This window comes from Plectrocnemia conspersa, unplaced genomic scaffold (genome assembly GCF_051122295.1).
Source record: "Plectrocnemia conspersa isolate PC_06_02 unplaced genomic scaffold, ASM5112229v1 ptg000001l, whole genome shotgun sequence".
Lineage (NCBI taxonomy): Eukaryota > Metazoa > Arthropoda > Insecta > Trichoptera > Polycentropodidae > Plectrocnemia > Plectrocnemia conspersa.
In genome coordinates this window covers 1464652-1945964 of record NW_028277165.1, presented here as the reverse complement: position 1 = coordinate 1945964, position 481313 = coordinate 1464652, and the positions used below count along the sequence as shown (strand labels likewise).

At 31.3% G+C, this 481313-nt stretch overlaps 53 protein-coding genes, 3 long non-coding RNA genes and 1 pseudogene across 125 annotated transcripts; 35 read left to right on the top strand and 22 right to left on the bottom strand.

Annotated features, from left to right (window-relative positions):
* Nucleotides 1-2013: 2013 nt before the first annotated feature.
* On the bottom strand, nucleotides 2014-20956 carry LOC148238385 (scavenger receptor class B member 1-like). Of its 2 annotated transcripts, none has more exons than XM_088184336.1 (12): nucleotides 20767-20956; nucleotides 16716-17112; nucleotides 8350-8441; nucleotides 8114-8277; nucleotides 7900-8041; nucleotides 7619-7825; nucleotides 7240-7367; nucleotides 4383-4503; nucleotides 4168-4318; nucleotides 3942-4092; nucleotides 3770-3866; nucleotides 2014-3696 (listed from the first exon to the last, which is right to left on the bottom strand). In XM_088184336.1, exons 2-12 carry the CDS (start codon nucleotides 17089-17091, stop codon nucleotides 3499-3501), a joined length of 1827 nt encoding a protein of 608 aa, XP_088040462.1. In that variant the 5' UTR covers nucleotides 17092-17112; nucleotides 20767-20956; the 3' UTR covers nucleotides 2014-3498. The 2 variants fall into 2 exon arrangements, with proteins under 2 accessions (XP_088040462.1, XP_088040469.1); XM_088184343.1 differs by lacking the exon at nucleotides 20767-20956 and adding an exon at nucleotides 20475-20614.
* A 4290-nt stretch (nucleotides 20957-25246) lies between these two features.
* LOC148238384 (uncharacterized) lies at nucleotides 25247-27911 on the top strand. Of its 3 annotated transcripts, none has more exons than XM_088184377.1 (5): nucleotides 25247-25309; nucleotides 25732-25796; nucleotides 25861-25936; nucleotides 25998-26080; nucleotides 26158-27911. In XM_088184377.1, exons 1-5 carry the CDS (start codon nucleotides 25291-25293, stop codon nucleotides 27547-27549), a joined length of 1635 nt encoding a protein of 544 aa, XP_088040503.1. In that variant the 5' UTR covers nucleotides 25247-25290; the 3' UTR covers nucleotides 27550-27911. The 3 variants fall into 3 exon arrangements, with proteins under 3 accessions (XP_088040503.1, XP_088040520.1, XP_088040511.1); XM_088184394.1 differs by having other exon boundaries at nucleotides 25249-25309; nucleotides 25861-25925; XM_088184385.1 differs by lacking the exon at nucleotides 25247-25309 and having other exon boundaries at nucleotides 25742-25796; nucleotides 25861-25925.
* Nucleotides 27912-29525: 1614 nt separating this feature from the next.
* LOC148238383 (uncharacterized) lies at nucleotides 29526-33087 on the top strand. Of its 2 annotated transcripts, none has more exons than XM_088184358.1 (5): nucleotides 29526-29591; nucleotides 30858-30922; nucleotides 30994-31060; nucleotides 31122-31186; nucleotides 31264-33087. In XM_088184358.1, exons 1-5 carry the CDS (start codon nucleotides 29573-29575, stop codon nucleotides 32800-32802), a joined length of 1755 nt encoding a protein of 584 aa, XP_088040484.1. In that variant the 5' UTR covers nucleotides 29526-29572; the 3' UTR covers nucleotides 32803-33087. The 2 variants fall into 2 exon arrangements, with proteins under 2 accessions (XP_088040484.1, XP_088040493.1); XM_088184367.1 differs by lacking the exon at nucleotides 29526-29591 and adding an exon at nucleotides 30625-30750.
* Nucleotides 33088-35047: 1960 nt separating this feature from the next.
* LOC148238382 (uncharacterized) lies at nucleotides 35048-38024 on the top strand. 2 transcript variants are annotated; one of them, XM_088184631.1, is made up of 5 exons: nucleotides 35048-35186; nucleotides 36120-36184; nucleotides 36251-36326; nucleotides 36388-36467; nucleotides 36545-38024. In XM_088184631.1, exons 2-5 carry the CDS (start codon nucleotides 36164-36166, stop codon nucleotides 37868-37870), a joined length of 1503 nt encoding a protein of 500 aa, XP_088040757.1. In that variant the 5' UTR covers nucleotides 35048-35186; nucleotides 36120-36163; the 3' UTR covers nucleotides 37871-38024. The 2 variants fall into 2 exon arrangements, with proteins under 2 accessions (XP_088040757.1, XP_088040751.1); XM_088184625.1 differs by lacking the exon at nucleotides 35048-35186 and adding an exon at nucleotides 35507-35628.
* A 912-nt stretch (nucleotides 38025-38936) lies between these two features.
* On the top strand, nucleotides 38937-43882 carry LOC148238381 (uncharacterized). Its single transcript, XM_088184261.1, has 5 exons — nucleotides 38937-38988; nucleotides 40927-40991; nucleotides 41060-41135; nucleotides 41197-41279; nucleotides 41357-43882. The coding sequence occupies exons 1-5, from the start codon at nucleotides 38970-38972 to the stop codon at nucleotides 43214-43216; spliced, it is 2103 nt and encodes a 700-aa protein (XP_088040387.1). The 5' UTR covers nucleotides 38937-38969; the 3' UTR covers nucleotides 43217-43882.
* Nucleotides 43883-43977: 95 nt separating this feature from the next.
* LOC148238380 (uncharacterized) lies at nucleotides 43978-44749 on the top strand (annotated as a pseudogene).
* A 1935-nt stretch (nucleotides 44750-46684) lies between these two features.
* Nucleotides 46685-49917, top strand: LOC148238379 (uncharacterized). Of its 5 annotated transcripts, XM_088184678.1 has the most exons (6): nucleotides 46685-46773; nucleotides 47096-47163; nucleotides 47405-47471; nucleotides 47533-47609; nucleotides 47684-47843; nucleotides 49441-49917. In XM_088184678.1, the coding sequence occupies exons 1-6, from the start codon at nucleotides 46755-46757 to the stop codon at nucleotides 49827-49829; spliced, it is 780 nt and encodes a 259-aa protein (XP_088040804.1). In that variant the 5' UTR covers nucleotides 46685-46754; the 3' UTR covers nucleotides 49830-49917. The 5 variants fall into 5 exon arrangements, with proteins under 5 accessions (XP_088040804.1, XP_088040770.1, XP_088040787.1 ...); XM_088184644.1 differs by having other exon boundaries at nucleotides 47684-49917; XM_088184661.1 differs by lacking the exon at nucleotides 46685-46773 and adding an exon at nucleotides 46852-46977 and having other exon boundaries at nucleotides 47062-47163; nucleotides 47684-49917.
* A 2163-nt stretch (nucleotides 49918-52080) lies between these two features.
* On the top strand, nucleotides 52081-59850 carry LOC148238378 (uncharacterized). 5 transcript variants are annotated; one of them, XM_088184296.1, is made up of 8 exons: nucleotides 52081-52217; nucleotides 52424-52488; nucleotides 52555-52630; nucleotides 52692-52774; nucleotides 57955-58008; nucleotides 58078-58153; nucleotides 58215-58297; nucleotides 58371-59850. In XM_088184296.1, the coding sequence occupies exons 1-5, from the start codon at nucleotides 52199-52201 to the stop codon at nucleotides 57964-57966; spliced, it is 255 nt and encodes an 84-aa protein (XP_088040422.1). In that variant the 5' UTR covers nucleotides 52081-52198; the 3' UTR covers nucleotides 57967-58008; nucleotides 58078-58153; nucleotides 58215-58297; nucleotides 58371-59850. The 5 variants fall into 5 exon arrangements, with proteins under 5 accessions (XP_088040422.1, XP_088040414.1, XP_088040392.1 ...); XM_088184288.1 differs by having other exon boundaries at nucleotides 57955-58019; XM_088184266.1 differs by lacking the exons at nucleotides 57955-58008; nucleotides 58078-58153; nucleotides 58215-58297; nucleotides 58371-59850 and adding an exon at nucleotides 54433-56538.
* Nucleotides 59851-60503: 653 nt separating this feature from the next.
* LOC148238377 (uncharacterized) lies at nucleotides 60504-64829 on the top strand. 3 transcript variants are annotated; one of them, XM_088184785.1, is made up of 6 exons: nucleotides 60504-62100; nucleotides 62162-62494; nucleotides 63311-63375; nucleotides 63442-63508; nucleotides 63571-63653; nucleotides 63721-64829. In XM_088184785.1, the coding sequence occupies exons 2-6, from the start codon at nucleotides 62413-62415 to the stop codon at nucleotides 64606-64608; spliced, it is 1185 nt and encodes a 394-aa protein (XP_088040911.1). In that variant the 5' UTR covers nucleotides 60504-62100; nucleotides 62162-62412; the 3' UTR covers nucleotides 64609-64829. The 3 variants fall into 3 exon arrangements, with proteins under 3 accessions (XP_088040911.1, XP_088040918.1, XP_088040915.1); XM_088184792.1 differs by lacking the exon at nucleotides 62162-62494 and having other exon boundaries at nucleotides 60504-61531; XM_088184789.1 differs by lacking the exons at nucleotides 60504-62100; nucleotides 62162-62494 and adding an exon at nucleotides 63082-63161.
* Nucleotides 64830-66515: 1686 nt separating this feature from the next.
* On the top strand, nucleotides 66516-68435 carry LOC148238376 (uncharacterized). Its single transcript, XM_088184840.1, has 7 exons — nucleotides 66516-66565; nucleotides 66914-66978; nucleotides 67037-67112; nucleotides 67171-67265; nucleotides 67339-68039; nucleotides 68122-68174; nucleotides 68241-68435. Exons 2-5 carry the CDS (start codon nucleotides 66928-66930, stop codon nucleotides 68035-68037), a joined length of 921 nt encoding a protein of 306 aa, XP_088040966.1. The 5' UTR covers nucleotides 66516-66565; nucleotides 66914-66927; the 3' UTR covers nucleotides 68038-68039; nucleotides 68122-68174; nucleotides 68241-68435.
* Nucleotides 68436-70839: 2404 nt separating this feature from the next.
* LOC148238375 (uncharacterized) lies at nucleotides 70840-73458 on the top strand. 3 transcript variants are annotated; one of them, XM_088184314.1, is made up of 5 exons: nucleotides 70840-70905; nucleotides 71101-71165; nucleotides 71230-71305; nucleotides 71368-71444; nucleotides 71515-73458. In XM_088184314.1, the coding sequence occupies exons 1-5, from the start codon at nucleotides 70887-70889 to the stop codon at nucleotides 73156-73158; spliced, it is 1881 nt and encodes a 626-aa protein (XP_088040440.1). In that variant the 5' UTR covers nucleotides 70840-70886; the 3' UTR covers nucleotides 73159-73458. The 3 variants fall into 3 exon arrangements, with proteins under 3 accessions (XP_088040440.1, XP_088040430.1, XP_088040451.1); XM_088184304.1 differs by having other exon boundaries at nucleotides 71368-71450; XM_088184325.1 differs by lacking the exon at nucleotides 70840-70905 and adding an exon at nucleotides 70972-71026 and having other exon boundaries at nucleotides 71368-71450.
* A 1593-nt stretch (nucleotides 73459-75051) lies between these two features.
* On the bottom strand, nucleotides 75052-77002 carry LOC148238374 (short-chain specific acyl-CoA dehydrogenase, mitochondrial-like). Its single transcript, XM_088184745.1, has 7 exons — nucleotides 76277-77002; nucleotides 76048-76209; nucleotides 75916-75982; nucleotides 75711-75850; nucleotides 75556-75647; nucleotides 75261-75475; nucleotides 75052-75196 (listed from the first exon to the last, which is right to left on the bottom strand). The coding sequence occupies exons 1-7, from the start codon at nucleotides 76731-76733 to the stop codon at nucleotides 75088-75090; spliced, it is 1242 nt and encodes a 413-aa protein (XP_088040871.1). The 5' UTR covers nucleotides 76734-77002; the 3' UTR covers nucleotides 75052-75087.
* Nucleotides 77003-79349: 2347 nt separating this feature from the next.
* Nucleotides 79350-85516, top strand: LOC148238373 (uncharacterized). The gene is made up of 9 exons (XM_088184251.1): nucleotides 79350-79682; nucleotides 79751-79900; nucleotides 79969-80652; nucleotides 80723-80875; nucleotides 80936-81147; nucleotides 81218-81331; nucleotides 84284-84487; nucleotides 84554-84770; nucleotides 85024-85516. Exons 1-9 carry the CDS (start codon nucleotides 79569-79571, stop codon nucleotides 85375-85377), a joined length of 2202 nt encoding a protein of 733 aa, XP_088040377.1. The 5' UTR covers nucleotides 79350-79568; the 3' UTR covers nucleotides 85378-85516.
* Nucleotides 85517-87734: 2218 nt separating this feature from the next.
* On the top strand, nucleotides 87735-93761 carry LOC148238372 (beta-1,3-glucan-binding protein 1-like). The gene is made up of 8 exons (XM_088184713.1): nucleotides 87735-87908; nucleotides 89449-89688; nucleotides 89767-90014; nucleotides 90759-90895; nucleotides 90970-91136; nucleotides 92985-93209; nucleotides 93284-93426; nucleotides 93493-93761. The coding sequence occupies exons 1-8, from the start codon at nucleotides 87779-87781 to the stop codon at nucleotides 93679-93681; spliced, it is 1479 nt and encodes a 492-aa protein (XP_088040839.1). The 5' UTR covers nucleotides 87735-87778; the 3' UTR covers nucleotides 93682-93761.
* A 3721-nt stretch (nucleotides 93762-97482) lies between these two features.
* On the top strand, nucleotides 97483-106368 carry LOC148238371 (beta-1,3-glucan-binding protein 1-like). Its single transcript, XM_088184702.1, has 8 exons — nucleotides 97483-97660; nucleotides 101375-101614; nucleotides 101694-101941; nucleotides 103685-103821; nucleotides 103896-104062; nucleotides 105589-105813; nucleotides 105888-106030; nucleotides 106097-106368. The coding sequence occupies exons 1-8, from the start codon at nucleotides 97531-97533 to the stop codon at nucleotides 106283-106285; spliced, it is 1479 nt and encodes a 492-aa protein (XP_088040828.1). The 5' UTR covers nucleotides 97483-97530; the 3' UTR covers nucleotides 106286-106368.
* Nucleotides 106369-109026: 2658 nt separating this feature from the next.
* Nucleotides 109027-112911, top strand: LOC148238369 (beta-1,3-glucan-binding protein 1-like). Its single transcript, XM_088184691.1, has 9 exons — nucleotides 109027-109223; nucleotides 109339-109584; nucleotides 109781-109824; nucleotides 110552-110758; nucleotides 110821-110957; nucleotides 111016-111182; nucleotides 111252-111476; nucleotides 111548-111690; nucleotides 112596-112911. The coding sequence occupies exons 1-9, from the start codon at nucleotides 109067-109069 to the stop codon at nucleotides 112782-112784; spliced, it is 1515 nt and encodes a 504-aa protein (XP_088040817.1). The 5' UTR covers nucleotides 109027-109066; the 3' UTR covers nucleotides 112785-112911.
* On the bottom strand, nucleotides 111708-112440 carry LOC148238370 (uncharacterized). The gene is made up of 2 exons (XM_088194813.1): nucleotides 112435-112440; nucleotides 111708-112139 (listed from the first exon to the last, which is right to left on the bottom strand). The coding sequence occupies exons 1-2, from the start codon at nucleotides 112438-112440 to the stop codon at nucleotides 111852-111854; spliced, it is 294 nt and encodes a 97-aa protein (XP_088050939.1). The 3' UTR covers nucleotides 111708-111851.
* Nucleotides 112912-116874: 3963 nt separating the features above from the next.
* Nucleotides 116875-123599, bottom strand: LOC148238368 (igLON family member 5-like). 2 transcript variants are annotated; one of them, XM_088184731.1, is made up of 11 exons: nucleotides 123548-123599; nucleotides 122074-122168; nucleotides 119997-120086; nucleotides 119798-119925; nucleotides 119532-119726; nucleotides 119110-119248; nucleotides 118953-119050; nucleotides 118181-118302; nucleotides 117935-118115; nucleotides 117701-117871; nucleotides 116875-117067 (listed from the first exon to the last, which is right to left on the bottom strand). In XM_088184731.1, the coding sequence occupies exons 2-11, from the start codon at nucleotides 122147-122149 to the stop codon at nucleotides 116903-116905; spliced, it is 1365 nt and encodes a 454-aa protein (XP_088040857.1). In that variant the 5' UTR covers nucleotides 122150-122168; nucleotides 123548-123599; the 3' UTR covers nucleotides 116875-116902. The 2 variants fall into 2 exon arrangements, with proteins under 2 accessions (XP_088040857.1, XP_088040852.1); XM_088184726.1 differs by lacking the exon at nucleotides 123548-123599 and adding an exon at nucleotides 122470-122898.
* A 1645-nt stretch (nucleotides 123600-125244) lies between these two features.
* LOC148238367 (uncharacterized) lies at nucleotides 125245-128507 on the bottom strand. Of its 2 annotated transcripts, none has more exons than XM_088184759.1 (5): nucleotides 128438-128507; nucleotides 127368-127432; nucleotides 127227-127302; nucleotides 127083-127165; nucleotides 125245-127004 (listed from the first exon to the last, which is right to left on the bottom strand). In XM_088184759.1, exons 1-5 carry the CDS (start codon nucleotides 128457-128459, stop codon nucleotides 126042-126044), a joined length of 1209 nt encoding a protein of 402 aa, XP_088040885.1. In that variant the 5' UTR covers nucleotides 128460-128507; the 3' UTR covers nucleotides 125245-126041. The 2 variants fall into 2 exon arrangements, with proteins under 2 accessions (XP_088040885.1, XP_088040893.1); XM_088184767.1 differs by lacking the exon at nucleotides 128438-128507 and adding an exon at nucleotides 127596-127695.
* A 1579-nt stretch (nucleotides 128508-130086) lies between these two features.
* On the top strand, nucleotides 130087-131882 carry LOC148238366 (uncharacterized). Of its 2 annotated transcripts, none has more exons than XM_088184808.1 (5): nucleotides 130087-130150; nucleotides 130250-130311; nucleotides 130377-130443; nucleotides 130505-130566; nucleotides 130638-131882. In XM_088184808.1, exons 1-5 carry the CDS (start codon nucleotides 130132-130134, stop codon nucleotides 131490-131492), a joined length of 1065 nt encoding a protein of 354 aa, XP_088040934.1. In that variant the 5' UTR covers nucleotides 130087-130131; the 3' UTR covers nucleotides 131493-131882. The 2 variants fall into 2 exon arrangements, with proteins under 2 accessions (XP_088040934.1, XP_088040925.1); XM_088184799.1 differs by having other exon boundaries at nucleotides 130247-130311.
* Nucleotides 131883-133516: 1634 nt separating this feature from the next.
* LOC148238365 (uncharacterized) lies at nucleotides 133517-135801 on the top strand. The gene is made up of 5 exons (XM_088184829.1): nucleotides 133517-134006; nucleotides 134194-134246; nucleotides 134314-134389; nucleotides 134463-134545; nucleotides 134625-135801. The coding sequence occupies exons 1-5, from the start codon at nucleotides 133988-133990 to the stop codon at nucleotides 135360-135362; spliced, it is 969 nt and encodes a 322-aa protein (XP_088040955.1). The 5' UTR covers nucleotides 133517-133987; the 3' UTR covers nucleotides 135363-135801.
* Nucleotides 135802-136754: 953 nt separating this feature from the next.
* Nucleotides 136755-138981, top strand: LOC148238364 (uncharacterized). Its single transcript, XM_088184816.1, has 5 exons — nucleotides 136755-136885; nucleotides 137074-137138; nucleotides 137199-137244; nucleotides 137311-137393; nucleotides 137465-138981. The coding sequence occupies exons 1-5, from the start codon at nucleotides 136867-136869 to the stop codon at nucleotides 138221-138223; spliced, it is 972 nt and encodes a 323-aa protein (XP_088040942.1). The 5' UTR covers nucleotides 136755-136866; the 3' UTR covers nucleotides 138224-138981.
* Nucleotides 138982-140576: 1595 nt separating this feature from the next.
* On the bottom strand, nucleotides 140577-146380 carry LOC148238363 (uncharacterized). The gene is made up of 5 exons (XM_088184226.1): nucleotides 146334-146380; nucleotides 143887-143951; nucleotides 143746-143821; nucleotides 143602-143684; nucleotides 140577-143527 (listed from the first exon to the last, which is right to left on the bottom strand). The coding sequence occupies exons 1-5, from the start codon at nucleotides 146350-146352 to the stop codon at nucleotides 141122-141124; spliced, it is 2649 nt and encodes an 882-aa protein (XP_088040352.1). The 5' UTR covers nucleotides 146353-146380; the 3' UTR covers nucleotides 140577-141121.
* A 2120-nt stretch (nucleotides 146381-148500) lies between these two features.
* LOC148238362 (uncharacterized) lies at nucleotides 148501-152069 on the bottom strand. 5 transcript variants are annotated; one of them, XM_088184475.1, is made up of 6 exons: nucleotides 152007-152069; nucleotides 151151-151215; nucleotides 151021-151087; nucleotides 150877-150959; nucleotides 150773-150800; nucleotides 148501-150690 (listed from the first exon to the last, which is right to left on the bottom strand). In XM_088184475.1, the coding sequence occupies exons 1-6, from the start codon at nucleotides 152023-152025 to the stop codon at nucleotides 150617-150619; spliced, it is 336 nt and encodes a 111-aa protein (XP_088040601.1). In that variant the 5' UTR covers nucleotides 152026-152069; the 3' UTR covers nucleotides 148501-150616. The 5 variants fall into 5 exon arrangements, with proteins under 5 accessions (XP_088040601.1, XP_088040590.1, XP_088040571.1 ...); XM_088184464.1 differs by having other exon boundaries at nucleotides 151021-151215; XM_088184445.1 differs by having other exon boundaries at nucleotides 148501-150800.
* A 2168-nt stretch (nucleotides 152070-154237) lies between these two features.
* On the bottom strand, nucleotides 154238-160114 carry Lac (septate junction protein lachesin). Of its 2 annotated transcripts, XM_088190330.1 has the most exons (10): nucleotides 159966-160114; nucleotides 157478-157596; nucleotides 157290-157406; nucleotides 157069-157225; nucleotides 156828-156927; nucleotides 156599-156755; nucleotides 156421-156527; nucleotides 156205-156344; nucleotides 155725-155863; nucleotides 154238-154406 (listed from the first exon to the last, which is right to left on the bottom strand). In XM_088190330.1, exons 1-10 carry the CDS (start codon nucleotides 160015-160017, stop codon nucleotides 154385-154387), a joined length of 1110 nt encoding a protein of 369 aa, XP_088046456.1. In that variant the 5' UTR covers nucleotides 160018-160114; the 3' UTR covers nucleotides 154238-154384. The 2 variants fall into 2 exon arrangements, with proteins under 2 accessions (XP_088046456.1, XP_088046447.1); XM_088190321.1 differs by lacking the exon at nucleotides 159966-160114 and having other exon boundaries at nucleotides 157478-157684.
* A 1498-nt stretch (nucleotides 160115-161612) lies between these two features.
* Nucleotides 161613-168198, top strand: LOC148238360 (uncharacterized). 3 transcript variants are annotated; one of them, XM_088198147.1, is made up of 5 exons: nucleotides 161613-161656; nucleotides 161885-161949; nucleotides 162016-162091; nucleotides 162161-162243; nucleotides 166751-168198. In XM_088198147.1, exons 1-5 carry the CDS (start codon nucleotides 161638-161640, stop codon nucleotides 167651-167653), a joined length of 1146 nt encoding a protein of 381 aa, XP_088054273.1. In that variant the 5' UTR covers nucleotides 161613-161637; the 3' UTR covers nucleotides 167654-168198. The 3 variants fall into 3 exon arrangements, with proteins under 3 accessions (XP_088054273.1, XP_088054283.1, XP_088054291.1); XM_088198157.1 differs by lacking the exon at nucleotides 166751-168198 and adding an exon at nucleotides 165427-166149; XM_088198165.1 differs by lacking the exon at nucleotides 166751-168198 and adding an exon at nucleotides 163845-164171.
* LOC148238359 (uncharacterized) lies at nucleotides 166490-169580 on the bottom strand. The gene is made up of 2 exons (XR_015811463.1): nucleotides 168362-169580; nucleotides 166490-168290 (listed from the first exon to the last, which is right to left on the bottom strand). It is a non-coding gene; the product is annotated as an uncharacterized LOC148238359 (long non-coding RNA).
* Nucleotides 169581-171259: 1679 nt separating this feature from the next.
* Nucleotides 171260-173971, top strand: LOC148238358 (uncharacterized). Its single transcript, XM_088198226.1, has 5 exons — nucleotides 171260-171341; nucleotides 171527-171588; nucleotides 171655-171730; nucleotides 171789-171871; nucleotides 172868-173971. The coding sequence occupies exons 1-5, from the start codon at nucleotides 171260-171262 to the stop codon at nucleotides 173606-173608; spliced, it is 1044 nt and encodes a 347-aa protein (XP_088054352.1). The 3' UTR covers nucleotides 173609-173971.
* Nucleotides 173972-175962: 1991 nt separating this feature from the next.
* LOC148238357 (uncharacterized) lies at nucleotides 175963-177505 on the top strand. Its single transcript, XM_088198179.1, has 5 exons — nucleotides 175963-176025; nucleotides 176187-176251; nucleotides 176313-176379; nucleotides 176442-176524; nucleotides 176596-177505. Exons 1-5 carry the CDS (start codon nucleotides 176007-176009, stop codon nucleotides 177484-177486), a joined length of 1125 nt encoding a protein of 374 aa, XP_088054305.1. The 5' UTR covers nucleotides 175963-176006; the 3' UTR covers nucleotides 177487-177505.
* A 2434-nt stretch (nucleotides 177506-179939) lies between these two features.
* LOC148238356 (uncharacterized) lies at nucleotides 179940-182526 on the top strand. 4 transcript variants are annotated; one of them, XM_088198024.1, is made up of 5 exons: nucleotides 179940-180002; nucleotides 180358-180416; nucleotides 180484-180550; nucleotides 180612-180694; nucleotides 180763-182526. In XM_088198024.1, exons 1-5 carry the CDS (start codon nucleotides 179984-179986, stop codon nucleotides 182350-182352), a joined length of 1818 nt encoding a protein of 605 aa, XP_088054150.1. In that variant the 5' UTR covers nucleotides 179940-179983; the 3' UTR covers nucleotides 182353-182526. The 4 variants fall into 4 exon arrangements, with proteins under 4 accessions (XP_088054150.1, XP_088054173.1, XP_088054157.1 ...); XM_088198031.1 differs by lacking the exon at nucleotides 179940-180002 and adding an exon at nucleotides 180137-180259 and having other exon boundaries at nucleotides 180343-180416; XM_088198039.1 differs by lacking the exon at nucleotides 179940-180002 and adding an exon at nucleotides 180164-180259.
* Nucleotides 182527-184313: 1787 nt separating this feature from the next.
* LOC148238355 (uncharacterized) lies at nucleotides 184314-188529 on the bottom strand. Its single transcript, XM_088198240.1, has 8 exons — nucleotides 188340-188529; nucleotides 188160-188284; nucleotides 187921-188087; nucleotides 187499-187600; nucleotides 185205-185300; nucleotides 184964-185135; nucleotides 184798-184905; nucleotides 184314-184740 (listed from the first exon to the last, which is right to left on the bottom strand). The coding sequence occupies exons 1-8, from the start codon at nucleotides 188481-188483 to the stop codon at nucleotides 184626-184628; spliced, it is 1029 nt and encodes a 342-aa protein (XP_088054366.1). The 5' UTR covers nucleotides 188484-188529; the 3' UTR covers nucleotides 184314-184625.
* Nucleotides 188530-188665: 136 nt separating this feature from the next.
* On the top strand, nucleotides 188666-191226 carry LOC148238354 (uncharacterized). The gene is made up of 5 exons (XM_088198060.1): nucleotides 188666-188839; nucleotides 189039-189103; nucleotides 189177-189252; nucleotides 189312-189394; nucleotides 189471-191226. The coding sequence occupies exons 1-5, from the start codon at nucleotides 188821-188823 to the stop codon at nucleotides 190659-190661; spliced, it is 1434 nt and encodes a 477-aa protein (XP_088054186.1). The 5' UTR covers nucleotides 188666-188820; the 3' UTR covers nucleotides 190662-191226.
* A 1386-nt stretch (nucleotides 191227-192612) lies between these two features.
* Nucleotides 192613-197890, top strand: LOC148238352 (uncharacterized). The gene is made up of 5 exons (XM_088198094.1): nucleotides 192613-192655; nucleotides 196126-196190; nucleotides 196254-196329; nucleotides 196391-196458; nucleotides 196536-197890. The coding sequence occupies exons 1-5, from the start codon at nucleotides 192637-192639 to the stop codon at nucleotides 197610-197612; spliced, it is 1305 nt and encodes a 434-aa protein (XP_088054220.1). The 5' UTR covers nucleotides 192613-192636; the 3' UTR covers nucleotides 197613-197890.
* LOC148238353 (uncharacterized) lies at nucleotides 193136-194555 on the top strand. Its single transcript, XR_015811462.1, has 4 exons — nucleotides 193136-193267; nucleotides 193333-193770; nucleotides 193849-193958; nucleotides 194033-194555. It is a non-coding gene; the product is annotated as an uncharacterized LOC148238353 (long non-coding RNA).
* A 1156-nt stretch (nucleotides 197891-199046) lies between the features above and the next one.
* On the top strand, nucleotides 199047-201221 carry LOC148238351 (uncharacterized). 2 transcript variants are annotated; one of them, XM_088198082.1, is made up of 5 exons: nucleotides 199047-199205; nucleotides 199664-199728; nucleotides 199795-199870; nucleotides 199932-200014; nucleotides 200087-201221. In XM_088198082.1, the coding sequence occupies exons 1-5, from the start codon at nucleotides 199187-199189 to the stop codon at nucleotides 201167-201169; spliced, it is 1326 nt and encodes a 441-aa protein (XP_088054208.1). In that variant the 5' UTR covers nucleotides 199047-199186; the 3' UTR covers nucleotides 201170-201221. The 2 variants fall into 2 exon arrangements, with proteins under 2 accessions (XP_088054208.1, XP_088054199.1); XM_088198073.1 differs by lacking the exon at nucleotides 199047-199205 and adding an exon at nucleotides 199279-199444.
* Nucleotides 201222-203098: 1877 nt separating this feature from the next.
* LOC148238350 (uncharacterized) lies at nucleotides 203099-207200 on the top strand. The gene is made up of 5 exons (XM_088198011.1): nucleotides 203099-203161; nucleotides 204315-204379; nucleotides 204437-204512; nucleotides 204574-204656; nucleotides 204734-207200. The coding sequence occupies exons 1-5, from the start codon at nucleotides 203143-203145 to the stop codon at nucleotides 207044-207046; spliced, it is 2556 nt and encodes an 851-aa protein (XP_088054137.1). The 5' UTR covers nucleotides 203099-203142; the 3' UTR covers nucleotides 207047-207200.
* On the top strand, nucleotides 207177-210238 carry LOC148238349 (uncharacterized). 4 transcript variants are annotated; one of them, XM_088198114.1, is made up of 6 exons: nucleotides 207177-207317; nucleotides 207501-207648; nucleotides 208348-208415; nucleotides 208480-208555; nucleotides 208617-208699; nucleotides 208778-210238. In XM_088198114.1, exons 3-6 carry the CDS (start codon nucleotides 208395-208397, stop codon nucleotides 209678-209680), a joined length of 1083 nt encoding a protein of 360 aa, XP_088054240.1. In that variant the 5' UTR covers nucleotides 207177-207317; nucleotides 207501-207648; nucleotides 208348-208394; the 3' UTR covers nucleotides 209681-210238. The 4 variants fall into 4 exon arrangements, with proteins under 4 accessions (XP_088054240.1, XP_088054258.1, XP_088054232.1 ...); XM_088198132.1 differs by lacking the exon at nucleotides 207177-207317 and having other exon boundaries at nucleotides 207615-207648; nucleotides 208464-208555; XM_088198106.1 differs by lacking the exons at nucleotides 207177-207317; nucleotides 207501-207648 and adding an exon at nucleotides 207985-208149.
* A 996-nt stretch (nucleotides 210239-211234) lies between these two features.
* Nucleotides 211235-214103, top strand: LOC148238348 (uncharacterized). Of its 2 annotated transcripts, none has more exons than XM_088198203.1 (5): nucleotides 211235-212202; nucleotides 212286-212332; nucleotides 212408-212467; nucleotides 212533-212615; nucleotides 212693-214103. In XM_088198203.1, exons 3-5 carry the CDS (start codon nucleotides 212455-212457, stop codon nucleotides 213569-213571), a joined length of 975 nt encoding a protein of 324 aa, XP_088054329.1. In that variant the 5' UTR covers nucleotides 211235-212202; nucleotides 212286-212332; nucleotides 212408-212454; the 3' UTR covers nucleotides 213572-214103. The 2 variants fall into 2 exon arrangements, with proteins under 2 accessions (XP_088054329.1, XP_088054320.1); XM_088198194.1 differs by having other exon boundaries at nucleotides 212052-212202; nucleotides 212395-212467.
* Nucleotides 214104-214389: 286 nt separating this feature from the next.
* LOC148238347 (uncharacterized) lies at nucleotides 214390-217012 on the bottom strand. Its single transcript, XM_088198215.1, has 9 exons — nucleotides 216529-217012; nucleotides 216320-216464; nucleotides 216125-216249; nucleotides 215817-215983; nucleotides 215389-215490; nucleotides 215231-215326; nucleotides 214986-215157; nucleotides 214818-214925; nucleotides 214390-214751 (listed from the first exon to the last, which is right to left on the bottom strand). Exons 2-9 carry the CDS (start codon nucleotides 216461-216463, stop codon nucleotides 214637-214639), a joined length of 1029 nt encoding a protein of 342 aa, XP_088054341.1. The 5' UTR covers nucleotide 216464; nucleotides 216529-217012; the 3' UTR covers nucleotides 214390-214636.
* Nucleotides 217013-217964: 952 nt separating this feature from the next.
* LOC148238346 (U6 snRNA-associated Sm-like protein LSm2) lies at nucleotides 217965-218409 on the bottom strand. Its single transcript, XM_088198254.1, has one exon. It carries the CDS (start codon nucleotides 218327-218329, stop codon nucleotides 218033-218035), a length of 297 nt encoding a protein of 98 aa, XP_088054380.1. The 5' UTR covers nucleotides 218330-218409; the 3' UTR covers nucleotides 217965-218032.
* A 2778-nt stretch (nucleotides 218410-221187) lies between these two features.
* LOC148238345 (wee1-like protein kinase) lies at nucleotides 221188-225674 on the top strand. The gene is made up of 8 exons (XM_088197839.1): nucleotides 221188-221409; nucleotides 221477-221715; nucleotides 222880-223013; nucleotides 223087-223304; nucleotides 223368-223517; nucleotides 223585-224023; nucleotides 224094-224260; nucleotides 224400-225674. The coding sequence occupies exons 1-8, from the start codon at nucleotides 221210-221212 to the stop codon at nucleotides 224626-224628; spliced, it is 1776 nt and encodes a 591-aa protein (XP_088053965.1). The 5' UTR covers nucleotides 221188-221209; the 3' UTR covers nucleotides 224629-225674.
* Nucleotides 225675-226749: 1075 nt separating this feature from the next.
* On the bottom strand, nucleotides 226750-231403 carry LOC148238344 (inactive peptidyl-prolyl cis-trans isomerase FKBP6-like). Of its 3 annotated transcripts, none has more exons than XM_088197889.1 (5): nucleotides 231195-231403; nucleotides 231046-231122; nucleotides 228935-229245; nucleotides 228630-228844; nucleotides 226750-228544 (listed from the first exon to the last, which is right to left on the bottom strand). In XM_088197889.1, exons 1-5 carry the CDS (start codon nucleotides 231251-231253, stop codon nucleotides 227785-227787), a joined length of 1422 nt encoding a protein of 473 aa, XP_088054015.1. In that variant the 5' UTR covers nucleotides 231254-231403; the 3' UTR covers nucleotides 226750-227784. The 3 variants fall into 3 exon arrangements, with proteins under 3 accessions (XP_088054015.1, XP_088054023.1, XP_088054034.1); XM_088197897.1 differs by having other exon boundaries at nucleotides 228935-230939; nucleotides 231195-231400; XM_088197908.1 differs by lacking the exons at nucleotides 231046-231122; nucleotides 231195-231403 and adding an exon at nucleotides 229337-229420.
* A 3137-nt stretch (nucleotides 231404-234540) lies between these two features.
* Nucleotides 234541-343263, bottom strand: cnc (NFE2 like bZIP transcription factor cap-n-collar). Of its 17 annotated transcripts, none has more exons than XM_088197736.1 (20): nucleotides 343094-343263; nucleotides 334831-334915; nucleotides 288341-288409; nucleotides 288110-288277; nucleotides 287980-288037; nucleotides 260500-260594; nucleotides 257493-257723; nucleotides 241947-242116; nucleotides 241569-241669; nucleotides 241347-241495; nucleotides 241187-241286; nucleotides 239837-239968; nucleotides 237587-237795; nucleotides 237380-237512; nucleotides 237138-237290; nucleotides 236985-237071; nucleotides 236781-236932; nucleotides 236285-236458; nucleotides 236082-236214; nucleotides 234541-236010 (listed from the first exon to the last, which is right to left on the bottom strand). In XM_088197736.1, the coding sequence occupies exons 2-20, from the start codon at nucleotides 334909-334911 to the stop codon at nucleotides 235925-235927; spliced, it is 2481 nt and encodes an 826-aa protein (XP_088053862.1). In that variant the 5' UTR covers nucleotides 334912-334915; nucleotides 343094-343263; the 3' UTR covers nucleotides 234541-235924. The 17 variants fall into 17 exon arrangements, with proteins under 17 accessions (XP_088053862.1, XP_088053880.1, XP_088053890.1 ...); XM_088197754.1 differs by having other exon boundaries at nucleotides 236781-236911; XM_088197764.1 differs by having other exon boundaries at nucleotides 237138-237266.
* LOC148238343 (uncharacterized) lies at nucleotides 276470-281868 on the bottom strand. 2 transcript variants are annotated; one of them, XR_015811421.1, is made up of 2 exons: nucleotides 281140-281868; nucleotides 276470-278950 (listed from the first exon to the last, which is right to left on the bottom strand). It is a non-coding gene; the product is annotated as an uncharacterized LOC148238343 (long non-coding RNA). The 2 variants fall into 2 exon arrangements; XR_015811418.1 differs by having other exon boundaries at nucleotides 279115-281398.
* A 5651-nt stretch (nucleotides 343264-348914) lies between the features above and the next one.
* On the bottom strand, nucleotides 348915-363480 carry LOC148238341 (uncharacterized). 5 transcript variants are annotated; one of them, XM_088197594.1, is made up of 22 exons: nucleotides 363330-363480; nucleotides 358932-359013; nucleotides 358349-358641; nucleotides 358155-358279; nucleotides 357545-357655; nucleotides 357361-357482; nucleotides 357220-357300; nucleotides 356773-357160; nucleotides 356579-356714; nucleotides 356422-356505; nucleotides 356262-356359; nucleotides 356063-356188; nucleotides 355501-355996; nucleotides 355331-355423; nucleotides 354995-355270; nucleotides 354658-354934; nucleotides 354507-354582; nucleotides 353330-353787; nucleotides 353156-353260; nucleotides 352988-353097; nucleotides 352665-352922; nucleotides 348915-352028 (listed from the first exon to the last, which is right to left on the bottom strand). In XM_088197594.1, the coding sequence occupies exons 2-22, from the start codon at nucleotides 358951-358953 to the stop codon at nucleotides 350511-350513; spliced, it is 5253 nt and encodes a 1750-aa protein (XP_088053720.1). In that variant the 5' UTR covers nucleotides 358954-359013; nucleotides 363330-363480; the 3' UTR covers nucleotides 348915-350510. The 5 variants fall into 5 exon arrangements, with proteins under 5 accessions (XP_088053720.1, XP_088053692.1, XP_088053711.1 ...); XM_088197566.1 differs by having other exon boundaries at nucleotides 352665-352928; nucleotides 363330-363464; XM_088197585.1 differs by having other exon boundaries at nucleotides 352665-352928; nucleotides 354664-354934; nucleotides 363330-363464.
* A 1224-nt stretch (nucleotides 363481-364704) lies between these two features.
* Nucleotides 364705-375291, top strand: LOC148238340 (uncharacterized). Of its 2 annotated transcripts, none has more exons than XM_088197930.1 (11): nucleotides 364705-364937; nucleotides 365008-365151; nucleotides 368559-368618; nucleotides 368694-368743; nucleotides 368810-368906; nucleotides 368978-369296; nucleotides 369368-369568; nucleotides 369632-369763; nucleotides 369840-369955; nucleotides 372599-372734; nucleotides 372802-375291. In XM_088197930.1, the coding sequence occupies exons 1-11, from the start codon at nucleotides 364916-364918 to the stop codon at nucleotides 372926-372928; spliced, it is 1404 nt and encodes a 467-aa protein (XP_088054056.1). In that variant the 5' UTR covers nucleotides 364705-364915; the 3' UTR covers nucleotides 372929-375291. The 2 variants fall into 2 exon arrangements, with proteins under 2 accessions (XP_088054056.1, XP_088054048.1); XM_088197922.1 differs by having other exon boundaries at nucleotides 364705-364946.
* A 2344-nt stretch (nucleotides 375292-377635) lies between these two features.
* Nucleotides 377636-383193, top strand: Coq8 (ubiquinone biosynthesis protein COQ8, mitochondrial). 2 transcript variants are annotated; one of them, XM_088197820.1, is made up of 3 exons: nucleotides 377636-377724; nucleotides 377817-377877; nucleotides 381006-383193. In XM_088197820.1, exon 3 carries the CDS (start codon nucleotides 381013-381015, stop codon nucleotides 383032-383034), a length of 2022 nt encoding a protein of 673 aa, XP_088053946.1. In that variant the 5' UTR covers nucleotides 377636-377724; nucleotides 377817-377877; nucleotides 381006-381012; the 3' UTR covers nucleotides 383035-383193. The 2 variants fall into 2 exon arrangements, with proteins under 2 accessions (XP_088053946.1, XP_088053952.1); XM_088197826.1 differs by lacking the exon at nucleotides 377636-377724 and having other exon boundaries at nucleotides 377735-377877; nucleotides 381009-383193.
* A 3337-nt stretch (nucleotides 383194-386530) lies between these two features.
* Nucleotides 386531-400825, bottom strand: LOC148238338 (uncharacterized). Of its 5 annotated transcripts, XM_088197627.1 has the most exons (14): nucleotides 400431-400825; nucleotides 398612-398755; nucleotides 395022-395223; nucleotides 394768-394907; nucleotides 394470-394702; nucleotides 393389-394393; nucleotides 388900-390358; nucleotides 388704-388830; nucleotides 388586-388642; nucleotides 388354-388519; nucleotides 387925-388072; nucleotides 387781-387856; nucleotides 387587-387714; nucleotides 386531-387496 (listed from the first exon to the last, which is right to left on the bottom strand). In XM_088197627.1, exons 4-14 carry the CDS (start codon nucleotides 394876-394878, stop codon nucleotides 387359-387361), a joined length of 3648 nt encoding a protein of 1215 aa, XP_088053753.1. In that variant the 5' UTR covers nucleotides 394879-394907; nucleotides 395022-395223; nucleotides 398612-398755; nucleotides 400431-400825; the 3' UTR covers nucleotides 386531-387358. The 5 variants fall into 5 exon arrangements, with proteins under 5 accessions (XP_088053753.1, XP_088053771.1, XP_088053743.1 ...); XM_088197645.1 differs by lacking the exons at nucleotides 395022-395223; nucleotides 398612-398755 and having other exon boundaries at nucleotides 400423-400825; XM_088197617.1 differs by lacking the exons at nucleotides 395022-395223; nucleotides 398612-398755.
* LOC148238337 (uncharacterized) lies at nucleotides 398650-407523 on the top strand. The gene is made up of 11 exons (XM_088197851.1): nucleotides 398650-398796; nucleotides 400450-400524; nucleotides 404054-404152; nucleotides 404214-404306; nucleotides 404372-404605; nucleotides 405996-406204; nucleotides 406271-406396; nucleotides 406465-406574; nucleotides 406642-406770; nucleotides 406842-406998; nucleotides 407067-407523. Exons 1-11 carry the CDS (start codon nucleotides 398650-398652, stop codon nucleotides 407419-407421), a joined length of 1734 nt encoding a protein of 577 aa, XP_088053977.1. The 3' UTR covers nucleotides 407422-407523.
* A 60-nt stretch (nucleotides 407524-407583) lies between these two features.
* On the top strand, nucleotides 407584-408238 carry LOC148238336 (small integral membrane protein 12). Of its 2 annotated transcripts, none has more exons than XM_088197985.1 (3): nucleotides 407584-407659; nucleotides 407807-407936; nucleotides 408010-408238. In XM_088197985.1, exons 2-3 carry the CDS (start codon nucleotides 407807-407809, stop codon nucleotides 408156-408158), a joined length of 279 nt encoding a protein of 92 aa, XP_088054111.1. In that variant the 5' UTR covers nucleotides 407584-407659; the 3' UTR covers nucleotides 408159-408238. The 2 variants fall into 2 exon arrangements, with proteins under 2 accessions (XP_088054111.1, XP_088054119.1); XM_088197993.1 differs by having other exon boundaries at nucleotides 407602-407720.
* Nucleotides 408239-410294: 2056 nt separating this feature from the next.
* On the bottom strand, nucleotides 410295-415906 carry gammaCOP (coat protein (coatomer) gamma). Its single transcript, XM_088197810.1, has 4 exons — nucleotides 415553-415906; nucleotides 413379-413654; nucleotides 413116-413308; nucleotides 410295-413005 (listed from the first exon to the last, which is right to left on the bottom strand). Exons 1-4 carry the CDS (start codon nucleotides 415853-415855, stop codon nucleotides 411093-411095), a joined length of 2685 nt encoding a protein of 894 aa, XP_088053936.1. The 5' UTR covers nucleotides 415856-415906; the 3' UTR covers nucleotides 410295-411092.
* Nucleotides 415907-416979: 1073 nt separating this feature from the next.
* LOC148238334 (uncharacterized) lies at nucleotides 416980-418998 on the top strand. 3 transcript variants are annotated; one of them, XM_088197972.1, is made up of 9 exons: nucleotides 416980-417015; nucleotides 417075-417221; nucleotides 417287-417422; nucleotides 417488-417538; nucleotides 417607-417651; nucleotides 417712-418084; nucleotides 418198-418280; nucleotides 418488-418576; nucleotides 418640-418998. In XM_088197972.1, exons 2-9 carry the CDS (start codon nucleotides 417093-417095, stop codon nucleotides 418937-418939), a joined length of 1206 nt encoding a protein of 401 aa, XP_088054098.1. In that variant the 5' UTR covers nucleotides 416980-417015; nucleotides 417075-417092; the 3' UTR covers nucleotides 418940-418998. The 3 variants fall into 3 exon arrangements, with proteins under 3 accessions (XP_088054098.1, XP_088054090.1, XP_088054080.1); XM_088197964.1 differs by having other exon boundaries at nucleotides 416998-417221; XM_088197954.1 differs by having other exon boundaries at nucleotides 416998-417221; nucleotides 417482-417538.
* Nucleotides 418586-423683, bottom strand: LOC148238333 (toll-like receptor 7). Its single transcript, XM_088197877.1, has 9 exons — nucleotides 423573-423683; nucleotides 423135-423255; nucleotides 422957-423070; nucleotides 420584-420801; nucleotides 420325-420522; nucleotides 420064-420263; nucleotides 419609-419998; nucleotides 419412-419545; nucleotides 418586-419166 (listed from the first exon to the last, which is right to left on the bottom strand). Exons 2-9 carry the CDS (start codon nucleotides 423244-423246, stop codon nucleotides 419027-419029), a joined length of 1506 nt encoding a protein of 501 aa, XP_088054003.1. The 5' UTR covers nucleotides 423247-423255; nucleotides 423573-423683; the 3' UTR covers nucleotides 418586-419026.
* A 2096-nt stretch (nucleotides 423684-425779) lies between these two features.
* On the bottom strand, nucleotides 425780-455141 carry LOC148238332 (uncharacterized). 3 transcript variants are annotated; one of them, XM_088197545.1, is made up of 25 exons: nucleotides 455005-455141; nucleotides 441361-442706; nucleotides 441177-441295; nucleotides 440980-441106; nucleotides 440735-440904; nucleotides 439279-440674; nucleotides 435660-435964; nucleotides 435452-435585; nucleotides 434828-435381; nucleotides 434475-434713; nucleotides 434235-434405; nucleotides 433978-434175; nucleotides 433831-433901; nucleotides 433589-433770; nucleotides 433178-433525; nucleotides 433011-433109; nucleotides 432841-432949; nucleotides 432686-432760; nucleotides 432440-432623; nucleotides 431281-431973; nucleotides 431029-431215; nucleotides 430874-430961; nucleotides 429375-429494; nucleotides 428934-429010; nucleotides 425780-427342 (listed from the first exon to the last, which is right to left on the bottom strand). In XM_088197545.1, exons 2-25 carry the CDS (start codon nucleotides 442334-442336, stop codon nucleotides 427227-427229), a joined length of 6738 nt encoding a protein of 2245 aa, XP_088053671.1. In that variant the 5' UTR covers nucleotides 442337-442706; nucleotides 455005-455141; the 3' UTR covers nucleotides 425780-427226. The 3 variants fall into 3 exon arrangements, with proteins under 3 accessions (XP_088053671.1, XP_088053662.1, XP_088053679.1); XM_088197536.1 differs by having other exon boundaries at nucleotides 440735-441106; XM_088197553.1 differs by lacking the exon at nucleotides 429375-429494.
* Nucleotides 455142-457484: 2343 nt separating this feature from the next.
* On the top strand, nucleotides 457485-460209 carry LOC148238331 (uncharacterized). Its single transcript, XM_088197862.1, has 3 exons — nucleotides 457485-457606; nucleotides 457847-458078; nucleotides 458482-460209. Exons 1-3 carry the CDS (start codon nucleotides 457592-457594, stop codon nucleotides 459930-459932), a joined length of 1698 nt encoding a protein of 565 aa, XP_088053988.1. The 5' UTR covers nucleotides 457485-457591; the 3' UTR covers nucleotides 459933-460209.
* Nucleotides 460196-472254, bottom strand: LOC148238330 (uncharacterized). Its single transcript, XM_088197943.1, has 11 exons — nucleotides 471757-472254; nucleotides 471322-471400; nucleotides 464712-464848; nucleotides 464487-464641; nucleotides 464278-464410; nucleotides 464024-464206; nucleotides 463848-463953; nucleotides 463633-463776; nucleotides 461494-461585; nucleotides 461276-461431; nucleotides 460196-461186 (listed from the first exon to the last, which is right to left on the bottom strand). The coding sequence occupies exons 3-11, from the start codon at nucleotides 464820-464822 to the stop codon at nucleotides 460866-460868; spliced, it is 1401 nt and encodes a 466-aa protein (XP_088054069.1). The 5' UTR covers nucleotides 464823-464848; nucleotides 471322-471400; nucleotides 471757-472254; the 3' UTR covers nucleotides 460196-460865.
* Nucleotides 472255-474129: 1875 nt separating this feature from the next.
* edl (ETS-domain lacking) lies at nucleotides 474130-477374 on the bottom strand. The gene is made up of 3 exons (XM_088198696.1): nucleotides 477255-477374; nucleotides 474647-474855; nucleotides 474130-474561 (listed from the first exon to the last, which is right to left on the bottom strand). Exons 2-3 carry the CDS (start codon nucleotides 474792-474794, stop codon nucleotides 474347-474349), a joined length of 363 nt encoding a protein of 120 aa, XP_088054822.1. The 5' UTR covers nucleotides 474795-474855; nucleotides 477255-477374; the 3' UTR covers nucleotides 474130-474346.
* Nucleotides 477375-481313: the final 3939 nt, after the last annotated feature.

Below are 481313 nucleotides of genomic sequence, written 5' to 3'. Positions count from 1 at the left end.
ACATGTGTATGTAAAACTCGGATGTTCTCACTCACCTCTTATGGTCGAGCATAGGTCCTTATCCACCGGTCCGTTGGCAATCAGTAGCTTAAACATCCTGTAGGCTTCACATAGTCGGCTGTGCGATAATGTAGTGCTCCACCTCTGTTCTCGACCCAAGCTAACATGATCGATGACCATGATATCCCGGTATCATTATCTATGCTGAAAACAGAAACATACAATAGATAGACTGATCAAATTTTTGCCTGTGAAAAATATCTTTTATTTTCGGGATCCTTACTAAGTTTGCCTCATAATACGCAATTTAGCCTTTTAAATTCACAAAAACGTTTCATTAGTTAAAAACTAAGTTCTACCTCAATGAAAACTAAACTATTACTGTCGAATTTGGGTCGAATTCCTGGTCTTTTGTGAACTAAAACACCTTAGATTAATATAACTCACTAAATTTTCCATCAAAGTCAACAGCTCTTTATCTCGTTCTAAGAAACGGTTTGATTTTACAATTAAAAAAATTACACTTTGTAAAGTTGACAGTTTAATTTATTGTCGTTTTATTAGCACTATTCTATAATTTTCTAAAGTGGATCTAACCTCAAAACATACAGCAGCAACTTAAAAATGAATAAAGGCGACTAATTACATTTTTGCTTGTGTAACGAATGGAAGATATTTTTTCAGTAACTAATCAGTTTTTTATTTTTATTGTTTTACTAATTTTATATTTGTTTGTCGAAGGATACAAAGTTGAATCCATTAAATTAACAATTTATTTTAATGGGAAAAAATAAGCTTCTACCTCAGATAAGATTCAATTTTCACTGCCGAACGTGACTAAAATCTCTCGCAACTATGGCATCTGACGGATGGAAGGGGTTTCTCAGAACCATCTGTACCTCGTTTCGAGAAACAGTATGGCGTTACAAATGGTTGCCACATTGAATATTGAGCCAAATTAAACTTATAGCCATCGATAAATATTATGTTTTAAAACAAATTTTTACTTCAAAATAATATATGTACAACGTCATAAAAATATATATCAATCAAATTTGTGTTATTTTAATTTATTATTCCTTAAATATATTTCTTCTATAATTTGAGCTTAAAGTGCAAAAAAATTTGAGGTCTTGTTTTAAAATGGTTTTTAATGCAAATCATTTCTATTTTATTTCCTATTTATTATATAAATTACACCAAATCATAAATCACTAAACATAAGTTAATATTTTTTATATAGAGTAAACTAATTTATTATTGAAATTATTGTATATTCATGTACGTACATCTTTACGCAACTTTCTACGGAAGAAAAACAGCGGAAGATACAAAAGGAAATGGTTTTTTAATAGGAAGCTGTAAATGCTTCATTGAAATTATTAATAGAAATACTAACTACAATTTAAATCTTTCGTATTAAAGATAAGCACCTTTTTATTTTCTTTGTTAATTATTTTCAATTGAAGGACATTTTTTCTAACTACTGAGCAAAGTTTTGTGTGAATTGGCAAAAAATCTTTATAACTTGTTTATACAATAGTGAATAGATGGTAATAAAAATCGCACATATTAGCTAATCATTTTCCTTCTCACGACGCAAGGTCAATTTTTAAGACATATATTAAATGTAGCATCGTAATAATGAATTTATTTTATTATCTCTTCTGAGATAGTTCATGTAAAGAATGTTTTTGATCAAGAAATTAGATTACTTTTGCATTTCTATTGATCTCGTTCGTCAACCCTGAGCTATGTCTCGGTGCGATTGCAATTGCTTTTTTTGCAAGTCTTACATATTTCTGCATTTATGAGCAAGTGGAGGAAGTAAACTTGCGTTTAACACCACATGAATCACCATCTCAAGCGCACGCTGAGCGAAAATACCAGAATCAGGCCATGAAACAACAAATTTTTGTATGCTACTATCAAAGCAACATGACAATGATGCATGTGATATTGTAATAATACAATACAGAGACATAATGGAGATTATTGTAAAAAAAAACAACCTTGATTTTACTAAAATATAATGTCATATTCATAAACGAAAATCGTGTACATTAAAAACAATATTTATAATTCATGTACAATCAAATTACACAACGGTCTGTGTTGAGACATGATAAAATTACCGTTATTGCAATTTCGTTACTAAATTTGCCACTATTACAAACTTTCACATTACCTTTCTATGCGTTAAAAATAATTAATGGCAAAAGCTATAAGTGTACCATCGATATTTACATTTATTTTATTACCTTACACATCTATCTACAAAAGCAGTCTTATCAAATTAAATATTTTCTTACTTATCATAAAATTGCCAATCTTATTTTATATTATACAGATTGAGCACTCACAGGAATGGTTACATCACAAATTAGGTATAGGTGACGTAAGTGCGTCTGGGTTTGAATAAAATAACTTTTTTACATTACATAATGATTGATCTGTTTAAATAAAAGGCAATTATAAATTACAAAATATAATTTTATACGCATAATAACGTAAAGAGATCCTAATAAAAAATAACCATTTAGATCAATCATTTTTGGTTAAGCTAAACTAATAACTTCATGAAAAAAAATATCACGCCATTAAATTTTGCCCAAAAATAATTTTAAGATTAAAATATTCACAGAATGGTAGAAAATTCCTAAAAATATAAATTAGTTTGAAAATTATAAAATCCAAAATATGGCGGCTTAAATATAATCGCTTTTCGCTTCTTTGTGGCAATTATTTATAACAAAAAAATAAATCCACATTTTCATCTTTGCACTGAGAATAAAGTAAAAAACACATTTTTCTAAATAAAATGTTTTTCGGATTTATACACTTTTCCCAAATATTATATATGTATATATATATATATACTATTAATAGAAATTACGTAAACATTATTCTAAATTACAAATGCCAAATTAACTAATATTAGTTAATCCTTAAAGTGCTGATTGATTAAAATAATAATATATTTTAAAATATCTAATCCAAAATTTTCAACTACACCTATAAACTACATATAGTTTATCTAACTAGTATTTTATAATGAAATGGAATGTTACAATAGCGTCATATAACATTAAACTTCAATCAGAATATCAAAAATTTGTTTCTGTCCAATACGATCATGACCCACTAAAAATAAACCTCAAAATATGGAGTGGCCTAAAAATATGGTTCAATGTAGAATTGAGGATTTAAGCATTATCAGTTTTGACAAATGTTTATTTGGGACATTCTATGTGTATATGTATATATTATAAAGCTAAGTATAGATTCTTAAAATTATCATAAAAATAAACCTAAATTATTAAAATAAAATAAATGCTAATGTCAAAGTTAATTAATAAACATTTGAGATATACATACCACTGTCAATTTGAGATTTTTTTCATATATAAAAATAGGATCAGATCTTATGACTGTGTATACGTATCACTTTGTCAATCATGACAATAATTACGGGTAGTGTCTATTATAGAACAAATCTTATCTTTGCATAAATGTTTCAGTAGCTTTCTTTTGGCATTTCATAGTACATATTACACGTAAAGCTATAATCAAGAAGATGAAACTGACGATGAACGTCACGATGAAAACTGCCATCAAAAACAGCTGAATTTGGTGAGTGCTGAACGTCCCATGATATATCATCGTCTTCAACTGAGCTGGAAGATCATCCAATGTCTAAAAATAATAAAAATATATTATTAACAAATAAATTATTCAATAATGTGAATAAAAAATAAATTATGCTCACAATTTCGAGCCACGCAACAGGTAGATACAGATCATCCGTTAAATATTTAAAATCGGTAATCATCTCAGCTCGACGAATCTGAATATTGATTTGTGTCCTGATATTGAATAAAGATTGATATTATACTCAATATATAAATATGATTTTAAGGATACTATTACAATATACATACTTGCTACTAGTCGCAATTAGAAAACCCAAGTCCGGATGAATATCAATATACGACTTGTGTTTTTCAGCTTCAGGATGAAGTCCATCCATAGTATTCAACAGTTCTGGATCACCGAGATAGAAATGTGGAAAAGAAGCAAACACTGGAGCTCCTTTAATAATAAAAAAAATCCTCTATTATTCATATTATAAATAAAATACACATATATATTCAATTCATTACATACCAAAAGCGCAAGGACTGGAATTGAAAATTCCTTTCGGTGGACAATTTCCTGTGTCCATGTGACAATAGCACTGATTTTCAGGATTTGAGATTGGATCATCAAATACATTTGGTATTGGCTTGTAACGTAATGCAGGAATTCCGTTCAATATCTACAATTAAGTAAATAGTTAATAAGCTATTTAAATGTATTATATATAGTATTAATTATTATACCTGAACTTTCTTCTCAAATACGAATGGATATCTTCTACATAGCTCTCTATTGAATATGTATAACGTTTCATTACTCTGTACCATTGAAACTGGAAACATTGATCCATCGGAAGCGTCGACTCTTCAACAATATACAAAAAAATATATATTTTCATATAATATAAGATTAACGCAGTTAAAACGCTTATGAAGTTATGTTATAATTAGTTTTAAAGTTGGCTATTATTTATGGCAGCCAATATGTAATATGTTACAAGATAAGGAGTGACTAATCGATGGAAACTTCGACGAGTCATCTAAATTTCCAAACGTAGAGAACGCGCATTACAAAGAGGATATACAGTGGCGCTCATCCACCAATATCCACCTTCAGGGCTTTACTCTCCACAGAAGGTCACACAGAAAGCGACATCTGTACCGCGGAGACTAGGTCCTCCATCCTTCAGAGGATCGACGAACCTAGAGCGCGCCTCATCAGAGAGCCTGCGCCCCTCGTTTATAATGCAACTAATAAATGTTTTTTAATTTAAAAATAAAATAGAATTGCGTCTTTTTTGCCATACCACACGCACCAAACCTTCCTCGGCGACGACTAAAATTGTCTCTGCCTAACTGTGGCTCAAAAGGTAGGGGGAAGGGGTTTTTCATTTGACGTTACATATGGTAAAATCTTAATATAAAAAAGGAATTAATAAATATAAATAAAATAATTTTTAAAAAATATATATAATCTATTTGTGTCATGCTCATTACAAATGTTGTTACGACTATATATTAAACTAGAAATATAGATATTTAAAGGATAGTTAGATATAAGAAAATGAGTACGGCCAGGGGAATAATGTATGGAGGTATGAATTTGTATAATGATAGTTCTAGGACAACCTGCAGAAATAAAAATGTTTCTTCAACGAAATAAAGAAGCAACTTCGTGCATAAAAAAATTTTTTTTTATATATTCTGTTTATGTTTTATATGCATGATTTTAATAAATTTGTCTAGTGTATTAATAATTAGTTCAATAAATTTATAAAATAAATAAATAATGGCCAAAACCAAGCGGTAAATTCTCGCCCGGTTGTCTTTATTCTACCGACTATCACAATATATGGACGCAGTTGTGAGCCTACGTATACATAATGATACCTAGAAGTGAAACTTTCTTAGTTGTATTATTTATGGTTCTTCGAGCCCCAATAAAAATCATTTACACGATAAGGTCGCACGCGTAAGATCGATAGCCCCTGACTTCTCCCCAAGATAAGTTAAACAAATATATATGTATATAAATTAAAAATCAAAGATTATATCAGTGCTACTGTTTCCAATAGTTGACTAGTTTTTTTTAATATTTTATTTATCAGATTGACATAATACTGCTCTTACAAAATATATATTAAATATTCTTTTATACACAAGTCCTTGTCTGTTGTAGAAGAATCGACGAGTCAAAATATTATGCGTTATATGATGATGGATCATATAAAATGGTCATAGCAATGCCCATTATCACGCCATTGCTCAACAAAGCAGGCCTTTGTCAATAGAGGCGTAAAGAAAAACTTATAACCACCGAAACACAAGGATCCCACATTATTGCACATAATGTCATATAAAACAAAGGCATTCTACAAACAAACCCCCAAAAAAACCGCTATATTTAGAACGCCTAAGAACAATATAAAAAATGCCACTGACAGACTTCTGTATTGTGATCGTCGAAACAATATGTGTGGTCCCGCTTATTGAATAGTTATTGCTATTTATTATCCTGTGTGTGACTATCAGGAAAACCGCAAAATTTTAATTTATAAAAAATCACTTGGGTGACATACTCATACTTCATTTGAAAAGGTGAACATTATAAGCGGTGCTCGACGATACGGTCATTTGTATGAATAAGTTATTTTTCCATTTGTCAAAGCTTTTGTGAGGAAACATATAAAAAGCTTAACCTTTGCTCACTTGTTTAGATCATGAGAGATAAACAAGAGATCATACACTAGACACACTTTTTTAGCCAAAAATCAAACATTTCAAGATGCATCAATTTTTTGGATGAGCATGCATGCAACGTCGCACCTAATTTACATCTGTATAATGATAAAAATAATAGGTTATGCAATAAAAATATATTTAACAAATATCTAACTGACTATTGATGATTGATGCCCACTGAGCCATTATAGCTGTTATAGCATTTGGTACAGGGATGTACCAAAAATGGTGCATTTCTAATTAAACGAAATAAACCTGCATGTAATTGGTCAAAACTGCTGAATATTTTAGACACATGCGTCAGTAACTTGGCACCTAAACCGTAAAAATGTAATGTTAGTATTCTGTCATAGATACAATTATCTGAAAAGTATTGCTTAAGCTTTCTTTATTTTAGTTAAATTATTTACAAAAAATATAGAGCTCCATAATATATATAAATAGTTGGCATAAATCAAAGCTATTTATATACTTTTAATGCTTTGAAAAGAACAACCATATTTGTGCAATATATTGCTAGCCATTTACTACCTAAATCAAAGTTGTGTCGTTTTTCTTCAGTAGCTGATACAATAATATTTTTAATAATTTATCATGAAGAAGCATACATCTAAATCGAATGTTATTATATGTATAATAATATACATACATAGATGTATTAGCAATATAAAATTATTTTAATAATATTTACATATGTAGACATCTATGAATAACACTTTAAAACAATAAATTAATAAATTTAGCAAATTTTTAAACCATTTTCAATATTTATACTTTCGGACTACAGATCTATGTATTATTTATATTATTTTTATCAACAATTTTAGTAAGAGTAATAAGTAAACATCCTAAAACTAACCTATTACATTCAGCTGTGCCCCAATGTGAAAGATGACTCACACCGTTGTACTTCTCAATTAATCCAATTTTATTCAGGTCATATTCACCAGTATTCACCGTTACTCTATCCTTTGAAGTATCATTTTTCTATAAAAAAATATAAATGCATTATTACTAATACAAATTAAATAACAATAATTATCCAAGTAGAACTTAAATAATTCAATATATGAAATCACTTTCATATTTTAGTATTATGTAATCTCAACTTCTGAATTTAGAGCTGTATTAAAAATAAATTTACTACCATGATAAGATAATAACACACATTAAAAACAATAATCTAAAGACAGCTTGTTCGTTTATTCTAAGGCTATAAATTATGACTCAACACTAACCGATATGAGTAATCCAAACTGATCGTATGAAAACTGTCCGCTGATCTTCAAAAATGGTTTGACGATGCTAATAATTTTATCATCATATCCCCACAAAAATCTGTCCACTGGCAGCGTTTTAAAAGGACTCCGGTCCACAGCTTTGAGGAGCGCCCATCCGCCTATTTGAGCAAAATGATAGCTATCTCTCATCTTTGCCATCGCAAGCTGGCAATATAAATCAAAAACATTAGTATTTTATATATGTATGTGATAAAGAAGTATATGGATAAGCTTATTACTATCAACGGTATATTTGGAACGACAACTTTGTCGTATTGATTGCCAATAGATAGCTCTGGAACAAATTGATATGACTTTTTCTCTTGGAACGTCACTGTGCCGTTAGAATGAAACACTTCATTCACTCGATAGATGCTCTCTCTATAATATAATAAATATATCCATCACAAATGCGTAAGCAACATATTTTTTATATAATATAAATAGCGTTACCTGTAAACGTATGGACCAACGTCTTTAACGTGAAACTTTATTGATTCGTTTGCAATCACTTCGTCAATATTAGTGTAATTGAATATATAAACTTTCATCAACGGATGCACAGGTGGATTCTTCCATAGGTCAAAAGATGATGAAGTGTTCTTGATAACGAGATTCTGAAATTATCAACATAAATTGATTATTATATTATTATTATGATAAATGGATAAAATTATATTTATGCATACCGTCAGTATTGTGTTGTTGAAAAGGTCAGTAAAAAATATAATTATGATTCCTATGAAACTTAAAATTGATAATACAGCCAAAAGAGTGAACACTGTAAAAAAAATGCAAAGCAATTAATTATATTATAATTTAGAAATAAACAACAACTTTCACTTTTTAAGTAATGAAGCTAAGAATATATATATATTTACATACATATAATATATTACACTAATTAATTGCGATATAATTACATAATATTATATAATATTAATCAATGCCAAAGTTATGTGTATCTAAATAAATTCCATTTACAGAGTTCTGGATTCTAATGATTCTTTTTAATTTTCACAATTATTATATTTTTAATTAATTTTATAGATCATAGATGTCACTAAAAACGTAAAATATTTTAAATTATGCTTTAACTGAACAATATTTTTGCCACAAAGATAAAAGCCTCGATTTATACATAAAAAGAATTTGCCTATTTTAATTATTTTTCGTTTTTATAATATAATTTAATTCTCTAATCTATTGATAAAAATTGTTTTTCTTTGATAATATTAAATAAATATTTGCCGAATACCGCGCTATAATTAGTAGATAGAATTCTATAAAATGATTTCATGGAATTTGTTTTTCCGATTATATTATACTAGTTTTATTGCTACGTGTGACGTGAAGTAGTCACTATTAAGGTTTTCAATACCAATATTAATAATTAAGCACACCTATAAATATGAGGGCAATGGTTTAAGATCAGATAAAACCTTAATTTATAATTATGAAATTCAGGCAACTGTTAATATTTCTATTAATAGAGAAAATATTGGATAAAAACCTGTTTGGTATTTGACTATTATTTTTGTATCTACCTTAATTTCCTTTGCATATATTCAATGAAAATAGAATGCATTGCTTTGCAATTATTAATTTAATAATGTATTTGATAAATATTGAAACGTTTGCAAGATTTGGTTAAAATTCAACCACTGAATAATGTTTAGTTGTTTTATAAATTAAATAGTGGTGACGATAACAACGAATAATATGTTACTGAATTATTATTTGAAAGTTAAATAAATTCTAATGGACTTATTTACATTGTTAAAAATGAGCAATATGTAAGCCAGTTGTACATTAATTTGCATTCAAGGTCTGAATTCTCAATATGCGCGAAAATATATTTGCAGTGTCTTTTATAAATGTATCATATACATCGCATCTATTGTCTGTTTAACTGTAATGAATTATAGGTAAACAGCTGCGCAAAACAGTTTTATATTGAGGAATAGTATTTAATCACCCGTTGATACACTTTGTTGTGTTGTTTTAAAGATAAATAAAATTGAATAATGGCTTAACAAATCATAATACTCACAATACTACAAATTAGCTATCAGTAAAACTATTTGTACATATATTTAACTTCAATATGTAAATTCTCAAAGTATGCGCGCAATGAGATCTGAGAGGTGTCTTTGAAAAATCTGGCAATACACTTAATATTTTGTATATTTAGGTGAAATACATTATAAGTAAACAGCTGCGCGAAGCGAATCTGGATCTAACCAAACACTAATATGCAATGTATTGTGTAAAAACTAAATAGCAAACGCGATATCTAAAAGTTGAATAAATCCTATGGGTTGTATTCGCTACAAATTAGCATTAATTTTATTGAAAAAAACATTAGATAGTTGTTTGCATTATGTAAAAAAAAATTATGCAACTTTATGAATTAGAATACAGATATTTTGAGGTTGTTGTACCAAAAAAATATTTACTTCACTTATTATTTATTTGCTAAAAAAATAACAGAGATTTTAATTGAATACCATATTTTATAATAAAAATATTTTATGTTTTATTTATATTATATTTTTAATTTTTAAATTGTATTTTTACGTAATTGTGTAATGTTACGTATTTTTAGTGTTTTAAATATATTTTTTAATTTAATTATTTAAAGTATATTTTAATTTGTACTTTTTAAAAAAAATATAACCATATAATATATTTTATACATCTGGGATATAATTGGTTTTAAGGACACAATAACTAGTTTTACTTATAATGACATTAAACGTGTTTTAACAAAAGATCATGTTAATATCTCAGCTAACGAGCATTAACCAGTCCATGCGCCATTTTGTTTCAAATAGCAGCTATTCAAAATATAAAAGAATCCCTAATTCATAAAAAAAATTAGAAAAATAGTAAAGGTATAAAAAAATTCTAGAAATTAAAAAAATAAAAAAAACAGGAAAAAATATGTATGTACAAAAAGTTTTTGAATACTATCGTAGTATTAAAAATATTTTAAAAAAAGATCATGTAAATATCTTCAATACGCCATTTTGCTTCGAATACCAGCTATTCAAACAATTAAAAAATCGTAAATTCTTAAATCAAAATTTAGAAAATGGTAAAGGAGCAAAAATGTAAAAATTTATAGAAATTAAAATTTAAAAAAAAAAATTTAATTTCGTAAAAAATCCTAGAGCAAAAAGTTAAGAAGTCAAAAATGTTCAGTAATAAAAAACACAGTTTAAAAATCTACCTTATTCGGTACTTGTTAATTAACAAGGCGCAAAGCTCAAACACCAACAGTTGCTACCCACACTGCGTGGCCCGTGACACTCGTTGCGGCTTAAAATTTGACAGTTGCGAAACGTTAATTTGCCTTTCAAACCCAAACTTAACCTAAACAAATAGAATGGTATAATCGCTCATGTGTTTAGGTTAGGTTTGGGTTTAAACAGCTTTCTATTCTATAAATTATTAATTATTAAAATATATAATGTTGCGCAGAAAAAACCTTTACTCGAAAAAAAATATAAATCAAAATATTTTTCAATAAAAATAGACAAAGGTCTCAAAAGTCCACTTTTGGTCTAAAGCAGAAAATTAGTTGGTCGATATTTTCAGTTTATTGTTTCTTTCTAATAAGTGAATGTAATTAAAAAATGACTTTTATATTTACACATAAAACATATAAAAACTTTTTTTAATTATAAAGTAATTTATGGTGTAACTAAAAAATGTTATTATAACTGAAATTAAAATATATGATAAAATTGTGTAAAAAATGTTATTTATACCACATAATTAATATGGAAAAGTATTTTTTTATATTGATATAGTTAATTAACCAAAAATTATTTCAAGAAAACAGGCCCTTGAACACATAAAATACGCTAAAACACAATCAATGACTTGTAATCGATCATATTGAACCTACAGGTAATCGATAGTGTTGTAGCGTCAGTAAGGTGTGACAAAATATGTTTTATTATCAGTCATATTTTTGAACGGATGTGTAACCTATGCTATATATTATTTATTTAAACTGAAAACCTATTTTTGATTAATACAAAATGTTACGTTTTAATGTTATATGTTGCAAACCTTTTGGTGTTTTTTTTTTATTATTAATATTTAGTTAAGTTGCAAACCTATTTTAAAACGTAATGAAATGAACATGTTAAGTAGTTTCTTATAGATTAAATCATTTTGATTATCATCGAAAATCCTAAATATACGTCCATGTAGTGAGCAAATTTACGCAGTAACGCGGTAACAGTAAAAAATGCACTCGTTTGATCAACCCCATATCTCTCGGACACTATATTGTAAATCTCACAGCTAAAAAATGTTTTTAATGTCTAATTTCAACCATTAAATTTTTAATTTGAAAAAAATTAGAATGAAGCAAAAATAATATTTAAAACCCAAAAAGTTAAGGGTCCGGTATTCGCACCCTTGCTAGCTTCGGTACCTCACGACAGTAAGATACCGACTGCTAGTTCTATAAAATATATTTATTTCACGTTTTAGTTTTAGAAATAATTCATTAAATAGTTTATTCATTTTATTTTATTTATAGCAAATATTGTCTCACTATTATAATAAAAATTAGCACAATTTTATTATAAAGCGCAATTACTAATTTAAAATTAATGTTATATGTAACTTGTATAATAATATTATTTTCTTATGTGACAATAATTCATTGTTGGTTAAGAAGTCCATAAATATTTAATCATTCGTGTTTAACTAATTGGAAATAAATGTAAATATAGTTATCTATAGCATATTTCTAATCTAATTATGTTTATTGATTATTTTTTTAATGCGATTACTATTACATAACTCATTTATCAGCATGCGTTTGAACTTTTGCAATATGTTTTTCCTTCTTTACAACTTCCTTGATTTAGGATCATTAATAGGTTATCAAAATATTATGAATTGCAATTCAGTATTTTGTCTATTTTATTGATGTGCATTCATAAACAACATTCATTCATTTGCAATGCATTTTAAAACAAATTGTTTGAAACGTGTTTCTGTAAACAAAGCATTTCATTTATAAACTGGATCTCTTACTGAATGACCTCAGAAGGAAATTGCACATACAATTTTATGTATATGCGTAAATGACGTGCGTTAAATATTTAAAATAACATTTTTTCTTATAAATTTATCAATAGTCGATAAGGTTATTTATATTAGGTATAGTTGATTCATGATTACATAAATAACTAAAATATGTAGCACCATGTTTACTTAGTGAATAACACGAGACTTCCAAGGCTATGTGATAATGATAACTAATATGAAAAAAATTAACTGCAGATGAAATTTTATTACTTAAAAAAATGATAAGTAAGAGCGTTTTTTTATCCGACACGGCTTGAATAACAAAAACAAGATTTGTTAATCTGTTCTTGATATTAATGTGACCGAAGCGATTGACTTTTTAAAGCATGGGTCATGCTTGAAGATATTATCGATTGATTGATAAATTAATATTTTTAAGACAACTATTTAATTTGTGTCTTAAAAGGAAGAACCTAGAAAAACAAATGCTAACTATCGTTGAAAATATTGTCGTGCCAATTTTGTCGGTCAATTACGTGTGATGTCTAGACGCCTACGCAGAGTCAAACTAAACGAGTTAAATTCTGAACCTTTGATACAGCATCGTGCTCTTTTCAATTTATGATGCTTCAAAAAGGAAATTTAATAATGACCCTTAACTTGTTACTTATTGCTCAAATGTAGTCCGTAACATTACCTATTTATATTATATTATCAATAAATAGTTACTCTAAATCACATCGAATCACTAATTAAGTCACCTTTTAATTAGACAAGATTGACAATGTCAATCTTGTCTAATTAAAATCAGAATTAAATAATTTTCGCTTAAATATAAAATATTTCAATTAAATAATTATCAAAATTAATTAGTTGCTATCAGACTGTCTACAGTGTAAGCTTCATGTAACATTAGAGAGGTGATGCAAGAGTTCATGTGGTTGACAATTAATTGACAACTACGTGAACTGATTTTTACACGCTAATGAAAGTATTAATAAATATGTGATATACAGATACAACAATCATCGTTGATAACTGAAAACCTTCAAAATATGTTTAGTAAAATTTTTCACATAGCACATTATGTACTTATCAATGAAATAGAATATGCTGGACTCTCATATCAAAACAGATTAAATTAAAGATCGGATTGAAATTGGTTTCAGGTTGAAATTTATGTATATTACCATTCTGTTGATTAAGTACTTATTGTAGCTAACATACGATTCATATAACCAAATGATTTAATTTCATGTCAGTCTTGTCAAGCATTTGGCATTGAAAAAACAACAAATAATAAAAGTTCATCTATTATGATGTTTATACTATGAAGTGTTTTATCGCTTAGCTAAAAATCATTACAATATTAAAGATACCATCTCTGGACTCAACTTGATAACATACACGTTTAGTGTGCTTAATTGTTTTATTACAAAATTATAATACTAAACAGTTCATACGTAAATAATTAGCTACACATCTTCTAGATAATAAAAAGAAGTGCAGCGAGGATAATGAACTTTATTTTTTTTCTAACCTCCGAGAGTTCAGGTACTGAACCACGAGATACTGACTCTCATTTCTACGGTTATCTGAATTAGCCGGAGGTCGCGGGTTCGATTCCCGCAGGCCACGTCCGAAAATCGTAAAATTTTATCAAAATTAATGATTGACCGTCTAGACAAAATTTGACGGGTCGACTAATCGATTTTTTGTCATTTCCTGTCTCGTCTCGAGTTCATAGTTTATACGCAGAAAGGACAATGTTATTACCAAAATAGATTTAAATCATATAGTACAATGAAACATTGAATCGTTATTAATTAACACATCACCATTGAAGAAGGAAAAAATATATAAAAAATCTTTACATGTTTTGTGATTCATTTTTGCAATGATCTTGTAAATTAATATTTAATAAAATAGTAGTCAAAACTATCTTAAGATTTAATGTTATCTGAATATTTTAAGCTAACCTTACATCATGTTATATGCAACAAAAAAATTGTACTCTCTAATTAACCATAGATCAGTTTTGATTAATCTTAGGACGTGCAACAACCCCAAATTAATAATGATAAATAGGTTAGTATTAAAGTCGATATTTGCAAAATTATATGTTATATTATTTTTTTAAAAAACAAATAACAAGAAAAATTGACCATATTGTTTGTGATTTAACTGCTAATAAAACGTCCTAAATAAATACGGGATAAGGCCGTGACTTAAATTAATATTGAATTTAAAAGTACTTTAAAATGCATATAAGCCTCTGCGGGGTCCATCAGGTGGCAACGGCATATTCGAATGAACAGTTAAAAAAAACGTCTTACGCGTTAAAAGCGACATAAAACAAAACCGGTTAGTTTTTACAACATTTAGATGAAAAAAAATCTGGTATCGATTTAGTAAACAAAAATATACTACCGTGAAAAATTAAAATCAAATCAAAAAAATATTTTTAAATACAATAGTTATATAAAAGAAATAAAAAAATGTAGCAGCATTTTTCATTTTCAAATTTTTTTTTTAAAATACATATTTTACACACTTTTTATCAACAGAAATCCACAAAATTTCTATGATCTTTGCTGGGTGGAGTTTTTTTTCGAATGACAGTTTATTACTATTAAAAAGGGCTACTACTTTTGCACCAACCTAATATTGAATATTAACATAAAAATAATGCAAAAATATATACTTATTTATAGTAAAATTGTTCTCTATATACAATAACATGTTTACGTACGTAAAAAATTGTGTATATAAATAAAAGTAAATCTATCATAAAAAAATACTGTAATCAGAAAAAAATAAAAGGATCTTTGTTGAATTTCTTTAAAAAGTCTAGGTTATTTTAAAGTCATGTTGAATGACCTTTAGTTCTGAAAATGCTATACAAAGACCTATATACCAATGACAAAAGAGATGACTTTGAGAGACTGGTTTATATGAAACATATTTAATATAATCGCAATGATTTGTTTCAGAAATATCCAAAATATGGAGAATCCATTGTGTTGCTTAGTATTAAATGATATAAATTAAAATGGGCACTGATCTGATATTATATTTTTAACAAGTCTGTAATTAAAATTTGAACAATGGTTTTTGATTAAAATATCTTTTTTATTATATGCAATAAATTTTATAAATAAGTATTGATTATTTTTTTACAATATATAATAGTATAATATATGAAGGTGATTTTTAACTTGTTTTTTTTATATTTTATTTTATTATTTTATAACTCTAAACATTGGACATTGGATAAATTAATGGATAAAACAAGGTCAGTTCTAACTAAAAAATCATATAATATAATATAGTTCATAAATAATATATTGATCAAATTGTATGCACGTAGTGTCAATAAAATGTAATTGGTATAAAATAAAAAAAAAGTTTTTTTATATAATAATAATATTATTATAACCCTAATTTGACTGTAAAAACCTAGAATGTGAAATGATATCTACTTATACGTGAATTTTTGATACTAATTATCGTATATAAAATATAAATGAGTACTTTTAAAAGGTAAAAACTATTTTCTGCGAAAATGTCGTTTAGTTAGGTAAGTAACCGTGAAGGTTTAAATACATATTCATAAATAGCTGCATTTTTGTTTAATATTTATTGAGGATTCTTAAAATATATATCTTATTTAATAATAATATTAAACATTTAATGTAGTATTAGTAAACCGTTCTATATTCTTAGTTAACTATATATCTGACAGGTGCTTTGATTATTAGCTCAGCAGTTTACCGCTTTTTTATTTATATAAAATAAATTTAATGAAGAAAAAATGTGCACAAAATAAATCGTGAAATAATTAAATTCTAGTTAACTATAGTATTTTTGTCAAAAATAAAAAATATTATATCAAAAATAAATCACATTGAGCCACATATATATCCAAATATTTATTAACTGCGTTTATATCCGATAATATATTTTTGAGCAACTGAAAAAATCAAAATCTACTCACTCTTTTTAGAAGGCTTCTTAGAGCTTCTGTTCCAGCACATCACTGGTGTCCAGTTAACCTTTGCACAACTAATAAGTCTTCCGCCATTTCCACAGTTAGCACATCCAGGAACGATGGTGTTCTCTCTGGTGAGTATTCCTCCTCGAGATCCTACCTTCGGATTTCCGTTCGCCGGTTTTCCATCCTCCGCCGATTCTTCCTTGTCTTTTTCAGACACCAGACCTTCGAAATCCGACCCATTAGTGCTCAAGACTGGATAGATTTTCGACTTTTCGTACGTATCTTCCGATTTCCACGTTTTAGTGTCTGTCGGAATAATGTATTTGCAATTCTTGGACTGATTCAAAAACGCTTGATCTTCGTTTTCTGGTAGCATTTTGTAGCAGCTTCAAATCATCTAAACAAATAATAAGACATTATGAATAAAATACTTTTGAAGAACCATAAAATAAATTTACATTATAAATACATTGCATCTTAACTAATAAGATCATAAAAATAAAATTAAGTACTCATTAACTATTTTCTCCAACCATTTAGATCATGGTCGATATCACTCAATCAAACATAAGTAATTAATAATCAAAACGGTTATTACTAACATCAATATTAATTATTACAATAAACAGTACAAATATGTATAATTAATATCTAATTGTAAGAAGCAAGCTTAACCTTTTTTATGTTATAATAGAGCTACATAAAAAACTTCATTCATAACACAGTTCATTCAAACGTTGCAGTGTAAAAAAATACAATAACGAGTTTTGTTCACGTTTATGTCACATTGACGGATGTATCATTTTTAATGTTGTAGTTAAAAGTATAGCGTGATCTTATTTAAATCATGAATTACAGTATGCATTTATAATATGATTTGTTAATTATCGAAAGACGATGACAAACGACTTTTAAATTAACTTTTAATAAGAGCGTGTCTATCAGAACCTGAGAAGAATTATTAATAATTACGTATTTAATTTAATTTATCACTATAGCACTATAAAAGTAGTTTATTGCGCTTTGTAGTTATTTCCGGTCCATGTAGTTTAATAATATAGTTATATAATAAACACACAATTAGTAATTTAGTTTAAAATGTAAAAAATATTTTTTTAAGGTCAATCGTCAGTCGAGCAATTTTTTTAAATAATGTCACTAAGTATAGAAATATATAGCTTTATTTATTTACGTTTGCGATATGGATCGATTGCGATGTTACACTGTAAAAGTTTGGAATAAACCAGAACAAACCAGAGCCAGAGGGCAAATCCAGTTCGAGAAATTCGCGAAGGCTTTCGTAAGAAGGTGAAGATAACATATACATATAAAACGTTGTCTTTTAATTTACAATAAATAAACCGTAAATAAAAGTGATTGTATGAAGTTTTAAATATACAATAACTATTTTAGAGTTTTAATTTTTTTGTTTTTCTTTTAGATTCTAAAAAAGTTTGTGAAATATAAGAGAACAGCAAAAAATATTGTTTTTCTTTTTGAGCTAAGTTGAAAAATCATTATAAAAATACATGTAATAAATATCATAATTATTATAATTGTACAGCTTAATCAACCATTTCGACTATTCAAAAAATTCGTGCTTTTTTTAAAAATAAACCTTTATTAATAATAATCATAATAAAATAAATATAATTTATACAGAATATAACGGTTTTTGAGAGCATCGTTATAAAACGTTTTTTTTAAATACCATTTAAATGGGACACGTTCAATTGGGTGACGGCGATTGGGCGACGGTCAAATGGGCGATTCAAAATGGGCGACGGACAAATGGGCGATGGTCTTTTGGGCGATACAATAATAATGCATTACAAATAAATGTGATGCAAATCATGATCTTATAATTAATTAAATAATTAACACAATTTAATACATATTAAAATATATATATACATATACGTACATACAAATTTTTTTTAGAATATAATTAAAAGATGAAAACATTATTCGGTCTAAACAGAATATAATATACCTACATAAGATATATGTATATATTTACTTATCATTTGTGCATATTTAATCATAAAATATCACTTAAACAGTTTGATTATTTTATTCAAGAATTTAAGAGAGTTACCCGATATCATAAAACACTTAGGCTTAAGTCGGTAATTTTATTATAAATACCTACCTGATAAATGTATATAGTGGGCCTTTACGCGAATTTTTTTTATGTTTTGAGCCTTGGAAACTACTGTGAGAACAAACTTTTGGAATTTCCAAAAATCGCATATTTTACAGCTATCTATTTTAAATTAGATAGGATAGTTATATATAAATATTATAACACAGAACTAGCGCTGATAAGTGTTTATCGTGAATTTTGCCCTTTACGCGGTTTTTTTTATGTCTTGAGACTTATAAATTACTGTGAGAACAATCTTTTGGAATTTCCAAGAATCGCATATTTTACCGTTATCTATTTTAAACTGGATAGAATAGTTATACATTAATATAATAACTCATAACTAGCGCTCAGTACACTTTTGAATTTTGACTGAAAACGTTCATAAAAAGTTTCGTTGCGTTTTTGAAAATTATTTTTGTCGTGGTTTTAAAACACTTTGTCATAGTGTCATTGTGTTTTTGGTAAAAAAATTCAGTACAGCAAGAAAATAAGTATGTGTTTTTTTATTCACATGTGGGCTATATTTTATGTGCTATTTATAGATAATTGTTTTTTATAGATCATTGTAGAGAATGACTAATTTGAGTTACCACAGTTTATATTCTTCATAAATGGATAATTCAGGCAAATTAAGTCAAAAATATGTTAGGAATGGATATATTTATAAAAAGAATAGACCAAAGGTACAATAGAAAAAATATCATAGAATATTTACGTGGTATTGCATATAATTATAATATGAGTTACTAATTTGAAAATAAAATTGTTTTTCATTTAATATACTTTTAAATCGTTTTAATGTATATTTTATTAATATTTACAATAAAGCAAAGCATGCAAGTTTTTTTAAATTTCTGTCGCCCATATGACCATCGCCCAAATAATCATCGCCCAATTGACCGGAATCGCCCATTTGTCCGTCGCCCAATTGTCGCGTACCGCATTTAAATATCCCCGCTGTGTGTATAAGAAAAATTGTTTCAAATGGCTGTTATTCTAAAAATGTTTTATGGCGAGGCAGTTATTGTTATATTATCAAAAACCGTTATATCTCAAATCTAGTTGTGTCATTCCATATAATAAAATTTTTGACAAAGTTGCCAAAATAAACTCCACTTAAGATATCAAAAATGCTCTATAATAGAAGTTATAATAAAATTTTATATTCAAATAAAATACTTTTCGTGCACACTTATTTACCTCATTTTTAATCATATAATAATAAATTATTAACCTACAAGCTACAAATACAAAAATTTGAGAAAGAACAAAATATATAACCGTTTAGGCTTTTATATTTATAATCATATTATATACTACCTCATTTTCAACATGTACAACATTAATAAAGTATATTAAATATTTAATTTTAAATAAAATAATATTGTTAGCATAAATTAAGCATAGACGAAAAATTCTAATATATACACAGCTGTTTTTTTACGTTGAATTTAATATTAATATATTGATGTTAATTTTTTAGATGCAAAACTGTCAATTTAAAATATAATATTTTCATAGTATATGAATTATAATGGAAATATAAACTCATAAAAGAGGACATTTTGTATGTAGGTTATGTTGGCAGCATTGCAGCAGAAAATACATACATTTTTTCATTCAAATTCCATAGACGGTGACATTTGCGTCTAGCACTTTTGCCAAGTCTCCTGTATAGTTTATATTTAGATCTCGTTAAAACGCTGTTTAACTCGCGAAGCGTCATTATCTACTCGATCGCAAATATTTGCACACTTTACGTAATATTGACAATGCATTTGAATTATTTGACTATCGCGCAATCCGGTGTTGCCGCAGTTAAAAATAGAATACAAGTAAGGTGCTAATACTATATTGCGCGGTTTTTAACCGCGATACTGAGACGATAGTAATAAAACTAACCTAATCGCGTGCTCGATATCGTAACCCTCGGCAGTGAACCGTAGCTGAAATTGGTGGGTAATTGCAGCAATATGTGTGTGATAACACGTGATCTGAAGAAAGAAGCAGCGGTAGCGAAGACGACTGTGGACGACTGCGGTGGGAACAATACTAATAACAGTACCCGACTGACGGTGGTCCGTCGTATACTGAACGTGAAAAACGCGTCGATTGTCTGCTTTTTTCACACTGACCACCCCGATAACCCGCGATAACCTCCCCCTAACAAACTACAGCCGCCAAAACAAATCACGCCATGGTAAACGTCAGTTCCACCTCACTTTTCTTCAAATTAATTTATTCAATAAAAACTATATAATACACAACATTTTTTTATGTTAGATCTTCATATTGCATACTTGGTCAAGAGTATCCAATATTTTAAATAGTTACTGTCGTATTTCGGCATTTAAGATCTTCTTCGTCTATTTTCCAGTAACAAAATTATAACATCTTAAGTCATCTCTAGCATGTTTGAACCTCCAAGCACCCAAAACATCACCTAATATATTGCAAACATTTTGGGTAACGGTATCTTTATTCATAAAGTGACAGAGCATGAAATTGCGAATAAATTATTCACTCGAAATATATTCCTTCTTTTCAGATGGTTGAACTCACTTAATTACTAAAATAATAAAATACTCTGAAACTAATATTTTGAATAACTACGTAAACCAATATATTTCGAAGTTTAATATTTCAATAAGAAAAAAATACTCCATATTTTTTTCAGTTTTTATCAAAATATCGTTATTGACTTTTCAACTTTTTTAACTCTAACTCTAAACTAGAAAATGCTTTAAAATATTACAATTGCTTACAAGTACATATTTCACTTTAGATCTTAAATAAAATTTTATCAACATTTTAGCACATAAAATTTTAAACTATAAAAGGTCATTGTGCGATTGTAGTTATCTGCAGGTATAGAGTAACAATCGTTCGTACATACTTTTATGTTTCGGTTATGAGGCCACCAAATTTTCGCTTCCTTATGTATAAAAATGCAATGTCGAAAAAGCAAGTTTATTACCACATTCGGTAAAATATTTTCCTTTAATCAGCCTTAGTCTCGGATTAAATATTGATTGATACTATTTATGCTGGAAATTATTTAAATTTATGTCTTGACTATATTCTCGGATAAACCTATTTTCTAAAATGAATCATAATAAAAAAAATGTAAGATAATTAATATATACTTTTCCCATGGAAACATTGTTCAAACACACCGTGGATAACGTCATAGAGGGCGGTAAGAGTTCAATCGTACTCATAAACTCGCGCCCAATTACATCTTGTCAACATACTTGAAATACTCAAATACATTGAAATTTACATTTTCGAATAATCTTTAGTGTAAAAAAATGTCGAGATACAATTATTTCTATAGCGTGAAAAATTGTAGTATTATAGTAATACACATTAATTTTTCTTAAATAAAATTATCGACTCATAAAATTGAGATGTTTTATTTTTAAATAGACGTGTAATTTAAATACAACGAAATGAGTATAAAAGTATGTGCGCAAATCTTGTGATTTACCAGCACGATAGATGAGTGGTATAAGTCTCCGACTATTGACCTTAGTGTTTTTAAATTTCTATCGTGTCTAAGAGATCGGAATTAGTGATTGTTATATAATTATAATTCCGATCGATCATCACTGATTAGGTTTACCTAAATTTCGTAATCTCACGGATGAATATCGTGGTGATTAATTAAAATCGAGCTAGGTAGTACTATCTGATATTGAAACTTCTCTAATAATGAGCTAAAACAGCTCATAAAGAATATTTTATAAGTATTAAAAAAATAAATTACGAATGCGAAGCGTTCAATTATGAAGGACTAGTGCAAGGCGCCAAGGAAAAAAAGGTAAGTAATTAGAATCTAATCGATAGCATTTCTCTCAATTAGATTATATGACATACGATATTTGTTATTTTTACACTCAAATGTTATCAATAACACTTTTAATATTACAGCGTATTACCTCTCACCTTTGTGCATTTTTAATAATATTTATTTAAATGCAGTCATATTTTATAAACATAATCAAAAAATATTTGTTAACTAAATATTTTTAAGGAAAAATATTATTGTTGCACAAATGGGAGTTTCCCTGTCTAAATTAACGTTACTTGAATTAACGCAGGTGAATAAAAACACGTTTACAGCAATCTTAAATTTTCGAAAATATACAACTTCAAGCAATAATAAATAAGTATTTTAATAGAATATCATTGTTGATAATCAATATTTTTTACATAATGAATTTTATTTACAAACTATATTATGTTTCAATATGATCTATTAGAATATATTACATTTGATAATAAAAAATCGATCATCAATAGCCATCAATTTCACTAACATATTTATATGAAAAATTTGCATCATTATTGTTAACTAATAAATCGCCTAGTCATGGTAAAATATAATAATTAGATTTAGAATAAATTCGCACTAATCTTCAACCGACAAAAAGCTTACATAATTGTATTATTTGTATCAAATTGCACGCAATTTTTTGTATGTAGTATAATAAAATTATTTTACACAAATAGACGATGACAAACTGTTGCTTTTCACTAATTTAATTATAAAAAGGTGACCTAGTTTTAAGCACTGTTCGTAGCAACAAAAACATACGCTACGCGGCTGCTCTTAAAAACAATTATTTGGTAAGACGTAAACAAAAAAAAAATTTAATTTATATAATATGGTATTATTTATAATAAAATATTTTTGCCCTCTTTTAATTTTGTAAACGGAACCACAAATTTTTAACTTTTTTATAGCAATTAAAAAAAATATTTTGGTTAATAAGCACTTTGCCCTCTTTATTTTTTTCTGGGACATATTTTAAAATTAGCTAGAATTTTTTATTAATCGCCATTTTGAAACAAACTAGTGCAGGCCTGTCAAACTTCATCTCTAGTATGGTTTAAAAATATAAGATTTTATTTTATGTGCATTTTTATCCGACTAATGGATGACCTTTTTTAAGTTCCCACCAGTATCCGTAAACAGAAAATCCGCCGTTAGCTTTTTAGCCCAGAGAGCATGCAACCCACGGGCCGCAAATTTGACAGGGCTGAGCTAGCAGATCAGACTGTCTAGCGAGCTAAACTGATATATTTACAAGACATATTTAAAAAATGTTCCACATAAATTCCAAATAACTAAAAAATGTAATAAAAAAAAACATTTTTTTAATTATTATTTTATTTCAACTTAAATTTTTAGATTTTTTTTCTTTTTAAGGACTTATTTTAACGATATTTTTATAGCTACCATATTGAAACATTGACATAATTTTAATACTATTTTTTTTGCTACAAACTTATAAATCAGCCGACATTATTTATATATTGTGTCTATATTGAACCAAAATTGCAGTAAAAGATAAAGAGCTGCGTAAAACCTTTTAAATATTAGATTTTTACCGTCGATTGCTAGGAAGATATTGCACTTGTTATTTACTTATGTGTGTGACGAAATTAAGCCTATTAAAACTGAGACCGGAATAACGCTGAACTAATAATCCAGAGGCCGCAAGTTCAGGTCCCCGGACCAAAATTTAATTTTTAATAATAAAAATGCATTAATATTAAAAACTGTTTGTAGGTTGTAAAAAATATAAAGTCACTGATTTCCAAATTTGATTTAGTTTAGTGTTCACTGAGACAAGAGCCTCTCCGCCTGTGTAAATCCGCCATTGGAGACAAATATCGAGAGAAAATATCTTTTTATTCAACATCTAACTAGCTATGAAGACAGGAAAATGAATTTGTTTAGAAATACGTATGTCATTTAATAAAACACTATGAATTTTAATGAAATCGAAATATTAAAAAAACTATTACTGACTGGCCAACTTTTGCCCCCTTCCCTATAAAAAATCTGAAATGGCGTCCCTGATTCTAAACTAAAAATTCCCGGGTTATCCATTAAATAAAATCTAAAAAAACATTCTCGAATCAATCCCAAAAATGTTTTTCTTAAATATGTCATTACAGGATAATCATATCTGAATACATTTAGTGAAAATATAATTTATCCTAAATGTTCGGCTCTTTTTAGCTATCGCTGAAAATATTTTAGTTTAAAAGTAGCGTTCTCAAGCGCTGACGAAATTTAACGTCATGAAATTTTAAGTCGACTTCTATTATTATAAGGTAGCCCAACGTCCTCTTTAAAAAATTTTTTTTAATTTTTGCTCTTTTGCCCTACTTTGGCTCTTCGTTGTTCTCCTCGAACAAAAAAGAGTCCTCCTTTGATATTTTTAAAATCTAAATAACACTTATATTATAACTGTTTTGATAAAATGTGTTAATTTCAGTGTTTATGACAAAAAAAAACACCATAACATTTCTAGCTAATGACTATAATCCTAAGCTCTTCTAATTCTCTCATGCTCAATAATTCGTTGTATTTGGACCAAACATTTACTGTCAACTTGACGTTTAGTTACAATGGCGTTTATCAAAACCGGTATAATCCATTTTATTGCTTTATTTTTTTCTGCCCGCAATTTTGATATTAACAGTTAAAAATTTTGTTGAAAGTCTGTACTACTACTTCATGAAATTTATTGAAGGGGATCTTGGTTATTTTTTGTCCATTTATTCGTTACAAACCCTTAAAGAATCTCAATTGAATAAAAAGTAATACTTGTATTGCCATATAAAATGTTTTTGTTTTGTGAAGTCAAATATTCTATTTCAATCATAACAAATCATCATATTATATTAGACCATTAGAAGGGGAATCATCATATTATATGTAAGACTTAATGCTAAAATTATTACCAGTTAGAAACAAAATCTAAAGTATTTGCATCGAGAACGTATATTTTATACCTTGATGTTTACTTATTTAGATATTTCCTGTAAAATCAAACTTTATCATTGCAGAAACTGACATTGAAATGAACGAAGGAACATTTACTTCCGTTGACCTAATTCCATGTAAAGTCGAGGTAATCAAACACATTATGCTTTGCTTGTTATTGAACGCAATATTAAATAATAGTTTTGTTGAAGTTCTCAACAGTAAAATGCGAATACGATAGCAGTGAAGATACACACATAGACAACTTAGATGACATGTTCGAAACGGGTAAAATTTTATACAGATTTCTGTTACATTTGAATATATTTAAATTATTATTTGATTTCAGAAATGCACGATGTTAAAGACGTACTTAAGGTGAATACTATCGATGTAGACGTTTCACCTGAGAAAATTGACGACACCACCAAAGTAATATTTTAATAAATTTCAATTTCTATCTATCTTAAATACAGCATCTTATCGAACTAACAAAAATTAAATTTTAGTGTGGTGATTCTTACAAAAATAGGCATGGAAAAGCATTCTTAGATAAATCCAGAATTTCAAAACATATGAAAAGCCGTAACAACGTTCATAACTTTAGGTGTGAAATATGTGGAAAATCATTCAAGTTTCGAAGCTATCTTGCAACTCATATTCGAACTCATAGCGATGTTCGTGACTTTAAATGTGAAAAATGTGGAAAAACATTTAAGTTTCGAAGCTATCTTTTAACTCATATACGAACTCATAGCAATGTCCGTGATTTTAAATGTGAAAAATGTGGAAAGAGCTTCAAAGATAAGCCTAATCTTTTAAAACATATGAAAAGTCATAGCGATATTCGTGAATTTGAATGTGACATATGTGGAAAAACATACAAATTTAAAGACTATCTTGCAACTCATATACGAACTCATAGAGATGTTTGTGACTTTGAATGTAAAACATGTGGGAAAGCATATAAATGTAAAATTTCACTTTTACGACATATGCAAACTCATAGTGATATTCGTGACTTTGAATGTAAAATTTGTGGAAAAAAATTTATAACTAAAGCTATTCTTTCACGACACATTCAAACTCATAGCAATGTTCGTGACTTTGAATGCGAGCAATGTGGTAAGGCATTCATAGATAAATCTAATTTGTTAAAACATATAAAAAGCCATAGCGATGTTCGTAACTTTGCATGTGAAATATGTGGAAAATTATTTAAGCTTCGAGACTATCTTTCACGACATAAACAAACTCATCGCGATGCTCGTGACTTCAAATGTGAAAGCTGTGGAAAAACATTCATGAACAAACATATTCTTTCAAAGCATATGAATACTCATAGCGACGTACGTAACTTTGGATGTACACAATGTGGAAAAGCATTCAAAGATAAACACTACCTTTCAAGACATATGAAAAGTCATAGCAATGTTCGCGACTTTGATTGTGATACATGTGGAAAGGCTTTCAAATGTAAATTCTCACTTTCAGTACATACTCAAACTCATAACGATGTTCATGACTTGGAATGTAAAACATGTGGAAAAATACTACAAAATAAATACAAACTAACAGCTCATATGCGATCTCATAGCGATATCTGTGATTTTAAATGTGAAACATGTGGAAAAATATTCAAATTTAAAAGAAATCTTACAATTCATTTGCGAATTCATAGCGCTGTTCGTGACTTTGAATGTGATACGTGTGGAAACAAATTTACCACCAAAGACATTTTATTACGACATATTCAATCTCATAGCGATGTTCGTGCCTATGAATGTAAAATATGTGGAAAAACATATAAACGTATCCAGTATCTTTCAAAACATATGAAAACTCATCCTGATGTTTGTGATAAAAAAAGAAACCTCCCCGACTACATTTTAGGTACCTAAAGAATTTCCATTTAAAATTTCCTGAGACAGTGACATTTTTTTACAATGTATTGATCGTCTGGTATTTTTCGATAATATGCCTGGTTTGTCTTGTTCCGGAAAAATACAATTGATTTTAGAAAATAGTACCTGAGTCACACTAATTTAACCAGTGAAAAAATAAAATATTCTCTGAAATGAGTAAAGCACATAGAGTCTAACTTCCTTTTCTTTGGAGTAAATATTTTTTATAATGAAAATTATGTAAACTAACGAAAAATCTAGATTTTGGGCACTATGAAAGTAATGTTAATTATAAAACAATTGTACGAATTGTGACAATTTTTACCATAAGATTGTAAAATACAAAAAATTAATGCAAAGTATAAGAGTTATTCTTTACTGCAACCTAATCTCTTTTTAAGTATATAATAAATATGTGTATAAATACTTGCATATCCTAAATAAAATATTCTATTTAAACAATATCCCTTTCCTGTCTCGTTTTTATACTATTGCCTTTTACGATAAGGTAGATAGACCAGATTTTTTAAAATATCAATTTACGACACTAAAAATAAAACAGTTCTATCAGAAATTTTTGTTCGAAGAGGGTAAAGGACAGATTTCTGTAGGATCTAATAAATATATATATATATATAATTAAGGTGTTATCGGGTTGTTCGCTTATAGATTTTTTGTCGTAATATTTCGGCTGGATCACATCAGCCATCGTTGAACGTATTTACTGCGTCGATTTTGGGTTCATTCCTTGTGACTGAACGTAGCGCATCGATGGCAGTCTTGGTCGCGGTTATCACGACAAAGTGATAACCCGATAACACCTCAATTACATATAACGCTCGCGAGAACATACAGCAAAACATATATATATAGGTTTTATTAAAACCAAAACTTGGCGGCACTCTGCTAACACTAGCGTTACAGATACACATACACAGCGACTTCAGCGAGCTCGCACGACCGGTGCGAGCCCCTGCGCACTGTCCACTCATTTTAATATCAAACATCTAGCTATTATAAATATTCAATAAAAGGCTACTGCAGCGGCTCAATCGATGTCTAATTACCACCCGTCGCCAAATTATGTAAATTTAATTTTAAAGTGTTTTTGAGATTTTTCGGCCCATATTTGAGTGCGGAGTTTGACTTCACGTTTAATTTGTCAGGTAATCAATATTTTTTATAACAAGGAACACGTTTTAATTTTAACGAACACATATGCTAATTGCTATGACGTCGCAAGAAGCAATTATATCTTCGTTAAAGAGGATGATTATCATCGAGTGCTCGCAATTGGCATTAGGTACAAACAGCTAAATTCACGTCCATTTATGAATGAAAAAGTACATAAGAATAAACTGCATGGAAGGAAGTTTAGGGACGTTGATTATGGGTACCTCGACGGTTTGCTGTCTTGTACGGATTGGACACAATTGTATCTAACAGTCGTCGGTTCTGCTCTCGATATTTTTTTTATGAAATAATGGTATTTTTGTTGAATGTTTTTCTAGAGATATCCAATGACTAACCGAATTTATCCAATATGGATTTTGAAAGAGATAATTGCAGTTCTTAAAAAATGTCGTACATAAAATCAGGAAACTCTCTTATCCACGAAGAATTTCGTATTCAGATATAATAAAGATATGTATTAAAAATAGCTATATTAGAAAAATAAATAATTGACTACGGCCGGAATTATAGAGTAGTGCTGATAAATTTTGTTTTAATTTATAAAATTGAATATGATATAGTTTATATTTACAAAACAAGTAAAAACGCAACACTATTACAATGAATGAGAGGAAGCTTTTTCTTATTGAAACAAAGATGTATTTGCATTATTTGCAACTCAAGTGTCGCAATCCTAAAAAAGGGAAGATTAAAAATATTTTAATAATTATTGTTGAATAGCTATATCTCAACGAACGATTTACATCTGAAGCGTGTTTAATTTCCATGGTCAATAATTCGTTGTATCTGGACCTAACAACAACTGTCAACTTAACGTTCGGTTTCAATGGCGTTTATTAAAACTGGTAAAATACATTTTAATGTTTTCGTTTTTTCGACCTTAATTAACAACTAACAATTAAAATGTTTGCTCGATAACCAATATTACTACTCTGAAATTAATTTATGTTTAATTCATTCGCACATTAAATAGATTCATTCATTTACTTTTGACCCAACATCCCAAGATGGGTCTTCGCCTCCTTCAATGATTTCCCCCCAACTCTTTCAGTCCTGCGCCAGGGCTATAAAGTTGGCGTCGACACAATTATATTGCTTTTGACATGGATTTTTGACTTCTGAGAAGTGACAATTGTTTTTTCGCCCTCCTATTGACCAAAATTTGTTTGAATATAATTTGATAAACACTCATATCTATGGAGCAATATTCTGTACTTCTTTTCCGGCTAATTTTCTCCTGAGAGATGAGTTGGCTTAATTTGTATTTTAGACTTGACCTAATAAAAGTTCTAAAACTAGAATTAGTTTTAGAACTTTTACTAGGTAAGGTTTTGGTTTGAACAGCAAATGGACGTTTCGCAACGGTCAAATTGAATTTTATAGACATTTAAGAGCGGCATATAATTTCAGTAGCGCCTATCAGTTAAATTATATTTTCACCAATAGAAATATATATCTACTGGTGAAAATGTATTTGAACTTCACTATTGAAAATATGACTTCACTGATAAATACATAACATTTATACATTGCATATAAATAAAATACATTACTACATATGGAAATGTTGAAATCATATAATTTTACTAGAACCTGCCAGATAAATTATATTTTCACTGATAAAAATATATATTTACCAGAAAAAATGTATTCCAATATGATTTCATTGAAATGATATATTTTAACAAATATTTTTGAGATAGATTCGAGACGCATTAACGTGTTAATTGCTACAGCGGAAGATTTAAATTAAATAAATGTATGGTTTAAATAGAGAAATATATTTTATATAAAAATAAATGAAAAAGTGAAATTCCTCGTATCTTATTCGCTGACTGAAATTTTTTTATATTTTTTTTCATACCACACGGCACGCCACTAAGGATTTTATCATTTTATACTTTTACCCGACATTCGACATTTCTCATCGTGAATTGAAAATAATCTTTTCTCCATATGGTTGTAGGCTGCTATTTTAAACATTAGCATGTGAAATTAATAGAGGTATAACTTTTCTAAACACAGCGTATAAAGTACTATTTAATATCATAAATAGCCATCCATAACGTTATAAAGATATTCCATATAAATATTAAGCTTCACCTTTGCAGAAGCTGACATTGATATGAGCGAAGAAATATTGGCTTCCATTGATACGATTCAATATAAAATCGAGGTAATGAAACATAATATGTTATGCTTGTTAACGAATGTAATCTTATATAGTGTTTTCTTTTTTTTTTCAAGAATTCATTTCTTAAAATCAAAAACGATAGCAATGAAGATATACAAATAGAAGACAAAATTGAAATAGGTAAGATTTCATACAGATTTCTGTTACATTTCAATATATTTAAATTATCATTTGATTTTAGAAATGCATGATGTTAAAGATGTACTTAAGACAAATACTATTGGTGTGAACGTTTTATCTGCGAAAGTAATATCCAAGTAGATTTTAATTACTATGTATTTAGATATTTAAAACTTATCTAACGAATAAAATTTTAATTTTAGACAACAGAAAAAAAAATATGTATCATGATTCAACATGTGCATGGTGATTCTAACAAAAATGAGCGAGGAAAATATGAAAAAGAATTTAATAGTGAATCAAGATTCTTGGATCATACGCCAACTTATATCGAATTTAATGATTTTGAATGTGAAAAATGTGGAAAAATATTCAAAAATCGAAACAATCTTTCAAGACATTTTAAAAGTCATTTTGAATGTGAACTGTGTGGAAAAACGTTAAAAAGTAAATCTAGTTTTTCTAAACATATGCAATGTCATAGTGATGTCTTTGCATGTATACAGTGTGGAAAAACATTCGGATATAAAAACAGTCTTTCAACTCATATACGAACTCATAGCGATGTTCGTGACTTTGAATGTAAAAACTGTGGTAAAATGTTTAAAGATAAATCCCAACTAAATAAACATATACAAATTCATAGCGATGTTCGTGACTTTGAATGTGAACAGTGTGGAAAAGCATTCAAAGGTAAAATTCAGCTTAATAGACATATGAAATGTCATAGTGGTAGTAAGTTTTCATGTGAACAATGTGGGAAAACATTTATATATAAAGGCAATCTTTCAAACCATATGCGAACTCATAGCGACGTTCGTGACTTTGAGTGTATAAAATGTGGGAAAAGGTTCAAAGATAAATCCCAAATAAATCAACATATACAAATTCATAGCGATGTTCGTGACTTTAAATGTGAACAGTGCGGAAAAGCATTCAAAGCTAAAATTCAACTTTATAAACATATGAAATGTCATAATGATATTCGTAAGTTTTCATGTGAACAATGTGGGAAAAAATTCAGATATAAATACATTCTTTTAATTCATATGCGAACTCATATCGATGGTCATCACTTTGCATGTAAAATATGTGGAAAAACGTTCAAAGACAAATCCCGACTAAATCGACATTTACAAATTCATAGTCATGTTCGTAACTTTGAATGTGAACAGTGTGGAAAAGCATTCATAGTTAAAAGTCACCTTTATAAACATATGAAATGTCATAATGATGTTCGTAAGTTTTCATGTGAACAATGTGGAAAAACATTTAAACAAAAATACATTCTTTCAACTCATATGCGAACTCATAGCGATGTTCGTGACTCTGAATGTAAAATATGTGGAAAAACGTTTAAAGATAAATACCAACTATATAAACATATACAAATTCATAGGGATGTACGTGACTTTGAATGTGAACACTGTGGAAAAACATTCATAGGTAAAATCCAGCTTTATAGACATATGAAATGTCATAGTGATGTTCGTGATTTTTCATGTGAACGATGTGGAAAAACATTCAAATATAAATTCACTCTTTCAACTCATATGCGAATTCATAACGATGTTTGTAACTATGAATCCAAACTATATGAAAAAATGTTCAAAGATAAATTTAATCTTTATAAACACGTGAAAAGTCATAATGATGCTCGTGACTTTGAATGTGATCATTGTGGAATAGCATTTAAAGATAAACACAATCTTTTAACCCATATGAAAAGTCATAGCAAATAATCCAGATTGTAAGCACTGAAAGCAATGTTAATTGTAAGACATAATTCTATGAATTGTAACAAGTTTTACAAGTAAATATTAATGCAAAATATAATATCGTCTAGAAAAATATTCTTGAAATAAGATTAAACATGATAAGAAAGAGTCATTCTTTACTATAATCTAATCTTTTTTAAGTATATAATAAATGTGTATTAAATTTTTTTTACTTTTATTTTTTAGATTAAATGTATACTTATATGCAAAAACTTTTATATTCAAATTAAAATATTTAGTTTTAAACAATATTACTTCTTATAGTCTCCTTTCCCGTCTCGTTTTTATCCCAGACTTTTACGATATGATCAGGGTCGGTTGAGGGTTCTGAGGGACCTCGAGAAAAATAATGTGTGGTATCTGTAAAATTATGCTATGTATTAAAAGACGCATCTTACGGCGATATGCGGGGCCTTAGATAAACTCCCATCATCTGAGCCGGTCCTGAATATAATGATGAAAGATCGAAATAAGCCGCCTAAGATTGCTTTATTTGAGAAATATTCGTGGTACGATTATGGTAAACCACAGACCACAGTGTACCTATTTTTTCCTGATAAACAATCAGAAAAATGATAACCTATATATAGGGTGACCATTCGTCCCGGATCCTATGGGACAGTGCCTGATTATAACTCCACGTCTCGCACGAATATATGTCCCGGAATTAGAGATTCGTATATTATCAAAATAAATTTAATTAATGTTATATTTTCACATACAGATGGAATTATTTTCAGAGCTTTATATTATTTATTAGTTTGTGAGTTTTTACCCTTAATTAGTTAATCCTAAACACATGTTCGAAAGTTCAGTCGACAATTTTTTCAAGCAGTAATTAGAAAACTGATCCTTAAAAAATTCATTCTGTCACAAAATACGTATAAAACCAAATAAATTACTTATATGTTATTAGTAAATATTTTTTTATTTTATTAGTATTTGTTTCATTAAGAATATAATATTACCCCCCCCCCCCCTCTGACAGATATCCCTGATAGTATTCCAGAAAAAATGGTCACCCTACCTATATATCAGGAATGCACTAATGACGATTGTAAATTTGAAGTCGATCTCCAAACTAGTTGTAGTCAACAGATTCCCAGTATAGTACGTTGATTTATTTATTAACTAAACCTAATGCAACCTAACAGGCATAAGCCCAATGCGTTGCAACGGGGAAAATCTGTACAAACTGAGTAAGTCAATCAGATATAATGAATATCTACAAGTAAGTATTAACCACTAGACAGAAAATCTGGGAATCGGTGATATCTATATTAATTATTATAAATTACTATCTCTAATATAATTTATACCAATAGAAGTCACTGCGCTGTGGCAGGTATATTTTGTGATACTTGTTTTTGCGCTCTCATATTAACCAAAGTTCGATTTGAATATACTTTATTAGTTAATCTCATATCAGAAGGACAATTATCATATTTTTAAAACATATTGTCATGTCGAAGTGCAGACAAACCATATGCGAGATGCGATGTCTGCCTGTACTTTTTCTTCCACTTATTATCCTCTAAGAAATGCATTGGCTTAGTTTGTTTTTTGGACTCGATCTAATAGAAGTTCTAAAATTATAATTTGTTTCAGGAATTTCATTTGGTTAAGTTTGGGTTTGAACAGGAAATGAGCGTTTCGCAACTGTCAAAATCACTTTCATATACATTTAAAGGCAGCGTATAATTTTACTAGCACCAATCGGTTAAATTATATTTTCGATAGTAGTAATATATATCTACTGGTAAAAATGTATTTGGACTTCACTGGTAAAAATATAACTTCATTGATACATTATACATATAAATAAATAACGATAAGTATGTAAATGTATATATTACTAGGTATGAAAAAGTCATATAATTTACTAGCACATGATAGATAAATTTTATTTTCACTAGTAAAAATATATATGTATCTACCGGAGAAAATGTATTTGGATATGATTTTACTTAAATCTCATATTTAAGAAAATTGTTTCGGAATAGATTCGATTTTCTTCGAGCGATAACCGGATAATTTATGACTTAGAATCAAGGATGACATTTCATCCTTTTCCAGGGAGGGGTAAGTTGGCTAGTCAGCGGTCGTTTTTTAATTTTTGACTTTATTAAAATTCATATTATTTCATTATGACAAACATTTTCTGGCCAAATACAAGAAGGGGGGTATTACCACCTGCTAATTACGTCGCTGTGGATGATAAGAGAAAAACGGCGGTTTCTGCAATCTTTGCTAGGCCGAACTTGAAAGAGCCTACTCTCGATTGTGGTCTAAGGGAATATCCTTAGACGAGCTATCTAATGGGAAGTGCTGAGATGAACCGTCTGAATGTAAGTTATTTTTTGTTGCTAACGTATTTACACTCATGGCCTTTCCATAGAGAATTTTGTGGTCCGCCTTTTTCCATGGGACGATCAATTAGAGATAAGTGACGAATTTCTTTGAATTACATTTCAGTTGGCCGATTAGGTAGATTGGAAATATAGCGATTACAATTTGAAGGTGTCCGTACAATATGAATACGTCTGTGCGCTGCAAGTATCGGAATAATAATGAAGTAATTGGAATGTATATAACAATTTTTCTGACAAAATTGGTAAATTTATAGCATAGAATAAAAATATATAAAAAAATATATTTTTCGTTTTAGTTCAAACGAATGAATAAAATCTGACGCATTTTTATTTCTCTCATGCTTGATAATTCATCGTATTTGGACCAAATAACTACTGTCAGTTTGACGCAAAGTTATAATGACGTTTATCAAAACCGGTACAAATAATTTTCTTATTTATTTTTTTTCTGATCGCATTTAACAATTCGCAATTGAAATATTTACTTAACAGCCAATATCCGTGAAATAGACTTATAATAAAAATATCATAATTTTAAAACGAAATTTATTGTATTTGTATTAATGACATATTTCACTAAGGTGACACGATTTTGAAATTATCAAAGGAAAACGCTAAAAATAAAAAGGTCATTGTTGCTACGGAACTAAAATATGTCATTTAGGAACTTGCTAAAAACCTATCTTAGAATTTTTCGTTTAAAGAGGATAAATTCCCGAGAGAGCTAAAAAAAGGAGATGAAATTGTTACCTTAGATAATAGGCCTTTTTGAAAATTTTAGTTCAAGGAGGACATAGAAAGACAAACACTTTTTGATGGGGACGTCCGGTTACCTTAATTTCCCACATTAATATATTTTTTACTAATTAATTGAATTACCCCTATAACTATCAGATTTCATCTTTGCAGAAAATGACATAGAAATAGGCGAAAGAACAATTGGTTTGGTTGATATGATTCAATGTGAATTCAAGGTAATGAAACTTATTATATTACACTTGTTAACGAATAACTGTAACCTTGAATATATTTTATTATAGTTCCCAAATGTAAAATGTGAATATGATGGCAGCGAAGATACACACATAGATGACGTAGACAACAAAATCGAAATAGGTTGGATTTTATACTGCATTCTACTTCATTTCAATATATTTAAATTATGATTTTATTTAAGAAATGCACGACGTTAAAGATATACTTATAGCGAATACTATTGGTGTGGACGATTTAACTCCACATATTTACTCCCCCAAAGTAATGATCAAATCTTATGTTTTTCAATATTTACTATGTATCTAACTATTGTACTTTAATTATTATTTAACTTTTAGAAACCAGAAGAAGAAAAATGTACAAGAATTAAACGTATGCAAGGCAGTGTTGACAAAAATGTGTGTTGCAAATGTGGAAAGGCATTCAATACTAAAAAATATCTTACACGACATATGCAATCTCACAGCGATGAACTATTTGTAAAAACATTCAAATATAAAAGCACACTTTTAGGGCATATAAAAACACATAATAATATTCGTGACTTTGAATGTAAAACGTGCAGAAAAGCATTCAATTGTAAAATTTCACTCTCACAACATAAGGAAACCCATATCGACTTTTGTGATTTTGAATGTGAAAAATGTGGAAAAGCACTAAGAAATAAATACAATCTTGCAACTCATAGCGATGTTTGTGACTTTAAATGTGAAACATGTGGAAAAGCATTCAAACATAAACAGTATCTTTTGAAACATATTGAAAAGCATTCAAATATAGTACAAAAAATACTTTCAGGGAATGTAAAAACGCAATGCGATGTTCCCAACTTTGAATGTGAGAAATGTAATAAAATATTCAATCATAAAAACAATTTTTTAAAACATATGCAAACTCATTGCCATATTCGTCGATTTGAATGTAAAAGGTGTGGAAAAATATTAAAAAACAAATACAATCTTTTATTTCATGTGCGAACTCACAGTGATGTTCGTGATTTTGAATGTGAAATATGTGGAAAAGCATTCAAATCTAAAATCTCAGTTTCACGTCATATGCGAATTCATAGCGATGTTCGTGACTTTGAATGCGACAAATGTGGAAAAAAATATATAACTAAAGGTATTCTTTCGCGACATATTCAAACTCATAGCGATCTACGCGACTTTAAATGTGAACAATGTGGAAAAGCGTTCATTGACAAACACAATCTTGCAACCCATATGCAAACTCATAGTAATATTCGGGATTTTAAATGTGAAAAATGCGGAAAAGCATTTACAAGCAAATTCAATCTTTTAACTCATATGCGAACTCATAGCAATGTTCGTGACTTTCAATGTGAAAAATGTGGTAAAGCATTAACAACTAAATACAATCTATTAACTCATATGCGAACTCATAGCAAAGTTCGTGACTTTGAATGTTTACAATGTGGAAAAGCATTCATAGATAAACAGAATCTTTCAAAACATATGCAAACTCATAGCGACGTTCGTGACTTTGAATGTAAAACATGTGGAAAGACATTTATAACCAAACCCAATCTTTCAAAACACATGAAAACTCATAGCAATATTTATGACTTTGAATGTGATAAATGCGAAAAAACGTTTAAATGTAAACAATATCTTTTGAGACACATAAGAACCCACGAAGACTAAATCGAGTATTTTTACAAGTGCAATGTGACTTTAAAATAAAAATTTCGTTTACTTAGAAACTTACAAAAAAATACACTATGTAAATTATTTTTAGTTTGATAGAAAATTGTAGAATACAGTGATTTTTATATTAATAAACTTTTTATGGAATAAATATTGTTAAATATACTTATCAATACATCCATGTACATATCAAGAACTTAAAATTATTTAAATAATTAATAATATTAAAATGTCTATTAAAACTAAAAATGTTAAAATTGTATTACTTTATTTTTAAATTATATATGCACACCATTGCAAACGATGAATGAATGCAGTAAAATCGCAAACATCATTAAATCAAGAGCCCTAAATCTGCGAAATTTTGGAGCACTGTGTGAAAAAATGGGATTAGAATATTGTACTTAATATTTATACTGAAATACGCTGGCTATCCTGAATAGGCTACAGAAATTTCTGCCAAAAGACTATGGGGGCCGATTTACATTTAGATTTGTTATGGCCAAAACTTGGCGGCACTTGAGTAGCACTGGCGACGGTTATTCACCTTTTGAAAAAACCTTCTGAGAACTTAATTTTTTAAAAATGAGTCGGTATGATAAATAAGTTTAAAAATCTCTTGTCTAAATAAATATATATACAGAAGCATATAAACAAATACACAAAAATGTTTATCATCGTTACAGTTAAAGCGTGTGTAATTATGCAATTTGTTTTTGTTTAATTTCTTCCCTTGAGAAATTAAAGTATTTATAATTGCTTAACAACAACAAGACTTACTTCTGCGTTGGTACAATAAAGAAGGCAACAGTATAATCCTATTTGTATTGGAATGTCGCACATAAATCAGAACGGTAGTATTTAAGCGATAGTTATTTTTCAATCATATAACTTAACAATTATTATTTTTTTAATAAATATATTACAGATTTTTCTGACAAAATTGCCAAAGTTAAAGCGTAATATATTTAAAAAATATATAATTCGTTTCAATTCAAACGAATAATTAAAATCTAACGCACTTCTATTTCTCTCATACTCAATAATTCTTCGTATTTGGACCAAACAACTACTGTCAATTTGACGCAAAGTTACAATGGCGCTTATCAAAACCGGTATATTTAATTTTGATATTTTATTTTTTTCTGATCGCATTTAAAAATTAGCAACTGAAATATTTGCAAACAGCCAATATTCATTATCCGTGAAATACACTTATATTAAAAATATCATAATTTTAAAACGATCTTTTTGTATTTTCATCAATGACTTATTTCACTTGGGTGATCCGATTTTAAAAATATCAATGGAAGACACTATAAATAACAAGATCATTGTAGCTACCGAGCTAAAAAATGTCATTTGAGAAATGTTTGTTCAAAAGCTATCTCAGATTTTTTTTGTTTAATAAGGATAAATTCCTGAGAGAACTAAAGGCCTTGTGAAGCAGAAAGCGAAACGAAGGCATGGCGAGGCGTTTTTATTTTGTAATACACTGAGTCCTTTGAGTCTCGTCACACCGAAAAGCGAACGGGAGGCGTTCTGAGGCGTTTTCGCGGCGAACCTAACGCCATGACATACCCAAGATGAAGCGAAACGCGATAGTAGTATTATATTACTTTGTATGGATGACGACAGACAGACAGCGAACACGAGACGCAAAGCAATAGCGAAGGGTGCCGGTTGTGATTGTTTACAAACTATTCATTTGACATACCTACTTTCTAATGAATTGTTTACAAACTATTCATTAGAAAGTAAGTGTAAAATCGGTCTTCATGATATTCAATTTCAGAGCCTATGATACTCCATAGTCTTCCTGGGTTATATTTTTGTCGTGTACCCAAATTCTTTGCCATTTTTCTTATCTTTTAATAATAAAACAGTCAAAAGTAAAATATCGTCGTCTGAATATATTTCACTCAACATTTTCAAAATTAATTTAGCGAATACTTTTTCTCCACACGACTAGCTATGTTGCGTCTCCGTATCCCTCGTCCTGCAGTTCGCTTTTACCTCAGTTTGCTTTCGTCACGCCTTTGCTTCGCTATGTCCACACGTCTAGTATGACTAGGGCTTCTGAAAACCCGGGGTTTTGAAACCCGCCGGGTCCGGGTCCAATATTTTTGAAACCCGGCGGGTTCGGGTTCGGGTCCAAAATTATTATAGTATAAATATACGAAAAACGGTTTAAAATGTTTATTGAAAATAATAATATGTATGAAAAAAAAAAAAAATAATTTATACTAGTACACAGCTTTTATACCTACATTATTTAAAAAATATACATTATAAAAATATAATAATTACTTTGTGACAAAGAGAACAAGTGTAATACTGTTTCCAGTTTCAAGTGTCCCATCGATTTATCGTTTCGTTCAAACGAATGATACTGAATAGATCCCTTGTTTGCTCTAATTGCTTTAGTATAAACAACGTTCATATAACACGATTTTTAGGGCGATGAACTAATAACGTTGCAGCATTGCAATTGCGTCGCAATCTTATTGAATTATATAATTATAGGAATTCATAGATTCAAAATCAGAGTATATAACACTAATACAATAACGCACGAAGGAAGTAATAAAATTAAGGTTCAAAACGACTTACCGAGACCACTTTTTTTACGATTGTTTACAAGGTTACTTCTTCAATGCTCGCCTAAGCTCGCCGCGCAAAATTTAAACTAACGGAACTTTATTACAAATTAAAATTAATATATAAAATAAAAGGATACCCGGACCCGAACCCGGCTGTGTTGACCCCGGGTTTCGGGTCCGGGTTTTAGGGTCATTACCCGACCGGGTCCGGGTCGGGTCGAGTCGGGTCCAGAAGCCCTAAGTATGACGTCTTCGCATTTCTCTCTGTTTGACAAGGTCTTAAAAAAAGGAGACGAAAATAGGCCCTTTTGGAAATTTTAGTTGAAGAAAGACATAGAAGGACAACCACTTTTTACGGGTGACGTCTGGTCATCTTAATTCCCCACATCGATATATTTTTTTTCTTATTAATTAGATTATCCAAGTAAGTATTAAAGTTTATCTTTGCAGAAACTGACATAGAAATGGGCGAAAGAACAATTGCTTCTGTTGACATGATTCAATGTGAATTTGAGGTAGGTATTGATACTATATTACACTTGTTAACGAATAACTCTCTAATCTTGAATATATTTTACTCTAGCTCTCAAATGTAAAATATGAATACGATAGCAGTGAAGATACAAACATCGATGACGTAGACAATAAAATCGAAATAGGTTAGATTTTATTCTGCATTTTGTTACATTTCGATACATTTAAATTATGATTTTATTTCAGAAATGCACGACGTTAAAGATATACTTATAGCGAATACTATTGGTGTGGACGATTTAACTTCACATATTTACAACTCCGCCAAAGTAATGATCGAATCTTATGTTGTTCAGTATTTACTACGTATCTAATTATTTTACTTTAATTATTATTTAACTTTTAGAAACCAGAAGAAGAAAAATGTACAAGAATTAAACGTATGCAAGGCAGTGTTGACAAAAATGTGTGTGGCAAATGTGGAAAAGAATTCAATACTAAAAAATATCTTATACGACATATGCTGTCTCATAGCCATGTTCGTGATTTTAAATGTGAAATATGTGGAAAAGCATTCAAATATAAAAGCACACTTTCAGGGCATATGAAAACTCATAGCAATATTCGTGACTTTGAATGTGAAAAATGTGGAAAAGCATTCAAATTTAAAAGCCCACTTTTAGTGCATATGAAAACTCACACCAATGTTCGTAACTTTAAATGTAAAACATGTAGAAAAGCATTCAAATATAAAATCTCACTTTCTAGGCATATTCAAACTCATAGCGGTGTCCGTGATTTTGAATGTAAAATTTGTGGAAAATCTTTTATTACTAGTGGCATTCTTTCACGACATATTCGAATTCATAACAATGTACGTGATTTTGAATGTGATCAATGTGGAAAAGCATTCATAGAAAAATCTAATTTTTTAAAACATATTAAAACCCATAGTAATGTTCGTAATCACGAATGTAAAAAATGTGGAAAAGCTTTCAAATCTAAAATTTCACTTTCACAACATATGCGAAGTCATAGTGATATTCGTGACTTTGAATGTGAAAAATGTGGAAAAGCATTCAAATATAAAACTTCACTCTCACAACATATGCAAACTCATAATGACGTTTGTGATTTTATATGTGAAAAATGTGGAAAAGCATCAACAAATAAATACAATCTTGCAACTCATATGCGAACTCATAGCGATGTTCGTGACTTTAAATGTGAAACATGTGGAAAAGCATTCAAACATAAACAGTATCTTTTGAAACATATTGAAAAGCATTCAAATACAGTACAAAAAAAACTTACAGGGAATGTAAAAACGCAATGCGATGTTCCCCACTTTGAATGTGAGAAATGTAATAAAATATTCAAATATAAAAACAACTTTTTAAAACATATGCAAACTCATTGTCGTATTCGTCAGTTTGAATGTAAAAAATGTGGAAAAACGTTAAAAAATAAATACAATCTATTATTTCATATGCGAACTCATAGTGATGTCCGTGATTTTGAATGTGAAATATGTGGAAAAGCATTCAGATCTAAAATCTCAGTTTCACGTCATATGCGAATTCATAGCGATGTTCGTGACTTTGAATGTGATAAATGTGGGAAAAAATATATAACTAAAACTATTCTTTCAAAACATATTCAAACTCATAGCGATGTACGTGACTTTAAATGTGAACAATGTGGAAAAGCATTTATTGGTAAACACAATCTTGCAAAACATATGCAAACTCATAGCAATGTTCGGGACTTTAATTGTGAAAAATGTAGAAAAACATTTAAATATAAAATCTCACTTTCACAACATATGCAAACACATAGAGATGTTTGTGACTTTGAATGTGAAAAATGTGGGAAAGCGTTTACAAGCAAATTCAATCTTTCAACTCATATGCGAACTCATAGCGATGTACGTAACTTTGAATGTGAAAAATGTGGTAAAGCATTAACAACTAAATATAACCTTTCAACTCATATGCGAACTCATAGCGATGTTCGTGACTTTGAATGTGAACAATGTGGAAAAGCATTCATAGATAAACAGAATCTTTCAAAACATGTGCAAACTCATAGCGACGTTCGTGACTTTGAATGTGAAAAATGTGGAAAGACATTTATAGCCAAACCCAATCTTTCAAAACACATGAAAACTCATAGCGATGTTTATGACTTTGAATGTGATAAATGCGGAAAAACATTTAAACGTAAACCATATCTTTCAAGACACATAAAAACTCACGAAGACTAAATTGAGCGTTTTTACACATACAAGATTATTTTTAAAAAAGCTTATGGAATAAATATTGTTTATTAGTATGGAATACTTGTCAATACATCTATATACATCTTAAGAACTTAAAATTAATTAAATAGTTAATAATGTTAAAATGCGTATTAAAACCAAAAATGTTAAAATTGGTATTACTTTATTTTTTAAATATATATGCACACCAGTGACGTGCGGTACATGCGGTAGATGCAGCGCATGCCTTGGGATTGTAATATGATTCTAAAAATTAAATATTTGTATCAAATTTTTTTTTTAATTGACGTAACTATGAAACGCAAACGCTCAGAAAATCGGCCAAACAACCTCCCGAGAGAACTGTCGATACGCGTGCGCCATGCTCATTGCGAATTGAATTTGTCGCGCATGCGCACTAGAACTGAAGCCGTTACACGTGCTCGTGTTTACAGTCGCTCACCATCAACCGTTGATGCGATTAACATTTTGAATTTGTCTATTTTTTTCGGCCTTAACGTCTCTCATACACTTTATACATCGACAATCGTTTGCATGGCATCGTTTGGTGCAAAACAAGCCAACTGTTCGTGACTTTTTTTTTGAGATAAGAATTATTTCCGTGGTAATTTGCGTTTTTTTAATCTTTTTTAAATAAATATTGACTGTGAATTAATATTTTTTATTTATTTTTAGTGTACCCAAATGAAAGATTTGTTTCATTATTTACGACATAAAAATATTAGTTATTTGTCATAACTCCTAATATGGACAAACAGCAAAGCAATGAATGTGGTCTCAACTGCGATTCTAATCTGGAAAATAATTGCAATTGCCTAATTAAATCTTTACTGAAAAGAAGTTTTAGTAGTCTTCCATTTAATGAAAAGGAAATTGTTGTTAATAATCCAAAGCCCATATCACATTTGAACATCCAATCTAAAACTAAAACATTTAAGAGACATTTCAATAGTGAAGTATATGAAAAAATTAAGTGGATTTGTGTATGTGCTAATTTAGCATAATTATTTTGTTGGCCATGTTTATTATTTTCTCAAGAGCTGAATGTCTGGAATAAATTTGGATATAATGATTTAAGCAATTTAAGTCAAGCTCGTAATAGGCACATATGCGCTACTATACAATTAAAAAGATTTGGTAAAGAAAATCGTATCGAAGATTTTTTCAGTGCTCAATTTAAGGCAAATGTTGAATTATATAATAAGGAAGTTACTGCGAACAGATATATAATACTATTTCCAAATTAATTGACGTGATTTGCTTTTCATCTAAACAAGAACTTTCTTTTCGAGGACATTCTGAAAATAATAATACCGTAAATAGAGGCAACTATATAGAATTATTGTATTTTCTAAGCCAATCAGACACATTATTAAAAATCATTTGGACAACTCAAATATTTTTAAAGGAGTATCAAATCATATTCAAAAAGACTTAATATATTCGATTTCAAAAGTACTGTTAGATGAGATACAAGCTAAAATTCGTTGATCGACATTAATTTCTATAATTGTAGATGAATCTACAGATATCAACCGTAAAGCACAGCTATCAACCGTGTTTAGATACGTAGACGGGAACGATATCATTCAAGAGAGATTTGTTGGATTTATCGATGTAAATCCTAATAGAACAGCTGATGCTCTTTTCAATCATATTCATAATACCTTGGTGAAATTTGGATGTACAGAAAAATGAATTGCTCAAACTTAAGTCCGGGGAGCATAATGGAATACAAAAAAAAAATTCGAGATATTTGTTCTAACAAACTCATAGAGATGTTTGTGACTTTGGATGTGAAACATATGGTAAAACATTTGAAACTAAAAGCACTCTTTCACGACATATTCAAACTCATAGCGACGTTCGTGCCTTTGAATGTAAAATATGTGGAAAAAAATATAAACGTACCCAATATCTTTTAAAACATGAAAACTCATCATAATGTTCTGTTACTGCTAATGTGAAATATTTGAAAATAATTTAAAATATAATTACATATTATTGAATGAAATACTATATAGCATAATGAAAGAAAAATAAAAAAAACGACCACTAACTTGCCAAAAAAAATTAAAGGTGTCATCATTGTGTCGTGATGCGTCAGAATGGTTTCAGTTTCATACATTTCATATGGGTAGATGTACATCACTTTGGACCAGTGTGTCGCCTTGTGACGTATTATGTCTCGACGGCGCACTGTGAGGTATTTAGCCGATCTGGGCGGTCAAAATTATTTCTCCACTTCACTAGTCAAATATATAGTCAAAATCACTAGTCAAATATAAGTGTTAAAAAATACATTACAGTAAAAAAACAAAAGAAAACAACAATTTTTTAGTTTTTAGGCAATATTTTATTTAAACAAAGTATGTAAACGTTTGTCTTATATTGTTAGCACGAGGAAGAGGAATTCTATGATTCCTCGTCTGAAACCAATAATTCTTCCTCATCTGACGATTGTCCATTTGTATTTATATGCGGTTCAGCTGGAAGCAACATGGCTACCGTATCTTTTAAAAAGGAATTTATTGTTATGTACTGATCGCATTCCTGTTATGACAGGATCTGAACTTAATAATAGTCTGTTTAGCAGACCCATATTATAAGATACTTTTGATAACTTTTTTGGCAAAATTTGCCCGATATAAACGGAAATGTTTGTAGCTTGCGCTACTAATTCGCGATCTTCAAAAAATCTCCACGGGTGCTACTTTGATAACGATACTTTGTATTTATTATGACAGTTATAGCAAAAAAGAAGCTTGAAAATTATAAACATTTACCTGCTGTATCACATTCAACGGTTTGCACATTTTAATGTATTCAAATAAAATAATAAAAACTGTCCAGTGTACGAGTATTCAATAGACGTTGAGAATCGATGTGTGCACTCGAAGGGATGACTGACTTCCGACTGATCGTGAGGGGGCTGGCGTTATACAGGGAGTGTAGGAATTATTGATTGTCATTTGAGCAATTATCAGTTTTATTGAGCAACCTTTTGCTTTTACCTGCGTTAAAGTTTTTATAATCGACTTTTGGCCGCCCAAATACCCCATTCGAAAAAAATAGATGTATGTGCACACTCACCGTCACGACACGACTAACGTCCCTGCCTCAGTGCATGGACTGAAAATCATATTTTAACGAGTAATTTCATATTTATTATTAACCCTTTGACCGCGGATGACACCTATAAAAGTCATTAAGAAATTTGTCAGTGTGCATTAGGCACCTAAAGGTGTCGTGAACCTTTGAAGGCTTGTAATTTGTTTTTTTTTTTGTATAATTTAAGGTTGAAAAACACTTTAATTTATTGAAATAATAGTTAAATACCTTATGGGGTAAATATTAGCAAATTTCGAAATGGCGCGTAAAAATATCAGTGATTTTTAAATTGTTAAAAAGCACGGATAGTAAAAGTGTTTTTTAAACTCTTATGCTCGATAATTCTATATATTTGGACCTAACGCCTACTGTCAACTTGACGCTCGATAATCATTCATTATATTTGGACCTAATGGCGTTTATTAAAACCGGTACAATACATTTTAATGTTTTAAAATTAGCTACGAGTAATTTAAAATTTTGCTTGATGACCTATTGGTTACTACTGGGTAAAATCTCCTTCCCCCCACACTTCTGATGCCGGAGACCATCAACAGCTAAATCGCGACGGTCTACCTAAGGAGGCCTGGCCTAGCGCCTGTATGCACAGTATGCAGGCGCGAAAGCCAGGCTAGGTAAATCCTATGTTAGAAATATCATCAGTTTGAACGAAACCTATTGTATTTTTATCAATGACTTTTATTTCACACGTTATATAGATATTTCCTATAAATATTAAGCTTCATCTTGCAGAAGCTGACATAGACATAGAAGGCGAAGAAACGTTGCCTTTCAATAATATGATTCAATATAAAGACGAGGTAATGAAACACGTTATGTTATGTAAAGTGACCAGATGTCCTAAAATTCTGTCCCCTTTTTGAGCTTCTATGTATAACACAAAAATTCCCGAGATAGTTTTTAGCAATTTATCTTCCTGGATCATAAACTTACAATATGACCTTTTTATTTTTAATGTCTTCCTTTGATATTTTCAGAATCTGGTCACCTTATATTATGCTTGTTAACGAATGTAATCTTAATAGTGTTGTTTTTTTCAAGATTCCGTTTGTAAAACGCGAATACGATAGTAGCGAAGACATACTCATAGACGACAAAATCGAAATAGGTTTGATTTTATACTGCATTCAGTTATATTTCGATATGTTTAAATTATCATTTGATTTTAGAAATTCATGACGTTAAAGATATACTTAAGGCGAATACTATTGGTGTGGACGATTTATCTCCACAAAAATCTGCAAATGTAATATCCATTCGTTTTATTTCTATGTATTTCGATATTTAGAACTTATCTAACAAATAAAATTTAAATTTTAGAAGCCAGAAAAAGAAAAAATTATCAGGATTCAACGTATCCATGGCAATTCTAACATAAATGAGTGTGACAAATGTGGAAAAGCATTGGCAAATAAATCGAGTCTCTCGGTCCATATGCGAACTCATAACGATGTTCGTGACATTGATTGTGAAAAATGTGGTAAAACATTTAAAGATAAATCGGCTCTTTCAAAACATATGAAAAGTCATAGTGATGTTCGTGACTTTGAATGTGAAACGTGTGGGAAAGCTTACAAATTTAATTTCTTACTTTTACTGCATATGCAAACTCATAGTGATGTTCATGACTTTGAATGTAATACATGTGGAAAAAAATTTAAAATCAAATCCATTCTTTCACGACATATTCAAACTCATAGCAATGTTCGTGGCTTCGAATGTGAAATATGTGGAAAAACATTCAAGATTCGAGGCTATCTTTTAACTCATATGCGAACTCATAGTGATGTATGCGACTTTGAATGTGAAAAATGTGGAAAAACATTCAAAGGTAAACCCAAGCTCTTAAAACATATGAAAACTCATATCGATACCCGTGACTTTGAATGTGATACATGTGGAAAAGCATTAAAAACCAAGTTCTCACTTGCAACACATTTACAAACTCATAGCTTTATTTGTAATTTTAAATGTGAAAAATGTGGAAAACCCTCTAAAGATAAACGTAGTCTTTTAAAACATATGAACATTCATAGCGATGTTCGCAACTCTGAATGTGAAAAATGTGGAAAAACCTTTAAAGATAAAAATAGTCTTTTAAAACATATGAACATTCATAGCAATGTTCGCAACTTTGAATGTGAAATATGTGGAAAAACGTTCAAATGTAAAAACTATCTTTCAAGACATATAAAAACACATAATGATGTTTGTAGCTTTAAATGTAAAACATGTGGAAAAACATTTAAATTAAAAAGAAGTCTTTTAATTCATATGCAAACTCATAGAGATCCTCATTACTTTAAATGTTATACTTGCAGAAAAGTATTTAAAAGTCAAGTGTCACTTTCACACCATATTCAAACTCATAAAAATGTTAGTTACTTTGAATGTGATATATGTAGAAAAGCATTTACATCTAAAAGTGTTCTTTCACGACATATTGAAACTCATAGCGATGTTCATGCCTTTGAATGTAAAATATGTGGAAAAACATATAAACATACCCAATATCTTACAAAACATATGAAAGCTCATCGCAATGTGTTATGACTTCAAAAGTGAAATATTTTAAAATCATTTAAAATATAATTACATATTTTACAACATATGCAGACTCATAGCAATGCACCTAAAACTAAGAGCGAAATTTCGAGACCCGACATAAGCATGGTATTAAAATCGCGAACCAAAATATGTAAAAGTTGTCATTAAGTATATATTGAACAAATTTGAAGACAACCATATGGGAATCCTAAGCAAGCTTTAGTAATCAAAGCCAACGCTTAGTCCAATTAACATTATGTCGGACTTTACAAAAGCCAGTTAAAATGCATGTCCAACACATGAGTCTTCTTTGGAACACGATTAGTTGAATGTCTATTCCACCTCGTACAATTTCTGGTGCAATGTTCAACAGCAGAATCTTGCACCGAATTATCATTATCACGAGCATTTCCATATGCATATAAAAATTATGTTGGTCTTAAGCTTCTTTTTTGTGGCTCATGTTCCTGCTGTTTTTTCAATTTTTTTGCAAATATTTTTTATTCAGTTTTATTAAAAATATTTTTCAGTTTTGTCCCCTCCAAATATGGCAAGCTGTGTATCAGATGAAGATAGTGATTCATTTACTGATATCAGTAATATTATCCATCGTCGGCAACTATTGCCAGAAGAAAATAGTGAAAGTGATAGTGATATTATTGTTTCTAATGAGTGGTTCAATCCTGTGGGTGCATCAACTAATGTGCCATCATTTGCGAGTCTATCCGGAGTCAAAGCTGACATTGCAGCGAAGGTATTTCATGGAAAGCCTAGTGAATTTTTCCAACTCTTAGTAACACGATATGCGATACACGATATGTATATATACATATATTATGTAATAAATACTTGTTATTATTCTTGTTGCATGTTTTGTACTGATTATTCTTTGAGAAAAATATGCGTATATTATTTTTAGTTCATATTAGTTTTTAACTGATTTTTTTATTTTATATGTTCATATATTTATGCAGAAGAAAAGAAATATAAAAAAATTATGGACTTTCTAGAACTGTTTTTTTTAATCTAATCTAAATAAAACTAAATTATATGTAAAATAATCGGCTTATTTGATCTAAATTAACAATTGATGCTATTTATATATTATACAAGCTTTATATTTCATTATATAGTTCGTATACGCAAAATATAATACAAAAGATACATTATTGATTATGTAATATAATTTTCCTAAAATAATTTAATTTACAAAAAAAAATCGACATGGAGGTCACATTCAATACTAAGACTCGGTGTATTTGTGATCCTCTGGCGCTCTTAGATGTTTATTCAAAAAAATATTTGACGGTCATGGGTGACCTACGTGGTACAATGATCAAATTTAGCGGAGGTCACCGATGATCTCCGTGGCACGATACGTGTTAAGGGTAGGGTGATCATACGTTGGAAATTGAATTAAAAATTATAATGTGTTATATTTTTATTATAAATTATTGTCATGTTGTGTAATCTTGTAATCAATTAAACTATTCTTGTAATATCCTCAACAAATTAAATTAAAAAAGGAAAAATTAATTGAACGTGTAATTTCACAATTTCACACTATTATATTTCTCACCAATACTGTGTCAATGAGCGTTCACATCTTGAACGGACTGTAAACAACTTTAATTCTCAATAAAACACTACTGCAGCGGCTCAATCTGTGTCTAATTGCCACCCGTCGCCAAAAAATATTAAATATTTATTATAAATTAACCATTTAAAAATATGATTTAAATCTAGAACAAGAGGTCAAATTTATTATTAAAAACAATCTTAACACAAAAAAGCTCCTGGAGATGATCCAATTACAGGAAAAAGATTTAAGGAGCTTTCAGATAGTGCCATTAAAATGATTACGTTTATCTTAAATTCCTCTTTGAGACTCCAATACTATCCAGCTCAATGGAAGACTGCGAAAGTTATAATGATACCGAAACCGGCAAAGGATTTAGAAAACCTAAAATCATATAGGCAAATAAGTATCCTACCTATATTACTAAACGTTTTCGAAACATTTGCTCAGAAGAATTAGAACTGTTTTACAGAGATAAAACTTAATTTTTCATAATCAATTTGGTTTTCTTCAGGAACACAGTAGAATCGAACAAGTGCACCGAGTGGCAGGTGAGGTGAACAGAAGCCTCCATGAACGTAAGTACAGTTCAGCTGCATTTCTAGATATCAGCCAAGCGTTCGACAAAGTGTGGCACGAGGGCCTACAATATAAATTCAAAAACGCACTCCTCTATAATATATATATATATATATATATATATATATATATATATATATATATATATATATATATATATATATATATATATATATATATATATATATATATATGTGATACTTAAGTCTCATCTGAGTGACAGACAGGGGGTGCTTCGAGGCAGTGTGCTTGAGCCGATAATGTATATACTATACACAGCAGACCTACTAACAACTAGCGAAACTTTTGTTGCTACCTTTGTAGACGATACGGTCGTTATGCCCTCACATAAAGTTCCAAACAAAGCGTCTAGACTTATACAGGAACATCTGAATAAAATTAAAAAATGACTACAGGACTCTAGAGAGATACTAATGAAACTCTGATAAATATGTAGTACTACGGGGGGTGGGTCTCGCTCATCCGGCCGTCACAAGCTGGGTGCCCGCCCGTATGGGTTGGACTCGTAGGGCCCTAGTACCGGTAACGGCAGTGATGCACGCTACGGAATGAATAGTACATATCTCTGGCCACTAGGGAGAAACTCTCAGTTGTCAGTTGACAGTAAGCTGCTCGTATACAAGGCTATCATAAAACCGATTTGGATGTACGGGATACAACTATGGAGCTCAAAAAACAACTCTAATATAGATGTAATTCAAAAACATCAAAATAAAATGCTAAGGATATTGATATTGGATGCCCCGTGGGTTGTTTCAAATTCATACAATGGTAATGGTGAAAGAAGAAATCTACAAGACAAACATAAAATATAAAGAAAGACTGACGAACCAACTTAAGCGAAGGACTTAATACAACTCCAATACAGGAAACACCTAGAGAGAAAGGAAATCTTATGAAGTATAGGCTAAAATGATTTCTTTAGTTGCGAAGTGAATCGCTGATGGGTGACTCACCTACCTGCCACTAAACGAATAAGCAGATGTGTGCTATAAGGAGAGATTACAAATTTTTCATATACAAAAAAATCTGAATTCTTAATCACTCATGCTCGATAATGATTCGTGTTTGGACCAAAGAAGAACTGTCAAATTTTACGTTAAGATACAATGGCGTTAATCAAAACCGGTAAATACCGATTGACAATTATCAATAAAATATTTTATTATTACTTACAGCTAATATTATTTCTTCGTGAAATTCATTTATGCTAAAAATTTATCAGTTAGAAACGAAATCTATTGTATTTTTGCCAATATCAGACATTTCGCACTTTGTTATTTTGTTACTAGGTAATTGTATATTCCCTGTAATTATTTATTTTCTTTTTGCAGAAACTGACATGGAAATAGACGAAAATACTTTTGCTTCCATTGACACAATTCAATGTAAACTTGAGGTAATCAAACTTAATATGTATGTTACAGTTTTTAACAAATTTAATTTTGAATATTCTTTTTTTAAGTTTTCAAATATAAAATGCGAATACGATAGCACCGATGATAGACAAGTAGACGATGTAGATGACAAAATCGAGATAGGTTAAAATTTATACAACATTATGTTACATTTAAATATATTTAAATTATCTTTTGCTTTCAGAAATGCACGATGTTAAAGATATACTTAAGGCGAATGTTATTAATGCAGACGTTTTATCTCACCAAATTAATGATTCTACCAAAGTAAGAAATAAAAGTAATTTCTATTTTATATATTTTAACACTTTACTGACTGCTATTTATTATTATTCAATTACATTTATATATATTTCGACACAGTGCATATATTTTATTGAAAATTGGGAATATTGCTCTCAATATGTCATAATAATTTAACGATACTCAAAATGTGATTGTTGGGACATCAAAGTTAAACATAAAATTATATTAGATCAACTAAATATGATAAATAGAAATTGTGAAATTATACCCTACATAAATGTTATTTTTATGGTTCTACGAAATTTTGCCTATATTCAACAGTAACTTAATTTTTAACTTTTTGAAATACAATTTTATAACATACTTTAATTAAGACTTCGTGTTCATATTTATAAATTAATTGGAAAAAAAAATAATTCACTTATATCATTCAATTTTTTTATTTATTTCTAAAGTCAGAATAAAACAGTCCGTAATGTCTCAGACTAGTAACGTTGTGGTTACAGGTTCGAACCCAGCGGCAGTACAAAATTATATTATTTTTAAACGCGTTATTATTAAAAACCGGCCCCAGCTGCATAGTGACTTCCATTGATTAAAAATTATATTACATAATAATTTACAATTATTAATATAGACATTCAGTCTCGTGGTTAATAATACTTAGGCCCACTGTCCACGGAGGCGTCGCTGCATAGACGCGTATTCGTCATTGTACGCTTGTACGCCTGCTTGCTGGGTACATATAAACTAACGAAATAAATATTTGACTTCTTACCTCACTCCAAGCTTTCTCAGTCGACAGTGTTTCGTTAGTTTATATTATAAACTAACGAAACACTGTCGACCGAGTTGCAACGTCACACTCACGTCGCTGCATGCAAGCTTCATGACGACAGTCGTCAAGCATGTCAGACGCCCGGGCGTATCGAACTGCGTGAACGTGTAGAAAACAATAGCAATTTCAGCTGCTAATTTTTTCAGATCGTCGAAAAGTACCAGTGTCTTTATAATAGTAATCTTGCAAATTATGCAAGAAAAGATATTACTGAGAAAGCTTGGAGTGAGGTGGGAAGTCAAATAATGTTTCGTTAGTTTATATGTACGCAGCAAGCAGGCGTACAACAAGCGTACAATGACGAATACGCGTCTATGCAGCGACGCTCCGTGGACAGCTCGCTTGGGCGTCTGACATGCTTGACGACTGTCGTCATGAAGCTTGCATGCAGCGACGTGTGCGTGACATTGCAGCTCCGCCGACAGTGTTTCGTTAGTTTATATGTACGCAGCAAGCAGGCGTACAACAAGCGTACAATGACGAATACACGTCTATGCAGCAACGCCTCCGTGGAAAGTAGGCCTTACTTGTAGGTATTCTTTATATCTGATTGACTTACCAAGTTGGTACAAATTTACACCATTGTAACACATTGGGCTTTACGGCTGTTAGATTACAATGGAAGATTTTAATAAAAAAATCTAAAAGTCGTATAAAAGCAAATCATTAAAAATCAATTTTAATTAGGTTTATATACTAATACTTGAGGGTATCAATTTATTCCAGAAATTTTGACTAAATACACCGATTATTCCTGACACTTTTTCCTTTTTGATAAAATGTAATAGTCGGTAAAGTGTTATTAAAAACAACTTATCTAACAAATAAAATTTAATTTTAGAATTCAGAAGAAGAAAACTGTACCATAACTACACATATGCAAGACGATGTCAACAAAAATGAATGTAACAAATGTGGAAAAATTTTCAATTTTAAACAATATCTTGCACGACATATGCTGACTCATAGCAATGTTCGTGACTTTGCATGTGAAATATGTGGAAAAAAATTTATATATAAACGGTATATTTCAAAACATATGAAAAGACATAGTGATGTTTGTAACTTTGGATGTGGAATGTGTGAAAAATCATTCAAATTTCGAGATTCACTTTCAAAACATATGCTAACTCATAGTGATGTTCGTGACTTTGAATGCAAAACTTGTGGAAAAGCGTTTAAATGTAAAATTTCACTTTTACGACATATGCGATGTCATAGTGATGTTCGAGACTTTGAATGCAAAACTTGTGGAAAAGCGTTTAAATGTAAAATTTCACTTTCACGACATATTCTAATTCATGGCGATACTCGTGTTTTCAAATGTGAACAATGTGGAAAGGCATTCACAGATAAATATAGACTTTCAAATCATAGCGATGCGTGTAATATTGAATGTGAAAGATGTGGAAAAACATTTACAACTAAATACAATCTTGCAACTCATATGCAAACTCATAGTAGTGTTCGTGACTTTGAATGTGAACAATGTGGAAAAGCATTCATAAATAAACGAAGTCTTACTAAACATATGCTAATTCACAGCAACATTCATAACTTTGAATGTGAAAAATGTGAAAAGGCATTTATATCCAAAAACTATCTATCAAAACATATGAAAACTCATAGTGATATTCGTGACTTAGAATGTGATAAATGCGGAAAAGCATTCAAATGCAAAGTCGCAGTTTCACGACATATGAAAAGCCATAATAAGTATATTTCTGATGTTGATTGTGAAAAATGTGGAAAAATATTAAAAAATAAATTCACTCTTTCAGCTCATATGCGAACTCATAGCGATGTTTTTCACTTAAAATGTGAAAAATGTGGTAAAGAACTAAAAAATAAATATACACTTTTAGCTCATATGCAAACTCATAGCGATATTTGCTATTTTAAATGTGAAAAATGTGGAAAAGCACTAAAAAATAAATATATTCTTTCAACTCATATGCAAACACATAGCGATATTTGTAACTTCGAATGTGAAAAATGTGGAAAAGCATTTAAAAATAAAGTAAGACTTTCAAAGCATATAAAAACCCACAGTGTTATTCGTGATTTTAAATGTGAAATATGTGGAAAAGCATTAAAAAATAAATATAATCTTTTAAAGCACATACAAACTCATAGCATTGTTAGTGAAATTGAATGTGAAGCGTGTGGAAAAGCATTCAAATGTAAAATTGCACTTTCACGACATATGCGAATTCATAGTAATGTTCGTAACTTTGAATGTAATGAATGTGGTAAAACATTCATTGCGAAAGCCATTCTTTCAAGGCATATTCAAACTCATAGAGAGGTTCGTGACTTTAAATGTGAACAATGTGAAAAAACATTTATAACTAAAGCCATTCTTTTACAACATATTAAAACTCATAATGACGTTCGTGACTTTAAATGTAAAATATGTGGAAAAACATTTGTAACTAAAGTCATTCTTTCACGACATATTCAAACTCATAGTGATGTTCGTGACTATGGATGTAAAACATGTGGAAAAACATTTACAACTAAAGGCATCCTTTCACGACATATTCAAACTCATAACGATGTTCGTGCCTTTGAATGTAAAAATTGTGGAAAAACATTTAAACGTAACCAGTATCTTATAAAACATATGAAAACTCACAGCAATGTTTCTGGTTTCTAATGTGAAAAATTCAAAAATCATTTAAAATCATTATCTCATTTTTTATGACATAAGCAAACTTATGGGTTACGCCAAATGTTATCATGCTGCCTTTGGATGTAATAAATTTTTAGAAGTAGCCTTTCAGTAAATATGTAAACTTATATCTCTTATTACTGAATAAACAATAAAATAAACTAAATAATTATTTTACAGCGGATAATCTTGAATTATTTTTTGGTATTATTATATGTTCAATTTTTATTTTGTAATTGTCTTGCATCTATAATAAACGAATAATTAATTAAATATATTTATATTTACAAGAAAGAAAAAACTTTTTTTCCCCCCACATATCTGTACTTCAACTATTAATAGAAATGATTGTCAACCATATGCCTATGTAAAGATCCTTTCCATTTTCAAGTATCAAAGTACTATCATTTCAAAACAACGGAGTTTATTTTCAGTATTGTAAACAAGAAAAAGATCTACTTGAAATCAAATTCACACATTAACCCTTTACGGTCCTATGCAGATACTTTAAAATGCTAAAGATCAGGGAATGGAGAAAATCAGGAATACGGGCAGGATGAAAATCAACTTTGATTGTTCATATAAAGTGCAAGACGGATGAAATAACCTTGCATAAAGGCGTCCTAATTATATTTTATACAAGTGCATGATAGATCTTTTGCCGACTGGATATTTTTTTCGTGAATATATACTCGTTGATCTAGAAAAGCAATTTCTCGAAGCTTCGTGCTCGGCGCCTCCGAGCAAGGCCCGAGCTCGCCCTTTCCTTGGACCGGTTCTGCAAGGATTCAATTACTTTCAGATTTTTGTTAATTAGTTGTACTTTTTATACAGAAAATTACCGAATGTTCAAAGGTGGGTTGCAAGTTCATTCAAAATGATATCTTCTCTTTTGCAAAATTCTGCATCATTGTATCAACATTTCAAGTTAGCTAGTGCGAATAAAACTTGCTCTAAATATGCGACAGGTGGCGATTACACATAGATTAAACTGCACCAGTATTATTTTATTGAAAGCTTACAAATTATGTTACACGATAGAGAGGTATAACTACATTTAATCCAATGGTGTAAAGGTGACGGGCTCTCGCTGGCTAGCCGGCATTGCATGCATTGCGTTTTATCCTAATAATAGCACATGTTACATAATAAAATAGTGGTTTAAATGATCGTCGAACGAGGCACCACCGGCAGTTAATCTCCCGCCAAGTACCGGCAAAAATGTGTTGCCTCCGCCGCTTTCACGTTCGTGTTACTAGAGTGCCGCCAAGTTTTGGCCATAATGAAAAAGTAAACACAAAGAAATATGTTTTTTACAGGTTATTTGAAATACAATATTAGAATTATTTATCATTTCTTTACTTCTGAGGAATTGGTCAAATTATGAAGCGTTTCAACATCTCATATGCTCGATAATTCATTGTATTTGGACCAAATATCTACTGTCAATTTGACGCATAGTTATAATGGCGTTTATAAAAACCGGTATAATTCATTTTATATATTTCTTTGGATAGCAGTTAACAATTAGCAATTTAACTTTTTGCGTGACAGTTATTATTGCATCATTGTGAAATTCATTTATGTTATAAATATCAGTTTAAAACAAAATACTGTATTTGTATCAATGACATATTTCACACATTAATATTGTTTACTAGTTAAATAAATTAAATTTCGTCTTTGCAGAAACTGACATAGAAATAAGTGAAGAAACATTTGCTTCAGTTGACACAATTCAATGTAAAGTTGAGGTAATGAAATTTTATATGTCACACTTGTTAACGAATGTAATATTAATTATTTTTCTAGTTCTCAAATATAAAGTGCGAATACGATAGCAGCGAAGATACGCACATAGACGATATAGACGATGAAATCGAAACAGGTTAGATTTTATACGACATTGTGTTACATTTTAATATATTTAAATTGTTATATGATTTCAGAACTGCATGATGTTAAAGATATACTCAAGGCAAATACTATTGGTGTGGACGTTTTATCTCAACAAATCTACAACCCGGCCAGAGTAATAATCTAATGGATTTTGAAGAATGTTGATATACTTACAACTTATCTAACGAATATAATTTAAATTTTAGAAACCAAAAGAAGAAAAATGTACCAGCGATAGACGTATGCCAGACGATGCTTACAGAAATGAGTGTGGCAAATGTGGAAAAGCATTTAAAAATAAAACAAGACTCTCAGAGCATATGCGAACTCATAGCGATGTTTTCTATTTTAAATGTGAAAAATGTGAAAAAGCATTCAAATTCAAAAGCAATCTCTCAAGTCATATGCGAACTCATAGCAATGTTCGTGACTATGAATGTGAAAAATGTAAAAAAACATTTAAATGTCAACAGTATCTTACTACGCATATAAAAACTCATAGCAAAGTTCGTGTTTTTGAATGTAATAAATGTTTAATAGCATTCAATTGTAAAAAATATCTAACAAGACATATGCTAACTCATAGCGACTTTCAACATCTTTCAACTCGTATAAGTAATGATTGTAACTTTGAATGTGATGAATGTGGAAAAGCATTTAAAGATAAATATATTCTCTCGACTCATATAAGAACTCATAGCAATGTTCGTAACTTTAAATGTGAAAAATGTGGAAAAGCATTTATAAATAAATACATTCTTACAAGACACATGCTAACTCATAGTGATGTTTGTGAATTTAAATGTGAAACATGTGGAAAAGCATTCAAATCTAAATACATTTATTCAACTCATATAAGAACGCATAGCGATGTTCGTGACTATAAATGTGAAATATGTGGAAAAACATACAAGCTTCGAGACTATCTTTCACGACATATGCAAACTCATCGAGATGTTCGTAACTTTAAATGTGAAAAATGTGAAAAAACGTTTATGAATAATCATATTCTTTCAAAGCATATGAATTCTCATAGCGATGTTCGTAACTTCGGATGTGCACAATGTGGAAAGGCATTCAAAGATAAACCCAATCTTAATAGACATATGAAAAGTCATAAAGATGTTCGTGACTTTAAATGTGAAAAATGTGGAAAAGCATTCAAAGATAAATCTAATCTTTCGAAACATATTAAAAGTCATAGTGATGCACATAACTTGAGTGTAAAACACCTGGAAAAGTATTCATAAATAAATACACTCTTTCACATAATCAAACTTATAACAATATTTGCATAAAGTGCCACAAAATATATACAATCTTTTATTTTATTTGCAAACTCATATTAGAAATTAAATTAAATTATTATTTTTTTACTGTTCTATAATGGTTGTTGAACAATTTATTTAGTCTTATTTTAAACTTTTGCGGAGTAAAATAAAATATGTTACAAATATTTTTCACGAATTAAATATTATACGCCATATGTATTATCGTATTTTTAGTATTTTGAGTTAAATACACTTGATGTTGAAGAAAGTATTCTTTAAATAATTCAATCAGATAATAAATTTAGCCAATTTTACTGTTTTAAATCTGTTTAAAAAGTTAACGTTGAAATGTTAATTTGAATATTTTTAGAAAGATTTTTAACAACAATACGTAATAAAATGAATGGAATATAAAGGTTGTTTGTTTTTCGAATTGGCAACACTTTCCAGCAACAGCTGACATTCGATTCATGCTCAGTGTGGTTTGCCATTTCGCCATGGATAGACCTTCACCAGAACAACGCTTGCAAATTGTGCAAATCTATTTCGAAAATCGTGGTTCAGTTTGCGAAACTTACGGTGCACTCCATCCATTTTACCAGGGCTGTGGAGTCGTTAAAAAAACACGACTCCGATTCCGATATTTACCAACAACACGACTCCACTCCGACTCCGACTCCGACTCAAAAAAGTTTAATTTTATAAGGTATTTTTGGTGTTTTTCTACACGTTTAATATTCATACGCTATACACATTCATTATTACGCAATTAAAAATTCATAAATTTCATAATTTAAAAAATGCTCGGAGTTGCTCATTTTTCACGACTCCGACTCCGACTCCAGCTCCGGCCAAAACACCACGACTCCACAGCCCTGCATTTTACGGTCGACATAAACGAAAGCAAGTAATTTTAATGCATACTCTAATTGATAATACGCAACCGCAGAGATGTCGTACAGTGCGCACCGAAGAAGTTGTTTCTGCTGTAAAGCGTAGTATTGAGGAGGACTCAAATGAGTCGATTCGTCATCGTGCATAGAAATTAGAGCTGTCCATCTACTTTATGGATGATTTTGCTGAAAGAGCTTGTTTTTTGAGCTTACAAGATTCAGCTCGTGCAAGAATTTAAACCGCTTGAACAGCATATACGTCGTACGTTCGGTGAATATGCCGAAAATGAGATTGCTCTTAATCCTCATTTTCACAACAAAATTTTGTTCAGCGATGAGGCTCATTTTTGGTTGAATGGCTATGTTAGCAACCAAAATTTCTGCATTTGGAGTAAAGAAAATCCACAAGCCATTATTGAGATGCCGTTATATCCACAAAAGTAACTGTTTGATGGGCTGGTGGAATCATTAGCTTATATTTCTTCAAAATTGATGCCGACCATAACGTTACAGTCAATGGAGAGTGCTATAGATCCATAATTACCGACTTTTTCGTTCCCCAATTAAATGGCATTAATGTGAAAGAGTTTTGGTTTTAGCATGACGATTAATTTATGGAAGGAAACATTCGATAAGCACATAATTTCGTGTAATGGACCTGTGAATTGCCTTCTAAGATCGAGTGATGACCTTAGGATTATTTTCTATGGGAATATGTGATGATGGACCAGGGCCGGCTCTACGTTATTTAGCGCCCCAAGCAAAAACCAAATTTGCGCCCCCCCCCCCTCTAATAATACTTTAATAACTCATTACATGAGCGCAAAAATTTAATTCAAATTAAAGTAATTTAATATTACATACATTTTACACCATACTCTCTTTTGCGATTGTGGGTATTTAAGAATTTGTAGTTTTATTTTCGTCGCGATTTTTTACGCGTAAAATAATCTAAAGAGTACACAGTAGTGTATACAAAAAATATCAGATTATATTCTTTAACAATATTGTTTGATAAGTTTAAGTGAATATTGCGCCTTTATTTGGTATCACGGCGCCCCACAAGATCTAGAGCCCCAGGCGATCGCCTGTACTGCCTGCCCCTCGGGCCGGCCCTGTGATGGACCAGAGACTATAATCCAGGATGGGTGACGATGGGCGATTCGATGTTCTCATATGAATTTTCGTCGATGTAACAGCCAGGTATATATTCATACTAAACCTGCTGATAGTTTTATGGGGGCCAATATAGATTTGTTATGGCCAAAACTGGTAGGCGCTGAAGTAGCATTGTCGCGCGTCCGCCCCACCTTGTAATGTAAACAACTGTAACCGTCAATAAATATACTACTGCAGCGGCTCAATCTGTGTCTAATTGCCACCCGCCATCATCACCGTCCCTAAAGTTTTTATAATCTTAATTTACTTTATCTTTGCGATCTTAATCTCTTGCTTTAACCTATAATGTCGTGATTAGCGCTCATAATTTTGCATCGTAAAACCAAATAATAAATACTATTTATTTATTGCCATAATCAAACTTAATATTTTCTACAAAAATCACATAACTTTTGTGGACAGATGATAATTACACACTAGTATTATTTATTGAATTATATAATATAATACTTTACATGTTATGTGATAATATATGCGAGTGAGGCAGCAATGAACGAGCCAGCACCGGCCGTTATCTATTTGTCGAGAGCCATCAATAAAATCTCCTGCCCTCCGCCGCTGTCATGTCAGTGCTACCAGAGTGTTGCTTATAGGTAATAAAATATATACATATATAAATAGGCCCCCCACATAATTATTTGTTCAAACATATAGTAGAGTGAATGAAAACAAAAATCGGATCAGAATAATGGCAGAACTTCATACTTCAAGACTCCACAGCGCAGTGTAAAAGAAGCATTTTACATTAGTATATAAATATGTATGCACATTGAAGCTACAACTACCCACTTCGGAGCCCCTAACGTGCTGCTCGGATATGCGCGTTCCGCTAGACTCGAGGCCGCCCTTTGGAGCCCTACGCACCTTCCCGGTCTACACAGGATCCACGCCGTTAAAAGTGAAGCATGACACGCACCTTATGGAGCCCTAGACGCGCTCCAACGAACAGACACTGTCTTGCACGGCATTTGTCATCAACCAGCCGAAGTACGTACTACTGTCGTCGCTTTTTGCCGCACACGCTACGACTTTGTTACCTCAGTTCCTCCAGCGCTAATTTTTTTTTTCAAAACCAGCCTGACCTCTCCGTGTCTTAAGCAGTAACGCCAAGGTCCACCTTTTCTATTTCAAGGTGAATGTTGCAATTATAAATTGCTAGGGAGGGTGATACTTTAGGGTCCTATTTATATATTTATTTTATTATCGCCAAAACTTAGTGGCAATCGGGTAACACTGACGTGACGGTGGCAGAGGACAGCACATTATTTTGTTAGACTTCAAGGGATATACAACGACGGTGGTGCCTCATACACCGCTCATTCATTACAATTTAAATAATATGTAACTATATACACTTAATAAAATACTACTGCAGAGGCTCAATATATATCTAATTGCCACCCATCTGGAAAAATATAATAAAAAAACCTTAAAAGTTATAGTGCTTTATAATTTATTTTAATTATACCATATCAAACTTTTTTGTGGTTTGTTGCGCAAATTAAAAAATTAGAATAAATAATTATTTGGTATAAAATAACCGTATCTAAAATCTGAAGTTGTTATAAAATCTCATGCTTGATAGTTCATCGTATTTAGACCAAACATCTACTGTCAACTATATTTTGAGATGCGATGGCGTCTATCAAAATTGGTATAATTCATTTTAATGTTTTGTTTTTATTCGACCGCAAGTAAAAACTAGCAATTACAATTATTGCTTCATAATAAATATTACTTATCCATGAAATTTATTTATGTTATATAGATATCCCATATAAATATTAAGCTTTACCTTTACAGAAGCTGGCACAGATATGGGCGAAGAAATATTTGATTCCGTAGATATGATTCAATGTAAAGTCGAGGTAATGAAATAAGTTAAGCATGCTAACGAATATAATATTAAAAGTGTTGTTCAATGTATGTTAAAGTTCCCGTTTGTAAAATGCGAATACGATAGCAGCGAAGATATACACATAGACGACAAACTCGAAATAGGTAAGATTTTATACAGCATTCTGTTTACATTTCAATGTATTTAAATTATCGTTTGATTTTAGAAATGCACGATGTTAAAGATATACTTAAAGTGAATACGATTGATGTGAATGTTTCGTCTAACCAAATTTACAATGGCACCGAAGTAATAGTTGAATGAATTTTTATATATGTGTTTAAAACTGATCTAATGAATAAAATTAAAATTTTAGAAAACAGAAAAAGAAAAATGTACCGGATCTCAACGCAGAAAAAATGAGTGTGAAAAATGTGGAAGAGTATTCAAACGTAGAAGAAATCTTTTACCGCATATAAAAACTCATAGTGTTGCTCATGACTTTGAGTGTGAAAAATGTGGAAAAATATTCAGACATAAAAAAATTCTTTTACGACATATTCTAATACAATGCGATATTCACCATTTTGAGTGTGAAAAATGTGGAAAAGTATTCAAACGTAAAAGAAATCTTTTACCCCATTTAAAAACTCATAGCGTTGCTCATGGCTTTGAGTGTGAAAAATGTGGAAAAGTATTTCAATATAAAAAAAATCTTTTACGACATATTCTAAAAAATTGCAATGTTCGTAACTATGAATGTATAAAATGTGGAAAAATACTGAAAAATAAATATATTCTTACAAGACATATGCTATGTCATACCGATGTTTGTGATTTTAAATGTGAAACATGTGGGAAAGCATTTAAATCTAAATACATTTATTCGACCCATATAAAAATTCATAGCGATGCTCGGGACTTTAAGTGTGAAATATGTGGAAAAACATACAAGCTTCGAGACTATCTTTCGCGACATATGCAAACTCATTGCGATGTTCGTAACTTTAAATGTGAAAAATGTGGAAAAAGCTTTAAAAAAAATCATACTCTTTCTAAACATTTGAAAACTCATAGCGACGCTCGTAACTTTCAATGTTTACAATGTGAAAAGGCATTTAAATTTAAAAACAATCTCACTAGACATATGAAAAGTCATAGAGACATAAAATGCGAAATATGTGAAAAAACATTTAAAAAAAGATCCAAGCTTTTAAAACACTTAAAAAGTCTGCTACATGTCTTGAACGCCAAAAATAAATAAAACATGGAGAAAATACTCCATCACGACATATTCAAACAAATTTCGTCAGCGATATTTAATGTAAAACATTTGGAATAATGCTGAAAAATATTTCAATATTGTAGCTCATATGCAAATTTAACAGAAATCAATTATAGTATAGAATAATTTTATTGTATAATTATATGTTTACTTTGTGATTGTCTAGCATACACAATAAATTCCAAGAAATACTTTAAAGATTCAATGCTTTTTATTTGTTAGACATAAATGACACGTGTAATTTATAACATGTTCATTCAATTTTTTAAAATAACTTAATTAATTTATTGCATTTCAAGTATATTTTGGATATTTTTTAATTATTTATTTACTTACATGTGCCTAGAAAAAAATATTTACATTAATTATATAAAACTTCCGTATACAAATATTTATCTTTTAATAACCTTTTGTACTCGTATTATTTTTAAGATTGGGGTAATGTCACCTTATATTTATATTGACTTTTTCAATTGATTAGATGTGAAATAAAACATGTTATGATTCTTTTTTTATAAAATAATTTTTATGCAACATATGAGTTTTCTGGCATTTTATATAAAAGTTTACTGAAAGTTAAAAAATACTATTTTTTAAATAATTAAATCAAACAAAAAAATTTGTGAATCTACTGTTTTCAAAACGTTAACTATGAAACTAAGAATATGTGTCTATTGGAATATCTTGAGGATAATTTGTATTTACTATTCGCAATAAAATAAATGACATAAGTAGGTATACAACGAATCATAAGGTAAATACTAGCACCTGCAAGATGAAGTATATTTCCAATGGTTAAATTACGTATCTACTTGAGAAAATGTATTCTGATATAATTCCACTAAAATTAAATATTTTCGAGATAAATTTGAGACTGAGGGATGATCTGATCGTATCTAGTTTAGCATCAGGGACGTCCTTTTAGCTTTTGTAATATTTGTATTTTATATTATTTAATTAAATGATCTAATTCAAGGGGAGAAAATACCTCCAACTGCCCTCCCTTTTCAAATGACGTCCTAGTTTGAAAGCAAGTGTAGGTTATCTCTATACGTAAACGACGTCTGTGATATATCTTCCATGATGTTTGGCTTTGTTATGAGGAACGCATTTTACTTTTGACGTTCCGTCAGTTATTCGCGTTCTCTATAACACTTTAGTTTGTAGCATTCTTAACTAGGATCTATAATTTAAAATCTCTGAATAACCAAATACTCCCTTTTAGTTGAAAAGGTTATTGAGATACATTTATGAGGATATTTAGTTATTACCCGTTATAATATTCCAGCGCTTTTTTTCTAAGAACGTTGGGATACGAATCCTTGAGTTCTCACAGAAAGTTGTATGTCGCTAAGCATTTCGTCGAACTACTGAATGGCGCTGTCAATAACTGTCGACTATTCTCGAGGAATTCCAGATTTAGGTCTCGAAACGTTTTGATGAATTACGATTTTGTCCTCTTTTGATGCCCGTTAGGGCTAGGACGTCCGTATTTGCCGACTTGCCTATGACTGTGATCATCCGGCTCCTTAATACGGTGGCATTGCACATTGATATGTTTAATATCAGCTACGAGGAGTTGGTCCAGTTAGTATAATTTCATTTTAATATCTTTTATTTTTTTGTTTTTGGAGCATCGTGAGGCTTTGAAGGTAACCTATTAGATTACGATGGTCTTTGTTTATATAGAGGTAACCTATTAGATTACGATGGTCTTAATTATATATTTTGTTTTAAATATTTAAGGATAAATATTTTTAATATAATAATCTAATATTATTAATATTCTAAATAAATATTTCATTGTGTTTTAAAAAAAACATGTATAAGAAATATTTATTATTTGTTTATTGACAAACATTTCATGCTTGATATTTTGTGATATTTCGGCCAAATATCTACTGTCAACTTGACAGTGTAGCGTTTATCAAAACAGGTATAATTCATTTTAATATATTTTTTCTGATCTTTTATAACAGTTAGCAATTTTTGCTTGACAGTCAATATTTCTGAAATAAATTTGTATTAGAAATATCGTTTTTACATAAATTAAAAAAAAACCTATTCTATTTATCTAAGGTGGCCAAACGTCCTTCTTTGAGAGGGATTGCCTTCCCTTTTCCACCTCTGCTCCATTTTTGTCCTTCTCGAACAAAAAATTTCAAGATGGACTTTTTATTTTTAGTGTCCTTTGATATTTTCAAATTCTGATCACCTTAATTTATATCAATGACATATTTCACTAATTAAATTTTCTGTGTAATAATAAATTTCATCATTGCAGAAACCGGCATAAACATGGATGAAGGAACATTTGCTTCAGTTAACACAATTCAATGTCAAGTTGAGGTAATGAAACTTAATATGTTACACTTGTTAACGAATGTAATATTTCTTTTTCTTCTAGTTCTCAAATATAAAACGCGAATACGATAGCAGCGACGATATACGCTTAGACAATGTGGGCGACAAAATTGATACAGGTTTGATTTAACACATTATGTTACATTCTAATATATTTAATTTATCACTCAATTTCAGAACTGCGTGATATTAAGTTTGTTATTAAAGATATACTCAAGGCGAATACTATTGATGTGGACGTTTTATCTCAACAAATTTACAACCCTGCTAGAGTAATATTCAAATGAATTTTAAAAAATGTTTATATATTTACAACTTATCTAACGATTATAATTTATATTTTAGAAACCAAAAGAAAAAAAAGGTACTATAGTTACATGTATGCAAGACGATACTCACAAAAATAAGTGTGGCAAATATAGAAAAGCATTTAAAAATAAAACAAGACTCTCCGAACATGTGCAAACTCATAGTGATATTTACTTTTTTAAATGTGACAAATGTGAAAAAGCATTCAAATATAAAAACAATCTCTCAAGACATATGCTAACTCATAGCGATTTTCAACAATTTTCCACTCGTATAAGTAGCGATTATAAGTTTGAATGTGATGAATGTGGAAAAGCGTTTAAACATAAAAAAATTCTCTCTTCTCATATAAGAACTCATAGCATTGTTCGTAACTTTGGATGTGAAAAATGTGGAAAAGCGTTTATAAATAAATACATTCTTACAAGACATATGCAAACTCATAAAGATGTTTATTTTTTTAAATGTGAAATATGTGAAAAAACATTCAAATTTAAACGCAACAAAAAGCCGAGAGATGAGAAAAAACATAGAAGTGATTTTCCGTTGCGTCTCACTGAGAGACATTTTCCGACTTCCACTATGGAAGTATTTAATGTTAGAAATAGAAACTGCTTTGTTTGTCTCGCTAAAAAAATACGAAAACGCACATCAGATTCTTGTCAGGAGTGTAACGTGGCATTGTGTTCTAAGCCGTGTTTTGGCATTTACCATACTCAAGAAGACTTCAAATAACAGTGAGTAAAAGGCATTCGTAAATAATATCTTACTAATTTAATTATTATGTTTTCAACACTCATTTTTATATTTTTAGAGCAGCTAGTTTCATATTGTTAAAATTGATAAAGCAAACATAATAGACTTTAGTAACAGTAAGTAAAACACTTATTAAGATAATTATTTAAACATATATTATTATTGATGTTATTTTTTTTTAGAAATCAAAATTAATATATATCTAATAAGTCTACTGAGTTGGCCCCCATGCAAGCTGAAATAAATTTTAATATTTTTATTATTATTATATTGGTGGATTATATTTTATAAAAAATACGTATTTTTACTTTGTGTAAAAATGTTAGTTAGCTAATAAAGGAAAATAAACCCAATAATGGTTTGTGGTGCCAGTCCTAGCACTTTGAATTTTAACTGCACAAAATAGTGTTCAAATAACCTGAAACTGCACCCAGAGGCTCCTTTTAAGTATTTAACATTTGACATACATTTTTTTAATTATAAAAATAGGTGTCATTGAGGTGATGTACTACGCAAAGTTATCTTGGCACATAAACGGTTAAACTTTCTAGTGCCATGAACCACGTATGAGGTTCAGCTGCGTCGCGACCGTATTGCCAAGAGTCGACGGTTCTCATAAAAACTAAAATATTACAAGACTACTAAGGTACACAGTTGTCTATGAAGAAATGTTAAAACTATTACCACTTGAATAGCTATTTTAAAAATAGCTAAAATGAATGTGCTTTTTCCACTTACGTCTTTGTAATGTAATTTTTAATAGCAATTGCTAATTGATGTAGAGCTTGACTAAAACCATGTTTACTCCTCAAAAGCTAAAACGTAACGTCAGTAAGGTGTCTCCCTATGGTTCGCCCCTTTGTAATATGAAACTTCGCGACCAAAGTTCACGCGTTATGGGATACATGTAAAAAATGCCTAAAAGATATTTCTCACTATAAATTCTTCACAAAAAAATATATTGAAACATATTCTGATGGATGGTAATGGGTGGCAATAACACATAGAATAGGCCGTTGCAGTATTATTATTATTAATTTAAATATAGTTTGGTTACATGTTAAAATATGAAATTCATGCTAGTAAACGGTGGACGTAGCACCACCGGTCGTTGTCTTCCCTTCGAGGTCCACCAAAAAAATGTACCGCCCCATACCGACCTCACGTCAGTGTTACGAGAGTATCGGCAAGTTTTGCCCATAATGAATGAATAAATAAATATATAAATAGGCCCACATACAAAATAATTTTGGTAAGGAAATGGGATTGATACTATTCACCTGATTTGCAACTTTTGTTTATTTTATCTTTTGGATAGGCACGTATGTTCGTTTTTGGTGTTTTGGATTCGTTTTTGCTATCTTGCTCTAAAATTTATTGCTTCACAAAAGTTAATGAATACAATTGAGCAGTTGTTATTTTTATGGATTCCGATTCAGATTGACTTGATAATTGACTGTTAAATAATTAAATTACAGTTTTTACTGCATTTGTAGCAGATTTTTGGACTCAGTTACTGCCACTCGTAGCTCTGACATCATAGGGTTGCACATTTGGCTGCATATTTCAATATAATCTTGAATTTAATTCCGTTCGATAATTTAACTAGTGTAAGTCAAAATATCCGATGAAATCCTCTCTTATTTCAGGCCTATACACATATCTAATAATGACACTGATTTGGGATATTGTGAAAACATCCGTTGTTTTAATCTATTGATCGATAGAATACTACAAATTTTATTTTGGTGCTTATTTAAAAAAAAATTGTGGGCTTAAATTACATAAAAGTGATATTTGTGTCTTTGGTATCTTTTAAGCATTCCATCTATGCCGATAAGTTTTTTAAAGTGTGTCAGAGCTTTAATGACTAATGTTCAGTGTTACAATTTTCTTAGCCTAAAACTGCCAGAGAATATAATGAACAATATTTACAAAGAAAACTCCATTCTATTATTTGACTAAATAGTTTGTATTTAAATTTCATTTGATAATTTTATCTTCAATTTTGGACAACGAATATAGAAAACTGAATGATTTTGGTGAACGGAAAGCATTATCTGAAAGGTATTTTTTTAAATCACTTAATTAAATAAATAAATTTCGTTATATTATATATTCTCCATCATTATTTGTGAAAACACTTGCAAAAGGAATTGGAAACAAGACAGTGATGGTTTTGAAATCGTCTTTTTCGTTATTTGCTGCATTTTGTATTAATTTAAGGAAAAAATATAATTATTAGTCGCATGTTTTGATTAGTCATTTTGTTGTCTGAATTTTTTAAATCATTTTTGCAATTTGGATCTTTATTCGGTAAAAAAAATCTATCATGAACGATTACACATGCAAATAATATCAAAATACGAAATAAGATATAGGATTTTTAAAAAAACTATTCAATTAAACATCTCTAGGGTGGGGGGAATTGACCCCATGCCCACCACTTGGATTCTTCAGCGATAGATCAAAGCCAGCCGTGTACAATCATTTTTGTGCTTTATTTGAATTCTTTTTTGTCAATGCAAGCTTAGTTAATTACGTTCCGAAAATTCTTATATATGTACATACTTTATTCGCAGCATATGAAATAATAGGACATGAGAATAAATTCAGTTTCGGTAAACAAGTATTATTTAAAAACAATGTTAATGTTTTTTTTTTAAGAAAAATTAAAAATATTTGTTAAATTGAAATACTCTATTATTTAGTATTAAATAAATATATTCAATCGAACGATAAAAAATACGGCGGTTCATATTCTCTCATGCTCGATTAAACGTCGTATTTAGACCTAAAATCAACTGTCAACTTGACATTGAGATACAATGGAGTTTATCAAAACCGGTATACAAATCCAATTTAATATTTTTATTTTTTTCTGACACAAAACTTTTGCATGACAACTGATATAACTTCTTCTTTAAATTAATTTATGTTAATAATATCATAAGAAACGAAACCTATTGTATTTTTATCAATACTTTTTATTTCACACGTTATATATATATTCCATATAAATATTAAACTGCATATTTTCAGAAGCTGACATAGAAACGGCTGAAGTGACATTTGCTTCCGTTAACACCATTCAATGTAAAGTCGAGGTAATAAAACTTATTATATTATGCTTGTTAACCAATGTAATATTAAATAGTATTTTTTTTCAAGTTCGCAAATGTTAAATGCGAATACGACAGCAGCGAAGATAGACACGTAAACGATGTAGACGACAAACTCGAAATAGGTTATACTTTATACATCATTCTGTTTATATTTCAATGCATTTAAATTATTGTTTTATTTCAGAAATGCACGATGTTAAAGATGTACTTAAAGTGAATACAATCGATGTTTCATCTAATCAAATTCACAAAGCCACCAAAGTAATGGTAAAATAATTTTTATATTTTTAAATATTTATAATTTATCTAATAAATACAATTTAAATTTTAGATACTAAAAAAAGAAAAACATATGCGAGTTCAACGTAGGCATTACGATTTTAATAATGAGTGTAGCAAATGTGGAAAAGCATTTAAATATAAAGGAAGACTCTCAAAGCACATGCAAACTCATAGCGACGTTTGTGGTTTTGAATGTGGAAAATGTGGGAAAGCATTCAAATATAAAATCTCACTTTCACGACATTTTCAAACTCATAGCGATGTTCATGATGTTAAGTGTGAAAAATGTGGTAAGGTATTCAGACATAAAAAAAATCTTTTACGACATATTCTAACACATAGCGATATTCATGAATTTGAGTGTGAAAAATGTGGAAAAGTATTCAAACACAAAAAAAATCTTTTACCTCATATAAAAACTCATAGCGATGTTCGTAATTTTGGGTGTGAAAAATGTGGAAGAGCATTCAGTTTTAAAAAATATCTTACAAGACATATGCAAACTCATAGCGATATTCGTTACTTTAAATGTGAAAAATGTGGTAAAGTATTCAAAGATAAATACATTCTTTCAACTCATGTAAGAACTCATAGCAATGTTCGTAATTTTGAATGTGTAAAATGTGAAAAAACGTTCATAAATAAATACATTCTTACGAGACATATGCTAACACATAGCGATGTTTGTGACTTTAAATGTGAAACGTGTGGAAAAGCATTCAAAAATAAATACATTTATTCGACTCACATAAGATCTCATAGCAATGTTCGTGATTTTGAATGTGCAGAATGTGGAAAAGCATTCTTGAATAAATACATTCTTACAAGACACATTCTAACGCATAGCGATGTTTGTGACTTTAAATGTGAAAAATGTGAAAAAGCATTTAAATTTAAAGGAGGTCTTTTAAGTCACATGCGAATTCATAGCCAAATTCGTGACTTTAAATGTGAAAAATGTGGAAAAGCATTCAAACATAAAATCTCACTTTCCCGACACATTCCAACTCATGACTTTGAGTGTGAAAAATGTGGAAAGGTATTCAAGGTTCTAGACAATCTTTCACAACATATGCTAACTCATAGTGAAATATGTGACTTTAAATGTGTAGAATGTGGTAAAATATTCATAGATAAACCCAATCTTACAAAACATCGGAAAAGTCATCGAGACGTTTATGACATTAATTGTGAAACATGTGAAAAACCCTTTAAAGATAGGTTTAATCTTGTAAAACATATGAAAAGTCATAGCGATGTTCGTGACTTTGAATGTGAAACATGTGGAAAAACATTCAAAGATATATCTAATCGTTCAAAACACATGAAAAGTCATAGCGATGTTCGTAGGTTTGGATGTGAACAATGTGGAAAAGCATTTAAATATAAATACATTCTTTTATCTCATATGCGAACTCATAGCGATGTTCGTAATTTTGATTGTAAAAAATGTGGAAAAACATTCAAAGATAAACCCAATCTTTCCAAACATATTAAGATTCATAGCGATGTTCGTGACTTTGAATGTGAAATATGTAGAAGAGCATTTAAATGTAAATTTTCTCTTTTAATACATATTCAAACTCATAGCGATGTTCATGACTTTGAATGTAAAACATGCGGAAAAACGTTTATTACTAAATACAGTCTTTCACGACATATTCAAACTCATAGCGATTTTGTACTAAAGTAAATTGAAGACTACTAAGTACTGCGTTCACAAATATTGTGTCAAGTCGTGATAGACTGATGAGTAAAGTCGTGCTAGACCGTAAAGTGATTGTAGAAGACTAAATTACATGTCTTTTTAAATGTAGATGTTCGCTTTTTTGTGTTTTTAACATAATGGTCACAAGTTTTTCATTTAAGTACCGACCGCAAATAATATGTGGATATTTATAATATCTCACACTTTGTTAAAACTAGTAGCACTTGCTAATTTTTTTATATACATATATCATTTTTATAATAATATAACGAGCCTATATTTGCCCATGTTGTTTTATTAAATTCACCTATATTTTCACCTCATTTTTAAAACTAAGTACTGTCAGTAACTGTAGTTTTGAACCTGACAATAATTACTATTTATTCTGATATCTGAAAAATTAAAATTAAAATATTTTTAAATGAGTTTTATAAAAATGAAAATAATACTTATAATAATAGTGACTTTTCGATTGAAAATTATATATAATTATAGTTATTAATATAAAAAATTCAGTTCCGCAAAGGGAGAATTAGGTGGATTTCTGTATATTAAAATGATTCCTCCCTTACTTTTTTCTTTAGGATATTTTTTAATGGAGCTAGCACTTTTTTATTAATTTAAATAATCGCCATTTTTAAACAGACTAGCTATTGAATTTATATGAGATAGTTCGATATGAATAGAACTACGGCAGTAATCGTGACCTTCAATTTTTAATTGAAGTTAGCCACGAGGGGTGAAGGCCAATTAGACACAGATTGAGCTGCTGCAGTAGTATTTTTATTTAAGACTTGAAGTTACATGATATTTATACAAAGTGAAAAGGGCGCAGGGCCCGCACCAGCGTGTGAGCCCGCCAGTGTCGACAAGAGAAAATGTTTTCGTTACACCAGTGTTACCCGAGTGCCGTCAAGTCAATAAATATATATATAAATATAAATAGGCCCCCTACAATACTACTATAAAATATTTTTGAACCCCTTATTTTTTTCATGAAATTAGGATCTTTTTTATAGACGCCTTTTTTAAACAGTGTCGGATCAAATTGGCTAACATATTTATCCTAGATGAAAATTACAAGATCTATTTTAGAATAAGTTTCAGGTTGATATGATTAATACTACGGCAGTAATCGTCGCCTCAAAAACCGTGTAATCTCATAAAAATATATTTTGGTAATATTTTATTTTATTTTAGTTTAACTTTTTATTTATTTCAATATTTATTACATTGTACAACATTTTTGTGCGCAACTTTTTTCTCCATATTTCTTAAGTTACAATTTTTTATTTTTTTAATAGCCGCCATTTTGAAACAAGATGGCGAATCAGGCTTGCTTAGCGAAAAATTTTATAAAGTGTATTTTTAGAATAAAATAATATTTCTTTGTAATAAAACCTAAGGCAGTTATTGCGTCTTAAAATATTTGTATATCCCATGCAAATTTTATTCAAGTCCTGTCCTTTGCAATTAGTATATTTATTAAGAAATCAACAAATAAGTACTGTTAAATCTGCATTGATTGAACAACTAATTTAGTGTTTACGTATTCTGATTACTGCAAAATTAAATTCTGTGGAAAAAGTCAAAACATATCTAAAGAATTTTATAAGGATTGGAATAATAAATTGACTTATTAGTGGGAGAAGATTATATATAAATGATTAAATAATAGTTATTAACATGAAAAATACTACTTTCACTTCAACATGTATTTTCAAGTGTAATTTGTAACTTAATATTTGATGATTAAAATAGTATATTTTCCTCCGTCAGATTAAATCTAGAAATCATGTTATTTTTTAAAAAGTATTTAATAGTATATTTATAATATAAGGTATATACAAATATCATTATTAAAAAATATATATGAAATAATTTTTATAAAAAATATATTAAGCATATGTGGAATTAAACTGTTTCTACAAAGTTATTTGCGTATTCCTTTATGACTTGCTGAGCCACGATTTGCTTTTGAATGTCAGTGACACCTCCGTAGATCTGAGTGACACGGGCATCTCTACAATATAAAGCATACATAAAATAACAATCATTATATTTACTAAAATTCATAATATATTTACCTATAATATCTTTCAGCATTACACCGTTTAGCTAATCCCACTCCTCCCATTATTTGAATACAATTATCTGTGACAAAATGTGCGCATTTACTCGCTGATAATTTTGCAATTGAAGTATGTTTGCTGGAACGAACACCAGTATCGAATTCGGCTGCAGCCTTCCATGTCAAAAGACGAGCAGCTTCCAACCTCACCGTCATATCAGCTATCCGATGCTAAAATTAAATATGTGAAAGCTATTAGAATTTGTTATACTTTTTTTAATAGAATGGGTATAAAAATATCATAATAAAACCTGAACCGCTGATAATTGAGCTATCGGCTTATTGAACGCTTGACGGTTCAACGAGTACATAACAGCACAATCCAAAGCTGCTTGTGCTATTCCTAGGATGATTAATTATAAATTAATTAACTTAATCACTCAATATTAAATGGCACATTATAAACCTAGCGCTTGTGAGGCTATTCCAACTCTAGCTTGATCCAATTGTTTCATGGCAATCTTGAAACCTTCGCCAATGTTCCCTAATACATTTTCATTGGGTACTTTTACATCTTCAAATATAACATTACAACTTGATAATGCCCTATGATAATAAATTATTTATAAATTTGATGAAGTATTGTTATTATGGAATAAAAAGTAATATACCTAACGCCCATCAATTCTTCCTTTTTTCCTATTAGTACTCCTGGTGTATCTTTTTCTACAATGAAAGCTAAAAATAAAAACATTTTGTTAACTTACAGTAAAATATATTATAATATATTCATAATGAAAAACCTGTCAGTCCCCTTTGTTTTTTTGTTTTATCTGTATTTGCAAAGACCACGTAAGCCTTTCCGATATGAGCCGATGTAACCCATGATTTGGTTCCATTGATTATCCAATTATCACCGTCCCTTTTGGCTATTGATTCAATATAAGCAACGTTACTTCCAGCATCTAAATAATCATGAATTAACAGCAACATACCAATTATATTGAATATATTCAATTAAAAGTTACCAACTGGGTTCACTCAGAGCGAAACAACCAGGATTAGCGATCATGTTGGGATTGAGAAACTTTTCTTTTTGCCTTTTCGTACCGAGTCTATTCAATAAGTTGGCAAAAAGGCAGTTATGTATAGATACAATAGCTCCAGTTGAAGCACAGCCTCTAGATAATTCTTCAACGGCCACGATCAAAGCCAACGTATCGAACCCCATACCAAAGTGCGCCTTATCGACGCAAATAGACATCAAGCCTAACTTTGACAACGCTTTTATCTGATCTGCTGGGAAAACTCCATCTATATCCAACTGAGGAGCCACCGGCACCAACTCTCTCTTAGCGAAGTCTCTACACGTCTTCTGAATTAGCTTATGCTCCGGCGGTAGATGGTGATTAAAGTGTCTAACCCAGATCGAATAAATGGGTAACGTTCTTTTTGTTAAAATCACTTTTAGCGCGGACATCATGCTCATTACTTTCGCGATAGTGTTATCGCAAAGATAAAATTAACTATTGCTTAACAAAAGCGGTGTGAAAATCTGTCATGCAAATTTGAAATGTCACCGTATTATTTACGTTTTGTTAACCCATTCCGACCTTTACCCTATGAATGTTAAATATTGCAGGGCTGTCATTGTGACATTTAAAATTCAATAGTACAATTGCCATAATAAAAATAAGTTTAAAAAACAAATTTTAGGGGTAATACCAAACATTTTACAGACAAACTTTTTTTTACTATACAAGGGCTGTGGAGTCAGAGACGTAAAAAATCGACCGACTCCAACTCACTTTTAACCCTTTCCACCCCGTCCAATATTTTTTAATTGTTCGTCATGCGCCATAAGTTTTAAGTCGGTAATATGAAGTAAACAAAAGTTATTATGCATTTAATCAAATACCCAACAACAACCGACACATACAATGGCGCGGCACTAATCCAAGCGAATGACATACATGTTTCTACACTGGTAATATATACATAAGACATATTAAAAATAGTATGTATTTACTAATTACTTTCACATTTAATTCGCTAACACTTCATCTTCATCTGACTTACATCCTGACATAAAAATTCAGAGCTCGACAACATTTCCAGTATGTATATTTTTAAATTCTGAGTCAGAGTCGGATCCTGCAAAAATTGAATTGTCCATAAATTGTTTATTATTTGAAAAAAAAAATTTCGTCCAAAACTTCAAATAAGGAATTACATTTTTGGGGCTATGATGATGGCGGGTGGCAATGAGACACAGATTGAGCCGCTGCAGTAGTATATTTATTTAAGATTGACGGTTTACATTATAAGAATGGGGCGGACGCGCGACGGCACGCGTCCGAACCCTTACAAGCTTGCCGGAAGGGAGAGAGCCGTCACAACACCGCTATTTCTGCGCCGACCAGTTTTGGCCATAACAAATCTATATTGGCCCCCATACGGCTCCGGCCCTAGCAATTTACAATTGCGAACTATAACCAGGGGGAGGTATGGGGGCCTTGGCGCTGCTGTTGATTAAATGCTGGCGGCGCAAAAGTAGCAAAGTCGTGACGTATGGTGTGGCGGCGCGGCCTCCAGTGACGCGCGGCGTGCTTCGCTCCAAGCCGAGTGGAACACGTGTAGACCCGGGCGGCGCGTAGGGCTCCAGGGGGCGCGAGAAGAACGGGCATGTCCGGGAGCACCTTTCGGGGCCCTGTGGTGCGTCGGTGCAGCTACACAGGGCGCGCGCGTGACGGGCCCCGAACATGCGGTTCGAGCTCGGAGTCGCGGGGGCGTAGCCCTACGGGTGCGTGACGGGTCACGCGTGGTCCACTCGAGCCTGGTCTACGGCAGCACTTCGGTGGCTTCTCGCTGGAGGCGCGTGGTGGCGCCGGATGCTTCCTGGGTCACGTGGTCGGCGGCGGCGGCGGCTGACGATGGCGGCTCATGGTCGGAGGCGCAGGCCCATCGTCTTGGTGGTCCGCCAGCTCGAGTCCGGATCCAGGGAAGCTCCGGCGGGGTGGCAGCAAGTGGGTTTGCAGCGGCTCGGCTTTTTGTACTGCAGCGGCGTCTGTGTCTGCCATTTTTCGTCTGACTCCATATGTGTGCTCAGGATCACGTCGGGGTCACCAGTTTAGGGACTGTGATGATGGCGGGTGGCAATGAGACACAGATTGAGCCGCTGCAGTAGTATATTTATTTAAGATTGACGGTTTACATTATAAGAATGGGGCGGACGCGCGACGGCACGCGTCCGAACCCTTACAAGCTTGCCGGAAGGGAGAGAGCCGTCACAACACCGCTATTTCTGCGCCGACCAGTTTTGGCCATAACAAATCTATATTGGCCCCCATACATTGATTAATAAAATTCATTAAACTAAATGAAAAAACTATTGTTGATATCTGAGGTCATTTGTGATTATTATTGTACATATTTTTTTATCATCACTCGATGTTAGCAAATTGCGCCGTCTTGTTAAAATCACAAATCTTCTACACCAATGTCTAATTATCATGCACTTATAGCGCTCACCATTGACTGTTACAGCTCGATCATTTTCGTTTTTAAAAAAGTAAGGCTCAATAATATGCACCAAATAGTGACTTTTCTCTTTAAAAAATCAGCAATTACTTGCTGCTGCTTCACCCAATTTGTGTAAATTGTTCGCTGTCTTTGGTCTCTGGGCTTCATTTGTTGTGTTATACTGGTGTAGGTTCAAGTACATATGCAAAATGCGGTATAAGGAGATATAAGAAAAACCGTGAACGCTAACAAATCGACAATTCCGTATCTTGATGGATGCCATGATGATGCACAGGCCTTACCCTAGCGCAACGCTTCTAGTTTTTATATTTTTTACACTACGTTGAAAATTGTTCGCTTAATAGAAAGATGATATTCCTGTAAATTTTGATCGACGCAGTTCGTACAGAATTGTTATTTCTATAGAACAATTGAACGATTTTAACGCGTTGAGCGATGGTTAAGGAATATTGTACTAAATTTTTTATTTATGAATCTAATTAGTTATAACTTTCTGAGATATGTAGAGTATTTATTTTGATATTTTTTTCAAACGTCACCCAAACATCACCAAGCGCATAATAGTGCATTATGGCCAAATGTAAAAATAAAAATAAATTATAAACAACAACATGGCTTCCTAGCAGGAGCTGTCACAATTTGATATATTCAATGTATAATATAGTTCAATTGTACCGATAGTTTACGTTAAACTGTACACCTACATTAAAATGAACCACAATTGATATTGATTACGTGTAGGTATCGTTTTAAATTTAGAATAAAAAAATAAAAGATTTAAATGTCGGAATCTTGGAGTCGCGTGTGCAGAGCTTGCCTCGAAAGTTCTAGACCATTAAGAGACCTCTTGCTCACCGCAAAATGCCAAGATTTTGCTATTCTGACTGGCATAGAGGTTAGTTTTCATATTGCACAATATATTTGATTACATTTTTACAATTGACACTTGATTGAAAATTGCAGGTGTCAAAATTAGACGGTCTTCCGAGTTGGATATGCAACGAATGCTTCTACTATGTCTCAAAATTTCACAAATTCAGAGAGAAGACTAGGATGTCACAAAATATTCTTCTTAACTTCTTGAAGGAGTATCAATATGGAACTGAAAATAAAGTATGTATTATTATTTGTAAGAACTAGGCTAAAAATGAATTATTAATAATCGCTTGCGCTTGTTGTAGGATCGCATGAGTCTTTTAAACGTACAGAGAGGGTCGATCAATAGCTTGTCCCTTTCAAAATCAAACACTTTAGTCCTAGACTTCATCAATCCAAAGCCAGATAAGAGCCACAAAAGTGTGTATTCGTTGCAGCGCAATAATGCGACGGAGAAGAATTACTGCCGCGATATGGTTCCGATCGCAAATCCTGAAAAACTGCTTACTTTCGATCATATTTTTAATAATGCTCCTCAAGAAGACGATGCGATTTCATTGTGCGAGGTTAAATTGGAAGATATGGATAATGATTTTAATCATTTCGCTTTCGATATGGGAAACGAGACGAGTAAAAATAGTGTTGATGTTAAAAAAGAAATTAAAAGTTTGAAACGTCATGCGAAAGAAGTCGGAGAAAAAAAGAGAGCTTTGGACTCAAACGAACTGGATAGTAACGATGATCATTTTGACTTTGAAGACGACGGCGACTCCAGCGTCGAAATGCCCAAAGTGAAAAAGTCTCGAAAAAACAAAGAGTCTAAGCATAAAAAAGGAAAGGGGAAGAAAAGGTTCAGAGATGATAAAAAAGAAATCAATTCTGAAATTGTTATGAAAAAATCTCAAAATGAATTATTGATAAGTAATTCTAAATCTGAGACGACTCCGGAGTATAACAGTCGTATGGTGCTTGAAACGGAACAATATAAAGTATGCTATTTATGAATCAATATAATTTAAACTTAGTTTCTTACATATTTTTTATTTGTATATTAAACAGGTAATCAAATTGACCAGAGAACAACTACTATTAGAAATGGTGGAAAATTCTAAAAGTGAAAAATATTTGTATTCCCCATACAAATGTACTTTATGCGTTAAAGGTTTCAATTATGAAGACGTCTTACAAAATCATATGACTAAACACGAACCTGTGAGTGCATATTGTAGAAATATCAAAAGATATCCTTATTAATCATGATTATATTTACAGAAAAATGGACCATTCGAATGCGATCTCTGTCATCAGTGTTTGCCGTCCGCTGTGTCTATGCGAGGACATAAAAAATCTCACAGTACCAAATATCAGTGCAAGAAGTGTGGAGTGATCAAAGCTTCGCGTCAGCATTTGTTGGAACATTATATGTTGGTTCACGAAGGCTCGCCAAGAACTTATATTTGCAACGTCTGCGGAAAAACACTAACGTAACATTACTTAATTTATTATTTTATTTCATATTGATAATTTTGTTGGTATACTATCATTTAATTTTAGGAAAAGGACTATGTTTCAAAAGCACATGAGGATACATTACCCGTCTAATAAGATCGCCTGTGAAAAATGTGGGAAGCTCTTTAAAACCATCGAAACCCTCAGAGCTCATATGCTGTAAGTGAATTAACATCCAATATCAATAAATAATTTGAAAATGTTTCCTCTATGAGACATAGCTTCTCCTCTCTTTATGAGAAAGAATATACCTTAGACTCAGAACAGTGCTGTACCTTTATTTGGCACACTCGTTTATTTATGGTTCAAATTACAAGAGTTACAATATTCAAACCGTTGCATCACTAATATTGAATTAAACTCTTAGCGGAAGTAGTTACTTTTTTATGGATTTTGAAGGTGTCGTCTGTGTCGATAACTCCACTGGATGCGAGTTCAGAACTGAACATTCATATACTTAAGTCGGAAATGAAGTGTAAAGTTTCAGTGAAAGAAACTACGGAAGTTGATGTGATACTTAGGAAGGGATTTTTATAAGGCAGCGCTCGGGGAATTGGGAGAAGACTTTGCCTCCTTACCAATGATGAATAATTTAGGCTGGAACTGTTTTATAATCCAGCTGTTAATATATAAGATGCATTTGCCCTGGGATGCATAAATCCGGCAACAATCGAATTTTAGGTTTCACTGCCTGTTATCTGCTCTCAGAACAGTTCTGTTAGTCACTTTTGTTTTGGTGTGGGTAATAATTGGTTATCTTTAAAACCATTACATAAAGGAGATACATCGCTGGTCCACTGTTTCTTTGCATGTTCATAAGATAAAAAAACTATCGTTTATGACGCTTTTATTGTGAGTGGTTGTTACAGAACCATATAAAATTATAAAGAAAGCTTTTTTTAATGTCTTATTTTAATTATAAACTTGCTTTGACAAAATATTTAAAAATCAATTTTAATCTAATTTTTATTTAGCTCTATATTATAAATATGAATTTAAGAAGTAAAAGAAAATGAAATTTACGATGCTTAAAAAATAATTTACGATCATCTCGAGTTTAAACAAGAAGCTCTTTGATGGTCCCTCACATGGAAGTCAGCATTGAAATATTTTTTTCTTTAAGTATAAACATTGATTCATATATGGCAGAATAAAACGCTTTAGTTTTTGCAGGTAGGTACTACCAAACCTTTCATTAAACATCAAAAGTCGTAAAAGGTAGTAACTAACCTGTCCCATGGATTACCATCAGCCGATAAAGCGGATAGATATTACTCGACCCGTTGGTAGTGTTTAAATTATTTTTTTCAAAAAGGCTTATAAGAGATTTAAATCTTTGTGTTAAAAAAAGTTTTATGATGTAATGCTTAAATATGGTCCTCAATACTGGTATTTATTTTTATTTAAGAATCAATTACAAAATTACAGTTTTAACACTAAGTAGTTAGTATATACGTAGGTTAGTATATTTGTTAGTATATATGTACATATGAGTGAGTTAATTTCACGTAATTTTTCATATATTTTTTTTGTTGTTATTTATTTATAATTATTTTATATTGTATTTATAGTAAATTATAGAAAAAAAATTGTGTTTCTAAACGTTTTATTGCTTTAATTTATTTTACTACTTTTGTGTATTATTTATTAATTTATTTATTACACTTTACGATTATTAAATTTCATTTATTTATTTTATTAATTTTTCATATAATATTAGGATATTTTTTTGTGGATTTTTTATATCAATTCAGAGGCTCTCAATATTTTTTTTTATTAAATTAATATAAAATATTTTTTGTTACTTTTATTTATTTATTTATTTCCTATATAAATCATTTACATTAAATTTTAATAAATATGGTTTTTATTTATTATTTCCGTAGTTATATATTATATACTTATTTATTTTAATAGTTTATACACTAAACAAATTTAATTAAAACATAAACAGATTATAAAAAAAGATTTTCATATTATAATTTATTTTTTTAATGGACCAAGTTATTTCTTTATTTCATTGAAGAAACCCACTATATTTTTATTTTTGCGGATTGTCCTAGGGATACTATTAATCAAAATTTATACCTCTGTACAATATTCTCCTGGCAGTAATCGTTTTCTTATACATAACTATCCTTAACCGCCCTACCTCTGGGTTATTATTCAAAAAGTAGTTAAAAAATACATTGGGTTTTTTTTCATTAGATTTCACAATAGCAATACTTGTTTACAATATAACAGAAAAAAATACGCAATAGACACATTTGTGATCTTTTTTTGTATCCTTTGCAAGTCAGAGGTTTTCGAAAAAAGATTTCGCAAAATATTTTTTTATAATACCCATACGAACGTATCACGTACGTTCGTATACGTAGGGCGGTTAATTTGCTTTTATTTCTAGTATTAAATCTAAGGACATCTTTATTTATTATTAAATACTTATTAAAATTTTCTGGTAAAATGTTAAAAAAACCAGGGCTGTGGAGTCGGAGTCGGAGTCGGAGTTGGAGTCGTGGAGTCGTGGTGTTTTGGCCGGAGTTGGAGTCGGAGTCGGAGTCGTGAAAAATGAGCGACTCCGAGCATTTTTTTAAATTATGAAATTTATTAATTTTTAATTGTGTAATAATGAATGTGTATAGTGTATGAATATTAAACGCGTAGAAAAACACCAAAAATACCTGATAAAATTAAACTTTTTTGAGTCGGAGTCGAAGTCGGAGTCGGAGTCGGAGTGGAGTCGTGTTGTTGGTAAATATCGGAATCGGAGTCGGAGTCGGAGTCGTGGTTTTTTTTAACGACTCCACAGCCCTGAAAAAAACAATAACAGAAATTAATTATATAATTATAATCTAAAGCTTAAAGGTTAGATTTTAATTCATTAAATGTATACTAAATAGTTAGTTTTTATTTTTGTTGCAAAAAAGTGCAAAACTGTTGTTGAATTTGAATTTTAAAATCATATTGTTAATTTTGTTTATAGTCATCATGAGGAAGGTTCTTTGACGTAAGTGATTTGTTGTATTTTTCGTGTTCAATTGTACTCAGATTTTAATGTCTTAATTTAATTTTATATACTTTTTCAATGTATCATTTTTTAAATAATTGCAGAAGACACGCGGATGTAAAACGCTACTCGTGCGATCAGTGTCCAAAAGCATTTCGCTACGCGTCTCTACTCTACACTCACAAAGTCACGCACATAACTACCAAAAACTTCTACTGTGTAGAGTGCGACATGAGATTCAAGACTCAGTCTAATCTGCGACTGCATTTGAGAAAGTCTTTGAAACACATCGATCCGGATAGCTTGAAGTATGTTATTCCGTCGATTGCTCCATTGTTCTTACCGCTGATTTAATTTTGATTTGCTTTGTTTAGATTCGGGTGTGATCAGTGCGATAAGAGATACGATGACGAGAAAGGTCTGCGTCATCACGTTGAATGGGTGCATCTCGGTCAGAAGAATTATAAATGCGGCAAATGTGAAATGCAGTTTGGTTCTCAAGATGGTTTGCGGAGTCATATGAAGAAGATTCACGACGGGATACGGCCGGCACGTACTCATATTTGTGAAATTTGCAATAAAGCATTTAGGGTAAGTTTTTAACCATGCCACAAAAATACAAGGGTGAGTCGTTCAATATAAGTTTTTCAGCGCTTTACTGCATATTATAAATGTGGTGGCTATTTTAAACTACTATTGCAAATCCTGATTCATAAGTCCACTATTTAAAATGGTATTTTAATTCAAGTTTTATATATGACTTACTTACGTATTATATTAATTTGTACACAAGTTGCTAAACGTTGTAATAGATATAAAAATGTTTTTTTTTTTGTATTTTCAGGCTAAAGCTGTACTCATAAAGCATATTAGAGTACACACAGGAGAGCGACCCTACGAGTGCAAAGAATGCGGTAAGAAGTTCGCACAAAATTCCACCATGTCCACCCATATCAAGTTGGTTCATCTGAAAATGACGAGACACGTCAACAAGAAGAAGTGCAATGAAAACAACGTTCAAGAAGTCCATAACAAAGTACCAGTGGTAGAAGACTTCGCCATACCTATGCAACAATGCATCGAGCCCCCGCCGACCGATCACACCGGTGTGCCTTATTACTTTCCACCGAGCTCGAGCAATCCGAACATCAGACACGTTCACATCCCCATAATGAAATTTGAAAGCGATTCGAGATAAAACTTATACTAATAACGTAGATTTAGAGTGCAATATTAATATTTAACCATGACAATGAATCAACGTATAAATGCAATATTCGTGTATTTATCTCTAATAATAATAGGTTTATATTACATAGTACGTGATTCGTGATTATTTTAGCATATGATGTGAAGAGTTTGTTTTTATATGTGTTTATTTCTATAATATATTATTATTATATAAAAATAAATATTAGATTTCTTTACATGTGATATTTGAAGAGTAAGATATAATAGTGATTAATGTGTGAGAGTGCCAATTAATATAATAATTTACTTTTGTGACGTTTATTAAATGTGAGCTTTTATATGTAAGAGTGATTGTATATTCCTAAGTTTTCGTGATGTACTCATTTGGAACGATCAGTCTAGATATCACTCTACATTATACTGAAAATATGTATATTTTTTTTATGAACAATAAATAGATTATATTGCATCTGCTTATTTTTTTCCGAAAGATGATTGTTATCAATAATTAATTAATTATAATTAATTTATAAAGCTTCCACTGGACAATTCATTATAGCATAACTTTGCAAGGTTAAAAAGATTATTATATCGAATGAAATTCCTGCTGAATTTATAATACGATAACGCAATACATAAACAAACATTCAATAATATTTTTAAAACGAGGAAAATAAGATGAAAATCACTGTAATTGCAGTATCAAAACCAGGGCTGTGGAGTCGGAGCATTTTAAGCGGATTCAGAGTCGTAAAAATCGACCAACTCCGACTACTTTTAAACCTTTTCCACCCCGGCCAATAATTTTTTAATTGTTCTTCATGCGCCATGCGTTTTTAGTTGGTAATGTGATAGAAATAGTATGTATTTATTAATTAATTTCACACCTAATTCACTACCATATTATCTGACTCACATCCTGTCATAAAAATTCAGAACTCAACAACATTTCCACAATCATGTAAATTGTATACCAAAAATTATTAATTATTTTTTATTCTTTCTTCTTTGTTGTTATTTATATAAAAATAAAATAATCAAAAAAAAAATTAATATTTTAAGATTAATTTTTAAATTTGGAGTCCGATCTTGCGAGGAATGAGGGAAAAATTTCCAACGACTCCACAGCGCTGATCAAAACAATGTAATTTGCGATGATCATTGATTCAATAGCCTAAGAAGAAGTATAATAAAGCTACGTTATATGCAAATGAATGTATTTGATTTCAGAGTTAACATATTCTTAGAATAAATATATTTAAATGCCTTTAGGCCGGATTTGCCCGGCACCGGGCCGGCGGCGTGTAGTGGGGGTGGTGTTGTATGGGCAGCGTCGGGCCGGGTCCGGATGGATTTGTCCGGCACGTCTGAAATGGTAGGTACTAGCCCATACAACACCATCCCCACTACACGGCGCCGGGTGAATCCATCCGGCACGTGTGAAACCGGCCTTAGGGGGAGAAAAATGTTTTAGTGTTTCATGATCTGTGCAGGAACGAGATAAGACGTCAATGTATTTAAATTAAATTTTATTAATGATATTGAAGTTATGTCACGTATGCTTTTCATAAAAATAACGTTAACTATTTATAATGAAATATGATATTTTATATCTAAGATTACAATGTATTGAATGGAAGACATACAGAATAATTAAGAATTTATTTTAAAAAATAACTTTTGGAAAATATAATAAATAACATATTCATCTGTTTTTTATCAAATAACTTTGTAGTTATGTTACAAATTTTAAAAAACAGATAAGCTTTTTCTGCGTTACGTGTGCATGAAATCAAAAATATGCCAGGACCACCTATAATCGTTGCTATCAAATTACGAAGGACTTACTAAAATGTTAATTTATTCTGATAAAAGCATACACCTAAAAGAGATGTGCCCATCCTACATTAAACTAAGAAAACATCGTTGTGTCTTCGTTCGTCAAATTCGTCAAGAATAAAAGACGCCATCGCGACTACGCCTTGCAGTTGAAAATCACTGAGCTTCGATGGATTGTCGACACCATCCTTATAAGCTTCAAAATGTGCTTCATTGAATACACAATGCAACGATGGTCAAAGTAAATAATATAAATATAGTTTGAATCAGCTAGTAACTAAATTATATATATATATATATATATATAGTGTAGATAAACTAAAATTATAAAATAAAATTGAAAAAATGTTTCAGACCAAATAACAAACTGTTTAGCTAAGCATATGCTTCCAGGGTTATCAAATTTAGAAGGACAATAATCGAAGCAAATGCATGCAGTTTACTTTAAGGTATTACGAACATTATACATGAGTAAGTGTGTTCCACTACTTCATAATTGTTGTTGTTTTACTCGTATATTTGCAGTCGTGTGAGAATTACCAGAGGAAGTGGACGGCCTCCTATAAACCATGGCCAGAGTCGTGTTTCAAGTATTTTTTATATTCTTGTATTTTATATCTGCTTCTTGCCAAGACTATGAAGTGGAAGAAGCAAAACTGGAAGCACTTTATCCACAGGGTTTACGTGTCTCCATATCAGGTACTAATATTTTCTATATTTTTTATACATACTGATTATTGTCAAATTTTTAAATTAACATGCTTAAAATACCTTAATTTATTATCAAATAACTATAATTTAAAAATATAATATACAAAAGGTTATCATTACTCTTATTTTTTAAAGCGTCAATCAATTGATTTACTGACACATTTATGTATGCATGAAAGAAAATTATAAAATCGTTTGTATTAAATGTATCTCAGTATGTATTGATCTGAAATTTTTTTTACAATTATTATTTAAACGTTTTTCATCAATACAATAGCTGCCTTGATTTTTTAAATAAACTAAAAACTAAAAAAATAAAGATACAGTTATTTTTTTTGGCTAAATATACATATGTATATTTGTCCCAAAAAAACTATTTAAAACGCTTATTTTTAATGAACTATTAATACTAATAAATATAAAGCTAAGTTACTAATCTATTTACATATAATGAAAGGCGATTTTTTTAGTTTTATTTTTAGACGTCTTGCGAATCATTGATAAAAAAGATTTTACGATTTTGAAAATGAATTCCAAAACAACTTTACTTTTTATATTTATATTATCTCTAAAGCAGAGTTTCTTATCTTCTTGGCGCTTCAAAAAATTACTCAAATAATATGTGAATTATTTCGCTAGATTAAACATGCTTACATTAATTACAAGAAAGATTCAATAACTTAAAGATTTGTTAAATAAATGTTGCTTTTAAAACTGTCACTTATTTATGAAAATACTAGAAAGTGGAAACAATCTCTTGTCGAAATGCAATTGATTACATAACGAAACCAAATTATAAAAGCTAAGTAATCGTTCCATTCAATTTCGATAGTCTGGCCAATGCGATAATTCGGGGTGGAAGCAAAATATTTGATATTTCCAATTGACCCTCTTAGTTTTGTTCACGTTTTTCGTGCATTGAAACTGTTATTGTATATCCGCTTAGATATACAGTGATTCGTTTTACATCTATAAGAATTAACTTTATTATTATAAAGTAATGAAAGTATAAAATCACAAACACAGTAATTAGTAAAATAAGCTTGTGACTAATTTCGTTTAATTGTTCAAGTTTTTTGTCATTATATAATTCTCAAGACAAAGACTGAGAAGGAAAATAAAACAGCTTTCAAGTCTTTACAAGATGGTAGAAAAGGTAAAAAGATTGAGAGTCTCTACTCAGTTTTTTGCCAAATACTATGTTTATTGTGGTTATATTTAATTCTTGAAACATGATAGTTTTAAGATTAGCTTATCACATTTCTCCTTATAGTCAATATACACTTGGAATATTTGTCTTGAGATTTTGCAATAAGGAATGTTCTAAAATAATTGCAAGCATTAGTTGAAAAATATATTCTTTTTTAGAATCGTGTTGACAAAGTTGACAAAGAAGTACAAAACCGGTTTGCATAATTTAACACGATTTCTATTCGTGTTGAAATAATACCTAAATTGTATCATTGTTTAATGACTTCTCTTACAGTATCAGAAATTAAATTTGATTTTTACAATATTTTAAAATCAGATGAACCAGGGTTAAGATTGTTTGGTTTCCACGGTAAACTAAACGAAGAGATGGACGGTCTTGAAGATGGGCATTGGTCGAAAGATATCAGAAAAGTAAAGAATGGTAGATGGATATTCATTGACAAGTCTTCCAAGTTAAAGCTTGGTGATAAAATTTACTTTTGGACTTATGTCGAATACAACGACGGGCAAAAGACTTTGAGGTATAGGCAAGACGATGGACGATGGACTGTGGAAGGTAATAATCGAAGTATCTATGTAGATTTGATATGTTTAATATCTAAAAATGTTAATTCTTTATGTTAATGATTATTAGGATTTGTGACTGAAGATGGCAAACCGACACATTTAGTCCCTAACCAATCTTCTGACCAATCTAACGAGAGTCCTACGACTCGAAAAACAACTGATCGTAAACCTCCAATGAGAGAATGCAAAGAAACTCAGACCACGCTGTTTAAAGATGAACAAATTTGCGGAGGTCAAATGATATTCTCGTACGACTTCACTAATTCGACCATTGGAAGCGTATGGAAAGCAGAAACTAAATTTCCTCAGCAACCGGTAAATAGTTTTTTACGTTACTAAGATATAACACAGCAATTATATTAGCTAAAACTAATGACTTGTAAAAGAATCATTGGGCAGCCTAACAAATTGTTACATTTTCATTATAATTAATTTAATTAAGATTTCATTTTATTACCATTTTACATATTAAAAAATCCTACATAATTCATTTCATATTACTCTTAAATAAACAAATCAACATACTTTTCTGAAAAAACTCTGAGGTGATACAATCGAATTTATAATTATAGTATTATTGAGTTTAATTTACGTTTTATCAATTAAAGACTTCAAGGTGATAATAATTACATCAAAATATAATTATTTATATTTATTTTCCCTGTGTCGCTACATGTATGGGTGCGTCCTTTCTTTTACACAACCATACAGCTCCACATACAGACATCGATAAATATTTCTTACGTATGGTATTTTTTATTTAAATAATTGATCACACGCATCAACCTACCAATTCATGAGTTCACGATTTGATTCAATATATAAAAGTTTTAGTAAAGTGTCTAGTAGCTAAATAGTTATTGGTTAAAAGAGTTGGAGCTTATCAAAATTTTCTGCGAGCTGCTTGGACAAATGGTTAACTCTACTTAACTTACTCTAGTTGCGCATTCATATAAGACTTATCAATTTATTTCATTCCTTTATAACAAGAAACTAATATGATATAATAAATCTATTGATTTTGTTCTAAGTGTTTCTTTTTCTATTTTTTATTATAAGGATTACCCATTTGTCGTTTATATGGATACCAGTGAAAATCTGTACGTTAAAGATGAAATGCTATTTATAAAGCCTACTTTACTAGAACATAGATACGGCCCAGGATCTGTTAATAACAAATTAGACTTGAGTGCACGGTAAATATAAACAATATTTAAAATTTTCTTAATATAATATAATACGTTATTTTTTAAGCATTTATTTGTTATAGATGCACAGGAAAAATTGGTACTGAAGAATGTAACGAATTAGCCCGAGGATTCAATATTATTCCTCCAGTTATTTCTGCTAAAATACATACAAAGAACTCATTCAGTTTCAAATATGGTAGAATAGAAGTGATTGCGAAATTGTCTGAAGGAGACTGGATATATCCAGGTAATTTAAAATATTATTTTTTATTGTCCATACCATGCCAAGGAAAGTAGATCTAAAAAACTGTGATTCAACTATAGTTGCCGTTTCGAAATAAACAAGTTCAAGAATTATCTAAATCAAAAGAGAGTTGTAATAAGATGAAAATAAATATATTTTATTTTTTTATAACGAGAGTACAGGTATAAATTATAACTATAAATGCCGAGCCTTAATGTTCAGATTTTTTCGAAAGCCCACAGTGAGCCGCAGAATATAATACATTTTGCGAAACTTTACACGGCTGTTTTGTGTTTACTGCATATAATAAATATTACTCATTTGCTTAAAAATAATTGTAAAAATAAAACACCTATTAAAAAAAGAATATTGAAAAAAATCCTAGATGTTTCTAATCAATAATAATATTTTTGTGTATAGCATATCTAAAATATCTAATCACTTATTGAATTATTTACCTCGTTAGTCGCTATTTATATTTGATGATAAATTAATTTACTGTATAAACAGATAAATTAATAATAATCATATAACGGTATTTATATTGAGCCAATACTTGTATTTCATTATTGATAACCTTACAGCACTTGAAATATTAATCTTAATAAGGAAACATTATACTACAAAAAATGAGAGAGCGACTATAGTATATAGAAGTGAATTTTTTCACTTAACAAGTACCAAATTATTATTATGATTCCAAAAGATAGAAACTTAGAAAAAAATTATAATAAATTATTGTTTGCCTAAAAAAAATCCGTTAAAAAAAAGCCGCAAAAATAGGTAGATTTCTATAAAAAAAAGTGCGTAAAAGTAATACATTTTATAACGATATCATTAAAACTACAGAAGTTATCATGTCCTCAAAAAGCAACATAAATGACAAAAAAATAACATTTTTTTTCAATTTTTATTTTATATAAATTTCTATTTTTTATGTTTTTCCTTTTTTTCTTTATTATTTTAACGAAATTAAAAAACATAATTTTAATATTTCAATTTTTTTTACCGAAGTAATGATTTATATTTTTTAACAGCTTTTTATTATATTGTATATATTTTAAAATGAACAATGTTTTGAAACATTTGATTAAAATAAAAAAAAAATTGAAAATAATAAACAAAAAAAAAATTTGAAAATTTTAAGAATCACTAAAATCACAACTTGGCCAAAGCGATTTTAGAGATATCTATTATAAAAAAAAAAAAATTTTAAATATTGTTCTGGATTTGATGTCAGGGGTGTTTATTTTCGATACAAGAAAATGATTTAGTTTAGGAACATAATTTATATTGTGAAAAAATTTGAGTTACGTGTATTAAAGTCTGTCTTTATACACATCTAAGAAAATTATAGTGCTTAAGATTTGTAAAACAGCATATAATATGATAATCACACTAAAATCAGAAATAATTGAATTGCTGTTGTGATGCTTTTTGCGATCCATTAAAAATTATGTCCGGCTCACGCCGCTTAACGCTCAAATAAGCTCTTGGCAGAGCATAAAACTGATGACTGGATGTATGGTGCCATATAAGTTTTGTTTCTTACGGTTGGTGCGTCAATTTCGATAAGAACTTATTAAATATACTTTATTTTGGAATTGCCGCTGTATGCTGTTGAACTTACAGGTGCTCGTTATGGACTATAAAATACTTAAAATACTTTTTTTAATAAATTTAAGCTCTTAGATGTTTTTTAAGCTATGTCGCTGTATTTTTATTTTACAAAATTACACACTTTTTCAATATACAACATATATGTAGATCTTAAAGATAATTCAGTCAGTTAATTTATATGCCAATTATGTCAATTTCTGGATATGTTTTTATACTATCTTTTACTTGCAGAAATATTACTTGAACCAAGGGAACATATATACGGAACGAAGAATTATGCCTCTGGTGTGATGAGAGTAGCATCCCTCAAAGGCAATTTAGACACTAGTAGAACTTTAAACGGCGGAATCATAATATGCGAGAAAGATCCTATTAGACAGTATGGTATTCGAAAAAAGAGGGGAAGAACCGCATGGAACAAAGATTTTCACAACTACACTTTATTGTGGGAGCCAGGTTGTTTATCTACAGAGCAATTTAAAGCACTGAAATATATATTTATATCGATTTTAATACCCATTTCATTTTAGAATGCATTTCTGTTTTTGTCGACGGCTTACAATACGGAAAAATTGATGCCCCAGCAGTAGGATTCAGTACAATAGCTGAGAAACAGCAACCTGCTGCTTCTCAATGGTTGAGAGGAAGTACTATGGCACCGTTTGATGACTTCGTAAATATTTTATATCCTACGTAAGATTACTAGGGATGTTTTAATAATTATATTTTATTGTTACAGTTTTATATATCATTAGCTGTGAACGTTGCTGGAATCAATGAGTTTCAAAATGGTGGCAATAAACCATGGACCAACAGAGCTGTAAAGAACAAACTGGACTTTTGGGAATCTCAAAGCTCATGGTTTCCAACTTGGTACGGTGAATCAGCTGCTATGAAGATAAAATCTGTCAAAGTTTACGCTTTGTAAATAAATTTTAATTACTTAATTTATATTTTCACAAATCAGATTTTTATACAAAAACAATAATAATAAACATAAATCATCAAGTTTGTGTTCTGATTTTATTTTTTATATATAATAATAATTAATTAACCATTATCAATTTTCCGATAAATAATATATACATTATATTACTCATAAACCTTTCGCTTAACTTTGAAAAATTATGTATTTTATAATTAATTTATATATTTCAAAATAATGATAATAATGTAATTAACTTTGATCACGCGGTACCACATGAGGGATCGTCAGCTAGTTTAATTAAATAGTCTAAAATAACTTTTTACTTTCCATATATGTATTAAATATAAAGATCAATAATTGTAATTAATCTCCAAATGCATCAACAACGGTTGATATTTACCAACCCCGCTACCAATGCAGGGTTGCCAAATTTCCACCTGCTCAAACTCTAACGGTAACGCAACGATTCTTATTAGAAAGACGATTAAAATAAACAAATTTAATTTTGTCTTCAAATTGTTGCAATTGGTGGTCTAGTGGAACTAGAGAAAAAACTTTTTATTGTGATTATCTTAGCATATGGTGTGAAGAGTTTGTTTTATATGAGTTTATTACTATAATATATTATTATTATATAAAAATAAATATTAGATTTCCATACATGTGATATTTGAAGAGTAAGATATAATAGTGATTAATGTGTTAGAGTGCCAATTAATATAATAACTTCCTTTTGGACGTTTATAAATGTGAGCTTTTATATGTAAGAGTGATTGTATATTTTTCGTGATGTACTCATTTGGAACGATCAGTCTAGATATCACTCTAAATTATAATGAAAACATGTATATTTTTTTATGAACAATAAATTGATTATATTGCATCCGCTTATTTTTTCTGAAAGATGATTGTTATCAGTAAAAAACGTAAGAAATATAAGCATGCTAATTATAAAGCTTCCACTCGACAATTCGCTGTAGCATAACCTTACAATTCAAGGTTAAAAAAGATTATTGAATGAAATTCCTGTTGAATTTATAATATGATAACGCAATACATAAACATACAATAATATTTTCAAAACGAGGAAAATAATATAAGAATCACTGTAATTGCAGTATCAAAACAATGCAATTTGTGTGATCATCGATTCAATAGGCAAAAAATAAGTATTATAAAGCTACTTTTAATGCAAATGATTTTATCTAATTAACGTGTTTTTATTATAAATATATTTAAATGCCTTTAGGGGGAGAAAATGTTTTCAGTGTTTCAAGATATGTGCATAAACTAGGTATGACATAAATTTATTTAAATTAAATGTTATTAATGATATTGAAGTTATGTCACGTACAGTGACATAGCTATGGGGGGGCGGAGGGGGGGGGTCGCCCCGGGCGGCACTTGCTTGGGGGCGTCATATTCGTGATGGGATCGTCTAGTGTGATTCTTAACCCTGAATGCACTTAAACATATATATATCCACGAATAACAAGAGCTTAATAATAACCAATTTATTATTTTAAGAAATGCTGATTTTATGACCCTGCAAAAAATGTATGGGGGGGGGGCAATTTTAATGATCGCCCTGTGTGGCACACACCCTAGCTACGCCACTGGTCACGTATGCCTTTCATAAAATTAACGTTAACTATTTATAATGAAATATGTTATTACCAATCTAAATTGCAATTGAATTTTAGACATACAGAATAATTAATATGCATAAAATCAAAAATATGACAGGACCACCCATAATTGTTGCTACCAAATTACGAAGGACTTACTAAAATATTTATTTATTCTGATAAAAACGCTCACCTAAAATATTTGTACTTCAACCCACATGAACTCCTAACATCATTGTCTCTGACAAGTTCGTCAACAATAAACAAAAGGTCACAATCGCGACTCTACGCTTTGCATTGAAAATCGCCAAGCTTCGATGGATTGCTTACACCATCCTTATTAACTATAAAATGTGCTTCTTTGAATACAAAATACAACGAAAATGACATGAATTGGGCTCGTATTTTTCTAGTCAGAATTTTAATATGATTGTGATCAGAATTTGTACTACATGGATCTGAATTTATATTTAAACGTCAGAATACATTAGTTAAAATATAAGTCGCCAGAATAAATATCAGATGGGCAAAATGAATTGCTCGGAATTTATATTAAATGGCGAAAATTCAAATTGGACTGGTCAGATGGTCGGAATCATTTATTTTAGTCCAGTGGCGTAGCTATGGGGGGGCGGAGGGGGCGGGCCGCCCCGGGCGGCATTTGCTTGGGGGCGGCATATTCGCGATGGGGTCGTCTAGTGTGGTTCTTAACCCTGTATGCACTAAAACATATATAAATTCACGAATAACAAGAGCTTTATAATAACCAAGTTATTATTTTAAGAAATGCTGATTTTATGACCCTGCAAAAAATGTATGGGGGAGGGGGCGTCAATTTTAAGGATTGCCCTGGGTGGCACATACCCTAGCTACGCCACGCCAAGCTACATTACTAGTATTTATTACAGTTCATTGATCAATATTTATAAAAAAATAGCCAGTATTTATGTTACATATATGATACGTATTTTAACCTCAATGTCAGTTTTAAATTGACAAATAATCGAGTCATAGTCAAGGTGTTTTATGGCAAACTTGGCCGGCCAACAAGCCAAGCACTCTGTTCGTCTCACTGAATAATCTTGCGTCCTACGTACAATTAAATAAATTCGTTCCGAATTATTCATGGGGTGTTCAATGTTCTGACCAATGCTCGCTCGCTACCGCTCGCTCGCACCTACCATGCCCAACATTTAATAATATAGTCATGTTATCCATTTATATTTCAAATATGATGATCGTCATATATTTTTTATTCTATTTTTATTCTAACCATTTGATTTTTATTCTGACTCCAAGTTGATTTAAATTCTGACTATTTAGTTTGTTGACAATGAATTGTATATCAACGCTCCTAAAAAAGGCACAAGGATACAAATACAGACCCGTATACGGATGAGGGATATTGAAGTCCTCTGAGTATGAAAGCCAAATACCAATATAAAAAAGTACAATAAGTAAAATATTAACGGTTTTGAAGCACTTGCATGAAAACAAGATTGTTGGTACACTAAAACTACAATTGAACCTCAGATTCCTATTCCATAGGATGTCTATTGTTTTTATTACACAATAACGAAAAGTCTGGTTCCACCCCAAATAATCGTTATTGCTCTAAATCACTTTATCCAGAATTACCACTTTAATACCGACTTGAAATTAACGAGAATTCAGCCAAACTTACGTAGCAGAACTATGCTGAATCATTTATAAAATTTTAATTAATATCACTATTGAACAAACTACATAAACTATTTCGATCTAAAAATAATTTATACAAAAAACACTAATTATAAAAAATAATTGCGTGCAACATCAGTTTAAGAGGTAAGTTTTAGATTCAGTTTTTGCATATAATTTACATCATACATATTACGAAGAAAAACAAAGTAACCAAGATAATTTACTAGCAGGAAAATGTAAGTAAAATTATATACATGAGTATAATCATGTATACCAAATTACTTATAATAAAAAAACGTAAATATTTATATAAGGAAATTACATACAAAAGATATGATCAATAATTGAAAACAATAATCAAAGCTAATGCATGCAGTATATTTTAAGGAATTACGAAATGTACGTACATAATTACGAACACTATACGTGAGTATGTGTTTACCACTACCTCATAATTATTGTTGTTCTACCAGTGAACACTCGTATATTCGCAGTCGTGTGAGAATTACCAAAGGAAGTGGACGGCCTCCTATAAACCATGGCCAAAGTCTTCTCAAAAGTATTTTTGATATTCTTGTATTTTATATCTGTTTCTTGCCAAGACTATGAAGTGCACGATGCAAAACTGGAAGCACTTTATCCACAGGGTATACGTGTCTCCATACCAGGTACTAATATTTTCTATAATTTTGCTACATACTGATTATTGCCGATTTTTTTAATTAACATGCTTGAAAATTAAAAAAAAAAATATTATCAAATAACTATAATTTTAAGATATAATATATAAAAGGTTATCATTACTCATATTTTAGCGTCAATCAATTTATTTAACAACACTTTTATACATACATATGTATCATATGAAAGAGAACTATAAATCGTTTGTAATAAATGCATATCATTATGTATTGATCTGAATTTTTTATTTACAATTATTTTTTAATCGTTTTTTATTAATATAATAGCTAAATAGATTTTTTTATAATTGACTAAGGTTAAAAAGGGTAAAATGTTTTTTATTTATTTTTAATTCGAGTAAACTTGAAGCATGAAACAAGTCTAACGAAGAGTCGTGTTAAAACCGGTTATTTTATATATTGTTTGTTTATTTTTTTATACAATTTTCCTTATAAGATACTTGCAACTTTATAAGGATAAAATATATATATGTGGCCCAGAAAAAAATTATTGAAACGCTTATTTTCAATGAACTATTAATACCAATAAATATAAAGTTATGTTACTAATTCACATTTAATGAAAGAAGATTTTATACAAATTAGTCATAAAGAAGATTTTAAGATTTTAAAAATAAATTCCAAAACAATTTAAAGGGTTTCTTTTTTATATTTATATTATCTCTAAAGCAGAGTTTCTTTGGCGCTACAAAAATTTACTCTATATATTCTTATATTTTATTATATATGTGAATTATTTCGCTAAGATTAAACATGCTTACATTAATTACAAGAAAGAGCAAATAACTTAAAGACTTGTTAAATAAATGCTGCATTTAAAACTGTCACTGATTTAAGAAAGTACTAGAAAGTGGAAACAATGTCATGTCAAAATGCAATTGACCACATAACGGAACTAAATTATAAAAGTTAAGTATTCTTTCCTTTCAGTTTCAATTGTCTGGCCAATGCGATAATTCGGGGTGGAAACAGAATATTTGTTATTTCTAAAAGATCATTTTATTAGACTCAGGTTTTCAAATCAGTAAAATAGACAACGCGTCGTTTTATAGAATGCAAAATATAATGGATGCTTTGTACCTGTTCAGCGAAAATAAGCACTGGTGATATATTTTGTACTTGGCACTAACCCTCTTAGTTTTGTTCGTGTTTTTTGTGCATTGAAATTGTTGATGGATATCCGCTTAGATATGCAGTGATTCGTTTTACATCTATAAGAATTAACTATATTTTTAAAAAGTTCTAGGAACACAAACACAGCAAATAATATAATAACCTTGTGACTAATTTCGTTTGCTTGTTTTAATTTTTTGTCATTATATAATTCTCAAGACAGTTCATTCGTGTAAAAGAAAACTTATGAATTGCTAATATATAGAAATCACATGCACTGGAAGACGTATTCCATGATTAGCCTCACGGGCTAATTAGTCATGATAAACCCGTTTAACATACGTCAAAACCGCACGCTGAAAACTAATCAAAAGTACTTGGACTTTATATACAATATCAGCTGTTCAAAAACTCTGCCCGTTATCAGGGCCGGCCCTAGATTATTTAGCGCCCCAGGCAAAAACTAAATTTGCGCCCCCCCCCCCACCCTAATAATACTTTAATAACTCATTACATGAGCGCAAAAATATAATTCAAATTAAAGTAATTTAATATTACATATATTTGACACCATACTCTTTTTTTGCGATTGTGGATATTTAAGAATTTGTAGTTTTATTTTGGTCGCGATTTTTTACGCGTAAAATAATCTAAAGAGTACACAGTAGTGTATACAAAAAATATCAGATTATATTCTTTAACAATATTGTTTGATAATTTTAAGTGAATATTGCGCCTTTATTTGGTATCACGGCGCCCCCCAAGATCTAGCGCCCCAGGCGATCGCCTGCACTGCCTGCCCCTTGGGCCGGCCCTGCCCGTTATGAACACTAACTTCTGAAAAAAGTAACATTATATAGTTCTTAAGCCTGAAAATCATTACTGACCTAATTACTAATTCACATTTAATGAAAGATGATTTTATACAAATTAGTCATAAAGAAGATTTTAAGATTTTAAAAATAAATTCCAAAACAATTTAAAGGGTTTCTTTTTTATATTTATATTATCTCTAAAGCAGAGTTTCTTTGGCGCTATAAAAAATTACTCTATATATTCTTATATTTTATTATATATGTGAATTATTTCGCTAAGATTAAACATGCTTACATTAATTACAAGAAAGAGCAATAACTTAAAGACCTGCTAAATAAATGCTGCTTTTAAAACTGATTTAAGAAAGTACTAGAAAGTGGAAACAATGTCATATCGAAATGCAATTGACCACATAACGGAACCAAATTATAAAAGTTAAGTATTCTTTCCTTTCAATTTCAATTGTCTGGCCAATGCGATAATTCGGGGTGGAAACAGAATATTTGTTATTTCTAAAAGATCATCTTATTAGACTCAGGTTTTCAAATCAGTAAAATAAACAACGCGTCGTTTTATAGAATGCAAAATATAATGGATGCTTTGTACCTGTTCGGCGAAGATAAGCAACGGTGATATATTACCTCTTAGTTTTGATCGTGTTTTTTGTGCATTGAAATTGTTGATGGATATCCGCTTAGATATGCAGTGATTCGTTTTACATCTATAAGAATTAACTATATTTTTAAAAAGTTCAAACACAGCAAATAATATAATAAGCTTGTGACTAATTTCGTTTGCTTGTTTAAATTTTTGTCATTATATAATTCTCAAGACAGTTCATTAATGTAAAAGAAAATTTATGAATTGCTAATATGTAGAAATCACATGCACTGGAAGACGTATTCCATGATTAGCCTCACGGGCTAATTAGTCATGATAAACCCGTTTAACATACGTCAAAACCGCACGCTGAAAACTAATCAATATCAGCTGTTCAAAAACTCTGCCCGTTATGAACACTAACTTCTGAAAAAAGTAACATTATATAGTTCTTAAGCCTGAAAATCATTACTGACCTTTCAACGACTCAAAATATGCTGGTATTTTTCAGAATTGCATATATAGCCTAAAAAAAACAAACGTCCCTTATAAATTTTTATTATACGTTTTGACCCACTTCATATTTTCAAACGGTAATAAGATTTTCTAATTTTTGTAAAAATCTTTTATTTTTTAAACATGTTTTTTAATTTAATTTTCTATTTATAAACATTTTTCTTCAAGAATTTTCATTATAGTTGAATTTTTTTATTTTTTTGGAACAATATTAAAAATAAAAACTATAAACTAACACATATAAAATAATATAAGGGAAGTAAAAAAGCTTTAAAATATGGTAGAAAAAGTTGAAAAATTTAAAGAGAGAGCGAGAGAAAAGTTTTTTGACAAATATTAATAATTAGTTATATTTGATTCTTGAAATATGCTAGTTTCAAGATTATCTAATCACATTTCTCCTTACAGTCAATATTCTGCAATAAGGAATGTACTAAAATAATTGCAAACCTCAATTGAAAAATAATTTGTTTTTAAACACAGCGTACATATTATGTTCACGAACACAAAACCAGTTTTGCATCTTTAAACATGATGTCAATTCGTGTTAAAATAATAACTATATCATACCATTGTATAATGACTTCTTTCAGTATCAAGAAAATAAATTTGATTTTTACGATATTTTAAATTCAGATGAACCAGGGATAAGATTGTTTGCTTTCCACGGTAAACTAAACGAAGAGATGAATGGTCTTGAAGGTGGGCATTGGTCGAAAGACATAAGAAAAGCAAAAAATGGTAGATGGACATTTATTGACAAGTCTTCCAAGCTGAAGCTTGGCGATAAAGTTTACTTTTGGACCTATGTCGATTACAACGACGGGCAAAGGACTTTGGGGTATAGGCAAGACGATGGACGATGGACAGTGGAAGGTATTAATCGAAGTGTCCAGATAAATATGATCCGTGGTAATATCTAAAAATGTTAATACTTTATGTTAATGATTATTAGGATTTGTGACTGAAGATGGCACACCGACAGACTTAGTCCCTAGCCAACCTTTTGACCAATCTACTCAGAGTCCTACAACTCGAAGAACAATTGATCGTGAACCTCCAAAGAGAGAATGCAAAGAAACTCAAACCATGTCAAGTAAAGATGAACAAATTTGCGGAGGTCAAATGATATTCTCGTATGACTTCACTAATTCGAACGTTGGAAGCGTATGGACAGCAGAAACCAAATTTCCTCAACAACCGGTAAATATTTTTTACGTTATTAAGACATAGCACGCCAATCATAATAACTTCTAAAATAAACCTTGGGCGGCCTAATAAATTGTTACATTTCCATTAATAATCATTTAATTAGGATTTAATTTATTACTATTTTACATATTAAAAATCCTACATAATTCATTTCATAAAACAATTAAAAAACAAATCAATATATTTTTCTGAGTAAATTCTGAGGTGATACAATCGAATTTATAATTATAATATTATTGATTTTAATTCACACTTTATCAATTAAATACTACAAAAATACATCAATAATAAAAACAATGAAAAAACTATATTTATTTACCCTGTGTCGCTACATGTGTGAGTGCAGAACACAGCCATGCAGCTACACATACAAACATCGATAGCTATTTCATACAAAGTATGGTATATTTTATTTAAATAATTGATCAAACGCCTAAACCTATTAATTCATGAGTCCACGATTTGATTCAATATATAAAAGTTTTAGTAGTGTCTAGTAGCTAAAGAGTTGGAGCTTATCAAAATTTTCTGCGAGCTGCTTGGACAAATGGTTAACGGGTTTATCTTGAATAATTAAGCATTAAGAGCGAATTTATGTCTGCGGGATTGCAATCCATAAATAAGTCCTCAGCTCAAATATGACAAAGCCATATAAATATCAACCGCGCGTTGGAATAAGTATGATCATAGAAATATTAGTCGGGACCATCCGTGATTGTTGCGATAAAATTAATCGCAAGAATTCTTTAAGAACAAACCATTTTCGAGAACTCTTAAATACGTTAAACATTCCCATGTTTCTTAACAGTATATACGCCAAAGCGTGGCTGTACTGAATCAATTCAATCAGAACTATACTTTGTTAAAAGGTCAGTAATCTTTTCCGGTTTTAGGACCAAATAGTGCAACCTTTGTCAGAATTGAATGGTTATGATGAACAGATCTAATGTTGTGTGTTAAGTCCGAGTTCTTGCGATTTTTTCAGTTCTTGTCCGCAAGTGGCCTTGTTGTATAGAAAACGAGTTCATCTCCACTAATTTTACCGAAAGATCAATCCCCGATCTTGTCATGGATTTATATGGTGGTAATTTTGTATTCCTTTTACTTTTGAGAATTGTATTTTGATAAACGAATCAATTTTCCGTAAGCGTTGCGATTAAATTATTCGCAAATATTTTTAAAGCAAAAGATTTCGTATATGAGCGGACATCCATTAATATTCCCAAGCTGTGAACAATGCAAAAAAAATCAGTCAATTAAAAAATATAGGTAAAACTACGTGTATCTCAGTTAGCCCTTTAGGGTCGTTCATTGCTACCATTAGATATATTGTATTCGTAAAATTAAAATTAAATTGCATTAATATATATTTTACGACTAGTTCCGTAACTAATGTAATACTAAAAAAAAATCAAAATTCTAGTTTGAAGGACAAAGAACCGTTAAAAATTTTCTGTAGCACATCTGGATATAATAATATAAATGAAATATACATATGGGGTAATATTTTCAGCACGACCCATCATTTGATATCGACCCAAGATTTATTGAAAAATAAATACGAGATTTCGACATAACGGATTGTGTGCGTATGAGTGACGAACCTTGACTCTAGTTGCGCATTCATATAAAACTTATCAATTTATTTCATTCATTTATAACAAGAAATTAATATGATATAATAAATCTATTGATTTTGTTCTTAGTGTTTCTTTTTCTATTTTTTATTACAAGGATTTTCCATTTGTCGTTTATATGGATACCAGTGAAAATCTGTACGTTAAAGATGGAATGCTATTTATAAAGCCTACTTTACTAGAACATAGATACGGCCCAGGATCTGTTAATAACAAATTAGACTTGAGTGCACGGTAAATATAAACAATATTTAAAATGTTCTTAATATAATATAATAAGTTATTTTTGAAACATTGATTTGTTATAGATGCACAGGAAAAATTGGTACTGAAGAATGTAACGATTTAGCCCAAGGAGCCAATATTATTCCTCCAGTTATTTCTGCTAAAATACATACAAAGAACTCATTCAGTTTCAAATATGGTAGAGTAGAAGTGATTGCGAAATTGTCTGAAGGAGACTGGATATATCCAGGTAATTTAAAATATTATTTTTTATTTTCCATACCATGTCATGGGAAGTAGATCAGCATAAAAATTTTATTCAACTGTAGTCGCTGTCTCGAAATATATATTACAAGTTCAAGAGAGTAGTAAGCAAATCAAAATAAATATTTATTATTTTTTTATAAACAGAGTACAGATATAAATTATAACTTTAAAAGCCGAGTCCTAATCTTCAGATTTTTTTCGAAAGCCACAATCAACAAAGAGCAGCAAAATATAATAAATTTGCGCAATATCATAAATACGGCTGTTTTGTGTTTACTGCATATAATAATTGTAAAAATAAAACATCTAATAAAAAAGAAATATTAAAAAAATTGGATGTTTCTAATTGAAAATAATAATTTTATTTATGTATAGCATATCTAAAATAGCTAATCATTTATTGAACTATTGACCTCGTTAGGTGTAATTTATATTTATGATAATTTTTTTATTGTATAAACAGATAAATTAATTATAATCGTATAACGGTATTTATCAATACTGGTATTTCATAAATAATAACCTTAACAGGTCTTGAATTATTAATCATAAAATATAAAAATCAAAAAGTAATTGTTTCGATATTAATATTTCTTTTAATTTAAATGTTTCGAGACAGCGACTATAGTATGTTATACTAGTATATAACAGTAATTAAAGATGAACTATTACAATTAACAAACAGTATCAAATTATTCATAATTTTACTGTGCTATGATTCCAAAAAACAGAAGCTTGGAAAAAATATTAATAAATTATTAATTGCTTAAAAAAATCCGTCAAAAAGATAGCTAGATTTCTATAAATAAAAGTGCGTGAAAGAGTTTTAATTTTTTATTTTAACATTTTTGCTCTTTTTATTTTTAAAATAATCTTTTTTTAAGTTATATATATTTTTTATTTTTTTCTATTCAGTTATTACTACATTAATTTTTTTATTTGTAAAAAAAAGTTGTAATTTAAATTTTTATATAATTTTAAACCTCTTTTTCTAAAATTTTTATACCATTAAAGAAAAAAAAATTTAATTTTATATATAAAACTTTTTTATATCTTTACTAGCGAATCAGACTATCCAATGAAATAAGCCGTGATATTTATAAGTAATATTTTGGAGTAGTCTGCTAACTACGTTTAATTAATGAATAAATAAATAAATAATTTTTCCCAATTTATAAATGACAAATTGCTAACTTTACAGGAGAAACAAAAAACTAAATATACAACTTAAATATAGGAAAATAAAACAATGTACCAAGTGGAGATTTTTTGAGCTATGGCAGTTTCGTATTCTTAAATTTCATTCTATCTCACATAAATAATTTTATAAAAAAATATTTTTATTTCAATTCAATGTATTTTTTAATTTTTTTTTAACTGAATTACAATTTTTTATGATTTAAATAACCGCTATTTCAAGAAAAGTCGGATCAGTCTGGCCATCAAACTTAATTAAGATATTTCTAAGATATATTATTAAAATACGTTCCATGCATCTTTTACTTGCAGAAATATTACTTGAACCAAGGGATCATACATATGGAACGATGAATTATGCCTCTGGTGTTATGAGAGTAGCATCCCTCAAAGGCAATTTAGCCTCTAGTAAAACTTTAAACGGCGGAATCATAATGTGCGAAAAAGATCCTATTAGACAGTATGGTCTTAAAAAAAAGAAGGGAAGAACCGCATGGAACAAAGATTTTCACAACTACACTTTATTGTGGGAGCCAGGTTGTTTATCTACAGAGCAATTTAAAGCACTGAAATATATATTTATATCGATTTTAATACCCATTTCATTTTAGAATGCATTTCTGTTTTTGTCGACGGTTTACAATACGGAAAAATTGATGCCCCAGCAGTAGGATTCAGTACAATAGCTGAGAAACAGCAACCTGCTGCTTCTCAATGGTTGAGAGGAAGTACTATGGCACCGTTTGATGACTTCGTAAATATTTTATATCCTACGTAAGATTACTAGGGATGTTTTAATAATTATATTTTATTGTTACAGTTTTATATATCATTAGCTGTGAACGTTGCTGGAATCAATGAGTTTCAAAATGGTGGCAATAAACCATGGACCAACAGAGCTGTAAGGAACAAACTGGACTTTTGGGAATCTCAAAGCTCATGGTTTCCCACTTGGTACGGTGAATCAGCTGCTATGAAGATAAAATCTGTCAAAGTTTACGCTTTGTAAATCTATTTTAATGACCTATTTTATATTTTCACAAATCAGATTTTTTATACAAAAACGATAATAATAAACATAAATCATCAAGATGTGTTCTGATTTTATTTATTAATAATATTAATTGATATTTAATTTTAATATTAAAGATAAAAATTAAACCAATTATACTATGATTTGTAATGAAAAGTGGTTAACCACTACAAATCATATTAATGCTTATCAAGTTTCAGTTTTTAATTGTTTATCGATAAAATTGCATTTATTCCGGCTCTATCATTACTCATAAATCTTTCGCTTTATTTTGCAAAATTTTATATTTTATATTTAATTTATATACTATAAAATAATAATAATAATATAATTAACTTAGATCGCTCGGTACCACACGATTTTGAGAGATCGTCAGCTAGTTTAATTAACTTTTTACTTTCTATATATTTATTAAATATAAAGATATCCCGGACAATGAGAAATCAATAATTGTAAATAGGAATAAACCACGAAAAAAGGATTTGTCCCATATGCATTTCGATTCACCGACAACTGCATTTGTACGTGATGAACAGAGATTTTGAGGAATAAGCATCCCCAAATGCACCAACAATGGTTGAGATTCGCCAACCCCGCTACCAGTGCAGAGTTGCCAAATCTCCACCTGCTCAAACTCCAACGGAAATGCAACGATTCAGATAAGAAAGACGATAATAATAAACAAATTTAGTTTTGTTTTCAAATCGTTGCAATTGGTGGTCTAGTGGAGCCAGAGAAAAAAAAACTCTTTTTAATTATAGGTTTAATATTTCAAAGGATAAGTGACCCTAATTTAAAAAAAATTTGTGACCGGTTGCTTTCTCTTACAATATATTTATGCACCTTTACTTTTTATTTTTTTCTTACATTTTTTTCTAGGATTTTTTAACGAAATAACGAATTTTTAAAATACTATTTAAATATTTTTTTACGTTTCCTATTGATTTTTTTTATCTAAGCAAATAAAAAAAATATTTTTTTTTTACTTATTTTATTTTAACAAGTTTGATATATATATATATTATTTCTAAAGGAAATATTTAATTTTAAAACATTTTAATTTATTTCCTTAAGTTTTTTTTAACAAAGCTATTAATTTCTAGTTTTTTCAATAATTACTTTTTCTTTATAAATAAAAATCCTAATTAGTTACCTAAAAATTATATCTATTTTATTATTAGAAACTAAGGTAACATATTAAGGTAATAACCTAGATTAGGTACCTCATATTACATAATATAACTATATGTAAACTAAAATAAGAGATTGTTTTTGCTTATTATATTCTTTTTATCGTTTTTGTTGTCTAAATATTGTAAATAACAATAGTTGTATAATTGTCTATATTGCATGTTCCTTAAAACCAGATTAAGCTTGTGTCATAAAATAGTAATTCCTTAAATATCGAGACTACACTTTGTTATATTATTTCAAGTACATAAATAATAGCAATTTAAAGTCTTGTTATTTAGTCTTTTAATAACAATCAAAATTATATAAGATATTTGTGATTACGCAAAAAATATATTGTTTAATCATTGACTGCATATAGCAGAAATTTCTATATGCTAAAAAGAGCTATAAAATGAGGAAAATATTTTTTTTCTCGCATGATCCATTGTTTAAAATATAAATACAGAAATATTTCAAAAAATATATGGCTGCAATATTATTTTTAATACAAGTAAAATTATGTTAACGTATACATTAAATTTGAAATTCGTACGTCAAGCTGAACCAGAGTTGACGTGAAGAGGGAAGCGGCTACGTTCTCGATCTCCTCTACCTGTCAATGATAGGTGGCTTTCCTTTGAATTCAGTGAGTCCAACTTAGAATTATTCTGTCGAGAGCGAGGCTTTGATTTAGAAGCTATTTATCCGTTTTTATACACATATACAACCTGAGGAGAGCTTAAATGCCGTTAAATATGATATTTACGCGAACTGTTGTTTTAATTCGTTTGTTTTATTGTAATGTCTCAAATAGCTATTGTGATGCTGCAATTTTTAGTTTAATACGTCTATTGTGACGTACGGTCTGCACTAGTCGGCATGAAAAATGCTTTCTCACGGTCATTTGAATAAAAGCTTATAGAATTGCTCTGTTTAATTAATATTCGCTGCGGACTTGTAGGTGCACACGTTTTATTTGCATATTTAATTTTAAACAAAATAAGAAGTGGACTGATTTTTCCGCATTGTAAAAAATTGAAATGAAATGAAACGCCCGAGAATTAATTACTACTAGTGCCTTTCATCCAAATATTAACAGTCGTAAATTTTTGGTGGCGGAATATTAATATATTTTTTAATTTGCTATTGTTATTGCTCAAATCAGTTTTATTTATGAAAATATATATTTGTTAATTACTTTAAAATACATAATAATACTGAACATGCACTAACTTGCTCGATTCATCATTAATAATCATCCGCGAGAGCAGGAAAATTTAGGAAAACCTAATCTGTTATGATCAATCAGAATTATAATTATATAATAATTACTAACTCCGATTTCTGAGACACGAAAGATAGCAAAAAAACACTAAGCATCACATGGGATTCGAGATAACTTATATCACTCTTTCGTGCTGGTTAATATACATAAATATATAGATTATAGAGTATCCGTAAGACTACGTAGACCTGATAAGCCATTGAAACCACATTTTCCCCGGGGGATTATGGTTTCCGGACTATAAGAAAAATACATAGTTTACTGACTCTCATATTCACAAAGGACTCTTATCAAGACGAATGTATTTTCAGGACAATAGTATGAGGCATTTTCATATATTCCTATTTTTCTTTTTGTGTGGATGGGAGTATACCATTGCACAACGTGGCCTCTTAAGTAATTTGCCTGAAGTGAAATTTGAAGCTTATCATATAGGCTTTAGTGTGTCTATTGAAGGTACAATTATAATGTATTGTGTATCTTTAAATTACATTTAAATGTAATTTAAAGATGTTAAGTTATAGTAATAGATATCATTTTTTACACTAAATTAAAAAACATTTTCTCTCAGATGAACCAGGAATTGTATCGTTCACTGTTTATGGTAATTTGAACGAAAAACCAATTCGAGAAAATCTATGTTACATAAACTGGAAAAAAAATATTTCAAGTCCCATTCGAGGCAGATGGACTTTTGAAGACAAAAATTTTTTTTTACGAAAAAACGACAAAGTGTATTTTTGGATTCGTGTCAAATACATTTCCGGCGAAACTTATCTCGAATATTACCAAAAGAATGTACTTTGGATAGTAAAAGGTTAACGCACTGAAAATTTTGTCTACTATATTGACTTATCGAGTATAAATTTACGCTACCATTAAAATAGATTAAAATTTTGAAGTAATATTATTTTTAAATGTTACTAATTGCCTTAAAGATTATGTCTTTATATTAGACAAGTGGTAAAATTGTTAATTTATCATAAAATTAAATAAAAAATGTGTCATTATAGAATATGTGGAGAAAAATGATTCGTCAATAAGGGAGCCACCAAAGGTAAGATTTTTAATCATAGCAATATAATTTAAAAAAATATATTTTACCCTACTTAATGTGAACTTTTAACTAAAATTTTGTGGTTAGTAATACTTCCTTATCCAATATTAATAATAATAACAATTCAATAATTAAGTATCTGTCTATATATTGTTTGAAACACCTATTTAAAAACTAGAAACATTGAAACAATTATTTTTTTATTGTTCATTTCTTGCTTGATTTTATATAATTAGTTTTATGGTTGTCTCTGTTGAATGCTTCTCTCTAAATTATCATAAGACCGATATCAATACTCATTTTTTCACACCACTTTTGTTAAGAGGAAGTACATATTCAAAAATGCTCTGAATTAAAGTATCATAAAGGACACGAATAATTGACGGATCGTCAAAGTAAAATGCGTCGCTTAAAGTAGAGTATCTTAAAAGATTAAAATTTTGCAACTACCATATTTATGTTATTAAAATTGAAAGTGAATAATAAGAGGGCTCAGGTTGGAACTTTGACGATTTCCCGGAGGGGTAAAATCGGCTACAATTGGTTACGAACGATCGCTCTTTTTCCTCGCAAAAAATCGAGTTAAATCCTGTTAGCATTTTTTTTATTAAAAACCTAGCGAAACATCTGTAAAAACCTTTTTAAAATTAGTACATACAAATAATTTAAATATATACATATCTAAGATATTGTTTAAATTAAAAAATAATAAGAAATCGATTTACAGTTTTTAAACGAAAAATCAACACCAGTAAATCGTGTACTTCCGAAACCACAATTTGTTGCTCCCAATTCTGAATGCAGAAGCACTGTGACAAAATCTAGCACAACAGATCAAATTTGTGGAGGCCAATTGCTCTACGAGCGTGTCTTCTTTAATCAAAGCAAAGAAGCCTTATTGGAGGGTGCTGAAGTTTATTTTCCTAGTCAACCGGTAATAACGTTTTTATAGATTATTAATTCACTCTAAGTAATAAATGTATCTTTTAATAACAGGATTATCCATTTGTTGTTTACACCGACCACAAAGAAAATTTATACGTTAAAGACGGATTACTATTTATAAAACCTACATTGTTGGAAAACTATTATGGTGCAGGATTCGTTCAGGAATCGCTGGATTTAGGCACTAGGTAAATGTTACTATATTATTCATGTATGCAATTGCATTGCTAATTAAATACATTGTAGGTGTACAGGAGCAATAGGTACAAGCGAATGTAGTGAATTTACAATCGGAGCCAACATTCTACCTCCGATAATTTCTGCTAAAGTAAGCACGAAAAATTCTTTTAATTTCATGTATGGAAAAGTAGAAGTGATTGCAAAATTACCCGAAGGAGATTGGATATATCCAGGTATATTCAAAATAATTTAATTTTAAAAATATCTCATTTCCAGCCTAATATATTCATTTTTATTTGCAGAAATATTATTGGAACCAAAGGATTATAAATACGGCGTTGAGTTTTATGATTCCGGAATTATGAGAATAGCACACGTAAAAGGTAATGCGGGAAGCTCTAGGATGTTATATGCAGGACTCATTATGTGCGACAGAGACCCTCACAGGCAGTTTGGAATCAGGAAAAAGGAAGCAAATGTTCCATGGAATAAAAGTTTCCACAACTATACATTAGTGTGGGAGCCAGGTTATTTATTTATTTTTTTTGCATTACTGAATAATTGCGATTTATAATATTTTTTTAATTACTTTTTTTAGAAAGTGTGACTGTTTTTGTCGATGGGGAAGCATATGGAAAAATCGTCGCTCCAGAAGGAGGATTCGAATCCGTTAGCAAACTTTATCAAACTGCTACCGTTCGTTGGCGAAGCGGCACTAAATTTGCACCATTTGATCAATTCGTAATAATTTATTTATTATTTTTTATTATAAATCTCACAGATATATATTTGTAATTAATAATACTTTAGGGTGCGTAACCCTAGGGGTGGTTGACCTCGCGGCCGTGAGACTCCTGGTCGAATCCTATTAGACTGTTTATTATTTTATATTTACAAGTTTGTTAATGGACGAATACGGCGTGACGTTCCTCGTGATGTCGGAGTTCGTGCAGTTGATGATGCTCAGGATGGCTCAAGCTGCATGCGACAGGTGTCAGGAGTGGCAGGTGGGGGCGCGTAGCTGGTTCCTTAGGAAGGCTGCTGGTCGTCGTTTGCCGCTGATTCCACTCTCTGGCGTCTGGTCTGTCTCGTGTCTCAGCGTCTCGCTTGACTGCCTCGGGCCCTCTCCCAAGGTCTTGTGTCCACTGCGGATCAACTGCCGTCTCCTCGTCGGAGTCCGGGCTTATATTCTTTTAGGGGATGCACCCTTGCTGGCCAATCACGCTTGTGCGTCGATCTCCTAGCCAATCGCTGGAGTCGCTTCGTAGAATTCGAGAAATCGGATGTTGCATATTTGGAAGCGAGTTTTTGCTTGCTCCGACTTTCGAATTCTACGGAAAGGGTTTGCTGTTGTGATGATTAATTGCATCCGCACCGTTTAGTCACAAAAGGGATACTCTTAACGACCCGTGTTGTGTGGTCAAAAGAAATCCCTCTTGTGCCATGATGTTTGTCTCATTATTAACAGTGAACATTCTTGGTTACGGGCATTGAGACAATTGCCCTTTTTGTCCGTTACTATTCATGGTGGTCGACATTCGCCACAATACGATTTTTTCATCGTGCAAAAAAAGAAGAAACACAATGAAATCGTATTATTAAATATTAATTTTAGATATGCTCATTTATATATTTTATTATTTCAGTTTTATGTATCAGTGGCTGTGAACGTAGCTGGAATCAATGACTTTCCAGATAACGCGGAGAAATCCTGGAAAAACAGGGCTCCAAATAATAAGCGTGACTTCTGGGATGCTCGAAACAGTTGGATTACGACTTGGCACGATGAAGCATCTGCTCTGCAAGTTCAATCTATCCGAGTTTACGCTTTATAAATAAATATTCAGTATATGTATTAATTTTAACTATTTACTCTTTTCTATGTTTTATAAAAACTTTTAATTGGAAATTATATATTTGTAAAGATGTATTGGATTATATTATAACATAGCTGAACACAAATAGTTTTTATGCACGTTAGATATGTCACAATTTTGTTACATTTTCAATTTACATCTTTCAAAATATTGTGAAATATTCCATATGAGATAGTATAACCCTTATACGACACACATGTATATGCTACAATTTTACATACTATATTTCTACTACTTGGGCGTTAATCGAATTGTTCGATAAGCAAGGAGCTTTTGATTATTCTGAATAGGGATGAACAAAACGAATTACACAACCATAAAATACTATAATAAAATAAATCATACACATCTGTTTTTATAAAATATGTCACATTTTAAACAAACTGGTTTACAACTTTTTATGCACTCCTTTCTCATGTGGTTTTTCGGAAAATCGTAACGGACCAAAAATAATGAGTAAATAGGAGTATATTTTATTGTAATTAATTGGCAAGTGGTGCTCTGGTCCCTAGTATAAAAAATGGGAGGCATCCAGAAGCAGTCTAATCCAGTGTTCCGCAAACTTTTTGTGTTCAAGGCACACCTATCAAATCAAGAAATTTTAGAGGTACACCAAAGAAAAGAGCAATGTTTATTTAATATTTATTTATTACTAAATTCAATATACCTAATATGAAAAGATGTTTAGTGAGAAATGTGTGTTTAACTGAGCACAGGCGATCAAAATTTGGAGCAATCGTTGATAAGGCTGCTCTCATCTCTTCATTGATCGTCCTCAGGCGTTCTCTTTTTTTCGATTTAATAGTAGTGAGAGTTGAAAATCCCAATTCGCATAAGTAAGTTGTGGCAAATGGTAATAGAATTGCAACAGCACGCTTTGAAAGCAGTGGATACTCATTTTTTATATGCAGCCAAAAATGTGCTAGCTCTACTTCGGAAATTTTAGTTTTAATGTCCGATTAGTTTTTAACTCCATGAATTCTTCCTGCTCGTTAATCGGTTAATGTCCAAGAGAAACGTTATCCGAGAATGGATTTCGTACCCAGTCCATAGGTTGCAGGTCACACTTAGGAAAATAACAGTTAATTTTTTCTGTCAATAGCTCCAAGTGTTTCACTATCAAAGCCTGCACTTTTTTTTGGGCCCTAAAAACGTCTGGGTCTCATTTTTTAGGTCGTAAATTCGAGATAGTACTTTTCCGCGAGAAAGCCATCGTACTTCTGTATGAAACAGAAGTGACTGATGATCTGCTCCCATTTCCTGACATACTGCATTAAACAGACGAGAGTTCAGCGGTCGCGACTTTATGTAATTGACAATTTTAACAACTTTTTGTAGGACAGACAACAATTCAAAAATATTTTTTCCGACATAATAGTATGAAAGTGAGGAAATAAATGCTATAAAAAGTTGTTATATATAGTCGGCATATTGTTTTTTATTAGCACTCGTATACAATACAATAAAAGATCAGCGTATAAAGTATTTTTAGAAGCACCTGAATGTAAGGAAGATTGAAAAGGAAGATCTGCATTTCGATATTACACTATGTTTTAAAAATATAATAGCTAACCTTGCCAATATTACTATGGAATTCTAATATAAGAGGACTGATCAAAATATATTTAAACTGAATTTTAGTCAATAGGAGAGCGCAAAAACAATTATTACTTCTCAGAAGGAATTCACATCAAAAGCAATATAATCGTGTCTTTATAGCAATAAAATACTCGTTGATTTGATCAGTCTTCATATATTGGAAATTCATAATAATATTGGCAAGGATAGCTATCATTGTGCTTTAGCTTATTTTTTTATTGAGAGATGAGTTGGCATAGTTTGTATTTTGGACTTGATTTAAAACTATAATTAGTTTGAGAGCTTTCATTAGGTTTAGTTTGGGTTTGAACAGAAAATGGACATTTCGCAACTGTCAAATTGAGTTTCATAGTAAAATCAATAAAAATAAATTAGAGTTTAGTTAGTGCATACACGTGTCCGAGTGCAATGAGTACATATGATTATGGCATGGTATCTATTTACGATATTATTTATCTAGGTATTATGAAAAAAACAACTCGATAAAACACATACACGTTCGATGTTTTCAAGTATTTAAATTCCAAATGTCAGCGGGTCGTGGAGCTTGTCGAGCGTCCGAGCTGTCATTAAAGATGCTGGTCCTCAAGTATAGATGTTTTAATCTATGTTGGACAGATAAAATTTAAAGCTAAACTTGTTAATCGTGGGTTTGAATGTTTTTTTTTAATTTACCAGCAGACTATGTAACATTCGTCTATCGACTTGAGTGTTGCTAGGAACGCAGAGTTGTTGATTTAAAAAAGGAAACAATTGAATATTAATAAATGAACCATATCAAATTCGAACATAAGAAGTTAAATATAATTTAAAAATAAAACACATTATTTTTTACTGTTATTTAATTACATTGATACGTTAAAAAAATACTAACAATAATTATACATATTTGTGCTAAATAATTACATTTACAGATAGAAACACTTTCACATCGATTCAACATAACAAAAGTATATAGAGTGATTCCTAATAGTATTTGATTCGAGTGATTACTATAATTATTATGAAAGTATGTCAGCGTCTGCTCTCGGACGAAATAAAAAAAGAACTTTATAGAAATCCGTTTTCACAAAGCCGACGGTGCAGATCTCTGATTTCGTTTTCTTTAAATACAATCAGTACTTTATATTATATGATATAATATAGGAAACTACACATTTAGTAATTATTAAAAAAAATATAATCACAAGTTTAATTAGAAACGTTTTTCTATATACTAATATACTTTTGTTACGTTTTTAACACAACGATTTGAAACGTAGAAATTCATCGTTTTCCAATACATAATTAATATGGCAGTTATCCTCGCGGTTAGCATAGGTTGCTTAATTTTTTTCTAAATTATTTACAATACTAATTTATTGCTGTTATTAATTAATACGATTCTAAAATTACACAAAATATATAGATAAATAAGGAAGGCAGTTACTAATAAAAAAAATGTGATCAGTATAACGGAAGGCAAATCAGTCTATGATCTGAATAAAGCTTTGTGTACTCTGTGAAAACGGGTCATTGACTAAAGAAGAATCGCTACGTATTTAAACAAATCACTAAATAGCCGTATACGTTTCTAACACAAATCTATGAAATACAAATTATTATTATAAAATGTAATATATACAATGCTTGTGTGATCTTACTGAAAATGTATATATTTCAATCTGAATTAAGATTAAATTATTAATAAAAATATTGCTTGAGTTTTTATCAAAAATAGAACAATAAACGATATACATTGTACATTGTAGAATGTTAAACAATGACTATATATACATTTATTGAGCCAATAACTTATTTGAGCGATTAACAATTATAGTCATTCACAATCGAAATCAATAGCACATTATTTCATGATATTGAACATTCAATTACAATGGAAAAACATGTTTATATACCTTACCTATGATGTGTGAAATAATTCATAAAAAGAATAACTTTCTTTATACTAAATCACTTAGACAAATGTGTGATAATAGAAAACGTTTATGAAATACACGTGATTTATAAATATACAGAGCTTTCATCGATAACTTGTGTGAAAAAACTTATTGTTTATTGAGCGTCTATTAAAGTAACTTAACATAGTCTTCGAACGTCGAAACAAATAGAAAAGTTAATAATATTTGCAACACATATTTATACAACTTATAAACATCTATGATATTTTGCATGTTTGCAGTCTAACACTTAGGATGTTTAGCGTTCGCATCCTTTATTTGCTTACACAAGATATGCTTTTATTTATAGATTAATTATTACTTTACAAAATAAAATTATGCCCCACTTTTCAGCCGACTATATAGACGTATATAATTTTGGAAGATATTACCAAAGTTAAAAAATATACATAACTATGTACAACACGACGAAAAATTATATCAATGTGAAATAGTTTGGTATTGCGCGAATATTATTATTTATAAATAATAATATATTAGCAAATATGTATTGCTATTTAAATTTATTAAATATTTCTATATCAAATCGTCATGTATGTATACAAAAATTGTTAATAACATTAATAAAAATGTCGGTAAACCCTTCGACTTGATCGCATCGTTGAACGGTGGAGGCATTCCACTCTCGTCTGCGTGCACCTCCATTATTCCTCTTGTGTGAAATTGAAATATGTCACTAACCTATAAAATCATATAATTAGAATTATATTATAATATAACATTTTAAGTTTTATAAGTACGTTGATAATATAAGAAACGGCTTAATTAGTGCATATGTCTACTAAAACCTACGTTGAAAGCTTTCAGACCACAATATATACTTTTGCATATGCAGTGGCGTAGTTATGGTAGGCGAGGGGGGCGGGCCGCCCCAGGCGGCACTTGCTTGGGGGCGGCCTATTTGCGATGGGATCGTCTAGTGTGGTATTTCACATTTTTGTGAAAAATGTGAGCCATTGCGTTATCGTGGTATTATCAGAGTTTTTTTCGCAAAATTCTGTTCCTTTTTTTCAGATTGCCTAACACAAACGGCGTAAAAAATTTATGTTATACTACTTATTGACTATGACCTGGTGGTAAGAACTATTATACTGTATTATAGTCGAAGAAAAGCTTGAAATTCGATCGAACTTGACGTACTTTTTTGATATCTGAATATTAAATATATTTTTTTCATTATATACCTAAAAGAATCGACAATTTTCTTTACATGTGGCACTAATATGCTGTTTTAGATTTCCTAAGCTGATAAAATTTGGATTCAGCTTCTGAGTAAGGTCGATAAAAATAAAAATAGGGAAGCTCCAAACATACCTCATTCCAACCATATCTATTTTTTGCTTGAACTATAACTTCATACACTGCTCCAGAGCGTAATCCTTTCAACTCGTGTGTGAAGCGATGAGATAAACTTCCTTGAGCACCCAATCGACCCGTTAGTGAATCATCGTGCCATCTTCCTGGTTGTTGAAACGATTCGTTGACCTAAAAAAAATGCAAGGATACAATTAAAAATGATCATTATCAATAGTATAAACAAAAACTAACCATAAGCTGTCTATATAATAGTCGTAGCTCGTCTAATGGCGGATAACTGTCCAACTCAAAGGTAAGATTGTATGAGTGCGGCGATCGTGAAAGAGGAGGAGAATGGAACGACGCTGGACCAGGACGCCCTGAAACTTCTACGTGTTGTTTCGATCTCCCCAGAGGATTATCAGCTGCGCAACTGTTGATCATATAAGAACATCAATACACAATACCTCTACACAAACATTGTAAATAAAAATATACCTGTAGTTCCCAAAGTCTTCTGGTTGTACATTTGTTATTAAAAGTGAATGGTTTTGATGGTGTGACGTCATCGTGATTCGTTCATTGGACGATATGGGGAAAGAATCTTGATACCATGACACCTGATAAAAGAAACATAACATTAAATTAAGAAAATTATTGTGAAATACAAAATTAAATATGATTTGGACCAGCTCCTCATAGTTGATATTAAATAAAGCAACGCAAAGTGCCAACGTATTAAAAAGACGAATAACTGAATAACAAAATTGGCATGAAAAGTTTCCTTGAATGCACTGTGTCAGGATATTCTGGAACCTTAAGCTAGTTCTAACTTAACTTCTAGAAATTAAAAAGATTATCACAATACTCTTAGTAATTAAAAAAAATCTGAAACACAGCGAATTATATATACAGTATAATAAGATATGTATTAGACAATAACAAAGAGTCTGGTTCCGCCTCAAATCATCATTATTGGTCAAACGTTCGACAATTAGAAGATAGGTTAAGGTTTCCCCAATTATGAAGAATATATAAGCCAGAACACTAGGATACTAAATCACTTTCTTCGGGCACTTAAATCAGAACTTGACACAGAACTACCACTTTGCTTTAGAATAGAAATAAACGGGATTTGGCTTAAAATCGTATATCTATATATAATTGTATATCAAACATGTTACCTGATATAATTTACACAAAGTTATTTTTCTTTGTATAAATGACATTTAGAGATTTGACTATTTTATTGATAAGATATATATAATACCTCAGCAGGAGGATCTGCTTCTACAGTGCACACCAATTCGGCTTGGAATCCTTCACCGCTGTGAACCCAAGATCTTTCAACTGCAATTTCTGGTGGAACTGTAAGTAAAATTATGTAAATAACATCATTACATTACATAAATTTAATTTACTCTTACATAGAACTTGTAGAATGAAATCTCTATGTAGTGGAGCACCGACGCCGTTATCTACGACACATCTGTATTTTCCAGCAGAGGTTCTAGTAACTTGTTCTATTACTAATTGCTGACCTTCTCCTACTCGAATACTATCGTTCTGAAATGATAAAAAACTATTATGATGCTGTTTAAATAAAATTATTGAAGCTTCTAAATTTGTAACAATAAAACTAATAAGAGCATCATCTCTTGTGTTTAATAAATAAAAACTATTTTTGTTGCGAAATTATTTTTTTAAACAAAAAAAGACGCTGTATCGAATTTCGGCAAGTAAAGGGTCAAGTCTAGTTGCAATTTATTATAATTATTTCTTAATCTTCCGTTGTAGCATGATAGGCGTAAGCAAGGAATGGATCAAAAAGTTGAGGAGAGTATTTTACCAGTCTAGTCCACGTGACAGCAGGAACTGGATTTCCAGCAGCTCTGCATTCCAAAGCTGCTGAGCCCCCCTTGCGTGCCGTAGCCCTTCCAGATTCGGGCGTAGCTCTAACAGAAGCCGGCACTAATATCTCAACGGTGTGAATTTGATCTCTATTTTCTCGATCGCTAATTTGGCATACATAATCACCGGCATCCTAAAAAAATAGTCATAAAAATATTACTAGAGCCAAATTCAGATCGAATACACAATCTAAAATGTATTTACTTGAGGTCCAACTTGAGTTATTTGTAAATTGTATCCGTCTACCAATCTAAAACGATCGTCCCTTATTACCATGAGACTCGCCGCTGTTAGTACTGCAGCTCCCCTCCTCCACAATAGCACCAAAGATCCTATTTTATATTTAAAAAGTATAATTAGAATTTAGCAATATATTAATTTAGACTTAAAAGCAATATCTTACCAAGGTTTTGAACTTGACATGGAAGTAAGAGAGTATCCCCAATGACTGCTCTGTAGGTCTGCCCTCTCGAGAGAAACTTCGGTCCATCTTCTGAAATGTGTTTGAAAAATCTTAGTATATATTATCATATTATTATTTCAAATGACTTATTTGCATTTAGTTTGACTGAGATTACACTACAATAATTTGGAACTTTGATCCACAAATATGAAATAACTCAATTTATAATACATACAGAACAATTCGTTTTTAACATTTGCGAAATTTTGAAACAATGTCTTATTTTTTTGAAACAATTCAAAAAGATATTACAAAGTGATAAATAGGATAAAGGGATATTTAATGTTCTAAGTTTGAATACATTTTAGAAGAATCTGTTACGGAATTTTAGGTTTTTATTAAAATTTAAAATTAAAAAAAACTTTTTATGTTATTTTATGGAGTTTTGAAAATGTTAAAAAAAAAAATATTTTTTCTTAACATTTTTTTGTCATAAATGTAGTATTGTATTTAACGATTTTTTTTATATTTGTTCGTATTATACTTTTATGAAACTTGTTCTAAAAATAAACCTCGTAAAAATCGCTGCTAAATTTATAAAATGGCGATTAATTAAAAATTTAAATAATCGTTACTTTAATAAAGTAAATAAATAAGAAAATAAAGAAATCAAACAAAAAATTAAACTAAATTAAAAAACTGTAAAAAAATAATAAAAAACCTTTTTAAAAAACAGATTTAGATATTTATGTTCACGTTTTTTAATAACGTCTCCTTCAATGTCAATAAATCTGGGCAGACCCAGACTCGTTGATATTGTCTAATACATATTTTATTAAACTGTATAACTGCACAACGATTATTTTCGAATAGATAAAATTGGCAAAGTCATCATTACTTAGAATGTGAACTAGGGGATGCTTTATAACTTCTCATAAGTGCACTTGCTTAAATAAAATCCTCTCATATACGCAATATTTTCTGTTATCGCCAACAATACAAGGGATAAATTACTTTTATGTGACTTATTTTGTTTGATTTATTGTAATTTGATAAAAACCTTTGTTCAATAAAGGTTTTATTGATTAAAAAATGACTGACATATATTAAGACTTTGACAATTAGTATATATTTTATGTCACCATTGATCTTAATGCGGCAATAGCAGTTAAAAACATCTGTAATGCAATAAGCAGGGATGCCATTAAATTAAGTTTGTATCAAATGTGGTTCTAAAAATTTATTGCTTTTACATTATTATTTTTCGAATCAGATATAAAAAAATGATTAACCTGTGGAGAAAAATTGTAGAAAAGATGGAGAATGTATAATTTAGTACATTTAACTCATATAACCCTCACTTTAAAAACGCAAAAACTTTTGGAACAACTTGAGAAATCTGAAATATTTCACAAAGTTCTGCCATAAAAAGCAATGATAAACGACTAAACCTTAAAATGTATTATACATACTTGCTATATCTTATAACAATTATAACTTGAATTGTGTAGTTTGTATAGTAAAAATATCACTTTCTCTACTTAAAAAAATATTATTAAAATCTAGAGATAAAATTTCAGCTTTTAATAATAAATTTAATAAATCGTGTGTATCAATTTTTAATAGACAAAACTTATGATTTTATTGATAGACGTTTTTAAATGTATTGAGGTACAGTGATATTTGATAATTAAATTTGTGTAGTGGTTTCTTGTTGCTTTCAATATTTTCATAACATACATACTCATTACTAAAAAATATTTTCTATTCAAAACAGAAACTTCTACACCATAAAAATAATGTTTATCCAATGCACTATTACTCAAATAATGAAGCAGTTAATTACATTTTATGTACTTTATTAGATAATACGTATTATTATATATTTTATATTTAAAGTAAATGTGAAATAATAAAGAGAGTCAAATTTACAATAATCTGTTGAAATTGAAAATATTATGTGATATCTAAATAAAATATATTTATATTTTGAACTCTAACCATTTATCACCGAGTTTCACGATACAAGGAAATTAATTAGACTTACTCTGATTATAAATGAATAACAAAATGTTACCTCTATGCTGTTGTGCAGCAGCAGTGAGCAGCCAGCAGGTGGCCAAGATGGCCAGCGCCTTCCACGCGCTGCTCATGACCGTGCGGGCCGCATCACTAAAATTGATAACAACAATCATTAAAATGGCAACTAACTAAAATGATGTAATGGTTGAAAGTCGTTCCAATACTATATGTAAAATTATTAAACCCTTGCGATATTCGCCCGCGATTTTTATTCTTGATTCCCCTTTTATATCTCGTTAGCCCCCCAATCTTTGCGCACACCCCCCTTATTGCGTACTCGATGGGGTGAGAACAGCAATAAATTTTATTCATAAGCAACAAGGGGATGTATGTCAATTTGTCGCGGATTCACACCAGTAGCATTGCACATTAAAAACATATATGTAAATACCTTAAGCTATTCTATGTAGACTCTGTGGCTTCTAATGTCTCACGAAAATTTCGCCCTTCTTCATGTCTCTCCTGAAGAAAATCACTAAATACTACACAACCGAAACGAGATTATTGATTCCATGGTTCCATTAGATATGCTCATCCGTTCATGATAGAAAAATAAGCATTTTCTTCATTCGCGATGTCTAACTGGAGAGGTGTTGGGGTGGGCTTTTCTCTAGGATCACTTTGTCGTTTTGATTGAGAACGATTTTCGGAAAACTGGTTATTAAAATGCGCGGTTAGGTTTTCGTAACTAAGAGACTATAAATGAAATGCTGTAACTATTTTTTCCCCTAAGAATCGATCTTGGAGACTGAGAGGCGATAGCGGCGCGGCTCTAACTTGTCGGCGCCGGCATCGATCGACGCCGCACGCACACGAATATAATTGGGGTTGCTGTCCTTAACTTTCATCCCTATTTCTAAAAACAATCAAACACTGGCTAGAATCATACCAAAATTAAACAAGTAATATAATTAATCGTAATATTAAATTCAAGTTCAAAATTTTTTTACTGTAAATTCATATCGTAACTATTGTTACTGGTTTATTAGCAACCGGCCGTTTTGACATTAGATTTGCGGACGCGCATTACTGGTTTATTATAAGCCAACCATTTTACTATCAATTTGTAACCAACACATTGTCTCACTACACTGCACCAAATTAAAAAAATAAAGACTTAATGTTTAAAATAATATTATTTTATAATTTATTTAGATGTGAAAATATGCTGTTCCGGTTTTAACACATTGCGTTTTATAATTGAAAAAGCGGAACTTCCTATTTATTTTACGATATGTAAAAATGCTGCGTACCTTAAAATTAGAAAATACTATCAGTGGCTATTTAATATAATAAAGCTTCCGCATAAAACAAAAGAGCATAAAAATTTTATTTCAAAACAGATGTGCATTATATTTATGATTAGTTAAATGTATATGGATAAAACGGCAGAATACTAATAAAACTGTTTAACTTCTCCCCGCGAAAAGCAGACGGTTTTTTTTCATCTTCGCGCGACCATAACCTACGTGAAACGCCATCTTATCGAGGTTTCCAGGATTAGTAAAAAACTAAAGTCGGTTTTACTTGTTGTATTTTACTACTCGGTAACATTTTACGTAGGCTCACCACCGCGATCGCGCTGTACGGAAAACAAAAATATAAGAAAGACCGAGCGGGAGCTTATCGCTGTTTGGGGCAAACATTCATTGACCATAACAACATTTGTAACGGGCTTATCCTAAATAAATCAGAATAAATAATAATAAATTAGTAAAATAAAAATAAATTCGTAATGAACATATAAAGGGTAACCCAACTTATGTTTGCAAATTTATTTAAAAGAAAAAACACCCAAATTCTTCGGATTTTATTTATTAATCGAACATTTGGTGTATTTTATTAATTATGAAAAACAATTATAGATAAATAGTCGCCTCAGGACCTTTTGCAGCAGCCATTTCTATCGATGTAATTTTCGATTACATTTTCGTACATTTTGGTCGGTATCTCAGCTATAACTTGGCGGATTTTGGTTTTTAGGTGCTCCAACTTTTTGGATTTGTCGCCGTAGACATGCCTTAACGTAACCCTATAAAAAAATCTTACTAGCATAGGAAACTCGAATTAGATCACTTGTATATCAGTAAGTAATTTTTTTTACACGTATAGTATGTATGACGCATAAATTTATAAAATACTCGTCCGTAGATGAAGCAACTTAAAAAAATACAAAGCGCAACTGCACAAATTAAGTGTAATATAAGATTGTTTGTGTATATTTTCTATTTTTTCTAAGCTCGTCTTCACAGTGTTTATATGTAAGTAAAAATTATATAATTTATTCTAAACTTTGTGCCGAATTCAATCTTTTTTGCCAGTTCATTAAGTATACTAAAGTATTTTATGATTTGTTTCTAAATAACTTTACATTCATTTACACAAATCTTATTGACTAGTCTTAGTACACGATAACTGGCATAAAACTTGTTTCAAAAATATATTTTGGTAATATCTCGGCAAATTTTGTTAGCTAGTTTGATCTGCCATCTTGTTTCAAAACAACATATAATTCGTAATTCCGTTAATATAAATCTTGAAGAAAAAAGTAATGATGTAAAAAACATTTAGTAATGGAAATTTCAAAAAAAATTAACATTGGCCATATAAAAAATTCGTAACACTGTTTATAAAACTAAAGAAAAAAGCTCAAAAATATTCTATAATAAATATTAAAATAATGAAAAAAACTTTTTTACAGAAATGTACCTAATTCTTGCGGCTCTTTTAAACATCTAGTAATATAATTTAAAGTTCCGCATGATTTTTTTTATAACAATATGTCTGTTAAAGCGTGTATATGTATGTTAGTGTTAATGTGTAGTATATGTTAAATAAAACGGTTTTGCGTAATGTCCATCATGACACATTGAGGAAACTGTCAAAATTTTTAATAATAAAAATTGTCAAGAAAAAATGAATCTGAAAAATGCCAAATTAATATAAATTATCAAAATATCCTGATTATTAACTGCTGATGTTATTATCTTTAGAGTTGTACGTGTAATATTTCATACATTTACTTACACATAAACCATCTCAGAGGAGTTCAGCACATTTTTCTCTTTTGTATACAAATATTGTTATTGTTTTTCCTTGCTGTTTTTTGTCTGGTGTAAAAACAAATACATAAACGATATAAATATAAAAATAAAATACTCGCAAAGAGGTTTTTGTTAAATTTTATTAATTTTTATAAATTAACATATTAACTACAATACTAAATAGTGCAAATAAATAATTAAAACTAACATATTTATATAAAGACTAGAGAATTAAAATTGTTTGTAGTAAAACAATTGTTAAATATTATAATAATGAAGAACTTGTAAAATTTTATTGAAGTTTAGATTAAAAATAGTTTTGAGTATGTGTATTTTTATTTGATGCAACCAATATTTTTGTTTTTAGAATTCGGTAACTTAAAAATTATAATAGGAAAAATATGAATTTTTAAACGTTACTTATTACATAAAAAACAGAAATTCAGAAGAGTAGAAGTACATGAAAGGTTTCAATCAAAATTATTTTATGCACTGCAGTTTTCTTATTTTAATATATTTTGCAACTTGTAATCACTTAATTTTATTATTATTTAACAATCTCCTGATGATTTCTTCCTCAGTACTTTAACTGTACTTTTTTTTATATTTTCTTTCATGGACGCTATGTTTTTTTTACAGGAGGGACATTAGGATTTCACAGAAGCTTTAGTGGGGCATGACCAAAAAAGGTTAAGAAACTGAATTAGACGAAAATATTCTTAATAAAGTTAAGAAGACGTTAACAATGTACAATCTACAATGAAATCGACTAAAATGTGGCTTAGTATTTTGAGCAAATTGTTTCTCATTTAAATCACAAACATCACTATGAGTTTTTATACGTGTTGTACAAAAATGTTTCCATTTAAATGTCAAAGTCACAAACATTGCTGTTAATTCGCATGCGTTGAAAAATTATTCACATTTGTATGTGAATTTTCATATGTGATTTTAGGTACTGTTTCGATTTAAATGTTTTTCCACACATTTCACATTCAAACTCACGAACATGGCTATGAGTTAGCATATGTGTTGTGAGAGTGTATTTATTATCGAATGATTTTCCACATTTTTCACATTGAAATACATAAATATTGTTATGAATTAACATATGCATTGATAAAGTGTATTTATATTTAAATACTTTTCCACAGTATTCACATTCAAGGGCACGGGCATTGCTATGGGTTTTTATATGCTTTAAGAGATTTTCATTAGTTTTAAATGCTTTTCCACATTGTTCACATTCAAAGTCACGAAATTCGCTATGAGTTTTCATATGCCTTAAAATAGTATATTTACTTTTAAATTCTTTTTTACATACTTTACATTCAAGGTTATGAAAATTGCTATGAATTTGTATATGCATTGAAAGAGTGTATTTGCATGTAAATGTTTTTCCACACTCTTCACATTTAAATTTACGAACATTGTTGTGAGTTTGCATATGTTTTGTAAGACCGTATTTATTTCTTAACGCTTTTCCACATTTTTCACATTTAAAGTTGCGAACATCGCTATGGGTTTGAATATGTCGCGAAAGAGTAGCTTTACTTTTAAACATTTTTCCACATGTTTCACAATCAAAGCCAAAAACATCGTTATGAGTTATCATATGTCGTGAAAATGAGTTTTTACGTTTAAATACTTTTCCACATAATTCACACTCAAAGGCAAACACATCGGTATGAGTTAGCATATGTCGTGAAAGTGACATTTTATATTTAAACGTTTTTCCACATTGTTCACATTTAAAGTCACGAGCATCGCTATGAGTTAGCATATGTTGTGCAAGATATTTTTTAGTATTGAACGCTTTACCACATTCGCCACACTTATTTATGCAAGAATCATCATGCAATTTTTTTTTATTTTCTTGTTTCTAAAATTAAATTTTATTCATCAGTGTAATTATTTGTAAATATACTTATAAATCATGATCAATTCAATATTTACATACATCAGTGGGGTTGTAAATTTGATGATATAAAACGTCTACACCAATAGTATTCGCCTTAAGTATATCTTTAACGTCATGTGTTTCTGAAACAGAATAATAATTTTAAAATACTGAAACGTAACAGAATGCTGTATAAAATCTGACCTATTTCAATTTTGTCGTTTACTTCATCTATGTGTACATCCCCGTTGCTATCATATTCACATTTTACGTTTGAAAGCTTGAAAAAAATACATTATTTAAAGTTATATTCGTAAGCAAGCGTAATCTCTTATGTTTCATTACCTCGACTTTACATTGAATCGTGTTAATAGAAGCAAAAGTTCCTTCGCTCATTGCTGTGTCATCTTCTGCAAAGATTAAGTCTAATGATACTTTTAAACTGATGATACTTTTAAAATAGATGAATTTATTATTATCATACTGAACCAGATATTAAGAAAGAAATTTGAAAAACAGCATCAAATACATCACAATTTAAGTAAAAAATGCAATTTAAAGATGATAATATACCTGCAGAATTATTAGGATTACTAGAAGAACAAGTTTCAAATCAGATATACAAGTTTGCAAAATTCAATTAAAACGATTATAGTCGACATTTATTCCCTCACTGTAGAAAAATAAATCGAATGGTTTTGATTATTATAGATTGATCAGTTTAAAGCGTGAGATCATAATTAACGATTCTCAATTTAAAGGGAAAATATATGTCCACATCGTTGATTTCGAAAGAGCGTTTGATAGAGTGCAACAAGATAAATTAATAGATGCACTAAAAGGAGTCGAAATAAATGGAAGAGATATTATATTATTCTCTTGAAAAATTATTTACTGGAATTAAGTAGCTATAAAAAAGGCTGAAGGCACGGAAACTGAAAGTATAGAAATTTGTCGAGGAGTACGACAAGGCTGTGTGTTGTCGCCCATGCTCTACAATCTATATTCGAAATCGATAACCAAAGAGAAATACGTATAAACGGCGAAATAATAAAATAATAGAAATGGCAAGAAACGTTTAGGCAAGGTGAAAAACGTTTTAAGTTGCAGAAAATTTCATTAAAATAACTATTAATATATGAATGCGAAACGTGGACACTTCTAGTGGTAAGTATGTAAAAGTTTGAGTCTTTTGATATGTAATGATTGAAAGGAATGCGCGATGAAGGAAACTGTAATTCAGCTGTTTCGCAAATAACGGAGAAAAAAATAAAATGTAAATGGTGGCTAAAAAGATTCTCTTAGTTCAGGAATATCGGAACATGGATGAGACTCGGTCTCGAGTTGTTTCGAATTGTCCAAAATAAAAATGAATTCACGAGGACTGTAAAAATAAAAAAATAATATAGCAATACCGGTTTTTACGAACGCCATCATAAGTAAACGTCAAGCTGACAGTATAGTTAGACCTAAATGTGACGAATTATCGAGCATGAACGATTTAGAAACGCTTGTAATTTTAATCGTACGCTTAGATTAATTATTTTATAAAAACTCATAAAAAATGCTCTTACATTGCATGTGTTATTTTAAAATTTAATATGTACATTATTATTACTAATATTAAAACATATATTTATAAACAAATCTATAAGTATTTGTTATTAACCTTTTCTATTCTGTGATGTGTAACTAGTACACATTCTAATAATTGACATATCGAAATAAATATTTATTAGACACAGTGAGGGAAAAGTTTAAATATACTCTATAAATATAAAATATATATATCTATAAATATAATGTGGCGGCGTTCTGACAGTTCTCAGTGCTGCCACACCACCGCTCAACTTGTGAAGCGGGTGGTTTTTAAACAATTGGCTAAATATACATTCTTTTCTTTTCACTCACCATGACAACGGTCTAACACCCCGGTTCCTCGCCAGCTCTCTAAAAAAGGTCGTTTATTTAAGTTGCCCTCAAAAACTACATACGCTACAATAAAATACATATTTCCGCCACCGATTGCAAATGACGTACGTCACATGCAATCGGTGGCGAAAATAATATCATACAAAATCATTCTGCTAAGTAGTGCTGTCTACTGTGGCGGCATATCTGCTGCTGCACAGCACATGCCGCGAATATAGGAAACGTATCTTCAGTCACATTGATTCAGTCGTGTTATGCACTTTTTCACTCCGTCTCGTCACTTAAAACGCAACCGAGCGAAAGGGAAAATAACTCACCAACCTAGCCCTGTGCATCTGGTGCAAACCAATAGCTATCGGATTTTCATTAAAATTTATCTAATTGTCTGTTTGTGCTGTTTGGCCAATTTATTTCTTATATTCAGCAATTAAATTTCACTTATTATTACATGTTAACTTCAACTATAAATAATTAAAGATTAACCTCTGTGGTCACAATGATTTTATTAAAAGATCATTTATAAAAAATAATCAAGACTTTATTTTGACTTTATAAAAATGTAATCTACTGAAATGAAAATATTCATACTTAAACATAACATCACGAGAAGGACGAAGCGATAGGGTTTATTCTGTCACAAGTTGCAAGTAGTGGCATGCATCTGCGCAGTCTTTCATCGTTTATCGTGAATTATTGTGCGCTCTCATTTATTTTTCGATTACCTACCTATTGATAACTTACGCTTTGACGTTTCTATTGCCCTCACGGACACGTAAAATAAAATTTGTATAAATAATAATTATTTATCTATCCGTATCAACCCATATGTCTTATAGTAAAAAGAAATATTATTTTCTCAAAATCCTCGGCGCATATTTTGATGCGCATTTCTATGAATCCCTAACAAAAATTGCATACTCTCATCTCTATTGGTTGATAGGCCATTCTCTTTTAGCTAATAACTAAATAAATTTTCGCTATGTATGTCTACATTTGCAACGGTGGGTTCTATTTTTTTTCTTCTTTATTATTTGCTAAAAATAACATTTTAAGCAATCGAGTATAAACTAGTGTTTGTAAATCCTCTATTTTTAGTTATGCTCAGAAATTCATTATATTTGAACCAAACGTTAGTTTTTATCCATTGTAGCATCGACTGACAGCGAGCGAAGTAGCGATGGCGTATATCAAAACCGGTAAACAATATCACCACGTATTATGTTAAAAATTAAGCTTATTATTGAATACATACTTTTCACTTTTTATTTTATTTTAATACTGGATTTTTGCAGAAGCTGTCATAGAGGACGACGAAAAAACAGTTGCTTCCATTAACATGGTACAATGTAAAGTCGAGGTAACGAACGGTAATATGTGAAACTGGTTAACGCATGTGATATTTAATAATGTTTTCTTATTAAGTTCTTAAATGCTGAACGCGAATACGCGCATGGTGAAGCTACGTACATAGATGACATTTTCGAAACAGGTTAGACGTAAAACAGTATTCAGTAACATTTGAATATATTTCAACAATTATTTGACTTCAGAAATGCACGACGTGAAGGATGTACTTGAGGCGAATAATCAACGAATCAGCAACTCTGCGGAAGTAATAGTCGAATCGATTTCGTATTTCATATATTACGATAACTTATTTAATGAATACAATTTTAATTTTAGAATTCGGAAAAAGAAAAATGTACTACGTTGAATTCTAAAAAAAGTCTCACAAAAAGCTTGCCAGCTAATAGCGATATTTGTGATAATAAATGTGAAAAATGTGGAAAAGCGTTTGCATGTAAAAGCAAACTGTTAAATCATATGATAACTCACAGCGATGTTCGTGATTTTCCATGTGAAAAATGTGGAAAAGCATTTAAATGTAGAAAGGTCCTTTCGTTCCATATGCAAACTCATAGCGATATTTGCGTTTTTGAATGTGAAAAATGTGGAAAAACATTTAAATTTAAAAAAAACATTGCAAGTCATATGCGAATTCACAGCAATGTTCGTAATTTTGCATGTAAACAATGCAGAAAAACATTCAAACGTTCAATTGATCTTTCTCAACATATAATAACGCATAGCGATGTTCGAGACTTTGAATGTAAAAAATGTGGAAAAACATTTAAATTCAAACCATCTTTTGTACACCATATGCGAACTCATAGTGATGTTAATGTCTTTGAATGCGATAAATGTGGAAAATTATTTAAATGTAAAAGGTTTGTTTCATACCATATACAAACCCATACCGATGTTCGTATCTTTGAATGTGAAAGATGTGGAAAAACATTTAAATTTAAAAAAAACCTTTCAGGTCATATGCGAACTCATAGCGATATTTGTGACTTTGAATGTAAAAAATGTGGAAAAGCATTTAAATTTAAACAGTCCCTTTTACGTCACATATCGCTTAATCATAGCGATAATTTTTTTCTCTTTGAATGTAAAAAATGTGGAAAACCATTTAAAAGTAAAATGTACCTTTCAAAACATTTGTTAACTCAGCGATGTTCTCGTCCTAAGGTGTGAAATAAGCCATTTAATTTTTATTCCTACGATCTCAGTGAGAACGTTTTGACTAAAACAACTTCCACTAAAAATCTCTAAATCACTTTTAATAGCAAGTTGAGGTTCTATTCCACACAAACGAAATGCTTGGCTTTGTTATAATAATAAGAATCAGCATTTATAATTTGAAATCTCTAAATAACCAAATACTCCCTCTTAATCGAAAAAATTATTGTTCGTTGATTTATTTATTAACCTCAGCTATGAGGAACTGGTCTGGTTCATGTAATTAATTTTATTTTTTATGAATATTTCTTTTTGTACTGTGTATAACTATTTTGATCATCTTGACGCATTTGGTTAACCTGTAAGTTCGTAATGGTCTTAAATTAAATAAATCGTTGAATACAAGTTACACTTTCTTATTTTCTAGATTTAACCTCGTCACTTGAGTAATAGCTAAAGCATAATTAAACACAGCCTCTCCAAAGTAAACAGGGTAGTAATGTATTTTGGAATACAAAGTTAAATATGTTACATAGGCTCGGTCTATCAGAGAAAGAGGCAACTGCCCCGAGCCTTATCTTGTTAATTCAACGTTGAAAAAAATATACCCTGTAAAAATTCGATCAAAATTAACAGAGTGAGCAGCTGCAGTAGTATTTTTATTGAATATTGAAGAAGTTTATATAGTGTTTACAAAAATAATAGGGCTCGGGGTCGCAACGGCGTGCGAGCGCGCCAGAGGTTGCCAGTCGAGAGAGTACGTCATGTCAGTGCTACCAGAGTGCCGTGAAGTTTTGGCAATAATGAAATAAATAAATAAATATGCCCCCTACAATTATATTAAAAATAAATTAAGGTAAGAATTTGGATTGCTGAATTTTTAACTACGGAGTTTAATATAGCAATGAGCTTGAATTGAATCCAATGAATCAATATTTTTATATCGGGAAAAAACTGTTTTCAGAATAACTGTTGTTGGTATTTTGATTACTTCTATAACATGTTTAACTACAGGTTAATGTAATTCGAGTTTCTCATGCTGGCAGCACTATAAATCAGACAGTTGTCAGCAAACACGCATGTTCAAAGTGTCAAGTCAACGACAGATTTACGAAATGGATCGTTTAACCACCGCTCAATATGTTAAATTACTCTACAGAAAAAAATCGATACCAGCTGTCAAAGTATCGAAATTTTCGCTAAGCTTATGGTGAATTTCATTGTCCTACTGAGCGAACAATTCGCAACGTAGTGCATCATCGTGGCGCTAGTTGCTGCTGTAAGTAAAAGTGTGGCCGAAGACCCAGAATTGTCGATTCGTCAATGTTCACGTCTTTTGGACTTTTCTTATGGCTTCCTTTGGCGCATTTTGCATCTGGACTTGCACCTACACCGTATAAAATTCAGACAACACACGAACTTTACTCAAGAGACCATGGACAGCGAATAATATATGTATATTGGATGTTAGAGTAGCAGGTAGCTTATGCTGATTTTTCAAAGAAAATATTCTCTGATGAAGTACATTTTCACGTAAATTAATAAGCAAAATTGCCGCATATGGGACAAGACAAATCCTTGTGTGATTCACGAGAGCCAGCACATACGCAAAAAGTGACTGTTTAGTGCGTATTGTGGTCAGGTGGCGGCATTACCCTTAATTGTTTACCAATGGGAGGTGACGAGTCGCAATCAGACACGGATTGAGCTGCTGCAGTAGTATTTTATTGACGATTTCTAGTAAATATATTAAAAATATAAATCCTCACATTTGTTTCAAACAATTCCAATCTTCAATAAAAATGGTTTTGATAATTTTATCAGAACTTCATTTATAAATTCCAATAATGAATATAGGCTTACCATATGTCCTGGTTTTACACTATCGGTCCACAAAATGACCTATTTGTTAGCTGTCCCAGTTTAGAGTTTCATAAATGTGGTAAGTTTAACCAGTATGTTTTATCTTTCATAATAATATTATTTATAATTACATTTATTTAAATAATATATTGCGAGGTTCATTTATATATGTATTTACTTAGGTTTTATTATGGCCAAAAAATGGCGGCACTCTGGTAAAACTGGCGTGAAGGACACATTTTCTTGGCGACTTTGGCGAGCTCGCATAGCCGATGGGTTCTCGTTCAGCGTTTACTTTTGTACCAATAATATGTACACCGTAACAATATCTTCAATAAAATACTACTGCAGTGACTCAATCTGTGTCTAATTACCATCCGTCGCCAAAATATTATAATTGATTCCTTTTATAATAAACAGTATAGTCGCATCTAATCATATTACAATCCTTGACATTTAATTCATCTTATTCAATAGCATTTGTGATATTTTTTTTTGTTATTCCTAAAAATAGCGGATATTCTTTTTCAGCAACTTTTCATTGTTATTATTTGGTAAAATCCACTATTTTTGAGTCATGCACAGAATTTCGTTCTATTTGGACCAAACATTTGGTACATTGACTGTCAACTTGACGTTAAGTTACAATGGCGTTTATCAAAACCGGTATAACCATTTTAATATTTTTTTGATCTCAAGTAACAATTAAAATATTTGCTTGCCAGATAATATCACTTCTCCATAACATTGATTTATGTTAAAAATCAGAAACCATGCTTATTGTTTTTATTAATGACACAGTTCACTTAGGACTGAATTTTTTTGTAATTAATTAGATATTTTATCTTTGCAGAAGCTGACATAGGAATATTCGCTTCTGTTGACATTATACAATGTAAACTCGAGGTAATGAACCATAAAATGTGACAATTGTTCACGCATGTGATAATAAATGTTTTCTTTTCTTTTCAAGTTCCCAAATATAGAATACGAATTCTACAACAGCGACGATACGCATCCTGACGATGTAGACGATATGTTAGAAATAGGCTAGAGATTTTTAATAATATGGCATTACGTTACTTTTCATTTATTTTAATTATTGACTTACATGGATTTTAGAAATGCACGATGTTAAAGATGTTTTAAAGGTGAATACTAACAGTAGAGATATTTTATCTCACCAAATTGACAGCACCGCCAAAGTAATGATTTAATAGTTTTTGTATTTTCAAAATGTCTATATTTACTTGACTTATTTAACAAATCAAATTTAAATTTTAGAAACCAGAAAGAGAAAACTATACCAGGGTTCAAAGTATGAAAGATATTTGTTATAAAAATGCGTGCGACAAGTGCGGAAAAACCTTTAGTTCTAAAAGATATCTTTCACAACATATGGTAACACATAGCGATCTTTGTAACTTTAAATGTGAAATATGTGAAAAAGCATTCAAATTTAAAAACAAACTCTCAGTACATACGCTAACTCATAGTGATGTTCGTGGCGTGGAATGTGATATATGTGGAAGAGCATTCACTTCTAAAAATTATCTTAGACAGCACATGGTAACTCATACCGATGATCGTGACTTTGAATGTAAAAAATGTGGAAAATCATTTAAATATAAAAGCAAACTTGTAGATCATTTGAAAATTCATAGCGATGTTCTAGACTTTGAATGTGAAAATTGTGGAAAAGCATTTAAATACAAAAGGTCTCTTTCACTTCATACGCAAACTCAAAGCTGTGCTGATGCCTTTGAATGTGAAAAATGTGGAAAAACATTTAAATTAAAAACCACACTTTCACAACACATACGAACTCACGGCTATGTTTGTGACTTAGAATGTAAAAAATGTGGAAAAACATTCAAATATAAAAGCAAACTTTTAGATCATTTGAAAATTCATAGCAATGTTCAAGACTATAAATGTGAAAATTGTGGAAAAGCATTTAAATACAAAAGGTCTCTTTCACTTCATACGAAAACTCAGCTATGCTTATGCCTTCGAATGTGAAAATTGAGGAAAAGCATTAAAATTAAAAACCACACTTTCAGTCTGTGATCTTGATCGTAAAAATACTGATAGCGGACTGATGGACTGACGGACGATATTAAATGATCAGTCTTCTTGAGAACGCTTTCGGGTGATACGTTTTCCGCGGAAAGAAATAAAGCGACGTGCTGTTATTTATATAATTATCTGGTTAAAACCCAACCACGGCTTTATTTGGCATCGAATTGGAAAATCACAAAACAAGATGGAAATTAATTACTTGATTTGGAGCCCATTAGTACTCGAAATTCACCAAATGATGTAAAAATGATAGAAAATTTTTGTCACTATTTAAATAACGAGGGTATATTGGATATTCACAAGAATTAATAAGAATTATTTGACTGTATTCATTTTATTAGGTTATGTTGTATTCGTTTTAATAAATGCATTAAATATTTTAAGCGCTTTTATTTGAAAATAACATACTTGGGGTGGCTTGAATTTGTCCAAAAAATGAAGATATTAAAAGTTTCAACTCTTCGGAGTATGAACATCGTCTGCCCTGGCCTCTAATCTTCGAGAAGTTATTTTTTTAGCTGCTGTTAATAACGCCACCCACACACTCTTTGAGTGCACAGCATTAGAAAAAGAGGGTGCGCTGAAAGAAATACTTTCTCTTCAAATGTGTTTTTGACAGCTGGTATAGTGCTACTCATTTTGAAAGATTTAAATATCCACCTGTAGTGAAGTGTAGTGTAAAAAACTTTAAAAAACACATGCTAAGTTTTAAACATTTATTAATTAAATTATAATTTAATATCTGCTACATTATATAACTAAAAAATAATTTACCAAGCTGTACACTTTTACAAAAGGTTGTATAAGAAAGTATTTTCACTGTACGCTTATTTTTATCATAAAGTTTTTCATAAATAAAAAAAAATCTATCTTATCCAATATTTTTTTTAATCATTCAGAATTAAGTTACGATGATTTAATATATTTTTTTACAAAACTTTCTAGATTTTAACAAAAAAATATTATCATTTCACTAATAAAAATGTAGGGTGGCACTTAACTTAGCTTTGTTTTGGTTTCTAAGTAAGAATATACTATGATTGATTAAGTATCGTAAATTATGGAAGAATACTTAGCGACAAGTTTATATTTTTTGCAAGCACGCAAATCACATTAAAGTGTCACCCTGTTGGTGTAGCTTGAGCGTCGCGCCGTTCTTATTAATAAGTAGCTAAATAATTTGGATACTTGTTAATTATATTGACGCCATGCTTAGAAACCGATGGTTATGAACTTTTGTTCTGCTTTTGGCCCTAACTTCGATTTTTAACGTAAGCTTGGGGAGTATAAATAAAATAAAATTAATAATTTAGTATAAAAAACGAATTGTTATAAATTCACAGTATCTCATTTTCACTTTGTTTTCCGGCATGCTCGACAATTCGTCATATTTGGACCAAACATTATTTTATTCGATTTTGACGTCTGTTAACCTGACATTAGAATGGCGTTTATTAAAACCGGTATTATTCATTTTGTTATTTATTTTTTTGCTTTTTAACTGATATCACTTTTACATTAAATTCATTTACGTTAAAAATATTATTAGTTAGAATCTATTCTATTATCATCAATGATATACATACATTTCACACGCCACTAAATTGTTTACTAGTTAATTAGTTTTAAGTAATAAACTATGTCTTTGCAGAAGGTGTTATAGAAAACGATGAAGAAACATTTGCTTCGGTTGATGAGATTCAATGTAAAATCGAGGTAATAAAACGCTTGTATAAAACGCTTGTATGTTATCTTAACCAGTGTTATTTTTTCAAGTCGGAAGATACGCCCATAAACAACGTAAACGACATGTTCGAAACAGGTGAAACATAACTAGTTAATAAAACTGTTATATATATTTCAATTATTGACCATTATTTGATTTCAGAAATTCATGATGTTAAAGATATACTAAAGGCGAATACTATCAGTGTAGACGTTTTATCCCATCAAATTTACAATGTCACCAAAGTAATTACTGAATAAATTTCTATCTATGTTGACGTTTGAAACTTATCTAATAACTAAAATTTTAATTTTAGAAACCAGGAAGAGAAAGATGTTCTCAACGTATACACGATGATTCATATGAATACAAATGTGTTAAATGTGGAAAAACATTTAATTCTCAAGGATATCTTAGAAGGCACATGAAAGTTCATAGCAATGCTTTTGATTATGAATGTGAAAAATGTAGAAAAATATTTAAAAGAAAATTCTATCTCTCAGAACATATGAAAACTCATAGCGATGTTCGTGACTTTGAATGTGAAAAATGTGGAAAAGTATATAAAAAAAGAATATATCTTCTTAAACATTTGCAAACACATAGTGATAATCGTGACTTTGAATGTAATATATGTGGAAAAACATATAAAACAAAATCCAATATCTTACGACATATGGAAACTCATAGCTTTGCTTGTGATTTTAAATGTGATAAATGTGGAAGGGCTTGCATATCTGAAAATAGTCTTTTAAAGCATATGAAAACTCAATGCGATATTCGTAACTTTGAATGTGAAACATGTGGAAAAACATACTTATCAAAAAATGGCCTTTCAATACATATTCAATCTCACAGCGATAGTTTTAACTTTGAATGTAAAAAATGTGGAAAAGCATTCAAATGTCAAAACTATCTTTCGAAACATATGCTAATTCATAGTGATGTTTATAGATTTGAATGTGAAAAGTGTGGAAAAGCTTTCAAATTTAAAAATAGGCTCCTAGGGCATATGAAAACACATGGCAATATTCGTGCCTTTGAATGTGATGGATGTGGCCTATGTGATATGTGACCATGCCTTAAAAGTAAGCATTTAAATATAAATGCTTACTTTTAAGGCATGCGAAAACTCATGCTGTTAAGCGTAATAAACGTGAAAGATGTGGAAAACTTTCAAATTCAAGTACAGGCTTTCAGAACATATGAAAACTAGCGGTGTTCATAATATTGAATGTAAAGAATGTGGCAAAGCATTTAAATATAAAATCTCACTTTCGACTCGGCATTGATTGTGACTTTTAATGTCAAAAATGTGGAAAAGCATTATAACACTACTTTCATGGCATATGGAAACTCATAGTGAAAGTCGTGACTTTCAGTACATATGATACTTCATAGCGATGTTTTTGACTTGTAATGTAAAAATGTGGAATCAGTTTTCGAATATAATATACATTGAATAAAAGCTTTTATAATGGAACTCGTGCTATTGCTTTTGATATTCATTTTTTTTCTTTTTACTCAGTAAGAACCGAAGATCTTTAGCAGTTTTATGACAACTTTTTTTACCATAGTAAAACAAGAGAGGTTACTCGGTTCCAGCCATGCATAGAGTTACAATGTTAAAGATAACTTTTACCTCTTTGTTTCTATTAAGAGATTATAGAAAACCCTTCCAGACAATGACATTCGGTGCTACTTTGGCAATCTTGGTGAAGCTATTTTATTTAAAAAAACATATTTAGTATCTTTATATTCTATAAAAATATAATTCAACCCTCAAAATTGGCATCAAAAAAATTATCCGGACCCGAAAACCGAAAAATAAAATTAGTAAAAGAACAAAACATTCAAGAATGTGCGAAATTGTTTGTTAGCTTCTTTAATAGGAATATTTCTAAAAATAGTATGAACAATAATATATCAAATAACACAAATATTGATAATAATGGTTTATTTAATAACATTATTTTCAAGAACGGATCTATTAGTGAAAAAAACAAATATTGATGGTAATAATTTAGCAAATAATATTTTATCTAAAATATTATTTGAAATATTATTTACAAATCCAGTACTGACAAATTCCAATATCAAATTTGATGGCCCAGCTACGTGGCTTATTCTCATTAAATCATCTATTCGAGAAAGTATTCTTTCGTCAAATTTATCCGCAACAGTTAATCACGATATATATCAGCGAGATGAAGAAAATCATTCATTCACAAATAGTATGTATTACCGCAAGACAAGTAATAGAGAAATTTACCTTAGAAGGTGGTTCTTTTATTCAATAAAATCCGATAAGGTTTTCTGTATTTGTTGTAAATTATTCTGTTTTTCTAAATCCACATTAGGATATAAAGGATGTTGTAATTAAAAAATAAAAAAAATTATATTTATCTCAACATAAACTTTCATTTAGAGGCTCATCTGATAATCTGTTTAGTTTGCGTTGTTTTTGACTTATGTAATTATTATAATATTTGATTATATTATTATCTTTTTATGATGGAAGTTTTATTATTCTTTAATAAATTTATTTTTGTATGTTTGAAGTATTTTGCTTTTATTTTGTATGTATTAATTATTTTTTTATATAGAATATTTTACTGCATTATTTTCATGTGCAAGAGCATATTGATGACGACTGCGGCCGGGTTTCTGGCCACGATTAGAGTTGATGTTCTCCCGGCATCCGATTATTCGGTGAAAGATTAAGAAAGAGTTGATTTCGTAGACCTTGGTGGATAACGTAACCCAGCTCATAAGTAACAAAGCAAAAAGTTAGCCATTCTACCATAAATTGCAGGACTATTCCTACTTGCGTCAAGTGTGAGAAAATCCGATCTGCAACAACTACGGAAATAACCATAGAAAATAACAATAAGCTACGGAGGATGCTCAAATAATCTGAAACGTGCTCTTAATAAAATAAACATCGCCGAGTCTAGACCCACTAGTAAACGGCAAACAAACTTGGAGAAATCGTTCTCGCAACCTCTCCGATTTCAGATTGCAGCAAAAACATAATTCAAAATAAACAATAGTTACAAAATCTTATAACTATTCACTTATCAATAAACTATAATAATATACATGTACAACATATAACGATTTAAAAATATTAGCTTGGAATGCAAATGGTCTATGAGAGAAACAGCACGGAATTAATCAATTTTTGATAGTTGAAGACGTATGTAGATACAACTTTAATTTTTGAAACTCGTGTAAAAGGTCAATAAAAGGCCATTTTCCAATTTATAAATCGTATAAGAACAATTGTCTCATTGAAGCTAGAGGTGGAAACGTGATATTCGTAAAATCAAACATAATCCACGGTTTACCGGGTATCCGGTTCCATTTAAGTTGGATTAGAAACCCGAAAGTGACATTATGTGGCGCGATACTTTAAAAGAAAATAATTTTTCACATATATAAACATTTATTACAAAATTAAGAATACAGGAAAAGATCTACTTTAACTTTACATACATTTTTATTATCCTAACAGTAATAGTAATAACAAAATAAGATAAATTAGGAAACGGTACAATATCCTTTTGTAACTGAAAATTAAAATACTTAAAATAATTATAATGCTTAAATATATACATAATTAAAGACCTTGAGGTACTAAAAATTAAATATATACATCTAAAGCAAGATGTATTTATACATTTTATGTTTATACCTTAATTTAATTTTGGTCTCATTATAGTCATCGATTCTGAAAATTAGTGAGTTAATATGGTCTCAAATAATATAATACTAATGCGGGAAGACAATTGTCTATCAATGCGACAGAAGAATGTAATCTGCAAATCAAAATAGTCATACTTTTATAACGTAATTTTTACCCTTATGTAGCTGCTAACCTGTCTTCAGTTTAATGTCAATAGTGTTTAAGGTGTGTGACATGATATTTCGTTTTCACATGTTGTAAGATGCTGTTTTAATATTTAAGATGTTATTCTACATGTTTCGCATTTAAATCATCGCTATGAGTTTTCATATGTATTGTAAGATACTGTTTCCATTTAAATGTTTTTCCACATATTACACATTCAATGTCACGAACTTCGCTATGAGTTTTAATGTGTGTTGTAAGATAATGTTTCCATTTAAATGTTTTTCCACATGTTTCACATTCAAAATCACGAACATTGCTATGAGTTCGCATGTGACTTGAAAGATTGCGTTTATCTTTGAATGTTTTTCCACATTGTTCACACGCAAAGTCGCGAACATCACTATGAATTCGCATATGCGTTGAAAGAGTATATTTACTTTGAAAAGCTTTTCCACATTTTTCACATCCAAAGTCGCGAGTATCGCCATGAATTTTCATATGTGTTTTTAGGTACTGTTTCCACTTAAATGTTTTTCCACACGTTTCACATTCAAACTCACGAACATCGCTATGAGATCGCATATGACTTGAAAGGTGGCGTTTATCTATGAATGCTTTTCCGCATCGTTCACATTCAACGTTACGAACATCAGTATGAGTTTTCATATGTGTTGTAAGATACTGTTTAAGTTTAAATGTTTTTCCACATGTTTCACATTCAAAGTCAAATATATCTCTATGGGTTCGCATATGTTTTGAAAGATTGCGTTTATCTATGAATGCTTTTCCACATCGTTCACATTCAAAGTCATAAATGGTACTGTGAGTTTGAATATGTCGCGAAAGATTAGTTTTAGTTTTAAATAATTTTCCACAGTTTTCACATTCAAAGACATAAACTTCGCTATGAGTTTGCATATGTTTTGTAAGATTGTGTTGATTTATGAATACTTTTTCACATGGTTCACATTTAAATTCACGAACGTCACTATGAGTTTGGATATGACTTGAGAGATTGCGTTTATCTATGAATGCTTTTCCACATTGTTTACATTGAAAGTCAGGATCATTGCCATGAGTTCGAACATGCATTGTAAGAGCGTATTTACTTTTAAATGCTTTTCCGCATTGTTGACATTTAAAGTCACGAACTTCACTATGAGTTAGCATATGGCCAAAAAGATAGCGTTTATCTATGAATGACTTTCCACATTGTTCACATTTTAGGTCACACACATTACTATGAGTTTCAATATGATTTGAAAGATTGCGTTTATCTGTAAAAGCTTTTCCGCATTGTTCACATTCAAAGTCACGAACATTGCTATGAGTTTTCATATGTGTTATAAGAATCTGTTTAAATTTAAATGTTTTACCACATATTTCACATTCAAACCCACGAACATCGCTATGCGTTTTCATATGTTTTGTAAGATAGTGCTTCCATTTAAATGTTTTTTCGCAAATCTCACATTCAAACTCACGAACATCACTATGAGTTTTCATATGACTTAAAAGATTGCGCTTATCTATGAATGCTTTACCACATTGTTCACATTCAAAGTCACGAACATCGCTATGAGTTTGCATATGTGTTGAAAGAGTGTATTTATTATCAAATGATTTTTCACATATTTTACACTCAAATTCACGAATATTGTTATGAGTTAGGATATGCATCGATAGAGTGTATTTATATTTAAAAGCTTTTCCACAATGTTCACATTCCAGATCACGGACATTGCTATGGGTTTTCATATGCTTTAAAAGATTTTCTTTAGTTTTAAATGCTTTACCACATTGTCTACATTCAAAGTCACGAATATCGCTATGAGTTTTCATATGCCTTAATAGAGTGTATTTACTTTTAAATTCTTTGTTACAAATTTTACATTCAAAGTCATGAAGATGAGTTTGCATATATGTTGAAAGAGTAGTTTTGCTTTGAAATGCTCTTCCATATTTCTTACACTCAAAGTCACGAATATCTCGATGAGTATGCATATGCATTGAAAGAGTGTATTTACATTTAAATGCTTTACCACATTTTTCACATTTAAAGTCTCTAACGTCGCTATGAGTTTGCATATGTTTTGAAAGATTGAATTTATTTGTTAATGCTTTTCCACATATTTCACATTTAAAGTTACGAGCATTGCTATGAGTTTGAATATGTCGTGAAAGAGTGGCTTTAATTTTAAACATTTTTCCACATGTTTCACATTCAAAGCCAAAAACATCGTTATGAGTTATCATATGTCGTGAAAATGAGATTTTACATTTGAATGCTTTTCCACAAATTTCGCATTTAAAGGCAAAAACATCGGAATGAGTTATCATATGTCGTGAAAGTGAGATTTTATATTTGAATACTTTTCCACATTGTTCACATTTAAAGTCACGAGTATCACTATGAGTTAGCATATGTTGTGTAAGGTATTTTTTAGCATTGAATGCTTTACCACATTGGTCACACTCATTTTTGTAAGAATCATCATGTACACGTTTTATCTTTTCTGGTTTCTAAAATTAAATTATATTTATTAGCGTAATTATTTGCAAATATACATATAAATCATGATCAATTCAATAATTACTTTGGCACGGTTATAAATTTGTTGAGATAAAACGTCCACATTGATAGTATTCGTCTTAAGTATATCTTTAACATCGTGTGTTTCTGAAATAATATAATAATTTAAATATATTGAAATGTAACAGAATACTGTATAAAATCTAACCTATTTCGATTTTGTCGTCTACATCATCTACGTGTATATCTTCGCTGCTATCGTATTCGCATTTTACATTTGGGAACTTGAAAAGAACACATTATTTAAAGTTACATTCATCAGTAAGTATAACAGCTTATGTTTAATTACCTCGACTTTAAATTGAATCATGTCAACGGAAGCAAACGTTCCGGCGGTCATTTCTATGTCGGCTTCTGCAAAGATTTAGTCTACTTAATAGATTTCTTTTCAACTGATTATACTTTAACATGAATGAATTTATTGAACTAGTTATTTGGAGAAAAATTAAATAGCAAGTCCAAATAATTTACGTAGAAAATGCAATTAAAAAAGTACTAGGAAATTGTAATAAACCTGAATGGAAAAATTGCATTAAAATGGTTACAGTCGACATTTATTTCCTCACTAAAAAAAACAAATCGAATGGTTGTGATGATTATAGATTGATCAGTTTAAAGTGTGAGAGCATAATTAGCGATTCACAATTTGAATTCAGAGAGGATCAGGAACAATAGACGCTTTGTTTTATATGAATGTACTCTTTCAAAGACGTAAGAAAATATATGTTCTCATCGTTGATTTCGAAAGAGCGTTTGAGATGTAGCTGCATATTTATTTTTAAAATTCTATTGATTAAGAAAGTGTCCAATAAGAACTTCTATCAACTATCAAACAGGGTCATTTTTACTTTTTCCAGGGGGGGTGGGGGCAAAATTTGGCTAATCTGTGGTTGTTGTTTTTTTAATATTTCGATTTCATTAACCACTTAAGCACTAGTGATTCACCCGTGAGTCACTTGTTGATTGGCGCCAGTCGACGACACGCTGGAGTTAGCCGAACATAGTGTGGTAGAGCGGGAGGACCCTCATGAGGTTAAAACCCAAACCCTTGAGAGAGTGATCTAATGGGCGACTGTCCGAGGTAGAATCGCGAGGCACTACCCATGACGAACAAAGCATAGCATAGTAACGCAAGCAGGGCCAAAGCAATCGGCTCCTTAGGGTGACCGAGGTCCGAGGCTGCGTCTGAGACAGTATATACATCCCTCTATAAAAGGGGGGTACTGTAACAAGGATAATCGGCAAATGCATGCAATTGCAAAGCAATGCAGGTCGCCAACGAGAGCACTAAAGGCCAACCCCATGCTCAGAAGAAATATAATTGAAACTCCATAAAATATGTAGTACTATAGGGGGTGGATCTCGCTCATCCGGCCGTCAAAAGCTGGGTGCCCGCCCATAGGGTTGGACTCGTAAGGCCCAAGTACTAGTAACGGGTGCCAAAGTAGTACACTCAGTAATTTATTTAAAACAAATGAATCGTTTAAAACATATTAATTATTTAGAAATTATTATTTCTTAAATTGTAAAGATTATTGTACTAGCGTAATTTATCAGTAAACCAAGTATTTTAAATGTATTTTAAGAAATAGATACTGACCCCTGAAAAATATAACAGGTAACCAACTAAATAGTCACTGGCGTTTAAAAGGTTAAGATTTATAATATTTCATTAAATGCATTTTTCGGGACAAATTCAAAAGAAATGCCCCCCGAAATATGGCTTCTTCGTTTCTCAATTTCTTGGAGAATTTAAATCGGTATCTTTAGAAGAAATTAAAAATATAATTCGTAAATTGAAAAAAGGAACCAGTATTGATGAATTGGATGTTTATATATATTTATTGAAATATGGAATATACTAGGAATTAAATTACATTATTTAGTAAATAAAGCTTAATTGAAGATTACTACTATTACCTATAACTAAAATATAAAATAGTAAAAAGGTTGAGGAAATGAGACCAATTTACATGTTGCCTTCCATTGAAAAGGTGATTGAATAAATAGTAATTAAAAAATTAAAGTGAACAATCAGGATTCAGAGAAAAACATTTCAGAGACTGCATTACAAGTAGTGATAAATGATTGGTTGTTGGCCAAGGATACGAACAAAATCATTAGAGCAGTTTTTTATTTATTTAAAGATCTTCGAAAGAATAGACAAATGTATAGCGTTAAAGGAATCAGAAATTGGAAGTATAAATAAGAAAAAAAAATAGTTTTGTCTTAAACTTTTGTCTGGTAGTGTACATAGACTCAATACTAGAAATAGAGATAATTTAAGGATAGATATATATATAGGAGGTGTGAATTTGTATAATATTCCTGGGACAACTCGCAAACATAAAAATATAACGGGTTTCCGTAATGAAATAAAGAAACATCTTGGTACATTAAGAAATAAACTGTAATATTAGTATTTTTTTACTCTGTTTATGTTATATTTTATATGTATGTTTTGTTTAGTGTATAGCCAAATAATAAATATTGTTTTGAAAGGAAAGCGTGAGGAATGGAACTGTACTTCAGCTGCTTCACAAAAATAATCCGTGGCTTCAAGTATCGTTTTCTATAAGTAATAATGGAATGTAAACAGTGGCTAACAAGAAAGAGGCTCTCTTGAGAATAGATTTCGAATAATTGTTTTGAACCATCCGAAATAAAGAGGATCTTGCGCGGGCTGTGTAATAGAATTGCGGTCAGAAAAAAGAAGAACATGAAAATGGACTATACCGGTTTTGATAAACGCCATCGTAGCTCAACGTCAAGTTGACAGTAGATGATAGGTCTTAATGCGATCAATTATGAAGCATGGGCGATTTAGAAATGCATTTGGAATTATTATTTTATAACAAATTATGCTTTTAATTTCCCCGTGTTTTTAAGAAAAAATATTTTTAACTGAATATTTTTTAAATAAATTGCTATTAATATTCAAAATATAATTATGTATTACTTAAATGTTATAAATATTAATTATGGTGCTCGTTAATTGCAAAGTACACCATCCGATATATTTAAGTGCCTCGTAGGTGAGGCATAATGATGCAAAACCCATTTTTTTACTTAGGTAATTATATTATTATTATCTTTTACTTTTAATGGCTTTTTTTATTGCTATTACAATACTGATTAGTTATGCAATGCAAAAAGAAAAAAAAATCCTCTACACTGCAGATATACCTGAACATCCAGTTAATAAAATTGCAACAATGATACTGCAATCATGGAAAAGCGTTTAAACCAGGGCTGTGGAGTCGGAGTCGGAGTCGGAGTTGGAGTCGTGGAGTCGTGGTGTTTTGGCCGGAGTTGGAGTCGGAGTCGGAGTCGTGAAAAATGAGCGACTCCGAGCATTTTTTAAATTATGAAATTTATGAATTTTTAATTGCGTAATAATGAATGTGTATAGCGTATGAATATTAAACGTGTAGAGAAACACCAAAAATACCTGATAAAATTAAACTTTTTTGAGTCGGAGTCGAAGTCGGAGTCGGAGTCGGAGTGGAGTCGTGTTGTTGGTAAATATCGGAATCGGAGTCGGAGTCGGAGTCGTGTTTTTTTTTAACGACTCCACAGCCCTGGTTTAAACTTCAAAGCGCATGTTTCTGTCATGCTCGAAAATTTGTCGTATTTGAACTGAGCGTTGTTTACAACGGTTTTGCAGTTTACTATCAACCCAGGGCCGGCCCGAGGGGCAGGCAGTACAGGCGATCGCCTGGGGCGCTAGATCGCCTGGGGCGCCGTGATACCAAATAAAGGCGCAATATTCACTTAAAATTATCAAACAATATTGTTAAAGAATATAATCTGATATTAGTTTTTTATACACTACTGTGTACTCTTTAAATTATTTCACACGTTAAAAATCACAACAAAAATAAATTATAAATTCTTAAATACCCACAATCGCAAAAAATAGCATGGTGTCAAATATAATATATTATTACTTTAATTTGAATTTTACTTTTGCGCTAATCAAGTACTAATAGGGGGGGGGGCGCAAATTTAGTTTTTGTCTGGGGCGGCAAATAATCTAGGGCCGGCCCTGTATCAACCTAACGTTTAATTACAATGGCGTCTGTCAAAACCGGTATAATTCTTTTTTTTTCCGATCGCAGTTTGTCACAGCAAAACTTATTTTGCTTCCGCAGCAACCTATTTTTTATTTTTAATGTCCTTTAATATTTTCAACTTTTTTTCATTCAAAATATCTAAAATGACCAAACGTCCTCCATTTAAGGATTGTTCTTCACAAAAATCGATGTTGGAAATTGGTCAGTCATAAAATAACTATATATCAAAAGCCAATAAACATATTTGGATAAAATAAAAAGCATTATAAATAAAGATGGTCCAAATTTATAACAAATACTTTTCTGCAAAAACACATTTTTTTTTTATATAAAAATTACAAAATTAAAACTAAAAATAAATATTATTTCGGGTGTGGCAATTTTGCTTTATCGACATTTCTCATATTCTTCGTATAATCTTGAATAATTTCTTGATGAATACCATTACTGTGTTCATCACAGAAATATCCTTCTGCTGGTGGAGGATGAATAATTGTATGTTAAATATGGTGTGAAAAAAAACTGATGTATTATGGTCTGACAATAAAGCACAACACCACCAAGTGAGAAGTCAACCTAGAAACACAACGTTAACATACTCATTTTAAATGAGTCATTAGACGTAAATATTTAGTGAAATCCAAAATAAAAAATAATGAATCATTATGTTGAAGTCATTACTAATATTATCTTATATCTATATTTTGTTTACTGTTATTGTAAATCAATGTAATCTGATCGATAAATTTACTTTACTCGCTGGTCCTTTAGGGAACCGTTTTGCAACTGGGCGTTTGTAGATTAAATGCTTAAATGAAATACAAAACTGTTTGATAATATTTTTTATTATATAACGAATCAACAAAACACAATATTGGAACATTTTAGTAATATAAAATGTACCACAAAAATAAATTTAAAACTTTAGTAAAGATAGCAAATATAAATATTTTTATCAGAATAAATTTTATCTATTATTGGTAAATAACTATGGAATGTCCCTAGCACATTTTTTTTAAATTATAATTAGTTTTAAAATTTTCATTAGGTTAGGTTTTGGTTTGAACAGCAAATGGACGTTTCGCAACTGTCAAATTGAGTTTCATAGACATTTTAGAGCCGCATATTATCAGTTAAATTGTATTTTCGCTAGTAAAAATATATATCTACTGGTAAAAATGTATTTGGACTTCATTAGTGAAAATATAACTTCACTGAAAAATACACATTTACTTTAACATTTACACATCGCATGTAAATATATCATGATGATTGAGGGGGCCAGATGAGGGCAACTTCCTTCCCCTGATTTTGTCATTTAATGAAATACTATGAATTTTTATGAAATCTAAATATTAAAAAACGACCACTGACTGGGCAACTTTTGCCCCCCTCCCTTCCATGCTGGATAAAGCTAAAATGACGTCACTGGTTCTTAAAATTCTCTGGTCATCCCTAAAAAAAGACGTGCATTTTTCTGGCATATATGTATTTCAATGCAAAATAAGAGGTCATTCCAAGAAACGAGTGTGATGAATTATTTGGATATTCAGCGACAATAAAGATAACAATTATACTGCTTCAATGTCAATTAATCCCATTTCTCCAACAAATACTAACAATCATCAAACTGGTACAAATTTTTCAACTGGCACAAATGGCGAAGGACTATTTTAAGCTTTTATAATTACACTTAAAACTGAAAGCCAACTTTCATATCATATGAAATCTCATAGTGCATTTAGATGTAATAAATGTGGGAAAAAAGTATTAAGGTATAATATTGAATGGAATTTAATTTGAATGCTTTTACATTTTCTCTTTAAAAGTCACTAATATTGCAATGAGTTTTCATATGTCTTGAAAGATACTGTTTAAGTTTAAATGTTTTTCCACACATTTCACATTCAAAGTCACAAACATCGCTATGAGTTTGCATATGTGCTGAAAGATTGTATTTATTTTTTAATGCTTTTCCACATTTTTCACATTCAAAGTCATAAACATCATTATGAGTTTGCTTATGTTTTGAAAGACAGGGTTGATCTATGAATGCTTTTCCACATTGCTCACATTCAAAGTCACGTACATCGCTATGAGTTTGCATATGTTGTGAAAGTGAGATTTTATATTTGAATGCTTTTCCACATGTTTCGCATCTAAAGCACCGAACATCACTATGAGTTCTCATATGTTGCGAAAGTAAAATTTTATATTTAAATGCTTTTCCACATTTTTCACATCCAAATTCACGAACATCACTATAACTTTGCATATGTCTTTGAAGTGAAATTTTATATTTGAATTCTTTTCCACATTTTTCACATTTAAACTCATGAGCGTCACTATGAGTTCTAAGATGCTCTGAAAGTCCTGATTTAATTTTAAATGCTTTTCCACATTTTTCACATTCAAAGTTACGAACATCACTATGTTTTAGAATATGAGTTAATAAATTGTTTTTATATTTGAATGCTTTTCCACAATTATCACATTTAAAGTCACGAGTATCACTATGAGTTTTTATGTGGACTAAAAGTCTTCTTTTAACTTTAAATGTTTTTGCACATGTTTCGCATTCAAAGGCACATAAATTGCTATGAGTTAGCATATGAATTGAAAGATTGTATTTATTAGTTAATGCTTTTCCACATTGTTCACATTCAAAGTCACGAACATTTCTATGAGTCTGAGTATGTCGTGAAAGAATAGTTCTAGTTAAAAACATTTTTCCACATAGTTCACATTCAAAGTTACGTACATCGCTATGACTTCGCATATGAATTGAAAGATTGTATTTATTTGTTAATGCTTTTCCACATTTTTTACATTCAAAGTTACGAACATCGCTGTGAGTTTGCATATGTCGATGAAGTGAGGTTTTATACTTGAATGCTTTTCCACATTTTTCACATTTAAAGACAATAACATCGCTATGAGTTTTCATATGCCTTGAAAGTAGGCTTTTATCTTTAAATGCTTTTCCACATTGTCCACATTCAAAGTCACGAAAGTTGCTATGAATTAGAATATGCTGTGACATGTTAGAATCTAATTGGCTACTCTCATTTTTATTAGAATCACAATACTTATGTTTACCTGCAGTACATTTTTCTCTTTCTGGTTTCTAAAATTTAAATTTATTTCATTAGACAAATGTAAATATTTGAATGCATAGAAATCAAAATCTATTCAATTATTACTTGGGCGGGGTCGTAAATATTGTGAGATAAATTGTCCACATCAATAGTATTCGCCTTAAGTATATCTTTAACATCATGCATTTCTAAAATCAAATTATAATTTAAATATATTGAAATGTAACATAATGCAGTATAAAATGTAACCTATTTCAAACATGTCATCTTTGTGTGTATCATTGCTGCTATCGTATTCGTGTTTTACATTTGAGAACTTGAAAAAAATACTGTGTGAGATTAAATTCGTTAACGAGTGTAGCATATTATATTTTGTTACCTCAACTTTACATTGAACTGTGTCAACGGAAACAAACGTTCCTTCGCTCATTTCTATATCAGCTTCTGTAAGCATGAAATTTATTATTTATTGACAGAGGCAACTACTTTTTATGGGAAGCCGAAAATAATAAAATTTAATATTTGGTCTTGAATAATTTTGACTAGTTCTAATATAAATTTGAATTTGATTAGTTTAAATAATATATAATAATGGTAATTTTAACTAATGTTTTAGCTATATTTAGGAATACTGCTTTTGTTGCTGTTTTTCTATTGAAGCCCATTTGGATAATTTCCTCAACTTGACATAGCCGAATGCGCTGTTCCAACTTCAAACTGCTCGTTAGATAAAGTATTATTATTTAATACATGTCTAAATAATTGGTAGAAATTTGAATGCTTTGTTAGGTATAAATTTTTTTGGAGTTAGGGAGTGTTTGAAGAATGCTTTCTAGAACGGAAAGAAGATCATGGAATGCTTTAAAATAATTAAAAGTGGGCACTAAAAATAATAAGTGCATCTCGGAAATTTTTGTTCGAGCAGGACAAAGAAAAACAAATTACTATGGGAGCTAAAAAATGTCATTTCGGAAACTTTTATTTAAATTTGATGAAGCTAAAAATGTCATTTCCGACATCTTTGTTCAAGAAAATCAACATTTTTGAGGAGGGCGTCTGATCACCTTAGTTTACCAAATGTCTAGAAGATGATTAGTTCAACTTTTTATCATTTTCTGTGGCTTTTAAACATTTCGATAGTATGTATGATATTCTGAGATCAATGAAGCAAGCATTTATAAATTTATATTGCTATTTGTGGTAAGAAAGAAGCAAAACATTTAAATGGATTATACCGGTTTTAATAAACGCCATTGTAATTAAACGTCAAGTTGACAGTAGGTGTTTGGTCTAAGTATAACGAATTATCGAGCATAAGAAACTTGGAAACGCTTCTGATTCCAATCGCGCATTTACGATGACTATTTTTAAGTCATTGAACCGTTATTTTTTCATAAAAATAAATATCGGTTCGGTTTCGATTTTCGTTCCGAAATAAAAAATCGGTTTTACGGTTTTCGGTTCAGATCCGAACGAATATTTCTAAAATGTTATAATTCGTATTAAAAATTAATTTTCTACTATATTTGAAAACATTTTATTTTTCATAAGCAACGATTTTTATTGAAACAATAATATAATATAAATAATAATAATTAATTTAAGGTATAATAATTAGAACTACATATAAGTATACAATATATAATATATGATATCATATGTAAACAAAGCAAATTCGTATATTCATGGTTGAAGTATAAAATTTTATAATCAAAAAAGACTAAATTTTTGTTTAATTATTAATACATCTTTTAATGTATTTTAATTTAAATTATTTCGATTGTCTCATAAAATCAGAAGATTGTGTCTTCAAATCACGTTGGATCACTGGTTTGGAGACAAGAGGTGATGGGTGGCAATTAGACACAAATTGAGTCGCTGCAGTAGTATTTTATTAAAGTTTTTAAGTTACATGCTATTTATATAAATGAGTTAGTGGATGGTGCGCGGAACCCGCACCGGCTATGCGAGCCCGCCGAGTCGCCAAGAGAAAGTGTATCCGTCATAAGTGTACCATAATAAAACCTAAATAAATATATATATAAATAGGCCCCTTACAAAATTTTAAAGAATAGGCCTATTGTGTTGTTGATAAGAAAAATAAGCTTTTTAAGATAATGCTAGGGCACTTCTGAAACCATCCACTATGTTTTTAAATTTATGACTAATACCCGTAAGACCTGGCTCGGAACTTCATATGAACCTTTTTATTTTGTATCGTGTCTGGGACATAGGAATTACTGATTATTATTAGATCGATATCAGATTTACAAAACCTCAGAGATGAATATCGTACTGATTAATTCAAATAGAGCTAGGTCGTGCATTCTAAGTACAATAATTCTTTAAAAAAATACGATAATCAGCCATCTCAATGTGAAGAATTGTATACGTTCTACTAATAAATCATTAATAAAGAAAATGGCGCTATTATTTTTTTGATTAATTTATAAATCAATAGTCGTTAAAACGCCAATAATGCCGATATATATTTTTTATGTGAAATTGAGAATTGTTTCCTTTAAAAAGTATACGGGAGCATTGAGGGATTATGAAATGAAAAGGATATTTAAGGCAGTTTTTTTTAATAATAACACACAAATTTGTTTTGTGAGAGGAATACAAATTAATAAACATGATTTTTTTGTACAGAGATTTATTTTATACAGCCCACAATATACATACAATAAGCCTGATTTGAACATTTCATATCACAATCGTTTTCAAAAAAAATGATTGAAATAATTTCTAAAATATTTGATATGAAAAGGTCAGTATGATAATATCAAAAGTACAAAAAATTTAATTATATCCTCACTTTCGTCAGTATAAATCCTAACACACGATATAAATCTATTTAAAAATGAAAGAATGTTTGGTGCCTTGCGTGTATGCGTTTCGTCAAATTGGTCACAGTGCGCTTTCAATTGTCAACTTATTAAAAAATAAATACATAAAAATGAATTTCATCGAGTGTATATTTTTGTATAAAATAAAAATTTCAGTCTAAAGCGACATCGAATGAGTATTAAAATTAAGGACGGAGAAATAAGTTTTCACTGGAAAAGTAAATATGGTCAGTCATCGTCGACATTAACAATGCCCGCATTATTATAAAGTTTTATGATATATCGTTATTATCATTCGATTATTAAAGAGATTATTGCTCAATAAAATCAAAAACTTAAGACTATTGCTACAAAAAAAATAAAACCCTAATACTATAAATACACATAACCTTTGTACTCTTCGCGGAAATACATAATATCATTTTATTCGATATAAATCAGATCAAAAAATATACATTCATAATAAATCATCATAAATAAACAATTATTCACATTTAAATAATTATTACAATAATAATAATAATAATATAAAAAAATGAGGCAATCCAAAACTTTGGAATGTAAATTATTGTACTCATCTGTGGAATAAAATCAAGCGATTGCCTATCTAAATGTTCTTTTCTTATATAAAAGGAAAGTTAAACGTTTATTCTCATACGAGTGCAGTGATTGTTTTTAAAGTAAAATAAAATAGTGAAGCTACCGATAGAAAACTGTTGCTGAAGATTGTGCTCGCTGCCTCGTTTTCCGCCAGTCCCGGAAAATTAATATCGGGCATGGACGTTTCTAAATAGAAAATCGCAAGTTAATTATTATGTTTATAGACAGTTATAATTTATTTTTATTAGATGTGTAATCTAAAAAAAAATACTACAACAAGACATTCTTGTCCTAAATTACACACTGAAGATTTCAAGTTCATTAGACAATTACACTTTATTAAAGCAAATGGCTTATCAAAGTAAAATTGATTATATTAGATAATACATGCTGAAGATTTTCTAGACAAATATGAATTGTTTGACTTCTTTCGATGAATCCAAAAAAGATATCACAATATAAATTGAATATATAGAACTGTTTTTGTTTATCACATCAGTGCAAATCTAATCAACTAACAATAAAACATTAATATAAAATAATATAACTTACTAGCTGACTAAATTTAAGTGTAGTTTTAATATTAAAATTAATATAATCTGGCAAAAAAGGCACGGAAGAGTGATTATTTAAATTGCCTCATAAAAATAGAAACTGTTTCAGTGTATGTCCGATGCATATACATCTAGGCGTTTATATATACAGTGAAATCTCTTTGTAACGAATACCGAAATAACGAAATTCCCAGTATAACGAATCTTCAATTTGTCCCTAAAAAACTTTCATACAAAATGTTTTCATTGTAACAAAGACTGATCTCAGTATAACGAAATATTTTGATCTGAATTTAAGAATGACGTTATAGCTTGACACAATATTTCTCCGAATTCAGTTCGTTCTTGTCTCGCTGTGTGCCAGGTGTGTTCACAAGCGACATTTAAGATGTTTCGCTGACTCTCAAACTTTTTTTATAAAACATTCATTACAATATCATTAAAAATGAACAAAAAATGATCTGTAAATCTTGTAAGAGGTTATTTTGATGCTGCAGTAATATGGTAATTAAAAATAAAATTAAAATATATCATCTTCCTTATATTCAATATAACGAATTTTCTTCGGTCCCGCGAGCTTCGTTATACTGAGATTTCACTGTATTATGTATCACAATAATAAATGTGTATCAAATCGCACATTTTACATGCATCGGATAATGAAGTCATATATTGAATTAACACATTACAAACTGCTGACTCATGCGTCACTTGTACTTCAAACATAAATGGTCGTTCAAGTTGATATCGCAATTAAATATAGTGAGCTTAGATTATTTAAAACATTTATAATTCTCATGTCAAAATAAATAAATACGATTTAATGAAAGGGAATTAAAAATAGTTTGACTTTAAAGCCATGCTTAATACATCTATATTATTTGACTAAACATATATTTTATGAAAATCAACGATTAATAAATCATATAAAAAATAAATAAATATAATACCTTTGGTTGTAACAACTCAGGCGATATAACAATATAGCTATAAAACCGAGTCCTACTGTCGTCGCGCTCGGAATTACTGAAGATGCTCCGCCGTAACGTGCTTGGCCGCAAGCGGGGGGACAAACTGGGATGATTGATTCTGCGATTCGGATGGGAATATCGATGACGGGACAATAAGAATAATATAATGGCAATGGAAAGATATGCAAAAAAAAAAAGAAAACATTACAAATCTCATGATACTTTCATATGCAAAGCAGTATACTTCAATTATATCAAATAAATAAATAAGAAACAATTAAGGTCATAAAGATAGTAAATTTATACATGCCACATGAGAGATACGATTGACATAATTTATTATGACTATATGATACGTACATGCTGTTTATACGACTTTTGTCTCATAACAAAAACTATTCGAGCAAATTATTTATTTATTTTTATAATATAATATTAAACTTATGATAAAAATCTTACCGAATAGTTCGACTTGAGCTTCGCTCTCACCTAACTTGTTGCGAGCTTTGCAAGTGTACATACCGTATTGCTTCTTCTCAATGGTAATTACGCGAATTGTACTGTCGGTAAACTCATCGGCAGTTGCAAAGTGGGATATACTGAAATTAGATTGATCATTAACCAGTGTATCAGATGCTTTTTTATATTTTATTTTTTAAACTCTTAAAAACCTACCCAAAATGCTGATTGTTAGATAATTGAACTTCGTCCTTCAACCATTTGATACCTGGCGGTGGATAAGCTTCAACATGGCATTCCAAATCCATATCATATTGCAAAGCCTAGAAAAGTAGTATCCATAAAATTCTGCATTCAATAAAAAATATATTGAAATAATTCAAAGCAATTCTACCTGACCGAGACGAGGTCTTGGAACGGTAACGACCGGCGCGAATTCAACCTCAAGAGCCACGTTTCTTCGAACACCTTTACCGACACTGTTTTCGGCTACACAATAATAAGTACCCCTGTCCTCCTTGCGAACTTTATCAATCTTCAATACGTGTCCTCTATAAAATACAAATTATATCGCAAATTACATTTTTCTATCAGTAAACATTCAAAGATATAAAAAAATTTACCTGTGAATTGATCCACCGGTCGGCAATACGGCGCTGTTTTCCCTGCGCCATGAAATCCTCGGACTCGGATATCCGTTGGCGTAACATTCCATGCTGACAGCTATCGAAAAATAAATTATAAATAGTAAACGTTACTATAATACAAATTGTTAAATCAGAGTATATTATTTTTAAATATATTAATTAAAAGGCCAACATTAGATCTTCATAAAATACAATTAAATTCAATGGTATTTTTTACATTGTCCTTCGCTAACAACGAGCGATCTCGTCGAGTTGTCGGATATGACGGGAGGTCGTCTCACTTGAAGTTCTACTTCAGCGTCTATCTTATTATTCAACGATATGAGAACTTGGCACAAATACCAGCCGGCGTCGGTTTCTTGTATGTCTTTGATCTAAAACGCATGTTTGTGATAAATTATAATGGTTTATAATTTATATTGTGAATATTTATAATACCTGAAGAGTGTACTTTGACGCCGCAGTGTCGTAACGGAGAGCGAATCGAGAATCTTTAACAATAAGCGCCGATCCGTAAGAAATGGGCACATACGCAGACGACGAAGATTTTTTCACCTAAAAATAAAACAAAAATTAACTATCTGAAGTAGAAATGACGAGATTCGAGCGAAGAAAATTATTCTTACCCAAAGAATGGGATAATCAGCTGCGTATTGTACTGAACATTCCAATTCTACGGATCCGCCAATGTCTTTAATTTGTTCTTGCGTTATATGTGAGATAGTTGGTGTTCGCTGACATAAACCTATGAATAAGAAAGTGATCATAAAAATAAACATATAGCAAATTAATATAATTTTAAAGCTGTACGAAGTCATATATGAATCATAAATTTATGACGCATCATCTTATGATACATGTTTGATTGCAATGTTAGTTTGTCAACAAATTGTTTACATAGTGGTAAATTAATCATACATAATTTTAACTGTAATACATAACTTGTGGTTTGAATAATTGGTCATTTCAGGACAGCTCAGATAATCGTGGGCTCTTTTGTAAAGATTAGGCAGAACTTTTCATTAGATTGTTTCCATATATAATATTGTTAATGTGTATATTAGCAATTAATTTTAATATGAAAATCATTAAATACACTTTCCAGACTAAATCCTATATGTACGTATATTATATTTAATTCAAATATTTGAAAAAAGTTAATATTTTATAAAAAAAAAAACTATAATGTCAACCAAAATAGAAAAATAAGGTACAGTCTTGCTTTTAAAAAAAATAAATAAAAAAACACATTTTAACTATTAGCAAGAATAGAAATACACAAGTTATTTTTTAATTTAAGAACGTCAATCAAATTTTGTATTCTGTACTCGAATATAAATTCCTGTACCATCTGTAGCATAGGGGTTTACTAACGATTACAATAGGTTGCTGCATTAGAATTGATATGATGGACAATGAATTTTTATTATCTTTTGTGCACCAATTGATATAAATAAATGTGATATAATTTTGCAGTTAAATCATTTCAGAGAAGCAGTATATCATTCATAAACATTCTGATATTGAAGCAATAACTAAACAAACTTGTTTTCTGAACAACAAGTCGATTAATAAAACAAACATACATTTTTATTTTATATTTAATATATTCAAGTATTATAAAAATTACATTAATTAATTTTTATATTGAAATACATATATGAAAGCTTTCAATATTTGTCATTATTAAACGTAGACTTAATTGCATTCCACAATAAATTTCATAATTTGGCACAGTGAAGAAATGCGAAAAGTCAGCATTCCTCTACAAATCTTTCGGAGTGTTCAGAATATGACCAAAATTATCCCTTTCACTGCAGATGGCTTCTATAAATCGCCAGTACTCATTGGGCAGATAAAAGTGCCATAAACATTTGAGTCTAATAATATGGTTATTTAGTATAATTTAAGGCTGTAAATCACTTACGTTTATTGAACGATAATATTTCAAAAAATATGACATAAGAGGTGCCTCCTACATATTAACAAATTTCGAAATGGCGCCCAAAAATATCAGCCGCGGTGAAAGAATTAATAATGGAGCAATTGCGTGTATTAATAAAATTGTAAATATATCCCTCAAAAGCAATCAAAAGGAAATTATTCCAACATATGTGCATTTAAATATATACTTTGTTCTGTAAGACGAATTCTTTGTGCAAAAAAGGATTCGTTATTCATGAGGTGTTCATTGTTCTGACCAATGATAAATAACGATAAGGGTAATATTCCTATTGTATTACAATCAGTTGCCGCAGGTTAGAAACTGTCCACAGTCAACAATAACCAATGACAAAATGAATACGGGGGATAAATTATTTTTTTATTTATACATAAAAATAGTTATATAAGTTATGTACATAATAAGTAGTAAATCTATATAGTTTTCGATTTAAATTGAATTTAAAATTCGTCAAAAAACAAAAATTAGTACTCAAATATTCACAAAAGGCCATAGTTTGTAAATAAATAAATGTAAATATTTAATAATAATTATTATTTTTTCTAACCGTGTTAATGGAAAAAATAATTGAATAAGAGAATCAAGTGTATATACTTTAGCGAATAATAAGTTAGCGAGTGGAACAAAACTTGCCGAAAGTTATCAGTCTTTAGTGCATTTCCAAGGACATTCAACGTACTATATGATCTTTGTTTCCTCAAACTGTTGCGGTAAAATTGAAGACGAAAAATTGCGCGAAATTCTAAGTATGTTTTACTACAAAATCTTTCCAAAGTGCAAGGGGTTAAAATGAAATAAAAATCGGTTATGGCCCAATTTAATTTACTTAATCGTACATTATTTAAATTTAAAGCGCACTCTTTTCAAAACTTGATTGGATTTATGGTCAAAAAAATATTTTAGACAAAAAACGGTCGTTTAATTTAAAAAAAAACAAAGCGTCATTTGGCCGTGACGAAACTGTTATGTATTGAAATTAAGAAGAATCTAAACACACTAGTAATCGTTCGAGTCGTTATAATCGATGGAAAATGATAAATATATGAGTCAACAAGAGGCGTGGTTCTCGCGCTCGATGGGCGTGTGAGCCGGCGCGCAATTTTTCTTTGGGACGCTATATTTACGCAAATATACATGTCGAAAAAACTCACCCAACGGCAGCAGCATCAGCAAAACGGATAAATACTTCATGGTGACCCCCATCAAAACGCTAACTGAACACAACACTGACCAGACGCACAGTGAGCGGAAGAATTCTCGGTTTCCACTAACGAATGTAAATGCTCGTTACATCGAGTACGCGTCCGTTTAATTCGCACGAACTGTAATGTTATTTTGATTCAAATACTATTTAATAGTTACAAAATTGACTCGCTATAGGGAAGCGTTGTGTAGATTCGTAAACGCACAAGCAATGCGTGTAATGATTTTTGTAAATAACTGTTTATTTAATCTTTAATGTTGATATTGCTATAAACTCAATTACAGGTCTTCAGCCACACTTTTACTTACATCATCATGATCATGTACAGACCTTACTCTGTCTCTTAATTTTTTTTCACTACATTGCGAATCGTTTGCTCAGTAGGACGATGAATTGGCCATATTCTTCCTGTAAATTTCAATACACAGTTAGTACAGCATTGTTATTTCTATACAACAATTGAACAATTTAACGCGTTGGGCAATCTACACACTGTACAAAATTCCTACACCGTGTTAAATAGGATCAAATGGCACCCCTCTTTGGAAAACTTGCCGCCCCGTTTGGGGCTAGTGTCCTAGGTGACGACCTATACTACCCGTTCTTGGGCTGACCCTAATTCAGACTTAAAGGAGTTTTTATTATACAGTGGTGCCTTAACTTACGAGTTTAATTTGCTTCGTAACGGAGCTCGTAAACAAAATCAAATCAATTTTTCCTATTGAAATAATTTGGAATTTCATTAATCCATTTGTATAGGAAAAACTGAAATGGATTAATATCAGTTAAACTGGTAAATACATACATTTTTAAGTTTTTTTAAGCTACGCAATATTAATCATTTTTTAGGAAAATTAGTTTGTATTTTATAATATAAGTAAGCCAAGTTATTCGTAAGTCGATGCTTAAATGTATTTAATTATATAACTGATTAATATGTGAGAAAGTAAAATTTATAAAAGACTCGCAACGGCCGGAACTGCTTCATGCAACGTTCACTTATTTTTAAATTCCAAACATGTAACTATATTTCAATAAAACACTACTGCAGCGGCTCAATCTGTTTCTTATTACCACCCGTCAAATATAATAATAATAAAATATCCGGATTACTAGACATGTAGAATTTTTTTAAATAATTATTTTTGTATGTTACATATTGCATTTTAAGTAACTCAGATTTATTATTTTTAAATATGTTTTTTATCATTTATTTTTCAATATTATTATTGGTAAAGAAAAAATGTAAAAAAATATATTGTGTTTTATTGTAAACGTTTGAGAAGCTGTGCGTGCTTGACGTCATCGTATCTTAATAGAATATGCGTTTATGTGCGTGCATAAACAATGACAAAAAGGCATAACATGGTCTCGTTCTGCGCTCGATTAAAAATATTTCAGTCTCTTGACAATTAAATAAATCAGAAAATTATTGAAAAAATATTGTGCATAAGAAAACCTAAGTTTAATGGTGAAGCAAATTTTATTTAAGCAATATTTATTATTAAATGCTTATTCCAAACGCACGATTAAAATCTCGAGCGTTTCTAAATCTCTTATGCTCGATAATTAATCGTATTTGAGCCAAACGTTTACTGTCAACTTGGCGTTGAGATACAATGGCGTTTATCAAAACAGGTATAAAATATTTTAATGTTTTTATTTTCTTCTGACCACTATAAAAATATTTTTTTTACTTGACGACTAATATAACTTTTCTGCGAACTTAATTTATGTTAAAAGTATCATCAGTGGAACGTAAACTATTGCGTTTTTATCAATGACATAATATATTGTTCACATTGAGTATTGTTTACTAGTTAATAAAATATTATTTCCTGAAAGTAATAAACTTAATCTTTGCAGAAGATGATATGGAAATGGGTGAAGAGACATTTGCTTCCGTTGGCAGTATTCAATGTAAAGTCGAGGTAACGAAATCTTAAATATTGCACTTGTTAACGAATTTAATCTTTAATAGAGTATTTTATTTCAAGTTCTTAAATGTAAAACTCGAATACGATAGCAGCGAAGATAAACAGATAGACGATGTGGACGACAAAATCGATATAGGTTAGATTTTACACATTTACACATCATTCTTTTACATTTCAATATATTTAAATTATTTTTTAATTTCAGAATTGCACGATGTTAAAGATATACTTAAGGTGAATACTATCGGTGTAGACGCTTCATCTCACCAAATTAACAATGCCGCCAAAGTAATAGTCAAATATAATATGTTATTTTTAGTATAGTCAATTTGCGTTAACACAGTCAGTTCGAGACTCATCTCGTATTTCATGACGTTATTTCATTGGTCCCCTTTTGCCAAGTAGAGTTGTTGCTTATTTTTATTTATTTATTAAAATTAAGACCATTGCGACCTGACCGATTAACCTAGTGTGTCACGTTGACCAAAAGTATAAACTATATTAAAATTTAAAGATACATACAAATATATACATATGTATACATATACACATACAAGTTAAAACGCGAAAACAAGATAAAAAGACACAAATCACCTCAACAGGTGTTTATTGCCTCCTACGTATTGAACCAGAACCCCATATGTGTACAAGAAAATGTCAATATCTCGATGCACAGTATTGAGCAGACGGATGCCCTTTGCCAGAAAAGATTTGGCAAGTGACCAGTCCTAGACTTCACAGGCAAAAACAGTGGATGTGGCCGAGAACTATAACCACCTTCCGGAGCTCACATTTGGAGCTGCTCGAGCGCCGAAGGGTTGTCTATGATGCCTTTGAGCAATTTCCAAAAGTGTTTAATTATATAAACACTTCTGCGAGTTGACAACGAAACGTATCCTAGCGCTCCCAAAATGAAAATACTGGGAAACGGTAATGGATAATACCCGTGTTCCTACAAGTATAAATATCAAAGGAACTTACGCTGTACTTTTTCTAGCCTCAATTTATTACATTGACTCATTACGCCTAGAATCCATATAATATAGCTAGTTTCTAGTATGCTGCAGACTAGAGCATCATAAAGAGTACACAATACTAAAGTATTCCTGAAATAGCGTGCATTTCTTAAGATAAAACTGAGCATTTTTAACGATCTGCTGTGAGTCTCTGCAATGTGCAGGCTGATTTTTCAGTGTTTTTTCGAAAGTAACACTTAAAGTAAAGGAAGACCTGTCTAAAATATATATCCGCCGAGATGGTAGGAATATTCCACATGTATCAACGACCTTGAAAATGAAATCATGTGACATTTCTTCAATCAATTATAGCAAGCTCACTTCCATAAACAATTGAGAACCTCCTGCAGGTCGAGAGAATCCGAAATCAACTGCGTTCTCTTGAAAATTTTCAAGTCATTCGCATATAATAAAAAATATGAACGATTTATTGTTGCTGCTGAGAAGCATACACATGCAATGATTAAAAATGTATTTATGTAATATAATTTCAAATAATGCCTGTTATTATCAATATGAGACTTGTCACCCTTTTTATATATCGGAATGACCTTAGAGCATTTCCACAAATCTGGTAAACAGGAGGATCTCAACATTAAATTAAATATTAACCGAAGAGGGTTCAAAATACCAGACTTGCATCCTTTCAGAATATTGTCTGGGATAAAATCTGGTCCTGAAAAAAATATGCACTTCAGCTTGCTAAATCCATATTCCATATCAACCAAACTAAAGGTTTTGATTGATAACAAAGATGACCATTAACGCTGTGTGCAAATTTGCGGAGTGCCATTGTGACACGTCCAAATGCACTTAATTGCAATAATAGTTATATATGTTCCAACTATTTCATTGTTATTCTGACACTCGCAGCGAATGGACGTCATAATGGAAAGCGCCAGTTCTTCTTCGACGACCAAAAGACTTCGTCGTCATTTTTCGTCGACAGAGAAAACAACCATTGTAAATTTATTCAAAAATTTAACGGAAGCTTCGCCCGAAACACCAATTAAACAAGTTACAACAAGTATTGCTGACATCGTCGGAGTTTCTCAAAGGTTAGTGTTTTATCACAATTATTTGTAAATACTTATGATTAATTTTAATTATTGTATTTTAGATCAGTTTATAGAATTATTTCGGAAATAAAAAAAAACGGACAAGTAATGTCTCCAAAAAAAAACAAGAAAAAAAATAGATTAGATGAATTTGATAAACTTGATTCTTTTAATAAATCTGCTATTAGAAATAAAATCCATGAATTTTTTTTGAGAAATGAAATACCGACTTTAGATAAAATAATGCAAGTAGTTAATAGTGATGAAATGCTTCCTAACTTTAAGAGATCATCGTTATATAAAATAATAAAAAAACTCGGCTTTAGATATAATAAATGTGGTAGAAATTCAATGTTAATAGAAAATCCAGAAATAATAAAATACGAATAGAATTGAAAAAAATACCATCAACAAGTTATACGAAAGCCAATGTTACAGAATGACTAAAAAAATATTTATTTTAGCGAATATGTGATAAAAATAGAATTACTCGGAATTGTAAAAAAATATAAATCTACATATGAAAGATATGCAATTAATGAAATCGCAAAATCAAAAACTATCAAATACTAAGGTTGCCGCCATATCATTGCAATTTAAATCCAATCGAAATGATACAGCCACATGTAAATAGACTAATATCTTATAATAATAGTACGTTTAAGATTCATAATATAAAAGTACTTTTATTAGATAGTATTGAGAATATAACTCCTTGCCTTTGGTCGAATTGCATAAAAAATGTAATAAAAGACAGAAAAAGATGTGTTATATAGATTATAATATTGATCAAATGTCAGACACATTAGTATTTGATGTTTCAGAAAATTCAGATAGCAGTTCTTTAGAAGATAGTTCTTAATTTTGTTTTATATATGTATAATATTTATTATTTACATGTAATGTATTTAATGTTTGTGTGATAGTATTATATATTAATAAATAATTTTGTATTATTATTATATCACTATGTATAACTACGATAATAAACTATTTTACTTATCAGTAAACTTTTACTTCCTTTACACTCTTACATTTTCTAACCTTATCACCCCTTATCAATTTCACAAGTGATAAGAGGAAATAAGAGTAAAAGGTTTTCTAAAAATTGTTTTCACTACTGAAAGATAAAAGCATTTAAATACGTGAATGATAACGATTGAAATTTTCAAAAATATACTAATGATTTTAACTCCTATAAATTTGTTCAAAATATAAACAAGAAAAATGATAGGTATATCCGTATTGTGTGCTTTAGAGTTAATAGTAGGGGTGTAAACCACAAACTTGCCATCTCTTTCTCAATTATGAATAATGATGAAATGGATAGCTTCCGAACTGACTGTGTTAACGCAAATAGAGTGTAGCTTATTTAACAAATATAATTTTAATTTTAGAAACCAGAAAAGAAAAATAAACGTGGCTTCAAATGTGAAAAATGCGAAAAAGTATTTAAATATAAAGATACTCTTTTAAGGCATATGGAAACTCATAGTGACAATAGTTTAATCGAATGTAAACAATCTGGAAAAGCATTCATAGGTAAAAGCGATCTTTCAAGTAAAATGCGAACTTATAATGATGTTCGTGGATTTAAATGTGAATCATGTGGAGTAGAATTTAAATGGAAACGGCAACTTACAACAAATGAAAACTCATACTGATGTTCGTGACTAATGTAAACATCATGCAAAATAAAATCTCATCTAACACCACCCATGTAAACTCGTAACATTAAAATATAATATTACTTACAATTACATCATAAAAAGTTACCGAATATCAGAGGGAATGCCAGTCATACATTTTCACAAAACACTATTGTCATCAAACTTAAAACTGACATAATAAATAGAAAGAAAAAGAAAACATTTTCTTTTAAAGTTACGTGCCACATAATAGCTGGGCTATCCAACAGATCTGCCCGTCGCAGGTGCCTGGCAAACAAATACATTTGACATGTTGACTTTTGCTTTTGTGTATTATTATCATTATTTGTAAACACCGACTGCAACTACTATTCAAAATCTTACAATATCTCACATTTTGATTAAGCTTTAATAATTTTTCTTGTTCTGTATGTTTCTAATTTTTTAATAATAAAAATAATGTGATCTTTATTTGGAGTTATATTAATAAAATTATCCCATATTTTCAAGTCCTATATCCTACACAAGTCTTCAGAAATTTACCCTTTGCAGTGGTATTAGTTTTAGGTTGAGGTAGTGCCAGCTCGTATTTATTTTTACGTTTTTATTAAAGATTAATTTTAATGAAAAGAAATTAGAACACATTTTGATTAATTTTTTATAAAATAAAACTATAACTACTATATAAACTATTTTACTTCCTTTACACTGCATTTTCTACCCTTATCTCTCACAAGTGATAAGAGGAAATAAGATTAAAAGGTCTTCTAACAAATTGTTATCACTACTGAAAGATAGAAGCTTTTAAATAGGTGAATGATAGCGATTGAAATTATCAAAAATATACTAATGATTTTAATTTATATAAATTTGTTCAAAATATAAACAAGAAAAATGATGGGTATATCGAATATATATCCGTGTTGCGTGCTAGAGTTAATAGTAGGGGTGTAAACTCAAACTTGCCATCTCTTTCTTAAGTATGAATAATGATGAAATGGATAGCTCCTGAACTGACTGTGTTAACGCAAATAGAGTGTAGCTTATCTAACAAATATAATTTTAATTTTAGAAACCAAAAAAGAAAAAACGAATTCATGACGATTCTTACAAAAATAAGTGTGACTTCAAATGTGAAAAATGCGAAAAAGTATTTAAATATAAAGATACTCTTTTAAGGCATATGCAAACTCATAGTGACAATCGTTTCTTCAAATGTAAACAATGTGGAAAAGCATTCATAGTTAAAGGCGATCTATCAAGTCATATGCGAACTCATAGCGATGTTCGTGGATTTAAATGTGAATCATGTGGAAAAGCATTTAAACGAAAACACTATCTTTCAATACATATGCGAATACATAATGACGTTTGTGACTTTGGATGCGTAATATGTGGAAAAGCATTTAAACTTAAAGGAAGACTTGACAAGCATATGAAAACTCATAGCGATATTCGTAACTTTGAATGTGAAAAATGTGGAAAAGCATTTCAGAATAAAGATACGCTTTTAAGACATATGCGAACTCATAGCGATGTTCGTTGCTTTGATTGTGAGCAATGTGGAAAATCATTCGTAGATAAATGCAATCTTTCAAGTCATATGCGAACTCATAGCGATGTTCGTGATTTTAAATGTGAAATATGTGAAAAAACATTCAAATGGAAACACTATCTTTCAACACATATGCGAACTCATAATGATGTTCGTGACTTTGAATGTGCAACTTGTGGAAAAACATTTAAATTTAAATCGTATCTTGTATCACATATAAAAACTCATAGCAATCGTGACTTTGATTGTGAACAATGTGGAAAATTATTAAAAAATAAACTCGTATTTTTAAAACATATGCGTACTCATAGATATATTCGTGACTTTAGATGTGAACAATGTGGAAAAGAATGTAAAAGTAAACACAACTTTTCAGTGCATATGCAAACTCATAGCGACGTTCGTGAATTTAAATGTTAATCATGTGAAAAAGCATTTAAACGAAATCTTATCTTTCAATACATATGCGAATTCATAATAACGTTTGTGACTTTGGATGTGTAATATGTTGAACATCATTTAAATTTAAAGGAAGACTTTACAAGCATATGAAAACTCATAGCGATATTCGTAACTTTGAATGAGAAAAATGTGGAAAAGCATTTCAGAATAAATATACACTTTTAAGACATATGCGAACTCATAGCGATGTTCGTTGCTTTGATTGTGAACAATGTGGAAAATCATTCTTATATAAATGCAATCTTTCAAATCATATGCGAACTCATAGCGATGTTCGTGACTTTAAATGTGAAATATAGGAAAAAACATTCAAATGGAAACAATATCTTCCAACACATATGCGAACTCATAATGGTGTTTGTGACTTTGAATGTGCAACTTGTGGAAAAACATTTAAATTTAAACCGTGTCTTATATCACATATACAATCTCATAGCAATGTTTGTGACTGATTGTGAATAATGTAGAAAATTATTAAAAAATAAACTCATACTTTTAAAACATATGCGTATTCATATATATATTTGTGACTTTAGATGTGAACAATGTGGAAAATAATGTAAAAGTAAACTCAACTTTTTAGTGCATATGCAAACTCATAGCAAAGTTCGTGACTTAAAATGTGTTACATTTAAATAGAAACGGCAACTTACAACAAATGAAAACTCATACTGATGTTTGTGACTAATGTAAACATCATACAAAATATATATCTAACACCACCCATGTAAACTCGTAACATTAAAATATAATATCACTTACAAATATATCATAAAAAGTTACCGAATATCAGAGGGAATGCCAGTTATAAATTTTCACAAAACACTATTGTCATCAAACTTAAAACTGACATAATAAATAGAGAGAAAAAGAAAAGATTTTCTTCCAAAGTTACGTGCCACATAATAGCTGGGTCATCCGACAGATTTGCCCGTCGCGGGTGCCTGGCAGACAAATCCAATCATGTGTGGTGTGAAAAGACACAGATTAGTCTGTTCGTTGACTGTCCGCTGTCTGTGCTCAAAACGAACGGATCGTTAACAGTATTTTTTTGTTAAAATTTGCCCCTTAAGTGATTTTATGACCTGGGCCATTTCCGCTCGCCTTTGTTAAATTACGCCAAAGTTGCTGCCATCGGTAAACGTCTAAAATAAGATTTTGGTGATAAGGTTTTATTACTTTATCACCCATCGGTCACTTAATATTATATTATAACCGTTGAAAATGTATTTTTTGATTTGTTTTTTATTAAAGACAGTGAGACATCATATATTGTAAACTAAATTCGTGTGTTAAAAATAATTGTAAACTGTGTAATTGATTATTGTTTTGACGCCAATAGCCATTAGTTATTTTTCTAGTACTGTAGGGATAGGGCTTTATAATCTACTTGTTTAGTTGAAATGCAGAATCACCTAAGTCACGTAAAGCTGATGTCCGAGTCCAGACAGATTGCGTGTCTGGCAAAGCTCAAATCTGTCTTGGTGTCCATCAGATTAATCTGTGAATGTGTGCTTAGGTATTGTCTCTTCATCTTTTACTGAAAAGGAAAGATATTCACAACTATTTAAAAAAGTCACGAATTAAACGTAATACACTTTTAAATAAATTCAGGCTTAAAGCAAAAAAATTGGCTTCTCGATTGCATTAGTATTATTTAGCATACATTAGGTTACGCTAAATTCAATAAATAATTAAAGATTAAATTAAACTTACATTTTCAAATGTTGACCTTTGCTTTTGTGTATTATTATCATTATTGTTAAGCACCGACGGCAACTACTATTCAAAATTTTACAATATTTCACATTTTGATTAAGCTTTAATAATTTTTCTTTTTCTATATGTTTCTAATTTTTTAATAATAAAAATAATGTGATCTTTATTTGGAGTTATATTTATAAAATTATCCCATATTTTCAAGTCCTATATCCTACACTAGTCTTCTGAAATTTACCCTTTGCACTGGTATTAGTCTTAGGTTGAGGTAGTGCCAACTCGTATTTATTTTTACGTTTTTATTAAAGATTAATTTCTATGAATAGAAATTAGAACATGTTTCGATTAATTTCTTACAAAAAAAATTATAACTTAAATATAATAGGTTGTCAATATTTTAGTTAAAACACATACAATCAAATATGCAAAAATAGTAGTTTTTTAAATATTTTAATCGGACAGTAACTTTTATATATATATATATATACTTTTTAAAATCATTTTAAAAATGATAACGATAAAACTTAAATAAGATTTGTTTGTTGAATTATTTCAGAAAGTATCATATTTACTATTCGCATTGAAATAAATGACGTATAATAAGGTACGTATACATAGAATAGGAAGGTGAATATAATTTCTACTAACGAAAATATAATTTAATTGATAACTAAAGCTAGTAAAATGATATGCTGCTCTTAAATATCTGTGATACTTAATTTGATATTTGCCGTTCAATCTAAACCTAACCTACACGAATTTATCAAACCCAATTTGACCTACTGAAAGTGCTAAAACTAATTATAGTTTTGGAACATTTATGAAGTTTTGGCGACGGGAAGTGACGGGGGCAATTAGACACAGATTGAGCCGTTGCAGTAGTATTTTATTGAATTATTAGTACAGTTTACGTGTTATTTAGTGGACGGTGCGCGAGACATGCATCGGCATGCGAGCCCACCAGAGTCGCTAAAAAAACTCCGGCGGGCTCGCACGACCGGTGCGGGCTCCAGGCGCCGTCCAGTCACACACTAAATTTTTAACATGTAACTGTAATAATATTCAATAAAAATAATAATACTTATTCTTTGCCACAAAAGACAAAATAGGTAATTAATTATTACAAAACCCGTTAGGCTGACGGATGGTGACGGGTAGCAATTACACACATATTGGACTACTGCAGTATTATTTTATTCAAGTTAATAATATATGACCCGACGCCGATCGATTTTATAAAAACAAATTTCACTATTTGCTTTTATGAAATCTTACCGGTGATACATACTATGACAAGTTTCTATAAAAATAATTTAATTGATTGTAAAAAAAGTTATTGTACCTCTTTAATGAAACGGGATTTTTAAAAAGAATGATTTCGAAAGTAGCTCAGCTGTTTTTAACATTAACACATAATTTAATATAATTAAATGCTGAAAACCAGTTCAATTTATTGAATCATACTATTTTAAGAGTTTATAGCACTGACCACCAAATTTACAAATTTGCGAAATGGTGAGAAAATACCAACCGCGGTTAAAAGGCTAAGAAAATTTATTTTAAAAATCTTTACAATATGTTGTGTTTAAAAAAAGAAAGTAAAATCAAATTTAATACAAGGCGGCTTCCATAAATGATATCACAGGTTTAGGGGATGGAGATCAACGGAATTGTGACAGTGTAGATAAAATAGAAGTCTGGCTCAATGAAATCTTTTGACATTAGAGTAAGGGGGGGGGGTGAAAAAATCACGAAAAACCTGTGACATAGTTTAGTGAAGTCGCCTAAGCAATGTGTATTATTCCAAAACGCACTATTTAAATCACAAGCGTAGCTATATCTCTCATGCTCGATAATTCTCCGTGCTTGAACCAAAAGTTTACTGTCAGCTTCTGTCAACAAGTTACAATGGCGTTTATCAAAACCGGTATAAACCATTTTTATGCTTTTCTTTTATTCTGATCGCAATTAACAAATATTTTTTGCTTGAAATTAATTAATATTAAAAGTATCATCGGTTGAAATGAAAACTTTTATGTTTTCATCAATGACATATTATTTAATTGTTAATAAAATATTCTCTTCTGTGAGTATTAAACTTAATCTTTGCAGAAGCTGACATAAAAATGGAAGAAGGGACATTTGCTACCGTTGACATTCAATGTAAAGTCGAGGTAACAAAACCTTATATATTGCACTTGTTAACGAATGTCATCTTTAATCGAGTATTTATTTTAAAGTTATTAAATGTAAAACGCGAATACGACAGCAGCGAAGATAAACAGACAAATGATGTGGACGACAATATCGATATAGGTTAGATTTTACACATTCTATTAAATTTCAATATGTTTAAATTATTATTAAATTTTAGAATTGCACGATGTTAAAGATATACTTACGGCGAATTCTACCAGTTTGGACGTTTCATCTCACCAAATATACAAACCTGCCAAAGTAATACAGTGGAACCTCGGATTGCGAGTAAATTGGTTTACGGGTGTTTGACACTACGAGCAATTTTTTTCAACCAAATTTGACTTTGCCTAGTAAACGAGCGATGTCTTGCAATACAAGCAGTACATATTGTGTCACTTTCTCCCCAACTGAGCTGATGATTCTTCTCTTTTTCGCTGCGAGACTAAGCAGTGGCAGACTTAGTTAGTTTCTCACTTTTGCTCTCGCTCAAATTCACTTATGTATTTGTGAGCAGAATGCAAGTGAACTGCCAGGTACTTTAATAGAACATGAAGGCTTCAAAGCGAACAAAGGATTGTTAGATAACGTTAATAGGAGAAGTGGCATCCATGGTGTTGTGAGGTACAAACAGGGCCGGCTCGTGGATTTTTGCACCTGTGTGCAAAGCGCCTAAAAAAATAGAGAACCACAAAAATATATTTTAATACACAAAAATAAATAGAGAACTAACAAAAATTTGTAAAAATATAAAAATTTAAAATAACAAAAGATTTTAACTTTGGTAAAATAACTACGTCTGGTTTATATTTTAGCGAATTTTGTCCGCAAAAGATCAAAATGCTGAGATTGGGCGCTTTCATTTTTAATTGAAATTATTGCCAATTTTTACAATTTTCCTTGACTCATGCTCGATAATTATAAATAAATTTTAATTTTGAAAAACTTCTCTCTCCCTTAGCAATGTCATTATTTTTCTCATTACTGTAATAACCGAGATTTGATTTTTATTCTGACCCAAAGTTGCTTTTATGTATGACCGTTTAATTTTTTGCCATTATTTTATAATAATTAAATAAATATTTTTTGTGTTATTATGGGAAAATTTGCTTTGATATACGAGTGTTTTGAAATACGAGCACGTTTCCAGAACGAATTATGCTCGTAAACCGAGGTTCCACTGTAATCGAATAAATTATGACTTGTATGTGTTTAAAAAAATTTCAGCTTATCTAACGAAAAATAAATTTATTTTAGAAACCAAAAAAGAAAAAACATAGAGTTCAACATATGCATGATGCTTCTTACAAAAATAAGTGTGACTTCAAATGTGAAATATGTGGAAAAGTATTCGTAGTTAAAAGATCATTTTTAGCCCATGTAAAAACTCATAGCGATGTTCGTAGCTTTATTTGTGAAACATGTGGAAAAGCATTTAGACGAAAATATTATCTTTCAACACATATGTTAACTCATAACGATGTTTGTGACTTTAAATGTATAACATGCGGAAAATCATTTAAAATAAAAGGAAGACTTGATAGGCATATGAAAACTCATAGTCGTATTTGTGACTTCAAATGTGAACAATGTGGAAGAGAATTCATAGATAAACGAAGTCTTATAAATCATATGCGAACTCATAGTGACGTTTATGGCTTTAAATGTGGAACATGTGCAAAAACATTCAAATGTAAACAGTATCTTATAACACATATGCAAATTCATAGCGATCTTCGTGTCTTTAAGTGTGAAATATGTGGCAAAACATTTAAATGGAAACAGTATCTTGCAATGCATGTACGAACTCATAACGATGTTTGTGACATTGAATGTGCAACATGTGGAAAAAAATTTAAATTTAAATCCTATCTTATATCACATTTGCGAACTCATAATGATGTTCGAAACTTTGAATGTGTAATATGTGGAAAAACATTTAAATTTAAATCGTGTCTTTTATCACATATTAAAACTCACCGATGTTTATTACTTTGATTATGAACAATGTGTAAAGCATTAAAAAATAAACTTACTTTTAAGACATATACAAACTATATTTGTGACTATAGATTTGAACAATGTAGAAATACAATTTTTCTATAAATTAAAATTTGCAACATTGTTATGTAAAAACATATGCAAAATCAAAAAATGAAGTATAATATCACTTACAAATATATCGGAAAGAATAACGAAATAGATGTACCGTAAAGAGTTGCAACCGAATGCCAGTTGTAAATTTTGTGTCACCACCCTAAATACTATTGTACATTTTTTTAATATCTCAAGCATACATAACATTTTTATTCAGTGTATTTTTATTTTTTTGTAATAAAAATAACATGATCTATATTAGAACTCATATTTATATAATTGTCCCACCTTTTCAATTCTTAAGTCCTACATTAGTCCTTTGAGATTTAAATAAAAAATGTTGTCGACTTAGAAATTTAGGTAATTGTTAGCATAGTGCCACGCTCAAATATGACAGTTGCGAAACGTCCATTTGCTGTTCAAACTTAATCTAAAAAGTTTAATAACGGTATAAAAATTAATTTGTTTAAGCTAGATTTTGGATTGACCAGTGCAGGAAACAATGACAAATAACAACTGATGGTTTTTGAGCGTGGCGCGTGCTAACTAACAAGTACCGAAAATAGTAGATCGCTATGTAAAACTTTTATTTACAGCACCATTTTGTTTTTAAATTAAATATGACAAAATAATTAATTCGAGAGCTTATCAATGAACTTAATTAAATTACATATTTACAATTTTGTATAAAACACCTCATGTATTTGTTATAAATATGCTCTGTTCAGAAATCACAATCACTATTAAATATAGTCAACGCCCATATAAAATATGGTATTTATTATTTTGACTCATTTTGTGAAAAATTAGAATATTACCTAATTTAAATGATAAATTAAGAATGTATACATATTTATCATTTAATTTAAGAGTGCAGAATCAATCGGACCTTGACGGTAACATTGCAGTAAGTATAAACGTGAGTATATATGCCGATAATGTTATTTAATGTAGTTTCTTAAAAAACATGTATACGTTCACTTGGTTATTTTCATTCACAAAATTAGCGATTAAATCTGGTAAATGTTTTCGATCTCTCATATTTACTATTTTTTTATTGAATATTTTATCCAAATATATAATTATTCAGATCGTCATCGTGTCCAAAAATAAGTATTTTTATTGTTTTAAAATATATACATTTCCATATATCTTTTACTATGTCCCAGTGATCTTTAATAGTTCGCATGTACCAATTAAGATAACATATATTTTTTGGCAAATTAAAAAAATATGTGCATTTATATAGAAAAGTGTTTAAAAAATTATGTACTAAACTAAATGAGAATTAAATGTATGTTTAATTATTATAAAAATATGTTAGATAATAATATTAAAATAGTTATAGGAAACTTTATTATAGAACTAGTTGATAATATATATTATTTAGGAGTAATTTTAGATACAAAATTAAATTTTAAGAAACATTGTAATTGCATATTAAAAAAATAGTAGAAAAATAGGTATATTATCCAGAATAAAAATTATGTATGCATATACACAAAATAAGTAAATATAAACACCAAAAAATAATTTACAATAGTATCATATAGCTCAATTTTACTTATTGGGCAACAATATTAGATATGTTTAATAAATTAGATAAACAAATGTTGCAAACATCACAAAATACGACAATGAGAGTAGTTTTAAATAAAAATAGATTTACTAGTAGTAGAAGTATGATTGATAGATTGGAATGGTTAAATGTTCAAGATATATTGAATATGAATGTTTTAGTATTTATATATAAGTTAGAAAATAATATGTTACCAGAGTATTTTAATAAGAAATAAAGATATACATGGATTAAATACAAAGCATATATAAAATTTAAGAATAGTTAGGTATAAGAAAACGAGTACGGCTGAGGAAATTATGTACGGAGGTGCTAATTTGAATTAATAATTATTTTGCGGACAATCCGCAAAAATATAACTATAACGAGTTGCCAAAATGGAATAAAAAAACACCTTCGTGCATTAAGAAATACATAATCTTTTTTTATTTTTGTATTTTCTGTTTATTTTTATTATTTGTTTATGTTATATGTTATATATATGTTTAGTTAAACATCACATGAAGGGATAGCTTATGTTAATAATTCACTCATTATTTATTTTTTTATAAATTATGTATATGAATGTATTTTATAGGCAAAAATATATATTATATATTAAAAATATAATTTATGATTTATTTTGAAACTTTTTTTTAAAAGGCGTTTACAAAACTTTCGTGCTCGATAATACGTCGCATTTGGACCAAACATCTACTGTCAACTTGACGTTGAGTTACAATGGCGTTTATCAAAACTGGTATATGTATTACATTTTAATGTTCTCTTTTAATTAGATTTTTGATTAACAGACAATATTACCTCTCTATAAAATTTGTATTAAAAATATCATCAATTAGAAATAAAATATATTGTATTTTTTTTAATGACATACTTCACTCTTTTTGTATATATTTCCAGAAGCTGATATAGAAGTGCACCAAAGTGCATTTGCTTCCTTTGACACGATTCAATGTAAAGTCGAGGTAATGGAACATTATGTTGTGCTTGTTAAGGAATGTAATCTTAAATAGAGTTTTTTTCTAGTTCTCAAATGTGAAACACGAATACGATAGCAGCGAAAATATACACATAAACGACAAAATTGAAATAGGTTAGATTTTATGTAACATTCCATTAACATTCCAATATAATAAAATTATGATTTCATTTCAGAAATGCACGATGTTAAAGACATACTTAAGGCAAATACTATGGGTGTGAACAGTTTATACCAAAAAATTTACAACCCCGCTCAAGTAATAGTCAAAGATTTTAATTTCCATATATTTTAGTATTTACAACCTAACTAACGAGATTTAAATTTTAGAAACCAACTACTAATATAAATCAGTGCAACAAATGTGGAAAAGCATTTAATTCTAAAAAATATCTTAGACGGCATATGTTAACTCATAACAATATGTTTGACTTTGAATGTAAAAAATGTGGAAAAGCATTTAAAATTAAAGAAAGTCTCTCAAAGCATATGAAAATTCATAGGGATAATCGTAACTTTGATTGTGAAAAATGTGGAAAAGCATTCATAGACCAACGTCATCTATCAAAACATATGAAAACTCATAGTGATTGTGTCTTTGAATGTGAAAAATGTGGAAAAAAATTCATAGCTCAACACAATCTTTCGAAACATATGCGGTATCACGGTGATATTCGTGACTTTAAATGTAAACAATGTGGAAAAGCATTTATAGACAAACGCAATCTTTCAAGTCATATGCGAACTCACAGTGATGTATGTGACTTTGAATGTGAAACATGTTTAAAAACATTTAAATGCAAACAGTATCTCACAACACATAAGAAAATTCATAGCGAGGTTCGTGATTTTGAATGTGAACAATGTGGAAAAGTATTCATAGACCAACGCAATCTTACAAAACATATGCAAAGTCATAGCGATATTCGTAAATTTGAATGTGATAACTGTGGAAAAACATTTAAAACTAAGACTAATATTTCACGACATATTCAAACACATAGTAATATTCGTAACTTTGAATGTGAACAATGCGGAAAAGTCTTTATAGATAAACGCAATCTTTCAAAACATATGCGAACTCACAGCGATGTCCGTGACTTTGCATGTGAAACATGTAGGAAATCATTTAAACTTAAACAGTATCTTTCAATACATATGAAAACTCATAACGAAGTTCATAACCTTTATAGTAAAAAATGTGACATGGATTCAAAATAAAACCCCATCTTTTATCGCACTTATTTATTTATTGTAAATCCTTCACTGCAACATGACAGGCGTCGGCCTAATCCTTTTCTACATTTAATCAAGTGAAACTCAGTATAAACTATCTAGCAAGAGAGTTGCTAAAAAATTCACCAGTGAATCGGAAAAAATATCACATTTTGGAGCGCAATAAAAAGAAAATTTCATGGATGTTAAGCAGTCAAATTATTCACACCTGCCATAAATATGTGATTTATTAATGACATGCATATTACAAATATAACGATTGCATAGAAGTTATATAATGCAGCTTTTAAATAAATAAAAAAAACAAGTTACCGAAAGAATTTAGGAAATTGTAAACTACTCATATTGATAAGAAATAAATAGCTTTTATTGATTAGAATTTCTGCGTTATAGAATATAACATTTTTTGTAATTCAGCGCCAGGGGATTGGAATATGGTTAGTCGGCCTCCCTCACAGAAGAGTCCTACGAAGGGGCTTTGCCCTTGGCTGATCAAGAGCCTATTTATTATAAAATTAAAAAGTATAAATGAATCGATCCGTTACCTATATTTAAATTTCGAGATTGGTATCGAGTTGTATAAATTTTGCAGCCAGTTAGACGCTGTAGAAGTTAGTAACAGTATATTTTACCAAATTCCTAAAAAAACTTTGGTCTTGATGCTTGATTTGCATGACTCGTGTTAACTTTGCGTGTTGAGATCACGTTTTGTCACTACTCTTGCGCCGTGACTCCTTAGGGCGAATATTATGGGCAGGAAGAGCGAGGATTGCAGATGGGTGAATTAGAAATTGTATGACTAAATTTTTGTTCAATAGTTGTCAGATTTTAATCGATTGTTAAACGATTGGTTTTATTTACTTAATAACTCCATATGTGTAGTGTGGGGGACCCACTGACGTGACGTAGACGAAATCTCTTGGTTTGGTCCTCTTGCACCGCTCTTAATTTTTCAGTAGTCCTTTAAACTTCGATCGTCAGATTTTGCACAACCGTCATCTTGAGTCGTCAGTGCCGATTTTTCAAATTGTTGGAAAATTTGTTTGTGAGAAATGTGATTATATTTTTTTGGTGTAGTTTTTTAATATATTTACATTTTTTAATGTCTTTAGATGCAAATCAAGCAATGGTAATATTATCTGTATAAATATATATTGGAATTAATTTCAACGTAAAAAATTTACTGTTTTCTGATATTCTATTACATTTTCAATTTTAAAGAATTTAATCACGAGTGCACGAGAATAAAATTTAAGGGAGCAGTAGCTCCCTTATATTTTAGGCACTCGTGAATATAGGTAATATACAATAGAAGAAAAATAATAATAAATTAAAGTAATAGGGGTACCAAAAAGGAATGTCGTTTTTTATTTACCGATTACTTCATACTGTCTGCCGAAATCAAAAACAATCCGACTTTAGTTCGACTATTGAAAAAATTTCGGAAAACTTCGGACAGTCGTGGTCCAGCGTTCAACTGCATCTTAAAATCGGTAAGGTGTGGAGACAAGGATAATGGATAACTAAACGAGAAAAGGACGCAAAAAGAAATGGCTTTCGTAAGGTCAGGTTGTGGCCTAGCCTCGTAACGAAAAATCCTGTTGTCTGTTTGGTGGGACTGCAAAAGCATTATTCAATTCGAAGTTCACAAACCTGGACCAACGATAAATGCACAATTGTATTAATAACAACTGGACCGTTTAGCGACTGAAATTTAAAAAAAAAACCATTGGTGCATCAATGTCAATTTTTTTTGTAGCATGATTTTTAATAAAATAAATTCGCCAAGCGAAGAATAAATGATAATCGACACATGTTATACATTGAAAATTGTTTGTGATTATTTACACGTGTAGCGCATTGATATATTATTCACACTACTGTCGTAATATGTCTGGAGCATCGGCCTCACTATTTCCTAGCTTCCATTAAAAACAACGCCTCCCTAAAGCACAGGCGCTAAGGTTCAGTTCATTGTATTCGGTGGCTTCTATAATTTACGTCACAGGTTTTTCGTGAAATTTTGACTTCTTCCCAATGTCACAAGGCGTGACACCATGCCGCACCCCCCTTTTCAACCCCCGTACATCATGTCACAGAAACAAAATTATTTTGATTTACAAAGGCAACACTATCATAAGTAGTATACATCTTTTTTAGAAGTGATTTTATAAATAATTTCTTTCACAATTTTTGTTTAATAATAAGAGATATGTACTCATTATTTCACAATTCCGCTGAACCCCCCCCCCTAAACATTTAACATAATTTATGGAATCCGCCCTTTGGCGATATTTTGATTTATTAATTTATCTGCAATTAATAAATTGTTGATTTTATTTAAACGCAACAGTAAAAGTTAGAGCGTTGATAAAAAAAAATTATATAATAATTAAAATCTAATACATGTCTAAATCTTTAATGCTCGAAAATTCGTCGTATTTTGACCAAATATCTACTAACAACCTGACGTTTATCTACAATGGCGTTTATTAAAACTGGTATAATATATGTGAATGTTTTTAATTTTTATAGCAATATAGCAATTTAATATTTCACCAAAACAATCACTCTTTTTGTAGTCTTACTATAACAAAATAGTAAATATAGTAGCAAAAATATGTACACAAAAAGTAAAATGACAGATGTCTTTCTTTGAGGGGGATTGACCTAAAATATTGCGTTCTCTTTTTGCCCTTCTTTGTCCTCGTTATTTTTTAGCTTTCGCAGCGTTTCTAAATAAACAAAACTTTTCAAGGTGACTTTTTTTAGTATCCTTTGTCCTTAATTTTCATCAATGATGTATATTTCACACGTCGTTAATTAGTTATTTCCTAAAAGTATTAAACTTCGCAGAAGCTGACATTCCAATGGACGAAGAAATATTTGCTTCCGTTGATTTGTTTAAAAATGAGGTAACAAAACTTTACATTTTACAATTATTGTAAACATAAGCAATTATATAATATTATTGATTTTAAGTTAAAATACGAATATGATAGCAGCGAAGATACACACATAGACGACGTGGACGACAAAATCGAAATAGGTAGGATTTTATACTTCGTTCTATTAGAATTCAATATATTTAAATTATTATTTAATTTCAGAAACACACGATGTTAAAAATATACTTAAGATGAATGATGTAGATACAGAAGTTTTATCTCAACAAATTTACAACATCACTAAAGTATTGTAACAGTCGAATCTAGTATTTCAATATTGGCAATTTATATACAAATACAATTTTAATTTTAGAAACCAGAAAAAGAGAAATGTATCAAGGTTAAACTTATGCCTAGCGATTCTTACGAAAATGAGTGTAGCATATGTGGAAAAGTATTCAATACTAAAAGATATCTTACACTACATAAGCTAACTCATAGCGATGCTCGTGACTTTAAATGTGAACATTGTGGAAAAGCATTAAAATATAAACTTTCACTTACACGACATATGTTAACTCATATGGATGTTTTTGCATTTGAATGTGAAGTATGTAGAAAAGAATTCAAATGTAAAAGGTCATTTGCGCAACACATGCTAACTCATAGCAGTCTTTTCGGTTTTGAATGCGGAATATGTGGAAAATTGTTTAAAATTAAAGGCACTCTTAAACGACATATCCAAACTCATAGCGATGTTCGTAGATTTAAATGTGAAAAATGTGGAAAAGGAATAAGAAATAAATATGCTCTTTCAAAACATATGCAAACTCATAATAATGTTCGTGAAATTAAATGTGAAATATGTGGAGAATCATTTCAAAGTAAATCCACTTTTTTAATACATATGCAAATTCATGTCTTTGAATGTGATAAATGTGGAAAAGCATTTGATATGAAAAGAAAACTCACAGCACATATGAAAACTCATAACAATGTTCGTGACTATGAATGTGAACAATGTAGAAAAAAATTTAAAATGAAATACACTCTTTTAATGCATATGCAAACTCATAGCGATTCTCGTGACTTTGAATGTGAAAAATGCGGAAAAGCATATAAAAGTAAAAAGGTTCTTTCAATGCATAAGCAAACACATAGGGATGTTCGTGACTTTGAATGTGAAACATGTGGAAAAACATTCATAGTTAAACGCAATCTTTCAAGTCATATGCGTATTCATAGCGATGTTCGTGACCTTGAATGTGAACAAAATGAAAAGGCAATCCAAACTAGTGACCTAAAATGTAAAGACTGTGGAAAAGAATTTAATTATAGACGCAATTTTTCAAAACATTTGCGAATTCATAGTGATATTTGTGACTTTAAATGTGAAACGTGTGAAAAATCATTTAAACGTAAAGAGTATCTTTCATTTCATATGAAAATTCATTCTGATGTTCGTGACTTTGAATGTGAAGAATGTGGAAAAGCATTCATATATAAACGCCACCTTTTAAGTCATATGCGAACTCATAGTGATGTTCGTCACTTTGAATGTGCACAATGTGGAAAAACATTTAAATCGAAACACTATCTTAGAAAACATTTAAAAATTCATAATTATGTTCGCGACTTTAAATGTGAAAAATGTGGAAAAGCATTTCAAAGTAAACTCATTCTTTCAATGCATATGCGGACTCATAACATTGTTCGTTACTTTGAATGTGAACTATGTAGAAAATCATTTAAAGATAAACGGAATCTTTCAAGTCATATGTCAATTCATAGTGACGTTCGTGAATTTAAATGTGAAATATGTAAAAAAACATTTAAACGGAAACAGGATCTCACAACACATACGAAAACTCATAGTGATATTTGTGACTTTGAATGTGAAACATGTGGAAAAAGATTTAAACTTAGACAGTATCTTTCAATACATATGAAAAAACATAAGTAAGTTTATAAATTAAAAAGAGCGAAGAATGTAATTTAATCAAAATTGATAATTACCTATTGACGTTGTTTTCCTTTTAATGTGATGTATGAAATATCAATGCCAACTATTTTATTATAAATAATTAATTTTCTTTTTGAATAAATACAAAGAAGTGTCGCATGGCTAGTAAATAAACAATTGCGATTTTTCTATTTGTATGTAGTGGAAAAAGTTGTTCATCCCAATCTGAACCTACTGCATGCAACTCAATAATGCAACCCACATAACTATAAGGTATCCCTATATGTCTTGTTGAGTATTCACTAAAGCGTTGGAGAGGAGCTCAGAGCAGTTGAAGCGGAGCAATGGATTTTTAATGGGAGCCCTGAAATCGTGGTGCTTTACTGCTCTGATATTTTATGAGTCTCGATTTGTGACGAATTTCGTCGTGAGAAGTTGCCTTGTACCTGATGCTCGTATGTGCAATATTCCTGTGACCAGTTGCGATGAGAGCAATGTTCACCGAACCGTAAGTAAATATAAAAGTTGTCAAGTTTTGATCCCTTGGCTGCACGTTCTTACTTCTCTCACTCTCGTCACTTAATACGCGAGTAAAAGGGAAAAGATCTCACCGAACGCATATGATATACATATTCAGTCGCTCGTTTGCATTGCAAAAAATTCTGATCCCCGAGTACACGCTATCTACCATGTTATCGGGGAGTTTAGGATACTTGTTTATAATGTAAGCCTCACGCTCAGAAACCATTGCTTATGAACTTTCTGCTGAGTCCCATTACTGTTTTGGTCCTAACGGGTACGAAAGCGGCCAACAATCTTTTACTTCATAAATACGTTTTAAAATTTAAACTGGATACGTGCGAGCGAACGTTGGTCAAAACAATGAATAATTCTCGCTCGACCAGTGCGGTCTCGCGCACTATCCACTCATTTTAATATCAAACGTAATTGTTATTAATTTTCAATAAAATACTACCGCAGAAGCTCAATCTAAGTATAATTGCCATCCCTCACCACTAGGGATTCCAATCCCGGGCCAAAATTTTGATCCCGGGATTTCGGTATTGCAATTAGTCGATCCCGGGATTCCGGGACCAGTCCCGGGATAATTTTCATGTTATTTTATCAATAAAAATAATTTAAAATGAATAATACAATATATTTTTACATCTGTTTTTTATAACGTACAATGTATAAAGTACGTATAATTTTAGTCTTGGACTTAAAATAGAAAATAATATAATAAAAATAAAAAAGGGAAGGTCTTATATATTTATTTGAAAAGAAAAAAATGAACTTTTGACAATGTATGTACATACTATGTACATTCATAGACACAATTAATTGAAAACATTATTTTGAATAAAACTCACGAAGTAACATCAAAGCCTTGATCTGATTTTGGTTCCTAAGCAGCCTGCTGCTGAAAAAGCACGTTCAGACTCACAGCCTCAAAGATTCACAGATGACACGTGCAACTCGCGCAAGTTTGTACACGAAATATAACGATGTTGTCAATAATAATTCGATTGTGCTTGATAAATCAACCAATCCGAAAAATTCGGGATTATGTTTTATAATCCCGGGACTCATCGGGTATTGAAAATCGTCCGGGATCCCGGGATTCGGGATCCCGGGATTGGAATCCCTACTCACCACCAGTCGCCGAAAAATATATTTGAAGTTCTATGTACTCTAAGTTGTACAATTCATTATTCTTGCTAAAAACAGTCTCTCCATCTATTACCTTAAGGTTGGAACTAGCTTATTATTATTTACAATAATCATAAAAAAAACATACAAAGAATCCGAATGGACGTGCATGCAGTGCTTCATCTCTTCAAAACAACGCTAATTTTAGAAATTGCGCTACATACTTTACACTCATAATATTGCACTCAGCGCTCGTAAAATCGCACTTCGTGCTCATAAAACCAACATTATTTAAATAAAAATTCACATTGTATGTATATATATACTATATATATTATATGTATTTTTATTAATGTAGCTCATGATTATTCAACATAATTAACCTATTATAATTAAATTCATAAATATGTTATATTTATTAGAAATGCTTAAAATATTTTTAAGCATTTCTAATGAAATACACATTTGTTTACAATTTTTTTTTTATGTAATACGATTATTATATAAAATGTTATAAGCTGACTTTTTGTATGTAAATATATTGTGAACTAAATAAGCATTTTTTAATACACAAATAAATGTGTATTAAATTAAGCTCCACCTATAAGACAAGGTTCGTGTTATTCCAATTTAAAAACTGCTTTGGATATCTTTCCCATTTCCAAATCGCGGAACGCTTCCGCAAACTTACTCAACGGAAACACTTTAATTCCAAGTTTCTCATAAGATATATATCTGAAAATTACCGATTTATTAACAACTGCTTGCTTTATAAATTATATAAAATATTACCTTTCACCCATAGACTGCAGAAAGCCGATGGCTTTTGGGAAAGTAAACGGATTGATGTTAACAGCAATGATGCTTGTTTCACGTAAATACATTTGAAAAGGACTTATCCTACAAGTGAAATCATTAGCGTTTGAATAATTATTAATTGAGTGATTTAATTGTTCACCTTGCATAATCTTTTGGATTGCAACATCCGAAGATAACATATCTTCCCGAAGGTTTCAGAAATGGCATCGAATCTTCCATTGCCATGGCGACTCCAGTACAATCAATGATCACGTCGAACATTTTCCCGGAAGATTTCAAATTAGCTGGTGCATCGTAAAAGAATCCAAGATCTACAATATTATCAAGTATCATTGTTAATTACAATATATCTTGTGTTGTGATATAATTTATATTATTACTCATGTCTTTTGCCATTTTTAGCCTCGTCGTATTTGGTTCAGATATAGTCACGTTTCTATGACCTTGAAGATGAAGCAGAGATGCCCAAAGACTACCTGTATACACATATTTTATGATTATTAAACAATAAATTTGACACAAACATTAAAGAACCCATGTAAAATTACATGAATTTTTATATTTGTGAATCATTGATAAACATCCTAAAGATTTTTATGATTTTTTAATGGTCGCCTCTAATTGATTTTTTAATGCCTTCAATAACCTTCTGAACCCCCCCTTACCCCTTGTAGTGTAACTCCGCGCGCTCCGGTAATGTACAGTGTACATGTAATAATGTGTGAAAAGTATTGTTCAACATTAGAAAAATACTAATTCAGTTACGAAAAATCAATATAAAAGAAAGGCAAAATGTAACAATTATTGTTATACGTATACTTAAAATGAGTAAATGCTAAAAATTGTTTATTATGCAAAATAAAATGTACTTTTGTTTATAATTATTCTCCACAGATCATGTGATTGTTTAATTTCTCTTCTGTATTTCTCTGATACATTTTTTTTACTATTTACTAAGTATATTTCCAAGTATGATCAGATTTTTTGGACAGGAAATTTCTCAACAATTTTTTTGCGGACACTGATTATTATTAAAATGATATAACTATATATATATATATATAAAATGTTCATTCGAGATTATATTTAACTATTTAAAAATATCCATAAATACAAGTTTTTAATGTAATATAATCCTTATAATCAATGAATAATTCACATAAAATGTAAAAATATTTTCGTAAGTATTTAATGATGGAATTACTCTTCTTAAACTATAAAATTTGACCGAACGATAAACTTTTATCTATACAATATTTTTGTATACCAATTATACACACGTGTGTTGCTGTGTGGCATGTCGTTATTATTATATTATTACTATATTCACGTAATCACAAATTTATAATATACATATTTTCCAAATATTATCACGAAAAAATAATTGCAATATTGTTCCACATTATTGTTTATTTAAATATTGTGTACAATTATTTTACATTGCATTATCGTGAGGGAAATGTAAAGCTTAGATGTTGCCAAGCAATTCGTTAAATGAAATTTGATTGAACATCAAAATAATTGTTTACAGAATTATGACTAAAAAAATTATGTTAAACAAATTCAGATAATAATTATAATAATTAATCGGCCGGCGATGAAACGTAATAGACAAGGCCTGTCAAGCTCGCGGCCCGCAGGCCGCATGCGGCCCACAGTAAACTTTTTGCGGCTTGAGTAATCTGAAATCATTCTCATCTCGAGAATTATTAGCGCGCCGGGCAAAAAGGTTACCACGGATTTTTTTGTTTACAAAAGCTGGAGCAAACTAAAAAAATGTTACATTGCAAACATTTTACAAACAAAATTTTCGTAGATATTATTATTTTTTTGCGGCTTATATTTTTAATCTTATATTTTTTTTTAAATCTTATATTTTTGCCCCATACCAGTGATTAAGTTTGACTGGCCTGTCCTGGGCCCTTGTTTTAACGCTTTATTTTAATTTTAATGAAATTATATCAATAATTGACGATAAACAAAATCATTTGTATTTGACGGATAAAATGACAAGCTAAAAAATTAAATATGTTAACTGAAAATTTAAATATTAAAATTTTCAACATTGCAAGTTAAATAATTCAAATACTTACGAAATCATTTGTAATTATTTATTAAAACAATATCTGTCCTGTAGATTTTATTTTTGTAATAATCGGTGTCCATAAAAATCTTGTCTGGAATATTTCGTAAGCGGAAATTTCATGTCCACAAAAATCTGTCCGAAATAATCACCGAACCATTTTTAAGTTAGTACGGACATCTTATATAATTAAATAGCCGCTTTATATTTCACGTCAGATCAAGTCCAACTTAAAAGTTACCGGAATCGAAGAGTTCAACCGAATCTTATACACTAGGAGACACGAATTTTAAAACTGTCGTGAATTAAAAAATAGCGCGTGCACCACAAGTTTCGTAGAATTGGTATTATTATTTGTAAAAAAAGATGTCACAGGTTTAGAGGGTGAGGGGGGAGGGCTGTGACATAATTTATGAATTTTTTTTTGTTTTAGACTTTCTTAATATACAAGTATATTGTTTTAGTTTCACATACATAGTTGGTTTTATATATTTGTAAAATAAAGTAAATTTAGGCGAGATAGCTTATTTTTGTGATAAAATGTATGTATGTATTGCGTACTGTAGGTAAATAATAATTATAGATAAATACCTACTATCCCAGCACCCATTACTAAAACATCCTCTCCGACTGGAATATGTCCGACTCTATCCCATCCGTGAGCCAAACAAGATAAAGGTTCGCACAAAGCAGCTGAAATATATTATTGAAAAATCAACTTTAGTGAACTTGCATATCGAAATTAAGTCGACGGCATTTCATCGCTTTATACTTCTAAGAAGTGTTAATTGTTTTTTAGGCTCTTTTTGTAACAGATTTTACGTACTTCGCTGTACAATTCTGCCGTCGCCGACAGTGTGAACGCTCGGTTACCAAAGTAGTCTTTCGCTTCAGATTACTGCGTGGACAAAGGCTAGGCCCGACCACCTACCTGGACTGTCGCGAGTGACAACCGCAGTCAGACAAACCGGTGCAAAACTATCACATTTATAATCAATATATTTAAACCGAACCTTGAGTAAAACTTATCTCGTCTGGCAAAACAAAAACTTGAGTATCAGGTACCACACAATAATTGGCCCATCCGCCATTTCGCCAAATTCCTAATGTCGAAAGAATTCCACCTTGACTGCATAGATGATATTTGCCGCTGTGACAGTTAAGGCACACACCACACCCACTACAATATAATTACGTCTTAATTGTATAAAATCACAGAATTTAAACAAAAAATTGTTTGAAGTAGTAATACCTGTTAGGATCAATAACGACCCTCTGTCCAAGTTTAAATCTAGCAGCTGGTCCGATCTTGACTACAGTACCGCAAAACTCATGGCCCATCGTGAATTGTTTTTTATCGTTACAAGGAAATTCTCCCTACATATGATAATTATTATTTAAAAGATATTTTACACAATTTCTCCGTATTCACCTTTATTATGTGTATATCTGTTCCGCACACTCCTGAATAAGCCACCTTCACCAAGACATCGTTCTCCTTTTGCAAAGTAGGTATTTCTTTGGTCTCATAGTATTCCACAGAGCCAGAAGATAATTCGAACATCAAAGCCTCCATATCGTTGTAGTGCTCAGTAGTCACTGACTGACTTTCGCAGAGGTCGCGAGTAATAAACAACAGCGTTTAAATAAATACAATCACGCGAGATAAAGCCGTGTTATATGTGATAACACGGTGTGCTGATGTCATTCCTGAGACGTTATTATTATTTATTTAAGTTAATTATACAATAAATATATAGTTACAATGCGACTGTTAAGCAATGTCATTTAAATTTTGAATGACTTTGGCTAACATATTAAATATATTATTTCCTATAAAATAATCATTTTAAGTCTCTCATGCTAGATAATTCGGCGTATTTGGACCAAAAATCTACTGTCAACTTGACGTAATGGCGTTTATCAAAACAGGTAAATACGATTTTAATATTTTTTATTTTTTCTGACCGCAATTAAAAAAAAAGATTTTGCTAAGCAACTAGTATAAGTTCTCCATATTTATTTTAAAGTATAAGTTGAAACAAATTTATTATATTTTCATCATTGCCATATATTCTATATATTGTTTACTAGTTAATTAGACATTATATGTTAAACTTCATCTTTGCAGAACCTGACATAGTAATGGGCGAAGGAACGTTTCCTTCTGTCGACTCAATTCCATTTAAAGTCGAGGTAATGAAACGTAACATGTAACATTTGTAAACGAATGTAAGCCTAAATAATTTTTATACATTTTTATTTAAAGCTCTCAAATGTAAAATGCGAATACTATAATAGCGAAGATACACACGAAGAAGTCGTAGACGACATGTTTGAAATGGGTATGATTTATTCGGCATTCCGTTATATTTCTATATATTTAAATTATTGTTGTTTTCAGAAATGCACGATGTTAAGGATATACTTAAGGCGAATACTATTAGTGTGGAAGACTCATCTCACCAAATTTATAACGCTACCAAAGTATTAGTTGAATAGATTTAGATTTTTATATAATTTAATATTTGCAACTTATCTTACGAACTAAATTTTATTTTAGAAAGCAGAAAGAGAAAAATGTAACTTTGAATGTGAACAATGTGGAAAAGTATTCAAAGAAAAAGGCACAATTTCAAGGCATATGAAAATTCATAGCGATGTTCATGCATTTAAATGTAAAGAATGTGGAAAACGATTTAAGTATAATACCTCACTTCAACGACACGTGCGAACTCATAGCAACGTTCGTGACTTTGAATGTGAAAAATGTGGCAAAGCATTTCATGACAAGCAGTATCTTATACAACATATTCAAACTCATAGCAACGTTCGTGACTTTAAATGTGAAAAATGTGGAAAAGCATTTAAAATGAAAGTAAGTCTCTTAAAGCATATGAAAATTCATAGCTGTGCTTATGATTTTGAATGTGAAACATGTCAAAAAACATTTACACGTAAACAGTATCTTACAACGCACATGAAAACTCATAACGATAATTGTGACTTTGAATGTGAAAAATGTGGAAAATCGTTTAAAACTAAAAGTAATCTTTTACGACATACGCAAACTCATAAAAAACATAGTAATGTTTGTGATTTTAAATGTGAACAATGTGGAAAAGCATTAACAAATAAATTCACTCTTTCAAAACACGTGCTTACTCATAGAGATATTCGTAACTTTAAATGTGAAACATGTGGAAAATCTTTCATTGATAAATACACTCTTTCAAGTCATACGCGAACTCATAGCAATATTTGTAACTTTGAATGTGAAAAATGTGGGAAAGCACTCAAAACTAAAGCAGGGCTTTCACAACATATGCAAACTCATAGCGGTGTTCGTGATTTTGAATGTGAAAAATGTGGAAGAACGTTCATAGCTAAATACAATCTTTCAAAACATATACGAAATCATAGAGATGTTCGTGACTTTAAATGTGAAACATGTGGAAGAGCATTTATAGATAAATATATTCTTTCAAATCATATGCGATCTCATAGCGATACTTGTGACTTTGAATGTGAAAAATGTGGAAAAGCATTTAAAACTAAAGCAGCACGCTCACAACATATGCAAACTCATAGCGGTGGTTGTGACTTTGAATGTGAACAATGTGGAAAAGCATTTAAACTCAAACAGTATCTTTCAAAACATTTGAAAACACATAACGATTTTTTTGACTTTGACTGCGTAAACGCATTTAAATATAATACACTTGTAAATATATCAGAAGAAATACCCCAATAACAAAAAACCCTAGAAAGAAGTCTATTTAAATGCCCATATATATATAATATTTCGTCAATCAAATCACCACCTTAAACACAATATTGTCTACTGATTTACAACTAATATGATACATACAAAGAAATTTAGTTATGTAGCACATTACATTAAAGATTTTCTTTTTAAGTAATGTGCCACATAATGTCACTTTATCCTGTACTAAGGATAAAGTGACTGTAATCGAAAGGTATTATCAGTGTTGTCAAAAAGCTAAAATAACTTTAGAACTTTATTGTCAGTGTAATAACAAATGTAAAACGAGATTTACCCTTAAACGTATCATGTTGTCAATTTAACACATGACATAATTTCTACCTTATAGTAAGTATGAAGTAAATTTCAAGCATTACTAGTTTGTACAAGATTTTTCCCTTAAATTGTAAACACCATCGATTTATTATTTTTATTGTATAGTAGTTAATAGCAAAAGTGTAAACATGAAAATGGTTATAAACCAGTAACATGTATATAATGATATGTTTGTAAAATTAATCGTTTTATTTAAATAAATGTTTCATAAAAAAAGTGTTGTTTATAAATTACAAACACAATTTTTAATATCTTAAATCATCAGATATTTTTTTACGTTCCTATCTTTAAGCTTTTTTTATTGCTCCCTTTGGCGCATTTTGCGTCTGGACACCTACACCCGTATGAAATTCAGATAACACAAGAAATGCAGCCTAGAGACCATGGACAACGACTAATTTAGCAATCGGGTGTCAGAGCAGCAGGAAGTTGAAACTGTTTTTTTAAAGTAAATATTCTTCCCTAATGAGACATATTTCTACTTCTCTGGGTATGTTAATAAGCAAAATTGACACATATAGGGTCAGGAAAATCTTCGTGTGATTCACGAGAGCCCATTACATGCCCAAAAAGTGACTGGTGCACATTATGGTAAGGCGGCGTCATTGGGCCTTACTTTATTAAAAACGATGAAGGTCAGACTGTAACAGTCAACGGTGAGTGTTATAGGTGTATGATAACAAATTATTTTTAGCACGAAATCAAATATATGTATGTGGAAGACACGCAGTTCCATTAAGACGGCGCAACTTACCACACGTCGGATTCAACATTAGATGTTTTACGTGAAAAGTTCCAGGTCACAATATTTCACGTTTTGGTGATGTCAACTGGTTGCCAAGATCATGCGATTTACCTGTCGAGACCGAAATATTTTTAGTCGAGTTTTTTTTTCTGCCTTCGCTATCTGTGTTGAAAACTTTTGTACTGAGCATCAGAACCTTGTGAATTTTTTGAAACATAAGACGCCAAGCACATGTTTTCAGCGAAACCAAACCAAAAAACCTAAAGATAGATGATGTGAGCTCCAAACATCCCCCGACTTCGATATATAAAATTTTTCCTGCAACATAAATATATTTGTTATATTATTTTATCATAACGAAATGTTGATATCATACTTACATTATAAGGATGTTTCGTACTTTCAATACACTCTGATGAATCTGACATATTTGATATTGAATCGCTGAATTCTCGCAGAAAGTTGTATTTCGCTAAACATTTATTGAAACGGATTCTGTCGACAATACAATTATTTTCGAGGAATTCTAGTGTACGTCTTCGAGCATCAAGATCTGGGATAAACTGTTAGGTCACAATGGTCTTAATTTAATTTAAATATTTTTTTCATTAATTAAATACATCATATGTTCGATTAATAAAAAAATCCGAAGATATCCTTTTATTTTTAAAAAAAGTTTCGAAACTGAAGTTGGATCATCCATTATAATTTTTACATATAGATATTTTTTTCTTAAAAACATTAATTATTATAAAGTGAATTTCGCCTGGTGTCATTTATTGTTTATAATAAAATAAACGTCGAAGAATTTCTAACTCTCTTATGCTCGATAATTCGCCGTATTTGGACCAAACAACTACTGTCAACTGACGTTGAGTTACAATGGCGTTTATCAAAACAGGTTTCATAAATTTTAATAATTTGTTGCTTTACAGTTAAAATATCTCCTTCATTAAATTAGTGTTTGTTAAAATATCATCAATTGGTACGAACCCAATTGTATTTTCATTAATGACATATATTCTGCACGTTGGGTGTTGTTTACAAGTTAACCCAGCCGTGCCTTCGTGATTTTGAATGTGAAAATTATTTAGTCTTAAAAAATAAATATTAAATAAAATCATTATGCTTTATCATCGGATATTGCGAGAAAAATAAAAACAACACTATTCGAGACTGTTACCTGTGTTTGTGCACTATGGTATTTTTATACTTGAGACAATTAACCGAGAAATTCGCTTGCATATGCTCTTACTCCTTCAACGCTTAAACGCAAACTACACCGTTACCCGAAAAACCATGCAGTACGAATTAAACCGTCATTATATTTCTTAAGTTACTTTTGAAATCGGCTTGTAACCGACGAAGAGTTGCTAATAATTTTGCAAGATTCGGACTAGAGTGATATTGATATTGAAAATAACGTCATGTCTGCTGAAAAAGATTTAAATAAACGCGATAACAGTGAAAAACTTACGTGGAAATCCAATCCCCCAAGACATTCTATAACTAGGTTGGCAAATACTTTTTAGAATGTTTATTCGATACTATTGACTTTAAAATATTTATTTTTTATAGGTTGGCAATTATTTAAATCTGTCTGGCTTGACCAATTCCAGTAATAATTTTATCACGATGAAGGATGCCTTCCATTCGTTTGTTTCTGAGAATATGATAAATTATATATGCAACGAAATAAACAGACAGTGCGAATGCAACAACGTCAATATAAATCGAAAAAAAGACACTTCTCCCATACATCGCATCAAACTTGAAGCGTTTTATTATCTTCTGGAAGATTGAACAGGCGTAAAATACAGTTCAAAGAAATATGGACAACGAATGAACCGTTCAAACAGTATTTTTATTCAGTGGCCATATCCAGAATTAGATTTTCGTTTGAAAGAGAAAAAGAATAAGACAGAAAAAGCAAACCATAAAAATTGTTTTCGATACATTTGTAAATTTATACAAAGCGAACTATACTCCCGGCACACACGTGAAATTTGACAAAAGGTATGCTTATTTATTTATTTCCCATATTTTATTTTAACATCTTCAGTATATTTATATGTTATTCACATTATCATTTAGGCTAGCAGTATATTGTATAAATGTAAATTTAGCTTAACCAGGCCATTATGAGATTAAAATATGGGCGGCAGTTGATTCGGAAACAGCATACATGTACTTTAAATTTACAGGTAATATATGGTGTTTAAACTTGTTTTATTGCTGTAGTTTCTGAATTTGTTTTTAATTTAGTTTAAATTTACAGTTATACACGGGTCAAATATATAACAGACGGGAATTAAACCAAGGAGAACGCAATGTAATTGACTTGCTACAGCCTAACGAGGCGTGACGTGAGAAAAAATTAACAATTACTGGAACCCTCAGAGCAAATAAGAGAGAAATTCCTCGGGAGCTCCTTAAATCCAAAGATATGAAACAATTTTCTAGTCTCTTTGATTTCATTCAAGATATGACATTGCTGTCCTATGTACTTAAAGTCAGAAGGTCTGTAGCATTTTTGAGGACTGAATTTCGTGACAATAAATCGGCGGAAGGCAAAAAAAGAAGTCAGAAATAATAATACACTACAACCAAACAAAAGGAGTTGTTGACACAACAGACAAAATTCATGTGTAAAACCGACTAGAAGATGGCCATTTCGTCTATTTCTGGAGTTAATAGATAAAGCAGCCTTAAATGCATATACATATATTATGGCTAGAAACTGAAACTTACATTATATTTATAATTATACAAGCTACAAATAAAGCAAAATTTAATATCTAGTTGGTAATCTCTTCTTTCGTAATACTGCATCAATTCTTCGAGGCATCGATTCGACCAATGTTTTTATGTGTAGTTCTGAAATTTCTTCGTACTTTTTATAAAATTTCTATCAATTCTCATTTCGACGGAGACTTTTGAATTTTTGCTCCAATTATAACTCACGGATTCTCGATTAGACTTGAGTCGAGGCTGTTACCTGGCCATTCTAATGTAGAAATGCCATTATGTGTGATAAATTTCTTCACCTGAATTTATAGAGGCAAAATATTCATTTTTATTTTATTTTTCATGTTAACTGATACATGCTAATAGCCAAAAATAACATTTACAATTTTAGCACAGTGGCATGGTGCAGAATCGTTCTTGAATATGCACTAGGCTTCGTGCGCATAATGCATTTCAATAATTGAAAATAAGTTTTCCAATATTTTTTTGTATTTTTTGGCGTTCACTGTCCCATCAATAAATACTAGTTGTCCTACCCCATGATATGAAGAACCAGATTATCTGACCTGTAAGATAATTGACTGTCGGCTTAATACACTCGTCACTCAAACGTTCAGCTGACATTCACCAGACATAGTGGATTCCATCTGATCCAAACAAGTTAAATTTGCTTTTGTCTGATTTCATTTCCTTTAATAAAAACAGTCTTCGCCGGCATCCTTGCATATAAAACAGATTCTGGAAGTCGACGACTGACAGTTTCTACGCTTATTTCATTTCCACTAGCTACAATATACTCTGTTCGTAAACAAATCTGTTTTAATAACCGATCTTCTGATAAATTGATCTTTCTTTGTAAAGATGTGGAATCGTCATATTTTTTTATGCAATTTAGCACAGTTGTGTAAGTGCACTCTACTTTGCTGAATTTTTCTTTAGCCAGAATCAAAATTTCCCATTTCTTCGATATTGTCAATTGTGGTACTTTTAGCAAGTTGAACACAAAATCATGTAAACACTTCAAAACCCAGTCGTTAACTGCCGGAATAATGAAAGAAAGGAATCCTGTCCATGCAAAAAAATCATTCCGGAAACATTAGCCATTACAAAAAAATATACCTGCTTTTGTCTCTTTTCTGTGGGTGGACGCCTTTCATTGACCGCTACTGTATATGTATAAAATTAACATATTTTGTTTTTAGTTCAAAAAATAAAATATAATTTAAAATTTTATTTTCTCATATTTTTGTAATTTTTGTTTATTAACAACATAAATGATAAAACTATTTCTTTTATTTCAAAAATTGTTTCGTAATATAAATTAAACGCTTTTGGGTTACACTATAGTTTGATGTACTCGTGCAACGAAATCTCAGCGTTTACGTCGTCACTTTTCGCATCATATTGATTAGTTAAAAACTCCAAAATATTGACCAGATGATAACTATTTCTATACTTGGAATAATCCATTTTTAAATAAATTTTATCAAGAATTCATTAATATCTTGGTTATAAATGCTTAATGTTCGCTGAGCGATCTCCACCGGACGACGTTGTTCATTTCAAGGCACTGTGACGTATGGGTTAATTAGATATTAAATAAGTTAAACTTCATTTTTGCAGAAGCTGGCGTAGAAATGGATGAAGAAACATTTACTTCCATTGACAGGAATCAATGTAAAGTAGAGGTAATGAAACGTAACATGTTACACTTGTTAACGAATGTAATCTTAAATAGTTTTTTTTTCAAGTTCTCAAATGTAAAATGCGAATACGATAGCAGTGAAGATACACACATAAACGACGTAGACGACATGTTTGAAATAGGTTAGATTTTATAAAGCATTCTGTTACATTTCAATATATTTAAATTATCATTTGATTTCAGAAATGCATGATGTTAAAGATATACTTAAGGTGAATACTATCGGTGTGGACGGTTTATCTCTCATTAAAGTAATATTTGAATCGATTTAGATCAATATGTATTTCAATATTTACAACTTATCTAAAGAATGAAATTTATATTTTAGAAACCAGAAAGAGAAAATTGTATGCATGTGGATTCTGATAAAACTCATAGTGACATTTGTGACTTTGTATGTGAAAAATGTGGAAAAGTATTAAAAAGTAAATACATTCTTTTAACTCATATACGAACTCATAGCGATGTTCGTGACTTTGAATGTGAAACATGTGGGAAAACATTTAAACTTAAACAGTATCTTAAAACACATATGAAAACTCATAGCAATGTACTTGACTTGGAATGTAAACAATGTGGAAAAATGTTCAATTATAAACGCAAACTTTTATATCACATGCGAACTCATGGCACTGTTTGTCACTTTGAATGTGATAAATGTGGAAAAGTATTAAAAAGTAAATATACTTTTTTAACACATATGCGAACTCATAGCGACGTTCGTGACTTTGAATGTCAACAATGTGGAAAAGCTTTTATAGACAAAAGAAGACTTTTGGGGCATATGCAAACTCATAGCGATACGCCTGACTTTGAATGTGAAAAATGTGGAAACACATTTAAAACTAAAGCCATTCTTTCACGACATATTCAAACTCATAACAATGATCGTAACTTTGAGTGTGTGCAATGTGGAAAAGCATTATCAAATAAATACAATCTTTCAATCCATATGCGAAATCATAGCAATATTTGTGATTTTGAATGTAAAAAGTGTGGAGAAGCATTTAAAATTAAAAGAAGACTTTCAGAGCATTTAAAATCTCATAGCAATGTTTTTGACTTTGCATGTAAACAATGTGGAAAAACGTTTAAAACTAAAGCAAGACTTTCACAACATCTGCAAACTCATAGCGATATTCGTAACTTTGAATGTGAACAATGTGGAAAAGCATTTAAAAGTAAATACACTCTTTCAATGCATATACGAACTCATAACGATGTTCGTGACTTTAAATGTAACCAATGTGAAAGAGCATTTGTAGATAAATGCAATCTTTCAAAACATTTGCGAACTCATAGTGATATTTGTGGCTTTGAATGTGGACTATGTGGAAAAACTTTCAAACTTAAACAGTATCTTGCTACACATATGAAAATCCATAGAGATATTCATGACTTTTAAAGTAAAAATAAGCTCATCGAGATTAGCAGCTACATACTATTCCTAATTTAATGATCTGAATGAAACCGCCTGAATATAAATCGTAAATCTTGTATTTTAACAGGCATGACGAACAGATTGCGAATAAAAAAAATCGTATTGTTTATTAAAATAATCAGAAACTGATAATTACATTTTTATTAATGGAGTTTTGAGTAAGCAGTCTGGTTTTAATAAAAATAGCGTAAAATAACTAGTTTATTTTATTTTTTTAATAAATAAACGATTATTAAAAAAAACTAGTAGTTGCTGATTTATATCCATTTTCTAGTTTACAAGAGAAAATTAAAAAGATGAAATAATAATAAACAAGATGAGATAAATTAAGAAACCTTAAAATATAAATACATGCATTAATTATTTAAATTATGAAGATTATCTATAACTATCATAATTTATTAATCTAAAGCAAGATGGTAATTTTATCTTTATAATTAAGTTTAAGTATAATTTTGTAATCGCCGATTTTGAAAATTAGTGGGTTAATATGATCTTGTGAAATATTTGTAGATTTTTCGATATGATTATACCAATATCCTTTCATTGATATTGTAAACATACTGTGAATGGTTTCAGACTAGTGTAGAAATATATTATAGTCGTACCATCAGCTCCTTCATCAGAGAGATTATTGATTGGGTCGGACAGTGTGTATGTTCCCTTTACTCTCGTTCGAAGCGAGATGTGTGTGTAACAGAGCGAGAGAGCTAAGGCAAGGTGCCTCACGCTCTGACGCACGCATCAGATGGCGTTTCAAACGTGCGTCGGTATTTGTTTGCCAGTTGTCGGGAGATTTACGTCGAAGCGTATAATATTCCCGAGCTTCTCAATTATTTTTACTACGTCAAATATTTTAATATAAACTAACTTTACTTTAAATAATATTTATAGCGATGGCCGTAAAATATAATGATTCCGATTATTCATATCTCGAATTTGAAGGTGTATAGTTTCTCTCGGATAACGAAGACTTGATTGAAATCAGGCGAAATTCAGTGCAATTATAAGTATTTTTTAAATTTACATTTGAAATCATTATTTATTATAAAAGCAGCAATAACAAATTTTTGTTATTTATAGTTTTTATAAAATATGTCAGATTTATCGGAATGTAATGAAAACACGGAATATTCGTATAATGTAAGTTATTATTTTTGTATGTTATAAGTTTAAAAATGTATGTTTTATTTTAAGTAATTTATGATTAATTTTTATAAATTTGTTTTTCATCATTTATTTTATTTTATATTATTATTTGTAAAGAAAAATTTTTTTTTTTAAATTAATTGCGATCGTTTGCGAAGCCGCGCGTGCTTGACGTCATGGACAAGTCTGAGTAGGAAATGCGTTTGAGTTCGTAAATAAACAATGAGAAAAAGAAAAGTATGGCCTCGTTCTACGTTCGATTAAAAATATTTCTATCTCGTGGCAGTTAACAATAAGCTGTTTTTCTTAACAATAGTGGTACTTGTTAATTAGCAAGACGCAACGCGCAAATACCACTAGTTATTACTCTCCACTGCTTTACCTGTGACATGTTAGCGTGGTATAATGGTAAATTTGTTTAGGTTAGGTTTGGGTTTAGTTAACAACTAGTGGTTTTTGAGCGTTACACCGTACTAATCACCAAGTAACAGAAATTTTATATTCAGTTATAAAATATTCAATCCAAACGTATAATTAAAATGTAATACATTTTAAAACTTATTTTGCTCGTAATTCGTCGTACTTGGACCAAAATCTACTGTCAACTTGCCGTTGAATTACAATGCATCAAGCTTTTATCAAAACAGGTATTATCCATTACATTTCTTTCTTTTTTCCTTACTGAATTAAATAACTTGTAAAACTACTTCATGATATTAATTTAGATTAAAAATATCATTAGTTAAAAATAAACTTATTTTATTTACGTTAATGATGCATATGTATATTTCTAAAGTGACCAAACATAATAATATCTTAGTTGGTAATTAAATATACCCTTTAATTAATAAACTTTATTTTTGCAGAAGCTGACATTGATTTGTGCGAAGGAATAGTTACGCCCTTTGACACGATTCAGTGTAAAGTCGAGGTATTTAAATATAACATTTTACACATTTAACGAATTTAGTTTTAAATAGTGTTGCTTTTTTCCAAGTTTTTAAATGTACAATGCGAAAACGATAGCACCGAAGATACACACATTGACTATGTAGACGACGAAATCGACACAGGTTAGATTTTATTCAGTATTCAGTTACATTTCAATACATTAAAACATTTATTAAATTTCAGAATTGCACGACGTTAAAGATATACTTAAGGCGAATACTATTGGTGTGGATGGTTTATCTCACCAAATTTACTACCCCGCTCATGTAATAGTTAAATAGATTTTATATATATTTCAATATTTACAACTTAATTAACAAATGAGATTTAAATTTTAGAAACCAGAAAAAGAAACATGTACTAATGGTAAACTTGTGCATGATAGTACTAATATAAATGAGTGTAACAAATGTGGAAAAGCATTTAAATATGAAAAATGTTTTATACAACATACATTAACTCAATGTGAGTTTTGTGATTTTAAATGTAAAGAATGTGGCAAAGTATTTAAAGATAAATACATACTTTCGAGGCATTTGAAAACTCATAGTCATATTCGTGACTTTGAATGTGAACAATGTGGAAAAGCATTCCAGGAAAAACACATTCTTTCAAAACATATGAAAACTCACAGCGATGCTCGTGAATTTAGATGTAAAATATGTAGGAAAACATATAAAAGAAACGGAGCCCTTTCACAACATATTCAAAGTCATATAAATGTTTGTGACATTGAATGTGAAAAATGTGGGAAAAAATTAAATTATGAAAGTAAATTTTCAAGGCACATGTTAACTCATAACTCTGTTTATAACTTTGAATGTGAGCAATGTGGTAAAACATTTATAGCTAAAGAAATTATTTTTAAACAAATTCAAATTCATAGCAATGTTCCTAAATTTGAATGTGAAAAATGTGGAAAAGCATTCAAATATAAAATCAGATTTTTAAAGCATATGCTAACTCATAATAATGTTCGAGTCTTTGAATGCGATAAATGTGGAAAAACGTTTAAAACTAAATCTATTATTTCAAAGCATATACAAACTCATATAAGTGTTTGTAACTTTGAATGTGAAAAATGTGGAAAAGCATTTAAAACTAAATCAGGGCTTACACAACATATGCATACTCATAGTGGTGTTCGTAACATTGAATGTGAACAATGTGGAAAAGCATTTAAAACTAAATCAGGGCTTACACAACATATGCATACTCATAGTGGTGTTCGTAACATTGAATGTGAACAATGTGGCAAAGCATTTAGAAACAAAAGCAATCTTTCAAATCATAAGCGAATCCATAGTGATGTCTGTGACTTTAAATGTGAATCGTGTGGAAAAACATTCAAACTCAAACAGTATCTTGCAAGACATATAAAAACTCATACTGATATTCGTGACTTAAAATGTAAAAAATAAATTAACACAACCGGCAACAGACTAATAATAATTTAAATGTTTTTAATAAAAATTAATAATTAAAAATTATGGACAAAATTATTTGATCGATATTTAAACGAGTGTATTGCTCCAGTTTCAATAATGAATTTATTATCTAATTCCTATATTTATCCTTCCATCATGTAGCTATTTAAAATTTAAGTTGTGTTATTTATCAAAACATCACAATATTTTTTTTGCCATTCATAATTTATAACTATTTGAAACATACAAGTATACATCTTATCGGTATTGAGTTAACTCTATATAATAGTCTTGGAAGATTATATTTAGTATGCCTTTCCAAATGTATACATTTGTTTTTGCGTATTTAACATTATTGTAAATGAACCTTTTTAGCTTCGACTGCAAATATTATATAAATATTTACAATAATTTTAATTTGATAAAATTGTAGCGTTTTTCATTTTAGACAAAAATAATATTTTGTAATACAATTACATTACTTATTTATCCTTTTTAATTTTTAACTCTTAATCCAGTCTTACAACATTACATAATGTTTGTTTCTACGATTCTCGTGAAAACAATCTCATTCTCTCATTTTTCCCATACCCTATGTAATGCAGTGGTATCAATATTATTGCATTTTTTAAACAATTGGCATTGTACTTCTTATAAATATTTTCACTACGAAAGCCAGTTAATTAGATAGGTAAGTACTCAAAAATTTACCACTAAATAATAAAAGGGACAAAAATGATACACTTATATATATATTAATGTTTTTAGTTACATACATAATAAATATAATATAATTTTTAAATTATCACACATATTTAAAGAAAATTACATTCTATAAAAACTAAATATCGAAATTTTAATTATAATAAAAAATCTAATTTTATTTTTTTGCAAATTTATTAACAACCTCTTGAATGCTTACATTATTGTCTATGTATATTTAATAATGCTAAGCCTTTAAGCATATCTTCGCCCATTCTGTTTATCGTATAGGTTTACAGTATTTTCAAACCTGAAAAACTTTTTTCCGCTGAACCTATGCTAACTGACAAGGAGAAAATAATACATAGTAACCTACAGCTATTTAAATAAATATCTTCGTCAAGGTTATTAACAGTTTATTCTAGCATCGTGAATTATAGATAAAAGTGGAATTTAACGGACTATTTCAATTGTAAATTTTCCAAATTTAATTGCCAATACAATGTCTGTTTTTCAATAATCTTAAACATTACCAAATTTTCAGAAATTTGATTTGTTTTTTGTTTGAGAACCGCTTTTTCAATTGAGAGGGAATATTTGGTTACTTCGGATTCCAAACTATATATCCCGATTTAAGAATACTGCATACTAGAGTGTTATCAAAAAAAAATGTGCAGATCGTTATATTTATAATAAACTCAAGTTTTAATTTATATATTACTAATTTAAATTAAATATCTTTTTTTTACAGTTATGTATTATTGTTTTTCGTAAGAATTATTGATACTTGGCAATTTTATCGGCGCTACGCTTAGAAACCAAATCGTTCCTAACATTACTTTTGCATTATGTGAATTACCTGAATTATTCATTAGTTTTATTAAATAATCATTTTTAAGCGCCCGCCCTCCAGAGGGGCGCTGTGGTAATGGAAGCCAGGAATAAGCGAGGCGTAGATGCTTCGGCAATAATACGACAGTTTGTCGTTTTGACGACTGGTTAATGACCCTAATTTATTTTAATCGCTCTATTTTTATTACGATACACGTGTACTAATGATAATTAATTTTTAATGAGAAACACGTGAAAATAATTATTTACATACAATTTAATGAATTTGTAATATGTGTATAAAAATGAATTCGTTGTTGATATGCGAATTTATTTTTAAAAAAATATACAGATTCAAAACGTACAATCAATTATGCTCGATAACTCGTCGTACTTGGACCAGACATCTACTGTCAACTTGACGTTGAATTACAATGGCGTTTATCAAAACTGGTATAATCCATTATATTATTTTCTTTCTTTCTTATCGAATTAAATAACTTATATAACTTCTCTATAATATTAAAAATATCATTAGTAAAAAATGAAACTTATTTTATTTTTATTAGTAATGCATATGTATCAGATTATCCCATAAATCTTTGCGTGTAATACTAAATTATAAATTCTTTTATATTTTTTCTACAATGTTAAACAATTTTTTATATCTGATTCGAAAAATATATTTTTGGAAGCAATAAATTTTAATGTAGTTTAATAAAATTTCCATCTAAAAACTGTTTCAGAGATCTAAATAGATGATTTTCATTTGGAGCAATGTCTAAAGAATACTGTGGATGAGAAAGGAGTATCTAAGAAAATCCATTGATTTTTATAGCTCTTCTTAGATACACGAGGACGAGCGTTGTCTTGGTGTAAAATTACCTTTCTTTAATTTATAAGGAAAGGTATTTTTTATTGTCTAAGTCGCTTTTAAACGAATTATCTGAGCACACTATGTGTCTGCAGTAATTGTCTGCCTATAATCCAATAAATTATAATAAATTATGCCCTCCACATCCCACCAGATGCATAACATTAATTTATTTGGGCATTTAGGTGTTGAAGTAAATGATCCACTTCTCAAAGGATCATTAACAATTCGACTCAAAAATAAATCTTTCTGTTCTAGAATCAATAATCATTGGCATATTGAGTTTCGCTGCACGAGGTTTTTCTCAGACAATTTATGAGATATCCATATTCTCTAAACTAACACATTTCCTAACATTTAAATGTTTGCTACACGTTGAGCCTTTGTGCTAGCTTCTGTATCGTTAATCTCAGACAGGATTTGATGGCAGCTCTAATATCCTCACTAATAACCCCTGAGGAATTCCCAGAACGAAATTTTTAAAACCACATTTGACACTTTCTTAATTTAACAGCATCCCTCCCCATTGCATTACAGATGTTTTATGACCATTACTTTATAAAAAAAACTTAAGTTACCTTATGAAATTACCGTTACTTTATAAAAATTACATATTTGCAAATGTAAGGAAAAAGCGCAAATACTTATGGGACATCTTATATATTTCACACATTAATAATATTTTAGTAGGTAACTAGATATTTCCTATAATAAATAAGCTTATATTTGTAGAAGCTGACATAGATGTGTGCGGAGAAATTGTTACATCCTTCGACACGATTCATTGTAAAGTCGAGGTAATAAAATGTAACATGTTTTTAACGAATGTAATCTAAAATAGTGCCGTTTTTAAGTTAACAAATGTAAAATGCGAATATGATAGCAGTGAAGATACATACAGAGATCATGTAAATGATGAAATCGAAACAGGTTAGATTTTATATAGAATTATATTAAATTGCAATCTATTACAACTTTTATTTGATTTCAGAATTGCACGATGTAAAAGATATACTTAAGGCTAATACTATCGGTGTGGATGATTTAACTCACCAAATTTACTACTCCGCCCAAGTAATAGTTGAATTGATTTTGAATTCTATATATTTCAATATTTACAACTTATCTGACGAATGAAATTACAATTTTAGAAACCAGAGAAAGAAAAATGTACTAATGATAGTACTAATATAAATGAGTGTAACAAATGTAGAAAAGTATTTAAATATGAAAAATGTTTTATACGACATATGTTAACTCATAGTAACGTTTGTGACTTTGAATGTGAAATATGTGGCAAAGCATTCAAAGATAAAAGCATACTTTCAAGGCATATGAAAACTCATAGCGATGTTCGTGACTTTGAATGTGAACAATGTGGAAAAGCATTCCAGGATAAACACAATCTTTTAAAACATATGAAAACCCATAGCAATGCTCGTGAATTTAGATGTAAAATCTGTAGGAAAACATATAAAACAAATGCCGCTCTTTCACGGCATATTCAAAGTCATAAAAATATTCGTGACATTGAATGTGAAAAATGTGGTAAAAAATTTAAATATGAAAGCAAATTTTCAAGGCACATGTTAACTCATAACTCTGTTCATAACTTTGAATGTGAGCAATGTGGTAAAAAATTTATAACTAAAACAATTCTTTTAAAACATATTCAAATTCATAGCAATATTCCCGAATTTGTATGTGAAAAATGTGGAAGAGCATTCAAATATAAAATTAGATTTTTAAAGCATATGCTAACTCATAACTATGTTCGAGTCTTTGAGTGTGATAAATGCGGAAAAACGTTTAAAACCAAACCTATTATTTCAAAACATATACAAACTCATAGTAAAGTTTATAACTTTGAATGTGAAAAATGTGGAAAAGTATTTAATATTAAAGCAAGACTTTCAGAGCATATGCAAACTCATAAAGATATTCGTGATTTTGAATGTGAAAAATGTGGAAAAACGTTTAAAATTAAAGCCAATCTTTCAAGACATATTCAAACTCATAGCAATGTTTGTAACTTTGAATGTGATTCATGTGGAAAAACATTCAAAGAGAAAAGAAGGCTTTTTCAACACATGCAAACTCATAGCACTGTTCGTGACATTGAATGTGAACAATGTGGTAAAACATTCATAGATAAACGCAATCTTTCAAGTCATATGCGAACTCATGGTGATGTTTGCGACTTTGACTGTGAAAAATGCGGAAAAGTATTAAAAAGTAAATATGCTCTTTCAACACATATGCAAACGCATAGCAATATTCGTAACTTTGGATGTAAGCAATGTGAAAAAACTTTCATTGATAAAGGAAGACTGTCAGGCCATATGCAAACCCATAATGTGCCTGTTTTTGAATGTGAAAAATGTGGAAAAGCATTCAAAACTAAAACCATTCTTACACGACATATTCAAACTCATGCTGTTCCTAACTTTGAATGTGAGCAATGTGGAAAAATATTATCAAATAAATACAATCTTTCAATTCATATGCAAAATCATGGCAATGTTTTTGACTTTGAATGTGAAAAATGTGGAGAAGCATTTAAAATTAAAAGAAGACTCTTAAAACATTTAAAAACTCATAGTGTTTTTTGTGAGTTTAAATGTAAAAAATGTGGAAAAGTATTTATTACTAGAGAAAACCTTTTACAACATATACAAACTCATAGAAATGTTCGTGACTTTAAATGTGAAATATGTGGAAAAGCATTTTATATGAAAGGAAATCTTTTACGACATATGCAAACTCATAGCGACGTTCGTGATTTTGAATGTAAACAATGTGGAAAAGCATACATACGTGAACGTAGTCTTTCAAAGCATATGCAAACCCATAGTGATATTTGTGAATTTGAATGTGAAATATGTGGAAGAGCTTTTAGCTCTAGAAAGTATCTTTCAAGGCATATAAAAAGTCATAGCAATATTTGTGGTTTTGTATGTGAAATATGTGGGAAAGCGTTTAAAATTAAGAAAAGACTTTTAGAGCATATAACAATTCACAGCAATGTTCGTAACTTTGGATGTGTACTATGTGGGAAAGCATTTAAGATGAAAAGAAGACTTTCAGAACATATGAAAAATCATACTAATGTTTATAACTTTTCATGTGATAAATGTGGTAAAGCGTTTAAAACTAAAGTAGGGCTTTTACAACATATACTAACTCATAACAATTTTCGTGACTTTGAATGTAAAAAATGTGGAAAAGCATTTAAAACTAAAGCAGGTCTTTCACAACATATGCATACTCATAGCAGTGTTCTTAACGTTGAATGTGAACAATGTGGAAAAGCATTCAAAGACAAACGCAGTTTTTCAAAACATAAGCGAATCCATAGGGATGCCGGGTTCTTTAAATGTGAAACGTGTCAAAAAACATTCAAACTCAAACGATATCTTACAATACATATGAAAACTCATAACGATGTTCATGACCAAATGTAAAAATGAGATTAACACATAATCGACAGGCAATCGGCTACAGATTAATAATAATTTAAATGCTCTGAATGAAGATTAATAATTAAAAAGTAGTCGACATAATTATTTGATAAAGTGAAGTGTATTGCTCAAATTTTAATAAAGGATTAATAACAAATTCACATGTTTTACCGTCCATCATGTTGCTGTTTAAATAGTGTTGTTTACAACTATTATCCATCAAAACAGAAGAAGAAAGAAGTTGTTTAAATATATTCAATGGAATTTTCCAAAAGTATATATTTGATTTTATTAGTATTTTTAACATATTGTTTATGAATTGTTTGGCAAAACACCAATTGCAATTAATATACACATAATTACAATATTTTTTTATTCGTTAAAACTTCATTAGGGTTTTTTTATTTTGTACGTATATAGTATTTTCTAATAAAATCACGTGACTTTTATTTTTCAGTATCTAAACCAGTCTTTGACATTACATAATGTTTGTTTCCATTGTTCTCGTAAAAACATAACAATGACTAACGCTAAAATGGTACAAGGATTAATATCTGATTTGCATTGCAATGCTTGAAAATAACGTGTTATCATAAGTTAATTGAGTAAGTATTTCAATATAGTATACAATATATCATAAATGGCCGTCTTATCGGGGCTGAAACTAAAAAAACAAGCTTCATCGTCGTATGAATTGCCTTACACTACGTTGGAGGTGCAAGTGGAATTATAATAACATAATAATTGAAAATGTATCTTTTCGTTTTTTGCCAAAAAATGTAGATTTTTAATGAGGCGCTGAACATTTTATTATCTAGAAAATAAACAATAGACTAAATAAGTTTGGGAATCATTAGTCTAGTTGAAGTTAAATTGGTTTTGAAACCAATTTTTAGAAATATATAAGTTTTTTACTTTTACAAAAAATAACTCAGATTTAGCGCTAATGCTATGAAAATTGCAAATAAAGATTGTTTATTATAATACGAAACGTATCATAAAAACTTAATGTATTTGAGATCTCTCATGCTCGATAATTCATCGTACTTGGACCAAATATCTACTGTCAACTTGACGTTCAATTGCAATGGCGTTTGTCAAAACTGGTATAAGTCATTATATTATTTTCCTATTTTTTTTTTACCGATTTAAATAACTTAAATAACTTTTTCAGAAAATTAATTTATGTTAAAAATAGTAAACCTTTTTTTTTCGTTAATGATACATATTTATACTTAACACAATAACATTTTTTTAGTAGTTTATTGGATATTCTCTATATTTAATATACTTTATTATTTTAGAAGTTGACATAGATTCGCCAAGCGAAAGAACATTTGCTTCTAATGATATGATTAAATGGAAAGTTGAGGTAATAAAACATTATGTTACAGTAGTTAACGAATTTTATCTTAAATAGTGTCGTTTTTTTCAAGTTCTCAAACGTAAAATGCGAATATGATAGTAGCGAAGATATACACAATGATGATGTAGATGACAAAATCGAAACAGGTTAGATTTTATACATCATTCTGTTATGTTTCATTGTATTCAAATTATTATTTGCTTTTAGAAATGCACGATGTTAAAGATATACTCAAGGCGAATACTATTTGTGTGGAGAGTTTATCTCAAAAAATTTACAATCCCGCCCAAGTAATAGTCGAATAAATATTGATTTCTATATTATTTCAATATTCACAACTTATCTTACAAGTGATATTTTAATTTTAGAAACCAGAAAAAGAAAAATGTATTGAAGGTAACAGTCTTGGTGATTCTTATAAAAATGAGTGTTACAAGTGTGGAAAAGGTTTTAACTCTAAAATGTGTCTTTCACGGCATATGCTAAGTCATAGCGATATTCGTGACTTTAAATGTGATCATTGTGGAAAAATATTCAAAGAAAAAGGCATAATTTCAAGGCATATGAAAATTCATAGCGACGTTCATGACTTTAAATGTGAAAAATGTGGAAAACTATTCAAATATAACACCTCACTTCAACGACATATGCTAACTCATAGCGACGTTCGTGACTTTGCATGTGAAAAATGTGGCAAAGCATTTAAAATTAAAAGCAAACTTTCAACTCATAGGAAAACTCATAGCAATATTAATGAATTTGAATGTAAACAATGTGGAAAAGCATTTCAAGACAGAGAGTACCTTTTACAACATATTGAAACCCATAATGTTTGTGAATTTAAATGTGAAAAGTGTGGAAAAGCATTTGAATATAAAATCGGAGTTTTAAGGCATATGCTCACTCATAGCGATGTTCGTAACTTTGAATGTGAACAATGTGGGAAGGCATTTAAAAATATATACACTCTTTCAAAACATATGCGAACTCATAGCGATGTTCGTGACTTTGCATGTGAAAAATGTGGAAAAGCATACAAATATAAAACCTCACTTTCACAACATATGCAAACTCATAGCAATGTTGGTAACTTTGATTGTGAACAATGTGGAAAAGTATTATCAAATAAATATAATCTTTCAATTCATATGCGTCTTCATAGTGATGTTTGTGACTTTGAATGTGGAAAATGTGGAGAAGCATTTAAAATTAAAAGAAAACTTTTAAAGCATTTAAATACTCATAAAGATGATTGTAACTTTAAAACGTGATCAACACATAACTGATGGGGGGTTAGCGACTAACAACTTTTAATCATTTAAAAAATTGAATGAAGATAAATAATACAAAAATAATCAACACAATTATTCAATAAATATTTTAGAAAGTGGAGCTTTTTAATAATATTTATTATATTGTTTTAGTCTATAATTTTATTATTAGCATCTAATATAGACATAGATACATTTATACGTACATACATATGTGTTATTTATTACAAATTAATTATCAAAAATATGCAAAAACAATAATGAAAGTTTATTAATAGAAAAAAGTGTAGATTAGTCATTTTTGTAAATATGTGATTTATAGCTAACGGACAATAAAGTTCTGAAGCAATTGGGTTCAAGAATGGATTCATAAGTAAATTCTCATTTTAGCCTTCTATAATGATAGTTTACAGTTTTATTTACAATTTTTTACACTATATACACTTTCAAAAGAATGAACTTCAACTAACTCCAACTTAAGCCTAGTATTTAGGTGTTTGTCAGTACTATGTTAAGTCATGTTTAATTTTATAAAATAATACAAAGATTTAACTGACATTTGCTTCTGTGCATTTTTTACATTATATCACTAACTTTAGTAGCGTTTTTTCATTTTGTGTGAATATATTATTTTGTAATAAAATAACGAAACTCATGCATTTCATTGTTTTTATGAAATTGTTCTACATTTTCAATTGTATGTATTACATCAGAATTCATGCTGTTATTCTACAGGAACGTCGTATGATTATGGCCTGAAAAGTGCATGTTATTTAATAAAATCGAAATATAAAAAACGACCACTGACTGGCTTATTTTTACCCCACCCCTGGAAAAAGCTGAAATGACATCCCTGATTAAAAACCAAAAATTTTCGGTTATCCATCAGATAAAATCTAAAAAAACAGTCATAACTATCCCGATTTTTTTTAAATATGTCATTTCAGTGAAATCATATCGGAATATATTTTCACTGGTAGAAATACAATTCGAGTTTCCTATGTTGGCAGCATTGTAAATCAGACAGCTGTCAATACACACGCGTGTTCAAAGAATCAAATGTTAGTTTGCAACAACATATTCACGAAATAGATCGCTTAACTACATACCGCTAAAATTGTTAAATTTCTAAAGAAATAACAATTCTGTACGAACTGTAGCGAAAACATTCGACTGAGCAAATAATTTGCAACATAGTGAAAAAATTTGAAGTGACTGGAAGCGTTGAAGGTAAAATACCGTGACGCCCGTTTAGTCAAGATCGTTGCTGCTGTAAATGAAAGTATGGCCGAAGACCCAGAATTGTCGATTTGTCGGCGCTTGCAGGTTTTATGCTTTTTTTATGGCTCCCTAAGCGAATTTTCCATTTGGATCTGCGCTTAGACTCGTATAATACGTAGATAGTATAAGAATAATGTATTATAGATAGTAGATAGCCCAGAGACCATGGACAGCGAACAATTTACACAAATTTGCTGCTGTTTTTTCATAGAAAATATCTGATGAGGCACATTTCCACCCTTGTATATGTTAATGAGAAAAATTGTCGTATATGGGGCGAGAAAAATTCTCGTGCTATTTACGTAAAATAATTACATACCAAAAATTTTGGTGCCCATTGTGGTTAGGCGGCGGCACTGCTCTTATTTTTTTGTGCTTAGCTATTATCTCTTCATCCTTTACTGAAAAAGAAAGATATTCACAACTATTTTCAAAAAGTCACGGATTAAACGCAATACAATTTTAAATAAATTTAGGCTTAAAGCAAAAATTTGGCTTTTCGGCTGCATTAGTATTATTTAGCATACCTTCAGTAATGTGTTAGGTTACGCTAAACTCAATAAATAATCCAAGATTAAAATAAACTAACCTTTTCAAATGTTGACTTTTGGTTTTGTGTATTATTATCATATTGTTAAGCACCGACTGTTACTATTATACTATTCAAAAATGTACAATATCTCACATTTTGATTAAAGTTAAAAAAAATCTTGTTCTGTATGATTCTAATTTTGTTCATAATAAAAACAATATGATCTTTATTTGGAGCTATATTTATATAATTATCCCACATTTTCAAGCCCTATATTTTTAGTTATTCTTATCGCCTTTAAATATTGATTATTCTTCTAGTACTGTAGGGATAGGGCTTCATAATATAGAATCACTTAAAAACACGTAAATCTGACGTCCGATAAAAATTTGTCCGAACTCAGCGAAGCCCGGAAAGATTTGTCCAGGTGCCCGTCAGGCAAATCCGTACGTGTGTGCTTGGCTATTCCAGAAATTTTATAGATGGTCATCCATGCAAGTACTGACTAAGTTCAATGCTGCTTTAATGAACACTATAAATAAAATGTTGCTCAATCTATGCAATGCTTATTGCTTATTATTGTTATACACAAACAATTACTCCGTTAAATTACTGTTTTTAAATCTCATATGCTCGATAATTCGTCGTACTTGGACCAAACATCTACTGTCAGTTTGAAGTTAAGCTATAATGGCGTTTATCAAAGCCGGTATAACCAATTTTTTGTTTTCTTACCGAATTAAATAACTTTTTTTATCAAATATTATTAAAGTATTAAATGTATTATTGCAGAAGCTGACATAAAAAAGGACAAAGAAACGGTTCAATGTGAAATCGAGGTAACGTAACCTAATATATTTGATTTTTTAAGTAATGTGAACTTGAATAGTATTTTTTTAAGTTTTCAAATGTAGAACGCGAATACCGTAGCAGCGAAGATACACACATTGACGATGTAGACATGTTTGAAATGGGTAAGATTTTGTACAGCATTCTGTTACAATTGAATATGTATATTTGAATTATTATTCAATTTCAGAAATGCAGGATGTTAAAGATATACTTAAAGCGAATACTTTCAGTGTTGATGGTTTATCTAATCAAATTTACAACCCTAAACAGGTAATAAATGATTATATTTTAATTTCTATATATTTATGTATTTATAATTTCACCAACTAATGAAATTTAAATTTTAGAAACTAGAAAAAGAAAATAGTACTAGAGGTAAACTTATGGATGGCGGTTCTAAAAAAAATAAATGTAACCTATGTGGAAAAACATTCAATTATAAAATGTCACAACATATGATATGTCATAGAGACATTCGTGACTTTGAATGTGAACAATGTGGAAAAGCATACAAAGAAAAACGAATACTTTCAAGACATATGATAACTCATAGTAATGTTTATGATTTTAAATGTGAAAAATGTGCTAAACCATTCAAGTATAAATCTTCACTTCAACAACATATGCAAACTCATAGCGACAATCTTGACTTTGAATGTGAAATATGTGGCAAAGCATTCAAAACCAAATACCAGCTTTTAATGCATATGAAAACTCATGGCATTGTTAATGATTTTAAATGTGAAAAATGTGCAAAACCATTCAAGTATAAATCTTCACTTCAACAACATATGCAAACTCATGGTGACAATTTTGACTTTGAATGTGAAATATGTGGCAAAGCATTCAAAATCAAATACCAGCTTTTAATGCATATGAAAACTCATGCCAATATTTGCGACTTTGAATGTAAACACTGTGGAAAAGCGTATAAAACTAAAGCAGGTATTTTACAACATATGCAAACTCATAGTGATGTTCATAATTTTGAATGTGAAAAATGTGGAAGAATATTCAAAACTAGGTCCAATCTTTCTACACATATGCGAAATCATAAAAATGTTCTTTACTTTAAATGTGAATCATGTGGAAAAGCATTCATGGGTAAATACAGTCTTTCAAATCACATGCAAACTCATGGTGATGCTTGTGACTATGAATTGATGTTAGAAGGGCCTGAAATCGATTTGGAGAATGAAATCTCGGAGCCAAAAAAATTATTGTGAAAAAGAGTCGTAGTACTAAAAAACAATATCTAGTACATCACATTTTATAGTTCAGAACAAAGCACCAAGGACATCATTCCAACATTTTTCAGGGGGGGAGCATAAGTTGGCAAGTCAGTGGTTGTTTTTTAAAATTTCAATTCATTAAAATTCATTTTGTATTCATTGGACAAGCTCACGTTTGGCCACAGATTGTCGTAATCTAGCAAAAGAACACGAGCGCTTATTACAAATTGTACTTCATGAACTCAAAAGGTGGAATTTTGACAACATGCTTTGTAATTGTTTTTAGTGAGAAGATTTATTTATATCCACTGCTGAAGTTTTATAGGTAAATATATTGCAGTGCAAAAAATAACAGTATTTATACACATACGTAAAATACTTAAAACTCAATACATAATAAATATTGAAGACATCAATATCCTTAGAAACTTTATCTAAAGACAAACTTATGATTTAGTTTGTTCTTGCCACGTAATTTTTAATGCAATAAATTAGAATAAAACAATTTGTACATTCGAGCAACATATGTAATCGTTTTTTTCTCAATATACCCGAGTGACTAGTGCCCCTTCAAATTTCATCGTCCGTTATGTGCCTTTATTTTGTTTTAAAATGTGAGACAATGAGAAGCTTCTTCTTGACGAAAAATAATACAATAATAGCTACAGAATTCATTATATAATTGCATCGAATGCCTTCGTTAAATATTTTTCAAACTCGAACAATTCTGTTACTCGCATTATGTAATGCATAATAATGGAACAAATACACTTGAGTCTCTTAATGAAATATGATTATCAAAGTCTTATGCCGACTCATTGTGGATTCCACAAATTTAATTATGAATAAACCTTCAACAAAATCGCAAATCAATTAAAGTAAAAAATAATATTGCAGAATAATCAATTTTTTTATTTAGATTAACATATTTTTTATTAACAACAATGGTTTTCTTCATTGTTAACTTCTAAGTACAAAAATTGTAAATAATATACATTGCAAATATTCTAGTGGACAAATTTCTCTCAATGAAGAGTTTGTAAGATATGATATAAAGCACTATTCTAATCTAAAAACTACCTTGGATATCCTTCCCAATTCTAAGTCCCGGAATGCTTCGCCGTACATTCTTAAGGGATACTCCTTAATTCCAAGTTTTTCGTAAGAAGTATATCTGGAAATTTTAATCAATTTTACAACTGATGATTCGTGATGAATAAATTTTGTAATAAATTATTACCTTTCACCCATTGCTTGCAAAATTCCAATGGCTTTCGGAAACGAAAACGGATTAATCTTAACGGCAATGATGCTGTTTTCACGTAATAGCAATTGGAACGGGTTTATCCTAAAAATGGAAGCATTAAAAGTTTATTTGTTCCGAATTGAATGTCTCACAAATTTTTACCTCGCATATTCTAAAGGATTTCCACATCCGAAAACGGCGTATCTTCCCGAAGTTTTCAGCATTGGCACGGTTTCTTCCATAGTCTTGGCTAAACCGGAGCAATCGATGATCACATCGAATAATTTTCCGAAAGTTTTCAAATTATCTGGTATATCGTATGAGAATCCAAGATCTAACATATAACATTTTATTAAAAGTAAGTGAAACTGTCATATAATTAAAAAAGGTAAAATAATGATCATTACTTAATTCTTTTGCTTTTTTTAGCCTCGTCATATTTTGCTCGGATATAGTCACTTTTCTATGGCCTTGAAGATGTAGAAGGGAAGCCCAAAGTCTTCCTAGAATACAAACATTATTTTTAATTATTTATTGTAATAATGTAATTCATGTAAATACATACCTATGATACCAGCACCCAGTACTAAAACGTCGTCTCCTACTGGAATCTGTCCGATTCTGTCCCATCCGTGAGATAAACAAGATATATGTTCACACAAAACCGCTAAAAGAATCAACGTTAAAAAATATATAGATAGTGAAATTGATGAAATTCTTTAACAATAAATGAAGACCCCGGAAACAAAAACATTCACTGACATTTTTATCAAAAAAAAAAAATATAAAACATGATATCGGAGTAAAATATATAATTAAACTACTCAGTTAATATGTTTTTGTTAATTTAAAGCACATGGATGTATGGAATTAAAATCTGGTGTACAGCCAAATATTATAACATCGAAGTAATCCAAAGATTGAGATGGATTAGAAATGTTCTAAGGCTTATAACAATGTACTGAGATCTTCGTACATGTATATCGGACAAACCTTGAGCGAAACTGATCTCATCTGGTAAAGCAAAAACTTGAGTATCAGGCACAACACAATAATTGGCCCAACCGCCGTTTCGCCAAATTCCTAAGGTCGAATATGATCCATCTTGACTGCATAGATGATATTTGCCACTATGGCAATTAAGGCACACACCGCATCCGCTACAATTAGAAGTCATATGTTGTTTAAAAGTATCTGCTCTATCTCAGTTATATGTTTAAATAAATTTGGTAAAATGTTAATTAGAAAATATGTAAAATAATATCTACTTATATATCATTATAAATACTTGTATATAATACCTGTTTGGATCAATAACGACTCTTTGTCCGAGTTTAAAACGAGCAGCTGGTCCCGCCATGACTATTGTACCGCAAAATTCATGGCCTAATGTAAACTGTTCTTTATTGTTACATGGAAATATACCCTGGACAAAATAAAGATCATTATGTATTTAGGTTTTGTTTGTAGTCTAAAATTTGGTTGGAAATATTTACCTTTAAAACTCTCATGTCCGTTCCGCAAACTCCCGAATAAGCCACTCTCACCAAGACATCGTTCTCTTTTTGCAAAGTTGGTATGTCTTTCCTATCGAAGTATTGCAGTAAGCATGAAGACAATTCAAACCTCAAAGCCTCCATACTGTCATGAAAAATATGAAAATTATGGTGCATTCTTTAAACAAAAACGAACCTGTAGTTTGTACCTTGATATGTTTGACGTTGTACTTCACAGTTCGTTCCTTAATCTATACTCAGTTAAAATTAAAATTGCATGGATATTTATAATAGCGTAAAATAAATATTAGTGCCGATTCAAGTAAATAGATCTTTGGATAATGAATAAGAAAGTTACTGATTTTATTATCGAGCAAATGTTCAGCAATCATGAAGAAGTAAGCTGCATATTTATAAAAACTGATTTGTTGTTGGTTTTGATTTGTAATAGAAAGTTATGAATAACACAACAAATGTGTTGAAATAAGTTTTAGTACCTTATCTCCATCGTAGCATATTAAATTGTTTCTTTAACTTTCAAATATAACATAGAGAAGATTACATATTATATATAAATGTTATCGAAGTTATAATTAATGATATACACATATTGAGACAATATGTTCAAAAATGTTCTTGACGCAAAGATAAGATTACTTTGTTTACGTGTAAAATTACTCACTGCTTTCAAATATGATGTCTACAATGTCTTGTTTCTTATCACTTTATTAATACAATATTTCGGGATATTCTTTACATAAATGCTTAGAAGATATTATTTCGTATATATATATATATATATATATATATATATATATAAATATGCTTTTACATTGCCTTCCAATTACATATTTGACACACAATTTAAGACCTTGTATGAAAAAGTGGCAATGTCCACTTTTTTCGAATTTCTTTATTGTCGAAGTGAATAGTTCTGTATATTATCTATATGCTCCATTAAGGAAAAAATCGTAAAACCACCATTGTCACAAAAAATGAAATGAAAAATATCGCCACTTTTGGTAAAATAACTAATGAACATTGGTGATTCTTCACATTAAACTATTTAAAACTTTGAATTATGTATATATGCTTTCTTCCTTAAAATTTAAAAAGGTTAAAATAAACAATAAAATATTTTTATTTGTATGTCGTGGAAATATAAATAATTTCGTGTAAAGTGTTATATTCCTCGTTTTGTTAAATGCGAGTTGGTTACAGACACAAGAGTGGAGTTAAGAAGAATATAAAACTTTATGATATATTTATGTATAATTGTAGAAACTGTCAACCCTTTTTCTACATAGGTGGATTGAGCAGTTCATATTACAAGCACGCCACAAGAGTATACACACAAAACATATACTCTCTAGTCTGCGTGCATATCATATTTCTGCTACATAAACAAAATGTTTTATTAAACGTCGAGGAAATACTAATTTATTACATTACTGAAAAATAAGAAGAAAAAATGTGAATGCATTTTAAATTTGAGAAATACATCAGTTGCGGTTGTAGTTTTTTAACATCTTACATTTTATAATGGATTAAACTGATAAACCAAAAAAACTAATTTTAAATAAAAGTAAACAAGTATTTAAGTAATATTTATATTTACACATAGCAAAATAAAATAAAAAGCATATTTGAAATGAAAAACGTTTATTTACATTGCATACATATAGATAAAAAATAAATAGAGATTGCGATGGATTATCTAGCTGAGACTGCCTCTTTTCGAGCGGCGTCCTGCAGCAAATGGGTGTCCACTTCGTCGGCCGGCAGCTGGACGTATCTGACGACGGAGCCTCTGATGAAGCAGGAGCGCACCGCCGCCATGTGGGGGCAGCTTTGCCCCGAGCCTCCGGCGTTCGCCACGCTGATTTCGGATAGCTTGATGTTAAGGTACTGGTCGACGGAGTGCAGCGTGCCGCAGATGCTCAGCTCGTTCTTCAGCTCCACGACTACGTCCTTGCCGACGAGCGACTTGAAAAACGAAAAAAACAACATGCCGCTGCGATCGAACGATCAAACGAACGTGCCGGTTAATCAAACGTCAAATCGGCGTCGGAGATTTGCGAACGCCCCCGATCGGACAGTTATATACCCACTTTTAAAATATACCCAAAACCGTAACAAATTATAACTTTCAATTATTTTATATTTATTGTGACTTGACAGTAAAATAAAACGAAAAATTTAAACTTTTATTCAAGCAATATTTATTATTAAATGATTATTCCAAATGCTTTGATGCTTGATAATTCATCGTATTTGGGCCAAAAATTCGCTGTCAGCTCGGCGTTGAGATACAATGGAGTTTATCAAATATTTGAATCTTTTTATTTTATTCTGACCACGAACTTAATTTATGTTAAAAGTATCAGTTGAAACGTAAACTATTGTGTTTTCAACAATGACTTTTAATAAATAAAAACTTAATTTGCAGAAGATAACAAGAAAATGGGTGAAGGAACATTTGGTTCCGTCGACAGTGTTCAATGTAAAGTCGAGGTTACGAAATCTTATGTGTATATCACTTGATAACGAATGTAATCTTTAACAGAGTATTTTATTTCAAGTTCTTAAATGTAAAACACGAATACGATAGCAGCGAAGATGGACAGATAGTTAACGCGATATAGGTTCAATTTTATACATCATTCTATTACATTTGAATATATTTAAATTATTATTTAATTTCAGAAATGCACGATGTTAAAGATATAATAATAAAGGCGAATACTATCAGTGTAGACGTTTCATCTCACCGAATTTATAATGCCGCCAAAGTAATAATAAAATTGATTATGATTTTTTTTGTATTTCAATATTTGTAGCTTATCTAACAAATATATAATTTTAATTTTAGAAACCAGAAAAGAAAAAACGTATTTATGACGATTCTTACGATAATAAGTGTGACTTTAAATGTGAAAAAGTATTTAAAAAAAAAGACACTCTTTATAGGCATATGCGATCTCATAGCGATTTTCGAGTATTTAAATATGAACAATGTGGAAAAGCATTTAAACAAAAAAGAATTCTTAAAATACATATGCTAATTCATAACGACGTTTGTGCCTTTGAATGTGTATTATGTGGAAAATCATTTAAACTTAAAGGAGCACTTAACAGGCATATGAAAACTCATAGAAGTATTCGTGGAATAGCATATCGGAATAAAGACACACTTTTAAGACATATGCAAATTTATAGTGATGCTCGTTACTTTGAATGTGAAAATTGTGGTAAAGCATATCAGAGCAAAGATACACTTATAAGACATATGCGAATTCATAGCAATGTTCGTTGCTTTGTTTGTGTACATTGTGGAAAATCATGTGTAGATAAATCCAATCTTTCAAGTCATATGCGAATTCATAGCTTTGCGTGTGAACAATGTGGAAAATCATTTGTAGATAAATACAATCTTTCAAAACATTTGCGTTCTCATAGCAATGTTCGTGAATTTAAATGTGAAATATGTGGAAAAACATTTAAATGGGAACACTATCCTACAATACATATGCAAACTCATGAGAATGTTATTGACTATGAATGTGTAACTTGTGGAAAAATATTCAGATGTAAAGCGCATCTTAATACACATATAAAAACTCATAGCAATGTTTGTAACTTTTAATGTGAACATTGTGGAAAATCATTTAAAAGTAAACTCTTACTTTTAAAACATATGCATACTCATAGATATATTCGTGACTTTAGATGTGATCAGTGTGGAAAAGAATGTATAAGTAAAAACAATTTTTCAGTGCATATGTAAACCCAAACCTAACCTACACTAATTATCCAAACCCAATTTGCCCGAAAGAAAGTGCTAAAACTAATTATAGTTTTGAAACTCTCGTGAAGTTCAAAATACAAATTAAGCCAAATCATACCTATCCCAGGGGAAAATAAGCGGAAGAAAAAGTACAGACAGACGTCGCATCTTGCATATTGCTCCATAGTGTGTCTGCACTACATTATTACACAATATTTTAAAGACATTATATTACGCCGTTTATATTACTGCGAATTTCTGATATGAGAGTATATCAAAGTATATTGAAACCGGATTTCGTTCAATCGGAGAGCGCAAAAACCAGTATCACTTCACAGCAAAATTCGGTTTAGGTATGCTTTATTCGATTCTTACGTATTGTAAGTCGTAATATTATTATAAACAGTATTAATATGAACGGCGACGGCACGATTTTATTGCTTTTGAAGCTGATTCTAAATAGGGACGTCATTTGAGAAGGAGGGCATTTTTTCCCCTTTAATTTTATCGGAAAAAATGAATATCATTTGATGAAATACTATAAATATTAATTAAATCGAAATATTAAAAAAAACGACCACAGTTTTATATAAACGGAATAGTATAGTCCGTAAGGCATTGGACTGATCCTAGACATGAATAATTATTTTATGTGTTTTGTTACGAACGTTTGAGTAGCGCGCGAGCTCGGCGTCATCAGGTCTGAGTAAGAAATGCGTTTGTGTGCATGCATCAACAAAGACAAAAGTCACAGCGTGGTCTCGCTAAAAAATATTTCGGTTTCTCGACAGTACGGAATAGGATTCCGGATCCAGTGGAAAAAATTGTTTCTTTTTGTGTAGATTAAATAAAATATAAAAAATAAATTGCCACATTTTTAGATACAAACATTCCAACACTTGAATGAGTGTAAACCGATTCGCATACTGTCAGCATTTTTGTAAATTGATTTTTGTGTCAAATAATTTGATTTTGTTTAAATTTGCTAAAGGGAATGATTAAGTTTTATTATTTATATTTTTTGAGCATGGCAACAATTTTCAAATATTTTCCGTTGGCGTTTCGCCAATGAGATGGCCGCGATTTGGAGGTCGCGCGTCACAATGGACGGCGATTGGTCCCCCGCGCCGGCCACGCGTCCCTCTCCGGAGCCGGCCGTCGAGATGAGGTGCGCCCAGAGGCTCCGCTTCGACGACGACGACGAATACGAGTCGCCCCCTTCGCCCCCCAGACCCCGCCGCCTCGTCTTCGACCAGCCGGACCCTCAGCTCAGTCCCCCGTACAAGCGCGTCCGGGAGCTCAGGTCTCAGCTCAGCTTTCACTTTTAATAACATACTTTAGAGAACATAAGTAACGTTTCGCCCCCTCAGACTGTTCGACAGCCCCGCCACGCCCAAGACCATCCTGCAAAAGTGCTCCACCCCCACGCCCAGCAAATGTCGCTCCAGGATCTCAGGGCCGGGCCGCAGGACGGAGCTCGGCCGGTTCCTGGACAAGGAGCACTTGGCGGCATCGGACGGCTCGTGGAACGCGGACGACAGCGCCGGCAGCGACAGGCACAGGTCGCATCTGTACCCCGAGGCCAACGTCAACCCCTTCACGCCCAACGGTGACGTTGTTATTATTTTTCATTTTTTTAACTAGTAAATTAGGTTAAAAATGTGTTATGTATATCTGACTAATTTTGCGAGACCAATCCTAAAACACCTTGATAATGATAATAAACAATTGTATAGCCGAGAGCCGAGAGCCGAGAAATACAAATTATATTGATTCATTTATTAAAACATTTTATTCTTTCTACAAGTATATGATAATAAAGTAAACGAAACAAATTCTTGGTATTATATACTTATAATTAAAAAATATGAAAATTACCTTTACCTTTCTTACGAGTATCATATGTTAGCAGCACTAAATCAGACAGCTGTCAATGATCATGCATATTCAAAGTGACATTCCAACTTTTTCCAGAATGATTTTTCATTAAATGACTCTGTTATTTAGCGAAAAATCATTCTAATACTTTTTATAACAATAAGTGAGAATCGAATGAAGAATATCTAAACCGAATTTTGACTAATAGGAGAGCGCCAAAAACAATTATCCCAATTAATGAGAAGTGATTGTTTGTTTTTGCACCCACCTATTGACCAAAATTCGGTTTGAATATAGTTTGACCAGCACTCTTATATCAGATTTCATATTTTTAAAACTGTAAAATCAAAGTGCAGAAAAACTATAGAACTATATGCGAGATGTGTCGTCTGTCTATACTTCTTCTTTTGCTTATTTTTTCCTCAGATAAATATTTTCGACTTGACCTAATATAAAGTTCTAAATCTATAATTTCATTTTAGACCTTTCGTTAAGTTATTTTTTTGAGCAGCAACTCAAATTGAGTTTCATAGACATTTTAGAGTTAAATTATTTTCTAGAAATTGAAAGTATATTTGGATTTCACTAACGAAAATGTAACTATTGAAAAATACGCATTCAGTATAATATTTATTCATCGTTTATGAAAAACTTGTATATAATTTTACTAGCACCTACCAGATAAATTATATTTTCCCTAGTAAAATTGTAATCCTTTTAACATTTTTTTAAAAACTTACTCATATATCAACATGATGTTTTGATGCATGAAAATCGTAAATCATACTAGGAAGGTGAAACATGGGAATTTGTTTATGTATCCAGCATTAAAATCTGAGCTCTATCTTTTGAAAATAAAAAAGACTCGCTGTGACAATATCAATTTTTCTTACAGGTATGCTTCTAAACAAGAAAAAGCGCGCTCTCCCAAAGACGTCCTCGCCAAACGCATCGATGAACATTTCTTCCGGCTTAGACACATCCGCAGATTCCGACATGTTAATAGAACAACCGACTAAAAAATTAAGAGTAAGCGCTAATTTGTGAATTTATTATGTTCATAGTCGAATAAATTAGATAATTATATAATATGTTCGTTTAGGAATCCAATATTTCACGATATCACGAAGAGTTCGTTGAGCTTGGATCACTCGGCAAAGGCTCTTTCGGATCCGTCCACAGATGCCTGAACAGACTAGACGGTTGCGAATATGCGATAAAGAGATCGCTACGGCCCGTCACGGGAAGTCAGAGCGAAAAGGCAGCTTTGAACGAGGTGTATGCGCACGCAGTCTTAGGAAAACATCAACACGTCGTCAGGTATGTTGTAAAAATGACTCGTTGCAATCCAAGCGGTCGTTGACGATAAACTTAATTTTGCAGATATTATTCTGCGTGGGCAGAGGACGACCATATGATAATACAAAACGAATACTGTGACGGCGGTTCGCTCCAAGATTATATTGCAACCAAAGGACCCTTACCCGAACCTAAATTATTAGTTTTAATATGGCACATAGCCGACGGTCTAAAGTAAGTATCGAAAGACTATATATGAATAGACGACGATTTTATCGAATTAATCGATCCTTCTTTGTAGATATATACACTCGATGCAACTAGTTCACATGGACATTAAACCGGGAAACATATTCTTAGCGCACGAAGTGAACAGCATAGCTGACGAAGAGGGCGACGTCAAGACACACTACGACTCAGCCGACGACGGTTTCGACGAGCACGACGACCAAATCAGCAACTATTCAGAGGTGACGTACAAAATAGGCGACCTCGGTCACGTGACGACGATATCGGCGCCGCAGTTGGAGGAGGGCGACTGTCGTTATCTGTCCAACGAGGTTCTGCAGGAGGACATTAACAGTCTTGCGAAAGCAGACATATTCGCGTTCGGATTGACCATATACGAAGCGGCCGGCAGCGGTCCGCTTCCCAAGAACGGCGACGAGTGGCACGACATCCGAAACGGAAACATCAAGGAATTGCCCAATTATAGTCGAGATTTAATACAGCTTATAAAAGTAAGCATTGCTCTTTTCGGTCGATCGTTATCAGTGTGGTGGAAATTAACCTAATTTTTACGCTTTTTAGAGTATGATAGATCCAGATCCGACGAAAAGACCCTCAGCGGCTCAGATCGTCCGACACCCGCTGATGAGCCAAGGAATGAACAAGAGCAACGCCGATCTACGCAGAGAGCTCGAAGCGATCAAATTGAAGAACGAACTGCTTTCAAAACAATTGCAGGAAGCTACCAGGTTAGCATCGTTTATCTTAAAATCATATTTTTTTTTTTAATTTAGAAGGCTCGGAAGACACTAAATCTATATTCATAAATTTTCTGACTGCGGATTGTACGATTTCGACGTTGACGATAATAATGTGTTTTTATTACAGATGCATCAAGTCAATGGCGCCGACAGTAGCAGTAGCCTTGAGTAACAATAATAACAACGAAACGTCAATAAAACGTAACCTGAAATCGAAGACTCGTTCGGGCTGCGGAAGACTATCGCCGAAACAGTGCATCCTGACGGCTGACACTCAAAGAACGATAGGCGCCTTCACTCGAAAGAACACGAGATCGTTTAAATTTGGCAGATCGAATAGCAATGTGAACTTTTAAACGTCGATTGAATTTGTTATAAAAAAAGTATATGTGTTATAATAACTAGGAGAATGGTTACTAAATTTTTTACTATTTATTGCTACGATTAGGCATCTCTTTTGTGCTGTTTTTAGGGTTTTTTCAATTGAACTGATAACATCTTAACTAGTTAACAGAAATTTCTCCTTCTACCGCCTTCGTTTTATTTAAAAAGTACGGGGACGGCAAAAGAACAAATTTCGGCGCCGTGGGCGGCGCCAATTTTTTGTTTAATATTGTGATATAAGTAGTGAGTTTCCCATTGTGGTTTTTTTTTTTAACAAAGATGCAAATTATATAAATATATGGTATAGTTCTAATGTTTTTTTAAATTGATGTATGTATTAATTTTAATGCACGAAAATCATAAGATAGTTTCGGTTATATTGTTGGCGATCAACATTGGAAGGGTATTATTTTTTTTGTTTAATGTTATTCGCTTTCGTGTTTACACTGCATAAGTATTATTTTAAAATGTTGCGGCAACCGTCGAACAATATGAACTCGTGAATTACGCAATTCGCTAAATTATAATTAGAATTATGCAGAATTGTATCGCATACTAGTCTATGCGTTTGCTATATTGCGGTTCGATTCGAATCTGCCATGAGCCGTAAAGAAATGCGTGTACATAGATAATACGTTTAATAGGAGATTCAGTGCCTTAAGAGAGAAGTAATTAATGTGGATGGTGTTCATCCATCGTGTGATGTTTTTTTCTTTTTGCTAATTTAACAAGTCTAATCAATGTGCTGTGTAACTAGTTTGAGATTTTAATCTTAATCGTTTAATTATTAATATTACCTAATGAATGTTCCATGTTGAGAAACGATATTTTTATTATTATTGTCCATTTGTTTTTATTAGGTTAACTATAACAGCGATGACTATAATAAGCACTAGGTTGTTGTGTTGAACTAGTTTAATCCCATCATTCCAAGTTTGTATACTACTTATTTTTATAATGTAGAAATATTTTATTAATAAAGTTATTTTTGTATAGTAGCGCTTATGATCTCTTTGAATTTGGAGTTTTTTTTCATTAGTTTTAATGCAAATACCGATGCAGATAGTGACAAATTTAGTTTGTATATATCCGTTGACTCTTAAAAGGAAACAGACTATGAGGAGAGATTGACATGAGTTATTTTTCGTGTCAAAACATTTTACGTGGAATTTTCCAGACATCATTTGAGGGGAGGGGGCGAGGGCATCTAATACTAAAATCACTTTAGAAGGAGGTTGCACAGGAAGTAAATAAAGACAAGTTTTGTGGCGTCTTATTCTTAAAATTCACGATAATTTACTGTTATCAAAATGATCATCTACAAGGAAACAATAAAATAGCGTAAAGGATGGGACCACACACACAAGCCCTCGTTACATCTGTAATGAGTTTTTAGTCAATATTCTCCGTCATTGAAAGAATATTTCTTTGTTGTGAAAAAATAAATCCCATTGTAGTATACGACCTTGGACAATACCCATCAAGTAAACGTCGCTTTATAAAGGCGTATATCTAGTTCGCTGTTCCATTAAACGAGTATATGTATTGGCTGGATGATCGCTGCATGATTGTGATTGGTCAGCAAGCTTTGCAGCCCTGGATACTTAAGTCTGGACTCTGATGAGGAGAGATCACTCACAGATTCCGGCAGACACTCGAAGAGACCAGCAGACGCCCGTTCGCCCGCTGACAACATACTGTCATGGGCTCACACATCCTGAGAGGGATCAACTTCCGCTGCCACGCCACCTACAAAACCTCTGATACTCCCACGGATATCATCCCTGTGCTAGCTTCTCCACCACCGCTCGGAGAAAACATCTCGTCATTTATCATCTGTCGCAAAATAATATAATCTAATAAGTTCGAACTTCAGACCATCGAAATTCTCTGTGAGAGATAACTTTTTGTTTAGTTTTGAGAATGACTTGAGCGCTCCTAAATGTTAACTGAATTTGTACCTAAGCACGTAGCGTACAACATGACAGTAGGACAAGCGTAGCACTTCGGTGTGGCCCAAGCCTTTCTGATTTTGAGTGTGATAATTAAAATGGTGGGATATATTTTTGTTAACAGGATTGAATAAAAGTCGATTTAATTAAATGCTCATTTAATTGCATCGTTTTTTATAAACTGCGCAAATCACATTTATTTGAATAATGTAAGTATGTATACATGTATGAATGTGTGTATACATTACAATTCCACACACATAGTTATAAAATTCTGGATTCGGTTACACCTGCACTCAGACTAGGACCTAAAATCAGTACAATATCTCTTGGACAGTCTTGGAGACTTCCACACAGCCAAATAGTACCCGAAGCAATAAATGTTGCTTAACCCTGATCCTGCACTTCAATTAATCTTTAGACAAATCAGACAGGCAAACTAATTGAACTTGGTCATATTGTCTTGTTATATGGAATAAACATTCAGAAATACATATATCAACGACATCAAATATTCAGACATTGTTACAATAATACATATATATTTAATATTTAATAAACACCAATAGTTAATAGTTTTTTTAATTAAATCAAATTTTACTTTAGTATATTTTTTCAAGAATGTGTTGCACTAATTAGCGCTTCAAAAATGAATATAAAAGGCCCGGACATTGCGCCACTCCGCGACCTTGCGATTTTCACTTAAAATTACGTAACATTAAGATCACATACGTTCGTATGCGAGAGTATATTCATATCAGACCTTGATCGGTCAATTGAGTACGATACGTCAGTGCTCCGCATCTCATGTCACATTTGTTTTGCGGAGTGGAGCACTGTGATAAATGACTGATAACCTACTTTTCAAGTCGGTTAAAGAACATCATATCGATGGCTTATCGAGTGTAAACTTACTAACTCCATATTTGACTTCTTTACAGGAGAAACTAAAAATAAAAAAAATTAAAATATCTCAATTTTTTTATATGAAATTTTTATGTTTAAATGGAGATTGCAATTTTTTGAGCATGCATGCGTATTTCGATTAAAAAGATACAAGAAAACATTGTTAAGTCTTATTCACCCAAAAGTGGAGTTAGCAAATTTATACTTTAAGCCGTCGATATGTATTTCTCACATCAATATAAAACATCAATCAACACAAACACTTAAAAATTAACGTTTACTTGGAATGATAAAATAATACTGCGTCAAATGAGCATAGAATAACGAGGGTCTGCCTACAATTTCAAAGTCGTCGATATCCCTCACGATATTCTGATACATGATAAGATCAAGTTCTAACATTCTCAAAACGGGCATGGCCAACTCTGCTATGTTGCTCTCGATCATTGTAGTGCGAACTTCCCTCACCTTTTTAACGTTGTTCATGTGCTCCAGTGTCTTTTTCGTCACTTCCTCTATCTCTTTCACGCTGATGGCTTTTATGGCTATGTTTCGCTCGGTTTGTCGACATTTCATAAGGACCTTGTCGACCTCGGCGAGCATCCTTCCGACTTCGGTGTTGCTGGGTTCCAACAGCGCAGCTTCCGTTAAGAAAGAATAAGCTTCCATGTTCTGGTTCAACATGAAATGGCACTTGCCTCTCCAGAACAGATACTTGCAGTTGGTTTTGTAGTTGCACAGGATAGACGCTTCGTTCAAATGAGACATGGCAGTTCCGTAATTTTTCATCTTCATGTACACGATAGCCATGTTGAGGTGAGTCTTCGACTTCAAGCGGTTCAATTCGATCCTATTGCTGTATCTGACGACCATGCACGCATTCAGCATCGAACTGAGCTTTCCATAATATACAGCCGCTTGTTCGTAGCGACGTCTTCTATAGTAATTGGCGCTCACGGCGTCCACTTTGTTGATTAACACCTGAACGCTTTCAAAATTTTTCTTGACATGATCAGGGAGAGCATCGTATCTAAAATTTTTGAAAGAAAAGCTTGTTATATTTTAAGTTTAATGAAACTCGTAGCATAAAGTAGACGAAATACTTTAATATGTACCTCTTTGTAGCTTGGACATCGACCCATTTTATCATGTGCAAGAGAAACAAGATAGTAGTAGTTGCCGGTACATTAAAAGTTTTGTCATCCCCGATGTCGTATCCGTACACCCCGAACATTGCCGACGGAGGCAATAGGAATTGCGCACATTGACCAGGCTTCAAACTCCGGCACGCTACCACAACTCCCGGTAAAGCGTTATCCAAATCGATAACCTGAAATAAAAACACAAAGATGAAACATTTATTTATATATTATGTGTCCTCGCATTAGGATAGGTGTCCATGCAAAAAATTGTTAACTACCGCTATCTTGTGCCCCGCTTTGTCCTTTTCGAGAGGCCAATCTCTCCCCTGGATAAAAGACGCCAGATAAACCCACACGACAGCTCCCTCCGTCGGATTTCCAGTCTCGAGCGTACCGTTAGTCTGATCGTCCATCCTGTCTTCGTACCAAAACTTTTCGATAATGACTTTACCGAACACGCCTTTGACGTGTTCGAGTCCTTCGATTGTAATCGGGCTCATAGTTTTGGACAATGAATCGTAATCTACATCACCCGGATGTAAATCCAACACAGTCTTGACTTTGAACTTCATTAAGTCAATGTTATGCTCTAAGCGAAAAAACAATAACTTGTTAAATAACAACAATATTGCATTAGTTTGCCACAAAAATAAGACAACTCAATTTATGTATAGAATTACACGCTAATCTCAGCTACTTCATTAGGTTTTTTTAGATATCGCCAACTTCTTCTTGAATTTTTTTTGATAAAATTCAGTGTTTCTAAACAGTTGCTTTGAAAAAATACTTTGTATTATTGATACATAGTACACATTGAAATGATTTAAAGCAAAGTTTGTAGTAGAAAAAGCAGTTTTTCATCTGATTTATACACAAATTTTAGATCTGTCTGAAGTTTTATATGACAAAATTTTTAGTGTGTTACAGTGAATTGATATTAGCAGTGAAAATATACTTTCATTGTCGTTTTAGAGAATTCACAATCCGAATAAACTTTCACCAGTAGATGTATATTATTATAAATGAAAATTCAATTTAACTAAACTAACTGAAAGTACAAGTATTGACAGGAATAACTTTGCGTACAACATACAATTAAATAGATTCGTTGAGTTATTCATGGGGTTTTCACTGTTCAGGCCAACGCACGCTCGCATGCACCCAACTTGTGCAACAGTTTTGATCACATGATCGTTCTATATATATATAATTATGAACATTCATTATTTTAATTCTGATCGTCCTATATTTGATACTTATTCCGACTCTGAATAATATAATTATGATTAGGTTTACAAAATATAGATTCACTGACCTCAAACAGTGAATTTTTAAATCTATTGAGTGATATGCTGACTGATTATCGGCTGAGTTGATGAAAGTATACTTTCACTGGGTAATACAAATATACACCAACTGTAAAAATAAATGACAATGAAATAATAAATAAGTGAAAGGGCTAAATATTTTTTCATTTCGTCATAACCTAGCAAAAAACTAATTATAGCAGTAGATTCTATACATCGCTAAATAGCAAATTGATAATGTTGTAAAGAGTATACAGGGGTTTTTATAAGATTGTTTTTAACTTTAAAAATTCAGATTCATAAAACTTCCAAATTTATTTTACCCTTGCGATTTTGTTGAAAAAAAAATACTATCATGATAATATGAAGTATCGGCTTTAGCTACTTAGTTGGAAATTACCTGTTCCTAAGTCATCCATCTTTGAAGAAAGAATTGGATAGATTTTTTCCCAACATATGTATATTATCTCGATTCGAAATGTGAGAAAAAATTAACCATATGGTTAACTTTTAACCGGTTTATTTGATGATATGCATTTATGGAAATGATAAATTTGTTATCAGGTACCGCAAAAGTATAATTAACAATTTTTAAGAATTTTCGAAGGCTTGGAATCATACAATATATTTTTTTTGTTAATTCGTTTTAAAGAAATAAATAGAGTAACTCTTAGAATAATAGGTAGAGAGCAAAAATTGTTATGACTGGTAGCAACGATAGTTAGGAGTGCCTTTAATTTCATGATTGCTTTTTCAGTAAATTAAAAAATGTAGAAAGGACCATTTAAATTTAAAAATGGAAGAACCATTAATTAATTATTAGTGAAATTTTTGAATCAAAATTTGCGTGGAAGAATCTAGTCCAGAAAATCAATGCAATCAATATTATTGATATTTTTGAATATGTATTATATCAAAGCGAGTGTTAAAAACGAGTAATTTTATCGAAAATGAACAAAATGAAAGTTGCCGACATCTGAAAAACAATAATAAAGACAATGGTAAAAACACAGCTGTTAATATTGGAACTGGGGTGAGTTAATTATTCAACATATGTTTATAATTTTGATCAATATTCATACCCATCACTGATTTCTCGTTTTCCAAATTGCTAGATTCGCGATTTGAGACGAAAGACTTGGTGCTGACTGTCAAATTCCTTTGAAAAACAGTAAAATAATATATTGGTAAATATGTTATTTTTGCATAAAAGTATAACAATGGAACATACGTCATGCTTCTCGCCATTCTTAGTTCAATATCTTCGAGGCTTTCGCGTGCAGATGCCATTTTTGAGCCAATAAATATTGCAGAATAAAGCACAAATTCAACCACCTGCAACCGCTACCATACGACGCCGGGCGAAGAACTAAATAGCTCGCTTTGTGACCATTACCGTGCAAAAGTATTGATCGCAAATCTGATTTTCTGCTAACTGGTGCGTTCCTAAACGCACACCTAGTAATATACACAAATATTATTAGTGCAATCATTTTCAATATTATAATCAAATTTATTTTCTAAAATATATTGAAAAATAGGAGAAATATATTAGTGTTGTTAAAAATTATAGACACTATTTCTGCGTATAATTTCTCCTCTAATCCGCAAAAAAAGAAAAACTAAGAAAATATAGATTCCAGTTAGTCAAAATATAATAATAATAAAAATATTGAAACTGTATTATTTATTTGCATATGATTATTTTTGGGTTTTGGAACGAATCATCAGAGCTTCCATTATTTCTTATGGGAAATTTTCTTTACAAGTACGTTTTCAGTACGCATTGTGCAATCGCAATCCAAGGATTTAATAAAAAAATGTAAAATGATAATTATTTACTATGCTGTTAAGCTTTACTTATCGATAATAAAATAAGTTTAGATAAAGTTAGCTAAGAACAATCGATTAAACGCACATACTGCTTTACGTTTCAAAATTTAATATATTTAAAAACTTGTTTTTGTTCTTACCAGAAAGAAAAGTTGCTGGCGATAAATCTGCTTCAAATGACTTAATTAATTACTTCTCAGCTCGAGGCGAAGTTAGCATGTCCTCTTGTTTTCGTGCCACTTGAACTCTATTGTGAACGTCATTTTAAAGAGAATTCGAACGCCAGTGAAACTTAGCGTATACGTTTATTTACGCAATTGCCGCCTGATGCTTTACTGCACTGTTTTAATTGAAACCAAAAATCGCGCTTCGCCACTTATTTAATAATAATCTGTGGCATCCTCCCCGCCTCTTTTGTCGGATCTGATTGAGGCTAATATCTATAACTTTCACCGCTTTGTCAGAAAATTTCGCAAGAGAGAGTTGGTTGAGTATTTTGGAAGGTGAGTATATCCCCTTTTCTCTCACGCAGATTTGCTTGTACGTGTGCAGACGAGATGCACAAGTGCACGTGACAGAGCGAGGGAGAGAGCTAGGGCAATGTGTCTTACGTTCTGACTCGCACTGACGCACACATCAGACGACGCTTTAATCGTGCGTCAGTATTTGTTTGTCTGTCGTCGAGAGAGCTATGTCGAAGCGCAGAATATTTCTGCGCTTCTCAATTACTTTTCGACTTAACAAGTAAATTTAATATTTTTACTTCGTTAAATAATTTAATATAAACTAACTTTAGTTTAAATAATATGTATAGTAATGGCCGAAAGGTGTAATGATTCCGATGAATCGGACCTCGAAATTGAAGTATAAGTAAAAAACCGTTTATGTGCGTGCATAAACAGTAACAAAAATGCACAACATGGTCTCGTTCTACGCTCGATTAAAAACATTTCGGTCTCTCAACAGATAAAATTTTTAATGGCAATATTCTAAATAAATCAGAATTCTTGTCATGAACTGTAACTAAAAATAATAACGTATTTGTTTAGAGATAAGCGTTGAACAATATTAAATGACTAGTGCACACGATTGAGATTGTTAAATATTATTTATTTACATGCTACTTTTTTAAATCTTGCAACCCTGATTTCTGCACAAATGATTTTTTTTGTATTGATTTTTCCACACGTTATATGCGCGCATGCGTATGTAACATGTGTAAGATTCACATACGCGCATGCGTTTGAATCTTATATGAAAATTAAAATATCACGTGTTTAGAGTATTACTATTAGTTTTTTTTGAGATATCAATAGGTTTATTAATTTTTTAAATTTCTTACTCTTGCTTAAAAAATATAATGCTTGGACCAAAATAAAAATTATGACAGCTGGTCAAATATAAATACCGAAATGTCAATTTTGAAGTTTATAAAAACCGGTATAGTGTCAATAATTTTTATTATTTTTTATTTTAATATACATATAGTTTAACTGTAATGCAGACTTTTAATAATATGTTTAAAAATAAACGTAACTTCTCATTCCATTTGAATATTCATAATGATTCTTATTTTGAATGTAACTATTGTGGAAAACGATTAAAAACTAGAGATTCCATTTTATATCATATGAAGACTCATAATGATTCTTTAAATTTTAAATGTAACATATGTGGAAAAGCATTTAAAATTAAATATTGTCTTACTTCTCATATGAAAGTTCATAGTGAAATACGCGAATTTGAATGTACCGTCTGCCGAAAGGCATTCAAAATGAAAATTCTTTTTCACGTCATATGAAATCACATATTCTTGAAAATAGTAAGTGGAGTTGTTGATGCAATGTTCAATTATCTTGTTTTTCATGGGTGTTTTTCTGTGAGGCGAATGATTCTTGAGTACGCGGAGCATGATCTCTATCTCCCTTTCCCTGCTCTATTATTTCTGATATTTATTTTCCGTTTCTTTAATTTGTTTGGTAGTTTTGGAGACCATCAATAATTTTCGCGCCGGTTTATCTTACTGTAGCCATCACTTGCGACAGCCTAGGTAGGAGTTCAAGTCTAGCCCCAGTTCATGCAGTGTACTGAAGCAAAGGCAGTCTAGGTAAGGGTTCAAACTCCTGATCCTTGCGCAACGACTGAAATAGGGCTGGCTACCCAAGTACTCTAAAGATTAAAATAAATCAAGAGAAATAATTTCAACAGCTCGCTGACAACTTTAGCCTTCACCTCTAAAAATTAACAACGAAACTGCATTAAATAGAGGGCAAATTATTATATATGAACAGCTATTTACACCGGTAATAACATACGCTTGCTGGGTGTGGAGTAACACCAGTAATTCAAATTTTTCCGTTCTCTAAATCATTCAAAATAAAGCTATAAAAATAATACATAACACACCCTTATATGCGAAATATATAACTTTAAAATCTTTATAGTACATTTTTAATAATATTAACATTTGAGATAATCATAACGAAAAATACTATCATATTAACAATCCAAACTTCAATTCAAGTATGAACATAAAATGTCTAAGCATAAATGAAAAATAGTAGTAAAGCCTAATAATTTAAATAATTAATATACGTATTTTATAGTATTTTAGTTGGTTACTATATATTTTCTGTAAATCCTACATTAAATTTGTTATGGAATTCTATCTAGTGATTTTCTCATAATATTGAGATAATTCAATTTCGAATATGAAGTTATTAACATAAAAAAAACATTTCACATATTTTTTACAAAATTTATTCATATAAATTTACAGGAAAAAGACTTTCCATAATCATATATATGTATTTGTATGTATTAAACAATAAACGAATTTGCAATATGTATGTGTTTATGCATAGCTGCAGCACAATATATTTTTTTTATATAATATATTATTTCTAACATTCTTTTTCTTATGAATTAAATTGTTTCATATTTCTCTTTAAATCAAAAGTAAATCTTACGATTATTACATATATCTTGAACGTGTATATTAATAAAAGAGTTTTTCTATGTACATAAGTGATAACATTGCACATACATAAAGATTGACGCCGTTTTTATTTATATTAATATATATTTTTTCCATCCGATCAATCCTCTAAATCACATGATTTAAAAAAATATATATGTATAAATTACATTTACGATATTGAATTGTAAAAAAATATAATGTTATGTGTGTAAGCACAAGGAAATAAAATTACTATCATATAATATAAGTGAAGTTATCTTATATACATTTTATATACATATTTACATTATTAAAGCGAATTAATAACATAATGCTAAGCATAATGTTTAAACTAATTATAATATATTATACTCGATTACTTTTATGTAATTTCTTTATATACATTAATATGTACAATACACTCACTGCCAACAAAACTATTTATTTTTGATTTCGTAAAACCGAACTCGTATTCAATGTTGTATTTGTGATTGTGTTTAATTTTCAAGTAAACGAAAAGTAGTGTAAATCTTGTACATTGTTGTGTTTACTAAACCTAGGCTAAACAACATTATTTTACATGGTAAAATAGACATATTGTTAAACATAAACATAGAGCTAAAATATAAACAATAATTGTTTATAATATTTGTATTAACAACCATCACAACCGACGTTAACAGATAAAATAAATTCATTCTTATGGGAATGGGCGATAAAATTCATAGCGTCATTTCACATTCACGCAATGCGTTAAATGGTTTTTATAAATAAAAAAAAGGTTACGATTAATGTACATTAATCAAGAGATCAAGTTGTAAAATATTTTCTATGTTAAAAATTAAGTTGCTATTTAGAAAGCACAGATAATTCTTTACATCTACGTATTTATACATCCATTTGAAGCGATTGTAACTTATCAATCATTAAACTGCGTTTTAATGACTAGAAGATGAAAGTGTCGGTCGGCACAACCGAACATTTCAAAGTTCGAATTCAATTATTCTGTATCAACGGAAATTGTAGTGTTAACCAAGTTTTCGTATAAAAGTAATAAAAACATCATAAACTGGCATAATAAGCGACGCGCATTTTCCTCGCAACGCGGACATTCTTCTCATCCTCATTTATCATCATGTTAAAAAACATGTCAAAGCGCTGTCCGTGCATCATTGATCGAAGCTCTTCCTCTGTTTAATTTTGATTCTTTCCAAATCGTCGTCAGATGTACCGTTAGTGCTGAGGTGACGATCGACTGAAAGAGTGAATCGATTGTATAAGATATGATCTCAAGGTATGAGAGTGATTGACGTGATTATAAAATACCTGATCGTGGACTCCGAGAATCAGGCAAAAGAGACGCCGAAGCTCTAGGGACGAGCACGACGGCACCGTCGGCGGCTTGTTGCAAAGAATATTGTTGAGAAGACAGAGGATTGCCGTCAGCATCTCTCAAATGCTATAAAAATACAAAGGAATATATTCTACATCCTAAAAACAAGGATTTGAATCGAAGAACTTTCAAATACCTGAAAGACGTGTCGGTAAAGCGCTGCAAAGTGCTCTTTAGCCCTTTGCCTCTGAGCGAGCAGCATGTGGCGCTCCCGTTGCAACTTTTGTTTGCGCATGCGAACATCTCGCACCTCATCAGCCAACGAAGTTATCTGATCGAGCTTGCGCTTTCGACAATTTTGAGCTGCAACCTAAACCAAAATATTTGTAATTAAAAGTCTGTAATACTAAAACATTGTCACTAAATAGAATCTGACTGATTTATTAATTTTAAATGTTCCGTTGCAACATGATAACATGTTACAACTATGTAGACACAATCAACAACTACTAAGTAGTGGGACACCCGACTAAAATCAATGACTATCTATTTTATTAATCATAAACTATTATTACTGCTTACAATCAATATTTGTCACTATGTTACCTCGACTTGTCTTAAAATTCTAAAGATTCTAAAAAAACTGTGACACGATAGAAATTGAAAAACACTGGGATTTGAAATAAACTTACTTTATTTTTTCCTCGGCGTCTGATGTCTCTGATCAACGATAGTTGAGTTTCGCTCAGATCGTGCTTGGACAACCTCTCGTTGAATTCATCCATGGGAAGGTTGATGATGTCGTGCACGCTCAGCGGTATACCTGAAGTGTTTCGAAATAGACCTATGCATGCATATTTACTAGAAGGTTTAATATAATTATAATTTTAACTAACCTAGAGCGCGTGCCTTCTTCTCGTCTCTAGACAATGGACCGTGTGTTCCACAACTGGCCAAACTTGATGATTCTGGACCTCTTTTATCTATTAAAAAAATCCGCATAAGCAATATTGAATATATTTAATCGAAACGATTTTATTTATACTTACGCTTTTTATCTCGAGCCAGCGGTCTGTGCGGCGGCTGTGGAGGAGCAGGCGGTAAACTATACGTGTGATTGTGTCTCAGACTACCGGCTGTCGGAGGAATGCCGATTCCGGCTCCGCTGCCAGCAAATTCTGTTGAATACGAATATTTCATCTCTATAACCAAAATAATATAATTACTACAATTGAACCATCTACTTCGAATCATTTTTTTTTATCTAAAAAAATAAATAATAAATACTGACCTGGAGTCATATGTCCGACGTCGGGAATGTAAGTTGCCGAAGGTGCCGTTGGTTGTTCGTATTCATATTTGATGTCCGACATGGGATGTTCTTCGTGCATACTGTTGCGGAGACGTCCAATATTGGTTTGATCCTATAAATTTACAATTTAATAACATTTTCTGAATGGTTTAAAATTTATGGTACATATATAATTATGGTACAGACCTGAAAACACCTCTTTCCAAACATGTGATGCTTCTTCTGGGCGACCAAAGGAGGCTGACGTGATTCACTTTCGCACGGTCTCATCTTACTGTGATGAAAATCCTGAGCAGAGTCACTTCCAGCGTCACACCATTCTCCGTCGGAGAGCGATGGCACCCGTTCGGATCCCATTGAAGATACCGCACTGTCAGAAGACGCATCGATTCTCTCTGTTAAAATAAACATAGTAATGTCATTGATAGTTCTAAAAATACATCTGATTTAGAGTGAGATTATCTTGATCAGTTTTGTTTCTTAGATATTGTCAAATTTATTTTTAATCATTTGATTGCCGAAATCTTAAAAGAATCGAGAACATACTTTATGTTTCAGGAAAAAATAACATTTTTCCAAATCCATCTTATTTTAATATGTAATAAATTAAAATTTAGATAGTAGACCCTAAACCCTTAGCAACCATATGGTTAAGAAAAAACTCTTGACAATATATAATTCACTCAAAAAAATTCGTCATTATTTTCTATAAAATTATTTTTATCATAGTTATGTAGTTAGACAAAGTTAAACAAATAACATATAATAAATTTGTATTTTTATGAGGTTTTTCATAGGACATATAGTTTTTTTTATATCAACGATTTTATTGAATGAAAAAAATATAACATGAAATCGACTATTATAAAAAATAACTATTGAATTTTTGTAGTGGAAAATTATATTTGCCTTTAAAACGATAAAACTTACTATGACAAAAATACATATCTTAATAAAATACTAAAGATCAATACAATATCAAAAATGATAATTTAAAAATTTCCTGTAATTAATTTAAAAAAAAAAACACTTTTATTAGTAAAAAAAATATATTTGAATATTTTATGAAAGCAAAAATGTTAAAAGTAAATTATATTTTAATAAAAAAATTAATCTTATTTTAAAATTTCTGTCAAGCAAAAACCGCAGGAATTAGTATTAATTAGGTAGATTTCTGTATATACGTTTTTTTTAATATCTATTGTATTTTAGAACATTTTTGACCACTATTTTTCAAAATTTTTAAGCGATTAAAATTTTTTTTAATTTAGAATAATAAACATTTTAAATCTATTTCCTTTTTTTTCTGTGATATTTTTAACGGAGTTTTAAATTTTTGACAATGGCAAAAAAAAACATTTTTTTTAGATTTAAATTTTATTTTAATTTCTATTTTAAAACCATTTTCACTTTTTTATTTTTACTATAGTCGTCATTTTGAAACAAGATGGTGGATCAGACTGACCAACGATCTTAAAACTATTACAGTTTTCATGGTCACAAAAAGGTGTAAAATATAAATATTAAGTTACATTGCGCAAAAGAATTTGTTACAAAAATAAGATAGATTAATTTGCAATCAAAATTACATCTATGTAACAACAATTTTGTTGCATATTTATTCGATTTGTTCAGTTTTACTTTTAAGCTATTAAGTATTAGTTGTCTCCTACAAGACCTTATTTATAAAATAACATAGATTTCAATTTCTGCTTCATTAAAATTGTTAAAAAGTATTTTAGTAATAAAAAAATGAAAAAAATATTTTATCAAAAAAAAAAATTGTTTTAATTTCTTTAATAAAACGTTTAATTTTATACAGAAAATTTTACTTTTTCTACTTTAAAATCTAGAATTTAAAAAGCAGTTTCAAACAGATTAAATATTATATATAGCATAATACTATATTTTTCAATTATAAAACGAAACATTAAAGAAAAATCTAATTATAAAAATAAAGTCATTGTATAATTTTGAATGTGAATCAAATTAAATAATCTTTGTGGCAAATTTGTTTGTAAAAAATCGACGATATCTAAAAAATAAGACCTTTACTTAATATTTATTTTATATTATAGTGTATTTTATATATATTATATATATATATATTGTATATACAACCGAATAATTATGTAAATAAATTATCTTATATTTGAGGCAAAAATTAGTAGTATAGTTTAATTTATTGATTATTTCCAATACATAATTAATTTATGGTGTATTAAATTATACGAAAAAATCGACGATATCTAAAAAACTGATACAGAATAAATAAAATGCTAAATAAATTATCTTATCTATGTAACAAAAATTTTGTTGTATATTTATTCGATTAGTTCAGTATTACTTTTAAGCTATCGATGGATTAAAACTGTTATTTTGGATAAGTTTAAAGTACTTCTGATATGATACTAGTAAAAAAAAAAGCAAACCAACCAGAGCCCATTGCAATATGATGGCTAGACATTGGATGAGGTGGTTGAGTTTGATGCGGCAAATGCAGCGGAGCTCCTCCGGCCGCAACATTCCCCCCGCCTCCAGATTCCAGCATCCGCATTGTGTACATACCTAAAAATTTGTTAACATTCATTACCAATCAAGAAATATTTTTTATTTACATACATATGCAAAGTCAATCTTATTTTTATATCGCACACACACATATGATAACGTGTGAAAAGATAACATACTTTTGAAATAGTCCACCGGATAGTAATAATAAGGCGGAGCCGAATATCCATAACTGGTGAATTTAGGTAACGGTGTTGAGTTAGCTGAGTACTTCATCTTGACAAATAGTACTAATCGATCGACCCTATTCAATATCCTGTTGAACTGATATTGCATCCATGATATTATCACGTGATGGACGCGTTAAACTTCATGATAGAAAGGTGATTTTTATCGCGTCTCATTTTTTGATGATACGCCACTGTCATAAAATATGTGATAAGGCCGAAAGACGAAATCTTCTTATCAATTAGGCAATAATCTGCACGAATTTTAGACGTGACCGAAATTGAATTCCTCGATGAATCAGAAACGAAACGCGAAAGCTTCATCCGAAGAACGAGGCGAAATTCTGTTCATTTCACTTTCAAACACTTTCCACAAAATTATAAGCATTTTATAAGTTTTAAGCCATAAAACACACTAACACATGTCACTGAATATAAAATAACTATAAAACACAACTGATTAAAAAGCATAGATCAATAAAAAAAACTGCCGTAGATGTTGCTCTAATGGAAGTCTAAGGTCTACAAAATATATCTGTTACAATATACACTGAAATAAGATAACGCAGTGCACAGGTATTTACCGACAATTACGTAAACAAGACATAATATATTTTGATGTGCTATCAACTATAGTTGATATAAATAATATATTATTGTGTCAATCTTTGCGTTTATCAATCAGTGATAACTTGATATTTAATAATATACCTGAGAAGGAACTAATTAAAATTATCTAATTATTAATGTGAGATAATGATATATCACTGAAGATGCCTATTTAATGGATACCTTTTATCCATCTTTCCTTTGAAACTTCACGAAGCGTCATGTTTATTAGAACTGAAGGTAAAGCCCAATTTTATAGGGTAAATCAAATAAAAACTGTAAAAGTGCGATAGATAATATTCAAAACACAACTAATTGATTATGTGTAGTACGGTGATGCATGTATGTCACTTAAGCAAGTGTATTAATGAACTAATAAAATACACTTATTTTAGTTTATTTACATATGTATATTATAATATAATTATTAAATAAGCACCTTCGTTCATTGCCATGTCCATCAGTTGCAGATCATCTTCGTTAAGAATTGACGATAAGAATCCGTCCGACGTTCCGTTTAACTCATTTGTGCCGTTGTTCTGAAACAAAATTTTACAATGAAACTCTTTGTCGCAATAAAAATTCACAAGGTATCATACCTGATAGTACATGGTGTCGTTCTGGTGCTCAAGTCCGGGATGCTCGGCTTTGTAAAACGGTGGCGGACCGCCGCCAGCAGCGGTGCACCCAGAAGGTCCATGACTGACGTTCATGGAGGCAGCCACGGCCGAGCCGAGATTGGAACCACCTGAAATAGTTGACCGAACGAGTCATTATTTATTTTTTCAAATAAATATAAGAGGAGTTTTTTTGGCACATACAACACATACCGTACAAGTCCGGTGTGGGTATAGAAGCTTTTTCAGTAGCCAACGGAGCATAAGGAGGTCCCACATAGCCCGAAGTTGCCTGTGAGCAATGACTGAAAGTAAAAACATTATTATTAGTTATAAATGCATAAATCTACAATCTTTCTCTTGTTTTCCAATGGTTATAGATCATATACAATAGAGAGCGGTAGTTTTAAATTTTATTTTTATTGAACAAGCGCAACTTTAATATAATTTAACAATAAAAAAAATGCTTGCTCGGGGTGAAGTAACACCCAAAATCTTGATTACTAATGAAATTGAATTAGTAAGAACAGTGAAAATATATAATGCATGCATGTATTGATATATAAGTATTAAATAGCTCACCCGAGTGAAGGGTTGACATGGTGATGATGGTGTTGTTGGTACAGATGGTGGTGATGGGGATCAGGAGGGCCTCCCAAGGCGCTCGGCGGCGGTGCGTTGGGTCCCGGCAGGGCCAGCAGCGCCGCCAGGTCCTGCCAGCGCTGCTCCATGGACACGCTGCGCACCAGATTCTGCAAGAAGAAATAGAACAGCCGATTAGATTGGGAATTTGCGTGCCGATAGTTGAAACCCTACGCGGCCGAGTGTGCACTTAGAAGATGTGATTGTATATCATTAGATGCGAGACAGTGGTTCAGAACGGCGGCCTTCCACGGGCGGCCTTGGCCACACTATGGGGACAATGATTGCGTATCGAGACGGATCGAATCGAATAAGAAAAAAATATAACGAGAAAAAAAGTGTGTGGAATTAACAAGTAATTACGTCGCTGTGACAGCAATCCATATACAAACTGAAATATGTTCCTATATATAATCATTTAACCGTTTGAAACTTCAAGTATAAGGAGCTGAATTTTCATCAAGTTTTAGGTTTTAAAATACTGTTGTATCTTAGCTACACAATTATATTAAAGATTTAATATTTTTTTTAAGATACTATTCAAATATGATTGATACAATCAGAACTGTAACTATACTCGATTTAGAAATCGCATTCAGTTGAATGCTATCTTTTAAAATAAGTAAGAAATGTGTCACGCCCCTCTAAATTACTTTTCAAGTCAATGTATATGTAATGTGTATGAATTGATTTGAGAGATGTAGATCAGGTAGATTTTTATTTTATTTCAATGTCTATTAAAGAATATTTTTGATCTCTACTTTTTCTCTAGAATTTATTTAACTGAGATATGTTCTATGGACATTCAATTTAAGCTAAAGTCATAATCGTGTCCTCAAAAACCGCAATATCCAATAAACATAACAATTTAAAAAAAATATAATTTTAATTACAAAATAATTTTTTTTTTCAATAATTATTTTTAATGAATTACAATTTTTTTTAAAACAAACTTTAATTGCCGTAGTTTTAATCATACTAATATTTTTTTTTTTTTAAATATTCTATGATAGATGATGGTTTATAAAAAAAGTGATACACTTTTTCTATTTTTAAGCATTTCAATGTACATTTTATCTTGTGACGAAGATTGATGGATATTTATTTATAGATTACCATTTTACTTAAAGGCAGCACCGAAAAAGACAAAAAAAAAACCTAAAAAAAACAGTCTCGAATCTATCCCGAAAATATTTTTTAAAATATGTCATTTCAGTAAAATCATATCGGAATATATTTTCACCAGTAGATATATATATTTACCAGTGAAAATATAAATTATCTGGCAGATACTAGTAGAATCATATAATTTCAATTTATATGTAGTAATATATTATACATATTTAACAACTTATCATTATTTATTTACATCCAGTGTATAAATGTGAGTGAATGCATATTTTTTGGTAAAGTTATATTTTCACTAGTAAAATCCAAATAGATTTTTTATTAGGGAAAATATAATTTAACTTATAGGCGCTAATATGCTGCTCTAAAATGTCTATGAAACTCATTTTGACAGTTGCGAAACGTATATTTGTTGTTCAAACCCAAACCAAACACAATGAAAGTTCTAAAACTAATTAAAATTTTAGTTGATAAGTCAAATCCAAAATACAAACTAAGTCAACTCATCTCTCAGGGGAAAATAAGCGGAAGAATAAATACAGACAGACATTGCATCTCACATATTGCTCCTCATTTTGTCTGCATTTCGATATTACACTATGTTTTAAAAATATGATAGCTATTTTTATCGATATTACTATGGACTTCTAATATAAAATGGCTGACCAAAGTATATTGAAACCGAATTTTGGTCAATAGGAGAGCGCAAAAACAATTATCACTTCTCAGAAGGCAAAAATTCACGTCAAAAGCAATAAAATAGTGTCGGCGCCGTCGTGGTGGGAACGCTCGGTAACGAGCGTTCCCACTGCGACGGCGACGGCACGATTTTATTGCTTTTGACGTGGATTTTTGACTTCTGAGAAGGGATATTTGTTTTTTGCGCTCTCCTATTGGTCAAAATTCGGTTTAGATGTGCTTAATTCGATATAAAAAGTCTTAATATAAACGCTTGATAATCGAGCACCGCGATACGGCAATACTGCGCAGAAAGAAAACACGGCTATTTATCAGATATATATTGTGAGCATAACTAAAATATTTTGTATTAGATTTAGATGTCCTACATTATTTTTTGTAATATTATTTTAAAAAGTCGTGGTATGCGCACTAGATAATTGATAGTTCTTACTGCGACGGCGCCACAGAATAAAGAATACACAGAACGGCCGTTGCGTACAAATGCGCATATAAAAATTGAAGACCTTTGCAGCGCCAATTTGACTTGGGAACTATTACACGACAGGACCGTGCTCGTATCCATCATACATACACATGTTTTAAAGATAAAATATTTTAAATAAGAGTTTTGTCATTATTAAATTAACTATTATGAGCAGATGTTTTTAATAATTTTTAATGCCTAATTCGCATGAAATATGATTTTTAAAAATATGTCGCAACGGTGACAAATATTTATATTTATTTGCAGCATAGAAATAATTAACTCACACCTATTATTATTTATTCAAGAAATTATTATATTTCCCGGAATCATTGTTTTCCCAGAATTTGTTCTTGGCGGCCCTGTATAAATAAACGTATCATCATACTAGGGCTAGTTTTAAATTCGTTATCTTTTCTAAAGTTGATGTCAATATTGCATAATAATATTTAATAACAGATACGAATGATGATATAAGCCATGCAATTGCTTTCGTTTAAAATAATATCATTTCAATTATAGATTAGATATGTTTTAGAAATAAATCGCAACCGGGTTTGTCGCTTAGCCAAGCGTCGAAATCACCGGAACGACTTTGTGCACTAAAATTCGGAAGTCTGTGAAAAACGGCGTTAATTCGCGAAAATTACACACACGTTCACTTTTCTACGATCGATAGAAAAGCGAAAATCGATAATTGGTATTCAGATTATTATTATTATCATCATAGTGGTACAAATACGGAAGCGGTACAAATACATTTTTAATTAATTCTCTACCAAAGTAACGGCGTGTGGTGATTAAAGTTCGATATGTGGAACGAGTTAGAGAACAGCTGACGAAACTTTCATCTTATTGTCAATCGAACGAGAGATTTTGCCAGTGCATGACCCTAAAAAGAGACGGTTCGCCACCGCTGACCAGATGCTGCCGATCCATACGGAAGAAGCTTTTCCGGAAGCGTTCATTTTTTTCGGTTACGGCAAATAAACGAAAGACCGAGAAGCGGCAGCAGCTGCCGTCGACTGGGAAATTGCTGCGAAATCTAATTTCACCGAATTAATCCGTCGCTAATGATCGAGATACGTGGCGAATCGCACACACGTAATAAAAGATGAATATATGCGTAATCATAGACGGAAAAGAAATCTTATTCAGACGTGTAAATATAGGTCTTATCTATATCAGAAAATTGAGTGATAAATATTGATACATATAATGCGGAAATCAGATGTGGGGTATCAATACACAGAAAGGTTAAAAAGATTTGATATCATCAGAATTTCCCTATGAAATCTTTATGAATGTATAAAATAATATTGTATAGACAAGATGAACTCTTTTAAATTTTAGTAGTGGTAACGTTTATTTTTTTCCACGTAACACATCATTTTTAATTTATTTATTTATTTTTAAATATAATAAAAAATATGTCATTTTAAAAAAATATATTTTTTTCAAATTCTTTGAATGTTTATTGGAAGTATTACATATAAAAGAAAAAAATAAAAACCCATAATAAATACAGAAATTAAAATAAATAATAAAACAGTCAAATTTGGTTAATAATTAATAAAAACTTCGATCATTAATTAAATTTTAAACATCATCTTGTGAAAAAATATTTTAAAATCGTATATTACTACTAATAAACAGTAACTTTTACATCTCCTCCTTCAATATTGTTAAAACACAGTAAAGCCTGGAAATAATCACCGTTCATAGACTAATTATTTGTGGCATACTTCACTAATATAAGTTTTTGTTTGCTTATTGAGTTATGAGATCGATTTTTTAATTATGGCCCAAAGATATTCTATAGGTTTTATTAAGGATTAATTCAAGGGCATTCTAATATTTTTTAACATTTTTTATAATATTCTGAAATGTTTTTATAGCTTAAAAACAGTGTATTCTAAATATAAGACTACGTGGTTTTTTTTCTAAGACAATACCTTCCATTTCGAAATATAAGAAGCACACCCATTGGCTCTTTAGATTTTGGCATAGTTGTCTGGAGACATTTTTCGCTGTAACTTTCGCAATTTCTGATCAGTATAAATTTATTTCACTCTCATAAGAGAGCGCCATTTTTATTCAATTCAAACAGTCCAGCTTTTGTGTCGATTTTGTGGTTATATTTGACAGCTACCTTCAACATCAAATATCAAATGATTCACAAATACTCATTGGTAAAATCCACGGCAGTTTTATGCCTTAAGCACATTCGTATTATCACTAGATTCGACAAGGGTTGCTATTTTTGAGTTTAGGAATAAATTGTCACCCACAATTCACTGCCAGTAATTAATCGCTACAATAATATGTGTTAATTGATTAATTGATTGACAGTGTGGCAAGTCTAAAAAAATACATTTTAAATCAATATTTTATTAAATCTTCCGTTGTAATCTGACAGGCATAAGCCCAATGCGTTACAACGAGGAAAATCTGTACCAACTGCGTAAGTTAATCAGATATAATCAATATTTACAAGTAATTATCAACCTATATTAATAATTATAAATTATTATGTGTAATATAATTTATAACACTGTAGATGAGGCCGTTTTTTTTAATAATAGCGCATTTTTTATAAATAAAAATTCGAGTGCCGCTGCAGGGCTCGAACCCACAACCTTAAAGTTACTAGTTTGAGACATTACGGAGTACGTATTGGCAATAAAATATGTTAGCGATTATTTGTATGCTATAAATTGTTTATTCGATCAATTGACGCGGCGGTAAGCTGCTAGCGGTTAATTGCTGGCGGTGAATTGCAGGCGATGGATTATCCGGACTCCGTTATTTTTGTAGTGTAATTGATGAATATGAATACACTATCAATTTTTCACATAAACTAAATTGTGAACGATTTGTTATTACAGTTTTATAAATATTTTTACTAAGAATTGTTAGATAACAACTCAAAAACAATTTACGAAACATATACCCCTAAAAAATATATGTATGCAAAGTATCTAATATATTAAATATATTTTTTATACTAAAAATCACTTAGGAACAAACTTTTATTTTTATTTTAAGAACTTCTGGGATATCAAGTCATATTGGTAATTTTATTTTTTGATATCTGAAATCTTGAGTCACGTTCCTAGATGTTTGTCATTTTCAACAAAAAATGGAACAGCCCTTCTTACCAATGTACACAATATTGAATGCCATATATTCTAAATAGTAATTTAAAACATTTGGCATTTAGCATTAATATTAAAATAATAAATTCACGGCCAATAAAACTATTGAGAGATGTATCTACAGAAAGTGTAGATAAATACAACCAAAGATAATGGATTTTTCTTTAATTTAATCTTGATTTCGAAAAGTAAAGCGTTTTTTGCAGATTTAATTATAAAAAGTATTTGGCACAATGGTAATATAAAAATAATAATATTATGTAACGATAAAAATAAAAAAAAAATAAAACACAATATATAATGTAGTCACCGTTGATTTTTCAACGTATACATACATTTCATTTTATTTAGTGATGCAATTATAAATTATTGATTCCACATACATGTTTAGCCTTTTATATTTTTGCATATTTATTTTGCGTTTCTTTATGTTACAAGAAATTAATTCATATGAAAATTTAATAAATAAATAGATAAATACATACATTATTTTTGCGAATGTACCTCCCCTCTTATCACATCACTAGAATGCGTTTTCATATCACAAAATAGCATAAGTATTTCACTTGAAGTCACACGCACACATTTTGAGCCAGTACGAAAATTCAGAGCTGGCCGAGAGCCGTCTGTCGCCACAGTTGCGGGATCTGCGTAACACTAAAGCGAATTGACACAAATCCATACAGCACCACGCGGTGCCCCTCTATCAATACCAAATTACACACTTGCACACCTTTTGCTACACCTGCTGTGCACGCACACGTCATCAAAGTGTGTGTAGACTAAACGTTATATTGTCTTGTGTGATTACGTCTCGTCTTAAACATAGTACGTTTCGATTGGTTGCCTATGACATTGTGATCCTCATTATTGCGAGGGCAGATCCTAAAAAAACATGTGGTTTCACAGATAACTTTTATCCAAAGAATTGCACATCATTTTGATCTTATCATCTGCTCATATATTGCACGAAAGACTGATTCTAGTGAGATAACATCCCGAAAACCGCCTGATCTTTACGATTACTTGATGAGATTTCAATAGAAAATGTCTAAGCGCATGAAGTAAAAAGAAGATCTTTATCGCGCTGAAACAAATAGTCTTTATCTCAAGAATATGCTGCAGATGTAGTGGAAAATGTGCATTGCAACAGCAAAGCAATTATTGACAATGATGGGGACAGGCAAAAATAGCGTATTTAATACAAATATGATAAGTAAAAAGTTTATTTTTTAAATGAAGAAAAATCTATTGTGCGTCCTGCTTGGTTGTGTAAATTGGCATGAAGACTCAAGATTCTAAATATCAGATAAGAATGTAAACGTCGCATAAAATCGACAATAAGTTTTTATATATCATATATATATATGTAAATTTAGATGTAAAATTGCATAAGAGTCCTTGTTATATTTATTTACACAAAACATAATAATCTATAATAAATTTGAGATCAGGTTCGATAAAGGGATTCGGTTTATATATTTACATATATAGTACTATTATTTTTGAAAACATACATAACACACAAACCTCTGTATAAAATTAAACACTTCTTCTATACAAGCGGAGAAGGGTTACTATATTTCCTCAGGGTCCTAAACTACAACTAAGCAAATTTGGTTAAAGAAGTAAGAGCTAATGCCAAAAATATAGAATGAAACTTTTATGCAAAGTTTCTACTATAGTGAATCTATCAGCATTTAAAAGTTTTTTTATAATGAAAAAAATGGATAAAAATGTAGTTTTGTTATAAATTTCCGGCTATGGATATTATTACAAACATAGCCCATAGGGCAATTCTTCAGAAAGAGTATACAACCATAACCTTATTCAAAGCGATCAAAATAGTTTAAGATTTGCAACTATTCCTTTTGAAAGCAAATCCTGTATATGTGTGCTAGCAAAATCTAATGTGTCAATTTTTTGCAAAATGGCGACAAGTCTAAAAACTTAAGCACTCGTAACTCAGTAGGTTTAAATTTTAACGAAAAGATCACTACATATGAAACGTTTATACGCCTAAACTTCATCTAAATAAAATATAAAAAAATAGTTTTTTGCTTCAAAACAAGTGATGTATCAGGTCGATCGGACCCCCATACGAGCCATTTTAAGACTTGCAGAGGAGTTAATGCTTTTAATTGCTTGGTTTTGAAGATTTAAAATTAAATTTTTAGTATCACATAGAACTACTGAGCACCCCCTATACGTTCTGTATGAAAAAAAAATATATTGTTTTTTTACAAAATGGCGGCCAATGTAAAAATTAAAAGTGTCATAACTTTGTAAAATCAAATCTTACTGAAAAATGTCGTATGCAAAAAGTGTTTAGAAGCTTGAGTTGCATTTAAAAACAACTTTTAATTATTTTTTTTAATAAAAAACGAGTCATATGGTAAATTGACCGGGCCCCCGAACGAGCTTTTATGCGACTTGGCATATAGTTAACGCTTGTATTTAGTTCATTTTAAGGACTTGAATTTTTAATACGAAATATAGCTTTCGAATATACTTACGATACCGTTTAAAAAAATTAAAAATTAAAATTTTTTTTTTTTTTCCAAAACACGTTTGGCATTTGTTATGAGTCGATCGACCCACCATACATACGCTCATAAGACTTGCAATATAGGTAAAGTCAGTGTGAGCTTATTTATACATATTTAAAGTTGAATTTTTATGACAGTATAGAATTCTTAAGCATCCCGTGTATGTTCGTTAGCAAAATCCAATGTGTCAATTTTTTGCAAAACGGCGACAAGTATAACTTAAGCACTTGACTCATTAGGTTTAAATTTTAACGAAAAAATCGCTATATATGAAACGTTTATGAGCCTAAACTTCATCTAAATAAAATATTAAAAAAATAGTTTTTTGCTTCAAAACAAGCGATGTATCAGTTCGATCGAACCCCCATACGAGCCATTTTGAGACTTGCAGAAGAGTTAACGCTCTTAATTGCTTGGTTTTGATTAAATTTTTAGTATCGTACAGAACTACTGAACATCCCTATACATTCCGTATGAAAAAAAAAATATTTTTTTTTTACAAAATGGCGGCAAATGTAAAATTTAAAAGTGTCATAACATATAATAGTAAAAAAGCTCATACGTAATCTATGCAGAGAGAGAGGGGAGCACTATATTTTATCAGTATCTTAAACTACAATTATTTAGTATAATATATGGCATTTAATAATACTGTAAAAAATATTAATTTCTTGAAAAATATATTTACATTCATAAAGAGAAGATAAATACAATATTAATCAAAGCGATCCAAATAGTTCAAAATGTGAAACATTTTTAACATAAATGACATAAAATAAGTTCACTCATTAATAGTGGGGGAAGAGGAGTGCCTATAAATATTTAATATAATTCAAAGCCACATGATTTTAAATATAATACAAATTTATATTTATTTTTACTAAAAGAAGATGAAAAGTTTTAAGTAGGGTCCTAAAGAGTAACTATGCAAAATTTGATTATACGCTTTATTAAATATTGAATTTCAATAGATTAAAGTTTTATGATATTTTACTAATGCTTAAAATTTTATTAAGTATGAATTCATAAGAAAGTTTCATTTATTAGCATAATTGATCATTTATCACGCAGTGATTTTTTTAGAACATTTTAGGCTGAAATAGTAACAATTGTAAAATATAGTTAAGAAATGCAGAGTGGAATTGAGTTTACCGTTGAATTCGGTCCATAACGGTACGTGGCTCAGGCTTTTCGGGGCTCGCCCGATTCCGAGCCAGTGTATTTCAAAAGAAAAGTATCACATTTCTACTGATGGTGTCGAAAGGAATATATCACTAATAATTGCGCTAAGGTCGACATTTGAATCGCTCAAAATATGCACCTAATCACGGTGACTCGGTGTAATGATACACAATTTTGGGCTCCTTGAAGACACAAGAGCAAATAATGGCAATAGTCGGCGCCTATTTCCAGCCGAAACTGCGAGGTCATCTTTGTTGTTGTGAAAAAAGCCAGCGAAGAAAATTCGCCGAGCAATTTTTTTTCAGCCGTTCGTTCTGAGAGCTAATTCCATTAGCGTCGGCTCCGAGATGCAAGATGCTGGTGGAGGATAAGTAAAAAGTTCAAAGGCTACCTGTCCCGACGGCCATTGTCCGGGGGTCCCTCGTCAGTCTCGCGAGGGTCCGTCTCGACGGCATTAACACTTATCGAACGAACGATTTTCGATGAGGGAGAATAAAAAAAGAACGATCGAACCGAGTCGAAATGTGAAATTAATTAAAAGCGAAATTAAATCGAAAGCAGCTATTAGAAGATAGATTGACCATCAGGCAATGTAGATGATGAAGTATAAATAATAATAATAACATATTCAACGATTCACACTCTTTTGAAAGGCAAATTAAAGATTGAAACTACAATTGGAATAATTAAATTCCACTTAGTTTCAACACCGAATTTTAAGTTCAAATATACTCATAGCTACATAAGACGGTTTGTAAAAAGCCAGATTTAATTTTAAAATATAAAAGCCTGGAGGATTTGTAACGGCTCTCCTCTCTCAATAAACGATCCATCTTGTCTACACACATTTCAAAAGGACACACATCGTACGTCCAAGATCAAAACATCGGATGACACGTCGGACGCATCTAATGAAAAATGACCGAGAGGTGAACGATCACGGCGAATCTCGGGATGACGCAAGAGATCTCGTCTCGGCTGGACCTCGTTAGCTCTCAAATCTCTCCGAGAGAGAGAGACGGTCCACGGTCCTAAGTCAACACTCGATCTCATCATCGGCGACGCCGAGATTGACAGGTCGTGGAAAAAATAACGATTGTCACTTGGTCTTTTTCTTATCTACCTGACTGAATGCCACCTATGTTTCTACCTGCGCAGGTGTGGAAAGAGAGATTTCGCTAATTTGGATACGCGTCCATAATGAGACGATTGACGATAATGTAATTGGTAGAATGTAACAGTTTTTGACACATTTAAGATAGGTGTATGGCATCTATGTATCTTTATATATAATACACATTTCGATTAGAACTGTAGTTAACTACAAACCTAATATATTCTGTTAAATAGTAGGTAAGGAATTTGCAACATATCTTACATTAAAATACGGCAATAGAGCATTCAGATTTTTTATTATATGCAGATGACTTGAAAATTTACAAGAAAATGCATTCGATTTCTGATTCCCTCGACCTAAAGGAGGATCTCAACTCTATATGGAAATGGTCTTGCTATAACCAATTGCCTTTCAGTGTAAAGAAATGTCACACAATTTCATTTTCAAGGTCATTAGCGCCGGCAAAATATTCATACCATCTAGGCGGTTATTTTCTGGAAAGGTTTTCTTCAACTAAGGATTTAGGAGTGACTTTCGAAGAACGTTGGAAATTTAGCCAGCACATTGCAGAGACTCATAGCAAATCCTTAAAAATGCTCGGTTTTATCTTGAGAAATGCGCGTTACTTCAGGAATACTTTAGTATTGCGCACTCTTTATGATACTCTAGTCCGCAGCATACTAGAAACTAGCTCCATCATTTGGATCCCAGGCGTAATGAATCAATGTAATGAATTGAAGCTGGAAAAAGTACAACGTAAATTTATTCGATATTTATACTTGAAGGAATACAGGTATTATCCGTTCTTGTTTCCCAGTGCTTTTATTTTGGGAGCCCTGGGATAAGTTTCTTTGTCGACTCGCAGAAGTGTTTATGTAATTAAACACTTCTGGAAATTGCTCAAGGGCATCGTAGACAATCCAGTGCTCGAGCAGCTTCAAATGTGGGCTCCTGAAGGTGGTTATAGTTCTCGGTCGCGTCCACTATTCTTGCCTGTTAAGTGTAGAACTGGAGCACTTGCCAACTCTTCTCTGGCCAAGGCTATTTATCTGCTCAATTCTGTCCATAGTAATATTGACATTTTCTCTTGCACATATGGAGTTTTGGTTCAGTTCGTATGGGACAATGCACACCTGTTGAGGTGATTTGTGTCTGTTGTTTTGTCTTGTTTATATTTGTATGTATTATGATGTATTAGTACTTTTGACTATCGTGACGCATTAGGTTTGCCTGTCAGGTCACGATGGTTATAATTTTAATAAATAAATAATAATAATAATAATAATAATAATAATAATTAAAAATCTATTAAATAAAGGGTAATTATATTTTTGGGGACATGCGTGACATAACATAACATTCGTTAATAACAATAAAAAATAGTAAAAGCAGGAAATTAAAATGATATATGTATATACTTGACCGACAAAGAACCACTATTTCTCTTGAATAAAATTATAGAATCCTTTGACTTATTAAGAACATCTAGAAAATATTTTTTATTTTATGATTGATCATGAGAGACAATTTTTGCAGTAATTTCAAATTAAGGATCATATTTCTACATTGCTACGGACTATAAAGAACGCTTAAAAGATAGAGAAAAAAAATCCTTTCGATAGTAATTTCGAGGACTCACTAGTCAGTTCCATGAGAAAACTCTAATGGCAAGAAAGACCTGAAAAATGACACGATGCTAAAAGGTAAAAAATTATCAATAGCACACGTCAACGAGAATCGTTCTAAAATGACAAAAAAAAAATTGTCATGTCTATGTCGTTAATGAATAATATATACAAGAGTGGTCCTAGATTGGAAACCTGCGGAGCTCCAGAAGGTATGAAATACTTATTTGACAGTCACTAATTGTCTGTGATTTTTTTTTAAATAACTTAATATGGTTGTCAAAAAATCAAAGGTTCAAGAGTTTTCGCTGCAAAATTCCAGAACAAACTGTGTCAAATGCTTAATCAAAATATATACTTGAACTCTCACATCACGGGATTTAGAAACCATATTAGACGACTATCGGCCATAAAGCAACATAGTATATAATATAATTCGATCAGATTATTTGCATTATAATTTATATAATTCCGTCCCATATATGATATATGAGGTTATAGCGCGCAATGCTTGACATGACAAAAATATTTTTTTCTGCATACATATGTACATATAATAAAACGCACACAATCGATCATTAGCCAAATAAGGTGTAAGTCAGTAACCTGACTGAATGAGTGAGAAAGAAGATAGCACAGGTATACAATGGACCAGGAGTATTTAAAAGCAGTGTCTATTCCCACGTGACATTATTTTCGTTGTAAGCTGTCACTGTCGGGATCATTTTTAATCGTCCCATTGTCCCGATACAAAGACTGGGACTGCGGCGAGAAGCAAAAAAGGACACTTTTTGACTAATGGAAGACAAATTATTAACGATGTGTGGATATGTGCGGTCGGCGCACAAAAGGACGCCCACTGACCGCAAAGGGTTGCTCGCAGCGGCGGATGGCGATGGCCCTCGAAGGGTTCGAGTGAGTGTTTGACACAGCGGAGACGATTTTCGAAAAAATGTTTACTACGCCTGGAAGAACGTCCGCAACAGCGTGTCATCTCACCTGCGAGCCCTCACGTCAATGGTAATTAATTGTGGCCGTATATGTACGCCATTTGCGTGCGGTAAATGTTTGATAAATCGTTTTAGAAATTTTTGAAAAAAAAAGTTTATTATTGATCTAAGATACCGCATCAGAGGCCAAATTGAATATCTAGAGAAATTTCTAGTAACGATTAATATTGGTTTTACAATTTTTTTTTCAATATATATTTTTTTTAATATAGCAGGGCCTATTTTAAATATATTTATCCAACATAGATTGTTATATAACTAAGAAGCTATTTAACAGTTTTGAAATTCACGTACGATTTATTATTGTAATATACGCATTAATTCACTTAAGTCTTGTGACATGTAGTGTCCAAGTAGTATAAGAGATCTGGTTGAACTCTTTTGATTTCGATGTCTTATTAGTTTCGTGGCGATCTAATTATGACTAAGGTAATTATCTTGTACTTAAATGTCTACTCCCATTAAAATTACATAATTAAAAAAATGATTATTAAAGATTTTGAACGCTTCATTTTTTTTAAAAATACGATTTTTCGTATTTTAATAAGCCGCCATTTTAAAACAAACGAACGAACTTTTTTGAATGCTTAAAAAATATTAGACATGAGAGAAAATATTCAACGAATGTAAATAAATTAGTAGCAGTAAATTTAGGTATTCTGCTGCTCTAAAATGTATAAGACAGTTGCGAAACGTGCTATTCAAACCCAAACCTAACCTAATAAAAATTCTAAAACTAATTATAGTTTTAAATATTTAAGAAAATAAGCGGAAGAATAAGTACATACAGACATCGCATCTCACATATTGCTCCACATTTTGTCTGCATTTCAATATTACACTATGTTTTAAAAATATCCTTACCGATATTACTATGGAATTCTAATATAAGAGGGCTGATCAAAGTATATTCAAACCAAATTTTGGTCAATAGGAGAGCGCAAAAACAATCATCACTTCTCAGAAGGCAAAAATTCACGTCAAAAGCAATAAAATCGTGTCGGCGCCGTCGTGGTGGGAACGCTCGGTAACGAGCGTTCCCACTGCGACGGCGACGGCACGATTTTATTGCTTTTGACGTGGATTTTTGACTTCTGAGAAGTTATGATTGTTTTTTGCGCTCTCCTATTGGTCAAAATTTGGTTTAGATGTGCTTAATTTGATTCTCACTTGTAATATTATTATTAAAAGTCTTAATATAAACGCTTGATAATCGAGCGTTTTCACCGCGATGATAAGATTTTATTGCTTTTGACCTGGACTGGAAATTCACTACATGGCAACACTGACAAAAATACACGACTAATTATCAAATAAATATTGTGAGCTAATGACTAATTAAAATATTTTGCATTATGTTTAGATGTGCTACATTATTCTTTGTATTTATATATTATTTTAAAATTTTGTAGTATGAGCACTAAATAATCAAGCATTCCCACTGCGACGGCGCCACAGAATAGAGAATATACAGAACAGCCGTTGCGTACAAATACGCATATAAAAATTGAAGCCGTTTGCAGCGCCAATTTGACTTGGGAAAGCCTGAAAGCACTGTCTATCATGCTGATCATGCAAATGTATAAATATTTTACTTAAGCATAGATTTTATTCGTCTATATTAACTCTGGTTAATCTAAGAATGTATCACTTGGAACAAAAATATTTCGTTCTGCGATTTCATATCACCTGAAGCAGCTCATTGTTCAATATGTTTTAATACCTAATATGTAGCAACCTAGCTCGATCTGTGAGATTTGAAAAATCTAGGAAAACCAAATCTGTGATGATCGATCAGAATATTAATTATATAATAATTCTGATCTCTCAGACACGATATACAATGTTTATATGGAATTCGAATCCTATACTACTGGTCTACCGTTCTTCAAAGCTTCTCATGAAAAGAGCAAATGAAAATAAAACATTCAAGTCGAATCTAATAATAGGTACACTGAAATTCCTTCTTATAACTCTCGCAAATAAAAATATAATTCCAATCTCTACTCTATTATAACACGCATAAAGCAAGATTGTTCTTTCGATAATCAACTATCATCAAGGCGTTACATTGTACCTACATAAAAATAAATTCGCGAGTTTAATTACATCTCAAAAACGTTATACACAACGCACAAAACGTGTTGTGATCCGTCCAAGATGTTAATCAAAACTATCCGTTTAATCAGTCAGCATGACTTTCGAATCCTAATCGCGCGCAGCACATCGACAATTAAAAATTGAAAACACAGTTTTAGAACCGGCGCCTCCGCTTCGCCTCGGTCTCAAATGATCCGAGAAAAGTTCAACGTCGAACACAATGTAAACGTACCTCTATATACAGATAGGTACTGTGTGCAGACGTATTTTTTGTAGCAACGCGCCAACGAGTGGCATCCCTCTTCAAGAACGGTAGCACCTGAGAGAGATCACTCGACATACCAACGGCCCGAGAAAAAATCTCGTGAAAGCTCAAATATTGACCGAGGGGTAATATTTGTCTTCGGGGATGTAGCGATTTCGACGATCCGTTGGACAAACAAAAGACTTACCTGATGATGGTAGGCAGCGGCGAAGTGATGATGGGCAGCAGCGTGGTGGTGCTGCTGGGACTCCGGCGGTGGACCGCCGAGGGCATGATGGTGCTCGGCTGCCGAGTGGTGATGAGGATGGGCGTGAGGGTGGTATCTGGGAGCCAACATGGCCGATTCTGGCTCTTGCTTCGGTTCCTTTTCTGGCTCTTGCTGTTCTGCTGTGGCAGAGAGCTCGCTCTTCAACTCGCTCTGCGGGTAAAATATAACACATGGATCATTATATGTTTTTTTAGGACATACTAATAAAGTCACTAAGTCACTATAGGCAATAGAAATTTAAAGAACATCGAAAAATCAGTATGATTCATTTTAAACCAAGTAAGTGGAATAATATAGTTTGAACTGCTAAATTAAGATGAAAAGTTTACTGCAGATGTTTATTGTCGACAGTCTAAGAAATTCAATATAAAAAAAAAGATCTTAGTATTTTTCTGCAAAAATCATTTTTTTTATAAAAGAGATCGAAACATTGCAGAACAGGTGAGAATTAAGAGTTAATAATATTGTAATTATATTTAATACTTGTTTGTAAATAATTTATATAAAAAATCAATAATAAAATTAAACACATAAATTACAGTTTTATTTGAAGAATTGTAAGGTTACCAATAAAATAACTAAATGATTTGGCAAAAATGAATTCAATGCACATTTGTCAAAAAAAAGTTAAATTTACTTAACTAAATAAAAATATTATTGTAGGTCTGTATTTATTGGGTTAGCAAATTTAATTTATTTTTGTCAGTAGTTTTAATAAATAGTCAGCTGTTAAACGGTCCGTAGATATTCATGGATCATTTTTATTTTTAATGGTAAAACTTAATTTAAGTATCTATAAAAATATCTAACTTTATTTGTATTATATTACAAAATAATTATCAGTTTATTATATTTTTGTAAGCATGTATTTATTGGGTAAGCAATTATATTTTTATTTATTTTTCAATACATAGCTCATTATTAGAGAATTTTCAATACCAGTTATGAACGACCAACTCGATTTTATTTAATCATCACGATATTCATCCGTGAGATTAGGAAAATCTAGATAAATCTGTGATGATCGATCAGAATTAAAATTATATAATAATCACTAATTCATATCTCGCAGACACGATAGAAATTTAAAAACACTAAGGTCCATATCGGATTCGAACCCATGTCGTTCAGGTCAATAGTCAGCGATTTGTGTTGGAATTTAGTAATAATTATCAAATAAATTTCATTTAAAAAAATGTGAACCACTCGTCTATCGTGCTGGTAAATTTATATTATTTTAGTCAGTAATTTTAATATATGGTTAGTAAACTATAAATGTATCTATATTTATTTGTATTAGATGGCAAAATAAGTTAATAAAAAGCACACTTTAAAAAAAGCAAAATTATTTATTTAATTTTATTTTATTTCAGGCCCCTAAAATGTTTTTTAATTTGTTTGATTTTGGTCAGTGATTTAATTCAATGGTTTAATAATAGATCAGTTGTTAAACGGTTATTAAGTTTTTCATATTTTTTTAAATAGTGTTTTATTTTAAGAAATTACTATAAACTAATTTTACACAAAAATCACATATAACCATACGAATCGTATTATAAATTGATGTATGTATGTAATTAAAATATATTAATTAAAAATATAATATATTACCATATACATATATTATTAATATTACTGACCATTTTTTTTTGCCTTTTTACAGAAGTAACTATATTGTTATGTTCAAGTAAAAGTAGCTAATAAAAATATTTTAAATACTATTAAAAAAATCAGATTAAAGTTTATGCAATTCATAAAATATATATATATATATGTATATATAATAATGAAAACATTTTTCATAAAAAAATATTTTTATGTTTCATCGATAAAAAAGTTGAGTGGCACTAAAATATTTTTTTTAAATAAAACGGATTTCTACAGCAATTTTTCAATTTGCAGGTAAGTCGCTGTAATTTAAATTATAAAGAAACTTTTAAAACACATTTAAATCGTGAATTTACAACATATGTTAACATAAACGCAAAATCCTGAAATTTACGAAATTGAAGTAGACGACTCAAGATTTAATTCATTTGAGATGTTTAAGAGATATTTTTGAAGCTTTCAATTCTGTATAAATTTATATTACAACCCTACGTAGCATTGAGTTATTAAATTAATACTAATAATAATGAAATAATGACGTAATATTTAATAAAAAGTATACGTTATAATATTATATGCATATGTTTAAAGATCTTTTATTACAAATTTGACCATCATGACTTGACCGGGTTATCCTAATGCATCATTTAGATGAGCATCACACACAAAAATATTTCCAGTTCTTCATAGCTATCGCCGAAAACATATGTGTATGATAAGCTCATTGGGAAGTTGAATGACTCGTGCAAGAGGAGCGTTCTCATGTGCTCTTCAGGGCACTCTAAAGCACGGATTGACGGATTGTCGACACCGTCCCTTAGCAACTACAAAAAGTGTTTCGTCGAGTAGACGCTACACCAAGAATGCAATGAATTGTATCCTAATATATCATAATATGCGCTTATAGCAAAAATGCACTAGGATATAGTAAATACAGATACGACTCTTTTTTTCTATATCGCAAATTTAAATGTTATATGATTTAAACTAGACTAAAAACTGAGTTCGAATCCCATTTAAGAATTTATGTCATTTTTTAGATCTGAATTAGTTGTTATTATATCATACCTAGCTTTTCCAGTTCTCAAGGATGAATATCATTACACATTTTAATTTGAATAAATAAATTACTAATAAAAGAGTGTTTAATAATTTGATTTTGAAACAAATTGTAATTAAATAAAAAAAAAAAAAATTAATTGTATTGTGCTTCGTTTTTAAATGAACATTAAAAATATTTAAATAAATATTACAGATTTTTGTTTAGTTTTTAAAATAATATAAAAAGCATTTAAATAACTATTTTTTCTGTACTCACGTTCAAGTCGGTTGTGGCATCGTCTAATCCGACGAGCTGGAGAGCCTCTTCCAGCAAGTCGAACCTCTCTGGATCTTCGGATAGTACGTATTCACCTGAAAGCGATAATACATAGTAATTAGAGTCAAGAACAAGAACTGCGGAGAAAACAATAGACAGTCTACGATCGCTAAGATCGATACGGCGGATCACGTTAATGGACCGTAAAAAGTTATGGCATTCTTTGAACGATGGTAAAAAAAATGTGCATTGTAGCGTACGGGAGGTCGAACAAAAATATAATTAATTATTACCATTCAGACGTCAACGAGTGAAAATTTTGCAATTGGTTAGTAAAGACTTTAATAAATTATCTAGTGAACCTAATTAAATTCTTAGCTGATAAATTTGTGGGTTGCATTAAACTAAATAACAATATTGAATTCAGCTTAAAAGACATGTAATGTTCATAAAAATTTACAGTTTATAAAAATCTGAAAATCATTTACTATATAATTTATATTTAATTAACATAAAATGTAAACTATATGCAATATAATTATTTTTATTTGTATTGCATAAAATCTAACCATAACGCAATACTAGATCTTAAAAAATCTTGAAGGGCACACTACGTAAGAAAATGCTCGAGGATTGTCGAATGAGAGTTGTAATAAATTGAGTGGTTCAATATTCTATTAAAATGCAAAGAATGCGGATGAAAATATTCTTTTCAATCACACCAATCATATTTTTTACTATTGACTCTAATTCATTAAATATTAATTCTTAATTATCTGAAATGAATTTGTCGACTTGAAAGCGAATTCCAGCTGCGTTTTGACTTGGTACACAAGGAAATGATTATATAGAATTGTGCAATCAGGAAAATGTTGAGCGATGTCAATCTCAATCGCAAAAATCCAATATTATCTACCATTCGTTCTCTTTTTTGCATCTGAATTAAACTTTCAAATGCCTACAATGCACATTCACATCATGACAATCGACACGAAAACGCGAAAGGGCAGCCTTCGAAAGGTGCGTGAATATCGAGAGAGACGCCAAGGCTGTCCGCCCTCACTCGGACCGTTTGAAAATGGCCGCCGAGTCCGTTTCGAAATGGCGGCCGTAATTAAATCGGCCCCCCGCGGACTCGGCCGCGATCCGGCCCCACAATGGACGCGTGATTATGTCTGCTATTATTTCAGCACAGCGGGAGGCTTCGATGCATCCATCCTTTTGCCGAGGCAAGTTTCTCATCTTCGTATCTTGTATTACTTGATTTTATTTTTTTTTTATTTTCTACCTCTTCCTACTATACTACAGTGTTATAAGCGTGATGTTGTTAAGGTCCGCCTACAGCGCAAGCGGTTCTTAATTTTTCCTTACAAAATGTATTCGAATAAAATGTTGCAATACGCGATACATTTTTTGAGGTTATGTGAACTTATTTTGCTACTTTTCCAAAAAATGACAATTTTAATGTCATCATTAAATAAAGATTTAGATTAACTTTTATTAAACTGTAGAAAATATTTGTTTCATAGTTATATATCACATCGATATTTTGTAAGGCTCGGTAGACAAAAGGTTAAAAGGGATTATGATGAAAAATACCGTATTTTTAATAGCTAAAATTTTAAAGTTGATAATTATTAAAATATATTACTCTAATTTCACTCTAGTGTCTCGCTACATAGTAGTTGTTGATTGTGTTTACATGGTTGTACAGCATTAGGTTTACAATAAATAAATAAAATAATAGTTTTACAGTGCGGATATATCACGAGATTTAATTTTGATTATCAAAACTGTTTCCAACTAAACTATCATATTTTTTTAATATTTATTCATATGACGTAAATTTGAAATAAAAATCAGTATATATACACATTATATGAATCAAGATTTTTACTATATTCTGAAATATGTTATTCAATAGAAAAAATATTTGTATCAGAGTTAAATACACCAATATTTTATAAGGCTCGGTAGGCAAACAGTTAAAAGGGAACAGTTGAAAAATACCATATTTTAAATAGCTGAAATTATAATTGATAATTATTAAAATAGATTTCACTAATTTCAGTCTAGTGTTTCGCTAGTCATTGATTGTGTTGACATGGTTGTGCATTCATTATACATACGCCCTTTAGCTTACAACGGAAATAAACAAAAAAAAATTATGCGCGTATATATCACGGAATTTATTTTGGTTATCAAACTGTTCGTACACTTACAAATATTTAGTAATATTTTCACAAATATTTTCTAACATTCTGACTAAATACATATTTTTTAATACGTATAAATACATATGACGTAAATAAGAAATAAAATAAATTAAAAAATAACTTCTGAATTATGTCAATCAATAGCTATATTATGTAAGAAAACTAAAATTCGAGAAAAAAAATGACTTACTAATTTTACGCGTTAAACGATGTTATTGCGCACTGACTCTTGAAAATAAATAGACTATAGATAGAAATTACAAAGCGGCTCGGCGAACAAATAGTTAAATAATGAAGAAAAATATAATGGTATAAATATATCACGATTTTTTATAAGAATACATATTTTATAGCCTTTGCATTTTAGGTGGATTTAAAAAAATATCATAGATTGCAGATATATTTTGCAGTAATATTTTTCTAAAAATAGATCTCTTAAATGTCTCGGCTAAATTTGTTAATCAGCCTGATCCTCCATCTTGTTTCAAAATGGCGGCTATTTTAAAATTAAAAATTCGTAACTCTTAAGAATTCTACATATAAAAAGAGTTCAAATATTAAAAATAAAATTAAAAAATAATGTATGTGTGATATATCGGTTTTTGAAGACATGATAACTATCCTATAAATACACCTTGTATATATCTAAGTTTACTAGCCAGATTTATATGCTATCTTGTTTCAAAATGACGGCTATTCAAAAAATAATAAATGAAAACATTTTATAACAAAAATTTAAACAAAATAAAAATTAAAAATATAATATATTACTACACTACCTTAGAAAAAGTATCAAAAATGGTTGAATTGTCCCCGATTTTTCTAATGGCCGTTATCTATGGTAAATGTGTTAGAATGATTCAAATCAATAACAAATAGTTGCTTAAAGTAAAATTACAAACTTTATTCCTCCAATGCTCTATTAAATAGGAATTAAATTTTTAAATACTCAATGTGCCTTGATATGCATATCTCGAAACTATTCAACAAATCACAAGTTCACTCCGACACCCATCAAATAAAAACATACACATCAACACATTCAAATACCAGACAAACTCAACAGTTCCACAATCGACCCGTGAACGATGACCTGGCTGTATCGACTCACCAATCCGCCAGTCAGGATGACCGTCAAAAGTCCGACACATCGAATCAGAAAAAATAACATAGCCTAGGTCACACACAAACACATACGCAGGTGTCACACGGTACCGAAATCGCAACAAACAATTCCAACCCTTTGCGCCGTCGGCAAAGTCGTCACAGATGACCATCTCGGGGGAGAGCGGCGCGGACAATGATAGGAAACAATACCTACAAAGAGTTCGCAGGTGGCATTGTCGCCGGTAAACCATTTGTCATACGTTCGAACGGTGGCAGTCATCAATCTTTTGCCAAGTTTTGAAATTCCAGACGGCTAATGAAGACGGTCTCTTGTGTGCCACAATCTCGTCGGTTGATTCTGAGACAATAGATTGGATTCCGAGATAAAGACGATCGGATGATCGAAGACGTTTTTATTGGATTATAAATGTCCATCCATATGAAGCTGACCGGTCAAAGCTATTGAATGTTGTTTCATTAAATTGTGCAATGATGTTTTTAAATATATTAAGTAACGTTCTCAAATGTAAGACCTAGCTCGATTTGAATTATTCAACACGATATTTATCAATAAAATTAGGAAAATCTAGGAAAATTTAATATGTAATGATTGATTGGAATTATTAATATATAATAAACGCCAATTTCGTTCTCACAGAAGATTTATATAGGATTCGAACCTAAATCTTTCGGGTATTTGTTACCAACTATATTAATGGTCCATCGCGCTGGTAGAAAAAATATGTAGGATTAAACCTAATAATCTTTTGTATCTTTATATTGATTTTTAAAAACTATTCAACATCACCTCGATGTCCGGCAAATAAAAACATAAACAACAACATTCAAACATCAGTCAAACTCAATCTGTTTTTAAGTTACTACTTCTAGTAGTAAAATAGAACGCTCGATTATGAACCATTTATTAAAAATTTACTCACAGCTTACGACAAAATTACTAAACATATATAATTAATTGCTATTCTAAATAAGAATTAGGCCTATTATTGAATTTTAAATATCTTTTGTATCTTTATATTGCTTTATCAAAACTATTTAATAACGAAAACCCGTCAAATAATAAAAATAGACATCAACATCCAACTCACAGTTACACAATGAACTAGTTGTTTTTATGTCCCGCTAGTAATAAAATCGTGCCGTTGCTATTTGTACCTAATGCTATTTTAAATAAATTTTAAATATTTTTCGTATCTTTATATTGATATTTCACAACTATTTAACAATTAAATTCTAGACATGGTTCCACAATGAACTGACTTTTTTATTTCACGCTAATAAAAACGTGTCTTTGACGCATAGTGTGAACGCTCGGTTACCAAAAATGTATAACAAAGTTACTGACCATTTAAAAAAATAAGCTAACTATGTTTTAATTAAATTACTGATATTTTCAGAAGATCGTCACATTGTAGTGATAGTTTTTTCTACTATGTATAAGATTTTAATTGTGGTCGACTTAATTATCTAAATTATATGTTTAGTTTTTTTTTCTTTATAGCATAATGTTAAATTAAAAAATATGTAAAATCACATACTCTTGCGTAATTTTAAAACAAAGAAAATTGTAATTTATTTATTCTGGAATTTCAAGCTCAATACAACTATTTTTGCTCATAATAATATTTAAAATATCAATTTAATTTTAAATGCAATTAAAAAACAAATAATAAGTTATTTATTTTACATAACAAATAAGATAATGCATTTTTAAGGCAAAAACTGTAATATCACTTTGTAACAAAAATCATTCTAAAAATTAAACTTTTTAAATTAATAAATTATTATTTATTACTTACATTGAATAAAAATGTAAAATACAATATAAAATATAATAATAAATTATTAAAATGTAGTTATAAATTATTATTGAATATTTGGAAAATTTAAAAGAGGTGTTAAAAAATGATCAATTTTAAAGAATTTTATAAAAAATATAATCAAACATATCTAAATATAAGATCTCGTCAAATAAATTTGTGACGTGATAGAAGCTATTGTAAAATAAGTGTAAATATTATTTTTATTATTATTTTATATTTTAAGAAAAAGCTAATAATGTACTATAATTATTTTTTTTTGCTCAAGGCTAAAATAATATGGGTTATAAGAAACTGTTTTTTTATATCTATATTTACTTGGAAATATTTATTTTAGCTTGTAAAAAAATATACGATGATTAAGACAATCATTACAGTTATTATATTAAGAATAGAGTAAGTTTAATTTAAATATGTTACACTAATTATTAAAATAAATATATGCCCTTGATTTATGTTTAACCCAGGGCTGTGGAATCATTTAAAATTTTACCGACTCTAATTCGACTTTAACAATTTTAGTACAATTATTTTATGCCAGCATATAATTGATGGCAATAGAAACGATTTTTAAATTTAGAAAAATAAACGATTGATTTAGAAAATCTACCTTATTGACAAAAATATATTTTTTTAAATAAGTACAAAAAAAATATAAAAAAAACACGTGAAGTAAAATAAAATATTTAAATTAAATATTATAAAACAATTCATTAAAATAAATAACAATAAAAAATTATTTATTTATAATCGCAAGGAAAAAACTTGTTTCATTGGTTTTATTTTGCCATTAAATCCAAATTTAATCTTTTCCATCCGTGATTTAGATCTTAAAAATAATTGCTTTTAATAAGTCAGCGTTTATGGAAGCTTTTAAAAATTTGATTATTTTAAGCGCGGAAGATAAACGCTCTTCAACGCACTAAACGTGTTAAAGAAAATTATAAAAAGGAGTCGGAGTCGGAGTCGGTCGATTCCAATATTATCAATATATCCAGTCAGTTAGGTATCTACTCATTTCACGCACGACTGGTGCTTTTCTTACAATCATTACAGAATAAGGAATGCATTAATGGTATGTTTGAAACCGACGGTAAAAGCAGACGCTTTGTAGGGGGTGTCGATCTCTAGGGGGCCAAATAAGCACTTCATTAATCAAATATGCGGTTTCTTTGCGTGACATGCGACAAACACGCTTTGTTTACCGCATTTTCCATAAATAATCGTGCCTACTTGCGACAGAGAAAAAAAAACCTCGATAGCATAAAAGACGAATCGTTAAGATGCGCGTGTGAGTGAAATTATATAGCTCGTCCAATTAGAAGCACCGTCCAAGTGGGAGGGTCAGAAAATAACATCTTGGAGTCGAATTGTAGAAGCACTCAAGAACTATTATAGGTTTATTAAATTGGACAAAAAAAATGACCGCAGCTTTTCTACGAAATGGGTTCTCGCAGCATCCGCGATGAGATAGACGGAGAAAAAACGTGTAATTATGATGAGCCGAGATCTAAAATTATGAACGAGATGGAGAATAAAAAACGGTATATAGAGATAGAAACATCTCCGTCGGGAAACGCGAGCTTTTCGAAAATTTCACACGGCCTGAGCGTATTGAATAATTGATCAATTTTCTACTATAGCGGTATAGAAACATCATCGAATAGATTAGTGTACAATATATATATATGCATTATGTTTAAGAGATTATTTATGTTAACTATGTATATATTAAAAAAAATATATATAATAGAAAGCTAGTTTATTGCTTCCTGTTTTCAGTCATTAAATTTTATTGTGTATTTTTTTATATATCTAAAAACTTATACTATATCCAAGAAGTCCTTCTATTAGTAAGTAATTTCATTGCATAATAATAATATACAGTACCGAGCAAAAGAAACACTCGAAATCAAAGGTACTAATTTAAGATATATCCGTAATCCTTTGTTGGATTTCTCAGAATTTTTAGCACTCATTTATGGATATATTTACATTGCTATGGAATGGTTACTTACTCAATTGACTGCCACATACCGTGGTAAAAATATTTATAAGTATTACATTTTAACTGCAACTTCATGGATGTTTTTGCACTGTATCATCAGTTTTTTTAATTAAGTAATGCAGAAAAAATGAGATTAAATAATTGAAATATCTATTAACTAAAATATGTATGTATATAATAATTAAAATATATACTAGAAATAAAACTTTATGGTAATTTGATATATGTATATAATATATAAGCAAACAGTCCTTCTTATTTACTCTTTACTATTATTAAATAACTAGTTGTCGGTCCCTCGCTGCTGTGAGGTACCGTAGCTAGCGAGTGTGTTAACCGTTAATAAATAAATATAAGTGGGAATGCTCTTTAACCATTTCGCTACTTTGTTGTTTCATTGACTAGCAAAAATATATCCTAAAATCCCTCTTAAACAAAATGTTTATAAATAAATCTATTTATAAAGGATGTTAAGCACACTTTCATCATTGTTTAGTTAATTTAAAAATATCGGAAAGTAAGTTTAGATATTGAAAATTAATGACAAATATTGCCAATTTTTCAGGGACCTGACAATAAGATAATTAACTATATAGCTGATTAATTTATCTAAATTAAAATTTGTAAATTTATATAATAATATTTCTAGGACATCATACTGAAATTAAAAAAAATATATTATGCTATTATTAAATGGAATAAAATACCATTGTTTTTATTTAGTAGGCTAATATAAATAGTTAAATAAATAAATTGGTTCTTTATGTGATTTTTTCATGAATCGGCTTTTTACGTGAAATCTAAGAAAACTATTAGCATATGTTACATAATTATGATTTATGTTATGCGAGTTTTTATTAGATTGTCTTTGAAAACACGTTAATGTTACTTAACAAAAATTTACGAATTTCTTTATTATATAATATGATACCACCAAAAGACTTTTAGCGAAACATCGCAAAACAATGTCTAAAATATAAATATAAATTGCAAATAGCTTTAATACAAAATATAAAAATTAATATATAACAATATTAAAATGATTGATAATAATTTTTTATCATTTAAACATTTAATTTTTGAAATAGTTGAGATGGAATTAAGAAAAACAGCACAAATTTATTTGTTCCTAATGATTCTTGTAAATGATGCAAAAAAACTTATGATAGAATACGACTTTTTGAAAACAAAGAATCGACTTGAAAAAGAAAATAAAAATAAATAAGAAATAAATATTGGTTAAAAATATGGTGGACAAATTTTTAAAAAAAAAACTATTGAGGATACGATATAAAAAAATAAAATATGAAAAGGGAATAAATATTGATTGAAAATACAGTGGATAAGATTTTTAAATATGTATTATGAAATATAAATATGCAATGTATAATAAATAGTTTTCATATTTAGGATCTATATGACCTAAAATAAGTTTAAAAATTCAGCGAAGATAAATTATTAGCTTTAAATGCAAAAATATTGAACCATAAATATTTTAAAACTTTAAAAACAGCAATTCTATTAAGAAATTCTATAACAATAACAAAAAAACATTGTAACGTTTGAAAATTCTGTGAATAAATGTGTTTTTGTAATGTTTATCAACTTACTGTATCATCAAATCAGTCAGTTACGAGAAAGTTTCTTTATTAAGAAAAAATAATAATTCATTTAAGATACAAAAATTTCATTGTATTTTATAAAAAAATAATATCGCTTCAGTGTATATTTTTTAATGTACAAAATAGCTCCTATATATGAGATATAATGTAATAAATTTTGTGGACACGATAAGTACCGTATTTTTAATCAAACTGATCCGCCATATTGCTTTAAATTAGCTGCCATTTAAAAAAAATTCTCCTTATAAAAATCTTTTATAATAAATTTGAAATATATATATCTTGTTTCAAATTAGCGACTTTTTCAAAAACTAAGAAAATTGTAACTCAATTAAAAAAATATATTAGAGAAAAAAAATAGCTAAAAATGTTTTATCATACATAATTTAAATTAAATTAAAAAGTATTTTGTTTATATAATATATGATATACAAAGGGTTTTATTGGACACGATACCTGCCGTACTTTTTATCAGATTTCATTAACTTTTTTAAACTAAGCTTGTAAACATATTGAACTAACCCGCCTAATCTTGTTTCAAAGTAGCATCTACAATATTTTTTTTTTTTAAATATTAAAAAAAAAATGTAAACGTTAAAAAATTTCTACAATAAATTTTTAAATTAAATTTAATTGAATTTAATCAAAACAAAAAAAAATATGAATTTTTGCGGACAGATCTTCCCGTTCTTGTAATATATCTGATAAGATCTTTAGATGGGTTGATATGCCATTTTGTTTTAAAAGAGTTTCTATTAAAAAAAAAATAGAAAATCTTTCCTATATCAAAAAAGTTTGAAAACAAATCACACAATGCGGGGAATTTTTTTATAAAATGCACATGAAATATGTTCTCACACGGCTATCGATCAAAATGTTATTGCAATATTAACATAACGAATCGTGTAGGTAAACAAATTATATTATAAAAGGACTAACGTAAACATAAGCCGCGGCTGTATAAAGACGATCTTCCCTCGGGACTGATGCATCATTTTTAGGACCAAATGTCACCTCTGCTGCGACTGAATTGATTATCAACGATTGTCAAAACAATTTCAAATTATTAAATATATTTATAAATATCAGCTTGAATAAATTACTATGATATAAAATATTGGAATCCGAAGAACAGATATACCAATAAAAAATAAATTACCTTAGCTTCGAATATGTATAAATCCTCATGATTTTGTATAAAAAACGCGTTCACAAAAATCACTCACTGAAAATCACTTGTCGCATGCATATATGTGAAAAAATCAAATAAAATACTGAAATTTGTCACTGATTTAGGGCACAATGCACAAAACGGAACTGTCTACACAACACTGATTCGATAACGGCCAATAAAGTCGCGATTTGCCGAAATCACCAATAAAAAGCGCGGACACCGATCGCGTGTGCGTCTGAGTCGAACGCTGAAAAAAAGCTACAAAATGGAGCCGCGAGGACAATGGCGATCGGAGTGAGCGGTGGGGGTAAGAAGTAGGCGGAGTTGCAGGACTCGGAGCGGGACGGCGCGCGTTCTCATTGGCCGAAGCTTTTCCAGTGGCGCACCGGCATGGTTTTAAAATCGAACGGAATAAGAATTACCCGCGATGATTAATTGCTTCTTTTTTTGCGCAAAAACAAAATATTACAATAACACATGTACACACACGATTCGCTGAAATTTTATCGAGCGATCTTCCCGTCCGGTCGCCATTACCAGCCTTGTATAACGATTTATCAAAAACTTGCATGATTTTGATTTATGGTCGACGTTCGCGGCTCGTGATCGCGAATGGAAAACTAATTAAAAAGGCGGCGACATTAGCATTTATATTAATACGCTCATTATGTACTACGATTACATATGTATTAACAGAAGTTGCAAAAAACACTTACGACCATTAAGAAAAAAATATACAGCTCTAAAAATCACTTTAATTTCTCCATGCATATTTAAATGCAGAATAAAATATCTACTGAAAACATTACACTTTTGTTCAAGAACTATTTACTGAATCTTAAGAAAACATTAAAATAATTTTGTCCATATACGAGTAGCGACAAATTTCTACTTTTTTAAAACTAATTTGAATCAAAACCGGACGTTTTGTATGTAATTTCTCCAAATTATTGAAAAGCAATTGGATAAAGAAATATGTAGAGAAAATAGCAGTAGTACCTACACAAGAGAGGTTTATTTTTTCCTATAGCTAACTTTGATGGTCAGTTGTGCCTAACATTCTGTTATCTTGATTTTATCGGGAATTCTCGATTAGTTGTTGATAGTTATTATCAGAAACGTCATTTCAGCTTTTTACAGGAGGGGGAAGGGGCAAAAGTTGGCCAGACAGTGATCGTTTTTAACACATTACGGTTCGCTATTTTCGCGGAAATTTAAGTGTTTTGACAAGGTACCTTTTATCACAAAATAAATATAAATATATATGTATCACCGTCTCTCGATAAAAGTTTATATCTTCTTTACGTACGCACGATATTTTTACAAGCCTAAGTTCCATTATTTGTAACCTTCGAAAGAGCGTAAAATGAATGACCGCAAAATTTCACTAACACACGAAAACGCGTGAACGGACAATTATGTTCTATTATATTGATTTTATTAAGAATCATAGTATTTCGTTAAATGACATTCATTTTATAAAAAACTATGCTTTCTGAACCTTATAAAATATTACATAGATGGAAGGATATATCCAACTATTGTAAATGAGTAGCAGTAAATTTCGGTATTTGATCAGAAAAAGGAAGAAACCAAGAAATAACAAAGAATTAACAACAACACTAGCTGAATTTTATAAATTTAACGTTTTATAGATTGTATTATCGGAAATTTGACAACTAGATTTGCAGCAAAAGAAATAAATAATGCCAAAAGGAGCCGAAAGTAATAACGAAGAGTTTACAAGACCATTTAACCAAGATACAAGCATGGCTCTGGAATTGGAGGATAAAGACCAATGAAAACAAATTTCTTTATGTTACCTTCATGTTAAGCAGGGACACGTTCTTCCGGTCTTAAAATAACTTTTTTTTATATGATAGCTATCCTTACCGATATTACTATGGACTTCTAATATAAGAGGGCTGATCAAAGTATATTCAAACCGAATTTTGGTCAATATGAGGGCACAAAAACAATTATCACTTCTCAGAAGTCAAAAATTCACGTCAAAAGCAATAAAATCATGTCGACGCTGTCGCAGTGGGAACGCTCGGTAACGAGCGTTTCCACTACGACGGTGGCGGCACGATTTTATTGCTTTTGGCGTGGATTTTTGACTTCTGAGAAGAGATAATTGTTTTTTGCGCCCTCCTATTGGTCAAAATTTGGTTTAGATGTGCTTAATTCGATATAAAGTCTTAATATAAACGCTTGAAAATCGAGCTTTTTCACCGCAATTCACTATACGGCAACACTGAGCAGCAAAGAAAACTGCTATTTATCAGATATATATTGTGAGCAGATATTTTTGATAATTTTTAATGCCCAATTAAAATATATGTATTAGATTTAGATGTCCTACATTATTTTTTGTAATATTATTTTAAAAAATAAAGCGTTCCCACTACGACGGCACCGACAAGATTTTTTGCTTTTGACGTGGATTTTTGATTTCTGAGAAGGGATAATTATTTTTACGCTCTCCTAATGGTCAAAATTTGGTTAAGATGTGCTTTAAGTCGTAATATTGTTATAAAAAGTCATACAACTGCATTAAACCCTTGAATTTGGCCATAAAAATGCATGCCATTTAATAAAATAATAGGTACGAGTAAACAGGGATTATGTGGTCGTTTTTTAATATTTTATTACATTTTTTTGGATAAATTCAAGGTGGGGGAGAAATGCTCTTCCCGCCACTATTTATTATTAAAAATATATATGTAACGCTGCATTTTTAGCAATTAAGCGCTACAGACTTTGCGTCTAACGATAACACTGATATCAAACTATAACATAGGAAAAATAAAGATCTAAACAACATTCAGTCTTAATGATAAAAACATTATTAACCTTTCAATTACAATTTCACGATTGTGTTTTGGCATATAACGCATTGTAACGTATCATAGCAAAATGTTTAAATTTAAATAATATAATTGAAATTTTAACACGTTCCTGCTTCCGGAGTCTTTGGCGATAAGCTCGAGCAGTCGGTATGACCGGGCGAAAATCAAAAAGATGAAATATGAATTACAAAACGCATTGTTTTAGCGAATCGTGTCCGACACGAAAAATCCAACATGGCGATCTAGATAAGGCGGCGTCAGAAAATCCAACACGAGCACGCATACGCTGGCGAGGAAGACGCTATTGTGATTTTGGGCTCATGAATATTCATTCGGAAAATAGGCGCTCGTAAATTTCTCTATTATCGCAGCACGCGAGTCACTTATCTTCCGCTCGCTTAAATCGAATCCATTTTTCAAAGTCAACGTAATTACAAAATAAAAACACGCGATAAAACAACGGCCGAGCAGGTGAAAAGCTTTCATTCGCTTTTCGGCCGGTGGGCGCGATCGTTGTGGATTTTAAAGCCGTGCCGGGGGCGTGGCCTACCAGCAGTAAATCCAATAAGACATTTTATACATTTTTGTCGTTGACATGGCTGGACAAAAATATTTCCAATAAGACATTTTCCCGATTTTCACAATCCTAATAAGACAATAATGTAATTAGGAGAAGCAAATTAAACATTTAATAAAATATAAATATCGTAAAGATGAGAGCATTTTGTTGATATTTCCAAACCTTTTTGACATAATTTATTACATAAAATTATTAATTACTAAATTTTAACAACAATAAAAACGTTTAATGTTGTATTAAATATTAAAAAGGCAAACGAATTCATAAATGTAATACTTTTACTATTTTTAATAATCTTTCAGATAGTATATTGATTTCAAATTTCAAAAAAAGGTATTTCGAATAAAAACGATTAATTGCTATATTTTCGATTGCAAGAAAAAATTGGAAAACTTAAAAAATTAAAATAAAAAAAGTTTGAAAAGCGCTGAATGCAAGGCACGGATCGTATTATATATTTTTTGTAATTTAAAAAAGTTTCTTTTGTCCAGAGCGATATCAAATTCTACAGCCGATCCCTTCTGACGCATATGCGTGAGCGAAACAAAACAAAATCCATTATCTGCGTTTTAACCCTCAAAGGACCGCACATTTTCACCAAGTATTAACATTTTGCTCAAGAAACGCCATATCGAAAATCGGTTGTGAAAGTTCGTACGTTTCAATTTGAATAGATAGTCATCGTAGATTGTTCGACAATAACCCTACCGTAAATTCGAGGACCTGCGTCACGATGACGATTCAAGTCCTATGGGTGAAATGGCACTCTTTGGTCAGAAATGTTTGCGAGGTCGCTAACTTTTAAAACTATCACGGATGTTACACAGTAAACACGCTGGAACAACCCCGATTCACCGTGACTCAGGAAAGGATATAGAAGATGACCTATTTTATGCATTGAACTCAGCGAAGCTATTAGTTTTGATTGTAATATCATCTAAACATCCTAATTTTTTAAGCCACAACATTATAATAGACTAAATTTTATTTATATGTAAAACAATTCAGACTTTAAATAATAAATATATAATAAATGGTTTGAAACTACAGCAATCCTTTAAAATACGATATTGTAAGTGAATAAATAACTAAAATTATTTATTTATAGATGAATTTCCAATAAAAAACATTAATTTAAGCGAATAGCAAATGAGTTAAAAACGAACATTTTTACTAGTTAGTAATTGTAACTTAAATTATCCATATGTGCTTTGTAAGAATATAAAGAACTTAATTCATTAACATAAAAAAATTATTATATTTGATTCAAAGCTAAGTTAGTTGTAGCTATTCCTGAATTTTATATTTTGAAGAAGCGTGTAATTAAAATAATATACTTTAGCTAATAAATATAACGAAAATCTTCTGTAAAAATTGTAGGTAGATACAGAGTTAAAAATAACATTAATCAGTTAAATATTCTGTTAATAATGTCTAAATGATACTTCGTAAAATAAACCATCATTAAAAGTTTTTTCAAATTATACCAAATACTTTTACTACACTTTGGTGTAGCAATATCATTATTTATATAAAGTTTTGGTTTCATTATAGTGTAGATAATGCAACATTAATCTTGTCTGTATCAATAAATATTGAGACATCTCTCAATTTTTGTGTTAAATCAGACAGAAACCGTAAATATAATAAAAACAAGTTGTACCAATTCAATCAAAACGTGCTTTTTATATTTCTAAGGCAACTAGTAGTACATTCATATGTTACAGTGAATTTATATTTTTACTGCGTTTTAGTTATATCATATCCGAATACATTTTCACCGGTAGATATATATTTATATTATGATAAGTGCTAGAGAAATTATGTGCTGATCTAAAATGTCTATGAAACTTAATTTGACAGTTGCGAAACGTCAATTAGTTGTTCAAACTGCAAGTTCTAAGAATAAATATAATTTTTTAATTTTTATTAGAGGCTTGAGTTTCGTATGTTCTTAATCGATGTAATGTTACAATTCTAATAATAATAATATGCATACCAGATTATCCGTTCGTGAACAAATACAGTTTTACTGATATTGAGTAGTGAAATTCTTTTCCTACTAGTTGAAATATAAATTTACTAGTAATACACATTAACTGTAAGATATATAACATGATAAATATCTTTAGTGTTCTCAAAGCATTTTACTTTTAAAGCAAATAATTCATCCGGCAAAGGTCGCAATAATATGTTTTTTCTTTAATGGAACATTTTTTACTTTTGCCGCCATTTTGAAATAAGATGGCGAATCAGACTGGCAAACGAACTTTACCGAAATATTAACAAGGTGTATTTTTTATAAAAATTCATAGCGAAATAATAAAAAAAAATATGACAATTATTGTGTTATCAAAAAAATATAGAAAAAAAAACAATTTTAATTTCTATTATAGAACGTTTTTGAATGAGGGACGAACTTTTTTCATTAGCCACCATTTTGAAACAAGATGGCGGAAGAAGCTGGCAAAGAGACACAAGGTTTATTTATCAGAAAAGTATAATATATATAAGTATAAAAAAATAATAAAAAACCGTTATATCCCATAGCAATTTCAAAAAAATAATAATTTATTTTTTTATTTTTTTTTATTTATAGTATATACATATATTCATTATGTCTGATTGACTTATCTAGTTGGTACAGATTTACCGCGTTGTAACGCATTGGACTTATGTCTGTCAGGTTACAACGGAATATTTAAAATAAATGAACGTATGGTTGAAATAGAGAAATATAACATATAAAAAAATTAATTCAAATATGAAATTCATCATATAATATTTGCTGAATGAATTTTTTTATATATATTTTCCATACCTAGTTCTCTGTTTTAAAAGTCATGACACGCCACTGATCTTTAGTAATACCTATTTCAATTTTTCAGTTATCTTTCATTGCTAAAGGCGATTTAAATTTCTATTAAAAATCTAGTAAGTTCAACTCTCAACGATCTTTTGCAATTGATCTATGCTACAAAATGTTGCATATATTACAATATAAGTTTAGTAAGAACTAAACTATATGAAACGAAGCTTTAGTTACTAAAGCTTCGATGTATCGTTTCAGTTGTATAGACAAAGAAAAACTGATAGATTTTCATCGTCTATAGAAAAAACAAAACGATTTATCGAAGCATCACTATACGCGTTCATTTTTTTTACACCCGCGCACATTTTTTACTCAGCCGTTGATTAGTTCGGCCGCCGGTCGCCGGGGCCGGCTGACGGTTTATAAGACCAATTAAAATAATAATATTTCAACGTCAAGATAAACAAAATGGGCCCCCCTTTTGACGGGCGGGGTATACGTTTCACCGTTTGTTCGGCTCCCCTCGCCGTCGGATACGCAATCTAATCTAATACACAACAATGCCACGGGGCGGTGCCAGACACGCACACAGACGACGCCATTGGTGGTGAAACGTGCCTGCGTGTGTGCGTGTGAAAGCTTCAAAAGTGGGGTGATGGAAAATCGACGCGAGCTTATTACGCCCAAAAGCTAAATCCATAAATGTATGTATGTTTATAAATAGGATCAACCTTATAGATTGTGCTAGTGTGAATTTCAATTCGTGTGTACCTTACTAACATAGACACTCGTGGTTATAAATAACAATGTTTCTAAAATTAATTTTATACAAAAAAAAAACAGATTTTGATATTTCGCAACAGCGCATTGCTAACGGTTTTGATTGAAATTTTGTGTATGTAATATTCCAATACCACGAGCAAGATATCGGTGAGAATTAATTCCGGCCAATAAATGCATATGGGCCCGGCGTGTCAAACCCGTATGCCACAGTATGACTGCGCTATGTACAATGAAGATAGCAATATGACAAATGCACCAGCAATGACTATGCTGTTTGACACAATTGCATTCATTTAGAAAACGGAGCCATTAATAAGTGTTTGTATGAAATCGGCCCGAATCCTTCTCGCAGGACTTTCGGTAAGGGGTGCCTGAGAAGACGATTGTCAATTAAATATTTATGTATACGTCACAATTAGCATTATACTCAATAAACAATAATGACACATTACATAAGTAACTAATAAACTGTTTTACCTAAGAATTTATTTTTGCATTTTTTATATTTGTTCGCGTAATGAGAATTTATTTTTCAAAATAAACTTTAAATAATAAATATACGAAACAGTCAGTAAAATCAGTAAAGTAGTATTATGCTAAGGACTTTTTTTAACAAAAAATGTGCTGGAAGTCATTTCTTGTCAAGCTTTTCACTAAAGAAAATCATATTTAAATAAAAATATCTAGTCCGAAAATATTTTTTTGAAATCATATCGGAATACATTCTCACCGGTAAAAATATAATTTATCTGGCAGGTGCTAGTGAAATAATGATTTTAAATTTTTTCATACGTAATAATATATACATTTACATACTTATTTACATTCCAGTAAAGTTATATTTTTACTAGTGAAGTCAAATACATTTTCACCAGTAGACATATTTATATTCTTACCAGCTAATATATCAATATAGCGCTAGTCAAATTATATGCTATTTTAAGATGTCTCTAAAACTCAATTTGACAGTTGCGAAACGTAAATGTGCAGTTCAAACCCAAACCTAACATACATGAATTAACCAAACCCAACTTGACCTAACGAAAGTTCTAAAACTAATTACAATTTTAAACCTTTTATTAGATCAAATCTCAAATACAAACTCAACCAACTCTACTTTCAGGGAGAAAAATAAGTCTATTCATGGCGAAATGGCAAACCAAACAGAGCGTAAATTAGCTGTTGCAAAACGTCCATTTGCTGTTCAAACCCAAACCTAACCAAATGAAAGTTCTAAAACTAACGTGAAGTCTAATATACAAATTAAGGCAACTCAACTCTCAAGGGAAATAAGCGAAATAAGAAGTACAGACCGGCGTTACATCTCGCATATTGCTTCATAGATATATTATGTTTATCAAAGTATATTCAAACCACTGCTGATATAAGAGTACTGGCTAAAGTGTATTCAAACCGAATTTTGGTCAATAGGAGAGCGCAAAAACAATTATCACTTCTCAGAAGTCAAAAATTCACGTCAAAAGCAATAAAATCGTGTCGGCGCCGTCGCAGTGGGAACGCTCGGTAACGAGCGTTCCCACTGCGACGGCGCCGACACGATTTTATTGCTTTTGGCGTGGATTTTTGACTTCTGAGAAGAGATAATTGTTTTTTGCGCACTCCTATTGGGCAAAATTTGGTTTAGATATACTCTAATTTTAATCGTATCTAATAAACTTTTTCACAAAAATTGATTATATAGCAGTAAATATATTTGCTGAAGCAACAAAAACTCTCGTATAGTGAGCTTTTGTGTCGTCAATTGTTTATGAGCAACAATTAATTTTAGTCTATGTTTGATAATTTATGTTTTTAAACACTATGTCCAAAATTTTTCTGTTCTAAACTACACAATCACTAATAGTAAATGAGTTTCATTAATGATAACCAGTTTAAGTCATATTTTCAAGTTGTCTACATTGAGGAGTTTGTCTGCCTCGATGTTGACGTGCTGTTAGAGCCTCACTTCATGTTTAGCAAGCAGCAAAACGATTTATGTATTTAATGGTATGTCGTGTTCAATGTATTTAACTGTATTTAAGAAATGGCGTAAAAATTGAATATATAAAATACGTAATGCTCTTTTGGATCACACTGTACTTCTGATGTTCGGCCGCAGCGTACGTGTGCGTTATGAATAAGTTTATCTCGAATCATTAAGGGCCGCATTTCGCCCGATCGTGAGCTTTTCACGGATCGATCCACAATGGCGTTTCACTAGACGCGACACACAAAAGGTCCACGGTTCGAATCCCGTATTGAGACGTCTCCCGCGGGGATTGAAACGTCATTTTTAGAAATGAAAAAAAAGCAACACAACGCGGCCAAAACGTAAATTAATCATTCGTACTCAAGGTGCGCATGCGCCAGGTGACGCGGAAAATCATTTTCTCATTTCTAAGAAAAAATATTCCATGGTATTTGGACCCGTAGCAAGAAATTTTTAATACAGTATTAAATGATTAATATATTTAATAGACAATAACGACAAATAATAATAGAAGAGTACTTTATACATTACAATAATAATTTTTATAGATTTTTTTAACCAAAAAAATACTGTGTAGTCAAAAAGAACCAAGAATCATAGAGTATTTTGTCAGCTTATCTAGGCTTAAAATCCAAATTTATAGAATATGTAGTGCATTTAACAGTTATGAATCAACAACATTGCATTCTAAAACAATATCATATCGGTAAACTTTCAAAATCCTCGTCATCGTTTCATTACCTCCTTAATAGAACAATAACATTCTACAGCCTCAACCGGATCTTTACAACGATTATCAGTAGCCAAATGCTCAAGACAAGAGTTATAAGTGTACTACGAAAAACTATAGATACACAGCCGTTTTTTCATCTTCTACAAAATCAGCCCACTCAAAAATCCGTCGAACCTCGTCGATGTGTCAAGGTCGCGCAGTGGTCCAAAAGCGGAGATGTTAATCCGCGAACAACTAAACTCCAAAATCATCACTCCATTTCGCCGAGCGCTCTCGGCGCCGATGAATAGAAACCGTCTACAAAGGATGATTCGGTGTTTTCACCTTTTGCCAAGTAGTCGTGATAACGTCAAAAATTTTCGGGTGTCACCGTGATATCGACGAACTTCGAGTAGATGACCGTAGCCGGACATGTCGCGTGCATCTATGCACTTTGACCGCTGCTCCGATAGGTACCCATTTTTTATACGTGTCGAATCTGCTTCAAAACGTTTATCTGTGAGGGTGCGTTAACATGAATAAATTCACGAAGGAGGAGAGCTGTGCTGCGATCGATTTTTGGACCCCCCTTAGTGCGAAAATGTGCTTAGTAACGCAATGACCATTTCTCAGACGGATGTGTATGTATGCACAGTCGAGCTTGGTTATAGCTGGAATCTCGTTATATCGTCAACTAGTGTACCTTTTAGCTCTTCTCCATATCAACATGATACATTGAAAATATCTACTACATATTACAAACAATCTGGCGTAAAATATTGTTCAGTACCAATATACTTTATAAATAAATAGGATTAGTATAAACAACCCCAGAGAAGGTATATAGGTTTTCATATGCCTATTATATTCTTAACTATTTGAGCAGATCGATATTTAGACAGTACGTTAGATATTATCTAAAAGAAGTTTGTTTCGGCTTCACTTCTCATTATTTTATGTGTTAATAGGAACCTAATAATATCTGGAAAATTATATTAAATCTAATCAAAAATAAACCACAAGAAGTAAGTGGATTTCTGTAGGTATGCAAGTATGTAAAAAAGTGGGGGTTTTTTAAATTACTATATTATAGAATATTTTTTAACTCTTAACTTTTATCTCTAGGATTTTTATAAGCAGAGTTACAATTTTTTTAATGTTTATATGCCATTTAATTTTTTATTCTATTTTACTTTTTTCCCTAAGATTGTTTTTAATCTCAAAACTGAGTCATATTAATTCTGTTCAATGACCAATATTAATTTTGGAGTATTTTATGCAATAAAAAATAGGTAACGATAATTTTATGAAAAGCATGCGTAAAATAATTACAAATATTCTTATAGTAATATATGTTGATATTACATTAGTGATTATAATCTTGAACACAGAATCATTGACATATGAAGACACAAAGATAAAAACGTGTTAATTAGCATAAAGGAGGTCTCAAAATATTTAGATATTTGCATAGGAGAATTTTTTCAGGTAGTTATAAAAATATTTACAAAAAACACAGAAGGATGTGTTATTTTATATATTTTCATTTATGATATATAATAAAACTGTAATTAATCGCAAAACTACAGTTGAACTACACTTAAATGTTTTCTATTTAGTGATATATAAGAGCTTTGGAATATTTTTTAAATTATAAATAGGTAATTAAGATTTCATAAAGAGCGTGAAAAAAAATATTAAAATTTTATTTTCAATTTTAACACGAAATTCTTCACATATCGAAAAAATAATAATATCAATGTAACGCATTTTGCATTTTTTTAAGCTAATATAAAAGCAAAAAAAGTAATGAGCTCTTATAAGCAATCAAAATATATATCAAATATTTATATTAAAAAAATATATAAGAATCGAATAGAGCACATCTAAACCAAATTTTGGCTAATAGGAGAGCGCAAAAAACAATAACCCTTCCCAGAAGTCAAAAATCCACGTCAAAAGCAATAAAATCGTGCCGTCGCCGTCGCAGTAAGAACGCTCGTTACCGAGCGTTCCCACTGCGACGGCGCCGACACGATTTTATTGCTTTTGACGTGAATTTTTGCCTTCTGAGAAGTGATAATTGTTTTCGCGCTCACCTATTGATCAAAATTCGGTTTAAATATATTTTGATCAGCCCTCTTATGTCAGTAAGGATAGCTATCATATTTTTAAAACCTAGTGTAATATCGAAATGCAGACAAACTATGAAGCAATATGTGAGATGCAATGTCTGTCTGTATTTATTTTTTCGCTTATTTTCCCCTGAGAGATGAGTTGTCTTAGATTGTATTTTGGACTTGACCTAATGAAAGTTCTAAAACTATAATTAGTTTTAGAACTTTCATTTTGTTAGGTTTGGGTTTGAACAGTAAATGGACGTTTCGCAACAATCAAATTGAGCAAAATTATCAGTTAAAATATATTTTTGCTAGTAGAAATATATATCTACTAGTGAAAATGTACTTGAACTTTACTAGTGAAAATATAGCTTTACCAAAAAAATACACATTCACTGTAACATTTATACATCGGATCAAAATAAATAATGATAATTATGTAAATATAGATATTACCACATATGGAAAAGTTGAAATCATATTATTTTACAAGCACCTGCCAGATAATTTACATTTTCACTAGTAAAAAGCTGTATCTATTAGTGAAAATGTATTCCGATATGTTTTTACTGAAAAATATATATTTAAAAAATATTTTTGGGATAGATTCGATTTTCTAGATTTTCTTTTAGGAATAATCACATGAAAGTCAACAATAATTTGCAAACAAATTTTAACACAAACGAAGCCGTGTCAAAAAACTACAATCTGTCCTTTTGAATAATAATGTTTATTGTGGAAGAACTAGCTAGAAAGTGTGTGCTTTTGAAGGCAATGTTCCGCTCCTTTTATTTATTGTATGTATAAAAAGGGTTGAAATACATCAGTACATACATCTCAAACAACTGTAGTTTAGTTCAGTTTCATTATTTGAGTCGGGCCCCGGAAATTTGTCCCTTCTCCCCCTCTCGGCAGGCCTGCTCACACTTGAACATCCAATTCGGAGCTTAAGGCACGGAACTATAAGAGCCCTTCGTATTGGACTGCAACCAAGAGGAGGCCGACTTAACTTCAGACCAGCGAAGATCGCAAAAACCGCCGCTTCTCTCTTCGCATCTACTGGTCCAACTCAACGTCCGAAACTCATTTCTCAATTGTATCACAAAAAAAAATTTAAATAAACCTCTCGATATAGATTTACGTATTATATTATTTTTCCACAGATTTAATAAAAATAATTTTCTCCTCCTGAAATACGTATAGAGAAAAATGTGAAATTTAGTCTAGTAGATATCATAAAAATATTAATTAAACATTCTTGATATTAATTAAACATTCTTGCTTAAGGCACACTAAACATACATACAGGTATACCTCACGAAAATTATATTTTGAACACCGTCTATTTTTTCTAACATGCAGCATACCACCGAAACCATTTTTTTTCATCATCATCGTATAGAACAGGACACGCTTTGTTTCGCGTTTTTTTAACACTGCCAATCCGATCCGATCAGATTTTTTGTCAATTTTCCACAACAACCACACCTGCCACCAACATCGGGCGAACCACGGTTCGGAACCAAAAACCAAAGGTCGACGACAGCGGATATTTCCATTCGAAACGCATCATTTCCATTATGTACGCTCGGAGAATATTCTGAAATTTTCCAAAAAAAAAGAAACACCACCGCACGCCTCACCAACACTCTCTCGGGTACATCCAACACCATCAAGGGTAAAAAAGTAAAAGTCATCAGGGGCGGGTACGGTCGGTTGGGTAGCCGACAAAGGGCGGCCGAAACAATGCGGGAATCGTTCGGAGTAATACTAAAGGTCCCCGGGTGTGTGACTCGGCAGAATCTTAATATGAATTTATACGAAATCAACGGGAGAGAAGAAAAGTCTTGTTCTTGTTATACACTCGCACGTATAAGAGGCATTATGCTATATATCCTTATCCTCGGCTTATAAATATATACTTATATGAGGAGTGGATGAAAATAGAGATTTATTATTTTCTTGGAAAAATAAAATAAAAATGAAAGTGTGATAGATTAGTCTCAGATCCGCTGAAAATTCGCAATACAACATTTGGTTATAATGAATATGTTTTTTATCTTTCAATAAAATTAAAATTAAAATTGAACATCCTTTATATGAAAACGGTTCCGTTTGGAGTATTTTCAATTAACGGTCGCAGTTCTACCTTTTGTTCCCTCTTCGACAATATATTGGAAACCGACGGAGCTGTTTATTATATTCATATACATATGCGTTGTGCTAGTGTGTTATATAGATGTGTATATTGAAGCAAACCAGACTATTGCCAAATTTATAATTATTTGATAAACTGCTTTTTGAACTGTTTTTTTCCTATCTCTGTTTCTAAATCTTCATACGTAAATATTTTACTTTTAGATAACTTTCAATTTTCACACGTAAAATAATAAATTGATCGGTCAATAGAATTGGTATTCTCAAACACGTACCTTTTTAGAAAGACAAGTATCGGTAAATTAATAATATATTTTGAAAGTTTAATATTTCGCTCAATAATACTTATCAGACAATTTTCATAATATTAGAAATTTATAATAAATACTAATAAATTAGATTTAATATTCTCTATCAATGGAGCTCTATATCTTTCATCGATACACATACAAATACATTTTATAAAAAAAAAATTATTGCTATAATTTATATGAAAGTTAGCTATTTACTTATATTTGTAATGAAATATAAAATCGAAACACAAAAATCTATAACAAGCAATAAAAACAGTTTATTTGATAAAGTAAAAAACTTTTACTATTCTCAAATATGCACCTTTTAAAAGTCCTTATCAATACACATACAATTTCCTTTTGCTATGGTTAAAACAAATCACGTTATTGCATTTAAAAAATCAAAATCAAAACACAGCAGTTGAAGTAGACATGGAAATTGATCGGGCGAAAGAATCGGTATTCTCAAACATACACCTTTTTAGAAAAACACTGCACATGGTGAATATCAGTAAAATAATAATAAATTTTGAAAGTGTAAATCATATTTCTTTCAGAACTTTTTTAATTACTTAAACGCGAGTCGATTGTTGATTTTCAAAGCCGTTTATGTGAAAATAGTTTTTCCCATGGAGATACTAGCGTTTGAAGGGTTAAGATTTTGACGTATATTATGATGAAATACTATTTTGAAAAACAAACCACAATCTGTCCACTTTCATACGCACATTCATCAACCTCTAACTTATCAAAAAAGTATATCGAATTTTTACTGCTAATATTTGCCTTTAAAATAGACTCCTTATAAATATTATTTTTTTTAAAGCAATTTTATTTTAATAGTACGCGATCCACCATTTGGCGTTTACTGTATTTTTATATACGCAATGGAACTGAAAAACATAAGCTGTAGTTTTTGTATTTCAGTTCTATTGCATACACAAAAAAATCATTGTTGACATGTGTTATTAGGATTTTTGAGCTATTTTAATCGTGTTTTACGAAATTGACAGGTTGTATAAAATAAGCTCATTTTTTTTAATTGACCTAAATTCTTAAGGCGAATTATTGAGAAAATTTAAAAATAGTTTTTTAAAGTATGTAATATTTTTGAGGCGTTTTACCGAATTTTCCGTTCGTTTTTAATATATAATTTAATTAATTGTCATTCAAATTAAGCTAAAATGTAAGTATACATATTAGTATAATGTAATATATCAATAAAAAGTAATTTAATAATTAAAATATAGTAAAAAAGCTTTCTTAAAAAAATATTATTTTTCCATATAATCATTTTCAATGAACCCCTAGTCTATTTATTATCAACACAATAACATATTTTGACTTTTTTGATTATAAGCAAATTATGATTTCACTTAATCTAAAAAAATAAAAATACATAGTATAATCTAATACATAAATAAGTAGTAAAAATCATAAAATTATGTTTTATAATAATAAGCTCTTAAATGCCTTCTAAAAAACTATAATAATATTAAAAATATAATTGAATGTAAAATCTCAATAGAAAGTGATTTAATAAAAAAAAATTCAATCAGACTTTAGTTTATATTTATGTTATAAGTGCTAACATATTTTTCATTTACTACATTAAAATTAGTTCTATAATTAGTTAGCTGCCAGTTATTAAGGCTTAGAAATAACTAATAATAACATAAACTTGGAAGTTCACAGATTAGTTGTGGTTATAAAATTATTTTAGTCTACAAATTAAATTATGAGTATAACTATATGATATTGTTTAATAGCCTTGAATGTATTATAGACATACTATAGTGATATTATCAATAAAAAAATATTTATAATCCAAATAAAAAGGGATTTAATAAAAAAAAGTAGTTTTAAATGTGTTCTTAAAATTAACGATTACATTAACCCTAACTATAATACATTTAAATATAACTAAACTAAACAAAACTACTTGTTTCAATTATGTTTTATCTCTTAATTTTAATTCTTTTAGATATAATATTTTCCTTCGTATCTGCTATTTAATAAAAATGATTATAAGCTTTAAAACTCAATGATTTGATCTGATGTTTATTTATAGAAATACTTCATATTAAATTAAATAATTAAAATAAAAGTAAGATTATTTCATTTTAATTATGGTAAACTACTAGTACATTCGCATTTAAATAAGTATAATATTAGTACAAACTTTAAAGCTCACTGCTTTAATCTGATGTTTGTTAATATAAATACTACATATAAAATAAAATATTCAATACAATAATAGTATTAATATACTAATATTGCATTATCATTATACAAAGAAAAGTTAAATTATTTAAATGCTATGCTAAAAACGTATTCTTAGAACTCTAATTAAGGTAAACTATTACATTTACCTTTAAATAAGACATTTTTCAAACTCTGTATTAGTATAAACTTTAAAGCTCAAAATATAATATTTAATAAAATATATTATTTAAAATGAATTGAATTAAAAATAGACGTCATAAAATATTTTTTACTATACACTACAAAATATAATGTTCTCATAAAAAAATATGGTATTTCAAACACATATACTAAACTAAACCCTATATTTTTATCTGACTTTAAAGTAATAAACATATTGTAAGTAGTAAGAGTTTTGTTGACGTACTTACTTTAAAATAATATACTTAAATAATTATGATCATTTCATCTAAAGCTCTAAGCTCTTAATCGTAATAAATAAAACATTAAATATATGTCAATAATCAATACTAACTAACCTAACTAGTGTAATTTGTAAAAACTGAGGGTAACATAAAAAATGTTATGATGTAAGAAAATGTATTTACAATATAACTTATATCAAGTTTTACCCAATATAAACCAATGAAATCCTTCGCCTTATATGAAAAAAAATCTGAGATTTATATTTATAAGAAATTCACTTACTAGTTATTAAAAAAAATAGTAGTCTAATTTTAAATACCAAGAGCTGAAAGGGGCGTGTCTGGCGTTATACATTACCAACGCCTACGTTCGTGCACAAGTATTATATTACCGATTTTTCTGAATAAACAAAACCACATTTGCAAACAAACAATGAGGGACGGCTTTTCAAGCAAACGAGCCAAATGCAAATTTCGAAAACGACGCCCACATAAACGCACTATGCATAATTCATGCATCCATTCGAGTGACGACGAGAAAATGCATGAATGGTATCCATATTCAAGAATATTTTCGACCTACCTGTTTCAAGATCAATAGTGTACGGCAATCCGCTCCAGTTGTCCTCCATGTTTTCAGCCTAAATACAGAACAAAAAATTGAAAAAAATTTAAAAAAATGATACCAAAAAGCACCGAGAGTTTAATCTTACCAGTTTGTTGTCAATAGGCAGCTCCAAATTCTTAGAGGCTCCATCTTCGCAGGATTCTTTCAGGGCGTTCTTCAGCCTTTCGATTTCATCGTCCTCGTCCAATTTAGCCCCTATCAATGCGCCTCCTTCTTGACTGTAAGCACCGTCGTTGTTACTGAACTTCTCGCCCTTAAAAATCAATCATTATTATTATCATATAATTATAAATATTATTAAGAAAATAATGCTTACAGGAGAAGTATCCAAAGAAAAGCCCATGTCCACGTCCTGCTTCCATAGCACCTCGATGAGATCCATGTCCTGAAACAAAAAGAAGAGGGTAATGATTATTAAAAAAATACTTTTTGATATGATTGATGTGTACAATTTGACTTTCCAATTTAAAGTTTGGTAGAGAATTTCGACTGTGATTTATGTGATGTGCTTTGAATTCAACGTCATAAATCATACTGTAACGGTTGGGCAATCAAACAAGAGAAATTTTCATAGAAAAAGATTAAACTTCTTAAAAGGTTAAGGAACTAGTTTAACATCGAATGCTAAGCATATATACTAGCATGTATACTAAATAATAAATATATGATATTTACTATAAACATAGCTTGTTATCGATTCAGCTAAAGTAACGGAATTACATTTTTTCAATAAATAAAAATACAGCAGTTTATAATAAAAATACGCGAATCAAAATTTCATGGCATTTAAAAAAATATTTACAAATACAAAACTCAAAATAAAAAAAATGGTTTCTGTGAAATATAAAATAAATCAAATAGAAGTAAAATTAAAAAAAAAAGTTTTTATTTTTATTTTATGTAATTATGTTACCTGCCGTATCGTTTTGATTAGGTATAAATTAGTTAATATATCAAAATAACAATTACTTAAAACATTAAATTGTTTGAAAAAAATCTTACAAGAAAAAAATAAAAATGTTATATAATAAATATTATAGTATTATAAAAATAGAAAAAAAAACTTTTAATAGATATACAGATATTAATAGTTTTTTCTGACATATTTATCATTTAAATATGTACATGTATCAATATTTCTTTATTGAAATGCTTTATGAATTCTACAAATACAGCAAAAGGATTGTTGTTCATTTGTTACTTTAATTCGGGTTTAGTCTTAGTATCCGAAACAATTTTTGTACAAATTTTTTTCAAAGAATATTTATTTTGGAAAATAATAAAAAATTAAAAAAATATTTATTTTCCAAAATATTTTTTACTGCAGTTTATAACTGTTCTCCGTAAATTATTTAGTAAAAAAAATACGGTTTTTCATTAAATAATGTTTCCAAATAAATTCTATATAAAAAATAAATTGATTTAAAATTAATTTAAAATTAATTTAAAAATGGTTTTTAAATTCAAAAATTCATCCGAAAAATACCATGCATTTTAAAAACTATTTAAACATTGTTAGTTCAACACTTTGATTGTAATGTAAGTAATTAACGAGCAATGAGTTTATTTTTTTCGTGATTGTATCACAAAACATAATTAATATACTACAGGGTAGATCAAAATAATATTTTTAAATTCTTATATATAATATGTAAATATTATAATTTACGTTTAATTAAAACAACGTATAACATCCATTTATCATTTCGTTCATCCGTTCGCCGAATTTCTCCATTCCCATCGTATCTGATTATTATAATTAATTAACATACGCACTCTTTTTAGAATCGCCCACGACAAAATCTAATTTACTTTTCAATCAATTTAGTTTTTTTGTTTAAATTCCGTGAGACTCGCACGCAAACGGCTATGAGCGCGAGATAACACGTCGGATAAAATAAAATATTATGTACGAGTATATCCGTCGTCGTCGTCGTAATTAATTATTTATCGTGCGGGGGGCGCCGCGCCGGGGCCTACGCCCCCCTGCCGCGTGATTAATGAGAACGGATCCCGCCACACCCCGCGAGCCGCACTCGCTCCGCCCCGGCCGACGCCATTTTACTTTTTCTTAATTTTTACACGCCACGCACGTACAACGTATACGTACATAATGTACACATACAACAATGGTTGTGTGTGATATAAATAGTGCGAGTATAACGTATTCCCAATATGGAAAAATAAATTAAAAAACGTTAACATACTATACTATATAAGCATTTTACCCAACGTAGTTTTGTTGATGATTGCGAAAAGAATGTTCGAATTATATATTAGTACTATAACTAAAATAATATTTGTAGTAGTCCAGGTTACAGGTTATTAAAATACAGTTAAATCATATTCGAAATAATATTAATAAGTCTGACTCCACTATTGTAACGTTATTTTTTCGACTTTCACATTGAAACTTTTGATAAATGGAAAAATATCTACATATAATAAATGATATTTATATTTTAAATGTATTGCTATAAAAATACACACGTGTATGAATCTTGTAAACAATAAATTATAAACCTAATTATTTTTAAATATTCAATTGTTTCGATTTTTTTAAATATTTTTTTTGATTTAGTTAAAATAAATATGTATAACGTATATATAATGTATAACGTTTTTAAATAATTTTAGTATAATATCGATATTTAAAAAAAAAATTGAAATAGACTTATAATACATGATTTAAATAACACTAGATGCAATTGTTATGCAACGTTATGCAATATGTCATATATTTTTATTGCTTAAGATATATAGTAATAATTATATATAAGCTTGGATGCCTATTAACATGCGAATTAGAGTAACTAGTCATAAACTTATTAATATATGTAAGTAACTAAAAAAGAGTCACTTACGTTCACGTCTAATTATTATTAATAACATTTTAAACAGGGAAACATTTATGCGCCAATTACCCCGCGGACGTGTTTATCCGTGCATTTTGATTTCGCGTTTGAAACAACGTTCTAAATATTTTTTTAATAAATAATAAACCAGTGGTGACGAGTCGATGACTAATACCTGATAGGCCGCGGTTTGAATCCCATATGGACTTTGGGTATTTCTTAATTTAAATTTTAATCATGTTTGGAATTAATGTATATTATATAATTATCGTCACATACAAGTTTTTGAAGATTTTACCAATCTCATGATAAATAAATAAACTAAATCGAGCTAGTTCGTGGCATCTATTGATTGTAAACTATAATAATAGTTTATAGTCTAATTTACAGACTTTGATTTAGTTCTGGTGTCTCACTACTTATTTGTAATGTTACAACGAAAGATTTACAATAAATTAAGATGGTGAAATAGTGACAGCCATGTATTGTTTAATTCATAACTAAACAGTATTAATCAAAAAAAACTACGCAATATTTTTTTAACATGACAAGCGTAAGTAAAATGCGTTACAACTAAGTAAACATAATCAACAACCACGTAGTATATAGTGAGACAACAGACTAAAATCAGTCTGTAAATCAATGACATTTTTTTTTATTTAAAAGCGCTATGCATGATCTAGTTATTTCTTAATTTTCGTCACGATATTCATCCTTGAAATTAGGAAAATTATGGGAAGCTTAATCTATGACCACTTATTCGGACTTAATCTGTAATCACCAATTCGGATATCTCAGATACGATTGAAATTTCATAACATATATGATTTGAACCCGTCTTTCAGGTGCTAGTCACCGACATATACCACAAGTGTATCATGCTAGTTATATGCAAACATTTTTATAGTGTCACAATTATCAGATTCTTTTAATTTTTGTAACATGACATGCTTTAGCATATTGCACTACAACTGTGTAAATAGTGTCAACAACCATCAAGTAAGCAATGAAGCACCAGATTAAAAGCAAAGTCTGTAAATCAGTGACAACAATCTTATGAATTATAAACTATCAATACAACTAATAATATATCTATGCTCGACCTAGCTCGATTTTATTTTAATAATTCAACAGCGAGATAAGGAAAATCATGGAAAATATATTCTGCTATGATCTATCAGAATTATAAGTAAAAAAACAATCACTAATTTAAAACTAAAAGCAGAATATATACATTGAATATATGTATTGTTTATTATTTTAGAATATTGCTATATCTACACACAACACGTTCATAACCATACAATTACGAAATTCAATGACACGGGTCTACTTTTAAGCGCGCTTATTGAACATCTTGAGAATGCTTCAGAGGAGAAAATTTTAGATTGAAGATATTTTTATGAAATATAGTAGACATATTTTTAAAAATATTTAGAGCTACGATTTTTTTAATGAAGAACCGATTTATAATATTATATATTATTACAGTAATATAAACATTTATAAAAAAAATATCATTATTTTCAAGTCCTTAATTTATAATTTATTTACAAATATCTATTTATTATCTATAAAAAACATTTAATTAAATTTTGATATGTTGGATGTAGAAGTGTAAATAAAAAAAATTAAAACTATTTTTCTACATAAAATTATTTAGAAATATATATTAATGAGCTACTCGTTGGTAAATTAAGTCTGAAAAATAAAAAAACATGTCTATCTAATATTACCATTTTTAAAAATCCTGAATGAGAAATACACGTTTTTAGAGATTAGATTCAGAATCTGTTTTGTATAAAAAAAATATTTACAATGTTTTTTTTTTAATTTTTAAAAACGAACTACAGGCACTTAATCTATGAAATATTAAATTTCAAAGCGCATTTGCGTCAGATAGCTCTTCGATGCATTCAAAAAGAGTATCGAATGTGTACCGGGTGGGTGGAGGCTCCGCTCCCCCAGTCTCGACATGCGGCCCCTACAACGAAGCCCCAGCTCGACAGTTATTAATGATCGACCATCCCGCGGGACCGCCATCTTGTAAATAATTTACATCACACGCACACACACACATTCATTTTAACACATTTTTTTCCCATTCTGTTTGTGTCGGTTTTCTCATTTCGAAAATGACCCGAGCACGCAACCGGCCGCACCCGGCCGATCGATTTTTTTTTCGCGAAGCAAATTCGAAAACGCCACGGGACTTAATAGCTATGCGATCTGCCGTTCTCAAACTGTCGGAGGAAAAGAAGATGAAGCTCTACAATAGAAAATGGCTTCACATATGATAGTACTTTCAAATTGGACTACCGATAACACTGTACGACAATTTGACTATTAATTTTGCCACAAATATAAAACTAACTGGAACATAGAAGCAAATGAATTAATGCAAAGAGAACTGAAAGATCTCGCGTCAAAAATAAACTATCAACTAAGGATGATCCAGAGAGTCACGACTTTCTATCACGAGCAGATTTCGATCGGCCGGTGTACGAAGTAATTTCTGCCGGCCGATTAGCTGTCCGAAACAGACAATATTTTTAGTCATATTCAGGGCAGCCGAGAGCGATCCCAAGCACTGGAAAAATGGCAAAAAAGGCATTATATTTTTAATATCGTAATATAATTTTTTGAATAAATAATAATAGGTACGAGATAACCCTTTCTATAATACAAATAAATATAAAAAAAAATCAAATTATCATATCTTTGTGGCAAATACATTGTTATATGCTAAATAGGATTAGCACTAAAATAGTCGAAATTTAATATAGTAATATTCTTTCAGTAAAAATGCGTTGAAAAATACTTGAGAAGCACATGATTAATCAACGATGTGAATTATTAAATTTTTCATTAGAACATTTCTAAAATGGCAATAGAATTGCAAGTGTCCATGGACCAAAAAGATAAAATAATATCAAATTAGTGCATAAAATTAGAGTATATTTGTACAAGCGTATAATCAAACCCTAATTATCATCAATCATATAATCAAAATTAACCAAAATTACTCCGAGTCATTCTGACTAAGGGTCCAATTATCACCCCCAATATAACCAATAATGACAAAATATTCAACACGTATCCGATCCGAAAATGATTATTTTAACAGCGTCAGTTACGCAAACCAGTTTCATCGTTAGATACATTTTTTTATTATTAAAAAATAAATCATCGCGTCAATCAAAATTATATTGTTAAAAAAATTGACCACTCCCGGGGCACGTATCGCTGTCAGTAAATAACCTGATCGGAGGATTATCCGCCATTGTGACGAAACAAAAACGACAAAGACCACAATTTTGTGCGATGTGTTTTGTGTTGCGCGATACAAACAGTCCAGTAACGTTGAAACTTTCGGTTGACTCGAGAGAAAAAAAAAACGTTTTTTGGCGTACCGAGATGTCAGATAAGTTTTGAGAGGCGCTGACTTAGATCACCGACAGTGGGGCTTTTGATAAGACCACAATAGTTTATGTCAGCGGGCATCATGCTTCGTGCCCACCAGCCTCAAGATTGACCCTAAGATAAAAGAATTTCACGTGCCTGATGCGAAGTCAATCAATGTTTCGAAAAATGTTTGTATTTTATATAATAAAATGCACTCTATTATGTGTAAGTATATGCATTAAAGTAAAAAGCCCATTTATAGAATTAAGCTCTCTTGGGTTCAATTATGAAGAAAACAAACGATTTTCATAAAGAAAACCGAAAAAATAACGTGTTCTAAAATATTTTTCTATATACATAATATATATGTATATATATTAATAAATAATAATAATAACATATTAAAAACAGTAAAATTCTAAAAATAAAACAACATACTCTGGTTAATCTAAGAATGTATTTCTAAGATTATTTCATCATAGTAAAACTCAATATTGACAGATGAAAAATATAAAATAAAATATTTTACTCTGCTTATGAATAAAAAGGTGGTAGAGAATTGAACAATATTTTTTAGAGTTGAATAGACAATTCTTCAGTAAATTTACTAGGAAACGGATAACAATATATATAATTTTTCAATTTCAATAATGGAGTTTTTAGAGAAATGGAAAATATTATTATTATATGCCATCTAGCGACGAGACGATACATCTTTATTAAGCAAATATTGTTTTGTATATTTCTTAACAATAGCATTTTCATAAAAAAAATATTGATTCATCGCATTAATATCAAAAATAATAATAAAATAATTCTAAGCTCTCAGTTATATTATATATTAAAAATGTTGTGGTTTCACCAGAAAAACGATGTTCAGATAAATGAGAAATTATAAGATATATGATACGAAAATCATTATTTTGAAAAACTATACTATTCCTAATTAAAAAATATATTTAAATTATATCAATTTAAATTATGCATCATAGTAAATATTATATTCAATCATAAAGAGGAAAATTTATGTAAATATATGTCAACTGCATATATATACAAAATTATCTTATCTTTAAGGCATATAATAAATACATAATTAACTGTTGCTTATTTTGGTTTTTACTACAAAAATATAGCAATGTTTATATAGTACAATAATCAATAAATAGACAACAAAACTTTTTTTGTTGTACTATTTTATCAAAGTAAATAAATGTCACTGCTAAAATAAGCTTGTAATTTTGCATGTTGATAAAATGATATTTGAAGTTTTGTTGTATTGGTGTAAATATAATCAATAATTTAATTATGTAATTAATAGTAAAAAAATAATCAAAACTTTCTTACAAATACACAAATTTCAAAATTTTTACTTTCCTATCTTTAAAAATTCATAAATATAATTAAAAGCCAAAAACTCAGGTTTAGATTATATAAATTCATAATATGTATCATAATAAATTATAATTAAGCTTAAAGATCTTTGAATATTTTATCAAAGCAAATTGAGGTAAATAAACGTTCCTACTAAAATAAGTATAATGCTTGTAATTTTAAATCTATATAAAATTTCTATTCTTTTGAAGTAATAAGGCAAAATAATAATCAATTATTTATGTATTTATTGGGTAAAAATTATATATATTTTTTACAAAAGCGTAATTTTCCTTTTATTAAAAAAATCATAATTACAATTTAGGGCCAAAAACTTAAGCTAAAATGATACTATGCATATTAGTATAGTGTAATCATTCAAAAAGATGTAAATAAAACTATTTAATCGAAGCAAACTGCTGAAAATAAATGTCACTTGTAATTTTTCATATATTTGAGGCAAATATTCACTATACAAATATTGATATATTTTTGTATTAAAAAATATAATCAATATTTTATGATGTAATTATTGGTAAAAAAGAATAATTATTATTTTTTCAAAATCAAATATTTTTATTATATTTATAATTTTGTAATATCAAATTATACTATAGATCAAACATAAAAATGTAAAATAAAAAAAAAATTATAAAATATTTGACACTGCTGATAAACTAGTTTTGCATATATATAGTTTTTATTGAGGCAAAAAACTATTGTATTGTCATTGATTTTTTTTTATATGTATTAAATTAAATTATGTAGTTATTGATAAAAAGTCGTTAAAATTCGCTGTTTAATAAGCATTTAATATTAATTTATTTAAAAGTTAACAAAACACTGCTACAGCATTTTTAATATTTATAAATAATAATATAAAAGGTGTAAAGATAAAATAATAATTAATAAAAAGTAAAAATCTATAGTACTGCCATCTATAATATTTAATTCAAATCTTTATTTAGCAAAGTTGTAAACCACGTACGTAAAATATTTAATGTCGAAAGCAAATTTTTACTTTAAAAACTTTAACGCCTCGCCAAGAGGTGTCTCTATATAATAAAATATTTTTTTACTATTAGGTCATTGGCCGTGTTTTGTTTAATTTACGCACCGAACGAACTTTGATACGGAACCACTTTGCTTTTTTCTTTTTTATTAAAATTATTATGTGCTTAAAACCTGGGCGAAAGCAGGTCGCCATTAATTAGCCACATTTCGAACGACTGTAAAAGTAAAAAGTGAATTTGCGCTAAATTCCGACAAAATAAGATGTTGCGAAAACAATTTGTTTTTCCTTTCCAGGCAAATCAAATTCACGATAAACCGATGAACACCATGAAGCGAAAAGTGGCACGTGACATCCTCGTGAAATCGGGTCACCGGAACGAAGGTAACGTCATACGATGTTTCATAGGGATGCCACCACTCTGGTTTCAGCCCTGCGCTTCCGATTTCCGGTCAATTACTTAATATTATCAGGTTTTGTGTAAGTCAACGATTTCGAGCATTTAAATATAGCTCATACATTTGTTTGGCTTCGGAGATTCAATACTTCAGGAGTGACTTTTCTTGGGATTCGGCCGAGAAAAAAAAAGATACTCCATGTATATATTTTTCACAGAATATTATGAAAATATAAAAAAGTGTTCTATAAATATGCATAGTAAATATGATAGTATATACGATAACTCCTCCTCTATCGATTTCACATTATCAAAATGGACTGTTAATTATAGAAGAGGCAGAACATAAAGTGCATGATGTGTCAAAAGCTTCATCTATGCAAGATGCATTGTAATAAAAATGATTTTTGTGTCGATTTATGAATACTGTTGAGACTTTGATTCTCCATTACCAACTGAAGACTAAAAAAAATCGAAACAAATAGTATAGTAGAAAGTTTAAGGTTGATCCATCGGCCGTCAAAATCATGGCTTTACATTGTTTGGGATGCTCAGGAAATTTGTTTCAAAATGGTAAAAACAATCAACAGCATATCAAAACTTTCCAACTGCTCTAGAAAGTTTATCTCGCGACGGATAATCTGATTGTCGCTTGCGACAGCCCAGGTAGGAAGTCAGGCAGCGTCCCGATTGGTTAAGGATCGCAGTTGGTTCCTGTTTCTCTTTGGACAAACAACGAGTTCTATCTATGCCCCATAATCAGATTTAGCCTTAATGACTTGCATCTGTTCTTAACTGAAAAGAGTTATTATTGAGACGAGTTTCAGGACTAACGGGAGTCAGTTATGTTTTGGGAATGCAGTGAGAACGCTCGTTACCGAGCGTTCCCACTGCAATTCCACGATTTTATTGCTTTTGACGTGAATTTTTGACTTCTGATAAGTGATAATTATTTTTGCACTCTCTTATTGACCAAACTTTGGCTTGAATATACTTAGATCAACCCTCTTATATTATAAGTCCATAGTAACATCGGTAAGGATAGCTATAATATTTTTAAAACAATCTATGCCGGGCACGGGTATGCACCATGGCACAATTCAATGTTTTTATAACGTTTTAAAATATGATTTATCGTCTATGACATGTATGCTCAATCACTGTCAAATATTTAATGAGAGAATAAATTAAAAATATCATAAGAGACATCCCTATTCATGTACAGGACAACGTCATACTCCATTTCCACGAATGAGTCAAATCAGCGAGTGACCGAGAGGTCACAAGCGACGTATTCATAAAACAAATCGCTGTAAAGATAAACAAGGCTGACGTAGTTTCGCATAGAGAGTAAGAAAGCAACGCCGTCTCGCGGCCAATGTTTCAAGTAGGCGTGCGGCACTGCGCTGAGAAAATTTGGCGCGGGCGGACGGCATCGGTTCAAGGGCGGGTGGCCGATGACACCGCTAGACGTCCTCCCGACAAAGGACGATCCACCCCCAGACGAGCAAGGACTACGCCCACTGCGCACTTGCAAAGACGACTCAAACATTGTCCCTCAAAAAAAATTAATGTGCCAATGATTCAAGACTAGATTTTTTTAAATCAGTATTAGTTCATCGGTTGATTAAAAATACATAATAAAACATAATAGTGATGTGTGTTTAAAAGAAAAGTTATAATCGGGAAAGCTTAAAGTGAAAAATAATATTTTAGACGTGCAACCAATATAATAGACACCCAGATCCGTGCGTAGCGAGTGAAATTAATCGCGAGTTAAATAATACAATTTTTATGATACTCTTAAACTTAATTTAATTTAATTATTTTTTTAAAGCCACTCGCAAATTTTGTATATTTTTGGTGTATAAATTTTATTATTAGCCAATTCATAAATAGTTTAGTCTATTTCCAACCACGCATTAGTTTCCATAAAAATAGAAAATTCAGTACAGATTACTATCAAAACAAACACGAGCTGCGTTGTAGTGTTTTTATTAAAACGTTTCCAAGAACCACTTGGTTGATTGTCAATAAAAATACGTTAACGCCATTGTACGTGTTTATTCTACGAAATTGAGTAACGTTGAACCTTATCAATTCATAAAAAATAACATACAAAAACACATCATGAAATAACGGGCTACTTTTGACTGCGCCAATTATTTTATTTAATTTTATTTATGTACATTAAATAGCGCATATTATTACCGATGTTGACCATATTCCAACATTCAATTCGATACTATTAAAAATTGTGTTATCAGTAACTTACGCAACGCCATTGTCTCCTTATCATCAGAATTCAGTAGCATGTGTTTTTTTAAATAAAAATTATTTCGAACGTCCTGCAACCAAATGAAAATTGGTAATGTATTAATGATAAACGATTCTTACTACAGACTTTTCGTATGATATTTATAAATATCATACGACTTGATCGATTTTTCTAAAATTATTTTGTAACAATGGACTCACTATTCTCTCGGGTTTTCCCATGACTATGTCACTAGCTTTGTATATAAGACATGTAGATAAATATAATCCTGAATCACTCGAGTGATTTTATACTATATGTATATATAATACATTTTGCGCATTCTTTTGTTAGATCGATTTTCATACATTTAAATATAGAAATAAAAATAAATACGGTCCTAACGCCCGTGATCGTTGAGCAGAGGCTGATTTTAAATTAAACAAATGATGAATGTATTAATTTTACGAATAAATGAAATTTAAAAATACAAGTAGAGCAAGGTAGGTAATATAATAAATAAAACATATCTAAAAACCATACTTCGAGAGCAAATCCAATAAAAAAACGTGTACGTACACTTACCGGTACCACCCCTAAATGCGATCGACCAATTACATGGCAAAAATTAAAAATTTATTTTGTGCTCTGACTGTTAACAATAAATACTGTAGATAACTGAATAGAATTTTTTTAATCAATTTATATTTTGTCTGAGAGATAAATCAGTGATTATTATAATCATATTCACATATTGTAAAAACATATGTAATTGAAGGCTATGTGCAGTTTATTTACATTTTTAATATTTTATAGATATGCCTTTCAGGGATTTGTGTATTACAATATAAAAACCCGCGTAAAACTTAATTTATTGTAAGAAAAAAGAAAAATCTGTAATACATAGAAAGTGAAGAATACGCCTTGAATGTAAATATATGCCTATTATTTGCGACTTGCAAAACAAGTTTATTCGTTACGCTTACATTATAGAAACTCACGTGCCGATCATCTATTTAGGCGGATTAGGACAGTTCTACATGCACATTTTAAATAGGCTTAAACAACCGATACAAATAAGGTTTGGACTGATAACGGGTTCGAGTCCCCGCAGTATTCAATTTTATATTTACAAAAATGCGCTATTATTAAAAATCAGATCCAACTGCGAAATGTAATCTATTGAATGCAAATTATGTATATAGATGTCGCATGGTTAATAAATAATAATATATATTGTTTGTATCTGATTTACCCCGTTATAACGCATTGGGTTTACGTCTAAAAATAGAAAGGTCTGTCTATAACAATACTAATACAAATAAATGCAATATTAATACAAATGCGAACCATAAATATGCTTAGTTCCTAACAGCGTTGCCAAATCTCCAGTTGTTTGAATAATAGCCATATTATAAGTAACATACAATCCATCTGACGGTCGAGAGTAGGAAAGAGCGAAGCTTGTCTTAACTTAATAATAATATTACGAAACAATGTCGGGAATTGTATTTAGTGCATTTCATATGATATAAATGTTATATAATATTAGATCATTTATTTTCACATTTATTTGTAATTCAACTGAAAGAATTCACAATTTTTTTAGATTTTATTTACAGTAAAAAAAACAGCATGGTAACACTTAATATTTTTTTAAGAGCCTTTGGAGAATACTTTTAATTTAAAGCGCAACTCAAAAATGAGTTATTTAGTGAACGTTTTTAGATGTAATATAGCTTTAAAAAATATATGTTACATTAAAGAATGACGCAATTTATATCGTAAATTGTTAAAAAATACTTATAATATAAATAAGAAAACTCTTAAATCGATCTTTAGGAAAAACTCTTGATAAGAAATAATAATAAAAGAAAAAAACAATGAGAAAAAGTGCTACACTTAATCTAAGTTAAGTTGTATTATTGATGTTTGTTATTTAAACAATTTTTCATCTACAGAAAGAGGTAGAATGTAAGAATAAATGTAAATTAAACAGTTGCATTTTGATCTTCGAAAGTTTCAAGACGTGAATATATTTTGTTAAGCGAATCATCAAGCGATGCAATTGGACCATAAAAATCCGTATCTGTGTTTCGCTAGTGACGCCTCGAATTATAAATATAAAATAAGCGATACTTTTTCACATCAGGAGACGACCAAACGATTCGAGTAGAGGCGGTCAGAGACGATTCGAATTGGAGGGCGATCAGAGACGAGGTCAGAAAGCAGACGGCATTCGAAGGAAACTGAGAGAGACCCGCATCAACACGAAAGATATCAGCAGATCGTCCCAAAAACAGACAATCGACAAACGAGCGTGACAATCTATTTTTTGGGCGGATTAGGACCACTTGAAAATGCACCTAAACAAAGGACGGTTACTGTCAAGAGTAGGAAAGGTCCACACAGAAGTACTATAACATATGCCACTCTACTAATGGGAAACACTATTTTCGAGCAATAATCTCGAGGGCATCCAACATTAAACGATTGCATTGTTTATCTCCAAAATTTACACAGTTTAGCTGGCACGTGCAACCAACAAAGAACACAACTAAAGTATACAGACATATGTATGTGCGCAAATACCGAGATAAGTTTTGTTTTGCGATTGTAGCAATGCATTAAAATGCACCACGGATAGCGCGCGTGCAACGGTGCGGGAGTTGCAAGGTCGTCACTCATCACTCACTTTTCCATCATTAGCCAAATACGCAGAGAGAAACAGACGAAAGAAAATCTCAAGACTTTGTCAACATCAGTCATCAACAAGTCGCAACAAACTTAACATTGACCTTAAATTAGCTAGCGCTGCAGCACGTGCAGCGCGAAATAGATCTTGACGATAGGATTAATAGAATTTTGTAATCTGTTCGCACGCCCACTTAATATTTATTGGCACAATGCGTTTTTTTTCACTAATTGAAGATGTTAAAATGATGGAGAAGGGTAATGCATAATTTCAAATATCGGACGAGGTAGTAAACGTATCATTTAATATACCTACCTACGTCTTGGTGCAAAGTTGACGAGCGAATTGATGACAAAACGCCATTATACAAAACACAAAACAAAAGGAGAAATGCGCAATTTGTGCAGTAAATGTATTGTGTTGTGTTTGGCAATAAGTGGATTCGGGTCGGCGTTCTTAAAAATAAATCACATGTATTTTTTTGTATCTATAGTTATATATTATGTACATAAAAATGATGTGACTTTGCTGAAATTTAATTTTAACATAGTAACCATTTTAATATACGGAATGCTTCAATCATTGGTTTCACTTCTTTGAAGACGAATTTGGAGAATTATATTTTGTTTTAAAATCATAATAAAACAAGTAAATTATTAACAAGCACACGTGCCAATCGCCTATTTATGCGGATTAGGACCACTCGCAAATTTTCTTTAACCTAAAACTAAGAAAGAATGAAACAGTCCCTAGAATATCGTTTTTCACAGCTTCTAATTCCAAAAGCTATGAACCCTACGTAATGCAGACAAGGCTATAATAAAACAACAAATAAATTAATTGATTAAAAAGCGTGAAGCTATATTACATATAATAATGAACTCTAGCCATGATTATTTTATACAACATAAATATAACGTCGCCATGCTACTCGTTACACAATATAATCAATAATTTACAGCCGTCATTATTGCTTTCTATGGCCAGAGTTTCACGTGTTTAGCTACTTATTCCAATTCGGTTTATAAATAATTAGTTACATAAACAACCCCGGTTATAATTATATAACGTGCAATTATCAGGCCATTGTCTGAATTTTTTATAACATAAAACGTTCTTGACCACGTGACATAGTTATATTTAGGTCAACGAGTCATGAAAAAAGTCTTTTGACACATTTTAATAAAAATATATACAGTTCAGACTAAAAATAATCTAATAATAACAAATAAATTCAGTCTAAAACTGCGTATAATATGTATAGCAACTGATACTGGCATAAAAGTGAAGAAGCTTCAACCAATTCAAAATAATCTTATCTAACATATATTATAATATCAACACCAATAATATAAACGAAAACTGTATTTATTACTTAAATCTCAACACTCAAAATAAATAAGCTGCTTGAAAATATTGTTGTATTTTATAAAACAATACATTTAAAATACATATTTACCATACTTCATCACATCAACACAATCGACCGATTTTATTAAACTAAAGTAAAGTCGAATAACACACATCTAGTTAAAATAGTCGCATTTTTAATACAAGAAAGTTTTTAATTTAGACGAAGAATGAATTGCTATGATGTACAATTTACTTTACTAGTTTGAAATTTTTGATTTTTTTTATATTTTTTCATATGACGCATATTTGCGTCAACGGATTTTAACGATACTTTTGCGTACACATTTCGCTAAGCACATCTAACCCGAATTTCGACCAGTAGGAGAGCGCAAAAACAATTATTCCTTCTCAGAATTCAAAAATCCACGTCAAAAGCGATAAAATCGTACCGTACCGAGCGTTCATTCGGGATAGATTCGAGACTGTTTTTTCTTGATTTTATTTTAGGAATAACTACATGAAACTGAATTATTTTTTTTTATTTTGCCGCATGTATAAAAATGGCTACCTGAAAAACATCAGTACATATATCTCAAGCAACTGTAGATTTTATAAATATATTCTTGCTATGATTTTTTCCAGAGTTGGGCCCCTCAAGGGGAGCGGGCTATAAGTAAGCAAGAACGCAGTTGAGTCTACAGCGTAGACTTTAAAGAAGAGTCAAAGACTGAAAATATCGCATTACTTCTGCGACACTTAACAATAAGAAGGGGTGGAAATGTAGTACATATATTTTGTAGAATAAATGATAAGATAAGGAGCACTGTATCATTTAAGAAAACAGTCAATCATACCAAGTTCAAAATTGTAATGTCTGTAACGAAGAACGATAAATTGATAAAAAATCAGTTGTTCTGCGATGAAATACATGACACGTCAGAAGACAAACAAATGAGCGATACGCCATTGGCGATTTGCTACGCGACATTTCTGAATACAAAGCAAATAACGCAATTTAGGAAAGCTGTTTTCGCCAATTCTCCAATTTCACCAGCAAACAAACATTCCGAAGAAGTCTATTGCGTATAAGAGATAACTGCGTAACCAATGAAATACGCGCCAACGCAAAAAAAGCACTTGTTATTGTTGAACAGTCAGTAACACCAGTCTCTCTCGATGACCTAACGTGGGATGAAAGCTTATAATTATTATTATCTTTTTTGTATTTATAGATAGTAGTAATCTTTGTTCTTCTCTCCCGTAGAGGTAGGTCAGTCATTGCGGTCGAAGAAAGGTCGCTCATGTCTGGTGAACAGAAATAGCAATTTTTTCTGTACAGAGAGAACGATGCACTCGATGTTAAATTCACATTTTATACAAACAAAGCGTGTAAACCAAACATATTGGTGTGTTTGTATAAGCTTATATAAGCACACGGGAAAACGTCGGAAAAAACTAGAATCCGCTACTGAGAATTGGTCAAATATAATTGGTTGAAAAAGATTCAGTAGAAAAGTCTATAGTGGCTCAAGTGTCACATCTCGCTGGGATCGAATCGACTCATACGAATAAATAGCCAGCTACGTGTAGCTGTAAATAGCTTAAATGCTCAAAATGTTACAGAATTAATGAATGTTTGACATTGAATCGGTGTCAGCCGGGCCACTAAACTCTTTGGCGGCGTCCTTGGCAAAAATATAAAATTAATCACAAATTTCAGAAGAAAAAAATTCTAAAGAAAAGGTATTCACATTGTTACAGATAGTAACAGTACATTATTAAGTACGCAATAAATTGGTTCATTAAACATAATATTGTAAACACGAGCTGATCGATGTCAAAAACAATGTAAACATTTTTATTCTGCTACATAATTGTCCCCATAAATGCGCAATAGTAAAGCATATTTAATAATAATATAATGATTAGATTATAAACAACACTCCTTAACTAAATAGCTAAGCAATAAATTATACGATTTCCAATCAAAGGTTCTTCGTAATCGTCTACAATAAAATTGCGATAAATTATTTTCCCATGTTTTTAAATGTAATTATCTAACACTAATTATTAAATAACTGCATTTTAATTATCGTAAATTTGCTATAAGACAACTTATATTCAGTCAAATCTAACAAACTCACATGTAAAATATTTTTATAAACAGTATTGCAGATTTTTCAATCGAGCCAAGTTTTTCTAATAATTATAATTAAATACTTTTCTGTATTATTTCATATAATCCATAAAAAGCAATACGATTTTAACGTAGCACGTTTCAATTTTGAAGCGAGCCCGTCGGACGTCTTAAAACAATTATATATACGAACAGTGTATAATCTTTGAAATGATAAGTGCAATACATTTAATTAACTTTCTTTTATATTTGAAATATACAGTGTTATTTTCATACCTCATTTTGACCTCTACATACGAACCTAGATTCAAGACACGGCGTACAATGATTCACTGCGCTTGCGCGCGCGCCAAGATATTCATACGAACGATATTTATTGTTACTAAATCGCATTTATCTGAAATACGACGCAGAGTGGTCTGTGCGACGCACGCTACATATATACATTTACTTTTTTGTATATCTATTTCCGTATATATGTAATCAATAAGATGTAATGGAAAATTAGGTTTCGAGATACGTACCTACCCTGTATATTATTTAAATACAGGTATTGCCATTGACAGTTAAGAGTAATATTTTTTTAACAAGTTTAAAACATTTTTTCTTATAGATATTTAGTTAAACGTCGTTAAATATTAAAATAACAACGCAGAATTTTTCGTCAATATGTTATTTCTCATCTTAACATGCGTAAAAATAAATGAATAACAAACATTTACTAGTATCATAATGATAATAAAAGGGGTGATAAAATAATAATCTCAATATCAACAAAGGAAAACTACCCTATGCACTTTTTACATATTAGTAGCGCCCCACAAGGCGACCGACCAATTACAGTACATATTCAGATTCTTATATTATTACTATATATTATTTTTAGCGAAATATCGTGAACATTAAAACAACGTACAAAATTTCGCAATGTTTTTATCTAAACATACGTAAAAATATATAATAAATAAATAACAAATATTAAGTAGTATACTCTCTTGATTAAAACAGGGCTCAATTAGAACAAATAAAAGATTTTTTAATAAATAAAATAATATTAATTTTATAAATACTAGAACAATACTGTCCCTCAGGGCGACCAACTAGTCCCAGGACAGAAGCAAATTCTAACAGTTTATGCAAAAAATAATATCACCATATGATGCTTAAAGACATTTTTAGCGAAACGTCGTGAACAATAAAACAGCCCAGAAAACTATGAAAATATATTTTTTTTATCTTAATATGCGAAAAAATATATAATAAAAAGGCTCGTATTTTTCGGGTCAGAATTTCAACATGGTTTTGGTTAGAATTTATATTGCATGGGTCAGAATTTATATTAAATGGTCAGAATACTAGCGATCAGAATAAATATTAGATTGTCATAATTTATATGAATTAAAAGAATTAATATTAAATGGTAAGATTTATGTTGACACAAGGTCAGATTCGATTTTTTCAGTTGGCAATAGTGTTATCGTTTAAGATTGGTACAACTGTTCGACGGCGTCTGTCGTTTACATCTTGACAGTTCTGACGCACCAACGCTGAAATCAACAGCTCTTGTCAACACCAACTATTAGACCTTCGCTAAGACCACCACTACGGTGAATGATAATCAAAGTGTAACAATCTAAAATAAAACAAAATTCATTTCATAACATGGTTTTTATTTATTATTAATTACAAATTTATATATGAAATGGGAGACATGGCGACTTGCTCCCGCTCGCGCCGACTTTCACTGTAGAACCAAACAACCTAACCTTTTTTTTAATGATATTGTATTGATTTGTTCTCATTTCGGTATATCTTGGACATTGTCCAGCATCATCCAATCTATGACTAACTATTCGAAAAGCGAAGACGCATATTTGAGTACCACAATTTTGGAATGAGATAATAAAATAGGTTAACTTCAAGTTTCCTGCGTAAAATATGTGACTATGGCAGCAAGTTACTTTATTATGACCATGTGTTATTGGTATTCTGACCGTTTATTATTTTTATTCTGACCGTTTATTATTTTTATTCTGACCATGTAATAGCTATTATGACCATTTTGCTAATAAAATTCTGACCGAAAATTGATATTTATTCTGACCAAAATTTGATTTAAATTCTGACCATTTAATTACAATTTGATCAAAAATAGAACAAAAATCGATCATAAATAGAACAAATAAAATATTTTTTTAATAAATTAAGTATTAATATTTTTATAAATACTATAAAAATAGTGAAAGGAGCGATAAAATAATAATCTCGAAATCAACAAAGCAAAACCGCCCTGTGTACTTTCACATACCGGTACTGCCCCTCAGGGCGACCGACTAATCACAGGATAAAATCAGATTCTAACAGTTCAAGTAAATATTATATATTCGAATAATATCACCAGATGATGCTCAAAAGACACTTTAGCAAAACATCACAAAACATTAAAATAACAACGCAGAAAATAAAAAAACAATGTTTTTCATTTTATCACATGTAAAAAATATATTAAAAAATAAATACCAAATATTAACTACAATAATATAAACTCACTTGCTCAGAATTAGAACAAATAAAATTGAACTAATTTTAGAAATAATAATCTCGAGATTAATAAACCAAAACCATCCTGTGTGCCTACACATACCGATACTGCCCCTCAGGGTGACTGAACAACCACGTGACAGCATTAAATTCTAGCAGTCCATGTAAATATTATTTAATAGATTATCACAAGATTATGCTTAAATACATATTTAGCGAAACGTAATTAAAAATTAAAATAACAATTCCGTTTTTTATTTTAACGTAAAAATATATAAAAAATAAATAATTAATATTAACTAAAATACATAAAACATGGTACTGCGTCTATTAAAATCAATATATACACAAGAGAGAAGCGCCCATAACGCAAAGCTATTCGCGTATCTTGGTGGTGCGTATATTTAGACGAGCGTGTTCACACGTGTACGGCTCTTTGCTCTTGTAAGCACTCTCGTCTGATTACATGCGTCACTGAGGTCACCGCAAACTTTTATCGTTTGCGGTAACTGAAATTTAGTTCCGTGTGAACGCTTTCATTGATGCGACGTTGATAGCATCGTATATCTCAACAACGGCTTATTTACAGGCGTCTAGATTATCAGCAAAGAGAAGTCGAGCATTAAATTTTGGCAGAGAATAATTTACGGAGGCGGTCGACCGTTGGCTCGCGTGCCCGTGCGTCGAACTCTGTCCTCTCTTGTTCGACACCGGTCACCTTAACACCACCGCCTAGATCACTGTACGCAATCATTTATAATTGGACATCAGATAAACGCGCATCAGATTCGGATATCGCAGATTAACGCCCAGAAAGATCGGGTTCAAAGAACTGCAGTGAAGCGATCGTTTCTATGTTATATGCAAGCTATCGAAGGATCATTCTTTGTCTGAATCTATTTTGAACAGCAAAAAATGTTTTCCTTTAATGTGAATTATAAGAACTGAGGTAAAAAGTCAAATAATATATAAAAATATGTAAGTGTAGAACTGAACTGAAAAATATTAAAATAGACTCGACATCTTTGAGTCAACAGGTGAAAAAACGAAAACATTTATACACTGATAGATGCACTCGAGATGATTCTACCCACGTCTATAGAATTTGAGAGAAAATTTGTGCTGCAGAACTATTTTTTAATGATCAAGAAATTTGAAAAGGAATGGGTTACAACATAGATAATATTTTATATCAAAATATTGAAATAATTTATTATATCCCAAGCGACAAGCAAAAGCGTTCAATATGAGAAACCTTAATAGTTACATTACGTGCGTTTCAGGTAGTGATAGTAACGTGAAATATAAAGAACATTAGCATACAATAGTTAGTGGGATTTGCGATTTTTATGACACACTTGATACTGTAAGCTTTTTAATTAAATGTATTTGTGTATTCAATGCAATATAGTATAAACATTTTTTTAATGTTATTTTTTGAGAAAAAAAACTAGCTTCGGTACCTCACTGTCGTGAGGTACCGAAGCTAGCAAGTGTGCGAGTATCGGACCCTCAACTTTTTGGGTTTTAAATATTATTTTTGCTTCGTTCTGATTTTTTTACTCTATTTTTAAATTTAATGGTTAAAATTAGACATTAAAACCATTGTGTAGCTGTGCTATTAAAATATCTCAAATAATAAAAAATATCACTCCTTACCTCGTCTCCTAATGTATGTATTATAAAAAAGTTTTCATTAATTTTAGTCACAATAATGCTTTATGCTATTCCACATAATTACTAAAATAATATTTGTACAATAAAGATGCAACATAGCTTGTAAAATCCACTATTGTATATTTTATTTTCTCCTACAGTATATTTATTTTCAAGAAACAGTGCAATTCAACGCATGATCAACGCAGGCTTTTAAATTTCTGCCCTATGATTAGTCGTTCACTGTGAGATGTGTACCGGTAAGTGTATGTACACAGGGCAGTATTGACTTGTTGCTCTCAAAGTACGATAATACAAATATTTTTTAGAAACGTGTGAAAATAAAAATATTATATAACACCAAAAGACAATATTTCACACATAACTATTGCTTATTTGCTAACGTAAATAGATAATATAAATAAAAAAAGGCCGGATATAAATCTGTATATGTGTACCGATTAGAACGTATCATAGCAAATTATATGTACATAGCAAAGCACACTTTAGTCTATAGAAAAATCAACGGAAAGCACCTGACATATTTTCTAGAATTGAATATATTTATAACACATAATTAAAAATATTAATCTGATCCTAAATAATAATTAACTCTATATTTTATAAAAAGTATTAGTTCCTTATTATACATATACATATATCTATTATACAGTTTATTATGAAAGTGGAATAAGTCATAAATCTAAGTATTATGCAATCATTTAATGTATTTTATATATTTTATATCATTGTGTTCTACAGTAATTTGATTTGATATTTATTAATAAATACATGCACAAGTCGCTGACTATTGGCCTGAAATACCCGGGCTCGAATCCCATGGACTTTGTTGTTTTTCAATTTCAATTGTATTTGGGAGATCTGAATTAGTGATTATTATTTAAATATAATCAGTGTCGCCAGTGAGTGTTTGCCTAGCTCATGACTAAATAAATCGGCCCCCACATAATATTATCGCTTTAATTTAAATAATTAAATTTTAAAATCATTTATAAATTACTTTATACACTAATTTTATAGTATAGGAGTAAAACGGGTTCTTTAAACCCACTGTCTCATTCCATTGTGTTTAAACACTGACTAACAGACTGAACACGTTCAGAAAACCACTATCTATCCGACGATAACAGCAATTATCATACCAACTTTAATTTGTACTTTAAAAAATTCTCAGTCAGACCCTGGTTTCCTGACCGCAACTTCATCGAATGCGACCTAGGTCGTTCGCTGATCGGACTCTACCCTCGACACGTCATAAAATCACAAACAGGTTCCACCGACATAGCAATTTTCCTAACCTAGCACGCAATCCGACTGCTTTGTATCATAAAGCCTCTTTTCTCGCTCGCACTTTAAAAATAATGTAATCAAAACGATGCGGTACCGTCATAGTACTATCGGACGCTATCGAAGTATCTAGCAACTCTGACGATGAGTCACTAGTCGCTACTAGTACGAAATTGTGTTTTGAATCACGAAATTTCTCTAACGACTGAAAAACAGAGGTAATCGTAACTGCGTTACGTAATAACGACTAACGACAGGTCCAAATGCGCATAATAGCTTTGGAGAAAAATGCCATCAATATACGCAAAACAGGTGGTGAGTTGTTATTGTAAACATCAACGATCGATAGAAATGTATTGAAAACAATCGCGCAAAAAAGCAACGAGAAACCACTGCGTTGTAATTTATGCACAAATAAAATAAGATTAAAAACAATATCATATATAGCAGGGGCAAACTGATCTGTTTAATAAATACTGCATCTCTACCTACGTCACTGCATCACTTTTATCAAACAGACAATTCCAAAATCAAGTGATGACCACCTGTTAAGGATTGACTATTACGAATGAACATATCGAAGATAATTTAGCATTGAAAAGAGTAAAATAATAAATTTATATTCAATTATAATTCATCCTGCATTCAAAGTCTTATAGCCATATATAAAATTACATTAGTCTAAATTTATGTATAAAAACAATATATGTATGTCACGACGAATATAGAAAATTACACACTATTTATTTACAATAATATAACCTTGCCTTATCTACGTTATTGTGCAAATTAATAATCCTACGATTTATCGCACATTTTTTCAAGTATTATTAAAACACAAGACGTGTGTTTTAAACATAGGGAAAAATATTGAATTTATACAAACATATTATAATAATTACATATGCAACAAAACAGGACGTGTTAAATACTAGTTAACTACAAGACAAACCCTACATACTATAAAATTATAAATATATTCATTTAAGGCTAAAAACTTGTTCAAGCACTTTATACTTACAAATAATCACTAAGTCATATGCATAATCAAGGTTAAAAAAGCAGATAGTATGATTGAGCAAAAAATATGCAACTTGTTTTATTAATAAATAACACAAATTCATGGTCAATGATCGTGATCGACACAGCACTGACTCAAAAACTTCCAATGATAAACTAATTTAAACAATGAGGTTCTAATAATACTTTATTAGCAAAAAGTGCATATAAAAAATCTATCGCGACAATGAGAATATATTAATTTAATTATTCTTTAAATTCACTTTCTATAAAACTCATAATCACTTTTAAGCCTATGCGTTGAGAAGAAGCATAAATACTAAAAATATATTTAATAACACAATCTATGACGTCATACATTTTTTTTATAATCGACCGGCAAACAAAAACTGCCGTTCCCCACCACATCTGTTTTGAGAAGTATCATTGTCCTCTTAATTCTATTTTTATTTTAACGAAATAAACTACAAGTATATTTTTTATATTATACAGTAATATGTGAATGCAAGTAAAAATATATCATTTAATTCCAATATAAATTTAAAGCGAAAGAAACATTTTGCTAAACACAATTAAAATTATAATATGCGCAAAAAATCTATAGCTGCTAGCGCAAAACCAGCCTGCAATTTACATATAAAACTTGATAAAAAAACCAATGTATTCCTCGAATCAAGAAAGCAAAAAGCGGTTATGCGTATCTGTTAATGTATTCGTTGGACCTTACTTTAACAAAAATAAGGATCGGTACTAAAAATCTCTATTCAGCAGAATCAAAAAATATATTATTTTATGTTTTAATGTTTTTCCTCTTTATTTTTTCTTAATAAAAAACCGCCATTTTAAAACGAATAGGTTCATTAACGAACTTAGTCGAGTTATTTTTAGAACAAGTTTAATGACGGTAGTTATTGTGTATTTTAATATATTTTAAATAAATTTTCATTTTAAAATTTTTTTAGCAGTTATTTTAATTTTTTTTGAATAGCTCACATTTTAAAACAATAAATCAGATTAAGCTGGCTAACGAATTTAGCCACGATTTTTACGATATCTATTCTAATTCTAAAATAATGTCGATGCCATTACGAAAAAAAATCATTAAAAAAATGTTATGCTTGTACTACACTCTCTGTAGGTTCGCCGACTTCCGAGTAGCGGCCACACTGCCTCAAATTTCATATGCCATCCGGACGGCGGCCGTGAATGACTTGCATGCGATAGAAAAAGTGCCAAATAATCGCAATTTTTAAATTGTCATATTGTTAAAATTACGCTACTGATAATTTTAAAAGTTTGTGTGGGCACTCACCAATACAAAATCAGTGTAAACTTTTCGGTCGTAAATATTCAATTTACGCAAAATGCCATAAGGCAAAAAATGATACTTCAGAATACGAACACCACATCTGTGACTATCCTAGAATTTGTCGCCATCGATTCTAAATAAGAATTCGTTATGGTGTGACATTTATATAAACCGATCTAAGAAAATACATAAGGATATTCGAAACGATTTTTTTTAACAAAATCAAGTACCACTAATTATTTAATTTTATATGAAAAAAATATAATAACGATATCTGTTAGAAGAATATACTATCAAAAATATAATTAATCCCTTTTAGTGCCCTAAAATATTCAAAGATGTCAGTAAGAGTCTGTTGAAGTCCCCGATAAGCATGTGGTATTATAACTTGACCACGTGACCACGATGCAGCGCTTGACATGCGTGTTGACCATAGGACGCTTACGCGCATACTGAAATTGAACCGAGTTACTCGTTCTATCTTAGTTTGCGCCTGCGAGAAGCATAAAAAAGGCGCAGCAAACAATGGTTTATTAAAAATATGTTTCAAACGAAGCATATTTATATTGGAAAAACACTAAACTACTTTTTGTAATAATTAATTTTACTGTTTACATCACTATTTTTTCAAATTAAAGTTTCTAGATAATGTGTAGCAATCACGAACGATCATGAGCGCAACGCATACTCATGAGCGCAACGCTATGTGTGTGCATAGCCCGATTCTTATCATTCATGCGACAGTGGGAGAGGATCAAAATTAATATATGTATAATATACAGCTATACTATTCTTTGCATAATAAATTTTATCATATAAACAATGTTTTATTAAAAATTAAAAAGAAATAACTTTCACACTTTTGATTTAAATATGCGGTCATACCTTAGTCATAAAAAAATAACTCAACGTTGTTTTTAGCCGGAAACTTACTCAAGTTTGAAACATCAAATATGTTTACCGAATTCTAGAAACAATAAACTGAGATAAGAGCGCAAACTTCCTGAAACATTAAGCAACCACGCGCAAAAAATACAACAATACTGCTTTGTAGTTGACTTTCATCGCATTAGAGCAATATTTAAATTATATTTTAATAGCAAAGATTCGCGTTAAGGGTGCAATCGGACATTGAAAGTGATTAATCACTAACAGCATCTGTCATTGAGCCAAATAGCGCCATAAAAGTTCACAAGTACGATCATCTGGCGTAGCTGGGTCACTGCGCCAATATGGAAAACCGAGACATCTGTTCGACGAGAAGAGGTTTTATTTGGAATGTCAAAGTAAAATCTTGTTTGGAAATATAACGACACGATACATACATATGCTCGAATAATTCAGAATTGATTAGTCCGAAAACGCGTTTACTCGTCACGTTTTCACGGTTGGTGCTCTCAAGCCAGCTGCTAACCGCTCGATTTGCGTATTTTTAGCAAATTTTTTTAGCATACTTTTTGTGTGAAAATAGAGTATAATCACTTTGCGTAGTGGTGCTCAACTTAAAATGACTCAAATATGCAAAACTAACAATGTAAAGCCAATTAACAGTGGACATCTTAGTTAAATTTTTTAACGATATAAAAACCGTTCAAAATAACAAAAAAACCGTTGAAAACCGTGCGTTAGATTATTATCAAAATTATTCAACAGTAACTATATTCAACCCTTTATGTATTTATTTTACATATTTACTTGCATGAACGTATTGAAAACGCCAGGTGCAATTAACAGAATAACAAAGCATTTTGCATTAAATAATATATGTCTATGATAAAATTGATAAGAAGAGATAGTCAAAACGTCAATATGTTATCAAATATTGAGTTTGAGATATGAACTGACTCATAAAAAAAATGTGAAGTCGTTTTTACGATTCTCTGTCGGGATTGTTGCGACGAAATGAGTCGCAGGATCATTGATTTATTATTTTTTCTCGTATTACACATTGTACTTCAACGCGTGTTAATCATATGCTCTTTAATTCATGCCCTGTGATTGGTAGTACGCCGTGTGAGATGTACCGGTATGTGTAAGTACACAGGACAATATTGATTTGTTGTTTTCGAAGTACGATTGTCGAGATTATTATATTTAAGGCATAAAAATCTCTACTGAAAAACTATTTATAAGCTTAAGAAATTCAAAAATTATGTTTTATAATTTAAAAAAATAAATGATTTATCCTAATTTCTTTAACGTTTTTTAACGAAGTTATGATTTATTACTAGCCGCCATTTTGAAACAAAATATTTTTAGAACAAGTTTTATGTCAAAATAAAGACATTATCATATCTTTGAAAAATTGTAAACATAACAAAAATATTATTTTTATTTTTTTTTATCAAATTTATCAAATAATTTATATTTTATACTCTGAATTTCGCATATTTATATTGCTATATATGTTTTATGAAGTTAAATCCGAAACTGAAAGTTTATACCGAGGCGCCCATGAGCGGTAAAATGCTTTGTATGGCGGTTTAAGCCTAATTTATTCTAAATGGCGAGAAAATACATAGTGTTTAGATATCAATGCTTTAAATTTGAATATTTATGGTAGACAGGCCTTGACCTATTGTGTTACAACAGGGTAAATACAATCACTACTAAGTAGTGAGACGTTTTGAGAAGTCAATGACATATATTTTATTATTTATAAGCTGTTATCGCACATCATAAGTTACTATGTACGACCCTGCCCGATTTTTTTTAATAATTCAACACGATGTTAAAAAGATTGGCTTGTGGAACACTAGAATTGATCACTGTTAGCAGACTCTAATGGACCAGCGACACAGTTTTCGTCCGCGTCAGTATTTTTCTTATTTTTTTAATCTTTCGTTGTAATCTGACAAAAATTTCTGAGCATCGGTGACATCTAAATATGTGTATTATAATTAATAATCAATAGACGTTGGTTTTTTATAATAGCGCATTTTTATAAATAAAGTTATAAGTCTAGTTATAAGTCTAGACATTACAAAGTACGCTATTCCAACTTTAAATTATTGTACAACTGTAATATTCTCTATAAATTGAGTTAATTTATTATATATTTTTATATTATATATGCACGACATAGCCTTATTTTAATTACCCATCACGATACTCATATATGAGATCCGGAAAATCTAGGAAAATCTAATCTGTGATGATAAAAAATACACAATAATCACTAATTCTGATCTTTACAATTATTGCTTTTGACGTGAATTTTTGCCTTCTGAGAAGTGATAATTGTTTTTGCGCTCTCAAATTGACCGAAATTCGGTTTGAATATACTTTGTTTAGTCCTCTTATATTAGAAGTTCATAGTTATATCGGTAAGGATAGCTATCACTCGATTATCAAGCGTTTATATTACGACTTTCAATAATAATATTACGAGTGAGAATCGAATTAAGCACATCTAAACCAAATTTTGACCAATAGGAGAGCGCAAAAAACAATCATAACTTCTCAGAAGTCAAAAATCCACGTCAAAAGCAATAAAATCGTGCCGTCGCCGTCGCAGTGGAAACGCTCGTTACCGAGCGTTCCCACTGCGACGGCGCCGACACGATTTTATTGCTTTTGACGTGAATTTTTGCCTTCTGAGAAGTGATAATTGTTTTTGCGCTCTCTTATTGACCAAAATTCGGTTTGAATATACTTTGATCAGCCCTCTTATATTAGAAGTCCATAGTAGTGTCGGTAAGGATAGCTATCATATTTTTTAAACATAGTGTAACATCGAAATGCAGACAAACTATAGAGCAATATGTGAGATGCGATGTCTGTCTATACTTATATTCCACTGAGAGATAGAGTGGCTTAGTTTGTATTTTGGACTTGACTAAGTTTGGGTTTGAACAGCAAATGGACGTTTCACAACTATCAAATTGAGTTTCATAGACATTTTAGAGCAGCATATCAGTTAAATTATATTTTCGATAGTAGAAATATATATCTACTGGTGAAAATGTATTTAAACTTTACTAGTGAAATTATAACTTTACCAAAAAATACACATTAACTGTAAAATTTATACATCGAATGTAAATAAATAATGATAAGAATATAAATATATATGTATGTATATATTACATACATATAGAAATGTCGAGTTCATATAATTTTACTAGCACCTGCTAGATAATTTATATTTTCACTGGTAAAAGTATATATCTACTGGTGAAAATATATAATGAAATGATATATTTAAAAAAAAATATTTTCAGAATAGATTCGAGACTTTTTTATAGATTTTATTTTAGGAATAAGCACATGAAACTGAATGTATTATTTATTTATTTTGCTGCATTAAATTCAGTAGTCAAATTACCGATCATATAATCTATAAAAACATTAAATTTATATAATTCAGCTGGTGCTGTTGTTAATATTTCGTTATTTTTTTGCTTCTTCCTTAAGTATTCAATCTGAATTTTCAGATCGAATACCTAAATTTACTGCTACTAATTTACATTTGTTGAATATTTCCTCTAATGTCTAATATTTTTTAAACGTTCAAAAAGCAATCAAGTCAACAATAATTTGCAAATAAATTTTAAAACAAATTGAGCCGCCTCAAAAAACTACAATCTGTTCCTTTGAATAATAATGTTTATTGTGAAAGTACTACCTAGGGAATGAGTGATTTTGAAGGCAATGTTCCGCTCTTTTTATTTATTGTATAATATGTATAAAAAGGGCTAAACTTATACTTGAAATACATCTCAAACAACTGTAGTTCAGTTCAGATTCATTATTTGAGGTCGAATTTGTTTTTTTTATAAATATGATTTTTTTCTATGTGTCGGGCCCCTCAAGGAAAACGGTACCAAAGAATTTGTACCTTCTCCCTCGGTTTGATAATAAGGTATATAAAATGTTATTTACTTTTCGATTTGTGAAATATAGTAAGTGTGTTATAAATCTACGCATTCGACGACGCGAATGCTTACTTTCCGAAACTTATTCTCTCGACGAGAATATATCTATATATAGAACCTCCCCCGCTAATCCAATTCAGAACCAATCTGCTGTAGGTTGCTAAAGCACATGTGCAGCAACCAGATAGCTCCTGAACCGGTAATCGTTTTACGCACCTATCCTGGCGAATAAATAAACGAGATACCCGAAACCGGTTTCTGATACAATTTAGCGCTAATCGATTATGCATATAGCGCGAAACGAGTCGATTATGTAGGACAGTCGACGAGCAGCGTCGACCAGTACAAGAATCCGTTTCAAGGTCATGGATCAGAATCATCAACGTTTGGACAGGCAACGAAGCGTGCAGGTTCTGTTGAACCCTGTAAGAAACCGCCTGCACACCATACGACAGAGATGGCCAAACTTTTGAGAACCGATGTCCTATTCCTTTGAAAACAAACGAAAAGCCATATAACGCAGAATATAAACTCAAAAATGCCCTTAATACATATATTTTTATTAAAATTTTTTTGAGCACTGATGTCCTGGCCAAAACAATGAAGAATAAGGGACGCAATCGCGACTTTATCGACTTCAAAAAGCGTTAAATTAAATACATACTACATCGAAGTGCACTAAGATAAAAATACTTTCTCTTGTATATACAGGTAAATCAGACAACTGTTAATATTCACGCGTGCTCAAAGTGTTGAATGTTAGTTTGCAACGCTGGTGCTGATTTTTTAAAGAAAATCTTCTTCTCTCATGAGGCACATTTCCATCTCTCTGGGTTGTTAATAAGCAAAATTGCCGTATATGGGACGAGGAAAATCCTCATGTGATTTAAATATGTACAAAAAGTGACTGTTTGATGCGCATTGTTGTCAGGCGACGTCATTGACCATTAACGTATAGTACAGAACACGAATCGCCTATAAATTGTTAAAGCACTCCGCATAACATGTATGCAAAATCAATTCCAAGTCGTAGACACAATTATTTTTTGTTAATATTCTAGAACATGTAGCTCCAGGTATTTTTATAAAGACAGCGAATCCGCATTTGTACGACTACTGTGCAAAAGTAAATATTTTGAGTTTTCAATTTCCGCATTTATGCCATTGATAAAGAAAACAGCAGTACTCCAGAACGAAATATAGGCAGTTTTTAGCTTTTACTAATCTCACTGATTTATTAAAATCGGAATACATCGCAAATATGCTATAAAAATTATATATGTAAATCCAACTCATATAGATAATCAAATACATATGTATGTATAAACAAAAAAAGAAAAAAAAGTAGTGACCGTGGAACGATGCAGAAGAAAACCGTGTTTTTGGTCCACTACAGCCTGCCGATCCTCAATTGCTACATGTTTATCGTTGATAAAGAGAATAAAGAACAAAGGGGCAAAATTGAATCCCTGCGATATTCCAAAACGTATGTAACTCAAATAAAACATACAAAACTTGACATCCGAAGAAGTCTATAACAAATTTGATAAATAAATCTTGATGTTAAGATCATCAATGCCTATTTAGAAGGTAATTTACCAACACACCAACACGATAGATATATAATTCATATGAGCCCTAGTAGTTTTTATTTTTATTTTTATCATGTCCGGAAGATCATTGAATTTATTTTTGCTTTCCAAGATTTTCCTAACCTTACGGATGAATACAAAAAAATACAATAAATAAATTCTGCTTCTAGAGTTTTTGTGTTAAATTTTCAAATTTCAACGTTATTGAAAAAAAATGTTAAACTAAATTTAAGAAAATATTTATTGTTAACGCATTTTCATGAGCGCAACACTATGTGTGTGCATCAGTTACGTTAAACATTTGCTGTTCCCGCAAACGGCTAGCTTATCTTTTATCATGTATGAGAACCAGCGATTGAAAAATGTTTAACGACAGCTATTGATCATCAATCACTACTTCAAGTAATACGGACGGGAGATAAGAGTAGCATAGCATTTTTATCGTGTCTAGAAAATCAGAATTAGTGATTATTATATATTTTTTAATCCGATCATCATCACAAATCAAGTTTTCCTAGATTTTCACGGATCAGGTCAATTCGTGCATATATGGTATAAAAAGATTCAGCTCATAGAATAAATATGTTTAAACAAGAAAATAAAAATAGCGATGGAACGACGTGGACGAAAACCGTGATGCTGATCCACTAATTATGGTGTTACAGAATAAATGGGACTAATCCTGTATTTAAAATATTCCCACTACAAAGTCAAAAACGGCGAATTAATCTAAAGATTACAATAAAAAATATTGAGATATAGAATATTGATTAACGTGGAATTGTTAATTAAATAATCTTTAGATATATTCGATAGTCTAACACTCGCTGGTTACTTTAAATGTATTCGCGGTCGGCCGCGGTGGAAGTCTTGGCCACCTCTGCACAAAATAGACATCTTGTTTTTGATGTTTGTGCCAAATTCCCCAGCGACTTATCGAATCTTTATCTACGGGGTCAACGCCACGATTTTTGCTACAAGAAAATCTAAAATTATAGTATACCTCTAGCGTCAGCTCTTCGCCGCTGTAGAGTCCCTCGTCCTTTTCGATCTTGAAGTCACCGAAGTCGACGATGAGCGACTCGTCGCCGCTGGTCGAAGATCCAGAGGCGAACACGTCTGTAGATTCGCTCAAACCGCTGGAGCTGGTCACGGAGGTGAAGCTGGTCGAAGCCCTTTCCCTTTTCACGCACTGTATACCATCAAACTCTTGCTCGTCGTTCTTTATTAAATATCTGCCGAAATCTTCTTCTTCGCTCTCGCGCTTCACATCCAATCGCTCCAATCGACGCTTAAACTCCTCCATAGTTTCGGGAGTCTCGTCAAAATCTGCCAGATCTGCCAGATTCTGATTTGTGATCGAATCTCTTTCGATGTTTTGCAAGTAGAACGGCATGTATTGATCCAGCGCATTGTCGTCTTGGATTAACGCTGAACCGAAGTTTGAAGATCCAGGTTTCGACTCAATTTTGAGAGGAGGGTTTGCGAAGAATTGAGAAACGTCGATCGACATGGACGTGGCGGAGTCTTCTTCCAGGAGAGGTCCGTGGAACGTCGACAGGTTTCTTATAAAGCCTGGACCCACCGCCGAATACGTTTCGTATTCAGGATCCGATACCTCGACTTTGACTTCTGAGTCTTCATAGTCTTCGGATTTGATCTCGACCTCTTGCTGAAAGCCGGACTGGACGCTGGCGCAAGAATACTCGTAGGATTCGTCGTCTTGAGTGTCGTTCTCGGTCTTGATCGTAACGCATTGTTCTTCTTGATCGTCGTCCAATTGCACAGCGGGAAGGTGAGAGTAGTAATCTTCCGCATCTTGGACGACGGCGGCCGTCTCCTGCTGTTGCCCGTTAGCGCTCTCCACGCCGTTGAGCAGATAAGTCTGTACGGTCGCCCTGTTCGATCGCTCGCTGCCGCTCCACCTCCCAAGAGACATCATCTCTTCGAAGATGTCCCGTTCATAGTCGAGCAGAATCGAGTCGAGCGACTTGGGATGCAGCGTTCTGGACCGGTGGTAGTAGCCGGATATTTCTGGAGTCCTTTCAGTACCGTTCACTATCCCGCCGGCGAGCAGAGTGGCCTCGTCCAGCCTGAGATACTGCTCCGGGTCCGCCCTAAGGAGGGACAGCATGAGCGCTAATCTGAGCAGCTCGTCGCCATACAGCTTCTTTAGGGCGATCATTTTATATAAATATTTCTTACACGTGTAGATCAAAGGCACAACCTTCAACGCAGTCTTCTTCTCTAGTTTAAATGTAATATCTGAGATTCGATTCTGTTTTGCGCGCTGCCGATTTGTAAGTTAAAGCAGCGCTCGAATTGAATTTCAAATTAGGCAGAGCCGCGAGCTGGGGTCAACCGAAGTCCGCACAAGTTTGTCAACTGCCGATCGGAAATGCAACCGGGTCTATAACTATTGCACAATAGCACAAAGAACAGTATTTTGTTGCAACAAACGTCTGTTCGTCGCGATGTCCACGTCTCTGCCCATCTTCACACACTTTCCGCGATAGACTCCATCGGTCTGGTTACGCACAGTTCTGTTTTACGTACGTTCTCTCCATTTTCGACACGGCCTGAATGTTTTTTGGTTTCTACCGACTGAAATGGAAAATTTCGAAGAACACTATACAAAAAAATGTTTGACAAGAACATGAGATAACTACGATTTATATGTAGAATTACACGCTGATCATCAGCTGTTTGGATATAGACGATAAAAACTTTTAAAGTGAAATTTTGTTACTACATATTAGCAAAATAATATGACTCATTTTATTGTGCACTATTTCGATGTTGCCGTAATGATTCCATAATGAATTTTTGTCTTTGATTTAATCATTATTTCAAAAAAATTAGATAACTGTTTCTTTGTGACAAGAAAATAATATGAAGTAAATATTCAGTAATATGTAGTTAAAAGTATTTAAAATAAAATACAAAAAATCTCAGTACCACAGGGTACTTTTAAGTTGGGTCCCTTATTGTTTGTTATACATTAATTTATTATGTAGGTGAGAGTACTTATTTGTGTATTGGATATGTAAATAAATTGATAACTCAATAAAACTATGCTATGAATAATTATTTATATAAATTTAAGTTGTATGGATATGAAAACCCTAATTTCAATAGCCTTCTTTATTATATACACTTGAAAGTGGTTTAAATTTAGTATCAATATATCAGCGCAGTAGCGTAGCTAGGAGGGCAGACCGACCCGGGCGGCACTTGCTTGGGAGCGGCATTTTCTCGATAGAAGGACCGTGTGGTTCTTAAACTGAATGCGCTAAAATGATATATCTACGAATAGCTAAGAATAAAAATAATCAACAACAGTAAAATATTTTCGCCCTAATTATATTTTCCTATTTTCGGATGTAATAAATGTTTGGTGGAGAAAAAATAAAATAAATGAACAAGTACTGAGTGGGCGTGCAAACTTGACAGCTCAATATGCATAAAAATTGAAACTACGTTTTTGGCGTTCTAAGCTGTATATGATTATTTTTTATTTTATTTAAAGACGGAATAACGTAGTCCGTAACGTCTCAGGCTAGTAATTCTGAGGTTGCGGGTTCGAGCCCCAATATTTATTTACAAAAAATGCACTATTATTAAAAAACAGGTTAGGTTACAACGGAATATTTAATAAAAATAAATATTTTTTTCATGATGACTTGACAGGTTTCTCCAATGCGTCATTATGACCATTATAATACAAAAAGTATTTAAAATTTCATATATTTTCAAGTCGTATGTTTTCGAATTGTATGCATATCGAGTTGTCAACTTATTCTCGTCCATCATTGATATAATGATAATTGATTAACATTTAGAATTTACAGTAAAAAATATGTATACTAGTGGCGTGCGGTTCATACATGCGGTAGATTTAAAACGTCAACCGCATGCACGGTTGATGGTAAGCAAATATAAACACCTCGCCATCGAGTCGCTCGCCATCAAACGTACATGCGGTGACGTTTTAAATCTACCGCATGTATTGACCGCACGCCACTGATGTATACATATACTATCATAATTCCTTATCTAATTTAAATAAATTATATTTTTCATTACAATAAACCATTTAAATTTTACTAACATTTTTACACATATTATTATTATCGAATATTTAAAAATGACTTGGTACATAACTGATGAAATACATTAAAAGATTTAGAAAAAATAGAGGAATATGTAGATATACATAAATAACACTCTTTCTATTTTCATAATCCATGGTTTATTATCTAATATGTATTAAATAAATTATACAGATTAAACGATTAATTTCACGTAAGACCTTATATGAAAAAACTAATGATACAGCTGTAATTTTCATATAAATCATTATGGCAAAAATGAGTGCAAAATTGTACAGTGTAATTAAATTAGCCCACACGACGACAGACCGGTTCGTTTTCTTTGACGCGTGTTTTATCAACGGAGATCCCACTGAAACTGACCTGACTCAACGGCGAAACGAGAAGACGCACGAAGAATATTTGGCTAGAGTCCAAAGAATCGGAATAGATAAAAAAGCATCATAACAAAAATAAAATAGAATCTGAAAAATCGAAAAAAGTTTGATTGAGTCTTCAATGTGACGCACAAGATGCACTTGGATGCGATTCAAGCCGATAGAAGAAGACCTTCCCTCGTTTCGCAAATAGCTATTTCCCTATCCGAATCATTGTTTTCTGGAATCAAGGACTCTGGTGTCGCAATTATGATTTGTGCACCTCTCTAAACGGATGCATCACGAGCTAAATTTATTCTTAAAAACAAAGGATTCTCGAGTCGGTCGAGATATTTCGTTGAAATTGAAAAATTTGGAGCGCGGCCAGTGTCAGATTCGTCCTCGCGCTTTAAAGCACTTTTTGTACTAAATTCCCAGATAGCGCAATAAAGAAAAAGCTGCGGAGAAAGAGTGGCCGGAATTGGGTTAAGGCAAAGAGGACGCTATGTTCTCGGCAGAGGTCGAAACGACACATTCCCGACGATTTGCGACATGCACGCGTGCACCCGGTCCGTTTCGATTATTTATTCAAAGCGGCCGTAGCCCTTATCGATTTCAGACCAGACGCAGCAGGGTCGTTCGGTGAACCTAGGGTCACAGGTTGAAGGGCCTACCGAGCGAGATTAACCCAGACATAGAATCGCAGACGACTACAATATACCTATATAGTAGACATTTACATACATATAAAAATACATACATCAAACGAAATTAATTTTGCCACAAAGATAAGATAGCTATATTCATAAATCAAATTACAAGCTGATTTCAGTTTAATCAGTTGTTTTTCTAGACTATAATATATTTTTTTCTGCACCTTCTTAAAATAGTTTTTGCTTAGACAAATTAATAAAAAAAGTTTAATTATTTTTTTATAATTGATTGTGATATACTATAATATATAGTAAATATTAAATAACATTTTAGCTAATTTTTGTGGCTTTAAATAATAATTGTGAATTTTTAAAATTCAACAAAAAAAAATACTGATTTTTTACAATTTATATATTTTGCTGTTTAATTTATGTATATACTTGAAGTTACTGTTATGATCTAATGTAATTATATAGTTTTGTACTCGAATATGTAATCACTATTTACTATATACATAGTGTATTCAGGCTTGCCGAGAGGGGGGGAGAGAGGACCTCGAGGAGCCCAACTCTGGAAAAATCATAGCAAGAATATATTTAAATATGAGATTTGAGATAATTGTTTCAACAATATAAGTGCATTATTAAAATCAAGGTACAATATTACTTAAATAATTAATTATTTAATATATTTGACAAAAAATGTACTCTTATCATTTTTGTTATTTTTATATATGTACATAGATTTATATTTATTACTATAATAGTTTTATTTTGATTTAATTAAATCAAACAGCGTATATTTGTTTACATATGAATCAGTTTATCGAATCATTATGGCAAAAATGAATAATATCATGGAAATAATGGATATATCCACGATGTATAAGTAAAAGAAATAGTATTTTTTTTACAGGATTTAAATCAAAAGGCAAAAAGTGACATTGATCTAATAATATATGAGTCGTTGTTTTTAAAGTAGTATAAGTCCATATACTCATACATTGAGATATTAAATAATAATTAATGAAAATACACGAATTTTTTAATCTACAAACGGACTTATGCCGCTTTCAATAATAACAAACTATGAAAAATACAAACAATAGCAATCTTAAATTTATATTTTAATTGAAACTTTTTTAAATCTATTTTTTATTGTTAAAAAATAATAATTAAAATATTAAGAAATAATTGCAGAACGAATGGACTTATTCCACTTTCAACAAAAACATTACTGCAATAACATTACAGTTCAATTTATTTTGTTGATTTTATGACAATATTATGCAACATTGACTGTGATTATAAATATAAAAAGAGGATATTATTATCTGACTAAAACTACCATTAACTCATTTTTTTCTGAAAATGAACTTTTACCACTTTTAAAAAAACGGCTCATGTATTATTATATATGATTTTCTATCAACAACAAAATTTACTTTTTAGATTTCAGATGATTTTTTTTGTATAAAAAATATAAGGATATTGTGAAATTTTACGTATCTTATCCATCCGGCAAAAATGCAATCTTATTGCTTTAATGAATCAAGGAAAGCAGACAAACATACGCGAATGATTCATCGGCGAGTCGCTTTACATTTTTTTCATGTTTTCTTGTATGCTTACGTTTTTCGGTGAACACCCGAAATAGCCGTTCAGTTTGTATTTATATTTTAGCGAGAAGATTCGATTTTGATCAAACACAAAGACTTGAACTAGTAGGACATTATCCTTGTTCGAGTTACAAGATTTATGAAGGTTGAAGTTGTGCGATCATAACAAAGGAGATGCGACAATCCATTGCCTAATTAAATAAACTAGAGCTCGAGATGAGACAATAGAAACAGGTAAACAATAGTTGGCTTCAAATCAAATATCTAGTTGAATACCTGAGCTTTGATTAACACAAAAAGGTACTAGATAGCTTGTATTCAAGTGCTATCTTACTCCAATATATATCCAGTCTCCATCTCCGGGTAGCATAAATGAATTAAGATTGCCTAGTATTGATACATATCTACCAGTAGATAGGAACAGATGACGTATCTCTATCTACCGGTAAATAAGGATAGTCAATATTTTGTTGAAATCATACATTTTTACTAGCACCTGCCAGATAAATTATATTTTTACTAGTGAAAATGTATTCCAATATAATTTCACTGAAATGAAAGTATTACATTCGAGACTGTTTTTTTAGATTTTCTTTGAGGAATTTCATTTTAGTTTTTTCCATGGGGGGGGGGGCTAAAATTGACAAGTCAGTTGTCGTATTTTAATATTTAGTTTTCATTAAAATTTATAGTATTTCATAAAATAGCATCCCTTGATAAAAATAGTAGCATAAACGAATTACTGGTAGATAGAGACAGTCAATCCAGTGACGGTGACTAGACTCATGCGTTTAAAGTAAAGAGGCCCGACTAATTGCTGTATTCAGTATTGCGTCACGTAGGTCATTACTTGCTCGCTTTCAAGCAGAGAACGTAGCTATTGAATAGTTTAAAAGTACGGTAATTGAGAACACATGCAAATGTCGGTCGCTTGTGCCATTTCAGACTCGAGACGTTCATATTGGAATATGAACTATACTCGAGCGAACTTTTGGAAGTTGACACGAGACTCTTTGCACGTGAACAGGCACAGCTAGAAAGTGATTTCGATAAGACTGTAGCGATGAGTATCATCACGCTACTTCGCCGGTCGCTCAAACCGGTCCGGCTGTTTGGCGTAAAAAATAACAATCCCGATTCGGCGACGCGCTGCGCCTGGAGTCCGGTCTTTCCAACTCTCCACTAGCCGAATAGGGTCAACAACACTTGATACGGGCGCATTGAGCGATCATTACCGGGACTTAACCTAAAAATTCAATCGCAGCGCACAGAGCGGAAAATTGACGAAAAGATCGCGTTTAAACGGCGGTCGAAAACGAAAGGTCCGCGTCGCAGGTTCGGGCGGGTCTAAATCAGTAATTCGAGTTCGATCGAACAAAGGCGTCGCTTGACAGCTGCAAGGGGGGTGTATGCCCCCTTATTGTACACGTGTACGTCCGTTATTGGTGCAATTGTGCAATGTTTTGCGCAATCGACGATAACGCGCGATCCGGTCCAAAACCGGAGTATAAACGGATGACACTTAACCTCAAACTGTCACTGAAAACACTCGCGCGTAAAACAAAATGGCGATACGCACTAATGAACCGACACCACCGATGGCTCGGCGGCAACTGACACTTGTCAGCTGCCGGCGCAGCTAACTTCACGTCGCATCGCATGACGTCACGCTAAATGGCGCCGAAGCAACTGTCAAATCGAAAAGTAAATCAATTTTTATCGCTTCGCAGACGAATACACCCCACGGTGACCTTGACAATTCGTTAGAAACAATCTAAAATAACTTTTACGGTCAAAACATTGCCGAAATACATTGACTTTTAACGTAAATGAAAATCGCTAGAAAGAGACAACATCACGACGCCATTATTGCTTACAGCGGAGCGACACCGGCAAGTTTTCCAAAAGTTTTCCGCGCGCGCTCCCCTACCGGTCGTTCTTAAAATTATATAATAAATACGCCCTCTATAATAATATTTTTTTACGTGTATAAGCTCTCTAAATTTATATGTTTTCTAATGCATAAGAGTCGTTCGAATTCAAAAATATTCATCGGCCATTTTTCAGTCAACAATTATGTATATGACGCCTAGTATCAAAACCAGACAGGTTCACTTTTTGACATTTTCAAGTTATCAGTGGTAAAATATAGAGAAAAATAAAATCTGTTCAAGCGTAATATTAAAACCAAAAAGATTCATCAATATTACGCATAAAACAAAAAATTAAAGCGCTTCTTATATCAAACCCAGACAAATTTGAAAAAAAATAAAATCAAATAATAAGACAATATCAAAATCAAAAGTATTAGTGAATCCCGTAGTGAACATAAACATTTTTAAGGGGAGAGACGTCCCTATAATTAACAGGAAAAACAGTGTAGATGAATGTCGTCACCATCTTCAAAATGGGATTTTAAAGTTAATAAAACAAAGCGATTTTATTCGAAAAAATGGTATGGGAATCTTTCTACAGGGTTGTCATAGGAGTACCAAAAAATATTTAAAAAATAAATATATATTTTTCTGATAATTTCTTCAATAATCGCACTGACAGCATCTTGTGTACTTAAAAATACACTGTTTAATTCAGAGTGTAAAAAATTTTATCCAAAATCTAATTGATTAACTAAATTTTTTAAATTTAAATTTTTTAAATGAAAAAGGTTTAATTTGAAATTAAAAACCTGTATAGTTTTGGTTGAGACAGTAAAAATTCAGTGCTCACAAAACATTTATCGATTCTATAATTTACCAGATAGATTAAATAATTTAAATTTTAGAAGTAGCCACCTCATATACCTTTTATTAATAAAAATCTTCGTTTTTCACACAAGTATACTCCAAAGGATTTGCCTGAATAACCAGAATGTAAGGAACGGCACAACACTAAGCAAATGTGGAAGAATAACAATGTAGGACATCAAAAGTTTCCACACAAATGTTTTATTCTAACACTAAATACAATACACAATATGCTTTATTTTTAAAATATATCAACAAAAAACAAATGAAACGGAAACGCTTAAAAAATAATAAATATCAAGGAAAGCGATTTCAAACCAAATTCTTCGTTAGAAACCTTCGTTTTAAAAGAGTTTCCGTGTGTCAAACACCATTTTTAAATGTATCACATATCTTAAAAAAAAGTAGACACTATAGCTAAAACCTTTGCTAAATATGGTAAGCTTTGGTGATATAAAAACTCTGATTTATAAAGAAAAGCGTGACAGCTTTGTAAAGTTAATTTGTTCATTGCAATGTATTGAGTCACATTACTGCAGAAATAAATGCAGACAAAGAATGTACTTGTACTAAATTTAGTGTTGTAATCAGAAAATAGAAGCTGAACATTTACAAGTAAAACCATATTTTTTTAGAAAGAAATTTGTAACCTGTTTTAATATTGATTTTAAAACACTTATGAAAGATGCATGTTATATTTGTATGGAACTGATGAAAGAAAGGATTAAAATAGAAAAGGACAGCATAGAAAAAAAAAGAATAATGACGAGTAAGTAAGTTCATAAAATGAGAGGGAGATATTTTATTTTAAATAATAAAATTTCAGTCCAACATTGTCGGCAAACAGACCGAAGTCAAAGGAATCGAAATCGGAGCTGCTCTTTCGAGTGCGAGCGGTGAGATACTTCCCCTTTCGCTCTCTCGCGTATTAAGTGACAAGAGTGAGAGAGATAATGATGTGGTGTTTCGCAAACTGAGATAGAACGAGTAACTTGGTTCAATTTCACTATGCGCGTAGGCGTCCTATGGTCAACACGCACGTCGAGCGCTGCATCGTAGTCACGTAATCAATACCACATGCTTATCAGGGACTTCAACAGACTCTTACTGACATCTTTGAATATTTTAGGGCACCAAAAAGGATTAATTATATTTTTGATAGTATATTCTTCTAACAGATATCGTTATTATATTTTTTTTCATATAAAATTAAATAATTAAAAAATAATTAGTGGTACTTGATTTTGTTAAAAAAAATCGTTTGAAATATCCAGGGCTGTGGAGTCGTTAAAAAAAACACGACTCCGACTCCGACTCCGATTGCGATATTTACCAACAACACGACTCCACTCCGACTCCGACTCCGACTTCGACTCCGACTCAAAAAAGTTTAATTTTATCAAATATTTTTGGCGTTTTTCTACACGTTTAATATTCATACGCTATACACATTCATTATTACGCAATTAAAAATTCATAAATTTTATAATTTAAAAATTGCTCGGAGTCGCTCATTTTTCACGACTCCGACTCCGACTCCAACTCCGGCCAAAACACCACGACTCCACGACTCCAACTCCGACTCCGACTCCGACTCCACAGCCCTGGAAATATCCTTATGTATTTTCCTAGATCGGTTTATATAAATGTCACGCCATAACGAATTTTTATTTAGAATCGATGGCGATAAATTCTAGGATAGTCACAGATGTGGTTTTCGTATTCTGAAGTATCATTTTTATGCCTTATAGCATTTTGCAAAAGCCGAAAGAGATTTTGCGTAAATTAAATATTTACGACCGAAAAGTTTTCACTGATATTATATTGGTGAGTGCCCACACAAACTTTTATAATTATCAGTAGCGTAATTTTAATAATATGACAATGTAAAAATTGCGATTATTTAGCACATTTTTCGATCGCGCGCAAATATGCCAGCTGTACGTGACAGCAGCCGCCGTGCGGATCAGGCTGGCTACAAACTTAATGAAGATATTTACAAAGTCAATTTTTAAAAAATGCTTAGTGGAAATCCGATAAAAAGTATTACTATGTTTTTTTCATAACGACCCTTTAAAGCAATTGAAACATAGCAGTGAAGTTTTATTAAGCACTTATACTTTTAAACATTATTCACTTTTAAGTTACAGTACATACCCACTGTTTGGTTAAAAACGATCAATGTCCAAGTCACATTCTTTGTATTTGATCAACTTATAGAGATTATGAATAATTTCCACCTAAAGACACATTAATAATCAATGCTATTTATCATACTTTTTTGAAAACACGCATTATATTTCAGAAAAAAAATTGAACTGAAAAAAGCTACAAAGGCGTTTAAAATTGCACACGAGGGAGCAATAAAAATGTTACTGCCGTTTTAACTACCTATCTTTACAATCAAGAATATTTTACCCTTATTTATATTAAATGTTAATATCATTTCAAAATCTACTATTGAACATATATAATTTGGGTATTTACGGTTTTATTGACGAAGTTAGAAAATACTGATTATATATATTTAGTTTAAATAATTATATTTTAGTTGGAAAAAACTAAAAAGCTAAAGATGTTTTATAATGCTCTTCTACACATATCGCATAAAATCATCTTAATCTCTGCATAGATTATATTTTTCGCTGGCTGATGATAAAATAATATGTCGATTTTTTTTATTTCAATTGGCCATCGCGTTCACCTGATCTGACGGCCATGGACTTTTTTCTATGGGGTTTCCTCTAGCACAAATTATGTTTGAATAAAGGCCAACATTATAGATAACTAATGCTCCAATATAGGGTCACTAGACATCCGGATAAGTCCGGACTTTAGATATCTTGTCGGGATTCTGCACAGATTTCTCAAACTGGATAAGTCAAATGTCTGGATTTGATAGATTTATAGTAGATATTTTTTTAGAAAATTGTTCTCGACTGTTATTTTGTATACCTAACATAAGCCATGCCTGTTTGTGGATACCTAAGATGGACTTTAAACTATAATATTAATGAAGGATGGATTGAGTTATGACATCATCAAATTATAGCATTTATAATGGTCTTTTTTTTATGTGTTTTTTTGTTACCAATTACATAAGATGATCATATTTTTTATAGTAATTTATACTGCTTGAAAAATAGTTTGCTACTTTATACTTAATAATGATTTTTTAGCTAACTAATAGTAAATAAAAAAGTTTTATTATTTATTATCCTAAATTGTCATACAATATTAAATGGTTTAAAAAGTTTGAGAATATATCTGTTTTATGAACCGTAAAGTTTGAACTACGCCTATTTACCGGATGTTATTTTATGTATATTAATTATGTTTATTAGTTTATAATATTAAAAGTGTTTATAAAAAATGCAATATGACCGCAATTGAAGCGAGTCACATGAGCGTTATTTCCATGATAATTTATATTTGTATTTATACTTTATTGCGTAAACCATTACTAATAATTGTAATACTATATACATATATGTTATTATATAGTCATAAACATACGCATAATCGCTATACAACAGGTGGCGCATATCTGAAATAAAGTTGTAAATTGATAATGGCATACGTCAACGACCTTTCTTAAACATTAAAATAAAATTAATCACAGTCATAGTATGTGATGTAATTTTAATTATTAATTTCTAAGAAAATTTAATTTGTAATATAATAAGGAATCTCTAAATTTATGCATTGATTTACATGTTTCTTAGAAAGTGCATTCCAGGATTTTCATCTATGTGGAGAATTACAACTTATTGATTTATTAGACCTATGGGTCAGTTACAGGTCTTGCTTTTGCTTATTTGCGATGCGATCGTTATCAGAAATACGTGTTAAAATCACAATTTAGCTTATCATTTAATACTCTGTAATAAATTGATTAAATACCTATATAAATAAATCTAACGTTAGCAACGTAACATTCAAATTTTGCGCGTAAAAATACATTGTATGAATAATTCAACTTAACAATAGCTTTGTTGGCCATTACGAAATTAAGTCAATACTAATATAATCAAGAGGTTATCTCTTATTAAATCTCTAGGTCACATGTATTTTTTCTCAATTTATTTATTTATTTAGCGACCACCAATAATTAATACCTAATTTTTGTCCTTTGCAGTTAAACCGCGTATTAGCGGCCTGCCTAAAGGAATATGCGGCAATAGAACACACGATTTTATTTAAATTTATAGTTAACCGTTATCCAAATACCAAAAAATGACACAAAAAATACTGTTTTTGAGCAGTTTTATTGTTGACTGATATATGCAACATATAAAAAAGCATTTAAGAAAAGATATTGAGAAGATAAAAACTTAGATTCACATTCCGAGAGAATAAGATCATTGATCTCCTCTCTTTCCCTCAATGTTATATAAGTTAAAACGCTGCTGCTTTGAACCTGGAGATGCACGCGTTTATTTTTATAATTATATAGTGCTTATACATTTTTTTTAAATACAACAGTTCATGCGTATCGTACTCACTGTACTTTGTATTAATCTAAGAGTCGTATTGAATTGATATTCTGGTTTATTTCAAGTCAGAAACTAAGTGTTAGTTCTAGATGCAGTTAAAAATTAAAACGTCTAAAGAAAATTATTTAATACTGCAATGTTTTCATTTATATAACCATAACAATAGGATGAAATTTAATGTCACTTTCAGTGCTCACTCCACAGACTAATTTCGATGATTCGGGGCGGAACCAGACTCTTTATTATTGCCTAATACATATCTTATTAGATAGTATCGTAATTTTATAAAATGTGACTTGTTTTAGTGTATTTTTCTGACGAAGATATTTTATTTAAATAAAATAATGTGTTTTGGTTCGATGCTTTTGACATAGTTTGAACGTTCAATTCAATATTAATAAAAATGGCATCCTTTTCTTTCTACAGAATGTGTGATATGGGACGCTGCGTTTGCTACTTATTCGACAAAAATATGCATCGACAGTCGCCTTCGTTAAAGTAATATTTAATTACTTTTTTATTATATAATAGTATGATACAGATTTTATTAGACCGTATAGCCGGGTGATGGTAGATTTAAAATCGATACAATTGGCGATATTATCAATCAATTAGTTTTAGGATAATTTAATCTACGCTATGGAATATAAAATCACTTTCACTTGAACTTTCTCTTTCTCATTAGAACTGATGTACACGAGAGTTCGGCCTGAACTCAGAACCAGTAAAGCTTACAACGAAACGACAAAGTCCAGAGAGAGCAGCATCTTTCACTTCATGCATAAGTACAATCATCTTGTACAGTAAAATTCCACAATCAAGCAATTGTTACATTAAACATACAAATAATAGAATGGGTGACGCAATCAAAAGATAAATTATATCTAACGTTCACAACATATTATTTTTAACATATTATATTTCCATTACAATTCAACGACGCAATAATTGCATAATCTATATAGTGATTCATATGCAAAATAATAGAATAAAATATATTTTCTTATTAATTATTAATTATTAATTTTTTTTAATTACCTGAACCTTCTTAGGGCTGTACATGATGTATTCTGGATCAGGACTTAGGCATCGCATTCTAGGCATGTATTCTTCCTCCATTTTTCTATAAAAAAAAAAAATGACATGAAATTATTATCAGGAATCCAAATTAGTTATTATTTTTGATAATAACTTGCAGTAGGGGAGTTGAAAAACCGGTAATACTATATCATTGCAAATGTGTGGGTGTATAATGATAATAAAATCTGCAGTGCTGGTCAAGGTGAATTGTCAGTGTAACTTGTAAAATTTCCACAATTAAAAATTAAAAATTTCCAATCTTGTCGAAAAGTATTTATTGAAAAAAAAACTATTGTTTATGTGAAAAAATATTAATAATATTTACACAAATGCTATAACTGTCGGAGAAATACGTAAAATATATACTATACAATTTTGATTTATATACCTGTTTTTATTCCATTAATTCGCGATTAAAATCAACAAGATACAAGTAGATATAATAATGGCGCTAGATACATTTTGAGCGAGTAGGGAAAACCCATGAAAATTGGTCAATTAGTTCAAAATATCATTATCCATAGGTAAAATGTTACAATCAATAGAAAATTTACAATATTTTACATATTTAAATGCCTAGATTATATAGGTATTATTTTTTATGATGCAACAGTTGATGTAATAAATTGGTGTTTAGATAATGAATTGTTAGTGACGTGGCTTTGCGATATAAATCTATAGATTATTCCAAAACTATTCGATTCAGAGGTGACGGCCTAGCTGAAATATTTGTGTAAAACATAAAGCCGTGCAAGGACACAATATTTAAAAAAAGGGAATTTGCGCCGGATAGAAATTTTTGCGTCATATCACCAGTTAATTAAAAAAATTTTTTTCGTTGTCCCTTTTATATATGTACGCATATAGGACGCATATATTTCACCAATCGACCTTAGAGTAATAAATAAATTTAAAAAATACAATCAAACTATTTCATTGCTAATCAATTGTCCTATTGTGTAAAACTAATCATAATGTTTACATATGAAGGTATTAAATATATAATATTTATTTGAGGAAATAAGAAATGCGCAAATGTAAGTCCATAAAATGGCGATAAAAATACTCTATATTAATTTTTCCATATTTATTGGTTTTTCTGATGACCTAGTGAATTTTTTCGTAGCTATTTGGAGAATTGTCGACAATTTGAAAGTATTTAAGATGCTCTGGAATGCCGCATGGATCACATGTTGGTCCAATGCTGATTATTATGTTTTAACTACATATTATACGCTAAAGATTATAAAATATTCAAATTCATTCAATCGATTTCTGTTAGTTCTGTTCAGAAAATTGTAAGATCAATTCTGTATTAGAAAACGTGAGTTTAAAATTAAAAGCAATAATATTTGTTCCGTTTTAACTTACATAACTAGTAATTTCAATTAACAAATAGTTTTTTGTTGCTAATGTAAAGGGGCTACAAAAGTTTGATTTATGAAATACTACAAAGTAGCGTACATTAGAGAGGCGGAGTTTGACAATATAGACGCAAAACTACACATTTCGATATACACTCACGCATCAGTTGTTCAAACACTCAAATACTACTACATTTTGGACTTAACTGCCTGCTACTATTGGTAATCTAATAACTATTTCATCTCAGGTTTGATACTACTGGACTAAAAGATTTCAATAAATCAAATTATGTATTTTTGATGATTCAAAATGGCGGCTATTCAAATTTAAAAAATGTAAATATGTTTAAAAAAACAAAAAAAATAAAAATAGTTAAAACATATAAAAATTAAAAAAAAAATTTTTTTTTTAAAACTTTTTTCATATAATCATAGAGAAAAAGGGTACTTGTTAATTAGCATTACGCAACGCTAAAAAAACACCAGTGTATGGGTGTGTTGACAGTTGCGAAACGTCCATTTGCTGTTCAAACCAAAACCTAACATAAATTAATAAAATGGTTAATTTGTTTAGATAAGGTTTGGGTTTGAACAGCAATGGAAACGCAATGATGATTCATTTCCATTCCATATAATTAACGCTTTGGTCTCACTGCAGGCGCGCATGCGCATAATATAGAGACTACGGTGTGAGTGTCACGGGGGAGAGGGCAGTGGGTAGTAAATCTGGTGTTTTTTTTGCGTTGCGCCGTTTTAATTAACAAGTACCGAAAAAAATAAAAAGTATAAAAATTATTCAATATAGAATTTAAAATAATTTAAAAATTAAATAAAAAAAAATACACACTCTATACAGAAATCTACTTAATTATTGCGGTATTTTTTATTCTTTGTAATCCTCGAAGAGCTAATATTTTAGCACCGCACGAATAAATAAGTGTATAAAATGTATAAAGTGAATAAATAAGCTGCTTTGACAAATGAGAAAAAGATTTATTTCGACAGAAGATTGCCTAATGAAAGCGTGTAGGATTTCATAAATGAGTATATTATTTTGTGACTTCCGGTTCATTTCCCGCGAATAAATTAGAATAACGCATTTGTCTTGAGTTTGACCATGCCGTATAACCACTTAACCGCGCATTTTAATTAGAACAATGTTTAGTGCTAACAAACGGTTATATAGCTTTGACCACATTGATTACGTCTTTGTAACGTCCATTGTTTACGTATTCGAAAGTCTAGTGGTGATTTCTAATTCTTATGCTTTTTTGAGTTTATTTTTTTGAGGATTTACAACGACATTATGCATAGCTTTATCAATAAGTGAGCATTTAATTAAGCAAAAAGAGCTTAGAAATAAATTTGTCTTGTAAACATAACATAAGAACGATTTGCGTTAAGCTGTTGAACCCTGCGCATATATCATATTGCTGCATAAGTCTTTGCATTTTTAATGTGTGGGTTAAATGAGTTAAAATCTTAAAGTTGTAATAATTTTACTAAATAATATATTCTCCATTCTCCACATTTTAATAATTTTTTTATCTGATTCGAATAATAGTGTATTTTTGGAAGCAATAAATTCTTTGATGTTTTTTATATCCGTTTTTGCAAAATATTTTTTTGCTCATAAAAACTGTTTCAAGAATCTAAATAGATAATAATCGCTTGGAGAAATATTAGAAGAATGAGGTGGGTGAAAATAGAGTTCCTAAGAAAATCTATTGATTTTTTCTATCGTTTTCTTGGATACATGTGGGTGAGCCTTGGTGTAAAAATTACCCTTCTTTAATTTATAAGAGTATGTCTTTTTACGGTTTGAGTCGCTTTTAAACGAATTAGCTAAGCACACTATGTGTCTGTTGTAATTATCTGCCTATAATCCAATAACTCATAATGAATTATGCCCTTCATATTCCACCAAATGCAAAACATTATCTTATTGAGGTGTAATCCTGTTCTCAGGGTTGAAATGGGGGGGAGGGGGTGATTGCCGTTAAAGTAAAAGATCCACTTCTCAGCTTCACTTTAAAATAAACCTTTCTGTTCTAGAATAATTAATTATTGGCATATTGAAATTCGCTGTGCAAGATTTTCCTGATAATTTATGAGATACTCATATTCTGCAAATTAAGCTTTTAAGCTTTTGTGCTAGCTTCTGTATCGTTAATCTCGAACCTGCATTAATGACAACCCTAATATCCTCACTAACAATCGATAGATATTTATTGATTTGGGATGAAAATATCGAAACAAAAAATATCCCGTCACTAAATAGCATAATTAATACCACTACTGTTAACTTATAAAAAATATACATTTTTTCAAATGTAAGAAATAACCGCAATGACTTATGGCACAGCCTGATATGTATAGTTAAGTTCATGCCTGTTTGTCATGGTCAAAGATGGCAGCATTGAATCTTCTCTAGCTAAAAGGCATACAATTCTGTCTATCTACAATATATTTATTTACTATAAATATTTCTCACGTCATCATGATGATTCTCAGAACCCTCACCCGTCAATTATTTACTGTGCTACTAAATAATTCAAAATAATAACCGATCGATACACTTGACCCGTCGTGGCATTTCATGAAAAAGACCACCATTCATCGATCCATGAATACATATGCGACCGCTTTCAATTCTACACATCAATCAATATTAATCGCACTAATTGCGATCGTCACGTACTCTTCCGTGACTGATGTATGATATATCAATCCTATGACTTTGAACCTCGAATCTCGCACATCTATAATACAAAACTGTATTTCATTACTCTTGCATAGATTCACAAAGTGTTTGCACACGTTGTTTGATCACGACGACGTCGTTCAAATAGAGTAAATATTTTCCTTGTACACCTTCAAAGATTTATGGATCATCTTATCAGCGCCGCGAAATGATGAACCTGACGGCGCGTCGCGTGCAAGGCGAACTGGCGGCGGAGTATTTTTGTTAAATTACAAGAACGGTGATCGTTTGTCCGAAGGTCGACTATGACGTTAGAGGAATCCAGTCAGAGGCTCGAATTTATCAGTTATTGCGAAACTCTAGAGCAGAGATGGTCAAATATTTGCGAATAGTAAACTATTTGATTTTACAAAATAGTAGCGAACTTCATCATTAACTCAACTAATTTTGTAAATGTAGATACTATTATTATACACAAATACAAATAACAATTAAACTAAATTTCAGCAGGTATAATTATGAATCTAATGGGAATATATAAAATCAGGCATTTCATCAGATCTTTACGGAAATGATGCATAAATGTGATTCTCTATTGGTTGCTTATAAATGTAAATTTAAGTTGATCATATTAGCAGCGTTCTGCATCAATAGAAAAAATACAATAAATGCTATAGGTATTATAAACGTAAGCCTGTAAACGCACTTTTTATACTCGTTTATCGCGACTTTTCAAGGCTAACATAGTTGTGCACGTGTGCTTAAAATGGCCGTGTCAATTCTTACTCTTACAAAGTATGAGTCACCATCAAATAATTTCATAAACAATGTCAACAAATACACTGAAATTTGCTATAAGTTTTTTATCATCGGCGTAAACAAATGATATTGCGTATCCGAGTGAAGTCTAATAAACGGAATCCATTAACAATTACAAAGCATAATTGTACATTATAATTTAAAAAAAAAACGTTGTAACCTGACAGGCGTAAGCCCAATGTATTACAACGAGCAAATCTGTACCAACTGAGTAAGTTAATGAATTGGTGATATATATATATTATTAATTATGAATCATCATATACAATTTATAATCAATAGTTTTTTTTATAATGGCGCATTTTTTTATATAAAAACATAAAAATTCGAGGGCCGCTGCCGGGGCTCGAACCCGCAACCTCAGAGTTACTAGTCTGAGATGTTACGAATTACGCTATTATACAATAACAAAGCATCTGGTCGAATTATTTGTGGGCGTTCTCACGTAATTCTCAAGGATACATTACATCTTACCACTTCGCTTCTGACTTGGATTATTCCAAGCCAGTGCTAACCGAATTCTTAGCAAGTAAGCTACGCAAAATCAGGGACGTCATTTAGGGGGGGGGGGCAGATAGGACGTCCCCCCCTTGAATTTGGCCCAAAAAATGCATGACGTACAATTAAATACTATGAATCTTTTAAAACGTTTTAAAAATATAAATTGAAAAATATAATATAAAAAAAATATCATAGACAAAAAAGTAAAGAGTTCAAAAATGTTTTATAGTAGATATTAAAATCATATAAAAAATATTAAAATATGTTTTTTAACATTTTTTTATACAGAAATCTACTTAATTCGCGCGTTCTTTGTCGGGTATAGTTTGTTTTAGAATCATGGATACATGAAATCGCGTTTTGAATTACATCAAAAAATTATCGAAATAGCGAAAACTCTCGTGCGGTGGCTCTGGCGTCATGAAATTATTATGCTTGCACTACACTCTCTGGAAGTTGTCCGAACCAAAGTTCAACTGAAGTCGGCCAAAGTCGCCGACTTCCGAATAGCGGCCACACTGCCACAAATTTCATATGCCGTCCGGACGGCGGGCGTGAATGACGTACGCACGGCGGCTGCTGTCATGTACAGCTGGCATATTTGCGCGCGATCGAAAAATGTGCCAAATAATCGCAATTTTTAAATTGTCATATTATTAAAATTACGCTACTGATAATTATAAAAGTTTGTGTGGGCACTCACCAATACAATATCAGTGAAAACTTTTCGGTCGTAAATATTCAATTTACTCAAAATCTTTGTTGGCTTTTGCAAAATGCCATAGGGCATAAAAATGATACTTCAGAATACGAGCACCACATCTGTGACTATCCTAGAATTTGTCGCCATCGATTCTAAATAAGAATTCGTTATGGTGTAACATTTATATAAACCGATCTAGAAAAATACATAAGGATATTCAAAACGATTTTTTTTAACAAAATCAAGTACCACTATTTGTTTAATTTTATATGAAAAAAATATAATAACGATATCTGTTAGAAGAATATACTATCTAAAATATAATTAATCCCTTTTACTGCCCTAAAATATTCAAAGATATCAGTAAGAGTCTGTTGAAGTCCCCGATAAGCATGTGGTATTGATCACGTGACTACGATGCAGCGCTCGACATGCGTGCTAACCATAAGACGCCTACGCGCATTCTGAAATTGAACCGAGTTACTCGTTCTACCTCAGTTTGCGAAAAACCATATCATTATCTCTCTCACTGTCGTCACTTAACACGCGAGAGAGCGAAAGAGGAAGTATCTCACCGCTCGCGCTCGAAAGAGCAGCTCCGACTTCGGTCCGTTTGCCGACAATGTTCGACTGAATTACCCCCACTTTACCTCCCGTTCTCGATAACCTTGGACAACTTCCGAGTGATTTTAGACCGAACTCGACCGAAGTAACCCACTATATTCTCCGTCCTTGGCCAACCTTGGCCAACTTCCAGAGAGTGTAGTGCAGGCATTATATAATACACAGTTTGTCTAGAATTTATCGTTACTATTTTTAGTATATACAGTAAAACCTCGATATAGCGGACTAATGTGAGAGGGTGTCAGTTAAAGCCGAAAGTCAGTTATACAAAAGTAGGTTTTCCGAATGTGTTTTTTTAATATAAGAACATAAAATTCCACAAATGGAATGAAAATGTTATATGATCTTAAACAACGATAAGGTAGGTATAAAAATTTATTTTACAGAAAAAAATTCTATCAAATTAATATAAATAAACAAACATTTTTTCGAAAATGCACTTTATTTGTATGTAGGTATAAAGTTAGAGGAATGAATCATGGTCAGAACATTGTTTACGTGTTTAAACATGTATCAGTATAACAGGATATTTTTATCAATTTTCATATTTGCTCGGATATTTTGTCCGTTAAATCCGAAGTCCATTTTATCGACGTCCTATATTACTGTGTTAATAAAAAACATATTTGCTAAAAAAATATCCATATGATATATTTGCTGATTATTAAAAATAATAAATCAAATTTATCTTTAAAATGGTCAACAAAAATACACCTGTTACAGCGACATTATTTCTTCAACTGCAACCAAAATGTATTAACTTCTATGATAGATCATAAATTATAGTTTGTCAATATAGATATATTTATTAACACCACTCGGGCTTCTGTTTTGAAGCAAGTCTTTTCATTGCAAAAACATCTCAATGTTAGAAATCACAAGGCCTCTTTTTTTCTAGGCAGATGCTGCATATCTTTGATATTGCAAATTTGTAGAGCACTACCGGCCGAATTAATAATGTTTCACCTTCACTGTAGCAGCAATTTTAGACTGGATCTACACTTATTTTCCACATTCAAAGATCACTTCGTTCCTTGCTCTCGAAAATTATTTATATATATATATTCAGTAGCGATAAGTCTTTATCTCTTAAAAACTGCAATCTTGGCACTCACTTTTTGATAAAATTGCCTTCAAATCCGGAAAATCCAGTTCGAGCATAAGCTACCGCGGGTCGACTCTTGTCTGTGCAAAACAAACTTTTTCCGCCTCAAGGATTCACATTTTAATCACTAAAAAATATACCGCTATCTCAGCAACACTATTTAAAAATTATATAACACACGTCGAATCAATAGATAAGCGCATATTTTATCTATGGAATAATAATACATATACACAACCAATTATGCCAATTGACTAAATCTCGATTCACCATCCTTCGCAATCAAATCGTTAAACTTGTTTATCATTATCCAAAATCTAGTTACGCAATGTTAGTACGTCTGATCGGGTTTTAAAAAGTAGAAAGCGGATGCTGGACGAAAGAGGCGCAATAGTAGTTACCTGCTAAAAGTTGTCGGGAGGTTGGCACGCCTGAGTTTTCCGTGCGAGAGCGCTACGCGTCACGAGGGTGTTCACATACAGGTTCCGGATACGGGTAGGAATAGCCTGAGGGGCGTTCGCGGGCTCATGGACGTCGCGACGTCCGTCTCGCGCTATCGCTCGGCGGCGACGGTCGAGTCGTATGACCGTATCGCGTTTCGCTATACACACAACGCAACAACGTGTCGCTCTCGGCGCATGAGTGTATACTGTAACTCGACTAATTGGTTTCCGATTCGATAACAGAAGCGCGCATCTAAAAAAGTACTCTCGGAACTTTACAAACATAACCTCAATGTTTGTTTACATATTCAATTAGACTTATCTAAATCGAAAAAAAACTGTTTATACCAACTACTTTTGCTATCATATATCAATTTTATTCAAGGCCGCCCGAGTGCAAATATCGATTCCCCCCCACCCTTGTATATTTAAAAAAATAGCGATAAAAATGTGTGGAATATACTTAGTCTTTCTATTGGAATGATAAAAACAAATCCGCCTACCCTCTTCTCCCATCGCTTAAGGAGCCAATCATAATAGATTTGGGCGTCAATAGACATTTGCGTGAACAGTGTTCCTGTGAAGGGAACGGAGCATATACGTGGCTATCAGCAGTGGCGTAGCTATGGTGGGGCGGAGGGGGCGGGCCGCCCCGGGCGGCACTAGCTTGGGGGCGGCATATTCGCGATGGGATCGTCTAGTGTAGTTCTTAACCCTGAATGCACTAAAACATATATAAATCCACGAATAACAAGGTCTTAATAATAACCAATTTATTATTTAAAAAAATGCTGATTTTATGACCCTGCAAAAAATGTATGGGGGGGGCGGCAATTTTAAGGATCACCCTGGGTGGCACATACCCTAGCTACGCCACTGGCAATCAGGAACGTAATTTGGGGGTAGACGTAGTAGAACGAAATCCCAGCAACGCAGAACAAAAAAAATTTGTCCTGTCTCCCGCTTTTAACCAATAAGTGTCATGAAACAAAGATTTTCGTTCGTAGTCGGTGGTTTTAGCATTTTTTTATTCTCTTAGTCTCAAAAACTGCGATACATCAAGATTTTTGCCACAAAGAAAGTTCTAAAATATCATTTTTCACAGAGAGAACGACTTGATTTTTATGTCCAGACTTTGTTTCTACGTTAATAAAATAATGATTTCATGGCAAATCTAAGCACAACATTTATTAATTAATAATCAGTATGACTATATGTATAATATATACAAAGGACTCCAAAGGATTAAAATAAGGTTAGTAAAAAAGTCCGTGCGGTTTCCGTATTACTTGTCGGTTGTCGCAACTTGTGGCGACTTGACAGTTTCGTGAGTTTCTCTACCTCTAAGTAGGCAACAAACTAATCGAATACATTTACATAAATTGGGTACATCGTGGAAACTAAGCAAATTGATATTATATACATATATTACAGACAAAGTGTGAATTTTGATTACGCATTAGCATACATTAACTAGGCAATGTATGCAATCTCAAATCACTTCGGTTACAGTACACACAAAACAATTTATGAACAATGTAACTAGTTATTATATGCTTTCACTGTTCAGTATTTGTCAAAATATTCAAAATGTTCATCTTACTAGAGCTGCCATTTAAAAAAAAAAAATCTTTAATAGAACATGGCAATCCTAGTAGATATAAAATATAAAAAAATCACAATTATCTCTTTAATTGATCACAAAAATTAGCATAAGATACTAAACATATTTTTGAAAATAATCTTAAAACTCATTATTTTAGATACCGTGAATTTAGAATGGTTTTTTGTCATTTTATTCAAAAACATGAAAAATGGATATGTCTTGTTTTGATACTAGACGTCACATTCAAAGCAAATGGGTACTAAATAAACTTCTACGTATATAATTTATATATTTTTTCAATCTTACTGACAAAAATACCTAAATGGGTGCTAAAAAATCCTGCCATAAATAATTAAAGCATACACATTTTCAAAATATATTTCCTGATTTTTTAGTTTTAGTCTCTACTTTATATATATACACACACGATGCATGGATTATCTAGTGAAAGTATACACCAAATGTAGCATTGTAAGCTTTAAAAGTCAGACTCAGTGCATACTTTGCCTAGTCATTGTATACTTTATCGAAATTTAGCACTTTAACTGAAACAACTTTATGCCAATATTATGTTTTTGTTTCATTCATGGAATTTATCATTGGTTGGCATTTAATGACCCATTAGTATCACATATATAAACTAGATATAATTTTGTTGTATGGCAACATTATTTAGAGCAAAATAAACATGAGAATCATTAGAGCTGTGGTTCTTAATATTATATTTTGAAAATACGTTCTCGCACCCCATTGAAAAATGTGTTCATATTTTTTACTTAAAAAAGGGTGCTAGATAGAAAAAATGTTGAGTTTGCACTTTGGTATCTCGTACTTGGCTAAAAATTTTGGCCTGAAGATATTGATGTTCATTTGACATTCGGAGAGATGGAATTTAGGAAAATGTCAATCAGACTACCATAAACGAAAGAAAAATGATTCGTGGATTTCGCGAATACATTCTTGAAAAGACACATTGAAAAAATATTGCGTTTGATATATGCTCTGAATTATATTTCCATTTTTTTCAAGTTAAAGTGAACGCGGATTTTCGCAAATTAATCCAAGTATTACCCCAATAAGAGCTTCGTTCAAGCCCAATACAGTTTTGGGACTTATGTTCATCAAACTCGTCGGACCACCTTTGCCACTTTTCGATTCTTCAAAATATGTTGATCTGTGGTTTCTCAGATTTTGATAAAAAAAGCCTTGGTCTTACTTATAAAAGTCACACGGAAAACTCTTGCTTTATTAGAGGCGTGTTACATTACCAGTGCGGTATTTTCCATTCGTCCGAAGAAATGTATAAAGGACTTGACTCACCTTAGCACTCAGAGATTAGTATCACACGCCAAAAAACAGGACTCGGAGAGGGCGATCGATCAAACCATCGCCACCAGCAGATATCAGAGCAACTTCAACCACATTACACTATTTATGATATAACTAATGCAGAATTATATTATTATTAACGACTTCAGGTTTAAAAATACAATTAAAGAAAAGCATTTGTTATGATAACGTTTTTTCTTATAATTTAAAATAAATAACAAACCCCTAACAACCACATTTATAATGTTGTAACAACCTCCAAAAACTAAAAAAATAAAAAAAAAACAATACCATTTTTTTCAATGGCTAGGCTTGTTCATAATAATGATCGTGAAGCGAGGCTCCTTTTTTGAAAGAGACGCGCTTAGTTTTCATGTGAAAAAGTGACGAAAATCCCATTTCACACGGGTAGGTGGTGGCAAATAGTAGAAGTGACTGCAATGCTCTATCGCCAGCTGTGGATAAGGTTCTATCTGTATACATACATCTGAATCGTTGTAATTCCAGTTTTTTATATTCAATTTGAATACATGCATTGCCTCGTATTTAAATATGATTGTCTTTTTTAAATAGCTGTCATCCATCGAATTTAGGTTATATAGAAATGGATCCAGTATCCATCTCTGAATTTCCAGTAGAAAAATATCAATTGATTGATTTACCCAATCTTTGCGAATCCGGGCCCTGAAAAAACAATGTTTCCTGGGAAAAAAATGGCATTATATATTTTTTAACATCGTAATATAATTTCTTGAATAAATAATAATAGGTACGCGTTAACCCTTTCTATGCTAAAAATTAGCCACCGTTGCGACATGTTTTCTGAAATCATATTTTATGCGAAATATTTTAATTAGGCATTAAAAATATCTACCCATAATATTTACCTGATAATTAGTCGTTTTCTTTGTTACTCTGTGTTGCCATATAGTGAACTTCCAGTCCAGGTCAAAAGCAATAAAATCGTGCCATCGCGGTGAAAACGCTCGATTTTCAAGCGTATATTTTTATAACAATATTACGAGTAAGAATCAAATAAAGCTCATCTAAACCAAATTTTGCCCAATAGGAGAGCGCCAAAAACAATTATCCCTTCTCAGAAGTCAAAAATCCACGTCAAAAGCAATAAAATCGTGTCGTCGCAGCGCAGTGGGAACGCTCGTTACCGAGCGTTCCCACTGCGACGGCGCCGACACGATTTTATTGCTTTTGACGTGAATTTTTGCCTTCTGAGAAATGATAATTGTTTTTGCGCTCTCCTATTGACCAAAATTCGGTTTGAATACGCTTTGATCAACCCTTTTATATTAGAAGTTCATAGTAATATCGGTAAGGATAGCTATTATGTTCTTAAAACATAATGTAATATCGAAATACAGACAAACTATGGAGCAATATGTTAAATGCGATGTCTGTCTGTACTTATTTTTCTGCATATTTTCCCCTGAGAGATGAGTTGGCTTAGTTTGTATTAGGTTTGGGTTTGAACAGAAAATGGACGTTTCGCAACTGTCAAATTGAGTTTCATAGACATTTTAGAGTAGCATATTAGTGCCTATCAGTTAAATTATATTTTCGCTAGTAGAAATATCTACCGGTGAAAATGTATTTGGACTTGACTAGTGAAAATATATGTATTACTATCGAAGGATTGCATTAATTTCCTTCCACACAACCTCCCTTTTTAGTTGATTGTGATGATAGGCCACGTCTACACTATACGAGTCTTAACTCGCGAAATAGTTGCACGCAGTGTAAACGCAACTTTAGAGCAATGTGAAATTAATTAGACGACGCGAGATTTATTAAGCAAACATAAGCAAATAAAAATAAATCAAATCCAAATTAACTCTAACAGTGTAGCAAGATAAATAAATAATATTCCCAAATAAATAAAGTTTTGTTCATTTTTTGCTGAGGCAACTTTTTTTTAAGCTTTCAGATTACATTTTGACAGAGAATTTACCAAAATGTTCTTTGGATTCCTTTTTATAGATTTCAAAACGCATTGGCTGGTATTTACCATTATTTTCTTTGAATAACCCTTATTGAAAAATTTTGCTTGTGTTGCCTAAACCATAAAATACTAACCGTTAGATAATCAATTTGTCAAGTAGATTTGATAGAAACTGTAAATCAAAGCTACAGTGAAAAATCCGGACATGTCAAGGCTGGTTACCATAATTGCATACTAAGTTATTCTACAATTGTTCTTTTCAATAGTTTTCATGCTCTTAAGTATCGAATTCGGTTATCGTCTAACGAAGTTACTGATCTTAACACTTTGTATGCGGGAGGCAAAAATCTTCGTTTCGCGATACTTACCGTTCAAAAGCTGGAGACGAGGATGAACCTTTTTTGTACTAAAGTGTTGGGATTTCGTTATCGTAAATATTAACTATTTAGAGATTTTGACGAAATGGTGCCGATTTGGAATCAGTCGATTCATCATATGAAGAATAAATTTTTGTATTTCCTGCCGCATATAAAGTTTTAATTGCCAATTTTATTTTTGACTTAATTTGCATGTTCAATCACGCCGGGTTGTCACCACTTTATGGTAGCAGTCAATTGATCTACTAAAAATGTTAATTTAGGCAGTGCGATAGCGATTATGGTAATAAGAAGCCGCAGATCATTTGTAAATACAGGCTTATCTAATAGTGTATCATCTGAAAAGAAAATATTGCATTACAAGAGGTATTCAATTGATACTTTTATAATACAATGTGGGCAGATTTTCACGAAAACTCATGAAACAATATCAGTCCGAATTTAGTATTGCCCAAAAAATATTGATTGATAACTTCTATGCGATTCTGAATAATTTATAAAACAAATATATTTTCAGTGGAATATATTATGTATTTACATACATGCATACATACATATACATGCAAGCACACTCTCGCGTTGCACATACAATATTTATAATGTTTTGCCATATAACTAGGATATAATAAATTAAACAATGTTCACGATATACCACCGTCTACTAGTAACTGTATATTTACACAATTACAGTTCAAATATACATCTTAAATTTGAACATTATTTATTTACAATGATTTCATTAACGATAAATTTACAAAAGTAATCAACAAACATAAGATCAACAAGAAAACAAATGGCAATTCATCATCGTAACAAACGTATCACAAATAAAAAGACATATAAAAAAATTAAGAAAATTAGTATGTGATAACCCGTTTCAGATTTAACAATAGATTTCGTCTTCATTTTTATTAATTGAAGTAAAAAAAAATAATAAAATAAATACATAACATCGAAGTGTATAAATAAAAATAAATAAGATCGAGTCCGAGTCGAAGAATAGATCGAGAATGTGTTTAAAAAGAAAAGCAGCCATTATATAATTTACGGTTTTTATAGTTATCGCATAACTAATAAATTATAAGTTATCATCTCGAAGACATCGAGAATTAAAATGAACAAACGCCGCTACTATCTCCAAATTCGACTCTCACCACAATGTAAAATATTTATAGTCTTATCTATATCGATAGTATTTTTTATACACCAATCCGTACGGACACCGCTACGTATAAACGTAAAGAATTCTCTTCGTCGTAGGATTTAAAATAATTATACGAAAGATACTTAAATGCATATTTGTTATATACAAAGAGAACCCTTTTTTAACAAATCGATAATAATTATCGTCAGATATTTATTATTTTATAATATAAAGCGTTTATGTACGTAACTGTGAAAATCGACCTAACCACACCGACCATATTTAATGATTACCCTCAAATAATGAGGTCATTCCACAATTATATAGATCTAAAAAAGCAAAATATTGCACAGTAAAATTACAACCGATAAGTGTCAATTCATAAGCTCAGAAAAAAATACATAGTATAAATCTGTTCATAAATAACTTAAAAGATAAATCACAAATTACTTCTTTTTTTTTACTCACTACCGTATGATTGCAAATTTAAATAATTCGTTTATAAATATCTACATATTTGTAATATACAAATAGAGTAAATTACACTTATAATAATATTATATGCTGTGTGAAATAGTTTTGGTCGTTCCTTTAGTTCTCGTTTTCATTGTACATAAGTTACTTTTACAATACATAACTACGTAATCAAAAACGTCGCTACGTATCAATGACGAGAAGCAAATTAATTCGAGTATCTTCATTACATATATATATATATTGAAAAAAAATGATTAATCAAAAACATAATTGAATAAATGCATATGAACATCTTCACGTCATTCTTATTAGATAGATTCACCGATTTTCAGCACTTTTAGGCCACTTTTGGTGACTCTAAATAAAACGTTACTACATCTAACGAAACGATTATTTTGTTTACAGATCACGTACGCAAACGACGACCTCGAACGCGTAAAAAACTACAGTGTCATGTCGAAATGTTTTAAGCTCGAAAGCCTTTTTCACAAAAATCTAGGCGGACCACTACTGTGATACTGCGAAGAGCTCAATCGGAGAGTCTGCGACTTCATCCCGTCTCTCGATCCCTGCTGGCAGAACACGGCGCCGGGATACACTTCCATTTTGCCAGAGCTGCTTCCCGATGCGGTCGAATTCGACGACGATCTTTGACCCTTCAAACTACCCTGATTGAAATTCATGGTCGACGAAGAAGACGGCGAATTTGACAGGGTCCTCGTGCTGCTGTGCGGAGCTTTCAAACTGGACCCCTGGTTGAAGTTGATCGACGGAGAGCTCGAAATGGTTCTCGAAGTTTGTTTCAAAAGCGGATAAGAGCCCGTGGGGGAACTGGATAGCGTTCTCGCCTTCATCGACGATTGGTTGTGTAAATTGCCAGAAGGAGAACTGGACAACGTCCTAGTCGACGACGGCTGTTGTTGTTGAATTTTGAGACCAGACGGAGACCCAGATACGTTTCTTGGCTGATATGACACCCGACAACCGGGACTAGACGATCTCTGCACATTGGGTGTGCAGTAATTCTCGCTCTGCATCCTAGATACGAAGTCCATTCGATGACCGGAAGAATACGGACTGTTACCCCTGGAGAACTGATTCGACGTGCTCTCGAGCGTTCTGAAAGGGCTGTTGCCGCGAGAAGCGGAATTCATCGCACTATATAACGGAGATTCGCCTCTCGAACCGGTGTTGTACGAATTAACATTTATCACGTCTGCTAATCCGCAAGAACCTGGCCTTCCGCTTTGTTGCAAGCAATTGAAAGGACTTTCTAATCTAGCTGAATACGTAACGTTTTCGTTAGGGAAAGGACTAGAAGATATCGTACGAAAACTGCCATCTCTAGGAATCGAATATCCCTGAGTTCCGGCATAGAAGTTCTCCCTCGAGTTTCTCAAGAAGTGTTGGTTGCGTTCTTCAGTCGACATGTACTGGCTCCCGGTCTGCATCCAAGTCGGTATTCCCTCCAACTGATTTCTGTGTGCAGACATTTCGATCAGATTGGCGCCTATCTGATAGCTGGTATTTCTAGGGTTGGGATTGTCGCTGTAGATGACCACTTGCTCGGGCAGAGCGGATATCGACTTGAAATGTCTCGGAGACGATTCTCGATGATGATTTGAACTGTGAGAAGCGACAACTTTATCGGTGGCATCGGAAGAATGAGGCGCTCCGAACGATGAATGGTTATATCCGGATACGTTCTGCACTCCCATCTTTGAATCTCTCTTCGGTTCTAGTTCCATACCCAGACTAGCGACAGAACCGGCGCTTTGAGAGCGATGAATATCCTTTTCTGTCTCGGCTACCATCGGAGCGGATTGTCCGGGGCAAGAATTTGAAGTATTCGAACAAACGTTGGAGGTTGCGGAGCATTGAATTACTGGGCCGACGCAAGCGTTGGGAGTGGAACACAAAGGCCGCGGTCTTTGTAACGTCGTATTTGCTTGTAAGCGTTTCGGAGATCTGCTTCTGCTGTGATGTTGAAGAGTTGAAAATCCCTATAAAAACATTGTTTGATTTAGACATCAGAATTTTAATACGGTTGTGGTTAGAATTTCGATAATATAAGTCAGAATATAATAGTAGAATATGGTCAGAATTTATATTAAATTATTGGAGTTTAAATCAACTTTGGGTCAAAATAAAAATCAAATCTCGGTCAGAATTTTATTAACAGCCCGATCATGATTATATTATTTAGGGTCGGAATAAAATTAAAATGGTTAGAATAAAAATAGCAGACGGTCAGAATAAAAATATAGGACGATCAGAATTAAAATAATCAATGGTCATAATTATATTATTCAGGGTCAGAATAAATATAAAATTGAATAATATAATTATGACCATCCATTACTTTTATTTTGATCGTCTTATATTTTTATTCTAAGCATTTTATATTTATTCTGACCATGACTAATATAATTTTGAAAAAATCATTGTTTTAATTTTGATCATCCTATATTTTTATTCTGACCGTTTACTATTTTTATTCTAACTATTTTATATTCATTCTGACCCTGAGATTTGATTTTTATTCTGACCCAAATTTGATTTAAATTCTAAACGTTCAATTTGTTGCCATTAATACAAAGTATATTTGATAACTTATTCTTATAATACACTAAACTTACACTGTTGTGCACATAATTGTTATTGAGATTCGACGGCACAGTTGAGATTCTAAACGGAGAAGCCGGAGCGATTGAGAGAGCAGACGTCGAAGGAGAAGGCATTGTCACCGGCTGGACGTTCGGCGGATCTCTCTCGGGTTCTTCGCTAGTTTTATATATTTGATGTGGAATCTTTTCCGGAATTTGATAATTCGATTGACTTGCAGCTTGTGATGATGACAAATATCGTGAATAACTAGCTCTGTTTGACGGTGAACACTGTTGCTAAATTGAAAAGTAAGTTTAAAATAGTTTGCCAATAACGTAATATATTAATAACATACCTGAGGCTGAGAATAATCAGATGCGATTGTAGAAGATAACACTCTTAATCTGTCATTGTTTCGCTCGTGAAGCCGACAATCGCCGAGTTGATTCCAAGGCGATTGAGACCCTATAATATTGATATTTTTGATCAAAAATATAATGAATTATAATTAATAAAAACATACTTGAAGATTGTTGTCTTGCAGGACTAGAATGCTGGTTACCGTCGCCTAAATCTAGCTGTAGCGACGGAGCCCCTTCGCCTTCGGTGCGTTGGAAATGTGTAGGATCTACATAATTAATAAAAAATATATCGAAACACACAACTAAATATAATAGTATAAAAAAATCAAACCAACCTTGCATCACACTAGGAGGCTGCTGTTGAGTGGGGGTTTGCTGCTTCTGACCCTTTCTCATACCTTCTCGTCCCTTATAACCGAAAGCGCCAAATCCGCATCCCTCTTGAAGCAAATGCTGATTCGGATTCATGAATGACACCGGAGTGTGCGCCAATGAGCCTTCTCTCGACAGCGAATGATTGCTCTCACATTGGTTTTTCTGCTGTTGATCTCTGCTCAGTGAATAGAAGCAGTTGTTGGCGGCTTCAAAATCGAGCGCTTCCGCTTGGGTATAATTGTGGCTGTTTCGAATCGCACTACTGCCGGCGTTTGTGATCGGTTGGTTGTATGTCGAAATACGCAAGCGGCCGAGAGACGAAGTAGCCATTGCTACGTCCGGCATGACTTCTGAGAGCCCACGTCCCGACTGTGAAGATCTGCATTTTTGCTGTCTGGACGAATCTACCGAGTGTGGTCTGGAACAATAACAAATTATTTTTTTAATGATTTCACAACATTTAATAGATTATTTTATCTAATTTTCAATCTGTGGGTTGCATAAAATCAAAAATTAAATTTATAAGCTTCTCAACATTTTAGCATTGCGTAGAAACTATATTAAAAGTCCTACTGTAGCGGTCAGTATTGACTATTTTTGGGAAACTTTCAAACTGGTCTAAATTTTGATAAAGTATAATATTTATTTTTCAGTGGTTCTCAATCTGTGTTCTGCGAATTTGAGTTTTTTTTATAAAAATGGTGATAACTTTCAAATGAGGCTCTGGGTCAAATTAAAGTTATTGTATAATTTATGAAATTTTAATGTCAAGCCGGAAAAAAAACAGTTTACCGTCTACAAAAAGATATTTGATCTCCACGATTTCAAGGAAAAAAATAAAGTCATCATATTATTTTATTCCATAGATGGCAACACAATATGTAAATCTTTGAGGGTAGATTCTACCTGTCCCGTGAATTGCCATCAGCGAACATGACGGGTAGGAACTACTTGACCTGTCTGTTCAGTGTTAATAAAAATATTATGACAAAAGCAAAATAAAATAACCCATAATATCGTTTCAATTCCCAGTTCGTCTTGTCTTCACTGTGAGCAAAACGTCAGCGGAACCAGATACAAAGACTAGACTCGTCATAAGACAAATACAATAAATCATGATTTATACGTAAGACTAACCTACTGACATCTCCTTCGGTCAACAACGCTGGAAGCGGACGTCGATTGGCACGAGGCGATCCGTTATTCCAGGAATCTATAACCATTTCAATAAATTAATATACATTTTGACTCATATATTTATTAAAAATAGCATGCATATAAAACAAACCATTACTGTCTCTAGAATTCTTCATGCATCTTCCGCCGGATTCGTCCAATTGCACATCATCTTCAATATCAAGACCGGATCTCGATCCATCAGCTGATGTATGATGGGAGCTAGAATCTCCTCCGCAATGATCTCTTATGCGACCCGATCCTATATCGGCACAAGGAGAAGATCGTCTGCCTCCACTGCACGAACCTTCAAATTGTAGAGCGGCTCCTTCTAACGTATCTGCTACCGAATCCGGTAGATTGAACTCTCGCACAACTCTCAATCGAATCTATAAAATGAAATAATTTAAGCGAATATTATATTAAATTATTATATTTATAGATTATACCTGTCTATTGATCTCGGCCGTGTGTGATAACGGAAGAGAAGTAGCTCGGACGCAAGCCGGAGCACGCCTCAATTCCCGTTCTCTAGCCAGCATGGCTCTCATTGTGGCCGGAGCGGGAGGCACAGCGGCACCATTGGCATCGTTCATCGAATTACCGTGTCCATTGTTGTTTCCGGATCTAGACGTGCATTCACCTTCTCCGGGTCCGTTACCGCCGCGAGGACTTTCAGCGGGAGCGCCGCTCGCCGATGATCTAGCACGAGGTTCAGCCGAAACCTTTAAATATAACATATTAGTTACGGTATATTTAATAACTTTCAAAAAAGATCTTCTTACCATATACAGAGTATCTGGAATGTCAGGAATGTAACGCGCTCGCCTCATTCTCATCAGTTCGGCTTCTTGGACCATTTGATCTTCTAGCAGTGCCTAAACATAAAATAAATCAATATTGCTCCATTGTACATAATTATTATGAAATAATTTATATTGAAAATATAGTTTACTTTAACTTCTTCGTAGTAAGGCATATAGAGCCTCGGACGCACGTATAGGCCTCCTTTACCCCTAATCCACGCATCGGCTCTCGATCCGGCGCAGCCCTCGTCGTTCAACATGCAAGACGGAGGACTGCTGACAAGTCCTCGTCTAATAGCTTGGTTTAAAAGTTCATTATTCGGCGGAAGTATGTGATCGATACGAACGAGTGGCAACAAATCAGCCAACAACTCTCTGAGTTCGGCGTCGCTGAGATCTCTCTTCTTCACTCCTTTCCTAGCGACCGAATGAGCTGTATGCGATAGCAAATTCGGTTCTCTATCTTCCATGCGTTTGATCAGTCGGTGTTCGCCCCAGCGGAGAGCGGCCCGCAGAGCGTCCAACTCGGAAGCTTGCAAAAACGGACATCGCAAAGCGTGAGCAAGATGAGAGGCTTCTAATAGTGGCAAAGCCGGACCGGCGGCCACCGTTAAGAACTCTTCGCGCAGAAATCGTAATGCTTGCCTGTTAACAACGATAAAAAATTATCGATCCATTACTTTACTTTATATAATTGAAATAGTATAATACCTATGAACCCATTTAGAACCGTGGGGTTGAGCCGACCATCGCAAAACGGCAGCGAGACTATTAGCGCTCAATCTTTCGGCTATTATATCCTCGCAACCTTGACTCAATATATCCAGCTCCAAAAACCTAAAATATTATAAATTTAAATATTATATCAAGTTCTTCTATAGCATATTTTAATAATAAAAATTATCAAAACCTTCCGATTTCATAGAGTTCCATTGCCTCTTCCAGTGGAGACGGAGAATGGGGAGAAGCTCCGTTTCCATTTTGCTGGTTATTTGATATAGCTTGAGCCTAAAAATTCATCGTGAATCATTAATATTTCTATTAAATCAAATACAACAGGTACTACTTACTTCTCCAAGGCTAGAACTGTGATTCCCTAAGATTGAACAACCGAAGATTGATGTTCCTCCACGCATTATAAGATTCAAATCAACCTAAGCAATTAATATAATTTGAATAAATAAAACATTTTAAATATGTATGTGATATATGAAACACTCGACTAACCTGATCAGTGTAAATAGCATGTAAAAGTACCCTAGCATACTTGTGCGGAATGACCCTTTCATCTAATACAATTTTTACAGGACTGAACGTTTCATTACTGTTACCTTGCATTCTACACCGCCTCTGAATAACATTCCTAAAATAATTGATTCATTAATATTTGGCTTCAATTTTAAGACGTTTATCAAAATTACTTGAAGAAAGGCGATCGGGCGCTGAGGATAGCCCTGTGGCACGGCAGTTCCAATCGAGGCCTGAATCCGTACTCGGACGAAGACGGCGGACTGCCGGCTCTCGGAGCCGGTGTAGATCTTGCAAAATTCGATCCTTGGCCCATCACCGCCGTGTTCTCGTTCGGCGCTTGATTGTTGGGAGCTGCAGCTGCCGGTGGGGGCTCAGAAGTGAACACCAGTGACGCGTCAGCGAACTCGGCGGTGTCCAACAAATGTCTCATATCGCGATGCAAAGCAGATGGAGTGGCACCCAAATCGGTAGCAATTCTTCTCAACAAGACCGGATCGGGCCGTCTATGACAAACGTTTCCTCCGCCGACTATGTCTAGCGTCAGTCTGCTCACACCTGCTGTTGTTAAAATTACATTATTATTATGTAAAGTGAAAATGTGTTTATTAAATACTAACCGTGGACCAAATCGTTTTGGGATGGACAACAATCCGGAACGTTATGCGGGCCCGGTTGTCGAATATCACAGAAATCGCCATCTAGATGTAAAATGTGATTTAATTTTGGATTGAATATGATTTATTTAAGATATTAATTACCACAAGAAGACCAAGATGGAGCTACAGGTTCACCAGCATACAGATATCTCAATAAGCCGTCCACCGTTGCGATGTCGACTTGAGCTGGTAAAGGTGCTTCTAAACATACTCTCGCTCCCAGACTATGTAGTAAAAAAAATTGAATTATCATTGTATATTAACAGTAAACATGAGTTCTAACTACCTTGGATAACCATTCAGTAGATCTCTGAAATATGGACATCTTGCAGATAGAATTGCTCTGTGTACAGGGAAGCAAGTTCCTTTGAATAGGAGCTCAGCATCAGGACATATTCTGTAATTCGTAGAAAATACTTTTAGTTTTCAGTCATGTTTCAATGAATAACGTTTTCAGACACTACAGATAAGTTTGTTTTCTAATTAAAAAAAATAAACGAAGAATAAATATGAATTTGAAACTGAATTTTTTTGAGATTTTTAGGGAATCACCAAATAGTTTCACTCATAATGATGCATACATCTTTCAATCCGAATGCTAGCATAGCTTGTCATAATTAAATTAACACAAACTAGCCATTGACCAAAAATAAATGGAGCTGAGATTCTCACGCCAAAAGGAAAATTAAATTCTATTATCAGTAAATCACAGATAATGGTACTATAAAATTCGGGATGTAAAACAGGCGAGCCTAAATCGTGTAAAAAAAGATGGTGTTTACGCAAGACAGAACTTACTTTATATACCGCATCAAAAATGCTCCAAAATCATCCATTAACCGTTAATGAATATCTAAATATTTTGGTTGTTTTATATGTATTTTCCTCATGTGTACCTTTGATCGTATAGCGTAGCTAGATCACCGCGGAGAGCAGCCGCCGGTGGTCTCGCCAGCTCGGCTTGGACGCACAGGTCGCGTAGCGCAGCCAAGGCCTCGTACTCTTCTAAAAGAGCACCCACCTGAAATAAAATTAAAAAAAAGACAATAAAAAACACATTCATTGGATAGCATAAGAACCACAAACGTACTTCTAAGGGAGACCATTCTTTGAGAAGGTCCCTAAGAGGCGCGGCCCTGTCTCCGGAACGCGCCGCACGTCCGCCCCGCGTGCCTCTCCTGCCGCCCGCCAACAATCTCCTGCGCAGCGTTGCCAGCCCACCGTTCATCTTCCTCTTCCGTTCTCTGACAACCTCAGCCATGGTGGCGGGTTGCGAGGCATGTTGAACTGCCAACACACCGCCATCCTGAGTCTGCGAGAGGCCGGCGCCCATGGGGCCCCGCCAACACAGCAGAGCCAACGCCGGGCAGCACCAAACAGACCCTACAAACGAGCAATTTTTATATAAACACCGAAAACAATATATTTTTGGTAAAAATAAGTTCATAGACGAGTGACCCAAATATATCTCACAGTAGCGGCAAAAGTAAATCTTTGAGATACACAAGACGTATTAAATTAGATAATTTACTATCACGCAATCAAAGATGTTGCAATTAAATATTTACATTATCTATATATATATATATATATATATATGCTATCGGTGCATATATTACCGTGTTAAATTTACAGTTTTTATCATTAAGAAAAAGGAAATATATAGATGATACCTTGTGGGTTGGGAGGGCTCATACGCGGGCCGGTCCCTCCCGGCGGCCCACCCCACGTACGCACGATTTACTTAGCATCCAACTGAAACAAATTATTTACGATTAAAAATAAAGTTAAGAAAACTAAAAATCTATGCATTTTAAAGCGTTATCACTATCAGAGGGTTATCAAAAGTAAACTTTAACATAACATGCAGTTTATCTCCCTTTGAATTGATTTGAAAACTGATAACTGTTAACCAATAACACAGCAAGTAAACAGGATTTATCAATTTTCAAGCTGTGAGAAAGTTATAAGTATTTAAGTCATATTTTCTGTAAATTTATGTTACATCAATGAATTAGATTTTGGTTCGATTTTATGTGATACATTTTTAATTGATATATTCAGTTTTATTGTTAGTAGCAATTGTATTATAATAAACATTGATAGACTAAATAAACATTGTTTTGGCGATTCCAGATAAATATTTAAACTCTTTAACGTTTTATTTTTTATAGTTTATATGTTGTTTCTCTCTCTCTTTATTATATTAATTTTTTTATTAAAGATTGTAAAAATAAATTACCTTAAATATGATACTTTAATGAGATCATTTTATTAAAACTATGAAATGCCTTTGGCTCAGAGGTACACTATTGCAAGTCACATAATAAAAAATCAATCTTTGATAAAGTTTTATGCATCGTAGAATGTTAATCTACATTTTCCTAATAGTTTGTTTCTACATATAATATAATTAGTCAGTGAGTGAAGAATATTCTCCAAAATGAATAATTTAAATTGTTCAATCAAAATATTATAATTTGTTATATAATAAGTGAAAGAAAAAATGAAATGTGGTACGAATGAATTACATTACATATTATTTCTTGTAAAGCTATTGTGAAATAATTTCACTTTAAAAAAAAAAGAAAGTAACTAAAGAGTTTAATTTTGTAACATATTGAAAGTATGTTAAAGTCAAAAAGCCTATTAATTCTATAACAAGGGGAACTCTGACAAACAATAAAATGAAAAATTAAACAAGGAAAGAACAAATATGGTAAACATTTTCGATGTAACATTAATGGCGAATTGAGTAAGAATCAGCTAATCATTGGACAGTATGTATAGTTTTGGTGAAGAACATTCAGCCTTAGTTTATTCAAAATTTTAAATTTGAACAATGCCAATGAAGTTAGTTTTAACACTTAGAATATTTTACATATTAACAATTTCAAGGACAAGAAAAAATATCAACTAAGATGAAACATTTGTTGTAGGGGGTTTCAAGATACGACAGTCGGATTGCAAAATAAAACATGATCCCTCTTTGCAATAAGACGAAAAATTGATATTCTATGATGGGCGATGCTTCACAAAAAAAACATCGGATCAGAACTGAAGTTTGGTTATATTATGAGCTTCTGGAACGGAATCAAAACATAACAGCCATATGAAATTGGTGAACATAAAAGGTGTTCGTCTTCCATCATAATTAACATGCGACCACATATGGTGATGAAGTGTTGGGATGATATTGAGCATCCACTATATACTCTCGGCCTTGCTCCCGTTAACTTTGATATCAAATTCATTATAAATGGTTTACAAGATTTGAATAATCAGCATTTTGAGGAATTATTCAGCAAATATGAAATAACTGAGAACAAACAACTAATATTTTTGGTCCTAAAATCAAAAATAAATTTGTAGATGATTTAAAAAAAATAGATTTATTAACCGCCAAAATAAAAATGAAGAAAGTTATAAAAAAAAATTATTTTAAATTATTATTAATTGAAATAAGAATGCTTATAAAATTAGTTTCTGAACAAATTTCTAAAGATGAGATGAAAAATGTATTGAAATCTTGCTTCTAAGTGACACACGCTTCACATCATCGGACGTATTGGGATAGGAATATAGACACAATGATTTGGTATCAGAGTTCATGATGTAAAATAACAAATCTACATTGTACCAATAATCTGGATCTACAAAATTTGAATTTTGGTTGAGAGCTCAATAAGAACTTGTTGGTGTTTATGATAAATACGGAACTTCATAGTGTAGATATAGCGATAGTCGAATATTATAAAAAGCACGGCTAGTAAATCTGTAGGATATGGCTACAAACTATGGAAAGTTGCGACTTAAACGGCTATAGCATGTCAATAGATACAAAATTATTTTAGCGATCCTATACAAGCTTAGTGTACGATTTTGGTTTAGTGCTGTCTAAAATGTAAGCTAACGAAATGGTTTTGAGCGATATATTAATCATACATATAAGGGTGATTAATTATTTATGTAGCGATTATTCTTTTGTTTTTGTTCAGTCTGTATTTTTTTCTAAAATGGATGAACTTCTAAAAAGAGTTCTGTGGCGACCGTTTACCACGCCATATGAGACTATATAAGAACTGACTTAAAAGAAAGAGAAAAAATGTAGTAGTCTCTCTGCCAGATAACAGAGACTCGGAATTTGACTGCAATTTTTTTTTTAAATAACACCATTATAACTGATAGATCAAAATGCGATATCTATACAAGACAATTAACTAGTTTCCAATAATAGCAGCAAAAAATAAGATGAACCAATATATTCAAATGAAATTTATAATTTGATCACAAATGAATCAAGCAATTATGCGATTGAGGTATTAACTCAATCTGAAGGAGACAAAGCCTGATTACATATTGAAAAAGAGTACAAAATATAGTTCAAGCACTTATTCCATATGGGAAAATATCACCTGTTCAATATTAAATGTTACTCCGCACCAAGCAAGCATATGTTATAATTTATAAAATATGGGATCAAATTAAATGTCGGGAGAACCGAATAGCTTTGCGTTAAAACTGATCATATACAATAGAAAAACTTGCGTTGGAGATTCTCTGTACGTGGATAATTTTCATAACCAACACAATAGTCAGTGACTAATACCCGAGAGACCTGGGTTTGAATTCCATATAGACCCGAATTATGATTGTAATTCGGATCAATCATCATAGATTAGATTTTCCTAATCAGGGATGGTATTTAAGCTTTTTCTAGAGATGGAGGGTCAAAAGATGGCTAATCAGTGGTCGTTTTTAAATATTTCCATTTCATTAAGATTCAATTATTTCATTAAATGACATGCATTTTTCTGGCCAAATTCAAGGGGGTCACTAGGAATTAAATCATGCCTTGGAAATGCTTGGTTATCTAACGATCATATTAAGACTTTTTATAACAATATTACGATTTATAAGTGAGAATCGAATGAAGCATTTCTAAACTGAATTTTGCCCAAATAATGATAGTATGTGTACGTATATATTACTACATATAATTTTACTAGCACCTGCCAAATAAATTATATTTTCAATGGTAAAATGTATATCTACCTGTGAAAATGTATTCCGATGATTTCACTGAAATGACATTAGGAAAATATTTTCGAGATATATTCGATTGTTATTTTCAGGTACGTCATTTGATAATTTTTCTGGGAGGGGGTGGGGAGCAAAAATTCGCCAGTCAGTGGTCGTTTTTTTAAACGACGTCTGACTGGGGAATGAATAATTAAAATAAAATCGAAATAGGTGGTAAATAGTGACACTTATTGATTACAAGCTGTAATAGTAGTTTATATTAATCAAATATACTGATTCAAGTCTGGTATATTAACAAGAAAAAAACCAATTGTAACATATCAACAATAAATAACTGTCTCCACTAATCCCTTTCATCATTTTGAGAAACATAGTTAACATTACTGTTTGCGATTCTCGTTATTACTTTCTGCAAGCTATTGAATTTATATTAAAATTATAAACCCGTCCACATGACCTTGTCGTTCGCTAGTAAGTGCATTATTGACAAATAAACGTATGGATGAATTAAATTAACATTATAAAATAACAATGTCTTAATTTATCTATTATTTTATTATTACAAGTGAAAATATGAAACAACTAATAGCAACCAAAGAAATATATAATTAATGCAAACAATAATAGCCTAGGCCAAAATTGATTGCAAAGTTTTATTTCAAATATTTTGGTCAAAACACATTATGTAGGTACCTTATGTAGGTCACCTAAAAAAATGACACTTCCACATTTGGGGACGCGCCCCGTTCAAACGTCGATCGTCGATCGTCGATTTCGATTTCGATCGAAATCGATTGACCCAATTTCGATCCGAGACAATTTCGCAACCGCCATGTTTGTTTCTCTTCTGACGTCTGACAATCGAGGAAGCGGACGGCCGTAAAGGGATCACGCTCCAACCGACTACCGACTATCGACTACCGACTACTAGACTCGCGACCCAGACGTTAGAGACCCAAACATTATCGACCTTCCCCTTATCGAAGTCGGAGGGGGCGGGCGGCCGATCTGGGGGCGGACGCTCGCACCTTTCGAAGGACGCCGAGCGCAGCGCTCCTCGCTGACTTGGAGACGGTCGGGCCTCGTCTAGGCGCTGGGGACCGTGGAGCCCCTTCGGGGGCCGCGCGCGACGGCCATCTTGCGCGGCCCTCGTCGCCAGGCTGGCCAACCGAACCGATCGACATTATTTACTTCTATTCGTATCCTAAAAACAAAAAAACACTTTTACTCGTTTATCCAGAGTATTATGTTTTCTTTCGTTGTATATCGTATTAAGACCAAATTACGATATTTTATTCCACTATTCATTTTTAAATAAAATAATAGATACTTACAAAAATCAAAAGTCATTCACATTTTCAATAGCAGTTGTTTAAAGTTATAGGGGTACCGAACGAACATGAAATGTTTGAAACATAAAAAACTAATAAATTTAGATTTTTATTTGGATTCAGATACTGAAATACCGGTATTTTGTATTCCAAAAACCGGTATTTCGGTATCTGAAAACCGACTAAAAGAACAGAAAAATGTATTATTTTGATATTAAAAATTACAAACGATTTTTTGCAGTTTATGTAGTTTTTGCATGATGTATATATGCAATCCGTATAATGTAAGTATGCTATCAACTAAATCTATCGATATGATATCGGTAAATTCAGTAAAAGAAAGTGTAAGAACGTTTATTTGCATAAATCGCAAAAGTCAACGATAGGATTATTCGTGAAGACTTTTGCCCTTGAAGAACTTTCTACGCCGTCTTCGCCCAATAATACTCGTAATATTGGATGAAATTACGCGTGTATCATGTTTTGTTTGTCACAGAGCTGTGTCAAATGCATAAAGTAATAAACTGGCCGGATTGCTGGGCGCTTAGAATATTTTTTATGTTATAAGTTTTATTTCAAATACTTTAGGAGAGATATGTTTTTTGTCATTTATTGTTTAATATTATTATTTGTGAAGAAAACATATATTGTGTTTTATTGCGAACGATTGAGAAGACGCGCGTGCTTGACGTCGTCGTATCTGAGTAGGAAATGCGTTTGTGTACGTGCATAAACAATGACAAAAAGGCATAGCATGGTTTCGTTCTAAGTTCGATTAAAAATATTTCGATCTCTCGACAGTTTATAAAATTTCTACAATGTATGCTTGAATATACACAATTAAATTAATTACTTATTATAAATTTGTTATTATGTATGTAAATAAATACATGTAAATCTGCGACATTAATATAGAGGAGGTAAGGAGAGGAGGGTCGACGTCGATTAGTCAACAGTCGCGGTGATTAGTAATCGCAACGCGGTCAGACCGGCAACGTCAGCGACGACGACGACGACGACGAGCTGGGAAGGCTCCCGGCACCGTCGCGTTGGCAACCCTGCTCGGTACGTCAGGCGTACGGGCGCGAGCCGTGCGTCGGCAGTCGCGGACGGCGGCTCGGCGCTCCGGCCGCGGCTACGGAGACCAGTGACATCGATTTGTTTACGTTTCGCTCTATCGTTTTGCGCACGCACGGTGCTGCGCCGCCGCCTCGGAACTCCGACGCGGTCCGAGGTCGCCCACGCCACCCCTCAACTGTCACTGCTCTATCTTATCGACGATCATGGCAGACGTCGGCTCGTTCGGTAGCAAAGGTGCGCTCTCGCACTCGCGACTTCCTACCGCCTACTATAATTTGCGTTCGCATGGTTACAGAAGGGGCCAACTCCACCGCGGGTTCCACGGCCGGCGGAGGACTCTTGCTGGAGATGGGGTCCGAGGTGGAAGTCGTCGCGACGTCGCGGAGAGGACGCGGAAGACCGAGGGCCGGTAGAAAGTTTCCCACCTCCAAGTCGTCCGGTAAAATATCTTTAGTTCTAGTGAAATCATTGCTAATCAAACTGGAATCCTTTGTTTACGTTGCATATTGAATTGACTTATAAATTGAAATCTGAGATAATTTTGACTGCACTATCAGTTTCGATTTAGCCATTCATTCGATATCTCGCTCACAAAATTCCTACAACATATGATACAACTAGGCACCGATATTTAGCTATAATGCCCTTTCGTTAACAAACGCTATATTAACCCATTTAAACCTACTGTGCCATATACGATTCATTTTTCTGATATATATATACTCAAGTTTGTCTTTTAAATTTGTCGGAGAGTAAATACCGACAATTAAAACGAAGAAAGATAAAAAAATTGTTTCATAATTATTTATTATATTTTTAAATTAACTTTAAATAATACTTCTGATTCAGTGTACCCTATTTGGTATTACAGTAGGACAATGTGCAATACAAAATTCGTGGAAAACTCACCAGATTCTACAAAAAATTTAATCAAGAATTTTCAAATTTGCATTGTGCTGATAATCTACATATAGATAAAATCGGACAAATATTAAAAAAATCAGCACAATGCAAATTTGAAAATATCGTTTAAAATCTGTCAAAGTCTAGCGATCAAATTTTTAGAATCCGGTGAGTTTTCCACGAATTTTGTGTTGTACATTGTTCTACTGTACCAAATAGGGTACACTGAATCAGAAGTATTATTTATAAGTTAATTTAAAAATATAATAGATAATTATGAAACAATTTTTTTTACCTTTCTCCGTTTTAATTGTGTCGGTATCCACAAATTTTGAATCGTACATTGTCCTACTGTATCAAATAGGGTACACCATATTTCAAAAACCACTGGCTTTATTGAATTAGCTTCATGACCAGAAGTATTATTAACAAATATTTTTTTCACCTTTCTGACAACATCATAGAAAAAGAACAATAAACCACTGTTTTAGTTGTGTCAGTATTCACTCTGAATATTTTTATACTTTTGTTTATTCTTCACACTTGACGCAAAGCTAAATTATTGGCATAAAACTTGAGTAGATATATCAAAAAAAAGTAACGTACTGTACCATATATGGTACAGTTTAATACACAATTAAAATATAATATGAATAAATGCTATTTATAAACTATCAAGTTCCTAAGCTGTTTCTTGTTATTATTAATTTTATATCCTGATAATAAACAACAATATCATGCCACATCTATCAATTATCTCATTTTTATTCCTATAATATTTATTCATTTCTCCAACGAGTTGTAGCGAGTGAGCGTTGGTCAGAATTGTGATGTTTATAAATAAATAAAACGAAACCGATAACAGGAAAGTACCGAACTTTCTGCTTTTTCTGAGCTAGTAATTCTATATCTGCTAGATCTGAATCCACAAGAAACGGAATTCAAATTTCATTTATTTCCTTAGGAAAGCTTTCATAAAGACATCTCATTGTGAGACTTACATATTTTCATATCCAATATTGTCAGTTGTAATGAACGAGTCGCTCGGAATTCTCGGTCTTGCTTAGAACAGTATACTCCTTTGTTACTTTGGTGAATTTGAAACAACTTGGGTATAATAGGATAGTAATTTTAAGCTTTTATTTTTCGTGATTAGATCAGGGTTTGCATTCGCTATACACCATACTGCCATATAAAGACTAAAACTATAACTTTTTAGATCAATGGTTCAAAAGATATTCTCTAAACGCCACTGATGTTTCTGTCACTTATTACTTAAAGATAGCACCACATTTTAGCCTCAACAATTGGCCTAGAATTCATGAACTTTTTGACTGACATATGCTGAAATTTGTCAGGATTATTGGTATTTGAAAGATCTAAAGTTTTATTTATCAAAGCACTAATAGAGACTAGTTAATTTTTGACAGCTCTACTAACTACGATTGTTGTCTTAACTAGTTTAGTATTATATTGTTCTGCGAGTAAATGATTTTTTAACCCTTTAATTGCCAAAATCCGACTTGTTGTCTTTTGGCGCTTTGGCAAGAATCGGGGGCACCAATATGTTTTAACATATTTTAACCCTTTCGTTGCTTATACTTGATATCTATATCAAGTATAAGTTGTTTCCAAAAAGCAATGCGGCAATATATTGCTTCTACAATTGATGCGGAAAAGGCGGAATGTTTACAAATAGGAAAATATAAACATTCATGTTGATGCACCAAAATTCATTTTGATATAGACTAAGCTGCACTAAATAGTTAAATAAAATTATGTATTGTTTACATAAGAATAACAAGTGTGTCCATGACCTCTTAATGATTAAATCTATTTATGTGCTATTAGATTTATCTGGAAGTTGCGTTTTGGTTCACTATAGTGGACTTGTTCAAGTTTTGAAATGGGGCGCAAAGACAAAGAAAGATCATTCATCAATGATCTTCGTGTAGATACGTTTAATTGACAGCTAATACTGCCATTTGAAGATCTATTTATTAGTGGTTTATTTTATAGTAGAACTTTCAATCTAGAGAGATCAAACTGGCTAACATCACCCGAGAATTTATTTCGCATCAATGGAAAGTAGTCCAAATGACTCATTTTTTATTTTATTTTAAAATCTTCAGTTGTAACCTGACAGGCCTAAGCCCAATGCGTTACAACAAAGTAAAGTAAATCTGTACCAATTGGGTAAGTTAATCAGATATAAAGAATACATACTTACAAATAAGTATTAACCACCAGACTGAAAGTCGGGGAATCGGTGACATCTATATATTTAATTATAAATTATTATATGTAATATTATTTATAATCAATAGATGTCACTACAGCTGATCCGGTTTTTTTTTATTAATAGCGCATTTTTTTTTATAAATAAAAACCGAGTGTCGCTCCTGGATCTTGAACACATAACCTTAGATTTGCGGACTGCACAATTCCGTTCTTAATTATAATTTTTTAAATATATTTTTATAATAATAAATTTTATTAATAGATTATATCGCATCAGGTTAATAAGTAGTACTTCATTATTTGGTAAATATTTTATATTTAAAAGGCAAAATTAGATCATCTATGTTTTGATTGCGAAAAGCTACTTTTATTATTATATTTTAAATTAAGGTTGCGCCATAATCTATTATTGACAATTCAATAGACAATTAGGTGAAATCGACTTTTTAATATAAAAGTTATGAGTGAATCAACGTAGCACTGAAATAGTTAACATACAGTTTTCCATATCTAATGATATCTATGCTCAATAACAGTAACTTAAAATATTAATTACTTAAAAGTCGATTTGCGTCACATTGAAAATTAATGTTATTGTCTTAATGAATCACAAAATCAATTAGAAATCAAGGACGTTAACATATGTTGTTATGTATTATACTGCTGATCTTCACTGATGTATTGTTTATATAAAAATTACAGACGAAGAAGAATATGTTCCAGAAAAAATAGAACGTAAGAGACCTGTTAATAAATCTAGAGGTAAATTGAGGATCATTCGTATGTATCGTTTATATAAGAAAGATAATAAATAATTTATTTCGCTAATTTTTTCAGCAAACAATGGTTCGAGATCGAGACAGAGAAGTTTAAAACGTAGCAAATTGGTGAATATACATTTTTTATAAATAGATATTGACAAGAAATTTTGATTAATAAAAAAACTATTTTAGGATGATGACTCAGCGGAACGAGATAAAAAGAGTAAAAACAGGAGAAGAAAGAAAGACGGCGGTGACAGGAATAAAAATCAAAGGAAGAAAAATTCAAGTACAATATTTAATAAATCAATGCCGGGTGGATCAATGTTTAAAAACTTATATTTTTATTTAAAATTTTAGATGACCCTCCCGCCGCCATTGAAAATGTAGAAAAAGTGATTTCATCCGACGAAGACGACGTAGTAATTATGGACGACCTACCGCCGCCGGTCATAATTCCATCTACACCACCGAATCAATCGCCTTTAAACTCGGACGACGAAGAGATACCGCGGCGATTAGACGACTCTTCCTCCGATGGCAGCAGTTCCAGTTCCTCGAGTTCGGATAGTGAATCGCGTAAATCTGATTCGTCGATCGGATCGCGTCTCACCGACAAATCCGATCGCTCCAATCCTAGGCTATCTCCGCAGAACAACGGATACGATCATCATAGGAGGTGATTGCCGCGCTCGAGAGCTAATGGATTTTAATTACGGCTTTATGATCATCGATTGAATGTGTTTATAGTCCTTCACCCCTGGGCGGTTGGTCTCATTATTCGAATTCGGAGAGTGAAAACGAGGACGGAGAAGGGAGTAGAAACGGATCTTCGGGAGCCCCGCCTGGAACTCCACCGCGCTCTCCTAGTTCCGCCTCCTCTGAGAGCCCCGATAAGAGTTTCCAATGTCACACTTGTCGGAAGTGGTTTAGTTCTACGGTTACGCTAAGGTATAGGATTTATATTCAAATCTTTGTGGCAAAAATCTTATTGTATATTGTTTATCTATTCAGGATCCATAAACGCACTCATGTCCAAAAACCGGGCACTGCCAGCAGCGGCGGCGGTGGTCGCGGATATCGTCGTTACGAGTGTGACGCTTGCGAAGCTACCTTCAGCAGACGAGAAAGAATGGAGCAACACAAGTATTTATATCAACATTCTTCAATCGTTCAAATTCATCGCATATAGAACTATTATATATTGGATATTTACTCTTAGGTTAGAAAAGCATCGCGGAACCGTAACCGAGAGATGTGAGGTTTGCGGCCGCGGTTTCGAAGACGAGGAACAACAAAGACGCCACATGATGTCGCACACAGCCGACGAGAAAGCCGGTAAATAAATTGAAATTACGTTATGAAAACAACAGTTTTGTTAACCTTAATTACCAAAATAATATTAGTGCTACTGTGCTGTATACTCAGTGTACATGTAAAAAAATCGATGATTGAAAATTGAAATAAAACCAAATATTTTTATAAAAGATAAACATTATTGAAACAAAACAATTATTGTTTGCTGAATAAGAGTCATTGTGGTTATACTGTAGACCGTATTTAGCTTTCATAGATATGCGAAATTGCCAATTTGACTTAGTCATCTATAAATTATCTTTCTTGTCTTGTTTATCTGTTATCAAATCAGATATTATTGTATATGTCAACGAACCTATCTAAGGATATTGCTGATAAAAAGGGTTTCATTCAGACTTGATTTGCGTGGTTGATTTTGTTGAAGAAATGCATTACTCCGTTGAATGCGTATAATTCTTCAACGACAAATATTCTCTTGATAATCCTTGTTTATTTGCATATTTCTTTGGTTATAAATAAAGAGAACATTTCTCTAATAGTAGTTGCTGTTCTACTACCATTTATTAAGCCTGGGTATAAATTTATAATATTTTTTAACTCAACGTCCTGAGGATATTTCTTGAAGTGCCTTCTATGCAAATATGCTTCTGTTATATATTCGTTCATTTCGAATTTGGCATCGCCTTTATATTCATCTTTATTCGTCACCGCTCTCTAGAAGATCCTTCTGGAGCGCGGGCTCCTCAGGTCTTGTGCACGATTCTTTCTCAGGGACAATATAAAATCCAATGGCCAGGTTGTGACTCAAATCCCTGGCTTCTGTCGGAGAGGAGTTTATTGATATCAAAACCTCTCTGTTGGAAAGCAATTTTTATGTGGTTTCGAAAAGCAGTCTTATCTCCCTTCGCACAGGAAACAGTGCGAAGGGAGATAATGTATGCAAACCTCACTTTCGTTTAAAGCAAAATATCTGTTTTGACCGTATTGGCGAATTAATACCAAACTTTTGCCACAATATTTATTTTTTCTATATTCTACATAATTAATCTTTCCTTCTCTATGATGTGTACCTAGTACACATTGCTTCTAATAATTTAAATTTCTATATAAATATAATAAATACTGGATTTTTCTATATTCTTCATAATAAATGAAACAATAACCACTCATCGGCGCAGCGGAAATATTTTGTCGAAAATCAGGGATAAATTCACCAATACGATCAAATGTATTCAGAGATACATTTTGATGAACGGATACAACAGCTGCACGCACGCGTGCTTTACATCTCACTCCTGCTCTTTGAGCTGCAAGAAAGAGAGTACTCAGTCGTGTTGTGTACTTCGATGTTGAGGGAGCAAAGGTACTAAAGTAAATTATTTCTCGGCAATAATTATTGGGTACATCTGACTTTATTTTGCTTTGATTTTTAAGTTTTGCGTATATTTTCAAAATCTCTTCTTATCTTAGAAAAAAATTATGGATGAAGATAAATATGATAGTGATGTCGAGTTTGAAATAAATGATAAAATTAGGGACACAGAAGATTTTGTTGAATATTTAACGATACAGACTCGGAACGGAATGAGAAGCTCAAGACATCGGCAATGTAATATTGTTACTGAAAAATCTAGCCTAATAAATGGTAATGCACTAGTAAACACAATTAGCGGAATTTATAAGTACAGATATGGCAAGAGAGAAATGTGAAGAATGAAGAAAAAAACAACAAAAGTACATAAAAGAAAATGTTTCATTAGAGAACTAAGTTTAAAGTACAGTAAAATTTCATAAAGAACAGCAAGATGCCTTTGACACAGCTCTATCATATTATCAACAAATATCCGTAACTACAGTTACAACAGATATTCCAAGTAATTGCATGAGGGCGTATCAACATTTTTACCAGTGTTCCGAGCGCCATCGAGGAATTACAGATTTTGCCCTTACAATACAAAAAAAGGAGTACATTAATTTGTCATAAAACTGTACAATCCACAGAAAAGGAAAAAAACAATTCCATGTTTAGATTGCGATAAAATAAAAATATTTATAGACATGAATATGTAATTTATATTGGGTTTTTCCTATTTGTTAAATAATCTCTGTATTTCAAGGATAATAATGACATGCTTCGACACATTGTTTATGTGTTCCTCTATGTCCAAAAGATTGTTTTTACGGTTTACCCTTTGTTTATATTTTACAATTGTCAAGATACGTTCTTGTAATTATCATTTGGTCCTGGTATTTACTGCGCGAGTATAAGAAGACCCACAAATAATAAGTTATTCAACATATTTTTTGTATATTCATACTATTTTATTAATTCATGTAAAAAATATTATGATCAGTAACCCCTGGCAAATAACCTCGATGATAAGTGTCACGTATATGAAACATACTGACCGAGGCTAGTGCCGGTGTAGGCCAGCAGCTCTCGGACCTCCATTTGAAGCTGTCTATTTGATCATTTATGCTGTTTAGCCAATGATTTTTTTTATTTTCAGCAATTAAATTGATGGTAAATCACTCATTTTTGCATGTGTATATAAATACAATAATTAGATTTATTTGGCATAGTAAGGGAAAGGTTAAATGTGTAAGAATACTTAAAATAATGCATATTTATAGAGACATTCACATAAGATGATATATTTACAGGCAAATGTAGCGATTGTGGTAAAATGATCGGAAGCTGGGAACAACTTCGCAGACACCGAGCGATGCACGCTTCTCCCGCTCCGCACACATGCCATTTGTGTAGAAAGGCGTTCACTTATTTTCATTCACTTTCTAGGTAATTGGTTAATTAAAATATTTTTGCTTATATAAATACTTATAATCCTGACTCTTTCCCTTTTCAGACACTTACTGAATCATTCAAAGACTGTGTACAAATGCGTCGTTTGCAAGACGTCGTTTGACGACGCCAATGCGTTGGCGCAGCATCTAAACAGTCACTTGGATAGATACAAACAGCTCAAGACGTAACACCTTCTTAACGTATCGGTATTTTTATTGTGTTAAAAACATTATCGACGTCGACGTGTTTCAGTTTTTAGTTAAGTCAGTTTTTGCACAGTGTGATCCGCCGGATCGTTTTGGTAACCACCGTAAGCATGTTGTCGTGACATTCACACACGCCTACCGCCGCCGATGTTAGGACGGTCGGGAAAACATTTCTTTTTTTATAGATTGGTTCGTTTCGTTTTTGTATTTTTGTAATTTATGTAATTGTAAATAAGGTATGTGCAGGAGGTCCTGAAAGTTTGTAGGAAGATGAGAAATATCATACCTTTCTTATTTAATCAGAGGATTACCAAAAAGCGTTTTATTTCACTGTTTATAGAAGTATCTTTTTATTTTATTGTAAATAACTTTCGAAGGTCCTAGGGGCTGTAAATATATTGTATTGATGTACATTTTCTCTACTTTAAATAATCTATTTACAAGCGAGAGGTAATGAGTTTTTATTACCGTTTTATTATGTTTTTTATATACATCAAATTTTAAGAAACATCAAATGTTATCAATATAGTAAAAACATGGATATTAAATTTTATTCAGAGTAAGTCAGGCATTATTTTTAAAGTAAAAAAGGTCATATTGACACATCTCAAACCTTGTGAATATCGTTGGTTCACAAAATATATGAAAATGAGTCAAATGGAAACCTTAAATAATTTTTGCGTGTGGAATCTCTTTCATTCCTAGCTCGCTCTTCTGGTATCTGACTGATCTCCAGAAGTGAGGCTATTTCGTTCAATGTTATGCTGCAATTGATTTTGATGTCAATATTGAGTGTGCCTGACCTGGTCGAGAAGAGTAAGCTACAGAAAGTCGTTTTGTACTTTCTAGTCCATTTGCACAATTACCGGAGTGACAGACATGCATCACCATACTGAACTTTCATTCGTCGTCATAGAACGCTGCTCCACTTTGGTGCGCGTTGCAAGTGAGGCGGCCACATTAAGCTACTGTAGTGCCTTCGTGTTGCATGCCTTCGTTCTGCCACCTGACGACCAGTTTTCAAATTATACGTTATACCAACAATCGAAAATTGTATCGCACTTAACTTTTTTATTTAAAAACAAATCCCCACAAGTTCTTGGGACATCCTGTATATACATATATATAAATTTTATTTTTCACCTTTAATATACTTCACATATTATTATCCAAAAGTTGGAGAGAAATCATTACGTTTTATATACTATTATTTTTACAAGCAACATGTCGTTAATATATTGAATATGGCCTTTTTAGACTTTCAAATTTATTATTATGTAAGTGATATATGAATCTGAAAATTTATTTTTGTATTCTTTCGTGCCATCTTCGTTAACTTACTTTCGTCTTTTGTGTTTCTATCGTCGATGGCTGTTTCGCCTAATTCTCGGCTTTGACCCGCATCGGGCCAGAATCCAAAATTAATCAATAACTCTATTATAATTCAATAGAACCGTTGTGAATTTAAATTCTTATTAAATATGGGAATGTATTGTTTTATTATATTTTTTTACTGGACCGTAATTGGTGCATATCAACTAATTTTATTTAGATACATATAGCAAACCAAATGTGTTGTGTATATAAATATATATATACAAATATAAATGAAAATTTAAACAATGTTATGTGTCTAAATTTATTACTTACAAAGATGTTATAGAAAATAGCTTTGTGTGTTTGATATAAATTGCATTTTTATATTATTTTTTATTATTAGAACATTATTTTATTTAAAGAGATAGTTAAAAACTACGTTAAATATTTTGTTTACGTTCAATGCTTCCACGTATAAAAAAATGTTTGTATATTTTTTAGTAAATTATTTACAAATGTAAAGTTTTTTGTAGCTGTAAATCCACTTTGAACCGCTAACCAAGTACAAATATGAGCATCCTTTTAAAACGTGTATATAAAGATACTTGAAGCACCTACATTTCGTATTTTATTGGTTTTCTTATAATCTTTGTATATAAAGTTCTTTTATATCTGCGTGTTTAAATTTTATATATTACGTGAATTGATTTTCAAGAATGGAACTTTTATTTTTTTATATATTTTTTTTCTTACACTATGTTTCTGTGCAAAGTCTAGCAATAACGCAAGAGAGAGTTAAATTTATTCAGATGGAAAAAAATGCATTGAGTAATGTGTTATATGAAAAAGTGAAGACTAAGTCGTTTTGATCCACGAATTTTCCATGTGTTTTTATTTGTATTATTAACTATTATTAATGTACACAATAAGTAGTAATGTCAAAGAATTGTGCTGAAATAATTTAAAAATGCAAATTAATGTTCTACCTAGAAGAATATTGACATAATAAAAATAAATTTGTATTGTAATATGTGTTTTAATTATTACTACTGCATCATTATTTCAAAATATGTTTGAGATTAGAGCTTTCATTTTTAAATTAAGATAAAAGTAAAAAACATTATACAAATATATTTTAACTATACTTTATATGTAAAATATTTATAAAAAAAGCAATAAAATATATTTGATATAAAATTTGATTGTCAAAAATGTTAAACTTATCAAAGAATGCAAAACTCAGTACAAAATACCCGTTTCTTGCAGTGCCTTATCCTTATAATTGAAAGTGTATAAAACGTAATAAAGTAACATATTTTTTTCTTGAAAAAAAGAATTGTATGCTTATACAAAAAAAAAATTCGTGCGGGTTCAATAATAGTAATACAGCTACAACAAATGTTTGGCTAAACAAAACAAGTGAAATCAGAATTTTAGAACACCCAAGAATGTTGTTATGAAAGCCAGCAATTACTCCTTAAACCCTCTTTTCATAAGCTTCGAGAGACGTGACTAGTAACAATACGTTGTTATTGTTGTAATTATCGCACATGTCTACTTGAATTCCCGCATCAAAAGATTTAAATTTTAAGAGATATCTAAACTGAATTTTGATCAATAGGAGAGCTCAAAAAACAATTATCCCTTCTCAGAAGGTAAAAATCCACGTCAAAAGCAATAAAATGGTGCTATCGCCGTCGCCGAATATAGTTTATCATAGTTAATATCGTTCAAAACACACATCAACTTACACAACACAATGCGCATCAAATAGTTATTTTTGGGCATGTAACGATCTCTCGTAGATGTATGGGGCGATTTCCTCGCCCCATACGTGTAAATTTTGCATATTAACGCATCCAGACAGAAAGATTTTCTTTGAAAAACAGCATACACATAATCTACGTAAATTTTTCGCTGTTAATGGTCTCTGGGCTTCAGTTATTGAGTTGTAACTGAATTTTATACGGGCGTGGGTTCAAGTCCAGATGCAAAAGGAAGCCAAAAGCTGCAAACGCTGACGAATCGACAATTCTGTGTATTCAGCTACATTCTCAAATACAGTAATATTTTCGGCTGTACGGGCGCCACGATTATGCACAGGCCCATCTTCAACGCTTCCAGTATCTTCAATCTTTTTCACTACGTTGCGAATTATTCGCTCGATAGGACGATGAAATTGATCATAATCTACTGCAGTTCGTACAGAACTGGTATTTCTGTATGATAATTGTATAAGTATTTTAACGCATTGAGCGGTGGTTAATTAAGCGACCCATTTCATTTCAATCATTATTGACAGTCTGATTTACAATGCTGCCCATAGAAAACTCTAATTGGATTACTCTGTAGAATTTGGTAGATCCTTCAAAAAAAATTAAATATTAAAAATATTTCAAATGACTATAGACCACAGACCACATGTAAAGGTAAACAGCATGTTCTAGTGGTTCTAAATACGTTTTCTACAACTATTTATCTATTTGTTTAATTATGTTTCGAATATGAAGAATATTCAGTGCCCTATGCTCTAAGAAATCTGAGATTTTTTTTACATTTAGGAATCCTGCGAGGGCTTAAAATATGTCACCTCAGACATTTTTAAACAAATAAAAATTTACCAAGTGACCTTTTATTAGCTCTCGCAGCATCCCCGAATGAAGGAAATTTTCATGATCTGTTATTGCCAGATGGACGGCGCTTCTTGTGCTTTTTAAATATAATCGAATGGCGCCCCCTTCAGAGAAATTGCCGCCCTCTTCGGGGCTAATGCTCCCTCGGTCTGGTCGTGTTAATAAATACACATTTTTGCTTCCGCTTTCATATTTTATGTGCCCACTATAAGGGTTAATTAAAATGTCTATTTTTTACACTTAATGCATCCAGAAGAAGAATAAAAAATAAAAAATTTGCGCAAGCTTAAGGTCAAATAGGAAAGTACTATAATGTTTTCAATATATTTTGGCAACGTATATGTTTTTTGTATTAAAAATTAATATTAACACTTGTATATTAGCACGTCAATTGCCTTTAATTAATTTGACTTATCTATATGTATTAATCTGCAAAGAACCATATGTAAAGTTTTTTTGATAAAAAAATCTTTTTAGACATTTTATCTGTGTACGTTATGTCGCCTGGGCCAACTGTGTGCCATTTGTCGTGGAATCTTCGTAAACGAACAAAATTGTCTGAGGTGATTTTTTTAGTATATTAGTTGGATATTTTAAGCATCTGGTCACCTTACTCAATCTGCCCTTTCATACTATCATATATTAAATATTGTACATTCTAGACGTTTTTATTTTATTTTTGTTGAGTACACCTGCATCTTCTACGTATGTGGAAAATTGAAAAAAGAAAAGCCATATATCGAATCGCTTTAATATCAGTAAGACGTCGTAACATAAAATTAAAATAAACGGCAAACGTAGTTGAATTTTCATGTGTTACGGCCAAAGGTAAAAAATTAAAACTCCTTATAACCTCGAACCAAACCAGTTATTTTGTATGTTCTTAAATTGTCTACGTGTTATATAATGAGTTTTTTTAGCCAAAAATCAAAGCGTCATCTTTTTATTCAATTGAAATAACAGTTGGCTATACTATCACACGTAAGTACACAGTTTTTATGTATGTGACGAAATAGTACCAGGGCTTTTTTTAAATAAGGGTGTCAGAACTCACTCGTCAAGTATTTTACTAAATAAAATTAAATGTCATCTAAATGAAATTTAAAGCAGCATTTCCTATGCAACGCATAAAAAAATAAACAAAGTTTATCATCATTTTTTCTTTACTTTACATATTTATTTTTTCTTTACATGTCAAAACTAAAATTTATCATTTTCTTAGTTTATTTTACATTTTTTAGCTCCCGCAGCATCTCTAAATGAACAAAATGATTCTGTGCCCTTCTCGAACGAAAATTTGCTTTATTTTTAAAATCTGGTCACTTTAATTTTAGACGTGTCAAATCTAAAGTTAGTGTTAATCAAATTGTAAAACATATTTAAGTACAATTTTATAGTGATTTCCAAATCACAAAAGTGTCTTACTGTTTTGGTCTTATTGGGGTAATAATTAGATTACTCATTCACTTCAGAGCTTATATTAAACGAATCATTTCTCTGTGAAGTGGAACTCCGCGAGAACGCAGATCATACATTTATAGGATTCTTAATTCTCTTTTATTTTTTGTAGGTCCAAACTTAGAAGTACACGAAATACGTACAAGAAATTCAAAATTATTCCATAGATGCCACCCGTCGGGTACATAAAAATAGTGTTTCAAAGTTTGTCAATAAATGATTAGAATCTATTGATTCCTGCAATTATCTTTACAACATCACTAATCTGTGATTAGCACAATGCCAAACTACGATGGAAGGAAATTTTTCTATCACCGATTATTTCACTCGTCCCATATAAATCAAGACTTTAAGTAAGGATTCAAATATCCTTTTTGTCGTTACGTTTTCAAGTTGGAACAAGTCGGTGAATTCATTCCAATACTATACAACGAGGGTGTTTTTGTTGTTGCTTGTGGTGGTTGATTCATCAATTATCATTGAAATTATATTTTTCGATTGAACAACAATAAATTTAACGAACAACAAAAAATATTTTATAAAATATATTGAGAGCACAAAGGCCGAATAATATATAAAAAATATGGAAAATTAATTATATGAAATTAAATAACAAAAAAGTGTAAAAAGTGGTAAAATAAATCAAATCAATAAAACTATAAATGAAATATAAAATAATAATAAATAAATAACAACAGAAATAATTATGGAAAAATGCATAAAATTAACTTACTACTCAAAGAGTTAAATACATTTTTCACTTAAATGATTCACAATATGTTTGTTGAATGAAAAATACGACATGTTTCAATTTCATTCAATTCTTGCAGATCATTATGTATGTTCAACCATTCGTTTTTCAGCAAAAGCCAATCAAAATAAAGAAATAATATTTTCCGCACATTGACAATCGCTACGCATTCAACCACAAACCGCAAATACATTGTTGTTATAAGTTATTGACCACAAGTGAGCAATTAGATTGTGGATGATTTCACCTGTCATTTGTCACCACACAAGAACGCCAATTTTGAATCCATCCATATTTCATCCGGTTCATAAAAACTTTTCCGAATCACAAACAATTCGTTTTACAGAACAAAGTATTTATTTAAATGCACATATCTCTTAGAGTAATTGCAAAAAAATGTTATTCAATAATCCACAGACTACATAAGCTTAAGAACCGCTGGTATAAGTACTTAACCACTTTACCCTTTTATACGCACGGGCGCGTTCAAAATGTTTTTGGCGTTAGACGCATGCACGCACGGGCGCGTGTGAACTCTAGATTAAAAAAACCGCTCTGCGTAATATCTTGCGTTACTACGCATTCTCTCATATGTGCGTTTGAATCGAAGAAATTTGATCCTCATAAATTAAATAAAAAAATGACACTTTACGACAGGGGTCGCCAACCTGCGGCTCGCCTTGAACATTTTTATTTAAATTTTTTTTATATTTAATTTTTAGTGTTATATATTTTTTACATTTTCTATGTCTACATGTAAGAATAATAGTAAATACAATAATAATAATTCATTACATTTTAATTTTTCACTCCAAAAAATGTCTATAGTGTATCAAAATCTAATATGGGGATATATAATTTTATATCTGCTTCGCGATGTTATGATGCATTTCCAAAGTGGTTGCAAGATCATTTGAGTTGGCTACCCCTGCTTTACGATGCTAGTATTTTTTTTACACGTGTCTATCTATGCATTCTCTTATATGTGCATTTATGTTGAAGACATTTATCCCTCATAAATCAAATAAAAACTGACACTTTATGATGCTAGTATTTATTTTACACGTTTCTGTTCAGATTGCTTTCATTTCACCCACTTCCATGGACTTCGGAAATTATCAAAGGCAATTCGAATATATTTGCTTTATTTCTGGATGTCATCATAAATTAGGTAACAAAAGAGAAACTGTAAGTTTCAAATATTTTCCCAGAGGATCTATTTATTCAGAACTGCATATTATATCCAGATGGTAAAATATATTCGTGTAAAATCCATAAAAATCAGAATCAAAATTTAGTTTGACGCGAATGGGAAAAAAATTAGAAGAGACACACAATACCATTGTCCAGAATGCATTGTTGCTTTATGCATATCTTGTTTCAAAAATCACCATACTGTATTATACGGTATTTTTTTTATTTTACAACAAACATTACGTATACATACATATGTATTTCCATTTTGTGTTTAGAGTTTGAATGAAAAGAAACAGAAAAAGAGGCAACTTTTAATTTTTATTAATTTAAAAAAAAAAATTTAAAGTGTAATAATAATAATAATTATGAATAAATAATTTTAAACTGATTTTTTCATCATTCTCATAACACATCGCATAATAAATCGCAATAAAAAAAGGTGATTATTTTTGACCATTTTTTAAAAATAATCCCGAGGATGAAGTGGTTAATGCTTTTAAAAAAATTAAAATACTAAAAAAAGTTGCTGGAACACCGTTCCATCGCATTACATGAAAAAAAGCCCTGGTTAGTACTATATGATATTTTATTCTTGAATAGAGTAAGAAATGTACTGCAGAATATGTTAAAACTTGAAATAGTTCAAGTATTATCTTGTATATAATCATTTTCGCTCTATTTGAAAATTTCGTATTTTTTTCAGAAGCATAATGTCGCAAATAAACGATATAATCATTGTCCTGAAAGGAATGAGTAAAATCATGGAAGCGGCCGTTAAGAGCAACTCTAATCAACTCAGATATGCTTGCAAGAATTCGACTTGGAAAAACATCCCGCAAGATCTTATCAGCGGAGTGCAAGGTTCAACGATGCAGAAGAATCCTAATGTAAAATACGTTTTAACGGAATTCGTCGAGCGCTTGAACGTCATAGTAGCTGGTTTGCAAACGTATATAGCGCCTGTCCAAAGGTCGGCTCAAAGTACAGCAAATCCTTTACCAAAAACTGATATAGAAGAACTTAATACTAAATTCGATAGCATATTTGATATATCCAACTTTGACAAGTTCATGAATGAGAATTCTAGAAGGGAGAGTGAGAAATTAAAGAGGAATATTAGTAATACGGATACGTTTGCAGTTAAAGAAAGTATATCGAATCAAACTGCGAATCATTATCATACAACAGCAGCAGATTTAGGTAGGGAAAGTACGTTGAAGGCGAACGTAGTTGAAGAAGATCATAAAGAAACTGTTATCGTCGATCATCTCAAAACTATTGATCTAAAAACGCTAAATATAACTGAACAAATTAAACCTATTAGAGCTACAACTTCTAAAGCGAGACCTAAAGTGAAACAGACCTTGAGCGAAACGTCGAGGCAAAGAGCCGTTCCTGCGTCTCGTATCGGTAGATTGTTCGCCTTCGGGTCTTTAGCCGCCGGATTAGGAGTAGGCACTGCTACAGAATTCGCGAAATCTACTATTAAAAGCTTCGGAAGATCCAGTAATGAACCCGAATCTAACAGTGGATTGTTTCTATCTCCAGCTAATGCCGAAAGAATCGTAGATACTCTTTGCAAAGTCAGAGGTGCAGCTTTGAAGTTGGGACAGTTGCTGAGTCTTCAAGATGAAGCTGTCATATCGCCGGAATTGCAAAAGATATTCGAACGAGTACGCCAATCGGCAGATTTCATGCCAAAACGGCAAGTGGAACAAATGTTGGCTTCAGAATTAGGCACTAATTGGAGAGGAAAGTTCGGTTCGTTCGAAGATAAACCATTTGCCGCAGCTTCGATAGGTCAGGTACATCTGGCTACACTTCAAGACGGCTCAGAAGTAGCTGTAAAAATACAATATCCTGGAGTAGCTCAAGGTATAAACAGCGATATAGATAATTTAGTGTCCGTATTGAACGTTTGGAACGTATTTCCCGAAGGACTATTCATAGATAACATAGTCGAAGTAGCTAAGAAGGAATTGGCTTGGGAAGTGAATTACGTGAGGGAAGCAGAATGCACGCGAAAGTTTAAAAAGTTACTCGAACCATATCCCGGTTATTATATACCGTCCGTCGCTGATGAATTATGCTCTCGTCAAGTGCTAACGACAGAATTGATCGAAGGATTGCCGCTTGATAAATGTTTAGAGTTGGACATTGAAGTTAGAGAAAGAATAGCTCATAAAGTAATGAAACTATGTCTATTGGAGATGTTCGTCTTTAGATGTATGCAAACCGATCCGAATTGGTCCAACTTTTTCTATAACATAAACGACGACACTTTAGTATTATTAGATTTCGGCGCGACTAGAGAATACTCTAAAGAGTTTATGGATAAGTACATACAGATCATCAAAGCCGCTTCCGAATCAGATTCCGATAAAGTCTTGAGCATGTCCAGAGAATTAAAATTTTTAACCGGTTACGAGTCTAAGCTTATGGAACAGGCTCACGTAGAAACTGTGATGATTATGGCGGAGGTGTTCAATCCGAAGGGAGGTGCAAAGTTTGACTTTAGCGTACAGAGTACGACTAAAAAATTACACAAGTTAGTGCCGACTATTTTGGCTCACAGGCTGTGTCCGCCTCCTGAGGAAATTTATTCGCTGCATCGGAAACTATCAGGTGTATTTTTGCTATTTTCTAAGCTGAAAGTTCAAATGGATTGCAAAGATATGTTCAGAGACATCTATGACAACTATCAATTCGATAAATTGTTGCATAACGATTAGTACTTATATTATGAGCCTGTCAGTATTTTTATAAAAAAAATATAAGAATTATTTTTGTTATTCCTTTTTTAGTTTTTGAAGGTTGTTACAACATTTTTAATGTGGTTGGTAAGGGTTTGTTATATATTTTATATTATTAGAATAAACTATCATAACAAATGCTTTTCTTTAATTGTATTTTTACCTAAAGTCGTTAACAATAGAAATCTGCAATAGATAAATAGTGTAATGTGGAAGAAGTTGCTTTGATGTCTGCTAGTGTCGTTGGTTTAATCGATTGCTCTCTCCGAGTTGATTTGAGCATGTGATACTCTCGGAGTGCTAATGTGAGTAAGTGTCAAGTCTTTTATACATTTCCTCGGATGAATGGAGAAAACCTTACTGGTAATGTAAAACCACTAACAAAGCAAGAGTTTTCTGTATGACTTTTATAGTTTTTTAATTTCATATTCGTGAATGACGTCCGGACGGCAGTTTCTGTCACGTACAGCTGGCATATTAGCGCGCGATCGAAAAATGTATCAAATAATCTCAATTTTTAAATTGTCATTTTATTAAGTTTGTGTGGGCACTCACCAGTACAATATCAGTAAAAAATTTTTGGTCGTAAATATTCAATTTATGCAAAATCTTTGTCGGCTTTTGCAAAATGCCATAAGGCATAAAAATGATACTTCAGAATACGAACACCGCATCTGTGACTATCCTAGAAATTGTCGCCATCGATTCTAAATAATAATTCGTTGTGGTGTGACGTTTATATAAACCGATCTAGGAAAATACATAAGGATATTTGAAATAATTTTTTTTAACATAATCAAGTACCACTAATTATTTAATTTTATATGAAAAAAAAAATAACGATATCTGTTAGAATAATATACTATCAAGCATATAATTAATCTCTTTTGGTGCCCTAAAATATTCAAAGATGTTAGTAAGTCTGTTGAAGTCCCCGATAAGCATGTGGTATTATAACTTGACCATGTGACCACGATGTAGCGCTCGACATGCGTGTTTACCATAGGACGCCTACTGAAATTGAACCAAGTTACTCGTTCTATCTCAGTTTGCGAAAAACCATATCATTATCTCTCTCTTTATGTCGTCACTTAACATGCGAGAAAGTGAAAGGAGAAGTATCTCACGGCTCGCGCTCGAAAAAGCAGCTCCGACTTCGGTCCGTTTGCCGACAATGTTCGGAAGCGCTCGAAGCTGGCCAAGTCAACTGAATTACCCCCACTTTACCTCAGGACAACTTCCGAGAGATTTTAGAGCAGGCAGAACCGAACTCGACCGAAGTAACCCACTATATTCTCCGTCCTTGGCCAACTTCCAGAGAGTGTAATGCAGGCATAAAGAGTTACACGCCATTTTAAAGGGTGTCCCATTATTATGGCCAAGTCACGAACTAACAATAAAAAAAATATACTATATATAAAATCAAAATTTATTTATTTTTTGTCCCATATACAAACCGTTATCTCACTCACACCCATTGGAAGGAAAGAGAGTGAACAGGAACATGTGTCAATACATCTTGCTGAAACATGTGTTTAGTAAGAAAAATGCGCGTGTCATTGAACTACCCTACTGACTCGTAACAACCTACCTTTTTATTGGTCATTAACTCAATTCTTCATCAATCCAAAAAATACCTACGTACTTGATCCAAAATAGCTTTGATACTCTTTACCTTTATAAACCTCACATTTCATTATATAGCTCATGTATGCACAAAGCAAATATGAAAAATCTATACTTTAGTATATTACATGTTTTTCTTATATAATTAAATTTTTAAATAAAATTATCGAATCTTTTGCTTTAGATTTGATTTAGGCGCCGTGTCGATCATATCCAATGTTAAAATTCGGTGTATCGGTGACCACCAGCGTTCCATGACTTGTTTTTAAAATTAATTATAGCACATAATTCTTATTCTATTTATAGCAGAAATTCGCAGGGACACCCTGCGAATTTCTGAATGTAAGAGCATATCAGTAGACCAATTTCTATAACAAAATGCGTATTCCTTTAAAAACAAAAAAAATTACAACACGATTGAGTCCTGTTTCTCTTTTGCTGCTCAAAGAGCGGAAGTGAGCTACAAAGCGTGTGTGCGTGTGGCTGTTGTATTTGTTTATCTCAGATTTACGACAAAATATCTCCGATAAGTGCTTATTATTATTTTATTAAATGCGTAATATTAGCAAGGAGGAAAACTTAAGATCCCAACATAATCAACATAAAACAAAAGTTTAAGAATTATTACAAACGCATATAAATTCTGATAATTTGTTTATCTAGAGTAAGGGATAACTGATCTCGACACTTCTGAAAAAATATTTTCTTAAACACGTCCCTAGTGTACCCTACGAATAAACATCAATAAAACAAAATTTATATTTATAAGAATGCTCTTCGTGAGCCAAGTAAGCTTAACCTTGAACGGAGATAGAATTGAAAGATGATGAAATTAAAGTCCGCATATAAATTGCTAGAAGCCAGTTTTTAAAACTGACCTCATAAACTGTCTGATCAGTAGAGCTGTAGCAATGATTTTAGCGCCCTTGGCAAACATCAAATATGACCCTCATTTATATATCATTTTTTTAACAGCAACATAATTAAAGAATTAATTTTATAATGCAAATTATTTAGTTGTACAAAATTAAAATTGTTTTAAAACAATACAAATGTTAAATTCAATTTTACAATAAAACGTCACATTTATTTGTGGTACTAATTTAAATATATATATACTTGAACTTGAAATAGAAAAACACATCTCAAGTTTTATTTTCCTCGCTTTTGAATTAGCGAAATTATTAATATCATCACCGAAGTGCAAATTATTTACTTATTTCGATTCAATCGATAAAGGCTTAAATCTTAATTATTTTTATTAAAAGTATAGTTTACATGTTTGTTATTGAAATATGTATGTATATGCGAGTGAACGAAGTGGACGAAGCACCACCAGCCGTTGTTTTCCTGTCGAGGTCCACCAAAAGCATAGGTTGCCCTCCGCTGCTGTCACATCAGTGTTACCAGATTGCCGCCAAGTTTTGGGTATAATAAATGCGATAATTTATTTTAAATTTTATTTGTCGATTCATTTTAGCAATAATTTAACTAATATTATTTTAATAATATTCTTTTCTAATAAATACCTTTGATTTCTCTAAACTGGCAGGCCTTGATTCGGTGAAAGCGAAACGCGAAAAAATGAGTGCATAAAGCGAATTTATGAATAATTAGCACAAAAAGTTGCAGTAATAATAATATTGCTGAATTTTATATGTAAGACAAAAGAGCAACTATTGTGTATTTTAGGAAGATTTTGATACAAATATTATTTTTATGCAGAAAAGTCTTCAATTTAATTTTATCTTATTATTTTTATATGTTCTGTAGCATTTAACCGATTCTGAAATAGCATCACTGGTTATTTGTTATAAGCCTACAAAAATAGGCTATTAAAAAAATAAAATTGTAATAAATTTGATATTTTATAATCACAGTTAATAGATATTACAGTCCGATCGTAATTTAGTAAAAAAAATGTACAAAAAATATGCATATATAAATATAAAGATATACAAAATATATACAAAGTTCATCTCTTGGACTGCATGATAAATAAAATTTCAATTAATAAATAATTTTCGAGCCAAATGTGCAATTAGAATATTTTGTTAAAACCAAAACCATTTCAAGTTTAATATAACCGTATTACACAAATATAGAATATATAAATAAAATAGCGAATGCAGATAATATTAAATAAAGAAAAAAAAACGATATAGAGTAATTTCAATAATTATAAATAGTAAACGTTTACGCCATGTTTATCGTTAGTTGCACATACATTACAAAATATTATTGACTGACACTTTCGTAACGTAAACCAAAAACGGATTACGCAAATCCTCACTCCTCGCACAGACACGACACGTTCACACACATATACACGTTATTGCACAGAATTTATTCATAATTCGCTAATAAAAATTTCATTTCATCAATAAATATGCATTACCTAGAAAAATATTACCTAACTACAATTCTGTGCTAGCTAGTGAGTCTTGCGCTGTATTGGCTAAAATTTTGACTATTGCTGTGTAAAAAATCCTACACATAATAAATATATATGTATATAAAAATAGTCAGACTAAAAATATATCTGACGTGCTTAAAGCTTCTGTAAAAATTGATATGGTAATATATCGTACATATTTTATATAATATAAATTGCGTCTAATCAAAAATGGAAGGATGAGTATTACGTATAAGAATGGTTACATTGTTTTATTTTTTTTCATTGGACTATGTAATCTTTGTGACTTCTGATGCTACTTAGAGATTTTCGCAAGAGCATCACAAATTCAGTAGGCTGCACAAGAATGGACACTTCTCTGCCTATGGCATTCAAACGGTCACGTACTTGAGTGTCACCCTAAAAAATAAAAAATATGTTAGTCTCTCTATGGAAAATAAACGTTTCACTCATCACTGGGGAGATACGAGAGCTAGCAGAGTTACAAACCTTCTTCAGTAAGAGATTTAAAGGTCTTCCGTTTATTTCTGTTAGAGTTCCATTAGCAGGCACTCCACCTAAAGCAGCTGGACTTCCTGGTAACACATTGACGATGTTAGCACACTCGGTGATGAGACCTAAACGGAAAATAACGATAAATATGCAAATATAATTTATAAAAAAATATATTTTCAAGTAAATACCTAGCTCTTGACTATCAGAATCTTTCTTCAAGGCGTACACTCGACCATGCGGCAATCTTTTGATGACTAACTCCACCTGATTTAATATAAATTATTTTGCTATCGATACTTGATAATCCGTGTAAAATAAATATAAATATTTACATAATGTAATCCAGAAGTAGTGTCTTTAAGGGCACGCTTAGCTTGCCGGACACTGGTAATAGGCACACCTCCTACTGTTGCTAATCTATCTCCGATGTGAAGAGCGTTGTATAGAAGCGGATGAGTCTTTTGCTTCCAGCCACAGACCCTACAACAATTTTATTTTTATCACAATCAAAAAACTGTTTGTACATTTATTCAAGGTAAATTTTCGGAAGAGTTATTCATGGGGTATTCACTGTTCTGAGCAATGTGCATTCGCTCTTACCTAACTTGTCCAACAGTATCGTTTTAATGAACAATTATTTTGTATGTTGCTCTTTTTTTTGTATAGCGAAACCAAGTAATTTAAAAATTCAGTATTAAACAAGTAACAGGTATGAACTCCTTAAGAGACTAAATATATCATAAATGTTTTACAACACTCACCAAACAGTTCCGTAAGCGTCAGCCATTGCCATCGCTTCACCAGGACAATCGCCAGATCGTAGCCGCAGTCTGACTCCTCCAGCATGAGCCATCTCGCCTCGCAATTTAGCAACTTGTTGTTCTCGTAATCCCATTGGACGCAACAATAACGGAGCATTAACTGTTTCTACAAAATTTCAATCGTCAATTAAAACCATTAATATCAATCCACAATACCCATAGTTATTATTACCCATATTGTTCTGATATGTCGGTTTTGGTGCTTCGATCGTTGCTGAACTATTTTCATCTGAAATTACCGAAAGTTAGATATTTTTAAGTTACACCTAATACAGTATGATTCTACATACTTGTTACGGTGCGTCCTTCACTGAATGAATTACTTCTTCGTCTCAATTGCTGTTCTTCTCTTATCGAAGGACTGATTGATACGTTTTGAGAAGAACTTTCGCCTAATGGAGTACGTGTTTTTTTCTCCTTGAATAAAATATTATATTGAATAAAAAAAGGCAACATATATATTTGTAACATAACATTATAGCTTACTTTCAAATGCAAAGCATGTTTAACCATCGGTAAAACCGTTCTATCGTTGTGTTCAGACCAATTTCTTCTCAGTGACGATTCAATCTTAACTCTATCGCAAGGATTAGAAGATTTGGCGATTAATTTATCTTTACCAGATTTATCATCGTGATGTTTGCCGAATATGAGATTGAACTTATCGGCGAAATGCTTATTCTTTTTAACGTTGTCGGGCTGATTATCAGTCGACGTACCCTGAGCAGGATCTACTTCTTCGTATGAATAAAACTGACTGTTTTTCAACAGTGGAGATCTGGATGAATTCAGATGACTCATGTTTCTAAATCTAGACATGATGGACAGCTCAGTAAGACCGCGAGTAAAAAGTCCTCTCGGTCTATCCGAAGAAATGTCTTCCTTCGTATTCCTCCTAGCCGCTAAAGGATTAACTTCCATATGATTACTATTAGAATTATTACTTTCTTGGATTCGTTCGTTAGATTCGACCGCAACTCTTTGATGCTCGGCGTTAACGTGAGTTTGTGAGTTACCGTTGGAGATATTGCTGCCGTTCCACGATAAAAACTCATATTCAGTTTGATTCTTATTATTATTGGTCACTCTAACGTTTGGCTTTATTAGATTATGCTGTCCGATGTAAAATGAAGAAGAACCGGGCTTGTTCGAAGTATCGTCGGTAGACACTTGAATGTTTCTAGGAGTCGGCGTGAATACGCTTTCATAAAAATCTTCTCTAGCTCGATTCACCGCCTGTCTGTTGGACGTTTCACCTTCGTTACTTTGATTCGAAGTTTCCGGTTTGTTGATGGAAATGGTCGCTTTCTGCGACACTTTCACAGCTTGCGGTTTGTTATTGTCTTTGCACGATATATTTATGGACTGGTTGGTGGAAAACGATTGTTTACGATCTGAATTCAATATTGAGTCGTCGGCGGATATATCAAACGTGGTCACCCTACTGGTGCTAGGAATGTTTGGAGTTTGGAAAGAGTTGGTCGTTTCGGGCGGAGGAACACCGATCGTCGTACTGTGCCTGATGTGTCCGTAGCCGGGACTCGGCAATACCGTACTCGAAGCTTTATTGTTATTACTGTTGACTTCTAAGCTAGAAACTCCTCTAAAGACTATGCCGTCTTCTGCTATGGACGGAACGACTTTGTCTTCGGCTTTGCCTTCTAAATACACTGGAAGCGAATTATGATTAGTCTCACTCGTAAAACTGATCGGATAGTTTATATAGTTGCGCTCTGATGTACAATTATTACTATTGATTTTGACTGTTTGTTTATCGGTTTCGTTCGATTGACTAGAATCGCTGGCGCTACGATGATTCAAATGATTGGATACAGTTATGATCGTAACATTAGTTACGGCATTTTCATTATCTTGAGTATCGATGGGCGACGTATTCGTATAGAACTCCTTCGATGACTGACTTCTATTATATGGAATTTTCTTTCTGAAATAATAAAAATATAAATATTAAATTAATTGTATTTAGTGTGAAATATGAGATAAAAAAATATAATGGGTTGTTCTTATAAAGAAAATTAATTCTGGTAAATTTGCCAGATTCAACGTCATTATTTAACATGTTAACAGGACAGGACGTATTATTACGTCTGACATTAAACAAAGTAGAAACGGGCAGGATGTAATAATTCTTCCGATAGATGTTTTTGATATGCCTGTTCGGGCGGGACGATTTATTTCGTTACAGAGATGCACAAGTCATCGTACCACATGTTTATAATACATTTGTGTTCCGCTGACGTCAGTTACGTTTCGTTAATGAACCAGAGCAGGTGTAATAGTTCATCATGGGCGTTTTTCATGTATAATATATTTTATAAACCATTTTTTTACGAAATATATATACAGACAAAATAATAAGCTCAACAAACAAAAAACGAAAACGTATTATAACTTCATCAGATAGAATCGTATAGTGATTATGAATATACTACCGATGTAAGTGATAATAGTGACACTGAAGATGACGAAAAAGAAAACTATACCGACTCTTCTGGCAAATAACGCTCTGTTTTATCTTGAACAGTTTTTGGAAAATAATCTTGAATATAACCACGTTCTAGACTTTGGAAATGGAACAGATACAAATAAAGAAGAAATTAAATTTTTTATTTGTCTGCTAGTTTTACAAGGAATCGCCAAAAAAAACTGATTTAGTCTTATTTTTCAAGAAGAAGCCGCATTGTCACTCTATACTTTTACGATAACATGATTGAAAATAAATAAATAAAATTTACATGAAAATAAATAAATAAAATTTACATGAAAATAAATAAATAAAATACTTTTAAATAAATAAATAAAGAAAATACTTTTAAATAAATAAATAAAGAAAATACTTTTAAATAAATAAATAAAGAAAATACTTTTAAATAAATAAATAATTTAAAATAAATTGAATATTTTTAAGATCATCTTATCGAAAATTTTAAATTCGAATCAGAAAATTTCCAACGACTCCACAGCCCTGAAGAGAAGGCAACTGGAGAACAGATTGTCATGAAAGCTAAAAAAAAGTCATCATTGAAATATTTGTTCAAAAACTATCTTTGAATTTTTATATGATGACAAATTCCTGAAAGCGCTAAAAAAAAGGTCACCATCATTCAAAATAAATTACATAATACATTTTTCTAAGAATGCAAAAATGCATTCTTTAGAAAAATATACTTTGTTTTGAATATATCATATGTACTAAAAAAATACTTTTCTTTTTTTTAGTCATTCATAAAGAAAGCAATAAAGCAATCAATGAAATTGTGAAATGGGATTTTATCTACAAAAAATATTTACAAAACAATATAATTTTAACATAATTATTTGTGTTTCAGGTCTGAATGGTGTTGTTCGCATCAGTGCACTAAGATTTTTATGAATATTTCATTATATTAAAATTATAAGGTAACTCTTACTGTATGCATTTCATATTGGAATAAGTAATCCAGTTTTTCTCCCCACTCAAAGATGAGTTTCTTAGATGGAGAGGAAAGTGAATTCGAAGATTACTTTGATGCATTGCCACAACCGCTAAATAAACTAGTTACATGCACACCTCACTGATTGCACAATAATAGAGAATGTTAAGGATCCATAATTGAGCTTGAAGTAATATTGTCCAACAAAACCAAGCACAAAGTAGTGAATAAAACTATGGTCACTCTCCGATTTGGAGACAAATTTGTTGTATACACTAAGAAAGGGCAACTAAATCCCAAAGAAGGACTTGCATATAGAGTTGTAACCAATCGAAGGGTTTGAAAATAATGGCCATATATTATACATGGATAATTAAAAAAAAAGAAAAAAAAAGTATGTGGGACAGTTCAAATAAATAGAAAAGAGCTACCTTCCGATATTAAAAATGTCATCTGGGAGAGAAAAGATAAGAAAACTCTAGCCTGTACATGGGAAGATACAGGAAGGGGCAATATGATCTCTACCGTAGGTAATGTAGGTGTAACAAATGTCCACGTACGAACCAAATGAGGCCCAATAAATGTGAAAAAACCGTTACTTTGACAGAAGTAAAACAATGGTACAAAGTAATTTGGCATTTCTTAATTGAAACGGCACTTATAAACGGATACATTTGTTACAGTGAAAAGAACAAAATTACACAAAGATAATTCAGAAAAATAGTAAAAAAAGTACAAAAAATTATACATATATGTTAAATAAAAATTAAATAAATTTATAAAAAGGAGTTTGAGTCGGTCGATTTTTTACAACTCTAACTCCTCCTAAAATATCACGACTCCGACTCCACAGCATATGTACATATTTTATTGACCTTTTTTTAGTGTTTATTATTAAAAGGTATTTTATTTATTTTATATCAAAATACACTTCTAATATCTTTTGTCACATACAGAATTTATTTTTCCAACTGCCCATTGAAAATTCTCAAAAAAGATTTTTTTTTTTACTAATTTTCGTGTGGTAACATATGAGGAGTTTTAAATTGCAATAATAAATATTATTTTCATTACTTTACTTTTTAGTGGATTATTGGCACTTTTCGCGAAACTTTGCTAAATAACCTGCCACTCCTAAAGGTTTAAGAATCAGATATATTTTTAATAATACGAGAAATTCCATCCTTCCTTAAATAAGTCGGGCCCTGCGCCAGGGCTATGCCCTTAATTTGTAAGACCTCCACCTCGCAGATGGCCCGCCGTCTTGGTTTCGCCATTAGCAGACCAAGCCCACACAAAAGGCATTCCCGTCTTATCACCCGTATCTTTTGTATCTTTGGGAAGTGACCACAATGGTTTCGTTTATAAAGGCCACTTTCTAAATAGCATGCTGTCTGATTTTATGAAATACAACAATTGAATTATGTATTAGATATGAACTTGTTCTTTGGTACGAATTATGCTATTAGTGTTACGTTCTTTTCGATATTTCTGGATACAAAATTGATATTAATATAAAAAAATGTAATCTAATGCTTTACCTTTCGATAATCTTAGGCTTTTCTTTGATTTTATTCGATTCCATTCTTCCACTCGCGTTATCGTACTGCATCGACTCCGGCTCGATCTCGTTCACCGCCACCGATGATAAAATACTAACAGGAACGATCGTTCTCGGTTTGACTTGTGGCTTGACCCGAACATTCCCAGTAGTAACAATGCACGTAGTAGATGAACTTTCGAGTGTGTTATCAACGATTGGAATAACATTATCGGCGCTAGATGATGCAATAATATTAGTTGTTGATTTAGATGTTTTAGCGCTTATATTAACTTGCGAGTATTTCGCTTTGACATCTTTATCGGTGATAGAAATTTTCGTCGATTCGTTCGCATCGTACGTATCAAACTCAGCAAACAACTCTTTATCGGCTTCATTCTTGATTCGGTGTTCGAGCAGTGAATCGCCTAAGCAGATATTCATACCGGAAACGTTAGCCGATGTCGCTAAAAATTCGACATTTTCATTTGATATGTTATTTATTGCATCGTCAATGTAATCTAAATCGTCGTTTGACGCTGAAGTTGATGGTTCGCCTAAAACGGCAAGTCTATTGATCAAACTATCGTTTTCTACATCGCTATTGACGCTGATAGATGACACGTCTTCAGATCTAACTATTGGAGGATCGTCAGGTACGGTTTCGATTATCGTCGGAGAGACGTCGCTTATTTCTATTGCGATTCTATCAGCTGTACTTTCGTAAGGAGTGGAAGAGTTGCCTTGTGGATTATTATCGGAAGTTTCGTTTATAGCGAGGCTTTCTTCGTTGGAGCCCGCGGAAGGCCTGATGGAAGGTTCGGTGCCGGGAACTCGGACAATCGGCCCCGGAGGCGGCGCCGGTAACGGCGAAGTCGGATCTCTCGTCGGAGCTCTGGGTTTGCATTGCTCCGGACCTTTGGAATACACGTTTTCTTTGGGAGAAACGATCTTCATTTCTCGCAACTTGTTCCTCAAAGTGTCCACCCAGTCTTGCATAGATTCCCTTGAAATATAAAACATGTTTATAATATAGTAATAGCTTATATTGTATATATATATATTTAATTAAAAATGACTACCATGTTGGCGCAATCAATCTAATAACGCCATCTTGAAGAGTAATAACGAACTCGTATTCAGTGTGCGGTTTAGCCGGACCGACGCTACCGGAAACGTGCAAAGTGTGCTTTAAAGAAGTCCTCCATCTGGGCATGTGAGTCGTCGCCGCGCTGGTGTCTAAATAGCCTTCTAAATAAGGCTCTATATCGCCGTGCACGCAAAAAACTATCCACCATCGTTCCGGCGACCCTTTCTGTATACAAATACACCGTTAATTTCACATACAAAAGATATATAGTATAAATGAGTAAAAATTACCCTTTGATTGATCGGTAACAATTTGTTATTATTAGCGGGAGGAACTATTTTGAGATACGCATTCTTGTGTATCTCCCTAAAGGAGGCAAGTGGGCTTCCATCGGTTTGCATCGTTTATTTTAGAAAAAGTCATCAGAACGCTGTGAAAAAAATACATATTAATTTAAATCGAATTGGACGCGTGCGGTGCAAAGTGAGCGTAAATAAGTCGACGAGTAATAAATCGAGTTAATTTATTTTTTATATATGATTACATTGTTCATCTTTCACTTTTCGCAAGTGGACAAATGTCAGGTTTCCTCGACGTCCGGGGTTCATTTCGAAGTAGTCGACGGTTAGATTATCGAATGTCATAAAAAAAGCAACAGATTTGTTGCGGAAAGAGCTAAATAGAATCAACCTGGTGGCTCAGACTGGTGGCAGCCCGCGTACCAACCCGGAACACTCGAGCTGTCGCTAGGGATTTACGCAAATAAGTAAATACTCGTTACATAGAGTTCAACGCTCGCTATTTCAAATATACATTATCTAATTATTTAATTGTCTGTGAGCAATAAAAATTAGCCTTAATCACTTTCTAAATATAAAACAGCTATGATATACAATATTTTATATCTTTGCATATAATCATATAGAATTTATAATTATTCATATTGTTATTTTAATTATTATACTAGGTATATAGTGTTCGAGATTTAATTAATAATAAAAATGTATATATCTTGTATTATGTATAAATAATTTTTAGTTTCTCCAGTACGTCATAAATAAGTTAACCATATTTATAAAACTCTAAATTGGACAGTTAAAAAAAGTTGTTACAGATTATTTGGTGCGATGTATAAATTAAATGGTGAGAGCTAAAAAATGACCGTCAGGAAAATTTTGGTTCATGTGCTAGATTGGACGACATGGTGCTGGAAGAGCTGGTAACCGGGACATATGGTAAACCTAGTCATAAAGGATGATCACACATATAAGGATTTCTTTTATTAATCGAACATTTGATGTATTACATTAATTATGTAAAATAATAATAAATAAATGTCCGCTTCTGAACCTTGGCAGTAGCCGATCCTTTCCATCTAATTTTTGATGACTTTTTCGTACATTTTTGGTGGTATCTTAGCGGATGTTGGTTATTAGGAGCTGCAGCGTTTCGGGTTTGTCGGCGTAGACACAATCCTAACGACCTGGGAATTTTTCACGCAAAACATCCAACGTTGCACTCGATGTGTGGTAAATTGCGCCGTCTTGTTGGAACCACGTATCTTTCACATCAATATCTTTGATTTCGTGCCACAAACAACCGGTTATCATGCGCCTATAGCGCTCCGACCTTTATTTTTTCAAAAATGTTAAGCCTAATGACGCCACCTGACCACAACGCGAACTTGACAGTCAGTTTTGGGCATGTAATGGTCTCTCGTGAATCACATGAGAATATTTCTCGCCCCATATGCGGCAATTTTGCCTGTTAACATGAAATTTGCCTCATCAGAGAATGAATGATTTTCTCTGAAAAATCAGCATCAACTTCATGCTGCTCTAACATGCAATCTGGGTAAATTCTTCGCTGTCCATGGTTTCTGGGCTTCAGTTCATGTGTTATCTGAATTTTATATAAATATAATATATCAAAATATTCATCCGCACATACAGACCATCACGGCATTTAACACCGTGGAGTAGTCGACAAGCATCGTATGTAAAAAAAAAGCACAGTGATCTCCTGCACCAAACTAACAACATTCAACATGGGTGGTGAATCTCTAAATTAAAAAGTAATGTTAATGATCAGGTTCATGAGAAAGCATGACTAGATAATCCTTCGAACAAGCGAAGACGTGCAAAATAAATCTTTTGAATTATCTAGCCATTCCTACCATCACGGCATATCCTACTAAGTAGGGGTAGCTAACGAATGATTCGGTGATTATTGCAGAAACAAAAAATGCGCACAGTGAAAATTTCAATCAACAAAAATGTTGATTATTAATGATCAATATACAATACATACATATGTACGTACATGTATTTAATTATACAACAATATATACTTATATAAAAAAATGTCTGTATATTTAACAAATGTTAATATGATTTTAATTCAAAAATATAATGTTTTAAAAATATTTTATAATTACATTAGTAACTTGCACTGGAATGTTTTTTTTTAATTACACTATTTTTTACTTAAAATAGAGAAAAATATAAAGCAATTAAAATTAAAAGTAAAATATATTTGACAATCAACAATTGCTCAGAATTTTTGCTGTGTGGAATTTATAAAAAAATGTCTGCGTTATGTTACAAGCTTAATGTATCCCGAAAGGAAAAAAGACTTTGAAGTATTGTTGTTCGATGGATCGAAATAATAGCAGATAATATCAAAACAAGCTTAAATAAGAGGTTTGCTAAATTTAAATAATTTTTGACTTTAGATGAAAGCACAGATGCTTTTGCATAAAGGGCAATGAATTCCACCTGTAAGTTGTCAGGTGCACTATTTACATCTGCATTTATTGGACGAGATAATATAGTGAGTGCGTAATAATTTTCAGCTTTTTTGACCGCCAACCATTGCAGGGGCTCCATCTGTGTATATTGCACATATTGAACTCCAGTTCAAGTCAAATTTATTAATGACTGTATTTACGGCTTCATATACCATGGCTTCTCCAGTGATCGTTCCTTTTATTGGCTAAAGAGCCAATAATTCTTCTAAGATATTGAAGTTTATATTTATATCGCCAATTGTGCGGTATTTAAGTACACCATCCGTACTTTCGTCCAATGATATTAAAAATGCCTTCATCACCGCCTTCGAAAAACATTTAATTTAAAGATGCGCAACAAAATAGCGTTATTTATTATTTTTTATTATGTTAATTATATGTTGTTTTTTATGGGGGGAGGGGGCGCTATAAGCCGCAATGCCAATTTTTTTGCCTACTCTTGATTCAAACTAAAAAATCGTTATGTCATCAAATATGTACTACATTATTGAGTACTAAAGTGGCACAATTATATAATTAGTGACCAAAAAAGTTAAAATATGTTCTGCATCAAAGTTACTGAAATAGCCTTAGGTAATTAGTATTGTATAACATTTATCAAACAAGAACAGGTAGTTAACGCAATGTTGCATAACACATCAAACGTGTTTCGTTAATTAAATATTATGGGTACCTCTAGTTAGTCAGTGAAATTGTTTATTAATAATAAACACTGTGTAGTTTAAATCAAGAAAATTGGGTGAGAATTATGTATGACATGGAATTTAAAAATATATTGTAACCATGTTGTTAATATGGAACATTTTTTATAATGCTGGAATAAAAAAATAAAAAAGTATTACTATGTAATTTTAACATATTGCAACACATTGCGTATTTTTTCTATTATTCACAGTAGGTAAGAAGTACAATTTTGTAAAATGAGAAATAGTATTTGGCCTCAATTATGTAGTATTCTCACAAAAATGATTTTTTTAAATAAATAAAATTAACGTTTAATATGTGACTAATGCACATATTAAACATTATAAAATTAAACGCTTCATATAATACATTTTGTATATTATTATTATTAACATAAACAAAAGCTCAACTCTTCCCTCTATATTTTTTTGTTTATTTATGTTGATAATAAATGTGTTTATATTATAATCAGCTGTTGAAAACATTTAAGGAGTAATTAGGAAGTAAAAACGTATTGTAAGTAAGAACGACGCGCGATCAAAAGCGAATCGAGGTTACTGGACCGCTTTCAGTTTCTATCGAGATGCTCAGCAGTACGGATGCTGCACGAGCGCAGTGTCTTCGCAAATTTTAATACTCACGCGTTTTTCGTTAAACAGATACACAAAAAGTTAACGACATGGATGATATTATTACGCCTGCTGATCTAGCGGAAGATACAAAGCAGATCGGAAACGTTTCCGCTTTGCCGGCGAACGCTCTTCCGGACGTTACGATAATTGGAGCTGAAAATAAAAACCAGGACGGATGCATCAGACTCGTCGAGGTACATTACTTATCAATTTTCTATCATTATGATACATTTTTGTAACAATAATCGGCATTGGCCAGTTTTTTAATCGTTAAAGCCAAAACACGCAATTTGTGGAAAGCAAAATGGCGCATCAATGCGAATTTAACGAATCATAAAATGGTGGCACAATCAATAAAAATTAACATTTTATTTCATATTTGGATTATTATATTATGCACTAAATACAGCTTTCATTTCATAAATATTATTATACAAGTATTTAAAACCTTATTTTTTAAATTTGTAAATATGACATAAAACACTTTTAACCTCTTTACTGTTTTCCTTAAGAATTATATTTATCAGTCCATTTTTTTTAATTTTTGAACTTAGCTAAGATATATTATTATGTATAAGGCAAAAAAGTTTTTTGGTGTTCTGATGGCAGTGATCGTGACCATCAAAATGTTGGGATCTCCTAGTTCCAAGAATATTACAATAGTCCAATATTATATTAAATTATTAGCATTTTTTATTGAAATCTAACCCAAATAATATATAGATATGCTATTTATATATTTATATCATTTATTTCACGTTCAATTGCATCTCATATATTCATATCAATTTCAAATCATTGGGTTCAAAGTAAAATCGCTAAACAAAGCCAAGATTATAATTTTTTAAATGAGAAAGCAATTACGCATATAGATTTTTTAGTTGTATTTTTATAATTCATGTCTGTGAAAATGTATTCCGATATCATTTCACTGAAATTACATGTTTTAAAAAATATTTTTTGGGGTAGATTCGGGACTGTTTTTTTAGATTTTCTTTTATAGATAGCCCGAGAATTTCATTTCAGCGTTTTCTAGTGAAAGGGGAGGGGTAAAAGTTTGCCAATATTGCTCGTTTTTTTTAATATTTCAACTTTATTAAGATTCATAGTATTTCATTAAAAGACATGCATTTTTCTAAACAAATTTATATGACGTCCCTGTTTATGCAACTTGAAAACATGCTTTTTCACTCATTAACTGTTATTTCCATTAACAAAAATAATGCTGATGTGCACAGTGCTATGTAAATATTTATATTTGATTTTTTGCTAATATTATATTTTTGACATTTAAATATTCGTCTAAAAATTAATACTTTATTAGAATGCTGCTGTGCTCTAAGCCGTGCAGCGCAAAATCTATGTATATTTTATTTTTAAATGCCATTTACTCATTCGAATGAGTAAATGGCATTTAAAATCGATACTCGTAGACAATTTATCTCTACGTTCTTTAAATTTTACTATCAAACTATAAAATAATATTATTTAACAGTTGGACTATTGATTATTTTAGAATATTGCTGTAAGTTTGTCTTTACTAGAAATTAAGTTTTGCTATGTATTTTCAGTTGTTTCAATATCTAATATGGTTCTATTGAATGTAAAATAAAATATAATTAAATGATAAAATTATTTATATATGTGAGATTAAAACCATTAAAATGTATATCACTAACATTATTCATAAGCTTATTATAGTCTTTGTATATGTGAAGAAATGTATATACTATAAAAATTAAAGTAAACATGTATTGCTAATCAAATAACCTAAAAATACCACAACTGTTTCATAAATTTATTTTTATATAAATATTTACCGACTCACTATTTGCGTTTGATTTCAGGTGAAAAAGCCAGAATGTTCCTCGAATAACGTCGGTTTCAACCTCACCAGAAGCCAGTGGGATCCCTATCCGTGGGTGAGTGTCATATTTTGTCTTTCTCTCGCATATTCAAGGATTCTTCTCTCGGAGTTTGCATCAGCTCAATCATATCGTTAATGTGACAAACGCGAGACAAGGTCGCCGCGTTGCAAAATGGCAATTTTCCCGAGCGTTGAACCAACTAATGATTTTGGCCGACAACCGAACGTCATCGAGAGGATCCTTGCGATATCGTAACTCGATGAACGAGGCGAATCAGTAACTGCAAATGTCGAGGGTTCGTCGACTTTTGTGGGCGCGCAGTGCTCTCTTTCAAGGCGAGCTCGAAAACGCAACTGGTTCGGTTCATTGAAAGTTGCATCGTATCAAATATCAGATCTCTAGAGAGGGGGGAGAATGCTGACGAATCGTTTTTAAGAAATGACATTAGAACTGCTAAATAGTTTGTGTCTATAAAGCTTTTTAGCAATAATAAATTCATGACATATTTGACTTTGTTATAGCCAATGCATATTATTTAACCTTATTATTGAACATTAGACATATAAAGAATTCATAAATGTTTATCAGATAAGAATCATGATCAAATAAGTATCAGTGTCGGCCGTCGTGTTTCGCACATTTTAGAATATTATTATTAAATAATTAAAACATTTTGTTTATGTGACAATTTGTTATAATACCACTAACTTATAATTACATAAGCTTATTTTATGTTCCTTTTGCCTTTATCATAATGAACATACATGGTCAAAATTTTAATGAGAGTTTTTTTTACATATTTAACCATTTCCTGTTAAAATAACTCACGCAATGTAAACATCAGGGGTATTTAATAATTAGCTGTGTAGCATGAAAATGTTCAATTTCTATAGCGGTACTTTATTATTATAAGTAGCGCAGAGGTGTATTTTGCAGCGTATTGCAATATATGGATATTTTACTTATAAGTTGCTATTTTCTCATTCACGTTGAATAAACAAAAATATTAATTAAAAGATAAATTCATGTACGAGTTGTGCAATGCATCATAGATATGTGTTGTTCCCGTAGCCTTTTTTGCATTACATATTATTTAAGTCATCTTTAATGATCGTGTTGAACTCTTAGATTTCGGAAATTAAGCTTCCTTGCTCTTTTTAGTCCAGCGCTTAGCGGCAGAAATGTATTCCGAATGGAAGTATTTGGGATAATATTAAGCTCCATTTTAAAGTGATACTCATCCGTCAAAATATTCGACCGGCACGCGCGCTTATATAGCACCGGCGTGAAAGATAATCTTAGAAAGTCTCAAATTACTATAGAAATTAGTTTTATTGACTTGTAATCACAACAAACTGGGTCATGCTCAAGCGCTTATTCTAAAAAATAAATTAAATAAGGAAAATATTTTTATGTTTAATGTAATTATATTAATATCGAAAATATTATCTTCTTATAACATACTTATAAAATAAAGTTTACTTGCCAATAATAAAATTTGCTTTATGAACCAATTAAGAAAAATTGATCGAACGTCTTCACGCTTGCAACACTTACGCAAAATTTATGTTTAAAATAAAATAAGTCGTTTCATGCAACGTTAACGTAACATTAATATAGAAGTGATCCGTTCCATTTCATCATTCGCATCATTTTACAAAGAAGTAAAAAAGGTATATAGTAACGACGTTTCATGAAGATCTCCATTATTTTCCCCACTTTTGTATTTGCGTGCCTTGTGGGTGTATACATTAACTAAAAATATCAAGTATACATTATTTTTTAATTTGTTCAGTTGTTAGTGTTTATTCTCGTAGTTCATAGAACTCTTGGATTCTGGTGACTTCATTGTTAGAAATCGACCGCTTACTCATAGCGGTTGGTATTTTATGTAAACTCTCGTTTATTCTATGTCTGAAGTGAAGTGGTGAGTCCTGACTTTAGACTTAGGAAACAGTCTAATCGTATGTCTATTGATTATATATTTAGAATATTCATTGCCTATGCATGTAGGCGCATTCAACAGATCTAATCGTTTGTTTAGGATATTTTACATGTTTTTTTGCCTGTGCTTCAAATCCGCTTGAATATACACAAATTAAGAAAATAGTTTTATATGCTTTGAGGAAGTTTGTACGAGGTTCCAAAAGTACATAAATAATATTAAACAAACGTTGACTTTCTGCGGTTTTTTGTTCGCTTGAAACATTGAACTCTTGAGAAGACTGCTTTGCCGGGACTTTGAAGGACCAGCGAAACACTTTATTAACTGTTTAAATACTCTATTTTTTCTTTTTAGCGAGTGGCGAATTCGCCACTTGTTAAAAAATGAGTAATTTCTTACTCATGCGAAATTACGTAAATAAAAATGAATAAAATAAGATCTATGGTTAAAGTAAGTAGTGAAGTGTTTTTTTGCTTGAACTGTATCCCTTGTTATCATCGCCCATAATAGTTTATTTTTAATTGCTTACGTAATGGATATTGTATAAAAAGCTTAAAGTAAAGCCATACATCACATATTTTTGTCTACATTGTACACATTTTAATTCTCTAAAACATAGCCCGATATGATTTTGTTAATGATTGAATGGAGGCAGTGGCGTAGCTAGGGTATGTGCCGCCCGGGGAAATCCTTAAAATTGCCCCCCCCCCCCCCGATACATTTTATTTTGCAAGGTCATAAAATCAGCATTTCTTAAAATAATAAACTGATTATTGTTAAGCTCTTGCTATTTGTAGATTTTCATAAATTTTAGTTTATTCAGGGTTGAGAACCATACTAGACGATTCCATCGCGAATATGCCGCCCCCAAGCAAGTGCCGCCCGGGGCCCGCCCCCTCCGCCCCCCATAGCTACGCCACTGAATGGAGGTCTATGGAAAAATAACATACAACTTGTTAAAGTGCGTTTGAAATATTTGATGATTTTTTTTATGGTAACTTCTAAAAACATTTTAATTGACTTAATATATATTATAATATAAATAATAATAATCTAAAATTTCATAAATATAAAAATTTCATAGTCATAAAATATAACTAACATATTTTAGTTATATTTGTAGTAAAAAACTTTTTCAATGGTTTTAATTCGTTAATAAAATAGTCAAGGGAAACTCATTATAAAAAATACCCATGAAGATAGTTTAAATTTACATTTCAGTTAAAAATATATAGTAATAATAAATAACAAAGCAAACAAATCATACAAATATGTTATTTTGTTAAGAATTCTGCTGAAAGTTGTGTTGAAAATATCAAATGTGCAAATTATACTAAACCCAAACTTATTTCGGCAATGTTGCATATACGATTGATTGTTTATCTATTATTCTATTATATCTGATGAAAAACTAGTTTTGACCATGCATGCAAATTATTACCATACATATATTGAAATATTGCTATTTCGTTCTTATTATACTTTCGACTGATATGACCTCATCTACAATAATCGCCTCAGGTGAAAAAAAGTGACCTTACTCCGCTCACCTTGAATCGCAGTTTATTCACACTACATATGATCAATGTCGACACACACTATACTATGTCATTTCTGTAATGTTCCTTAACATTTCAGGTCAAGAGTGTTGACGAGCAATCGGCCGCTGGGAGAGCTGGTCTGCGCGAAGGAGATTGCCTTTTGAGGGTTAACGGAGAAGATCTGTTGGGGAGAAAGGTAAATTGCAATAATTCCATATTTTTATAATGGTAGAGTTTACAAATCTTGAAATTTTAAGGTGAGCGACATCGCTCTATTGGTGAAGAGTTCTGTGAATTCAATCCGTCTGCTTGTATGGTCATGCGAGCCTTCCGGAGAGTGGGATCCAGAGGTTAATTGGATTATAATTGTCTTGTTTACTATGGTATGGCGTATCGATTAATCGTGTGTTTCTAGGCATTGGTTTGTGGCCCGCTTCCGGATGGCCTGAGGCGTTTGTCGGCGGTCGTGGCTTCGGTACTGGCAGCCCTGGAGTGCCCCATCTGCTGTGGAACTGTGAAACCACCTGCGGCAGCTTGCCCTCAGGGGCATCTGGTGTGTGCTCCATGTAGACGACCTTTATCAGCTTGTCCTATGTGTAGAACGCCCTATAATCATGCGCAGCCGATCAGAAATCTACTAGCTGACGAGGTAATACTCATAATATACATGTTTCCTTCTTTCTTCTTTATCGTTGATGATTATTGATTCTTCTCCAATTTTCTCTGGTTTAAATGAGATTACATTAATATTTAAAGGATAAGTAACTATATTTTAAGAGCATTTTAAGCCCTTCACGATAAGATGATCTCAAAAACAAGAATTGGGTGAGAAATCTATTTGATGAAAACATTGTGGAATATGGTTTGGATTTCAAAAATAAAGTATTGTTACCAATATTCACTACATTTCTTTACAAAGCGAGATTTATTTTTTGGTAATAAAAATCAAAGTAATAAATAAATAGAATCATAAACATAAGTGTCGATTTGGTATAATAATATCATAGATATTTATATTTGTACAGTAGAGTAAATTATTTTTTTTCATTAAAGGACGTCTTATCGTGACTTGAAGGACAGAAAAACAGAAAAATACTTAAGATAGTTTTATCTCTTTATGTTGTCTTCTATGTAACATTATACATAGACGCAGTACGGAAGCCAGCAGTATAAAGAAAAACGTGCAATAAATTCTCACTGGGCTTGGGCCAAACATCTCTTGGCCATAACTACATTTGTAACGGGCCTAACCTAAATAAATCAGAATATTTATCGCTGTTGTTGCTATCTAAATTAAAACTAATAATAATAGTTAACTTTGGGCGTTTTAAGGACAGATAATACGCAGTTATGAATCAATCAAGGGCATTGTGTTTCGTTCATTTTGTAATATTATTATTCGATATTGTGTTTTTTATGTTCTGTTTGTTGTTTTCTTTACGCTGAGCCACAAAAAATGTTAAAAAGGTAAACAAAGTTATTTTGTTGACTGTTTTTACTTAAAATATCTACATTTAAATATACTTACATATAATCAGGTTTAATTATTGCAAATATTACATATATATTTTTTTCATCAATAGTTTATTATTAACTTAATAACTACAGGAAAGTGTTTAATTGCGCAGCTCAGAATATATGCATTCATATTTTTTGTAATTACTCGAGAATTTTGTAGTAGGTACCTATTAGGTATAAAAAAATCTCAATAATGTACTTCTTTAACTCGTTTCAAATTGGAAGAAATAAGAATATATTCATATCATAATTCCATTAAAAATCATAGAAAAAAGTAGAGATAAGAAAATCTTGTTCCGAAAATTGAAAACCTATTTAAAAACCCTAGGTAGATTTCGATATTTAAAAATTGCTTATTAAACATAGAAATATACACAATTCTTACAGTACAGATAGTTACTTACAATATAAATCGTAGCAGAAAGACAGCGCACCAATTTCTCCTGGAGGAGAAGTTAATGAAATGTATAGTAAAAGTTTTATTCGTTGTTGTATTTAAATTGTTTTTATTTTTTTCAAAGGTTTACAATTCTGTAGTCGATGCTTTTGAGCTCCATGGGGATAGAGCAAAGGGAAAATTAACAGAAACCTTATTCGGAAATGCTAAATTAATAAACATTAAAGCCAAATCTAACAGTAGCAGCGGAGAAGAAGGAGAGACAACTGAATTTTCGGCACACGACGCAAACACTAGAGGTCTGAAATGGGGAACTCAAAGACTCCTCCAGAGGTTTGATATTGTAAACAGTAAATAATCAAAATTAAAAAAATATTCTAAATAAAATAAATTTACTAGGTTATTACCTGGAAGAGCGCGTTCAACTGGAAACATTGCCAGTGCCGCCAGATCTCCGACGAGAGCAAGGATATTACACGAAGAGAGGGATATTTCAAGATCTCTATCAAACCTTGATATTGCTAGGTAATTATGGTTTAATGGTTTATGACGTATATCCCCGATCAGAATTATTTATTATTTTAAAATAATAGATGTGCTCAGATAAACCAGAACAGCAGTAATTCGCTAAACAGCGTCGCTTGCACTACAGGTGGATCTTATGCTAGTTTACCACCGCCTACTATAATATCAACTGTTCATGGTATGTTATTTAAATATTTATATGTAAATAAAGATATAAGTGTGAAATAAAAATATTTTTGATATAGACGATGATGAGATCACCGAATACAACGACGATGAAGACACAGAAGACGAATCAAAAATTCAATCAGAAATTCAGAATTCACAGGAATTTCACTGTCCTGCCGATCCTAATTGCGATGTATTAATACAAGGTATTTAATCAAGTTTTATGGTGTATTCAAAATAAATAATGATTATTAAAACTAAATAAAATATATTTCAGGCGATGTACAAAAGCATATTTTACAGCACCATAACATGAAATTAACACTGCAATACGACGATTCGATATACTTTGATGAAAATGATTCCAATTCTTGTAAAGCGATTTTACACTCCACTGGAGAATGGTTTTATCCGAAATTCGAGAGAGATCCAAGGTATTTGCATTTTTATATATAAGAGTTATTTTTAAAAATTAGCTAATATTTATTTTTTAATATTATAGTAATGAAGGAATGGTCGTTTGGTGTTGGACACAAGGAACAAGTTTAACGTCTTCTGAATACAAGCTTGGAGTGGAAGTGTGGTCAGAAAGTCCAAATAAAGAAGTTGTAGTTGAATGTGAATCAATAAGCAAAGATGATATACAAACAGTATGCAATACTGGTAGTGTGAAACAAGATAAGAAAGGGGGGAGTAATTTTAAAAAGCGACTGTTATTAAAACTGGCTTCTCCAATTTTAAGCTTAAAAAACGTGTCTTGGAAACGCGTGATAAATTCAAAACAGGGTTTGTTTTTGGGAGATGGCGTTTTAATAAGCGGATCAAGTGTAAAACTAAGCATAGATCTGATAAAATAACTATGTATTTTATTATCGTTTAAATCCGAGCCATTAATTTTGTATAATTTTATTTATTGTGAAATATTTATCTGTTATCAAAATATAATACATATCAATATATTTTTATTTGTTTAATTTTATTTAATAAATACTTCAGTAATGGTCATAACATTTCGTTTTACGTTCAAATAATTTGTCGATAACACAGGGAACTGTCTTAACCTCCTGTCACGCATTGGCCGGTCAAAATTGAAAAGTAAGAAAAACATTATATAAGCGTTATCCATCTTGAAAATTGAAGTTCAATTTTGTACAAAGTATGTTGTAAATCATTCATGTACACTGGCATGTGATTTAAAAAAAAGTTTACGCATGAATATGAGTGTTTAATTTAATTTTCTAGATGTGGCCTATCATTCTTCAGTTTTTAAGAAGCAGAGCTCCCTACGTCACTCTGCCTTTTGCAGCTTTAGTCGGAATCATTGGATACAATATAGAAAACTTACTATCTGATAAATATACTCCTTACAACAGTAATATTTATATTTTTTTAATTTAAGGTTAATTTTTTGCTAAACGGTTTATTGATGTTAATTTCTGTTGCAGAAGCGGTTCAGGAGGATAGGTTCGATAGGTTGACCGTCGATAGTAAATTAGAAGATCCCACCAACGTTAAGAAGCTGAAATATCAAGAAAATGTTTTGGGAAGAAATTTATCACCATCACTACAAAGTGAAAAAGATAAAAAACATTGAAGTATGAATTGTTAATTGAAGTGTTTTCTATCTGTTACTTGCATTTTTTAGTTTACTAATAAAATTATGTTGTTTACTTATTTTTTAGGTTTCAATTCATGTCCTATTTTAAATATAAAAATATTGAGTTTTATAGAAACGTAAAAACATTATAAGTCTACCAACTAAATAGAATTTAATTTAAAAAAATTAGATATATTTTTTTCAATTAATTACGTTTAAAATAATGTTTTTTATGAGTATTAAAAAGTTTATTGCATACAGTAATTTCTCTAGTTAATAAACTCTTCATTTCGGTCTTCGACCATTCTTTTTATATGACTGAACTAGAGGTAAAATATTTGTTTTGGATCATTTTTGTTACATTATTTTAACCAAATTCTTTAATTTCAGTTTCTATTATAGTAAAAATATTGAGCAGACTTAGTAAAATAAATAGTTCTTCATCAAAAACAGTACCTAAATTATTTTTTTACTATTTCAGTAAATCACTTATGTATTCATAATGTCAACAACTTGCTAAGTATATATTTCTTATGAAACCTATATTTCTCACACTTTTTTATAATTTTATATTAGTTGAAGCAGCATCATTTAAAATAAACTTAGGCGCCATGCTCAAAAACAAATGGTTATGCACTCTCCACTGCGTCACATTGATAACGAATGCGGCCAACAACGTTTTGCTACATACGTATGTTTGAAATTTAAACTGGTTAGGTGCGAGCGAGCGTTATCAGAACGTTTTAACTATATATGTAAGATACATTTTGTTGCCAATTTATATAATCCTCTTTGAAGTAGATTCGTTGCAGAATTATTCATGGGGTATTCACCATTCTGATTAACACTAGTTGGCTCGTACCTAATCTGTTTAAATTTTACAACTTATTTATATAGTTAAAGCATTATTGGCTGCTTTTGTATCCGTTAGGGCCAAACCAGCAATGTAACGCAACAGAATCATTGGTTTCCGAACGTGGCGCCGATACTTGAACGAATATAAAATTGATTTTTCACTAATATTTTAATATGTTTCACAATCAAAAACATAGGTTTGATTGTTTGCGTGTAAATTTTAATTTTGTGACATTATGATTTTTTTATCTGATAAGTATTTGATTTTTATAACGTCTTAAGTTCCACAACGGTTTTTGAATTTAATATACTTTTTATTAAGGGCAAGAGCGTAAAACGTAAGGTTTTGAGCGCAGAGCGCGAAATTATTAGCACAAATCGCACAGCTTTGAACGAGAAACCCGCCAGTTGGCCTAATAATAAAACATAGCAATAAAATGTTACGATTAATAAAAACAGTATTAAAGATAATATATAACAGTTTACTTCGGCATATATATTTTCTTTGGAGTATGTATTAAAATTACATAATTGTTTTAACAATCTAGAAGAATATTTATTATTTACTCGTGTGCCATGAACACGTCATTTAAAAGCTAATGTTTTGAGCAGGGTCTTAAAGAGTAACTATGCAAAATTATATTTATCAAAGAATAACATTATATGATATAACCAAGAGCAGCACTTTTCTTCTCGTATGGTGTTATTTTAATCTATTGTCCTCCAATTTATGAACTGTATAGTGTATCCCCTCCGATTACGCCTTTAAATTTTCAAATTCTGTTTTCACACATATTTATTGTATTTCCTATTTTTTAAATTATTTTTTTGAATGAGCTTTTGCGGTGAAAAGTTATATAAACTGAGCATTCAATGCATACCTTTGTTTTGAGCAGGGTCTTAATGAGTAACTATGCAAAATTGTAATTATATTGGTCAAAGAGTGTAGCATTTTATTGTTTCAAATATCACTTCTACAAATGTAAAATTCTGTATAAGCACATCATCTATTTTTAAAATATATTTTTGAACGAGCTTTGGTGTGAAAAGGTTGCGCAGCATTGAGCGAATCTTTTAACAGATTGGATTTAATGTATGCCATGTTTTGAGCGAGGTGTTCGAGAGTAACTGCAGAAGTGTAACATTTTATTTTCGTTGTGTTTTTTAAATGGTGTTACAAAATGTTACGTTTAGTACAAAAAAAGGTTTAGATATTTTTGTAGGTTTGATAATTATTTAATTCAACGTCATATTTTTGATTGAAAAATAAACATATTATTTTTGAACAATTTTTACTTTTTCATAATTTTGTACAACAAACTATAAGAATTATTCATCGTAATTAGCATTGACATTAATGTCTCATATATATATATTATAATAAATCTTACACACATTACCAGCTGTAACGAAATAATATTAAACATTGTTTTAACCATATACATATATAAAAAATAATAGACACCAACTCGACTCTATGCACTTATGCAATGTGGTAAATAACAATTTCTATCTATATTTAGTTTTTAAAAAACGCAATTAACTGCGATTAAATGGACAAATATGTAAAATAATACATAGAAGACGGGTGTATTTTTAAGTGTGGCAATTGCAACGGTTTTTATATTACATTTACGTTCATAGAGTGGTATTTAGCATTTTTTGTGGAATGGTAGTAAAAATAGTTTTCGTAAAATATAAATGCGAGTCAAACCAACACGGCCCGCTTTTTAACACTAAAATAAAATATTTTTTCAAACCAATCTAATAAAAATTATACGTCAAAAGTTTACATGTAATAAAAAGTTAGTATTTTATTGATATATAGTTCTTTAATGTCTTATATTAACTCTTTCCGTGCTACAGATAAAAATGCTAAGGTATTGAATTTAAATATAACGGAATACATATTTATTCGAAACGGTGCTGTAAGCGTATAAAAATACAGTAAATAAAAATCACAAAACAAGTAAAAACGTCCGTAGCACTGAAAGGGTTAAATAATTGTTTTGCGCATCTTCGCCGTTCGAGTGATTGAAAACATATCTACAATTCCGCTTTTAAATTCGATTATGTTTATCCGATGGCCGATGTGATGAGCTCCGCCACGTCCGGATTCGGAGAGCGGGTCGAGAGCTGAAGAGTCACGCCGTCGCTCAACGCAAGACGAGACTTCAATAGGATGTCGAATCCGCCCCTGAACACGCCGGCGCAGAATAGAGTATGAACGGACGCTCCGTCGGCGACGCGCTCCGATCCTTCGGCGGGCATGAGACCCAAGAACTGGACGATGTTTTTGACGGCTTCTTGCAGAGTAGGCACTGACGATAAGGCAAAGGTGTCTTCGATTTCCACATAGTTGTCGTCTAAGCAGCTGTCCCAAGTCGCGTTGAAGTTGACCTTCTTGGCGCGTTGGATCTGATCGTTCAGACTCACTTCCAGATCTTCCACGATGTATTCGTCGGAATAGCCCTCGTCCGAATCCGGTATGCCAGTGTTGGGATCGCAGTCTTTCACGACGTACTTCAACGTGACTCCGAAGGAACCGATGCTGTTCGCTAAGTCGTCCGGAAATTGCAAAATGGAATATACGGTGCCTTTTTGGTTGTAAGGTAGCTTCTCGCAGTTGACTTCCCTCAGCAATCTGTAGCCGTCGGAGAGCTCCAACTTGACGTGTACGTTCTCTAACAGTTGATCGTTCATCGTATTCAAACAGTCAAATTGCAAGACGACGTGATTAGCGTATATGTGCTTGATGCACCTGACGGTGTATTCCGTTTCGGACTCGGTCAATTCCACCGGTTCGCAAGTTTTAAACAGAGGACCGCAAGACGCGATTCCGGGGATGGTGTTCAACTTTTCGATGTACGCTTCTTCTTTGTTGACTTGCTGCAGTTTCGGAGCGTTCAGAGATGAAATCAAAACGCCGTCCAAGCCGTTCCTCTGCGTCATCTCTTCGGCCGACTTTGGAGTCACTATCGGGACGGTCTTGATGTCGAACGGTGCGTTGGGATCTTTCGCAATATGTTCTCGAAGAGCTCTCTCCAAAGACGGCAGAGACATTTGTGGAATTTCTACGATATAATTATTAATCAACGCCTTATCGTCGTTTTCTAAAATGGAGCTGTAATAAGTGGCCCTGTCTCTGACTTCGTCGTCCGAGTCCATTTGACACCTAGCTAATAATACTTTGATATTAGGCAATAGATCCGGACACGCGGCGCCGAACTGCGACATCGCAGCGACGGCCGCCGCTCTAATATTGGCGTTCTCTAATATCACGCGATTATAGATGAACCGTATGTATCTGGAAGGTTGCTTAGTCTTGGGACCCTCTTTTCCGAGTAAATGCAAGATTCTAACCGCCAAAGATGTGTGTTCGCAATCCTCGATGAACTCGCAGAGATGAGCCAATCCGGTCTCTTTGGCGTCGGAGTTTTCTTCTATGATCGTGATGATCGTATCGGCGATGGACGCTTTATACTCAAGACCTCCTTCGTCTCGCAGCATACCGGACAAAAAGCTCATGAGCACCGAGTGCTTTCTGGGGAATTTAAGACAGAGCGCTCTTATCGCTTGAATGACGACAATTTTGAATTCGTCCGATATTTCCGAGACAAACGTGGCTATTTGCTTCATCAGTCTGTCGACGGAGCTTTCGGCGCCAGTCTTCAATAAAGTCGTTATCGCTAGAGTCGCGATAGATCTATTAGAATCGGTGATGAGATTTTCTAGATCCAAATTGCAGGCGGTCACGACCGCCGGGTGAGTCATGGCCACTCTGTTGAGAGTCCTCACCGCTGCAAAGCGCAAGGTCGGCTTGGGCGATCCGCAAAACAGCTGCAGGATGCTCACCGCCGGCGCGAGTTCGCGACTAGTCGTTCTCTTTAAATTGACTATGGCGTGAGCAGCTTCGTATACGACCATCTCGGACTTGTGACGCAGGCAAGATTCGACGAATTCAAACAGCGGAGAGTCAGTAGATCCACCTGAAAAAGTATACATATGAATCACATAAGCATTTTCTAGACAGCAAAGTTCATTTGATAAAGAAATAGTTATTACTATGATAACAAAAGCGTAAGTAAAAATAAACTACCGTTGGCATCTTCTTCTTCGAGGAGCTTGCAAGCTATTCTTATGAGCATACACACTGCATACGGAGACTTGAGCGATGCTCGAGTCAACTTTGCGACCAGCTTGGTGACAGCCAGCCTGTCCGATTTTCTTATATGGTACAAAACGCCGAGCGCGTGATATTGCACCATCACATTCTCCGAATTAACCGCCTCCTACGATTCGTTAACAAATAAATAATCACGTCGAAGATATCAGATATAGAGAAGCTGACGGAATAAAAACCTGCGCTTCGTTGGCCCATCTCCGCACTACGTCCTGAGCCTGACCGGGAGTGGAAGCGAGATGGAGAGCCGAGACGAGGGCCGCGCTACTGACAGCCGGATTGCGGTCCACGATGGCCTGCTTCATGTAGCGTTCGATGGCGGCGAGCATGGAGGCGTCGGTGATGCTGCAGAGCGCGCGGATAGCCGCCGCTCTGTAGCCGTCCTCGTTGCCAGTCATGTCCTTGGTGAGCGACGAGGTGACGATGATAACATCGTCGGCCAGTCCGCTCAGCTCCTGTTTGTATTTTAAATATAATTTAGTTTTATTTATACATAATTTATAAAAGTATCGTTAGGAGCCGTGACTCACTATTGCGTCATTTGTAATTCTGACATTAGCATTATTTAATAGCAGGTAAGTTGATTGATCAAAAGTTGTATATAGCAAGTGTAGATTACAAAAAAGATATGTATTTACATAATGACATCGGGCAAGAATGAGCACTGTATCCTACTTTTATGTTTCGCTCGTAAAACTGGCATAATAAAATTGAAAGCAAACATCGGCAGTCAAGTTCTCAAGTATATATAAATATTCGAATATTTTCGTAATTTTTTTCTTGGTTTTTACCGATATAAATTTATTTAATTACCAGTTTAGAGGTAAAAAATAAATTAATTACCTGTAAAGTGGTGATTAACTAAATTTTTTTTTGGTTAATAATAATTATTTTATATATTCATTAATTACTTTCATAATTATTAAACTTGTTGAATTTCATAAAATATGCATAACACAATGCTGTGAAAATTACTAACATCAGTGAGTGTCAAAAGGAAAATTTATTATTTTAGATACATATTGATCAGAGATATCACTTTAATTTTTTCAAATCACCAAAATTAAGATCAGCTGCGGTTGAATTAATTCAGCAAAATTTAAGGAATATTTAAAATAAATACTTTTATAGAATTTATTGTATATAATGTTTGGAACGAATTTGATGTACATACATAAAGATCGGATCCGTATCGGCGTACGTTTAATGTGGATTTGCATATAAATTGAAATAAAATCTTTGCGCCTTGAAACAACAAGTACAAACACGTAACATGAACTTCACAAAAATTTGTGACACACATCTGATTTTGAGATAAGCATTAAATGATAGAGGGTGGGACTTTTGTTTCTTTCTCCCAACGAATTCTGCGAATTTCGGTCATAGTAGACAATATTTTCGAAGGCGTAAAAGTATTTTTCTAGTGAAGCGCCTCATTGTCTCGCATTTCGAAACAAAATAAAGGGTACACATATACCATGGATTTTGAAGGGGCATATTGAGAGAAAAAACAACTATCAGTGTTATATTGTAATAATTTGTATAGTTCAAGTATACAATTTGTTTCATTTTAAATTTCTGTTAAAATTTCATTTATAGATTGTTTAAAAAAATATTTATATAAATGAAAATGGGACGAATAATTCGAAAAATCAAATATTCGATTGAGAATCCTAGTTGAGTTTTTTATGAATTTGCAGAAAAAAAGCGTATTTTTTTGTCCAACATTTTAAGTGCGAGTGAGATATTTTATAAGGTATTTCTAAAATAAATAATTTATTTCCTATACTTTTATTATAAGCATTTGATATTTATTCTGACACTGAATAATATAATTATGACCAGGCTGTTAATAAAATAGTGACACATTAAAAAGTTGAAGTTAAAAAATACAGATACAGTAGCCTCTCTAAAAGTTATTATTAAAGTAATGAAAGGACCCCCCCCCCGTAAAAAACTGAAATGACATTTCTGTAATGCTGTCGTTCTACGACTTAGTTTAAAAAATGAAGGTAATTCAATAAATTGCAATAATACTTTCGTGTATTGAATAAAATGATCAAATGTCGTAATATTGCGTCATTTTATTCAAGTATTTTTGAATATAATACACAAAATTTAACCAAAATATCCCTTGTTTATTGTTATTCAGATGGTATGCAATTTACTATTTAAACGTAGCAGTTACACTACAAGGAGAATTTTGTTACATAGTAAAAAAAATCGAAGCACAGCTGCACATTTTTGTTTACAAAGGAATTTGGCCATCACGCAAAAAACGCAGATCAGTGTGTATTTATAGCAGGTAGAAGAAAAGAGTAGCAGGATTTCACAATTTTGCCATAGAAATCACCTTAATCGCCAGGTAGACGAGACGGCGCAACGCCACGTCGCCCGATTGGAAGAGCTTGGTGACGGCGAAGAAGGCGTCGGTCGCCTCTCGCTGAGTGAGGGCATCGCCGCGGTTCAGCAGGAACAGCAGCTTGCTGAGGATGAGCGAGCAGCGACGGGGCTCGAGCGAAGCGGCGTTGAAGTGACGCAGCTCCTGCAGCACGCCGCTCTTGTCCGCCGTCTGGAGGGCGCAGCCGCCGCTGCCGCCCTCCTCGTCTTCTTTCTTGTCTCTGCGCGCGCCTCCGCCCCCCAAGGCGCCCGCCATCGCGTCACGTCAGATAGACTGCCACACTGCCACACCGCCGGTTAGGGACGTGCGCGTACGGTCACTCGTTACATCGAATCGTCCCGATCCAGATGATTACGATTTTTTAAATATTTACTTATCGTTTCTTATATTATTTAACATTTACATGTTCATCTAAAATGAGTTTCGTATATTTTTTTTGGCGATGTTCCATTGCGAAATATCGAGGAGAAACACAATCGAACTAAAAATTAACAAAATTTCAGAAAAAATCAAGTGTTCGAAAAATTTGTCACAAAAGTTCAGTTTAACAGTTCTAACATCCTAAAGGAATAATTAAATACATTAATTATAAAAAATAAGCACTTCCATCGCTACAAATTGAATATCAATAACAACAAACAAAGTTGTACAATTGTTTCTGGAAATCCGTTCTTGGAACTAACTTGGAATATAAACACAAAATTTGGGAAAGTGACTTAAATTATAAATGAGTGTATTTTTTAAAATAATATTGTGAACTAACATGTGTCAACCTTAGCGGGCTAGCTCGTTAAAACAATATTTTTATAATTTTTGTTAGAATCTCATTAATGTCACTAGACAGCAGTGATGTAATTATAAAAAAAGAAATATCGAAACGATACTTCTTTTAGAGGTGATCAATAAGATTTCAGTTTATGTGAACCCGGGGACAAATATACTTGTTATTCTATTTGTTACGCTGTAGTTGCGTTGTGCAGTGTGCTGTTTAAAAATGTGTTGAGCCCCAGTTGCAAGCCCCGACTAATATAGCCAGATGCAAGAGCTAGAGTAAGCGCTATCACTCTCACAAGCCCATTGGTATTGGGGCCCTACCAGTCCATCTCTTCGGATGGGCTCGTCGGACCTGATTCAGAAATATATTTGCAAATCCAATGGTGCAATGGCCTAACTACATAATTTTATCACGATTTTTTACTTATTCATAAATCCATAAAACATACTATCATACTGCATTTTTTATAAAATATAATGTAATCGCAGTTACACTTTAGGAACTACTAAAAATTTAATAATCAAAATATAATTTATGTTTATTAAATTCTCAACCTCAATATTATTTATCTGACGTTTGAGTATGGCTAAAATTTGTGTTATTTAGTTCAAAATCTGTTTGACGTTTGCTGCTGTCAATTGTCAGTTTATATTATTTATTGTATTAGTTATATTATTTATTAAATGTATATGGTAATAGAGCGTACTATATGCAACAATGGATGTAAACAGTGAGAAACTTTGTAGAATATGTCTACAAAACAATGGAAAATTATATTTATTTATGGATTCACCGGAGAACAACGAATCGTATCAGCACAAGTTTTCATATTGTACATCAATAAAAGTTGGTGACACTATTTCAAATTTTACCCATATAAAGTAGCGATTTTAATAGCAATAATCTTATAGATTTCAGACAAAGATCCTATGCCAAAAATGCTCTGCACGCTTTGTGCTCATAAATTAAACGACGCTTATATTTTAAGACAATTGGCTCATGAAAGTGATGGTATTTTGAGAAAAAAGTTTAATGCAAACAAATGTGGTTAGTGGAGCAATGATATAAAAATCAATTTATATTTATTGTATATTTAAAAAATATAGTTTTAGATACGTACGACTTTGATAATTGCACAGATTTTCAATGCAGTTCTCTTCAAGGTAAAAGACGTAATTAATTTGTTTTTATATTTGATGCTTATTTATTAATATGTTTTAATTTATTACAGATGTTAAATCTGAGAAAGAAGACAATTTTGAATATGATGATGCAGGTATTGAAATATTCGTGTTTCAAGTTTAAATTTGGCGATTTAATATGTAATTTGTTTTAGATGATTGTAAATCTGAAGACAGTGAGATTGTAAATTTATTGATGGATTCCAAGTTAATTAGAAAAAATAATTTATCAATTAAAAAAATGAATAGAAGCAAAATTACAAATGTATTTGCAATCAAACGATCTCAAGAACATCATACTAAAATAAGAAAGAGAAATAATAATGCTAAAGCAAAAGATGTAAAAAATTTAAAGATGCAAATAAACAAAAAAGTCAACGTCGATCTCATTCAAACGATCAAAGATACTGATAATTTAGGCGAAAAAAAACTATTCAAAAAGAAGAGTATTACTCTAAGTCAATTAAAGGATAAGTGCATTAAAAAGAAAATGAAAATTCAAGATAATAATATAAGCAAAGTTAAAAGGTATGTACATATGTACTTATATAACATTAATAATTTAATGTCATTATGTTGTACTTATACCTACTATAATTATTAACTTAAATTAAGATTGGAATACTAATTTTTTATTATAGAAACAATCCAGTGATATGCGAGGAGTGCGGACGCAAATGTAAAACCATGAAAATCTTACGTGTACATAAACGTGTTCATAGAGGTAATAATATAATAGAAAAAAATATTCAATAGATTAATAAAAACTGAAAGATGTATTATGAGAATTGTAAAAAAAATCATGAATTAATTCAGTCACTATCTTCATCAATGAATAAATAACAATTTCTCATAACTAATTGTAAAATACAAACCGTAGACTATATTAAATAATAAAAGGCCTTTGAATAATATTTATGAACGATTGTAGATGATAAGCCATATCATTGCGACTTTTGTGATTGGAAATTTACTTGGAAGGGAAACAGGGATATGCACGTATCGACAGTACACTTACAAGTAAACAAGTTTTAATTTAATATATATCATATTCACACTAATATATATGTATTACATTTACAGAATAAGAAATATCAGTGCGAGTTGTGTCCCAAGCAGTTTGCATATCACAAGAATTTGATAGAGCACAGACGGATCCACACCGGTGAGAAGCCGCACGTGTGCGACAAGTGCAATCGAAGTTTCAGCCGACGCTTTGCTATGATCCGACACAGGCTGACGCACACGCAAGCCAGACCGTACGGCTGCATTCACTGTCATAAGACCTACACGCAATGCAACGATCTTAAGGCTCATGTGAAAAAATCACACATTGGATCGCCGACTACAACTTTGTCCGATTATTGTCTGAAGTTAAATTAGCTATTCCCATGTGAGATAGATAAAGATCACACTATGTGTATATAAATGTATAAAATACTCTTTGGATTATTTATTAATTAAATTATATTATAAGATGTCGTTTGTATCCGTTCTTGTGTAGAACTGTCGTGAGAAACTAGCTGGTCCTTTTCCTCCGCAAAATCCGAAGAAGCCCTTCTTGTAGATGAATATCATTCCAAAAATGACTGGTATTGTGATTAGAACACCTGTAAGATATAAATGAACGATTGTTTATAACATTTTTAATTATCGTAAATATAAAATAAAATTTCTTTACAATAAACGGGTTGTCTTTTGAAGAGATAAGATAACCAATGAATTAAGCTAGGTTTCTAAGGACAGCTGAGAATTTTTAGTTCTTCAGACATATATTACAAATGTGAAAACTGCATATGTCGAAGAAGAAATATCTTATCAAGTTGTACTTCATAGAATTAAAACTATAACTTGCCTATCAAAACTCCGACTAATATAAGACCATCATTCTCCGGATGGTTTCCGCCCCTATCCGAGCATCTCATATGAGTATGAATCTCTTCCAAATGAATCAAAGATTTTCCTCGCATCTCAATAGGTTCGTGGCATCTATAATCAAAACGAATTAGAAATATGTATTCATTACATTATAACTATGACTTAAAGCATTACATTATATCCGAAGTCATGTTGGGGCTTTTAAGTATGACCAAAGGAGCTAAGGTGTTCACCATCCACTGCGTACTGCAATCACATAAAAACGGATTGTGCCTAATATCGATAACTTCCAGCAAATCCCATCTGGCGATCAAAGTGTTGTCGATCGTTGACAAGTTATTTTTACTCAGATACACTTCTTTAATCGGCGGCCACACCATTCCTTCACCCTCAGGATCCGGACTTTCAAAAGCAGTTCCATCTATCTTCGTTAGCGCTGGATTATTGTGCAGATGTAAAATTCTAAGGTTCGTAAGACCGGACATTGACGTCGCTTTGATTTCTTCTAATTTGGGCATATGGCACATGTACAGTTCGATGAGGCCAGGCATTTTACGGAATGAACTGAAACATGTATATATATTTATAATAATAATTCAACATAAACCATTGATTAATTTAATTCATACGTGTATACTGTAGATTCTTGTTCGATGTATTTGATTGGATTGTTCGATATATTTAAGAACTTTAACGACTTTGCTTCTTCTAAAGCCGGTGGGATATTAATGATTCTGTTTGATGATATGTCGAGCCATTCCAAATATTTCGGAGTGTGTAAGAAATTCTCCGGTAAGGATTTCAACATGCATTCACTCAAATCAAGGATCTGAATAAGTAAAATAATGATTTTAATTTATAAATGATTAGTTTAGTATATCTTTCATTACCTTTAAGTCGTTCAAACTGGAAATTGCCACAACCGTCTGATGATCAATCAAAGTGAACGGATTACCGCTCAGGATCAACTCTTCAATTCCTGTCATATGTTCAAATAAATCACTATCTAACGAGTGGAGATTGTTATACGATATATTCAACACTCGCATCGACTTCAAAGGCGTGTACAACTCTGGTTGGTATTTACCCTAAAAATATTAATATTTAAAACATCCATAAAAATGATAAAACATTACGATAGTGAAAAACCTTAAAAACGTCAGGTTTGAGATTTTCAGACGATATATTATTATGACTCAAATCCAAATAAGCCATGTCTTGCAATTGTTCAAAAGCTGCAATATCGATGTTCGTAATTTTTCCATTAGAAAGATCGACTCGTATCACTGGCAATTCTGCAAATTTAGTCACTACTTCAAATAGATTGTTCTTCATGATGATTTCTCTTGGGTTGTTTGCCTTAACACCTGAATATAATAATAATATATATTTTTAATAATCAATAGTTCCAGTTCATGTATGTATGTAGTAGAGCAAAAATCACACAAGAGCTTATTTAACTGAACCGAACAATCCATTAATATATTTTACTATTGTAATTAATTTATATGATATGCATTGCAACAAAAATATTTATTATTAATAGAAGTATATATTTATCATAATAAAAATGAAGGAACATAACCTAAAAAACACTGAGTTTATCATAATAGAAAATAGCCCGATTAATGTGTAAAATATCATCATTCTTACATAAACATCTCAGTTTATATGTACATACATACATTAAACAAAAAAAATATTTTACTTTAAAGAATATTAAAAAACATTTTTAATTATGCGGGATCACCCATTATTGTTGCGTCGGCATAACAAATAAAAGAGCAATTATTTGATGTATATTTACAGTATCCATTAACAATGCCGAATTTCGCCGCCAAGTATTTATAGATTTTAAATATACTGTCTTACTCCGTTTCACACGCTAAAGAGTATTGGACAAAAGCAAAGAGTCTGGTTTCGCCCAAAGCATTTCCGTATTTAATAACTTCAATAAAGACTTTCCATCTGGAACTTGACCATAGAACTACTGTTTCGCTTTCGACTACCAAGATATATATTAGACAATAACAAATAGTATGCTTCCACCCAGAATCTTTTCATTGGCCATAAAATCGAAAACAGGTAAGGGCATTGGACTTTCCTTATTCTGAAGGATATTTTAGGCAGAACATTGCCGTACTGAATCACTTTATTCGTCTAGAATTACCACGTCGTTTCCGACTTAAAATAAACCAAATTTTAGCCATATAAGCACTAAGCGAAGCTACGCAGAATTTACTGAAACGACCCAAGAAAAGCCTAGCAGAGCTCAACTCAATCTTGTGATTTCAAAATAATTTATCACACATTATGATTATAGTAATTCAAGCAAGTTGCAGTTGTAAAAAATATAAAATACCATATTTCAACGTTTTCTAGCAAAAATAATATATAAAATATCACTACAACATAATTTTTTTTTTTTAATTAATTATAATTATATTTGTAATAGTGAATTATAATTAGATATAAGATTCACAGTTGTAAAAAATATTTAAAACTTTTTTTGACAAAAATTATTATATATAAGATTCACAGTTGAAAAAAATATTTAAAATTTTTTTTGACAAAAATATTAGGTAATTGTTAATCAAAAAAACACCGGTTTAATATCCCAACTGCGTGACACTCTACCGTGATGTGTGTGCATATTTGCCAGTTGCGAAACGTCTATTTGCTGTTCAAACCAAAACCTAACCTAAACTAATATAATGGTTAATTTGTTTAAGTTAAGTTTTGGTTTGAACATAAATAAATAATCGCGAATGCGCTCACACGTACCACTGTAGAATGTCTGAGTTTGGATAAAAAACCGGTGGTATCAAATATGATACATCACTATAAATTTTAATTCATTATAAAATATAAATATTTTTTTAATTATTGTTTTATGTTGCGTATATGATTTTTAATAGGAAAAAGTAAAATATTTAAATTAATTATAATTCAATTACAATTATAATACTAAATTATGATTATAGAAATTCAAAAATAACGCACAGTCGAAAAAAATATAAAATCACATATAAGCGTTTTTAGCAAAAAAAATATGTAATACATCACTATAACATTATTTTTTATAGTTAAAATTATAATTTTAAGAATTATTAATAAATATAATAATTTAATATTGAAATATATTTATAATGATAATTAAATTTAAAATGATTTTATGGAAATTTGTTTGGGTAAATGATTTCAATAACATTGAATTTTGTAAATAAAATTAGACTTTTTTCGAAATACAAATTAGCGTGTAATTTTTACATATGAATCGAGTTATCTTATTTTTGTGGCAAAATAATGTAGTGTTATTTATTTACCTAGAATATTTATTATTATTTTTACATGAAATTTTTAACTAGAATTGACTAAATATAAAGTAGTATTATATTTCACGGAATTTCATAAAAATTATGTTATAAATACTGATGGATTGTTTGAACCAGTTGTACAGACTCTTACTTATGATTCTGCGTGTGCATTAATAGTACTCATAATCTGAAGACAAATAATTACCATTCCAATCTTCTACCGTGAAGAACGTTTTAATTTTCATATTTTCACAATTGATCAATGTCTTCTCGCAGTGGCATATTTTACAGATAGTGTCCGTCTTATTTTCAGGTGCAACTGTAACATTCATTAACTTGAAGGTTGCTAAACAAAATCAACTAATCAATTAAAACATATTTACCAGTCGTTGGGATCATAGTTGTAGTGCTAATAATAGCGGAATCAGTTTTATTATCACAAAATGTTCCCGTGAAAGTGAACGTCAAGATGAGAAAAATTTTCAAATGCCCCATTTTGATTTTCTACAAATACAGACATGTATTAAATCATTAAGACTAAGCCGTTATATTTGCGACAATCGTACAAGAAGATAAGTCAATTGAGTGATAATGATAATGGCACTTTAAATTACATTGAGTCATACGATACTGAATCACAATTAAAACGCAAAAAAATGTTATTTACATATACATGTATAAACACAATTTAAGCATAAAATCCTATGATAAGAAAAACACTGTTGATTTGTTTCTGTATATCTCGAGCGTTACCTGTTTAGGTTTCTGCAGGTTATATTGCAGTTTGGTGATAATGTTTGATGTATATTCACGATAAATACCTGTGTTCAATCTTGATCTCAGTGTGGTCAAACGTTGCTTATGATATTTTCGAAAACATGCACAACTGTACCACAATGTGGTGATGCATGCAATACAGTATTAATTTTTCTTATCTTATCTCAGCTAGATAAGTTAAAAGCGACCAATATTACGTTGATAACACCTCACGAATCAGTTATTCTCAATATTGTGAGATAATTCAGCATTATGAGTGGAATTATTAAATGTAAGGATATCGCATAATGGTCATAGCTGTTTTCAAAATAATTTCAATATTATTTAAAATAAACTATTCATTATTATTAAAAGTTGGTTGTTGACTCATCTTTTTAAATAATCTCTTTAAATGAAGATAATCTTATCTTCAAATAGAATTAATCTACTTTAAACAGAAATGTTTTATTAATATTCAGAGAAATTATTAATAGCTTTGAGACTTAAATATGATTCAATATTATATTTTCTAATGAATTACAACTCGTCATATTTACAAAAGTTGAAAAGTATATCAGATTTAAAAATAAAATATTTTACCACTTAATTTAACATTTTCTGGCAAAAATAAAATCTGTTTTTTAGCGGTACAAAATGTTTTTTTGAGATAAAGTATAGTAGCTGCAGTTTTCACTAGCGCAAGCTTGACAGTTGCAAATTTTACATATGTATTTATTTTTTATAAAGCACTTTCATATTACAACAGACTTGATATGAGAGGTATAATCAAACCGAATTTTGGTCAATAGGAGGGCGCAAAAACAATTATCACTTCTCAGAAGCCAAAAATTCACGTCAAAAGCAATAAAATCGTGTTGGCGCAGTCGCAGTAGGAACGCTCTGTAACGAGCGTTCCTACTGCGACTGCGCCGACACGATTTTATTGCTTTTGACGTGAATTTTTGACTTCTGAGAAATGATAATTGTTTTTTGCGCCCTTCTATTAGTCAAAATTCGGTTTAGATATGCTTCATTCGATTCTCACTTTTTGTAAATTTATAATATGAACGCTAAATAACCAAGCGTTGCAACTACAACAGCAATGGCACGATTTTATTGCCTTTGACGTAGATTTTTTACTTCTGAGAAGTAATAATTGTTTTTTGGGCAAAATTCGGTTTAGAATCGAGTGTAGCAACACTCGATTCTCACTTATGTCGTATTATTGTTATAAAAAATCTAAAGATAAACGCTAGATAACTGAGCGTTTCCACAGCGACAGCAAGCACACATTTTATTTCTTTTGACAGGAACGTGATTTGATATTAAACTATAAAATAGAAAATACGTGCGCCCATCTGTCACAACAACTCTTCCCAAACGATGAACAGTAGCGACGTGACATTTGCACATGTCACTCTGGGCAGCCGTCTCTAGAGCAACTGTACTATTTTCAAATTTTAAGTTAAAAGTTGAGCTACTGCAATACGAGAAGACAAAAAACTAAAAATAAAAAAATACATAAATATATATAAAAAATACATAATAATAAAAATACCCCCTTTTCCAGAAAAAGCTGATATTACGTTCCTGGAAGGCTGTGTCCAAAATTAGTCCCCTCAGTAACTTTGATCAATCTTGTGCAGGTTTATTTTTAACAATTACGTCAAAAGTGAATTCACTCCTTTTGGTACGCCCTTTAGGCCAAAATTAATTTATAGTTTGAAACGGAGTTGTGGAGCAAAAGATTTTTAATGATTTTTTTTCGAGCAAAACAATTTTACTGCTTATATGGTTATTTTTAGGGGTGGTCAGCTGTAATAGCTTTATGGCCATAAATAATCTTATTGTTTGTCAATAATTATGAGCAGTATAGTGAGCAATATAGTTATCTTTCTGTCGTGGCTTATAAGAGAAACTGTGCAATAATTTATACTGTGTTTATGCAATGGAATAAATTGTTTTGTTACATATATCAAATCTCAATTTCTTTTAGGTCTTTATACAGTTCAGAACAATATTCTTTCTAAGGATAGCATTCCATTAAATCCTGTACTAAGTTGAAAACCTCAAAACTAATAACAAAGATTATTCTGTTGGTTATCATTAGTTTTTTTACACAAAAAACATTAGTCATTTCCTATTAACGAGGAAATTTATCTTATCTAACATATGTATGTATTATATATAAAATAAAAATATCAGGTGTGATAAAGGTTAAAAGTATCAGGGGCAAAATGTATAGTAAATCTATAATTAAATACAATTTATATTTGTTCATTATGTAATTTATTATAATCATTATTGCAAAATATTACTCATGTGACGCGGGTAACTACAGCACAAACGTACACTGCATCACTCACAATTTATTACATTAGATATACTTTTATTACGTCTACTAAAGTATTTCATATATGGGGTTCGATTATTCGTAGTACAACAATATCATTATTGTGTGGGGAGGGAAAAAGTCGTATATATTGTTCATATAAAAATATTCAATATACAATAATTAATATTGAAACGCAATAATAATGATCTACGTAGTAAAAAAAAATAAATAAATATGATGTTGGCATCTTCAGAAAATCACAAGTTTAACATTTTCAGTATACGTATTACATATATAAATATATATATACGCGCGCGCGCACAGGGAAGAGCTTAATTTAAGCGTCTAAAAAATAATAATATAATAAATTAAGAAAATCCATAACTCTCTCACACTCACGCGTATCACATACAACTCGACTGTATATATAAAAATAATACTTAAAATTATATTTGGTAAAAAGAATCATACGAGTTGTTACGAGTATGTTTTTTTAAATTAAAATTAATAATAGGAAAGATAGAGAAATTAAAATTATACGACTATTTGGCAAATTAACATACACAAACGTATGCAGCTTATTATTTTATATTATAATAAATAATTGTCATTCCTTAAAAATAATTTACCTTATATACATACACATAAAATGGAGATCACATTATAATAAATTATCCATGCAAAACTTTTGATTGTTGAAAGTATAAAAAAAATATAATTTTATGGCAACACAAAGTTACCGGAGAGGTAGTGTTGATATAAATATTGATTAAAAAATTAAAAACCTTGTTATTCATGGTCAGATTGTGATTATCAGTATTAAAAAAATTACGTATGCGAATAAAAATCTAATCATATTGATAATCGATTGAAATAAAAACACATAGTGCATCCTAAAAAAGCATTCATATATAAATACGTATATAAGTCAATAATTTATCAATACAAATAGAGGTATTTAGTCAATCGTCAGGCACACATATTTGTGCACTCGTAATAATATCATATATAAAAAAAATCTGTAATTCATATCCAATCATTCACAACTTGTCATATAGCATAATTTATACTATATAGATTTTTAATTAGAATATTGCTTGCTTTAAAGGTTCAAAGTGCAAAGTGAAATTGCAACGGTTGTTTTACAACATACATATCGTTTTTAAAAATACTATATTTAAAAATGTTATATACTTCCGACGAATGTTTTCACCACACCGTTATCGCTCGTCATCTATAAATCTAGCTAATCATCGTTCTACAAAAATACATTCAAAATCCATCCGTCGCCGCCGTAAATACAATAAAACAATATTCGACAATTGTCGTATTTGTTTTTTTTTTCTTTCCATATATTTGTGACCGTTTAAAATTAAACGTGTGTTCACAACGGTGTTTCTCTTTTCCATTGAAAAGCATTGGTTTTCACAGCCGGATTATTTGAGCTCGCTGATGCGGCCAAAGCGACTCCCGTGCGTCGAAGATTAGCTGCTGCAGAATCTGTAATAAATATAAAAATTATATAAGTGTAACGAAATGTATTAATAGATAATAGATAAACTATTTTTTATTTTTTTTTAAAAAAAGTAAGATATATTTTGATTCTTTTTTACAAAAATTGTTAAGAGCCACTGACTCACTTGGGTGTCATTTGAAATTCAAACGTTAATGAGCATTTAAAACGCATTAGTGTCATTTAACATACGGACTGTTAAAATTGCTCTACTTTTTAAAATAATTGCTCTAAACTCAAGAATTTTTTGACATTCAGTAAATCAATGATTTTTGTTTTCTTTTTAAATAAAATATAAAAATCATGATTGTCATTTTTTTAATTATAAGCTGTCAAAAATAGACACGATGCTTCACAGAATTATGATTGTCCAAGATGTAAAATTAGGTTACATATATAAGTTAGTTGATGACATACAGGGGTACGAAACTTTTTATACTAGATTTGTGCATAATCGCATAAATCATCAGTTTCTTGAAAATGACGCATATTTGCGTCAACGGCTCTTAACGTAACTCTTTATGAATGATGTATATTAAAGTCATTATCAAGGGTTTTATTCGGTTTAGTCAATATTAACTCATGTATATATTTGTAAAGTAGCACAAAAAAAATAATATTAAATTGAACAATATAAATAACGATTCATAATACATAATTCCATCTTTTAAACTCGAAAATTCTGCACATGCACGGGACCTGTCTTTAACTACTTACCAGCCGATGTCTTTTATTGTTTTAAAGTAAAGTATATATCACATAAACTAAAAATAAAATTAACCCTTAAAAATCGTCAAAATTTTTTATGAATCAAAATATAAATATGCGTTTATTTCTTGCGGACCCCAGATTGGGAACCATCGTTCTTGAAGTGAAAATTATATGTTCCCGACATGAGGGTACGAAATTTTATTTCGTGTTTAGAACTAATCGGGAACGTCCAAAATGTTACGATTTCTTTCCTGCACATATGCATAAGCGCCTGGGAAACAGTTAAGAGGTTAAACAAATACTAATATTAGGTGCGGTATTTTAATACGCACAATAGCTGTAACATATTAAAAATGCATTAAACATCAGAGGTCAAAAAAGGTAGATTTTACCTATATTATGGATTACCAACAGCGAACATGATGGGTAGGTACTACTTGACCCGTCGGTCAAGTGATGATATTATAAATGACACAAAATTAAAGTACCGCATATTGATTTAAATTTGGTATTTAAATGATGCGTTTACAAAAACTTGACAGAGATTAAAAATGCAATTTTTTATTTACTGTAAGAATAGTTTAAAATAGTCTTAACCTAACATAAACAAAATTAAGTAAACGATCACGATTGGCATATCAAGTATTAACATCTTATTTTTAGTTGTATGCAAATTATTTGAGGGGATGAATCTCTTTTTTTTTCATTGTATCCTAGTACATAGTTAGTTTTGTGTTTGATGTCTCGCTCGTAAAACTGTCAGATAATAATTTATGGCAATAAAAAAAGAATGACATGAGCAAAAGCTACACCGATTTTATTATTTTAATATCGCTTGTTATGGTAATAATAATATGGTTTACTAACCTAGTCCATTTCTGACGTTTGCTACAAGTCGCATCGCAGGGTTGGTCACGATTCCGTTACGCTTACTTTTTCCAGTACTAGATCACATAAAAAGATAAGAATTAGTTTCACATCGCAAAATACATAATATAACGAATGATATATAGCTTTATTTTTTAATATGTTATAATAATAATAATATATATATATACATATATATATATGAAAAGCCTTATAAGAAGAGGAAGTATCATAGACATTTGGATTAACGTGAATCATAATTATAATGAAGAATTTACAACATGAAGAAAGATGACAATGATTCCTCAATGCATGCATGATACCCGTCTATTGATCGAAAACTTTAGAATTTCTCCGGACGTATCAAACTATACACAAATCACATTATACACAGAGGGCAGAGCAGAGCAAAAAGCTTTTTTTTTAGATAATACTACTCACACTATCGGGGACGTGGTTTTTTTCCTTCGGGCGATCTTGCCGATTGAGCCAACGAGTTTTCGGCACGAGAGGCGAGCGGCTCCGGCCGTGTTGCCTATAGTGACAATACCCGTCCGCAGCCTTTTAACCAGAAGACCATCAGCAACGCGCGAGAGGAAAGGGGTGAGGAAGAATGCGTGCGAGATAAAAGAAAACGACGTATTTCAGAACAAGATGAGTAATTTAAACGACTATTTTTGCATTTTTTTGGGAGTCAAACGTGAAACTCGGTAAAACATATAAGAAGACAGAAACATTGGTGATGTTTTCTGATGTAGAAAAGTGTGTAAAAACATCAATTGATATTGTACAGTACAATATATCGATTTTACTGCAAATTAATGATTTAAAATAAAATAAATAATACATATGTATGTATGTGCATTTAAATCAATAGAATACATAATAAAAATAAAAGAAAAACAGCAACATGATTAGCATACGTCATAATAATAGTATTAATCGGTTAATGTTAATATCACTCAAGTAGCATTTTTATTCAAATAATGGAATTACTTAATGTTTCAGATGTGTCATCAATATATCAAAAAAAAATGTAGAATAGAATAGTGACAGTCAAACTTTGTAATTTTTTAAACATAACACACATACGAAATCTCTTGATAATTTAAAAAAAATGTTACTTATAGGATATGGATGATTACCGATTACATTAAGAATAGTACTTGTCATCAGAAACTTATCATATATAAATAAATATTAAGGTGGTCTAGTATCGAGAACATTCTGCTGTGAATTTGATATAAGTAGCGAAAATTGCTCTCGAGTAAACATATACCATTACAGTATAAACCCTTTATATATTTTCACTAGTATACATGTATACTAGTGAAAATATATCTTCACTGAAAAATATACATTCACTGTAACATATGCAAAGAAAAATCTAGAATATGAAAGCTAGAGCCAGTGAGGCCAAATAAGCTATCTCTGGGGTACAGGCAAAAATTCTAACATCGGAATAATCCAAATAGTAAAAAAAAAATATTGAGATGCATTGCAGTTGCCTAATGGTTTGAGGCAAACGAGATACTTCATCGGAATCTCAGTGAAGGAATTAAACGGAAAACATCTGAGAGTCTAAATTCATTGTGTTGCTCTATTTATAGAAGGATACTCTATTTACTGTCTAGTGATATGCTAGACAGGAACTATTAGTAAGGACATGAACTCCGATCCAGTTAAAACATTTACAAAATATCTTAAAATATATTTTAAAAATGTTTATAAAAGTAATATTTTGGCAACCAAAGGGTTAAACATTTCTTGCGTTTTGATTCTAGAGCCTTTTGACAGTAGATACAATATAATGATTTCTGACAACAAGCAAACATTGAAAAAACAAAATCTACATTGCAATAAAATTATGTCCATATATTGAAAAACATTTTTAGCAAATTACTTGATACAATAATATAAAATAAAGTTTAAAAACGCACCTTTCTCGATTGTCGTTTGACGGCTGAAAACTCTTATTCTCCCTACCGAGTATTATTCGCATATGAGTATCTCTACAGAAGTGACGATCTGCAACAATCACGTACGAGTTTAGAATACCTTACTTTTCAAAGCAAATAAGCTGTAGAATATTTACCAAATGCCGAAGATTGACTAGGTTGTTGCGGCTGAGTCGGACTACAGATATCGCTGAGAGGACTATGCGGCGGAGTTGCGTACAGCGGAGAAACAATACCGGGTAAATCGCTAGTTTGATTGCGGCCAGTTCTTCGACCACACCTGACCACTTGTTGGGCGAAAGACAGAGCTAAATTTCCACGGTTCTAAAATATATAAAAAAAAATAGAATAAACATCATAGATATATTAAAATAAATTAAATATATTACAGCTTGTGCGTTGACTTCTTTGATCGGTTCCGGAGGATATGGTAGTCTGCCGTGAGGAGGTGGCACAGGCGGAGCCACTTCTTGATGCGAGCTCACCGTTGATGTCGTCAGATTCGAGCTGCTCTTGGTCGAATTGGAACTGTGCACGCTGCGTCTCTTAGAATCAGGAGAGCAGTCTTTATTTTGTACTTGGCCAGTGATAGGAAGAGGCGAAAGTCTCGCATTGCTCAACGAAGCCGAGCACGCTTTAGTTTCGGCAGTTGAGCCGCTTGTATTGGTGCCGATTTCGGGTTGTAGAGATGCTTGATGCGGTGGAGCCGCTCCCCACCGTTCTAATAATCGACACACGTGAAGATGTCCGGCTCTCAGTGCCACTTTAGCAGGAGTGCGACCGCAATGATCGGAATGTTTCGGATTGGCGCCGTGCTGCAGCAACCATAGAACGCACTCTTCGTGGCCTTCTTGGGAAGCGATTCCCAGCGGAGTAGCTCCTTGGTCGCATTGAGCGTTTGGATCGGCGCCTTTCGATAGCAGCAGCCTGACGACGGCCGCTTGACCTCGCCAGCTCGCCGAGTGTAACGGTGTGCGTCTTTCTGCATCCTTCGCATCTATGCACGATCCTCCAATCGTGAGTAGTAAATTGACCATTTCGTAGTGACCCTGCCATGCAGACACATGCAAAGGTGTTCGACCCTAAAATTTAAAAATGCATCTAATTAACCCTTTGAGTAGTGAGTTAATTTTACGTATTTTTCCGAAATTATTTGTTGTTAATTTTAAAAAAATCGGTGATTCTCAACGTTTTATTAATTTGATTTTTTATAAATGTTTAAATAATTAATTTAAACACTTTCGATAATTCATTTTCATATTTTTTGGCTATTGTGAATTTTTTTATATCAATTCAGAGACTCAAGTTTTTATAAAATTAACATAAAATATTTTTATGTTTATTTAATTGATACTCTTCTATAAGTCATTTACATTAAATCAAATTAAAAAATATTATAAATACAGTAGACCCCCGAATAACACTCCCCCTATTAGCACTATCCCCCGAAAAAATCTGCAATCATACCGTTACAGTGAAAGATCGATCACTGTACATGTATGGCGATATCGCTAAGAGTTAAAGGTGGAAAACAATTATAATACATACCTCGCTATCTCTGGTTTCGACGTTAGCTCCAGCCTTTTGTACGAGATATTGAGCCATCGATTCTCTGTTATCTAAAGCGAGGATATATAGAGTGCTGCGTTGATCGGCATCAATGGCGTCCACGTCAGATCCTCGCTCGACTAAAGTACGAACTGCTTCAAAATGACCTTCCAGAGCGGCCACTCTGTAAAAAAAACATATTTATGAGGCATTCAAAATTATTTAAAAACACAATTAGATACTAACCTCAAAGCTGTTTTACCGTCATGCGCATGTTGATCAACAGGAGCAGCCCATTCATCGACCAAATATTCTAATAATCTAAAATATCAAGTCGTTAAATACATGATTTAAATTTTTTGATTTAAAATATACGAAGCCGCCACTGATTGATATATTACCTGCAATGTCCCTCTTGAGCGGCCAACATCAGCGGTCCTTTACCATCGTTATCAGGCTCGTCGACTTTAGCACCGGCTTCCAAAAGAACTTCGCATACATCCATATGACCTAACCACAGAACAAATAAGTATCAAAACGCAAATATAGTACAATATTTTAAAACATTTACCTTCAAAAGCAGCGTAATGAAGAGGCGTCCATCCAGCGTTATCACGGTGATGTTCGTCTAATCCTCTATCGACCAATTGTCGAACAACTTCAACGTTACCTATAAATACGCATTTTATATTCGATTCATTTCAAAGTTTCAAACCCAAGATCTAGTTGAGCATATACCTTGAGCAGCAGCTACGCTGAGCACAGTCCTTCCGTCTTGATCGATCGTATCAACGCAACAACCCCAAAACAATAACGCTCTGACGGCCGAAGCGTGACCAGCAGCTGCCGCAGCCCATAAAGGAGTACGTCCCGCCTTATCGGACACTTCAGGATCGGCTTCGGCTTCTAATAGTAATTCTATAACCTCCTTATGGCCCTCAAAAGCAGCCACTAAAAGAGGAGTCATGCCGTCTTTATCGGGACGCGCCGGAGCAGCTCCTCTCTCCAACAATAATTGAACACAGCCTCCTCGACTAGCGCCACCGCCAGCAGAACATAACGCGGCCACAGCTAAAGCAGTTCTCCCTAAACGATCATTAAAAAAAGTCAGATAGATTTACAACGTTAACTTAAAATAAATAATCTAACCATCAGAATCGGCATGATCTATGTCGGCTCCATGATCCAATAAGTGATTGACAATTTCGGTGTGACCCATATAAGCGGCGGCTATCAAAGCTGTGCGTCCTTCCAAATCAGTCTTATTCACATCTGCTCCGTGGGCTAATAATAATTTAACTATTTCTTCATGTCCTGACCATGCCGCAGCTCTATAAGTAATGAATTTATTATAACTACTGAATAATAAAGAGTCAAGGCATTCAACGAACCTTAGAGCCGTTCTATGATCACTATCCACGCAATCTACTTCACATCCATGTTTGAGTAGCAAATCCACAACCTAAAAATGCAATTATATTATAGTGGTGCGGGGATGGGTTCCTCAACGTTCTACTATTTATTAATATTTCAAGTACCTCAGTATGTCCTCCCCAAGCGGCCGCTCTCAATGGCGTCCATCCTTCAGAATCAGCACGATCGGCGCGAGCGTTTTTAGACAGCAAATATGCAACGATAGATCTCTTACCTCCCCTGGCGGCTAGCTGCAAACCAGTTTGACCAGCACGGTCCATCAGCTCCAACAACTCAACGGAACCACCGATTGATTCGTGAGCCTAAAATATATCAACAATCAATAAACCGGTTATATTGATAAAAACAAAAATAAACATACCTCATAAGCTGTCTTCAATAATTGCAAATCTCCGTTTTGTGCGAGATGATGAATAGGAGCACGTCCTGTAATAATATCTACTTCGAATAAAGCAATAGCTTCTTCTTGTAAACAAGCTGCTTCTTCAGCGGCCTCGTCTGCTTCCAGCATCAATAAATGCTCGAGGGATATCTATAAATAATTAAAATTATATATTTACGACAATTTAAAATATGTATATCAGATTAAAATTATTATTACCTGACTAGCTCTTATATCGTATGAAGTATCGCCTTCGGTTTTATCCACCTCGGTATCGTCAGCCCTGTTCAAAGACTGCTCTTCTATAATTGAAGCGTTTTGCGGCCATATTTCAACTTGAGCGCCCATTTCTAAGAGAGCTTTTAACACTTTGGTGTCCCTCGGCAGAGTGGGACAATAGAAGCTGGTCAAAAACTCCGGAATTTCCTGGACGATGCCCGCTGAGTTGGAATTGATACCTGTTTAAAAAAACTCAAAGTTCAAACGCTACCACAATATCCTGTTTCACAACCGCAAATGCGTCGTGGGTAATTATTTTAATTATCTACAGATAGTTTTAAGGAAAATAGTACCTAAAGAATGAGTGGAATTGGGTCTCGGCATATTGTTATCGAGTAGACCGGACGAGGAAGACTTTTTAAATCCCACGTCCATTAACATTTGATTATTGGACAGTGCCAAGCTTCCTAATTCACGACCGATTTCGTCCACTTGTCGTCTCAGAGACGTTTCAATCCTACATCCGGAATCGAGGATCCATAATAGGACAATCGTATGAAAATCTAAGCCGTTGGAATCGTCTGCGGATTCGGATTTAAAATTAGAAAGAGTGGGAGACGATAGTGATTTTTCGCCAGCGTGTTCGTTGGATTGATCGACGTTTGATTTGGAATCTCTGATTGAGTTGTGGTGTTGTTCTAAGCGAGTCATGTGTAAGACGAGACTGTGAATCTCCGCCGGAGTCAGTCGCGGTGCTCTCAAAGTATAATACATGGCAAGAGCAGCGTGTCCGGAAATCGCATTGCACAAGAATCTCCTAGTGCAATGTTTAACATCCAATAACCATTCAGAGAACGAGTGGTGAAATATTGATAAAACTCCCGAAGATGTATCCAAAGTAAGAATCCTTTAAAAATACAACGCATTATTAAAAAACAATCTATGTTATAATTAAATATATATATTAACATTAATACCTTTTAAGTAAATGCAGTCTTTTATTAAAATCTTCTCTCGTTATAGAATAATTCGTAGTCAACAAGCATTTATATAACATATCGACATCCACACCACACTTGGCAGCTAACAGGATATTTAGCAGAGGCTGAATCTATAAATATATAATTCAACGATTAAGATCACCATAAGATTAATAGTCACTATTCAAGTATTTAAAATACACACTTTACTGAACTTTCGGCCATGGAATAGTCTTTGACATAGCCACAGATATAATCCGTTAAGTGTTCCAGGAATCTCTCTGATCTCACGAAGAGCCACAGATCCATCGGCTAAACCGTCTAAAACTCTTTCCAAATACAAGAAGCACCCGTTAGACTTGATCCTTAGATGATCTAAAGCTTGAGCTGCATCCCGCGATACGTGCTGTCTTAATCTAGGTTCTCCGTCCAGTCGTGCTAATATGTACCTCTGCACATCCAGAGTGACGTGATTTTTACGCAAATCGTCCAAAGAAATCTTGCGAAAACCTAGAAATAGATGTAATTTTATAAGCACTTGTGAATTTTTATGTCAATGCAACTTTTCCCCAGAAATAAAATCTAGGCGAGTACTTAACCCTTTGAGTAATAAGTTAATTTATACACATTTGTTATTTGTTATAATAGTATACACCTTGGGAGTGAATTATTTTTATGTATATTTCCATAATTATTTTATATTGCATTTATAGTAAATTATAAAAAACTTAAATTATATTAAACACTTTCATTAATTCATCTTACATATTTTTTATATATTATTTGGTTACTGTATATTATTTTTATATCAATTCAGAGGCTCTCAATATTTTTTGTAAAATTAATATAAATTATTTTTTGGTTCTATATTAATATATTTCGAACTCATTTATAAAAATAATTTACATTAAATTAAATTAAAAAAATATTATATATTTTTTTTAATTATTTTTTCTTCAGTTATCTATGTCTATCTGGGGTACCGCAAATTAGCGAAAGATTGACCACCATACATGTATGGTGATACCGCTCGAAGGGTTAAGAGGAAATCATTTTTAATAAAATTATTAACGGGCTTTCCAAAATCACAAAATTTTCGTTACATTGTCTTGATAACTTCAAAAACGAGCAATAAAAGCAGCAGTCAATGTAAAAGCTGATGAAATCATCAAAACAGAATTGTTCAGTTGAGCCCTAAAATTATCTGAGTCCAAGTGAATTAACATATCACAGTTGGTAGGCCTATTATGCTGCTAAAGTATTTATATTCAACAAAATTGTGCAATAGAACTAATTGGTTGTAGAGGCACATTTAAAAAATCCATATAAGAAGGTCACAAAAATTAGGAAGACTTTGAAATATAAAAATGTGGAGTTTTTTTTATGATTTTTATTTTTTTTTAGATTAAATTTAGACCATCGTGGCCTAAGAGGTTACCCCAATGCGCCACGATGGTCGAAATTTTAATTTATTTTATAAAACAATTGATCTATTTACTTTTTTCTCTAGGATTTTTTTTATAGTTGAAATTTTACTGAGCTTTCTGGTGCGATTTATATTTTTTAGCCATTCGGTACTCATTTCAAAGGTCACACGATATCCATATATAAAAATGTGTGTAAGTATTTAATTTTTTAAATATCGAAATCTAGAATTTTATAAAAAAGGTTTTATAATTTTTAATTTTTGAAACAAGATCAGACTGACTGACGAATTAAAATTATTTTTGATAGAAATCCGATGAAACTGCTGTACATTCAACTCTTTTTTTACACGATTTTGAAATAACACGGTCCAAAAAAAATAATAAATACATATCTAACACGATTCCCAAATTATATTTCTTTTTAATTTCGCACTTTATTGCGTCCCAATGATTGAATAAACGGTATCGCATTGCATAATTAAAAGTAATGAAGATTCATTAAGAAAATCACTAATTTCTGGATCAAAAATTAGTATAGTCGAACTGTTATCTTAAGAAGATGGAAAAACTTTTACTATTGTATTATTTTTCCTTAATTAAAATACGTACATATGTATAATATTTTAAGAAAACTATTTTTAGAATTTATTTATTTGCTTTTTATTATTACCTATTTTTACACGCTTTTCTATACTACAAAGTTGTTATTTTTTCAAATAACACGGTTTTTTAAATTTAAGGCCCATACGCACTGTCGGCTAGCCGTCCGCGACTAGGGACCGCCGGCTCAAAAACGCAGGTAGCTAGGCTAGGCGGCTAAGCCGAGCGACTCGAGGTCGGGTAGTACATTCGCGAAGAAATTGCAATAATAATTTTAAAGAGAAAAAAATATTATTTTATTTTCAATATAATATTGAATTTCCCTGTATGAAACGCTTTTTGTTTCCCAAATGCAATTATAAATGTATCTGTATTATGTTAATAAAATTAATTTAAATTGAGAAGCAAGAAATAATATAAAATAATTATACATATTAATTTCACAATATTTTTTTTTCGTTATCAATATTCATACAAAATTATTGTAAACGATTCGGGATTCAATTTCTACGATGAACGTTTCTGTGTCGAAGCCATTTTTTGTGAATGATGTATAAGTCGCCTCGAAAGTCGCTCCTTGTGCGAATGCACTCATCTAAACCCATGCTTTTATAGGTTGCCGCGACAGGCAAGTCGCCTGTGCATCACCTCTGCGCAGGATCGCGCCTGACGCTCCGGCGACTCGGCGCCTGCGTGCGTATGTACCCATTTAAAACCATATAAAGTAGTCGCCGGCGGCTAGCCGACAGTGCGTATGGGCCCTTAGAGAACCAATCTTCGATTTTTCTATGTATTCTATCACTTTTTTTACATGTTTTTTTTGTGGAACGTACCCACCGTGTAAAAAAAGAGTTGGGTGTATTTCAAAACGTTTATATCCCATAAAAGAAGATTTTTTAAAAAATTAAAAAAATATTTATTTCAATTTTTCTATATGATTTTAACGGCAACAAATTAAAGGTCAGAATATGAATTCAGAATAAATATCAAATGGTCAGAATAAACATATAGGACAATCAGAATTAAAATATAGAACGATCATGTGAATTAAATTACTTATTTTAGAAATATCTTATAAAATATCTCGCTCGTACTTAAACTGTAGATCAGGTTAGGTACGAGCGAGCGGTAGCGAATGAGCATTGGTCAGAACATTGATCATCCCATGAATAAATCTCAATGAACCTGCAATGAATCTATTAAATTGTATGTAGGACGCAAAAGTATTATAACATATAATTTTAAATCGTGCTTTTCAATGTGATAAATGTAGAATAGCATTCAAAAAGAAATCTCATTGCTCATGACATATAAAAATTCATAGCTTTGAATATCACATAAGTAGAAAAACATTTAAAGCTAAACACTATCTTCCATATCATGTGTTAAGTCATAAAGATATTATAGTGCCTTAGAATGTAATAAATGTGGAAAAGTATTTTAAAAAAAATCTAATCTTTTATGCCATTTGATAACTCATACTGATGTTTGTGACTAGGATTGTAAAATATGTGGAAAAAAATTCAATTTGAACCATGACAGCCAAAGGATTTCGAGCTGCCATTTTAAGAAGATTTTAAAAATAAAAAATAAATAATTTTTAGTATATCTATCAAAATATAGCAAATAACTAATATTTTTGTTTTAAGTGTATTTGCCTTTCCCATGACAATATATAAAACACAAAGACAGTCGCTAAATGAGAGATGAATGCTTCTCTCACGGTAAATCTTATGTCGCAGTCATTAAATCGCCATTCATATACAGATAAAAGTGAGTATCAAGTAAAAATCATACCTGTGAACATCTTTGTGAGGCATTTCGATTGCTTTCTTGCAGTACAAACTAAGAGCAACCACTGCGGGAAGAGATGGTGATGATTTGCTAATAATTCCGCAATCGTTTTAGAGCTATTTGCATTCCTAATGCCGAAGGTGCTAGATTCTGAACCGCTCTTATCTCTTTCTTTAGTTAAAGTAGACGATCCGGTCGATCCCATCAAAGGACTCTCATCAATCGAATCGACCAATAAAAAGAGACATTGCTTCGGTGGATCAATCTCCAACAACGGGAACAATAAAGCTTTTTTGAAACAGTCGTCAGGATTTTTTTCAAGATTGTGTGGTAATAAAGCTTGTTGAATTTCAGGCTCGGACAGCAGTTTTTCATAATAAAAGTTAGCTATCAGCGTTCTTGGACTCACGGGTAAGCTAGGAATCGGCGGTGGAACGTCATCGTTAATAGAATCTCCGACTTTTGAAGGACTAGCGTCGGCATGCTTGTCTTGGGTGATTTTCAAAAAATCGTCGCTAAACGCTAACGCTTTCAACTGCTCGGCGCTCGGTCCAAAATCCAAGTTATTCAATAACTTATCTTCTTTCAAATCGAGGTAATCTCCAGGTCTTCCCATTTTCGGGCTCAACTTTTTAGGACAACTCGGAGGCTTAAGCACATTCTGATATTCGGGCAATTCGTTCAAATCTGGCTTGAATTCTTTGATTTCGTGCTTCAATTCGATCTTCTTCTCTTCGTTGATACTAGCGGCGCTCAACTTCCGTTCGTTATTCACTCTGGAAGGTTCTTTGTTATCAGAATTATCACTGGCGGAACTCCTCTGGCCGTCACGCAAAGATCTATTCGACAGTTTAGATGGAGAATTTTCAGCAGAGCTCAATCCGCTCACGTTCGGATATTTAAAACTAGCGACTGGAATTCTTGAAACTTTGCCGATGTTGCTACCGCCTGGACTCAACGGTAATTTAAGATCATTCAGATCGCCATTTTTAAGATCGGGAGAACCGGTGATTCTCGTCTTCCAAACTTTCGGTTCTGATAAATCGCATTTATTATCTATCTTAGAATCGGATACTTCTTTATCGTGATGTTTTGCCGGTAGTTCTGGACATTCTACGTTGAAATCAGATTTCGATTGATTAGAAGTCTTCGAATCGGTCGATAAACTCTTCTGTAAAACCGCCGACTTCTTGTCAGTAATGGGAGGTTCGGATGCCTGTCTGTAAAGTCTTGATGATTTTACGTCTTTAGAATTCTGCGTCACGTTTCTCAGGAACAAATTTTCATGATTCTCATACAATCTATGCTCACGATCGTCGGTGCTTCCGAAGTTTGGTAAGAATGGATTTGTATTGATAGGTCTCGGAGGTTGCTTTTGCAACCGATCTTCTAGTAGAGGCTGAAATATATTAAATAAAATTAATACTTATATTTTTAAAAGAAAGAAATAGTGCATTACCTTTTCCTTATCAGTATCGATCAAAAGATCGTTATATTGATCACTCTCGTGTATTCTTTCCATAGTTCTGCGTGGATGATAAGCACTAAAATCTACAAAAGGAGTTTTCTCTTCTAAAATATCTATCTCTTCTAATAAGGGAGCAGAAGGAACTACTGCTGTGCCGTTTTCTACATTTAAAAAAACATGAATGGAGTGAAAATTAAGTTTAAATTTATGAGCGCAAGTAGTAAAATATTAAATACCGCATGTTTTTCCATTGGGTGTAGTGATTTTATTCAATGATTGTCGATGCTGCGTAGCATGATTGAGGATTTGCATTACGATAGTTCGAATAAATTCTCCCATGGTAAGACTATTTTCGTTTTGACCCTAAAAAATACATAAATATATTAGTAGAATAGATAATAAATAAGTATAGGACTTCAGAGACGATATTTACTTGTAGGAAATGTCTCGCTAGCAATCTTCTTTGCAGAGATCTCTGCTGTCTGGCTGCAGGGCCTTGGCCGGGTTGAGAGAGCTCTCGGCAGAGAGCAGTCTTTCCGCTACCGGAATCACCTACGATTATCCAACGTTAGCATAAAATCAAATCTTTACTTCATCGTAAAAAATGAAGAACAAACCCAAAATTAGAGCTCCACAAGTTTTGCTGATTGGCCTCTGTTCCAAGCAATGAGCGATCTTTTGAAAAGCCCATTCTCGACAGTAAAACTTTCGCTTCTCGCTAATAGTCGTTGATGCGCTGCTGTCACCTTTCGCAACCTTATGGGAAGACGTCGATCTTTTAACGGAATGCACCCTGTTGCTGCTGTCCGGCACCAATATCTCCGTCTGAAGGTGATAGCCTCTAATGCCGCCTTCGTTTTCATAAATAGCATCTCTTCCGGCCGACGAATCTTTCGTGTTCTCTCGATTCGAATTCCTATTCAAGATATGCTCCCGGCTTCTCAAAATATCTCGACCAGAATATTCCTTTAAATCCCGTGAATTTTCTCGACATGGAATGAACAAATCTTTATTGGTGTCGCGAGTCGATTCGTGTATGACTTCTCGACAGGAAGATAATTGATTGAAACTGTTGATGAAGTCCCTTGAGTTTTCTTTAGGCATTGAATCTCTCAATCTGCTATTGCTATCGGTTGGTGTTTTATCATTTAGACCGTGATTCCGAGAAGCGGCCGCTTCGTTCAAAGAAAGCGATCTGAGATTAATGCGATGTTCGGCTTGTCGTACGTGAGATGCTATCTGTCTTTCTCTTCTGCCGGCGTTCATCCGAGAGCCGCTCTCCACACGTCCTCCGGAACCAGTCTCTCTGGCACTCCTTCTCGCCGATTCCCTGGCAAACTTCTCCACTCTCGAATAAGCTTCCGGGTTTTGATTGACATTGAATTGACCAAAGTTTCCGCCGTGATTGTGGTTGAGCGGATCGAATCCTGGATCGAATATGCCCGGTTGAGGCGTTCTAGGATCATATCGCAAGCTTGAAAATAACCTCGATGACTGATTAGCCGTTTGGAGACTGGGCGAGGTTTGTTTGTAGCCACGCTGCTGCTGACTCTTCGGCAGCACTTGACTGTAGATCGGCACCGGGTTGGACATTTTACTTTGTTTACTTCGTACTTTTTTTTTTTAAAATAACAATATCACAATACACAACATAGATATAAATAATCACAAATTATACTCGTTTCGATTTATATTAGGCCAAAGATAATACTATTATTAATTTATTACTTTTCATCAATATTTATACGTTTCCGTCGATAGGCCCTTCAATTTATTATCTCGTAAGTTTTTTCTATTACACACAATTAATACAGTTGCTTCGTTATCCTATTGGCATTGTTTGAGGAATTTGATGATCTCGTTGTGGCCGATCCGCGGTTCGTTTCTTAAGTCCGTTCATTTGATCGGCCACTCTTTCCCCATCGTTTTTAAGACTAGGCCGGCGACTCTGGAGACTATGGGCCTAGAATCAACAACAAAAAAACGAAATTAAAAGATTAAATCTAGCTATCGCGCGTAAAATCCAATTCAACGAGGGCATCGCCACATAAATCGCGCGTGGGCGCGCAAGGAACGCGAAGAAGTCGCCCATTGGAGAGAGAAATTCTGATAATCTCGTACAAAAAGGGTCAACCCAGACGCGACATCTTGAAAACAGACTCACATAATTATGTAAGAGTAAAGAAACGACAACCAGACGCGCGAAATATTTATATTTTAAACAGTTTATTTGATTTTATTACAATCCACCCGCCCTGCTGAACCAAGAACTGATAGACACTATCGAAACGGCGGAAACCGCGGACGCTGATCCGTGCCAGGGGTTTTCAATTAATAAAAAATAATTTTATGTTTGAGAACATCTGATTCATTCAAAATGCACAATACGGCATTGCAGCTACAGCATCAAAGTTTACTACAAATGCGGTCGATGTTACCTTATCTAATCATATTGTAACGAAATGCAAAAAAAGAGTGGAGAATAAGAAAACCTAAGAATTTTTATTATCAAATAAGCAAATTTGTCACTAAATAAAAAAAATTGATCCATGAAATTTAATTACATATTTCCACACTTCGTATGTGGAAAATAAGAATATTCATTTCGCGCGTTTATGGTTAAGAGCGAGAAACGAGGACGAAACTGTTTTTGTATTGCAATATTTTTTTATAAATGTTACATTTTTATTATAAGGTTTTGTATTTACTAACTAAATGTTTAGCTTCCCAAATAAACAAAGTCACTTTTTAAATTAGTTTACGGTAGTATATACATTTAAAAAATGTCTTTAAAAATGCATGTGATTCACGCAATTAAAATTCCAGTTGAAAAAATTACGGCCGATTCAGAACCGGACTATTTATTAGATAGACGAAATTTGTTTTACATATATATTACATTCAAACAGTTTAAGAAAATGGCGAACGCGTTGACTCTGGCGCAATTTGTTTTGATACGCGCACTGATTTAAGAACGCGATACATTCATACATCTCTCAATATATTTAATAAATTATTAACATATGTATATTTATTGAATATTTTTTATGTTTATAACTTTAAACAAGCTCGTTAAATTTCAGATCATTCTTGGCGTAGCATGCGATCCTATTACATTCTACAATACGTCGTCGTTTTTACGTACATATTATTATTCGATTTTTAAAATATCTAATAGTAAAAAATAACTAAATTAATTAAAGAAAATGTGTTATGCATACCACCTAATTAAATTATAACAAGTAACGTGTAGTGCATTTAGTAAAATAAATCGGGTTCTTTTATAAAAGTCATTACTTTTACATGTTTTTTTATTATTTAATATTGAGTTAACTTATGAGTATTATAATAGTACAGTAGACCCCCAATAGCACGGTAAATTGAGGGCGTGTTATTAGGGAAGATATTTCACCACACGCGCCTGATTCGTATATACGTATTGCAAAACATTGTGTTAGTATTTTCTAGTCAAACTACACGCATTCAAACAGCACGTTCCCAACTTATCGTGTTATTGGGGGTCTATTGTATTATTTTTTTACTTGAACAATTTTGGCGATAAATTTTCAGTAAGTTTTTTATACATTTAATCAGAGCTATCCCACTTAAATTGCAGTATGTTTTTATAAAATTTGTATTTTGAGCTTTTAATCAAAGTTAGTTCGATATAATACGCAGTAAGAGATACTATACCTTTTGGATTTCTAAATATATGTACGATACAAAATAGATTCAAGATTCGTTAATATTAGTTAGTCTATCATATATTGCTTCACAAATAATACTACTTTAAAATAAAAGAAAGAATATCAATTTACGTTCCTAATGTGAGGAAAACCATGTCTTATGCTCAATATTATAATTGACTTGGAACAATTTTCAGAACGATCTACCGTTTTTAAATCGTTAATCGGCGACACAACACAAAATATCACTCCCGACCGTGGCTAGAATTCGATATCCTAAAGAGTGATTTGGAACCAAAATTTTGAAATTTGTATCTTTATATGTAGCAGTTTTTATCTGGGTCAGAAAAGGATCGTCACAGAAGCATATGAATTTGAGAACTCGTTATTCAAAATGAATTCAATTCGAACAATTATTCGAGCGTTTGTGTGTAACTGTGTAATTTTGAGGTCTATAAAATGTTGCTAGAGAACAAACTGACAAGAGTTAGTTGGAACACGTGGAATATTTTTTTAAATTTATCTGCTTCATACTGTGTGCTTCGAATGACTTTGGTGGTTTTGGAAGTAAAACATTTTGATATGAATTGAAAACTTATCTTTCTAAATAAAAATGTTACATATTATAATAAGATGATATTTGACTTGACTTTATTTTAAAAAAATCAGTGTTTAAGTGGTCAAGTAGACTCCTACTCTAAATAATAAATGGTGATAACAGGTTGTCGAAATGAACGAAATCACAACACCGCAGAACAAAAAAAAAAACGATTTTAAAATGTCAACAGGCCGAAAGGCGAGATTTCATCAATTTCGTAACTTTGAGGAAAAGTGTTTCCAAACTGAATAATTTTATCGAAGAAGCGCATAATATGTGTGATTGTAATAGACTAGACGAAATAAACTCTGCGTCAACCATGAATCTATCCTTTCACAAAACATAATATCAATTGTTGAATCACTGCTCATTTCGACTACATGTTTTCCCCCAGACTGTCATTCTTCAGTCACTCTGTTGATGACATTGCACATGAACCGCGAATGACTCACATGGCGGGGTCAAAAAATGCGATAATTTTTAATTGTGAGCGTAAAAAATAGAAACTAACAAAGCTCACTGTCCGAGATATCTAAAAGCGAACTCAAATCGATCATTATGTACGCTAATGTGCGCGAAGGAAACGCGAAGAAGAAAAAAGGCAACACTTTCAGCCACCGAGGCCAAAAGGTGATATCATCGTCGAAAAGAAAAAGAGCGGCCACACAAGTGCAAAATCGTTTCAGGGCCGCGGCGCGCGGTTTGACAGCACCTGGAGGCGCAAGCGCGTAATTTATTCAGACAGCGGCGGAGAACCATTTTTGGAAGGTGACGCTTTGAATGGAAACTATTTCGACGTACATTAAGTTAGAGATGACATTTCTACACATTATTTGCATGAGAACCAGTGACTCAATAAAATATGCTAAATCACTGTTTCCCAAGGATTTAAGGTGCAAAAATTAAATATAGGGTATAAAGAAAATATATTTTTGTACTGATTTTTACAAGTATCAATGCCATTTGTTACCATCGGCTCAATTTAGGGAAGAAAAATGAGTTAATTTAGCCGCGCAGTGTGAAATTTTAGTGTTTTATGATCGTTAATTTTATTCATAACTTAAGTGACACAATACAAAAAAAATCTATAGTACTGTCAAACCGCGACTAGAGTTAATAGCAATTATTATATATGGGAGACAATATATTATCGAAAACATTTCTAATGCGACTCTGAATATAACTTGGGTTAAAATAGTGCACACGTGTTTATTACGTTTTTTATGATGTACTTTTTCGTCTTCCAAGTTCAAAGCTACAGCACTAAGTACATGTTTATCTATGCGTGTATGAGCTGTATATTCTGAACTGCGCAAAAGACACCCCTACTGGTCTGTACTCTTTAGTAATTTTAGGGTTAATTATGTCGGATGGTGACACTTATTTAGTCAGTTGGGTGCCTGAAGTTCTGTTTGATGTACATTTATTGCACACAAATATAAAATGTAAGCCGATATACTAAAGTATAAAATCAGCTGAGATGTGTTAGTGAGAGTCATGTGTATTATAATGGTCCTTAGACAAAAAGGAAAGAAGGGCAATTTAAAACCAATAGCGTTATTGTTTAGCTGTTCATTGGTGAAAGTGTAACTTCCAGGTGGCAATTTGTGGGCGAACATTAAACAATAAAAAATGATACAATGAGTTTTAACGTTGTGGTAATTAATAATTCATGACTTTTGTTTAGCTAAACTAATAATATTTTAGCGTTCTTGATATTGTTAAGCCTCCACAGTTTTTCCGTGTTTTTGTATAGTTCTTTAACGCTTCAGTAAAAACAAATAAAATGCCAATTGAATAAGTATTATATTTTACGGCTTAGATCGCCAAATATAAAAATAAAACACCTACCAAACTTCGTTGTGCACCTAAAACCCTAAACAACGCGTTGTATGTTAAAAATGAGAGATTTAATTGAGATATTTTTATTACCTTTTTTTGTGATAATATTGAAAATTAAAAAAAGAGAATAGAACACGTGTAAGGCAACAAATTAATATTTTTCTAAAAAAGTAGTACCAAAAAGTATTAAAAGCCATAGTAAAATATAATATAGCAAACTATGATGAAACCTACAAGAGAAGAAGACATATTTAAGACTTAAAACGCGCAAAAGTTTGCGAAAAAAAGTTTTTTTAATCTTCCGTTACAACCGTAAGCCCAATGCGTTACAACGGGGTAAAATCAGTACCAAAATAGTAAGTAAATTAGTATTCAAAGCGAATTTAACATATTATTTTACTCACTTTGTCTCACTTATTTGAGGCAGTCCAAGTAAAAGTTATAAAAAATATTCTGTGTAACAAATTGGGTAAAAAAATATTTAAATAAAATATCAAGCTATATATAAAATAACAAAAAGTATCAAAATATCTTCAAGGAAATCTTTGCGACCAGCTTATTCATTCATGAAAACAGCAGTTTTATTGTGTATTTATATACATTATATGTTACCGGCAGTGTGAATTTCGAAAATGCATACTTTAACTAGACAATGTATGCACTGTTAAATCACTTTAGTTACAGTACATACAACATTTATGAATAAGGTAAATAGTTATTGTATGCTCAGTTTTCAAAATTAAATAAATATATATATTTAGTAGGTGTTTTAAACCATTTATGTAAAGTAAATATGGTTGTCAATTTATATAATTTTATTTTTAAGTAGATTTGTTGCAGAATTATTCATGGGGTGTTCATTGTTCTGACTAACGCTCGCTCATACCCAACCTATTCAACGCAATTGTGTCAAACACGCCCGTCTGTCAAATCTTTGTAGATGATATAACTTGTTACATCGTCAACGAACAAGATCTTATATACGATTGATATACGAGCGTGTTTGAGACAACCAACCTAATCGCGAGCGACTAATCGTAGCCAATAAAAACAAAATTAGCATTAGTCAGAACAGTGAACACCCCATGAATAACTCTGCAAGGAATTTACTTAATAGGAAGATTATATAAATTGGCAACAAGATTTAACTTACATAAATGTTTTAAAATACGTATTAAATAACTAACTAACAGTAACTAGTTTCATTGTTCATATATTTTTGGAAGTGATTTAACAGTGCATACATTGGCTAGTTAATGTATGCATTTTGCCTGTAACATATATAAATATAAAATCTGGACCCTAAAGTGTAATAGATAAAATATTATAACAGCTGACTTCTTAAATTTATGGCACTAAGTAATATTGAAAATGTTCAATGGTTAGTTTTTTTGGGTGCATATAGTTTGCACCATTGACTAAAATATTTGTGTTCATTTCAATTACAAAACAAAAGAAATATTATAATTAATTTTTTTTATCAAATATTTGCCCAAAAAGTTGAGCGATCAATAAACGCGTGCTCGCAAGCTGCGGTACCTCACGATAGTGAGAGACTAGTATTATATATAAAAAATACTCAAAAAATTTGCACCGAGCGGTAAATACTTGTTTTTTTAAGCCCATGAGTAAGTGGGAAGTATTTAAATGTATATTCCGATATTTTCTAAACTTTGTGTTGGTTATTTAACATTCAGCCGCATAGATTTTTTCGTAAATATCGATTAGACCGCAATCTTCAAGAGTTTGGTAATCCTCATCTCTATATACATAATATATTGCGAAGAGACGTCCTTAAAGCAGGTATATTAAACCCGAGAGGTCTCCGTGCTGTCGAATATTTGGCTCATAGCGCGATAAAATTTGCCTACCTTGATCTATATTATGTCTACGGCCATATAGCGGTTAAATATTAGAATATAAAAAATGTAATCATGTGGTGTATATAAAATGAGTCAACAATATCTCAAGATAGCAATCGTTATCGACATATTTATGTATATCGACTCCAAAATGGATTTCGATTTATAATAATACATTGCACAATAGTAGATAAGAGTCAAAATTATCGTTTTAATTTATGTTAATATTAGTTTATAAAAAATACTTTGTGTGTCATTTTTTAAAGCTTTCCTTGATTTAAATAATCTAGCTACAAGATTGAACGAAAGTTAAACTTGAGCTGTCTTCTATCGTAAACCATCTTCAAAAAGCTTGTTTCGCATTTCGATGATAGCATCACGATTGGATCGCTGAGGAAATTGATATGTGCGAAATTACATCCGCAACGAGCGTATCGATTCAAACAAAGTATACAATACGTATGCGAACAATATGGCGTAAGAAAAAATCTTGGTTCGAATCCAAAGAAGGCAACCGAACACATTTTTTATTGAGCTCATTTATTTTTAAATTCAGGAATTATTATCAGCATTAAACATGTAATAAATAACAAGATCTTATATTGTGATCGTAAGAATATTTTCCAGACTCGCTCGAAAATGTAACATAAAAAATAATATGTATTGAAATTTTGCAATTAAAAATTATCACAACATGTATATTAATTAAATACACAATGAATAAAAGTTTAAGATTTAGAAGAAAATTATTATAAAATGACTAAACATTCAGTAGAAAAATACTATTGAAAAAAAGATTGAGCTAGAGCACGCTCGGGATAAGGATTCCGGTTTGTTATTGTGTGCGTGAACTGTGTGGCTCAAAACAATTTCGCTCAGAATATTTAATTTTTTTATTTTAAAAGAAAATATATGTTTATTTAACATACATAGATCTGAGCTAAGCTGGAAATTTCAACAGACAATTAAAAATATATTATATAATCGAAGAAACCAGACATTGATGTCATTAATTAAATATTTGCAAAATTCAAAATCTTTCACTAGTCAAAAAAATAATGAAGTCTTTAGCTATTCTTCAAAAGCAAAAAGATATAAAATGGAGAAAGAAATTATTCGCAGATTGTTTAATGGCTCGACGACTCTATTAAATCATTAGAATCCATTGAATAAATTAAAAAAATATAATTGGCGCATCGATAAGAATAATAACTTTTTTAAGCCTTACAGAGAATAGTGTAAAAAAACCAACAACGTACGGATTAATGGAAAAATAATTAAAATATTTTAATCCACGGGTAAGAGAACGAATAACTTACAGTGTATATTTGAAGCCTTGATATCAATTAACCCAGATATGCCTAAGAAATTTTGTTCTCTTAAAATTTCATTTATAAATAAAAAACAGTGGCATGAGTTTAGTGACCTACCCATGGGACAGTGGTCATATCTAGGTTAAACCAATATCAACACAAAATTATTTAAAATAAATCACTAGAGAAGATCGAACTTCTGTGCCACACTGCACTTTAATGACGAATACCAGCGTTGACGAATCAGCGAATGTCCTTAAAAGAGAAAGCGAGACAACGAAGTACACGCTACATCGCTTCTCTCTCTCATATACATGTACACGCACACAATAACAAACCGGCATCCTTATCCCGAACGTACTCTACAAGCTTCATAAATAACACACTCTACAAAACTCTAGTCAGCATTTCCCCCTTTTCCGAATTAATTTTGGCCACGTTTATTCCGGCTTTTAGCGGAGAAATACCAGCATTTTTATTTTCAAACGATTTGATCTGTTGAATTTAGTTTTTAACCCTTCAGATGTGGGGTGCGGATAAATCCAAATCATTGTGTACGGTTCTCAAGTGCGAAGTTCGGATTTATCCCGTTTATCTCTCGGGTACGACATGCAGATATACATGAATACTATTTAGTAAACTTTTCAAAACGATCGCAATTGAATGTTTAACTCAATTTTTAATGTATATATGACTCATTGAGCATTCAAAAGGTTAGGTTTAAGCGACCACGTGTTATTTTTTTTAATATAAACTTATAAATGAAGCGCTTTCTTATAAAAAATATTAGGTATAGTTTGCCAGGCGCGTACGTTGAGATACATTCCCTCTCGCTTGCTCGCGTGTTAAGTGACGTGTGAATGAGAGGTAAGGGTGTGCGTTACATGCGTTTCGCACGCGCACCTCTTCTCACTCACTCTCGGCACTTAACACGCAAGCGAGCGAAATGAAATGTATTTCACCGTACGCGCCTGATATTTACGCGATGATACGAATTGGTTAACTTATACAGTAACATAAAAAAGAATAATAAATTATCCGGCAGTATACCAATTTAGAAAAGGAAAAGGGAAATAAAAAAAAATATAAAAATATAACACAATTAAATAAACCTAACCCTGTATACCTGAAACTAATGAGATTGCAATGGGTTTAACTGAATCAAAGCAATATGTGCATGGGCATTTTATGTTTTTATTTAAATTTAAGTCTCGCGAGATACTTTTATAGTATTTTTCAGTTTGATATTAATAATATTATTTAATGGTAGGGATTAAATACCTGTTGGGGATGTATTATAGGTATTATAAATTATTTTTATGACTTTAGATTACTTGAAGTTTATTAAAATTACTATTATTCGCGTAAGTTAAAACAGGTCTAATTAATTGTCTATGGATTCGGATTCTATTTTTTTATTTTAAGCGCGCTTTTTCTATTAAATATTGATTTTAGAGCCACAATGGCACTAAGCCCTTTTTACCAGAGTTCAGTTAAATGTTATTGAATTTAAGCTTAGAGTCCAGGTGTATACCCAGGTAATTAACGCTCGCTCTCCATTCAATGCTATGCCCTTGTTCACTTTTAATGGGTGCAGGCAAGGGTTGTCTACGTTTGGTGAATATTATAACTTCTGTTTTGTCTTGATTCATTTTAATTCTCGATTTCACAAAATATTTTTTTAACTTTTGAAGTTTAACTGCAATAGGTTTAAGACCATGATAACTAGTAAGGATTGCAGTGTCGTCAGCGTATATTGTTAGTTTAGTATATTTTTAAATTGGAATATTATTAGTATATACAACGAAGAGAAATGGAACAAGTTACTTCCCTGAGATACAACAGCTGGTATTTTACGCGGTATCGAAAATGTATTATTTAGTGAAACAGCATAGCTTCGATTCTTCGGGTAAGACCGTAAAGTGTGGATAATATAATAGGGAGTTCCGTATTTTAAAAGTTGATACATTAATCCGTCATGTCATACTGTATCAAAAGCCTTTTCTATATCTTGTAATAAAAGACCAGAACTTTTTTTCATATTAAAATCGGCAGATATATGCTATGTTATTATATTAAGTTAATGCGTAATCGAATGATGTTCGTGGAAACTGAATTGTTCACGAATGGGTTTACTATTATGAGATTCCTTTAATCGAGATAATATATTTTTTTTTTAAATAATTTATTAAATGAAATCAGTAAATTGATCGGGCGATAGTGAATCGGTATGTTATCTGCTTTGCCGTTTTCCAGATAATTAGTAAATATCCAAAAGATAAGCATGAATTAAATATGTTATTTAAGTACTTAAAGCAAACAAAAGGAAGGTTTTTAATTAATATATTCTCTAATTTATCTATTCCTGGTGTCTTTCTATTTTATTAATCGTTTAACAATACTAAGCATTTCTGGTATGGATTTTTTTATCGATTTGAGATCTACTAATATCTTTAATTGCCCGGTCTACTTTAATTTGCGTTTTTTGGTCAATGTAATTTTGCGTAAATTGATGAGATGTAGAAAAATCCTCAGCTAAAATCTCAACCTTCTGAATTGTGTTAGTTCCTGGTTTTTTAATGTGGTATATTTGGTAGTATAGTTTTTATCTAATTGAAGTAAATCGAATATGATCTCAGAGTTTTCATCAACATAACATTTTAGTGTAAAGAACGCAGAGATAACCTGATAATAGGGATTGCAACACTATTATTACCAAAAACGGACTCCTGGTATTTAAATCGGTTTTTAAATACCCAAATACCGGTATGTCAGTATCTAAAACAAAAGCAAAATCGAAATGTATTAATTTTTTATGTGTCAAAATTTCTTTTGCTGGTGGAAGAAAAAAATACCTTTTTTGGCTGTTTTTTATTATTTTTGTATTACCGGTATCTAATATGAAATATAAAAATACTGGTATATATTTGTCTGGTATTTCAAGCAATACCTGACGATGCAATACATCCACGAGATCAGTTACCTTGTCAATAAAAACAGTGTCATGCGATTAGAAGGTCGGTGAATTTAGAAAATGTACATTCGTATCAGTGTCGTGCAATCTGTTAAAAACCGACAAGGATCAATTTGCTCCAGAGCAATTGTAACGTGAATGCTTGATATTAAAATAACAGAACTTCCAAGTCTGAATTATGGATTCTGTGTCGAGACAACTCGAGAAGTTTCAGATTTTTCGCTGTCTGTCTCGAGTTCTTCAAAAAAGAATTAAAAAAAAAAAAAAAATATGCGCCTCGTTGGTTTATCAATAAAAACTATTTTTCAAGTTGTTTTAAAAGTATGTATGTATATTATAAAATATGATTTGTAGAAAGTTCGGATATCGAAGTAATCGAGTAGGAAGAAAGTACTGATTGTATTGTCATAATGTCGAAAAGAAGAATTGAATAAAACCAACAAAATATTTCAACAGAGATCTTGGAATCAACTAGAACTCAACAAGAAGTATACTATCTTTTATATTTTTTAAATTTTATTTTGCCCTGAATATGTACACATGTTTTTCCACAAATAATACTTCTTCAAATAATTATTCAACAAAAAAAATGTACACCATTCTTTTCTAGGATTGAAATGAAAAATAGGTACAGTATCAAAATCACCCAGAATCAACTCGTCTCGGAGAGTTTTTATTGACGATGGATTAAAAATTTGCATAAACGACGGAGACTATTTGAAAAAAAATAGTCACTAATTTATTTGCGTATTCATTAACGCAACCAGTAATAGAACACGAGCAGTACCTCAGAGAAGTAAAAAATGAAAGATTTCTGATTTATTCGATACATATAATTTAGATTATTGATTTAAAATATCCCGTTTTAGCCTACTAGAAAATCTTTACCGAGTGCCAAGGGTTAATGAAATAAGTGACACATTGCGCATATGACTAGATAAATATTATAATCATTAATACACAACGTGATATATATATAATATTTATATTTTAATTAATGTGTCATGATGGCCATAATACAAAAAAATTGTAATTAATATTTGATATGCATGCATGCACATACATATAAATATATGCTATACATCAGGCCTGTCAAACTCGATCACTGGTATGGCCAAAAATATAAGATTTAAGTAAAATATCTGAAGCATCCGTAAATGAAAAGATTAGATATCTATACATCAAGTTAAACATATATTCGTATACACACACTGTTATAAACATATTACATGAATAAAAACGATGGTGGTGCACACCTAAGATAGATGAGCAGCATTACATATTTTTCTAGTGACTCTTTAGATATTATCAACATATTATTGACACCAAAGTTATTCATTGATTAATCGCTACGCCGAGAATGTCATTAAATGGTTAAAAATATATGTTTAATTATAATTGTTCTTATCGGAAGAGTCAGAGATACAAATATGGATCGATTAATTTAATTACGAGTTGAATTGATGATTTTTTAAACGTTAGAAGTGTGCGAATTGGCTGTCGATAATATTCCAGACACGTGTCCAATATTATCTATGGAGAGGTTACGAAAAGTAAAATTGATTAAATGTAATTAAAAAATAAATAGGAGCTGTCATCTGGCAGCTTTCGAACGGTTGTTTTCAATAATAATTTTAAACTGAAAAAGCACATTACATTCTGGAAGACGCGTTAAAAAAAAGGATTACCGGCGTCTGGTTTTCGATGATGAGTCACGCGAACGCGAGTCCCTTCGACCTTACGCAAATCGAATCGATAATAAAATCGTAGGCGAGACGACATTCCGACCGATAAAACGATGAAAACAATCAACATCGGCAGGCGGCGAACGGAGGCGAAAACGCTTCGGAGTCCGCCCTCGCCCCTCGCCCCTCGCTCGCGAAAAACACGAGGGGTGTCAAAGGGCTGCTTTTAAAAAGGGTGTTATTAAAAAGATGGGCGCGAGACGGTGTTTTTGCGCAATGATCAAAATTTAGATACACTCACGGAGGTCGTAGTCGAGATTGCGTCCCGACTCGAGTCAGACTGCCCCCCGGCCGCGAGGAACGACCAGGGCGGCGCTCGTCGGGGGGCCGCCCCGCCGCTAATCACGCTCGCCCAGCGCCGTCCGCGAACGTGCTGTCGAAGAATAACGCTCGCGAATCTGCGAGGTGCTTCTCGTTCAATTTCAATTTATAATCTCTTGCAAATTATACCCAGCTATTTTATCAAAATTACATTTTTTAAATTTCAAAAATAACGTTTTTATTTATTTAGAGATGATCAACAAACGTGTTGCTAGGATCCCGTTCGATGATATTTATTAACTCATCGTATTTGGAACATTTATAGCGCTCGTTCTTATAACGTTAATACAGTGCAGATTATTATTGTAAAACATATAGAAATGCCAAAATAAATATTTTTAAACAGTGGGGGGCGATTTATTTGAGTAGTCAGACGTAGTCTCAATTATTTATTTAAATTCATGTACAAGCCATAACAGTTTTACGGTAATGCACCATGCATAGTGATCAATTTTTTTATGTTGGAATGCCTGAGGCATGAACAAAAAAAATTAATTTTCGGGACGATGTTAAATTCGGGACGAAAACTCAAATCCGAAAACTCAAGTCTCGCACAATCCAGGACGTCTGGTCAGTTACTTTACATTCGTGACTAAACCAAATGGGAGTACCTGGATGAGAAAGTGAGAACAGAACAATACTCGATGTGGATTTGATTGGGAAGTTGAACAACATGCTTCTGATTGCATGCAGTACATCAACAAGAATCGGGAACGCAAGCGCTGGTTTTTAGGTTGCACACAAAAATTAGGATATTATAAAGTCTCCTTATTGTGAATATTCTTTACAAGCTGCTTAAATAAATGCTTCCAGCAAAATTAAAGATTGGATCCTAACATAACTAGTGATAATTTTGTGGAAAATAAAAATGGGTACCTTTTAGATTCGTGTTACAAATTTATCAAATTGTATGTAATTAATTATTTACAAGTGTTGCGCATTAATTTGTAATTTTAAATATTCATACGTATATTAAATGAAGTATTTACTATAAATATGCAGTAATTAAGCAAATAAAAAGAGTCGCAAAAAGCACCAAATCAGAGTGTCACTAATCAGTCGTTAGAACTATATATAGTTGTATTATTGTCGGAGAACTCGTTTGAAATCTTCACTGTTCCTGCTCATAATCTGCGCCCATTGGAGTCTCGAAGCAAAACCATCCTCAGTAAAAAATATTTTTAGGTTATCGACAAAAATAATTTAGCATATCGAATAACTTTATCGATATTGTTATTAAACAGAGTAAACATTACCAGGCCGAGTTAAAACATTAAAAAGTTCTAGATATGTCAAAGTATTCAAACGACTCTTATTAGACATAAACATATTGACGACGATTTTCAATTTTGTTAAGTCATTTATATAAATCTAAGGCATGACAAATTTTATTAAATGCTTTAATAAAATCAGTGTAGATGAAATTAACTTGATTGCCTTTATCGAGATTTTTCGTCACAAAATTGGAAAAACAAGAGATATGCCTTGCTACTGATTTTAATACATTATAACCATGCTGTTAATTAATTAAGTATTCTTCGATATGCTTTGAAGCATACTTATGAAGTATGATTTTAAATACTTTGTCTAGTGCTGATACAATTGACATCAGGCTGTAATTTTTTATCATTGATTTATTTTCTTTATTTACGTATAGGAGTAACTTTTACATTAGTTTATACATCTTTGTTGATCTTAAAGCTGCATACGATTTAATAAATATAGATAGATATGAGGAAACTACTATGAGAAATGTTGAATGCCAAGTTAAAGCGCTTTCAAAATAAGAAAATTCTCTACACACGTACAACAGTAACAGACAGGGAGATATTATGCCGTATACACTATTTAATAATATCACTGAAAAGCCACAAGAGACGACAAACTGAACATAACCGGCAGTATATAAAATAAATCGGTGCAAGTCTTTGCTGATGACATCAACACGGTAGCGAGAATATAACAGTCATCAGTTAAGAAAGTAATTTTCTGTCAGTATAAATAATGTTTTTTCATTCTTTTTTTCTTTAACATTTACGGATTACTGGATTAACGCATTTATTTAAATATAAAATCAGACTGTTAGATTAGAAATTATTGTTTTAATAGGCATTATATTCGTTACAAATACAAATTAAAATGAACATAAACATGATATTTTTCACATTGATTACTTTTGTGATTCAAGGCCACAATCAAACAGCGCGTTATGAATAAATTCTTAGTTTTTGAAGTACGCAAATATATTTAGAGGTTTTATTTAAAATAGCTATTTGATTGCCATACGTTTTAAGAAATTAAGTCCCTCCCCCTCTAAGTTTTAATCTATACATTAATGCAAATAACATGAATAGAGTTTTTATTTTATCTGTGAATAATTTAAAATTTCAAATTAAAAATATAGTTTAAAATGAGTGTTTGCGTACCCGGTCGATTGACGAGCTAGAAAGCTTACGAACGTCCGAACTGTCAAACGGGGCGGCGCCGACAGCGCTCCGCTGTTTATCATGTTCGGAGAGAGGGTGAGCGCTTAACAAAAATTAAAACGCGTCCATAAACTTTCAAAATTTCCACCTGTGGATTTGTCTACGCGTTAATGTTTCGTCCGAAGGAGCTCTCCGAGCTAGCATCGATTTGTCATTATTTTTAATGTGCTCCATGACCCGACGCAGCTTCTTTGTTTTGAAGAACGCATGTTATTTTCCTCTGGCTAGACACAAGCGCGACTTTTCATATAATAATGTGATCTTTCTCGCTTTCAGAATTCGAACGTTCAACACGTTCAAAATTTTCAAATAGTGGAGCAGGATTGCAATTTAGGCAACGTGCATATGCGCTCGGAGTTCCAAAAGAACATGGAGATCTATAACAATGCGTTTAACGGCAGACAAACCATGACAATGACACCGTCGCAACAATTTCAAATCAAAAGAGAAATGGAAGACAGTTGGAGCAATCGTAATTATGTTACCAACACTAACGTTATTAATCCGGGTAAGTCGTATACTTCTAAATTTATTAATACATAAAAATAAATTCAGTAATTTAAATTTAATTTTACCTTATAAATGTCTGGGCCAAGTTCTTGTTTTAAACTGCACTCATTGAAAAAAAACTAAAGATCAAAATGTTCTATTATATTGTATATTCTTGGCAATAAACTGACTAATATGGTTTTATCAAATTATCGTTTCAATTTCAACTTTACATTAATGTATTATTTTCATGTTAATGACTTTTTATATCGATTGGTATTATATTATATGTTTTTTTATTATTGCTTCGTTGATATTTTCAATATTAAAAGTAAAAAAATATTTAAACAGCTCGATGATAGTAATTGTGACAACGATCACTGATCTGAACGTTTATAAAATGTATGTGAATTGATTTTCAGAAATGAGCAACGTGACTCTGCAAATAAACCAACCTACAGTCCCCAAAATGCCACTGGACATATACAACAACACGTTTTTCTATCAAAATAACTTTCAAACGATGTTTCCGTTGGAATTGTACGAGCGGCATCAAGCGATAGCCAACAGCTTCTTATCGGCGTATTCGAACGCGAGCGGCTCCAATCTCATGGTCCAACAATATTTACAGCAGTGTAATCCTCATCAAGTGATCAATAACTTTAACACGCTCAAAGATTCCAACTATAACAACGAATCTTACTTCAACCCCAAGACAAAGAACGATAATAATTGTCCTTTGAATGAAAATCTACCTACGTACGATAACCAAATGCCTGTTAAAACTCACACCCCTGACGAAGTGATGCCTCAAGTCGACGATCGCAATATATCCTCGGATGATTTAGAACGAGTTTTAAAACCGTACATAATTTCGTGCGACGATCCCAAATTAGCGTCCCCTAATCAAGATCAAGTTTCATTCAACAACAACGAACTCAATAACATGTTCATGAATAAGGGGGTTCAGTGTGATGGTTTTAAAATAGATTCGCATTACAAATCCGAACAGGACGGATCGGATAAGATCAAAGAGGAGATATCGTCGACGTGCTGGAAGTGTAATTTTAGCTTTACGAATATTGTAGACTTTAAAGAACACTATAAAATATGCGTATCTAGCGCGGAAGAAGTCGAACAAGACGATAAGCTCAACGCTGAAAACGCCAGTAAACCTGAAGACCCACCGAAAGGAAGATATTCGTGCGAAACTTGCACGTACGTTTGTCAATCGCCGGCTATTTTGAAGATACACGAACGTGTCCATTCGGGAGAGAAGCCGTTCGCTTGTTCGTTTTGCGATTATAAATCTGGGCAGAAGAACAACGTCGCTAAGCACGTTTTGGTACACATGAAGAAAAAGCCGTACAGATGTCAATATTGCGATTATCGCTGCGCACAGAAAAATAACCTAGTCGTACACGAACGGACTCACACGGGCGTGAAGCCGTTCGCTTGTACCTTTTGCGAGTATAAAACGGTGCAAAAACCCAATTTGGTAAAACATATGTATTTGCATACTAATGAAAAACCGTTTGCATGCGACGTATGCGATTATAGATGCGTTCAAAAGACGAATCTGACTAAACACAAGCAAAAGCACACTTTGGAAAAGCCATACGAGTGTACGGATTGCGATTATAAAAGCTCTCAAAAGGCGAACTTGAACAAACATCAATTGATACACAAAAAGTACGAGTTCAAGTGTAACAAGTGTTCGTTTAATAGCTTCAGCATATTAGAGCTGGACAAACATACGGAACTGAAACACAAAGAAGATGGGATGGAAGACGTGGATTTGTTGTATGATGTCAAACAAGAAGGATGTTATTCGTCAAATGTGAAGACCGAAAGCTCTAGTGCCAATTTTTAATGTATTATTATATAGACTGCGATATTTTAATTTATTTACATTTATATATATATATATATGTTATAACTATGCATTTTATACACATTTGCATTCCATTGAAAGATAGTTAAATTAGTTTACTTATTTATTGAGTAAATGTACAAAAGTTAAATTAATATCTAGTTGTATTTGTATGTATTATATTTATATATGCACTCTGTGTATATATAAATAAAAAACTTTTTTTGTATATTGTGTATATACGTACAAGAAAATAAATAATATTTTTCATATAAAATCTTTTATTATATCCTGATTCAGTTATAAAAATATCAAAATATTATCATTTTGAACTAAAATTACTTAAAAATCTATAGTTATTGCGACACTAGTGCATCTATACTCCGTCCGTTACGCACAGTCAGTATCATGCAACACTACTGTTGCTTTTACAATAAAATATTTTCTGAGAATTGATTCTCATATTAATATTAAGTATAGCATTAATTAATATTTATTTATTATATCGGACAGAGTATAGTTTGTATGAAAACACTATTATATGAACTAAATAAGTCCATTCGCATTTAAAGTACAATTTGTCTCCGAGTTCAAAGATAAGGCAGAACCACAATGCGGCAATCCTTAATTAATTTATCCTATAAAGCACAGATATAATATTCTATCATTAACAAGCTTCAGTACTTGCCAGATAAAAATCAATCTTATAAACTATTCATGTAAAAAAATCATCTATTCTAAATAGTTTCATTTTCAAACCACATGTAAAAAAATATATCAAATATATAAATATTTTTCAATCACCTCGAATTTATCACATTTTCAAATCCTCGCGTGAAAGCCTAAATCCAATCAAGGTTCTCCCGTGATTGTAGACCCAACGACGGATTATCCCGTCAAAATATGCATGAATCAGGAATGACAAAAACATGTTTAACTATTATCAAAGAGCAGATATTCGTTTAGGGTTCTCGGTAGCTCAAACGAAAGTACCACGTCGCGTAGCATCATTCCCATCAGATTTCTTATGTATAAGCGCAGCTGCATTTTCAGAGACAAAGGTCTAGAAGCTTTATCGATCAGCGCTGCCTTCTGTTCCGGATTCAGTATATTATTTCTTCTGATCATGCACAAGTCAAACGATTGAGCGGCGTCCAAAAGAGCAAAGAAGATGTGTTCTTTTTCCGGGTTGACCACATTATGCAGAGAGTTGAGTATACCATCCGGATCTCTGAATTGAGTCTTCATTATGACCTAAAAATATATAGCAGTATTTAGTAGACCAATTTTCCTTCCATTGTCGACACAAATGGATTAAATTGAGCTAAATATAAAAAAATTACCCTAGCTCCATGTTTCAGTAGCAAGTTGACTACTTCTGCATCAGGATTTATGTTGCTCGCTAAATATTCTGCGAGCACAGGCCTCAATTGAGAGCCTGGATCTCCGATATCATTGTATACACGTAAGTTAGGATCTGCTCCATAAGCAAGTAAGAGCTAAAAATGTATATGATTGTAAATAAAATGTTTTTTTTCTGGAGAATATATGTTTAACTTACACGAAGTATTTCCATCCTGTGCTGTATGTTATCAGAGCAGGCTACGTGTAATGATGATCCAATTATGTTACTAGAATAGTTTACATCAGCTCCTGAAAAGGAAAAAGTAAAGAAATATTGTAATGACATATGTATGTATAGAAATCATCAATTTGTATATTACATGAGGTAAGATGACCAGATTTTGAAAATATTAAAGGAGGTCCCTAAAAATAAAAAGGCCATCTCGGAAATTTATGTTCGAGGAGGTTAAATTGCTGCGGAGGTTAAAAAAAAAGATGGTCATAACAAAAACTTTTTCTCGATGAGGAATTTTTCGTTCATAGACCATTTCAGAAACAATTGTTCGAGGAAGACAGATTACTGCGACAGCTAAAAAAAGAAAAAAGTTCATTTCGAAAATTTTTATAAGTTTTTATTTTTTTCTAGTCGCCAGACGTCGTCCTTTTGGAAACCCCGTCCTTTATGCTCCACTCACAAAAATATTCGAGTTGACCTTGTTTTTGCTCCCGCAGCGCTGATTATCTGAAGAACAATGTCTGATATGACCTTTTTTTAGTGTCCCTTTGATATTTTCAAAATTTGGTCACCTTATTACTATAACATGAAACCCATATATTTTATTTTATTTTTTATAATCATTGTTTTTAAACTTTATCTTATTTTTATGGCAAAAATCTTATGTGAAATATAAATATTACAGTACTTTAAGATTTATATTGTGAATTAATGCACGTGTCATTTGGCCAAAACAAGAATATTTCGATCATGCTAATAACTATTATAAATAAAATATGATTTTTATTAAATAATGTACATATATAATAATTTAATGGAATTTAAAGCTGGGATGTCATTTCAGCTTTTTTCATGAGGGGGGGGGGGAAAGCTGGTCAGTATGTGATCGTTTTTTTAATATTATTTTTCATTAAGATTTATGACATTTCATTAAATGACATGCATTTTTCAGAGCAAGTTGAAGTGAGCACATTTCCCACCTACCACCCCCTAAATGACGTCCCAGTTTAGAATTTACGTCAAAAGCAATATAATCGTGCCATCTCAGTGGAGACGATATGTGCGAGATGCGAATACTTTGGATTATTTTGTACTTGACCTAACGAAAGTTCTAAAACTATAATTTGTTTTAGGTTAGGTTTTGAGTGTGAACAGCAAATGAACGTTTCACAACTGTCAAACTGTTTCATGGACATTGTGGAGCAGCATATAATTTCACTACCGCCAATCAGTTAAAGTATATTTTTGCTGGTAATAATATATATTTACTAGTGAAAATGTATTTGGACTACACCAGTGAAAATATAATTTCACTGAAAAATTCACATTCATTGTAACATTTACACATCGCATGTAAATAAATAATGATAAGTATGTAAATGTATATATTACTACGTATGGGAAAGTTAAAATCATATAATTTTAATAGCACCTGCCTGATAAATCATATTTTCACTGGTAGAAATATATATTTACTAGTGAAAATGTATTCTGATATGATTTTACAGAAATTACATATTTTAAAAAATATTTTATGGATAGATTCGAAACGGTTTTTTTTTAGATTTTCTCTAAGTCTGATTAAGTCTGATGATTCGATTTCTTTAAGATTCATAGTATTTTATTAAATGGCATGCATTTTTTCGACAAAAAAAGGATGCCTCCACCTGTCCCCCCCCCCTCCCTTCTATAAATTATAGTTGCAGCAATAATTTTATGCCGTAAATTTCCTTTTTTTTTAATAAATTTAATCAATCTAATAAAGTATTTATTGATTTAGTAATTATATTACATAATCAACTTTTAAAATGTTATGATCAATAAATGAACGTAAAAATTGAACATAAATTATTTTTATAAAAATAAATTAGTCTTGCTTTTGTTTTGGTCACAAATATGACCAATTAATTTGTTATACAAAATTATTAACTTAAAAATAATCTCTGATTTGAAGCATACTTAAGTATTAAAACTACTAATTGAAATTCAGGTGAGTTGACGTTAAAGTGTAACATGAATAGAACATCTAAAATTAATCTGAGGAAATCTATAAATATAGACCTCACAGAGATTATGAAAGAATGTTTCGCTAGAGGTTTTAAAATTCAATTGTATACTAACCACTTTTTAGAAGAAGCTCGATGATCGGCATGTCGCCTTTCAAGATGGCTAAATCCAAAGGACTAGGTTTAGACACATCCTCCATCGATTCATAGTTCAATCTGGCTCCTTGTTTTAACAGCAAGTTCACAATTTTAATATTGCCTGAAAATAATATATTGATTTTATTTAAAATGAGCATGAAATCTTATGAGAATATTTATTAAGATAATCACCGGAGAGTACTGCATAATGCAGAACGGTTCTGAAGTCATGTCTGGCATCAGTCATCGCGTTAACATCAGCTCCATAGTTCAATAATAACAAGACAGAATCCATCCCCTTTAAAAGATAAGCGTTTTAATTTAAAATATAAACGAAGCTGTGAAATGTTTCATATTGATATACATACATGATTAAAACGAGCCGCTTTCATCAAAGGAGTCATTCCAGATCTGTCTCTAGAATCAGGATTAGCACCGAACATCAATAGCAGTTCCAAGTACTCAGGATCGTTCACCAGATTTATTTCAGAGCCGAAGAAATATCTTTTGTTCGGATCTGCTCGGTGCTCGAGCAACGATCGTGCAATCTCCTATAAATATAAATAAACATTATTATATACAGAATACTTTTTCTTTATCAACATTAAGCTATATTAATTACAATATGTTTATTTCTTATAGCAAGTCTTAGAGGTTCGTCGCATAGTGTGGTTCTTGGGAATTCTTCGTCTGTATCTGGACGATAATCGACCGCAGCGCCATTTTCTAATAGTAGATCGACTAATTCAGCATATCTATAAATAAATTATAGGATTATTTATACTGATGTTAGTAGGATATAATGCCATTGAAAGTTAACTAATCACCGACCCATGCTCGGCTGATAAATGCAAAGCGCTATATCCACAATCGTCGCGTGCGTTGACGTCACACCCCCGCACCAAAAGCAATTTGGTAGCTTCCATATACCGTTGCCAAATTGCATAGTGCAATGGTCTTAAACCTTGAGTTACTGGTTCGTTTACCTAAATTTATATACATATAAAATAATATAAATGCATTTATATTATAAGCAAGAATGAGTTTGATGTTTACCTTTGCTCCGCATGCTAATAATATCCTTATCTCATCCAATGAAACCATCCGTATGATAGAATCGGCCAACTCCCTCTGAAGAGGATTTGTCGATAAACACTCAGTAGGCATCTTTGCTGTTGTGTTTTACCACTGACCTGAAAGATTTTAATACAACATTAATAATAATTTTATACTGTATATTAGAGTTAGACAAATATTTATCCTATCCCCGTTATTGCTTTTTACATACAAAATGTTATTGGCGTTAGAAGTTCATGCTTTAAAACATTATCTCAAACTTGAAACTTAACATTTGATATAATTAAGTGTTGGATACTAGCTTCTAGAATAGGAACTGACTTTGAATTAATGTAGCTTGTTAAGAGAAAGAATCACGGAAATATTTACTAACCAATGCTTCACTGTTTACGAATCGACTGAAAGCGTTGTTATTACGTCTCGTTTTAGAAACTCGAGGCTCGGAATTAAAGCAGAGCTTGATATATTCTCGTTGCATCTGACATGTCTCAGTATGTTAACAAGGAATTACTGTTGCACTTTCATTTTTAATTGATCGCTTCATTGGTTGCCAAATATGAGAAGCGTGTTAAGGTGCCAATAGTCCACCTTGATTCGAAAGAGGGTCAAAACCACTCGCGTCACCTTATCGTCATCGTTATCACATGATCGATCGACGTTTGGGATGACCATATCTGCACATGTGCTCTTTGAGCCTAACGCATAGTTGCAACACACCTCGCGAAAGCGACAACCCTGACAAGGCGAATAATAGATTAATCGATTCGTTCGTGTGATGGTCGATTAGTACTTTACTCAAAGAAGAATATTCTCTTTATATTACTGATGCTTACTTAATTAAAGTAGGTCTATGAATAAAAATTGGGGAAGAGGTAAATAAAAAGATATTAAACACTGTGGAACTAAATATCTCATAGTCAAACGAACTATAAAATATTATTCAGCTTCAAACTCTAAGCTCGTCTCTTTATGGAATACATTTTCCAACCGCGTGATAGTTTTTCTTAAACTGTATACAGATCCTACGGTTCCTACTAGATACCGGATTATAAGTATACCACTCGTTGCGAGCTGAATTTAAGAAATGTAATATAAAATAAACTACTATATTATCAGTCTTTGACAAAAATTGGTCCTCATTCCTTCGATAAATTTGTTTGATAAAATTCTTCCCAGATATATTCAGAAACGTCTAGTCGGTGCTAGTGGGTTACAACGCGGTCTTCGTCCACGTCGTTACACTGCCGCTAACTTCTTGTGCCTATCGAAGACGGTGACAAAATCGCTCAATTCTAAAATCCAGGTTAACAAAGTCTATACTGACTTTTAAAGAGTACTCGACATAGTTTGCCATGACCTTTTTTTTCAAAAGTTAAGCATCTTTGATTTCTCTAACTCTCTTGTGTTAGTTTTTTCGAGTTACTTTGGAGTACCACAGGGAATCAATCATGGTCCTCTGCTACATGAACGATATACATGTGGTAAATAAGAACTCGGAATATTTATTATATGTTGATGATATGAGAGTGTTTTAGAGTATTCGTACAAATTTGGATTCACTCTCTACGAAAAGACCTGAAAAACCGATACATTTCAGTTTCAGTGTCGTGTTGCTACATTTTCTAGATTTCCCTTGGGGAATTCTCTTACAGTTTAAGTGGAGGTCTTTTAAGCAGAAATACTTCTATTGATTTATGATTGAGAGATTTTGTGTGCACATCGCTAAAGTTTGTCATAAGGCGTTGATGATACTCAGCTTCGTTTTGCGGAGCGCGTGTCCCTTGCCGATTCTCGTTATATACGATACACTAGTTCGTATCGTTCTCAAATATTATTCCATTGTCTGGTTTATTAGACGACGCAAAGTGCTCCTTGTTGTTGGAAAGGATTCAAATAATTTGTCAGATATCTCTACAAGAGAGAGTTATCCTTATTTGTACCCAAGCACCTTTTGCTAGGAGCGTTAGGATACAATTCATTAGATTCTCGGCTGAGCGTATACATAATAAAGCACTTTTCAGAATTGCTAAGGAGTGGTGTCAATTCGTCAATGCTTGGCGACCTTCATCTGCGAGCTGTAGCGTCGCGATTGCGTCCCTTATTCTTGACGTCTCAACGAGCTTTTCAAAAAACACACAAGGATTTTTTTGGCGATAGCTATCAATAGTTTACACAATTCATGTGGGATAGTGCTCATATATTTTAGATGTGCATCATATTCGCACTTTCAAATATTTAATGGAATTATTTAACATTTCTTGTGAATCTTTAATGATAATATTTCTGCTAAAGAGTGCTGTGACATCAACAAACATGAGCGTATGTTTGTTGATGTATTGTATATGTATGAATGTATGTATGTGAAAAATTAAGTCCAACTTTATTGTGTAATGGCCATCTTGATGAATTATAAAAACCTGTCTATCATGATGGTAAACTTTTTAACGTTTTTGAACTGTGAAATTTTTCAAATTAAAATTAAAACTCATTTATATATGCTGGCGTCATTCAAGGTTAAATTTTAGAACCCTTGCTATTTGGAATAATGAACTACCCATAAACGATATCGCCGCTTTTGACTTGCTACTGAAAGTCCCATTGAAAGCGTCGCAATTATGTTATCTCGTAGATGGAAAAAATCTAAAATTAACAATTTTACAATTTCTAGATTGGCAAAATACCCAGATCTCACTTTAGATTCCAAATTTTCGTGGAAATAAACTAATAAAATAAATTTAAGACCTGTAATTTTATACATAATTAATTATAAATATGCAATAACACTAAAAAGCAAAATATTCCACTAATAATAATGTCAAATGCTCCATGGATTGTTAGCAGCTCGATGTAAAACTTTCAATTAATTATAAAAATATGCATCTAATCTAAAGTAACTTAGATTTTAGATTAAATTGTCGAGCTTTATTTCGTTTTCTTTATTTTAAAATGCGTAGAAGTCATATATTGTTCTGGTAGAAAGTGACGATAAAGAACAACGTGCTTTGTTGATCAACGCATTTTCGTTGTTATTGCGCTTTTCTATCTGTGGGGAAAATATGTTTGTGGCCATCGGCCAACTGCCTATTTTATTCTCCACAAAAAGCACGTGAGTCGAGGGTAAGACGCAGGTGAATCGATCTAGTACAACTTTCTGCGCAGAATTGAAATGATCGTTCTATTTTTCACGCAAGCTCCAGAAAATGGCACAAAGATCGACTTCTTATTTCGGGCCCTCTTTCAATGATGTACCAAAATACCGCACAGACGTTCAAGTTCAATCAACCTCTCGTTTGCGCTTTTTATCTATAAAAGTTCAAACACTTGCGTTTATTTTACTGAAACTTATGAAATTGCATTTATACATATATGTATATTTATTCAGATCATGTGTAATAAAATTTCCACGTGAAGCAGCAGAAAAAAAGTCTGGCCAAAACATACTTCCTCTTGGAAATCTTCCATGAGCCGCGATCGTCTTCCGATGAACTCATTATTTTATGTGTGTGTTACGTTGATGAGTGTTAAAAAGAAAAGTCACGATTCTGGGAAATTTTATATTAGAATAATTTTGGCTATGTACAAAAACGTTACGATTGCCAAACTTTTTTGATGAAAAAAATCTGCGGGCATTCACATCTTCTAAATCTCCAGTAAAAGGGTTGATCCAAAATCTTCTCGGACGTCAACGCTTATAAATAGAAAATGTGGCCATGCGAAAGCGCATAAGTATAAAAGTACATTAAATTAGTCGCCAAAATTTCAACTACGCTTGATTAGCAAAATTGACGTTTATACATTTATATTCGCAGCTTGGTGATGGTAACATGTGCAAGATTACGACGACACCTTGACCGAATGCCAAGTTTTGAACTCGTGCCACCTGAACACAAAGAGATAACACCTGAGACAAAGGGCTTTGAACTTGAAGATTTGGCGGTGATTTCCAGACTTTCCAGACATATAAAGTATTTATAAACACTAAAACTATTCATACTAAAACAAAAAGTATTACGAATACTACTCCGAATAAAAAACTAATATTTCTAGTTAATAGTTAAAAGTGTGGAATATTTCATTATAAAATATACAAATTTCATTTTCTTGAAGCATGAGAGATAAGTACATATATAATGAAAGCCATGTGGCGGTTTGTTGTTTTCCAGAGTTTTTATCAAATTTATCAAGTGTTTTTCAATCGACGTGCCGCGAGCTATTTTGGCAAAAATATCAAATTTTGAAAAAAGTTGATAAATTTAAAGCTGCGCGACTCAAAACGTTACGTATTTAAAATAGCAGTTCATTATAAAAAATAATTAAAAAATTGTATTGTGCAGTTTTTAATTACTAATGTGAAAATATAAGCCAGCGCAGCATAGTATATTTCAGCATTTTCTTAGAAATTAGTGTTTTATTATAAATTATATTCCTAGTTATAAGATATACAACTATTTTTCACGTAAAATTATGTGAACGTTGAAAATAGAACGAACTATTTCTGTCTGATTCATTTTTAAGTTTTCGTTATATGCTACGATCGTTGATAAATAAATGAACCATTTTTTTCTGAAATGAGACGATGTTACAGTGGGACAATATTGCGTTTTATAATTAAAAATTTCCATTTCTATTCATTTATAAAGCTCATTTTTGAAACGCTGTGAACGTTGAGAATGAAGTAAATCATTTTTGCCTGATTTTTACAAAATCAAAGTTTTTTTAAATATGATTGCAATAGAAAAAATATTGCGTTATATAATTAAAATGATGAGATTATTACCTATTTAAAAATATAATTTTACGTATTCGTTAAATGCTGCGAATGTTAAGAATGGAACGAACTATTTCTGCATAAATTTTAAAATCTCAAAGAATGCGTAATATAGAACGCCAATTTAGTGTAAGAATATTGCGTATTATTGTTAAAACAGCATTTATAAAATATAAAACTGATTTTTGCGTCTTCGTTAAATGCTACAAACGTTGTGAATAAAGTAGACTATAATTGCCTAAATTAAATATGATTGCGTTATATAATTTAAGTAGCGAGATTTTTAGTTATTTAAAAATATACTTTTACGCATTCGTTAAATGCTGCGAACGTTAAGAATAGAACGGATTATTTCTGTATGAATTTTAAAACCTCAAAGTATGCAAAAATAGAACGCCATTTCTGTGTAAAAATATTGCGTTTTGAATTAAAATATTGTCATTTTCATTAATTTATAAAATATAAAACTAATTTTTATGTCATCGGGAAATACTGTGAACGCTTAAAATTAATTTAAAGGGGCATTTTTGCCTTAATTTTACAAGTAAAAAATGTTTATAAAACGGAACCTAAAAATATTCCGTTTTTTAATTAAAATAGCGTAATTTTTATCTATTTTTACGTATTCCTTAAATGCTGCGAACGTTGTGAATAGAACGGACCATTTTATTTTACAGCTTTAAAGTATTTATAAGAGCGCTTCTCTAAGAATCGGTCGAAATTGTGTCTATATGACAAGTTTTCGTATTCGATCAACGTTCGATCGATTGTTCTTATTTCATTCATCAAAGTCGATTTTATTCTCAGTTTTTTTGCCACATATGGACCAATAATATATCAAAAAAAAAGTAAAATCTAATATATTATTACTATCATGGTAGGAGTATAGCACAAGTGCAAAAAGTAATAAAATGTACGAAAAAACATGTTACATTTCCGCTGTACGATAAGGTATAGGGAACTTTTGCTTTAATAAAATGGGGGGGGGGGCTTTTATCCTATCTCACGAGAATTGAACGCAAAGCGCAATATTGTAAGCTCAAAACTCAAACTAATGAGCGTGTAGCTGGTGGAAGGCCTAGATTTGGGGCGATCGACAGCAAGAATTGATATTTCATATATCAATTTACTCGCGGCTAACTTCAGGCGTTACCCATAGTTTATGTAGTACTTTGCGGCATAAAATGCTATTATTTAATACTCGCTATGTAAAAATATTTGTATTTAGCTTTATAATAAATACAATCAAATCTTTCATGTTAAATAGAGATATGATATGATAGTTATATACACATAAAGAAGCAAAGATATAATAAATCTCTCACTCTACTTGGAAGACTATATTAATTTATTACAACGTCTTAATAAATTCGTATGACCGTCTATTCATCAAATCTTACGATTATTCCGACATCTCACGGACGCTGATCAATTTGGCAAAAGGTGCCAGACGTGTAGTAAAATATCGCCCACGAGCCACCGTTTGAACGTCGCTCGTTAAGAATAGAGAAGATCGCACGCAGTGAAAGCACGTGCTCGTAGAGCGTCGCAGCATTTATCTCTTTGTTTACATCTTCATTGAATCAATGGCGTATTTATATACAGAAAGACTTTATCTTAAAACCTACTATATGATAAAACTATATAGTAGGTTTTAAGGTTCTAGTATTAAAAAAATTAACATTTTTTTTGAAATAGCTTTTTAAATACACATACTTAGTTATGGAAAAACTTTTTAATCTTCTATGGAGGTCAGTCTTATTATTAGGACAATGGAAGCACTTATAGTTAGTTATAGCTAATAGTTGGAAATAAACTTACCGATTGCTTTCGTGAAATTTCACTGTAAGGATCAACTTTTCAGAACTTCTGGACTACGAATTCACAAGCTTCTGTCGCCCTGATTGGAAGTAAACAAAAATCCCGTGTGATTATCAGAAAAATATTTTTTATGTAGTGTTTTGTATTAGATAAATATATTTATTTAATGTAAATATTTAAGGTGTTGATGGTGATGTAATGAATGTTTTTATAAAATTTAATCATATTTATATACAAGAAAGCAGACTGGAGATCTGTGCTGTATATTTCTAAATAATAGTTGAACATGATCATTTAACTTTCGATGTGTATGTACTTTGTTTTGCTTCAGTGCTTGTGTTTCGAAAAGTTTTGATGATGTGCTATGATTCTGTTTCTGCATTATTAGTAGTCAATGGTGGGTAATACATGTTAAATGTGGTGAACGATAAGCACCTTTTGTGGCTCAACAGCCCTTTGTTTTGTTTCGCACTTCCCCAAATCCCACTGGTGCCAGACGAGTTGCTCGTCCAACTGCTTCGGTAGGACTGCCTCACTGCCAGTGTCTCGGGGCGATCGCACTTTTCCCCTGGAACCAGTCCAAGATGGACCAATGCCAAATACGAAGATGAACAGCTGAATAAAACAACACACTACTTGTGATCTCCGCGTTTGGGTGCAATGTACACTAGTGAAGTGTCGCAAATTTCTTTGTTTTCTTTTTCGGAAACAATGATCTTGGCAGTTTGAGGTCAAGATTCTGGCCGAGAGACAATTGAACCATAACTCGGTTAACGTTTTGTGACAATTTAATTTGATTGTGAAACTTTGGAAAGGAGCTAAAAACCGATAAGCGTTCGCCAGACATAATTATAAATTAGTTGACAGAATTTGGCAAGACATATGAAGTATTTCCACAGACAAAGGTGTCAGACACAAAAGGAACCAATGCATATTTACAGCAGAAAAAGGACTCGTTTTGTTCCTGTCTTAATTCCTTGTGTGTATTTATATCCAGTTTTGTGCATTTCATTCAACCAAGTAATAAAATATCGCTTAAGGGAGAGTGCTGAACTTTGGACAATGTTGATTGTTTCATTCATAACATAATAAATCAGCAGATTTATCTTAAAATTAAATACTTTTATTAAATATTAAAGGCAAAATATGAAATAAGATTACATTATGTAAGCATATTTTTATTATATCTCTTCTGTAACTTGCTCTCACGGTAAGTATTACATTAAGGTTATCTTCCGCAAGCAGCTCTTGTATATTTATTTTTTATTATTTTATTAATTTATTTAGCTAATAGGGCGTCATTTGGGGGATAGGTGGGGCATTTGCCTCCCCATGAATTTGGTCAGAAAAATGCATCATTTAATTAAATACTGCAGCTTAAATGACGTTTCTGTTTCTAAACCAGAAAATCTAAAAAAACTCCCATATCTATCCAGAAAATATTTTTTAAATATGCCATTTCAGTGAAATCATATCGGAATACATTTTCACCGGTAGATATATTTTTACCAGTGAAAATATAATTTATCAGGCAGGTGCTAGTAAAATTATATGATTTCAACTTTTCCATTTGTAGTAATATATACATTTACGTACTTATCATTATTTATTTACATGCGGTATATATAATAAATATTACAGTGAATATGTATTTTTCAGTAACGTTAAGTATTTCACTAGAGAAGGCCAAATACATTTTAACCGGTAGATATATATTTCCAATAGGGAAAATATAATTCTACTAATAGGCACTAGTGAAATGCAGCTCTAAAATGTCTATGAAACTCAATTTGACGTCCATTTGCTGTTCAAACCCAAACCTAACCTACACGAATTAACCAAACCCAACTTTAATTAAATCAAGTCCAAAATACTAACTAAACCAATTATATCTCAGGGGAAAATCGTGAAAAAAGATGTACAGACGTTGCATTTCGCACATTGCTCCATGGTTTGTCTGCACTTCGATATCACACTATTTTATAAAAATAGTACAGCTTTGCTGACCGATATTGCTACGGACTTCTAATATGAGAGTAGTGGTTAAAGTATATTCAACCCAAATTTTTGTCAATAAGAGGGCGCCAAAACAATTATCACTTCTCAGAAGTAAAAAATTCACGTCAAAAGCAATAAAATCGTTTCGGCGCTGTTGCGGTGGGAACGCTCAGTAACGAGTTTTTGTTGAATAAGCCCATCATACATTTTTCAACAAGATTAACGATACTATCAAAGTACGAACGTCTTTCTAAAAAAATGCATACAGTTTCTTTGGACCGATCATTGCATTGCATGTATGTATTTTGCTTGCTGTATCATGCTTTCTATATATAAAACAACGTTAAAATGTAATGTAGATAGATTTTATATAATTAGTAATGACTATAGATTTTTTAACCAATGAAAGCTGAAAATTCAATATTTTCTAAAAAGGTGCGCATTTGAGTAATACTTAGATTTGGTTAGAATAATATTATTTTTTTACTATAATATATGAAGTAATTCTGCTTATATCATATGGCTTATATTTTGTGCATTTCAATTTTGTAATTCAAGTATTTATTTAAGAGCTGTTAATTAGTTAATAAAAATGTGAAGTTTGTTTGACTAAGCAGTGAGAAATTCTAAGATATATAAAGTTAAAGGAAATTTAAAACAGCATGCAAAACGAGATAATTAAGTAGAACTAAAATTATGTATGTAAATGGTAAAAAGCTATTATTATTAAACAGTAAAAGACTTTAATTTAAAGGAAAAGATAATAAATGTGTCTTTTATATAATAAGATGTTCCTCTAATAACAAAACATTTTTCAGTACAAATCTTTTATTTTTAATGACTAGACAATATAAGTGTACATGATGATACAAATAAAACACTATTCTATAAAAAAATTACAACAAAATAGTCCGATTCATAAGGAATACATTGGTTCAATAGTAATATCAAAAAAATATACAGTATAATTAAGGAATGTGATAATATACTAGTAACTAGTTAATATATACAAATTGGCAATCACACATTATAAATACATGGCTCTGGCAAGTCTGATTTGAAAGTCTCTATACAAAAGCTTTCCACCCAAAGGCACTCTGTCTAAGTACATATCCATAGTCATCAGGCAGAGCGCTTTGCCGTTCATTAAAAAACGTTCTTTCCTCAACTCCTTAATGTTATGCTTTGAAGCCATCATATCTAACCAGTGGCATACATCTAAACGACTCCAATTTCTAGGATCTGTAATGAAAATAGAGATTAATTGGTAATTTTAATGTTTTACTATGGACAAAAGTTGTAATTTATTTGCATCTATATATAATACCTGATGATAAATTGTCTTCTGTTACTTTTTTTGATTTTTTCGACTCAAAACTGTTGTGGGACTTGAGCGTTTGCTTCTGTGACCAGTGATGAGAGCTGAAGAGGTTGGGGTGGTCAGGACTTCTGACTATTCCAGCGCTGTTTGCCATTTTTGTAAGACTGTTGAGCTTGACTATTGTGGTGGGTCTTCAAAATAATTCTCAATAGTATCTGAAAAATAATAAAATGATATTAGTTTTAATTAAGTATAAATGCTTTTTTACATTAAATAACATTTTCCAGATAAATATCTACTATATGCAAGAATTACACATCTATTCTATACTTAGATACATATATAATCAAATCAATATATTCTACTAGACAAAATACTTTTTTAAATTTAAATTTTCAAAAGTTTTTTACCTCTTTATTTATTTTTTTTCAAGATTTTTTTAACGAAGTAACGATTGTTTTATTTTTTGAATAGTCGCAATTTTGAAACAAGATGGCGGATTAAGCTGATAACAATTAAAAATTCAACTTAATTAAACCAGTATTGTGTAGAGTAATAATAATACAAAACATAGCAATAAAAACTTATAATACGCCTTTTTATATTACTAAAACTCAAATTTAAATATAAACATAAAATGCCCAAACACATCTTGCTCAATCTTGCACTTGCACAATCTCAAATTTCAGGTAATTGAAACATATATTTTTTTTAACCTACATAGTAATTTATTAGTGATACTGTAAAACTATTACTTATAATAGTTGGTCATTGTTATTATTTACCAAAACGTTTTAGCCAAATTAAAAAAGAGGTTGAAAGGAAAAATACAATTTTGCATCACTATAATATGTGATATATATAAGAAGTATTTACGCATCAGAAAACGCATACATGCGTCATATGTTATCGGTTCCACAAATATATTACTAATAGGTAGCAATTTCGATTCGAACTTCTACAAAATGTGATTATTTTTAAATATTACAAAATTATTAAGGTGTATCTTTAAAATTAAAACCCCTGGTTAATGGTGCCGGTTTGCTTTGCTTCGGCGACAACCTTATCAATATCAAAAATCAGAAACACTCGTTTGAGGCGGATGTATACATTTATTCTTTTTCATTTATATTATTTTTTTTTTGCCGTGTTTAATGTTTATTTAATTTAAAGTCACTGAGTATACATCACCGGTACGCATAGTATCCATGTGTGTTATTTGGATTTGCCTAAGCTTAAAAATTCTGTCAACGAAGCGAAATTCCAACATCGCAGTACAAAAAAGTTTCGTCTTCATCTCCCGTTTTTAACCAATAAGCGTCACGAAACGAATATTTTCAACCCCGCGTAGTATTTAAAAAATAGGTTATGACCCACTCAATGCACAGAAATTCATTTGTGGCCCAGTGGCCGGAAAATATGAATCACCCCTGATGCAAATAAAAATTTATAAGAGTCGGTTTACTAAACAATTGGCATTGTTATTTTAAAATACCGAATTAGTCACCGCGTCAACATAATCATGTAAATGTCCCAATGAGACATATCCTCGAACAACAAACGCGAGTAGGTATTGGTATATTTCCTGAAATGATTAATAATCATAATGCCATTATTCCATTTCGACGTATATTACAGTAGCACAATTGGATGGAAAAACGGCAAAGATTACGCAGTGACAGAAACGACGGATATCCGATCGGTCAATTCAAATTCAGAAATAGAGCACACACTCGAATAGAGCAGGATTCATTTCCGCGCCATTCAGGTATCATTGTTTTTTTCGTTATTATTTCGACTGTATGTATGTATGCATATGCCAGTGTGTGCTCACTGAACAACAGATTATATACGAAATAATAATGCGCAGAGGAAATCCTGCTGCGAACAAATGACCCTGTGTATTATTCATTGGAGATCCTTAAATCTTGGCGGTTTGATTACGGTGAGATTTTCGCAGTGTTTTAGCAAGCATTTAGGGTATTTTAATAAGATAAAAACTCATATGTTAATGTTTTATTTATATTTTATAGTTTAATAAAAAGTAGAGAGAATGTGTATTTGATATAGAAAATAAAAACTTATTGTTTTTGGTCAAGATTAAATACAGCTTTATACTAAAATAAGAAAATAAAAATAAAATATTTAATTAATAATTGGGTAAAATAAGACACTGACGGAAATGTTAACACTTGGACGCTGATTACCGGATTATAATTAAAAACTAGCTATAAACGTTCCCGAAAAAGTACACGCAAAGTAAATATTATATATAAAAAATAATTTTACTAATCATATTTTTATTATTAAACATTATTTTAATCGTACAACAATAATTAATTAACATTTTATATATGATGAATATAAAATTTTCAAAAATACTATAATAAATTAAAACTGTCGAAAAGTAACTCATTCAAAAGCCGCGTTAAGCCCGATGAATTAAAAAAAACGGGGCGCGAAACGATTTCTATTTAAATATTTTGTTATGTATTGATTAATAAATTTAATAATAAATAACAAACACATTTCTATAGATAAATTTAATTTTATAATTATTTATCATTTAATTGAACAGATAAAAATATATAGTTAATAAATAATAAGTAAATACCTATTGATTGAAGTCAAATCGCATTTCTTTGTCAAAAATATATCCAAAGTAGAACGAGTACAACACAACCGAACAACCCGAGAACCGGCGCTAGACTGATCAATGATCGTTGTCAAATGCATTTCCTCCAACGTTTATTCTCATGTCAGCGCTTCTCAATCGGTTATATAATAAATAATGCTTTTATTCCGAATTGTATAATCGACGAATTCTACAACTATAAATATGTACCAATAATATTAGTATTAATAAATATTTTATTAGATAGTTCAATTTCAGAGACAACTCTAAAATTAGTTTCTTAGCAAAAATAAAAAAAATAATCAAACAGTTTTTTGGTAAATTTTGATAAAAATAATGTCAACTCAAACCAACCTCAATCAAAATGTTTATCTACAGGGTAAATATAATAAAATTAACACCGTTGTGAAACTGGCCATATTTGCTTTCATTTTAAAATTGACACTATCTATCTAACTATGGCAGTTTCGTTTTCTATTCAGTCGTGTAACAACCACAAATTGAAAAAACATAATAACAATATAAAAACATTATTTTGCTAAATATATTGTTCAAATAATAACATACTCCAAAAACATGTACAAACAGAAAAATAGTTAAAATGGGTTAAACTAGGAATGGATGTTATAATATGTAGTACATAGATAATATTATTAGTACATTATTACATTTGCAAAATAAATTTGCAGTTATGTTTAATGGTCGCTGCTTTACGACAAAAATACATCAGTGAACTCTAAATATATCTTTAGTATAAATGCAAACTTTGAGGAGTGCAAGACCGATAGGTTGCGGCGGAGGATACAGGAAACCCCAAATAAAGGGAACTTTATGACAGATGACGGATGCAGGATCCATGTTCTGCGCTAATAACAATTTAAGGATTTTGGACAGGAAACTGCGGCGCAAGCTGAGAATACAACGCCGTTCATTATACCCTGCTTTTATATAAATAATTGCTTCTTAAAAAACAAATTAGAAAACAAACAATCAACAACAAGAATATCCGCTATTTTGTGTATTAATTATATAAGATTTTTCTACTTCAAAATTTAATAAAAATAATTTTAAAATGTGGAATGCAACTTACGCTGCATAAAAAATTAAATGTGTTTTTCATATCTATATAAATAAATTTCATGCAAGTAATCTCTATAAATTAACCATATTGACTAACATATGTAGACAGAGTGAAAAATGTTTCATTTAACATTTTTTTTCATTTAATAAGCTACGTACAGATGTGCCAGAATTATAAGCGGATATTGTTTTTTTTACTTTAACGGCTTCCTTATAAAGTATCAGTCCATCATAATGATATGATTTTTTCACAACTTTATAAACTAGGAAGGGAAATGAGTTTATACAATATTATTTGTAAAGACCTCATTTTTAAAGATAAAACATTGATATATATTTTATTTCACGTGTACTAGTAATACTTTTATACGTCTAAAGCACAGCTAACTATTTAACCATAAAAAGAAATAAAGGCATAAAGGTTTTAAAATATAAATTTTATACATATACATAGAAGTCTACCTTATTCTTGCGGCTTAGCCAGGCGAATTTATTTTAATTTATAATAGCAAATATAACTAACAACTTTTTTTTGTAGGAAAAAAATAGTTGGACAAAGCCTATTTTAGTTTTCATAACTAAAGATATCTTAAAATATACTAAAGTAGATACTTTTTAATTCCTTACATAAAAAAATAAAAAAATAGATAAACAAGACAAAAATATTATAGTATAGATGTTAAGGATACTAATGAGCTTCATACTAGAAATTTAAAACTAAGTACATTGCATAAAAAATGTCTAGCATGTGAAATACTTCGAACTGATACATTTTTATAATTATTATTATCACTATTAACGCTCCATTTTTACTAACCCTAAACTCTCAGCTGTCAAATTTTTTTTTCAGGGTTGCCAACATTTACTGCACAAATGACGGCAAATTCAAATCTCGCGTTAATTTTCGAACACACTTTATATACCAATATATTTTTTAAACCATTTTGGAAATAATCTGTCTTTAATACAAATCGGTTTAATAATTCTTAAGACTTTCAACTAAATATTGTTACACCACAGAAGACTTTATTTAGTGGATCAGTATTTTGACAATTTTTAAAGGGTCTGATTTTTTATGTTAAATGTTTTGGCTCTAAATTATTTATTATGTGGCAAGTAAAACTACCGTTATGGCCAATACGCTTAGGCTAAACCTAGCGCGCGCAAATATTCGATCTTACACCGTTGGCACCCGAGAGGCTAGTATGCTGGTGTTCCGCGAGTGTTTCGCTGGTCCTTCAAGTCCGATTAGATAAATTTCCCACACGCATTAAAAAGGCAAAACATACTTCTAGAAAGATTTAATAGATTTCTGTAGTTTACAATTATTGCTAATTATAAATTAATTAGCAAGAAATTAATTTTATAGCTTATATTTACAAAACATATTCACTAGTAAATTGCTGTAAGAAAAATAATTTTTACAATAAAATATTAAGCAATTACATAAAACAATAGCATGTGTTATAAAATTTCTCAATAAAAATCTTCCATAAAATAAGTACTTATATTCTAAAATCACATAGTCCTTCGAATAATATTATTAATTTAAGTATAGATATAATAAAACAATAAATATTTTTTGTATTGTTGCTATGACTTGTTAATGGCACCATATGTAATATTATTAATAATACTGACCGTTTCATTCAAATGTTAATTCTTTAAAAAAAACATTTGAAATGTTGCAAAAAATGTAATGGCTAATTTTTTTTTTTATTATTATTGTAACCATCGTGATTTAACAGGTTTACCCAATGCGTCAATTGTATATATTATATAAAATACACATACATAAACATTATATTTCTAATACAAATACAACATGTTTATTAAAATAAAAAGATTTAAAAATTATAACACGTATCTTATATATTGCTCCAGCTCCTCGTAGTAAACACCGAAAACATGTATGTGGAGCGTTATCGAGCGCTTGACGTCATGGTCGTAAAAAAAGTAATTTTTTCTAACAGCAAAAAGTGCTTCGTTTCGCTGTAAAACTAACGCATAGTATAGAATGCTAGGCATTAATAACTTGTTAAAGTGACACGCGCTCCGCATAACGAAGCCGAGGATCTTCACCGTCTTATCGCAAACTATTAATTTAATTGAAAAAAGATTGATACAGAGAAGATTTTACACTTGTAACTGTTGATTGTATGTTAACATTTAGAGAATATACAATTTCTTGATACGGATATCGTCAAAATACTCGCTACGCGGACGAATAAGCTAAACATAAGTTTAAAACAATTATTTTCAAATGCACACCAAAGGAGTTTGTAAATAAATAAATTTCATTGAAAGTATTTTTTCGCAACCTCTTTCAAAACATCCATTTATTACCTGAAAAGTCTATTTTGGCGGTGTCCTGGCACACGTATCCTGGTTTTAAATTTACACATAAAGACTCGGGTTTCCGCTGACGGTGTCCACAATTACACTCATTGATTTGTCTAGCAGGAAACAGAAAAGGGGCGGTTTAGCTTCATAACAGGAAATGCCAATGACGGCATCCCTCGCAAGCTCACCACCACAAAAGCGATACATAACATTTTCGATAAGGGGCGTTTTATTTTTAACTCTTGATTAAATATATATAAAAAAATATCTACCGAGACTTCCTTTCGTTCGACGTTTGAAGACTCACTGATAACGACTGTCATACAAAAAGAAGTTCGTATCATAAAATGAATAGATAAAATTAAGGATACACCATATACATACATTTCCGGAGAAGATAAAGGTTTGGGTTTGATCAAAGTTTTTATTATCAGAAGTTGTAAAAATGTTTTAAAATATAAATAAAAATAAAAAATAAACGTCATTTATGTGAAATATAATGAAAAATATGGACACTATACTGCCGTAGTTTTAATCGTATTGACATAGAAATTATTCTAAAAATAGATCTTTTAAATATCTCGGCTAAGTTTGTTAGCCAGTCTGATTCGCCAT

What these genes read in the sequence shown, in the direction of transcription:
- LOC148238385 (XM_088184336.1), bottom strand. Translation starts at nt 17,091, where the DNA reads ATGCTACCAGAAAACGAAGATCAAGCGTTTTTGAATCAGTCCAAGAAT. An exon ending in GTTGGTCCATACGTTTACAG is followed by an intron (nt 8,042 to 8,113) that starts GTAACGCTATTT and finishes ATTATATTATAG; the next exon opens with AGAGAGCATCTATCGAGTGA. An exon ending in TTCCAGTCCTTGCGCTTTTG is followed by an intron (nt 4,093 to 4,167) that starts GTATGTAATGAA and finishes TTATTATTAAAG; the next exon opens with GAGCTCCAGTGTTTGCTTCT.
- LOC148238384 (XM_088184377.1), top strand. An exon ending in TAATTCCATGTAAAGTCGAG is followed by an intron (nt 25,797 to 25,860) that starts GTAATCAAACAC and finishes GTTTTGTTGAAG; the next exon opens with TTCTCAACAGTAAAATGCGA. An exon ending in AGATGACATGTTCGAAACGG is followed by an intron (nt 25,937 to 25,997) that starts GTAAAATTTTAT and finishes ATTTGATTTCAG; the next exon opens with AAATGCACGATGTTAAAGAC.
- LOC148238383 (XM_088184358.1), top strand. An exon ending in CGATTCAATATAAAATCGAG is followed by an intron (nt 30,923 to 30,993) that starts GTAATGAAACAT and finishes TTTTTTTTCAAG; the next exon opens with AATTCATTTCTTAAAATCAA. An exon ending in TGAACGTTTTATCTGCGAAA is followed by an intron (nt 31,187 to 31,263) that starts GTAATATCCAAG and finishes TTTTAATTTTAG; the next exon opens with ACAACAGAAAAAAAAATATG.
- LOC148238382 (XM_088184625.1), top strand. An exon ending in AGACAACAAAATCGAAATAG is followed by an intron (nt 36,327 to 36,387) that starts GTTGGATTTTAT and finishes ATTTTATTTAAG; the next exon opens with AAATGCACGACGTTAAAGAT. An exon ending in CACATATTTACTCCCCCAAA is followed by an intron (nt 36,468 to 36,544) that starts GTAATGATCAAA and finishes TTTAACTTTTAG; the next exon opens with AAACCAGAAGAAGAAAAATG.
- LOC148238381 (XM_088184261.1), top strand. An exon ending in TGATTCAATGTGAATTTGAG is followed by an intron (nt 40,992 to 41,059) that starts GTAGGTATTGAT and finishes ATTTTACTCTAG; the next exon opens with CTCTCAAATGTAAAATATGA. An exon ending in AGACAATAAAATCGAAATAG is followed by an intron (nt 41,136 to 41,196) that starts GTTAGATTTTAT and finishes ATTTTATTTCAG; the next exon opens with AAATGCACGACGTTAAAGAT.
- LOC148238379 (XM_088184644.1), top strand. An exon ending in TGATTCAATATAAAGACGAG is followed by an intron (nt 47,164 to 47,404) that starts GTAATGAAACAC and finishes GTTTTTTTCAAG; the next exon opens with ATTCCGTTTGTAAAACGCGA. An exon ending in AGACGACAAAATCGAAATAG is followed by an intron (nt 47,472 to 47,532) that starts GTTTGATTTTAT and finishes ATTTGATTTTAG; the next exon opens with AAATTCATGACGTTAAAGAT.
- LOC148238378 (XM_088184266.1), top strand. An exon ending in CAATTCAATGTAAACTTGAG is followed by an intron (nt 52,489 to 52,554) that starts GTAATCAAACTT and finishes TCTTTTTTTAAG; the next exon opens with TTTTCAAATATAAAATGCGA. An exon ending in AAATTAATGATTCTACCAAA is followed by an intron (nt 52,775 to 54,432) that starts GTAAGAAATAAA and finishes ATTTAATTTTAG; the next exon opens with AATTCAGAAGAAGAAAACTG.
- LOC148238377 (XM_088184785.1), top strand. Translation starts at nt 62,413, where the DNA reads ATGACACGCACCTTATGGAGCCCTAGACGCGCTCCAACGAACAGACAC. An exon ending in TTTGTCATCAACCAGCCGAA is followed by an intron (nt 62,495 to 63,310) that starts GTACGTACTACT and finishes TTACCTTTACAG; the next exon opens with AAGCTGGCACAGATATGGGC. An exon ending in AGACGACAAACTCGAAATAG is followed by an intron (nt 63,509 to 63,570) that starts GTAAGATTTTAT and finishes GTTTGATTTTAG; the next exon opens with AAATGCACGATGTTAAAGAT.
- LOC148238376 (XM_088184840.1), top strand. Translation starts at nt 66,928, where the DNA reads ATGGATGAAGGAACATTTGCTTCAGTTAACACAATTCAATGTCAAGTT. An exon ending in CAATTCAATGTCAAGTTGAG is followed by an intron (nt 66,979 to 67,036) that starts GTAATGAAACTT and finishes TTTTTCTTCTAG; the next exon opens with TTCTCAAATATAAAACGCGA. An exon ending in GGGCGACAAAATTGATACAG is followed by an intron (nt 67,113 to 67,170) that starts GTTTGATTTAAC and finishes ACTCAATTTCAG; the next exon opens with AACTGCGTGATATTAAGTTT.
- LOC148238375 (XM_088184304.1), top strand. An exon ending in AGACGACAAACTCGAAATAG is followed by an intron (nt 71,306 to 71,367) that starts GTTATACTTTAT and finishes GTTTTATTTCAG; the next exon opens with AAATGCACGATGTTAAAGAT. An exon ending in ACAAAGCCACCAAAGTAATG is followed by an intron (nt 71,451 to 71,514) that starts GTAAAATAATTT and finishes TTTAAATTTTAG; the next exon opens with ATACTAAAAAAAGAAAAACA.
- LOC148238374 (XM_088184745.1), bottom strand. Translation starts at nt 76,733, where the DNA reads ATGAGCATGATGTCCGCGCTAAAAGTGATTTTAACAAAAAGAACGTTA. An exon ending in TTTCGCTCTGAGTGAACCCA is followed by an intron (nt 76,210 to 76,276) that starts GTTGGTAACTTT and finishes ATGATTATTTAG; the next exon opens with ATGCTGGAAGTAACGTTGCT. An exon ending in AATGCTGAAAGATATTATAG is followed by an intron (nt 75,197 to 75,260) that starts GTAAATATATTA and finishes TTTATATTGTAG; the next exon opens with AGATGCCCGTGTCACTCAGA.
- LOC148238373 (XM_088184251.1), top strand. Translation starts at nt 79,569, where the DNA reads ATGTCGGAATCTTGGAGTCGCGTGTGCAGAGCTTGCCTCGAAAGTTCT. An exon ending in TTGAAACGGAACAATATAAA is followed by an intron (nt 80,653 to 80,722) that starts GTATGCTATTTA and finishes TATATTAAACAG; the next exon opens with GTAATCAAATTGACCAGAGA. An exon ending in GTCTGCGGAAAAACACTAAC is followed by an intron (nt 81,148 to 81,217) that starts GTAACATTACTT and finishes ATTTAATTTTAG; the next exon opens with GAAAAGGACTATGTTTCAAA.
- LOC148238372 (XM_088184713.1), top strand. Translation starts at nt 87,779, where the DNA reads ATGGCCAGAGTCGTGTTTCAAGTATTTTTTATATTCTTGTATTTTATA. An exon ending in TGGACGATGGACTGTGGAAG is followed by an intron (nt 89,689 to 89,766) that starts GTAATAATCGAA and finishes AATGATTATTAG; the next exon opens with GATTTGTGACTGAAGATGGC. An exon ending in AGGAGACTGGATATATCCAG is followed by an intron (nt 91,137 to 92,984) that starts GTAATTTAAAAT and finishes TTTTACTTGCAG; the next exon opens with AAATATTACTTGAACCAAGG.
- LOC148238371 (XM_088184702.1), top strand. Translation starts at nt 97,531, where the DNA reads ATGGCCAAAGTCTTCTCAAAAGTATTTTTGATATTCTTGTATTTTATA. An exon ending in CACTTTATTGTGGGAGCCAG is followed by an intron (nt 105,814 to 105,887) that starts GTTGTTTATCTA and finishes ATTTCATTTTAG; the next exon opens with AATGCATTTCTGTTTTTGTC. An exon ending in TGGCACCGTTTGATGACTTC is followed by an intron (nt 106,031 to 106,096) that starts GTAAATATTTTA and finishes TTATTGTTACAG; the next exon opens with TTTTATATATCATTAGCTGT.
- LOC148238369 (XM_088184691.1), top strand. Translation starts at nt 109,067, where the DNA reads ATGTATTTTCAGGACAATAGTATGAGGCATTTTCATATATTCCTATTT. An exon ending in TTTATTTTCCTAGTCAACCG is followed by an intron (nt 110,759 to 110,820) that starts GTAATAACGTTT and finishes TTTTAATAACAG; the next exon opens with GATTATCCATTTGTTGTTTA. An exon ending in AGGAGATTGGATATATCCAG is followed by an intron (nt 111,183 to 111,251) that starts GTATATTCAAAA and finishes TTTTATTTGCAG; the next exon opens with AAATATTATTGGAACCAAAG.
- LOC148238368 (XM_088184731.1), bottom strand. Translation starts at nt 122,149, where the DNA reads ATGAGCAGCGCGTGGAAGGCGCTGGCCATCTTGGCCACCTGCTGGCTG. An exon ending in TGCTGCACAACAGCATAGAG is followed by an intron (nt 120,087 to 122,073) that starts GTAACATTTTGT and finishes AACACATTTCAG; the next exon opens with AAGATGGACCGAAGTTTCTC. An exon ending in ATGTCAAGTTCAAAACCTTG is followed by an intron (nt 119,926 to 119,996) that starts GTAAGATATTGC and finishes AATATAAAATAG; the next exon opens with GATCTTTGGTGCTATTGTGG.
- LOC148238367 (XM_088184759.1), bottom strand. Translation starts at nt 128,459, where the DNA reads ATGATGGCGTTCGTAAAAACCG. An exon ending in AAACGACAAAATTGAAATAG is followed by an intron (nt 127,166 to 127,226) that starts GTCAGATTTTAT and finishes ATTCTGTTTCAG; the next exon opens with AAACACATGACGTTAAAGAT. An exon ending in AAATTTACAACCCCACTGAT is followed by an intron (nt 127,005 to 127,082) that starts GTATGTAAATAT and finishes ATTTAATTTTAG; the next exon opens with AAACAAGAAAATAAAAAAAA.
- LOC148238366 (XM_088184799.1), top strand. An exon ending in TGGTACAATGTAAAGTCGAG is followed by an intron (nt 130,312 to 130,376) that starts GTAACGAACGGT and finishes TTTCTTATTAAG; the next exon opens with TTCTTAAATGCTGAACGCGA. An exon ending in GAATCAGCAACTCTGCGGAA is followed by an intron (nt 130,567 to 130,637) that starts GTAATAGTCGAA and finishes TTTTAATTTTAG; the next exon opens with AATTCGGAAAAAGAAAAATG.
- LOC148238365 (XM_088184829.1), top strand. An exon ending in TTATACAATGTAAACTCGAG is followed by an intron (nt 134,247 to 134,313) that starts GTAATGAACCAT and finishes TTTCTTTTCAAG; the next exon opens with TTCCCAAATATAGAATACGA. An exon ending in AGACGATATGTTAGAAATAG is followed by an intron (nt 134,390 to 134,462) that starts GCTAGAGATTTT and finishes CATGGATTTTAG; the next exon opens with AAATGCACGATGTTAAAGAT.
- LOC148238364 (XM_088184816.1), top strand. An exon ending in AGATTCAATGTAAAATCGAG is followed by an intron (nt 137,139 to 137,198) that starts GTAATAAAACGC and finishes TATTTTTTCAAG; the next exon opens with TCGGAAGATACGCCCATAAA. An exon ending in AAACGACATGTTCGAAACAG is followed by an intron (nt 137,245 to 137,310) that starts GTGAAACATAAC and finishes ATTTGATTTCAG; the next exon opens with AAATTCATGATGTTAAAGAT.
- LOC148238363 (XM_088184226.1), bottom strand. An exon ending in TGATTCAATTTAAAGTCGAG is followed by an intron (nt 143,822 to 143,886) that starts GTAATTAAACAT and finishes GTTCTTTTCAAG; the next exon opens with TTCCCAAATGTAAAATGCGA. An exon ending in AAATTTATAACCGTGCCAAA is followed by an intron (nt 143,528 to 143,601) that starts GTAATTATTGAA and finishes ATTTAATTTTAG; the next exon opens with AAACCAGAAAAGATAAAACG.
- LOC148238362 (XM_088184437.1), bottom strand. An exon ending in AGATGACATGTTTGAAATAG is followed by an intron (nt 150,960 to 151,020) that starts GTTACATTTTAT and finishes ATTTGATTTTAG; the next exon opens with AAATGCATGATGTTAAAGAT. An exon ending in ATATTTACGACCCCGCCCAA is followed by an intron (nt 150,801 to 150,876) that starts GTAATAATTGAA and finishes TTTAAATTTTAG; the next exon opens with AAACCAGAAAGAGAAAAATG.
- Lac (XM_088190321.1), bottom strand. Translation starts at nt 157,669, where the DNA reads ATGACTTCGTACAGCTTTAAAATTATATTAATTTGCTATATGTTTATT. An exon ending in CTGATTATCCCATTCTTTGG is followed by an intron (nt 157,407 to 157,477) that starts GTAAGAATAATT and finishes TTTTATTTTTAG; the next exon opens with GTGAAAAAATCTTCGTCGTC. An exon ending in TCTAACAATCAGCATTTTGG is followed by an intron (nt 156,345 to 156,420) that starts GTAGGTTTTTAA and finishes ATCTAATTTCAG; the next exon opens with TATATCCCACTTTGCAACTG.
- LOC148238360 (XM_088198147.1), top strand. An exon ending in GTATTCAATGTAAAGTCGAG is followed by an intron (nt 161,950 to 162,015) that starts GTAACGAAATCT and finishes TTTTATTTCAAG; the next exon opens with TTCTTAAATGTAAAACTCGA. An exon ending in GGACGACAAAATCGATATAG is followed by an intron (nt 162,092 to 162,160) that starts GTTAGATTTTAC and finishes TTTTAATTTCAG; the next exon opens with AATTGCACGATGTTAAAGAT.
- LOC148238358 (XM_088198226.1), top strand. Translation starts at nt 171,260, where the DNA reads ATGCTCGATAATTCTCCGTGCTTGAACCAAAAGTTTACTGTCAGCTTC. An exon ending in ACATTCAATGTAAAGTCGAG is followed by an intron (nt 171,589 to 171,654) that starts GTAACAAAACCT and finishes TTTATTTTAAAG; the next exon opens with TTATTAAATGTAAAACGCGA. An exon ending in AAATATACAAACCTGCCAAA is followed by an intron (nt 171,872 to 172,867) that starts GTAATACAGTGG and finishes AATTTATTTTAG; the next exon opens with AAACCAAAAAAGAAAAAACA.
- LOC148238357 (XM_088198179.1), top strand. An exon ending in CGATTCAATGTAAAGTCGAG is followed by an intron (nt 176,252 to 176,312) that starts GTAATGGAACAT and finishes GTTTTTTTCTAG; the next exon opens with TTCTCAAATGTGAAACACGA. An exon ending in AAACGACAAAATTGAAATAG is followed by an intron (nt 176,380 to 176,441) that starts GTTAGATTTTAT and finishes ATTTCATTTCAG; the next exon opens with AAATGCACGATGTTAAAGAC.
- LOC148238356 (XM_088198024.1), top strand. An exon ending in GGACGACAAAATCGAAATAG is followed by an intron (nt 180,551 to 180,611) that starts GTAGGATTTTAT and finishes ATTTAATTTCAG; the next exon opens with AAACACACGATGTTAAAAAT. An exon ending in AAATTTACAACATCACTAAA is followed by an intron (nt 180,695 to 180,762) that starts GTATTGTAACAG and finishes TTTTAATTTTAG; the next exon opens with AAACCAGAAAAAGAGAAATG.
- LOC148238355 (XM_088198240.1), bottom strand. Translation starts at nt 188,483, where the DNA reads ATGGAGGCTTTGATGTTCGAATTATCTTCTGGCTCTGTGGAATACTAT. An exon ending in CGAGATAAGTTTTACTCAAG is followed by an intron (nt 187,601 to 187,920) that starts GTTCGGTTTAAA and finishes AATATATTTCAG; the next exon opens with CTGCTTTGTGCGAACCTTTA. An exon ending in AATGGGTGCTGGGATAGTAG is followed by an intron (nt 185,301 to 187,498) that starts GTATTTATCTAT and finishes ATGTGTATACAG; the next exon opens with GTAGTCTTTGGGCATCTCTG.
- LOC148238354 (XM_088198060.1), top strand. An exon ending in CAATTCCATTTAAAGTCGAG is followed by an intron (nt 189,104 to 189,176) that starts GTAATGAAACGT and finishes TTTTATTTAAAG; the next exon opens with CTCTCAAATGTAAAATGCGA. An exon ending in AGACGACATGTTTGAAATGG is followed by an intron (nt 189,253 to 189,311) that starts GTATGATTTATT and finishes TGTTGTTTTCAG; the next exon opens with AAATGCACGATGTTAAGGAT.
- LOC148238352 (XM_088198094.1), top strand. An exon ending in GGAATCAATGTAAAGTAGAG is followed by an intron (nt 196,191 to 196,253) that starts GTAATGAAACGT and finishes TTTTTTTTCAAG; the next exon opens with TTCTCAAATGTAAAATGCGA. An exon ending in AGACGACATGTTTGAAATAG is followed by an intron (nt 196,330 to 196,390) that starts GTTAGATTTTAT and finishes ATTTGATTTCAG; the next exon opens with AAATGCATGATGTTAAAGAT.
- LOC148238351 (XM_088198073.1), top strand. Translation starts at nt 199,420, where the DNA reads ATGCATCAAGCTTTTATCAAAACAG. An exon ending in CGATTCAGTGTAAAGTCGAG is followed by an intron (nt 199,729 to 199,794) that starts GTATTTAAATAT and finishes CTTTTTTCCAAG; the next exon opens with TTTTTAAATGTACAATGCGA. An exon ending in AGACGACGAAATCGACACAG is followed by an intron (nt 199,871 to 199,931) that starts GTTAGATTTTAT and finishes ATTAAATTTCAG; the next exon opens with AATTGCACGACGTTAAAGAT.
- LOC148238350 (XM_088198011.1), top strand. An exon ending in CGATTCATTGTAAAGTCGAG is followed by an intron (nt 204,380 to 204,436) that starts GTAATAAAATGT and finishes GCCGTTTTTAAG; the next exon opens with TTAACAAATGTAAAATGCGA. An exon ending in AAATTTACTACTCCGCCCAA is followed by an intron (nt 204,657 to 204,733) that starts GTAATAGTTGAA and finishes TTACAATTTTAG; the next exon opens with AAACCAGAGAAAGAAAAATG.
- LOC148238349 (XM_088198106.1), top strand. An exon ending in TGATTAAATGGAAAGTTGAG is followed by an intron (nt 208,416 to 208,479) that starts GTAATAAAACAT and finishes GTTTTTTTCAAG; the next exon opens with TTCTCAAACGTAAAATGCGA. An exon ending in AGATGACAAAATCGAAACAG is followed by an intron (nt 208,556 to 208,616) that starts GTTAGATTTTAT and finishes ATTTGCTTTTAG; the next exon opens with AAATGCACGATGTTAAAGAT.
- LOC148238348 (XM_088198194.1), top strand. An exon ending in TGTAGACATGTTTGAAATGG is followed by an intron (nt 212,468 to 212,532) that starts GTAAGATTTTGT and finishes ATTCAATTTCAG; the next exon opens with AAATGCAGGATGTTAAAGAT. An exon ending in AAATTTACAACCCTAAACAG is followed by an intron (nt 212,616 to 212,692) that starts GTAATAAATGAT and finishes TTTAAATTTTAG; the next exon opens with AAACTAGAAAAAGAAAATAG.
- LOC148238347 (XM_088198215.1), bottom strand. Translation starts at nt 216,463, where the DNA reads ATGGAGGCTTTGAGGTTTGAATTGTCTTCATGCTTACTGCAATACTTC. An exon ending in TGAGATCAGTTTCGCTCAAG is followed by an intron (nt 215,491 to 215,816) that starts GTTTGTCCGATA and finishes TGATTCTTTTAG; the next exon opens with CGGTTTTGTGTGAACATATA. An exon ending in AAAAAAAGCAAAAGAATTAA is followed by an intron (nt 215,158 to 215,230) that starts GTAATGATCATT and finishes GTTATATGTTAG; the next exon opens with ATCTTGGATTCTCATACGAT.
- LOC148238346 (XM_088198254.1), bottom strand. Translation starts at nt 218,329, where the DNA reads ATGTTGTTTTTTTCGTTTTTCAAGTCGCTCGTCGGCAAGGACGTAGTC.
- LOC148238345 (XM_088197839.1), top strand. Translation starts at nt 221,210, where the DNA reads ATGGACGGCGATTGGTCCCCCGCGCCGGCCACGCGTCCCTCTCCGGAG. An exon ending in CAACCCCTTCACGCCCAACG is followed by an intron (nt 221,716 to 222,879) that starts GTGACGTTGTTA and finishes TTTTTCTTACAG; the next exon opens with GTATGCTTCTAAACAAGAAA. An exon ending in CACATAGCCGACGGTCTAAA is followed by an intron (nt 223,518 to 223,584) that starts GTAAGTATCGAA and finishes CCTTCTTTGTAG; the next exon opens with ATATATACACTCGATGCAAC.
- LOC148238344 (XM_088197889.1), bottom strand. Translation starts at nt 231,253, where the DNA reads ATGGCATCTGCACGCGAAAGCCTCGAAGATATTGAACTAAGAATGGCG. An exon ending in AGAATGGCGAGAAGCATGAC is followed by an intron (nt 231,123 to 231,194) that starts GTATGTTCCATT and finishes TGTTTTTCAAAG; the next exon opens with GAATTTGACAGTCAGCACCA. An exon ending in AAGCGGGGCACAAGATAGCG is followed by an intron (nt 228,845 to 228,934) that starts GTAGTTAACAAT and finishes TTTTTATTTCAG; the next exon opens with GTTATCGATTTGGATAACGC.
- cnc (XM_088197667.1), bottom strand. Translation starts at nt 321,997, where the DNA reads ATGATCGCCCTAAAGAAGCTGTATGGCGACGAGCTGCTCAGATTAGCG. An exon ending in GCGAAGAGCTGACGCTAGAG is followed by an intron (nt 288,410 to 320,815) that starts GTATACTATAAT and finishes TTTTTGTTTCAG; the next exon opens with GACATGGATCTCATCGAGGT. An exon ending in TCATATTGCAATGGGCTCTG is followed by an intron (nt 237,796 to 239,836) that starts GTTGGTTTGCTT and finishes TTATTTTAACAG; the next exon opens with AGAGAATCGATGCGTCTTCT.
- LOC148238341 (XM_088197566.1), bottom strand. Translation starts at nt 358,953, where the DNA reads ATGAGCCCTCCCAACCCACAAG. An exon ending in GGTTCTAAATGGGTTCATAG is followed by an intron (nt 355,997 to 356,062) that starts GTATTATACTAT and finishes CGTTGTTAACAG; the next exon opens with GCAAGCATTACGATTTCTGC. An exon ending in TGCAAGACAACAATCTTCAA is followed by an intron (nt 353,098 to 353,155) that starts GTATGTTTTTAT and finishes TCAATATTATAG; the next exon opens with GGTCTCAATCGCCTTGGAAT.
- LOC148238340 (XM_088197922.1), top strand. Translation starts at nt 364,916, where the DNA reads ATGGCAGACGTCGGCTCGTTCGGTAGCAAAG. An exon ending in AGTTCTACGGTTACGCTAAG is followed by an intron (nt 369,569 to 369,631) that starts GTATAGGATTTA and finishes TTATCTATTCAG; the next exon opens with GATCCATAAACGCACTCATG. An exon ending in TATTTTCATTCACTTTCTAG is followed by an intron (nt 372,735 to 372,801) that starts GTAATTGGTTAA and finishes TTCCCTTTTCAG; the next exon opens with ACACTTACTGAATCATTCAA.
- Coq8 (XM_088197820.1), top strand. Translation starts at nt 381,013, where the DNA reads ATGTCGCAAATAAACGATATAATCATTGTCCTGAAAGGAATGAGTAAA.
- LOC148238338 (XM_088197645.1), bottom strand. Translation starts at nt 394,878, where the DNA reads ATGCAAACCGATGGAAGCCCACTTGCCTCCTTTAGGGAGATACACAAG. An exon ending in AGATTGATTGCGCCAACATG is followed by an intron (nt 394,394 to 394,469) that starts GTAGTCATTTTT and finishes TTATATTTCAAG; the next exon opens with GGAATCTATGCAAGACTGGG. An exon ending in GACGCTTACGGAACTGTTTG is followed by an intron (nt 388,073 to 388,353) that starts GTGAGTGTTGTA and finishes AAATTGTTGTAG; the next exon opens with GGTCTGTGGCTGGAAGCAAA.
- LOC148238337 (XM_088197851.1), top strand. Translation starts at nt 398,650, where the DNA reads ATGGATGATATTATTACGCCTGCTGATCTAGCGGAAGATACAAAGCAG. An exon ending in GATGCATCAGACTCGTCGAG is followed by an intron (nt 398,797 to 400,449) that starts GTACATTACTTA and finishes GTTTGATTTCAG; the next exon opens with GTGAAAAAGCCAGAATGTTC. An exon ending in TTGCGATGTATTAATACAAG is followed by an intron (nt 406,771 to 406,841) that starts GTATTTAATCAA and finishes AATATATTTCAG; the next exon opens with GCGATGTACAAAAGCATATT.
- LOC148238336 (XM_088197985.1), top strand. Translation starts at nt 407,807, where the DNA reads ATGTGGCCTATCATTCTTCAGTTTTTAAGAAGCAGAGCTCCCTACGTC. An exon ending in TAAATATACTCCTTACAACA is followed by an intron (nt 407,937 to 408,009) that starts GTAATATTTATA and finishes TTTCTGTTGCAG; the next exon opens with AAGCGGTTCAGGAGGATAGG.
- gammaCOP (XM_088197810.1), bottom strand. Translation starts at nt 415,855, where the DNA reads ATGGCGGGCGCCTTGGGGGGCGGAGGCGCGCGCAGAGACAAGAAAGAA. An exon ending in TCGTCTACCTGGCGATTAAG is followed by an intron (nt 413,655 to 415,552) that starts GTGATTTCTATG and finishes AAATACAAACAG; the next exon opens with GAGCTGAGCGGACTGGCCGA. An exon ending in CGAAGAAGAAGATGCCAACG is followed by an intron (nt 413,006 to 413,115) that starts GTAGTTTATTTT and finishes ATACTTTTTCAG; the next exon opens with GTGGATCTACTGACTCTCCG.
- LOC148238334 (XM_088197954.1), top strand. Translation starts at nt 417,093, where the DNA reads ATGGATGTAAACAGTGAGAAACTTTGTAGAATATGTCTACAAAACAAT. An exon ending in GTTTAATGCAAACAAATGTG is followed by an intron (nt 417,423 to 417,481) that starts GTTAGTGGAGCA and finishes TAAAAAATATAG; the next exon opens with TTTTAGATACGTACGACTTT. An exon ending in AATATAAGCAAAGTTAAAAG is followed by an intron (nt 418,085 to 418,197) that starts GTATGTACATAT and finishes TTTTTATTATAG; the next exon opens with AAACAATCCAGTGATATGCG.
- LOC148238333 (XM_088197877.1), bottom strand. Translation starts at nt 423,246, where the DNA reads ATGGGGCATTTGAAAATTTTTCTCATCTTGACGTTCACTTTCACGGGA. An exon ending in CACGGTAGAAGATTGGAATG is followed by an intron (nt 420,802 to 422,956) that starts GTAATTATTTGT and finishes TATTATATTCAG; the next exon opens with GTGTTAAGGCAAACAACCCA. An exon ending in CAAGAATCTACAGTATACAC is followed by an intron (nt 419,999 to 420,063) that starts GTATGAATTAAA and finishes TACATGTTTCAG; the next exon opens with TTCATTCCGTAAAATGCCTG.
- LOC148238332 (XM_088197545.1), bottom strand. Translation starts at nt 442,336, where the DNA reads ATGTCCAACCCGGTGCCGATCTACAGTCAAGTGCTGCCGAAGAGTCAG. An exon ending in GATCATAGAACGGCTCTAAG is followed by an intron (nt 433,771 to 433,830) that starts GTTCGTTGAATG and finishes CATTACTTATAG; the next exon opens with AGCTGCGGCATGGTCAGGAC. An exon ending in AAGAAGTCAACGCACAAGCT is followed by an intron (nt 431,216 to 431,280) that starts GTAATATATTTA and finishes TATATATTTTAG; the next exon opens with AACCGTGGAAATTTAGCTCT.
- LOC148238331 (XM_088197862.1), top strand. An exon ending in CACTAACGTTATTAATCCGG is followed by an intron (nt 458,079 to 458,481) that starts GTAAGTCGTATA and finishes ATTGATTTTCAG; the next exon opens with AAATGAGCAACGTGACTCTG.
- LOC148238330 (XM_088197943.1), bottom strand. Translation starts at nt 464,822, where the DNA reads ATGCCTACTGAGTGTTTATCGACAAATCCTCTTCAGAGGGAGTTGGCC. An exon ending in CTATAAGAAATAAACATATT is followed by an intron (nt 464,207 to 464,277) that starts GTAATTAATATA and finishes TTATATTTATAG; the next exon opens with GAGATTGCACGATCGTTGCT. An exon ending in GCATTATGCAGTACTCTCCG is followed by an intron (nt 463,777 to 463,847) that starts GTGATTATCTTA and finishes TATTATTTTCAG; the next exon opens with GCAATATTAAAATTGTGAAC.
- edl (XM_088198696.1), bottom strand. Translation starts at nt 474,794, where the DNA reads ATGGCAAACAGCGCTGGAATAGTCAGAAGTCCTGACCACCCCAACCTC. An exon ending in AGAAGACAATTTATCATCAG is followed by an intron (nt 474,562 to 474,646) that starts GTATTATATATA and finishes TTTTCATTACAG; the next exon opens with ATCCTAGAAATTGGAGTCGT.